The 576,716-nt window shown below is 44.0% G+C and overlaps 1 protein-coding gene across 13 annotated transcripts; it reads right to left on the bottom strand.

Annotated features, from left to right (window-relative positions):
* Window positions 1–142,920: 142,920 nt before the first annotated feature.
* On the bottom strand, window positions 142,921–443,457 carry ADD3 (adducin 3). Of its 13 annotated transcripts, XM_069239416.1 has the most exons (17): window positions 443,242–443,375; window positions 369,333–369,380; window positions 305,402–305,504; window positions 287,686–287,904; window positions 248,498–248,654; window positions 241,317–241,468; window positions 229,590–229,670; window positions 224,272–224,421; window positions 212,104–212,247; window positions 211,878–211,976; window positions 208,695–208,877; window positions 201,272–201,529; window positions 194,232–194,345; window positions 190,579–190,668; window positions 163,932–164,055; window positions 159,985–160,080; window positions 142,921–143,366 (listed from the first exon to the last, which is right to left on the bottom strand). In XM_069239416.1, exons 4-17 carry the CDS (start codon window positions 287,878–287,880, stop codon window positions 143,056–143,058), a joined length of 2,154 nt encoding a protein of 717 aa, XP_069095517.1. In that variant the 5' UTR covers window positions 287,881–287,904; window positions 305,402–305,504; window positions 369,333–369,380; window positions 443,242–443,375; the 3' UTR covers window positions 142,921–143,055. The 13 variants fall into 13 exon arrangements, with proteins under 13 accessions (XP_069095517.1, XP_069095518.1, XP_069095519.1 ...); XM_069239417.1 differs by lacking the exon at window positions 305,402–305,504 and having other exon boundaries at window positions 248,498–248,651; window positions 443,242–443,457; XM_069239418.1 differs by lacking the exon at window positions 305,402–305,504 and having other exon boundaries at window positions 248,498–248,651; window positions 443,201–443,377.
* Between the last annotated feature and the right edge of the window lie 133,259 nt (window positions 443,458–576,716).

Genomic DNA, 576,716 nt, shown 5'->3' on the forward strand with positions numbered 1-576,716 from the left:
GTGACACCTGGCGGTGAGCCTCAAAGGCTCACCCCTTTGTCACAGCCCAGCAGGGCACTCCAGCTTAGTGGAGTTGCCCGCCCCCTCCGGCCACGGCCCCCACTTTTGGCGGCAAGGCTGGAGGGAACAAAGAAAGCAACAAGGAGGAGTCACTGGCCAGTCAGGACAGCCCCTAAGGTGTCCTGAGCTGAAGTGACTCTAACTTTTAGAAATCCTCCATCTTGCAGATGGAGGATTCCCCCAATAGGGTTAGGATTGTGACCCCCTCCCCTTGGGAGGAGGCACAAAGAGGGTGTACCCACCCTCAGGGCTAGTAGCCATTGGCTACTAACCCCCCAGACCTAAACACGCCCTTAAATTTAGTATTTAAGGGCTACCCTGAACCCTAGAAAATTAGATTCCTGCAACTACAAGAAGAAGGACTGCCCAGCTGAAAAACCCCTGCAGCGGAAGACCAGAAGACGACAACTGCCTTGGCTCCAGAAACTCACCGGCCTGTCTCCTGCCTTCCAAAGATCCTGCTCCAGCGACGCCTTCCAAAGGGACCAGCGACCTCGACATCCTCTGAGGACTGCCCCTGCTTCGAAAAGACAAGAAACTCCCGAGGACAGCGGACCTGCTCCAAGAAAAGCTGCAACTTTGTTTCCAGCAGCTTTAAAGAACCCTGCAAGCTCCCCGCAAGAAGCGTGAGACTTGCAATACTGCACCCGGCGACCCCGACTCGGCTGGTGGCGATCCAACACCTCAGGAGGGACCCCAGGACTACTCTGATACTGTGAGTACCAAAACCTGTCCCCCCTGAACCCCCACAGCGCCGCCTGCAGAGGGAATCCCGAGGCTTCCCCTGACCGCGACTCTTTGAACCTAAAGTCCCGACGCCTGGGAGAGACCCTGCACCCGCAGCCCCCAGGACCTGAAGGACCGGACTTTCACTGGAGAAGTGACCCCCAGGAGTCCCTCTCCCTTGCACAAGTGGAGGTTTCCCCGAGGAACCCCCCCCTTGCCTGCCTGCAGCGCAGAAGAGATCCCGAGATCTCTCATAGACTAACATTGCGAACCCGACGCTTGTTTCTACACTGCACCCGGCCGCCCCCGCGCCGCTGAGGGTGAAATTTCTGTGTGGACTTGTGTCCCCCCCGGTGCCCTACAAAACCCCCCTGGCCTGCCCTCCGAAGACGCGGGTACTTACCTGCAAGCAGACCGGAACCGGGGCACCCCCTTCTCTCCATTCTAGCCTATGTGTTTTGGGCACCACTTTGAACTCTGCACCTGACCGGCCCTGAGCTGCTGGTGTGGTGACTTTGGGGTTGCTCCGAACCCCCAACGGTGGGCTACCTTGGACCAAGAACTAAGGCCTGTAAGTGTCTTACTTACCTGGTTAACCTAACAAATACTTACCTCCCCTAGGAACTGTGAAAATTGCACTGTGTCCACTTTTAAAACAGCTATTTGTGAATAACTTGAAAAGTATACATGCAATTTTGATGATTTGAAGTTCCTAAAGTACTTACCTGCAATACCTTTCGAATGAGATATTACATGTAGAATTTGAACCTGTGGTTCTTAAAATAAACTAAGAAAAGATATTTTTCTATATAAAAACCTATTGGCTGGATTTGTCTCTGAGTGTGTGTACCTCATTTATTGTCTATGTGTATGTGCAACAAATGCTTAACACTACTCCTTGGATAAGCCTACTGCTCGACCACACTACCACAAAATAGAGCATTAGTATTATCTATTTTTACCACTATTTTACCTCTAAGGGGAACCCTTGGACTCTGTGCATGCTATTCCTTACTTTGAAATAGCACATACAGAGCCAACTTCCTACACGTGGTGAATGAGGTGGAATTGGATTATGAAGAGGACAGTGTAGAGGAGGGTGAAATTCAGGAGGAAGATGCATGGTGGGCGACCGGGGAGGAGTCTAATGCTGTTGGTGAATTTTTACAGGTACCGTCGCTAAGGGTGAGGAAGGAAGCAAGACTGAAGGTTACGGAGCGGCCCCCGTCGTTGCGGACAGGTATTGCGTCAACGGGGTCGAAGTCAGTAGGGGTGGCGGTAGGGACAGATGATATGTTTGGGGCTACAGGGGAGCGGCTGCGCAAGGGTGTGTATGTGACAGATGTGGGGGTCGCCACGGATGATGTAAAGGAGCAAGTAAGTAAGAGGCCGGACAAGGAGGCAGGTAAGGTGAGTGAGGAGCACGGGGTAGGGAAAGTAGGGGGTAAGTGCAAAAGGTTGCCATACATGGGGACGGCGAAGCCTTTGGGTGCGCACCTCATGCAGGCAACAAAGGAGAAAATTTGGAAAGGGGAGTATGTTGAAATTCTTAAGTTATTGCACAGGGAGGTTCGAGCAAAGGAAGGCTCGAAGGAGGAGGAATTTGAGTTGTCGAAGCGACCCCACGTTCCAGTGACGATTGAAAATTGGACGGCGGCTTTTCTGATATTTGCGAGCGTGTATTGCGAGCGATTCCCGGAGCGTTCAGTGGCACTGCTAAAATACATGGATGTTATTCGTAAGGCCTATTTGAATTATGGGGGTTACGCATGGGCCCAATATGACGAGGAGTTTCGGGCGCGCATGGCGGCGGATGAGGAGGCTCAATGGGGTGAAATAGATGCTGACTTATGGCAGCACACCATGGGGCCTGCAAAATTTGGGAAAACTATTTTTACGGCGAGCGGTTACCAATTTTTTATCGGCCCTTTCGGGATCGCCCCACCCAGGGTGGGGCCAATTTCAGCACCAACACAGCAGAAAAAGGCGTGTCCGGGGCGGGCGGGAAGAAGTTTGGTGCTTGCTGGGATTTCAACAAGGGGTTATGCACGAGGGAGTACTGTAAATTCCGGCATGAGTGCTCCAAGTGCGGAGGGAAGCATCCCCTCACCAGTTGTTACGGAGGAACCAACGTCGGGCAGCAGTCAGCGACAGGAGGGAGTAGTGCCAATGCGAATCAGGGACAGCCCAAGCAGAAAGGGCCAATGCTGGGGAAAAGCTATTATGCCAATTAAGTTGGACAAGTTGGCGTTCTGGGTGGGGCGTTACGAGAATGAGGCTCAAGGGCAATTGTTGTTGCGCGGGTTTTCGGAAGGTTTTGAGTTGGGTTATGACGGACCACGACAGTGGCGGTGGGCTGAGAATTTGCGCTCGGTGAGGGGCAAGGAGGAGCTTGTGCGACTCAAACTTGGCAAGGAGGTGGCGGAAGGGAGAATGGCAGGCCCTTTTACAGATTGGCCTTTGGAAAATTTGATGGTATCCCCTATCGGGGTGGTGCCCAAAAAGGAGCCGGGTCAGTATCGGTTGATTCCTGGCCGGAAGGGACATCGGTGAATGATTTCATTCCGGAGGAACTCACGAAAGTGTCGTATGCCTCAGTAGACGTGGCAATGGCATTGGTGGAAGCATTGGGTCCGGGCACCCTTATGACGAAAACAGATATCAAATCGGCCTTTCGGCTCTTGCCGGTACACCCGCGGGATTTTGAGTTACTGGCCATCCAGTTTCAAGGCAACTGGTATGTTGATAAGGCTCTGCCCATGGGCTGCTCGATATCATGTTCGTTGTTTGAATGTTTCAGCACTTTCTTGCAATGGATCTTTGTGACGGTCACTGGTCATGAGGCGGTGACACACTATTTGGATGACTTTTTCATTGCAGGGCCGAAGGAGTCCGAGTCTTGCAAGACGGCTTTGCAGAACTTTCAATGCATTATGGGGGACCTGGGAGTGCCCCTGGCCCCCGAAAAGACAGTGGGGCCCTGCACGGCCTTATCTTTTTTGGGCATTGAATTGGATACTGTGGATATGGTGGCACGTTTGCCAAAGGAGAAACAGAGGAATATGTTGGAAATGGTGGGACATGTGGTGCAGAAACAGAAGGCGACAGTGAGGGAAATCCAAGTGCTGTTGGGCCAATGAAATTTTGCGTGCCGAGTGGTACGGGTGGGCAGGACTTTTTGCAGGAGGCTTGGTATGGCCTTGTCGGGAGGCACCGTGCCGCATCATCATGTACGGCTCAGCGCGGGGATAAAAGAGGATTTGAGAATGTGGTGCGTGTTTTTGGAGTCGTTCAATGGAGTTCCCATTCAGGCATGGACATTGTGTGAGTGGGATGTTCAAATTTTTTCGGATGCGGCGGGGCGTCGGGTTTTGGAATCTATTGGCAAGGACAGTATTGTGCAGAACAGTGGCCAGAGGCATGGCGTTCGGGAGGGCGGAGCATTGCCTTTTTGGAGTTGTTTCCCTTGGTGGTTGCAGTGTGTGTGTGGGGGCATTGCTTACAGCACAAGCGGTTGCTTTTTCGGGTGGATAATATGGAAGTGGTGCAGGTAATTAATCAGCAGTCAGCTAGAGAGCCGCAGGTGTTGCAGCTTCTTCGTATTTTTGTTTTGGAATGTTTGCGGTGCAACATTTATTTCAGGGCGCAGCACGTGCCGGGGTTGAATAATGACATTGCGGATGCGCTATCTCGTTCGCAGTGGGAGAGATTCCGTGGGTTGGTCGCGGACGAAAGGGTGAGCAGGACGGAGATTCTGGCGGTGCTTTGGAGCATAGGCGGCAGAGGATTCTGTGATTGGTGGTGAATTCACTGGCTCCATCAACGCAGCGCACGTACGTACGGGCTTGGCGGGCTTTTTTGGAGTCGGGAGCTCGTCGTCGCCGACGGGAACAGGAACGGGTTGATGACGTGGTCAATTTTATCATGGACATGGTGGATCTAGGCCTTTCAAGGGTGTCCATGGCAGGAAAATTGGCTGGGGTAGCCTTTATGGGCAAGATGATGTGGGGCTATGCACATTCGGCGGGTGAATTGGGGCGGCGCATTTTGGAAGGTTGGGCCAGGGAACAGGGGGCCGGAACAAGGAAGCGGCATCCCATTATCTTGGGGTTGTTAAAAAAGCTTTTGAAGGCGGCTGAAGTAGTTTGCAGGGGTGCAGCAGAGTGCGCATTGTTCAGGACTTTGATGTCCTGGATGTTTTTTGGGGCGTTTAGGGTGTCTGAGTTATTGGGTTCTTCTGATTGGGGTGGGATTCGATGGCAGGATGTTTGTGTTTCAGCAAACGGCGTTGCGATATTTTGGGTACGGGCGAAGACTGATCAGCAAGGTAAAGGGAGGCAAGTATTCCTTCGAGCGTACCCCCGTCGAGAATTGTGCCCAGTGCGCTTGGTGCAGGGATTGCAAGGGATTTTGCGAAGTAATCAGGGTTGGGTTTTTTGTCATGCGAGTGGCGAATCAGTGTCAGCTTATCAGTTAATGTCAGTATTAAGGGGTTGCTTGCGGTACTTAAGTTGTGATGCTTCACAATACGGCACGCATTCTTTTAGAATTGGCATGGCCACAGAGGCAGGGCGGCGGGGGTGGCGACAGGATGCAGTTTTGGAGTTGGGGCGATAGAGGTCCACTGCATATAAGAAATATGTGCAATGAAGGTGTATTGTCAAAAGGTAGTAACATGTTTTTTCTTCTTGATGCAGGTTCGGTTCTGGGGCCAGCTGTGCAGTTCTTGTCAATATGGCTCGTTGGTCACTCATTTGTGAAGTGGGCAGCCAAGCAAGCACAGACTACCACGTTGGGGAATAATTTGGGTTTAGACGGGGTTCGTTATCGGGTCTGGTGGGAAGGTAGAGGGGGTATGTGTTGGCCTGAATTATTGGGGACTTTGGAGAAGCTAAGGGGGCAGGGGGCTTGCCCAGACGTTCTAATAATTCACTTAGGTGAAAATGATCTTGTGAAAAGGACTGGCTTGGACATATTGAAGGACACGAAGAGATATTTATTAATAGTGCGGCGGCAGTGGCATGGCTGCCATGTCGTTTGGACGGCTTTTGTTCCTCGTTTAGTGTGGAGAGGAGCGCGAAAACCGGGGGCAATTGAAAAGGCGAGAAAAAAGATCAATAAAGAAATGCGGACGTTTTGTGGGGAGCAAGGATTTGATTATCTGGAGCATTCCGATATTAGATTTGAGGATAAAGAATTTTTCAGGGGCGATGGAGTACACCTGTCCTTCATGGGCATGGAATTGTACCTGCTCCAATTAAAAGAGGTCCTAAGAGCAATGTTTAAGGAATGTTAGTGGTCTGTGCGCACAATGACGTTTGATGATGGGGGGCAGAAAAGGAGAGGAGGGCAATTGGGGCCGGATCCTCTCCTTTTCTGGTGGCGGAGACAGAGAACGGGCACATGACAGACGAGAACGGTTGGGACGAAAATAGGACAAGACAAACGCACATTGGAAGAGGATGGACAGTAGCAGGGCTACGAAGATAATATGGAGTTTTAGGGGCTGGAGACTTGCACGCTCAAGACGATAGCAACTGACTATTAAGGTACTAGACAGATAAAACAGGAGCGGGAAGTAAGGAGGACTGGACTAATGAGCTGCAAGTGTAAAGAAGGGGAAGGAAGGGGGGAGAGGTGGGTAGGGGAGGGGGGAGGGGTTGATAGGAGATTTTATGTATAGTGAGGTTTTAGTTTTGTAAGGCACATGGCCAAGGGCTGATATATTGTGAGTGCACCTGTTTCCAATAAAGCGGCCTTTTACACACAAAATGGAGTGATGGGTGCTGAATTCTCTCTCCCAAGGAGGTTTTGGAGGGGAGCGCTGATATCGGCAGTCTCCCCCCCGGAATGTTTGCGAGAGTTGGTGCAGCCCATTCGCGCCTTTTTGGGCGAGATGGGGCAAGGTTTTTTGGTAGCATGGGGCTACCATATAAATGGGGGCAGACACGTGGGGAGGCCACCATTTTGCGGTTAGAGGTTTGCCAGTGCGGCAGGCTTTTTTCCCCACCCTCCCACCCGAAGTATTTTACGGCAAGGGGTGGAAGGGTTTTTTATTATTAGGTGATGTACTTATGGTTGCTTCGTTGTAAAAGGGTGCACAGGTAGGGGATTTGATGTATTGTCGCTTGGAACAGGTGCAGGCGGAGACAGAGAACGGGCACATGACAGATGAGAACGGTTGGGACGAAAATAGGACAAGACAAACACACATTGGAAGAGGATGCACAGTAGCAGGGCTACGAAGATAATATGGAGTTTTAGGGGCTGGAGACTTGCACGCTCAAGACGATAGCAACTGACTATTAAGGTACTAGACAGATAAAACAGGAGCAGGAAGTAAGGAGGACTGGACTAATGAGCTGCAAGTGTAAAGAAGGGGAAGGTAGGAGGGAGGGGTTGGTAGGGGAGGGGGGAGGGGTTGATAGGGGATTTTATGTATAGTGAGGTTTTAGTTTTGTAAGGCACATGGCCAAGGGCTGATATATTGTGAGTGCACCTGTTTCCAATAAAGCGGCCTTTTACACACAAAATGGAGTGATGGGTGCTGAATTCTCTCTCGCAAGGGCTGATGAAGTGCCCGGCGCTATCTTGCGCTTCCTTGCTTGCAGTTTCGGCATACTTCGCAAAGACTAGTTAAGGCAGGGAAAATATAGAGCACGGGTGTAGCACCAAACAAGTAGCAGCTGAGATACAGAGTTTAAACCTTTCCAAAATCTGCCAGCACAATGGAAGGGGGTGGCCCAGCCTACTCCGGCCACGGATTGTCGCAGACGGGCCTGCTCTTGGCCCGGGCATGCCCTGCAAAGCTGGAGTCGCACTGAGTTAAATGCACCTTCGGACGTGTGTAGCGTGGTGCAGGAGGCAGGCCTCCTGGCCGCATTGTGGTCTGCGCGCCGTGGTCGGCCCCAATCTCAGTCTCCGCCCAAAGTCCTTACCAACAAAAGTATCCACGCAGTGGGAGTCTCACTGAGTTAAATGCCCGTCTGGGCGCGTGTAGCGTGGTGCAGGGGGAAGGCCTCATGGCTGTGTTGTGGTCTGGGCCCCCATAACGAGCCCCGATCTCAGGCTTCCCATGAAGTCCTTGCCAACAAAAGTACTTTATAGGCACTAACAAGGTTTCAATTTTTAGGTCTCTTAGTAACCCCCTGTGTACATGTGTTATACTGTATGCCCAGCAAAATAGTTATGCAAAGGATTGCGCATAAATACTGACTAAATTCCTCTCCAGCCTCAAAGGCTGTACTGGAACAGGCAGTTTGGGGCATTTTGGCATTTTGATAATACATGGGCTCCTTTTTACAGTTTAAGCCCAGAATTTATCTGTGACACCTGCAGTATGTGGCTTTGCTGTCCCTCTGGCTCTACCTCTAATCCCAGCATTTAAGACATACAGACATGTCCCTTGCTTGTCCATGCCACACAAATCCACATTGATGATTGTGGTGTGATGGGTGGTCTTCTTTTCCCCTTGTCTCAGTCATGGCCCTTCCTGCCCACTAGAAGATCTTAGTTTTCTCGAAGTCCTTGTTAAATCTTTTTGTGATGTTTTCAGTAAGCAAGATTCTGTCCACTGAACCTACACTGCGATGAATGTGGGTGTCTCTAATATACTCCAACCTAGACAGTGTCACTGTGATCAACTCTCACCCATCTCCCAAACTGCCCTAGCAAAGTTTTTTCCAATAAATAAGACAGCCTTGTTCAATCAATTGTTGTTACTGTTAAAGTTCTCTTTTCGTCCACTTGTCTGCTTAAACCCTCCCTTCTACCTTCTCACTGGCCTTTATCCTCCATCTTGCAATAAAACTCTCACCCTGACATTACTAAAGAAACCCTCCACTACTGGCTCATTTTTTTTTTTAACCTTTTTCTATAAAACCCTTGAGCATAGAGCATTCAATAATTTCATGCATGAACTCTCGGCACACAGTTTACCAAACACACTTCAGACTGGTTTCTAAGCTCTGAATTCCACTCAGATTGCCCTTTCCTCGTCTGATGTAATCACATAGGCACATCATTAGTGCCTTTCATTGATGAATAAGTTACTTACCTTCTGTAATAGTCTTTGTGATTGATACTCTATCCAACTGCAGATTCCTCACCTTTAAAATATTCCCAGGCGCCAACGTGTATCTGGAAGAATTAAACTGCATTTTCTCGATGTGCTGATAGGTGACACTGTGCATCTCCATGATGACTTTGTTCCACCCTAGAAGTGACTATGGAGGCAATTTTGGCACCTTTTCATATAGAAAAGCAGACCATTCCACAGAATGGGAGGGAGCGGGGCAGTGAGGAATTTGGGATTACAAAGAATATCCACCGGAAAGGGCATTACCAAAGATAAGTAACTTGTTCTTCTGATGGATTCTAATTGCAGCTTCCTCATCATTACAATACATACCAAGCAGTCCCTCCCTTGGTTGTAGGTCTGTGGAATGGGTCAGATCTAAAACTTCCGTAGGATTGAATGGCCAAAATGCCCTTCCAAACAGACCTGGCTGCCAAGACAGTAGGGCTTTGTGAACTTGTGTATTTATGCCCTTGTTGTAGCCTGTCAGATGTCAAGGAAAGGGAAACCTGGCGCTGGTGGAATAGGCCTCACTCCATCCAGAGGCTGCTCCTTGGCCAGTGTGTAGAAGATTTTAATGCAGAGGACTACTTTCTTTTTACAGAGTCCTTTTCAGAACTGACTTGCCTTTCTTTGACCCAGGGAATCCCACAAAAAAGCTGATCATCCACCAGTTAGTCTTTGGTGTTCTTCTGTGGTCCAACCGATGGAGGGGTGAGGGCAGCAAAGAATGCAGAGAAAATAATGGACTGTCTTATGTGAAAAGCAGTAACAGCAGAAAGGCTGCCCTAATCCTCAACATCACAATATCGCGAAAAAAGGTGGTGTAAGGCGGTGGCACCAAGGTAGCTTGGAGTTCATTCATACTATGACCCAAAGTTATTGTGATCAGGGACATGGTTGTCAGGGGAAGTAATGGACAGGTGTGCATTGGTTCAAACTGATTGTATATGAGGAAAGTAAGGACCAAATTCAGATCCCACTGTGGCATCACAAAGGGTTTTGGAGGAAACGTGTATCAAACCTTTGAGAAACCTCATTACAAAAGTTGATTTTAACAAGGACAGCTGGTATGGCAAAAGTAAATAGGATGACATGGCTGACCTTTAGTGGTGCAAGTCCTTACTGAGCCAGAGATAAAACAATCAACAAGTGTCCCACCAGGCTACAAACGTGTCCCAGTGCCTAGCATTAACAAGCTTTGCAGAGGGACTGCAAGTGGCAAGGATAACATTAACAACTTCAGGGGCAAGATCAAATGCAGTCAACCACAGAGGCTAAATCTCTATACATGGAGGTGCAGATTGTGCTGGTTTAGGTGAAGGATCCAGCACTGCTGCTGCTATAATATATCCTCCTGAAGCAGTGGCCTGATCCTAAGACAGGTGCTCATGCATAGGAATTCTGGATATCAGACTTTCCTTACCTAGTCTAGAGACATTGAGATGGCTCGGCCATCCCTGATCATGTCCAGAATTTGGAACAAGAGAGTCAGAGGTGGAAAGGCGTACCAGAATTCTGTGCTGCACTTTATCCAGAATGTGTCTGCGAGAGTGAGCCTTCTTGCGAGCTACAGTCTCTAAAAGTTTTGACACTGCATGTTCTTAGTCATGGTGAAAAAATCAACCCAGGGCTTCCCCATTGCTGGAAGATGCCTTGTGCTACCTTAGGGTGTAACTGCCATTCATGAGCCACCTTGTGCTGCAGAGAGATGCCCGAACGCTCGTGACCACTCCAGATATAAAGTGCCTCTATGCACAGCACCAGGACCCAGGTGAATGACCTGGAACTCCAGCAGTTTGATATGTAGACTGGCCTCTATAGGAAACCAGAGTCCTCTGAGTTTCATCTCTCCCAGATGACCTCTTCATTCCATCCCAGCATTGATACATCTGTCACCATTGTCAGCTCTGGGTGGGGTAGAGACTGGGGCTGCCTCCTGTACAATTGCAGTTGAGCCAACACTACAGGTCTTTTGCAGTCTTCTCCGAAACTTGGACAGTACCAGACAGGTTCCCTTGGCTCCAAGCTTACTGAGACCTCAGGTTCCACTGTAGGCATAGCTGACAAGCAGGATGCAGGCTGCCAAAAGAACCAGGAGCTTCAGAGCCACTCTCACGGAGACTCAGGATCAAGGCTAAAATATCAGGATCAAAGCCAGAATGTTCAAGACTCATTTTGGCGAAGAGAAGGCCCAAAACTGCACCGCATCCACGCTGGCTCCAATAAAAGGGAGCCTCTACAAAGGAGTCAGATTTGATTTCGGCACGTTGATAGTGAACACCAGCGATGTCAGAAGGTTTGCCATCATCTGGAGGTAGTCTACGACTGACTGTGGTGAGCTCGCCTACAACAGCTAGTTGGTGAGGTAGGGGAAAACTGGAATTCTCAACTTCCAAAGCTGTGCTGCGACCATCACTTTCGTGAACATCTGAGTGGCACTGGTGGGATGTGAATGGAGCACAGCAAATCAAAATTTCCCTTGGCCCACCTTGAACTGCAAGTAGCGTCTGTGGGACTGCAGGACAGGTACATGAAAGAAGGTATCATGCAGGTCTAAAGTGACCCTCCAGTTGTCTGGATCCAGAGCAGACAGAACCTGGGCCAGCATGAGCATCCTGAATTCGTCCTTCAGCAAGAAGTCTTTCAGAGGGCAGTAGTCCAAACTAGGACTAAGGCCTCCTTCCTGCTTTGGCAAGAAGAAATAGTGTAACAGCTAGTCCAAGAATATCTGGACTGGGACCCTGTCTATGGCTCCTTTGGTCAAAAGAGCCTGCACTTCTTGGAGAATGATGTGCAGGTGTTCCCTCTGTTGTGATGTGGCTGGAGGATGCATTGAGTCCAAACGGGATGGCAGGGCATAGCCTTGTGGGACTATCACACAAGGCACTGTGCGGCTGCTAACCCCAGACACTGTTCTGCCTTCCTGCTGCTGAGGCTAATGGGAGCAGGGGAAGGCAGAACAAATGATTTCCTGTAGAGGAGAGGTGTTACCACCTCTCTTTCAGAAATAGGTGTCGCTGGGGTCGGGGTGCCACTGAGCGCCACCAGACTGCTAAGAAAGGCACATTAGGTGCCCTCCTTGCATAAACTGGTTTACTCTAGTGCAGGAGCCCCTGGTTCCTGCTCTGGTGTGAAACCACACAAAGAACAGGGGAGTGACCACGGCCCTGCCCAGCTACTCCCCTAGGGAGGTGCCCAGAGCTCTGCCAGGTGGCCCCTTGATTTTGCCATCTTGGAAATAAGATGAGCAGAGGTCCCTGGAAGCATCTGACTGGTTAGTCTAGCTGGGTGACGTCCCTGCCCCCCCCCCCCCAATTAAGTGGGTCAATGATGTAAATGTCAAACCCCTTCCTGGGTTACCTAAGGCCTCCCCTGAAGGGGAGATCCTGGATTTATCCGTAGATTCATCAGTGAATTTGTCTGAAGACACTTCTGCAAGACACTTATCCAACCTGGACACTGGAACCAGTGCTGGACTTTGCTGGGACCCAAGACAAGACTGCACCTAGTAGGAGGGCTCCTACTGCAACTTTGTACCCATGCATTGCAAGGACTCTGCAAGCTCTGTGTCCGTGCATCCTCCAGAGTCACAAGGACTTAGGAAGGCAAAGGAAGGAATCTCCCTTGGAGTGAAGGAGTCACTCCCCTGCATCCACAGTCACCTCAATGACGACGACCAGTTTGTGGATCCTGCTGTTACATGGATTCTCCGAGGCTCTTCAACACAGGTGGTGGTTCTGTGGCCCTCCAGAGGTCTGACTGGTCTTCTTTGCAACTGAAGTCCGAGATTCCTTGATGGAACTGTCTGGCTGGCACGCCTATGCACCCTGTCTGTTTGTCGCTGCCAAAGCTTGTTGGCTTTTCAGTTCAAAGACCTTCCAGCTCCAAGAAGCCCCAGTCTCCAACACTACACAGCTCGAAGAACGACGTCCTCTCTACAACTCCTGCGACAAGGGCATCCCTCTCTCTGCTGTGCTGCTGAGGCCTTCCTGCCACTCCTTGTGCCTGCTGCCAGAGGGTCCTGCTGGGGGCTCCAACAATTCCTTTTGGCTCACCTGCTTCCTGAGGCTGACCCTGACTTACCTATAAAGGTAGAGTCTCCTGGCTCTTGCTGGTCCACAAAATTCTGCAACACTCTGGGCAATGCTTTCTTGCATTTGCCAAGGCTTTTTGGTGGCCCTGCTGACCACTGACCCCTCTGCAATCCGAAGACCAGCATAGGACAGCTCGTGGATGACTCCTGGGATCTTATTGGATCGCCTGGACTCTCTAGTTGCACTTCTTCAACCACTATCCAACAGAAAAACATCTCCAAGAAGGGTGGGCACTGCCCCCTGCATCGCCTGGGCACTCCTGGGTGGTCTGGACTCTGTGCCCCTTTTCCTGAGGCCCTCTTCTTCCGGAATCAATGCTCCACTGATCTGGGCCACAGGTCGCGGCAGCAGTTGGCTAACTGAGTTCCCCTTTGACTTCAACGTCACAACTTCACCCCAATGCACCTGGGCTCCCTGGTGGAGGTACTCCGCTTCTCTGGGTATCCACAGGTGGGCCTCCCTAGTACCAACGGGTTTCCTGGACATCCTCTGGGAAGGGTCCTAAAACAAAAAACTCCAACCGCGACTTCCCCACTTTATCCTATGGACACTGACCGGGGGTTACAACTCTGCACACGGGCGCCTGGGGAATCCCAGCTACTTACGTTTGATATTTTAGTGCTTCCCTAGTCCTAAGGGTCCTTGGGAGGTAGTTTGGGTTGGTAGTGATTTTCGCATTACATTTATTTAGTAAATGGTTTAGCCCCTCCATAGGGGCCTATGTTATTTTATGCTTTTACTTACCTGTTTCTGAGTATATTTTTGTATGTACATATCTCTTGTTAGGCGATATACCAAAGTTAGTTTAGTGTTTGTGTTATAATAAATAACACATTTTCCAACCACTGGTGTACTTCTTTCCTGTGTGTACATCACTGACTGACCTGTGTGGCATTGGCAACTGCTTTACACCCACCTGGTAACGGCTTACCTGCCCTCCACAGCTACCCTCTGAGAGCTCTTGTTATCTAGTACCTCTTATACTATCATTAAGGGTTGCCTGGACTCGTACAATGTGCCTCACCTATAGGTGTACACCATATACTGTGTCAGCAGGAAACAAAATTGACGAGAAGGAAGAAAATCATAGGAAACAGCGCTCACAGTAAATCACCAAATCAAACTTAATACATTCTTAAATGCACGGTGCTCCTGGCAGGAGGATCTTCCTCCCTCCTCCAATGTTTCTGAAAGAAACCAAACCGCGACAAACAGATGTCTGGGATGCGGAGTAGGGGTAGGTTATACACCCGGTGGCCACACGAGCGGGCCCTGATGAAGTCTTTGAGAATATTTGTCTCATAGGACGAAACACGTGTTGGCTGTTGTTGCATTATGGATATTGTTTTCCAAGGACAGTTATTGTTGCCCTAATGGATGTTGCATTTCAAGATTAAATTGAACCTTTGCCTACTATCCCGGTCCGACTTATATTTGATGATTTTGAACAAAATACCAAGTCGTGACACATATGGAGGACTGAACTTTTATTCATGAGTGCCCTGACATCTGTTTGTCGCATATACTGTGTTAGCCTCCTACAGAAATAATCACAATTACAAAATCCTTAGTTGGACAGAAACATTCTGTTATGAATTAATCTCAACATAAATAATTTAAATAGTCAGCCAGTATGTATTCAATTCTCCCAAATTAAATTTATTTTAAAAATCAAAACAATATATATGCACTCAATGAATATCCATAGTCGAGAGAATAGTGAGAGAGTTTTTCAACAGAACCCCAAGTGAGAGAAACCATAACCAAGAATAGCAAAAGAAGTGACAATATGTGAATCAAACAGTATATTAGAATAAGTCAACAGGCAGCCAAATTAATTATATACAAATTAAAGGACCAGAGGAATTGTCTGGTATGTTTACACAATCTTAGGTCTGTCTTTAGATTGTGTCAACGGTGTTTTGACCCTGTATCGGATGTTAGGGTCTCATCAGGACTGGGAATGACCTGGGGAAGAGTCAAGATCTGTGGAGTGCCTAAGAACTGGAAGGACTATAAGGCTGGTCTCCTGGTGTCATGAGATATAAAAAAAGTATATCAGGGGAAAGTACTTGACATGTGCAATGTGTAACTCTGCCTTCCTGGGTTCAGTGGTGTGCAATGATTGGTTCATTAATTCATGAGAAGAGACCTGTGCCCACAGAAAGTGCAGAGAATGTTTGTGTGCCTGGGTAATCTTCACATTGGAAGAGATACCGCCTTCGCCCGAAGGAGGTGATCTATGGATAAGGATGTGCTCCCAAAGGAGCAGATGAATCCGTTCAAAATGGCAGCCGAAATGTGTTGGAATTTGGAAACCTTGCGATCAAAGATCCCTGCTACGGATGTGAAGATGTATATATCTGTTGATTACATATGTTTTGAATTTTGGAATAAATTCAATTTAGACAAATTAAATACATACTGGCTGATTGTTTAAGTTATTCACATTGAGATGTATTCATAATCGAATGCTTTTGTCCAACAAAGGATTTTGTAATTTTGATTGATTCGATACAGGATTTCAATGGTTTATCATAATATATCTCTAAATGATTTCCATGTGAACTCCTGTTCTAAGTGTATACTTGATACCCGGGTTGACATGGTCATTTGGGTTGCTCTTGTTTCTGGATAATCTCAGATTCATAATGCAGGACTTTGAATCATACCCAGCTCAACCCAAACACCAGAGGCATACTTCATGGGGATCTGTCACAGACCTTTGTTTGCAAAAGGCTTAAACCCTGTAGTGTTAGGAGGGGATATTGTTCCCTTGCACATCGGAAAAAAAGTAGAATTTTCAGAAGAAAAAAAACTTGACAACCTTTGATGAAAAAGTTGGGAGTGAACTTTGAAAGACACGTAAAGAAAGAAACTGGCATAGCTAGGGGTGGCACTTATATGGGGCTCCATCGCCCCTTTCCTTGCAGAACGAAGTCAATCCAGAGTCGCACTCCACCACCTACAAGCACATAGGAGGAATGCTATTTAAAACTTTTGGGTTCAGTGTGACGGTTTGGATTATTCTAAAGACGAGGAATCAGCAATTAAAAGCTCCTGTCAGAAACTCATTTTGCTTGACCTGCTTTTAATTCTGTTGACCATCCCACACTATCTTTATAACTTGCTATTGACGAGAACCCTATCATGGCACCCAATTGATTCTCCTCTTGCCTCCCTGCCTCCTGATTCTTCTCTCAGGCTCCACCAGATTATTTACAAGTTGGTGATCCTGAAGCCCTAGCCCTGGGTCTACTCCACTTCTCACAGTATATTTTGCACCAGCCACATGTTCTGATTTGGCTTTTCTTCAAACTCAAAACTTTTCTTTCTCATATCTCCCTTTCTTGTCAACCCATCCTGCCTCCAGACTCAGATCGAAATACTTAACTTCCCTGCACCTATAGGACCAGGCAACTTGTATGTTCCCATATTCTTTTTCACAGCCTCTCCCATGTTATTCCTTCTGCTAGAAACCTTGGCATACTTTTAATTTACAATATATATCTTGAAATCTTTATCCCCACCACAGACAGAACACCAATATAAGAAGTATCGAACAAATGCCTACCATCTACTCTTCATGGCCATGAGCCACATCAACAGTCCTCTAGAGATTAAACATAATTATGGCTACAGTCTCGTAGTTGGCTTAATCGTTCATTTGCATCACTATATGAGATCATAAATTTCAACAGGCTAACATTTTAACCTCCTTGATTTCCCTCCCACAATAGAAACACTAAGTAGAATAGCAATATGCTAAGTTTGCTCACTATACACACTTCTTACTGCTGCTTTTAAGACAATCCAGTAAGCTTCATCTTCCTACCTCACCAATATGCTTTCTTGGTACGTTATTAATTTTGAATCATTTATCCACCATAAAAAAATAACTGACAGAAAATTGAAAAAAAAGAAAGGAATGTTTAACTGCTCTCAGAACTAATCCACAGAAAAAAAACTTTCCCACTCCTGATAATTACTGCTTAGCCTCAAATACACTTTTAAGTATATACATTTTATTGCACTATATAACTCTAATAGAAGCTTCATTTGTATCTTTATCCACATTTTTGGAGCTGTTCCATTTCTGGCCCAAATATCACTACCTACCTCCCAGCTTCTATTATTGCACAGAAATCAGGTCTATTTAAAAAGCTAAGTCCATGTTTTTTTCAAAGACTTTACAGTTATTTTCTACTAACCAAACAAACTGTGCTTATTAACTAAATTTTTTTTTGTGCATGTTCCTGTTCAGAAATAAGCATTTACAAGTCCTAATGTGCCTCTCAGATGTCCTTTGTATGATCTGTTCCAAAAATGGTTGACTTTAGAAGATTCAGAATGGTTGACTTTAGAAGATTGATTAAAAAAAAAGCTTTTTCACCTCTTTCGTCCATCTCAAGAAGATCAATAAACATCGTTTTATGTTTTCTTGGGTTGTTTCCATATTTTCAAGATGATTCAACACAGTTGCTTTACAGGTTTGATGTTTCTGAACCCCTGCCCATCTGTTTGTGTTCTCCGGGACAATTTGGACTGACATCTCCAAAGACTTGTATTTCAGTTAACAGTTTAATTTTCATATCCAACTTTTTGCAGGACTTCTTTTGCTACTTTTCTGGAATATTGAGTCTCCCCATTATTTCTTCCATGATAAAACGTAGAACATTTTCCAAAGTGTGTGTCTTCTCCATCTCCTTTCTTCTCTGTCTGTCTGTCTTTCTGGGAGTCGGACATACAACAGCTGTCTTTTTAATGTTTTCAGCATCTTCCACAAGTAGAACTAAAGAAGATCACTATATTCCACGGTGTCATAAATTCTAACAGCTTTCAGTATCTCTCCTTTTCCAGTTATTGTTTTTGGGAACTGCGCCTAAACTGTGGTTTGAATCCTGAAGTTTTGGCTCTAGTCAGAGTAATTAAATCTTCACTTTCTCCCACTGGGTGAGTAGCATCAGACTTTGCCTCCATTTCTATTGTTGGTATTTTGGAAGATTAGCTGCATTATGCATAGGGAGGTTTTAAATTCAAACCTTTTCACCACTTTCATTGCAGATACTGATTATACTGAAGTGGGGCTAGCATACTCTGACTTTAGAGTTGTTGTATGAAGTAGCAATTTCATAGCCTTGGTCAAGAACTAACATGTGCTTGGAAGGGAATATAGTTGACATCAACCCACATCAGTACTCATGGCGTCCCAGCGCTCTAAAATATTATTCCATGTTAATCTTCAGGAAGAGTAACAACAAGACCAGTCAAAGCAGACAACGTTGGCATGCTGGAAACCCTGGGTGGTCTCATACATAAAAGGAACTCTTGGCTAGTCTTGGAGTTGGCAAGCTAAACCCACATTGTTAATATAACTCAAACCATCAGGAACTTCGAATTAAGAATCTCAGAATCCCTCTCTGGAGTCTGCCCGAATCACTCTCTGAATCTGTCTGAAAATCCTACCCAACTTGTTATACTAATCTTCAAAACGTTTTATTGGTCAGTACATGGGGTGGTTTACGATTCAACCAATCGTTGCTCTAATTGATTACCTAAAATACAATGACATCAACATCAACCAGGACATATTCATAACAGTAACTCTTCCGTCTCGTCTGTGACTGCATTGTTCCATCTCGTCTAAACTTCTCTTCTCAGGAAGAAACTTCTCAAGTCAAAACATTTACTTCCATCCTCGACGAAGAAACCACGTATTAGTGATAATTTCAAACAATAGAACATTCAACTCATGTAAGAACTTTAATAACTTGACCCTCTAAGACATAGTGCAGCAACCCACTAGGGGTAGCTGTGTACACATCTATTAAGCTATTTATAACACACACTGTTATGTAAGCAATTAACCACAGAAAATAACCACAACTTTAGTTAGAATTTTGCTTAGCCAAAGAACAGAAAGGAATTATGGCAACCATTTTCTAAAGTCACCCGTTTTCATATGTTAATTCACTATATGATTAATACATTGAAATTATTAATAAAATGTATTAGAAAATTCACACTCTCACAATCCCTCCTCTGGTGACTATTTATGTCATCACATCAATCTATAATAAATTTATTTATTATCACCTAATAATTCAAAATCTGGTCTCATTTACTTTCGCATTGTATTTCTTTTTCCATTTATTTTCCCCATAGAATTTAGTCATTTGTATATCAAATATTCTCTGATTCTTTTCAAGTCTTCTCCTTTTCAAAAATTTCATCAATTTATATATTCCCCAGAATCCAATTAAACAAAACACAATTATTGACATCCATTTTATTATTGTTGATAGGATACTTTTTCCCACATTGCCAAACCAATTTCCCACAGCTGCAATTCCCTTGCCAGCTTTTTCCCAAACTGTAATTTCAGTTAGTTCTTTCAAATCTTTTTTGTAATTTGTTACGTTTTTAATCAACTCTCTAACTTCTCCTGAATTATCAGGAATATAAGCACAGCAATCACGTAACCCAAGTAATTTACAAACTCAGCCCTCTTTTGCCAAGAGAATGTCTAACGCAAGGCGGTTCTGAAGTGCCATAGCCCTTGTAGCAGCCAACTCAGTATCTAGAAGAATGATAGCTCCAGAATAACTCGTCAACATGTTATCCACTATTGTAGACAACTTCTGTATCGTGATAGAATTCAGAACTACTCCTACTGAAGGAATTCTAGCTCCAAAAATATCTCCCACAATGCTAGAAATTGATTCTCGTTTGTGTCTCGTTTGAATATTCCTCATCTCTGGAAATTCACTCAAGTCTTCCAGCTGATAAAGTTTTGGAAAGACTATTCCCAAATAACATGTTCCACACCATCCTCTAGGAAGACGGTAATATGCATTTCTTCCACAAATATAGTAAATACCAGGTACTGGTGGATCCTGTCCATTCATCATAAAATCCCATTTGCTCCAGAACATAAACACATGTCTACACTCACTCGTTCCCACAAACACTCTATCATTCTTACTCCATGCCTATATATACAAAGTATTCCCACATGCTCAGCATCCAAAGTGAATCGGCAGTACTACATTAATTCTTCCACCTTTTGAATTTTGCTCTGGCCACTTGTCTCCTTTCAATTGTCTTCTTCGTTAACAACTTTCTCAGAATTGAGACTTCACTTGACTTTGAACCTTTTTCTTCCGACGTTCCCGCAACTGTTTTTTATTTATTTTTTTGACCTCATACATCATCAACATTAAGCTTATTCGGATGCGCTAAGCTCAAACGCCAGTCTGCAGGAAGCCATGACTATCTAGATCCCTGGATGAGACCCAGTTCCAGACCTAGCCAGGTCCAGGTGAATAATCATTGGACATTAGGCAATAACCATCTCAGATCTTTAAGAGATCCCATATCCGATTACCAGTCCTCCTCACTTGGCTTTTATCTATATCTTTAAAGAAGAGAACAGAACTTATCCATTCCTTCCAATTAGGGGGGGTGGTTTGAACCCAGCTCCTGCACACCTCCCTTCTCGCAAGTAAAATTAGGATAAACACCAACCCTCTTTGATAGAGGTTAAGCTTAGTTAAAGAACACGTGGGGAGCGGGGAAAAAGGTACCTCAATATCACTAGCTGATACCCCAAATACGATTAACCGGGGGGTCATTTCAATTGTGGCACCCAGGGAGTTAGATATAGTCCTACCCACTGCTGACCAGAAACGCTGAAGTTTCAGACATGAGGCAAACAAATGTACATCATCTGCCCCTATACTGCAACACCGCTTACACTCTGAAATCACACTACTTCTTGTTATCTTCGCCATCCTTTCTGGGGTCCAATATGTTCTATGAAGAGTGAAGATACAATTTCTCCTTAATACGTCTACTTTCACCACCGAAAACAATGCTGCCAAAGATGTCCGCCAAAGGTTTTCCAACTCAACCTCTGGCAAACGTTCGCTCCATTTCCTGTAAAGCAGTTGAGATACTGACTCGACTCTTAACAATAGATGTTGGTACCACCCGGAGACTTCTTTCTTTATGTCAGTTGTTACCAGTAAGTCCTGCTCCAATTGAGTCGGTTACGGACCCAGGCTTCCCTGACTTTTGAGCCACCCATTAACCTGGAAGAACTTAACTCTAGACAGAGACCCTTGTGTCTTATGATTCCAGATCTCCCAAATCAGCGAAGACGCATCCCGATTAACGACCCCCATCTTAGAACCCCGCTATTTTTAAAGGGCAGCGCCAAACTGTCAAGCAGACACTCCGGGGTCCCTGGAAAGTACCAAATAGGCGCTAGTGTGCTGTAATAACCAACACCAAGAAAGGATCGTATTGCATGGCAGCTAGTGGCAGCAGCTCGTAAGCATTTCAGCCTAAATTTCTTTACAGATTTCAGGGCCCCACACTTGTACAAGAAACCGTTTATCGGGGAGCCTGTCAACATTGCTCTTAACATAAATCTCCTTATTAAGGTGTCTGGGGACAACAATAACATCCTTGTGTTTTTTAGTAAGTAAGACCAGCAATACTACAGGAAATCGGGTAGTGCCAGGCCACCCACGCCAGCCCTCCTCCTCAATTTCTTCCAAGATAACCGAACTCCTTTGCTGGCCCATATGAAGGCAGTAATCTTTGCCTGTAAATTTAATTTTTTTTTTTTTTTTAATCAAAATACAAAGGGATGTTATCAAATAAAAAAGTAATCTTCAGTAAAATTGACTTCTTAACCAAGTTGACACGGCCATAGATTGTAAGTGGCAAATTTCCCCACTTTCTCAAGAGAGCCCCAACCTCCTTCACCACCTTATATAACTTTTTAGAGGCTAACTCTCCCAAATTTTGTGTTATCGTTATACCCAAGTACCTCATCTCTAAAACCTTTCTTGGGTCTTCATAATTTTGATTCCAAATCATTATCTCAGTTTTTCCCTCATTCACTTCATAACCTGTCAAATTCAAAAAAATCATGACTTCTTTTTGAAGATTTGGGATTGCCGACATAACATCAGAGGTGAAAACCATCAAATCATCCACATCCACGCAATTTTCCTACACAAATCTCCGACCACAAATGATCTTACTGCGAAGGGTTCAATGTACAAATCAAAAAGAATCAGGGAACGAGGGCACCCCTTCCTAGTACCTCTGCCTATCTGCACATTCAATGACAGGATGCCATTAACCAGAATTTTCACAGACGAAGCCCTATACATCTTTAGTAGCACCTTGATTAAAGACTCATCAATTCCTAGATGGGTCAAAGTAGCCATGAGATATTTCCAGTTCACTCGATCAAATGCCTTAGCGGCATCCACCGTCACAACTGCCAAGGTAAGATCCGAAGTCGTGGCCACGTCAATAGCTCCTATTAAAGTATGATTAAGATCTCTCATGTTCCTGCCCGGTAGGAAGCTCTGCTGATCCTGATGTATCAACTGACCAGCCTCTCTATTCAGACGCCCTGCCAAAATACCAGTAAAAACCTTATAATCACTATTCATCAGAGATATAAGTCTGTATGATTGACATTCCACAGGATTCTTACCTGGTTTCAACAATAATGTAATTATCCCCTCATTCCAGGAATTTGGGACAGGAGAACCCTCCAACAATATAGCACTGAACAACTGCATCCAAACTGGAATAATAACTTCTTCTAATGCCGCATAAAGCTCGCTGGGATCGCATCAGGACCCGCCGCTTTCCCTTTCTTTACTTTAACAGCGGCTAAAATCTCAGAGCCAGATATTACTTGACCCAGACACAGGGCATCCTCACTAGCTAATCTTGGAAGATGCTTCTGTCCCACCATGCGTTTATAACCCCAACATCTGGGTCTAGGTCTTCCTAATAAAGCTTCTGGTAGAAAGATTTGAATGCTGCGATTATCCTGTGATTATCTTCAACCTCCACACCTATATCCTCGTACATAACCCTCTTGATACTGTTCTGACGCAACTTCAGTCTGCTCTTCAATGCTAACAATTTTCCACAACTTTCACCATGTGTAATATTCTGTGCTCTGCTAGCTTCCCACTTTTGTCCAATCTTTACCTCCTGCATAACCCAGAAGCAGGTCTGCAGATCTCCTAAATGTTCTAACACTGCCCCCCTAGCTGCCTCAGTAACTGTACCTGCCTTTAACTCCTCCTCTACCCTCACTATCTCCCCCTCCAATTCAATTTGAAGAGACCTCTCATGCTTCGCCCAATGCACCACCAAACTGGTTATAGCCCCTCTTAACCACGCCTTATATGTATCCCAAACCACGTGAAGTGGGGCTGAAGCCATATTACAGTAAAAAAACTCCTGTGACTGCTGTAAAATCTTATACACTACTTGAGGCAGAACTAACATCCTTCTATCACATTTCCACCTCCTATCCTCCCATCCTCCCTTCTGCTGAATTTTTAATAATAAAGCCAAATTATCTGATAAATGGATTGGCATCTGGACCAAGTCTATGACTCTGTTTAAAATTTGCCTCGCCAACAAAAAATTATCCATCCTTGATAAGCTTACCCCAGAATTAGCTTTAATAACCATAGCTACCCCTTTTGAACAACACATCTGATTGGTAGCAATTATGGACTCCACCCATCCCAGCTTAGAAATAAGGTCCTTACATTCCTGCCTCAGGAGATGGGTCTCTTGCAGTATCATTATCTGGGCTTGACTATCTTTTAAATATTGCAAAATCGATTGGCGTCTTTTAACAACCCGAAGTCCGTTAACATTCCAACAAAGAATAGCCCATGATTTCCTCATGTTTCTGTCAGACAGACCCATTCAAACCAGGCAGATATCAACTGCTTCCTTCCCCCAAACAACCCAATATACATATCATACCTACTACTGGGCTTCCTACTGGTTATCTGCGACATCATCTGACTTGAATAGAGGACATTCAATTTTAGTTTTCTTTTTTTCCCCCACTGCTCCCCACCTCAAGTACCCACCCCAAGGAACCCTCCCATCTAATATTAGGCATCTCCTGATCCCTGTTCCACCCAACCCACCCCGGATTAACTTCACGTTTAGACTTTACATTTAGCTGCTACCCGGGTGCCCTTCCTTGGTTATCTGAGCGATAAAAGTGTCCAAAGCTGCAGGCTCAAGAAAATTATTCATCTTATTTCTCCATATGACTTTCATTGTAGCAGGAAACCTCAATTGTGCTGTAGCCCCCAACTTCCTTAACTCCTCAAGCCTCTTCCTAAACTCCCATTGTCTATCCGCAGTTTCCTTAGACCCATCAGATTGAATCCTAAAAGATGTCCCTAACGTTTGCAGGGTGCTGGATTTTAAGGCCAAACTCAGTAGGTTCTCTTTCACTGAGTATGAAAGAAAATTTACTAAAATCTTTCAGGGACTCTTCCTCCCTGGATGTTGTTTAAATTGATCCCTATGTACTCGCTGTATTTCTGTTTCCAGATTATCCTTTGGCTATCGAGACTTTAAAGTTCCATTAATTTGCTCTACAAGTCCTGATGCTTCTGGGCGATAACTACAATGTAGTTTCTGCTGAATCTTTAATGCTGAAAAAAGTAATTTGATCACTTCGTTATTGAAGTGGCTCCATTTATCTGATTCCAAAGAGACCAGAAAACCAAAATGTGGAATTAGCTCTCTCGAAAGTAACTTAGCTACTGTAAGGCTATCATTCATTCTTGTTGGATATGCCTCAATCAAGTGACTTAAAATGCACACAATCACTAACACGTATTTCAAACCAGCACATGCATCCATCTCAATAAAATCCATTTGCATTCTGCTGAATGGTCCTCCTGCCATGTCTGTGTCCCATGTTGACAACTGTTCCTCTGCCTACATTCATCTGTTGGCAGACAATGCACCTATGGCAAACCAGTTCAGCAACTTATCTAAATTTTATATTATACCAGAACTATTTGAAACACCTGATCATCGCATCTCTCCCTTTGTGTGCTTGACCATGATAATATCTGGCCATTTGTGTCAACAGACTGTTTGGTAAAACCACTTCTTCTATTGTCACCCAAATGTCATCTTCTCTTTGAATGCAATCATGTTTTACCCAATCTCTATGCTCTTCTTCTGGAACATTGTTCTGTATGGCTTTCAACTCTTCAAAGGTCTTAACAATTTGCATTGTGAAATTTGTTTACACTTCATCCTTTTCAGACATTAATTCCCAATTTCCTTTGAATGAAATACCATTTAAGGCACAAATTTTGCAACCTGGTCTGCATAAGCATTTCCCAAAGTTACATAATCTTGTCCTCGCTGGTGTGCACTGCATTTAATCACGGCAATTTTCTCAGGTTTCTGTACAGCCTGTAGAAATTTGTGTATCCTTTCACCATTTCTCACAGGCAAGCATGACAATGTTAGAAAACCTCTCTGTGACCAAATCTGCCCAAAATCGTGTAGGATACCGAATCCATACTGGCAGTCAGTGTAGATCATTACTTTCATCTGGTCTGATACTTGGTATGCTCTAGTAAGAGCCACCAATTCTGCAACTTGAGCAGAAATTACTCCTTTAAGCCATTAAGCTTCTAGTGTGCCAGTAACTGTACATACTGCGTAGCCTGCTCTCAATGCACCTCTGTTGTCTCCTAGACAGGAACCATCAACAAAGATAATTTGATCATTGTCTTTCAGACTAGTGTCTTTAATATCATCTCTTGGTTTTGTGCATCATTCTGTCACTTCTAAACAATTATCCTCAGTATCATCTATTTTGTCTGAATCATCTCTCTCATCTGGTAACAATGTTGCGTGGTTAAGCACTGTGCACCTCTTGATCGTCACATTTGGTGCCCCAAGAATCACTGTCTCATAACGTGTCAACCTTGCATTCGTTAAGTATTGTGTCTTTGATCGTGTCAATAGAATTTCTATTGAATGAAGTACCATTACTATCAGAGGATAACCCATTACAATATTTTCACTTTGATATATACTCTGCTCAACTGCTGCAACTGCTCGTAAGCATCCCGGTAAGGCTGCTGCAGCAGGATCCAAAGTAGCTGAAGAATATGCTACTGGTCGATTGACACCACTATGTGTCTGTGTCAAGACAGACAAAGAACATCCATCACGCTCATGACAAAACAACAGGAAAGTTTTTGTGTAATCAGGCATACCTGGGGCTTGACACAAACTTTCCCTCAACTCAGTAAATGCTGTCATGCATTCTTCATCCATCATTATGGGATCTGAAACTTCCTTGTGTGTCAGCCTCTGCAAAGGTTTAGAAAAATTTGAAATCCACTGACGACAATATCCTACTATTCCCAAAAACATTCTCAACTCTTTCTGTGAACTTGGTATTTTCATTCTCATATTTGTCACTACTCTTTCTCTTGAGATTCTTCTAGATCCTTTTTCAATCAAATGACCTAAATATTTCACTTCTCACTGACAATACTGCAACTTGGTAGGAGATACCTTATGACCATTGTCTCCCAAAATATTTGACAATGCAATTGTATCCTCCCTACAATCTTCTTTTGTCTTCGATGCAATTAATAAATCATCAATATATTGCACCAATGTCGATTTGTAAGGCATTACCAATGACTCCAGGTTCTTTTTCAAGATCTGATTGAAAACTGATGGTGACTCTGAAAACCCTTGAGGAATTCTACACCAGCAATAGACTTTGGTCAGAAATTTGAAACAAAAGAGATACCTACTGTCCTTATGAAGAGGCACAGATAAAAATGCTTGACACAAATCAATCACTGTGAACCATTCTGCATCACACGGAATCTGAAACATTATCACAGCTGGATTTGGCACGACTGGACAACATTTCACCACAATATCATTTATATTCCTCAAATCCTGGACAAGACAGATTTTCCCACTTGGCTTTTTCAAACCCATTATTGGTGAATTGCAAGGGACTACTTATCACTTCCTTCAAAACCCCCTGTTCCAAAAATAGTTTTATTAAAGGTCTTATCCCTTCAATTGCCACATTGGATATTGTGCCGTTTGTGGAAACACCACATTCTGTTTCACTGCCACCCTGACTCCTTCAACTCCTTTAATTAAATCAATGTCTTTTCCTGATAAATCCCAAACTTTTGACTTGACTCTCTCCTGTAAGTCGACTAGTAGATCTTTTATTTCAAAGACTGGAAAGAAATTAATTAAGTATACTGCATTGTTGTCTTCGTTTGCCTGCTCATTTCCATCAACCTGATCATCAAAATTAATCAGAGGAAACTCCCTGGACACCAATTCCTTTTTTACAGCAATTGTCGAATCCTCTTCACACTGTTTGTCTCAATTTCAATCCCTCTAGTTGAACAGGAAATTGAACAATTTATTTTACACAGCAAGTCTCTTCCCAGTAATAACACTGGACTAGAATCACAAATTACAAAACTGGGAAAATCTATAAATTTACCAACTTTCACAAGAACTGGTTCTGTAAGAGTGTTAGTCAAATGTTTATTTGCAACTCCTACTATCTGAACTGTCCTCTCTGAAATGGGTATGTCTGGAACTTCCACACTTCTCACTGTTGAGCGTGTTGCTCCCGTATCAACCAGAAAGTTAACTTCATGACCATGTACTTCACCCTTCACATAAGGACCTCTCTGATCCACTTCTAATGATGCTGCCATCACATACTCATCCTCATCTGAACTATCCAATGGCCATTCATCTTTTATTTCATCCTCACTGTGTAAAGGAAACTGTTAAGGTGTTTTTTCATTTTTGTCCTTTTTCTGATTTGTGACCACTTGCGAAAGCATTACCTGTTATTGATCCATAGGACTCCGTATCATTTGAACCTGTCTCAGCATGTGCGTTTGCTGTACAGGTACCGTCTGCACCTGTGGCTGCATTTGTTGTATTTGTGGCATCTGTACTTGATGTACCTGTGGTTGTGCATTCTGTACCTGTTGTATTGGATGTAGAGGCTGGAAACCTTGCATATTATTCATATTATTCTGGAAATTCTTATTTTGACCCCCCATTCTAGGTACTCTCATGCTCTGATATGAATTGACACAGTTTGTCTGTTATACAACACCACCTTGATTTAACATCAGACACTGTCTTTTCCAATGTCCAATTACCCTGCAGTTATGACAAGGTAACACCTTTCACCTTTCACCTTTGTTGCTCATTTTGCATCAGCACTGAACTTAAATCCACATTTCTATTGACCACTAGAAGCATCATTCTACCTCAACCTCTGCCTCTACCTTGACTCTGCAACATACCATTCCCTTGTGGCAGTTGCTGGAAATTTCCCTCTAATCCTGTCTGTGCAGCCTTAATCTGCATCACCATTGCTTTTTCTTTCAACTTTTTCTGCTTCAACTCGATCTCATCACTACAGTATTTTGCATACTGCAATACTTCATCAATCGGTTTTGCTTGCCAGCAGATTGAATGATTCTTAATCATCTGACTAATTTCTGGTTTTAATCCTTCAACAAACTTAAACACCAAATGATTCATGCTTTCCCTTTCAATTGTTTCCACACACTAAATTGTTTGAACGCTTTCAACAACCTTTCATAATATGCATGAACTGATTCCTTCCCCTCCTGTGCTGTCATGTCTATGTGTTGCCAATCAACATTGGTGTGTTTTCATCCCTGCAGACCTCATGTGTATAAAATCTTCTTCATCCATGTTTAATCTGTAACTTCTATTCAGAATTTTCATTTTTGATAAATCAATATCATACTCGTCTGCTATTTCCTGCAACTGTTGATGCACTTGTTCTGCTCCTCTGGTAATTATTTTACACAAATATCTCAATTGGGCTTCAGTATAAGACTCAAGTCTGTTCACGCCCATGGTCCCTCCCAGAAGTTCATTTCCTTCCATTGACAATCTCACCCTGTTTATTGTGTCTTCTTCTCTGTCTTTCTTTTCTAGGGTCTTTGAATTACTTAAATCTTCCAACCACTTCTTGTGCAGATAAACCTTTCAATGAAATCTCATTAGACTGTGCACCCAAATCTCTCTCTTGTGCTGTGCTTGCACATTGTTGTGGAATCATTAATCTCTCCCCCTGATTATTGTAAGATGTGATCACAGTATTTTCGACAGGAGACAAATCTATTAAAGAATTAGTCTCATTCAGTGTTTGTCCTTGTCTAGGAGTTGATTTTTCCAAAACCCCATCCTGAACTTGGATCAAAGAATTCACTCCACTATTGTTTATGCGTGCATATAATGGAGTCACCGGACCCATCGTAATAGGTTGCATCTGGACCAACTAAAGATCAAACACCTTTTGTATCTGCCCTGCATTCAAGCTCTGCATCTGTGGAATTTGCATCTGAACAGGCTCTCTTTGAATCATACCCAATCCTTGTTGACCAGGAGACAACACTAAATTAGTAGTCGTCCTTATGACCTGAGCCTCTGATTGTATTTCAAGAGTGTTTATTTTCAACTGCTGTCTATTGTTCAGAGAATCGTTAAAACTACTCTGCATCTGAACTCTTTCATTGCTCAGGGTGTTCCGTGACATCTTTGATGTGGATGGTGCAGTAGGAATTGTATTGCTAATTAAACTCCCACTTGATCTCTGATTACTCTGATTCGTGTTTGGTGGAGCATAAGTCTCTAAAATCTCAGAAACTATTTCATCTTCACCCATCTCATTGTCATCATTAAACATAACTTGTTTCAAGTCTTTCAATGTTTCTTCTTTAGTCATTGAAGAAATCTTTTCTTTTTCTTTCCATCTTTTGACTCATCCTCATCCTCTTTTGTCCTTGCAGCAAATAATCTAATTCCCTGTAGTATTGCTACTCTCCATCTTTTCTGCTCTTTATCCCATCTAGCCTCCGCTAGCGTCTTTTCTACTCGTCTCATTATTTTTTCAAATTTCAATGCTTGTTGCTGTCTAGCTACCAGCTCCCAAATCGCTAGGGCTTTATACTGTGCTGGCCTTGGTGGAGGTTTTAAGCTGTACATTTTCAACCACAAATTCTCAAAAATTCTGAAATTAAATGTTCAGTTCTCTGGAAAAGCTAAGCAACCTTCTTTCTTTGTAATCTTAACCCAATGTTTCAGCCAAAGACACGCTCCCGCACCTTTCTCCTCAAATACAATATATGCCAGAAGTGCCGGAATATATTCATCACCTCTCCGCGCACTTCTCAGAGCCCTGAAAAACTTCATTTTCAACTGATTTTTTTCCTCCCCCAAACCCGATGTCCACAACAAAAATTATTATTAAACTAAGCAAAAACAAATACTAAAAATCTGGTAAAAAAAAAGAAAAACAGCCAAACAGAAAAAGTGACTGCGATCCCACAAATCTCTTCGACCCTCTCACCTTCCAATTGCATTGCTTCATATCGGACTAATTGAGGAATCCGTGTGTGACCCTTCTCACTAATCAACCAATCCCAGCGCGGCACCATTTACGTCACACTAACACACACACAATCACCACTTCCCAGCGTGATCGCTGAGACGCTGACAAAGTCTATAGTTCCGATTTCTTTCACAACTCGCACATTAAATCAACGCAATATTAATTTGCGAGCAAAACTTAAAAAACAAAATAAGAAAACAAATTTGTCCATTTACTACAGGTAGGGTAATACAATCGCTTCAGGAACCTTCCAAAGTAACTTTCAGCTTCCACCTAGTCTTTTTCACAGTACCCCTTAATCAAGAGCATAATTTGATCTTCAAATTTTGCTTCTCAACTGATCATTGGACTGCTGTCCTAGTGCACCTAGTACTCACCAAATCTCAGTATAATTTAAATCACACCAATTATCTCACAACCTCGATTTACCAATCACGCCGGCTCAGTCTACTAAATGGACAAATTACAACATATACCAAGGCCCATATTTATACTTTTTGACGCACAACTGCGCCAACGCAGTTGTGCGTCAAAAATTTTAACGCCGGCTAACGCCATTCCAAAGCGCCATGCGGGCGCCTTATTTATTGAATGACGTTAGCCGGCGCAGCTGACTGGTGTGCATCCAAAAAAATTACCCACACCAGGCAGCGCCGGCGTAGGGGAAAATGGAGCTTGGGCATCAAAAAATAGGGCAAGTCAGGTCTGAGGCAAAATATTGGCCTCAACCCGATTTGCGCCATTTGTTTTTACTCCCAACCCCCATTGAAATGACTCCTGTTTTAGCACAGACAGGAGCACAGACAGGAGTCATGCCCCCTTGCCCAATGGCCATGCCCAGGGGACATATGTCCCCTGGGCATGGTCATTGGGCATAGTGGCATGTAGGGGGGCACAAATCAGGCCCCCCTATGCCACAAAAAAAAATAAAAAATAATACTTTTCTGAACTTACCTTACGTTCCCTGGGATGGGTCCCTCCATCCTTGGGCGTCCTCCTTGGGTGGGCAAGGGTGGCAGGGGGTGTCCCTGGGGGCATGGGAGGGCACCTCTGGGCTCCTTCCGAGCCCACAGGTCCCTTAACGCCTGCCCTGACCAGGCGTTAAAAAATGACGCAAAAGCGGCTGGACGTCATTTTTTCAGGCCCGCCCACTCCTGTGCGTCATTTTGGAGTTTAAATAAGGCGCACATGCCTTAGAGTCATTTTTTAGAAGGGAACGCCTACCTTGCATATCATTAACGCAAGGTAGGTGTCCACGCTAAAAAATGACGCAAACTCCAAGATCTTTGGCGCTAGACGGGTCTAACGCCAAAGTATAAATATGGAGTTAGCTTTGCGTCGGATTTGCGTAAAAAAAAACGATGCAAATCCGGCGCAAACAGAGTATAAATATGCCCCCAAGTGTCTCACTACACTTGTCAATATACTCAGGAGTCCCAGACCTCTCTCCTTGGGTCTGTCATCAACAACCACGTGGATAATTTTTCCTGCATTAAGTGCTGCACTCAAATGAAGAATGCTGCTTCCCTGCTCTCATACCTATTGGAGTACGCCCACTCCTTCTAAACTCTACTGGAGTACACCCACTCCTTCTGAATTCATATACACCTCATTTTTCTGCAAATTAGCTTAAGCTGTGCAAGTGCAAATCACCTCACTCAATTCAAGCAAACACTGCTGGAAACATACCCTTCAACCTAGAGGGTCTCCAAGAACTGGGGAAAGTCACTTAGGGCAACTAGCAACTCATCTTATCAAATCCCTATAACATTTCAGAAAAAATCAACAAATCTATTTGTCTTTAAAAGGAAGAAAAATCATACACTAACCTCATTATGACATCATCATTCCATAGCGTAACCGTAATCTGCTACCAAAAACTGCTGCAGCACCACGAAATCCTAGCTATTACTTTAATCTGAATAGTGAATTTTGCGCAAGAGGTCAATGGATCGACGCAACAAATGAATGAGGGGATGTCATCAATGAGTAATGTGATTATCGACAGTAACAATATGTTTTGTATTATGAACTCCAAGCAATGTCCACACCAGTTTATTAAGAAGAATTAGGAATTTATTTCCCTAGATTAACAATGCTAATGTCATGAAAATAACTCTCAAACACATGTGATAAGCATATAGAATTAATAGTGACTGATTAGAACGTCTTATATATCTGAGTTTAATCAAAACAATCAAGCAAATAATCTCCAGTATCATAACACTAATTAATAACACCAGAATTGGTAATAACGGTAAAGTATACATTAGAACAACCAATCGAAGAGTGTCAATATGGATTTTGAGCATGTGAAAGTTAATTCCCTCACTAACCACAAATTAGCATGTAAAATAATTTAGAACATAAATTTAGAAATCAAACTAACTCAGATTATTAAAAGGAAAAAAACTTTCTTGTTATTATGCAGCATTTAAACTGTATGTTGCAGCTGGTACCTGCAAAGCAAAAGAGACACATATAACAATGCGATTTCATACATTACCCATAGAACAACAACATGCAGTCTACTTCAACAAAGGGACACCATCAGGTAAATCTTTGGAAAAATGGGCCTATCGAGAGCTAAATCCACACTGCTTATATAACTGGAACCGAACCATCAGGAACTTTGAACTAAGAATCTCAGAATCCCTCTCTAGGGTCTGCCCGAATCACTCTCTCGGAATCTGTCTGAAAATCCTACCCAGCTTGTTATACTAACCTTCAAAAAGTTTGATTGGTCAGTACATGGGGTGGTTTACGATTCAACCAATAGTTGCTCTAATTGATAACCTAAAATAAAATGACATCAACATCAACCAGGACATATTCATAACAGTAACTTTTCCTCTTCCGTCTCGTCTGTGACTCCATTGTTTCATCTCGTCTAAACTTCTCTTCTCAGGAAGAAACTTCTCAAGTCGAAACATTTACTTCCATCCTCAAGGAAGAAACCATGTATTAGTGACAATTTCAAACAATAGAACATTCAACTCATGTAAGAACTTAATAAACTTGACCCTCTAAGACATAGTGCAGCAACCCACTAGGGGTAGTTGTGTACACACGGATAATAACCACAACTTTAGTTAGAATTTTGCTTAGCCAAAGAACAGAAATTGCTTAGCCAAAGAACAGAAATGCATTATGGCAACCATTTTCTAAAGTCACCCGTTTTCATATGTTAATTCAATATATGATTAATAGATTAAAATTATTAATAAAACGTATTAGGAAATTCACACTCTCACATGCGCAAGGTTACTAATTAGCCCTATTTCATCCAAATGACATTTTTTTCTGTGTGGCTTGCTCTCTTACTTATTTGTCCCCAATTTGTATTTGGAAGGTGTGACGCAGTGCACACCCACAACATTTTTGTAATAACTGTCATAGTTGTGATTTCGCCCATGGCATTTTTTTTTTAAATAAAGGTTTGCGCTTAGCCAGCGCACGTCATGTCCTGAGAGAGAACACACATTTCCCAAATGCCCTGTATTCTGTCAGGACCGGAGGCTGGGATTATGCTTTCTCTTTTTTTACTTCTAAAAACTGCAGTCAATGAAAACTTAGAACAAGTACAACACAACACTTCCAATAAGTCAAACCACTACTCCCCCTAACCGCAGTCCACCAATCATGTTATTATATGTCCCATAAAACAGTAAGGCACCATCTAACTGCCTCTTTCTTTCCTGCTCCGCTGTCAAGTGCCTTATTGTTATGAGAAGTTTATCACTGTTCTTTATATTGCCTTATTATTGTTGCTTTCTTGAATTTCACTTCTTGGTATTTGCTTATGCCTGTTTTCATTTTGTTTCAACGTGACTCATTTTGTGATACTTTCATATTTTACTGTGTTTAGCTGAATTGCGAGTTTTCTGAGCGGACCACTCTGCGACCCTGCTTGAGTTTATCACACGCTGTATTGCACCCTTTGGGCATCTCGCCTCCAAATATATTTTTGTCAATTCTTTTTTTTCCATTGGCGCACGTTGCACCTGGCTTTCTCTCTCCTCCCCCTTGGATTATCTTTATGCGGGCTGCGTTAGGTGGCTCCACGTGAGGGAGAGGAAATACGCTGTGTAGACCAATTGGGCTACTGTGGCAAGTCCTGATTCTATTTTTACTGCTGCATGCCCTAGGCTTCTCGAGGCTCCACGCGGAGATCCCTTCATGTGCTGTCAGCAGGAACGATATTGGTGCCTTCCCGTGCTGCAACAACACACACATATATATACGCACATACAAAATCTTGCTGGTGACTGTGCGGGCAATTTAAAAGCCCTGGCTGCACTGAGCTTCGGGGCTGCAATAATTTTTTAATCTGAGGACTTACCTCCTCTTCAAACTTCTTCGTTTCCCCCTGGGGACTGACTTCAATTTTTCTTACCTCCCTCTTTTCACTCTGTCTTCCAATATGTCAGACTATAAACAATTGGAGCCTGATTATGAGGGGAATGGGCCTGGAGATGAAGATGATGGCTATCATATCGACGATGGCCTCGTTGAGGTTATCAATCAATCTGTGCAACGCTCTCTGGGCAAAGCACTTTCTAAGGCTCTCCAACCTATTACTAAATAGTTAGGAGAGTTTTCTGGACACCCTTCTAATTCTATTCCTCCCTCTCTTCCATCGGGGGTCATCCCAAAACCCCCCTCCAATGACACAGGACTCTCCCTGGCCCCATTCAAAGTCTCTTGCCAAACTCTCCCACAGCTACCTATAGCTTCTCAGGACATTCTACCTGACACTGACTCATACACCACATCTGCCCCTACTTCGGACCTCAGCAGACCATCTAAAGCCAAATATAATAGATCAGCTAGCCCTATTACTGGAACGTCCTTTTCTTCCTCCACTCACAATCCCTTCAACTTTGACCGTGATAACATTGTTCATCCTAGGTCCTGCAACTGCTCACCCTCCCCTACAGTGCCTGATTATTTGCAGACTCACCTGTGAAAACATTTTGACAAGGTGGTTTGCAATTGCCTTCATATGGAGTGCCCTCGTCCCAAACCCACCCATAAAACTGCAGACACCCCGAACATTGATCCTAGCATGGTTACCTTCCTTAAAAAATATTCCCAGGATCCCAAAAAGGCATTGACAGTGCCCTACAGGCTTGTCAAGATAAGCTTTTGGATGTTTCTGGCCTACTAGCCAAATTCCTAGAATTGGCTCTCCGTGCAAAAGAGGAAGGTACCAGTGTGAATCCAGATGTGCTTGCTGGACGGGATCCAAGAGCTGTTTGCCTTCTTGTCAATTCTAACTGCGCCCTTGCCTCAGAATGTTGCAAATCAGCACTAATGAGAATAGACCCAAAAGTGGTAGAGTTAGCCATGTGTGATGCTGGCCCGCTGGCTAAGGGCAAACTTTTTGGTGAATGATTTGTCAAACACATTGGTAAATTTGTCAACACGTTTAATGACCCTGATAAAGCCCAATCATCTTTGAAAAAGGGTTTTCACCACTTTTTGGGCAGGCCAGTCAAGGACGAGGATGTTTGGCTGGCCGGGCCTTCAACCAAGATCCTCAGAGAGGCTACTGTTTCCGACGTTGTGGTTCTGGTCAGGACACCTTCCAAGCTGGATTCTTCCCTTCCTGCTCCAGGGGTTACCGTGGCAGATTCAACAAAGGTGTCAACAGAAGTTCTCATGCCTCCTCTTCTCAATTTGCAGGTAAGCCCATTTCCAGATATTCCTTTTGGGTCAGGCTTTGTCATTACATTCACAAATGGGTTATCATCCCCTCAGATGCATGGGTACTGGGGACCGTCCATTGCTATCACATAGAACTGGCGCAGACCCAGATTCAGACCTCACCTCTACTCCTCTCTATTTTTCTCTACAAGAAATGATGTTTATAGATTCAGAAATTCACGTACTGTTGTCAAAAAATGCTATTGCTCCCACTTTTCCTCATCCCAGAGGTTTCTGGTGGACGTGATAGGTTTGTCCTCAAACTGAGATATTTCAATCAATGTGTGGTTTATCGCCATTTCAAAATGGAGGGAATTAATCTCCTTTAAGAGCTTCAGGAAAAAACTGGATGGTTTGCTTAGACATAAAAGACGCATACCTCATGGTACACATCTTTCCCCCACACCGATGATTTCTTCAGTTCCAGTGGAGATCCCAATGGTTCGAGTACCAATTCCTTCCTTCTGGACTCTCCTCTGCCCCTGCACAAAACCGTTGAAACCAGTGACAAAGAAGTTGAGAGATCTGGGAGTAAGAATGATTATCTTGAAAATATGGTCATTGTGGCTCAGTCCAAAGACACTTCAACATCTTTCATGGACAATCTCTTTCCTTCATCAATTGGGCTTTGTGATCAATTACAAAAAGTCGATGTTGATTTCACCACAGGCGATTGACTTCTTGGGGTTCCAGACTGATTCTGTCAAGGCTCAACTTCTGCTTACGGCTTCAAAAAGGAAGTCCATCAAACAAGAACTCTAGTCTGTATTGTGCAAACAGACGGTTTCTTTGAGATCGGTTGCTCGTATAGTGAGTCTCCTGACTTCTTCTTTCACGTGATCTTTCCCGGTCTCCCGCATTACAGGGCTCTGCAGAGGTTGAAGATTCACTATCTTCAGCAAGGCATGACATATGACTATCAATTCCTGTTGTCTCAAGAAGCGACAGCGAAGATCACTTGGTGGCTTCAACATGTGGAAGCGTGGAACAGCAGGGCCATCTTTGGAGCTGTCCCAGATTTGGACGCCAGTCATTGGGGGTGGGGCACCAGGTGTGGAGTTTTTTCTGCCAGGAGGTCATCAGTCTTCCAAAGAGCTTAGTCTTCACATCCACTGTCTAGAGCTGCTGACAGGGTCCTTCGCAATCAAGACTCTTTCACTAAGGAAGTCCAGTTGCTGCATCCTTCTCCGGATAGACAATGTCTCTGCAGTATATTATATCTACAAATTGGGTGTGCACCAGGTCACGTATGCTAGCCAAGATAGCCAAGAGCTTTTGCCATTTTTGCTTTCGGCAATGGATCACGGTGATAGCAGAATATCCCCGGGGCAAGGACAATTGAATTGGTGGTTGAAATTCCAGGTTCTTGGTAGATCACAGCAATTGGAAGCGTCACCCTCGAGTTTTCCAGAAGATGCTGGGACCTTGCCAGATTGACCTGTTTGTATCGAGGTTAAATCATCAGTTGAAGAATTTCTACAGTTGAAGGCCGGACACAGCGGTATTGGCAACAGATGCGTTTCTGTAGAAACTGGTGAAGCAAGTAAGTTATGCGTTTCCACCTTTCGCCATGATCTCCAGAGTGGCAATCCAAGTCAGGAGACAATATGTGACGCTGGTCCTTGTGACCTCAATTTGGAAGACCCAGTCTTGGTTCCCAGCCCTTCTCAAGTTCCCATTCAGATGGAGTTTCTGTCAGACCCTACAGGACTGATGCATCCTCCTCTTCTTCAGCAACAATTAACGCTTATGGCTTGGAAAATATCGGACGACATGGCCAAATCAATGGAATTTTGTAGGACGCTGCCCAGTTTCTACAACAAGTTTGGGCTACACCCAGCCATAAGCAATACACTTTTGCTTGGAGGAAATGGGTGGTGTGGTGCCTTCAATGGGATTTGGATCCCGTGGAGACATGTCTAAAAGATATTATAAATTTTCTCTTGGAATGCCCTTCTTCCGGGATATGTTATAAACAATTTTAGAGCATCCTTGACTGCGGGCCATGCACATTTGGAGGGTAAACCGGTAGGTATGTATCCTTTGGTTTGTAAACTTCTGAAAGGTATTAGAGTAGCTAGCCCTCTCAAACTTCAATATTCTCAGTTATGGGATGTGAATTGAGTTGACTCTTTTCGAACAATGGCTTGATAATTCCTCTTTTTTTTTTTAAACAACTATCTGCCAAACTAACTATGCTATTATGCCTTGTCTCATTCAAGAGAGTGCCTGATGTACATGCTTTAGACTTAGCAGGTAGGTAATTCTCTCCTGATGGTGTTTCCTTCATTATATCGAAAAGGAAAAAAAATATGTCTTCCTTGGTACAGTACCTGGCTTTTCCTCATAATCAAAACTTTGTGTGGTTAAATGTCTAAAAAATTATGAAGACCGCGTTTTGGGTTACCAAACTGATCCTTTGGGTCAACTGCCTGTAGGAGGCTGGACTGGCTTGTAGTGAGTACCTAGGGGTACTTGCACCTTGCACCAGGCCCAGTTATCCCTTATTAGTGTATAGGGTGTCTAGCAGCTTAGGCTGATAGATAATGGTAGCTTAGCAGAGCAGCTTAGGCTGAACTAGGAGACGTGTGAAGCTACTACAGTACCACTTAGTGTCATATGCACAATATCATAAGAAAACACAATACACAGTTATACTAAAAATAAAGGTACTTTATTTTTATGACAATATGCCAAAGTATCTTAGAGTGTACCCTCAGTGAGAGGATAGGAAATATACACAAGATATATATACACAATAGCAAAAATATGCAGTATAGTCTTAGAAAACAGTGCAAACAATGTATAGTTACAATAGGATGCAATGGGGAAACATAGGGATAGGGGCAACACAAACCATATACTCCAAAAGTGGAATGCGAACCACGAATGGACCCCAAACCTATGTGACCTTGTAGAGGGTCGCTGGGACTATTAGAAAATAGTGAGAGTTAGAAAAATACCAAGACCCTGAAAAGTGAGTGCAAAGTGCACTAAAGTTCCCCTAAGGACAAAGAAGTTGTGTTAGAGGAATAATGCAGGAAAGACACAAACCAACAATGCAACAACTGTGGATTTCCAATCTAGGGTACCTGTGGAACAAGGGGACCAAGTCCAAAAGTCACAAGCAAGTCGGAGATGGGCAGATGCCCAGGAAATGCCAGCTGCGGGTGCAAAGAAGCTTCTACTGGACAGAAGAAGCTGAGGTTTCTGCAGGAACGAAAAGGGCTAGAGACTTTCCCTTTGGTGGACGGATCCCTCTTGCCGTGGAGAGTTGTGCAGAAGTGTTTTCCCGCCGAAAGAACGCCAACAAGCCTTGCTAGCTGCAAATCGTGCGGTTAGCGTTTTTGGACGCTGCTGTGGCCCTGGAGGGACCAGGAGGTCGCAAATTGGACCAGGAGAGAGAGGGGACGTCGAGCAAGACAAAGAGCCCTCTCAGCAGCAGGTAGCACCCAGAGAAGTGCCAGAAACAGGCACTACGAGGATGCGTGAAACGGTGCTCACCCGAAGTCGCACAAAGAAGTCCCACGTCGCCGGAGAACAACTTAGGAGGTCGTGCAATGCAGGTTAGAGTGCCGTGGACCCAGGCTGGACTGTGCACAAAGGATTTCCGCCGGAAGTGCACGGAGGCCGGAGTAGCTGCAAAAGTTGCGGTTCCCAGCAATGCAGTCTAGCGAGGTGAGGCAAGGACTTACCTCCACCAAACTTGGACTGAAGAGTCACTGGACTGTGGGGGCTACTTGGACAGAGTTGCTGGATTCGAGGGACCTCGCTCGTCGTGCTGAGAGGAGACCCAAGGGACCGGTAATGCAGCTTTTTGGTGCCTGCGGTTGCAGGGGGAAGATTCTGTCGACCCACAGGAGATTTATTCGGAGCTTCTAGTGCAGAGAGGAGGCAGACTACCCCCACAGCATGCACCACCAGGAAAACAGTCGAGAAGGCGGCAGGATCAGCGTTACAAAGTTGCAGTAGTCATCTTTGCTACTTTGTTGCAGTGTTGCAGGCTTCCAGCGCGGTCAGCAGTGAATTCCTTGGCAGAAGGTGAAGAGAGAGATGCAGAGGAACTCGGCTGAGCTCTTGCATTCGTTATCTAAAGTTTCCCCAGAGACAGAGACCCTAAATAGCCAGAAAAGAGGGTTTGGCTACCTAGGAGAGAGGATAGGCTAGCAACACCTGAAGGAGCCTATCACAAGGAGTCTCTGACGTCACCTGGTGGCACTGGCCACTCAGAGCAGTCCAGTGTGCCAGCAGCACCTCTGTTTCCAAGATGGCAGAGGTCTGGAGCACACTGGATGAGCTCTGGACACCTCCCAGGGGAGGTGCAGGTCAGGGGAGTGGTCACTCCCCTTTCCTTTGTCCAGTTTCGCGCCAGAGCAGGGCTAAGGGGTCCCCTGAACCGGTGTAGACTGGCTTATGCAGAATTGGGCACATCTGTGCCCAACAAAGCATTTCCAGAGGCTGGGGGAGGCTACTCCTCCCCTGCCTTCACACCATTTTCCAAAGGGAGAGGGTGTCACACCCTCTCTCAGAGGAAGTTCTTTGTTCTGCCATCCTGGGCCAGGCCTGGCTGGACCCCAGGAGGGCAGATGCCTGTCTGAGGGGTTGGCAGCAGCAGCAGCTGCAGTGAAACCCCAGGAAGGGCAGTTTGGCAGTACCAGGGTCTGTGCTACAGACCACTGGGATCATGGGATTGTGCCAACTATGCCAGGATGGCATAGAGGGGGCAATTCCATGATCATAGACATGTTACATGGCCATATTCGGAGTTACCATTGTGAAGCTACATATAGGTAGTGACCTATATGTAGTGCACGCGTGTAATGGTGTCCCCGCACTCACAAAGTTCAGGGAATTGGCTCTGAACGATGTGGGGGCACCTTGGCTAGTGCCAGGGTGCCCTCACACTAAGTAACTTTGCACCTAACCTTTACCAGGTAAAGGTTAGACATATAGGTGACTTATAAGTTACTTAAGTGCAGTGTAAAATGGCTGTGAAATAACGTGGACGTTATTTCACTCAGGCTGCAGTGGCAGGCCTGTGTAAGAATTGTCAGAGCTCCCTATGGGTGGCAAAAGAAATGCTGCAGCCCATAGGGATCTCCTGGAACCCCAATACCCTGGGTACCTCAGTACCATATACTAGGGAATTATAAGGGTGTTCCAGTAAGCCAATGTAAATTGGTAAAATGGTCACTAGCCTGTTAGTGACAATTTGGAAAGAAATGAGAGAGCATAACCACTGAGGTTCTGATTAGCAGAGCCTCAGTGAGACAGTTAGTCACTACACAGGTAACACATTCAGGCACACTTATGAGCACTGGGGCCCTGGGTTACCAGGGTCCCAGTGACACATACAACTAACACAACATATAGACAGTGAACAATGGGGGTAACATGCCAGGCAAGATGGTACTTTCCTACACACCCCCGCCCCAAACGAAGGACAATAAGACTAGCCATGACCTGATGAGTCTTCATTGTCTAAGTGGAAATATCTGGAGAGTCCATCTGCATTGGAGTGGCTACTCCCAGGTCTATGTTCCACTGTATAGTAGGGATATGTAGGGATATGGACCACCTCAACAATTTAGGATTTTCACCTTTCATTTGTTTTAGCCAAAGTAGAGGTTTGTGGTCTGTCTGAACAATGAAGTGAGTGCCAAACAGGTATGGCCTCAACTTCTTCAGAGCCCAGACCACAGCAAAGGCCTCCCTCTCAATGGCAGACCAACGCTTTTCTCTAGGGGTCAACCTCCTACTAATAAAAGCAACAGGTTGATCCTGGCCCTCAGAATTAAGTTGTGATAGGACTGCCCCTACTCCTAATTCAGATGCATCAGTTTGGACATAGAATTTTTTAGAGTAACAAGGGCTTTTCAGGACAGGTGCAGAGCACATGGCCTGCTTCAGCTCCTCAAAAGCTTTTTGACAGTTTGCTGTCCATAATACCTTTTTAGGCATTTTCTTGGATGTGAGGTCATTAAGAGGGGCTGCAATGGAGCCATAGTTCTTAATGAACCTCCTGTAATACCCAGTGAGGCCTAGGAAGGCTCTCACCTGAGTCTGAGTGGTAGGGGGAACCCAATCAATAATTGTTTGGATTTTCCCCTGAAGTGGTGCAATCTGTTCCCCACCAACAAGGTGTCCCAGATAAACCACCTTTCCCTGCCCTATCTGGCACTTTGAAGCCTTGATAGTGAGGCCTGCCTTTTGCAGGGCCTCCAAAACTTTCCATAGGTGGACCAGGTGATCATCCCAGCTGGAGCTAAAGACAGCTATATCGTCCAAATATGCTGCACTGAAAGCTTCCAGCCCTTGCAGGACTGTGTTCACCAACCTTTGAAAAGTGGCAGGTGCATTTTTCAAACCAAAAGGCATTACAGTAAACTGGTAATGTCCTCCAATGGTAGAAAATGCAGTCTTAGGTTTAGCATCTTCTGACAATTTGATCTGCCAATACCCTGCAGTCAAATCAAAAGTGCTTAGATACTTGGCAGATGCCAGTGTATCTATGAGCTCATCTGCCCTGGGTATAGGGTGAGCATCAGTTTTGGTTACCAAGTTGAGACCTCTATAGTCTACACAAAACCGCATTTCCTTCTTTCCATCTTTGGAATGGGGTTTTGGTACAAGTACCACAGGAGAAGCCCATGGACTTTCAGAGTGCTCAACCACTCCTAGTTCTAACATTTTCTGGACCTCTTGCTTTATGCAGTCCCTGACATGGTCAGGCTGCCTATAGATCTTACTTTTGACAGGTAAACTGTCTCCAGTATCTATAGTGTGCTCACACCAAGAAGTGGTACCTGGCACAGTAGAGAAGAGTTCAGAGAATTGATCTAGGAGATTTATGCAATGGTCTTTCTGCTCAGCAGTAAGACAATCAGCCAAAACTACACCTTCCACAAGAGCATCTTGTTCTGTGGAAGAGAAGAGATCAGGTAGAGGATCACTGTCTTCTTCCTGTCCCTCATCAGTTGCCATGAGCAGGGTGAGATCAGCCCTGTCATAGTAGGGTTTCAGGCGGTTGAAATGGAGCACCCTAAGGGGACTCCTGGCAGTGCCTAAGTCAACTAAATAGGTGACTTCTCCCTTCTTTTCAACAATTGTGTGGGGTCCACTCCATTTATCTTGGAGTGCTCTTGGGGCCACAGGCTCCAAGACCCACACTTTCTGCCCTGGTTGGTACTGAACCAAAACAGCCTTGTGATCATGCCATTGCTTCTGGAGCTCTTGGCTGGCCTGAAGGTTTTTACTGGCCTTTTTCATGTACTCAGCCATTCTTGATCTGAGGCCAAGTACATAATCCACAATATCCTGCTTAGGAGCTTTTAAAGGTTGTTCCCAACCCTCCTTTACAAGTGTGAGTGGACCCCTAACAGGGTGTCCAAAAAGAAGTTCAAAGGGGCTGAAGCCCACTCCTTTCGGGGTACCTCCCTGTAGGCAAAAAGGAGGCATGGTAGAAGGATATCCCATCTCCTGCGGAGTTTTTCAGGGAGACCCATAATCATGCCTTTGAGAGTTTTATTAAATCTCTCCACCAGTCCATTTGTTTGTGGATGATAGGGTGTTGTGAATTTGTACGTTACACCACACTCCTTCCACATGGCCTTTAAGTATGCAGACATGAAATTGCTTCCCCTGTCTGATACCACTTCCTTTGGGAAGCCCACCCTGGAAAATATTCCCAGGAGGGCCTTTGCCACTGCAGGTGCTGTAGTGGTCCTTAAAGGAATAGCTTCAGGATATCTTGTGGCATGGTCCACTACCACCAAGATAAACCTATTGCCTGAAGCAGTAGGAGGGTCAAGGGGCCAACCATGTCAACCCCTACCCTTTCAAAGGGAACCCCAACCACAGGCAGTGGAATAAGGGGTGCCTTTGGGGTGCCACCTGTCTTGCCACTGGCTTGACAGGTTTCACAGGACTTACAAAATTCCTTTGTGTCCTCAGACATTCTAGGCCAATGAAACAGGGGAACAAGCCTGTCCCAAGTTTTCATTTGTCCTAGATGCCCAGCTAGGGGAATGTCATGTGCCAGGGTTAGGAGGAACTTTCTGTACTCCTGAGGAATCACTAATCTCCTGGCAGCTCCAGGTTTAGGATCCCTATGCTCAGTGTACAAGAGGTTGTCCTCCCAGTAAACTCTGTGAGAGTCACTGACATCCCCATTACCCTGTTTGACAGCTTGCTGTCTGAGACCCTCTAATGTGGGACAGGTTTGCTGTGCCACACTCAGCTCCTCTCTGGCAGGCCCCCCTTCACCCAAAAGCTCAGCAGTGTCTGCTTCCAGCTCCTCTGGTGTAGGTTCTGTACAGGGAGGGAATTCTTCTTCCTCAGAAGTTGAATCCACTGTAGAGGGAGGGATAGTAGGAAGTGGTTTGCTTCTACTAGCCCTAGCTTTAGGGAGCACTTGGTCCATTGTTCCAGGATCCAAGCTTCCCTGTCCTTTTTGCTTTTTGGCCTGAGCCCTTGTCAAAGCAAAGATATGCCCTGGGATGCCCAGCATTGCTGCATGGGCCTCCAACTCCACATCTGACCAAGCTGATGTCTCCAAATCATTCCCTAATAGACAGTCTACAGGTAAATCTGAAGCTACCACAACTTTCTTTGGACCAGTAACCCCCCCCCCCAGTTGAGATTAACAACAGCCATGGGGTGGCTAAGTGTGTTGTTGTGAGCATTGGTTACTTGGTACTGGTGACCAAGTAGGTGTTGTTCAGGGTGGACCGGTTTCTCTATGACCATAGTCACACTGGCACCAGTGTCCCTGTAGGCCTGAACCTCAACACCAATTATTAGGGGTAGCTGCTTGTACTTATCCATATTAAGGGGACAAGCAACTAAGGTGGCTAAATCAATAGCCCCCTCAGAGACTAACACAGCCTCTGGGGCCTCCCTAACAAGGCCAACCCCAACTAAGTTACCAATAGTGAGCCCAGCTACTCCCTTGGATTGGCTATTAGTAGGTTTGCTCCCACCACCACTGCTATTAGTAGGGACACTAGGGGTAGCAGTAGGGGTTGTAGTGGTAGGAGCATTGGTGCTTTTCTTTGGACAACTGGGATCTGTTGTCCAATGGCCTTTTATTTTACATAAATAGCACCATGGTTTCTTTTCCTTGTTCTGATTAAAAGAGGATTTGGGCCCACCACCCCCACCAGAGTGTTTTTGTGGGCCTGATGAAGACTCATTTTTAGATTTGTCCCCACCCTTGTCAGAAGACTTACCATCCTTCTTTTTGTTGCCATCTTTGTCACCCCCTGTATGAAATTTTCTGTTCACCCTTGTTCTGACCCATTTGTCTGCCTTCTTTCCCAATTCTTGGGGAGAGGTCAGATCAGAGTCCACCAAGTACTGGTGCAACAAATCAGACACACAATTATTAAGAATATGCTCTCTCAGGATCAAGTTATACAGGCTGTCATAATCAGTAACTTTACTGCCATGTAACCACCCCTCCAAGGCCTTCACTGAATGGTCAATGAAATCAACCCAGTCTTGTGAAGACTCCTTTTTGGTCTCTCTGAACTTTATCCTGTATTGTTCAGTGGTTAAGCCATAACCATCCAGGAGTGCATTCTTAAGAACTTGGAAATTATTAGCATCATTTTCTTTCACAGTAAGGAGCCTATCCCTACCTTTTCCACTAAATGATAGCCATAGGATAGCAGCCCACTGCCTTTGAGGGACATCCTGTACAACACAGGCCCTCTCAAGTGCAGCAAACCACTTTTTAATGTCATCCCCCTCCTTATAAGGGGGAACTATCTTGTGCAGATTCCTGGAATCATGCTCTTTTGCAGGATGACTATGGGGAATACTGCTGCTGCCACCATGGGTATCTAAACCCAACTTCTGTCTTTCCTTCTCTAGTTCAAAAGACTGTCTATCCAAATCCAGCTGTTGCTTTTTAAGCTTCAGTCTGGTTTGTTCCACCCTCATCTTATTGAGTTCCCTCTCTAACATTCTGTCATCAGGGTTGGTGGGAGGGACATTCCTAGATACAGAGGTATGATGGGAATGAACAGAAGGAGACCTATCCCTTACAGAAGCCACCCTAACAGCTTGGCTAACAGAAACATCACTACCAGTATGGTGAGAATAAATGCTTTTGCTATGATGTGAGACAACACTATTCGTATGGTGTGGCTCATCACCATTACTAACTATGCTAGACTGTCTAGTAATGGGCAGGCTTGGAAGTTTCTTTTCTGAATCTTTTCCTGGGGGAGTCCCTGGATCAGATTGAGAACCATTAGCTACTTTTTCAACAGATGGGGCACTTTTAGCCTTATCATGTTCTCTAAGCATGTTAAGTAACAGTTCCAAGGAAGGATTCTTCCCTAACTCAAAACTCTCTCTATGCAGAGACTCCTTGCTCCTTTACAGCTAAGGTGATCATATGCAAGTTTGGACAGATCAACATTTTGGCCTGTGCCAGACATTTTTAGAGAGAGTTAAAGTGATAGAAAAAGAGAAAAAAGTTTTCAGAACTTTTTAGAAAGACAGAAAAAAAACTTTTTAAACTTTTAAGAACTTTTTGAAAGTTTAGAAGTACTTTTCAGCACTTAGAAAAGAGGAAATGCAAAACTTTTTGGCTATGTGTATATACACTGACCTTGTTTTGTATATTTTTCTCTTATGAAAAGTACAATGACAAGAGTGGTAAGTAGTCTCAAAGCACTTATCCCACCGCTGCACAACCAATGTAGGAGGCTGGACTGGCTTGTAGTGAGTACCTAGGGGTACTTGCACCTTGCACCAGTCCCAGTTATCCCTTATTAGTGTATAGGGTGTCTAGCAGCTTAGGCTGATAGATAATGGTAGCTTAGCAGAGCAGCTTAGGCTGAACTAGGAGACGTGTGAAGCTACTACAGTACCACTTAGTGTCATATGCACAATATCATAAGAAAACACAATACACAGTTATACTAAAAATAAAGGTACTTTATTTTTATGACAATATGCCAAAGTATCTTAGAGTGTACCCTCAGTGAGAGGATAGGAAATATACACAAGATATATATACACAATAGCAAAAATATGCAGTATAGTCTTAGAAAACAGTGCAAACAATGTATAGTTACAATAGGATGCAATGGGGAAACATAGGGATAGGGGCAACACAAACCATATACTCCAAAAGTGGAATGCGAACCACGAATGGACCCCAAACCTATTTGACCTTGTAGAGGGTCGCTGGGACTATTAGAAAATAGTGAGAGTTAGAAAAATAACCCTCCTCAAGACCCTGAAAAGTGAGTGCAAAGTGCACTAAAGTTCCCCTAAGGACAAAGAAGTTGTGTTAGAGGAATAATGCAGGAAAGACACAAACCAACAATGCAACAACTGTGGATTTCCAATCTAGGGTACCTGTGGAACAAGGGGACCAAGTCCAAAAGTCACAAGCAAGTCGGAGATGGGCAGATGCCCAGGAAATGCCAGCTGCGGGTGCAAAGAAGCTTCTACTGGACAGAAGAAGCTGAGGTTTCTGCAGGAACAAAAAGGGCTAGAGACTTTCCCTTTGGTGGACGGATCCCTCTCGCCGTGGAGAGTCGTGCAGAAGTGTTTTCCCGCCGAAAGAACGCCAACAAGCCTTGCTAGCTGCAAATCGTGCGGTTAGCGTTTTTGGACGCTGCTGTGGCCCTGGAGGGATCAGGAGGTCGCAAATTGGACCAGGAGAGAGAGGGGACGTCGAGCAAGACAAGGAGCCCTCTCAGCAGTAGGTAGCACCTGGAGAAGTGCCAGAAACAGGCACTACAAGGATGCATGAAACGGTGCTCACCCGAAGTCGCACAAAGAAGTCCCACATCGCCGGAGAACAACTTAGGAGGTCGTGCAATGCAGGTTAGAGTGCCGTGGACCCAGGCTGGACTGTGCACAAAGGATTTCCGCCGGAAGTGCACGGAGGCCGGAGTAGCTGCAAAAGTTGCGGTTCCCAGCAATGCAGTCTAGCGAGGTGAGGCAAGGACTTACCTCCACCAAACTTGGACTGAAGAGTCACTGGACTGTGGGGGCCACTTGGACAGAGTTTCTGGATTCGAGGGACCTCGCTCGTTGTGCTGAGAGGAGACCCAAGGGACCTGTAATGCAGCTTTTTGGTGCCTGCGGTTGCAGGGGGAAGATTCCGTCGACCCACGGGAGATTTCTTCGGAGCTTCTAGTGCAGAGAGGAGGCAGACTACCCCCACAGCATGCACCACCAGGAAAACAGTCGAGAAGGCGGCAGGATCAGCGTTACAGAGTTGCAGTAGTCGTCTTTGCTACTTTGTTGCAGTGTTGCAGGCTTCCAGCGCAGTCAGCAGTCGATTCCTTGGCAGAAGGTGAAGAGAGAGATGCAGAGGAACTCGGCTGAGCTCTTGCATTCGTTATCTAAAGTTTCCCCAGAGACAGAGACCCTAAATAGCCAGAAAAGAGGGTTTGGCTACTTAGGAGAGAGGATAGGCTAGCAACACCTGAAGGAGCCTATCACAAGGAGTCTCTGACGTCACCTGGTGGCACTGGCCACTCAGAGCAGTCCAGTGTGCCAGCAGCACCTCTGTTTCCAAGATGGCAGAGGTCTGGAGCACACTGGAGGAGCTCTGGACACCTCCCAGGGGAGGTGCAGGTCGGGGGAGTGGTCACTCCCCTTTCCTTTGTCCAGTTTCGCGCCAGAGCAGGGCTAAGGGATCCCCTGAACCGGTGTAGACTGGCTTATGCAGAATTGGGCACATCTGTGCCCAACAAAGCATTTCCAGAGGCTGGGGGAGGCTACTCCTCCCCTGCCTTCACACCATTTTCCAAAGCGAGAGGGTGTCACACCCTCTCTCAGAGGAAGTTCTTTGTTCTGCCATCCTGGGCCAGGCCTGGCTGGACCCCAGGAGGGCAGATGCCTGTCTGAGGGGTTGGCAGCAGCAGCAGCTGCAGTGAAACCCCAGGAAGGGCAGTTTGGCAGTACCAGGGTCTGTGCTACAGACCACTGGGATCATGGGATTGTGCCAACTATGCCAGGATGGCATAGAGGGGGCAATTCCATGATCATAGACATGTTACATGGCCATATTCGGAGTTACCATTGTGAAGCTACATATAGGTAGTGACCTATATGTAGTGCACGCGTGTAATGGTGTCCCCGCACTCACAAAGTTCAGGGAATTGGCTCTGAACGATGTGGGGGCACCTTGGCTAGTGCCAGGGTGCCCTCACACTAAGTAACTTTGCACCTAACCTTTACCAGGTAAAGGTTAGACATATAGGTGACTTATAAGTTACTTAAGTGCAGTGTAAAATGGCTGTGAAATAACGTGGACGTTATTTCACTCAGGCTGCAGTGGCAGGCCTGTGTAAGAATTGTCAGAGCTCCCTATGGGTGGCAAACAAAATGCTGCAGCCCATAGGGATCTCCTGGAACCCCAATACCCTGGGTACACTCAGTACCATATACTAGGGAATTATAAGGGTGTTCCAGTAAGCCAATGTAAATTGGTAAAATGGTCACTAGCCTGTTAGTGACAATTTGGAAAGAAATGAGAGAGCATAACCACTGAGGTTCTGATTAGCAGAGCCTCAGTGAGACAGTTAGTCACTACACAGGTAACACATTCAGGCACACTTATGAGCACTGGGGCCCTGGGTTACCAGGGTCCCAGTGACACATACAACTAACACAACATATATACAGTGAAAAATGGGGGTAACATGCCAGGCAAGATGGTACTTTCCTACACTGCCATTGTCTGTTCAAAAACCTTTCAAACCAGTATCAGCAACTACATTGGCTCAATGGGTGAGATGGGTCATGGCGGAAACTGGTATTGATATTTCTAGAAATGGTGCTCATTCCGCTAGAGGGGCCATGGCCTGTAAAGCTTTTGTTTTAGGTTCCAGGTTGGAAGATATTCTTCAAGCAGCAGATTGGTCGCAGATTATAAACCTATTGTCCATGCTTCTTCTGTTGTTTTTACTTAGTTTTAAACTAGTGTAATTTAAGCCCCCAGTCCTGATACAGAATAAAACATTTTCCAGCTTTGAGACAGGAATTTTAGATTCTATTAAGGACATAGAGGCAAGGATTATCCTGCCCTTTTTGGGTGCTGTCAAATGCTCTTGTACAAGACATCTATTGAATGCTTCATTCATGAAATGATTGAATTTGTCTTTTGGTAATATTATGTTGTTAGCCACCCTGGAATAGTAGAATTGTTTCAAGTAGTGTTTTTCATTTCAGGATCAGATCAGAAGCAGAAAGTCTCCAGAAGGAGTTCAAGTCTCCTCCATGGAGGCAAGATGTATTCAGTCTACTTACGGTACTGGGGTTCCTTTTTGATGGTTCCAGTTTGTTATATGTTATTTTGGACTTTGGATTCTATGTCAGGACGGGAGGATCCAATTATGCTTCTCGAACTTTTCTACTCAAAATATAGCAACCAATGAAAAAACAGCAACACAGTAAAACCACATTTCCTGTGAGGCTTTAAACCACGTCTCTAATCAATCCACCAATAGTGTGATGGCATAACATACAAAATAGAGAGACACCAACTTAACTGCCTCTTTCTTTGCTGCTCCGCAGTCAAGATAAGTGCCTCTCTATAGTGTTCACTTCTTTCTTTGCTGCTCCACGGTCAAGATAAGTGCCTCTCTATAGTGCTTCACTTTCATATATAATTCTATGCATGTAATTTGTTTATATACTGAACATGCGCTGTGTACCTAATGATGATAAGACTGTGACTGTGTTTCCTTTACAGGTTCCATTTGGGCGGTCTGCAGCATTTCCCACCGATCAGCTGATGCAACCGCTCCGCGGCTCACCGATCTTCTCTGGTGCGTGTTTTGCCTTGTAATTAATTTTTTTGCCCTGTGTCTGGCTCCATAACCCCTTTTGTTTGTATAAGTGCCTTTGTGCAGCCACACTAGCAGCGGTATGCCCATTCCAGGAGTGAATTCACATGGGTAATTGGGCTGCGCAGCCTCTGAATCGCCGATTGGGCTCTCTACGTGCTCGTGTGCTTCCAATTGCTTTGCTGGTGCTGTCTCTCTTTGGGCTGCGATAGTAGTGGTCTGTGCAGACATTTATCACCTGGGGCACAGTTTTCTGGATTGAAAGCAAGGTTTTTCAAAGAGTTTCTCCCTGTTCTAGGTCCTTGATATTCATTTGAACTTTGATGACTCTTAAGTTTCCTGCTGCCAGCCTATTGCTCCCACTGACGTACTGTTTCCTGAGCTGGGCAAGGGCTGCAATAATTTGTAATTTCTGGGTCCCCCCTTTTTTGTGTTGATTGAATACCCTTGCTTCCCTCTGTGGAGTCTGAGTGTGAGGATTTTTCCTCCAGTGAGCATGTCTGAATATGAGACATTTGAGCAGGGCATGGAGGCTTAGTCCCTAATGAAGATTATGATTATTACTATGAAGAGGGCATGGAAGAATTCATTGATAAATCTGTACAAAAATCCATTGATAAAGCCCTCAGTTCAGCCCTTTTTGCCATCTCTCAGCGCTTGGGCGAACTGGCAGGACTTCTCCATCTCGAGTCCTCCTTCTCCCGCCTATTCCCTCCTCTACCTCCCTAACTTCTTGGCCGCATTCAGTTGTCATTAACAAAGTGGCTCAGGGAGCTGTGCCTGACCATGCTTATAGTACTGGAGAAAACCCAACCTTCCCTCCACCTCCAATTTCTTCCCCTGCCACCGACTCTAATTCCGATTCATATTCTTCCCAAAAATCTCACGTTTGCAAACGTTCCAAGAAATGTTAATGCCCCCTTTCTCCTCCTCCTCTTCCCACTCCTTTCACTTTTGACCCTTCTGACATTGTGCATCCTAGATGCTCTGATTGGATCCCTGCCCTTGCGGTGGCTGATTACATGCATCTGAACATTCGCAAAGGCTTCAACAAAGAAGTCAGATCCTGTCTCAAATCCAAATGCCCTAGACCAGATCTACCCCAGAAGACTGCTCTTACCCCTGATATTGATGCATCCATGCTGATCTTTCCTTAAAATATTCAATAAAGATCCTAACAAAGGCATTGACCGGGCCCTTCGGGCTTGCCAAGTTAAGCTTCTGGATGTCTCCGGTCCCTTAGCTAAGATTCTTGAACTGGTCCTTCAAGCTCACATCCATCCGGAAGTGCTGGCTGGGTGGATGCAACGAGCGATATGCCTCTTGGGCAACGCTAACTGCACTTTGGCCTTAGAACGCTGCAAATTGGTTTTGATGCTGATCGATCTGCAATTGGTTGAATTGGTATTGGCTGAACCCGGGTCCTTGGCTGAGCTGAGGGTCAGTTATTTGGAGATCACTTTGTAAAGGACATTGCTAAATTTGTCAGCATTTTTACATCTCTAGAGAAATCACAGGCGTTTTTGAAGCTCATGTTCAATCCCTTTTTTGGCCGGGCCAGCGGCAGAAGAAGAGGGGTTGCTTTAACCAACAAAGTCCTCCAAGATGTTTAAACCCCAGACGCACTGAGTATCGTCAGGACTAAGCTCAGGCGGGCTTCTATCTGACCAGATCCAGACAATACAGAGGCCACAGAGTGATCAACAGATGTTACCTCTCCTCTGATAATCAGTCCACAAGTGAGGAACCCCGAATTTCCTCTTCTCCTGCTCAGAAGGGCAGATAAACATTTTTCAAACAACTGGGTGTAAATTTCTTCAGATTACTGGGTGCTAGACACAGTTCGGGATTATCATATAGAACTGTCCCAAGACTTAGTTCAACCCTCTCTTCCTCCTCCTCTTTTCCCCAAGAAGAAGTGTATTTTATAGACTCAGAAATTCTAGAACTTTTGATAAAACAGGCTATTTCGTCAACCTTCTAGCACCCACAGGGTTTCTGCAACAATGTGTTTTTAGTTCAGAAGAAGGGTGGAGGTCAGAGACTCATTCTCAATTTAAGACACTTCAATCCTTTTGTGATTTACCATTATTTCAAGATGGAAGGCATCCATCTATTGAGGGACTTGCTTTAAGACCAAGATTGGATGGTTCATCTCGATCTAAAGGATGCCTATCTGTCGGTTCCCAGTTGTCCCACTCACAGACAGTATCTTCAGTTCAGTTCCGATGGAAAGGTAAATGGTATGAGTACAGGTCTCTCCTTTTGGGTCTCTCTTCAGCCCTTTGGGTGTTCACCAAGCTTCTGAAACGGGTGGTTGTCTGCTTGAGGGAGATGGGGGTCTGCATGACCGACCATCTAGAAGACATGCTCCTCCTAGAATGTATCGACACATCTGACTTGGACAATGTGTCTGCTACAAGACCTGGGGTTTGTGATCAATACCAAAAAATCCATGATGATTCCCTCTAAACAGGTAGAATTTTGCGGGTTTCAAGTGTATTCCATCAAAGCCCAGTTAGTACTTCTTCCTGTGAAAGCGACATCTATCAAAAGGGAGTTGAGGTCTACTCTGTCCAAACACATGGTGTATTTGAGGTCCCTGGCACAACTTGTGGGATTGCTGGCTTGATCCAAGCGGTGTTCCAGGATCCATTACACTACAGAGCTGTTCAACGTTTGAAGATTAATTATCTGCACAAGGCTTCCAGTTATGACCACCTGATTCCATTGTCCCACAAAGCCCAGGAAGATTTCAATGGTGGCTCCTGCACATACAGGCGTGGAACGGCAAAGCTGTTTTTGGGGCCTCCCCCAACATTGTCATCGAGTAAGATGCCAGTCTACCGGCGGTCGATGGTTGTCCGAAGAACTGGAACTTCACATCAACTGTTTGGAGCTCCTGGCCATCTCCTTGGCCATAAAGTCCCTTTCTCCCATCAACAGCAACTGCTGCATACTGTTGCAGTGGACAATGTATCTTTGGTTTGTTCTATAAACCGCCTGGGGGGGACCAGATCCTACCTTTTAGCGAACATTGCTCAAGAATTTTGGCACTTTTGCCTTTCCCAAAAGATTACAGTCCTAGCAGAGTTTCTTCTAGTAAAAGACAATCTAGTGCCGTATTGGAACTCTAGGTTCCTGGTGGATTCCAGTGATTGGAAACTCCATCCACATATCTTCCAGATGATTGTTCAATCACTGGGGCTGTACCAGGTGGATCTTTTTGTGTCTCACTTGAATGCTCAACTCAAGGAATTTTACAATTGAGACCGGAGCTGATGGCATAGTGATGGATGCTTTTCCGCAGAATTGGGCAGGTCCAGTGAACTATGCGTCCCCACCGTTTGCCATGATTCTGAAGGTCACGGCCATGGCCAGACATCAAGTGGCAATATTGGTTCTTGTTACTGCAGTGTGGAAAACACAATCTTGGTTTCTGACTCGTCTGGAAATGTCAATAGCTCTTCCCATTCTTCTTCCTGTCTCCCTGCAACTTCTCTTGGCTCTGGTGGGTTCCCCACATTCTCTGGTCCTTCAGAATCAATTGACTCTCATGGCTTGGAAGATATTGGGAGTCTGGGCCAGTTGGCAGGCCTTTCATCAGTGGCTGCCAAATATATACACCAGATGTGGGCTCCTTCCACCGCAAATAATACTTTTCTGCATGGAAGAGATGAGTGAGTTGGTGCCTTCAATGGAAGGTAGAGCCTGTGGGCTCAGAGTAAACAGATATTCTTAACTTCCTTTCTGAATGTGCTGAATCTGGGTTATGTTACAGTTCAGTAAATAATTTCAGGTCGGCTGTGTCTGCTGGTCACGATCTCATTGATGGCAAACCAGTAGGTATCCATCCTATGGTGTGTAAGTTGTTAAAAGGCATTAGGGTGGCTAATCACCCTAAACCATGATATTCCTGATTATGGGATATAACACAGGTTTTGTCTTTACTGGAGTCATGGCCAGAAAATTCTGATTTACCTTTGAAGCCAATTTCCACTAAGTTGACTGTGCTTTTATGTTTGATTTCGTGCCACGAGTTGTCAGATGTGCAAATCCTGGATCTTGCAGGTAGGGTGTTTTCTTCAGAGGGTGTTACATTTCTGATTTCCAAACTGACAAAAACTATGTCCTGGTCTATTGATTACCCTGCTTTTCGCAATAATGCTAAGCAGTGTGTGGTGCAATGTCTTGAAGTTTTTTAAGAACATACTTTGGCACATAGAACGGACCCTCTAGGTCCACTGATGTTGGCTCTTCAAAGTCCTGTCCGTCCTGTCTCAGCAGCGACCTTGGCCTGTTTGGTCCGCTGGGTCATGTTAGAGGCTAGCACTGATGTTTCTCAGTATGGTGCTCATTCAGTTAGAGGAGCTATGGCGTCAAAAGCTTCAGCGTTAGGATCTAGGTTAGAAGATATTCTTTGTGCTGCTGATTGATCATCTGATTCTATGTTTAAGATTTTCTATTATAAGCCTATTGTGCATGTTTCTTCTTTGTGGTTGGACAGCTTTGAACCAGCATATTCGGAACCTTCGGTCCTGCCATAGAATAGAACATTTTCTAGCAATTGCGACAAGAATTTTAGATTCTATTAAGGACACATAGGTGAGGATTATCCCACTCACTGGGACAGGGGTAAGAGGTTTGAGATCCTTGATGTCAAGTTATCTGTTATACACAGTTTGGTTTTGATTGGCCCAACCTTTGTGATTGTATTTATGTTGAGAAAGGATTTATTTTACGTTTTCTTTGCAGGCTTGGAGTCGAAACAAAACTGAAGCGCCTGTGGAGAGCTGTTGTCTGTGGACGGTGCACATTTATCTGTTGCTGTTTTTTAATTTCTTTTTTTGGAGACGTGATGTGCTGAACTTTGGTTACTCTCCGTTGAGAGTTTGTTGGACTGTTCCTCGTTCTTTTATGGACATGGGTTTTTCTTATTCCTTCTACTGCTTTTTTTTTCGCAAAGAAAGAGAGAGTTAAGATGGTGCCTCTCTATTTTGTATGTTATGCCATCAGACTAGTGCTGATCTGATTAGAGGCATGGTTCAAAGTCTCATGGGAAATGTAGTGTTTTACTGTGTTACTGTTTTTAGGTCGAGGGGGCCATCGACCTGCTTTAATCTATCTGTGGGCTTTTAACCACGCCCACAGCATGCCCATCACTAGCACTCATGCATGGGCTTGTGTTTCAAAAATCCTTTGTTATCATTGATAAATGCTTTATGTTTGTCCCTCCTTGGGGACGTTTTGTTATCGCCTTGGACACCAACCCTGTTACATGGATAATTTCACGATCAACGTTATGTTTGACTGAGCGAACTTTTTTCCCTTTTGTGTCTCCTTTGCGTTCATGTTCATGGCAGCTGTGGGGCTTTGAGTCAGCTTGCTTATGTCAACTGCTTTACTTTTCATTTTCAATTTCTGTGGCAAGAAAAGTCCAGTTAGGAATTTACAGCACTAATAGCTCTAACTCGAGCAAATGCAAGACCCAGTACATTGCAACTGCTTGTTTTCAGTTATGAACGTGTTTCTCATAAGCAGCATGTTCACTCAGTTTTTTGTCACATTGGGTGCTTGATGGCAGTTGGATCATTAACAAGTTTAGTGTGTGTTGGGACACAAGCAAGACTACAGCTCATACGGCGCTGGTTTGGCACATTCTAACATGGTTGTGAGGTGTTTGAAGAAGTTTTTCATCTTGGTATTTGATATCGCGATTAACATCCCTCCTTGTTTCCTGTTTTCTTCTTTTGTTTTATTGCTTCAATTAGACCTACCCCTGAAGAAGGAACACCAGGTCCCGAAAAGCATAGGGTGTTAATACCAACCATGTGGAAGAATTTTCTGCAACACGTAGCTGGATTTTCAAGCATTTTTTTGTTGTTTTGATAAATTTGCTTGTTTGTTTATATTCATGTATATAGTATCATGCAGTGATTGTATGAATACATATTTCATCTTGAATAGTGGTTGATGTTTTGTCTTTAATTTTGACAAACCAATATACAGTGACCTTTCACAATACACACTAGGTCCAAGTCACTCAGTTGGCTTGGGGTTCCTTTTTTTCCGTGAATGGTCTTCTGCCAAAAATGTTTAAGTATATCAGCTGACTTGTCGGTAAGCCCCTTGCCAGATGTTCCACAAGGCCCGAAGAGGAGGGTCTCTCTCAGAAGACCTCCATACTGCCAGCAAAGTTACATAAAGCCAGGAAACCAGTAGAGGCCTGCACAGGATATAGACCCAGTTCCCTACAGAATATTGAGTACTATCTACCTGGCTATGCAACATAGTCAACCAGCTTATAATTCAGGACCAATCAAGATTTCTGCCTCATGGATCAACAAGACACAAAGCAAGCCATTTTTATAGGGTACTGTATAAAAGTCTCATGTCTGTTAGGCCATGCAGTAATACTCTCATTGGACACAGAAAAAGCCTTCAATTCACTTGAATGGCCATATCTATTGGCAGTCTACTGTAAAATGGACTTCAGGCCGGGGTTTCTGACATGGTTCCACCTGCTATACGTTTTTAGGTTGAGCGCACAAGGCTTTTAACCACGCCCATCACTATCTTAAAAAACCTTTGTTATCATTGGTAAATGCTTTACATTTGTCCCTCCTTGGAGCGGTTTTGTTACCGCCTTGGACACCCACCCTGTTACATGGATAATTGCACGATTGCCGATATGTTTGACTGAGCTACCTTTTTTTTCCTTTTGTGTGTCTCCTTTGCGCTCATGCTCATGGCGGCCGTGGTGCTTTGAATCGTCAACAGTTTTAATTTTACTTTTCAATTTATGTGGCAAGAAAGTCCAGTCAGGAATTTACAACGCTAATAGCTCTAACTTGAGCAAACGCGAGACCCATTGCATTGCAGATGCTTGTTTCATTGGCTGCTATATTTGGAGTAGTAAAGTTTGAGAAGCATAATCTTCACCTCTGTCCTTAATAGATTCTAAAATTCTTGCCACAATTGCCAGAAAATGTTCTATTCTCAAAGAAAGAGGCAATTAGATGGTGCCTTACTGTTTTATGGGACATTTAAAAACATGATTGGTGGACTGTGGTTGGGGTAGTGACTCATGGAAGATATAGTGGCGTGTTTTACTTTTTCAAAGTTTTCTTTGGCTGCTGTTTTGAGTAGGAAGGAAAGAGAAAGCACAATCCTCGCCTCCCTGTCCTTAATAGAACTGAAAATTCTTGACACAAAGCTAAAAAAAAAAAAAAAATCTCTAGCTGGATTCCGTCATCTGTACGGGACTCCTGCTGATCGGTATTCGGAGAAGAGGCTGAACTGTTCCGTCAATAAAACTTAAAAAGCTTAATGTCTGGACAGACTGTGAAACAGATTTTTTTTTTTATAATGGTTCTTGTTCCCCAATTAAGAAAATCGAAAACAATTATTCCTAATTTGAAAGGCCCTCCACGAATGTACGGGTGTGGCTCAAATATTCTGTTCGTTTGGTTCCTTCAAATAACACGCTTTTATAACACTTTGCCGTACGGCGATGGGTTTAAAAGAGGGACTGCCTAGCAGGCTGGACAGGGACAAAAACCCGCTGAAGTGGACTTATAATTGCAGAGCTCTGGGCCAATTCCATGGATCAACAACCAAACAACAAAGCCTTCTATTGGCATTGTCCCACCATCGTTAAACCAGAAATTCTTTATAAAGTGTATTCTTTGCGTCAAAAGAATGTGCTTCAGTATGCAAGTTGAACTTCCCAGTCAACCCTGCCCTCTAGTGGTCAGTTCCACAGTTGTTTCTTACAATCTGGTTACTCCCCCTCAGTGAAGAAACAAGTGGTAATGAAACGTAACAAACTGTAAACGCAGGGCACGTGCGGGATGGGAGTTGACCGATGGAAGGACAAGCGGTTTTGTCTTGGCTGTGTGGCACGATTACAACACTCATGCCTGTCCTTACAGCTAGGAGAAACAACCGCACACTGTAATGACTATCAGCGATTAAGATGTGAATATATTAGTCGAAGATTCATACTTTTTGAAAAGCCATCGTTGGTGAAGGGTACATTCCGGGTGTTAATGGGTCGCTTCCCCCCCCCCCCCAAAAAAAAAAAAACTAAAAACAATGGTTAATTATTACCACTCAATGTGGCTCTGAAATCCTGAGTTGAGGATAAATTAGAAGAAGAATGGCGTTAAATTATAGGGCGTCATATTTTTTTAAAAACTTGAAATGTTAATTTCGTGGTTAAATAATAAATTCACCATGGATATTATATACTTTCGATGGGAAGGGAGGAAAGTTCGTCGAGAAGCTAGGGGGCACCATACTAAGGCCTGGGATGAAGTGACATCAAGGCAGGTTTTTTTTTTTGGAGTTTCTTGAAAGCACTTATGCTGTGCACAATGTCGCTGGCAGACCATGTGGTTCTCTCGAACAGACATTAGTTTAAACTGCAGCAAATTAGCAAAATGACATACATACAGCGCTGACAAAACATTCGCTGTTCAGTATTGCAGTGTAAACAGCCTCATCGTACATCCCTCCCACATAATTTTGTGTTTGACGTCAGCTGATTCACACTGCTGCTGCCTCCAGGGCCTACGTTGTTTTGTTCCGGATCACGCAGTGGGGGCGTCGGGTGTTAAACGGATTGAAAGCACTTTGTAATTAGAACATATCAGCACTCAACGCGCAGCAGATGCGCCCAACTCATGCAAACGTCGGATTTCATTCCGAAATAAGAATTTCAGCAATGCTTTGTGAGTAATTTCTTTCACTAGTGATATTTTGTTTCAAGCTGATCGTTTCAAAGTTATAATCTATTTCCTTTACATCTTTTATCTTCATGTACATTATTTTTCTGTAGCCACATTGTCAGAAAATGAAGTCTCTCTGTATTTCAACAGGTCTGGCTGATATTCTTGAAGAGTGGGTGCTAATCTCCTGAAAACAAATAACACTTATGGTAAAAAAACAAAACATGACGAATCACTATTAAAGTTTTATTTTTTTTAATTTTCCAATTTCAGAAACTTAACACAGTTTTCATGTTCTTTTAGTACATGTACACATTCGAGCACCTGTGTCTTTTAGCAATGCTTCCGCAACAATCTGAGAGTATGTGTTAGAGTCAGATCAAGAGGTGTAATTTTCCGCTTCTTGGTCTCATTACCCTATGATTTTGTGTCAGATATCACAACTATCAAATTAGAAAAACAGATGAAAACAGTATTCAGACTTGTGATTAAGTTCCTAGTGCTGTAGGCCACTAAAACTGTTGATCAAAAATGCTTCTCTGTGAAGTAATGTTTAGTTTTTTCTCCTTTGAAATTCAGCTGTAATATTTCTCGAATTTTAATTGGCTTATTTTGTGCAGATCGTCCTTGAAATGAATGACAACTGTAGATTTTATGTTTTCATTACTGATGTCAGATTGGTGCTTCTTAAGGTGAATTTTAATTTCACTTGCTCATTCGTTGCTATGCACAGTTTGCTGTACAGGCATTTTATCCAATACATATTTGACCTGTTAGATGTGGAATTAAAGGCCTTATTTGTACTTTTTGGTGCAAAACTGCACTAACGCAGTTTTGCACCAAAAAGTTTTGCACCGGTTTGTACCATTTTTTAGCACCAACTGGGCACCATATTTATGGAATGGTGCAAGCCGGTGCAAAGGGTAGGCTAGCGTAAAAAAAAATGACGTTAGGCAGGTTAGAGTAAAAATAAATGACTCTAACCAGATTAGCGTCATTTTTTTTTACGCTAAGGGGCATATTTATACTCTGTTTGCACTGAATTAGTGTCATTTTTTTCACTCTAATTTTGTGCAAAACGAACTCCATACTTATACTTTGGTGCTAGACCCGTCTAGCGCCAAATTTGTGGAGTTAAAGTCATTTTTTGGAAGTAGAAACCTACCTTGCCTTAATGAGATGCAAGGTAGGCGTTTCCGTGCAAAAAAATGACTCTATGGCCTTAACTCCATATTTATACTCCCATGCAAAAATTGTGCAAGTTAGGGAGGAGGGGTCAAAAAAATGTTTAAAGTCTGGGTCGGGGCAGGCATTAGGGGACCTGTGGGCCTATTTCCATGGTGGAACACCATGGAATAAGCCCCCAGGTGCCCTCCCCATGCCCCAGGGGCACCCCCACCCACACCAGAGGGACTGCGGAGGATGGGGGACCCCATTCCAGGTAAGTACAGGTAAGATTGCATTTTATTTTGGAAAGTGCCATAGGGGGCCCTGAAATGGGCCCTGTACATGGCACAGGGTGCAATGGCCATACCCGGGGACCCTTCTCCTCTGTGCTGTCCATTGGGGTGGTGGGCGTGACTCCTGCCTTTTCTAAAGCAGGAGTCATGTGTCATGGTAGGTTTAGCACCATAAAATGACGCTAATCTGGTTAGAGTCATTTTTTTTTTTAATCTAACCTGCCTAAAGTCATTTTTTGGTGCTAAACCCTCTTCTTCTATACTGCCATCCCCACCCGACGAAAGTTTTTTTTTTTTTTTTACTCTAGCCTACCCTTTGCACCGGCTTGCACCATTCCATAAATATGGTGCCCGACTGGTGCACAGAAATGGTGCAAGCCAGTGCTAAACGTTTTGGTGCAAAACTGAGTTAGTGCAGTTTTGCATCAAAAAGTATTAATAAGGGCCAATATTTTGTAAGTTTGCGCCACTTTTGCGTAAAAAAATGACGTTAATGCGACGCAAAAAAAAGTATAAATCAGGGTCTTGGTGCTAGACGGTTATAAATATGGAGTTAGTTTTGCACCGAATTAGAGTTAAAAAAAATGACACTAATTTGGTGCAAACAGGGTATAAATATGCTGCAGAGTATAAATTTGCCCCTAAATATGGCGTTAAGGCCATAGAGTCATTTTTTGCACGGGAATGCCTACCTTGCATCTCATTAAGGCAAGGTATGTCTCCACTTCCAGAAAATGACTTTAACTCCATAAATTTGGTCTAGCACCAAAGTATAAATATGGAGTTAGTTTTGCACCGAATTAGAGTATAAAAAAAATGACGCTAATTTGGTGCAAACAGAGTATAAATATGCCCCCTAAGTCTTTAATTTGTGTTTCTATTCTATAGGGGGTTGTGCTTGGTTATCGTTGCTTTTAGATTTACACAGGGCGTAGTTCACTTATGGGAATGTTTCACTTGTCTGTGGCACTAGCATCTTTTGTAGATTGCAATCTTCATGTTTTGGTCATGTGGCTAGATTTGCATAGTTTAACTCCACTAATATTTAAAAAGTAGTGGTTCCTTCATATAAACCGTTAAAATCTGGTTACGGTCGCAATATTTCACATAACTCATTATGTTGGTGATTTGTTTAGCCTTTTCTTTGAGCAAATTATCTCTGGATAGCTTTAATTTTTTAGCAGTTTGAATTAAGGAGTCTGTATATGATCTTTAAAAATCAAGTTACCTTGAATCTATTTGCTGGCTCTGAAACAATTTGTTTCATTCTTGTGTCCCGAGAAGATCACGTTTGACTTCAACACAATAGTGTGAAAACTCCTGTAGTGTATCACTTCTTTCAATTTTAGGTTTCACCTGCACACGTGCTTGTGCACATGCTTGCAAAATCTTTTGTTAGTTAAAAAAAAAAAAAAACTCAAAAGAGGCTTGAACCAGCCCTTTACTTACCATTGGCTTACTCCATTGTCACTCTGAATTACCTGCTTCGGATATGCCAGCTTGTCGTCTTCACATCAATTCCTGTCGTTGTCTTCATCTTCTTCATCAATCTTGCCGTCGAGGTGCCTGTATACCAAGTACTCCTTCTGGTCACTTCCTATTGGACACTAGCCAGTGTCCTTCCTCTGGCACGGACGCTAATGGTACTTTTTTCTTCTTGTATACGGTCTTCTTTTTTCACAGCCATCTTCTTTCTTAGCTGCCGTCTTCTTTCTTGGTTGCTGTCGGCTTTTTTCTTCCTGCATGCCGTCTTCTTACTTTGCTGACGCCTTCTTTCTTCGATGCCTTCTTCTCCGTCATCTTTCTTCATTGCCGTCCGTCTTCTTTTTAGGATCGAGCGCAAATCGCTCTGTCCCTGGTGTAACCTCTTTTGTGCTTTTAACCACGCCCATCAGTTTGGTTGGTTTGTGGGCTTGCCTTTTAAAATTAGCTTAGTGAAAGGCATGCATACATCATGCCTTTTCCATGTTTAGCCCGCCTACTAGAGCGCACCGTGCAACTACTGAAAACAAACGAGTCTCCATGTTTTCGGTATGGTTTATGGACTACTTTTTCTCTTTAATTCGGAGGCAGTGCGATCTCGCTGTGCAGTAGTCGAGCGCTTTGCATGACATCGACCCTGTTACATGGATAATAGCACTTTTGCCGATACGTTTCACTGTGAGCGAGCTTCTGTTTCCTTTTATATGTCTGCTTTGCATTCATGGTGGCCGTCGGCTTGCTAATGTGAAACTGTTTTACTTCTCATTTTCAGTTTATGTGGCAAGAAAAGTCCGGTTAGTTATGTGAAAATGTTTTACTTTTCATTTTCAGTTTATGTGGCAAGAAACGTCCAGTTAGAAGTTTACAACACTAATAGCTTTAACTTGAGCAAACGCAAGACCCATTGCATTGTAAATGCTTGTTTCTTTCTGCATAGCACCTTCTGTCTTCTGTCTTCTCACATCTGCAATCATGTCTTCTGTCATCTCACACCTTCTGTCTTCATCCACCTTTGGTTTTCTTCCACTGTCTTTTTTTTTCCTTTCTAACATCCATGCCAATATGTTTCGCATTTGCCTTTTTTTTCTTCCACTGTCTTTTTTTTTCCTTTCTAACATCCATGCCAATATGTTTCGCATTTGCCTTTTTTTTCTTTTTTGTTTTATTCCAAACATTATAACGTTTTTCTAATATTTTTAAGCCAATTGCATAGAAAAATCTAAAATTTGTAAACCAGTTTCGTAGGGGATAAAAAAAGACAAAGGCGAAACATATTGGCTTTGCTAATGCTTGTTGTCATTGTAACCTTTACATCCTATAGAGGAATGTTCTCTTGTAGAATTCTTTATGTGAATTTCAGCCACTCATATTTGCTGTTAATGTTAGTAAAAAAAAGTGTTTTGCTGCCTCTCAAAGTTATAATAATCTCTTTTTTGAACTGGTAGTAGGCCACAAGGAGCCTAATGCACTTCGGGGCATATTTATACTCCCTCTGCGCCGATTGTGCGTCCAAAATTTTGACACACAATCAGCGCAAACGTTGCCCTGTATTTAAACTTTAACGCCCGAGCCCGCGGACGACAAAATTCCACCGTGTGCGTCATTTTTTGGATGCGGCAACCCACCTTGCGTTAATTATATGCAAGGTAGGCGTTCCCATCCCAAAAATGGCTTAAAGGGCCGTGCGTCGTATTTATGCTTTCGGGCAAAAATGACGCACGGCCAGGAGGCGGAGCCGGAAAATGACGCACAGCCCGATTTGCGTCAAAATTTAACGCCTGGGTCAGGGCAGGCGTTAAAATGGGGCAAACACACCTGTATTTAATCAGAACACACAGAACAAACAGCAAAGCAGCAACAGGGAGCCATGGAGGTGATACTAATCCAGCGTGCACGCAGACGCAGAGCCCAGCAGCAACAACAGCAGCTACAACAACACCAGCAGGGACCCCAAAGGCAGCGCAGAAGGCAGGAGAGGATATTCCACCCAAGAACCACCCTTCAGGGCCTCAGGGAACACAACATCACCCAGAGGTACCGGTTGAACTGGCAGGCCATTCAGCAGCTGCTGCGCAACATTGAACAGCAGTTGGCCCCCACTTTGGTGACACCCCGCACCATCCCAACAGAAACAAAGTTGCTTGCCGTACTTCATATGCTGGCAAGTGGCTCTTTCCAAACAACTGGCGCCCTGGTTGGCGGAATATCACAACCATCATTCTCTGCCTTTTTGCCCAAAGTACTGGATGCCATCATTCGACTGACACCCCGCCACATCTGCTTCCCTAACACACTGCAGAAGCAGCAGGAAACAAAACAGGGGTTCTACCTCATCAGTGGCTTCCCAAACGTCCTTGGTGCAATCGACTGCACACATGTACGCCTTGTGCCACCTGCTGCAACTGAACACCTCTACCGCAACAGAAAGCACACACATTCCATCAACGTGCAGGCCATAGTCGATCACCAGGGATTGATCACCAACATCGTGGCTAAATATCCTGGGAGTGTACATGACTCATACATCTTCCGTCACTGCACCATCAATTAACACTTCCAGGATGGACGGTATGGCAATGGACTACTTGTTGGTAAGTACAAAAACCTACTTATATACACACTGCACAGCAACCCTCTAGGACACACAACACATACACCACAACAGCAACATGTGAACAGGAACACACTGAGGTCGTGACATCGCTAGCCATGTTTCTTAGGTCACCATTGAACCTGTCACACATCGGAAATTACTGTACAGTCTAATGTTAAGACGTAAATGAGTGTGGTTGCCTAAATGTCACCTTGCAAATTGTAAGTGTCCCAATGACCTTTACATTAATCCATTACATAAGTTTCAAGGTATGGGATGTCCAGGGTACATTGATATGAACGTGTTAACAACACTTTAAATTTTAACTGTGCATGGAACTATCATCTTACCCCCAGTGAAGACACACGGACACCTGTATCACAAGTCACAATGCTAGGGAGGGCACACTGTACTGCAAATCCCAAAACATACTGCAGACAAATGGTCAGCAGCCAAACACTTGTTCAGCCAAGGAAACAAAACAATGCAGATGGTACAGCCTACAAGCATAGGATGCCACATTAGTACACAAAAGAGTCAGACAACACAAGCCAACTACTGTCATGAAAGGTCTTTTCAACAGTGCCAGCTACATCAACATGATCTCAATCATTTTCTCTTGCAGCTGATCAGGGGTATGGCATTCAGCCATGGATTATGACACCATTTGGCAACCCAAGTACTGCTGCCGAGCATGCCTACAACAACGCCCATAGGAGGACACGCAGCATTGTCGAGCGGACCTTTGGCATCCTCAAGTCAAGGTTCCGCTGTCTCGACATCACTGGTGGTAGCCTCCTATATTCCCCCGAGATGGTCTGTAGGATCATCCTCACATGTGCAATATTGCACAACATTTGTATCAAAAGAAACATTCCCCTCCTGGAACCAGAGCCACACATGCCCGAAGAGGAGGAAGAGGAGGATGCTGGACTGCAACAGGAGGGGGAACTACAGAACACGGACGCTGGTATACGCAGGCGGCAACAGATTGTAAATAATTTCTTCTGAATATGATCACCCTCACCACTTTAGTTAACGAATTTAAATAAACACCTATTCTAATCACCATATCATGGTCTGGCTATTCTTTTTTGCACACCTTCATCTCTACTTATCAGAATAAGAGTGTTGCCTCATGGAGCATTGCTGAGATACTGAGTAGGACACGGAGCATCCCAGAGCTAATGTTTTGCCTAACATACAATGGTCACATACACACACACTCTTAATGACATATATCATGTACATATCTCCTTTGAAGGCCAATAGGAGAGGACCACAACTATTTCATACATACATGTTGAAAGCAAGGTCCAACGCAGCATACAGCACACAACTAAGACACCATCACTCAATAAGGGGAAAACAAGCCTCATTCATCAGGCACTCAATGTGCTTTGGCATCAGTAACAGGAAATCCTGACCAGACCCTTGACAGCAGTAAGTCCAACTGCATCCAATCTTTGCAAGGACTATCTGTGACTAGAGTTCACTAGAAGCAGAACATAGACAGCATAAGTGACACACATATGACAAGCATTGCGCACATGACATTCCATGTACATGTCAGCCCCATTTCCTAACTCCTGACACACCCATGCACCTGGTCACAACCCACCTGTCGGAAGAGGTCCCTGGAATACTAAGATGTGTACCCTGATATTACCTCCTCTACACTCACAGTCCAACATTAGCAAACCAGTGTGCTACACCCTTTCCTATGGTATGCCATTGTCATAGAACATCTGACTGCAAGGACGCCAGGTCAATTTATACACTGTCTTCTAGTTTCAAAGCCCTGTTAGCACATGTAGATTGCTTCCCCTTGTGAAAATGTCTGTTGGCCCTTAGAATGCAAGTCTCACCTACAGGACTGGTGAGAAACAGATGCAGCCCACACCTGTGATCACCTCCATGCACAACACCCATTTCAAAAAGCACTGCCCCTGATAATGCCTGGGACAGCATAGGAGTTGCCATTATGTCAAATACACCATTAAGCATTGATACTAATTAAGCTGTGTAACACAGCCCTTGGGTTCATTTGTCACCTTCAAAAACACAGGACGTACACAGTTTGACATGTCAACTGTCTAGTTTGTCCTCAAAACAGTCTCAGTCAGACCACTGATTACGTAACTTGTCAAGTAACTGGATCCTGGATCACCTTGCATTCTGTCAGCCTGACTGGCAACTGTCTGTGCGTCACACTAAAGTATCCCTGTGTCTACATATGTACCACACTTGCGTTAGCAAACCTCTCATTCATCAGGGGGCATTGGGCATGGGCTTCTTCCATGCATACCCAAATACATTGTATAGCATCATCTGCCTTTTAACTGTACCATTTGAGTTACATCCTCTTGGAAAAGCAACATTCATGGCCCATCCCTTGTCTGGGTTGAATTTATGCATGAATGACAAAGTGTGACAGTGTCCCAGGGCCGTAGGCAGGGATTGGGTACGGGGCTTTCAGCACAACCAGCAACCTCTGATAATGTCCATGAATAATACACAAATGTCAGGACCCTGACAGTTCACACACAGCATCACAGTGCGCACAACATAGTGATGGGCCGTGTGTGGTGAATAGCTGCGAGAATAATCAGCTCAGAGGCTATGATGTTTCCAGATGCAGTGGGAAGTGCAGAAGCCAACCTGTGTACAAATGTTGTAATGACACCTGCCGGAACATGACGCCTGAGACATTGTCTTAATCAGCACACCAAGGTTGCCCTGTTGACTGTCTCATTACACGTCTTTAGTGACAGGGTGGGACCATCCACATGTTGGTTCACATGTCCACATCTACTTTACTCACATTGATCAACCAAGGATACTCAGTAGATACAGGAATAGCTGCCCCTGACTCATGATGAGTCCTGGACCGAACTGTGACAAATTACACCCCAACAATCTGCAGACTCATCATTGGACCACACACATGAACAAGACACCTATGTGCAATTGATCACTGGAAATAAGTGGACACGTGCTGTCTTGTATGCTGGTCCACCACAGCCACTTGATAGTTGGGGCTCACTTCTATGGCCTCAACTGTGGTGTCATCATACATTTGAGATTCACCCTTGTCTGTCTGTGCAAACAACATGGTACCCACTTCCTCAATGCATGTGTATGACTCACTGTGGGATTCACCAACTAGTGCCTAGGAAGCTCTTACCAATACTCTAGGACATAGGATGTAGAAAATGTGGACCATTGACATGAACAAGCGTCTGCCATCCATCTGGTGCATGCTATGTCACATGTGGTGTCTACGTGACCCTAAAACTTGGAAGTAAACTTTACGGGTGTTGTTACATGTATGACTAACACATGCCCTCGCTCATTTCCAATATGACTTGCATCTAAGGATTGGACACATAGACGTCCCATTCATACAACCATATGTACAATTATGCTTCATGTGATACACACACACTTGGTCAACCAACACATTAGTTGTCAAAGCACACAATTTGAGCCAAAGGCATTTAGGTATTGTACATATGTGCGTCACATTGCTATCCTCTCCTTATGCCAAACATGCCCAATTTGTGCAACACATATATGTAGGCCACACTTATGACCATCTATTGTGTCAGCCAACTGTAAAAATACGGTGAAGGGAGTAGTGGATCATGTTCCGCTGCAGTATGATGTCACACATGTGAACATACACCATCAACACCATACTGTCTTCAATTAGCCAATCTCTGATGTGTTCCAAATGTAAAATAACCAAAAAACAAGTAAAAATGCCCTAAACCAGTTAATGCACTGTAATTTTGACGTCCCTAGCATTGTGCGTAATTTTTTGGCAACCAAAACAGTATTTGCGTCATTTTTTTTTACGTACAGGAGTGAAATTTAGCCCGCATCCAGATATTTGTACAGTCCATGTATCATTATGTGGATGCGGGTTAATATTCACGGCTGTGCGTCAACAAAAATGACGCAAATACAGTTTTGGTTAACAAAAAATGACGCATAACGTGAAAAAGGCAGGACTTTTCATACAGGAAGTGATGTAATAGGATATCCTGTTTACAGATCATGTACAGTCGGTGTACTTTCACTTTCACTTTGCAGTCTATGATCCTTCTAGACTGTGTGGCCGTGTAGAGAGTGTTGTCCTGAGATTTTGTGCTGTTTTTCTCCTGTGTGCTATCTATATTGTCATTTTGTGAAACAAATATTGCTTGTGTATACTGTACTACTGTGTTTTGTCTACATTTGTCCATTTATCTTGTGTTTTTCTTGTTTGTGGGTGTCTGTTGTGGGTAGTGTTAGTTTGGGGATAGTTGGGCTCTTTTAGTGTTTAGGTTTACTTTTTTTCTGTCTTTGTACCCCTACTTTCCCCCTTTTCCCCTTTCTATTTCTTTTACCCCTATTCCATATCACTTATAAGTATGTCAGGTAGGCCACGTCTTGGCAGGATGGGGGAAGAGGAGTTGGGGGGCTTCATCTGGCTGGTGACGCATTTCTTGCCGCTCATGATTCAGGCAGGGGGCAGGGTGATACAGGGGTATCCGACAGAGGTGCGCAGAATCCGGTGGGGAAAGGTTCTGCATCACCTGCAGCGTGTGTATGCCAGCCAGAGGAGTGACCACCAGCTGAAGCACCGGTGGGCTGACCTCATCACCAGGGAGCAGGATCTCTTGGACCACCTGGGAATCATGATTGGTGGCACTGTTGGTGAGTACGAATTATGTTAATGTGCACAATTAAATGCTCTGTAGTGACATCAGGGGATTAGTGCAATGTCTGCCAGCTAACTTGCTGACTGTGTGTAATGCTGGGGAAAGATAAGGGGATCATTGATGCACTATGGCAAGGATCACAATTGCTAGCTGTCAGGTAGCACGTGCTCAGCAAACTTACAGGTTACTTTTCCATGATGGAAATTGGTGCGGCCTTTTTGTCAGAACAGCTAACAAAATATGAGCCAATCTTGTCTATATAGGGTACTATTGACAGAGAAGTACAGATGTACCAACATTTAGGCCAACTTTGTTGACGCAATTGCTAGACTGACTTTAGAATCACTACATGATGCTGAAAATGAGTGCTGCCTTCACGTCAATTGATAATGGCAAAGTGGCTCAGACATATGTCTCATGCGAGTCTGGTGAGTGTGGAAGGAAAGTGTTCACAGAAGTACTATGAATGTGTGGGATTATTGTGTTCCTTGATCTTTTTGGATACATGTCAGTTCTTGATTTGAAAACATCGTGAAAAGGTGTAAGGTGCCCTCAGCTAACATCTTAAGATGTTTGTTGGAATTAGTTGAGCCACAATCCAAATATGGATGGCAGTCCAAGTGTATGCACATGGCCTCACATCTCCATGGTTGGTGCAACTCACCATAGCTGGGCCACATCAATTGACTATACTGTAACAACAGGATGGCTTACAAAAGTCCCTGCCCCTCCCTCTGTACATTGGGCCAATGTGCAATAAATGTGTCATGGCCACAAGGTATGTTTGACTGGTAATGCAGTCCTCAAGTAACCAGGCTTTGGATGTCTCTCTTGGATGCACATGATGAGATGATTACACTCCATATTTATTAGTGCTCACCAATTATGGGGCATGTTTGCAACCACATGATAGTTAGGGCCAATGTAGGTGTGCAGATATGTGTGTAACTGTCACAGGAGACCCATGCTATGTACAAGTTGGCCGCGATATATCAGATGCAGTACCATCATGTCTGAATGGCTGCCATTTCATTATTAAGCCTACACATTGTAAATGTTTATGAAATTGTTGCACTGTGCACAGATTTTGAGCACATTTCTTCCTTCCATACCTTACAGGTGGACCGGCACCCTACACTGTGGGAGAGGTGGCGACATTTGAGGACCCCGACCACTCCAGTAAGTGTTGATATGTCTGTTATGTGTTGTGTTTGGTGGTTATGGACTCCTGTGAGTTGGACGCATAGCAAGGTGTGATGCGTTGGGCAAGCTTTTCTCTTGTTCCATGAGTGGGAATGCAGTTCTCATATGTTTTGAGTATGCCAATGCGTATCCAATGGTATCATGTAGGGATTGTAGGACATCCCTGTAGGCCCCACTGTGAGTACAGGGGATAGTCATGTGTATGACACTTGTATCACCAAGAGTCGCACTGGAAGTCAGCCCCAATTTAGTCAGCCTGTCAGACCCACATTCTCTAAGATTGGTACAGCAAATAGCTTTCCAATAGACATCTGCTTCCCTATTTACCTACGTTATTTTGAAACAATAGGTAGAACCTCCTAGCAGCATGTACTTCCACATGTAGTGCAACAAGTCTGTGGAACCTGAGTGCAATGGCCTAGGTGTGCATGCAATTCATGATCATGGGTGTTCTAGCAACTCTGTGTCTGATGTAAATCAGGCCTCACTGGAAGTATATGTCGTGTACCAAGTTCTGCATTTCCTGACATGTCTGACCCTATGAGAGCTCTAGGGTTTTCTGACTCCTAATTGTAGATAGACCTTACCTGTGGTGTGTCTGTAGAGACAAACATGTGTGGAGCTTCCTATACACTCCTAGGTGTACATGTTGTTGGCAAATTATAGTTGTGTATCCACCGCCCCCCCTCACGGCCATGGGTTTGTAAATGGGGTACCTAGTACTGATGCTACGAGTATGTTACACATACATGTGAATAAGTGACGGTTTGGTTGCATACTAGTATACACACTCAGGTTTGGCACTTGGTACTATACTGGCAAGTCCAGTTACAACTTACAGACCATACGGCTTTAGTTTTGCTTTTCGTACACTGACATTTGTAGCCCAGGTCTTGGCGGAGGATATGCAGCATGATTCTTAGAGGAGAACTGTCAGAACTCAGATTGCAAGTCAAAGCCAGTTATTACCCATCTTGTAGGTTTTGGATGTGCTTTGTGTGATGTGACCTTTGTAGTCTGGCCTGCCATATACTTCCTCAGGGACATTCAATGCTCTGTATTGTAATATGAACTGTTACAAGTACAGTAGATGTAATGTCTGATTAACTTGCTGTGCCATTTCACACAATGCAGTTACTGATGTAGAATATCTGCATTTGTCTTCACAGCTGCTAACATGACTCCAGACCAGGTCCGTGAATTTCAGCGCCGGGCCAGGCGATATCAGCACATCCTGCTGGTGGAGTTGGGGTTCCCGGAGGATGGCCCGGCGATATCGCCATGAACGGGCCTCTGGGGCATGGAGAGCCTTCCCACAGGGTGGGCCTACTTTGCCCACCACAGCCACCACCAATCAGAGCCAGGTTGCCCCACCCACAGCTGCCACTGTTGGTCCAACATCTGCTGGACTTCCTAGCCCCAGCATTGCCACCGGTGCAGGACAGCCCACTAGGCCTGGCACCAAACCCACACAGACCTCCTCCACCGGTACCCAGACTGCCACTGCTCCATCTGTTGACCCTGCAGCCTTCAACAGAATGGGACATAAGATGGACAAAGTGCTACGCAAGTTGAGCCACCTGAGCCGGGACGTGCGGCACGTTAACCGGCGGGTCAAGGACATTAAGAGGACCCTCCGGAGGGCCAACCTCTAGACACTTTTTTTGATGGACATTATTCCTTCCCCTCCCTCCTCTTTCCTTGTTCTTATAGTTAATGGGCTTAGGGGGCTTAGTGTTAGGTTAGTATAGGCTGTTAGTTTAGTTAGTGTTAGTGGGTGGGGGGTCCTCATTCTTTATATTTTTACTTACTAAGTGTGTGGGTGGGTGGGGGGCTATGTTGGGGTTCTTGTGTGTTATAATTTTTTTAAAAAAAATTACCAAAAAAATATATATTTGTATAGGATAGTATAGTATGTGTTTAGGTTAGTATGTGTTGTCCTCAATGTGTCCCGTCTCATAAGGGGGGGTTGGGGGTAGATGTTTAGAACGTTTCATTACATGTGATAAGTAAGTGTAGCTTAGGTTAGTTAGGGACAGTTGTGGGTAATGAGTAGTCAGGGTAGATTAGGGTAGGTAAGATTTTACCCTCAGTTTCCTCATCTGTGGTTAGCATTTAATAAATATTTGGTTACCCCTTAATAGTATGTGTTGAATGGTACTTGATCGTGGGTTTGGATTCAGTGTACATCAATTTGGTACTATAACATCTGTGTCCTATGCTACAAACAAATCCCAACTAGGCTGTAGGATTGGCAGCTAGCCCAGAGCTACCTTGCAAAGTGTCGACCCTTTGTTGCAACCACCAATCACAGTTAATATGGATCCCAATGTGTTTCTGTTGATAAGTGTGTCTTCAAAGTCACTAACAGTGCTTCCAGACTTGATATTGGGGAAACAGTTTTAGGTCTGACTACAGTGTGATGATCATGCGCACCGTTATAAGATGAGTTCTCATTGGCAATCTTGTATTCTTGTCTTCATGACCCTCATACATCATTTGTGACACAGTTCGGCATGATTACCTATTTGTATGTTAACTCAGACACCTTCATATGTGCAGTTTTTTTCGTGTTTACTTAGATTAGTGTGGCATGTTTATTGTGTTATTTTTGCATGTTTACAACATTTTGCGACCACTATTTGATGACTTAGTTATCCCCTGAGGAAGCATTCTTCTGTCCAACACAGCATGGTGGTGTATGGTTTCTCACTTCATCCAATTTGTCCCTCAGTAAGGGCAGAGTATGATGCAATCATGGGCACTGTGCCGAATTCTCTGACTACATATTATCAGGACAGTTGTATTGACAAGCTACGTAATTTGACAGTAGGCACATTTCAGTTATCTACTTCACAGTTGATATGTCACATTACCCAGAGACAGATTTGTTGAGTAAGTGCTATTTATTGAAACGTGCTGTAGTGCTATCTGTAAATTGTCCATGATTGTGAGTCCATTATAGTGACATTTTAAATTGGGATCCAAAACAAGGGGTTATGGAAATGCTTTTGACATGCTGGAGTTGATGTTTCAGACAGTGCAGAGGGACAGGATTTGGCAATGAGTAGGAGAGAGACAATCACTGGGCTGGGTGACAAGATATACAGTGGTTTGCAGAACAGTGCTCGAGTAAAGTTGTTGCTAGACTTGCTAGTTACAATGCGCAGGACCTTGGTAAATGTGGGCCATGTGGCAGGGACTAGTGCTTCCGGGTCATTTTCCTTGTGAATGTGATCTGTTCCATCTCTTCTCCTTCTGATGTGTGTGTTGCCTGCTTTGTCCTTGTTGTTGTTGGTTGTGAAGGGGCAACACACACCTCAATGTTAGAAGACGTGGAGTCAGACATCCCGGTCTCTGCTCCCTGTGAAGGTCTTAAGGGCAGTACTGCAGCAAGGAGGGTCTGCTGGTTCTTGAGAATAGCAGCCACATCACAATGGTAGGCAGCCAGGTCGGCCCTGAGGGAGTCATGATTGCATTCATGCATGCAGTGGAAGGTTTGGGGTGCGATGTGTTGTGGCAACTCCCTTACTGCAGTGGTGAATTCCTTGACAGTTTCTTGTAGTCCTTGCAGTATGGATGTTAGAGCTTGCATAGCTGCTGCCTGATCTGCAGATGACATCATGCACGAACGCACCCCCTCAAGGCTGGCTGCCATAGTTTGCATCCCCACCCGCACCTCCTTGGCCAGCTCCCGCTGTACTCCAACTACAGTTCTCTCAAAGCTGGTGCCAGTGTCGTCTGAGTCCTCAGCTGTATTGGAGCTGGCAGGTCTTACAATTGGGGTGGTGGGTGGATCCTCTGCGATGGCTGCTTGTTCTGTGCTACTCCTTGTGACTGAAGGTGGGGTCTGGAGGTTTTCAAGGACCTTTTGGATAGTCTCCTGGGGAATGTTTATCGGCTCGTCATACATGTCATCAGGGAAATCTGGGACAGGCGTGTCGGCAGGAGATCCATCTTCCTCTGCAATGAAACAGGGTACAATTAGTGTGTCTGTGTTGTGGCAATTTTGATGTGACGTGCCTGCCTTTTGATGAATTCACTTTGTGATCTTGTTTTGTGTTAATTTCTCCAGTCCTTCAGATGGGCATTCTTCCAGGCCTATGGCCCACCTGTGTGTCACATGTATGTTACTGAGTTATCAGACTTGTCAGCCTCATTGCCTCTAGGTGGTGATTTATGCCAAATAGAGAATTGCCACCGTCTTTTCCTACTCAACCCTCCGTGTACATCCATTCTCATGGTGAGACCTTTAACTGGCTGTGGGTGTACTGATGGCCCTGGCAGCACACTTAACAATCTAGACCTGCCCCAATCTCTGATCGTTCACATCCACTTAAATGTAATTGACATGTGGCATATCCTATGCATGGCAATGTTATGATCCAATATGGATGTTGACATTGTTAATGTGTCCTGCTGATGGTGGGGAATGTGTGTTACATTGGATTGCCCTGATAATCGTATCAGTGTTCTATTTCATCCTCTGACTGTGCAGGTGTATTTCAGTGACCAGTTACATGTGTCCACTCCTCAATGCTGTTGTCTGAGCAGTATGACATTTAGGATGTTGCCTTGTTACCCAGGCACAGGATGGACCCTGACATATGCAGCATGGGTGTGTCCTTAGTGCTGTGTAGCTCCTATTGTTGTTTACATTGGCTGATGTTTGCGACAACTATGGGCATTGACATTTTGAGAGTACTGGGGCCTTTGTCTTGTTTCTGGGGATTGTTGAAATTGTCATCCTCACGCCCTAATTTAGGTGTACATGATCCATGGGGAGGTTACTGCCATTGGCTACTTGAGCTGCACACAGAGCAGAGGTGGTAGTGGCAACTGTTGTCGCAGTTACATTCCAGTTGTCGGTATGGCTAGAGGATTGCAAATAGGGCCCTAGTTAATGTAGGGGGTATGTTGGCTGACGTGTGCCGGGATGTCAGTTTGAAGTAGTGGCCTTCCCTCCTTGCGTGTCTTTCCCTTTGGCTCCATCGTTGGCATGACAGCATGCCCCCATGGGACTGTTGGTGTTGTGTAATGGTGTTCCCCAGGTCTTCTCAGAACGGGCCATGCCCCCCTGCCGTGCCCCTTTACCCATGCCACTCCATGTATATGATGACTTCCATGCATTTAGTGGTCGGTATCCCCCCCCTGCTCACAGTTGACATTATTGCATTTTAATTCCCCATGCTACTTACCCTGCATGTGCGTTGTCTCCTGGTAGTCTGCGCTGTCCTGTCCTTGAATCCCTGTGACGATCTCCTCAGGGATGACGGCCGCGACCATCTCCTCCATGTGGTCCAGGGCCTCCTGGTGTGCTGGACTCCCCCCTCCAGTCTGCAGTGCTGCCTTCCTGTTCCTGGCCATCTTTTCCTTGGTCCTGCGCTTGCAGTCATGCCAGCGTTTCTTGCACTCGATGACTGTTCTGCATACTTCAGCCACACTGTTAATCTTGTCGACAATTTGTTGCCATATGGCCTCTCTCCTACTGATTGGCAACTTTGAGGTGACAAACAGTTGGTGCTGGTGTTCCCTCACCTCTTTAACCATAATTTCCTGCTCCTCTGCACTAAAGCGACACTTTCTTTTCTTCTTAAAAGTGTCCTGGTTCTTGTGTGGGTCCGCCTGGCTGGTTCCTGGTCTGCTGTCATCTTCCTGGGGTCTGTAGTGGCATCTGGGATCCATTTTGGCTCTCTGGTGAAATGGCTGTGTTCGCTGTTTTTTTTACGCTATTGCGTAAAAAAAAACGGCGCATATCCGGATTGTGGTGTCGTAAATCGACCCACAGTCATTTCCGCCACGTTAACGTCATTTTCCTTTACGACTTGACACCGCGGTGTGCGTCAAAAATAATGACTTCCACCTGTTGTTTGCGCCGCCGTGCGTCAAAGTATAAATATGACGCCCGCACGGTGCACCAAAATGGCGTTAGCCGGCGGTAATATTTGTGACGCAAAACTGCACCGGCGCAGTTTTGCGTCAAAAAGTATAAATATGGGGCTTAGTGTTTTTAAAGCTGTATTCATCTTTAATATTAAATAGCATTTGTCTTAAAATGGTTGTGCAGCATAAAGTGTAACATCTGTATTAGAAAAATCTGTTTAACGCTTATTACTTTATTGTTGAACAAAGCCCATTTTGCTGCCTTAATGTCATTATGATTGCAACTTAAGGAATACAGTAAAAAATACATGAGGGCATGCAATGACAATCTCTTGTGCTAAGTAACATATGTATTTTCCAGCTGATTTGCATATTGGTGAAATGCCAGAAACTATTGGTCTGAAGAAAGGCACAGTACCGTGTTAGTAAATGTTTGGTAGTATGAACATTGTCAGCATTCTAGTATTTTTGTGTGTCAAAAAGGGGAATATATTCAGGGATCAAGCCATTTTGGAATCCTTCCAATATCTTCTGTAACACAGTAACAAATTAATTAGCACATTCTCCGTACAATTCCAAATAAGCATTTGTATCTTTTACATTTTAATTAACCTTAGTAATGTAGTATACTGCATCTTTAATTACAAGGGCCCTGTGTTTTCCTCTATTTGAGTGTTACATCCAATATAGTAATCCAGGGTAGATTAAACTTCTGTAAGAAGGGTTTTTTCCAATATAGTGATCCAGGGTAGATTAAACTTCTGTAAGAAGGGTTTTTTGTAAGATTTTTTCAGTGTTGTTTTGTGGGAAGATATTTTCTTCTACTCATTTGAAATAAGAGCCTTATTGTTATCAAAGAGTTTGTAGGTTTCTAGTGACATAAAACTTGAGATATTTTCAAAACGTTTCAAGTTCAGTTCATTACTTGGCATGGCTCTGAAGTATGTTAATTGTAGTTGATGCATAAACTGCATTAAGCTCATTTCTGAGTTTAGTTAATTCGAATTTTACGAGGATAAAGCTATATGCCTTTTTCTAAGACAGCATTTTACTTATTGCTTCATTTTGATCACTCTTAATCGTATTCCAAGCTGTAGTTTGTATGATGTGATCAATATAGTTTGGATCCAGAAGAACAGTCACCTAGGTGCTCATCAGCAGCAAGCTCGACTACGGCAACTCACTCTATGCCGGCTTCTCCCAGAAGCTCCAAAAGAAGCTGCAAAGAATCCAGAACATAGACGCTAGACTTATCCTGGACATCCCTCACTGCAGCCACATCTCCAGGCACCTCAGAGACCTCCATTCACTCCTGATCAACAAAAGAATCACCTTCAAGCTCTTCACGCAGGCCTACAAGGCCCTCCACAACATCGGACCTGCATACCTCAGCCACCGCCTCACCTGCCATACGCCCACCAGACAACTCCGTTCTGTTCACCTGGCCCTGGCCACCATCACACACATCCACAAGATCATAGCTGGAGGAAGATCCTTCTCCTACCTCGCCACTAAGACCCGGAACTCTCTCCCTCTTCATCTCAGGCAATCTCCCTGTCTGCCTCAATTCAGGAAGGTTCTCAAGACCTGGCTCTTCGACTGAACCGGCCATCCAGCGCTTTGACTGTGCTGCAGTACCCCCACAGCAACTTGAGACCGAAACGGGTGATTAGCCTGGCTGTTTAAGAATCCTGATTGATTGACATGGTCAAATTCAAACCATAGTAGTAGTAGCAGTAGCAGTAGCGCAAAGGGAATTTATCCTACTCTATCAAACGCATTTGTTGACATAGTATACAATAAAAATCTTTCATAAAACTCTTCTCTTTTATGTCTAGCCTGCTAGAAGTTCTTAGAATATTGTAGGTTGAAAGCATTGTGTAATTAGAACACTCAATACACTGAGCGGAGTAGTGTAAGGGCACGGAGGCAACCACGTGAAGCAACGGTGAAGATGCCCTCAGAGCCTCGGTGAGACATGGTGAGTTCCTGGTGTGTGTACTCACCGCTGCGTGCTCATCTCTACACATTATTGCCCCCTTACATTTTTGCCTGCCTGCCTCTGAAAGAGGTTGAAAGAGACTGAAACACTTATACATTTGCTAAGCAGGGGGTCAGTTAGACCCCCAGTAGCCTAGCACCACCTAATGGTTTTGAGAAGGGACTCCACCTAGCCCTCTAGCCCCCTGCCAAACACAACATCACAAGGAGCAAGGGCAGTAGCTGAGACTGCGGCCCAAGCAAAGGGCGAAGGGTATAAATGTTTGAGAAAAACAGAGTAATAACAGGCCTCAGAGAGTAGTGTGCAAATGCCCCCACCACCACAAGGGCAGGTGTGGCAGTGTTCAATCCACTTAGCCCGCCGCTGCGCAACCAAGTGGCACCCTGCTGCAGCTCCTGAAGGTTCTACTAGGTGTATCGCAAGCACCAATAGGAATGAAGCACCATGAGTGAGATGACAACAAACTAGGCGCAACAGCAGGTCAGCTGCCAGTAAATGAGAACAAAGCCCTGAAGGATCACAAGATTGCCCTTAAGCGGAAGGTTCCAAGCTCCAAGAAAATCTATATCCAAAATTACTTCACAAGAGCAAGGAGCAGGGTAGGAGAAGGAGAACCCGCTACACTTATGGATGACCCCGCAACCACAGGTGCTAACCATCCTTCCATCCCGATACTGGAGCCTGACCCAGTACCAAGGCCAACACGAATAGAACAGAAACGAGAACAAGGACAGGAACAGGAACCTGCCAGCTGTGCGACAAGCTTTAGTATAGACTTCTCAATAATTGGAGAGTTGGTAGAATTGGCAGACACTGCACTGGAAGAGAGCTGGAATAGTCCCCATGATAAAAACAAGATTTGAGAGAGAGATAATGGAAGCAACATGTGCCTTGTGACCAGCAGGACCAGCACCGACCATAGCGAGAGTCAAACTGGAAAGGAGGAAGCTGCAACCTCAAAGTAATAACAACTGGGAAACAGTTGTAGAGATCCACCAGAAGGCTCCATCACAAACCGAGGAGGTTCAGGCAAATGAACTCCTAGGCAACAGATGAACTTGCTCCACTCCACTACAAGTTTAAATAGAAGATCCATGGGAGCGGCTAACCATAATACAGCAAGACGGCGCCCACTGCGAGAAGCAAATATGGGAGTACCAGGAACCGGAAAGGGACCAATGGGCCCCAGGAGGAGGCCACAAGAGAGGAAAATACCCCCCAAATCCTCCCCAGCAAGGAAATGGGAGAAGTGGGCAGATCAGATTACGTCATAGAGACCATTAATGCGTCCCTCTTAGCTGCAGTTAAAGCCATAACCTGAGAGTCACACAAAATATAGATCCATCTAGAATTAACCCACATGTTAGCCCAAAGCATACTAACTTTAGACAGCAAACTGAACTCACTTTGTGGGTAAATAGATAACTGGGGTAACAGATGGAAAGAGGATAAGGCGATGGAGGGGTCACGAAATGACAAAATAATAGATAAGCTACCGTCCCTTCCAGACTTACTAACCAGTATTAAGCAGCACTGTAAAGCAGCCACGGAAACAATAAAAAAACGACCGGCAAATGGGCAGTTGAAAACCAGCAGGTGGCAGGGCCTGTTGAGTAATCCTACAAAGGGGGTCCTACAGTTCTTCCAGAAGGGGAAGATGGAAGTAGGGAGACGGAACCAAATAATATGCAGCAAACAGCGAAACTCCCAAAGCTGCAGCCCTCTGCAGTTCCAAACGCGCCTGAAACCAGGATAGAAGAGCAAGACATTGACGTAAACTACAAGTCACTGTGTGAGCATGATCCCAGGATCAAACACCAACCGCAACTAACAAGACAAAAGAAAAAGAAGTTTAAAAAAAAACACTTAAAGCCACAAAAAGAATACAATAGTCAGAGCTGCACTGTTAATCACCAGAAGGTATCCAGATAGATCAAGACCTACCCAATCTTCCTGCAGGGACCGCAACCAAGCATGACACATGGAACCTGCGCTCCGGCACAAATTAGTTTAGCAATCAATCAGGCCAGAGAAGGAAACGAAAAGTCTCATAAAGACACAAACATGGAAGACACCCATAATGCTGGGCCGAAAGAATACAAATCAGACACTGACCAAGTGCTCCTTAATGGCAAAGATCACGAAACAGTAAAGGACAACTCAATCCCAACAGGAGAACAAGCAGCTTCACTGACCGGTGAAATATAATTTGGGATGGGCCTAGGGCAATTGGCCATAGTTGCGGGAGGTTATGTCCCCATAGAAGGGGGTGCCAACAAGAAGCAGCCCCCCTCGACTCATCAGCCGGACCCCGATGGCAGGAGGAACATCTCATAGGCCAAGGGAGTAGGGACCCCCCCTTACACGTAAACAGCGATGCTCCCAAATTACATGAAAAATACAATAGAGAGGTCATGACGACGAGTCCTGCAACTTGGCATCAACTCAAGGAAGAATCCATACAAGGTACCAGCAATCAACTGATCAGAATGGAACAGGAAGGGAGACAGGAGGAATATCTCCAGGAATCTAGTCTAGGGGGGGAAGCTATTTCACACTGTTTGTAGGGCCAATACCGATAGGTTAAGGGGGTCGTTAAAAGCAATCTTTGAAGACGCATCTATTAACTGGGCCATTTATCTCAGGCTAGCCGAGGATTTCTTTGACCTAGTCCCCGCATATTCATTGGACCCCGGAATAGCGAAGGACCACCTAAAAAAATATATTGAAAGATCATGGCATGCAAATGTCCAGAGAAAAGGACATTGCCACAATTAGGGAAATTAGTAGGGCAGAGGGCTTAGCTGAGTCGTATAGCTCCACCAATGTCCAGCTGTATATGAAAGCAGCCCTGTGAGCCCGAGCTTTTCAGAGCATTCTGCACATGCAGCTCCTTCCACTACCTGCCTGGGAATTTAGATGCAGTTGGAAGCCAACGCAGGGATACTCTCAGGAATGCATCCTATGCAGCTATCATATCAAATCTATTAGTCACTCAGTATACTGCTGCCAGGGCCTGGCCCCAGAGAGACGCCGACCTTTAACCCCTACAGTGCCTTGGACGAGGTGATCTCGTCCAAGTCACCGGTTCCCGGGTGCCTTGGACGAGATCACTTCGTCCTGCACCCAGGAACTGGGGGGAGCGCTATCACTCCCCCCATGGGCTCCCCACCCACCCCCCCGGTGGTGGATGGAAGGGGAAGCCCTTCCCCTTCCACCCCTGACCCCCCCGTGATGCGCGCTGACAATCACAGAGGGCCTCCTCCATCGCGATTGAAAGAGAAATGCAAAGCATTTCTCTTTCGATCACGTGGAGGAAGCCTGGAGAGGCTTCAAAGGGAAGGAAAGGAATTTCCTTCCCTTTGAAGTCTCTCTGAGCGTTTCAAAAGCCCACTAGACACCAGGGATTATTTTTTTTTATTAGAAATTGGCATAAGGGAGCGACCCCTTGGGCAAGGGTCGCTCCCAGGGGGGGCATTTTTTTGGAAGGCCTTTTCTGCCTCCCCTGGGGGCAGAAACCTCTAGGCACCAGGGATCATTTTTTGTTTTTTTTGTTTTTTCAGGTGGGGAGCAACCCCTTAGGCAAGGGTCGCTCCCCTAGGGGGCAAATTATATTTAGGCCATTTCTGCTCCCCTTGGGGGCAGATTGGCCTATTTTTATGAGGCCAATCTGCCCCCAAGGGAAGCAGAAACCACTAGACACCAGGGAGTTTTGTTTTTTTTACGTGAATTTCACACAAGGGGAGCGACCCCTGAGGCAAGGGTCGCTCCCCTGGGGGGCAAATTTATTTTAGGCCATTTCTTCCCCCCTGGGGGCAGATCGGCCTATTGGTATTAGGTCAATCTGCCCCCAAGGGGGCAAAAACCACTAGGCACCGGGGATTTTTTTTTTTTGCGCCAATGTCATGCAAGGGGAGCGACCCCGTAGCCAAAGGTCGCTCCCGGGAGGGGGTAGGAGGGGGGGGCATATTTATTTTAGGCCATTTCTGCCCCCCCCCCGGGGCCTGCTGAGCTAGAGGCCAAAATCCACAAGTAGGCACTTTGTAAAAAACACCTCTGTTTTCTGTAAAAAATTGTGATGTGTCCATGTTGTGTTTTAGGGCATTTCATTTTGTGGGAGCTAGGCCTACCCACACAAGTGAGGTATCATTTTTATCGGGAGACTTGGGGGAACGCTGGGTGGAAGGAAATCTGTGGCTCCTCTCAGATTCCAGCAGTTTCTGTCACCGAAATGTGAGGAAAATGTGTTTTTTTAGCCAAATTTTGAGGTTTGCAACGGATTCTGGGTAACCGAACTTGGTCAGAGCCCCTCAAGACACCTCATCTTGGATTCCCCTAGGTCTCTAGTTTTCATAAATGCACAGGTTTGGTAGGTTTCCCTAGGTGCCGGCTGAGCTAGAGGCCAAAATCTACAGGTAGGCACTTTGCAAAAAACACCACTGTTTTCTGTCAAAAATTGTGATGTGTCCACGTTGTGTTTTGGGGCATTTCCTGTTGCGGGCGCTAGGCCTACCCACACAAGTGAGGTATCATTTTTATCGGGAGACTTGGGGGAATGCTGGGCGGAAGGAAATTTGTGGCTCATCTCAGATTACAGAACTTTCTGTCACCGAAATCTGAGGAAAACGTGTTTTTTTAGCCACATTTTGAGGTTTGCAAAGGATTCTGGGTAACAGAACCTGGTCAGAGCCCCACATGTCACCCCATCTTGGATTCCCCTAGGTCTCTAGTTTTCAAAAATGCACAGGTTTGGTAGGTTTCCCAAGGGGCCGGCTGCGCTAGAGGCCAAAATCTACAGGTAGGCACTTTGCAAAAAACACCTCTGCTTTCTGTCAAAAATTGTGATATGTCCACGTTGTGTTTTGGGGCGTTTCCTGTCGCAGGCGCTAGGCCTACCCACACAAGTGAGGTATCATTTTTATCGAGAGACTTGGGGGAACATAGAATAGCAAAACAAGTGTTATTGCCCATTGTCTTTCTCTACATATTTTTCTTTCCAAATATAAGAGTGTGTGTAAAAAAGACGTCTATTTGAGAAATGCCCTGTAATTCACATGCTAGTATGGGCACCCCGGAATTCAGAGATGTGCAAATAACCACTGCTCCTCAACACCTTATCTTGTGCCCATTTTGGAAATACAAAGATTTTCTTGATAGCTGTTTTTCACTCTTTATATTTCAGCAAATGAATTGCTGTATACCCGGTATAGAATGAAAACCCACTGCAGGGTGCAGCTCATTTATTGGCTCTGGGTACCAAGGGTTCTTGATGAACCTACAAGCCCTATATATCCCCGCAACCAGAAGAGTTGTAACGGTATATTGCTTTAAAAAACCTGACCTTGCAGGAAAAAGTTACAGAGTAAAACATAGAGAAAAATTGCTGTTTTTTTTCACCTCAATTTCAATATATTTTTTTTCAGTTGTTATTTTCTGTAGGAAACCCTTGTAGGATCTACACAAATTACCCCTTGCTGAATTCAGAATTTTGTCTACTTTACAGAAATGTTTAGGTTTCTGGAATCCAGCATTGGTTTCATGCCCATTTCTGTCAATGACTGGAAGGAGGCTGACAGCACAAAAAAATCGTTAAAATGGGTTATGTCCCAGTAAAATGCCAAATTTGTGTTGAAAAATTGGGTTTTCTGATTCAAGTCTGCCTGATCCTGAAAGCTGGGAAGCTGGTGATTTTAGCACCGCAAACCCTTTGTTGATGCCATTTTCAGGGGAAAAACCACAAGCCTTCTTCTGCAGCCACTTTTTGCCATTTAAAAAAAAAAAAAAAAACGCAATTTTCATTGTATTTTGGCTAATTTCTTGGCCTCCTTCAGGGGAACCCACAATGTCTGGGTACAGCTAGAATCCCTAGGATGTTGGAAGAAAAGGACGCAAATTTGGCTTGGCTAGCTTATGTGGACAAAACGTTATGAGGGCCTAAGCGCGAACTGCCCCAAATAGTCAAAAAAGGCCTGGCACAGGAGGGGGAAAAGGCCTGGCAGCAAAGGGGTTAAAACCTCTTTTTCTGAAATATGGCTTAAGAACATGTAAAGATGCCATCAAATACATATTCACTGCTGAGACTCCCATGAAATTGGCATCCTTTGGAAAAAAAATTCCACCATGAGAAAGACCCTACTGCTAGCACGCGCCCACCAACATGCAGAAGTCAAAAAGGGGAGGGGGGGGGGGGCAGCACCCAAAGCAAGATTGCTAACGAAGTGGCTGACTCATCCCCCTGAATGCTGACCCTGATCAAGATAAAAGAGGACAACCATCCGCAGCACCAGCATTTACACAGCCGCTCTTACAGGCACTCTTGTGCTGATAGAGTTTCTTATAAGACTGGATGTAGCGGCAGATTTGTTTTAGGGCAGCACCACAGGTTAGGGCTCCGATCGGTGGTAGACACTGCACTGCAGGGCACTTGCATTCTTATTTGAAAGCCTTAGAGAATTTTTTTTAACATATTACACATATTGTTTTTACATGGGTTTAATTATCTGTCCTTGTACATTTATTACACTTTTTGCATGCAATGATTTTTAGCAATTATGCAACAAACAATTATTCATTCATGCTTTGCAACACCCCACACTCCATAATTATAGTGGCCTCCAGTGATACAACACCTTTTTTAATAAGCACTCTACAGTGAACTCTGATTTATAATCTTAGTAGACACAGGGAACCTTATGTAATGTGTTACAAACATGTTCTGTAAGGATTTTGCATCTCATGATGAACTGTGATTTTAAGTCTGTAGCAGTCTTAAATAACTTTCATCTATTGTGTTTTGCACAGGTTTTAAATAATCATGCAAATAAAGACTTATTCATTTACTCTTTACACTGTATGTTTCTAAGTTTGATTTCATTTCAAAATAAAAATAAGGATTTCAGCAATTATGTGGCCTACAACATCTGTTGGAATTGGGATATTTAGCTTTGCAGCAAACTTACTTCCAAAAAACCCTAAAAGAACCCCACAATCACTAAAGACACCGAAGAGCATTTAGACATGGATAAACAAGAACTCTAGCAAGAAATTGTGAATCAGATTTGTTTCATTTGAATGTGTTCAATTAAAAAAAAAATTAAAAGATGAGTCTTTTCAAAAGGTGAATATATGTCTGCAAACATGACATATTTCAGCAGCAAATGTTAACCTAAGAGATATTTGTTCTATTACGTGCCTGTTTATTAAGAGCTCCCCGAAAGGTGAACAATATAAATTATTGGAGCACAGACCTGAAAGAGAAGCTAATGTGTTTAGAACCAAGTTTTTCTTTACTGTCATTTAACAAAGTAAAACACTCTTTTTGTAGTAGATATTATCCTTGAACTACAAATTATTCATGCCAAAAATGTCTGCAAATACAGTTTTAAAAAAACAGAAAAGTGGAAAGAAATAGAAGACTGTAACAATTGCTCGAATGGTGTTCATTTTGTGTCTTCACTTCCCATTCATCTGCTTCCCAGGACTGGCTAGTAACTCTTCCTTCTATTTTAGAGCCCCTGTATGCCTTCTCTGAGAATGCTCTTCTGATAAGGAAAAGCTTGCAGTCAGCATAGAATGAGACTGATCTCGGTATCTGCAAAGAACAATTTAGTTACTGTCAGTAATTTTTTTTTCTGGTGGATTCATTTATCGAACTACAAAATCCTCACCCTAGAATACTCTAGAGACTGGATCAGAAATATTTTTTTCTAGCAATACTCCAGGGTACGCTAGGTGTCGCTGTGCAGCTTCGCACCAAGTCAGTACTGCCCCTGAAGTGATGAAGCAGAGCCGCTAATAAGCAAAACCCCTGCGCACTGATAGGTTTTTGCTGATCTCTTTCCACACCCTCAGAAATGGAGATGGAGCATGAACAATTGGTAATGCACTGTGCCGATTCATAAATTGGGACTTCTTTTAGATGTTAAAAAAGAGGCCACTTCACAGAATGTGGAGGAAGAAGGGCAGTGAGGAATCTGCGCTTGGATAGATTGCCCACCACAAAGAGTGTTACTGAAGGTAACTTTTTCTTCTGATGGACACTATTAACTGTAGATTTCTTGCCCTAGAGTATTCCCCCAAAAACTACCTCCTGAGGTGGAGAATCTGTGGATCAGACTGGGCAAAATGTCCTTCCTGATGGAAGTCTCTGTCAAGGCAGTAGCGATTCATGAACGTATCACTGATGCCAATGTAACACCTGGCAGTTGTGAAGGACAGGCACTTCGCGTGACAACATAGTGGTAGTAGCATTATCCCTAGTGGAATGGCCTCTCAGACCTTCTGGTGGCTGCTTGTGGACCAGCACTGAGCAGATCTTAATGCCGGACACTATCCACCTCAACAGAGTCCTCTTCTGTACAGCCTCCCCTTTCCTAACTCTGGAGAACACGACAAAAAGCAGATTGTTCACACACTGCTCCTTGGAACGATCAATAAAAAAGTTTAACACACGTTTGGGGTTCAGCCAATGAAGCCTCTTCTCCTCTTTCAAGGTATGAGGAGTGTCAAAGAACATAGGCAGGGAGATAGATTGCCTAATTTGGAAAGAAGTCACAACTTTAGGCCCTGGATCCCAGCACCAGTTTGTCTGGAAAAAAGATGCTGCAGTGCTGATGCACTGTTTGCCCAACACTCATTCATGCAATGAGCTGAGGTAACTACGATCAGCAAGGTAGTCTTGAAAGTTAATGTTAAACCTAACAGACTTAGGGTGGTCATCGGTCATACCCCAACTTTTTGCGTGCCTCCCTCCACTTTTCTGACACTGTTTTTGCTGGTTGTAAGACTCTGCAAACTTTACCACTGCTACCCAGAGCTAAAGCGCATATGCCCTCTCCCTTAAACATGGTAACATTGGTTCATCCCCAATTGGCATATTTTATTTACTTATAAGTCGCTAGTAAGGTGCACTGCATGTATCTGGCCTGCTATTGCAAGGCCTGTGTGTGCAGTTTCACTGCCACTTCGACATACGTGGCATTTAAAAGTACTAACCGAACCTTACACACCCCTTGTTCTACATATCTCACCCCTAAGTAAAGCCCTAGGTAACCCACAGGGCAGGGTGCTATGTAGGTAAAAGGAAGGACATGTACATATGTGTTTTATATGTCCTGGTAGCGAAAAACTCCTAAATTAATTTTCTACTACTGTGAGGCCTGCTCCTTTCATAGAGTAGCATTAGGCATACCCTCATATACTGTTTGAGTGGTAGATTCTGATCTGAAAGGGTTAACCAGGTCATATTTATCATATTTAGTATGGCCAGAATGGTAATAGAAAATCCTGCTTACTGGTGATGTTGGATTTTATATTGCTATTTTAGAAATGCCACTTTTAGAAAGTGTGAATTTCTCTGCACTTAAAACCATCAATGCCTTACAGCCTGTCTCCAATCAACATCTGATCTGTGATGGTTGACATCTCCCTTGTGCATTTCACCCAGAGACCCACAAACACAGGACACTCAGTAACTTCTGCATACTGAATGGGCCTTCCTGGCATGGAAGGGTGGAGGGCCTGACACATTTCAAAGGCCAGTGGCCTGCCCTCACACAAAGGACTGATAACCCACCACAGGGACCCACCCAGACAGGCAGAACTGGGCTGAAATGGGAACTTCTGCACCTCAAAAGACTCTCTGGACTGCTTTGCTGAGAAGGACTGCTGGCCTCGGACTGTGCTGGAAGAACTCTGCCTTCCCCCAAATGTGCTCTCCAAGGGCTTGTATTGAGCTTGTCTCCTGTTCTGAAGTCTCAGGGACAGCAAAGAGTTCAATTACTAGCTTTTTGCTAGTACCAAACTCCAGCGACTTGGGAACAACTTCAGCGATGCTGCAGCATGCTCCCGCTCAGTGGACTGCTGTAGCAACGACCGCGGCCTGCAATGCAAGTCTGATGATGCTGTGACTCCGCTGACGACACTCAGGGTCATCGCAACACTGTGAACTCGACACGTCACGTCCTGACTGACCAGAACCAGCAACTCCGCTGGGGCAGAAGAAATCAATGCCTCACAGATGCGTATGATCTCCCCTTGCATCCGGACGGATCCGACCCCTCACCTCCTCCTTCTTTGCAGCACAGAACCGACGCCTCTTTCTTCGGAAGCTGAAAGGGACTGATGCCGCACTGACACCTCTTTCCAACTCCGTGCAATGTCCTTGTTCTTCGTTTGCAAAAGGTACTGTACCTTGGTGTCCGTGTGACACCATGACCGGCACTGGTGGTGTTGGATTGTTGGGAATGATTCAGTCAATGAGACTGTGATAGCCCCAGTCGGAGCTATTGTGTTTCTAGTCACTTTAGTCGGATTTAATCTTTAAAAATTCATAACTTTGCTTGTGTACATTGGATTTTCCTTATTTCAACAGTATTTTATTCAGATAAATATCCTCTAGTTTTGCCTAACCTGTGTGGTGTCTTTTTGTGGTGTTTTCACTGTGTTATGGTATAAGTACTGCAGAAATACTTTACACATTGCCTTCTAAGTTAAGCCTGACTACTCAGTGCCAAGCTACTGTAGGGTGGGCACAGAATAATTTGAATTGTGTTGTGTCTTACCCTGACTAGAATTGTGGTCCTTACTTGGACAAGGATGCATACCTCTGCAAACTAGAGATCCCATTTCTAACAGTCAAGAGTTGGAGCTAACAACTGTGCGTCAGCTTGAATGGAGTGCATGTGAGAAACGTTAAGACCAAATTAAGGTCTCACTGTGTCATGACAAACGGTTTATGGGGAAACCTGTATGTCAGCCTTTCATAAACCTCAGCACAACAGGTTGATTTAAAAGGACGGTTTGCCCTTCAAGCATAAAAATGCCAAAAGGACAGATAAATAATCTTTATTAGCACCCACTGCAAGTCATTGGTGGGCCTAAGACAAAACATTAAAAAAATCATCAGACAACTCAGAATGTACAGGGTCTTGCAGTTACCACACAAGCCACAAACGTGTTCCATCATCTGGCATACATGGACTTCATGGAAGCGCTTCTGATGGTGAGGATGATATTCATCACTTCTGGCAGCAGATCAAAAGCAGCCAACTGATGCCACTTAATCTCCACAGTTGGAGGTGTAGACAGCATAGATTCTGGTGGAGTGCCAGCCCTGTTACTGAGTGAAGGTCCTCCAGCAGTGCCAGCTTGATTGGAGGACATGCTCATGCCCAGATGCTGTGACTACCATACTCTCCTTGCCCAATCCAGATTCACAGCATAACATGGACTCCATCATTCCTGATCTTTTTTCAGAACTCCAAGAGAGGCAGACGTGGAAAGACTTAAGAGTTCACAGTTCCATTCCAGCTAGAATGCATCTCCTAGCAAGTGTCTCTGTGGAAACTCCAACATGCAAAACTTTTGACACCATGGAGCATATTTATACTCCGTTTGTGCCGAATTTGCGTAGTTTTTTTCGACGCAAATTCGACGCAAAACGAACTCCATATTTATACTTTGGCGTTAGACGCGTCTAGCGCCAAAGTTCATGGAGTTAGCGTCATTTTTTTGCGTGAACACCTTCCTTGCGTTAATGATATGCAAGGTAGGCGTTCCCGTCTTAAAAAATGACTCCGATGCATATGCGTCGTATTTATACTCCCGGTCAAAAATGACGCCCGGGAGTGGGCGGGTCTAAAAAACCCGCATTAGCGCCGGATTTTAGCGCCTGGGTCAGGGGCAGGCGTTAAGGGACCTGTGGGCTCAGAATGAGCCCAGAGGTGCCCTCCCCTGCCCCCAGGGACACCCCCTGCCCCCCTTGCCCACCCCAGGAGGACACCCAAGGATGGAGGGACCCACCCCAGGGACATTAAGGTAAGTTCAGGTAAGTATTTTAAAAAAAACAAATTGTGGCATAGGGGGGCCTGATTTGTGCCCCCCTACATGCCACTATGCCCAATGACCATGCCCAGGGGACAGAAGTCCCCTGGGCATGGCCATTGGGCAAGGGGGCATGACTCCTGTCTTTGCTAAGACAGGAGTCATTTCAATGGGGGATGGGCGTCGTAAAAAAATGGCGCAAATAGGGTTGAGGCGATTTTTTTGCCTCAGCCTGACTTGCACCATTTGTGTACGCCCATACGCCATTTTCCCCCTACGCCGGCGCTCCCTGGTGTACGTCGTTTTTTTTAACGCACACCAGACAGCGCCGGCGGCTAACGTCATTGAATAAATACGGCGCCTGCATGGCGCTTCAGAATGGCGTTAGCCGGCGCAAATTTTTTTAGCGCAAAACTGCGTTAGCGCAGTTTTGCGTCAAAAAGTATAAATATGGCCCCATGTGTTCTCAACGGTGGTGAAAAGATCTAGCTAGGGTTCTCCTCACCTCAGCTGAGCTCGTCTGCTCTGGCATTCAAGGACCCTGCCAGTGGTTTGTGATTAGGAATATGCCCTGGTTCTCCAAGTCCAAAGGCCCAGAGACTCCAAGGACAGGGACAGCGGCCCAACTTCACCCCGTTTGTTGCAATACCACCAGTGATGGTGTTATCTGTGACAAACTGCACAAATCTACCTTTGATTGATGGTATGAAGGACTTGAAGGCCTAAAGAATCGTTCGAGTTGGTTTTTATTTGGAAACAAGAGTTTTCGGATCTCCACTTACTCCTGATGACCTGCCCAACCCAGCAGTGAGAGGGGGAAAAGAGGTTACTGCTATTTCAGTTCTTCAAAATCTAAAGAGTATACAATAGATTTCCTCTGGGCCCACTGGAACATTAAATTTCATTGCGTAGCCTGCATATGGCCTAGTCAACAAAGAGGATGCAGGAGGATAAAAGGCCAAAAAGCCTCAGTACTGCCCTCACCGGTGTCCAGGAGCAAGGCTGAAATATTGCGATCATAGCCAAAATGTCCTGGACTCATTGCACTAGAGGAAAGTCCCTGACCTCTACTGTATTTAGGACACTCCAATAAAAGGAAGCCTCTGCAAAAGAGGCAGGTGCAACTTCGAACTATTTGATCATCAACCTCAATGATGTCAGGAAAATCGCTGTTGACTATGGAGAGCCTGTCTTTAGTAGCCAGTCTTTGAGGTAGCACAAAAACTGACATCCATGACTGCCGAAAATGAGCTGCTACCACCGCAGTCACTTTCCTCGACACCTGAGGCACACTAGTGAAGCCAAAGGAAAACACAACAAATTGAAAACTCTCCTGGCCTACTTTCACCACAGGTAACGTGTGGGACTGCAGGACAGCTTTATAAAAATACATGTCCAAGTGGCCCAAGGACACTATCTAGTCGCTCGGGTCCAAGGCAGACAGGATCTGGGCAGTGTGAGCATTTTGAATTTGTACTTCAATGGGAATGCATTCAGAGGTCCAAGGTCTAAAATGTGCCAATGGCCCCATCCTTCTACCGCACAAGGACATATGAAGAGTAGCAAACCTCTCCTATTTCTGAGTTCATAGCTCTCTTGATAACTCTTTTGGAAAGTAAAACTTGAACCTCTTGCACAGAAAAGACAGTTATTCCTCGGATGCGCTATGATGTGCGGGCTCGGGGGTAGATTTGGCAGAGTAGAAAGAAAGGCTAGGTCATAGCTGTGCGGAACATTTTGAAGGGCCCATCAATCAGACTGATGAATCACAGCCCTGGAAGACAGTGATAGATCCTGCTTCCCACAGGATGTTTAGTGTAAAAATTAGGATCACTGGGTGCCAGTCTGTGATGTCTAGGGACATACTAATTCACTGGTGGACAAGAAGTGGGCTCTGACCAGGTGCCCGTTAAGGTGTATCAGTGAGGGGCTCATTGAAAGGCAGCAAGGGCTCAGATATGGCAGACCCATGCTGTACAATTTCCATAAGAGTATATGTTTTAAACTCATTAAAGAACAGTAGTATCTCCAAGACCTCAGCTACTGATCAGACTATTACTTCAAATGATGCAGCCTCGTCAGTTGGTGGCCCAAGTGTCCAATTCAACCTTGTATAGTGGGAAGTATCTAGCCCACTGGCCTCTTGTAAGTCCATATAAAAATGTTCATTATGAGATGGTAGATCATTCCCATCCAAATCATCATCATGTCTGGGTGGTGGTAAACTCTAGTCAGATCAGAGCCAAAAAGATAGAGGAGCCTTTGATGATGCATCCTTCCTAATAGAGGCACTGGATCAGTGTCAGGCTGTATGGCGATTGTTTGCGCTTTAATAATTTTATGGCGTAACATTGGTTGGGATTACCCTGAAGTCAGTTCGAGGTCAGATATTGCAATCAACACTGGATCTTCCTCTGACGCTTGTGGCGTTGGCACCACCATTGAGTAGGAAGGGACTGATATAGGTCACGGAGTCAAGGTAGAAGTCTGGTGCAGAGTCAGTATCGGGCCAATAAGAAGTTCAAGGGAGTTAGACATTGCCGATGACAGATCCACCAGAGTGTCTCTCACGATTGCCACTGTTACCCCCTTCAATGTAGTCCCCATACCATCCTTGATTCTTCGATGACAGACCAGACATTCATCAGGCTATTCCTAAAATACATGACAAGGACAACACTTGTTACCTCTCTCAAACACGTATCTTTCTCCATAGGTTTCCTCCCTTCTCATGGACACATTAGTGACCTGTAACACTTGCAATCGTGAGAGATACTTTGCTACATAACTGTTTACTCCTTGTAGATAATATCAAGTGTAAACATTAAAAACTGCATGATCCCCTACCAACACACTAAGATTCGCTAACCATATTTTTGGTTATTAATACAAGTCTTTAGAGGGTTTTGCTCAGTCCTCATTAATAACTTTCCATCCACAAGGAAGACCTGAAACTCTTAGCGCCCAAGATACATGCAAATGCCTCTCATTCTGTTACTGAATAACATCCTTTAACATGTTTTCAGTACACATGATGCTCGGCCAATCAATAGCTCTTTGTCCTTATGTTCTTGGGTTAAGGTGGCTCCTAGACCAAACTCACAAGCATCCGTAATTGCACAACACATCTTACCAATCATAAATCCGATCAATGTGGGTAACTTTAGCCCCAACCACTTTCACATTCCCAGATTCACACAAATCTGTGCAATTTAAAGTTCCCCATTCTTTAACAAACGTGCAGGTCTTACAGTTCTAACTAAAGGGGTGTGTGCAAAACAAACACACTCAACCAAAAATATCGAAGAAATCACCAGTATTTTTTTCGCAGGATTTGGCACATTTTTAACTGATCTCACTAAGGTCCATTTCGACATAATGACCAGAGGGCCATTTTCCTTTACATCCAATAAGTCTTTCTTTGATAAACCCCATCCTCTTCCTCTCAGGCACTGATACATCATTGTGGTTGGCTCGTTGATCCAGTACATCCATGCCTGCCCTTTAGTCTTATGAGGTCCATAAAATAATTGTCTTGAGTGACGTAATACACTGTGTTCAGCGCCAAGATGCCCCAAACAGTGAACATGTGCTTAACAGACACAATGTTATTTTTTCAGAATTCCAACTTTTTTTTTTAGTGAGGTGGGAGGCTGTTCGACCATCCCGGACTGTTTTTAGCGGGGGCGCGGCTGTACTAGTGTAGGCAGTGTAACACTACGGCGGCCGTAGTGTTACGCTGCACAGTGAGCCTGCACACCATGCTGTGCCTAAACGCAGCGGAGGCAAGCGCCCCTCCTTGCCCCCCACCCCCATAGGGCGCCTATGCATATGCCATTTCCCCACAACCTAAAGCATTACTTCATAAAGGACTAAAACGTTCATCACACATGAAAAAACAGCTTCCAAAGACACAAAACGAAACCGAATCTTCCAAGTGAAACACAAATTACTTCCACACTCGGCAATCACTTATCGCGATAAACCTTATTTTACATTGAATCCATTTCAACACCGGTTCAGGAGGGCATGGAAGGAAGAAGCAGGAGATATCGGGACACACATACAGTGACACCCATTGTTGGTGTAAAAGGTCATTTTATTTAGGACAGGATTTAAACATGAACATCAAACTTCAAACTGTATACCTCCCTTTTAACAAAACCTTAACTTTGAAAGATTCCCTTGCCCTTCATTCTCTCTTCCAATAGCTCCCTTCAATTCTCCTCCCTTGGATGCTCCCCTATTCCTCTCATGCCCTCCTTGGTTGTAACCTACCCCCCACCCCACTCTTATCCTTCACCTCCTTGTTTTTCCCCTTGGAAGGGTGGACAAGCCCGCATCTGGCTCTCCACCCTCCCCCATCTCCTGCCAACCAACGAAACCCCGTGGCGTTTTGTTGCCCCACCCTGGGAAAAACAACCTATACCCAGTGTTCTCCCTCTTTTTTTTTTTTTTTTTTTTTTTTTTTAAATCCCTGATCCACAGATTCTCTCCCCATAAGTTCTCCAACATCAACCTTAACTCTGTTAAATAGTACGCATTTCCTAATTGTGACAAGTGCACCCCATACGCTCTGAACAATGTCTCATCTTGTTCTTTAATGTCCTCATGCCTCAGCACCTTGATCCCCTGGCCCAGCAGAATACCCTCATTGCTCTATTTAGTTTTTTGCGAGCCCGCTCAATGGCTCCATGATTGATTGCCCCTCTCCACGCCCGTCTGGGTACAAATTCTGTCCACACCAAACATGTCCTGCATAGTTTCTGCTTCAAAAGTTCCAAGTCTCTCTGCATGAGCTGTATCAATGTGAGCCCTGATAGCTTCACCAAATCATTCTCCCCCAGATGAATCAGTAATAGGTCAGGACATCCCCATTGCGGCAAGTTACCCGTAATAAATGGAAGAAGGCTTCCCCACCTCATACCACTCTTTCCCCACCAACAAGCTTCGTGGTGTCTGCTGGGCAGTCCCATTGATCTGCCGTAAATGTGCTTCTCTGCAAATTTTGCCGCCCAGTGAACGAATGAATGGCCGACCAGCCATGTCCTCATCTTGTCTCTCTGCGGCCCAGCCACACATCCTGCAAAGACTGTAAAGGTTGTCATGAGAACCTAAATCCCCCCCATACGTCTTCATCAAGGCCTGACATAACGCTCACAGCATCTAGATTTCCATCTACCTATGGCCTTAATCTTAGCCCAGTCCCAACCTAAATGAGCTTCCGCTGTACCTGTGCCAATCCTGAACAAATGTGTGCCAAAATCCACTGAATGCCGCCCCGTCCGCCGAAGCGCCATCCTCAAAACCTGTAACAACTGATAGCTAGTAAGCTTCTTACCTGACGCATGTACAAACACCCCCGTTTCCCCTGCCCTATTCAGCTTTTGCCTGAAAACCATCCACTCTCTCACTGGGCACGCTAACTCATCCACCCCCCTTTTCCAGCCATACCCATTTACCTCTCCCCAGCTGATCAGCCATATGCCCAACCTTTCCTTGTGCATGCACACCTCTTTCACTTTTACCCCAATCTCCTTCCCTACACCCAACAATTCAGATACTTGAAACGCGCCGAAAAACATCCAAACCATGCACAAACGAAATAAACCCACTTTGTACTCATGCGCACAACATACTGGCAACACATGCAGCAACTCCAGCATTATTTAGAAAGTAATGGGTTCTCTTGCTGTTTTTGCTGCACTGGCCCTGACCCTACCCCAACCTTTCAGCATCCTTCCTAATAAATCATTACGCGCAGGGTCAAAACCAAAGAAAAGTTTCCCATAGAATGAAACATCTGTCAGCTTCCCTCCTATTGTAGCTGGGGATAAACCCTCCTCAAATCAGAAAAAGCACAAAACGTAAAGCCCGTGCTTCAAGAGTCTGAGGACCTTGCACCCAGAAATTGCCCCCAAACGACTCAAAAGATTGAAACTCTAACCATGCGAGCCTGTAACTCCACAGCGTAGATACCGCTAAAGACATCTCCACCAGCCCCGTGATCATCACGCCCCCAAATGTCTCCCGGAACCGCAGTCTTGTTCCATTCTGCTCCTGGTGCCAACTCGCGAAAACGCCGCCACTGTGAACGAGATAGGGAGTCTGCAATCTCGTTGTAAACCACGGGTATGTGTGCAGCTTTAAAGATAACATTGAGAGATAAACATTGAAGCATAAACTGACACAGTAAACGCAAAACTCTGAGGTCCCTGGCCCTCTGTCTGTTAACCAATTCCACTACCGTCATGTTGTTCACCTGAAAAATCACGGTCCTGTTGGCTAATTCTTGACCCCAAACTGCCAGTGCCACTAATAATGGAAAAAACTCAAGGAAAGCAATGCCCTTGCTGCAGCCATTGTGGAGGCCATGTTTCGGCACACCACCTCCCATCCCAGTAGATGCCAAAACCCAACGCTCCCGCCGCATCTGAACATTTTTTAACCTGCCACACCGTGTCCAAGTCACCAAAAGACATTGGTACCCCATTAAATTTCTTCAAAAAGATCTCCCATACCCTGATGTCTTCTCTTAAGGCCAATGAAACTCTTATCCTGTGATGTGGTAGCACTGCTCCCGACATGGACAGCTCCAATCGCCTACAAAACGTCCGACCTCCCCTCACTACCCTACATGCAAAATTAAGGTATCCTAGCAATTTTTGGGCCGTTCGCAAATCCATTTTGCAAAGTATTCGCACTACTGCCAGGAATTCCAGTATTTTTGTCACTTTTGACTCTGGCAATCTGGCCACCAGAGCTTCTGCATCTAGCTCAATGCCCAAAAAGGTCAAAATTGGTAGTGGTCCTTCTGTTTTCTCTGGGGCTAAAGGCACTCCTGTCTGCTGAACTAGCCTCTGAAAATCAGCCAACGCCCGTCCACATGCCCCGGATGCGGCGGCTCCTACAAATAAGAAATCGTCTAGATAATGAGCCACCGTCCGATGGCCACTGATCCCGACAAAAACTCACTGCAAGAAAGTGCTGAAAGTTTCTAATAGAGCACATAATATTGCACAACCCATAAGCAAAATCCTGCCCACATAAATGGCTCCGTCCAGCTGCATGCCTTAGAGGTCAAAATCTGCTGGATGAATGGGTAACAGTCTAAAGGCCGATTGTATGTCACATTTTGCCATTTCCGCTTTTTGCCCGCACCTCAAAACTAACGTCACTGCGTCATCCATTAGACGTAAATTACCTTCGTGTCCTCTTGTGCAATGAAGTCATTGACCGACGCACCTTCAGGCCATGACAGATGATGAATCAAACTAAACCCTCCGGGTGCTTTTTTGGGCACCACTCCCAAAGGAGATATCATCAATTGATCGCTTGGCCAGTCATAAAACGTCCCAGCTATTCTCCCCAGTGCCACTTCTTTTGCCAATTTGTCACGCACTACCTGAGGCTGCTCTTTCGCCGACCGCAAATTGTCTGCCCACCTCCTCTCTCGGGGACCTTGATAACCTACCCTGAAACCTTTTCGAAAACCCCACTCCAATTGCCGAGCCTTATCCGCCTCTGGATAGATGCGCAACCAAGGCAACAAAACTTCAAATCTAACTGGTGTAGGACCCCCTTTGGCGCAGTAGCGCCATGTGAGCCCCTTCCTCTCGACGCCCTCCACTGTTCGGCAGGGCTGGAAAGGGAGAAACATTGAATGACTGGATGACGGCACCCGCACTTGGAGCAATCATGTTTAAACCTACACTGTGCTCGGGAGCAAAACCCCTTGTTAAGGTTCCAGCAAGCCCCTGTGGTGGACACCGGTGTTTTAGTAGCATCCCCCACCCCTCCCGGGGCGGGCGTTACTGAAAAGGCTTATACACTACCGGCAGTCCGCTCTCTGTATGCGTGGACGCCGATGACTGCGCCAATGCCATCCATTGCATCCATAACTCTGGGTCTACATCTCCCCAAGGCTTTTCCGGGTTTACGCTCACCCGCGCTCTAAACTCCTCGTCATAACTTAGCCATGCAAAACCCCCAAAATGCATCTGTGGCTTTCTAATAATGCCCATGTATTTGAAAAGCGCAATGGCCCTGTCCGGGTACTTTTCACAATATATACTGGCAAATATCGGAAACGCGGACGTCCAATTGTCCATCGTAATAAGAACCCTGGACCTGCGTGCTAATTCCCATTCTTCCTCTTTATATCCCTCTTTGGCCTGTATGTCCCTATGCAATAGCTTGAAAACATCTACATATTCATGTTTCCAGATCCTCGCCTTCGTTTTCTCCGCGACATGGGACCCCAGGGGCCTGGCCAAACCCATATATGAAAGTCGTTTCTTGTGGTTCCTCCCTCCTTCTCCTCTGTGTTCGTGTCTTCCCCCGCTGTCTGACTACCAGCTGCTGCAACTAGTGTGGAGGAGGCCTCCTTGTCTTTGTTCGCGTCTCCCCCCTGTACCGAAACCAAACCCGGTGTCTCCAACACTGACGCATCCCCAAAACCAATGGATTTACTTGTGCATGTAGCCCCTCAGATCCCCCCGTCGCCCCAAACTGACCACCATCTCCCCTTACCTCTGACATTCTTTCCCATATTTTGTGGCACTCTCCTCTATGCTCTACCACTCGGCATTGCTTGCCGTACTCCTGCTGGCCCTTCCGCCACAAAGGTGTCCTGTAAAACAAAAGCAGAGGAAGAGGTTGTGCCGCACTTGCACCCTTGCCCCCCTTCTTGACACCGTTCACCTCCTCATCCCGTATCTCTCTGTCTTCCCACTCATCACCGTCTTCCTCATAGTCCAATTCCAACTCTTCCTCGCCTACCCACTCACACTTGTTTTCCACATATCCCCGTGACTTTATTGGCATTGCCCTCTGTTGATTCTTGACCCATATGGCGCACACCAACGTTGTGGTACCCACGCTCCCACGGAGTAGAGAAGGCTGCCGTAGACCCCTCTAGTGCTTCGGACCAACGCGTTTGGGCCGTATTGCGCCCTGTTGGCATCGCCCTTCTCCTGCCAACCTCAGCTGCTGGCATTGATTTACTTCTTCCCACGTGGCCGTATGCGCCACTGGAACTCCCAGCGCCGACCTGCCCTTCGGCCGCACCAGCCTCTTGTTCCCGTCCCGCTTCCGCCTGTGGTACCCAAACCCAGCTCCCTGCACCGGCCGGCTGTGCCTCCTTTGCGTCTGTGGCCTCTCTGGCCCTTTTGATTGCCTCACCCCGGGTACCCGCTTCCTCCCTGTCCTTGCACAACTGGGCCCACCTGGTCTCAGTTTCTGCCACAGCCCTGCGCTGCTCGCGAATCCTAGCTGATCTGGCCTGTCGTGGGGCTGCCTTGGGTCTAGCCCCCCCCCTGGGTTTTCCTGTGTATTTTCCACGTTTTTTGGCTGGGGCCCTGGGGCCCCTGGGGCTGTTGATCCCCCCCCCCCTTGGGGCAGGACAGGTCTAATGGGGCCGGAACGCCACTTGGCCCCGGTAAGGGTTGCTCCCCCTCTACCCCCTGCAAAACGGGGCCCTCCCCCCTCGCATTGTTCCCTTCTGCCCTCGGGGGCCCAACCAAAGCTATGGCTGCGCTGCCTTCTCCTGTGTCCCCTGTACCTGGCTCCTGTGTGCCCTGAGTTTCCCCACTGAAAATTAGAGGGCTGAGTGCATAGGGCGTCCCCGTCCTCACCTCTGATTCCTGTTCTGGGGCCCCGGCCGCTTCCTACCTGTCCCCCTCTGAGTCCTGTGACTCGCATGCGGCAATTGCCGCCGCAACCAGGCTGGATGCGGCCCGCGTCCGCTGTGTCATCCCGGTCCAAGCCTGGTCTAGAACCCCAGGCCTGAGTAAATCCGCCCGGCCGGCTTCGCCCAAAATGCGAAGCACGGCCCTGACTGCTTCAGCGTCGTGGCTGGTTGCCATGACGCTGCGCAGTCTAAAACAATGAAAGCTGTGAGTCTATACTACTGCTATAGGCACTGACCTGTATCCCCGACTATGTTGGCCCTGCCGCCGAAATGTTGAGACTGTCTCCCTTCGTATTATTGCCCTAGTTATGAGCTGTAAACAGCTTGTGGGGCCCGCCCGGCTCCATGCTCCACCTGAGCCCCTAGGGCACCTGCCTCTGCGTGCCCTAAACTGCCGCCACGCGTTATATCAATTAGCTGATTCAAATTTATGTTAAGCTTAGGCCCACCGGGCCTTCTTTGCCTTAGAGCCCTCCTGTGGCCCCCTGCCCGTAAGCGCGTAGGCCACCGCGCCTCGAGCAACACGGTGTAGACAGGCGACTGGGCCTGTGCGGCCTCTCACGCCTGCCGACACCCCTGCGGCAGTTCCCGGTGTCGCGCTGAGGCTGCTGAGCCCCACTCGCACCATCCCCGCCCGCCACACACGCGGCTAAACCCAAACCTGTACCCGTCCCACCACTCTCCCGACGCACGCACTAGCCTCCTCAAAAACCGCCCCTCCTGAATTAGGTTGGCGCGGAACAGAGGCCGACCCCACCCCCACTTACCTTTAACCGATCCGGCGCCCTGGCGCCACTTCCTGTCCTCCCGAACGTGCCCACGGAGAGACTAGAACGAGTCTCTCTCTCTGCGGGCCCCTCCAGTGCGCTGTGAGTTCTGACCACACAGAACAACACCGCACAAGGTCAAAGGTCACAAAATTCCAGCACACCTTCCAAGGTTTTGAACTTAGCACAAGAGTACAATCTGGTTTTCACAAATCAGCTTTACAAAATTGCACTTCAGAACTCTCCTGCACCTGACTAAAAGCTTTAGAGTTGAATGATGCAGCTCCTGAACTTCTACATGTACAGCACATCTTCTGACACTACAGAGGCACTGTAATTGGATTTATGTAGTCCTTACTAATCCTGCCAAGTTTCCACACCAGGGGCAATGTCACTCCACCTATGAAGTATCCAGTAACTGGGCAATAAAGGGTGCGCACTGAAATATGGTTTCTGTTTAAACAGACCCATAGCTCAGACAACTATTCCATGCTCTGGCCAAGATGAGTGGCAGAGAGGGACTATCTTCTGCTCTGCTACACGCCGCGCTAGCACTCCATGGTCAGGGTATACAGATGCACAACGCTAAGTGCTGTTCCTTAGGAACAATGCTCCATTTGATTACTTACATCAGATCAGATCAGATAAGAACAACACAAAAGGAGGCAGGTGCAAATACCTGGCAACGCCGACCTCACCAAAAGATTTCAAAGTCAGAGCATGCTTGCCAAGAGACTTGCAACCAAGGTGAAAGCAATTCCCCAAAGCAATACTTATAGCAGTCTTCCTGGACCAAAGAAATCTAGTTCAACCTGTTACCAAAGTTCTTTAGTTAATACAAGCGTCTGTAAAGGGCTCGCAGAAATGTAGTTTTCTGTGAAATTACAAAGCTAACCTTCCTGCTTTACATCTTCCATCTTATGTTTTAGCCTTGGGACCTTATTTGCTCCACAGTGCCTTCTTCATGGTAGCCACACACTGATGTCTATTGATTGCCAAATCTATAATTCGTCTTTTAGGCGTTTGGGAGAAGTTATATAAAAAAACAAAACCCAGGTGTCTTCTGGTATTATGCCAGCTGACATCCCTGATAAGTCATGTGCATGATTGAATACTGCAATGTCCGCTGCATCCATGGTTGTCTCTTGTATGTCTCCTCCACTGTGTGTGGCTCAGCCATGTGAGGAGATGCATCATAACATCTGTTGCTGTTTTGTCTTCAATTTTATTGTAAAGGGCATGTTTGTACTGCAACCCCTGCATGAAAAAGTTACTTACCTTTGGCAACACTCTTTCTGGTAGAGACTATCTTGTTGCAGATTCTTCACATTTTGAATGTTCCACAGGCTTTAGACGGGATCCGGAAAATTTTAGAAAGTACCTCTGCGTGGTGGATGGTGGTCCCTTGCAACACCACACTGACGCCGTTATGCTCCGGAAATAAGAGCTCTTAAAGAGCAAGCAAAACTCCCTTTAAATCGTTCAAGAACTGAATCAGCTTTGTCCACGAACAAGTGATGCCCATTGAAAAGCATGTCCATTAGGGAGGACAGAATGTTGTCGGAGAACCCAGTTGATCATAGCTATGCATGATGGCACTAGTACCTATGGCACACCCATCTGAGTCTGTGGTGTCTAAGCCACAATGAATCATGAACTTGGCAAACATCACAACCTTCCTGGAAGGCCTGTGAGAGAAAAGGGAGAACGTCTGTCAGCACACCGGGGAGGATTTGTGCCACTGAGTCCCAATGAGCATTAGTAAAATGGCCCAGTAAACATGAGGCATTGATCGAAGCAAAGCCCAAAAGTCTCTACTTTCTTAGATTCCCTATCAGGGGGGGGAGAGGTGGGCAAAATTGTTAGGGTTGGTCCGGCTAGTGAAAGCTTGCAATTTAAGACTTTCTGGAGAGGGGTGCTGAGAGAAAAAGGCCACGTTGAACTTCTCACCCTGATCAGGATCCTTGTTGAAGTCTGTGCCAGAAAGAGAATGGAAGGGGTGTTACCTGCCTGGTGGTAAGGCGAGAGAAGAAACCTCTGTCAGATTGAGTTGAGGCTTCGGTCAAATTCAGACCGGTGTCAAGTTGCCGTCAGAAAGGGAATTTGGGCTAGCTCTTTAGGCAGCAAAGTCGCCATCAGCTTACCCGGGCCTTGATCGGATAAGGGCGAATGGCATTGGTATGGGAGCTAAGAGTGCAATGGCAGAGATGGTCCAGCTGGCACCAAGGTTGAACCCACCGGCAGTTATTCCGGTGGTAGGCCCCTTGGCTTCGTGGGGCTCAAAGGTGTGCCAGAGTGAGTCGGTAAAGACCAGAAGAGTCCAAACATGGCTGAGCGAAACTGTCTGGTTTGGTGCGGCGTGGTTCTAGGCACCAGAAACTCAGGTTGTGCTGAAACTGGTTCTTAAGTCGGCCGACTTATGGAACGGGACCACCGGCGCTGCCCATGCACTTCATCAGTAGATAGGGAATGGCGGGAAGTAGCGGAACTGTGCTTCAAGTTCTTAGGTTTCTTAAGCTTAGCTGAGAATTTGGAGTGCGACGAAGACCGGCCGCAAGAGGGGCTCCGTCAACTTCTGGAACAGGACTGGGAACAAGCTTTTGGCTTTGGGTGTAACTTGGAGCAGTCCCGGCGCTGCATCTGCTTGTGCTTGGCAATGTGAGTGTTGCGCTGCATTTCCAGATGGCTCTTGGGCTCATTGACACGCAGTCCCCGCAAGTCTTGGAGTCGTGGCCCAACCCCAGACACTACAGGCAAGCATGGTGGGAATCCATCACAGACATCTGTTAGCACCAGTCCTCATAGGGCTTAAAGCCTTTCTACCGGGTGACATCCCTAGCACACTGTGAACATTTTTAAGAAATAGATAATAAAAAGCAGTCTATGAGAGAAGACAGAAGCTCTGACTGCATGTTAAGAGGTGCGTAAATAAAGAATCTGACATCTGAGAGTGGGAGTGGTGACTTTATAGGCCCTTTGTCATTCCCAGAGAAGAGTCGCATGGCACCACTATCCAGCATGAAGAGGTACTGCAAAAAATAGTTTCTGGATCCAGTCTGACACCAGGGAAATATTCAACAACTGAGGAATCTGTGGCTAGATATCTGTATCAGAAAACCAAGTTTAGTACCCTCCCATCATTAAGGACCTTTTTGCTTTACTGTAAAGTTGAGCTGTCTTTCCAACTTTGTGCACTTTACCCCTGCTAACCAATGGCAAAGTGCCTGTGCTCACCCCTTAAACATTGTCAAATTGACATACCCCTAAATGGTATGTTAAACTATATATATATATATATATATATATATATATATACATATCCCTAGTATAAGGTTCAAAATGTACCCAGGGCCTGGAAATTAAATGCCACTAGTGGACTGCATCACCTATTGTGCCATCCACTATAGTGGCAGTGCAAACATGGCTTCAGGCCTACTACTGTAGCCTGACTGTAACAGTGTGAAACATGCACTGCAACCTGTACACTTTTGACAGGTAAAAACCTCTCTTATAAATTTTAGTAAGTCATCCCTGTGTTGTCCCTAACAAGACAGGGTGCACAATATTTAAAAGTACGACATGTAGAAATGTAAAGTTAACATGCCTTTACAGTGACTAGCACCCAGAAGTCATTTCACTGTAGGAAGGCTGGCTGGCCCATTGATTAAAAAAAAAGACAGGGAAGCAATATTAAATAATAATACTCTATCTTAGGAATGGGATAAGATAGAAAAACATATGAACCACTATTTTTTAATAGTTATTAAACATCCAATTCAACTGAAGTTAGATTTCTAAGAAATATTGAGTAATAATGACCTTTAGAAAGTTACCGTCTACCTGCCTGAACAGTCAGAGGGCTAATTAGTATAAGCCTCTACCAACTCTTAGCCAGTGCACAGCTTTGAATGGGAGTGAAAAAGGTAACAAATACCTTGCAGGATCAAAAAATAGGCTGAAATGAATTGGCAAAGATGACTCCTCCTCCTCAGAAGTTGCAGGGTGAGGGCTCTGGAAATCTTTTTGACACTACAGGGTCATATCCTGGTTGACAGGCTTATTGAGCCGCATGTAATAATTGGGGCACACTTGAAAGGGAGAGGACAGGCTGCCAAGACCATTCTGTTGTATCCACTATCTGGTTGCTAGAGGATCCTGCTTTTGTCCTACCAGATTTCTGTCTGAGGTTGTTGTGGGTACAGTGACTGCCTAAAACTGGATTTTAGCATTAGATGTGGGAAGACACAAGGGTTACCATAGTACTTTCCCCACAGACACCCCAGCCCTCAGAGCCCACTTTTCGTGTGGCCAAAGACTTTTGACATCTTGAAAATGCCCTGTAGCATGCCATTTAGCACCTGCAACATCACAAACGTGATCTACTGCAAAAGTAGGAAGGTCAGAGGATGTGACCTTGTACCCCATTGGTTAGGGAGTGCCCAGGAGTCACCTGCACCCACTAGTTGGTTCTATGCATAACTGTGACATCTCCAGGTACCCACTTCAGAACACTTTCTGGACCTGCGGATATTCAGAAGAGGACTGGACCTGCTGTCTGTCACCTGAGAGGAGCCCTAAAGGACTGGACATGCTCCCTCTTGAACCCAGAACAAAAAACAGTGGACTCCAAGATTCAGTCATTTCACCTCTGATGTGGCTACAGAGGCACAAGGCCTTTTTCTGGAAATATCCACCCACGGCCTGACTCTCAGTGTTACTCCTGAGGACCTGTGGGCTTTAAAAGTGCACTCATGTGGTTCATTGAGACTTGAAAGACTAAGAAGTTAAAATCTTGGACAAGGATTAACTTGGTAGGTGTATCTGACCTGGGCACCAACATGATCAGTCTCAAACTGCGGCAGGTCCCAGTCTAACATGACCATTGACACTTTGTGCTTATTGACACTATTTCTTTAAAAAAAAAAAAATTTTATTGGTATTTGTCAGAAAGTAAATAACAAGCAAGTATCAGCATGATAGCGTACATGGATGGTCGACCAAAAGGCATACATATGCACAAGTACGTTAGACAAAAGGCAAAGAATCTGATACAGATAAGTACACATGACAGCTCAATTAACGTCAATAGGTTGATTATCCACTACATCATTGGGGACATAAGCTGCCAATGATCCCTCCTTCTTGCTAAATGTACAATCATGTTGTTGTCTTATTACATAACTTGCCTGGAAGACCCTGTCAAACATTCAGGCGGAGAGGGAAAAAAAATTGGGGAGGGGGTGGGTAATTAACATTTAAATGTGTCTAGGTTTGCATAAAGTTGAGAGGTAAATCAACAGTGTATCACATGAGTTAACCCGTGGCCGGGGATAAAAGGGACCTGTCTACTGCATCCTCACAGTCTTAGTCGCGTAGAGAGGAAATGTTGCAAAGACTTCAGTGGAGTAGAAGTGGCGTTCCTGATCAACGGCAGTGCAGGAGGTCAGTTTATCTGATAACTTCAACAAATAAGTGTCCCAGATCATAGCTACTGCGCTCCCTCCCCGTGGTCTGCAGTCTCATGCCAATGCACTTGCCTCTGCTGTGGCCCAGCGTGAGGTTACCCGTAACCAGTTATCGATCGTGGGGGGCTGGGCCACCTTCCAGGACATGGCAATGAGTTGTTTGAATAATATTAACACAAGGCCCACAAATTTTAAGTAGTGTTTAATCTGCTCGGATCACCTCCTGACCCCTGGGAGGCAAAGGAATGGGTCTGGGGCGAGTGGTGCATCTATGATCTCTGAAACATGCTGTAGTACCTGGGACCAGATGGTGCTAATCAACGGACTCTCCCACGTCAGATACAGAAAGGTAGCAACATTGTGACCACATCTCGGGCAAAAGGAGAAAGCGTCCGGGAATATTCTGTGGTGGCGATTGGGTGTTAGGTATGTTTGGTAGGTGTTGTTGAACTGCTAGTATTTTAGCCTGGCATTGTGTGAGACATAATTCACCCATTCCAGAGCCATCAACCACTGTTGTCTGTTAAATTAAAGCCCAGGCCATCATCCCATCTAGCTTTGCTGTGCTGGAGAGGGGTACCATGGACCTCCAGCAGCACCCTGTAAAGGGTTGAAACCACTTTCCTGCTGAGACCGTGAGTCAGTATGCAGTGTAGCCCCCCAGTAGGATAAGGGTTCAGAGGGCCCGATTGCCAGATCTCCCCGATCACTGTTCTCATGGCAGTGTGAGAGAGAAACTGTCCCGGGCCCAGACCATGTGCTTCCGCAAGGTCAGGATAACAGTGCAAGGAGCCAACGCCATAGATATCACCTAGGAGAGTGAGCCCCTTCTCCCTCCGTGGGGAAAAACTGTAAATCCGACAGGGGTGCCCAGCTGGGGCACACTCCACAAAGGGAGCTATAGGGAGTATGGCATCGGAACCTGTCTAGGTTGGATATAGCGGTTCCAAACCAGTTTTGTGGTCTGCATGAGCAGCCCAGGGATGGCACGTTGCAAGCTTGAGGCAAAAAGCCATTCAAGCACCCCCTCACCCAAAGCAATTTGAACCATATCTTCTGTTGTACGATCCTCAGCTATCCTGTGCATCGCCCATTTGCACTGGCCAGTGCATCAGCCGCCACAAAGTAGCATTCCATATCAGGCACCACCATGTTGCCATCTCTTAAGGGGTGTTGAAATGTGATGACGGTCACCCTCTTGCGTCCCTGTCCCCATATGAGTGCCGTTAGCAGGCCACGTAAAGTTCAAAAGAAAGTTTTCTCAGGAGACACGGACAACGCCACAAAGAAATACAGGAGTCCAGGAAGGACCAACATCTTGGCTATGGATGCCCTGCCCATAGTTGAGAGGAGCAGGCTTGTCCAGAAGGGTAGGTATTGCCAGATAGAAGTGAGGGCCTTGGCATGATTACCCTCTATTAAGTCAGCCTCTGTGTGGTAAATATTGACCCCCCCAAATAGCGGAAGGTCCCAAGAGCCCACACGAGATGTCCCCATCTAGGTTCAACTGATGTGGAGTGCTCGTTTATCTGCCATGGGTAGGTACAGGACTTCCTCCAATTTACCTTTGCTGAACTGATCCAGCAGGCCAAAAAGGGCCAGGAGGGTGCATGCGATATCTCGCAGGTAAACCAAAACATCACCCGCGTATCGCAATGTTATGTGCCAGTGCATTCCCACATGGACTCCCCAGTCAGGTCCCTTGCTTCCCAGCCATGTTGCCAGGGGTTCCATAGCCAGAGCGAAAAGCACTGGAAAAAAGAGAGCAAAAAGAGGGCAACCCTGGTGCATCCTCCTCTAAATAGGAAATGAGAGGGAGACATGGGTACCAGTGCAAACCCACACCCTCTGGGGTGGTGCCTAACAGCTCACCCAGCGCAAAAAATTACAACCAATCCCAAACTGCTCCAGGACCTGCATTAGATATGCCCTACTTAGGGTGTTGAATGCTATTTCAAAGTCCAGGGAGCCAGCCACCGGGTGGCCCGTCTCCCTAGAAACTGTCTATGATACGGCACAATTGTCTAATGAAATGGTGCATGGCTCTGCGCGGCACAAATCCACATTGGTCTGGGTGTATTAGATGGTGGATCAACGAAAGCAGTCTGTTCGCCAGGATTTTGCTCAAGATCTTATAATCAATGTTCAACATTGACAGCGGGCAGTATGAGCTCACCTCAAGGGGATCCATGCTGAGTTTAGGTAATACCACTATAAGTGCCACGCGTAACGAACTCGGTAGAACACCCCTCTGTTTGTGCAGCTCTATACATAACCAGCAGCATATGTGCTAGAATACCCTTGAAAGTAGCATAATACTCGACTGGGAACCAATCAGTACCTGGTGTTTACCCTCGAGCTATCTGCTGGATTGCTGTATGTATTTCATCTATGTGTAGTGGTTGTTCTAAATCATGAACTTGAAGCCGAGTTAATCTGAAAGATTGTATGCTGGGAGGGAATGGCTGGTGAAGAGTATAGTTTCTCGTAGTAAAGGGCAAAGGCATCATTAATCACTTCCAGGGTGTTCACTACCTGGCCCCTGTGATCTCAAATCACCCAGGACAGTTCTAGGAGTTTCAAAGCGCAGTAACCACACTAACGTATGTCCTGGTTTGTCTCCGTCCCTATGTTGTTGGACTAGGTATGTCTTATAATTGACATTACAGAGGCGCTGTAGCTCCTCCTGGTACTAGTACCGTTGGGTAGTTAGGTGAGGATGCGCAGTAGGGGTATGGACCGCCTCCTTCGCACACATACAGATAATGTTTTTAAGTTCTAGCACACTGCGTTTGGGAGAGGATTTCACCCCCCAAGATGTAGCTATGCAGTGACCTCTCACAACCACTTTCATTGCTTCTATTCCACCCTCAGGTCATCCACAGAGGTCGAATTACTGGTAAATTATGTAGAAATATGAGAGCTTATCGTTTCCTTGTACGTCTTGTCATGTAGAGCCTCTGCTCTCAGCCTCCATGATGGGATGGACGGTGTAACCCTACCCCACTGGAATGTAATTTTAAGGGAATTGTGATCAGATAAGTTCCTGCCCGGATATCTAGAGAACTTCATATGAAGGGCCAACAATCAGAGTTACCAAGGAAGTAGTCAAGTTGCGTATGTATGGTGTCCCAGTGCGTAGTAGGAATATTCCCTATCCCCAGGGAGATTTAGGCGCCATATATCATGTAGGTCCAGGGAAGAAGACCAATGTTGAAAGTGCTTAGTGGCCTGCAGGCCAGGGGTATTCTAAAGGGGGGAGGCAGACCGAGCTGTCCAGTGTTGTCTCATGTATGCAGTTTAAGTCCCCTCCCCAGAGTCCGGGTGCTCAAGGGTCTTGTAATAAGGCCAGGGAAAGCATATTTAAGAAGGCGCCTTGAGCTGTGTTAGGGGCATATATCGATGCAATCATAATAGAACGCTCATCTATGGTGCCTCCTAGGAGAACATATTGTCCTTTTCTGTAAACGGGAACCTTGTGTTTGCCCAAAAGGCACCTCCAGGGCAACCCAAATAAGAGCTCCTCTAGCATAAGAGGAGTATCCCATGCCATATATCTGGCCCCTCAACCTCCGATTAAGCTGGAGTAGTTCCCCATATGCCAAGTGTCTCTCTTGAGGACATGCAAAGTGTACTTGTCTACGTCTAAGTTAGACATATACCCTGTGTCTTTTAGCAGGTGTGCCCTTACCCCGGATATTCCAGGTTAGAGCAGCATAACCAGCAGCCATAGCAAAGGTATACGTTTCCCACTCTGACCCCTATTCCCCCACCCATCTCTTGTCAACATTCCCTCCAAGCATTGGGCATCCTCATTGCCAGCTAGACATGTTAGAACAATAGAAACATTTGTAACAACTCCATGAACCCAGGCTTGAACTTCAACAAGTGTCATGCCACCGGTCCCCAAACCACTTTACCAGAGCGCCAAAGCGCTTATCGTTCACTCAAGTCCATACAGGGAAGGCAGGAAACCGCTCTTGGAGGGCGGTAGGGAGGTCTACTATAGTAAGAGTTCCATATCGTGGACCTTCAGGGAAGAATCAGGTGTTAAACCGGAGCGTATAGGGAGAACACATGCAGCCCGAGGATAGGCCAATAATGGTGCAAACTTCCCACATTCGGATGAGCCCGCAGGGCCCGGCAGGGTCAGGAAGGTGTCCATGTCCTCATAAATCATAATCTCTGCACGGGGTAGGAGCGGAGTCCCCAACTTGCGAGGTCTGGGAGTACACCAGAATCTCTGTATCTGAGCCTGGGTCAGTGAGTGGAGAAAGGGTTAAAAGTCAGCTGTGAGGCTTCCAACACTGCCTCTGCCTGCTCCCTAGCCACCTGAGCCCGAGAACACCCAGCCCTGCATTAGGCAGTCTACATATGCGACGTCGTACACGAGGGGGGGGTGGTCAGCCAGGTTGTCTCATCTTGAACCACCTGTGGGGAGTGCATTAAGCCTTTGGTGTGCAGCCAAGTCCGCACATCAGCCGGGGTGGTAAACATCAGAGTCGTCTCACCATCGATTACTAAGATTTGCTGGGAACAGAAGAGCATATTTAAAGTTCAGTTCTCTAAGACGTTGCTTCACCTTGCCATACGAGCTGCGCTGCTTCTGCACTTTGACGGTGAAATCAGGTTAAGCTGTAATCTCTGATTCTTCACGACGCCATGGGCTTTTCGTATGGGACAGCTGAAGAATTAAATCATGATCTTGGAAATTGAGTGGGCGAGCCACGATGGGTCGAGGCAGAGCACCTGGCCTCAGCGGCCTTCTAGGTACCCTATGGGCCCTCTCCACTGCCAAAAAGTTTGAAGGGTTACCATCCAGCACATTGTCGATCAGCCATTTTTCAATGAACAGCTCCATATGATGGCCCTCTGCTCTCTCGGGAAAGCCCAGCAGTCTAATATTATTGAGCTGATATCTCCCTTCGGCATCTTCTGCTCACCTATGAAGGGAAGCCACTTTCCTCTGGAGTTGCGTCATCTGGATCTGCAGTTCCTGAACCGTAGGGCAAAGGGAGGTGAGCGAAGACTCCGCCCCTTCAACTTGCGCCGCCAGGTTGCGGTGGTCTACCCTGAGCAAATTTACCTGTATAGATATTACATCAATCCTGGATTCCAGGGTGGACTTCATATCCAGGATAGCTTGGAGGACCTCATCGAACTGGGAGGAATGCGTCCAGAGAGTGGTTTCAGGTTGAGTGAAGGCCTCCACCGTGGGGTCAAGGGGAGGGGGAGGGACAGGGGGCACGGCACCGGACCCTGCAATGGAGCTTTATTCACTTTGGGCTTCCCCATCATTGAAATGCAATGGAAGTCAGGCTGCGCACTGCTTCAGAGAAGTTTCGGCTCCTGGCGGCACCCACCACTACCGGACACAAGAAAAGGGATAGCCACCTCAGGGGGTCGAAGATCTAATATTGCGAGGAGGGAGGGCATCAGCTGATTTGTGTGGCCCTACCTAGGCAGGTATGGATCTGTACGGGGATCCCCAGATGACACGAAATCTCGCAAAAGATTTCACCCTGGCAACTCTCCCGTTGCCAACTCAGCCACTCTTCAGAGGAGCAAAGCCTAAGAGAAAGCAATTGCCCAGCTGGTCACGGCAAATCCCAAAGGGAGCCCCCCCCCCCCCCAGCGGGTGTAGGGCCCTAATTCCAGGCAGTGATGTAGTGTAGACTGATATCAATAGCGCAGGTCTTCAGCCCTATCAGGCATTAAAGCGAACCGGGTGCCAGGTCTGTACTGTTCTGGAGGCTTCAGAGTCCTTTCTTAAGACTTTGTTGCAGAGCAGATCTGCTGCTCACAGGAGTCTTGAGTCTTTATTGAAGGCAGGCAGTCCTCCTGGGTTTCTTGGAGGCTCAGCTGCAGAACAAGTCGTCTTTTTGGGCAGAGTCTGTCGAGGTCAGCAGGCAGGCCGGTGGGTCTGGTACCAAGTAAGCTGCTTCTTCTTTTACTCTTCTGCAGGTGCAACTCTCCTTTATCCTTTGCTTCTTAGATCATAAAGATCTGAGTCCAAGGGTTCAAAGGGTTCTACCTAAATACTAAATTTAGGGGCGTTACAGGGAATGCCATGTGGTAGCCAATGAGCTACCTGCCTTTAGGGTGACAACACCCTTTTATATGGCCACTTCCACTAGGAAGTGGGCCTAACGCCCAACTCTAACCCTAGTGTCCTAATTCCTTCCAAACAAGATGGAGGAATTCACAAAGTGGTGTCCATTTCAGCTTGTCCACCCTAGGGGTGGGACTGGCATGAAGTGGGCACACCTAATCTGCCTTATTTTTCCACCTGTGCTGCTGCCAAAAGTGGTGTCAGGACAGGGGGGGTCAGTCATCTCCACCATCTGGAAAGACATGGGTCACATTACAGAGGCAGTGAGGCCTTTGAAGCTCCCAATCCTGGGACGTCCATCCTGCCTGGGTGAGGTGATTAAATCCCCACCCACTGCAGGCTTTTGTCTCTGGCTCTCGAGAGCACTGGCTCTCACCTTGAGTGGCCAGAAACGTGTCTATGGTGGCTGAACTGGCAGGGACCAGTCAGTCAACTCACTAGTAGGTTTTCAGAGTGCATCTCAAAGGTGCCCTCTGGGTGCAGTTATTAATAAATCCCTCACTGGCATCAGTGAGGGTTTGTTAATGTAAAATGTTTGATACCAAACATCTCTATATTCAGGAAAGCCATCACGTAGCTGGGAAACTCGTAGTGACCAGTGTCCAGCACATGAATTTAAAATAGATTTCCTGGTCTCTTACTCTGTCTGAGAGTTGACGAAGAAAAAGCAGGGACATATCTGCCCATGCAGATATGCCCTCACTTGAAATATAATGCACCCTGTCTAAGGGCTGTAAGACCTGGTAGATGGGTGACTTACATATATTGCATGCAGTGTTTTGGGGCACGGCACTCAGGCTGTGTGTCATATCATGTTTTCACTTTAGTCCGCCCCAAGACGCGCAGCCTGCAATGACAGCCTGTTATGTGCTTGGTGTGAGGTCACTTAGGGTGGCACTATTCGTGCTGCAGCCCTTCTTAGTACCCCAGGCCCTAGGTACCAGGGGTACCATTTACTAGGAACTTAGTGGGTGCTAAAGGTTTTACCAATTGGGAAAAACGATAGTGCCGTTTTGGGGAAGGAGGTCTAGCACTGGGGACCTGCTTAGCAGGAATCCAGTGCACTTTCAGCTGAAATTACACCTAAAACCAAGCAAAAGGTGTTGGGGGGCTAACCATGTCAAAAGGGGCAGTTTTCTACAATAAAACAAAGCAGAAATTACACACATACAACGATAATTTTAAGATTTATGAGGCGCATGTGCTTGAGACCTCTGCACAGAATATACACAATCTGGCAAAACTGAAGGTAGATGAGGGAGCGAAATATACAAAATACACGGAGATAAAGCAAAAAAGGAATAACTGAGAGCCTTGGGTGAAGTTTTATCTGGACCAGATTAAATGTTGCAAGATTTCTGCAGAAAGCAGATTAAGTTGGGCTAAGCAGTAACAGTTGAGGAAACACAAGCAGTATAAGTAGTGCAGCCATTCTGCATGAATAAATGATCTGGAAAAAGGTCTGGCTCCCCAGCCTTGTGGTGTACACGGGTAAGAGTAGGTAGTAATTCTTCTCTACTCGGCATAAAAAAGTATATTCATATAGTACATTCCTGCCCTGAAGATTGATACAGTTTAGGCTGAAGTTGTTTTATATGAGGATCATGAATATGCGTGAAAAACATGCTTTGTCACTCTCTTGACTAAAATACTCTGAAAGAGAAAATCCACTTGCCACAATATTTATTTACGCTGAAAAAGCTTTTGCTATAGTGCAGTAACTATTTTCTTGGGTATTCTTAGGAACGTGGCTATGCCGACCCAGTTTATCAAAGCAATAGCGGCCATGTATGAAAACCCTCAGACTTCAATGCTAGCCGGTGAACTCATTGGCTGTGACCTCTGTCACAGAGTTGTGATAATGCAAGCAGTGTTAGATTAGGATCGCATCTCAGCCAAGACTGGCATTTGACTTCTAGATGAATGGGTGGGTTTGAAGTATGAGAGAGGATGTGGTTTCTAGAAAGCTTGGTAAATATAACTATTTTCAACCAGATTGATTGTAATGCGATTGCTGAGAATCAAAGGAAATTAAATTAATAACATGTTTTTTTATAATAATGAAAAAAGTTGTTGCAAAAAGTATATCATGTCACAAAGTACAAAAACCTGGCAAAAATGAGTTACCGGTAAGCGAGTTTTTGCAGTTTAAATAAAAATAGCTCAGCCCCTGTTCCCGCTCATTTAAGTTATAGTGGCATAGCTTCTTATCTTGTCATTATATCCGCAGACAAATGTGATCTCCTTTTTTTGTAACGAGACAGAGCTCCAACGTGTGTGCGTGTCACATGCTTGGAAGATTTTATCTTTCTCCCGGAGAAAAGTTCCTATACAATAGTTTCTGGGGGGCGATATTTAACCCTCTGCGAATATCATCTTCTCCTCTACATGTTCCTCTGGATTTTCACTCTCAATTTTTTTGTCTCAGAGCCACTGCAAGTGAGCAAAACGGATTGGTTTCCAAAAAAACACGGAAGCCCAGCAAAAAACAGGTATAAAGTTACCAAGCCCACAGCTCATTCAAAAACGAGCCGCTTTCTACCCAGAGGCTGAGAGATGGGTGTTTCTGGTGTGGCCATCATGTCTGGACAAAAAAATTGGATAGCGCTAACAAGCGGAAGGAACCACTCAGGGAAAATTATCTACAGTATCAAGAAGAGGGTGCATTGGAAGAGTGAACAACTGACAAATGAGGAAGAGCATATCATTGTGCACACACACAAATGGTGACATTAATCTTTTGTGACCAGGTCTTGCACCGTGGACTTCCTAGGATGTAATCTTTTGGCACAAGTCGAATGGTGAAAGGATTACGAGCACTCTGAGCGGAAGTAGAAAAGTAGGAACTGGATGAAGGTTAGGAGGAACCCATTGAGTCAGAAGTAATTTAACCTGCAGATGAGGAAGAAAACACAATTCTGCTGATGTTCGCCACATACTGCAATCAATTAAAAACAAATTGCCAGAAGAAATGAAAAAAAAAAAAAAAACAGTTCTCTTGTGCAATGAACCAGTACCTAAAGAAATACCCAAAAGTCTTCTGAACAAGGTTAAAAATTGAAAAGCAGCACAAAATAGTTTAAGAACAATTAAAATATATATATATAAAAAAAAGTTTATGTGAAAAGGTAGTTATAGTTAAACCCTATTTTTCATTCTTGTTAAACAAAACATCCCTTAAACACACAAAAAAACACAGTACAGGTTTTCTGCCAGCAGTTGGTTTGGGGCAGGGCCTGTCTAAAGGCTTGCAAACAACTCCCTCTGTTCACGGCCAGCAATGAAGTTTGGCTGCTTGTGCCACAGAGGAGGTTGGCTGCTTGTGCCAGGCTGGGTGCAGGCTCTGCGGGCAACCCCCAATGCACATGGCAGAATGGATGGGCGGCAGGCATGACCACGTGGCCAATACCCCTCTGTGCAGAGGCGAAAGCTGAATTCCATGAAGATTGGCCAGCCAGCATAAGTTTGGCATGGGGCCCGACGGTAACTTGGCGTGAAACAAAAGAAATAAACATGAAATGCATTAACAGAAAAAACACAGCATGAATATAGGTTCTAGCTCAAATGCAATAAGCCACAGAAATTTGCCTGTTGTGATTCATGGCACAAACCGTAAATTGTGCCTTGTCCTTTGTATCACAACACTTATGTCATCATTAATGAAATCACTTCAACTAAGAAAATTATGGAACAAAAAGTAAAGAAGAATAGACATGGACTGAGTTGGTGCAGGGCCTAGCTGAAGTTTGGCCATGTGGCCGCCCCTGCAGTGCATGCATGAAAAATGTGCGCAAAAGGGTTATTGGGCCATGGTTGGACACTCCAAGTGGGTTGGGCAGTGGAGCTAAACTCAAGCCAGATCCTGTGCCCAATCCCTGCTGTGCATGTGTGAAGGCTGTGCACAGGTGCTCTAGTGCACAACGGCTTGAGTATGGAGCGAGGCCCTGTGGCCAATCACAATCAACAGTTGGGTGCAGGGTTTGGCCATGGGTAGCCCGGGAAATTAAGTGAATTGTAAAAAAACAGCATGAAATTCACTGAAACAGCCACACTGAGTTGTGTTTCTGGCTCAAATGTGCATAACCACTGAAATTCAGAGTATAGTTAGCAATGCATACAAACCTACATCATAACGTGCCATGCTCAAAACATCTATATGCCGACAGTACATAACAAAAATTAGCTATCAAGGTAATATGACGTGAGTGATGGTGTGTGGTTAAACTTCAAAAAATAATACAATCCCAAAACCATTAGAAAAGGGAATAAAACTTAAATCAAAGACTTCACCAAAAAAACCACTAACACCACAAAACTGACAAGGAGCAATGTCATCTGTGTGGCTTGTTTAACATTATCAGTGATATCATGTGTGAAACCATACGCAGCACAAGGGGGTGGGTATGAGATGGTCTGCACCACAAACCAGTACAGGTGAATTTCAGTGCTTTGTGTGCCAGAAACATTACTTAATTTCTAACTTTTCATTCATAAAATCTATTTACGTGTGTTTTTTTCTCCTTATTCCTTACAAAAGAAATATAACTACAACATATATCCTATACTTACATTCTATTGGAGATGATCCATAGATGCTTGACTGATAATTTATCAATCTTTAACATTCAACACAACAGGCAAGTCCGGGTGCAGTGGGCCCTTTCTTTGCTCCTAGCTATGTTAACCAGTTGGTTGGTTGGTGGTCTTGGAAGAAGAGATAGAGAAATACACCAAGGATGTGGTAAATTGGCTGCAGCACATTGACAAGCTCTTACTGATTTGGAAGGGGTGTGAAATGGCACTACACAGCTTATTAAAAACACTCAACATCAATGATTTAAATCTCAAATTTACAGATCGGTTTAGGCACACTTCCATAGAATTTTTGGACTTATGTCTAGAGAGGAAAGAAACAGAATGTTAATCTTATATAGGATGTCTACACAGGGTTACTCAATTCTCTGGCAGTCATCCTCGATCCTTTAGACATACTATCCCATATGGAGAACTAATCCGTGGCATGTGCAATTACAGTACAGAGTATTCTTATGCTAAATGCTAAATGCAAAGAAGAGATGTTACATAGATTCAAAGTCAGGGTTATTCTACCAAAACTCTAAAATAAGCAGTAAGAAAAATAGTGATCCCAGGAGGAGACTGTTTTGGGTAACAACTTCAAGTTCTGAGGCATCTACATAAGACACATTGTATGACCAGCTACAGAACTCAAGCTCAGAAAAATTCTCAATAAACATTGGGACATTCTCAAAGCTTACAATACAATAGCAGAAACCTTGAGTGAGAAGACAATAACATTTCAATGCAGTCCATCTGTTAAATATAATCTTAGGCAGCCATTTTGACAACCATCTTACAAACACATGGCTACTTCCTAAACCAGATTGTCTGTGGGCATTACAAAGCCTATACACATAGCAAATACAGATCACGTTTAACGACCCATGAAGCAAACTAAGATACACGATTTATCAACACTCCACTTGCAATACTGATCGGAGTGTATACACGATATAACACCCTTGCTCTAAATTATATTTAGAAAATTCGACCTTTCTGATGCAAACAAGGATTCTAGTAGGTATTAGATCGAAGAATGGTGATGCTAGTTACAGTACAGGCAAACATCTTCGAGAACGTCACCAAAATGACTGGACGCACATGCAATATTTTGGCATTGTCCACATCCCAAAATATATTCGAGGAGGAGGACTGGACTTTGAAGTTAATATGATTGGAATCAAGTAAAATACATACATATATTTTGGAAACCAAATTGGAGTCCATCACATCTTCCAGGACAATTTTTGGCAAAACTGACCTTTATTGAAAACCTGCATATAGAAAACATTACAGTGGACTATATTCAGGCAGTTATTTTTTATTTTTTATTCTTTTTCTTGTTCTACATAGCAAGGTATTATTTTGCAAGAAAAGTTTTGACTTATGCTTACAAAGTCTTATCACATTGAGAATGTGGCTACTATAGCATTGATTAAGTATGTTGGACAATACTGTAAGATGATGGCTACTACAGCCTTAATTGTGGATGTCCAAGTGACTATGCGGGCCCTTCTAGCTGAATGGGGTTTTTTACCTTTCAAAATGATACATAATAATGCTGCAACGTTCTTTCTTTCAAACTGATGATTCACAGCAATGAAATAGTTGTACTCTGTATAACAGTATTACAAGTAGTATGGCAAAACATCAGCACAAAGATGAACATTAAGTAATTAACTATAATGCTTTTTGATTTTTGCATTTTGGTGGCTCTCTGGAGCCTATGTTATAGTCCTATTTCTATGGAAATTAATAAGGAGAAAAAAACGTATGTAGGGTACAAACAGTGTGATCTATACATTTATTAAATACAGAGTGTCGCCAGCCACTCTGTAGTTATAGTTAGGACTCCCAGTTATAGGACTTTCTTGGAATTTTGGTCACTACTCATTCCCCCCTTTTGACAACTCCCCACAAAATGTTCCAGAGTTATAGCTTTTTCTTCATTGGGAGAGGAGGGAAAGTTTTGTGGTGACTGGTCGAAGGAGTACAAAGATAAAAGAGGGATCTGTGCTTTCCACAGACTTTTGTATCTCATGTAAGCGTGAAAGCGGCTGAACGGATTTACATGAAATGTTGCAGGATTATGCATTATGGTGCACAGATTACCCCTTTGGGTACTACAGGTATTTATTAAATTATATGGCATTTTAAGTTAGTGATATCCGTTGCTGCTGTACTTACGAGAAATGTGGTATAACACACTGTTTACGAATACATACATAGCGGTACATAGCGATGACAACTCGTTACGTGATTGGCTAATGACTGCCTTTACACAAGTTAAAGGCAGCCATGTTGTTTTAGGTACACTTTGCCTGTGTTCTGCATTACATATTTAGCTACAGATAAGTGTAGGTTGAATTTTTCCCCCTGTACCTATCACCACTTTAACAAAGTGGTAATAGGTGGGAAAAATGATTTATAAGTTTCTATATATTTTAGAAAGAATGTACAGAGTACCATTTACTTCCTTGAAAGTACTGCTGTACTTAAAATAAATTAAAACAAGGTTCACAAATAAAAAATACACTGTACTACTTTGTACTTTACAAATATATTGTACTGCATTGTATTTTCTATTTTTAGCATATTTAAGCTTTCACAAAAAAGTCCACGGAGTCAGTGCTTAATTTATAAATAAAAAGGTGCTGGTGCCCAAAGCCCTCCTCTTAAATACACTGCTATGGCAATGAAATGTTTAAAAGTGGAATACTGAGGTGGCGTAATCCTGAGGCCATCTCGGGCCTCTTCAATCCATATAAAGCCAATCCCTGCCCATTCAGCTCACCCTTGCAGCTTTCTACTTTTTTCCGTTTGTGATGGTTTTTCCTTTTTCCCTCCCTCCCTCCGTCTGTCCCATATGTGTCTTTTGCTCGCAGCAAATGCTTGAGCCAGAAGAATAAGCCCCGGCCCCCAAAAATAAGTGCCGGTGCTCAACACCAAATACAACAGGCACAAATTAAGCACTGCATGGAGTACTGCAGTAATACCTACAAATTACTGCACTACTTAAAAAATGAAAATAAAATGTGAAGTTCTCCTTAAACTGCTGCAAAAATATACAGAAAATTATAAAATAATTTCTCTACCTATTAGCACTTTAATAAAGTGGAACTAGGTAGGGCACAACAATAAAACCTACAGCTTACCTTTCTCTAAGACCCTAACCCAGAATGCAGTGAAACGCAGAACACAGCCAAAATGTGCTGAAAATAAAATGTCTGCCTTTAAGTTTGGCAAACACAGCCATTAGTCAAACACACACTGCCTTCTCGTCTGCATATACTGCAGAGTACTAAGGTATACCGCGGCACAATATATAACCAAATATTTTAAAACTTGTAACTTTATCACTATTCACACAGGCCACCAAAAATTACCATTTACACCTCATAATGTATATTCCTGCCACTCCAATGAGCACTATTCCTCTGTACGCCACTCCACTCTATGCCAGTCCATCCCCTGTAAGCTATAGACTGTATGCCACTCTACTCCACTTCTCTCTATAGCACTCCACTGTACGTCACTTCACAACATTGTACTCTACGATATTCCACTACACGGAACGCCACTTTACCCTCTCTACTTTATGCCAGTCCATGCCACTCCATGCTTTTGCACTGTATGCCACTCCACTGCACAGTAGTCCATTGTACGCCATTCCATTTTACCCAACTCCACTGTATTCTACTCAACACTATACTCCACTCAACAAAGGTCTGTGTCCCTCCCCTGTACCACATTATACTCCACTGTATACAGCTGCACTCCTATCATTCTCAGTATATAACACTCTAGTGTAACTCTATAGCACTTTACAACACTACTCCACTTTATGCAACTCCCTCTATGCTGCTCCACTCTAGTTATTATACTCTGAGACCACTCCACTGTACCCTACTCTATCCACTCAACTGTAGGACACTATCATACTCTACAATACAGTATCACTCTACCATGTGGCACTGTGTTCTCACAAAAGATATGATTTGCCGCCATGTCAGAACTATTATTGTAAATACTATTCTTTCACATGCTATTAGTGATTTAATATAAAAGTGTATAAGCAATGCATGGAGAAGGTGCGAGTTCTAAGGTAGTGTGACTACAGAGTTGAATACATTGCTATCTGGAAGTGCATGAGTAATAATTGGAAGGTGTTGAGTAAATTATAAATTAAAGTTATATGTAAAAGTTTACATTTTATATTTGTGTATTCTTCAAGTTTGGCTTGTAGTAATAAGATAAATAAAGTTCTATTAATTTAAAGGTGGTACATAATTTATAAGTTTAAGGTAGAACTATAACTTTATGTATGTAATGTTTGTGTTTTTTAAAGTTTGGGTTGTATAGAAAGGTGTATGTAAAGTGTGGTAGTCGCCATCGTGTAGGTAGTTAGGCCAGAGGACATAACTGGCACCATTGGACGAATCTTTATGAAAAAAGTTCATCCACCTCAGCTCCTTCCTGGATAGGTTCAGGGTGATCGGTCAAGTAAGGGTCAACTAAAGAGGGAGCCCCAAAATGCTTTCTTCCCATGCAATCTCCATAAGGAATTTTAGGCAGTGCTACAGCCTAAACGGCTTAACAGAATTACACCAAATTGGCAGAAAGCTAGATATTTACTCAGAAAGTATACTTTTTGTGATTTGGTGTAAATCTATTCAGTACATTTTGAGAAATTAAGGCTCAACATTTGTAGATATATTGATACAGAAATATTGAGCTGTTAAATAAAGTCAAGAATTATTTGAACCTGGTGCACTACTTTCTCAGGTAGGGATCCTGCCATATAAAAAAAAATAGTGAAGTATACAAAAAAGTGATGGATGAAATGCTTGAATTCAACTCAGCCACCGGTAATTACTCAGGGCCGCATCCCAGTCCACCATTTAGTACACCATGCCACATCAGTTTGGAACCAGCCGTAGGCAAATCAGTCTTGATCCTGATTCAATGGAAACAGTCCAGCCTGAGCTGCAAAGCCCTGCTTGAATCAGAACGCAAGCAATGAAGACATGGATCACATGCAACCTGTACCACTGGAACCAAGGTATATGTGACTGAGTAACTTTGATCTCAAAGGGCACAGTAAAGGTGTGTCATAATTAGTCTTCATTACAAATCTACGAACAGAGAGACGCTTTAGGAAGAAAAAAAAATAAGACTGCCAGAGGCTTGGAAGCCCAAAAAATCCTTTTAGAGTAGAAGGCGGTCTGATGCCATACAATGTATAGTAATAGCCCATAGACACTTACTGCACTAAGAGTCCTACAGCATTGTCTCCGGCTTGTAATCGAGCCGGTGGCAATGTTATCACCTGCAGGGTGCACCAGCAACCTCGCAAGGTTCACTGTCTATAACGCTGCGGTAGTGCTGGCCAGGTGGGGGGCCACGCAGTGCCCATGGCAAGTGCATGGGCCCTCCTGTGGCCCTCTGCACCTGTTCTCTGCCAACCTTTTCATGGCAGTGTTACTGCCATGAAACCGCTGGCAGAGAAGGAGGTCGTAACCCCCAGGGCAGCACTGCCCTAGCAGAGTAGGACCCCCGGTACTGCCAGCTGGCAGAGCTGGTGGTTCCCCGACGGTCCAACTAAAAGGGTTGTACTGTGGCGTTTGGACCACAGCACTGCCACCACGAGTGTGGCAGTCTATAGACCGCCACTCGTAATGAGCCCCTAAATGTCTCCCATCATCCCACTCCGTTTTAACACATTCGCCCTGAAAAAAACATTCAATCTAATTTATCTTTCTCTCCTATTCTTTGTTTTCCTTCATTGCTTTTCTCTTTTCTTCTGTTTCTTCTCCTTTCACTATCTGCTTCCTTTTTGTTTTTTCTCTCATTCGTTGTATCTCTTCAAAATCCTTATTTCTTTGTCTTTTTCATTTGCTCTCATACTCTTTCTTCACTTCTTTCCTTGGACCCATCTCCCATGTGTTCTTTATGTATCTTCTTTGGTTGTTCCTTGCAAACGTACATCTTGCTCATCCTTAAGAGCTATCCAGTTAAGTTCCAACTATACGTAACTTGTAAAATATGTGGATGCAGCTCCATGACACAAAATATTTGATCCTCCTTTTATAGCATTCTGAGCATTAGCCCCTAAACCTTTAGCAGGTAAGGTAAACATTTTAAGCAAAGGTCTACAGTTACTGTGGCACTTTCAGACAAGGCAACTGCATCATGCAATTTGAAGGAGGCAGCCTGTTCAGCTTATTGAGGGGTGTCATTGAAGAAAACACAATTAGACGACCTAGTCCTCTGTCCTAATAAACCAATATCATTCTCCCTTCTAAGTCTCTGGCTCCGTTAAAGACACAATATTCTGTGGCATTTAAGTCAATCATCAGCATTGGCAGGCCTCTCCATGACAACCAATGATTTTGAGGACTTCTTTATTAGACGGTCTCAGCAAGAAGTTGTGACCTCACCGAAAGAAGATCACTCCATGAAGTTGAGGGCCCCCACCCTATGCTGTCAAAGGACTCCTCGTGACGTTTAGGATACTCGGCAAAGTGTAGGAAGATACTTCTGAGGTACCTTCTCTGAGATAGCTGGGAAAGGGATAGCAAGGAACAGTTAAGAACATATATTTTCCATGACCACTTGACCGTGCTGTCCATTATGCTGATTTGAGAATCAGGCAGCTCTGCAGGTCAGACACCTCAGCCAAACAGCAGTGACATTTTTCACTCAAGGTTCTACATCTGTGGAGAGAAAATAAGTTCTCCTCAGAGACAACGCCCAGTGAGAGAAATTAGTGGGAATATATAAATATTCACTGCTAAAGCTTGTAGTAAGTAAAATTCCTAAGAGAAAAAGGTAGTGCCGCTGACTGAGAAAAAGGAGGGAAACACCAGGCTTCCAATGACATAAGAGTTTCAAAAACTTAATAAATGGTAACAAAAACAATAGAAAAGCACAAAATGCCATTCAGAAGCATTTATTTGATAAATAGAGATGAAACAACAGAGGCGTGCATTCTTGGATTCTTCACACAGCGCTGGGGGATATATGAATTAAAACAATTATATATATATATATATATATATATATATATATATATATATATATATATATATTACACACACAGAGGAACTACCACTGAGCTGCGTGCTGAGATTTCAAAAGTGGTTCTATTGCAGCCTTAAAATGACAGCAGAGTTTCTTCCCTATGCTATCCTGTATAGCTCAGGTATTAATGTCTCATTCTCCTCACTTGTAATGGGAAGAAAGGGAAAAAAAAAAAGAAAAAAAAAAGTTCCTGGGCAGCATTTCGTCCAAGTGCATTTTGAACCAATTTATAGGTTTATATTTGGTGTTTAATCATTTTATTGATTATTTTGTGTTCAAAATGCAAATATTGGCTGTTCATGGACAACTACTTGTTTTGCTGCATTGAGAGGTTTTTTCTCAGCTTTTAAAAGTGTTCTGGCATCCCAAGCCAGGTAATTCAGTGTTTATGAATTTAACAGAGATCCTTTGAATGGGAACTGCCTGTGGACTCATTTCAAGGTTGTTTGACAGCTTCTGGAGGCGGGGCATCTCCTCTGACGATGCCTGAATCTGACTTGTCTACATGGCAGATAATAACCACCAGGAAGGCCGTCTTCCAAGCAACTCATATAGGTTCATAGTTAAAAGGCCATGTCGGGATCCCATCTCCACATTGGTTTTTTGATGGGAAAAAAACGGCAAAGTAATCCTCACAAAAAAATATCAATCTTGTGAACAGTATCTACAACCCAGCCTCTTTCTATACTTAGTTATCACCTGTACGGGTGCTTATGTCTTATACTGGGTAGTTGAAATAGGCTGGGAGACAACTGTACTGATCCAGAGGCTGACAGCCCACTTCCAAATTTTTGCTTTTAGCAGCATGCAGGAGTGGATCCCACCCTGTTTAAGGAGACAGAACATTGTTAACATATTGTTAGCAGACACCAGGACCATACTCCTCTCGACAAGTAATAGAATTTTTTTGTTGAAAAACCTCATTTCTGCCAACCAAAAACCTCTGGTACTTTGTACCAACCACAGGCCGCTGGTTGAAGACCACCACTGATGGGATTTCCAGCCCTCGATTGAAGCAGATATTCACTATGCTCTTGAGTACTGACGTGGGGATGGGGTGAGAGGGCAGTGCATTCTGCCGGTTTGAGGACAATTACCTGATGTCATCCTGCCACTTTCAAGACACTTAAGCAGCAGGAAGTGCAGTTCAGTGTTCAGATGGGCCTATACAGGAACACCAATGAGTTGGATGGAACCAACATGAATCTCTAAATACTGAAGGTCGGTCCCAAGTCTCAAAACAGGTTGATAAATGTTTGTACTGCTGCTACAGTTGCTGCCTTCACCAGCCCATCCACCAGGTAGGGCAATACCAGACCGTTCTACCACTGTAGGCGAACCTTCACCACGGACAGAAACTAGGTGAATACCTTTGGTGTTAACTACCTGACACTATTCTTGGTCCCCCTTAAACTCGAAGGACTTGAGTTTCCTGTGCAGGAGCATTTTAAATAATGAGAATTATTGTAATTAACATGTAGAAATAGACAAAAATAAGCATTTTAAATTCAGCTGAGACGTAGGCTTTCATAACCACATGTATTCAGCTAAAAAGACACTAGAATGCATTTTCTTTCTTTTTCCTGGACCTCAGTTGGGAATGTGAGATATAAACATTTTCAATGACACAAATGTGCTGAGATAGAATAATTTACCAGAAAATTGTTATACTTCAACATTCCCTAATGCATAGTTTTAAAATATAATATAATAATATAATATAATATAATGTGTTAAAATGTTTAGTTTAATTTCCTTAGAATGTTTCTTCATGGATAGGTTTTGCTAGCTGAAGAGTAAGAGAAAGGGATGATCTAATGTAGTAATGCAGAGATCCATCTATGAAGTGTTTTTGTCTTGTATTAAGTAATTGATGGGAATCGTATTCCAACCTGCTTGAAGTATCAAATTTGTTTCTAGTTTTGAAATTTAATGTTTGCAAGCTATTGTCTTTAGGCTGCCTAGAAGATGGAAGCTTTCCTGTTCCCATGATGACACCGTTTGTTGAATGGATGGGCTGACTAAAAATAGATACAAGTCATAGAGAACTACTGATATGAAAATCCATTTAAGTGCATGTTCCTAGAGTAGAGCGAGCCGGCCTTCATTTTAGATCTATTCTGACCCAGACTATGATGACGCTTCTCAGATTCATTCTGAGACCCCTTTTTCCCTGCCTGAATCTATGCTGCTTTGAGACTAAGTTTCTTGAACCTCTCTTTATGATAACTTCTGCTTTATGAACTGAGATTATATATTAAGGCTTCATGCTTTCACCTCTCGAATTTAGAGCTCTTTCTGGTGGTCTGACTGATGCTTTTCTCTCATACTCAATAGGTTAGATTAGGGTCTTTTCTTCTACAGAACAAGCTTTAGGCATTGCCTCTGATTTACACTGATCATGAATCTATTATTTTGTGGGTTAACAATAAAGATTTACTTGCTAAAAGATTCTAAATGAAGCTTTGAAACTCACACCAACTCTCATAATTGGTTCCCTAAAATTTAATTAGAAACTGTGATGCATGAATTGATTTAGTTTTACAGTTCCTGATTAATTCCATGTCAGGACCGGAGACTAGGATTATGCTCAATTTCCTTTGCTTTTTTTGCTTTTTTTTCTTCATAGCAGCCATTTCACTAACTTCAAAAATAAGAGAAAAACTACCAGTACCAAGAAGCCCTGGGAACGGTTCAACAGTAACAACCAATCAAGAACAATCAGTCTCAGTCCTTGTCCAATCAGAATTGACCACATGCAAGGTATTCCATTACTTCTCTTGCGACCCTCTCTTTCTTCGCTGCTCGCAGCCTGATAAGTTACTCCCGGTTGCTGCTCCTTTGACTGGTTGTTCAACTGTACTCCGCAATTGTGCTTTACTGTCAGTGAGTGCAAGTGTGCTGGTCAGTTGTGGGAACGTATTGCGCTCCTTCGTAGTCGTGTTTGTTGTGCCTCTGCAGTGCAGTCCTTTGCTTGCATGGTGTGCTTTTAGTTTGGCTCTCAGCCTGTGCTGCGCAGATCTAACAGTTTTCCCTTCTGTCAGAGTTCACGTGCTGTGCAGCCGATCTCCTGTGAGCCCGAGCCTGGAGAGATGCGCCCCTTAATTAAGTTGGTCTGTAGTGCTCTCTCTCTACTTTGGCCATCCGCACAGGATCGTACTACCTGAAGTTACAAATGACCGCTGGGGTCTGTGTAGTGTGGCCACGCCAGCCTCTTGTGGTAACACGCTCCCAGGCCTTCACTCCCCAGCAAAAGTCTAGCACCAGGGGTGTGTGTTTCCAGGCTCTCCCCTTCAAACTGTGAGGGGGCTGCACACACCAAAAACTTCACTGGGTCCCCCCAGTCCCTAGAACCGCAGCCTTCTTATTGTCCATAATACTACATTCAGTGTCATTTTGTTTTATGTGAACAGGGATCTTCCGGACCTCGTTCCTGCCTGTGCATATCTCACCTGCGCTGTGCTAAATTTTCCATCATGGAGGTTTCTGAAGATGGAAGCATGCAGGAGGAGGCCTTGTGCAATCTGCTGTGGGTGGATGAGTTTGATGAGGCCATGGATGCCTCCATTTATAGGGTAGTTGAAGAGGCCACGGGCTCCATGGAGCAGCACCTGGAGCGTCTTATTGCGCTCTAATGTGCCAAAAGGCCCTATGCGGTCCTGATGAAGCACCCATGTGACCATGGTGTAGACCTTGATGCCTTCGCTCGTCTCAAGCAAGTTTTCCTGGCTAAGACTCTCCCCACTTGCACCTACCAAACTCAACAGAGCCAGCTCCATCAGACCCAATAGATCCCCCGGTCCCTGTACCTCCTCCCCCACCTCCACAGATAATGATATCTTGTCAGATAAGGAGGCTGGCCCTTCTAGACCCTGGTATCTATCTAAACCTCTCAATGAGCCCTCTGCTGCAGCGACTGGGTCTGGTATGTTGGACCCCAGTGACATTCTTCACCCCCACTCCTTGGAATGGGTCCCTGGGGAGAAAGTGGCCGCAATATGTGGCGGGCCGCCTTTGAAAGCGGCTAGAGAAAGAGCCCGCAGCCTCCTGAGAGCAGAATATTCGTGACTGATCTTGGAGGACAAAGTTGTGTTGACTATGGACATTGACCATAGAATGACCACCTTCTTATCTAAGTCTATTAAGTATCCTAAGAAAAGCATAGACTGGTCCTGGAGAGCTTGCCAGGATAAGCTCCTGGATGCCATTGCCCCCACTAACTAGGATCCTAGACATGGCAGAGGATGCCAAGTCTTCGAACACCTTCATCTCCCCAGAAGTCCTACCAGGATAGACGCAGCAAGCGGTTTTGTTTTTTGAAAACGCTAGCTGCGCAATGTCCACAGAGGGGCGGTGCTCCCTGTTGATCAAAGTGGGCCTAATATTTGGAGACCTTGACACTTCGGAGCCTGGTGCAGCAGCTCTGGGGGAACTCTTTGGGGAGCCTTTTATTAAAGAGCTGAGCAAATTTGTAAACATCTTTTCTTCTTTGGACAAGGCTCCGTCCTCCATTAAGCAAGTTTTCCCCTCTCAGGTTTTTCAAGGGGCCAGCCGGGTTACATCCCATGCTCCCTACAGGGGACAAGGCTCCAGGCAAAGCTGCTACCAGGGATCAGACGTGCTTCTCCAAATTCTACCCATCAGGAGTCAAAGGCTCTAAGGCTTCAAGGAACAGTCTTGTCCTTCGAATTTTGTTGAGTGTTTGCCCTTCTCCTTTAAAAAAAAAAAGTGGGGTGCAGGCTGGTGATGTTAGTTCACACATGAAGGTCTCTAACGCAAGACGCCTGGTTTTGCAGGCGGTGCAGATTTTTCAAACAGAGTTTTATGGTACCCCGGTTCAAGCTGCTGTTCATTGCCTAATAGTCTTCTTTCCAGGAAGCCACTTTTATGGATGCACAGGTTCAATCCCTCTTTGACAAAGGCGCTACTTGACCAGCAACTGTACACCCTCATGGATTCATCAGCAAACTCTTTCTAGTGGACAAACCCGGTGGAGTTAGATGCCCTGTCATCAACCTGCAAGAATTCAACGAATGGCTGGTGTACCGCCATTTCACAATGGAAGGTATCCACCTTATGCAAGATGTGCTGTGGCAAGCTGACTGGATGGTCCGCTTGGACCTCAAGGACGCCTCTGTCTGTTCTGATTTTCCCTCCTCAGGTTCCTCCAGTTTGTTTGGCACCGTCAGGCATTCAAGTTTACCAATCTCCCTTTCAGGCTCTCCTCCGCTCCCTGGTGTTTTACCAAGGTTCTTAGGACTACTGGTGGAGCACCTTTGGGAGCAGGGGATACGCCTCATTGTTTACTTGGATGACATACTATTCATGGCCCAATGTCCCCAACAACTGTTACTTCGGCTGCAGACTGCAATGGACCTTCTGGAACGCCTGGGGTTTGTGATCAACCAGGCCAAATCCCGCCTAACTCCTTCCCAGAAGACAAACTTCTTATGGTTTGTGATTGACTCCACCTCTGCCTCTCTGAGTCTGCCATCTAGAAAGATTGCTTAAATCAGACACGAGCTGAGAAGAACTAGCAAAACCCAGAACGTCACTGCAGAAGATCGGTCGCCTTGTGAGCTTTCTCATGTTTTCCATCCAAACAGTCTCCTCGGGCCCTCTACAAAACTGTGCCTTTCAATGACTCAGAGATTCCCATCCACAGAGGGGGCTCACATACACCCAAGATTGAGTGTCTCATGAATGAGGCACAGGAGGAAATCTCCTGCTGGCTTTTTAACATGGAAGCTTGGAATGGGAGAGAGATTTTTGGCTTGGGCTCATCATAGAATGACATCAGCAGGTCAGGATGGAGCGCTCGTTGTGGAGACTTATCCACAGGAGGTTCCTGGCCTCCTCAGGAGCAGACATTGCATATCAATTGTTTGGAGCTCCTCGCTGGTTCATTTGTGATCTAGGGTTGGACAAAATTCTATCTTGTGTCCTCAAGATGGACAGTGTATTGGCAGTCTGATACATCAATCATCTGGTGGGCACCCGATCCGAAGCCCTTTCGGACATGTAGAGCAATTTTTGGCAGTATTACCTGGAACGTCATATCTCAGTCACAGTGGACTATCTCTCAGGTGAGGCGAATCAGGTTGTGAATTCAAACTCCTGATAGCTTTGTGGAAACTTCATCCAGGAGTCTTCAAGGATTCCCTGGAAAGGTGGGGTCCCTTTTCGGTGGACCTTTTCGCGTCCTGTCTGGACCACCAACTGTCCAGTTTCTTCAGTTGCAGACAAGACACGCTTGTGATGGCATCAGATGCCTTCCTTCAGGAGTGGACTCTGGAAAAGGGTTATGCCTTTGTGTTCTGATAACCCTGTTTTGGAGATATTAAGTTTGGTTTCCAGTTCTTCTGAAACTTTCTTGGGATTCTCCAATATTACTTGCACTGCTTCTACACCTTCTCAATCCAGATCAGCTTCCACACCAAATGGTGTTGGAGGGCTCTCTGAGGTTGATGGCCTGGCGGATTACAGGGGACGCTGGAAAGTACCTCGTCACAAGCTGAAGACCTCTTGTCTAGAGCATGGGTGGACAGTACCGTCAAACGTTGCAGGCCGGCCTGTACTTGATGGACATAGTGTCTGCGACAGGGTATGGTCTCTGACTTAGTGCACATTAATTTCTTGGCTAGTCTGGTGACACAGGGATTGGCCTATCATTCGATCATCACCTTCCCTTCCGCCTTCTCGGCGAGCCACATTCAGATGGATGGTTCTCTGGTGGATGAACATCCTTTTGCGTGTCGGCTTCTTAGAGTAATTAGATTATCGCTTTCCCTAGCACTGCGATATTTGGTGCTCTGGGGTGTCAGCCATGTGCTGAATCTTTTTTTGTCCTGGCAACCAAAGAGGTTTCTATCTTGTAAAGAGTTTTCAGAGAAGCCTGCCATGTTGGCAGGATATTTTCTCCCTCAGGGGTTGTTTTTACCTTTACTAAAGGGACGAATTCACACACCAGGACTATATCTTACCCAGCCTTTCAGGAGTCTCCTAAGCTGTGTGTGGTTCAATGTCTTAAGGCATGCGAGGAAATGTCCGATTAGTTTAGCCCCCCCCCCCCCCCCCCCCCCAAGAGAGGCAACTCCTTATTGCCCTGCGTAATCCTCACAGGACACTTTTACGCTACAACCACTCTGTGGGTTTGCTGGGTGATGCAAGAGGCAAGTATTGATCTGTCTACCTTCAGTGCCCACTCTGCTAGAGGAGTTAGGGCTCCCAAAGCTTTTGTACTTGGAGCACAACTGGAGGACATCATGAATGCGGAGATTGATCCTTGAACTCTACCTTCAATAGGTTCTATTTCAAGCTAGTGCCGGATATAGCTCATTTGGTGGCGAGTAAGCTTTGAACCAGCAGAATCTTCGCCTCTGATCCAGACATCGAATGAAAATTGTTTCTATCATGTAGGAAAGCTTCAATTCTATTAAGGACACAAAGGTGAGGATTATCTCACCTGGGGAGTTGCCCCTTGATGGAACTCTACCCTGGTTTACTAGTTAAGTACTGTGTTTACAACTGCATTTTGTTGGTTTCATTAATTGCTTGTCTTTATGCTTTGTGGCTGATCTTCAGTACAGAATGAAAATGTCACTTACCCAGTGTACATCTGTTCGTGGCATCAGTCGCAGTAGATTTGCATGTTCTGCAATAGCTCGCCATCTGGTGTTGGGCCGGAGTGTTACGAGTTGTTTTTGTTCGAAGAAGTCTTTCGAGTCACGGGACCGAGTGACTCCTCCTTTTGTCTCCATTGCGCATGGGCGTCGACTCCATCTTCGATTGTTTTTCCCCGCAGAGGGTGAGGTAGGAGTTGAATTGTAGTAATAGTGCCCATGCAATGGAGTGACTAAGTATGCACCTATTTAAGGTTGAGATGATACATATATAAATAATTGAAGGTAACTTCCAAACTGCTACAGGCTCCCGGGGAGGCGGGTGGGCACATGCGAATCTACTGCGACTGATGCCACGAACAGATGTACACTGGGTAAGTGACATTTTCAGTTCGATGGCATCTGTCGCTGTAGATACGCATGTTCTGCATAGACTAGTAAGCAGTTATTTCCCCAAAAGCGGTGGATCAGCCTGTAGGAGTGGAAGTAGTGTGAAATAATGTTCTTAATACGGCTTGACCTACTGTGGCTTGTTGTGCGGATAACACGTCTACACAGTAGTGCTTGGTGAATGTGTGAGGCGTAGACCATGTGGCTGCCTTACATATTTCTTGCATTGGGATGTTTCCTAGAAAGGCCATGGTAGCACCTTTCTTTCTGGTTGAGTGTGCCCTTGGTGTAATGGGCAGCTGTCGTTTAGCTTTAAGGTAGCAGATTTGGATGCATTTAACTATCCATCTGGCTATACCTTGTTTTGATATTGGGTTTCCTGCATGAGGTTTTTGAAATGCAATAAATAGTTGTTTAGTCTTTCTGATGTTTTTTGTTCTGTCAATGTAATACATCAATGCTATTTTGACATCTAATGTATTTAGTGCCCTTTCAGCTACGGTATCTGGTTGTGGAAAAAACACTGGAAGTTCCACTGTTTGATTTAGATGGAACGGTGAAATAACCTTTGGCAAAAATTTAGGATTGGTCCTTAGGACGACCTTATTCTTGTGTAGTTGTATAAAAGGTTCCTGTATTGTAAACGCCTGAATCTCGCTTACTCTTCTTAGGGAAGTAATGGCGATGAGAAATGCCACCTTCCAGGTTAGGAACTGTATGTCGCAGGAATGCATGGGTTCAAAAGGTGGACCCATAAGTCTAGTTAGGACAACATTTAGGTTCCATGAAGGAACAGGTGGTGTTCTTGGTGGTATAATTCTCCTAAGGCCCTCCATGAATGCTTTAATGACTGGTATCTTATATAGGGAAGTTGAATAGGTAGTCTGCAGGTATGCAGATATTGCTGCAAGGTGTATTTTAATGGAAGAGAAAGCCAGGTTAGATTTTTGTAAGTGAAGCAAGTAACCCACTACATGTTCTGGAGTTGTGTGTAATGGTTGTATTTGATTAATATGGCAGTAGCAAACAAACCTCTTCCATTTACTCGCATAGCAGTGCCCGGTGGATGGCCTTCTAGCTTGTTTTATGACTTCCATACATTCTTGGGTAAGTTGTAAGTGCCCGAATTCTAGGATTTCAGGAGCCAGATTGCTAGATTCAGCGATGCTGGATCTGGGTGTCTGATCTTTTGGTTGTGCTGTGTCAACAGATCTGGCCTGTTGGGCAATTTGATGCAGGGTACCACTGATAGGTCTAGCAGCGTTGTGTACCAGGGTTGCCTTGCCCAAGTTGGTGCTATCAATATGAGTTTGAGTTTGCTTTGACTGAGTTTGTTTACCAGGTAAGGAAGGAGAGGGAGAGGAGGAAAAGCGTAAGCAAATATCCCTGACCAGTTCATTCATAGGGCATTGCCTTGGGATTGTTCGTGTGGGTATCTGGATGCGAAGTTTTGGCATTTTGCGTTCTCCTTTGTCGCAAACAAGTCTATCTGAGGTGTTCCCCAGAGTTTGAAATAAGTGTTCAGAATTTGGGGGTGAATCTCCCATTCGTGGACCTGTTGGTGATCTCGAGAGAGATTGTCTGCGAGTTGATTTTGGATCCCTGGTATAAATTGTGCTATTAGGCGAATTTGGTTGTGAATTGCCCAACGCCAAATCTTTTGTGCTAGCAGGCTTAACTGCGTGGAGTGCGTCCCCCCCTGCTTGTTTAGATAATACATTGTTGTCATGTTGTCTGTTTTGACGAGAATGTATTTGTGAACTATTATTGGTTGGAAAGCTTTTAGTGCTTGAAAAACTGCTAGAAGTTCTAGGTGATTGATATGCAGTTTTGATTGATGTACGTTCCATTGTCCTTGTATGCTGTGTTGATCGAGGTGTGCTCCCCACCCTGTCATGGAAGCATCTGTTGTTATTACGTATTGTGGCACTGGGTCTTGGAAAGGCCGCCCTTTGTTTAAATTTATGTTGTTCCACCACAGAAGCGAGAGGTAAGTTTGGCGGTCTATTAACACCAGATCTAGAAGGTGACCCTGTGCTTGAGACCACTGTGATGCTAGGCATTGTTGTAAGGGCCTCATGTGCAGTCTTGCGTTTGGGACAATGGCTATGCATGAAGACATCATGCCTAGGAGTTGTAATACCATCTTTGCTTGTATCTTTTGTGTTGGATACATGCGTTGTATGATGGTGTTGAAATTTCGAATTCTTTGTGGACTTGGAGTGGCTACTCCCTTTGATGTGTCTATTATGGCTCCTAGGTATTGTTGTACCTTGCGCGGCAGAATGGTGGATTTTGTAAAGTTGACGGTGAACCCGAGTTTGAAGAGGGTTTGTATGATCTGATTTGTGTGATTTGAGCACTCTATGAACGAATGGGCCTTGATTAGCCAGTCGTCCAAATATGGGAACACATGTATTTGCTGCCTTCTTATGTGTGCAGCGACTACCGCTAGGCATTTGGTAAAGACTCTTGGTGCGGTTGTTAATCCGAAAGGCAGTACCTTGAATTGGTAATGTATTCCTTTGAATACAAACCTTAGGTATTTCCTGTGCGATGGGTGTATTGGTATATGGAAATAAGCGTCCTTGAGGTCTAAAGTTACCATGTAGTCGTGTAGTTTTAGCAATGGCAATACTTCTTGTAGTGTGACCATGTGGAAGTGGTCCGATTTGATGAAAGTGTTCACTACTCTGAGGTCTAGGATTGGTCTCAGCGTTTTGTCCTTCTTTGGTATCAGAAAGTACAGTGAGTAAACTCCTGTGTTTATTTGTGCGTTTGGCACTAATTCGATTGCATTCTTTTGCAATAGTGCCTGCACTTCTATCTCCAGGAGATTGGAATGGTGTGTTGTTAAATTTTGTGCTTTTGGTGGTATGTTTGGAGGGAATTGTAGAAATTGTATGCAATAACCATGCTGGATAATTGCTAGAACCCAAGTGTCTGTAGTGATTTCCTCCCATGCTTTGTAATAATGACCTATTCTTCCCCCCACTGGTGTTGTGTGGAGGGGGTGAGTGACATGTGAGTCACTGTTTAGTAGTAGGGGTTTTGGGGCTTTGAAATCTTCCTCTATTTCTAGGGAATTGCCCTCCTCTATATTGTCCCCGAAAACCTCCTCTATACTGTCCCTGGTAACTGGACGGTGTTGCTTGTGAGGTGCTGGCTTGTGTGCTCTGACCCCGAAACCCCCCTCGAAAGGGCGTTTTACGGAATGTGCTGTAATTCCCTCTGCTCTGCGGGGAGTAGAGTGCGCCCATGGCTTTGGCAGTGTCCGTATCTTTTTTGAGTTTTTCAATCGCTGTGTCCACTTCTGGACCGAACAGTTCTTTTTCATTAAAAGGCATATTGAGAACTGCTTGTTGAATCTCTGGTTTAAATCCAGACGTTCGGAGCCATGCATGCCTTCTGATAGTTACAGATGTATTAATTGTCCGTGCAGCTGTATCTGCAGCGTCCATGGAGGAGCGGATCTGGTTGTTGGAAATGGCCTGTCCCTCCTCAACCACTTGTTTTGCCCTATTTTGTAAGTCCTTGGGCAGATGTTCAATGAGATGTTGCATCTCGTCCCAGTGGGCTCTGTCATAGCGCGCAAGTAGTGCCTGGGAGTTCGCGATGCGCCACTGGTTTGCAGCTTGTGCTGCGACTCATTTACCAGCTGCATCGAACTTGCGGCTTTCTTTATCTGGGGGTGGTGCATCTCCAGATGTGTGAGAGTTGGCCCTCTTCCTAGCTGCTCCTACAACGACAGAGTCTGGTGGCAGCTGTGTAGTGATGAAAACCGGGTCTGTAGGAGGCGCCTTATACTTTTTTTCCACCCTTGGTGTGATTGCCCTACTTTTGACCGGCTCCTTAAAGATGTGTTTTGCGTGCCGGAGCATACCAGGGAGCATAGGCAGGCTTTGGTACGAGCTGTGGGTGGAGGAGAGTGTGTTGAATAAAAAATCATCCTCGACCTGTTCTGAGTGGAGGCTTACGTTGTGGAATTGTGCTGCTCTAGCCACCACTTGAGAATACGCGGTGCTGTCCTCTGGTGGAGATGGCTTCGTAGGGTATGCCTCTGGACTATTATCTGACACTGGGGCGTCGTATAGGTCCCATGCGTCCTGATCTTGGTCACCCTGGCTCATGGTGGTGTGAGCTGGGGAGAGTGATGGAGTTTGTGCTGGTGAGACGTTAATCACGGGCTGAGGAGAGGGTGGTGGGGTAACTCTTTTCACCACTTTTGGTTGTGGTGTCTGTTCAGTCTGGAACTCCAACCTTCTCTTTCTCCTAATAGGGGGAAGGGTGCTTATTTTTCCTGTCCCCTGCTGTATGAAGATTTTGCGTATGGTCCACATCAGTTGCTTGTAGCTCTTCCTCAAACCTATGCTTTTGCATTTGGGAGGTTAGCGAGTGCTCTTCTGTATAAGAGCCTGGAGCTGGGTCGCTTGCAGTTTGTTTCGGCATCGAAACCCTGTCTGCGTGTTTTTTCGGCTCCGAGGTGACTTTTTTCTTTTTCGGGGCCGAAACCTCTCGGCGTCGATCTGCTTCGGTGCCGCTGTCTCGGCGTCGAGCCGTGTCCACACCGGCATCTCGGTGTCGAGGCTTGTCTCCAGCACTTTCTCGGTCCCGAGAAGGCTGCGTGCCGGTGTCTCGACCGGAGTCGGACGACCTCGGCACTGTTTGGGCCTTTTTCGGTGCCGACGGTCAGTCACCGAATTTATGGGTGGAGCCATGGCCGGATGGCAGTGGCGTCCCCTGGGCCTTGTAAATGTGTCTCTGTGTGGTTTTCGACGTCTTACTCACGGTTTGTGTATCGTCGAATCCTTCGGAGTCCGAGTCTTGGATCGAGAAGGTACCTTCCTCTTCCTGTTCCTCGAACTCCTGTTGGGCTGTCGGTGCGGACGCCATCTGAAGTCTTCTGGCTCGACGGTCTCGGAGTGTTTTTCGGGACCGGAACGCACAACAGGCCTCGCAGGTGTCTTCGCTGTGCTCAGGGGACAGGCACAGGTTGCAGACCAAGTGTTGGTCTGTGTAGGGGTATTTATTGTGGCATTTGGGGCAGAAACGGAACGGGGTCCGTTCCATCGGCGTTCTTCAGCACGCGGTCTGGCCGACCAGGCCCCGACGGGGGATCGAAAAAACTACCCTGAAGGGCACCGGAGCTCTTCGATCTTCGATGCGGTGTGAAATCTAAGTACGCCGATCCCGAACGCAACAATACCGACGAAAATCTTCCGAAATTAGCTAATTTTCCGTTCCGAAACTCGGAGCGACAGGAACACGTCCGAACCCGATGGCGGAAAAAAAACAATCGAAGATGGAGTCGACGCCCATGCGCAATGGAGACAAAAGGAGGAGTCACTCGGTCCCGTGACTCGAAAGACTTCTTCGAACAAAAACAACTCGTAACACTCCGGCCCAACACCAGATGGCGAGCTATTGCAGAACATGCGTATCTACAGCGACAGATGCCATCGAACATGATGTTTCTGGGGCGATTCCTTATACTCTCCAGACCTATACTGATGGTTTCATAGGTTCAGAAGTTCCTTAACAGGATCAATGAGGGAGACACGGAGGATGAACTCGCACAATGAAAGGGGGGGGGCTTAGAGAGGTGAAATGGAATACCTTGTAGCTAGTCACGCCTGATTAAACAAGAACTGAGACTGATTCTTCTCGACTGGTTGTTGGTGTTAAACCATTTCCCAGGGCTTCTTGGGGCTGGTAGTTTTACACTTTAGATTTTTGAAGTTAATGAAATGGCTTCTATGAAAATAAAGCAAAGGAAGTTAAGCATGATCCTCGTCTCCAAGTCCTTAATAGAACTGAAACTTCCCTACAAGATAGTTAGGAACAATTTTCACTCTTTCCTTTGGTAAAGATCTATCGACCTTGGGCCCAGTAAGTTGAGCTGGGACTTTATGTGCCAGATGAGTTAGTAACATCCATGCTGCAAACCAAATATTTATTTTAAGTCTCTTCTACACCACCAGTAAATGGGTATGTGGAAGTAAGCATGGAGATCCTACATTGCCGTCAAGTCATGCAGTCAGACACAGGATGATCTCTGACATAATCACCCCCTGAAAAACTGCTTTAGGTTATATTTTTGGATGAATCATACATATATGATGGGTTAGCACTTTACCAACACACAGGACTCCTTTCATGTGAGGGGAGGGGATAGGCAGGGGACAGGGGGGCACGGCTCAGGATTCTCCAGGATGTGAACAGGTGATAGAATCTATCTTACCAATATTACCAAAGTGATCTTGTCCCACTTGGAAACTGTGAGGCTGTTTTGTAACACAGACTATTGTTGCTGCTGGTATCCTTGCAGTAGGGACTGAAGACGCATTTGCTGGAAATTAGTGGCCACAAATTTCTGAGGTTCAGTAAAACTGCCACTATGGCCTCAAACTTTAGGTATCAGTCTACTTCAGGCAGTTTTAACCCCAGGCTCGTCCTGTTTATCATAACAGAGAAAAAGAATGAGTCTTGTGAGTCAGAAGAACTCTTGCCATTACAGGATGGTGAAAAATGCATTCTCAGTTATCTTTTTACTATACCATCGAGCATGCAACCAGTGGGGGGAACGGACAATGAATATACCATGTCAAGTGACCACTAAGTCACTTAATTACGTATCTCAGCAATGTTAAGTTGAAATCTGGAATCAGTGCGCTTCTAGTCCCGACAAAGAGGAATTACTTGGGTGACTGCATAGATCTTGAAAAGACTTTCCTCTCTTCCAAATGCGATCTAGGTGTGGAGAACCCATCAACCATCTGCCTGATGCCTGCTTCAAAGAGTAACTCCGGGTCTTCTCCTTCTGTGTGCACATCACGTCCGAATTTAAAGTACACCACGGAGGGGCCTTTGTTTGCAGTTGTGTTTTTCATAATACTGGACATCTTCACCAGGATTATATCCTTCACTGGGATCATAACCCCCCTAGTCTTGATCGTCTTCAAGTTCCTGGAGGGAAAAGTGAATACTTAGTTTGGAGACTGACTGAAGGTTAATTTTGGTCATGATTATATGCCTGCACCTGTAGGCTTTGCTCACACTCATTCTGAGTCATTTTGTGAGAGACAATGTATTTCTCTGAAGCAAAGAGGTGCCCCTTTCCACTCCCCCTTCTCCTCCAAGGTTTGACATTTCATTTTCTAGGGTGGTCGTTTTCATCTTCTACAACCAGTTCTGCTGCTATTTCTTGCTGGGAACATTCTTTTACTTCTTTCTAGGAGTTCTTTACAACTTTGTCATCCCTGTTGTCTTCCGCTGTTTTTGCTGTTTGACATAGAAGCAGATCTTGAAATCAACATCTGTCTAACAGCCTTCAAGGTTAGCTTCAAGTGAAAATGTGGAGACTGACAATAGAGGATTTGATGTTGAGGCCAAGAGAGCAGCACCACCAAGAGTCCAGATCTTGAGAGTGAGGGAGAAGGTGATCATCTGCTGCAGTCAGAGGTATTCAACTAACAATCAACTCAGGGCAGACCTGGACTGGAGAGGCTCGTCTGCTTGTTATCTCAGTAACTTTCTCCTGCTGGAGTCTTAGGGTCTGGACGTTAAGGAGTGCATGAGTGGGATTTGGGGGCCATGTCAGGTATTTTTCTTGGGCCAATAAGATTTATACCCATACTCAAAGTGTATTACCCTCATGTCTTTTTGTTCATCCTTAAAGAGATGGAACAGACGGATGTTGCAGCGGTCCACATCATAACCAGGATGTAGGAAATGCAGTTTGAGGATCCTGTTTTGAAATTAGCCTCTGATCACAACTGACACAGGCTTTGAAAATAACTGTTTTCCCAACATCCACTTTTTCCCATGCTCAGCTTAGTATAAGAACACTGGAAAGCCCCAACTCACTGGAAAACAACACAGCCAGCAAAGGACTTTTGATTTTCACAAGGAAATGAACAGTGCAGAGCTCTAGCAGGACTGCAGTTGCACTGATAGTTTAATTAACAACGGTACAGTAGAAGTTTCTCAGGGAGGAGTCAATGCAAGGCGTACATGGAAGGCAGGGAGGTATAGGTAAAAACAAACTTAACAGACTTTAGGAAAGACACCTATCCCTCTGTTTCAAGACAAAAATGTTATATGTTAATTTTTTCAAGATTTCCTTTGGTGACATGGAATATTCAAATAACATCTGCATCAATTCATATCATGAGCAAAAGAAACAAATTAATTATAACTCTTCAACTTTACAATGTTGTTTTAGAACACAAGAATGGATACACAACCACACGTTATTTATCATGTGTTGTAAAATGTAAAACAACTTGTAAAGTATTCTTCTGTGAATAAGTTCACTATGATTGTTAAATTCATATGTTTATTATATAGATATGAGATTGTCGAATAATTACATTTATGTTATTTTTTCTATCAAAAAAGCAAGACAAAAAATATTTCTATTTAAAATACTGTTTATTTGTGATTTAACATTAATTAGCATTACATCTATGAGCAATTTCAGATAACATTTTCCACAGGACACAGAGTAGAGTCGGTTGGCTCATTCGTTATGCCAAAGCAAGTAAACAGAGGCATTACCAAAAGGTGCAAATAGTTCACGGTTGCATTTAAAAAATATTTCTGCACATTGCATCCATTTAGATATAGATATTTATATATATATATACTTTAGAAAAATTATGAAAAGCATAGTTCACAGGTTAAGTGTTACTACATATGTTGTAATACAACATACATTATATGTAGAACATTAATAAACACAAAAAAATAGGCAACTCAAAGTATCGACTAAGATTAAAACACTGATTCCAGTACGTAGAGGTTTAGACGATTCCATTTTAGGAGCCATTCAATCAATCCATTAAACACAATCTGCTAAACTTAGCCCACCTTTTGACAACATGCGACAGCCCACTTTTCTTTTTTTACTACTGCATGCCAAACCACTCTTTTACGCTACCGAACATCGCACAATCTTTCAGCTCTTGCTGGGGCGCACAGACGTTTGACATTGTTTTTTCTCGTCTGTAGTTGCTACAATGATAAAAGCCAATCTTATTCCTCCATGTATTTTTTTGTTTAAAATGTGAGTAAAGAAGGAGCAATTTAGGTTGGTTCAATGAATAGAATGGATTACATTAGTTCTATTTTTAAAGTCACATACAACAAAGTTGTGCTTCAAAAATAAAGATCTACTGCTGCAGGTCAACAGTTGAAATGCTATACCACAGAATTTAAAACAGTATCTTAAACTATAACACATGCTATGCTTTTAAGCACCATGTAGTTCAAAAGCTATGAAAATCAGGAAGGATGGGAACATCTCAAACCTCCTACATATTATCTATATTCACTGTTAGTGATTTGACCAGGAGCAGCATCCACCTTTGAGGTTCATAGAGCAACGAGGAGGCAGGACATTCTTTTGTCTTTTTTACAAACTAGTTTCATGAAATCTGTATATTTGTTCAAATAATTTGCCACTATACTTTTACTGTGCTCTCCACCAAGCAACATTCTGCTTGGTAGGTGCTTGAAACACTTACATGAACAACTGTATGAAGAAAACCAGCCCACACTCTAAAAGGTACTATTTCCAATACAAAACAAGTCACAAAACATTTCTTTTGTAGGTTTCTCATGCTTTTCTTACTGTGCAGATTCCCTTTTGATAATGTCCTCCTTCATTTGGTTATGCTATAGGAATATTAGTCCTCATTTTCTTTAGCAAGACCATTAGAAAGTGCAGTAAAATTAAAAATTGTATCCAGTTAAATATATAATAATTTCACCTTTAAAATCTGAGCACATGAATACCTGAATTATACTTTAATATATTCAGAGCCGAGCATCTGCAAATACACTATTGCTAAATGCTTGGCTTACATGCGTATAATATTTTATACTGATTGGTATACAAAGTTTAAAACATACAAATGGTATATTTTTCCAATGGATAAAACCAATTAGTTTCTTATGTCTATAAAATCCCCTTAATGTAAATTAAGGGACTTTCTGCAAACAGACCTAATAAAATTCTACTTTATATTGAATGAAATGAAGTATTTGGCAAAAAAACATACTGTGAGTGGAAAAGTTGAACATTGTGTAAATTGTGCTAATAATAAAATATCTCATATATAGAATTTTGATGTTTTATGTGCCAGTGTACAACTCTGATCATGAATTAAGAGATTTAAAAGGTGGTCTGTTAACATGCACCCACTAAAGCAATGGGGTACAAAAATATTATATATATATATTCATATATATATATATATAAAAAAATGAATAACCACAAATACAAAAAGCATAATCGGGTTACCACACAAGGCAGCAGTTTCAAACCTAGAAAGTGTTCCGCAACTCAAACGGTATACACTAGAGGCTTAAAATAAGCTGAAGATTTAAAGGTTTGCAAAAATAGACTCAAATAGATTTAGCTATTTTCAAAATCCACGTAAAACTACTGAATGAATAAAACTCGCAAAGGCATCGTGGGATACAGAATGCAAGAGATGAATTAAGTTTCAAATGTATTTTATAATAACCTTTTCCAGTTGCTACATTTCCCCGAATGCCGATCTACAATTAATAGTCACCTTAAGTATGTGTGTATTTTTCCCAAATGTACAATACCAACCAATACTGAGCATTTATACTTCTGCTTTTTCTTTCTTTTTATTCTTTTTAAGGAAAGAAGGCGTGCGGAATTTCTTTTTCTTTTTGGACGGAGATTTGGATGGTGAGCCATCTGGGGAAAGGGCTTCTTCTATTTTTTCAGAGGATTTAATTGTTATTTCAACACTTTCTACAGTACTGGTGGTTAGCTGGCTAACCCGTTTGGCAAGGTCATCTTCTAAATCATGCATATCATCCTTCCCATTCACCAACACGGCTGGAATTTCCTGGGATATTATTTGAACATTTGTGAGAGACGGTTCTTCGTGGTTTTCTTCATAATTAGCTGGCAAAACAAAGAAGCATGAACTTGTTAATAACCTAGCTTTTGGCTGTTCATCTTGGTGCAGCACTAATGCAATTCTATACAATAAAAGGGTGGCGGGGATGTAAGTAATTTTTCTCAAGGCAAACAACAGGTATAAAGTACATCCTAAAGAACAGTGTACTTACCTTTGGTAACACTCTCTTCCTTACCTTGTTCTTCTGATGGATACTTTCAACTGCAGATCCCTTACCTCTAAAATGGCATGAATCAAATCAGAAAGTCCCATAGGACTGAATGGGAAAAGTGATCTTCCCAACAAAACTGTCAGTCAAGGCAGGAGTGCTTTGTGAACATTTTACCGATGCCCATGTCACAGCCTGGTAAAGGTTGGGGACAGGCACCTCTTGCACCAATGCCACTGCAGCAACCTTAGCCATGGTTGAAAGAGCTCTGTGACCCGTAGCGGGCTGTGTCTCAACCAGTACATAACAGATCTTAATACAAAGGACTAGCCACTTCGAAAAAGTCATTTTCTGCAAAGCTTTCCCTATCTTCACTCCAGAAACCCCACAAAATTGATAGCAATTTTACCAAAGCCCGACATGTGAACTATGTAAAATGGCAAGCCCTTTTGGGTTCCAACCGATGGAGCCTCTCTTCTTTCAAGGGAGAGAAAAGAATGATGACCTAGATCTATTCCCCAATGAGGAAGGGAGTCATCATTTTCAGTAAAAGGCCACCCAAGACCTCAGCCCCAATTTATCTGGAAAGCAGGTGTAGGGTGGCCACACCAAAAAGTACCTGCTCTTTAGTCATGTGGCGAGCAGATGCAATTGCAATGAGGAGGACCGTTTTCTGTTTTCAGACATATAACCCGTTAAGTGCGGGTGTCTGCCACTGGCAGACGCCCGCACTACCTCCCTGGTGTGGGTCACGACCAGTGGCCAACACCAGTGAGGGGGCTAAAAAATCCTCTGGTGCATTTGCACCGGAAGATTTATTTTTTTTGTCTCGGAGACGCAGAACTACTTCCACATCCTACCCCCTCTCTGTGACATCAGCACGCTGCGAGGCACGCTGACGTCACATTTTTCCCCACCGGAGCAGCAGAGGAGCAGGTAAGCGTCCTCTCTCTACTCCGGTGGGGATCGAGAGGTAGGAGTTGTGTATATAGTAATAGTGCCCATGCAATGGAGTAAATATGTATGTACATAATGTGTTTAAAAGTAATATTTACAAATTTACAAATGTACAAGTTTAATTTTTTCACAACTTAAAACGGCTACAGGCTACCGGGGAGGTGGGAGGGCGCATGTGAATCTGCAGCGTCTTATGCCACGAACAGATGTACACTGGGTAAGTGACATTTTCCATTCGGTGGCATGTGTAGCTGCAGATACACATGCTGTGCATAGACTACTAAGCAGTCATCTCCCCAAAAAGCGGTGGTTTAGCCTGCAGGAGTTGAAGTTGTCTGAAATAATGTTCTTAATACAGCCTGTCCTACTGTGGCCTGTTGTGTTGTTAACACGTCTACACAGTAATGCTTATTAAATGTATGTGGCGTAGACCAGGTGGCTGCCTTACAAATTTCTGTCATTGGTATATTCCCAAGAAAAGCCATTGTGGCGCCTTTCTTTCTAGTGGAATGTGCTCTTGGTGTAATAGGTAATTCTCTTTTCGCTTTAATGTAGCAAGTTTGAATACATTTAACATTCCATCTGGCAATGCCTTGTTTGGATATAGGGTTACCTGCATGAGGTTTTTGGAAAGCTACAAACAATTGTTTTGTTTTACAAAATTGTTTTGTTCTGTCAATGTAATACATTAGTGCTCCTTTTATGTCTAATGTATGCAAGGCCCTTTCCACTACTGAGTCTGGTTGTGGAAAGAAGACTGGGAGTTCTACAGTTTGATTTAGATGGAATGGTGATATGACCTTTGGTAAGAATTTTGGATTTGTACGGAGAACCACTTTATGTTTATGTATTTGTATAAAGGGTTCCTGAATAGTAAATGCTTGTATTTCACTCAATCTTCTAAGTGATGTGATAGCTATTAGAAAGGCTACTTTCCGAATCAGATATTGAATTTGACAAGAATGCATGGGTTCAAATGGTGGTCCCATGAGTCGTGTTAATACAATATTAAGGTTCCAAGAATGTACTGGTGATGTCCTTGGGGGTATGATTCTTTTTAGTCCCTCCATAAATGCTTTAATGACTGGGATTCTAAAAAGTGATGTTGTATGTGTAATCTGCAGATCGGCAGATATTGCAGTGAGATGGATATTAATGGAAGGAAATGCTAGATTAGTCTTTTGTAAGTGTAATAAATAGCTTACAATGTCCTTTGTGGAGGCATGTAGTGGTTGAATTTGATTAGTGTGGCAGTAGCAAACAAATCTCTTCCATTTGTTTGTGTAACAATGTCTTGTTGTAGGTTTTCTGGCTTGTTTAATGACCTCCATACATTCTTGTGTAAGATTTAAATGTCCAAATTCTAAGACTTCAGGAGCCAGATTGAGCGATGCTGGATTCGGGTGTCTGATCTGTTGTGTGTGTTGTGTTAACAGATCTGGTCTGTTAGGTAGTTTGATGTGGGGTACTACTGATAAGTCCAACAGTGTTGTGTACCATGGTTGGCAAGCCCAGGTTGGTGCTATGAGTATTGGTCTGAGTTTGTTTTGACTTAGTTTGTTGACCAGATAAGGAATGAGTGGGAGGGGGGGAAAAGCGTAAGCAAATATCCCTCACCAACTGATCCATAGTGCATTGCCCTTGGACTGAGGGTGTGGGTACCTGGACGCGAAGTTTTGGCATTTTGAGTTTTCTTTTGTTGCGAATAGGTCTATGTTTGGTGTTCCCCAGCAGTGGAAGTGATCCTGTAGGATCTGGGGATGTATTTACCATTCGTGAGTTTGCTGGTGATCTCGACTGAGATTGTCGGCTAACTGATTCTGAATGCCTGGTTTGTATTGTGCTATTAGACGAATGTGGTTGTGGGTTGCCCAATGCCAAATCTTTTGTGCTAAGAGACACAGTTGTGACGAGTGTGTCCCCCCCTTGTTTGTTGAGATAGTACATTCTTGTCATGTTGTCTGTCTTGAAAAGAATGTGTTTGTGGGCTACTAGTGGTTGAAACGCTTTTAATGCTAGAAAAAACGCTAGCAGTTCCAAATGATTTATGTGAAGTTGTTTTTCTTGATTGTCCCATTGACCCTGTATGCTGTGGTTGTTGAGGTGGGCTCCCCACCCAACGATGGAAGCATCGGTTCTGATAATAGCTTGAGGCACTGGGTCTTGGAATGGCCACCCTTTGTTTAAATTTATAGGGTTTCACCATTGAAGCGAGGAGTGTGTTTGGCGGTCTATCAACACTAGATCTTGAAGTTGACCCTGTGCTTGTGTCCATTGTTTTGCTAGGCACTGTTGTAAGGGCCGCATGTGTAATCTTGCATTTGGGACAATGGCTATGCATGAGGACATCATGCCTAGATGTTTCATTACAAACCTTCCTGTGAAGTGTTGGTTCGGTTGTATGCTTGATCTTACATTTTGGAACGATTGGACTCTTTGTGGACTTGGAGTGGCATTTGCCCCTTGTGTGTTGAGTGTTGCTCCCAAGTATTATTGTATTTGGGATGGTTGCAGATGTGATTTCTGGTAATTTATAGAGAACCCCAGTTTGTGTAGAGTTTCTATGACGTGTGAAGAAGACACTGTTGTTGAGTGTTGGTTTTTATTAGCCAGTCGTCTAAATATGGGAATACGTGCATGTGCTGTCTCCTTATGTGAGCGGCTACTACTGCTAGGCATTTTGTGAATACCCTTGGGGCTGTTGTTATTCCGAACGGTAGCACTTTGAATTGATAGTGTATGCCGTGCATTACAAACCTTAAGTATTTTCTGTGAGAAGGATGGATGGGTATGTGGAAATACTCATCCTTGAGATCCAATGTTGTCCTGTATTCCTCCTTTTTTAATAAGGGAACTACGTCTTGAAGTGTTACCATGTGGAAGTGGTCTGATTTGATGAAGAGATTCAGTGTTCTGGGATCTAAGATAGGTCTTAACGTTTTGTCCTTTTTTGGAATCAGGAAATATAGTGAGTAGACGCCTGTTCCTTTTTGATGATTGGGTACGAGCTCTATTGCTTGTTTTTGTAGTAGTGCTTGGACCTCTATGTGTAATAGCTCTAAGTGTTGTTGGGACAGTCTGTGCGTTTTGGGCGGCACATCCGTCGGGAATCTTGTGAATTCTATGCAATAACCATGTTGGATAATTGATAGGACCCATGTGTCTGTGGTAATGTGTGTCCGGTTTTGGTAGTATGTGGTTAGCCTCCCCCTTCCCCCCACTGGTGACAAATGTTGGGGTGTTGTGACATTGAAGTCACTGCTTGGTCTGGCTTGGTTTGGAATTTTCCCCTTCCTCTTGGGAATTGTCCTCTATAGGAACCACAAAACCCTCCCCTTTGGTATTGTGCCTGATAGGTGGGTCTGGTTTGAGAGGTGGAAGGCTCAGATGTTTGTTGCCGAAAACCTCCTCTGAATTGTGGTTTTCTAAAGTGCCTCTGACTTGTAGGGAATAGAGTGCGCCAATGGCTTTGGCCGTGTCCGTGTCTTTTTTCATTTTCTCAATGGCTGTGTCGACTTCCGGCCCAAACAACTGTTGTTGATTAAACAGCATATTTAACACCGCTTGTTGAATCTCTGGCTTGAATCCAGAATTTCTCAGCCATGCATGTCTGCGAATGGTCACAGCCGTGTTGACAGGCCGTGCTGCCGTGTCTGCAGAGTCTATTGTGGACCTTATCTGGTTATTAAATATGGCCTATCCCTCTTCCACTACTTGCTGGGCACGTTTTTGGTGTTCTTTGGGCAAGTGCTGTATGATGTCTAGCATCTCGTCCCAGTGTGCCCTGTCGTAGCGTGGAAGTAGGGCTTGTGCTTGTGCTGCCACTCGCTTGCCCGCTGCGTCGAATTTTCTAGTTTTTGTCAGGTGGTGGAGCGTCTACTGACGATTCAGAGTTTGCTCTTTTTCTTGCCGCCCCTACAACCACTGAGTCCGGTGTGAGTTGTGTTATGAACACAGGATCTGTTGGGGGAGGTTTGTACTTTTTCTCAACTCTAGGCGTGATAGCTCTTCCCTTTACAGGCTCCTGGAAGACCTGTTGCGCGTGCTTGAGCATGCCCGGGAGCATTGGCAGACTCTGATAGGAAGCGTGGGTGGATGCCAGAGTGTTAAAAAGGAAATCATCCTCCACTGGCTCTGTGTGCATTGCTACGTTGTGGAACGTAGCTGCCCTGGATAGTACCTGCGTATATGCAGTACTGTCTTCTGGTGGTGACGGCTTTGTTGGATAACATTTTGGACTGTTATCCGATACTGGTGCATCATACAAGTCCCATGCATCAGCATCATCCTGTGTCATCCCAGTATATATGGGTGACTGCATTATAGGTGTTCCCACTGGTGACAGTTGTGGTGAGTGCGGTGGGGATAGTTGTGGTGAGAACATTGGTGGTGGAGATTTGTCTCTAACCACTTTTGCCTTAGGTTGCATTTCTGTCTCCTGAAACGCAAGCTTCCTTTTTGATTTTAGTGGAGATAAAGTATATCTTTTTCCAGGCTCTTTTTGGATATGTAACCTCCTTTGTGTAAGGCCAGGTTCTTCCATACATAACTCTTGCTCGAATTGATGTCTTTCCTTGAGTTGGCTGGAAAGTCCTTGCTCTTCTGTATAAGAGCTTCTTTTTGGCTCCGAAGCCGCTTTTTTCGGTACCGAGGTTTCTATTACAGTTTTTTTCGGTTCCGAGGAGATATTCTGTGGTTTGGTCGATTCGAACTCTCGGTGTCGAGATCGTTCGGTGCCGGATTCTCCACCGGAGTCGGAAGTCTGCGGCAATTCTTTGGCCTCTTTCGGTGCCGATATTTGGTCACCTTCCTTTTGGTGGATTGAGCCATGGCCTGCTGGCGGTGGCATCCCCATGGCCTTAAAGGTTTTGGTGTGACCCTGAGTTTTGGACGGGCAGGTTTACTCACGGTTCATTGCACTGTCAAGGGTCGTTCCCCTTCGGATTCATCTGAGTCAGTCTCTTGGATGGAGATGCTTTCCTCCTCTCCGACGTTGAGCTGTTCTTTCGGTTTCAACGCCATTTGTAGTCTTCTTGTGCGTCGATCCCTCAAGGTCTTTTTCGATCGGAACGCTCGGCAAGCTTCGCAAGTATCCTCTCTGTGTTCTGGTGATAAACACAGATTACAGACCCGGTGCTGGTCTGTATAAGGATAATTTGTGTGACACTTAGTACAGAAACGGAAGGGGGTCCGGTCCATTAGTCTGGGCCGACGGGTGTGGTCGGGCTGACCAGGCCTCAGTGAAGAGTGTAAGCCCCGAAGGGCCGCCGAAGCGGTCTTGATGTCGGTGCCGATACACTAACACTAACCCAGTACCGAGCGATAACAATACCGTTGAATTTTCGATACTTTAGCTAACTTTCCCGATTTGAAATACGGAGCGAAGAGTAACACGTCCGAACCTGATGGCGGAAAGAAAACAATGTAAGATGGAGTTGACGCCCATGCGCAATGGAGCCGAAAGGGAGGAGTCACTCGGTCCTGTGACTCGAAAGACTTCTTCGAAGAAAAACGACTTGTAGCACTCCGAGCCCAACACTAGATGGCAGGATAATGCACAGCATGAGTATCTGCAGCTACACATGCCACCGAACATATATATATATATATATATGGAAAATATCACTTACCCAGTGTACATCTGTTCGTGGCATGAGACGCTGCAGATTCACATGCTGTGCACAACCCGCCATCTAGTGTTGGGCTTGGAGTGTTACAAGTTGTTTTTCCTTCGAAGAAGTCTTTTTCGAGTCACGAGATCGAGGGACTCCTCCCCTTTCAGCTCCATTGCGCATGGGCGTCGACTCCATCTTAGATTGTTTTCTCCGCAGAGGGTGAGGTAGGAGTTGTGTATATAGTAATAGTGCCCATGCAATGGAGTAAATATGTATGTACATAATGTGTTTAAAAGTAATATATTTACAAATTTACAAATGTACAAGTCTAATTTTTTCACAACTTAAAATGGCTACAGGCTCCCGGGGAGGTGGGAGGGCGCATGTGAATCTGCAGCGTCTCATGCCACAAACAGATGTACACTGGGTAAGTGACATTTTCCGTTCGATGGCATGTGTAGCTGCAGCTACACATGCTGTGCATAGACTAGTAAGCAGTTATCTCCCCAAAAGTGGTGGTTCAGCCTGTAGGAGTTGAAGTTGTTTGAAATAAAGTCAGTAATACTGCTTGTCCTACTGTGGCTTGCTGTGTTGTTACCACATCCACGCATTAATGTTTGGTAAACATATGAGGAGTAGACCATGTGGCTGCCTTACATATTTCAGTCATTGGTATGTTTCCGAGAAAGGCCATGGTAGCACCTTTCTTTCTAGTTGAGTGTGCCTTTGGTGTAATAGGCAGTTCTCTTTTTGCTTTTATATAACAGGTTTGAATACATTTAACTATCCATCTGGCAATGCCTTGTTTGGATATTGGATTCCCTGTATGAGGTTTTTGGAATGCAACAAACAATTGTTTTGTTTTGCAAATTTGTTTCGTTCTATCTATGTAGTACATTAGTGCCCTTTTAATGTCTAATGTACGTAATGCTCTCTCAGCTACCGAATCTGGTTCTGGAAAGAATACTGGGAGTTCCACTGTTTGATTTAAGTGGAACGGTGATATGACTTTAGGTAAGAATTTAGGATTTGTTTGTAGAACTACTTTATGCTTATGTATCTGAATAAAGGGTTCTTGTATAGTAAATGCTTGTATTTCACTCTTCTGAGAGATGTGATAGCTATCAGAAAAGCTACTTTCCATGTTAAGTACTGTATGTCACATGAGTGCATGGGTTCAAAAGGTGGACCCATAAGTCATGTTAAGACCATGTTGAGATTCCACGAAGGAACTGGTGGTGTTCTTGGTGGGATAATCCTTTTCAGACCCTCCATAAATGCTTTTATGACTGGGACCCTGAATAATGAAGTTGAGTGCGTAATTTGCAGATAAGCTGAAATTGCGGAGAGATGTATTTTAATGGATGAAAAAGCTTACTTTGACTTTTGTAAGTGCAGTAGGTAGCTGACGATGTCTTTAGCAGATGCATGTAATGGTTGAATTTGATTATTATGGCAGTAATAAACAAATCTTTTCCACTTATTTGCATAGCAATGTCTTGTGGTTGGTTTCCTAGCTTGTTTTATGACCTCCATACATTCCTGTGTAAGGTCTAGGTGCCCGAATTCTAAGACTTCAGGAGCCAAATTGCTAGATTCAGCGATGCTGGATTTGGGTGTCTGATCTGTTTGTGTTGAGTTAACAGATCTGGTCTGTTTGGTAGCTTGATATGGGGCACTACTGAGAGGTCTAGTAGTGTTGTGTACCAAGGTTGTCTTGCCCAAGTTGGTGCTATTAGTATGAGTTTGAGTTTCTTTTCACTCAGTTTGTTTACTAGATATGGAAAGAGAACACTGGGTAGGATTAAATTTGTGGCTCCTCTCAGATTCAAGAACTTTGTCACCAAAATGTGAGGAAAAGGTGTTTTGGGGCAAATTTTGTGGTTTGCAAAGGATTCTGGGTAGCAGAACCTTGTGAGAGCCCCACAAGTCACCCCATGTTGGATTCCCATAGGTATCTAGTTTTCCAAAATGCACAGGTTTGGTAGGTTTCCCTAGGCGGCAGCTAAGCTAGAGGCCAAAATCCACAGCTAGGCACTCTGTAAAAAACATTAAAAAAAAGAGCTCTGATTTCTTTGAGAAAATGTGATGTGTCCACGTTGTGTTTTGGGGCATTTCCTGTCGCAGGCACTAGGCCTACCCACACAAGTGAGGTACCATTTTTATCAGGAGACTTGGGGGAATACAGAATAGCAAAACAAGTGTTATTGCCCTTTGTCTTTCTCTACATTTTTCCTTCCAAATATAAAACACTGTGTAAAAAAAAGACCTCTATTTGAGAAATGCCCTGTAATTCACATGCTAGTATGGGAACGCCAGAATTCAGAGATGTGCAAATAACCACTGCTCCTCAACACCTTATCTTGTGCCCATTTTGGAAATACAAAGGTTTTCTTGATAGCTATTTTTCACTCTTTATATTCCAGCAAATTAATGGCTGTATCCCCGGTATAGAATGAAAACCTACTGCAAGGTGCAGCTCCTTTATTGGCTCTGGGTACCTAGGATTCTAGATGACCCTACAAGTCCTATATATCCCCGCAACCAGAAGAGTCCAGCAGACGTAACTTTATTGCTTTAAAAAATCTGACATTGTAGGAAAAAGTTACAGAGTAAAACATGAAGACAAATGGCTGTTTTCAGCTCAATTTCAATATTTATTTTCAGCTGTTATTTTCTGTAGGAAAACCTTGTAGGATCTACACAAATGACCCCTTGCCGAATTAGGAATTTTGTTTATTTTTCAAAAATATTTAGCTTTCCGGGATCCAGCATTGGTTTCACACCCACTTCTGTCACCAACTGGAAGGAGGCTGAAAGCACAAAAAAACAGGAAAAATGGGGTATGTCTCAGTAAAATGCCAAAATTGTGTTGAAAAATGTGGTTTTCTAATTCAAGTCCGCCTGCGCTTGAAAGCTGGTCATTTTAGCACCGCAAACCCTTTGTTGATGCCATTTTCAGGGGAAAAAAAACCCACAAGCCTTCTTCAGCAGCCCTTTTTTCCAAATTTGTTTTAAAAAAACGAAATTTTTGCTGTATTTTGGCTAATTTCTTGGTCTCTTTCAGGGGTTACCACAATCTCTGGGTACCTTTAGAATTCCTAGGATGTTGGAAAAAGAAGCAAATTTGGCATGGATAGCTTATGTGGACAAAATGTTATGAAGGCCTGAGCGCGAACTACCCCAAATAGCCAAAAAAGGGCTCAGCAGTGGGGGTTTAGGCCCAGAAGCTAAGAGGTTCAAGACCAAGGTAAGATCCAAGTGTACCATAACAAATTGTGTGGGATGGAACATGTCTTTCAAACATTTAACAAAACACATCACAATTGGTGATTTAAACAGATTTAGCTGGTTCGGCAAACAAAGCTAGGCCTACATATAACCTTTTATAGTGCCCACTACAAGACCATGCTGGGCTAAAGAAGAACAAACAAAATGTAAGTATGTTTAACCTGTAAAGGGTGGGTGGCGTGGTAGTGTTTTTGGTACCAAGCCACTTGTCCCAGCGTAGAAGGATTTTGTGGAAGGGCGCCTGGCAGCAAGAAGAATATCTACCACCCCAGACTTCAACTCAAAAGCAGCCAATAGCTATCACCCAATCTTCAAGCATGGAGGTGTAAATCGCAGAATTAGGGATGAAGGACATTTTAATGTTGTTGAGATAGGAGTTCCTCACACAGTGGTAGCCTGATCAGAAGAAAAAAGGCCTCATGTTCAGGAGTTATGAGTACCACTGTCTATCTTAGCCAGTTAGGATGCCTTTAGCCAAGCATACACCTAGGGTTGCAGATGCTACTTGTGATCTGCCAAGCAACATCTGCTCTGGCATTCAGGGACCCTGCACCAGATAGCTGGGTATTAGAAAGATTTTCTGTTGCTCCAGCCTACTCCAGACATGTAAAGCTTTTAGCACAGGGGTCCAGGACCCCACTCCACCCTGCTTCTTGCAGTACTGCATGTCGGTGCTGTTGTCTGTGAGAATCTGCATCGGCTTCCCCCCTGATGGATGGCAGAAAAGCCTTCAGGGCCAGACGAAAGGCCTGTATCTCCAGTAGGTTGATGTGATGCTAGCTCTTCACTCTAGGCCAGAGGCCTCTGATCTCCACCTCTTCTTGACGACGACCCCCCCCCCCCCCCCCCCAACACCAATAAGTAGAGCTTCAGTCACCACTGTAAACTGTGTGGGAAAGGGAGAAGAATCTACCACACAACAAACTAGGATAGGTCAGCCACCACTGCAGATCTTGGGCCTTCTCAGAGACCCGAATGAAACTGGAGGGACAGCCTTGATACCGGGCCCACTGGGATTTCAAGTTTCACTGCAGGGCCCCACATGTGCCACCTGCCGTTGCTGAGGAGGCTACAAAAGACTTAGAAGCCCCAGTGTCATCACCATGATCCAGGACTGAATCCCAAACATCAGGATCATAGCTCAAATAGCCTGGACAGGCTGCAAGGGACAAAAGGCCTAAAACGCCACTGTGTCCAGAATCAATCCAATGAACAGAATTCTCTGTGAGGGATGCAAGTGGGGATTTAGCTCGTTTATGGTAAACCCTAACGACCTTGGGAGTTCTGCAGACGTCTGGAAGTGATCTACGACTGACTGCAGTGAGCCCACCTTCAGAAACCAGTAGGTTAGGTATGGAAATACTAAATCTCTGAACATGAGAAGCAATCAGTGTCATCAATTTCATAAACACTGATTCTGCGGCCGATGGGGAGCATAGCTAACAACGTGATCTTATGCAACCTTAAACTGCAGTTAACGCCTATTGGACTGCAGGATAGGTACATGAAAATACGCTTACTGAACATCTAAGGACATCATCTAGTTTCCTAAGTACAGATCAGTTAGGATCAGAGTGAACAGCAGTATTCTTAATTTGTCGGTCCACAGGAAGCCGGATCCATGACAGGCCTGAGGGGTCCTGCCCTTTTTCAGGGCAAACAAGTAGCGTGACTAACACCCCTCATCTTTTTTCCAATCTGGTACTAATAATAAGACACCCTTACAGAGTATGAGGTGCACCTTCCGCATCAGGATGGACAGATGATACTCTGAAATTCGTTCTTGTGCAGGAGAAGATAGGGGCAAAGAACTAAAAGGAATGGCATAGCCCCTTTGAACAATCTGATAAGACCCATCTGTCAGACTTGATGGATCGCAAACCAGGGCGCAAAAAATGAAACCTGGCTCCAACCAGTTGGACACAAGTCATTAAGGGCAAACTAAAGCAGTTTAGTAGCCACAGTAGGAAAGGACGATGATTTGGAGGACTGCTGCCCCAATGTCGTGTGAGAGGTCTACCACTGCCATGTCTGCTGCCCTGAAAGAGCTGAGTGGTCTGCTACACCACTGGCTGAGAAGGCTGCCGTTGTCTAGAAGCTAATTGGAATCATTCCCTAAATTTGCGGAACTGATGGGGGAATTGTTTCACAGGAGTCAGTAGCCCTAAGGAGCAAAATGTGACCTTAATGTCTTTAAACATTCCAGCACAGAATCTGCCTTTTATTTAAAGTCTAGACCCAGTGAAGGGCATGCCCATCAGTGACACTTGCATATCACTGGAAAATCAGGTAGGGTTCACCCAGGTGTGCCTTTGAAGCACAACCCTGGTGCCAACTTCTCTGCCAATTCAGTCTGCGGTGCCTAGGCCTGTGCGAATAACATACAGCCTTGTCCATTATGTATCGAGCTAGTGAGTCTCAAAGATTTTTCAGGACCACCGGCAAGGTCTCACTAGCCATGTAGCTTTTATCCATGAGAATAATGCCCAACAGGCACACTGCATTTATGGAGCACAGTGTCAAGCTGGCAGAGGGAAAAAACCTGTTTGCCTAAAGCATCAATCCATTTGGATTCTCTATGTGGGGATCTGGTCAGAAAGGAGTTAGGATTAACCTTACTGATTAAAGCTTGCCAAGACTAAGGCTGTCGGGGTAGGATGCTTGGTGAGGAAACCTGGATTCCCAGGCGCAAGCCTGTGTTGCCTGGCTACTTGTCAATGGATGGGCAGATAAGAACATGATTTTGACCACATAACCATCAAAGTATCTGTAAGGTCATAGAAGGGTAGAATAGGTTCCAAGTCATCAGCCAAGGTTGATGAATCGCCACCAAAACATTTGTCTTCATTTCAATGTATGGCAACTGTAATTCTAAAACCTCAACTGCCCTCCCAACAACCACAGCAAATGAGGCACTTTCCACTGTTGGTGGCCCATATGGAGAGTCCAGCTGATTCAGGAGAGGTGTCAAGCCCAATAGCATTTTGAAATCCCTCACCATAATCACCACCCTCCTGGGGTGCTCCCTGTTCTAGTAGAGGATGAGAGTCGGATCCAAAAATGTTATCTCCTGGCTTGCTTGCCCCTTTAAATGTTTACCTGACCTACCTCTGCCCATCCCTGCGTAAACTCTGCCCTACCTCTGCCCCTGCAATTACCTAATCTAAGGGGATCCTTTCCAACAGATGCTGAGACAATCTGCTCTGCTGGTGTGACAAAGGATTTGTGATTATTTAGCAGGGAAACAAGGTCCTGACTAAATGTTCAGTACATTAACATAATTGTGTGTAACTGCTGGCATTTCACATTATGCCTCTTATGTGAAATTCCCAAATTACACCTGGATATGTATTTAAAGGTAGCTTGCATAACAATTCCATCACAGGAACATGTGAACAACCAGAATGCGTGTGGCTGTTTGCAGCACTTATGTTTTTTGAGCTAATCTTTTAGTGGGAAATGTGCCGTCATGCCCGCGCTAAAACACTGCATGAAATGGAAGAATTACATTTCACATCATTTTTCAGAAATTTCTCAGAACTGCTCAAAAAAAATTCACACAACACTAAGAACCTTATATTACTCTTCCTCTAAATTATTTTTGGGGGGAGGGGGTAAAGAGATTTTATCCATTTATGGATCAGCTTTCAGCCCAACTTTTAAGGTTAGAGGAGCTTACATTTCAGTTATGTATTAATCCCTGCTTTACATTCCTTGAGTGCAAAATCTGATAACTGAAATAAAAGGAAATATATATTTAAATGTAAAATATGCTTGTTACTTTTTAATGGCAGGCTTTGTGTTTTTTCTCAGCCGTGGGCATTGGGCACTTGTCAATGAATCGGCATGCTAGAACATGGTTTTGGCCATATAACCATCAAACTATCTGTAAGAAGGTCACAGAAGGCTAGTATGGGCTCGGAGTCATCAGCCAAGGTTAGCATCTTTGAAAATGTATGTCCATCTACTTCAATAGTTAGCATTGTTTTGCGAATTGCTCAGCTATCATACACTGGAAGAGAAGTGGAATATGCATTTCTCTGGCCCTCAGAAAAATCCCCCAGTTCAGCAGCTTATAGGGAGCACAGTATGAAGAACAATCCAGTTCGAGAGTGATATTACTCTGGTCTTCGACCCATATTCTCCAACCCTGAGTTATGCGCTCCACCATCACTCCCTTGTACGATCCTGGATAGGGAAGCAACCGTCTTATGGATCAACAGCCTTTTCCCAGGGACAGAACATTTCAACACCACTTCCTTGCCAGTTGTCCAGCACCATTGGACTACATCAGCATAGTGTCCCCTTTAGTGGTCTCTCACTGGGAAATTTGACTCAACAGGTCATGACAGATTAATGCAAAACTCATTTAGAGCACAAGACTGACCCAGAACTAAGAGGCATAGAGAGTGGCCTTGCAAGATTGTCATCTGGCATTTGGTGATGAATTTCTTGCTTGAAAGGGAACTACTGGCAAGAAATGATCCCTCACCTTCAAAACCACGTGGGCCCAGGTAGCTTTTCCCACTGGTGTCTGCACCAGCTGAAATGGTCTTGGTACAGATACTGCATATTTGGTGACGGTCCTCACAATGGACTCGAACCAATGGTCTGGCAGTAATCCAGAGTTCTTGGAAAGCCCTGGAGATGGCTTAGTAGTTTTATTACGTCTGTATTTACTTAAAGGATGGTAGTAGGACAAAACAGAATCACATGGGTTTCGTAGTTCTACAAGCGCAAGAAATAAGATAGTTTCTTACTATTGACATTCACTCAGTTTTCTGGAAATAATCTTTCCTTCCATTGGGCACCACGCCTAAAAATTAATGCGTGGTGCTGCAAATTCCATTTTTATCAACAGATTCCCAAGCATGAGGGGTATCATGAGAATCCTGCCACAACACTTAAAGCCCAGAAGGAATGTGTTCTTTTCAAACCCACAAAAACAATCAGTTAAAACTACTTGAATGAGAACAGCTCCTTGGGCACTCAGGAACCCCAAAATGTGCAGTTGGAAATTAGAAATGCAATACATAGGATTCACTTATGGTGTCATTCGGACTGGTAAGTGGATGCAGCACCCGTGCAAAACTGGGATTCTTTTCCTTTGAAGTAGGCTGAATTCTGCACTGGTATTCCAGATATATTTCACGCTATTTTGAGGCACATAAGGTCTCAAGGTGATGAACTTGCTTCACGTAGCACCAACCCGACATGAAGGCACCCGGCCTAGATTATACTGGGCGCTGATGCACTACCATTTACCAGATATTTCCCGCCAGAGAGAAAGACTGCAGATGAAATGAAGAATTCACCACAACACTACTGTAGAAGCATTACTTTCTACCAATAGGCAATGGTTGAAAGCAGCAGTCCCAACTCTCCTGGGACCTGGAGGCTGAAGGTAAGTGTGTGTGAGATGTTGAAATTGAATGTTTGGTGCGTGCGTGCATGTTTGAGTGTTATGAGTGTTAATGGATGTGCGTGCGTGTGTGTGTGTGTGTGTGCGTGTGTGTGTGTGTGTGTGTGCGTGTGTGTGTGAAAGAATGAGTGTGTGTGATGTTTTAAAATGAATGTTTGGTGCATGCATGCATGTTTGAATGGTATGAGTGTTGTTAATGGATGTGTGTGTGTGTGTGAAAGAATGTGTGCGCGTGTGTGTGAAAGAATGTGTGTGTGTATGTGTGTGTGTGCACGCTTCCCTCCGCCCCCTCCCTCCTAAAGCTGCCGGCCGCCACTGGCTGGGAATCCTATTGGGGTGGCTAAAATGATCAGAGATTGTTTGTATAAATATTAGTAGCCACTGTACATTTGTTTTATCTGAATAGGTCACTGAATGTTTATGTAATAGTTTGTATTCTTGTGCACAAATCACATTAAACTAATGTTTGAATTGAATTCTTGCAGGGATAAAATTTACTTCTACTGGTAACAAAATTAGTAAAATACAGACAAACAGATGTTCCGCAGGCTGCACTGGGAAGTAATATTGTGGTCCACATGCCAAATATGGACAAGCCTCATGTGGAGCCAGATAATGCATTCAGAACAAGGACAAATCGTTTCTGACATACCCTTAAGAGGTGAAAGTCTCACAGTAGGTAGAGAGACTGTAGCTTAGGACTGCTAAAACGATAAAACCTCAGACAGACGTTCAGGATTCTGTCAAGAGTGCTGCGGAAAGAGCAAAATCCCTTGAATTAAGCCAATATCAAAAGTTTTTATCGTAGAGTAAAATACATTGTATTTTTGGAGTAACTAGTTAAGGGATGAGCTCATTCAATGTGCGGTCAATGAATCTGTACATAGCCTCTGGGGTCTGAGATTAGGCCCTATTATTAATTTACTGAATAAAGCTGAAAAGATTTGAATCTCGTCGCTGGGGTACTGTAGCAAGGATCTGCCAACCCGTTGGACTTTTGAAAACAGTACATCCATATAAAGACCAATGCTGAAGAATAGACAAAACATTCTGTGTATATTATCGAAGTAAAAACCAAAGCACTTTGTACTACAAAATTAGTTATTAAAAGTTTGCTCCCACCACCAGTGAAGTGTAAAGTAAAAGGGGAAACCAGAAATCCAAAGTACCTTTTGATTTCTCTGGAATATTTTGTGACGACTGGTTTTCAGATTTTATTACAGAGACAGATAAACCTTCATCTGAGATTAATTCTTGTTCAGCATCTGCAGAACAATAGCACTGTTAGAAGCCAGGCGCACATACACTGCAGAATTCATGCAGTAACAGATTAGTGGTTTCAAATATGTAAACAGGTATTGTGACTTTAATATTCAAGCAAGTGTTAAAGCATAGGGAAACGTACAGTGAACTAAATTGTTAGCAGCTAGGACTTTAACAAGAGACATGAATACTTCTTTAAGAAACGGTTCATCCTATAGTGTATGCAGAGACCAAGTAGAGAGGGTGGCAAACAGGCTAAACAAAAAGTTAGTCAGCTGAACATGCAGTATTATTGTTGATTAATAACATCCCAAACATATTTAGAAAACAATTTTCCATTAAGAGCCACATTTGCTTCAACTGTTCCCGAAAGGAAATATTTTACACAGGCTGGTTTTAAACTAAATAAGTCGAAAAATGTCCAGGAAGACGTCTCAACTGTACAGCAGTTTTCAGACGAACTTCACTCCCATGTTATGATAGGTGCTCAAGGATAACCTTGTTCCAATTAAGGTCCCTTCATAATAAGTTTGTTTTCTTGTACAGCACACCAATGTCCGTCAATCATGTCTGTCAGATACATTTATAAATACATGGTTTACACTGGGACAGCCCGAGTTGGAAGGAAAAAAACAACCTAAAACTCAATAGTCTTAAGATTTCTTTCTCCTTGTTTCTAATATCGAAGTTGTTCAGCTTGGGAATCAGTGCCTAATTTGTAAATTAGATGGGTCCAAAGTCTGCATTAGGGTCCAGAGCCCGCACTGTTGATTATCAAAGATGCCGTGCCTTGATTCCACCTGCTGCCTCGTTCATTCATCGCCCTACACTGCTCGTCTCTTTAGCTCATTTTTGCAAGTTATTTTTTTGAATCCCTGCTTTCTCTTAGTTGTCGTTTACCCATCTTTCTCTTCATTTTCCCTTTCTCCCTCTTGTGCAGGAGCAAAGTGAAGATGAAAAATAAGTCCTGAAATCCCAAAAAGTATTGCAGGTGTCCACCACCTTCAACCACTTGCACAAACTAAATACTGCGTGGTAAATTTACATGTAACAGGCAAACACGGATAGGAATGTGAATCAATATGCAACAACCTATCTAGGAACAAGGGAATTCGTTTAACTGTAGCTAAAACGCAGTCAAAAACAAACTAACTCTAACAAACAGATGCTTCTGTTGTGCACTGAGGAAGGGGTGATGTGCCAGAGAAACAAGAACGCAGTTACGGTTGCCCGTCAATAGTAAACTGCATTCTATCAGGAATTATACTAATAACAGATTGCTCATTCCACTCTCTCGATAGTTCTCCAGAGCAGTATTTAAGTCAGTCTGCGATTGTTAAAATATCACCCTTGCTGAATAGACGACAAATACGTATATGTTACTACTACTGATTTAGCATCTTAAAGACTGTGCATTGTACGATGGGAAATTGCAACAATGCAATTCCCTCTGATCGGTATCTAATTATCAACATGGATTTATCATGTCTGGATCAAATAAAAAGTACTATCACAGCTTTTACACTGCATGAATGTGCTCTCAGTTGTGAACACCCCTTCTCATGCTTAAAAAAAAAAAAAAAAAACCTTCGACAGGGCCACATTAAGAAGTTTCTAAATTCATAAAAAAAAAAAAATATATATATATATACTCACAACTCTTCTGTTGATCAGCCAGACTGTGAAGACAGGCCACATGCTATGGCTGTTAAAATGTCACTGTGCTTTTCTGCATTTTAAACTGATCCTATTATTTCCAATATTTAAACTGCAGCTATTATTGTCTCACTTGTTATCACTTTTTGTGGCATTCCTTTGTGGACAGTACTGGCATCAGTAGAGGCCAAATCCGTATTTTCCGTAATGAAGCAGACAGCAGCATATTCTTTAATGTAACAAAAATTCATACTATTTCTCAGAGCCTCATATTTTAAAACTCTATTTGTGAAAGGGGATACTGAACTATGTTACACTACACTCATCAATCACAAAACGTGGCTACTTCAACAGAGAAGGAACAGAAATGTCTTTCCATGATGTGTCATGGCAGATTTGGTGGGAACAAGTTATATACCTGTAAATATAGCTTTTCGGGTTTGGTATGGGGCGTTTTCCAATGATGTCCATGTTTTCCTAGATTGCACATGCCCCTGAAGTCCCCAGGAACAGTGACTGGAGTTCGATTTCCAACTTGAGACTCAGTTCCTGCATAATGACTCAGCTGTTGAAATCCAAATACTTAACATCGAACAGAGACCACCCCAACTTAATTTTCAGCCTTCCAAATAACACATCAACTCTAGTACTGACCTGGACTATGACAAGACCCCCCACATCACACTCATAACTTCATCTATAAAGGTACCTCTCCACTGATCAGTGGACATAGGTATATTATGTACATCATGCTCCAAATCCATCATATAATCTGCTTCCACCCCTGAAGCTACCATATCAAAACCTACCTTCTATGTAATAGTCACCCATCTGAAACTGTACATATATTTTGGGATGCTATAAAGAACAGCTCTTATTGGATGGCTCCAAATTATCAAGTTGAATTTATTAAGGAGAGTAGTTGAATATCACGAAAAGAGAGTGATGTGGCCTTGGCTCTGGCCAAGTGTGCACATATTTGACCTGGAGGAGGGAAAACCCTCCAGGTCGACTGCATCAGCACTAGCCTTATTGAAATACATGACACAGAAGACGACTCCATCAGACAAGAATAGTATTTCTGGCCAAGATTCCTCTTTTCCTGTCTTGAATGCTCAATGTAGTAAGAGGTAGCATGCCTGGGGCCCTGCTTATGTAATCTGTCCTTCCTAGAATGAGAGGAAGGATAGAAGCAAGACAGACTGGGTGATGGAGAAGGCAAACACAGCCTTTGGCCAAACAGACGAATAGTTGAGAAATTCAGCTTATCTGTGCTTAAAGCAATAAAACACAGCCCGAGAAACAGCCTGCTGGTCTTGACTGTGCATGCTGATGTGACTGCCACCAATTCAACTACAGTGCACAGATTCAAAAGGTGAAACCATAAGGAAGGGTATCACTCAATTAAAAAAAAGTATAACAGTTCTTTCAGAATCTGTACAACCTAAGGAGACCTAAATATATAGTGTTAATACAGAAGGCACATGAAGGAGAATAGAGCAGCGGAACATGCAAAGCATAGATTAACCTTTCGATTCAGGGACATGGCAAATGGCCCATGCAGGAACATCCCAAATCTGAGAAGATCATGTTCCTCTATTTGCATGGGGGTCCCTTCTGTGGTGGAAACACACAAAAGGTGATGGGAGGATTGCTTGCATTTTGCCTAACCACTGACAATCGCTCAAGGTAGCAATCCAAGCCACTGTTCTTTTGTCCACCATGCCACCTCAGTTTTGATTCAGCCATATGCAAATCAGTCTTGACCATCAACGTACACAGTCCTATATTACCCGATGTTGTCTCATCCAGGGCAGACATAATCACAACTACAATCGCTTGGTCTAACCTGGCAGAGTTTGAGAGTTACTGCTGGGGGAAAAGATTCTGGATCCAGTTTAGCTCCTGGAGGACATTGACAAGGTGACAAACTTGTGATATAAAGTATCCATCAGAACTGACCAATGCTCAGGTGGAACCGGTGCACCGAGGGGCTATACCACTGGCAGACTGCTAATTAAACCTTCACATCAACTAAAAAGACCTACAGAGGCACGTTCTATCATAATGTAGTGTTAGCTTGTCTATACATACTTTAACACATTTTTTAAAAGAGGAATTTTGTAAATATCATTGAGAATTATGCTAAGTGAATGCATTGTGACTGGTCCACACAACAAGACACTGGCAGACTAACCTTCTAAGCCCTGCTGTCTACGTTCAATTTCCTTCTTATACTTTTCCATTTCCTTTTCCGTGAGGCCACTGAAAGGGTTGGGTGGTGCCGGAGGGGAAAGTTCATCTTCTTCAAACTGCATTGGCTGCAAAGTAAGATAAGAAATTAGAAAGAAGTATAAGATGAGAAAACTCCTGTGATTAATCATGTGGGTAGTAAAGGTGAAGCAAACATTTAATAGCATTCACAAAAGATTTTACGTATTCAAAACACAAAAACGACATGCGAGCATGTAATCACTAGGGAAAGTTTTTCTTTTTATTTTGTAACCAGTCCCAAGAACTGTAAAGTTACATACACCAATATTCAACCATGGTTGGTCAAATGCAGAGCAATTACAGCACATTGTAGCATAAGCACCATTTCTTTTACTGGTTTAAGATACTGAAATATGGTCATCCTTCTGGGAAGTATCAAAATCAGACCTGTCTTGCACCATCACAGATGCAAGGCCACCCTTTCATTTTATGACCCTTTTCCAGGTAAGTTGGTGAAAGGGAAGAGTAACTCCCTCTTAATGTACCTCATTACAATGGTAAATGTCCACATGGTGTAAGGTCTGAAGACCTGGTCTGAAGACTAAACAAGTCAACCTTCTTCTCTAAAGATATGTTGGCTCCTTACCGAACAACGTGCATTGATCCTAACCTGTCCACTCATTTTTAACATGTACAGGGGATGACACATTCATTAAAAACCTTGCATTACTCTGCTATGTTTTATAATTACACTGGGAAGCAATCTATCTCACTCTGGAAACACATCCACAAGCAGTAAGATAACTTCACAGGTATCCATATCTTCTCCAAAGTGCTTCATCCTATATTTCGAACTGCCCTGCCATTCCACCAGTACACGGAGGACATCCAGCATCATTGCTAAATACCTGGAGACCCTCCAATCACATTTGTCCCTATACCACCATTAACTGAACCTTTTGACCTGAGATCCCCCAAACTGCCTCATTCCACTTAAATACTGACTAGAGGCAAACAATCAAATCAGGGACCAACACATTATTGTACTATGCCCAAAATCACTAGGTTCACTATAGACCAAAACCCAAATCTACAGTCCTACATCAATGGAAAAGTGATTAACAGTATCAAATTAGACTTTTACAAGGAACAAAGCCACTCAATCCTGCAAATGACTTAAAACTGTCATCCAACTTCCTGTGCTCTCTACACTTGAGAACACCAACTTCATATTACCCAAAATCACCTTGCTCCTTTAAAAGCAGCCCAGAATGCAGCTGCTGAACCAGAAGATCTGACCATGTAACACCATTTCTCTGCACCCTGAGCTGGCCTGCCTTGGACTGAAAGAAGCACATTTAAGCTGCTGCGTGTAGTCAAACACCTTAGGACCGTTTATTTTTTATTGAGCGGCCCAAAAATGATCATCCTTCCTGTCTGCCCTCAAAATTAGAAAAGTTATCTAATCCTACAACACCTTCAAAATAGAACCCAAAGCAGTACTATTCAAACACCACTTCAAAATAAGTCTACCTGCCATTTAGACTGGTTTTCACATGCATGTCTAACTCATGACTAATCCACTGTGAACAGCAAATGTTGGGTTTAATCCTTGGAACTATTCTGTACAGACTACATTGGGTCTGCTTTCTGTCTTTCGTATTCCCTTTTTTAGACATTTACAAAATGATGAGATTACATTAAGCATCTTGTCACACTAGGCTATCACTTTTGAAAAATGTGCATGTTTTAAGAAGACATATTGAGCAACATTTAAGGTGGTTGATTGTGGTTTTAGGGTGTGCTATATGAAACTGCACATAAATAAGTAACTGTCATTTGAAGCAAGTTATAAGAGGAGTAGGTGCTAGGGCTGCACTGTGGTTGCAGATCATAGTAAATGGAACAACCAGGACCAGGTGGCAGCTTGCAGCCAGGATAGCCCCAGAGCAAAACGAGAGACGTATGACCAGAGTCAGTGATGCAGGAGAGTTGAGGAGCCACAGATATTGGAATCAGCAGGGTGAAACACTGCTAGCCAGATCCCAGAAGGTTGAAGGGCCATAGATATTGGCATTGGCATGGTCGTAGCGAGAGACTACATATATTAACCAGTCATCCGGGAAAGGTCTCGAGCCATGGATATCTGAATTGACTGGGTGAGACTGATGACAAGGTCCAGTAGTCCAATACGGTCGAAAAGTCACATTTGATTTTTTTAACATTTTAGATATTTAAGTTGCAGAACGATTTAAAGCTTATTATCAATTGACACTAAATGTTTTGATTTTTTTTTTACCCTGTATATTCTGTCACATTGCTGTGATCAAGAATTTTCTGCTTCCTTCGCATACAGCCGTATTTCCCTGCATATATGTACAGCCTGTGCTTTAGTTACATTTCCAACCCATTGGTTGGCCAGCTGGCCTTGCTGAAGCAATGGTGTAGCCTCAGACAGATGGCTCTCCTTATTCTAGCGTCTTTCAGAAGTACCTAAATTAGGACTATCTAATTTCAAATACCATTGTTTTCCTCTAATTTTACATTTTCAGAATACATGCCACCTCAAAAAGCCTCCCCCACTCGATTCCCAAAACCCTGCTTAAAGACTATTAACTTAAGACTTTCAACTGTTTCCTCTCCCTTTTTTCTTCAATCCGCCTTATGCCTCGACCTAAAACTGTCAGCTGCTTCCTCTACTTTTCATTTTGATGGACTCCGTCCATATACCTTCCATCCTCTGTATGCCTTTTGAGAGTACTAGCTCCTGCATGTCACGTCTGACTGCCTTAATCTCCATTATCATATTTGTGCAAATTGCTCACACCTTATTTCATAGATAACAGTCTCTCCTTTAATAACGTATCCTTGCAACCTATCAATACCTATTTTGCTCTAGCAGGGAGAGGAAGTAGTGCAGCGGTCAGAGCGGCCGCCTCAGGAGCTAGAGATCCAGGTTCGATTCTCGGCGTCAGTGAAACATCCTGTGATTTTGGGCAAATCACCTAATCTTCCTGTGCCCATGGACAGCACCTTGAGACCCTCACGGGTGATAAGCCGCGCTTTATAAATCTACATTACAATTACCTCTACCTCATTCCACCAACTATTTGCATGAACTCCCTCAGCCACACTAATTATCATATATAATAATGCCTATTAATTGAATCTACCATGAAACAAATGTTCTAAATGCATAAACTGTTTTCCCTAAAATCTCAAGACTTATCACAATAACCATCAGTTACAAATGACCAGTGGATTAAGCACTACTAACCTTTAGTTCGGGAGCAGCGTGACACACACCTTAAAGCACTTCAATGCCTCACTGGGGAGATTAAGCACTATATCAATGCAATTACAGTTGCCAATGTCATGGTAGAGTAAACGCCCATGGAAGCAAAAAACAATCAAATGACTAATCCATGCCCATGTCTGCTGTTGACATGACCTCTGTGAACAGTGTCTTGGATCAATCTGTAATGCAATCGTCCAACTCCTTAGTGTAGAAAATCCGATCTCAAAGCTACGGGTTAGAGGACGTGTGTGCTTCCAGAAGACCCAAATCTACAGCACTACATGCCACAAACAGATGCTTGCATGTGTGGCTGTAGACACATGCTCTGCAAAGACCATAAAGCAGTGCCTCCCAAAAAGCAGTAGCAAGCCTGTGGGTGTTAGAGCTTTGAAAAAGAGTGTGCACCACTGCCTGACCTTTGTTGGAGTGCTAAAACATTGACACAATAGTGTTTAGTGAATCTGTGGGTCACTGACCATGTAGCTGCCAAACAAAGATCAGCTGTATGTATGCTCCCTAGAAATGCCATAGATACACCTTTCTTATGTGTTGAATGTGCTCTAGGGGTAATAGGTAGTGGCCTCTTCGTTTTTTCATAACACGTTGGATGCATTTCAACAATCCATTGTTAGGCTGGATTTAATAATAGGATACCTTTATATGACTGAGAAAAAACAAACAAAAAGTTATGTCTTTCTGAATGTTTTAGTTCTATCAATATAGAAAATAAGCACTCTTTTCTCGTGTAGGGCTCTTTCACAACTGAATCAGGTTGTGAGAAGAAAGAAAACAAGTTACTTACCTGTAACTACAGTTATCCATTATTGGTATCTTTCATAAATTCACATGCTTGAATCGTCCGCGTTGTCGAAGTGGGAGTCCCACAGTAAATAAAAAGCAATAATTTACAAATATTGTTTTTTTCTATAGGTTATAATGGTAACACAATTCACTCATATAGCCTATCTAAGTCCTTTTGTGAAAGGACCCAAACCTGGCTGCTGGCCAATCAGGCACCAACACTCTCCAGAGAAGCTCTTTCCCTCAGATTTTCTAGCACAAGAGTGAAAAAGATTATGACCTGAGAGGAAATGCGAGCGTCTAAGGGGAGGAGGGTGGGTCGCATGTGAATTTATGAAAGATACCAATACTGGATAACTGTAGTTACAGGTAAGTAACTTGTTTTCTTATCCAGTATTGGACCTTTCATAAATTCACATGCTTGAATCTGAATAGCAAGCAGTACTCTTAATAAACGTCATGCCTGCAGAGGATGGAAGGTGCGAGTATAGAAATCCTCTAAAAGATATTACCAAATAACCAGCTCATAAATAAATAAATGTATTATGAGCCTAAAACAAATATATATATATATATATATATATATATATATAACAGTATCTCAAACTATATTGCATAGCAATTATAGAATATTGCATATAGAATAGTTTCTACATAATAAAGGAAAGGTCTCACCTTAGTGAAAGAGATGACGTAAGACAGCTTGTCCAATAAAGAGTCAGTTCTCTGTGACACCTCCAAACAGTATTGCTGTGTAAAGGAGTGCGTAGTCTTCCATGTCGCAGCCTGACATATTTTATCCAGAGCAATGCCCTGAAACAGAGAAGCCGATGTGGAGATTGCTCTCGTGGAGTGCGCTCTCGGGCGCATAGTCAACGGTTTTCCTGCTTTGGTGTGGCAAAACTGAATTGTAGAAGCAATCCACCGGGCTATGGTGGCTTTAGTGACCCCTGCTCCTTGTCATCCATGAGCATAAGATACAAACAGCTGATCTGATTTCCTTATTTGTTTGTACTCTGGAGGTAAAATTTGAGGCATCTCTTGATGCCCGAAGAATGCAGAGCCTTTTCTGCGATTGTAGATGGATTTGGGAAAAAAGTTAGTAGCATCACAGGCTCATTTAGGTGAAATGATGATGGCACTTTAGGAATGTACCTGGGATTGGTCCTGAGCAGAACAAAGTCATCCAAAGAAAACAGAAAAGGTTCCTTAGTAGTAAAAGCCTGTATATTGCTGACTCTCCTGGTGAAAGTAAGAGCAAGATGAGTTGCTACTTTCCATGTGATGTACTTGAGTTAAGCACTGTGAATAGGTTTGAACAGAGCTTTCATTAGCTGGGACAGGACTACATTCAAATGCCACTCTGGCGGAGGTGGACGCACTGGAGGGAAAGTGCGGAAGAGGCCTTTCATTAACGGTTTAATAATCCTGGATGAGCCGAATGAGGGCATATCAGCAGAGCATCTATAGGAGGCTATAGCTGCCAAATGAATCTTAACCGATGCATGGCATAGACCGGCCTTTGAGAGGGTGAGAAGGTACGAGAGAATTTGTTCCGGCTTAATCTGTAAAGGATGGAACTTGTTCTGAGAGCACCAAACACAAAATCTCTTCCATTTGAGCTTGTACGTCTTATTTGTACTGTCCGCTAATGCCCTAGATGAAATCCGTCTGCATTCCTGATCAATGTTCATACCCTGGAACTCTCGGAACTCAGGAGCCAAGCGTGCAATTTAAGAGACGTTGGATCGGGATGAAGAATCTGACCCTGATTCTTCGTGAGAAGGTCGTGGTTGCAGGGAAGGCGCATGGGATTGGCCACGGACCGGAGTAGAAGCTCCGTGTACCAATACTGCCTGGGCCATCTGGGTGCTATGAGAATGATCCTTCAGCACTGACTTCATCTTCCTGAGGAGCCTGGGGATCAACGGGATGGGGGGCGGAGGGAAACGTAGACAAAGTTCCCGGACCATCTAATCGAAAGAGCATTTCCCCACGACCCCGGGAGTGGGTATCGACTGGCATAGAATTGCCATTTGGCGTTCTGATTGGTGGCAAACAAGACTAGGATCGGTTGACCCAGCGTTGGAAGACGTCGTTGAGTACCTTCTGGTTGAGTTCCCACTCGTGGCAGTTGTCGTCCGTCCTGCTGAGAGAATCCGCTAGGATGTTGTTGACACCTGGCAGGTGCTCCACCCTCAGGCGAATATCGTGCAGTGTGAGCCAGTCCCAAAGAGAGTGAGCTTCCATTGAGAGGGAGAGGGATCTTGTTCCTCCCTGCTTGTTGATATAAAACATACTTGTTGTGTTGTCCATCCGGACCAACACTGATGACCCTGCAATGCGTGGAAGAAAAGCCTGGAGCATAAGGTGGATCGCCTTTAATTCCAACAGATTTATGTGCATTCCTTTCTGAGCATCCGACCATCTTCCCTGAATGCGCATGTCTTGTAAATGGTCTCCCCAGCCTTCCAAGGAAGCGTCTGTCGTGATGATAAAATCTGCTGTTGGGGTTAGAAAAGTAAGCCCTTGTGAGAGATGGTTGGTCTGAAACCACCATCGCAAAGCCTGCCGAATTCTTGGTGTAACACTTATTAAGTCATCGAAGGATCCTTGCGACTGGGTCCATTGGAGCTGTAACTCCTCTTGTAAAGGTCTCATTCTCAATCTTGCTAGACGAACTAGGACGATGGCTGAGGAAATCACGCCCAGAAGCGACTTGAACAGTCATACTGAAACAAACTTTTTTCTGGAAATACTGACAGCCAAGTTGGTTAGCTTCTGCTGCCGTGCCGGGGTGAGGTTTGTTTTTGATGGTGTCTAGTTCCGTACCCAAGAAGCCTCTCCTGCGTGAGGGGAGGATGACTGACTTCTGTAGGTTTACTGTTAGCCCCAAACTGCAAAATAATTTCAGGCAAGCGTTTGTAGCCCTGGACGCTAGTAGTGAAGAAGGAGCTTTTATGAGCCAGTCGTCCAGGTATGGAAACACCTGAAAACCCCTGTTGCGGAGAAAACCTGCGACTGGGGCAAGACATTTCGTGACAATTTGTGGAGCTGACTTCAGACCGAATGGGAGAACTTTGAATTGATAATGGGCACCGGCCACAGTAAAGCGGAGATACTTGCAATGTTTTTGATGTATTGGTATGTGGAAATAAGCATCCTAAAGATCCAGTGTTGTCATAAAATCTCCAGGATTGAGAAGGTGTAGGATATCCGACAGCGTGATCATCCGAAAGGATAGTTTCTGAAGGAACTTGTTGAGCTTCCTGAGATCTAGTATGTCTCCTTTCCCCTGACTTCTTCTTTATCAAAAGGAACCGGGAATAGAACCCAAGACCTTTTTGCTGAACCGGAACCTCTTCTATTGCTCCCTTGGCAAGCATCAGGGACACTTCCTGCTGAAGCAGGCGAAGATGGAACGGTTTGGATGTTCCTGGTGGATGATGCAGTGGTTTTTGTATGAATTCCAAGGTATGACCTCGTGTCACTATATCCAGCACCCATTTGTCTGATGTTATGTTTTTCTACTGTTGGATGTAATTGGAGCTGTTCACTCCCACTTGTTGAGTCTGTAAATATTAGGGGAAAATAGCCGGTGCCTGGTGATGATCATTGTTTTCTGGGTTGATCCTGGTTTTGGGAACCCTGTCTTCTCTTTCCTCCCTGACTGGCATATGAGGCAGTGGATGGTTGTCTATACTGCTGCTGATAGGATGGTCTATATTGTGGCTGCTTGAAATGAGGTAAATCCCCCTTCCTCTTACACCCCGAAAGGGCTATTTCCGGTATTGCAAGGTACCTAGGGACTTAGCAGTGTCAGCCTTGATGTCCTGCAATGCGTCATCTACATGCTTGCTGAAGAGAGATTCTCCGTCGTAAGGCATGTCAAGAATTCTGGACTGCACTTCCGGTCTGAAAGATGTGGCCTTGAGCCAACCCTGTCGGCGTAATACCACAGCACCAACCAGCTGACGAAACCCGGTGGAGGCTACATCTAGAGCGCAGTCAATTATCTCTTCAGACGTACGCTCACCTTCTTGGAGGATCTTCCGTGCCTCTGCTTGTTTGCTTTCCGTGATGAGGTCCATAAAAGCCTGCATATCTCACTACATTTGCCGATCATAACGACCCAAGATTGCTAAGGAATTCGCCGCCCGAACAATAATTCCTGACATGGACGAGAACCTTTTGCCCACGTTATCTAATCTCCTTCCTTCTCTATCTGGAGGAGTAGAGAAAGGCGCCAACGGGTTCTTAGAGCGCCTTTGAGCAGCTTGAAAGATGACAGAGTCTGGCTCTGGGTGACCAGTTAGACATGCCGGAGTCCTGAGTTGCCTTGTATTTCTTGTCAAGCTTTTGTGGCACTGGTGAACTGTTGCTGGGTTGCGCATGATCTTGATACCCTCGCTCCATATAAAGTCAATAATAGGAATGTCCCTTACAGACTTCCTTGCTTCTTTTTTAAAATCGTGGAGGAAACATTCAGACTGCGAGACAGATGTTGGCAGGTGGAAGCGTGCGGCCGCCCTATCCATTAAATTGTGAAAAGGGGTGGGGGCTAAGTAGTAGGATGCTGTGGCATCGATATCTCCCCTTCTTCCTCCTCTTCCCCTGACGTCAAAACTTCATCTCCAGGGGAGCAGCTAAAACGGAATGAGGAGTCATCCTAGGAGTAGCTGGAAGTGGAAGTACGCTCCTTGGTGTAACAGGAGAAGTTGGCGGTGGTGGTGGTTGATCTGCTGTAACTGGGAACCACCTCCTATAATCCTGCAACATTGACTGTAAGTCCTGGATCAAGGAGGCAGGGCATCTGGACAGAGTCTCTTGGTTGAGGCGGTTGATAATAGCGCTCCTGATGAGAGTAATAAGTTTGATATTGATCATACTCATCCTCTTTCTGGTATTTGACATGCAACTGGGATGGGCTGTGTGCATTTCCAAATGGACCCTCCCAGTCCAGCAAATGACTTGGTAATAAGGTTGACACCTTACTTGGTGAAGTGTCTGTAGGATAGATAGCCGATCTGGGCAAAGATGTGATCTTTACCATGGCTCGAAGATCAGGAGACCCAGAAGAGGTAGGAATGGCCTCTATCTGGCTCACAGGCACAATTGGCATCGTTGATGGTGTCAACGACGATGGTCCCGTCGACGGCACGGTCATAACAAATGATCCTTCCATCAACAATGGTCTCGTCGCCGATGGTGTCGACGACAGTGGTCTTGTCGACGGTGATACAGCAGACGAAGCTCTCGTCGTGTTGCAGTCGATGGGGCCATCAACGACGATGTTCTCGAAGACGTCGACGTTGTCAGCGACGCACTTTTTTCTGGAATCCTCGTCGACTGAGGTTTAATAGAAGAAATAGAAGCCTTTACCACCGACGTCAAGGTAGTCGTCGCCGACGATGGTCTCATCGAAGAGGTGGTGGAGACGGTAGATGTGAATACCGTTGTCACGGTCGTCGACAGTAGTGTCGTCGACTTAATTTTGATGGATACCTTTCTAGAGGTAGAAGGCTCAGAGAAAGGAGAAGAAGATGAGTTACTTACCTGTAACTGTGGTTCTCCAGTATTGGTATCTTTCATAGATTCACATGCTTGAATCATTCCCCGTCGAAGTGGGAGTCCCACGGTACATAGAAAGCAATAAATAGAGAAAAACTTTTTTTTTTTTTTTTTCCCATTGAAGTCAATAGGAAAAAACACCTTCAATTGTAGAACTATCAGCCTCTTTAGAAAGGGCCCAAATTTCAGCCAATCAGGCGTGACCACCCCTTTAGAACCCTCAGCACAGAGGCTCGGTCTCTCAGATTTCTCCGCACTAGAGATTACAGGAAAAAACCAAAGGAGGTGAGCCTCTCTGGGGAGGAGGGTGGGTCGCATGTGAATCTATGAAAGATACCAATACTGGAGAACCACAGTTACAGGTAAGTAACTCATCTTCTCCAGTATTGGGGTATCTTTCATAGATTCACATGCTTGAATCAGAATAGCCAGCAGTAAGAACAAAAGTTTGAATCCTGTAACATCAATAGTATGCCTATGTATAATGCATGCTATCTGAATCTATAAAGGCAATTAACATTTGCAAATTAAGCGCTAACCATATTAGCTATATAAACTATATATATATATATATATATATATATATATATATATATACACACACACACACATACATACACAATACATATATCTATACCCACACACATGAAACTATATACTTTAAATTACTCTTCAAACAATACAGAGGACGGAGGGTAAGAGGTTATTGGCTCACCTTATGCAAATAAATTACGCAATACCGCTTGTCCTACCGCAGCATCCACCTTGTCCGAAGCCTCTAGGCAGTAATGCTGGGTGAAAGTGTGAGCACGTGTCCATGTTGCCGCCCTGCAGATCTGGTTCAGAGGGACTCCAGCGAATAGAGCTGTTGAAGTGGATACCGCTCTAGTGGAATGCGCTCTGACACTGGATGATAATGGCTTCCCTGCCAACTGGTGGCACAACTGAATGGCGGAAGAGATCCAGCGCGCTGTACTCTGTTTAGTGACTGCTTTACCCTTATTGAACTTTCCATAGCTGATAAATAATTGTTCAGATTTACGGAAGCCGCTTGTCCTTCGAATATAAAATTTTAAACAGCGTTTAATGTCTAAAGAATGTAGAGCTCGTTCCGCTGCTGTTTGCGGATTTGGAAAAAATGTTCTGAGAATCACCGGTTCATTTAGGTGAAAAGATGATGGGACTTTAGGTATAAACTTTGGATTAGTTCTCAAAATGACCACCTCTGGCTTGAATTGGAGGAAAGGTGGAGAAATTGTGAAGGCTTGGATATCGCTGACTCTCTTTGCCGACGTCAAGGCCAGAAGTAGGGCTGTTTTAAAAGAGATGAACTTGAGATCCACTTTATGAATGGGTTCGAACGGATGTTTCATTAATTGGGAGAGCACAATGTTCAAATGCCATTGCGGTGCAGGAGGATGAACTGGTGGAAACATCCTAAATAAACCTTTAAGAAATTGTTTTATTATTCTGGACGACCGTAGTGAAGGTGACTGAGACGTCCGTCGGAAACGGGATATGGCCGCCAGATGCACCCTAATAGATGAATGTGAAAGACCGGATTTAGCCAAACGCAATAAATCTGGCAAAATTTGTTCAGGAGATGACGTTAGAGGGTGAACGTTGGAAGTTGAGCACCATAAGCAAAACCTCTTCCACTTAAATTTGTATGTTCGGTTTGTAGACTGAGCTCTGGCGCAGGCAAGCACCTCCCTGCAATCCGGAGGGATATTTAATCCATCAAATTCATAGAATTCAGGAGCCAGGCTGATAAACGAAGAGATGTCGGGTTGGGATGACGAACCTGACCCTGGCTCATTGTTAACAAATCCGGTATTGCCTTCAGCCGAATGTGAGGTTGTTCCGAAAGTAATAGAAGCTCTGTGAACCAGAACTGGCGTGGCCATCTGGGAGCGATTAGTAGAATCCTGCATTGTTCCCTCTTCATCTTTTGCAGAAGCCTCGGGATGAGTGGAAGCGGGGGAAAAGCGTATGCATAAATCCCTGACCATCTGATCAAAAACTCATTCCCCTTTGATCCCCTCTGCGGACGCCAGCTTGCGAAGTGTTGGCATTTCTTGTTATCTCTGGTCGCGAACAGATCTAGAGCGGGTTTGCCCCAACGACGAAAGAGACTGTCGAGAACTGACTGATTGAGTTCCCACTGGTGACAGCTGGTTCGGGACCTGCTTAGGGCATCTGCCCAGGTGTTGGAGATCCCTGGGAGATGTTCTGCCCTGATGGAAATTCGATGCTGAATTACCCAATGCCACAGTTTCTGCGCCTCCAGAGATAATGCCCGAGATCTTGTGCCTCCCTGCTTGTTGATGTAATGCATGACCGTGGTGTTGTCTGTTTTTATCAAAACTGAAGAATCTCTGATGTTCGTGAGGAAGGATTTGAGTGCCAAGGCAACCGCTCTCAACTCCAATACATTTATGTGGAGAGTTGATTCTTGAGTGGACCATTTTCCCCTCACGGAAAGATCCTGCAAATGAGCACCCCATCCCTCTAGGGATGCATCTGTTGTTACTACGTGTATGGTCCTGTCTTTTAGAAATGACAGACCGTCGGAAACTAGGGGAGTTTCCTTCCACCACCTGAAAGCCTGCTTTGCTGAAGGGGTTATTCGAATTACATCGTCGAAAGAGCCTTCTATCTGCTTCCATTGATTGTCTAATTGTTGTTGAAGAGTCCTCATGTGCAGACGACAGTTCTTTATCAATGGAATGCAAGACGACAGCATCCCCAGAAAAGACTTGTAAGTCCGCACTGAAGCGGACTTTCTTTTGCCGAGACGCATTGCTAAGTCTCAAAGTTTCTTTCTTCTGTCCTGCGAAGCAAAAGCTTTCGCTTGCACAGTGTCTAAGATGGCTCCTAGAAACGTGATGTTCTGGGTAGGCTCTAGGTGAGACTTGGGATAATTGACTGTCAAGCCCAAAGCTCCGAAAAGGGAGAGACATGTTTCCGTGTCTCTGGCAGCCTTCGATGTTGTACGTGCCTTTATTAGCCAGTCGTCTAAGTACGGGAACACCTGTACCCCTAATTGCCTGATGTGGGCTGCCACTGGCGCCAAAACCTTGGTGAACACTCTTGGGGCCGACCTGAGGCCAAAAGGCAACACTCTGAACTGGAAATCAATGCCTGCAACCCTGAACCGCAAGAATTTCCGATGATTGGGGTGAATGGGAATGTGGAAATATGCATCCTGAAGATCTAACGATGTCATAAAATCCCCTCGGTTGAGCAGGCGCAGGACGTCTTGAAGAGAGATCATGCGAAAAGATTGTTTCTTGAGGTATTTGTTGTGCAACGAAGGTCTAGAATAGGCCTCCAGTCCCCGGTCTTCTTCCGGATAAGGAAGAAACGGGAGTAAAAACCTGTTCCCCTCTGGCTCCTTGGTACGATCTCTATTGCTCCCTTCCTCATTAGAATAGCAATCTGTTCCATAAGCTCGTTGACATGGGCTGGCGGGGGACCTATTGGTGGTACTTGAGGGGGAGGTTGGTTGAATTCTAGTGTATGCCCCCGGTTGATAATATCCAATACCCATTTGTCTGTAGTTATTCTGGACCACTGGTGTAAAAATTTGGAAATTCTGCCCCTATAAGAGTGTTGATATAGGGGCTGGGTGCAGACACTTTATGAGGGTCACTGCTTTCTTGCAGTTTCTTTGGCCCTGAAAGTCGACTTTCCTCTCGCTTGTTGCCTGAAGCGAGCGGAAGATTGCTGACGAAAGGAATGCGGTTGTTGCTGGCCGAAGGTTGAACGAAATTGACCTTGGTAAGAGGAGTAATGGCGATATTGTTGAGAACCTCCTCTATATGAAAAGGTTCCTCTCCCTCTCGCTCCCCGAAAGGGTTGCCTTTTGTACTGTAGCGTTGCCAATGATCTGGCTGTCTCAGTGTCTGCCTTAATCGACTGTAATGCATAATCGACATGTTTGCCAAACAAAAGCTCGCCATCATACGGCATGTCCAGAATCTTCAATTGAACTTCAGGCCTAAACGAGGTAGCCTTAAGCCAACCCTGGCGTCTGAGTACGGCCGCCCCGGCCAACTGTCGAAATCCTGTAGAGGAAACATCAATTGCAGAGTCTATGATTTCAGCCGAAATCCTTTCTCCTTCTGGCAGAATTCTACGTGCTTCTACTCTACTGCTCTCAGGTAACATATCTATGAATTGTGACATGTCAGACCACATCTGGCGATCGTATCTCCCCAGTATTGCTAGAGAGTTAGCTGCTCTCACAGTGGTGGCAGCCATAGTTGAAAACTTCTTGCCTATGGAGTCCAAACGACGTCCTTCCTTGTCTGGGGGGGCAGTCAGAGATGCCGATGGATTTCTGGACCTCCTCTGAGCTGCCTGCGAAATAACCGAATCCGGTTTAGGATGGCTGATCAAACATGCTGGGGAGTTGTCTGGTGCCTTATACTTCTTCTCTAGTCTCGGTAAGACTGCGGGAATGGAGGACGGAGTCTGCATTACCTTTAGGCCCTCCTCCCAAATGAAATCAACGATGGGTATGGCCCTTACCGATTTCCTAGTGTCTTCTTTAAAGTCATAAAGAAAGCAGTCCGACTGTTTCGAAGTAATTGGCAGCTGGAATCTTTTCGCAGCTCTTTCCATGACACTATGGAAACTCCCAATGTCCTGCGGTGGAGAGTCCACTGGCGGTGGTGTAGACGGAGATGGAGTTTGGATTTGATACTCATCCCACTCCGGAATGAGAGAATCCGAGTCTTGTATCTCCCCTTCTTCTTGCTCCTCCTCGGATGAAGGTGAAGCAATACCCTGAACCGATGAAGGTGCTGTGGTAGGGCCCAGAAATTCTGAAGGTCTAGCCGGAGTGGACACTGGCGTCTGTGGAGGTTGTACCGGTGTAGAAGAGCCAGCTAGAGGAAATCTCGAATAATAATCTTGCATCATCTGTTGAAGGTTGTTTATCAACGAGACCGGCATCTGGACTGCCTGCTCTTGTTGTTGTAGATGACTTTGATCCTGCTGGTCCGAATAAGGCTGAAGATCCTCCTCCTCATCCTCCTCTTGGCACTTAATGCGTAGTTCAGATGGACTACGTGCCACTGGAAAAAAGCCGTCATCAGAATAAACATCACCGTCATCATCTTCATCAGCAAATAGATGCTGCGGAGGAATTGGTGCAACCTTGCTGGGCGATGTATGAGATGGAAGCAATAAAGAAGACTTGCTCTTTACAGGTAAAATTCTCTGTGGTAAATAAGGAGATGTTCCAAAGTGAGGATAATGAGTCGTCGACAGCAGCACTCGATTGTGTTCTCGTCGACGGTGTAGGCGTCGACAGAGCAGTCGTCGGTGTAGTCGGCATCGGTGCTGCCAGTGTCGACGAAGGTGTCGTTGACGAAGTCAATATTGCTACGCCATCACAGGTGCGTCGTCGGTATTTTCGTCGGTGAAACCGACGGTGATCTTCTGAATTTTTTCGGCGATGAATGCGTAGACGGCAAAGATTTCAGCTTCTTACCCGTCGACGGCTTCTTTATTTTCAAGGTGTGCGACGACGACGGACCATACTTCAGACTCACCGACGTTATCGTCGTAGATGATAGCGGAGACGAAGTTATTATCATCGGTGATGGAGGAGCCGTAAACGTGGTTGTCACTGTAGTCGTCGTCGAAGGAAGACCGGTCGTCGACGGAGCGCTCGACGGTGTCATTAACGGTGTAGATTTTCTGGACGTCGACAGAGGCAGTGAGCTTGAAGGCCTTTTAAGCTTCTTTGATGAAGCAGCAGGTGTGGATGGCTCTGAGTGAACCTTGCCACATGCTACCTTAGATGTTGAAGGTAGATCCCCTGGCTTGTCCTTAAAAGCATGCAGCTTCTTAGCTGACTTACTGCTTGTAGGGGATAGGCTCTCCACCGACCTCTTCCTTTTCTTTGAGGTGACAGAAGTGTCACTCTCCTCCTCAGAAAGAGCTTCCCTTGCCTTTCTTTTCTGGAGCCAAAGAAGGAGCCTGACTTCTCTGTCCCTCAGAGTCTTGTTGGGAAAGGTCCTGCAGATCTTACAGTCCTTGACCTTATGCTCTGGATGCAAGCAGTAGATACATTCCTTGTGAGGATCCTCACAGTGAAGTCTCAATTTTCCACAGGTCCCACAAGGCCTAAACAGACCTTTTCTTGTAGACATGATGGAAAAAACTTCTGTAGAAAAAATCAAGTGAAAATTTCAAAGAATTTCTCTTGAAGAGATAGAAAACTGAGCAGAGCTCAGGGAGACTCCCTTACACACGACGTGCGGTAGAAAATCTGAGAGACTGAGCCTCTGTGCTGAGGGTTCTAAAGGGGGGGTCAAGCCTGATTGGCTGAAATTTGGGCCCTTTCTAAAGAGGCTGATAGTTCTACAATTGAAGGTGTTTTTTCCTATTGACTTCAATGAAAAAAAAAAAAAAGTTTTTCTCTATTTATTGCTTTCTATGTACCGTGGGACTCCCACTTCGACGACGGGGAATGATTCAAGCATGTGAATCTATGAAAGATACCCCAATACTGGAGAACGGTGGGACGACTCCTCCTTTTGACGAGGAGAGGATGGCTCAGAAGAAAATGAGCCCTGTACGCCTTTTGCACCTTCTCTATGACGTAATTTCTGCTGCTTTCTGGATCTTTCTGCTTGGCCCAGATCCTCAGATTTGGACCTTTTGTGTGGCCTTTCTGACCCACTCTCCTCACCTTAAGTACAGGATTTTGCCTGTAACCATGTCTGAAGTCTACCCTCATGGCCTCTGAGGGTCTTTGTGGAGAAAGTACAGCAAATCTTGAAATCCTTCACCTGGTGTTGTGGGTGGAGGCAGTATAAGCAGTCTTTATGTGGATCATCCACATGGAGCCTTTTCCTGCCACAGGTCTTGCAAGGGCGGAAAAGGCCGTTTCTAGAAGAATCTGACATCCTTAGAGTTTTCTTGAGAGAAAAATACTTCTGAAGAAGCAGAAAACTGAGCAGAGCTCAGGGAGACTCCCTTCACACAACGTGCAGTAGAAAATCTGAGGGAAAGAGCTTCTCTGCAGTGTTCTAGAGGGTGCTGGTGCCTGATTGGCCAGCAGCTAGGTTTGGGTCCTTTCACAAAAGGACTTAGATAGGCTATATGAGTGAATTGTGTTACAATTATAGCCTATAGAAAAAAACATTTATTTGTTAATTATTGCTTTTTAATGTACCGTGGGACTCCCACTTCGACGACGGGGATGATACGGGGATGATGCAAGCATGTGAATTTATGAAAGATCCAATACTGGATAAAAAGCAACTCAATAGTTTAACTGAGATGGAATGGAGATACTACCTTTGATAAGAATTTTTGAGTTATTGCGATGTATTTGGAAAAATGGGTCTTGTAATGCTAATGTCTGAAGCTCACTTACACAGGTCAGGGAAGTGATTGCAATTAAGAGGCTACTTTTCACAAAAGAAACTGCATAGGGCATGAATGTAGTGGTTCAAAATGTGGTCACATAAGTCTAGTGAGTACTATATAAAGATTCCAAGAAGGTACTGGAGGTAATCTTGGTGTTATCCCTCTTTTTAATCCTTCCATAAAAACCTTTATGCCAGAGATTTTAGAAAGAGACAAATGGTGTTTGTTCTGAAGGTAAGCAGCTATAGATGCTAAATGTGATCTTATGGAAGTATATGCCAGGTTTGCTTTTAGCAAAGAGAGAAGATACTTGGACCGACACTTGAAAAGGATTCCAGTTCTTAGAAATGCAATAGTGAACTAACTGTCTCCACTTTGCTGCATAACGTGCTCTAATGGTTGGTCTGTGTGCTTCTTTAAGAATGCTCATACATTCCTGAGGTAGATTTAAATACCTGAATTCTATTACTTCAGGAGCCAAATTGCAAGATTCAACTCCTTTGGGTGCCTGATCTATCCCTGATTCCGGGTTGAAGTAAAGCTTCTTGTGAGACACTACTGATGAATCATGGTTGTGTGGGAGCCATCAGGATTAGTGTGAGAGATGTTTGCCTGAGTTTCCGAACCCCATACAGAAGACGAAGAGATGGAAAAGCACAGGCAAATATCCCTGACCAGTTCATCCATAAAGCATTGCCCTTGGATTGAGGGTGTGGGAACCTGGAGGCGAAGTTTGGGAATTTTACGTTTTACTTTGTTGTGAATAGATCCATGTCTTGAAATCCCCACTTTTGGAAGTAGGATTGGAAAACTAAGAGGTGGAATTCCCACTCATGGACTTGTTGCCGCATCCTGCTAAGGAGGTCAGCAAAATTGTTGTGTAACCCTGGGAGGTCTTCTGCTAAGAGGTAAATGATGTGCCGAATAGCCCAGTGCCAATTTGTCTGTGAAAGGTGAGAAAACTGTAGTGAGTGTGTGCTACAGTTTCTGCTAATAAAACATGGTTGTCATGTTGTCTATGAGGACTATCTTGTTGATGACATGCATCACAAAGGCCTTGAGTGTTAGATAAACAGCCAGCAACTCTAGAAAGTTGATGTGCAAGAATCTGTGAGTATGATCCCAAAGGCCCTGTATTGTGAGGTGCTGGAGGTAAGCCCTCATCCCGCCTTTGAAATCACCCATTGTCAAAATGACCTGTGGAACAGGTTCCAGAAATGGCCGCCTTCTCCAGAGGTTGTTTTTGTTCAACCATTTCACAGAGCGAAAGGCGTGGTTGTCTACCAACACTAGATCCGGTAAATGACCCTGAGACCATTGGAGTGACAGACATTCCTGCAACAGGTGCATGTGAAGATGTGAATGTGGCACTATTGCAATGCAAGAAGCCATCACTCCCAGAAGTCTCAAGATTGATTTCACTGTGACTTATTGACTGGGGTGAAAGTGTTAGAAAGTTCTGTATTCTTGCTGTATTTGGGTAAGCTATGCCTAGCTGTGTATCGATTATGGCCCCCAAGGTAAGGATGTACCTAAAGTGCGGTGAGATGCGAATTTTGAAAATTGATTGTGAACCCCAATGAGTGAAGCAAGTCTATTGTGGCTTGAATGTGGCTGAGACATTGTTTGAGATAGCTGGCTTTGATAAGACAGTCGTCTAGGTATGGGTACACATTAATTTTCTGTCTGCGCAGGTGAGCTGCTACCACTGCCATGCATTTTGTGAACACTCTTGGTGCCATGGTGACTCTAAATGGGAGCACCTTGAACTGGTAGTGTTGTCCTTCTATGACAAATCTGAGATACTTGTGTTGTGCTGGGTGTAAACGAATACAGAAATATCAGTCTTTTAGACCTAGTGCTGATAGAAAGGTGCCTTGTTGTAGCAAGGGGAGCACATCTTGGCTTCTGACCATATGAAAATGCTCTGATATAAGGTAATGGTTTAAAGGTCTGATATCTAGGATAGGTCTTAGAGAGCCATATCTCTAGGGTTTGAGAAAGTAAAGGGAATACACTCTGGTTCCTTGATGCTGAATACAAACTGGTTCTATTGCCCCCTTTGCTAGTAAAGGCTGCACTACTTGTGTGAGGAGAGTGGTGTGACCCTGTGGAAATTTGTGACAGCTAGGTGGGATGTTTGGCGGTGTGGAAATGAGCTCCAGACAGTAACCATGTTGGATAATATCCAACACCCATTGATCTGTTGTAATTTGTTGCCAATTTTGGAGAAATAACTGAAGGTGCCCTCCTACAGGTGCTTGGTCATTGCAGAGAAGCTGGAGTGAGTCACTGATTAAAGACAGTGGCAGAGCATTGAGGGGAGGGTGTTTTACCTCTATCCCTATAGTTGTTTTCCCTATATGAACCTCTGTAGAAACCTCTGTGTGAGGATGTATGTGGCTGACATTTACTGTATGATGAGGTTTCACCTGAAGAAGATTTAGGGGCTGGATTCTATTGTGGCCTAAGCACCATGAGAAGCAGGAAGTTGGAGCGTTCCCATGGATATTCTCTTTTCTTTTTTTTTTTTAATTCAATCCACTGCATGTCTCAATCTAAAACTGTCAGCTGTTTCCTCTCCTTTTCATCTTGGTTGACTTCCTCTGTATACCTTACATCTTCTGCATGCCTTTAGAGAGTACTAGCTACTCCATGTAACGTTTGTCTCCCTCAATCTCTATTATCATATTTGTGCAAATTGCTCACACCTAATTTCATAGACAATAGTCTCTCCTTTAAAAAGGTATCCTTGCAACCTATCAATACCCACTCTGCTATAGCCTCTTCCTCATTATACCAATTATTTGTATGAACTCCCTTAGCCACACTAATGATCATATATAATGTCTAATAATTGAATCTACCATTAAACAAATTGGTGCAAATGCATAAACTGGTTTCTCTGAAATCTCAAGGCTTATCACAATAACCATCAGTTACATCTTTCCTAACGCCTGGTCTACTTGCAGAGCGGAAAGATGCTCTTTATCGAATTGTACATTTAAAATAGTTTTTTGTACCCCTTGTTTGAATTCAGAAATAAGTAGCCACACATGCCGACGTAAAAGGACACTGGTATTGATACCTCCGGCTGCTGGATCAGCTGAATCCAAAGCGCAGTTTATGGAACTGATGGAAATGAATGGTTCCTCACTAACAATTTTTTGCCCTCTTTTCCCGTGCTTCTCTGGGAGGTATTGCAATAACTGCTCAATTTCGCCCCAGTGGGCGTAATCGTATTGTGCCAGGAGTCCCTGCGTTTTGGCAATACGCCAATGATTTGCTGCTTGAGCAGCCACACACTTGCCTGAGCCATTTATGAGTTTACTCTCCTTCTCAGGAGGTGGTGCATCTTGAGCAGCTTGAAAATTAACTCTCCTAGCATTTGACACAACTAGAGAGTCTTTGGAATCTGACCGGTGATATACATAGTGTCTGAGGGAGAAGTCTTGTATTTTCTTCTCCACTCTTGGGGTTATAATACAAGTTCTGGCCGGGTTTTGAAATGTATAGTGAGCATGTCTTAACATGCCCCTGAGCATTGGGAGATACTGTGTGGACTTATGTGAGGTAGTTTGCATCTCGAAGAAAGAAATTATTCTCTATACGATTATGGTGTGGTACCTGGTGGTTTGTGCCTGTCCTTCCCACTAGTTCTTGAAAAAAAGTGGTGTCATCAGGTGGTGAAGGTCGAGCTAGGTAAGCATCTATATCTGTATCAGTGTATGTGTCTACGCTATACTGAGACCAGGGGCCTTTGTCGCCTGAGAGTGTACTGTGTCATCCCCGGTGTCTTGAGCATCCTGGAAGGAATGAGGTGAGCCTTCTAGAGAAATATCTAAAGGGTAACCCTGAGAATGCTGTGAAGGAGTATGTGGCGGAGAGGTTGGTGAAGGAGATGGATGCACAGGTGGTTTAACCTCTTCCAATTCTTTGTCCATTCTTGTGTGTTTAATTGGAGGCGTAGGTGTTTCTAAGCCTCCTCAAAAGTGAACTGTCGCTTGGAGGGAGTGGAAACAGCAGTTTTAACCAGAACTCTTGACATTTGTGGATGGATATGAAGCTGTGACTGCTTAGCTTGTAGCTGTTGCTTCATTTGTTATTTTTTTTTAAACAAATTGGCTCTGTTGGTGTTCTTGGCTCCGAGAGTTTGGGTCGGAGTTTTTGTAGTGCCTAAATGCTTTTACATTTCGGTGCTGAAGTGCTTTTACGTTTCGGTGCCGAAGTGGTCAGAGCCAAGGCAGGCCCTTTTTTTGATGCCGAAACAGTGGGTGTCGAATTAGATGTAGAAGGTTTCGGCACCAGAGCCGATGGCATTTGGCTCGAGATGGAAGCGGTTATCTTTGGTTTAGGTTTTGGTGCTAAGCCTGAGGGCGGGGCATCTAAAAAAGTCTTTTGATGCCTGCAATAACCAGAAGGCAGAGGTGACTTGATCATCTTTGCTTCCGGAACTGGTGAGTTTTTTTGGGCAGAGCACTTGATTCATTTCACAACATCCTCTTTGGCAGTGGATGCCTCCTGGATGTCCTGCTCTGTGTCTGACATGGTGTCTTGGATACCGAAGATGTCAAGTATTTCATCATTTTCTTGCCTGAGCATTTCTCTGTGACGGGCTCTCCTGTCTTGCAGTCTTTTTCAACCAGAACGACTGGCAGGCCTCACCGTCTTCTTTCCTATGTTCCTGCGACAAGCAGAGGTTACAGACCTGAAGTTGATGGGCCCGAGGGAATTTGGATTGACATTTTGGACAGAAACAGAAAGGTGTCCGTTCCATCAGGCTTTCATTCTCTGAGGGGTAGGGTGGAGAAAATAGCTGTCCAAGGGGCACGGCCCCGAGGGCCTCGAACGGAAGAGTTCGATATAACAAATATTTCTTTGATCCCAAAAAGCAAAGGAATAAAGAGAAATGCGATCAACAGCAATACCAACAGGGCTGGAGAGGTTTTCCCAAAAAGAAGAGACTTAATACGGCCTCGAATCGGAGCTCCGAGAGAACACGACTTGGCACAACAGCGGAAGAAAACAATCTGAAGATGGAGTCGAGGACCATGCGCATTGCCAGCAAGAGGAGGATTCACTCTACCTCATGACTTGAGACTTTTCGACCAAAAACAACTTGCACCCTTCCTGACCAAACACTAGGTGGTGTAAGTATGCAGAGGATGTGAATCTACAGCCACACATGCCATCGGATACATCGTTTTTGTTGCATACTGTTGTTTCTGAATTACATCAAGTATTTCATAATTTGTGTATTAGTTTTAAGTATGGTTATTGTATTTTTGTGCTTTGTTTTGTGGTTCAAATCATAGAAATGTTTTAGGCATGGGTTTGAGCTTCCGGACATGATTCAGTAGGTTCAGCAGAATAAGAACAGCTGGAATTAAGCATACCCTTTCCAATAAGGAAGCTATTTGGTATACAGTCATAAAATGACAACTTTTAACCAAATTATAATTGATTTAAAAAATTACAACCATCTAAAGAGGGCATAACAAGAAGTGAAGATCTCCTACCCAGATGTTTATCAGAGTGGGTAACCACCACTAAAGCACCTGCCTATACAGTAATCTGTGGTATTGCATGAAAAAATGTTTCTTTATAATCTTCAACAGCATGTAATAATGATGCCCCTTAAAGATCTAATGGATTTAGTGTAGGCACTCCCCAATAAGTACCCCAGGCATACTGCCTTTGTTGTAACTTTAAACAATAAGCAGCTCAGACATATGGCCTTAACCACTGGGTTAGCACTACAACCAATTCAGTCTTGCTGTACTGATCATAAGCTTTCCCACGAGGCAAAAGGTGAACTACAACCACTCTGTTTCTGTATAAGCAACCTTCTGCCCAAACAAATGCTGTACTTATGGTAGTTGGCCTATCTGCTGCGTCATATAAGGCATCAATGTTCATACAAGAACATTTGGTAAAGTGTGGGTAGTAGATCATGTTGCCGCTTTAAATATGTCTGCAACTGAGATATTGCCTAGGAAGCCAAAGGTGCTGAAATTCTTTAGTCGAATAGGCTCCAGGTAAAGTCTGGTGTGCATTTTGCTTTGGAATAGTTAACTTTAATACATTTAACAATACATTTATCAAGTCCTCCCTTGGAAATGGATTTCACTAATTGGGGCTGGTCAAAAGTTATAATGCGCGGTCTAGTTTTTCTAAGGGATTTTGTACAGTCAATGAATAACATGAGAGCTCTTCCGACATCTTCAAGTGACTCTAGGTTGAGTACTAGTGGCAGAATCTCCTTTTCTGGGAATGAGAACTTACACATATTAAATGCATGGTAGCCAGTAGTCTGGTGGAACAAGAAAAACTGCTCCATTTGAAGCAAAAAGGCCTGCACTTCTTCCTGAACCAGCTTTTAGCAGTCTTGGCTTAGGCGGTGTTGTGTGGTATCGGAATGCAGGCAATATCCTTGAATGATGATGGAAAATACCCACTTGTGCAAGTTAATCTCTTCCCATTGGAGAAGATATAACCTTGATTGCCACCGAACAGGAATACACCTTTGTTTGAGAAAGGGGGTTTATCTCTCCAGCCTTCCAAAAACTATTGCACTGGAAGTCTTTCACAGAGTTTCCTTAGTGACCCTTACAAGGGCTGTGTTGGTATAGAGGGGTGGCTACAGACTTGGCTCCAGTTTGCACATGCTGTTTCCAAATCCCTGTTCTTGTAGGCTGGGTTTGGAGTGTCTCATAGCTTTGTCTATCTGTGTTCTCCTTTATTTTCTCTAACATCACATCCACTTGAGGACAGAAAAGGTGTTCCTCATTGAAGGGCACACTGAGGAGGGGCTGCTGGACTTTAAATCAGATTCTAGAGACTCCCAACCAGGCAAGCCATAGGAGAACAATGGTGGTGCTGGTTTCTGTGGAGGCAGTGGCAGTTACATCAAATAGAGGTGATTTTTCCTTCCTTGACAAACTTCCTTCCCTGCTTTCTGTAGGCTGTGGAATATGTTTTACTAAGTGCTTCATCTCCTCCCAGGGACTAAGTTGGCTGTAAACAACTGTCAGGAAGCTCCCAAAAGCCAAACGTTTGCCAGCAGCATTAATCCACTTGCTTTCCTTATGAGCCAGAAGGGCATCCCCTGTACCTAAACCATCTTGTGAGTAGTATGGTCCACAAGCAAGTCTGGTAACACATTTCCCTCGATATAGGTGGGGTCCTCGGAGGACAGTGTAAACATTTTTTTTCAACCCTAGGTGTCACAAGCCTAGTTTTGATTGGGTCTCAAAGGTTTTCAGCTCGGTACTTAACCATGCTTTTAGTATCACAGTTATTGTATAGATCACTCAGTTTTATACAGTGTTTCAATGAGAAAGTCTTCCTCTTCCAATACCACATGGTGTTTCATCTTGCAAAGGTCTACTACTGAAGTTGGGTTAACTTGGAGATGGACATAATCTTGCTGAAGGTAGTCTTCATCACTTGTTAGAACTGGCTCTTCAAAGATGTCTGGAGATCTGCAGTAGGACCAGGATCTGGAATGCGGAGGCTTGGCTCCTCAGATCTAGTCTTTTTAGGGTAGGAAACGCCTTCAGCTTTTCTGAGATTGCCTATTTGAAGGTAAGAGAAAATTAGTTTGCCTGAGGCGTACCAGATGGAGGTGGTGTAATTTGAAGTTAACCAGCTAAAATGTGCACTGAAACTGAGTCGATGTAGATGTTTCTTTGCCTCAGATCAGGTTGCTTGCCTTGTTTTTGTCACGTTGGGTCACTCAGTGCTGATGACGATGATGGTTTTCAGGTTGACTTCTGTAACAATCTTGGTTCTAAGGCAGGCCTTGGTATCAGGGCCGAAATAGAGTCTCTTGGCATCAAGATTCGAGCCCCTTGGCCTTTTGGGCCCAAGATCGACACTAGTGGCAGAGTAGTCGGCAGTGGCTGTTAAGCCTTTTTGGAGGTTATTCAGGTCTTAAGATGTGGCCTATGGTATCAGATATTCTTAAGTCTAAAGACAGACTTTCAGATCTGGAGACCGAGGCACTGAGCGTTTGATCCAGCTCAAGTGGATTTTGCTTTAACTCGGAGAACTGAATCAGTACTCTGGATGTAGAACAATGTACATATGCTTCTAGATGAGGGCAGCCTCTATTGTTCAATCATGTGACTACCATTGATATGGAAGTCCACACTACCTTAGGCGCTAACATGCAGAACGATGCATTAAAGGCCTAGCACTAAATGGCTTATGACTTGTTACATAAGCGCTCAGGTGGTCTCCATGTCCCGTACCAATCAGAGTTCAGCCTTCTAAAATGGGAACCCTATCTTTCTGGTATCTTGCTTTTATACCAGTCATCGAGTCACGTTGGCTTGCTTTCTCCTCTTTAAAAGTCTGGGGAAAATTATTTCTGGAGTACCAGCCGATTGTGGTGTATGTTGTTACCACAACTCTACTAAAAGAAGGCTTTATATATTGGCTTGCAAAACACTCCAATTGATTCAAAATAATGGCAGTCGGATTGGTTCCGGGTCTTACCAAATATGAATCAATTTCTGGTCTTTTTATCATTCACTAGTGGAAAGGCATGTGTTGACTGAATTCTTACATACATCATAACACTCTTGCTAAAGAAGACCCAATGATTTTGCCCCACAGATTCAGACGTTACATTTATGCCAGAGTTACGAGGTCTTCCGCAAAGGCCTAAATGATAATCCCCTCTGCCAGGTGTTCTCAGATAGTTGAACACTCACCTCCCGTGTAAAAGTCAAGTGAACACATACTTGTCTGTATTTAACCTTTCTTCCCCACCTGGCTGATTTCACGTTTCCTTAATACCATGACACATTTGTCACAACAAGTCCACTCAATAACTCCAAAATAGAAAAAAATATCAAACTACTTTCTTAAGGAGCAAAGTCTTGATTTTGTGATAAATTCCTGATATGTCCCATTTATTCTGATGCAGGCAAGGTCATGATTGAAACTTCATGTTCCAACAGAACCTTGACGACAATTTATTAGGGTATGAAACTATAGGAAAGACCTAATGCTCTGTATTCACCTTGATTAATACAAGATGCCTCGCTGCTCTACTAAATGTGGGAAGAACACAAGTCGCTGTGCAACGTTCTTGCTTGATAAAGTGGTCATTTTTGTAGGTGGTACTTCCATCTTTCTGTGCATACCTTCCAATACAGTGCATATTACCATTACTATTGTCTTGATACCACCCATCAGCACATGGCTTAACTCACAGTTTTGCAGCATAAACAGAAATATGTGAACCTGTAGGTAGTGCTTAAAGCAAGACATGCCAGTTTGAATTTGTAAATACAGAATAATGTGCCATAGGTCTTGCAGCACACATGTACAATCTTGATATTTTGGATGCACAGTAAAAACCGCAGTAGTGAGAATGACATTTTAAAACAATAACTCCAATGATTTTCGTGTAACCCATTGAAAAACTAGAGCTTTCTGAAGAATAATGCACAAATACAATTATATTGAATAGATCATGTTGATTGCTAGGAGCGTACAAAGATACCTTAGGTATCACATTAAAATATGTACATTTCATTTTTTTGTTGAAACTTACTGGACTTGGTTTCTTATCTATCACAATGCCTGCAAGCAGCTGAGACTGGGGTCCCGCAGTCTTCAAGTCATATCTGTTCTGCTCCCGAATCTGTGGTTCAAGAAAACGTTTTACTTTCATTTCCACTCCATTTTTTACTAAAACATTCACTATTAATATATTACAACTGGAAAGGACACCCGTTTCATATCCAACCTCTCACATCCACTTTACATTTCATTATACAACACCATAAGGATGACAAAAAAACCAAAGGAACCATATAAATGAAATTACCGTATTTATCGGCGTATAACACGCACTTTTTCTCCCTGAAAATAGGGGGCAAAGATGTGTGCGTGTTATACGCCGATATAATGTTACGTTTTTTTTCTTCTGAAATGTCCTCTTAAAATGAGGTGCGTGTTATACGCCGATAAATACGGTACACAAAACCAAAAGGAACAAAATACTGTGTGTTCACACATACACACAAAAACGAAACACTCACAAATAAAGAAAGGAAACAAAGTTAAAGTGTAAATGAGAAGGAATAGAAATGTCATCACTAACACCACAACCTGACAAAATCAGAGGACTAAGCAAATGCAACAATGTAACATACTGCAGTAATAATATAATTAGTGAAGGTAGAAACAGAGAAATCACAATCAGACTACAGGTGGTAGAAATGCAAAGCACAAAAGCACACTGCACCAGGAGATGAACAAAGACCAGGTAAATTAGGGAAAGGGTAGAAGGCTGTAATTATTTACACCAGGGCAAATAATTAAGTAACAGAAAGTAGCTTGTGGTAAAGCTTGAGAAGGTCGTCAAAAAATATGAATAAGTGTTAATGGAGAACTAGGATTTCCTTTTCACATGCTAGCCACCTCACAATCAATAATGGGAAGAACAAGGAAAGGATGGCTTCCACGCACTAAACACAAAAATTACACAAAGAGAAAACATAAGAGAGAGCTTAAGATCCTAACAATTAGTCAATGGATAACAACTACATACAGAAGGAACAAAGAAAAGATTGAAAAAAGAAACTAGAACACAGCCCAGAAAGCTTTTCTTAGAGAACTGCAAATGCATCAAAGATATATACAATAAACAAGATGGAGTCGACGCCCATGCGCAATGGAGACAAAAGGAGGAGTCACTCGGTCCCGTGACTCGAAAGACTTCTTCGAAGAAAAACAACTTGTAACACTCCGGCCCAACACCAGATGGCGAGCTATTGCAAAACATGCGTATCTACAGCGACAGATGCCATCGAACATATGTTTTCAGACCCAGTTATAAGAATTCACACAGGAACAACTTCTGGCAGTCATGGAAAGGGCAGAAATACAGTGGAATGCAGAATTCACATGTAGGCACCTTAGCCAACTACAAGAAATGTAATCATGATTTAGAAAAGCATCAAGAACTTAAAACATTTTCAAAACTCTAAAACTGAAAAATTAAGTGAAACAGAAAGACAATTGCTTATAGGCAGTGGAAAGTTCCAGCTATGCAGGAGAGGGTAGTGCTGAAAGCAACATAAAAAAGGCAAAAACCCTAAAAAACAAAATGCTATAAAAATGCCAAACGACAAGCTAACAAACTATTAACCAAACACCCAGAGGCTGCTGTGAGCTTTGCCAGAAGCAAGAGAATACCAAAAGAGACAAAAAAAAGAAAACAACTGAAAGCATTAGAGTAATACATACCAGGATTAGAAATAACCCAGAGTCACATAGTAGAATTATTTACTGTCATAACCCAACACATGACCACCCAAAGTGAATCAACTTATCAATCAGACAGTTCAACGACTATGCAGATATTTCAAGGTAGGCAAATCTCACAAGAGCATGGGGTGGAGGACTCATGGAACAAAGACAATAGCCATCTTAGAAAATGTGGAAGCCGGGGGGCTCTACCAACTTGTGCAGGATCCTTGAGATGTGGCATTCAACATTTTTCTTTTTTCACATAATTTTAAGGTAACTATTATCACAAAATGAGTCAAATATTACTTACCTGTAACCACTGCTTTGCAGCCTCTTTATGTTATGTTGCACCTGCTGTGGGCACCTCATGGCTGGGGACGAAATTGTTACTTTTTTTGCTTAAAATTGTAGCTTAAGATACTAAAGAGAGACAGACACGCACACACAGCTCTAAATGGAGACCTTACATCTTTTATATATGCATCTGTGACTTAAATTTACCCCTTAAAGAGGTTTTCTGTGCATGATGCAGTACCTGACTTCCAAACCCTCATCACCTTCTAGAATAATCCTACACTTGAAGAGTGCAATGCATCACCGGTCAATGCAGCAATACCAAATGCCCTTGGAAACGAGGTAAAGGAGATTCCAGAGAATGCAACAGTAAGCAGTGACTACAAAGGACCTTGGAAAATGCCTAACTAGCTGCCTGTAGGCATGAAGGCGAGAGGTACCTATCAGGTATTTGAAATATTGCTTGTGTTTCTGGGCCCGTGTGCCTTACATGCATGTGTGATTTGATCATTATTTATTTCACTAAAAAAACCTGTTTCTTACACCCGTGAATATGGCTGTGGTCCAGGTATCTGAAGGGCTATACTTAAAAGTTCAGTTGGGTCACACACCATCCACAGTACAAAAGAAGAGGAGCATCAAGAGGGTAGCAACATTACTGTATGCTTGGACTGGGAAATCTTGCACCAGCCCCGCATCCAGGTGATAAACAACAGATAAAATACTGTGTGGATAATCCAGTCAAAAAGTTGAGTTGCAAGCCGACAGTAAAGAAGAGTGCCCTTCCCCCGCTGTATCATGTCAAATGAAGCCTTATATTATATATATGCTAGGACTTGAACATATCTCTTCTCTGGAGAAAGAGACTGAAAGAAGCAAAGTTTAGAAAAAATGACTGTTAACTCCAGACTGTTTAAATATAGTCTTTTGATGCGGATTGTCAAGAATGCATTTTCAGAAGAACCATTATCTGTGGCACAGAAGGAGACAATGTATAGGGAGAGCAAAGTTAATTAACCCGTATCAAAAAATATTACTCTATTAAGCAGTGAAAAGGAAAAATTAATACAAAAAAGTACACTGATCTATAAAATAACTAGTTAGGAAAAAGACACTGAGTCGTAATTTCCCTCTGTTAACTTTGCTTATAAGCAGATAGAGGAAAACAGGAAAAAAGATCAGACTGGGATCTGCAGAAGAGTTCCGTACGTGGAAAAAATAAATATTACAAAGATTTTGGAAACTAAAGTTCACTTTCACAGTGGAAGGATCTAACAAACTTAATAGACTCAATTAAGAAGAAATCTGAGCAATCCACCACAGGAGCATACAGCATTATGCACAACCACATGCACTACATGGCACATGTTACAGAATTCACTAATATTTTCAAAACTAGACACTTACTTCAAATAATGACAAATATTGTTTCATGTGTGATGTGGAAGAATGGAATGGGTTGAAAGAGGGAGTAGAACTGAGGGACTGCAATCAGTCTCAGATACTTTACCAATTTAAAAACTATAAAAAAAAAACTGTATGTAATGAAGACAGTACATCATCAAGCAAGTATGATTTTCACTAAAACAATTATTAGGTGCTGATGTTCCTAATAATGCTTATCAAACTCGAGACAGTCAAATCACCATAACTTGCCTTGTTTCTTTTCTCCAAAACATCAGTTGGGTTCGTATTTAGTGGCACAAATTGGTTTGGATCCTCAATTTTGATTGGTGTTCCGGTTTTTGCTGCGTCTTCTGTTTTCATCCACTAGCAAAAACATTTCAAATGTGAGCGTGTTTCTTTAAACTGAAAGACATATTTTAAAAACTAACAAGTTATTTACCTTCAGTAAGGCTCTGTCTGTAAAGAGAGTATCTAGCTGTAGATTTCTCACCTTTTGAGTATGCCTCAGGAGTCGGACTGGATCTGGAAATTATGCAGCAATCTCTACGTGCCGACATCGTTTTACTCCTGAAATGGTGTGCAGAACCTAAATAGGCACCACTCCTGCACGCGGACGTCAGCTGCTATAGAGACTTTCCACGTCCCCAGACGCAGAGCTCCAAAAGCAAATTGGTGTCAAACTGAGGATTGGTGCGGAATCTGCAGCTAGATAGATCTCTCCCAGAAAGAGCGTATTCCAAATGTAAGTAGCATGCTTTTCTAATAGAGACTAATAGCTGCAGATTCCCTGCCTTTTGAAGAGATACCACAGAAGTACACTTTAGGAGGTGGGTCTGTAAATGGACTCAAACCATAAAGTCCTGCAGGAGTGAGCAGGCAAAAGGCCTCTCTCGGTAGACATGATTGTTTAGACAATAGTGCTTCATAAGCGCATGGCGGAACACCTGGTAGCCGCCTGGAAAATGTTTATGACAGAGACTTCATGTACTTACGCAGTGGTGGCAGCTTTGACTCTGGTAGAATGAGCAAGCAGCCCCTCTAGAGGCTGCTTTTTAGCCAGATCTTATTGCATAGCACAATCCATAGGGAGATGCCCTCTTCAGCACAACCTTGCCTTTCTTCCTTCCTGAGAACCTAAAAAAGAGCGGATAGACCACCTCATGTTCTTTGGTACAACCTACATAGAAGTTTAACGTTCTCTTGGGTTCAAGTGATGGGAGTTTCGCCTCCTCCTTGGGGGAGTGAGGTGGAGCATAAAACACTGGCAGGGTGATGGTTTGACCGATGTGGAACAACATCACAACTTTTGGTAAAAATGATGCTTGGATCTGCAGAACCAGTTTATCTAGGATTAAGGTGGTGTATGCAATGTTGTTGAAAAAGAGCCTGAAGCTCATTCACTGGTCTGCGGCAGAATAATGGCAACAAGGAACACCCTCTTGACGGTAAGAAGCCCTAAAGGGTGTACGTGAAGTGGCTTGAGTGGAGTGCATTTTAGAAACAAAAGGACCAAGTTAAGGCCCCATTGTGGCATGACAGGGAGAAGACAAATGTAAACATTTCAAAAAGCACATAACTAGAGACCTAAACAAAGAAGGCTGATCTGGAGACGTGCAAAAAGAGGCCAAACGTACAGTTTTAGCTGTGCACAGACAGCCCTTGCTGCGTGAGAGACAAAACAAACAAAACTTCAGAAAGCTTGATCTGGAAGGAGTCTATCTGGAGTGTGCTGCACCAAACCTCAAACTTATCCAAATGACAGGCGTATATTGTTTTTTATGAGGGATGCCTGGCTTTCAAGATGGCATCAACCACCTCCTGAGTAAGGTCAAACGTGTTCAGCTGTCACCGCTCACTGTCCAAGAATGAAGGTGGAGATTGCGAAGGCCTGTGTGCGGAAACCTGCCCTGCTGATGAAACAGCAGCTCTTTCAGTAGGGGCAGCCTGATCAGAAGACTTAGAAGATGCTTAGGTCCAGGAGTGTTTGATACCATACTCTCCATGCCTAATCCAGAGCAACTGGGATGATTTGGGCCCTGTCCGTCCTCATCTTCTTGAGAACTCAGGGCAGAAGTAGTATCGGTGGAAAGGCATACAGGAGCCTCGAGTGATAGACACCTTGGAAACTCCAGTGCACAGAAGTGTTGACATTGCAGGTCCCCTGCTGTGCAGAACAGATGGAAGAGCCCTGGCTCCACCTCCGGGGGTAACCTCTACTCGTGATCCGCAAGATTCTGACGGCTGAGTTTGTCAACCTTGGCAGGGAATGATCCTGACAGATCCTTAGTGGGCAAGCCATGTCCAGAGGCACAGGGTCCGTGAGCCTACACCATCCCACCCAGTTTGTTGCAGTGCCACATGGCAGTGGTGTGTTGCCTGTGAGCACCTGCACCAATCTTCCCTTGATGGATGGAAGGAAGGAAGGCTTTCAGCGCCAAGCGGATAGCCTCAGCTACAAAAGGTAGATATGGGTCTGGTACTCCGCCAGAGACCAGAGGCCCCTGATCTCTACATCTCCCAGGTGGCCATCCTAACCCAGAGGTGATGTGTTGGTCAACACGGTCAGCTCTGGGTGAAAGAGGGTCTGCTTCTGATCCAATGCCGATCTAATAACCACCACTACAGGCCTTTTGCAGTCTTCTTCACAATCTGGACATGGTCAAAGAGGTTCTTTGAAGCTGGGCAGACATATGCCACCTGAAGTGCTCGACCAGCAGGGTCCTGGAGGCAATCAATCACAGCATCCTCAGAGTAGACCTCACTGAAATCAAGGACAGAGGCTGAAGATCAGAACCATTGCCTGAACGTCCAGGACTCACTCTCTCCTGGGGGAAAGGCACAAAATCAAAACATGTCCAGAATGGCTCAGATGAAGGGGAACACCTGAGAAGTAGTCAGGTGTGAGTTGGTTATCTTCGTAATGAACCACAAAGATGACAAGAGGTTTGCTGTAGTCTGGTGGAGGCTGACAACTGCCTGGGGAGAACTTGCCTTCAACAGCCAGTTGTTGCAGTATGATCAAGGACTCTCCTGCGCCAACTTAGAGTTGGCTAGGGTTATGGGTATGTTCTCATCCAGAGTCGATTGATTTGGTGCCAGCGTCGAAGTTCCAGGGACCGGAGTAAGCCGTGGAGCCAGGGGGGTTGTGAAGGGCTCAGAGGGTCCAACCGGTGCCAATGGTGAAACTGCAGACGATACTTTGGATGCAAGGCCGCTCAGATCCCTGGCATGCCAGAGGGAATTAGCAAGGACCCGCAGAGCTGGAGCACAGCTGCACAGAACTCTTCGATCTGTTGTGGTGAGGAGAACAGTCCTTGAAACTCGGGTAGTGCCGAAACCTGGTGCAAGATTGGCTCTGAAGCTGGGCAACTCTGGGAGTGATATCAAAAGCCATGGTGCCTTCTCATGACTGCTCAAGCAAATGCGAGTGGTGAGAGGGGGACAAGCCTGACTTCGATTTCTTGTGTTTCTTTTAGGACCTACCAGACTATTTACAACAAAACAAAGACTGGCATTTGGTGTGGCTTCGGCGACTCCTGGAATGGGAATGACTGTACTCTGGTCCATGACTTCGAGCTGTATTGGTTACGGGTCTTCTTATGCTTGGCGATATAGAGTTTCACCTTGTGATCCTGGGTGTCCTTCCGGTTCATCAACGCATGGTCACTGCAGGCCTTAGAGCCATGACTTGACCCCAGACACTACAAGCACACCTGATGGGGATTTGTCAAGACACTTATTTGAGACAGCCCCTTCAGGGCTTCAAACCTGTTGTTCTTTAGGGTGACATTCCATGAACACTGAAGAATTAAAAAAAAAATGTGTATATATATATATATATATATATATATATATATATATATATATATTGAGGTGTCTGGGAGATCAGAGTGAGATCTGGCTATATGTCTGGTAGCGTGGAAAGAAAGGAATGGACGTCAGTGTGAGGGAATGGTGCCTAGACATGCTCAGCATGTCATTTTCAGAGCTGAATTCCGTTGATGCAGAGCCACACAGCACCATGTGCCGGAGCACAGTGGAACTGCTGATAAGTTTCTGGATCCAGTTTGACACACAGGGAATAGTGAAAGGGTGAGGAATCTGCAGCTTGCAGTCTCTATCAGAATCATGCTTTTCTGCATAGGTTAATAAAACCCTCTATTTAAGATTACATTCTAAAAAAAGTCAGTTACATATAAGAGGTATATATACTACATACAAGTACCTATATAGCCCTGGGCCTGGTGGTATGTGCATGACAATGCTCCTTGCCACTGGTGGGATGCATGTACACAGGGCCATTGCTTCTATTCTATGTTTAAAAACTTTAAATGTGCAAGCAACCTTGCTCCAGTACTGTCCAACTGCAAAATAAATGTGGGAAAGCCCTAGTAACCCCACTATACCTGGGCTAATCAACAGTAGTAATCCAACACTAATGTATAGTGTTCAACCCATGAATTATGTATCACTGTGAAGACCCTAATTAATCACTGGAAAAATATTTTAATTCAAAAACATATTCTTTATACAAATCAATATTTGTCTCCTTTTGTCTCAACCTTCTTCATAAACCACAACATATGATAAATACTCAAAAGCACATCACTAAAACAAATATATACATATATATCACACCAAAATATTTATGAACATTTACAAAAAACAAAAGATAGGTACTACGTGCAAGCGAATTAGCACTAAAGGCTTCCAAATGAATTCACAGTTGTGGGCTGCCAGGTGACTTTTTACAAAACAGTCCTCCAATTGAGGTAGTGGTGATTAATACCGTTTGTAATGGATAGTTATTGAAATGTACTTAAATGCGGTATAATCATATCTCATAGTCTCTAAATTGATGAGTTCATGACACTCCTCTGGTTGTTAGTCGACGTGTTTTGGCCCTTTAATTCCAGGCCTCATCAGGATGTAGGAAGCGGTACCTTTAATGATGTCGGGTATCCACCCGACCGTATAATTCTAGGCAAAACAATCTAGGTTCTTCAGGGGTTATATTCATACCCTCATAGAAGCGTCAGACGCTTGAAACCCAAACCGGGATTCGTATAAGGGCGATACTCCCATGGCAAAATCTTGTGGAATCGCTAATTAAGTCACAGCATGATACAGAGTGCAAGAGCTCCTCAAAAGTAATGGATAGACATCAGATTCCTAGATGCGTTGACAGGTGGGTCTTCAGAATGAAGAGCACAAAGTTCAAGTTAAAGTTCACAAACTAAGCGTGTATATCACAAATAGTTTAAGAACTTAATAAATAGGTTCTTTCAGTTGCATCAAACAGACACTATGAAACATCGTAGAGCGTCCTATGAAAAATGGAATTTGAAGAATCCATGCACAATTGTTTTTAAATAGGGAGAAGCTAAATCTAAGTGGTGTTTATAACACCGGATCAGTAAGAATTGCGAGAAGTGCCTAGTACACATGGGCTAGGGCCTCCAGATGGAGGACTAGCTTCAGAGAGTATCCATTTGCTTGATTAAGGGTGGATGTTTTTCTCTGTATGCCTATGTGCACTGTAACTGGAGTCCAGACTTGTGTATCCGGGGGAAGCCGATTTCAGATGACAATAAAATATTGTGAACTAATAATTCATAACCCTCCAGTAAATGTAAAACTAAAGGATGTTGTATGCTTTTGCTAAGATGAATGCAAACATGAAGGTTTCTGAAAATTACGATTTGAGCACTGTTATTTTTTTAATGTATTAGTTGGAGGGTTTGAGAAGGAGAATTTCTTTATTCTAAATCATCTGTTATAGCAATCCAGGACTGCTTTCCTATTCAGATGTGCTACCTTTCTCTGCTTCTCCAAAGAGGAACAGCTGATGTATTTTTTCATTTGTGCACAGAAGAGCGGTGGATGAGCAATAACTAGGAAAGAACTGTAGGGCATGCGTTGTGATAATGTGTGTAGCTCTCATATTTATAGGGGCATCTATGTCCAATGTCATAATTGTGTGATTATTCTTCTCACCAGGGCTCCTTAGTTCTGAGAGGAGAGGTAGGAGCCCCACCTCCTTTACCAATGTGTTTGCTTTCTTTGGTCTACATGCTCAAAAGTGTGCCTGCTGATATTTGCCAACAAAGGCACTGGTTGGCTTTAGCAGATGGTCCTAGACTTGAGTTTAGTTTGTGGGTACACCTTTCCAGTTCTGTACCTTCAGCCTAGGACCCTAAAGCCCATAAAGTTTACTTTGAACCAGTAAGACCATAGGCAATGCTGTTTGAGTACCAAAACTGACGCCTGGAGGGCTTCACTGACATCTTTGCAAAACAGCCCTTTCACATAACCAACTGGTTGGCTTAAACAATTTATCTGAAATTCAAGGATAGGCTTGTTGTCAGACCAGAACTCCAATTATCGTAAGTCGCCATCTAATGTTTGCGACATTCAATATCACTGTGTGGCATGGTTGGTGGTTATAGACCTCCACACAGCCTATCTTTAAACTTCATATGCTTTTCTTCTGATAGAAATGTTAAATATTTGACAATTTTACACACATCTTGCAATCATACGGATATAGCAGGGATGACAAATAAAAGCATTAACAGTAACAGATTATTGTTAGGTGGTCTTTAGAGCTCACATCTGCCAATTACTTGGCCATTTGTGCTTTTCCTCAGACATGTGTATGGTTTGTTTGCTAATGAGTCATACTTGGGGTTCTCTGTAGAAACACCACTGCCAATACAGTGAGAGTGGTGGTGTGCCACTTGTCATGGCTAACTTTGAAGGTTAAGTCATGTCATGTCATGTTTTCAGGGTTATCTTTGAAGGGTAAGGCAGTATCACCCTTCATCGAACCTGTGTAAGCTGCCTTAATTCGTCTGCTTGTGCTCTTTGTAAACCTCATGTTGTAAGGGGTGTAACTGTACTATCTTTCATGTTCATGGTGTTTGTGTCAATGTGAGATAAATATGTGACTCTATAGTGATGACTGCACTGATCTTAGTGCAAGTCGATTCTAATGTCAGGCTGGAGATTTAATCCTTAACGAAGGGTTTACATTTTTTGCGTAGAGTGATTGGAGTAGATTAGTTTACCTGTAGTTGTGAGCAGCTAAGGCCATCACCATTCTGGTACTCTACCTCACCCAGTGTCGTCTCCCTATTCAGGTGTCTCTATTTTGTTTTACTTTAACACTTAGTGTAATGAACAAGTAAACATTGTTGAACTAGACTTGAAGTTATCCAATTCAAATGTATAGCATACTTGTGAAAGACTTTATAAAAATTATTTCAAACAGTAATAGATTTGCATACTGTAATTTTAGTCCGCGGACTGGTCTCGCCATTAAATGATTCCTCAGGCACGTTAACTTTCATGTAGGTATTAGGAGAGTTCAGCCACCGCGTCTTCTCCCGCTGCTGTTTTTGGGCCAGAAACTTGAGTGGTGAACGAGGAATACCATCTTCTTCAAAAGAAAAGGCAGTCACTGTGGCTGGAATCTCCACATCACTTTTATGACGGGGCTTCTCTTTGGTTAGCTGTTGTCTGTATGCATACCCAGTTCTATAGCCCTGTAAAGTGAAAATACAATTTAAAATGCAGTTCCAATTACCCAGCTAGAGCAAGAATGCCATTCCCTCGAATTCAAAGCAATTAGGAAAAGCTACTCTCCCTTATTAAATCTACTGTTACTCAAGATTACAGCAAACAAATGCTCAAATATTTTGTTTAATTCCCAAACAATCATGGAAAAAGCTTTCACATTTTCAATTTTGCTTCTTTCTCTGTATAAACATTATTCACTTTAATGTATTCATTTTAATATTATTTAATTTTGTAATACAGTCGTGGACCCAGTGAGTAGCCTTCGCAGACCCTAAGGAGTCCACAGACCACAAGTAATAACCACTGCCATAAGCTATGCAGCATCCCAAAGAATACTGCAATTGGATGCTGGGAGAGAGGTAGCAATTCTTGATTATTACTAGGTGAAGACCAGACTACCACTATGTGCTTCTATGGATGCCCAATATCAGGAACTTATGACTGCATGTAGTACTTGTATGGAATAATTTTAGCCGAAATATGCCATCAATGAGTGACTGGAGCGGAAGCTGGGTTGAGAGTGGAGGAAAACAGTAACTTTATGATGCAGTATTCTTTAAAGACGCACTGTCAGCTTGTTCCTAAATTGGAGTAGTGTAGGGGCAGTCCTCATGCATATAGCAACATTGTGCAATATCATGGGTGCATAAATGGAGAAGGCCTCTTGCTTTGTTTTTTTTTCCAATTCATGCACTATACAACACCTTCTTAGCTGCCAATGGAGGCCAGGCGAGGGAGGTAGCCGGTTGGGACTGCTGTGTAGTTGAAGTGAATGGTTGTTAAGGTGGTGAAGGCTGGGAAAAAGAGATAGTGAAAAACCAGTAGGGTGGGGGTGAAGTGGACATTTTTTTCAGGTACTTGAAGAGGAATGAATACTGCATGGAGATGGGATGCAAGAGTAAGAGTGTTTCAATGATACTTCTTGAAGTCACTTTCAGGGAGGAATAGTTTCACTTATTTCAGTAGAGACCGCTGGTACCAGGTAACATGTTCCTTGGAGTGAGATCAGTGTCCAGGGTTAATCCAAGTGATTTGGGATTCTAATCCAACTAGGTTCCTGTCAGGGAGAGATTTCAGACCAGTTGCCACTTATTTTTCTTGGCCCACAGTAGAAATTCTGGCTTAGTCTGGCTGAGAATCAAGTAAGTGCTGAGCAACCAGATCTGGATATAGTGAAGGCAGAGAGGGAGGGCTTTGGGCATCTGGAGCAGAAAAGATTTTCAATTAGAGTTGTGTATCACGGTCATTAACCAGGAACAAAGTGACACCTTTGGGGGGGTTCCGCAGGCAAGAGAGATCTTCTGGGATATGGAGATATGCATGTAAACTGGCGGTGGTGGGATAGGTAGGAGAACAAGTGAAGGACACGGTCAGTGAATCAATTCAACAATAAGAAGTGTGGATGCGTGTGGGATGATTGATAGCAGCAAGGGGAGATGAGATGTCCTTCAATATTAGAAAGCAGAGGACATCTTTAAGTGTGGTGAAAATGGCACTATCTATAAGTTGCAATGTAGCTGTCCCCTTGCTGCAACATTGTCTGAAGCTGGATTGGCAGTCATGTAAGATGGTTTGAGTTAATGTGATCTCGAATTAGTATGATGAACCAATACTTGGGGAGGTCATCAGTGTTTAGACATAGGGTCTGATTATGACCTTGGCGGAGGGAATTACTTCGTCCTAAATGTGACGGATATCCCTTCCACCGTGTTACAAGTTCCGTAGGATACAATGGAACTTGTAATACGGTGGGCGGGATATCCGTCACATTTGGGACGGAGTAATCCCCTCGCCAAGGTCGTAATCAGGCCCTAAGTTTCTTCAAGAGAGGTAGTATCTGGCCTTTCTTAAGTTCTTCTGGGAAGATGACATGATTGAGAGAAGTGTCGACAATGGTGAACAGGGATGAAAAAAGTTACAAACTCGTAACTTCAGTAACTTAGCATTGGTATCTTCCATAGATCCACATGCTTGAATAATTCCCCACTGCTGCGCTCTGAGTTCAATAGTAACATTACAACTGCAATAAGACACAATTTCTAAAGAAATACAAATAAACACATTCACTCAAGCACTCCCTTTACCTCGTTCAAAATTACCCAAATTCCAACAATTAAAGTGAAAGCACACTGACCTCAATTCCCTGAGAGGCCACCATACCTCACATTTTTAAAAGCACAAATATGATGGGATAAAAACAAAAGCCTTTGCCTGAGGAGGAGGCAGGAATCTATGAAAGATATTAACGCTGGAGAACTTAGGTCACCAGTAAGTAACTTTTTCCCACCAGCATTGGATCTTTTATAGATTGACTGACATGCTTGAATCACAGTATCCACATTCACTATGAATATCATAAGTAATAGACAACAATTTCAGACAACATTGATTCAACAGATGAAAGCAGGAAGAGGCTTACCTTAGCAAAATAGACTACAGAGAACTGCATGACCCACAACTGAGTCCTTGTGACCTTTTCACATCGATTTAGCCGTATGCAGTGCTGCAGTTGCCACTAGACAACTTGTGGAATGGGTCAAGACAGGCGTCTTCAGTGGATGATCAGTTCATGACAGCTAGAAACAGCTAAGGCCGTCCACTTAGCCGTACTTTGGTTAGTAACTGTTTTCCCTTTTTTACAGAAGGCCAAAGCTACTGAACATTTCTCCCATTTACTAAAAGTTTTAATTTTGTCACAGTAGAATTACCTTAAATTTTCCAATGAATGAAGAATTATCTCAACAACTGTCAAACCATTTTGGAAAAAAGGCAGGTAAAAGAAGTTCCTTTAAATTAATGTCAGAAGGTACCCTTGGCAAAAAAAATGGATTTGCCATAGACTTCCCCTGTCATTTTGGAAATGTAAATATGGTACCTTTACACCAAATGCTTGGATTTCACTTAATCTTCTGACCAATATTTAGGCAAATATAATGCTGTCTTTTATGTAACATAACTAATATGTGCTCTACATGTGTGATCGAAGGCATGTTCTATGAGTTGCAGAAGGCTTGTATTCAGAGTCCATGCTGAGGGAGGGCGCCTTATCTGTACCATTACCCTGAAAGCTAACTTTGTTTATTTGATGATTCCGGAAGCTACGAGGAAGAAGAGAAGTTTTAACTGCTAAAGTTGCTGTGGTTTGGTACATGATTGCTCTGTAGCCTGATGAGTTATCTAGATAGTAGAACTCCATCTACTTAAAACTCCACGTATGTAGAAGCCATGCTGTTCATTTGAGAGATGTCAAACTATGATACAAAATCTGACCTTTCTCTCGGGAAAGTTGATTCTGTTGGTTAGTTAGATGACTGCGTGCATCTTACAACAGATGGAGATGATTTGTAGACTGATACTGTCAAGGCCAAGCTGGCGCACCAGATGCACTTTACAAGGTTATTTTGTCATCTTTCTTAATAACATGGGGAACAAAGGGAAACGTAAAAAAAATAAGCAATATTCTCTAACCACACATCAACCAAGGGGTGCAAAACTCCATTTGCAAAGAAGCAGCAATATTTGTTGTGTAGAACAAGAAGTAAATCCAGTGCCTGATTTCCCCAACACTGAAAGATGATCTTTGTTAAATTCCTACTTGTGGTTTAAATTTGCTGTTCTTCTGTGTGCATCCGCTTGTGTGTTGTCTACTCCTGACATGACTGGTGACAATGAAATGCTGATACTTAAGGCCAAGTTCCTCTGACCTTGATTCTCTTCAGAGAAAGGTGGCAATATTGTTGCAGCCCGTTTGTTTATATAGTATGTCCTCAAAAGAAGTAAAGAATAACAATTTTGGAAGAAAAGGCTGAAGACCTTGTCTGACAGCTTTGAACCCCAAAATGTTTATGGGAAGTAGTTGTTCCTTCTCATACCTACAGCCTCTGAATTCCACGTCTTATAATTAGCTCCTCATCTTTCTAAACATGTGCCTGTTGTCATAAAAAATAGCGCAGTAAACACAACTCTAACACACGATTCATAAAAGGTAGAGACTTGCCAGAGACAACATAAGTACCTTTTGTCACATCATAGAGAAGGCAAAACAATCATTACCGGTAGCAGCAATCGCACTGGATACCGAAAAGACTTTTGATAAGGTCTACTGGCCTTTTCTTCATGCTGCCATCAAAGCACACAACCCAGGTGAATCCTTCATTAACATGATCAAAGCCCTGCACACCAGCCCTAAAGCGAATATTAGGATAAATGTAGAATATCCTCATCCTTCAAATTACACGGAGGCCCCAGACAGGGACGCACCCTCTCCCCACTCCTTTTCCTACTCACCATCAATCCGCTACTCACACTAATAAATGTCACCCCAGATATTAAAGGGTTCCAAATCATACAAAACTGCACCATAGGCAGGCGCCCCTCATCTTTACTGAGAATGCCGAGAATGCAATTTCCTCTTTAACCACTATCAGTAATGACTTCCCCAAGGTTTCCAGATGCACCTTAAACATAGATAAAACTGATGATTCCGTTTTAAACCCATTATGTTTTTCTGCACATCTTGGGAACTTTGGGTATGTATGGCAACCAAGACAACTTAAATATCTGGGGATTTAGTTAGCCAAAGATCTAACAGAAACAGTACAACTCAATGAACCTAAGACCATCAGAAAAAGTCAAAAACCTACTGACCTATTGGTCACCTAAACACATTCCCTGGTGGGGCAGACTTCAAACACTAAAGATGATGATTAACCCATCGTACATTTTACCTCTTCCATGCTCCCGTTAAGACTCTCACCTTCCTTCTTCCATACTATAGATAAAACAACATCAAATATTCTCTGGAATTGTAAGAGGGCTAGGATCTCTTACAAAGTTCTGAGACGTAATCTTGTTAAAGGAGGCGTCGCCTACCAAACTGGAATCCCTAACAATCAGCTATTTTGGCACAAGAGGGAGCCTTCTGGTTATCAGAACCAGCGGATCCCTCCCCACCCCTGTTGGCTTGAGACTGAACACACCCTCTCCTCCCCCTCCACTATTAGCTACTATGTTAATATTTAAACCCATGCACTCTCAATATATCCTTTGGGACACTTTGAATGCAATAAAACTCATCGATAAACACATGCTGATTCCTATACATAACTCCACATTAGTATCATTATGGCATAACTCCTAAACTAAATTGGATACTTCAGAAACTCTGGCCTATTCTTGGGCCTCTAAGGGTATCAAATTGATCGCAAAGAGGAACCATGTCTCTTTGCTGACCGTACAAATCGACAAAACCTCCCTGAGCTGGACTTTTATGGTTTCCTACAAAGTCAAAGTGAAACTATATAAGCTTCCTTACGCCAAGGAAGCTTCTATCCCCACACCCGTGAAGGCTTGGCTTTCTTCTGGACACGTGGCCTCATAAATTTACAAAACCATAGCCTTCCCGCACAAGCCATCTAAACTAACTCTAGTTAAATGGTCGAATCACCTAAATCCCACCTAAGCTGCCACCCTATTGCAGGACAATTGGCTAGGAATTGGCAAAAATGCCCTCCATAACTAAACAGCTCAGATACCAATTCTCTCACTTCTAAGATATCGAACAAAATCTGGTGTTCACTGGGCCTAGTTATAAAACGGAATGAAAGATTAAACGAAGGACTCCTGTAGACTTACCATACTTACAAGCAGCCCTTGTTTCTCTTGCCTATGACTCCCCACAATGCCCCCCACTTCCCTCCTCCTCCATCCCCCATCACCAGAGTTGCGTTCACCCGGGATACATACATACATACATTGGAGCAAACAAGCATTGACAAAGCTAAATCTGGTCTTTGGGATCTGTTGGCTTTACCAATGGTCTTTACCCCTGCTGTGCAGCATCTCAGACGCTGGGCAGCATAGCTAAAGAAAACAAACAAAAGGTGCTATGAGGCAACCCTAGGTCATTTTGTAGGCACACCCACCACTCATGTGCATGCCTACAAAATAATGTAAGCATTTTTTTTTTTAAAGAGTTGTATCAGTAAATAAACAAAACTTAGCGCAAAAGTATTTTTTAAGGCACTTGAGGGGGAGGTGTCAAAGGATTGATGTGGGAAACACCAGTAAAGGCATGAGTGAGGTGGAAGCAACATGGAAGGCATGTGTGGGCAGGGGGTAGCAACATGGAGGGCAGGGAAAATGGCTAAAAGTGGAACGTGGAGTGGGCAGGGTAGAACCACATGGGCAAGAAAGCAACCTAGGGGAGAGTACACCAGGAAAGTGCACCATGGAGTGGGTGGGGGTGTTGCACAGGCATGACAGAGGCAGGGAGAGAGAGAAGTACACAAGGAAGAAGGAAGGAAAAACATCTATTCACAAGGAGTGATTAACTGAAAAGAAAGAAGTCGAGCTTGAACAGCAAGCAGTGGTAGGACACAGGTAATGCATCCATACTCTAGGGCAGGAAATATGCAAGAAGAGGAAGGAAAGCCCACAGAAGCTAACAAATAAAACACAAGGAAATGAAAGTGACAAAGTCAACCAGTGATAAGCAATGGACAGAGTAAGCCCACTGTAAGCTGACAATAGATCTTGTTGTCAACAGACAGGTGACTGTCTGGTAGGCGAGACCTAAAAATGGTATGGAAATGTGGATTTCTGGTCAGAGAGAGTGGATCCATGACAGTGCCACTCGAAAGTACATTTTTATTTAATTGTTTTTTTTCTGCGCCTTCCTTTGGGAAGGTGTGACAAAATGCATGATGAAGAAAACCATATGTCAATTCAACATGCAACACTTAGCTGTTTTAGCTGTTCGCTCTTGGCCAAAACCATTTTTCGGTCCTTACATGAGTCTACACTCCTCTTTGCTCCCCCAAGCCCTTCTCTATATCACAACAGTGGCTGTGGACAAAGGTCCAGCAGGACTGGCTTGCTTCAGCCTCAAGTTGTATTCCAGAGGAACGGTGAGGGTATGTAAGGGGTAAATAATAGCTAAGGCGAGTAGGGACCGGGAAAGGGGGTTGAGGTTAAGCACAGAGGATCCGCAAATACGTTTTCAGGAGCTTTTGTTCTTCAGCTGTAATGTTACAGCACAGGACACCTGCGGGTCGGCATACTTTCAAGCAAAATCAACAGCTAATACTGACAAAATACCACCAATTACTGATTTTACCTTTGTACACTTACAAGGTTATCCAGCATACGCATGAGTCCCTCAAACTCCAGCTCACCCACTTTCCATTTTTGCTGAGAAGCCATATTAACGCCTCCTCCTCCAGACGCTGCTAGATTGTGTGTGACAGATTTGTACTTCTCAAAGTCAAGCATGAGAAGATTGTCAATTCCACCAGCACCAGACAAGGCATGAACCTGAAATATATAAAAACAACAAACACTGTGAACATGTCTACGGAAAATAAGAATAATAAAATAAAGATTACAAATGGTCTCACCTTATATCCTCCATGCTATGAGGTACAAAGAACAGATCAAGATCATTACTGTGTGTACAAAATGGGAGCAATCATACATGTTTCAGTCACACACCCTAATGAAAAGTACAATCGAAATACAATGTATTTTGTACAGAGAGATGTAGCTTCCCACTTCTGAGTGCCCCTCCATCTTTACAGTGACCAGGGTACCCACTATGCTTCTCTGAAGTTCAAAGAATATGCAAGACTTTAGGGATACATTTCCACTGTGCTTAGCACCCTGAGTCAGAAGCAAAGGTAGAATGTACTAACTCCACAATTAAGAACATGAAACCTAATATACACCATATTCACTGAGAAACAACTGAAATTGCCGGATGCTCTCCCCCTGGCACCGTGATCCATCTGAGCCACTCATTCCCAGAACAAAAACAGCGACCCTTTAAAATAGTGATGTGCAGATCCACAATGCTCCATTCTAAACCACAAGTGTTGACTCTCTCTCTGAACCCTGAACTGAATGACAATATGTTTTTCGAATACTGTAAACAATTGATTGGCTGACTCTGTTTCCATTCACAGAGGCTTCCTGCCTGAGTGCCCAACTGACATATGCTCAACCTAACATGAGGTTGTTGGGTGTATGAGAAAATCCATCAACATAAGTCTGCTCTACAGCGTCACTGGAGGGGACTCCATCAGGTCCTACTAATCCCCAAAACCAAGATGATGTGCTGAGGGCTCCCCATCTGGAGCCACACTAGTTGCTGCAAGCATGCACCGGGACGTTCTGACAACCACTAGGTTGCTCCTGCTGTGCATCATGTCTCCCGCACATCACATGGTTCACAACCTGCTACTTTGCATTAAGCTGCTCTGACATAAAAGTGAAGAATTTGCCATCTGGAATTAGTTGACCACAAGATGCAGTCACCTCTTCTTATTGCTACCCCCGAAGTGATCCCCAAACCGGGTCCCCCTTTGCCCACCCCAGGATCCACAGTTTCATAAAGAACACTTATCTACACCTGTTGGATGGTTACCAACAGGGTTTGAACTTCTTCCTGTCTTCCCTCTGGATTTGCAACTCAACTGCCCACTGACTTGCAAGGGGATCGGCCAATGATTCCTGTACCCATTAGCAAAAGAACCAAGAAAAAAACAAAGAAAAACCCCACTTGCTTAGATCTGTACTTCATTGGGAACCACAGAGACTAGTATCTGACTTTCCCCAAACACATCCTAATGGAACACCCTGGCCTCCACAATCCTGAATGAATGAATGATCAGGACATATAGACCTGACAGTTCATCTTGCTCACTCTGTCTATGGAATCGTCAACCATTACACCCAGACCCCTCCTAATCCATCCCAATGTGCCCCTCCCTACAATTCTTTGTTTTGTAAAACAGCACCTGTTCCTTTAATGAGCAAAAAGGTTTCCCATTTGTAATTGTAAAAAAATGGAGGTCTGCTGATGACTGGAGCATCGTGCAAGAGGCAGCATTGTGATGGCAACTAAAGAGTGGTCCAAGTTGCATTACAGGGACAAACGAAGCCCTGACCTATAAGCACCTGAGCATCACTTTGGAGATGGGCAAACCTGTGACTGAACTGGCTTCTTTCCCACATCATAGAAATGGAAGGGAATTGGTGGGGCACACGGTATTGCTAGTATGGTTATCACCACATCCACCCTGAGCAGTATTCTCAGGCATTAAATGATCTGGACTTCTAAGTATCTAAATCCTTACCTGCCTTCACTTCTGCCCCACATCCTGCATTCAAAGTCAAGTGTGGCAATTATCTCTTTTAGAAACCTTACACCTATAGAAATCTTGTACACAAACACACAAACATTTCAAACCCCTGGAACTACATTGCAATGAGAGCAACACCACATCTGAACTGCTTCATGTACATCAATTTGGCCACCTTGTCTGCATGTGTGTCAGAACTGGTTCTAGAATAGGAGAACATGGGGTACCAAAAGAACTTTCCCCCTGCTTAATAAAAGCTCTGTGAACCCACCACCTCAAAGGAGGAATTCTTTCAAAATGTATAATCATAATACATCCTTTCGCTAATATCAATGTGGAACAATGTCATAGAAAATGGATTAGACCAAAGAACGTGTAAGTCTCATATAGCGATCAATAGATTCCTCCCAAGTGACACACTGCCAATTGGTGTCTAAGTCAAAGAGGAATTCCATGATGGGTTTAGAGGGTGAATCAAGTAAGCAGCAAGAATTAAGAATTAGTCCTATGGTATAGCGGGCAATGCACTGTTGGACTTACAAATGAACGCTGACCCATTCACCATCAAAGCCTGGGACAGAACAGTAATTCTACTTAACTGGCAAATCAGAAAGAGACTGTTACCCTGAAAGCTGCACGGAGAGTAAAGAGGAGGACCTAACACCAGGCAATATTATTGACTCCACATTACCAGATCTTGGTAATGCAGTTAGCTGGGCCCAAAGATCCAGACGCAGTGATAATCATGTCCGTTAATTTCAGCACAATAAAAATATGAGTATGCAACCTTCTCAGGCAAATCGCCTTCTCTTGCCATGATTATTAAACTTAACATTATTCATCAAGAAGAACCAACAGGTAGTTTCTGATGCTTGTCTCAAGTCAGGAAACCTCAGGCAGCACTTCAAAATGACAAACAATGTCCGAGATCAGCTGCCGGGCACCTGAGTTTGAAGAATGAGTCACAGAAGTAGACAGATCACCTGCTGCCAACCCATCACGATAGATCAGTGATGAGATGCATGGAACTCACACCAAACTTAAGAATCTCAAAATGCATCAAATGGGCTCCAATTTTAGGTGCTTTGGTAAATGCAGTGTATACATTAATTCTGACATTCTTAAACCAGAATTTGATCACTGAATCTCTAGAACCTGTATCTTGTAATCTCACCTGCACTTCACACGCAAGCTGAGCATTGAAAATGTAGTGAAAAGCTTCCTCTAGTGTTTCTCCTAGTGCTACCACTCCATGGTTCCGCAACACCAGCACCTACCAAAGCAAGAATGTTGTTGTTGAGGATGCATAAAAGTACGAATTAATTTAATTAGATGTACAATACAATAAATGAACAAAATCTACATGGAATTTTTAAACTGAAGTAGGGAAGATAAGGTACCTTGCAACTTGGTCCCAAAACCTTTTGTAGTTGAATTCTCTCTTCCTGTTCGTCAAGACAACCCTGGTAATTGTAGTAGGCAATATCTCCCAGAATCATGGCTTCCTGGGATATTGGTAAAATACCACACTTCATCGAAGAAACCTGTTGCAACAAAAAAATACGTTAAAACATTATGAACTACTGAATATTTGAGCATATAACAATGCGCACCAAAGGTTAACAGTGATTTATAGATTCTCTCCTTGGCCACCTGCTCTCCACCACCCCAATCCTTCCAGCATTATCGATTTGATTCCAAAGTACCAAAAACCTTTACAAGGTTTTTAAAGACAAATACTTACTTAAAAAAACACTCAATCAGCACAGCATAAAACCTACTAAATCTTGATTTAATGACGCAAATATGAAAAAAAAGAATATTTCAATATCATCTCATGGAATTGAACTCTCAAGTCCACATTGGCTGTAACTTCTTTTGCCTAAAGTATACCAAAGATTGAGGGGCGCAGGAGGCAAGTAACTAGTTTAGTTCTGCCATAAACAATAATGAACAATACACAAATTCCCCACATGATATTAAACTTTAAAATTGAAATTTAAAAGTTTCCTCAGTAGGATTTTAATTTAGTACTGTGTTTTATGCTGTGGTTAGTTGAGTCGATGTATGATTCATCCATTAAAACATTAGCAGATTCTTTTTGGCAACCAGTTTCTTACACTTACCACTGCAAAGAATGTGGCTGGCTCTGAGCCTTTTCTAGATCCTTAACCAATTACCGATCTTGAATGACTGCTAGGTGTCCCATAGATTGCCTCTAGGCATGCTTTTGCTTTTCTCAAAAAGAACTTTCAAAGTTTCATTACCTTCATTCCCAAAACTGCTGCACCAGCATACTGTGGCCCCTGTATGGTATATCAAAGCACTTACCAAAAGACCACAAGGTTTTCCCGTGCCACTACTATTTGCAGTCTGTAACCGTGCACGTCCTGGTGGCTTCTACAGTGGAACAAACTGTTCACTTGGAAGCAGCCACACAAATATCAAAGTGAATCTGCATGTGCGGTGAAGTAGTGCAAACTGGCAAGGAACATCTCTGCATGCACATCTTCCAGATGCCCTCCTGGTGAGCCATAATAAATGCAGTCACCCTGCCGAGCGGTACATCCCCATGCAGTGTCAGTGCGTATATGCTTACTTACTGCAGTGGCTTTTGGCCTAGTAACAAAGTGGCACAATGAAGCTGATCCAATGACAACAGCTTTGTTCTGCCACAAGGCATCATTTTGCATGAGATCTATTTGCAGCAAGCACCCACACCAAAACCACGCCCAGACCTAAGTGTAGCAAATAAGATAATATGGCTTACCATGGGGAGTTTTCACAATTCTTCTCAATTATATCTGTGGTAACAAAGATGATGGCCCTGATAGGGCAAATCACAAACTTAGTTTAACACCCAAGTGGAACACCTCAGACAGTGTATGAAACCAAACTCCAAAATATAAGAGACATGGCTAGTGTTCTTGTTTAAAGAATCATGGCTCTCTAAAACTGAGGTCTTAACCACATTTAGGAAAAAAGGAAAACAGGTTTATGGGAGCTGCTAAATGATGTTCACATAAAACTGATCAAGCTAACAGTGCTGGGGCAAGTGCCATGTGGTGTGAATCGCTTTAACTAGAGTTAAATTGTGAGGGTCAGCTGGGAAGGAATACACTCCATGTTCACAACTGATAGGCAGGACGTACAGCCCTCAATAGTGCAGGATTCGCCAGCAACTGGTGATCCCAAAAAAAGAGGGAGGGGAAAAACTTGAATAGCATGGGCAACGACCAACAGGGCAAGTAGATTCTGTCTTTAAAGGTCATACACTACAAAAAGCCCCAGGGCTAACCTTGATCAGGAAGCATACCTGGAGAAAACAGAAGGGCCAATTGGTCAGGGCCGGTTTGGCCACATAAAGAAAAGGCCAAGGTGAGGTTGATTTTGGGGAAGGAAACAGCAATAGCCTAGAACCATGAGAGGGCCCAGGTAGAGCAGTCACTTTGGCATGTTCTACTTTAAAGCAAAGTCACCTATCCACTGCAAGAAGAAAGTATCTCAAATTATATCAACCAGCTACCATATTACTTGACACTAGGTTTAGGATGGTAAGCTCATACTCAATGCATCAATGCGCAAATCAGGCATTGCAAACAGTTTTGGTAGAGGAACTTAATCTAAAGTCTTTTGTTGCAGAACTAGGAGCAGAAGACTCTAGTTAAAAAAAAAAATCTGCCACACCACCACTTTCGGTGGATTTCATTATAATGCAGGAAAAAAGGAAGCTGATGAATGCATTCTAAGCAAACAAGAAAAGGATTGTTACCTACCCTGTGCGCATCTGTTCATGGCATGTAGTGCTGTAGATTCACATGCTGTGCATACTCCTGCCATGTAGTGTTGGGTCTGGATGTGTGCAAGTTGTTTTTCTTCTAAGAAGTCTCGAGTCACAAGGTAAAGAGACTCCTCCTCTCGGTGATCTTGTGCATGGACATTGACTACATTGTTAGATTGTTTTCCTGCAGTCTAGTGAGAATGGAGTGTGAGCAAATGTTAGGAAAGAGATGACCGTGCATATGAGATTATAGGAACGGTAATGCAACGGCCACAGGTGTCCGGGGAGGACGGCATGTGAATCTACAGCAGTACATGCCACGAACAGATGCTAACAGGTTAAGTAAAATAATCTGTTCAATGGCATGTGTGGCTGTAGATATACATGCCCTGCATGCCCTCTAGAAAGTGATGGCTAACCTGTGGGTGTTGCAATTGTTTGGAAAAAGTGTAATTAGCACTGCCTGTTGTACATTTACTTGCTGACGTGCTAAAACAGCCACACAGCAATGTTTAATAAAGGAGTGTGGAGTTGACCATGTAGTTGCTTCACAGATTTCAGCTCAGCTACTTGTATACTGCCCAAGAAAGCCATAGATGCTCCTATTGTACGAGTAGGGTGTTCTCTAGTATGTGTGGGCAAAGTTCTCTTAGCTTTGGCATAACATGTTTGAATTCATTTAACTATCTATTTGGAAATGCCTGGTTTAGAAATAGGTTTCAGTGTGAGGGGGTGTGAAAGCAACAAGTTGTTTGGTTCTACAAAACTCTTTAGTTCTATCAAAATAGTACATTAAAGCTATATTTACATCTAATGTATGAGGGGCTCTTTCTGCAACTGAATCAGGTTGTGGAAAGAAAACTGGTAATTCAACAGACTGGTTTAGGTGGATAGGAGAGACTCCCTTTGGTAGGAGTTTTGGGTTAGTTTGAAGGACTACCCTGTCTTTTTTTAACTGGAAGAAAGGTTTTTCCAAGGATAATGCCCGGAGCTCACTGACCTATCTGAGAGACGTGATTGCTACTAGAAAAGCAACCTTCCAAGGAAGAAATTAGAGAGGGCAGCTATACAACGGCTTGAACGATGGACCCATAAGTCTGGTAAGTACAATGTTGAGATTCCAAGCAGGTGCAGGGGGAACCCTTGGGTGAATTACTATTAAGTCCTTCCATGAATGCTGTAATACGTGGCACTTTGAAAAGTAGTAAGTGTTGTCTGTTTTGCAAGTAGGCAACAACTGCAGCCAGCTGCAGGAGTACTAGTATACACATGACCAGAGGTCTGCAAATGAACCAAGTAGCAGACTATTTTGAACAGTGGCATGAAATGGGTCAATATATTTACTATGGCAGTAGAAAACAAATATTTTCTACTTTGCAACGTAACACGTTCAGATTGTGGGCTTACGGGCTTCTTTGAGAATGGTAATACATTCTGGTGGTAGATTGAGGTAACCAAACTATGACCACAGGAGCCAAATCACAAGGTTGATTTCTCCATGGTTCTGAATGAGAAGATCCAGGTAGAGGGGAAGCTTCTCGTGAGGCACCACTGAAAGTTTGAGTAGTGTGGTGAACGATGGATGTCGAGCCCAAGTGGGAGCTACTAGAATGAGGGTGAGACGTTTGCCTGAGTTTCTGAACCACAAACTGAAGTAGAAGGAGAAGTGAAAAACAGGCAAATATCACTTACCAGTTCATCCATAGAGCATTGCCCTTTGATATGGGGTGTGGGAGGCTTGAGGTGAAGTCTGGATATTTTGTGTTGTCTGCGGTTGCGAATAGGTCTATCTGCTGGGAACCCCCCACCTGTGGAAGTATGCGATGAGGACTTGCAGGTGGAGGACATGTTGCCACATCCTGCTGAGGTCGGCAAAGTTGCTGTCTGTCCCTGGGAAATGTTGTGCTAATAGGTAATTGTAGTGACGTATTGCCCAACTCCAAATTATTTTAGATAGGCGTGATAACTGTAGAGAGGTTTCAGCCCCCTTTCACCCCCTTGTTTTTGTATGGCTGTTGTATTGTCTGTCCAGACCAAGACAACTTTGCCTTTCAGGTGGACTAGAAAAGCTTCAGTGCTAAGTGAACTGCCTGAAACTCCAGGTAGTTGATGTGAAGGGTCTGATGTTTGGTTTTCCAGAGACCCTGAACTGTGAGATTCTGTAACTGTGCTCCCTATCCTGTGAATGATGCATCCGCTATGACAATGATCTGGGGAACAGGGTCTAGAAACAGCCGCCCTTTCGATAAGTTTTGTGTGTTCCATCACTGTAGAAAGCAATGTGTGTGGCTGTCTACTAACATTAGGTCTTGTAACTGACCCTGTGACCACTGACCCGCCAGACATTCTTGCATATGTAGTCTGACATGAGTCACTATTGCAATTCAAGATGCCATCATGCCTTAAAGTCTCTGAACTGTTCCGACTATTCTGTATTGGTTGGGATGAAATTGTTCAATCAGCGTTGTGATGTTGTGGATCCTGGCTTCATTTGGGTAGGTAATCCCAGCTGTGTGTTGAGAATAGCCTCTAGGTGTGGCTGAATCTGTGAAGGTTAAAGATAAGACTTTTGTATATTGACTGTAAACCCCAGCTGATGAAGCTGGAGACTGGATTGAGTATGCTGCAAACACAACTGACTCGTACTGGGTTTGATGAGCCAATCGCCCAGATATGGGAAGACATTAATGCTCTGTCTGCGTAGATGTGCTGCAACTACTGCTAGACATCTGGTGAATACCCGGGGAGCGGCTGTGTCTCAGAATGAGAACGCTTTGAACTTATGTGTTCCTGCTATCACAAACCTGAGGTGTTTGTGATGCGCTGGATGTATTGGGATGTGGAAGTAAGCGTCCTTTAAGTACAATGCAGACAAAGTTGACTTGTTGTATTAGGTGAATCACATCCTGTAGAGTTACCATAGGAAAATGCACTGAAAGTATGTAACGATTTAATGGTCGGAGGTGTAATATGGGTCGAAATGATCAGTCTTTTTTGGGAATGTAAAAGTATAGGGAATATACTCCTGAGCCTTGCTGTTGAAGGGAGAGAGGCTCTATGGCTCCTTTGAGCAAGAGAGCATGTACTTCTGTTTGCGGAAGGTTACATTTTTTGTGGAAAGTTTGTTTCTACGAGGTGGGATGTTTGGAGTTTTTTTTTTTATGAGCTGCAGACAACCATGTTGGATAATATCCAATACCCAGTTATTGGTTGTGATGTTTCCCCAGTTGTGATACAAGTGTTGAAGCCTTCCTCCGATAGGTGTTCAATAACCAGGGGAATGAGGAAACAGTCAATGTTTTGAGGTAGAGGGAGAATTGCGAGGGGATGCACCCTTTCCACGACCCTTGGAATTGTTTCCTCTTTACGTGCCTCTGTAGTATCCTCTTGAAGTGGAGGTGTGATGCTGTTGCCTGTATGAGGCAGAGGCATCCGAGGGTGTGGTCTTGATGCCTTGCTTATATACGGGGCATTGAAAGGAACCACAAGGAGGAGGGTTTTGTGACGTCACAATGGATTTTGCAGCAACCTCTGTGTCCTTTTTCATTTTTTCTAGTATTTGGCCCACCTGGGGACAAACAGGTGTCAATTATCAAAAGGGGCATTCAGACGTGTCTGTTGCACTTCTGGGTTAAAGCCAGAAATGCGTAGACAAGCGTGTCTGAGTAGCAGTATGCTAGTTTTGATATCCCTGTCAGCTGTGTCCACTGAGTCTAAGGCACATCTGATTGAGTTATTGGAAATAAGCTTACTGTCCTCAACAATTTGATGACCTCTTTTTATACTCGTCAGGGAGATGTTGGCGTTCCTCCATTTTGTTCCAATGGGCCCTGTCATCCCTTGCTAACAACCCTTAAGTGTTAGCGATTCGCCAATGGTTGCCTGCTTGAGCAGCAACTCTTCCCGCCCCGACGCATCAAGGTGTTTAGACTCTATCTGGTGAATGGGCACACTCTGTCTGTGAAATTGCTCTTTTGCGGGCATTGGATAGTATCTGAGAGTCTGGGGGCAGTTGACCTTTGATATAAGATGAGTCTGAAGGTGCAGCTTTTTACTTTTTATCCTACACCGATGTAATAATTTATGATCGCACTGCATCTTTAAAAATCTCATCTGAGTGGCAGAGCATCCCTTTCAACATGGGCAGATATTGACACGCCCTAGTAGCAGAGCGTTTTGAAAAGAAAATCATCCTCAATAGGGTCTTTGTGTAGATGGATCTGGTGACATGTAGCCGCCCTAGCAATTAGTTCTTGGAAGGATGTTGCTCCATCTGGAGGTAAAGGTTTAGCTCAGTAGAGGTCTGGGTCAGTATACCCAGGAGGGTCAATGCCATAAGTGTCCCAAAGATCTGTGGGCTGCTGACTTGCATCATCCTCTCCTTCCTGATCCCCAATGTAAGATTGTGGGGATCCCTGTGGAGTAATGTCAGCTATATCATTAAGTGAGTGATGTGGTGAACGATGAGGTGGTGAGGAGGTGGTGGAGGAGAAGCCGGCAGAGGTGGCTGAATAGGACTGGTGGCAATATCCTTTTTTTGGAGGGGCAGGAAGACCATTGACCTTCCCATAAGAAAGCTGGCGTTTGGATGGAGTAGGTGCTGCCTGCACTGCCTTTGCCAAGATAAGACCCGTAGAAGGCTGAATGTGGATCTTCTTTTGTTTCAGATCGAGTCTTGCGGACACAGTCTCTAGAATAAGTTCTGGGGGCCAAGAAGGAAGACTTTGGTACCAAACTTGGTCTTTGTTTCGGAGCTGCTGTGGTCAGAGCCAAAGCGGTGGAAGCCAGGGTGATCGGAACAGATGAGGTAGGTGGTCTGCTTGGGATGGCAGAGGTCAGTTTCAGCTATGCTTTTGGAGCCAGGCACAAGGGCAGGGCTTCCTTAGCAGATGTTCGGTGCCTACGTGGCCTGTCGACAGTGGTGGCCAGGGAGCTGCAATTTCGGACTTAACCAAATGTCTTTTAATGGGCTGGACAGGGGCCTGGGCACTCAGTGCACACTGTCCAGAAGGAAGATCATGGATCTCCATCCCGAACTCAACTTCGGAGTCTGGGGTGAAAAGGGCCTCCCCCTCTGCTGCCGGGGCCTCAGACAGTTCTTCCTCTTGTTCAACATAATGATGACCGAAGATGTTGGGTATCTCTTCCAGATCTCTACACTGCATTGCCTGCTGACGCGCTCGACAAACCTGCCATGTCTTCTTCGATCGAAAAGATTGGCAGGACTCACAGTTCTCCTCCCTGCGATCGGGAGACAAACACAAGTTACAGACCTGATAGAGGTCGGTGTGTGGGCATTTTGTGTGACAGTTGGGACAGAACCGAAATGGAATTTGTTCCATTAGCAGCGCATCGTTGGTCCAATCCAATGAAATGAAAAGGAAGGTCCGAACCGGCAAGGCCTTAGGGCTGGAAATAGAAAACGTGGAATCGAATTGCAATACTGAAACGCTAACGAAAACACCTCCAAAGGGTGCAGAGGTTTACAATGGTCTGAAGGGAGCCCGAAGAACACATCCGAACCCGATGGTAGAAAGAAAACAATCTAAAGATAGTTGATGCCCGTGTGGAATATCACAGAAAGAATGTCTGTGGATATGCAGAGCACACTCTAGCGGTAAAAACTGAGATGGAGCCTAGGTGCCAGGTGTAGATGTGACTCTGACTGACAGCAAACGGCATGAATAAATGGAAGTCACAGGCATCAACTCAAACTAGAAGAAATGGAAGAAAATATGCAAAACCTAAAGCAGGGTAAGATAGTGCAGTGAAAAGTATTTTACACAAATTAAGTTGCTGCACAGCAAATTACAAGCAATCCAGACCAGACACCAATGCAGATCGGAGATTGGCGTCCCTTACATCAAGAGTCCAAACAAGCTGCTGAGAAGGTAATACTAACACTTGGAAACATTGTAATTACACATGGCAAAACAGTTCTTTGGATACAAATAATGTTCTTTTATTTTAAAAAATTCTAAGTTGTAATACGGACTATCAATAGATAAGATTTTAGGATACCTTTGAGGATTTATTCAAAGTGGTCCTACTACTCCAACTGAAATCACCAAAGAAGTGGCACTACTTTGTTGATGCTGCAGTAAAACTGACCACAGACCGACCAAAGCGGAAGAGAGAAGGAATTTAATACAAGAATTGAAGACTTATATACATTTCGAGACCCACTGAGGGGAAAAAAGCATACGCAAGAACGATAACATCTGAACATTCACGGCTTCAATTGTTCAACAAGTGACTCAAAGTTACTCTTTAGGAGGAATTTTAAACTCCTAGGAGCGTTTTTCTGCACAGCGTGAAAGAAGACCTGGGCAAACTAAGGTCCTGTGGTACGTACACTGCGACTGACATGGTACATTAGAAAAAAGTTACGAGTATTACTCACCTAAAGGTGCAAAGCAGCAGGAGATTAGGTTTCACACCGACCAGATGGCGGGATGTGCAAGGAATGCTGTGATAGATTTTCTCATTCTGTTTTAAGATTCCCAAATCCTGCCTCATTTTACCAACCCAGTCTGCCACTAAGCCTGTCGTGAAACGGACACAATTTCTGCCTTTCTAAAGGAGCAGCTGCAATCAAAACCTATGAAAGGAAACGCAAGGGGGAGCTCCTCTTGAGCGTATTGTGGAATTTTATGATCGTGGAATTATATGTAAAGCACTCATCCATTTCCATATCACATCGTGAATGATGTGAACCAAAAACAGTAGGGGTAATACAGCCTAATCTGGTGACTTCTGTCGGTGGACATGAGTGAAATACGAATGTTTCGTATGTACACATACCACAGTGACAGCAATTAGCGGATTTTTTCCAGCAGCGCATTTTGTGGTGCTCCCGTTTACGTGCACCATATATACACACGACAGACCCCTAGTAAGGGTGGGGTCGGGAAAACCATGCTACATTTTAACACACACCACCTGAAGGTAATACATCAGCCAGCCACGCGGTGGCACTGTACAACAAGGTAACAGTACAAGTACCCTGGGCAAAACGCAAGCCACTCTAAACCCACAGCCGTGCTTTTCCCCTCACGGTTTAGTATTTCGAGTTCTGCCAAAACACCGTGCCCTGGGGACAACACGCTTTACATAATGGTCAAGTGCGTACATGCCCACCCTCCCCCTAAGCCTTTTCGGCAGATACGAGACAATATTTCAAAGATTTGTATTTGTTGCTATCGAGGAAAAGGTCAAAGTTAACTTCGGCCTGAGGGTGAGCAGTGCGCGCCCTACACGTATTACCCCAGATTACTCCACGTCTCGCGGGTCCACAGAGCGCACGGGACCGAGAAGAAAACCAAAGACCACGGGCGCGCTCTGTTTGTTGACGGTATTGAAAGGTTTGGGTACATGCATAACCTTATGGGAGCCCAAGACGGGGCAAGTACGAGCTACACACGAGGGCGGGCGAGAAAGCATAGCTTGCCACAAGTTCGGCTGGCAGTTCTGAAATCTTGTCTGAATGACGCACTGCCATTTTTCAAGCAAAGTTCAGAAAATAAAGGTTACTGGGCGGAAAGGTAAACCTTCGACCGTGTTCGGGACCTTCTGCAATGGCTGTGTACTAGGTTCCAGCGGAATGTCGTTTATTAGTAAATAATGTCAAGATCAGAAACACAAGTTCACTGTAGGCCATGCCCTGAGGCACACCCCTCCGAGAGGCAGTGCAGAGCTAGGAACCAGAACATTATATTACTCGAAAGCTTCTCAGTAGAAGTTTATTTTTTCTTGATTAAAGAAGGATAGACACCTGGCTATGACCAGTACTGAGCATTATGGAACGGACGATAATTATTATTTTTATTTTTTATTAAAACGGAAGTAAGTTAACTAAAGAGGCAACTTCAGCATTTCTGCATTGAACACTGAAAAACAAAGCGGGGAACTTTACTTTACTCAATTAATGTGACAGGGGAGTTTCCTGGCACCTGAAAAAACAGCGAGGTGTGGAGCTGGGTGGGGGTAACATAGGGCCATGCAGGAAAACAACAGACAAGGAGAATTAGTGAGCAGAAGGGAGAAAAGTCTATTGGCTAAATCATGAACTTCGCTGCCGGTTCAGAAAACGTGCGAGTCTGAGCAAAGCACACCTGACAGAATTGTAAGCGCTTGGAAGCTGAGCCATTTCAATCGATCTATGTCATTTGCAGGAGACTCAGAAGAAACCAGAAAAGACCAGTTCTGTACAGAAGAACCCTAGGCCTAGCGTCTATGCAGCAATTTAAGTTCAGTGCAAGGTGCAGATTAGCAGAAGAGGAAATTTAGAAGCTTTCTGTAGAAAACCGTCCGGTGGCAGTCTAGTCCAGACGAAAGGCTCCCGAAAAACTATGAGAAATTGTGGCAAAATTCAATATGTGGATCACCAGTAAACTCGGTGAGATGATAAGTGTGGCAAGTATGATCATCTCCCTCAAGTAGCCTGGAGCAAGACTAAGGAACTTTGGGCCATATGCATCATTATTTGAAACAGTGATTACCTAATTGCGATTTTCTTAGGAAACAAAATCACTTGGATGGTGGCCTGGTGGGCTCAGCAGACCAACAGATCTGTGATTGCTTTTAACTAAAGCAAACTTTTTTTTCATGCAGCCAATTTTCCTTAAAAAACAGGATGCGTTAAAAAAAGAAAAATTCAAAGTTTTCTTTTCATTTTTTAAGAGTAGATGGTGGTCCCTGGGACGACTGCCTGCTCTTAAAAAATGTTTTTGCATGCATTCACAAAGGGGAATGGGGACACACACGTCACTTGGCAGCCTTCCATCGGTGCAGAACTGGCAGTGCCACATAAGTGTGCAGTTGTAGCCACCATCTCTTTATGCTAATGCACTGTCACCCTTCCCCATCAGTCCTCTGTTGATTTTGTTGTAACTAAGGGCAATAAACAATTAAATCCACCCAGTTACCCATTTTAATATTCCCTAGCCGTTTGAAGGTGGATCAAACAAGGCCAACTACTCAGTTTTCAGAAATCAAATCTATCTGTAGAACAGCAAAGAACTCTACACCAACAAAAATAAGTTTGATCAAATACACTCCAGCTTAAATGTTCTTGACTATACCAACAGCCTCGAGTCTTGAGTTTGCATCAAAGTCTACTTTCAGCTGAACAACAGTGTATATTATGCAAGGCATGACTCTTTGAAAGAGCCAGCCTTCCCTTTTGTTTTCACATCATAGCCTGGAGCAAGCACACAACAATGGTAACAGATCAATTGCTAGAGGTACAGAGGCCAGGACATCGAGCATCATGGGCATGTCAATTTTCAGCCACACTCCACTATCTGACCTGTTTTTTTTTTTACTTTAACATATGTCAAATAATATATATAGGCAGGGCTTAATTTGCACCCGTGCTGCCAGGGCTCAGCACTTTTTTCTAAACACTGATGATTATTTGTGACAATTCACCACATGGTGGAGACGCCTATTTTTTCAGGCAGTTGATCAACAGAGCGTTTAAAAGGGTGTGCCTTCAGGAAAATTACTGTGTGCCCTGGTACTACATTATTTTTTAACAAATAAAACTCCGTATGTAGGAAATGAGTAAGTGGGCACTTGGTCAGGTTGACTTTGGATTCAAATAAGACTAGAGCTTAGACCCATTCAACCATAACTTGTGTGCATCAACTTCTGATCCATCCAGGCTGAGGACAATTGACAAGGTTGTCCATCAACTTTTAATTACTGTATTAACATTCATATCACAAAGCATGGTCACAAATAAGAATGATTTACTTAAGGTAATTAAAAAAATAAGACTTACCGCTGCGGTCGCAGGAGTGTGAATGTGTATGGCACATCTCACATCTGGACGCATGGAGTAGATGGCTGCATGAGGACTGAAACCTGAATGGTCTATTCTTAAATTGGTAATTCCCTGCTCAACCACCTCTCCTATAATATTTACTTTTACCTGCGAAGAAACATCCAAAAGAAACCATTTATCCGTGGGCCACAAATGCAGGTTACTATCTTTTTCAAACAGTGTGAACTTTGTTTATATAGAACACAGTGACACACATTATATTATAGTTACTTTAAGCAGCAATTTTTGATTCAAAGTATCAGACACACCTGTTACAAATAAGAGTGAAAATATACTATTTACATTTTTGCTCAAACTAAAGGAAAGATCCAAAGTAAACACATCTTGGACAGCACAACCAGCCAAGAAAAAGAACCAAACGCTGGAAAAAGAAGACAGGCAAAGGTGAAATAGGGCGGGCCCTGAAAGGTTTAGCTGCGCAAAACTCGCCTTGCTGTTTAATGGCAATCACAACTATTCTCACTGGCAAGGAACATGTGCCTCGTTAAAAGTCCAGAGGCTGCTAGTGACACCTGATGAAGCCAGGCTAAGAACATGAACAGATGGACGCTCAACTGATCAACATTTAGAGGAGTCTCCCAAATATTCTGTCAATTTTAAAAGCCCCTCCAATCTTGCACCAACTCAGTCGTTAGCCTAACTGACAATGCTCAGAGGAAGCTGGTGTCCCATTTATTTTATCTTGTACAGCACTTTTAAAGGGAATGGATTATACAGTATAATTATGCAGGAGAAAAAAGGCGCACAGGGTTTGCTGAATTAACAGCTTACCATAATGAAATAGAATAAACCATTAATAGGAACAGTAAGGAGACAAACTACTTTTAAAACATTTTTTTTAAAAACAATACAGGTAGAAGACTGTGGACATAAAGAAGGGCATTTTAGAGTTCAGAGACAAACGTCTGAAAGCGCAAAGCCTAGAAGCACAGAGGGAACGAACATGACAGAAGAAGACTACAAATGGTATGTGGGGAGCTAACCAGAGTGTTAGGGTGGGGCACGAAATGAAAGCATAGAAAAGGGAACTGAAAGCGCCCGCAGACATGGAGCCAAGCAAGGGCTAAACAGAAGAGGAGCAACATGAAAACAGAAAGCACAACCTGATAAAATAAAAACTGAGGGGTGAGGAATGGCCAGGAAGGAAAGGAGACGGCATTTTTTTTTTTGGGAGGAGTGGGAAGATTTTGGGTGGGGGGGGGGGGAGGTTATACAATTTAAAACCGTCTTTCATCGGGACAGAGAGGAGAATTAATGAAAAACCATTACTATGCGTGGAAGTGGTTAGAACGATAGAAGATGGATTTAATTAAATGAACAATAGGAAGGAAAGAGAAGAAGATCCAGGATAAAAGATATTCTATTTCTGACAATCTGACAAAACGGTACCAGCAAGTGAAGAATAGTGGATCCTTCCTCACATTCGGATTGTAACTATTCCTTCTGCAGATCCGGTAATCAAGAGTAGTTAACACGCGTTTGTCTGATCAGGCGCGGAATGGTAATGCAGCTTAGGTAACTCGAATAAATCCATGGTGTAGGAGGTCCCTCTTTGGGTATCGACTGTTTACGGATCCTGCCTCCTACTTCCTTAATAAGATCACTCCCCTTCACGCAAGACATTACACGTGTGGGTGCTAGATCACGAGGCAGCCTCTCCGTGTTTGGGATTATCTACCTTTCCCCAACTCCTCCAACAGGGATTAACTCTAGGTGTAACACAGCTTAAGTAACTCTTGAATAACTTTATGGTATGGGGGTCCCTGTTTGTTTATCAACTGTTTACAGATCCTGCCCTCTACTACCTTAATAGGATCACTCTTCACGTTTGCTCTTTCGGATAGCATTGACTGCTTTGACTATTTTCATTTTGATCATTCACAAAAGATGGCCCACATTTTTGCCATTGAAAAGTATATCTGGGAACCATGTCTACATATCAAATTTGAAACTTAAGTGCTTTAGCCAGGTTTGAATGCTCAAACTGTACCCTGAACAAATATAAAAAACTGTGGGAATCTATACATCTCTGCACGCTTAGATGCACACCTCTGCTCTGTTGTCACTTTCCTAGCCTCCTGTGGCTTATCTCTGGTAAATACGGACCAGTTTAGCTAATTTTCCCAGGCTGCCTGCAATTATGAGAGAATGGAACTGTTTTGCTGACGAGACTGAGCACTTTTTCCATGCGATACGGATTTCAATATTACCTCAAAACCAGTACCGGGTATGGGTTGCTTGAAAACCTGGTTTCTAGTCCCGATGCTGCATAGTTCAGCTTAGTTATTCCACTGAGTCCATTAGAGTGAGGACTATACAAAAGTGATGTGGGCGCTTTAAAAAGTTTTGGCCATAGCAGGTATGGAAGGGTCACCCTTTTCATTATTCACCTCTGCAAATAGGAAAATGACTACCACTGATTCTTCATGACCTCGAAGACCAAATTAGACAGTAATTCTCTACAAAAATGGAAAGAATTATTTGATGTGAAAGATGTCGAAGATCCTGAAATACACTCAGCTTTCCGCTGCACATAGCCTTCCCGTGAATTTATCCCTATAGCTTGCGTTGGTCTTCTAGATCTGACGTTTCCAGACAGTCCTGCTTCTCCACTCTGCCAGCCTTGCTCCTCATACTGTGAGTCACCAGGGAAAAGGTTCTCTTTCCGCCAATATAGGGGTGGCACATCTAATAAGGGGTCAGGCTGTGCCTGGGCTGCTACACATGTACGACCAAAGCTGTAATGTGTGTTCTAATCACACATTACCTTGATGGCAGAAATTTATGTGCACCACTGACAGAGAGGTTGGGGTGGTGCTGAAGACTGAGATATATAAAAAATAGTAACAGTTCTTTATCCTCACTACCATTTCACACTCATCTTCTTTCAGCCTTTTCCCTTTTAGCATTGTATTCCTTTTCTTCAGCCTTTTCTCGGTAGGCCAAATTAAATCCTTCAGAAATTACCACTGTTGTTACCAATTGGTTATACATCAGTAGGTTTTACATCAAAGTCTTCGGAACAGATATATTTTGGGAAGAAGGAAATGTTGAAGATAGTCATGTATCTTGATGCTGGGATCAGCGCAAAAACCTTCAGTGTCACTGCCGGCACCACATAATCCTAGGCATTAGATGAAACTTGATAAGGATCAGAAGGGTGCCACGGATGCCAAATGCCCATTACAAGATTGTGGTTCTGTCTTTCTGCTCTGTAGTTCTACACAAAGCGAATGACCCAATTCATGCATCTATATCATGACCAGCAAACATGCAGTATGCATATCTTCATAAGGAGCTACCTCAGAAACAACTCTCCAGCCATAATCCCTTAAAGGCTTGAAGTCTATATTCTTTTACTAATGTTATGCCCTTTTCTAAACCACAGCTTCCTGAATAAGAGATGTTAACCCTACCAACCATGGAAAATGAGAGGCCCAAGGTGCCCAGACACAGGGATATGAGTGGGTGGCGGGGAACAAGAAACATCAAGGCCGGCTTTGTGGGGGAGGGAGTGATGAACAGCATACTCTGGAACAGGGGAGAAGACAGACAATTGGACAAGGCCTGGGGGTACATCAGTGCAGTGGGTGAGAAGAATATGAAGGCGTTAGCTAAATTAGAGATACTGTTCAGTGAAGATGAAAGGAGAAAGTAAAAAGCACAGAAGACTAGACAAACTATGTTCCAAGCAAGGTATCTTAACGTATGCTTGAGCCACTTGTCAGTTCACATACTAGCCAAATACACCCTCTCTGGCCCTTTGAGGGTATAACCATCCACTGCAAATAACAGTTTCTAGATTTACAAACCCTTTCTCATACAGTGTCAAAATTAACTATTGCCTGTAAAAAGATTTTGTCAAGCATGAGCAAAAATAAAAGGAGAAGTGGAGCGGGGGGGTTGCAGAAGGAGGGAAATTGGAGGGATGTACATTTGCAATAGTTTGTAAATTTATAGTAATTTTGTATTCCGTATTTCATAGCTTAATATACCTCAGTAAAATACTCTGAACTAGGACAAATGAAACTAGTAGAACCGTCATGATGTTAGATGAATGCCTCATGACATGCATAAAATTAATCCCAGTGTCACCCGCCAAGCCTAAGGTCACCCAGAAGTTCAATATAGTCACATTATTAAGTGAAGTTATGGACAGCCAGTCTTCAAGATACTAACGTATGTGGATCCACTCTGATCTACTATGTAGTCAACAAAAGAAACTCACCTTATGAATAACCTGTCAACCTTGTGAGCACCACTATAAGGAAAACAAAGCAAACTGGTAGCAGCTGTACATCACTGCAAATTTTAAAAGTTTTATGTGGCCATTTCTTCAAATGGATATCAAGGTAGGCGTCTTAAATCCAGAACACAAGATTTCACTTCTAAACAACTGAGGTTTTCCAGTCGTAAATGAATCACCTGCATGCTAATTTAATCCTTTTTTATAAAAAATAAAGTAAACAAGCTAATTTTACATGCTTTTTGTCATAAATGGAAACTGAAATTGCCAGGGTTTGCAGATGTATGATCATAATTTTCTAAAACCTCTGCTATAATAAGGACTTCCTATTTAGAAAGCTATTTAGATAATAAAATATGCATAAGTTGTGTTGTTTCCACTGGATAGACTCACTAATGTTTGGATGGCATAAGTAAGCATGATCTATTCCAGTGGCATGAGCTGAGAAAATCGAATTCAGAATACAATGCCGAATCAAGGAAGCAGTGGTCAAAAGTATCTGCGCCAAGGCAATATACACACACATATTGTAAACAAAATGTGTGTGCCTAGCATTATTTGATAAAAATATTATTGAAATTAACAAGTGTGTGGGGTGCCCCACTTTTGCACTGCAAGAACACGATGTCTTAGTTAATGGTGCATACGTTTCCATAGCTATTATAATCAAAGACAGGTCACATTGCTGTATAATATTTATGTACTAAAATGTCTTAACAGGTGGAAAAAGAAATACCCCCAAACTCAAAGTAAATGAAATGATAAAAAGTGACATCTTCACGTTTTACAATCCACCCCATTATGACCAAGTCACATTCGTCAATTCACGAAAATGACAAGGTGGGGGAACAAACAGAGCTATTGTGGTTTGAACCTTTTTTTGGGCCACAACTGAAATTAGCCTGCCTCAAGGAGAAACCAGGTGTCCGTAGGATGGTTAGGTTGGAAAAACACCATAACATCACAAAACAATTAATATAAATTCTCAGTATGATAACACAATAAATACCAGATTTGCGGCTGTCGCTTCAGAAAAGGATAGTCCTCTAGGAATAATCAGGATGTGGTCCTGTTCTTTGCTTACTCGAACCTGGAAACAAAGTAAAAGCATAAACTGATTACATAGGCGTCCAAGGATAAAGTGGCAGATAAACAGCTCTACTTTCATTCTCTAAATTCAGAAAAAGCATGAAAATAACAAAGCAACCAGCTCCACTACAGCTTATGCTATGCCACTGTTTTTCAAGTCTATGACTTCCTTTGCTGCATAGCCATTATAAACCAATATTATCTTTGTTATTTTGCACTTCACTTTATTCTTCGCCACCTCACAAGCCCAAGCATCATTACTCTTCCACCCATATTGAGGGCATCCCCACCCAAACGGTTCAGACCACCTGGGTTTTTAGCAGAACATAGAGGAAGGCTTTCAGGACAGACAGGAGATAACGACCCAAAGAAAGCATTCAGTCCACTAGCACAATGGGGTCCTGGCATTTGCTGGAATCAATTTTTTTTATCCCTCAACGGTCAACAACCAATTCTACATCACACCCTTTGAGCCTTAGACTCAAAAGTACACTTCCCTTCAACTTAAACCACACATACAATAACAACCGACCCATGCGCGACGCAAGGCTGAAACAAAGGAAAGGATAGTTATAAATCCATTAACCGACGACTCCCCAATTTCAAAAGGCTCTGTGCTAAAAATCAAACCAAGCATGCATGGTTGAAGGTCAAGTAAATGTATTTATGGTTTGACAACCAGAAAATACTGGTTTCATATTTATATATTTCTTTTAATTAGCACTGACTCAATTAAAGTTCCTGCGTGGGCCGTATTTAGAACAATAGAAGGTCGAACTGAGGGAGTTCAAAACTGAATAACAAACAAAAGAATCAAACTGTGGCTTAAGCCTGGACATAGAGGACAAATCAGAAAAGACATACACACGTTGGATTATCAGTTCAGGTGAAATTGGAAGAGTTGCTTTCCCAATCATTTCTTTAAGAAAATTAGGTGGGGGTGGGGCAGGGGCAGGGGCAGAGCGGGGCGGGAGGCTTAACTTGGGAGAAAGGTAGTTCCAAACTTTGGTTACAGTGTCGGTTAAGTTACCTCCACCCGCTTCTGTGCTAGAAACACTGGGCAGCAAATGAGGGGTAGGGCACTTTAAAAAAATATTTTAAGCGAATGGAGTTTTGAATCTATAGAAATCTACTCAATTTGGTTATTGAGAAGCCATTTTCTGAGCACATATACAAATGCATACATTTAAATGAGAAAAGCAGCCACCACTGTATTTAACAAAGTGAACACCCTGGAAGTTGACTGGAATTCATAAACGAAAACCGCAGACAAAATTAATAATCTACTGCAAGCCAGCGATGCTGTCTTTTGGGCCTATTTCTTGCTATTGGAAAGGTCTGGGTGCTCAAAGAAGGTGCATAAAGGACAAATGTGAACCAAATTATCGAGAAAGCTATACAAAAGATTTGGTTATAATGAACCGAAGTGGAAATCATTTACATCTAGTGGTTATCCTGAAAATCTGCCAGTGATTTATTTATCCCAGGCCTACGTGTCACATCCTTGATATAGGTGACAGCAATCTTGACACATCTGTAGGGTAACGTTTAAGGCTTGGTGTTTACCACCCTGGACGTTACAAAGCAAGCCTTTATATCGCAGGTAGGTACAAAGACTGACCCTTTTTTTTTTTTTTTTTTAGGTATTTTTCACTGCAGAACTTTACAACACAGTTAAGTATTTTTAAATGAAATGTTTGTATCACTTGAAGGGAGGGTTTGACAGTTAAGGAATAGGGCATTAAAGGGTCATGGGTGGGTAAAAGCCCTCCACCCCACAACCCCTGTAATACATATCTGCCCCCAGGCCCAGTTCGGCTCATGGCCCCTTATATTTTGCCTTGGCCCAGGAGGATAGGGTCTCCGGGGCCTGTCAGAGGCTCGGGGAGCAGGGCCAAGCGCCCCACCCCATAAAACTTTAAATATATCTAGTGACCTGCCACACCATGTATACATGGTGTCATGATGGGCCTGCAGGATATGTTCACTGCCGCTGTTGAGTCAACAATGCACAACTCTTCTTGTTTCCTCAAATTCTGATACCAATGTAATGTGTACCCCTGGATTAGTTTACTAGCGAGTTGCATGTACATTTTCATTGCTGGAGTGTTTTGGAATATTAGAATGGTCTCTGCAAGACCATGGTGTGTGAATAACACTCCATTTATGGAGTATCGCTCGGAAGCTTTACAATTTAAATGTTCTTTTGTCCCAGTCTCTTTCTTTTAGCTTTTGTCCCTGGTCTCTTTCTTTTGGCTTTCGTCCCTGGTCTCTTTCTTTTGGCTTTTGTCCCTGGTCTCTTTCTTTTAGGCCATAATAGGGCCTTGGCCTCACAATATTTAGAAAACGGGACTGAAATACTCCAAACGCTTTTGACCATCAGCTGCTGGATTTTGCTCACCCTGTTATTCTTTTATTCTATGGGAACTCCTGCTTGTCACCGATGGCAAGTATGCCACTAAAGCCCTCCTATCACCTAAGGACGATTTCTTGCCCCTCCCACCCCATTTTAAGTCAAAGCATATTTTTACAGGCTAGGAATATCCTTTACTTGCAAACAATTTAGTTGTTGTCTGGGCCCTGGAGATTATAGTGCACATTCTTTTTTTTAACTATCTGGGTAAGACCACGATTACCATACTAATCCATTTTATCTATCTAAGAAGGTAACATCTGGTAAGGATGCTGGTATTTCTAGTACCCAAGCTATCCTTTTCCTTAACTGTTCTTCCTTTTTGGCAATCTTTCCATTGGGTACCCTATGTTTCTTTACTCTAAACATGTTCTTGGTTATTGATAATATATTGCATTATGTTACATATATAAAAATACCCAAAAAGAAGGCTTTAAGATTTTATTAAGTGAGCTGGGCGTCACTGTCAGTGATGCAGAAAGCGACGTGCCATTACTTTGTCAAGGCTACCCTGGCGTTTTGTATGTTTTTGATGCAGTATTGAGGGCTTTAGTCCGCTGGTACCCTTACTTTTGTTTGGGTGCTGATCAGTATAGTACTCTTGATATTTTCAGCCTTTCCAATACCATCATTTATCATTCTAATGAACCTTACTTTTGCGTGGGCATCAAAATGGTATTTCTCAAAAAGGCCAGCTGAGAGACAGTAGCCACATTACCATCCTCATGCAGAGATCCTGGTGGACATCTCCAGTTCCAACATATTTGATTACGTGGTCTTAAAACATTTACTCTTCAGCCAGAATGTCCAGCGCTTCGTACTGCTGTTCCAGAAGCAAGCATGGAATTAGGGTTAAAGATCAGCCACAAACACAGCTACAGTCACTTCATAGGAGTGATATGCTGCTGTGTAGCATGACGCATGCACAGCTATATCTCCTTTAAGCACTTGCAGTTTAAGATAAGTCATCCATAGAAGAAGGCACCAACACTTCATCTGGTGAACATGATCTAATTCAGTGTTTGAGAAGTCAAGGCCACAGAAAGGAAAATGGCTTGGTAACCCATATGATAGCAATGAGGTGAGAGGAGGTTCCATCTGAACCGGATTTATGTACTTGGTAAATCTGATGGAGACCCAGAAAGTCATGGTCTCAGTGGCTTAAGTTCAAGTGTGTTGAATAGGTTTTGCCATAGGCTCTGAGACTAATGGGAATGGAGGGCATACTGCAAGCAAAGATTTGTATGTGAAAAATGACCCGGTCATTAACATATGGTACACTGATGTGAAACACGCAATGGTCATTGATACGCACCAAGAACCGGTCGAATCGCGACATAGGGGATATTGACGATGAGGACTGGCAGCATGCACTAGGGTTTCCAGCGGAGGTGGCCATTAAGGCCAGTTTTTGGTTAATCCAACTGAAATTACTTCATAGAATTTATTATACCAGAATACTATTCCACAAAATTGGATGGGCAGGGGACATTGGCTGTCTTCGAAAATGTGGGCATAACTGTACATTTCTCCACACGTTGGCGGCCTGTCCGGGTATACGGCCTTTCTGGAAATATGTGAAGTCCTCCCTGGAAGGAGCGGTAGGAACACCTATTGAACTGACACACCAGGTGTCCCTGCTGGGCATTTGGGGCCCTCGGACCTTACAAGATACTATAAACTTTGGGTAAATGTGGGCTTTATGATTGCATAATGTGACATTGTCCACAGTTGGGGAAGCAATGCACCCCCATCTAGAAAGTGGGATTGACTCAATGTAAAATAATTGAATGAGAAGAGTAGAGGGGCAGAGGCTGCGAAAGAGGCTTTAAAAGATTTGGCAGCCCTGGGAACCAGGAGGTGACGACTAGATGGGGCACTGCCAAAGGGGTACAGCGGCAGTGGTGGGAAGGCCATGGTCGCGCAGAGATGACGGGAGGTGCGGACAAGAACACAATGGGACATACCATGAGTTGATTCAAGAGAGTCTATCAAATGAAGGTTGCAGAGTGTAACTGGATGACCACTGGGGGCAAGGGAGAAATAGTTTGGTACTGTAAAACTAGATTTACTGGATCTTTTTTACTTGCTCATATGTTGTAGTGCCTATGTAATGTTCACGTGTGAACACTCGTTGATGCTAAATACACCATGTAATGTTATATTTCAAAATAAAATGAACTACAAAAAAGTGACCCTGGTCAGGTTTCTGAAGATTAACTAGAAACCAGAGCAAGTTGTAAGGCTTGGTTTTTTGGCAGGAGGCTGGGATTTCCCCATACTTTTTCATTTCGTGTTCAGCAAAGGGTCTGCAGGAGGCCCGTTTCATACTTCCGAAGTTTACCTTCCGTTTTCCTCACGGTTCTCTACAGCATTGTCCCACAACGTCTGCACTTATACTTACTGTGGTTGCCAGAGAAGCATAAAACACACTGATAATTGCCATTTCAATTTCCCTAAAACCTTTGGAAAGTGGTTTAAAGTAAGTAGCCAGAGTAACAGTCAAAGAAAGAGCGCAGTATATTCCAAAAATAACTAATTTTCCTTCAACGGCAAAAATGCAAAATGGTTGCTGTAAAAGGAGCAATGCAATCTGAAAAGAAGAATAACCCCAAGTCGGAAAAGAAAGTATAAATAGAAAATAACGGTTAAAAGAGAAAACTAAGAGCCAATAAGAGCCTATAGTTTTTAGGGGTACTCTGTGGCTGATCAAAAGCTGAGCTGAGAAACGTCGTGCGACGGCGAGCTTAAGTGTTGATCACCTTAAAAGAACAGCATCCGGGTTACTATGCAGCTGAGCTCAGTGTCTAATTCTATCCAATGATAAAAAATAAAGCAATTTGATAATGCTATTTTTTTTGGATATAATAAAACTGAAAACGTCTTCCAGGTCCTACTAGTCCCACATAGCATAACGGTTACGAAAAGTGCAGACAATATTCAGATGGGGACAGAAAAGTCCACCGAGGCCAAGAGACCGGTGGGCAGGGAGTGAGAGAAAGAAGATGCAGTGGACTGATGTGAGGCCCGGAAATGCAGATGAAAAGGAGTGTAGCTCTTGCATTCTCCGGAAGAGAACTGGGAAGAACAATTTTATTATAAGTGCATTTCTTTTTTAAGGCATACGGGGTCAGAACTCATGAAACCAATTCCTGACTAATCCGTGAATCCCACTTCTCTCAATTATAATGAGATGCTTCATCAAGTCTATAACAGTGGATAAAATGAATGAGCCTTGTCCAAACAGCAGGCACCTACATTTATAGGTAAGCTGATCCGATACCCATTTAAACCATGTCGCGCATGAGCCTTTGTTATGATGAGTCTGAAGTCATCCCTCATACAAAACCCCTTTGTCAAACGGACACAAAGGAGGTTTCAGAAATTCCAAGAAAATATTTGAGCGACGGGTGGTACAGCCTCCCAAAGGAGAACACGCCCCGCACCCCATCAGTAACCCGCACTCCTTTCACGAAAAGGGTTAAGAGAGTCAATGGTGTCAACATTAGGGACAACATGCGCTTATATTATATCTAGATAGTGCCCTATGCTGAAAGCAGAGCTAAACCACTTCACATTTACTCACAAGAAACAGACGAGGTGTGCGAGGTTATCTTGATACTTTGGATTCTATGTCAGGACCGGAGGCGAGGATTAGGCTTCGTCTTTCTTCACTTTATTCAACTGCAGCCTTTAGCCAAGATTGAGACAATCACCAAACTACATTTCCCATCAACAAATGGGAAGAAAACACAACAAAACAGTTTGGAGCATGGCAGCCAATATGTCCCTGAAGATGCCTTGCAGACAACGCTCCTTCCTCTTTCTTCATTGCTCCAGCAGCAAGATAAGTGCACCTCTTTCTTGTTTTATACAAATGTGTCTAATTGGTTTACTGTCTTGTGTGGTTTTACCACTTTAAGGTAACTACGCTGCAACCATGGGAACAGCATTGCTCCTTCGTGGCTTTGCTCTTCACATCACTTCTGGCTCTGAGCGGTCTTCAGATCGCCAGAGAGCACCGCGCATTCTTGACATTCCACGCTTGGCGCTTAGGACCCCCGGCGGCTCATGCGCATCAGTTTCGAATCTCCACAGTAAAACAATCCCTGGGCCTAATATGGCTGCGGCTGAGATTTTGGGAACCACTCAAGGGAGCATTTGGAGGAGGAGCACACTACTTACCTCACCATCAATGACAAAGTCTGTCCATTTTTAAGGTGGTGACGCAACTAGTTGACCCCCCCCAGGAAGGGAGAATAAACCAAATAAACCAAATGGCATCCCAATGCTCACAACCCCTCGGTTCGAGGGAAGACCAACCTGGCCCCCAGGAATCTGGTATGCTGGACCCAGAGGACCTAATTCATCTGCGCTCAGCAGAATGGGTTCCAGCTCCTAAAGTAGCGTCTTAAGTGGCAGGGCGCCTCCGCAAGCCCCTAGATGAGGAGGTACGGAATCGCCTTAAGGCTGGAAGGCAAAGTGGCGCTTATGCATGAAATTGATGCCAGAATCGCCACTTTTTTGACAAAATACATGAAAGACCCCAAAAAGGGTATTGATCGATCCTGGCGATCCTGCCAGGACAAGCGGTTAGATGTGGTATGTCCGGTGGTAAAGATACTCAAGATGGCTGAGCACGCTATGTCCTCAGGGTCTTTTATCTTACCTGAGGCTTTGTCAGGATGGGCCCAATGTACCATCATTTTCTTGGGAAACGTGAATTGTGCCATATCCACTGAAATACGCAGATCCCTACTTATTAAGGTGTATCCCAAACAAGAGGAACTGGCGACATCGGAGGCAGGCCCGGTAAGCCCTAGGAGGTCTCTTTGGAGGCCCCTTCATCCGCCAGTGAGGGAAAGTCGTGAACACCTTAACCTAACTAGATAAGGCCCAAACCTCTAGCAAAGAGTTTCACTCCTCGTCTTGTTGCCTATGCCGGCCATGGAAGGGGGCGCTTGACCAGCTGTTTTACCCAGAACACCTCCAGAGGGCCTGACAGTAGGTAAGGGCAGTGGCAAGACGCATCCCATTTCAGAAACTTTTACCCAACGTGACTATACCCCAGACAGCGTGGGTCCAGAGGTGCCAGCAGAGGCAAAACCTTCAATTCAACTTAAGTTGAGTGCTCTTCCTTCCTCTGGATGTCTCATGGGTGGCAGGTTGGCATGCTTCTCTCACAATTAGGAAAAACTTACGTCAGATGCTTGGATCCTGCAGACGTTGAGGCGCTTCCATATAGCATTCTATGGCTAACCCGTTCAAACCCAGAGACCTCAACCCTTAAGGTTCGCCCTGGCCCAGATGGAACTAGTGGATGCAGAAATCAGCCAACTCCTGGACAAAGGGGCAATATCCCACACTCATTTTCCTTGTGGAAAAGAGGGATGGGGTACCGCCCTGTTATCAACCTGAGGGAGTTCAACGAATGGTTATTCTTCTGTCATTTCAAAATGGAGGGTATCCATCTTTAGCGAGATCTCTTACAGGTGAATGATTGGTTGGTACGTCTCAACCTGAAAGACGCCTACCTAATGGTTCCCCATCTTCCCTCTGCATTGTTGCTTCCTCCAGATTCAGTGGAGAGCACAGACATTCGAGTTCACCTCCCTCCCCTTTGGGGTTTCTTCGGCCCCTCAGTGCTTCACCAAGCTCTTAAAGCAGGTGGTGGAGCTCCTCAGATCCAGAGGTATCAGACCATCATATACCTGAATGATCTCCTCATAATGGACCAATGTCCACAGCGTCTATTCCTTCATCTTCAAATCGACCATTCATCTTCTGGAATCTCTTCGTTTTGTCATTAACAAACCAAAAACTCCCTCCCAATTCACCAATTCTTAGGCTTCATAGTGGATTCGGTCAAAGCGACCAGAGTCTTACCTCTCGGAAATTGTCTAGGATCAGACACAAACTCAAGTGGACCCAAACCAAGGATACAATATCCCAGCGCTGCCTCGCCTGCATTCTGGGCATTTATCTTTCTCTATGCAAGCCATTTATCCTGGGCACCATCACTACCGAACCCTTCAACACTTGAAAATATCTCACCTATAGGGGGGGGGGGCTAACTTACTCCCAAGTAATACCCCTCTCAGTGGAGGCTCGAGAGGAACTGCAATGGTGGATCTCCCACATGGAACGGTTGAACCATTTTTGGCTCTCAAACTGATATATTTATAGAATGTGATGCCAGTGCTTCCGGCTGGGGAGCGCGTTGCGGGGAATTCACCACAGGAGGAGAATGGTGTTCTGAAGAACGATCGCTCCACATAAATGGCCTGGAGTTGATGGCAGGTTCCTTTGCAGTGAAATGCTGGACGTAGAACATGGGCCAGTGCTGCGTCCTTCTGAAGGTGGACAATATGGTGGCGGTCCCCTACATCAACCATCTGGGTGGGGGGCACCCAGTCGAAGGCCTTATCCGAACTGGCAAAATCTCTCTGGGGTTATTGCCTCAACAAACAAGATTTTGGTGTTAGTGGAACACTTACCAGGGAAGTCCAATCAAGTGGCGGATTGGCATTCGCGTTATTGGCATGATGAGACTCCGTGGAAACTCCAGGAAAGAATTTTTCGAGCAATTCAAGCTCAATGGAGACCTTTCTCCATAGATCTCGTCTCCAGACTAGATCATCAACTGGACAGGTACTGCAGCTGCAGACAAGATCCAGGGGCAACTGTGATGGACGAGTTTCTTCAAGATTGGTCACAAGAGGGTGATTACGTGTTTCTTCCCTTCATGATGAAAATGAGGAAATTTACACACCTCTGGAGATAGAAAGCCGACCTCGTCATGGATTTGGAAATCTCAAGCCTGGTTTCCAGCTCTGATGGAACTTTCCTGGGATTTTCCAATCCGTCTACCCCTTCTCCCAAATCTCTTTTGCGATCCTTAGGGGAACACTCATCCCCTGATTTCAAAAGGGTCTCTCAAGCTCACAGCCTAGAGGATTACCAGAAAGATGGAAAGTCCCAGGAATTTCACGAGTGGCTACCCTGCTTCTGTCTCACCACAGCTGATTTCTTATATTTAACTCTAATTAAACTTAAGTATTAAAATAACCATCTTAACAACTCTTTATGTCTCACCCATAAAGATAATACTACACAGCATCTGATGATGTGCACACAGCTAGTAGAATTGCATGTGCACAAAACTGGATTTTGACAGCCCTACCCATACAGGGGACAGACCTTTCACCTGAACTAAGTTCTTAAAATGTATGAAGTGCAAACACAATAGTGTCCCCATCTTGGAAGATGGAAGCAGCTTTGTCTGGTTTGTATTGCTAGATTTTTAATATTGCTTGCTCGTTAGCTGGCAAATATTGGTTTCACCTCAGAAGTCTTAGCAACAGTACTCTGGCTGTAATACTTTATAACATCTGTTAATCACTTGTTGAATAGCCATACTAGAACCTTAAATATGTGAAATTGAAATCCGTTGTTTTCAGTCTGAATATCTTACTTCAGCACCTCTTGCCAAGAAAACTGATCTACCTTTTTTGAAGGTTGAAAAAAACCACATGCATCAGGATAACACGTTTCTATATTTCAAACCCATTTCTTCTCGACTTTTATTATATTCTTTTTCTTCTATCAGCCTGTGTTCAGCCCCCAGCAGTCGTAAAAACTATGTCATTTCACCAAAGATAGAGTGTAACTGCATTGTCCTAAAGGCTATTGCTGTCTGCAGGTTTTTAAGCAATTTGGTTTGGATTCCCATCTGACTTCACTCCACATGCACATGAAGGAAGTTAAAACAAGTTTGAGCTAAATCTATCTGTGGTAATCATTTAGCGTTGAAGTATTCAGCTTCACGTGTTCTCTTGCCCCTCTGTAAATGAGGAAATAATCAATGTACTAATGAACATATATAACGCAATTGCTCCATTCATGATCCTGTAGGATGGGATTTCAAAATATGTATTTTGGGGGCTGTATGCGATCCAACAGATTTGACAGTTAACTGTAAATGCAATCTACTTTGCCAGTAAAAATAAGTGTAGCCAATGAAAACAAATGCCCACATTTTCTGCAGTGTTTAAGGGCATACTTTGGCATTCAACACTCTCCATTTTAAAATGAGAGCATAGGAAACAGCCGCAGTAAAACTGGAGAAACAGTGACGTGGTTCTAATGAAGTTAAAACCAGAGACAGTAGGCATTGGACTCAGTCCTGAGCAGATGGATAAAAGGTAAGCTTGAGGAGTGCGCCTAGACTACTCTCACACTTAATTTCCAAAAGCATGACGTGGCCAAGTTGCAGTTGGTGCATCGTGATTTTGATGCATGAGGAACTCCACCATCTCATTACATAACTAGTGGTAAATTATAAACTATTTTCAGAGTAATATAAAGGCATGTTATCACCATAGTTTAGGAAACTAAACTAGGATTGACAAGTTGAGCCAACAAGAAAGTTCATAGAGCATCAAATGGGAATGTGCCAATAATGAAATGGAGATACTGATTGAGGCAGATCAAGAGGTTTTGGAGGCCTGGACCTGCATGTTAGAAAGGGCTCACTTTCTTAAAAGATGGCCAAGGTTGCAAAGGTTGATCTAGAGGTTTTGCACTGTTGGTGCAAATGAAATGACTACTGGGCTAGATGTTTTCATTGCAATAATGTCTAAGTACGTAAGATCAAGTTCCTGTGGGTTGACAAAGGCAATTAGACATTTGTTATGGTCATTCAGACTCTAAATTTGAATAAAACAAAAAAATTAATGCATATCACAACTTGTAGATTGATTAATACATTCAACACATCTGGGTAACTTCAACAACAGTGCGAGAGACATTTTGAAAAAATATATGTGGGTGTATCAAACTGCTGTGTGATCTCAAAGCTTCCTTTTTGATAACACATGGAAATCATATTTAAAAGATACTAAAGATTACTATTGTTGAATAGCGATAAATTACCCAATATCACTCCTAAGCCCTTAAAAATAATCACCAAGATCAACACACATTGGTACCTACTTTTACTTTTCGCTAAAACTATTAAGGAGTGATTAAAATAAATGACTTACTATGAAAATTATTATTATTATAATATATACAGTATTGTCCCCATTAGGCTGATGGAAGTAAAGGCACGTTCAAGTCAATGGGATGGTGCTCACATTGTCAGAGAAGAGAATGTAAATGAAACAGGTATTTAAAAAAAAAAAAAAAAAAACACAATCAGAGCACAGCACAAACTGATGAAACATTTCTCACTGTAATGTAGGAGTTTGGGAAGTGTGCCCATCCAAAGAGGTCAGCCAGTCGGTACATGCTAGCAAGCTTACAACGGGCTAGCTTTTCTCCTTTGACCAAGCAGGACTCGGGCAGTGCATGAAGGTCATTTATCGGTGTAACTACACCCAGGCCTAAAATAAATAAATAAATTAATTAAAAAGTAAGAGAAAAATAATTAAACAACAATTAGTGTAGATTTAAATAAAAAATGAACACAATTTATTTATTAGCTTCAGCACTCTGAGCTATAAAAAACTTCCAATAACTGAATATGGAAACAGAAAAGTTGAGAAGTAAGGCAATGCCTACGTATAACAAAAGCAGGTCATCAGAGTTTTCCCATGCACTCTCAGCCAGCTCTAAAAGATCCCCCTGGCCACACATCTGTTATCAGACAAGGCAACCAGTATAAATGTGTCTGGGTTGTGCAAGAAGCGTGGACAAGGAACAGTGGCTTACGACTACGGATAATCATTTTATTTATTTGTGGTTCTGTATATAGCACACCTTGTCTACAGCCAGGATAAATGATATTCTGTATACAGGCGATGATGCCTTAAAAAAATGATTTAACATACACAATATCGGCACATATACAAGTTCGTTTATAGTTTAACATTTGTGATGCCAAAAATAGGCATAACACCCAGAATTTCCAAAATTGACGTCTAACATTTTACAGTTATGTAGTCTTTGCCTAATCTTCTTACATCACTTTTATCAGAGGGGCGTTTAGAGGGAGCCAAGTTCCAAATGTACTGCACAACATCTGTTCCTGTGTCAGCTACGCACAAAGCTAGGGGAGGAAGGGGCTTGTGTCAAATTTATTTCACCACATAGAATATTCCTACTCCTCTACTCAGACTTGCAACATTAAGCCTCGCTGATCAAAGATACTTCAATAGAAAAAAAGTAAGTATTACTTACGTTCTACTGATCCAAGAGAAGAGTATTTCCCAGGCCCGGTTATATATATATGGAAAATGTCACTTACCCAGTGTACATCTGTTCGTGGCATTAGTTGCTGCAGATTCACATGCTGTGCACATCCCACCATCTGGTGTTGGGCTCGGAGTTTTACAAGTTGTTTTTCTTCGAAGAAGTCTTTTCGAGTCACGAGACCGAGGGACTCCTCCCATTTCGGCTCCATTGCGCATGGGCGTCGACTCCATCTTAGATTGTTTTCCCCCGCAGAGGGTGAGGTAGGAGTTGTGTATGCTAGTAATAGTGCCCATGCAATGGAGTAATGTACATAATGTAGTTTAAATTAATATATTTACAAATATACAGATGTTCAAGATCAACTTCTAAACGGCTACAGGCTCCCGGGGGGGCGGGTGGGCGCATGTGAATCTGCAGCGACTAATGCCACGAACAGATGTACACTGGGTAAGTGACATTTTCCGTTCGATGGCATGTGTAGCTGCAGATACACATGCTGTGCATAGACTAGTAAGCAGTTATCTCCCCAAAAGCGGTGGTTCAGCCTGTAGGAGTTGAAGTTGTTTGAAAAAATGTTCGTAGTACTGCTTGGCCTACTGTGGCTTGTTGTGCCGTTAGCACATCCACACAGTAGTGTTTGGTAAATGTATGAGGCGTAGACCATGTAGCTGCCTTACATATTTCGGTCATTGGAATATTTCCTAGAAAGGCCATGGTAGCACCTTTCTTTCTAGTTGAGTGTGCCTTTGGTGTAATAGGCAGATCTCTTTTTGCTTTAAGATAACAGGTTTGAATGCACTTAACTATCCATCTAGCAATGCCTTGTTTAGAAATTGGATTTCCTGTATGAGGTTTTTGGAAAGCAATAAATAATTGTTTTGTTTTTCGAATTAGTTTTGTATTGTCAATGTAGTACATTAACGCTCTTTTGATGTCTAATGTATGTAGTGCTCTTTCAGCTACAGAGTCTGGCTGTGGGAAGAACACTGGTAATTCTACTGTTTGATTTAAGTGGAACGGTGATATGACTTTTGGTAAAAATTTAGGATTTGTCCGTAGAACTACTTTATGCTTGTGTATTTGAATAAATGGTTCTTGTATGGTAAATGCTTGAATCTCACTTACTCTTCTTAAAGATGTGATGGCAATTAAAAATGGACCCATGAGTCGTGTTAAGACAATGTTAAGGTTCCATGAAGGAACTGGTGGTTTTCTTGGTGGTATAATTCTCTTTAGACCTTCCATAAATGCTTTTATGACTGGTATCCTAAATAGAGAAGTTGAGTGCGTAATTTGCAGGTAAGCTGAAATTGCTGTAAGATGTATCTTAACGGAAGAAAAAGCTAGCTTTGACTTTTGCAAATGTAGTAAGTATCCTACGATGTCTTTGGCAGATGCGTGTAAGGGTTGAATTTGATTATTATGGCAGTAATAAACAAATCTTTTCCACTTATTTGCATAGCAATGTCTAGTGGTAGGTTTCCTAGCTTGTTTTATGACCTCCATACATTCATGTGTAAGGTCTAAGTGTCCGAACTCTAGGACTTCAGGAGCCAGATTGCTAGATTCAGCGATGCTGGATTTGGGTGTCTGATCTGTTGTTTGTGTTGCGTTAACAGATCTGGTATGTTTGGTAGTTTGACATTGGGGCACTACTGAAAGGTCTAGTAGTGTTGTGTACCAAGGTTGTCTTGCCCATGTTGGTGCTATTAGTATGAGTTTGAGTTTGTTTTGACTCAACTTGTTTACTAGATATGGAAGGAGTGGGAAAAGCGTAAGCAAATATCCCTGACCAACTCATCCATAACGCATTGCCCTGAGACTGATCTTGTGGGTACCTGGATGCGAAGTTTTGGCATTTTGCGTTTTCCTTTGTTGCAAATAGATCTATTTGTGGTGTTCCCCAACTCTGGAAGTAAGTATTCAGTATTTGGGGGTGAATCTCCCATTCGTGGATCTGTTGGTGATCCCGAGAGAGATTGTCTGCTAACTGATTCTGAATTCCTGGAATAAATTGTGCTATTAGGCGAATGTGGTTGTGAATCGCCCAATGCCATATTCTTTGTGCCAGGAGACACAACTGTGTTGAGTGTGTCCCTCCCTGTTTGTTTAGGTAATACATCGTTGTCATGTTGTCTGTTTTGACAAGAATGTGTTTGTGGCTTATTATGGGTTGAAATGCTTTCAGCGCTAGAAATACTGCCAATAGTTCTAAGTGATTTATGTGAAACTGTTTTTGGTGAGTGTCCCATTGTCCTTGGATGCTGTATTGATTGAGGTGTGCTCCCCACCCTATCATGGAGGCATCTGTCGTTATTACATATTGTGGCACTGGGTCTTGGAAAGGCCACCCTTTGTTTAAATTTATACTGTTCCACCATTGAAGCGAGGTGTATGTTTGGCGGTCTACCAACACCAGATCTAGAAGTTGACCCTGTGCCTGTGACCACTGTGATGCTAGACACTGTTGTAAGGGCCGCATGTGCAACCTTGCGTTTGGGACAATGGCTATGCATGAGGACATCATGCCTAGGAGTTTCATCACCGTTTTGACTTGTATTTTTTGTTTTGGATACATGGCCTGTATTACATTGTGAAATGCCTGAACCCTTTGTGGACTTGGAGTGGCAATCCCTTTTGCTGTGTTGATTGTCGCCCCTAAGTATTGCTGTGTTTGACACGGTAAAAGGTGTGACTTTGTGTAGTTGATTGAGAAACCTAGTTTGTGGAGGGTTTCTATGACATACTTTGTGTGTTGTGAACATTTTTCTCGCGTGTTGGTTTTGATTAACCAATCGTCTAGGTACGGGAACACATGCATTTGCTGCCTTCTGATATGTGCAGCTACGACTGCCAGGCACTTTGTAAAAACTCTTGGCGCAGTTGTTATTCCGAATGGCAACACCTTGAATTGGTAATGTATCCCCTGGAATACAAACCTTAAGTACTTTGTGTGTGAAGGCTGTATCGGTATATGGAAATATGCATCCTTTAGGTCTAGTGTTGTCATGTAGTCTTGTTGTTTGAGTAGTGGAATTACGTCTTGTAATGTCACCATGTGAAAGTGATCTGATTTGATGTAGGTATTTAATGTTTGGAGATCTAATATAGGTCTCAGACTCTTGTCTTTTTTGGGTATGAGAAAGTACAGAGAGTAAACCCTGTTCCTTTCTGGTGTTTTGGTACTAATTCTATTGCTTTTTAGTAGCAATGCCTGAACCTCTAGTCCTAGAAGATCTATATGTTGTTTTGACATATTGTGTGTTTTCGGTGGGACGTTTGGAGGGAATTTGAGAAATTCTATGCAATAACCATGCTGGATAATTGCTAGGACCCAAGTGTCTGTTGTTATTTCCTCCCAATGTTTGTAACATTTGGTTAGTCTCCCCCCCACAGATGTTATGTGTTGGGGATGTATGACTTGGAAGTCACTGTTTGTTTTGAGGAGTTTTGGGACTTTGGAACTTCCCTCTATTCTTTTGGAATTGTCCCCCTCTATATTGTCCCCGAAAACTTCCCCGCTGATACTGGCTCTGGTAAGTGGGTCTTGTCTGTGAGGTTGTGGGTTCTGTGCTTTGTCCTCGAAACCCCCCTCTAAACTGTGTTTTTCGAAATGTGCCTCTGCCCTGTGGGGAGTAGAGTGCGCCCATGGCTTTGGCCGTGTCAGTGTCTTTTTTAAGTTTTTCGATCGCAGTGTCCACCTCCGGCCCAAACAACTGCTGTCCGTTGAATGGCATATTCAGCACAGCTTGCTGTATTTCTGGTTTAAATCCGGATGTACGCAGCCATGCATGTCTCCTTATTGTTACTGCTGTGTTGACAGTTCTAGCAGCTGTGTCTGCAGCATCCATTGCCGACCGTATCGGATTGTTGGAGATACTCTGTCCTTCTTCCACTACTTGCTGCGCTCTCTTTTGGAACTCCTTGGGCAAATGTTCTATAAAGTGTTGCATTTCGTCCCAATGGGCCCTATTGTATCTGGCCAACAAAGCCTGTGAATTGGCAATACGCCACTGGTTTGCTGCCTGTGCCGCCGCCCTTTTGCCTGCTGCGTCGAATTTTCTACTTTCTTTATCTGGAGGTGGTGCATCTCCTGAAGTATGTGAGTTCGCTCTTTTGCGCGCAGCCCCTACTACAACTGAGTCCGGTGTTAGCTGTTGTGTGATGTACACGGGGTCTGTTGGTGGCGGTTTATATTTTTTCTCTACTCTTGGAGTAATGGCCCTTCCTTTTACAGGCTCTTCAAACACTTGTTTGGAGTGTTTTAGCATTCCGGGTAGCATAGGAAGACTTTGATACTGGCTGTGTGTGGACGACAGTGTGTTAAAAAGAAAGTCGTCTTCAATGGGCTCAACATGCAGGCTGACATTATGAAATGCCGCTGCTCTCGACACCACCTGTGCGTAGGCTGTACTATCCTCTGGTGGCGACGGTCTAGCTGGATAACATTCAGGACTATTATCTGACACTGGTGCGTCATAAAGGTCCCATGCGTCAGGGTCATCTTGACTCATTCCTGTATGAGTTGGGGATTGCATCATTGGTGGAGTGGCTACCGGTGATGGTTGCGGAGAGCATTGTGGAGATGGTGGCGGGGTTACTTGTTTAGCCACCTTTGCCTGTGGCCGCTTGTCTTTTTCCTGAAAGGCAAGTTAGCGTTTCATTTTAATCGGAGGGAGAGTACTAATCTTCCCTGTTTCTTTTTGGATATGGAGCCTTCTTTGTGTATAGTCTGGCTCTATTGTTTCCAATTCCTGTCCAAATCTATGTGTCTTCATTTGCGTGGACAGTCCTTGTTCCTCAGTGTAGGAACTTGTTTTCGGTTTTGAGGCCGGATGTTTCGGTATCGAAACCTTTTCGGCTGCTTTTTTCGGTTCCGACGAAATCTTCTTTACTTTCGGCGTCATGGTCTCTCGGTGCCGACCCATTTCGGTGCCGCTATCTCGGTGCCGAACCTGCTCGGAGCCACTATCTCGAGCCCGAGATTGCTGTGTGGCGGTATCTCGACCAGAGTCAGATGACTTCGCCCCCAGCGTGCCCTTTTTCGGTGCCGATGATCGGTCACCTATTTTTCGGGTTAAGCCATGGCCTGTTGGTGGTGGCGTCCCCTGGGCTTTAGTGGTGTTTTCGTGAGTTTTGTGTTTCAACGTCTTACTCACGGTTTTCGGCGTTTCTTCGGGATCAATCTCATCCGAGTCCGATTCATGGATGGAGAATGTTTCTTCCTCCTCCTCGAAACGCTCTTGTCCTGTCGGCGCCGACGCCATTTACAGTCTCCTTGCTCTTCGGTCTCTTAGTGTCTTCCTGGACCGAAACGCTCAACAGGCTTCACAAGTATCTTCCTTGTGTTTCGGCGACAAACAAGTTACAGACCAGATGCTGATCTGTATATGGATACTTGTTATGGCATTTTGGGCAGAAGCGGAATGGGGTCCATTCCATCAGCCTTTAAGAGACACGTGGCCGGGCCGACCAGGCCCCGACGGGGGATCGAAAAAACTCCGAAGGGCCACCGGAGCTCTTCAAAAGTCGGTGTCGATCTGTTGTAACTAACCCGATACCGAACGCAAACAATACCGACGATTTTTCCGAGATTCTAACTAACTTTCCGACCAGAAACACGGAGCGAAAAGGAACACGTCTGAACCCGATGGCGGAAAAAAAAACAATCTAAGATGGAGTCGACGCCCATGTGCAATGGAGCCGAAATGGGAGGAGTCCCTCGGTCTCGTGACTCGAAAAGACTTCTTCGAAGAAAAACAACTTGTAACACTCCGAGCCCAACACCAGATGGCGGGATGTGCACAGCATGTGTATCTGCAGCTACACATGCCATCGAACATATATATATATATATTTTTTTTTTTCTTCTCCCAACCCACAGCCCTGGCAGAGATTAGAAAATCCGCCCCCCATCCACACACCACAGGCCAGTTACTGGAGAGTGAAGCAGCACTGTATAGAGTAAACCAGAAAGACTACTCAGTAGCATTTCTCTCCCTTGATATCATACATAATGGCGAGAAAGTGCATTTACAAAATAAACTCTTGAGGGCCTGTGTGAGGGCACCAGAGGACATCATATAATTGCTCGTATTTGCTAGTTCCACAGTAGATACAAAACACATTCTAAACTATAAAAATTGTTAGCTTACGATACATAGTTACAAATGAATACATATTTTGAAAGGATGAAAAGTATGGAAACAGTGACATACAGTGTTCTTGCTTACTGAGGGGCGACGACGCAAATCCGGCGAAGGAACTTGCAATAACATAATCCGCTATCTGCTGCAACGCCAGCAGCCCTGTTGGGTTGTTGCCTTTCTTCATCTGGTCCTGAATAAGACTTTCAAGGTCTTCACGAAAAGCCTGCTGGGACATCCAAACAACACCATGAAGTAGCTAGCACAATGAAACGTGGACTTTACCGTCTTGTAAACCTCTCTATATATTTTTATTATAAATCTTTGGCACATTTAAAGGAAAATAAATTCACTTGAAATAACTTCTGTGCTTGGGTTACTTGAGAACCCCCCCCCCCCCCCTGCCTGTTCGCAGTACATGCAAGTTTGTATTGTCATTTTAAACCTAGAAAGTTACATGAGCTACGAAAAGTGCTGGGAGATCCCCCACCAGCGACATCTGCTGAACTAAGAAAATAGTGGCGCACGCACAGCTACCTGGAATTGCATGGAGTGAGTCAGTCAGGCGCACCCATATTCTCCGAGAGAGCTTTGGGTGGCAGCTGGATTGCCCTCCTTCCTCAACACTTCAGAAGATTTTGAAAGGACTGAGACCAAAGGTGCACTTTACAGTGCAATTTGCAAATGACACCAATTAGCATCAGTTTTACCGGCAGTTATGGAGATTTATTAAACCTATATTTCAATATTTTCATGATGTGAATAGTGTGCCAATCAAACTCTACACTCCACATAAGTGTAGGGGACCGAGGTGTTACACCACCAAAAATCCTTACAACTGTCATGGTAAAACAAGTGGATTTTTATTAACAGTTTTCCTACACACTGTTTACGTAGCCAAAGGTTTTAAAGCACTTCTAATGTTCTATATGATAACATATTTTAGTACAAGATGTGAATAGAATAGAATATTTGTTCAAAGTTCTATACCTTTATCATTACCATTCAGCTCCCCAGTCTTAATGATATATTAGGAACTAAAGTTTAATTGGTACATGCCATCAAAATTAATAGCTTGACATTTCTCACACTTTTAGACCATAAACAGGGCTGTAGCCAATTGAGACCTGTATCTGAGACAGAAGTTACAGCTTGATTGCAAGTCTAGACAGAATACACATGCCTTACATACACAATCTGTTCTCAAACAGTAGTAGAGATGAATGTTAAGCTATATCGATATAAATGGTGAAATAATTCCACAAGTGTTGTGAAATAACACAGCAAGAAGAGTTCTCTGGCACAAAGAAAATAAAACATCAATAAAAGTTTCTAAACGAGCATGAGTAATCTAAGTCCACTTTAAATATCATGAAAAGGCTAACATCAGATCTGTAGAATCTTGAAACAGACACTGTCGAAAACTACAAGGCTCTTACATTAGAGAAACAAACCCCCCAAAACAAAATCCTGTCATTGTCTACAGGTGAGTCCTTTTGTCTCAACATACTAGCTTTCACTTTAAATAAATCCAAATAAGGAGCTTATATATCAGCTTGCGGTTTTATCAAGTAATATTTTTCTTCCTCAAACACCTATGTATCAATATCACATGCAAAGAATGTCCATCGGATCAGTGCCTTGAGAAAGGCCACCAGATGCCATAAATATGTATCAGAAGCCAAAAATGGCCACCATATGCCCAGACCTGGAAGGTCACTATTACATATATCCACCATCATCTCAACAATACCCACAATATGTCAAGAATGGTCACCATATACCAGGGTTACCATTATCCTAGGGACTATCACAACTATTCTGAGACAACCATCACTATGTCTAGGATACCCAGAATATTCAATGATGGCCAAATATATGCCATGGGTTATCACTACTATAGGTGAAAGTACCATGATTATGCCAAGAACTGACACTGTGATACAAACGCTGCCCACAATATGCCATGGCATTTATTATGGCAGCGATTGCTACCAATATTAAAGGGAGATCACGAGAATGCTTGTGAAAGCAGTCATCATATACAAATAGCAACAATAATAGCAATTAAGTCACAATAAAGCAGGGACTGGAATATACTAAGTATGCCCATGTAAAGACTGTCATTACACCAGAGTTGAATGCCATTGCGCCACAAAAGGACACAGCATGCCAAACATGCCACATTATTACCAAAGAGAAGGAAGAAAAATATTTATTTGTGGTTTCATACAGGGTAGTTTGAGAGAAGAACACTTTACACAGGTATAAGCAAGCATGTATCACAAGCTGGATCTAGCAAAATTACAATCAACTACACAGTTATACAGTACAGTAAAGGAGTTTAAATAGGAAACACTGCACAAAAAAAATCAAAATACATGACGAGTGACAACTATCCACTTTTCTAAACGTATCTTTTCAGCAGTCTTCTGTCCATGAATATCTCATTCTGAGGTTATTATTTGAAGTGGGGTGGAAAAAGGTACACATCTACATTCTTTAAAGAAAAAGATAATACAGGGGAGAATTGTCACACCTGTAATACCTTTAAAAACGAATTTAGGTACACAAACTAAATTATGTATCTAATGTGCACTCCCTTAAGAACTGTCTGAAAGCGTTAGATTTTCTTAAAGACAGAGTTTCTAATTAAGGCATGTCAGAATATCAAAGTAAGTAAGAGCCAACTGTTAAAACCAAATTCCATCCAACTTGTTCTTTATGCTCCATCTAAAGATTTGATTTTTTAACAATACAGGCTGGTGGGAATAGACTGTGTCAATGGGTATCCAACCAAGAAAGACCAGTGCACAAGTAATGTGTTTCAGTCTTCTGGGTCGTGATGCTAGCCAAGCAGTGGCATATGAAGTTGCATGCAAAGGGACAGGGCATTAGTGTAATCAAGACTAAAAAGAAATGGGGACTGGACTATTCATTTAAGTCCTCTGCTGGGAAAAGAGGATTAGTTTCACAAAGCAGTCTAATTTGGTATTGAACTTTTTTGTTTAATAAAGCTTTATCTGGACTGCTAATCTCAAACAATGAAGATGGAACACATACAATCAAGCATGTTGTGTCAATCTAGTCAAGACTGTACTGGTATTGAACATGTGCAATTGAAGAGAGGGGGGCAAACTCCGTTTTGTAGGTGTTTGTGATGCTGTCATCCAGGTTTGAAGGTGCTTGATTCCAAACACAAGGTACAGAATGTCCATAGGGAAGAGGCTTTCATACAATACTAGGTTTCAAGAGCATAAAGATATCAGGAGATGATGGAGTGCCCCAGGAGAGAAACAGGCCATTCCATCTATATACTCAACAATGAGTGAGTTCAGACAGAATCTTAGGAAAAACCCTATTAAGAAAGAAAAGAACTGGAAAGATTGTTGGATAATTTTATTTGATGAGATCGATTTGCCAGAATTTCCCTTGTACTCATCCATTCTACTGTGATATTTAGAAGGGAGGTATGAATGGCCAGGTTCACAACTATGATAAAATATATGATTAAAAAAGGGATACAAATATTACTTCAAAGGCATGACATTTCAGACAGCTATTGCCCAATTATTAATGCAAAAATCAGAGACTCCCAGACTGGATAATGAACATGAAATACAGAGTGTGAAAAGAATTGAATGGCAGGATTTAAAAAGCTACATAGACGAAAGCTTCTGAAATGAGAAACTCACAAACCTGTTAGGATACAATCTTTATATAATGAAAGTGAGAATGTTTTCAAAACGAATGTCAGACTAACGTAGAGATACAAATAAATGCAGATTATTATTTTTTGCTCTGCCAAATTGATTCCCTTAGGAGGCATTTCTAATGAGGGTATTACAATCAAATGGGAAGAGGAGTTTAGTAATGATGGGAAGGAACAACTTCGTAACACAAAAAGAGTAGAAACATGGCTTTCACATTGCTTATAATCATATAAACCACAATATTATATTGTATTTCAGTAATATTACAGACCAAGAAAATTAATTCATCACAGGAAACATACATAAAATGTGTCAACTGCAAAGACCAGCAAAGGCTTGACAAATAATCAACTTTTAACTTATTAGAGCAATACTAGAAATTAATTTGTTCTAGTGTTTAACACATATTGGAAAAAAGTACAACATCTAGTCGAACGCTTGGAAGAGAAGTTGAGAAATTGGATTCAGAAATATAGTCTACTTAGCCATTGTCATGGCGAAAATGCAAGTATAGTAGAGGATGGAGCATAAACATGTTAATATATAAAAAAACATACATATGTACAACTAGGAGCAGAATTGGCTGATTTATAGCACATAAAGCAATGTTACTGGATGCAATATTTTAATGTTGTTTGCAAAGAAGTTGAAGGCAGGCTCTCTTTTATATTCACTCATCCACATTTAATTGAAGGCGAACTGTGTTAGTAGGTTGTTTCAAGTTCTTTTGATTTCTAGGTATTTCCTGTACTCTTTCTTTTAACCTCTACTACTTTTTATTCTCCTCTTTATGATTTCATTTTACTTCTTTTTTTTTTAGAATTAAAACCCTTAATAGACAAAAATAAATGTAAATATGTTTGGAAAATACACCATATAATTGAAACTTTATAACGATTATTTAGATTATGTCCTTTCCCAGTTATCTAGAAATCATCCCACTGACTTGGATCTGTTAATCAGTGGAGCTACCACTGTGTGGCATAAATGCAAACAATTTCCTGAGGGACATAACTGAAGCTGGGCGCTTTCATGAATCTGAGGTTTGAACTGGATGGAATAGGTTACTGAAAGTGTCACAAAATCCTCCTTAGAATGAGGTACTTGCTCCATTCAAAGTGAGCCTCAACAGTTAAAAAGAAATGAAAGCAAACTATTTTAAAACTTTGCTCAAGTTCCCTCACATATCTTGTTTAGCACACAGTTCTTTAACTTAACAGTCCATGCTTGGACTTCCTTACTCCTTCAAAATTAGTATGTGACCCACTCTGATAAGCAGACAAGCCAATATGGATTTTGACTTCCATTTTACATCCTGTTTTTACCTTCCAGAGTACATGGTTAATGTTTTTAATTTGTATGGATCAACAATTTCTAATGTTACAGTTCTATCCAAAGCCGATTCTTTATGTACTTTTTCAGCCCGCTGTAAAATATGTACTGCAACAATAAAACAGAGTAAAGTAGTAGTATCAAAGAAGTGAGAAATACGTGCTATGCAATACTTCTGATAAAATGTTATTTTCCTTGGCGGACCACAGTGTATGAATCTCACATGCAGATCTTCTTAGAGGCAAAGATGAGGCTGACCAGTTCTTATGAAACTTGCTGCAAAAGGTCCTACCTGCCTTTCATATACTCCTAATCATCAATATCAGATGCAGTCACATCAATGGGAATGTCCTTTAACATCGCAAGACATTTTTGGTTTTGTCTGGAATTTCAATAGTCAAGGAGATCCATACTCGGGTCTGCTCTTGGCACAGGTTACTCCTAATAAATAGTGTCCTTTAAATTCAGCTATGAACGGTGTGGGAGGGGCTCCTGGCTCCGGTCGTTGCATCAGGACTCGGTGAGCTCTTTCTACTACAAAGCAGTTTTACAATTTTTCCGCTGTCCCCCAGAATATTAGAGAGTTGTGTATGAACGTTTCCAGTTCGGTACCCACCGCTCCTCCCGGAAATCCAGTCAGGCAGAGGTTATTTCAAAGCAGTTGTACTTCCTCTACTTTTGCCAGTAATGTTTGTTGTGGCTTTTGTTTACTAAAGTTCTTTCCTTATACCCTAACTGTGTCCGTAGGGTCACGTATCCTTTTCAATGTTTCTTTTACTCTTTGTACCATGTTTCTCTAATCCTGTATCGCCGTAATGTCATTCCCAACTTGTCCGATCTCGTTTTCCAGGGTTATGCAAGGCTCTTCTATGGCCTGTAAGATTGCCATGGTGTCTGTTGTTGGTGTGGCCATTACCTTGTCTTGCCCCTGCCGAGATTCCCCTTGTTGTGGGTGTGCATCAGCCAGTAAAGTCCGCTTGTTGTATTTATCAGTTTTCAATTGCTGGGCTCCCAAGCTAGTCTGGTCTTGTACCATTCTGGAAGTAAATTTACTTCCAATGACTTTCCTCTTTCCAGAGGTATATATAAATACTGAAAGTAAGGCTTAACTCGTCTGTAGTGGACACAGACCAGCCTCTCCTCTTTCTTGTGAGCTCCTTTCCCACCAGATCTTGCCTTGTGGGGAAGTGAGATGCAGGGGGCCCAAGTGGTCTGAGGGCCTTAATCCTTGTGATAAGGCACACTAGTAAGTGGCAGTTTGTATATTTCCTCTTTGGCGTTTAAATGCTTCACTGGGTCTGACCCGAGCCGATCACAGTGTTATGGTTGCGGGGATTCCAGATATTTCCCCCAGGGCGTACTAATACTACACATAATTTCAAGGGCTCGTACTGATTCTGATAATATTTCAGTGGGAGTCTCAACAACACCGGTGACATGGTTGCATTCATTAGTGCCCCTTTTTTACGGCACACTCCCTCTCCGTAGCCCCTTCCCCTGGGGGTATCGCCTCCTCCAGTCCCTGGTCACAGGGTGTCACTAGTATTCAGTTCCTGCAGGATGGCCGCTATTAATTTACTACCAGGTCATGTGGCCTGGTGCCTTGGGTTTTCTGAGACGTCTCCCACCTCACCTTACAAGTGCCACAAGTGTGAATATATACATCCATGAGGTATAAGACTGGGAGGCATAAACGGGGAGGTGTGTGGGTCGCTTGTGAATCTATGTAAGATTTCAATACTGGAGAACCACAGTGTACAGGTAAGTAACTTGTTTTTTTTTCTCCAGTACTGATCCATAGATTCACATGCTTCAATCGGAATAGACAGCAGTAGATAACTTTAGAGCGTATAGTCAGACCACTCTTAACAACGTGAAATAAGCAACAAAGCATTGTGACAAAGCTTACTTAGCCACCAAGAAAAAAACAGCTAGAAAAAAAATAAATGGATATACATACATGTAAATAAATAAATAAAATACATATATACACAATGAAGCATCATAACATTATACCAATGCATATGAAAAATAAAAAACTAGAAGGTAATGTGTATCTCAATGAAAAAGGTGACACAAGACTGCCTGCGACAGCCGCATCTGCTGAATCCAAACAGTAACGGTTGGTGGAAGTATTCAACCATGTTGCTGCCCTGCAGATATCTGAGAGGAACACTCCTCTGAATAAGGCTGTGGATGTACCCATCTTCCTAGTCCAATATGTAGTCACTTTTTTTCCGGACAGTGGTCTACCTGCGTTGTCGTGGGAGAAAGCAATCGCTGACGATACCCAGCACACTATGCTGCTTCTGGATAGCACCACTCCTTTCTGGGAGGTGTGAAAGATGAAAAGCTGATCAGATTTCGTGAGAGGTTTTGTCATGTGAAAGTAGAATTTCAAGAAGCGTTTGATATCTAGTGAGTGAAGAGCACTTCTCTGCAGCTGAAGAAGGGTTTTTAAAATACACTGTCAATATTATAGGCTCATTCAAATGAGAAGAGGTGGGAACCTTTGGAATGAGTTTTAGGTTTGTCCTTAACAGAACTTTGTCTCCCTTAAACTGAAGAAAAGGCTCAGAGTTTATAAAAGCCTTAATCTTGCTAACCATTCTGGATGATGTGAGAGCTAATAGAAGGGCCATCTTCCAGGAGACATACTTCAAGTCTGCCTTATGAATTGATTTGAAAGGTGGCTTCATAAGCTGGTAAAGAACTGTATTCAACTGCCAAGATGAAGCTTGTGGTTTGATGCATGGGATGGCCCTGAAGAGGCCTTTTAAGAATTCCTTTACAAGTCTAGTGGACCATAGACAATTTCCCCAGTCTTTCTGCGGAATCTGGAAATTGATGCTAAATGCACCTTGACGTAAGTGTGAGGGAAAATCATGAATGTAATTTATGATACACCAAGAACAGAATCTCTTCCACTTTGCCATATAAGATTTATTTGTAGAGAAAGTTCTTGCCTGTTACAGTATAGATTTTCATTCAGTTGGTATAGCTAGAGAGCCAAACTCATGTTCATGAGATTCCATGCTGACAAATTGAAAGACTGCACGTGTGGATGCAAAATCTGGCCGTTGCTCATGGAGATTAGATTAGTCCTCGGTTTGAAGTGGATGGGTGGTAACACTGACAGTATGAGAAGTTCTGTGTACAAAATGGGTCTCTGCCATGCCGGGGCTATTAGAATGAGATAACATGGCTTTTTCTTCATCTTGGGCAACGCCCTGGGAATGAGGGGGAAGGGTGGGAATGCATGGGCAAACCTTCCTGTTCACTGAGTCTGGAGCGCTTTCCACCAAGACCCTGTCTGTGGGAATCTACTTTCCCACTTCCGGTTGGATAGAGTCGCAAAGTGATCGGGTTTGGGCCCCTGAAACAGGTGACTATGATTGATTTACCATTTGTGGCACTGACTGGTTTCCCTGATGAGAATCCCGCCATACATTGTCTATTCCTGGGACATGTTCTACTTGAAGTGAATTGTTTTATGTTAGTAACCACTCCCAAATTTGCTAGGCCTGAGAGGAAAGGTTATTTGACCTCATGCCCTCTTGCTTGGCAAGGTAAAACATATCTGTGGTGTTGTCTGTTCTGACTAAGACAGAGGACCCGCAAGGTCTCGGTACTAACAACTAGATTCTTAGGAAAACAGCCTTTAATTATAGCATATTGATATGCATTTGTGCTTCCTAGACAGACCATTTTCCGAAGATTTCTAGCTTCTCAAGATGTGCTCCCCAAACCATCCAAGGAAGCATCCGTTGTTGTTATGAAACTTGAGCATGCCGCTTTGTAGGAGAGACCCAGAGATACGTTGCTTTCCTTTTCCCACCATGACAAAGCTTCTCATCGTAGGGGTGATGTTGATTATATCTTCGAACGAGCTGTGAATTTGAATCCACTAAGCATCCAGCTGCTCTTGTCGAGGTATCGTTCGTAGACATTTTGGTATTAATGGGATGCACGAGGATAGCATTCCCAACATAGATTTGTACATCCTCACTGAAGTGGATCTTCTTTTAAGAAGGGAAGCAGCCGTCCACATTATTGTTTTGTATCTTTTCACTAGTCAGGTAAGCTTTTGCAATAGTAGTGTCTAGAGTGGACCCCAGAAATACCAACGCCTGGGTTGGAATATGAGATGACTTTTCCGTATTCAGTCGGAGCCACAGAGACTTAAAGAGCTGCCGACAAGAAAAGGTAGAGTCTTTTGTAGTATGGAATGTGGATCCATTGACTAACAAGTCACCAAATATGGTAACACCTGGTGACCGTGTCTTTTTAGGAATGCAGCTACGGGTGCCAAACACTTTGTAAAGACCCTGGGAGTAGACCGTAGCCCAAAGGGGAGAACTCTGAATGGATAGTGGCACCTCGCACCTTAAGAACAGACGATGATTCAATTGTACGGGAATGTGGAAACATGCGTCTAAGAGATAAAGAGATGTCATTAAATTTTCTCTGTTGATCATTAACAGAATCTTCTGTAATGAGAGCATGCGGAAGAGCTGCTTTTTCAAGTAATTGTTTAGGATTCTGAGATCCATGAGCAGTCTCCCTTTCCCGGACTTTTTCTTTATCAGGAAGAAGTTGGAATAGTAGCCTTTGCTCCGCTGCCGGAAAGAGACTTCTATAGCTCCTTTCAATAGAAGAGCTGAAATTTCCTGCTTTAGGAGAGTGGGGTGTTGATGTGCTCTCTTGCATGGCGGGTGACGTGGGGACTTCTGTAGAAATTCTAGGGTGTGACCCTGATGTATGATGTCTAAAACTCATCTGTCACTGGTGATACTGCCCCATTGACTGATCAAGGCGGAGAGGTTGTGTTGTTTGTGGTGGTACAAGGTGCCCAGTGCCAGAGAAATGTCACTGTTGCCTTGCCGAATCTTGTGCTTCTCCTCCCATCAAAGCTGGTATTCTGGAGTAAGCAGTGCAGGAACCTCTTTACTGCCGATGTTGGCCAGTATATTGTGATTAGTATCCTTGCTGTGCGTACAGTTGGTATATGTAGGACTATAAAGAGGACATCTGTGCATACTGTCCTCTTCCTCCACGAAGGACTGAAAATGCCTCTGATGCAGCATTCCAAGGAAATGTGCTGTGTCTGTGTCAGCCTTGATAGCCTGAAGAGGATCATCCACATGTTTTCCAGATAAATTCTCCCTATCAAAGGGAATATCTAATATTTTTGCCTGGACCTCAGGACGAAATGAGGTGGTCTTTAACCAGACTTGTTGACGCAGGACTGCTGCGACTGCCCCTCTGCCTAAAGGCAATAGAGGATATGTCTACTGCCATGTCTATGATCTCCGAGGATGCCCTGTGACCCTCCTGCAGAATGTCTTTAGCTTCCTTCTTTTTGTTTTCTGGCAATTGGTCGAGAAAAGGTGCAAGAGCTGACCACATTTGGTGGTTGTAGTGACCTAGAATGGCCAGAGCAATTGACGTTCTGATGGAGGTGGCTTCCATTGTGCAAATTGCTTGCCAATGCTGTCGTGTCTGACCTTCCCTGTCCAGTGGAACAGAACAGGGGGCAGAGTTTTTTCTTGAGTTTTTCTGTGCTACTTGATTTACCACTGCATCTGGCCAAGGATGCATTATCAAGCACGCTGGTGAGGAATCTGCGGCCTTATATTTTTTGTCCATGCACAGAAGCACAGCAGTGACAGACGCTGGGTTTTTCATCAATTTCAGGCCTTCATCCTATATATAATTAACAACTGGGATAGATCAAAATCGTAAGGCAACATTCTGTTTGAGCGGGAGAGGCAGATCCAATCTTTTGGGAGCACGTTCCACTATTTCGTGAAATCCTCCAATATCATAAGGAGGAGAACGAGCTGGAGACAATAGAGGTGATCGAGAAGGCTGAGCTATGTAGTCATCCCATTCCTTACCTGGAGTACTTAGTCTTGAAGCAACTCTCCTTCAGGCTAATCATCTTGATCGCTCTCTATATAATCATCCCAGATAGTGATGGTGGGAGGTACAACTCTATTGTCCTTTGCCCTGTCCGGGACAGAAGTTGTCGGCAAAAATATCGTAGCAGGTCCCATGCGTCCCAGAGTGAGAGGGACATGTGCCGGTGAATTGGGAAAGGGCTTATAATAATCATTCAGCATGTGCTCAAGTCAGGGACTATAAGAGAGGCACGACTACGGTATCTCCCGCAGCTTGCTGCTCTTCTTCTGGCTCATCAAAGGGATAATGCTCTTGAAAAGTGTCATAACTAAGAGATATGGGTTGCTGGCGGGTCATGAATGAATAATCACCTTCCACGTAACTGGAAGCGACCTTGTCAGGATTATTATCATCCTCAGATTCTTGACATTTCACCCGCAATTAATATGGGATGTATGCAGGCCCAAAAAACGCTTTATCAGCTGATTCCTCAGTGTCAAGAAGGTGAACCGGAAGCAGTGGGGATATCTGCCGGGTAAAGTCAAATCCAATCTAAGTGGAGCAGATACATTTTCCAAGAAGAATACTGCCTTTTGGAGTCTCATAGACTCGTTGACTAGGTCATTGGTGATGAGGTCTTTCAAGTTATAGTCACAGTCGCTGACACTGGTCTTATCGAAGGTGACTTGAAAACTGCAATGGGACGGCTGTCGGTGCTGTAGTCATCAAGGTGTTGGCCCTTTGTTGACAAAGCCGTCACTATTGAGGAGACGGTTCTTCCTGACAAAGGCAGAGACGTTGAAATCCTGGTCGATGGCACTATCCTCTGCGAGAGATCCGTTGACGTCCTCACCATCGCCGTTGAGGGTTTTCTCTGAGGAGTGACAAGCACAGAAGAAGGTGGTTTCTTCTGGCCAGAACTTGTGGAGGGAGTCAATGGAGAATGTATTTTCAGATTTGGATTTTTCCACAGTCTTTAATCTTTGAGTCCTTCATGGGGTAGGGCGCTCATTCATAAGCTTTTGATCATGAAGAGAGCAACTAGGACCCTCCTCTTCATCTGAACCAGATTGAGATCTGGATTGTTTCTTATGGAGCCATAAAAGTAATCCAGATTCTCTGTCCTTAAGAGTTTAATTTTGCAGAAAAGGTTCTGCAGTGTTTACAATCCTTAGGTACATGGTTAAGATGCAAACAAAATTTACACATCCTAGTGAGGATCTTCATAAAATAGCCTTGCTTTGCCACCGGACCTGCAGGTCCTGAAAAGCCTCTTAGATCCTTCTGACATTTTACAGAAAAAACAGTGCCTTAAAGGTGAATTCAAAGAATTCAGTGAAAGGAAAAGAGATCAAGAGGTCACTTACTGTAGTAACTGAGAGAAGGTATACTCCCTCACACACATCATACGGTTAGAAATCTAAGGTATTGTGGCTCTGCAGGGGAGAAGTGGTCATGGGTCCAGCCTTTGATTGGCTGAAGTTTCGGTCTATTAAAACAATGTGAATTGGTTAACAATGTCTCTTGATTTTCTATGGTCTTTCAATTTACTTTTTTAGTACTGCTTATTTTAAATACTATGGGGCTCCCACCATGACGACGGGGAAGATTCAAGCATGTGAATCTATGAAAGATTCAATACTGGAAGAAATGACCACCGAAGGAGAAGATACCAGTACAGGGGAAAAACAGGAGAAGGTGGCTCATCTGAAAGATCCTCAGCATTTGAAACACCATTCGCAAGGAGTAAGATGAGGCCCAGGTACCCACCGCGAAAAGAAGAGAATTAAACTGACCAGAATTGTTTTTAAAAGACAGCTGGAAACACCAGAGCGGAAAGACACAAAGGTCTATCTTGGGTCGCCGTAGAACAGTCCATAGGTGACATAAGGTTTATCCATGGCAAGAACTGCAAACGGAGGTTGACTGGAGAATTTACTAGGCCACACAATGATGTATTGAAAATAAGGAGGAACATATATATGGGCAGTTGAGAGTCACAGAGAATGGATTCGACACTGGAAACTCCTCCTATTAGTACCTTACCCCTTTTTCATTTCCTTTAGTCTGTAAAAAGCCTTACTCGTCCTATTTCGGTTTATCTGCTGGACTACGGTGGGTAGATTGAGAACAGCCTGGAGTTAATGTTAGGGTGAAAGATGGACCATGCATTGGGGAGATGGACAGTTTACCAATCGTTGAATGGTAGTGTTGAGGAGAGGGACAGTTGCTTTAATGTTCATTAGCTTTAACTTAACAGTAGGCCTAATGAATTTACTCATACATTCAAATAATTCATGCAGAGATATTGACAAGACCATACAAAAGACTGAGCAACTACCACAACGTTACTTTCACTAACATTGTTAAAATGAACGCCAATGTTCTGGGGATTAAAATGAAATAAGGGTTGGTCTCCAGGGAACTACTTCTATTAATTAATTTAATAGTTTGATATCATGCCAATAAGGCAACACAACCATTTTATATCTAAACACCTCGTTAAAATTAAAATACAACCCATTTCTTAGAACCTGCATTCATCAGAAATACATTGTTTTCCAACATACATATACAGTTGGAAATAACCTTCGGTAGTGCCCTTTGTCCCTTACCAGTTGTGCAAAATGCAATTATTAAAGTTCTAAATACAGTTATAACAAGGCAGGGGCAAACTTCGACTTTTTATTTTATGGAGTAGGCTAGAAAATGTGAGGAGCAAATAAGGTAGAAATAGTGGACAATCACAGATCATAAAGGCCGACTGTTCAAAAAAACGTGTACTAGAATTAACCTATTGATCAACACTATTGTTATGATTTGTGCAAAATACAGTTTGTTTTTTGTGTACAATACAAGTGTGACATTGTAGAGTGCACAAAAAACAATTGTTTGTGAAAAGTGCAGTTGCGTCAGAAAAATAATTCTTATTCCTCATTTTCAGGTAGCGTAAACCAGAACATGATCCAGGAAAATAAAAGGCAATAGAAGACATACCTACCATACTTCATAACTTATAATCAACTGACAACCTAAAATCAGTTTCACAGAGACAATTCATAGATAAAACAAACCTCCAAACTACACATTCCACACATGTGGTTCAATTGGTATGGGCAACTCAGAGCAGCTAACCAACCGTTCAGCAACTATTGATAAGAGTTTCCCAACAGCAAAAAACAGTCTTATTATTACACTTCAAAATTACTGTCATTAGCTCACTAATATGGGGAACCTGTAAAACTCTAAAAACGGGGAGTAACAGACTACTTCTAATTTTATCAAAGTATGTGCAAAGGTTAATTATGTGCAAAAAGGACAATGAAGTGGTTTGACCTTGAAGGGGCAGGTGCCACTTTCAGCCCCAACCTATCTGACCAACTTCCACTTTATGAAGGCAGGATCCTGCCCCAGGCTGACATTTGGGGCCCATCTTTCGACACTTTTTATTTGCTCAAATCGATGTTGTAGGTTGCCTCTTCTGCCACCATCATCTAAATCACTAACTTCCTAGAACACTCTTATCAGTCGCTTCAGTGCTTGCTTCTTCTGGGACACAAACATATTTTGAGGTTCATACTCTATCGGGAGATTTAAAGAGGCCTTAATATAGTGGAGGTTGACCCACATACATCTCTTGCAGGTACGTTTTTAAAGTGTACCTGAAAGAGCCCTCCCCTGACTTTAACAGACGGGCCCAATAGTTAAGGATCCTCAGTTTATTTTTAGATAATATACTAGTGAGGCCCAACTCTAACCTCAGGGCACTATTCGTGGAGCCACTGGGCAACCCAAGCCATCTTTTCCAGGTGTTAATTTAGAAAATCTCCAGACACTTTGTTCTTTGCTGGCATAACCTCACAACCGTACAATAGTAAATTTACAATTTTAGAATTGTGCGTCTCTCTCAGGACCTCAAACGAGTTATGCCCCAAGGCCAGGTCCAGCCTATGTAAAGAGCCAGCTATAGCTTTGGAGCGAGCTACCTGAAGGTCTATATGGGATTTAAATTTAAGTTATAGCTAAAATGAAGACCTAAATATCTATATTCTTTTACCATCTCAACTTGAGCACTACTTAACCACCACTTGAACCTTATGGACTGCATCCATCCTTTATTTTAGACGTACTCATTTTCAGATTGTTGGCCTTACAATATTCTGAAAATAAATCCAGTTGCCTCTGAAGGCCTACTGGCGTTAGGTCCAATTGCACAGTCTCATCAGCATAAAATATTGCTGAAGTGGCCTCAACACCCAATTTTGGCATGAAAGACCGAACCTGATTTAATCCTACCACAGCATCCGCAGTATAAATGAAGAACAAAAGTGGAGCTAGAAAACAGGCCTGTGAGTCCACTGGGTGTGCCTATCTTTTTTGGAAATGGCCCTATTGCCCCCAACTTCCACTGTAGTCCCTGAGGCCTAATGAAGTTGCATTATCAGCTTTAATAAGCCCGGAGGACAATTCCATACAGACACCTTTCCCCCGAGTACAGCCCTATTTAAAGTGTCAAACGCTGTTAACAAATCCACGTATGAGACGTAAAGGGGTTGTTCCCTTTTGAGGGCATTCTCCTCAGGCAAAAGTTTTAAGATTAAGCAGCCATCCATAGAGCAGTCTCTTATGCAGAAACCCATTTCGACCTTTGGTAAAATTCTGCCATCACTTACTCAATCTTTAAAAAAAAAACAATAGATGTTTCACATAAATCTTATTGGGAATGTACACCAGGGAGATTATGCGATAACTCAAGGGCAGGTCCCCTTTACCCTTTTTTAACAACAAGACCCTAATACTTCCTTTAGAGTATTCGGTAAGTCATGTTCACTGATTGTCGCTCTAAAGCCTGGAGCCAGGACTTGGGCCCACAGGCTAGGAATGAGTTTATTACATCCGAGGAGAGGCCTAGAGCCCTAAAGCTTTTCAAACTTTTTATTGCTTCTTCAATACTGCTAACTGAGGGGAGCAGGATACTCTTCACCACCCACTTCTCTGGGGGCTCAGACTGCATGCACCCAGAGGCACCTCTTTTTCCTTCTTTTAGTTCATACAGCTTGGATATATACCTAACCTATGTTCCTTCAGAAACCGGATATGTAAATGTTTTTTTAAAGGCCCAACTACGCTATTAATGATGTGCCAAAACCCCTTTAGATTGCCGGTTAAAAGGGAGAATATTGCCCTCGTCCATACAATTTCTTTAACTTTCCAGTTTACTTGTCTTATTTATTCCTAAAGGCTTTCCTGTGAAGTTTAATTAGGCCCTCCCTATTAACTCCACCTGTTTTATACATCTCCATTACATTCTTATTTAGGACACTACTGCACCACAATGCTGATCTAGTGTTCCTACAGAAAACACACCAAAGGGATATACATTTTCAGTTTATACAACAAGGGAAATGTCTGATAATCTCAGATTTCTCATCTTTTGAATGTTCCTCATGACTCAGACTGGATATGGAAACTTTTCAGCAGTACTTCTGCACTGCTGCCATCCCACTCCGGAACTCACCTATAATGCCTATATGGGTGCAAATCTACCATACTGTCAGTATCTGTCAGTTCCTTTCCTTCTGCACTGACAGCGCAGATCCAGAGTGACCGCTTGCCGCTTTGAGACCGTTTAGCACGCTAATTTTACAGTCTGCAAGGGAAATTTCAGCTTCCAAAAACAGTTATGTTTTAAACCCTGCAAGGGTTGTTGCAAACAAATGTCTGTGACAGATCCTCATTAGGTTTGCCTGCAGTTGAATCAGGACTCCAAAGCCTGTGTGACCTCTAGCTGATGAACCCACAGTCCATAAGGGACTACAAAGCCAAATTCTATGCCAGCAAGCAATGCAAAACTGCTTTTCGCAACTGGTCCAAGACCAAGGATCAAACTCTTTTGTTTTCTCTGTCCAGGAGTCCCAGGAGTTTATAAAGATGCAAATCGTTGTTGCATTCATCTCGCTACCTGCCCTGGCACAACCCAACACCAGCACAGATCGAAGAGTTCCCAAAATGCTATCCTTCTGAGCCTTTCCGACTCCCTGTGGCACCCCTTGTGGGCCCTAAGGAGCGGAGAGGCAATCCCATTTGGGATACTGCCAGTGAGGACTTGCCTCAGTGCCTGATAGACCCTTCAAACCAGTCATGAGGCTTCTCCCACCTCCCGCACCGGATCATGGATCCATACCAGTTCCCAGAGCATCAATGCCAATGGAGACTTCACAGGTGCTGGAAGGCAAAGTGCTCATTGTGGTTTTCAACTCCAAGTCGGCACGGCTCCAACCTCAATGAAGCTGCAATCTGTTTCCACAGAGTGCCAAACCTGCCCCACTTAATGTTCCATAAGGCAGATCCCAAAATGTTGCAATCCTGGTTGGGGATAGGTCCTGACAATGACTAGGATGCAAGAGATGAAACTGCCAACCCTACCACAAAGAAAACTGGTATAAAGACCTCTAGGATGATGGGGTCTTGACATCTTTCTTGATTCTGAAATTCCCCCATCCCCCCCCAAAGTCCTGCTACTGAAGAGTGCCAATGTGGATGTCAGTCAAGGTCTGTTTGTCATAGGTCAAAATAAATGTCCTGCCCAGAGTACTCTAGTCTGGGCAAACCACTACTCAGCTCCTACTTCCTTTTAATGAGGCACTCCCTGATACCATCCTAGGAGTCTGGAAAAAACCTTGCACTGGGCGCTCAGCTAATCGCCAATTTTTGAAAAGACACCAGCCAGTCCCTGACATCCCCACTTTTTTGTCCCAGCATCCCTCCACTGAAAGCTTGGGGGAATGAGCTTCCACTAGTCTGACAAATTCAAATACTTTTCTGACTACTTCCCCAAATAAGGAGGCCAAGAGAGTGGAGACCACTGGGAAGAGGCTGCTTTCTTCCACTAGTTTGGCTCTCAGGTCAGTCAATGGCAATTGCCTGCTGGGCGACTATTCCAACACTCCCTGGATTCATTTGCACATGTCATCCCGGGTAGTCCAGAAGATCTCTGCCCTGTCCCAAGCCATGCAGGACGACTGCCAAACTACAAAATTTACAATTCGTGGTGGCCTAGATACCAAAGATTTTATAGGGCAAGTCATTGGGACTAGTGATGTCATTTGTCACCACACTGTTTTTTCAAGTGATGTCCCTTAATTACTTATGGATATGCCCTTTGATGGTACTCTCCTATTTTGGAGCAAGGCAGTTTCCATTCTAAAGTGCTTTGAAGAGAGCAGGGCCACAGTGCACACCCTGGACTTAACTGTCCTGCCTCTTCAGCCACATGAACCCCACCATTTCCTTCTGCGGTTTGGGTAGAGGCATCCTGTACCAACAGCCACTTCAGCCCCAGCAAGATATCCAGCACTTTAGTGGTTGAAGTTGTGGCAAACACCAACCACACTGTCAGGGACAGAGTACCACTTAGTCTACTGACTCCCCATCATGGAGCCCCACCTGGCAAACCAGTTTCGCATGACCATAGTGGGTCCTGCAGACTGCCCGGGATACTCCTTACCCTTCATACCCACTCCACTGCTCACCGCCCCTAGAACAACTGATGTTGGACCACATTTTCATCTTACAGGAGCTACTGTAAGCCCTTTTGGCAGCCCTGTGCCAGAAGTGGGTAGTGGTAGTTATCCCAGCTACTTTGTGGTGCCAAATAAAGACAGAGGTTTTTGTCTTATTTTAGACCTGCGCCCTCTGAACGCCTTCTTTGGAAGGACACATTTATAATACACATCCTGGCCCAGGTCCTGTCTGTCCTGGACACTGGAAACTGGATGGTGGCGCTGGATCTGTAGGATGCCTATTTCTATACACCTGCCATCTATGCTCAACGCTGCTGCCTGTGACTCATAGTGAAGACAGGAGCATTTTTGGTTCACTGTTCTTCTCTTTGGTCTCACCCTTGCCTTTCAGATGTTCACAAAAGTGATGACCGTGATAGCAGCACAACTTCCAAAGACAGGAGCCCCAGTCTACCTCTATCTTGACGACTGGTTGTCTAAGGCTTACTCCAGGCAGTTGCCCACTACCTCCAGACTATGGAGTACCGTCTCTCATCTTTGGCGATCGCTATCAACTATTAACTATCTGTTTCACGCAGTTTCGCTAGAAGGAAAAGCCCAGGACAGTCAAGCTATTATCCTCATCTTTCAGCCTCTGCTCTGGATTTCAGTGAGTTCGACTCTGAGGGTCCTGGGACTGGTGGCCTTCTGAATCCTGGAGATCAATCACACCATGTGGCATATGCGGGCTCTGCACTGGGATCTTAAAAGGGACCTCTCTGACCATATCCAGATTTTGGAGGAGACTGTGAAAGATCTAAAATGGTGGTTACCAGACCACAATAGGATTGGTGACAGGCCCCTCTCCCTACCCCATCCACAGCTGATAATGGTGATTGATGTGCCACTTTTGGGTTGAGGCAGCCACTAGGGCGAGGTGGAGATTAGAGGCCTCTGGTCTCCCAGAGTCCTGGCTCCATATCAACCTTCAGGAGCTAAGGGCGACCCAACTGGCATTGAAAGCCTTCCTTTCTAACATCTAGGGGAGGCTGGTGCAGATGCTTATGGACAAAACCAACTCCATGTGGTACTGCATCAAAAAGGATAGGGTGGGGTTGTGGACCCAGTGCGAGTTCGCACTGCCTCTCTGGAAATGGCTGGACCATCAAGAAATTTTCCTGGTGGTGAATCTCCTGGCAGGATTTTTGAATGTCAAGGCGGACAAGCTCAGCCATTGACTGTTAATGGATAACAATTGCTAACTGCACCCAGAAGTGGCACAAGGTCTCTTATGTGAATGGAGAGAACCTTAGCTGGATCCATTTGCCACCGCCAGGAATGTGAAATCTCAGCAGTTCTGCCCATTGAATTTTCCAAGAGATCGCTCACTAGCAGATGCATTACACCTGGGGTAGAACTCATGACTCCTATGTGCATTTCCACTGATACCTTTTCTGCCCAGAGATCTAAAGAAGGTCAAGACTGACCAGGCCCAAGTCAGTCTAGCATCTGTCCTCCGATCAGGCAGCTCCTCCATAAGAATTTAATGTTACAGTAACGTGGCAGAGTTCTGCACCCAGGCCTCTGCAGTCTCCACCTTTATGCATGGAGACTGAGCCGAAACAGCTGAAAATCTACCTTACTTTGGAGGTGGTTGATGTCACCTTGCATCCAGGTGTTCCTGGATAAAGACAGTATAAGGCGGTCGTTGAGAAATTTTTGGCTGTGTGCGGCATACGGCAGATTGCCTCCCTCCATGCAAAATTATTTGACATTTTGTAGTTTGTGTTTTTTGCTCTTGCCCAGCAAAGATATGCTGTAAGCAGCTTTCTCAACCTTTTTGCAGTCGTCGGAACATGCCCCATCGGATTTCTGTAAAGATTAAGTAGGTGTCCAAAGAAGTCAAAAGGTTAGGAACCCCTGGCCTACAACATCTGTTTCTTCCCTCTCTCTTTGTTATGCCACAGCAGGACCTTAACTTTGTTCTCATATTTGATGTGTGCTCCCTTTAAGCCGCTTAGAAGTTCTCTCTCACTCTCAAACTGGTTTCTCTTCTCACTTTAACATCAGTGTGACACATAAATGAGTTTCAAGCTCTGTGTCAGCCTGCTGTACACCACCTTCTTCCAAGATAAAATGGTTCAGCAGATGCGAGCATCCTTCTTGACTAAAGTTATGATGCTACTCCATGGTCAAAATATCACCTTACCAGTGTTCCTTGTTCTGCATCACCTCTCTGAGGAGCAGAGAGACTTCATCACTTGGACCCCAACAGAGCACTGAGGTTTTAGATCAATCATACCAGAGAACACTGGGTAAACGATCGGCTCTTGATGGGGTTCACAGGAACAAAATAAGGCTGAGCACTGAGAAAGAAGACCATCTCGGACTACATTGTGCCCATTCAGATCGGCTATACGTTGGCCAAAAAGCAGCAGTCAGAAGGGCTGCATGATCATTCCGCTAAAACTGCTACTACTACACTGGCAAGCAGAGTTTCTGTTGTGGACAATTGCCAGGCAGTTACATGGGCATCTCTCCATAGGGTCGCGAGGCACTAATGTCCGGATAGCCAGGTCCGCCGGAAGGGGCATTTTGTCCACTTGGTCCTGCACAACATTTTGGTTTGAGTCCATTCCCTGACCTAGCTTTGAATAGGTACTGCTTTTGCATCTATTTGAAAGATGAGGCATCTACTTTTAAAAGTCTCTACCAGAAAAACAAGTTACTTTCCTTTGGTAAGGCTCTTTCTGGTAGCAACTATGGCTCACCACAGATTCCTCACCGACCAGCAGATCCCTGCTATTTAGTGAACAAAACTCTCCCAAATAATAAGATCCCACATCTAGGATTTTGCATACTGATCAAAGGCAATTTGCTTTCAGAGCTCTGAATGGATAGCTATGAACGCAACTAATATCAGCGTGTGGGAGTGCCACCTATATGGGCTTCAGAGCAGAACAAATCAGTGCAGAGCCGCGTGGCACCATCTACCGGTGTGCAGAGGTACTGCTGAAAAGTTTACTGTAAGGAAATGCCTCCTTGGCATGGTTACCCCCTGACTTTTTGCCTTTGCTGATGCTAAGTTTTGATTTGAAAGTGTGCTGAGGCCTGCTAACCAGGCCCCAGCACCAGTGTTCTTTCCCTAACCTGTACTTTTGTTTCCACAATTGGCACACCCTGGCATCCAGGTAAGTCCCTTGTAACTGGTACCCCTGGTACCAAGGGCCCTGATGCCAGGGAAGGTCTCTAAGGGATGCAGCATGGCTTATGCCACCCTGGGGACCCCTCACTCAGCACAGACACACTGCTTGCCAGCTTGTGTGTGCTAGTGAGGACAAAACAAATAAGTCGACATGGCACTCCCCTCAGGGTGCCATGCCAACCTCACACTGCCTATGCAGTATAGATAAGTCACCCCTCTAGCAGGCCTTACAGCCCTAAGGCAGGGTGCACTATACCATAGGTGAGGGCACAAGTGCATGAGCACTGTGCCCCTACAGTGTCTAAGCAAAACCTTAGACATTGTAAGTGCAGGGTAGCCATAAGAGTATATGGTCTGGGAGTCTGTCATGCACGAACTCCACAGCACCATAATGGCTACACTGAAAACTGTGAAGTTTGGTATCAAACTTCTCAGCACAATAAATGCACACTGATGCCAGTGTACAATTTATTGTAACATACACCCCAGAGGGCACCTTAGAGGTGCCCCCTGAAACCTTAACCGACTATCCGTGTAGGCTGACTAGTTCTAGCAGCCTGCCACACACCAGACATGTTGCTGGCCACATGGGGAGTGCGCCTTTGTCACTCTGTGGCTAGTAACAACGCCTGTACTGGGTGGAGGTGCTTCACACCTCCCCCTGCAGGAACTTTAACACCTGGCGGTGAGCCTCAAAGGCTCACCCCCTTTGTTGCAGCACCACAGGGCACTCCAGCTAGTGGAGTTGCCCGCCCCCTCCGGCCACGGCCCCACTTTTGGCGGCAAGGCCGGAGGAGATAATGAGAAAAACCAGGAGGAGTCACTGGCCAGTCAGGACAGCCCCTAAGGTGTCCTGAGCTGAGGTGACTAACTTTGAGGTGCAGATGGAATCCTCCATCTGCAAGATTTCTACGATTAGGGATGTGCCCCCCTCCCCACAGGGAGAAGGCACAAAGAGGGTGTGTATCCACGCTCAGGGCTAGTAGCCATTGGCTACTAACCCCCCAGACCTAAACACACCCCTAAATTCAGTATTTAGGGGCTCCCCAGAACCTAGGAACTCAGATTCCTGCAACCTAAGAAGAAGAGGACTGCTAAGCTGAAAAACCCTGCAGAGAAGACGGAGACATCAACTGCTTTGGCCCCAGCTCTACCGGCCTGTCTCCCCACTTCTAAAGACACTGCTCCAGCGACGCTCTCCCCAGGGACCAGCGACCTCTGAATCCCCAGAGGACTGCCCTGCATCTAGAAGGACAAAGAACTCCCGAGGACAGCGGCTCTGTTCACCCAAGACTGCAACTTTGTAACAAAGGAGCAACTTTAAAACAACTTGCGTTTCCCGCCGGAAGCGTGAGACTTGCCACTCTGCACCCGACGCCCCCGGCTCGACTTGTGGAGAACAAACACTTCAGGGAGGACTCCCCGGCGACTGCGAGACCGTGAGTAGCCAGAGTTGACCCCCCCTGAGCCCCCACAGCGACGCCTGCAGAGGGAATCCCGAGGCTCCCCCTGACCGCGACTGCCTGCTCTCAGATCCCGACGCATGGTAAAGACTCTGCACCCGCAGCCCCCAGGACCTGAAGGATCCGAACTCCAGTGCAGGAGTGACCCCCAAGAGGCCCTCTCCCTTGCCCAGGTGGTGGCTACCCAGAGGAGCAGCCCCCTTGCCTGCATTGCTGAAGAGACCCCTTGGTCTCCCATTGAAACCTATTGAGAACCCGACGCATGTTTTCACAGTGCACCCGGCCACCCCCGTGCTGCTGAGGGTGTACTTTCTGTGTGGACTTGTGTCCCCCCCGGTGCCCTACAAACCCCCCCCTGGTCTGCCCTCCAAAGACGCGGGTACTTACCTGCTGGCAGACTGGAACCGGGGCACCCCCTTCTCCATTGAAGCCTATGCGTTTTGGGCACCACTTTGACCTCTGCACCTGACCGGCCCTGAGCTGCTGGTGTGGTAACTTTGGGGTTGCTCTGAACCCCCAACGGTGGGCTACCTTGGACCCAAACTTGAACCCCGTAGGTGGTTTACTTACCTGCAAAAACTAACAGACTCTTACTCCCCCCAGGAACTGTTGAAAATTGCACTGTGTCTAGTTTTAAAATAGCTATATGTGATTTATGTGAAAACTGTATATGCTATTTTGCTAATTCAAAGTTCCTAAAGTACCTACCTGCAATACCTTTCATTTGAAGTATTACATGTAAATCTTGAACCTGTGGTTCTTAAAATAAACTAAGAAAATATATTTTTCTATACAAAAACCTATTGGCCTGGAATTGTCTCTGAGTGTGTGTTCCTCATTTATTTGTTGTGTATGTACAACAAATGCTTAACACTACTCCTTTGATAAGCCTACTGCTCGACCACACTACCACAAAATAGAGCATTAGTATTATCTCTTTTTGCCACTATCTTACCTCTAAGGGGAACCCTTGGACTCTGTGCATACTATTCCTTACTTTGAAATAGTGCATACAGAGCCAACTTCCTACATTTACTGATCCAGTCTGACACTTGGGCAATAGTCAAAAGGTAAGGAATGTGCGGTTATAGAGTCTCTACCAGAAACAGTGTTCCTGAAGTTAAGTAACTTCTTCATTTGGACTGATCCACTCTGAATTTACAAGTGGCTAGAGGGGAAATTGCGATCTTACTAAAAAAAAAAAAAAAGAGAAAAAAAAGTCAGTGGCATTCCATCCCTCCCAATCATGGTCTGACTAGGAGATTAGGAGGGGGAAATCATAATGGTGGTGAGTTTTATCTCCCCACCTGGCTTAGGAACAGATACACTGGAAGTTCTTACCTGATTTAGTTTTGCAGCAAGGACCGACAATACGGGGGGGGGGTGACACGGTCCTACATCCATATTTGGATAGACTTGGTGTTAAACATACACGGTCTGCCCAAAAAGGGAGACTAGCGAGCTTTACTCAGAGGATGGGGCAGATTTCTTTTTATTGCAAGAATTGTGATTTAACCATTACATAATACATACACGCAATAATGCCACACAGAGATATTATCAGCACACTTAAGGACAACAACAATTTGTGATGATGCTCAAATGAGGAAAACCCAGCAATCTATGCAAATCATACTGACCAATATCATTACTAAACACGGACATCAAGATGTTGGCCTAAGTAACAACAAACAAAATTTGGGGTGTAATAACTGAGCTGATTCCCCCAGAATAACTGGGATTTATGTCAAAGAGAACCACCAAACTCAACCTCAGACAGCTATATAACACATTTGCTAAAGAGGAATGTGTTAAAGAACCCATCATTCACATTGCTAGATATAAATTGAGCTTTAGACTCTTTGGAATGGCCATTTCAGTTTGACATCCTAGGTAAAACCGGATTGAGTCAAGAGTTTGTTAAATGGATCAAATTACTGCATTGTGAATTTATGGCAAGAGTTAGAGTTAATGGGACGCTGTTCAGAGATTCTCTATTCGACAGGGCATCAGGCCTTGCTTTTGAACCCCTAGCACAAGGATGTGCAAGTTGTGGACTCGGTATGAAAAGAGGGTTAGGATTAAAGAGTTTCACTTTATGCTGACAATATCCTGTTATACCTAACTGTACCAGACACCTGCCTTAGTAGATTAAAGGATACATTTTACATTTATCTGTAATATACTAGACTATGTATAAATTGGGAGAGAATTCCTAATTTACCCTCTAGGGGTATAAATACTGAGAGAGGCCATGCCCCTAATCCGGAGAATAAAGACCTGCCATTTTAAGTATTTAGAGCTGTGGATTTCACAAAGAGATCAAGCACATAAATTACTCAGCGGGCTGATAATCTGATCCCCTACTGAGTTACCTGGAGGTGAATTCATTGCACTAGTGCAATCTACGGATTTCCCTAATGAGGAGAGCTGCTATGGATAAAAAGATTGCTGTGCCCAGGTTTACATACATCTTACAAAACGGCCCACATGATACTAAACATCTACTTTAAAAATAGTACAAATAAGCATGCTGCTGTGGGCGAACTGCTCACAGTGAACAGCACTGCAAACATTATAAAGATCAATGTATGAAGGGGGAATAGCACTGCCAAATATTTTTAAAAATTATGAAGTGTCCCAGATCTGTAACAAAGAGCAATTGGCTTATGCATGACCAGATGATCCGGCCTAAAGAATGGACCAACTAGCAGTAGGCAAAAAAAGAAATTGGATGTATTATATGGGGCTGAAGGCGAAGCATGTTCTCCCCCGCCATCAGTACAGTGATACAAACAAGGCTTTTTTTTTAAATTGAGACATTTAAATACCTCCTGTTAAGATGCTGCAATCCTGAATACAGACAAAAGAAACTGCAGAGGACTTGCCGCTAGAGGCTGACAAATGCCTGCGAAAGCTATATAACTAACCTACAACACGGTAATGTTGAACACAGAAAAAGACATACAAGGACTAAGAGGGAAAAGGGAAAAAGAAATTGGCAAACTAAGACTTTATGTGGGCATTTGGTCTCAGATTCTTAAAATAGATAGCAATAAAAGGCAGGTTCACATTTATCCAATTGAAAATAATAAATATAATATTCTCAAGCAGAACTTTTGCACACAAATTAAGTAGAGCTAAAGACGAACATAGTATCAGAGTGTGGACAGAAGTTTACATTAATGTATATTACATGGGATTGTGACAAATCCAGAACTATTGGAAGGCAGAGGCAAAAAAAGACTCCAAGATGCCACGGACATTGCTCTTGAGATGGAAGCCTCTCACTCCTCAGGCTGGGGGGGGGGGGAGGGAGTAATACAGATATGAGTTATAAAATGATACTGATGAACTTGGGATATGTGGGCAAAAAATGGGATATTGACCAGAAGCGGCAGTGTGGTGCTGCCCTGGGTACTGGAATGGAAGAAGAGAATGGACAAATGCATGATAATGGAAAAGAGAATGTGTAAGGGCAAAGGGATGCTCCCAAACATTTGGAGAGAAAATGGGGAAGCCGGGAGCTTGACAGAGTTAAAGAGGATAGAAGGATAGATTCTCTCTGAAGATCTTATGTTCACATGAAACTGTGGAAGGATTACATTGCAATTCCCTTGTTACACCCCTTCCCCAAAGCTATTTCACTGTAATGATGTACGGAAATTATAAAGGATTGTATACATTTTCTTATGATCGGAGACACGTTTTCAGAGTGTGGAGTTTTTTTAAGAATTGGGGTAATTGGGCATCAGGCCAAGTTATGTACTGATGAGTTTAATTTATACTTGGTTGTTAAACTGAAACCCAATAAAATATTATTACCAAAAAATGTGTTCTCTGTGGTTCACCAATGACAGGCAGAACAGCAGCCAATGAGAATGTGTCCTCCAGAGTCTGCGGTAGGGTGGGCTGTGGAGGGGGAGTTTGTGGTGGGCCAGGGTGCCAGCGCGGGGCCTCGGGAAGGGGTGGTGGGTGATGGGGGAGAAAACCGCACACCCCGAACACAGGAACCGTATAAAAGCTAATAGGAAACCGAAGGATAACTTAAAATTATTAACGAACACGGAGTATGCTGCAGCACACAATCAAACCAAGCACTGTTGTCTGTATTACAATGCTCCAGGCCAGTATAAATGTTAGTACTGATAACTTAAACACTTGCTGCTCGGCAGTTACTGAAGAAGTCTCCAGAAGAATAATGGTTGTTTACCACAAGAAATGCATCTCGGTATTCATTCACACGTGAAGGGTAGACTACGTACCTATACAATATTAAAAAAGGGCTATCCCATTCACCCTTGACTGCGTGACCGAAGACAATAAAGTAATTGGGACGTCATAAAAATGTATTCAAAATAAACACCCTGGATACTGGTGTAGTCCACGGCTCCGAGATAACAGGGCACTTGTACTGTTATTGCCGGCGTGTTCAAGGTCAGGCATGCGGTTCCATACATTCACATTGGCAGTCCCAAGATCGTTGTGCCTGTCCTTACGGCAAGAGTCTGCTCATCGCAGCAATCTTCAGCATGGATAATAATATATATCAAAGCTAAACTCCTGTTCATGCAGTCATTTATTTGTACAGCGAAAGAATATTCAGACTGCAGTTTTCGACTGCCGGCAAATTATAGCTTAAGTTTCCATTTTAAACAGAAAGACTAGCAAGCGACGAATAAGACTGTTCAGCCATCAGTTCAGCCATTTCAAGCGTTGCACACAACGGATACTGCTCACTTCGCGTGTAGACTGATATACCTCTTACCCCTCGGTGCGACCTCTGAGCGTTTGCCAGAACTTCCCTCCCGAAACCAGTATCTTTATTCTTGGACATAAACAGCTTGACAGCCGTGCACAGGCTTCGATTACTCCACCCTTCCTGTGGTTAGCTTTCTGCGTGCACTGAAGGCAGTAAAGCATTCAGCACGAGCACAGCGACAGTCACATTTGTCACAACAGTAACCTGGTCTGCTGCTCTCAGTGCTGGCGCAAAGCAAGGCGTTGCTGCTTCTGTTCTTCAGCACATGCTTCTTGCCCTCTTGTATGCATTTACATTCTCCGCACTCCATTCATCCTACTTATAGTTCAGTTATTGCTTACCTTCAACAGACGAGTCTTCGCATCGAACTAAAATGCCAATGACAAGTCCTGCTGGCTGTACCCTTCAGATAAGACTCCACCTCGGGGGAGGTGGGGCTCCCGGCAGGACGATACAACCACATACCAGTCCCCTCCGCAAGCGTTTCGTGCAACAAGCGGCTCTTGTCACTCAGATCGACTTCAATAAAACCCAAACAAACATGGAAGAGGGAGAAACACACAGAACAACACTGAGCAGGTGCTGACAACTGGCGTGCATGGGACTAGGTATACATCACTCCAAAATTAACGTTGCTGTTAATCTACAGTTCTTGTATCCACAGAGTGACCAGATGCCCTGACACTGGGATGCCTCTTCCCCATGGCTGGAACTTGTTTTTAATTACAAGTGCCTTCTGGGAGTTTTATTTTTGTTTCATGTTAAATGAGTCAATTTGACCTACACACCTGATAACGATGATATGTAAAAGTGAAGTCCTGGAGTAGAACGAGCATTTGCAAAGCCATAGGTCTCGCATTTGCTCGCTGTAATTTGACTTTTCTTGCCACAAATTGGTCAACCCTGCCACATAAATTGGTCCTCTCTGTATATAACTAAAGCACTTCCATTTACCTTTTTCCTCCATCTGCAGCAAAAAATGAAAATATTGCCATTATTTATTATATATTTTTTATGTATACTATTATTTTGTAGTCTCCGGTGAGTTATGGGCAAAAATGTTTTGTAAAAGAAATGCCCCACAAAGCATTATGGGGCAAGTTTCTGAGAGCAGCAAATATTGTAGTATCTTGACTGCAATGCTCAGAACAGCCCCACCAGGGCACCACCCTAAAAATAACATTTGTAAGAAACATGGTCACGTAACCATATAGTCATCCCCTACAGAGCCTAACAAAATGAAAACAGAATGGCAGAAAGTAATGCAGTGTAACCATATATGTATCCCCTTAGAGGGCGTAGTGCCTTACACATGTTCAGGTCTAGCAGACCTACTGCAATACCATACAAACAAGTCCCTTAAAATAAAAACTACTCCCAGCTGTAAAATAAAAGTTCCAGCCATCAGAGAGCTTAAAAAGACATTGAACTGTGGGAGAGGTACTATTTTTCCCCTCCACCCCCCACCAAGTGTGGGAACCCAGCGGTGATGTAGAAACAGCACGTCATGCAGAACGGTTTGATGGTGGTCCCTCTGTCGCAGGGCCACCACAGGCTGAGTTATGGGCAAAAAATGTTTTGGAAAATAAATGCCCCGCAAATCATGGGGGAGTTTCCAGTGCAGTGAATATTGTACTATCAGCACCCCTGCTGTGCCGGGAGAGCCGCTTTGCGGATTTCTGTGTTTTTACCTTAGTTAAACGGTCCAGTTTGTATAGTTTTCAACTGCTAAACGTGTCAAGTGGTACTCAGATCAAGGTTGCACTAAATGAACCTTCACATAGTCATGTAAAGAGCTCCTACAATCGAGTTTGCGCTATATGAAACTTCAGGTCCGCATGTAAAGTGCTCCTCTGATCGAGTTTGCACTATATGAACCTTTTTTAAATGCATTTATTTTTACAAAACATAAATGAATAAATTAAAAAGAATCCCATTCCAGCTTGCAGCCTTTGTGCGCAGATACATCAAAGGAAAGGCAGCATGCCCAAAACAAGGAAGAGGAAGAAACAACATACGGCCACGCGAAGCGGTGAGGCAAAAGCAAAAAGTAGTGCACCACACTAAGGTATATATGGCCGATCGTGCAATAATTCATGTAACAGGGTCAGTCTTTAAAGCGGTAACAGAGCAGCCTCAAAGGGGGGGGGGGCAAACGTAAGGAATTTACTTACAAAATCAAGTAATTTTAAAAGGTAGACCAAGTAAAGGTAAACTAATGAAAGTGATAGGCACGAGATAGCATGTTGCAAGGTCACAGATGAAGATTACAACATGTTGAGAGACTGCACTTGCACGCTGCCTAGGCTCGACTAAAAATTGTGTCCCAGTTAGGACTGGGTAAAATTTCAATTATGGCGGCGTAATCTCAGTAATTCCACGTTACTCTGAAGCAGAATTATTGATAACACCAGCTTGCATAATTAATAGTAACTTAGGAAGAAAAAAGCCCTACCACCTGAGCCATTTGGCGAGGGCAAGCAACAGCCCACTCTTCATGTACTGAATTTAGCACTATTTCTTAGCACTAAAGGCATCCTCGTGCCCATTTTGAAAGGAATGCTGCATTTTGCACTAAGAAACTAGCACTAACTGCTGGAAATCATTTGGGGGAAAATCCAACCCAAGCACACATTTATTTCTGTTGCAGTTAGTGCTATTTCTTAGTACAAAATTCATACTTGCATCCATTTCGGAAGTGAGGGGGTATTATTGCACTAACAAAATAGCGCTAAAGAACAAGTTACTTACCATCAGTAAAGCCTTATCTGATAGAGACTATCTAGCCGCAGATTCTTTACCTTAGAATATTCCCCAAGTTCCAGACTGGATCTGGACATTTTCGAGCAGTACCACCGCATGCCAGTAGGTGGCGTCATTCAGCTCCACATCTGCGGTATCCATGCCAGAAGTGACATGCACTGTACCTATATTGGAGTCACTCCAGCATATTGACATTTTCTTTTTTTGCGACTTTCCATGCCAGAAGCACAGAGCCATGAGGAACACTGATAAGTTGGTATGCATGTCCAAGGCCCTTAGAAGGGTGACCTTACAGTGTGATCAGTTCATACAGTGGGGAGGATCAGTAAGGGTTCTGTGGCTAGGCAGTATCCCTACCAGGTAAGGCATTACAGAAGGTATGTAACCTGTTCATCTCATAGACTTCTAGCCCCAGATTCCTTATCTTAGAATAGACAACCAAGAAATACCTCAATGGAGGCGGGTCTGCAAAACAGATTTTAGACCAGAAAGTCGCGGGGGAACAAAGGGGCAAATATGCCTGTCATGACAGACCTGAATGTCTAGGCAGTAGTGCTTGGTAAATGTGTGCAGGGATGCTCACGTAGCTGCCTGACAGATATCCAGACAGGGACTCCCGCAAGCTAACAGTGAGCGCAGGCTTGCCATCAGAGGGCCATGCTTTTAGGCCAATACACAGCAGATGTTTATGCAGAGCACTAACAATTGTAAGATGGTCTGGTTTTGCACAGCCTTCCTTTCTTGACACAACATACCTTATGAATAGCTGAACGTCCACCCACAACTCTTTTGTGCAGTTGAAGCAGAACAACGCCGCACTTTTTTGGGTCCAAGCAGTGGAGTTTCTTCCTTAGAAGGATGAGGTGGAGATAAAAATGTAGGCAAGGTGAAATTTTGTCCTACATGGAAGGGCGTCAGAACCTTCAAAAGGTAAGAGGCACATGTTTGGCGAACCAGCTTGTCTGGGTAGAAGGTGGTATAAGAAGGGTGCACAGAGAGAGCCTGCAATGCACAGTTGTGCAGCACCTCCAAAAAGCACACATCAGAAAAGTCAGAACTCGATTTAAGTCCAATAGGGGTATGATGAATGGCCTGGGACCTTTGAGGAACCTAGTTAGGACAGGTGACTTGAACAAAGAAAGATGGTCTGGCAGATGCAAAAATGCCAAAACAGCTGATATATAGCACTTAACTGTGCCCAGAGCAGAGCCCTGCTGGGCCAAAGATAGAACAAATTGTTAATCCTGACAAAGATGTGGGAAGAGGATCAATGTTCTTGGATGAACACCATGCCAGAAATTTGTCCCAGCTGCAGGTATATACCATATTCACGGAAGCGCACCTGGCTGCCAGAATAACATTGCAGACCTAGGGAGGAAGGTCTAAAGCTGTAAAATGTTGCTGCTCAATCTCCATGCATGACGGCAGAGAATTTCAAGGTAAGGTGCAGGACCTTCCCTTCTCGCTGTGGCAGAAGATCCTCCCAAAAAGGAAGCTTGACCGAAGGACCAATGCTCATGCTCAGTAGCTGTGATACCAGACCCTCCATGGCCAATCCGGAGCCACAAGAATGTCTTGGGCCCAGTCGTTCTGATCTTCTTGAGAAATCTGGGCAGGAGTGGTATTGGCAGAAATGCGTACAGGAGGCCACAACTTCATTTGAGGCGAAAAGTGTCTCAGAGCATAAGCTGCCTTGCAAACTCCAGGCACACAAACTGCTGACAGTGCACATTCTCTGCACTCTAGAAAGAGACTTTGCTTCACCACCTCTGGACGGAGAAGTCATTTCTGATCCGCTAGGAATCGACAGATGAATTTTCCACACTGGTGTTAAGAATCCACCAGGTGTTTAACCACTAGGGAAATGCCCAGACGTTCCATCCATGTCCAGAGATTTAGGGCCTCTTTAAAAAAAAAAAAAGTGCCACATCTGTCACTAGATACCGCTGGTTGCGGGAGGGAAAGGGGTCTGCTGCTGACCTAACTGCGGATTGTTAGCCACCACTGCAGATCTTTTGCAGTTCCCTCAGAGTACCACTGCACACATTGTATATGCCAACAGGCATGTGTCACTAGCAGGATGGGATGTAGGAGCCCATGAGGCCAAACAGCCTCAGAGTCAGTCTCACCGAAATCCAAGATAGAGGAATCAGCCTGAATGCCCTGGACTTGCCGCTCAAGAGGATATCCATGAAAATGTTTTGTGTCCAGAACAGCTCCAATGATAGGGAGTCCGGTGTGACGTGACATGTTGATAGGGAACCCCAGCAAGTGCAGGAGGTCAGCCTTTGTCTGAAGGTGGGAAAGGACTGCCTGGGGCGAGTGTCTTCAACAGCCAATTGTCGAGGAAAGGGAAGAATGGAACCCCTGATACCTGCCGATGCGCAGCAACTACCACCATCACCTTGGTAAACACCCAAGAGGCACCTGTAAGGCCAAAGGGCAGCATGGCAAACTAAGGACTCCAAGTCCAAGAACCAAAGGTAAAGCCTGTAGACATGTGGAAGTATGCATCTCATAAGACCAACGCTACCATCCAGTCTCCAGGATACACAGGGCTTGAGCTAGTGTGATCATTCTGAACTTCTTTTTTCAGGAAGAAGTTGGGAAGGCACAGCAGTATAGGACAATGACCTCTTCCTTCTTGGGCATCAGAAGGAAACAAAACCATGAACTACTCCTGATGTCGGTGCCCTCTCAATAGCTCTCTTGGCTAAGAGAGACAACACTTCCTGATGGAGCAAGGAGAGGCGGCCCTCTGCAAGCCTGTTGTAAGTGGGCGACATGGGTGGAGGAGTGTCGAGAAATGGGATGGGGTAGCCATTTGGACTATCTGTAAAACCCAACTGTCAGATGTGATCGACTGCCAATGGTGCAGGTGATGGCATATCCTGTTCCCCAAGGATGCCTGGGGTGGTATGAAGGCAAATTAAAAGGGTTTGGAGGCTGAGGCTGCCAGATGAGTAGTGAACCGGCCAGACTTCTGGCTAGTGCCCCACGCAGTCTGTGGGAACTTTGTCCTCAGCCACAAAAATGATGGGGAGCCATTTGGCCTTGGTGGTTGGGAGGAAATGAACATGGATGAAAACATCTACTGAAGCCACGAAGTGGCAGCAGGTTGGATTGGGGTTCTGGAGGAGCCATGGATAGGCCAAAGACCCTGGCCATAGCTCTACTATCCTTGAAGCACTCAAGTGTGGAGTCCGCCTTCTACCTGAAAAGGTGAGAGCCATCAAAGGACATCTCCATGACGGAGGCTTGGACATCCTACGAAAAGCCAGTGGTTCTCAGCCAGGTGTGGCACCTAAGTGCCATCAACTTTTATATCACTTTGCCCAGAGAGTCTTTTGTGTCCAGTTCACATCTGATGGTGAACTTTGCAACATCTCTCCCATCAGCAATACCAACAGCTTGGAAGAGTATAGCTCAGGCCACATCAAAGACCATGGACATTATGTGCACAACCAAATCCCAGATTGTATGGGTTTACCAGCCCAAAAGGCATGTGGTGTTCACCACCTGCAGTGCTAGGCTGGCGAAAGAGAACATCCCTCTTACCAAAGGTGTCCAGCCCCTTGGAGTTCCTATCCAGTGGAGCAGTAGGGAACGAGCCTGTGTTGAATCGTGAAGCTCTCTCTGGGGTGGGGTGCTTGTTTCTTAGGAGTAGGGCAACAGTGGTGGGCAGTTGTCCTATGCAGGGCTTGGAGAAGGCCCTAATGAGGATATCAGTAAGGGCTTCATTAGAAGTAAGGGTTTGTTGGGGGACAAATCCCTGCTGAAGCACATCTGTAAAGACTTTCAACTTGACAGACATTGAAGGTAGCATAAGGTTCAAGACCTCAGTGGCCCTCCGCACCACCATTGCAAATGAGGTACCCTTTTCTATAGCTGCAGTCAGGGGGGAAGAGACCAAACCAGCATCTGGTGAGGTGTCCAAACCACTGGCATCTGCCAGTTCCTCATACCAGCTGCCCTTAGTGACATCAAGGGGATGCTGGTATCCACAAGGGTCATCCAACCCCTCTCATTCATCACCCTCTTCAGGCTGGTGAACAGAAGAAGGCGCTGACTGGCGCTGGAGACAGTGTTGACTATGGGGATGGTGGCACCAGGAGCACCAGTACTGGAATGGACGCTGAGGACTTGGATGGACACAGTGAAGCCGAAGACCTCTCCCACGACTTCTTTCAGTGGGTCCTAGGACTTTCCACACAACCAGGATTGCAAGTGCCACAGCACTGTCTGACGTCAGGCAGTGAGAAGCTTGATGGAACACTACCTTATCGTCCTCGGATGCATAACACGTCAGTGCTCACAGATCTTGGTGTCATGATCCCACTGCAAGCACCATAGACTAACCTAGAGTAGGTGTGAAGCCACCATGAAAAGGCTGGCAGACAACCGGGTTATAATCATCCTGGCTGACTGCAACCTGCACCTGCTGTCGGAACTCAGATCCCAGCAGAGACGGCGGTAGGTTGGCAGGGCTGCCCCCCAACCTGATCCATTGAACTAGAAATGGAATGAGAGGGAGATGCAGAAAAGCACAGGCAAATATCCCCAACCAGCTCACCCACAGAGCATTGCCCTTGGATAGGGGATGTGGGTATTTGGAGGCAAAGTCTTGGCAATCTGTGCTTTTTGTTGTGACTAGAAGATCTATTTGAGGTGGTCCCCACTTCCAGAAGTATTTTTGAAGGACTTGCGGGTGGAGTTTCCATTTGTGGTTTTCTTGCTGCATCCTGCTGAGCAATTCTGCAAAGTCATTGTCTGTTGCTGGGAGAAACTCTGCCACCAGCTAAATATAATGATGGCAGAGAGCCCATTTTCATACTGTCAGAGAGTTGTGACAATTGGAGTGACTGTGTCTCCCCTTGTTTATGAAGGTAGTACATTGCTGTCACGTTGTCTGTACAGACTAAACAACTTTGTGAGAGAGGTGATGAAGGAATGCTTTCAGGTCTAGAAACACTGCCCGACACCCAAGTAAGTTGATGTGTAGGAAAGTTAATGATGGGGATCCGCCTGGCCCTGTACTGAGAGTTCTCGAAGATGAGTGCCCCAGCCTGTGTGTGACGCATCTGTTGTCATAATGATCTGAGGCACCAGGTCTAGAAAAGGCCGCTCTTTCAACAGGTGTTCCACTAACACAGAGAACAGCGAGTATGGCGTTTTAACAACACTAGCTCTTCCCTGTGAGCCTGTGATTGAGCCCATTGACTGGACAGACACTGCCGTAGGGCAGCCATGTGGAGTCTGGCATGGGGAACCATGACAATGCAGGAGGCCATCATCCTTAACAGGTGCATCACAGTCCTGATCATGTATGATGAATTCTCTCAAAACAAAGAGGACAGACTACAATTTGTGAACACGAGCCAGATTGGGATATGCTATCCCCATTTCTGCGCAGAGAATAGCTCCTAGATAGGGCTATATCTGAAGAGGTTGAAGGAAGGATTTGAGAAAAATGTGTGAACTAAGTTCTGCAGAAGGTCCACTGTCATTTGAGTGTGACACTGGCATTGTGATAACATGCTGGCTGGGTTGAGCCAGTTGTCCAGGTAGGGGAATATGTGTATGTTTTGTCTTTTGAGATGTGCTGCTACTACTGCAAAGTACTTTGTGAAGAACCTGGGAGCTCTGGTGACTCCGAAAGGAAAACACTGAATTGGTAGTGTTTGCCTGCAATGACAAATCTGAGATCTGTCCGGTGTGTGCAGGGTGGATGGGGATATGGAAGTAGGCTTCCTTTAGATATAGGGCTGTCAAAGTCACCCTGTTGTAAGATAATGTCTTGAAGAGTAACCATGTGAACGTGTTCGGATAGAACGTTGTGGTTTAAAGGCCTTAGGTTCAGAGCAGACCTGAGTGAGCCGTCTTTTTAGGGGATGAGGAAGTATAGGGAGTATACTCCTGTTTCTTGGTTTTGGGGTGGAACTGGTTCAATGGCCCCTTTGAGAAGAAGGGATTGTACCTCTTGTCTGAGAAGAAGGTGTTCTTGAGAGATCTTGCGAGAGAGAGGGGGTATGTTTGGAGGAGTGGTAATGAGCTCAAGATAGTAAACATGATGGATAATGGAAAGGACACATTGGTCCTAAGCGATGTTCAGCCACTGTGTATAGACATTCTGCAGTACTCCCCTGACAGATGTGTAGTGGGGGATGGGATGACGCAGGCAGTCACTGTTTAGATGATGATGTAGAGAAACAGGTGGTGGTATTCTTGCCTCTACCTTAGGTGTTATTGCCCCTATAGGCTCTTCTGTAGAAGACTCACAAATATGAACTGGCAGGCTGTCTGGCCTGTGAGGTGGAGGCCTCTGGACCGGTCGGTTTGTAACTACCTCAATGTGGGGTGACAAAAAAGTACCTCTTTGGGAGGAGGACTGTAAAGCACCCCTGGCTTTTGTGGTGCCAGTGTTATTTTTTAGCTTCAAGGGTGGAGTCCACTTGTGGGCTGAAAAGATGCTCCTTGTCAAAGGGCATATTGAGTACCGCTTGTTGCACCTCTGGTTTAAAACTTAACACTGAAGCCAGGCATGTCTCCTTATTAGGATGCTGGTGAGGATATCGCATGGAGCTGTGTCAGCGGCATCTAGGGCACATCTGATTGAGTTATTATTTATTGTCTGCCATCTGCGATAATCTGTTGTCCCCTTTTTCGATGTTTATCTGGGATATACTGGAGGAGTTCCTCCATCTCATTTCAGTGAGTACATTTGTACCTCAAAAGTAAAACCAGTGAGTTGGTGATGGGCCCATGATTGGCTGCTTGAGCAGCCACTCTTAACTACAGCGTCAATCATCTTGCTCTCCTTGTCTGGGGGAGGAGCATCTCCTGTGGCCCCTCTATTGGCCCATTTGTGTGCAGTGGTAACCACAATAGAATTTGGCAACGCCTGTGATCTTAAGTAAATTAGATCAGAGAGAGCAGCTTTGTATTTTTTGTCTACTCTAGGGGTGATAACCCTAGAGCGTACTGGTTACTTAAAAATTGAATCTGAATGGCAAAGCATGCCAGGGAGCATGGAGAAGACCTTGATATTGTATGTGTGGAAGTTAGGATATGAAGAAAAAAAAAATTGCTCAATGGGATCCCTGTGGAGCTCAACCTTGTGGAATGAGCTATTACCTGCTGGTAGGATGTGGCACCCTCTGGCAGTGAGGATCATGTGGGGTATAAATCTGGACCTGTTGAAATCATGGAATCAGGGCAATTTGTGTCCCATGGATCTGGGTCCTGCTGTGTGTCACCCGCATCTCCCTCAATGAATAAAGGGGAACCCTGTGGTGTTAAATCTTCTGCAGTAGGAGAGGCATGTGAATGAGGAGGGGAGGATGTGGAGGAGGGGAGGGTGTGGAAAAAGGGGGAGGGTGGTGGAAGTGCTGAAGAGGATGTTTGAGAAGGAGGAGGACTACTGTGAATAGTAGTGGTAGCCTTGTCCTTAGTCTTCTTTGGAGGTAATGAAGTATCTAGAGCCTCCTAAAAGGATAGTTTCACATTGAAGGTGATGGGGGAAGCAATCTCCTGGATGTGGAGAGGGCACTGACAAGCGTCCATGGTCTCCAAAATGGGTTAAACGGAAGATGATGCGGCTGAAGATTGACTAGAGTCTTTCAGCTTCGAATACACAATCTGTGGTTTTCGGTAGGTGTCCTTTTGTCGGAGCCAAAGAAGAGGAGGAGCTTGTTCGGCTTGGTGCGAAGTGGTTGGATAGAATTAGAGACAATATCCTGGACAATGCCGAAGACTGTCTTGGCAATTTTTGGTGCAGAGGATGGGGCATCCAAGCTTGTTTTAAGGAACCGGCCATGGCCTGGTGGCAGTGGCGGTCCGGCAACCTACATAAAGGTCTTGCTGGAAGTCTTAGATGGGGCGGGAGGGGGGTACAGTACTCACGGATTGTGCTAATGTCCCCTTGTGGCTTTTGCTATCCAACTGAATGTCAGAGTTGGAGTCATGGATGGAGAAGGCCCGCCCCTGTTCTGGCTCCTCCTGGGTGTGCTCCTTCCCAAAAATGTCCGGAGTGTAGTCTGGAGTCTTGTGCACTCTCTCTCGTCTATGAGCTCTTCGGGCCTGAAGGGTCTTGTTCAATCTGAAGGATCTGTGGGCGTCGCAGGTGGCTTCTTGATGGTCGGGAAAGAGTCACAGGTTACACACCAGATGTTTGTCAGTGTGCAGGAATTTTGCGCGGCACCAAGGACAGAATCAAAATAGTGTCAATTCCATCAGCACTCTGGCTCGATAATGCTTCTTAGAAGAAAACCAACTTGTAACACTCCGAATCGAACACTAGAGGACTATGCAGAGCAGGTGTATCTACAGCCACACATGCTATCGAACATCCACTTTAGAAATGTATTGAAGTATGTACTGGAGCACTAAAATGGCAGAAGGTAACTCCGTAGATATATTTTTGAAATTTGGATTTAAGAAATAAGATTTCTGTACAGAGTAATCGTGAACCTACAATCATCGATAAAGCCTTAACATTCCTCAGACTCCAATTCTTTTAAACACTGCTAATAACCCTGCACATCAACATGTTTCGATCACTAGGAAGGAGGAGTCCAAGAAAGGTCTGCATATCGTTTTTAAAAAGGGCATACTCACAGGACTCTGCAGAATCTGAGTAACTCTCTTCTTTTGCTCCATCATGTTGAAGTCTTGCCGGAGGTCTGGGGACATATTTCTCTCACGGATGTAATCAGGATCATTTTCATTGATACGGTCGAAGTACCGCTCTTTGTGAGGTATGCTGGGAGGGGGCGGGGTTGTGATCACCCCCGGACTGCCATTAGCACTCATGCTTTTAAACTCCTGGTCGGTCTCCTGCAACAAAGAAAAGGAAACAAACTTGAGAACCAGTACCCAAAAGGGGGACGTTGGCTCGTGGACCATTTGGAATATGTTAACAAACCGACAAGGTTTAACACTGTCAGTAAAAGAACAAAACAAAAAAAAAATGAAAGGTTTCATAAATGTCACAAGGATATCTAGCAATTATAACAAAATGCAACATGAATGTGGAAGCTAAAAAAAAAAAAAATATATGAAATGACAACTTGGTAAAGTGTTTTATTGAACTTGTAGACTAACGGACTACTAAATGTCAAACATTGAACTTACACTGCAACGAGGGAGCCAGGAGGATTTAAAACTCAAAGTCACATGAGCAGACTGCTGTGTGAATGAAAGCGCCAAAACTACAACACCTCTTAATCAGAAAGTACTGTCACTAATTTACAAATTGTATGATAGTAACAAATTCTAAAATTGTGCATGAGATAGGACTTGTACAGGATCTATTTCACGAGCCAGTGCTTGCTCCTAACTGACACCAACACTGTGTCATCTAGAACATTGCATTAGAGTCCTTTTCATATTTGTTTACAAATCTCCTTAGTATCTTCATTTTTATTGGAAACTACACAAAAGCTGGACTTGCTCTTCACTGAAATCTATTTCCGATGCGCTGGTTCAACTGACATACTTACAACATTCTTAACATGGACTTGTGTCCCACCTCCGTTTCTACTCATACTTTCCCACCTCAATTTCATTCCCCACCACGGTTACATTCTTCACAAAAATAAGTAAACGGACTAAAAGAGCACCTCTTGCACTTCCTGACAGTTCTACCGAAGAGTTAGTACTCCCGTTTGACATAGAAAAAGCATCAACCACTTTCTCAAACCAACCCAGATACCAAAGATCTCAAGTAATAGACACCACCACCTCCCAGCCTCGAATCAACAAACAAGGTATGAATCCAAAAAAAAAAAAAACTAACTTCCCCCGGTTCACACAAACAACTTCCTCAAAACTGAAAACTCTTTTCTCGGGTGCTACTTCCACTATTGAAGATTAGCGTCCAAACGCAATCGCAAAATTGTGAATGTGTTTGAATGACAGAATCATGATATACAGTTCCTTACTCGACCATGGCTACATGAGTCATCCCAACCAGCCCTACACCTCTTATTCGTACCAAGTCATGAAATTGCTCATGTTGATCGAGAAAGAAAACCAGGTGAGGAGCGGCAGTTAAAAACAAAAACTCCATAGCAAGCAAACGTCTAAAAACAGAACAAATTTCGATCTTCCGATTTTTATTAATGGAAATGAAATGATCCAAAATGAAGCTTGCAATACTAAATACCATCAAGCACCCACGGGAGGGAAAATCCTTTTTGTGGAGTAATTACTAGAACTCATCTCTAAAAAAAAAAACCTCCCTAACTGTAACACTACTGTAACACTGCAGCCCACAACTCAAAGCCTTTATACATGGCAATGCTCTTGAACAATCGTGCACAAGCCTCTCAAAAATGCAAGTGTATAAACTCGACTCGACAATCAAGAAAAAAACTGACTCTCCAAATCCGGTTGAGTGGGCAGGTCACCTTTAATACCCTTCCAACATCTATATATAAAAATATTGTCATATGGTCAACCAAAACATTATAAGGCCTAGCCTTAGAATGATATCAGCATAAATATGCAAAAAAAAGCTCTCCATGACACTGTGGACAATGTCGGTCAATCTCAATCTTAAATCTTTGTTGACGTACCTGAATACAGCCATGCTGGGGGTGGCAGATGAAATGGCCTTTCCCCAAAACTAAAAAGTTCAACAAAAATAAGACCTAAGGGTTGTTCTTCATGGAACGTTTGCAGAAGGGAAATACATCAGACTGAGGTGTATGGCACAAAAACCTTTGGAAACTAAACTTTGTAACTTTACGCAACAGAGTATGAAAGACATCATGGCAGACAAAGCAACCTTCATCAGATCAGAAATCAATGCTTTTTAAAAACATCCAAGAAGACTTCTTGACTTTGTCAAAAATCCAACCAGTACACAGGTTGATCCAGTCATCTCAAACATGAAAAACAGCTTGCCGGCTCAAGCAGTCTAATTACTTTACTGACCCTTTTCCAGCTATAATGAACAAGTAACTTACCTTCGGTAACTAATTATCTGGTAGAGACATTCTATTTGCAGATTCCTTTCTTAGAATTTCCCCAGCATCTGGATGTGGAGATTTTTCCTTGAGCAATACTGTTAGGTCGGCTCCGCGTCCGTCGTTGGCATCATGGTATATGACATCACAGGTCGTATACAGGCACCACCCCGGCGAGCTGACATCAGTTTCTTTTCATGACTTTCCATGCAAGAAGCACGGAGCCATGAAGAACACTGACTCTGTGTCGTCAGAAAGAGCGCCCTGAAAGTGAAAGTGAAGTCCCTGTCTCTACAAATTGGCTCGCAGAGCGGGGAGGATGGGTGTGTTGGTAAGGAATCTGCGATTAGAATATGTCTTTACCAGATAATTAGTTACCGAAGGTAAGTAACTTGTTCATCTGATATTGACTTCTAGTTGCAGATTCCTTACCTTAGTATAGATACCCAAGCTATACCATACCCAGAGGTGGGTCAGCGAACCAATATTATACTTGGAAGTCCTGCAGGACAGAACGGACAAAGTACTGGTCCCTTTGGACCAGAGCGTCCAGGCAGTAGTGTTTGGTAAACATGTGCAAGGACGCCCACGTTGCTGTCAGGTAGATGTTTAGGAGTGGAACTCAGGATGCTGACGCAGTGGTCGCAGCTGTTGCCCTGGTGGAGTGAGCACGCAAACCCTCAGGGGGTTGCTTTTTTAGCCAGGGCACTGCTGCTGCTCAATCTCCATGACTCACCTCTCGGGGGAATAGGCCCGAAACTACACTGTGTCCAGAACAGCTCTGATGAAAGTCAGCATCTGAGCAGGAGTCGGGAGTGACTTTGGCACGTTTATAGTGAACCCCAGCGAGTGCAGGAAGTCCACTGTAGTCTGGAGAGGGGAGTCTGGGCGAACCCGCCTTCAACAGCAAGTCACTGAAGTAGGGAAAGACTGAAACCCCTGATCAGTGCAGATGTGCTGCTACCACCGACATCACCTTGGTGACACCCAAGGGGCACTGGTAAGGCCAAAGGGGAGCATGGTAAATTGAAAATGCTCATGATCTACCATGAACCGCAAGTAACGTCTGAGCCGGCAGAACGGGAATATGGAAATATGCATCCTGGAAGTCCAACACTGCCATCCAGTCTCCTGGGTCCAGGGCAGATAGGACCTGAGCCAGAGTGAGCATTTTGAACTTGTGATTGAGGAAAAGATTGATGGTCTGGAGGCATAGGATAGGGCGGAGGCCTTTTTGGGCACCAGAAAGTAGTGGGAATAACAACCACGAACTGCTTCTGGCACAGGGATCCTCTCTATGGCTCCCTTGGCCAAGAGAGCCGTAACCTCCTTGCAGGGAAGTGTCAGGTGATCCTCCATCATCTGATCGTAGAATGGTGTCATGGGTGGAGGAGTAGTCTCAAAGGGGAGAGTGCAGCCCCTTCAGACTATTTGCAAAATCTACCTGTCTGATGTGATGATTTCCCAGCGGGCAGGTGTTGGCGAATTCTCCCTCAGACTGGTCCGTGATGGGGAAGCTTCAGACTAGGAAGGTTTGGAGGCTGCAGCGGGAAGGGGAATGGACTGGGCCGACTACTGACTCCCAGATCCACGAGGACACTGGATCCCACAACCTCAGCCACACACAGGCTGGAAGCATGTGCGGCACAGTGGTGGGAGAGAAAGGGACGTGGTGGGCCCCCCCACCCGTAGCCATGATATGGGCGAAAAGCAGACTTTTTTTGGGGGGGGGGGGGGGGGGGAGCAGGTGCAAGGCCCGAGTATCGATCCATAGCTGGGACTCCTTTAATCACATGAGCGCAGAGTCTGCTTTTGTCTCTGAAGAGAAGGATACCATTGAAGGGCATTTCTATAAGCGTTGCTTGGACATCCCCAGAGAAGTCGGACGTCCTCAACGAAGCGTGGCTCCTCAAGGCCACCGTTGATGCAGCCAATCTGCCCAGTGAGTCAGTCGTATCCAGCCCACATCTGATTGTGAACTTAGCTGCATCTCTCCTATCAGCAACAGCTTGGGAGTGAATGGCCTGGGCCTCCTCCTGACCTGGGGCAGCACCTGCGCAGCTGTGTCCCATAAAGTATGGGATTAACAACCTAATAGGCATGAGGTGTTCACAGACCGCAATGCCAGACTGGTCTAAGAAAACATTTTCTTCCCAAGCTGATCCAGTCTTTTAGATTCCCTATCCGGGGATGCGGAAGGGAATGCGCCTCAGGATGAGGTGTTGGGTCAGGAATTTTGCTCCATTAGGTACAGGCCTATAGCAGCGGGTGATTGTCCTGTTTACAGGAGCCCCTGTGCCGTTTTCTTTTTTAACAAGAACACAGCAGGAGTGAGGGCCTCAATGAATGGCAAATGGGGTTCTCATGAAGAAGCCCCAGATCGAACCACCCCAGTCAGGAGATTATAGTCCTGACAGACACAAAAGGCAACTCGAGGTCCAAGACCTCAGCCACTTTCCTCACAACTACTGAGAAGGATGCCCCCTCCGCCATAGCCACGGTAGGTGAGAAAACATGCCAGCGTTAGGGGAGGTATCAAGACCACCTTGCTTCACCCAAGCCCTGAGCCAAGTCCAGGGGGTCTTCAATCTGGTATTCTAAAGGGTCCAGCAACCCCTCCATAATCTCACCATATCCGTACCCATAAGAATAACGGTCGGCACCCAACCTAGGGAGAAAGGTCCTCCTCAAAGTCTGAATCGGCTTCGAGCAACGCCGGTCCGCCTCTGTGTCGGAGTTAGCAATAAGTATGGGATCAATGCCTACCACGGGCCCAGGCGGCGTTGGGAGCGTCAACGTCTGCACAGTCGTCGGGGAAAGTCGCAGTGGCAGATGTCCTCTGGAGCCAAGACTGAAGCGGCCGGCACGAAACCCAAGGGGGGCTCCTGCCAACCCAGCAGGCACTCCAGTAGGTCCTGCTCAAATATGAGGTGCATGGCCTCATAGAACTCACAGAGTTGGGCAGGGGTGGCTGTAGCTCCTGGAAACTCTGGGAGGTGCAAAGCCCACCCAGAAGTAGGCTCTGAGGACAGAGGCCTAGAGCGACGATGCTCCTTGTCCCGATTTGCATCATCCGACCAACGGGGTGAAGTCAAAGAAAGTTTGAACCTCTTCAAATTCTTCTTATGCTTGCCCGAGCATCCCAAAGATTTTGAATGGGACAACTAAGATTGTTAGCTCTGCGAGCAGTCTCTGGACCTTCCTATCAAACGAGACAAGGAGTGACATGGAGCCGAGCAGCCGGCACCCATGAGCTTTAGGAACTGCTCTCTCGAAGCCTTCAGGCTCACGGCCCAGCCCTTGGAGCACGACTTAGGGTCACAGTTGTGCTTCAAGCACCAAAGACACACAAAGTGCAGATCCAACATGGATATCATCTGGTGACAGAAGTCGCAGGGCTTGAAGCTGGTCTTCCGTGAAGACCTACTCGACGCACCAGGAGGTCAAAAAAGCCTAAACAAAAGTAAAAAAAAAAAAAAGCCAGTCAAAAAGTAACTGTGGGGTAGCTCTTTTTCGTATCTGCAAGTAGACTGGCATGGAAAGAAAAGTACAGACATCAACGTGCCATGGTGGCACCCTCATATGACCCACAACGTGATATCTGGCAACAACGATGCCAATGACGGACATTGAGTTGACCGCTGCCACCTAATGGCGCACAGGGATACTGCTCAAGGAAAAATCTCCAGATCCAGACTGACGCTTGGGGGAAATTCTAAGTAAGGAATTTGCAACAAGAAGTTGCTATCAGATATACAAAGACATCAGTACCTCTCATTCCTCACATCTGACAAAGGTAATCAATGACTCTTTTACAAGAAACACTGTCTGACTGTCACAAAATAGGCCAAATCATCCTGCTTCTTAAAACCCCAATGCTGACCCAGAGTACAACTTTTAGCCAGTATCCAACCTTCCATTTATGGCGAACTTCCTGGAAAATTGTGCGGAAACACAGCTTAAAGACTTTATCGAAGAAAATTACCTTTGAGCCCCACCAATAAGGATTCCGATCCAGATGTAGCACAACAATCAATATGCACTCATTTTAGACAAGGACTAATCTTGACTTCTAGTGCTACTGGACTTGTCAGCAGTATTTGAGACAGTTTTTCTTGCCTCCCTATTAAAAATTCTGAAAGAATGGATGGGGCGGAGGGTACAGTTATGTCCACAAAGCACAAAACTGACATGCAACATCTCAAGCCCCACTACCCTCTACAAGTCTGTCCCCATTCCTACTCTTCCAACTTATACATGGAACCCAATTATTTCAGTGCCTCTGAGGAAGAGGACTGAGTGGGACGGCTGAGGATAATATATGCTGAACCATTTCAAATTGAAGGTGAGCAATGGCCAACACCTATGTAGATAAATTTGAGTTGCAGTAGTCTAACTGAGTTCATCTAATCCAAGACGCTAAACAAACAATTCTGAAAAATCTGGGAAGGATCAAGAATAGGAGAATCTGGGGATCACCAGCCTAGCACATAAAGCTAAATCTGACTGACCGGTCGAGGTGTGCATAAAAAAGGTGAACATGGAGGGGGAGTTGCATGAGAGTTAAAGAAAAGCCCTGTGAGGCATAAACAAGATTGAAATTCAAAATTAAATGAGGCTAAATAAACAGCTTGGGGTGAGAAGGGATAGGATTTGATGCAGCCTTAACTGTTGCCTAATAACCTTGCATCTGCGAGTCCATCAACTAAGACAGGATTACAGATAAATCAAATACGGCCCAATAGCCCAATACGACCAAGGCTGATGGTCTACCCTCAGTGGCAAGCACTCTTAGGTCATCTGAAACTGAGACAAGCACAGTCTCAGTGCTACTTGAGAGTCAGAACATGGATTACATGAGGTCCGCAATGATACTGGCTTCAAAGAACACAGCGATTTGCTTGAAGATGCCTTTTTCAAGATGCTTAATGGAAAAAACGGCAGCAAAGAGATTTACGAAATGTTGCTAAAAAAGGATGGATGGATCAGCATTAGGGTTTTTATGAAAGGGACAATAAAGCTTGCTTGCAGGAATCTGAAACTGTAGTCAGGATATGTATTTGCTGCACCGGGCCACCAGTGCCTTGATGAGAACACCACAAAATAAGGGGCGGGCAAGGATCCAATGGTGGGCCCAATAAGAGAGGACACCATTTCTGACAACTCAGATAGGCTAGAGAGGCAAACTTGAGAAGAGATATGCAATGAAATGCGATTGTACCTGAAAGTATACTCATCAGAAATCATTACCTCCATCTGAAAAAATGATGAGAGCTGCAATCCCGGACAACCCTATATCAGCTCAAACTTAACCCCCCCCAGAAAATGTAATTCCTTCTGATTTCCTTTCAACACGTTAACATTCCCCATACAATAATGGCTAGAGGTAACATTAAATCTTCATCGCAAACCACCCATTATTGACGCAACTGCTTCACCCTATGTAAGAACCTAAATATTCACGCACACATTAATAATTTAGCAAGAAGAACTCAACACCAAATTGTATTTCTCCATAAAATAACACTCCTTATTCCAACCAAAGATTTTAATACTATAGTACAATGACTTGCCCTCTCAACACTTGATTATGGAAGGGGGGTGCTAATGAACCAGCAAACAAGATGGCCGCACTAGAGTGAGGCTCCTGCAGTCTAAGGCTGCAATCTGCCATAATCTGATCTCAGCACCCATCATAAGCTAGCTAACGACAATTGCCATCAACGAGTAGCTGTAGCGACCTGAAGACCACTGTCAGAGTGAGCAGAACTCCTGCATATTGCCATTTTATTCTCACCAGCCCTGATGCGTGCCCTTCCCCTGAGCTTGACTACGGGGCCTACAGGGGTTCGCGTAGCGTGCTGGAGCCTTGGGCCTGTGACACTCCGTTCTGAGGGACGGCTACTCCACTGCTGGTGAGCACGTACCAGTGTGGTCAAACTCCAGATGATGGTGGCCCAGATACAGGCTGTGGGAGTGCTGAGCATAGAATCAAATCCTGCCCATGCAACCTGCGGCCTGGTGAGTAGAGTGGAGGCGGCACGGTCTGCAACCGACACCCTTTGGTCAGTGGGAATAACTCTTTATTGCCGGGGCGCAACCAATCCCAACGTTGGATATCCCCAGAGAGCTGCAAGAACAGGTGAGCAGATGCAGGAATGTGGTCCCAGAGGGAGGGCCGAAGAGTTAACAAGGCCCTAAGTACCAGAGATTGCCTTAAGAGGTCCAGCTGCTTAGCTGCCTCTTCCGTGGCCTGGAGACTTATTTCTGTGTTCCGGCCTACAATACCCCAAAAACACAAACACGTTTAGCTAAGAGGCGCTCAATTAACATACATTTGAACAGCTACCATGAGGCACCATTTGCAAGCTCTTGACCATACACTTGAGGCCTATCACTAGAGTGACAATTCGCACCGCCTGGAACCGGGTCACATTACTGTATGATTTCATTGCCCAGATACTCTTCTCTGTCACTCCAGGACTGCTATCAATTACACATGGGTCCCTTGCTCTGCGCAGGTCAGGCACCATAACTCAAAGCAGAACCTAAAGTGAGAAAGGCTCTCCGGAAAATATGTTGAGCAGAGATTCATATCCACGCAACCTAACTGCACTATCAAGCCTAGGGAAGTGAATGAAGGTCTAGACACAAATATTGCTTTGGTCTGCTTGTGCTGTTTTCCGTCCGGTTTGTGGACTACTTTTTATCTTTTTTTGCAGCGCGATCTCGCTTGGCAGAAGTCGAGCGCTTTGCATGACATCTACTCTGTTACATAGTTAATTGCACTTTTGCTGGTTACGTACATAACTGCACTTTTTCCGATAGGTTTCACTACACGTGAACTGTAGCAGCGCGATTGCGCTCTTTTTTTTTTTTCAATTTAATGTGGCAAGAATAGTCCGGTTTGGAGTTTACAACTGCTAATAGCAGTAACTCGAAGAAATGAGACCCGTTGCATTGCAAATGCTGGTCTGTCCTCTCTCCTCACATCTTATTCCTTCTTACCAGCTCCACTAAATCCTTACCACCTGCCATTTGTTTTATCTGATATGCCTTCACTTCCGCTAATTGGCCATTCTAGCTTCTTTCATATCCTTGCTTTCTGAATGTGCAAAATTACTTGCTATTCCAATTGTTCCGGAAGGTGTACTATCTCATATCTTGGGATGGTTGAGTTGTTCTCTCAAATTAAAGTTTTTTGGGTTTTGGGAGCGAAAATGTTTCCTGATGAGATTGGACCTTCAGTGTGGGTGGAGGGTGGACACCTAGGAATGGTATATGCTTTGCTGCTGTATGCACGCATATTCACACTTGATACCCTATATGGCTGTCAAACAACCATGGTGGGTGGGTCCGCGCAGATCACACGCTACACCAACACTCCTCCTGGTATGGCTGGACTATGCCAGCAGCAAGCTGCAACACAAATTCGATATAACTGCCTGACATGGAATAATCGTGGGCTGGCATATTGGCTTACCTAGATAGGCACAACATTAGTATTGCACTACAACAGGAAATCAATATAGGGAATTCAACGCACACCACATTTGCCACACAATGGGCATCTCATCTATACTAACCGACTAACCTCACATATTCTTGGGGCACAATGACAATCATATGCAAAAGTGCTCTTTTTGCCCAAAAGAGAACGCTTAATGACCCACAGGGATGCTACAACTTGGTATGGGGCAGACTAGCCTCAAAATCTACTACTATTACGAATTCCTATCGCCCCAATTACTGATGACTCTGTTTTTTTCAATAAGCTATGGAAGCTGACTGCTGATACATGTTCCACTCATTATTTGGGGAGGAGACTTTAATGTTGCCCTAAAAATGGAAAAGGTTAGATCTCATTGCCCCCAGCATTATAACGTCAGGGATGGCAGACACATCCAAGCAATAATGGAGGAAAATGGGTTACTAGATGCTTGGAGATTTATTCATCCACAGGCAAGGAAGTGCATATGCTACTCGGGAGCCCACAATAGTTGGTCCAGAACAGAATACTGGCTTACCACCAGAAACCTCGGAACTTGGTTGAGGCAGAACCTGGTTGAGGAAGGTAACTCACTTGGCACGTGCTGATTTGGACCATTCACTTGTGATGATGGTCTTCTTTGCCTCCTGAAGTAGTTTCCCTATACGCCTCCTAGAGCCTTTTGCCATATGCGCTGTTAGATGAGGAGTTTCGCAAAGAACAAGGTAGGGAGGTGAAAGATTTCTTTGACAGGAATAAAAACTCAGTATCACAGATAGGTGTAATTTGACAGCCTTCAAAGTCACCATCCTAGCCCTTTGCCTTGCCCAGAGCGGAGCGATCTTGAGTTCAATTAGAGCTAGCCTTAGGAAAATTGAGGCCCATCTTAAAACTCTGGAGGAGAGATTAGGAGACCCTTCTGACCTTATTATTGCAGGGAAAATGTGACGGACTAATACTGATTATCAGGAAAATGCCAAACGTGAATGTTTGTTTCGGAGGAAATATTACAAAGTCAGACAGTACGGCAAGGGGGAAAGACCGGGGCACACATTAGCAACTATTATAAGGAATCCCTGAGGCACTAACTCTTATCTTGAAGTCTTAGACGAAGATGGCGCCACAGAGCGAGACACCCCAGACATACTCAGAATATTCTCAAGATACTATCAACACATCCATTCTGCGCAAAGGTCACAAACAATTGATACCGATACATCACTGAAAGATGTTGCGCTGGGCTGGCTAAGTGATGCTCAAAGAGAGTTCTTGTCTGCAGATACAGAGTAAAACTAAATAAGAGAAGCCATCGAGCAGTTACGCCCTGGCCAAGCTCCTGCCCAGACGGGCTGTCAGAGGATGTTCATAAGATGAATGCCGGTCCCTTGGTACCAATATTTACGGAAGTTTTTCATGAGGCACAGAGGAAAGGTCTGCTGTCTCCTTCGATGTGAGAGGCAAAGATTATCACGCTGCTTAAGCCTAGCAGGCCAGCTCACTGCTGCGACTCTTGCAGACCCCTCTACCTGTGATGTTAAAATATTAGCTAAAGTTCATGCTAATGGGCTAAGTCCCTTGATGACTTTTCTGGTACTGCCAGACCAGTCGGGATTTATTTCGGGGGGGGAAGGACGGGGAGCACTACCTCCCATAATCTATGCACCTTATTTGCTCTCATGAAAGACAGACCCTGAGCTTGTGGCCGCTCTGGTGTTCCTCAATGCCACAAAGGCTTTCGATTCAGTGGAGTGATACTACTTGACGGAGATTTATGCACCCGTTTTTGGCCTGGATCAGCCTGCTTTACTCTCAACCAACAAATGAATGGGTCCTCTTCAGACCCCTTTCGTCCTGAACACAGTACCCTGCAAGGATGCCCCTTATCGCCATTACTGCTTGGCTGGCTATTGAACCTTTGGCAGCCAAAATCCACCAGCATCATCACAAGCATGTTATTATATACCCCATCAGACATATACTGATCTCATTGTATGCGGTTGATATTACATTATACACAGGGCTTAGTTTGTAAATAAAAATGTGGCGGTGCCCAAAGCTTTCCTCTGAAACATGCGGCTGCTGCAATTAAATGTGCGAGCACAGAATAGTGAGGCAGTGTAATCCTGAAGCCATCTTGGGCCTCTTTAATCTATTTACAGCAAGTCCCTGCCCTTTCAGCTCACTCCTGCAGCTTTCTGCTTTCTCAGTTTGTGAAGCTTTCTTGCTTTTCTCTTCCTCAGTCTTTCCCATGTTTCCTTTGCTTGTAGTAAATGCTTGAGGCAGAAAAATAAGTGCCGGTCCTCCAAAGTAAGTGCCAGTACCCCACACTGGAAACCACAGGCTCAAATTAAGCACTGACTATACCTCAGGGAACCACAGATTAGTCTAACTGAGGTATTGTGCATGTTTGGCATTTTGGCAACTAATAAGGTATTCAAATTAATTAGGAGAAAGCCTACCTATTCCTACTCACTCCTGCAACAGAACATTTTCAACCGAACTTTCCGCTCCAATGGTGTGACTCAAACCTCAAATATCTAGGTATTGTAATAACAAGGGACAGGGGAAAAACTGATCCTCGCTCACTATGGTGTAGCCTTAAACATGATTGCAGATAGAATCACATTCTGGATATTACTGCCCCTATCCCTAGCAGGCCACATCTCTCTTATGAAGATGGCCATTCTACCAAAACTGATTCACCTATTGCTCAATATTACTTACTCACCAGGCCGGCACTTTTTCAACCTCTTCAAAACACAATTGATTAGGTTGACTTGGGCGGATAAGCAGCCACGCATATATGGGATGTACTTACACTACCCTTCTTGAAGGGCATCCTTGAGGCTCTAGACATGGAACTCTATTACTTATGACCCCCAAGCGCACTATGGGTCAAGCCTCCCCCCAATATGTCATGGCAATCGAGCAGGGTTACATGGTGCTCCTCCCTAGTTTGGCCTATTTAGGTGTGCAAGACAAACTGGGTACTCCGGATTCCGCTGTAGCATGCACAACTGCAGCATGGGAGAAAATGGCTAACAAACTTGGCAAGCCGCTGCTCTATTCATCCCTTGTTCCATTACCCTACCATTATACTTTGCCTGTCACTCAAAAAGCAACGTGTAGAGCCACACTTCTTAAAGCTGGACTCCACACATGGGGTGATTTTTATGAGGAGGGCTTGTTTCTTGACAGTGAAGGCGTCTTTGCTGAGACAAGCTGACCCCCACTAAACACATTTTATTACAACAGATAATGACAACATTAAAGAAGTTACTCCACATCTCCCTTATGAATCCCCAACCTTCCATACACTACATATCTTGCTAGCCTCAACCCGTCCTGGACATTTGGTCTCAATTCTAGATCACTACACAATCTGAGTCACCAGGCAGCATGGGGATGGCGTAAGCTCGATGGGAATTGGAACTCGGCTTAGAACGTACAGATAAACAGCAGCTATATTGGCCTTAGCAGACTGGGCGCATAACCTCAAACAGTAGACTAAGAATTATTAATTTTAAAGTCTTACACCAAATATACTACACACTTGCCAGATTATATAGATATCGTCTACATCCTGATAAGAGATGAGATATGTGGAGCAGATTTTATTTTACATTTAGCTTGGGAATGCAGCTCTGTTCAGGTATTTTGGAAGAAGGTTGCAGATGTACTGTCTAGCATGACAAAACAGGATTTCCATCTAACACCTCTCCTGGCCTTATTGGGGCACACTGAGGATATAGAGGGCATCTACAGGAAGTATGCGACAGTAGCACTTCTTCTGGCCAAGAGAAGAGTAGCATGTAGGTAGGGCATAGGTCGAACGCCTAAATTCAAGAAGTGGCCACAGATCCTAATACCCTGAAAAGATCAACTCATCATATACGCAGAACTCCTCCCTGCAAGCTCGGGATATCTAGGAACCCTTACAGGCATACATACATGCATACATACACACTGACACGGTCGCTTGAGGGAACAGGAGAAGACAACCCTCACACTAAGAATCCAACGCACTTAGAAAATTACTTTGGGTACTCTATTCACCAGATTTGAGCTACACAGCAAATTTTGCCACTTGTTGATGATCTACTAGCGGGGACTAATGACCCTCTCTGCTACAGATGTGGTACTAGGAACACCCACCTGTTATTAAGCTAAGAATCACCTTCATATACTTATTCAGACAATGGAGTACTACGCCATCACACTGATAACTCAAACAGGTTATACACCATAATACCAACACGTCTATTTATGCATGTAGAGATGATAGAAGGTGTATATTATGTTACTTCCTGATACTTAATTACTGCATAAAGACTTTGTATGTTATGTGTTAGACTAAACTCAATAAAGAAAACTAAAAAAACAACAAAAACAAACACTGGCTATGGAAACAGTCTTCTGACTGGCATACCCAGGAATTCACATAGCCAAGCTAAGAGCAGCACTTAATGTTGGAGCCCCAAAATATATATTGATATCTCCTTCAAACTGATTACTCTCAACTGGTTCCACGTACAAGCTAAAAGCCAATTCACACTAGCCTGTGTTATCTGCAAGGCTCTACACAAAGGAACACAAAACTACCTGCTAAACAAACTCACAATGTGAAATAGATGCTGAGAACTCCAAACCGCAGAATCTGAGACTTGAAACCCTGTGCTCTTTAGAATCAATGCTTCTCAGGCAATGCAACTAAGATGTGGAATTCTACCTCACCAGTTTTAAGAACTCACGGCCAATGAAATTATACAATTCTGTGGTCGCAACATTTTTCATATACTTATGGATTTTCTGCATTGGCCATATTATCCATAAACTGCTGCTCATTCTGCAGATTTGAGCAACAAAAAAAATTAGTTTTTAGCGCAAACAGTTCAAACGTTGATAAAAATGTTGCAAAATCTGTTTGTGTGCATTGGAAGGCCCTTCTCAAAGGTTAACCACTCATCTTTGGCATTTCGTTGTTAAACTGATACTGAGGTGAAATCTTTGCCCAGACGGTGCTCCCATAGTAAAAATAAAAAAATTAAGTAATACTATTTAAAAAAAAAGTGTTGCATTGTGCTGTATAATTTGCCTTTTCTTGCCGCATGTTGTTGTCAACCCTGCTGCATTATTTTGGTGGCCCTGCTCATACTCCCTCTTCAAGAAATAACATAAAACTCTTCTCTTTCACAAACGTTTTCAATCACGAACCGACTCTACTCTGCTGCTACTTATGATGTGGTCTTCAGAATCCGGATAATGACTTTGATGAAAATCTGTCCTTTATGAGTGACCCCACTCTTGAGAAGATCACACAGTGAAGTGATTCTTGCTTAAAGCTGCATCTTAAGTTATTACAATGTGATGTTGCGGCCATTATCCACCCCATTCCTGATACGAACAAAAACACCAATAGTATGAATGGAATTTTACAGGAAGAAATTGAGTTACGAGGGAATTTAAACAAGAAACAATTAAACTTGCCAGATACGCTACGCAACAAGTCAATTAATCCAATTAGAGAACAGCATATGCTTAAGTGCAATTAAAATACAAGAAGTCCAAGATTCCAATCGAAATTGCCCTCTATTCTTCATCACATATCAAAAAGCACATGGCATTCAACGTGTTTCATTACTTGTAACACAACGGAACTTCATCAGGGAAATAGATTGTGTGTACTTTTCCAAGGCAGGTTTAGCTAGTAATCTTGTGATTCCGTTATCATAGTAATGCTCCAGGTGAAAGGCTAACACAAGGCCAGGCTTATTGTAAGAGTTTTGAACCCAGTGCTGGATTTGCAAACCTTCTGCTGTGACTGGTGAACCTTCATGGGATTTCAGGATTTGCAAATCCAGGCCCAGGATTTGAAGAAACTGAACTTATAAAACAAACGGTGCGCTAAAGCTGCTCTTGACTAATCACCACTGTGCATGGCTTTGGGCCTGTGCAGCCAGCGTTGGATGACTGTAAGGCCCACTACAAAAGAGAGGACTATGAATGTAGCATAGTTTACTGGTACAAGTACATGTAATTTAACTACATTTTGCTTTAAGATATTTATTGGTGTAAATGTTGTCATATCATAAGAACTGCATTTGGTGTGCAAGTTATGGGTTATGATCCTAAGTACAACTTGTGAATTTCAGTAGCTTTTTGGTTTTAATTTGCGGTCATGACTACAATTTAACTGCGGTTTTATAAGTGGATATCTGAGTTTAACTGTATGTTTTTATTACCAAAGGTAATCATAATGTCACTTTAACCTTCGCTTTTTTCAGTGCATATATAAAAAATGAAAACCAGAATGTATGTATTGTCAGGTATGCATGTAATAGTCAAGGATGAAAAATCTGACTAGGACATTAGCACTAGTTCTTGCAATCCATGTTATGATTTTCTTTGCCTCATAAGCAGACTGAGGAGATGGTAGTTAAGGTTCTTCTGCACTCCAAGATGTACCTGGGCAGCAAGAAAGGCTACAGCACCGATGTTGGACACCATTCTTGGAGCGTAAAATTCAGTAAAGCTTTTAGTGACCCAGACATCAGTAGAAAGTGACGATTTATGTCTCATGTTTGACATCCTAACGTAGAAAGCAGCATGGGCACGCATATTAAACGTACCAATGTTTTAATTTTCTGGAGGTCACAACTGTGCCTTCCTTATTTCATAACATTTAAGCGAAATAAAATTGATTTTAAAGTATAATTTAAACTCTGGACAAATTGTGTGTCTTGAAACCGATTTCGTTTTCTACAACAGAGGATTGTTTCAGCTCTGCTGAAAAAGGATGGGGCAGCTGGAAGTCTCCTGCTCGCCTCTTTACTTAATCCTAGTTTGAGAGTTTGACTGCACGGATATGTTCGTTTTTTCCTTGAGTTTTTGTATGTATTTTCTCCGCTGCTGGAGAGATTGCTTGTGGAATCTAAATTCATAACAAACATCTGTCTGTTGAGCTCTTGGCTTGAATATGTTGTACCGTATGATCCATTTTATAACAAGCCCATTAAAAGATGTACAAGGCTTTGTGAAAGCATACACATATGTGAATGTTACATCTAAATTCATGGGAAATACATTTTAGTTTATTTGTCTATTGGCTGAATAAAAACTAGCGACTCGTGTTTATTAGTCCTAAGTTACTAACCAATACTGTGATTCAGCGTCATCATTTTGTTGAGAATGATGCTGGATGTCAGCAGTGCAGCATTCCCACACACTTTCAAATTCAGCATCATCTGTTTGAGCCAGTCACTCAAAGTTAAGCTGCATCACCTGGTTCCATCACAACTGTGAGCAAAAGACCACAAACTTATGGAAAAAACATTGCCTCGGTCCTACCTGATTTTTTTTTTGTATCTTTCAGGGGCCGCCTATGAATTTACAATGTGCCGATACGCTAGCAGCGTCTTTGCTTGTCTAGAGCCCCATGGGGCACGCCGACTGGCCGCGCGGCTCTGGAGCTCGGCCAGCGCGCGCTCCGATGATAGTATTCAGGATAAGGCCAATGTTGGCTTAGCTATGACGCTTGTTGTTCTAATACTGTAATACACTATTGTTCACTCGTGGTCGCCTCGGTGAGATAATACACTGACAAACAGCGTTTCCTGACAGGAAGTAAATTCCCACTGTGTGTCACCGGATTACAGCCAAGATTACTGCTGAAGCGACGGGAGTGTCCATCTGCGACTGAACAACAGTTTATTCTCCACTCGTTTTTACCACTATTTTTGGCATCTTTACGTGCATCAGTAGTGTCCATGTATTTTCACTCAGTAATTCGTGAGATGGCTTGAGGTTCCTGCTGCCCGTCAGCGTAACGGTGAAACTGGGACAATTACGCGATTAGCGCGCACATTTCACTCACCCTGCCAGCCGGCTCGTATTTCTACCGCGGCGTTAGCTCAGAATAGCAGTTGAGGCCTGTAGTCTAGGGGATTAGTGTGGTCCACTCAACCCCTGCCTACGAGCTGTTAACAAAAAGAGTAGGTTTAAAATAATCCTCCAGCAGCAAAAAAAAAAAAACATCGCAAACTATAAGTATTTAAATTTACATTTACCTTAACAAGTTACATTCGTAAATCACGCATTATTCGCTTTCTTGATAAGACTGTGGCGTATATGTGAAATAATATATAGTGGAGTCGCGCAAAATGATGACCCTCTCTCCTGCAAAATGAAATGAGTGACACGTGAGTCTCTCATATCTCACAGATATTCATTAGCCTTGGGCTAAATGAGGCCCCTTGAAGGGCTGGCCCACCGCCCCCCCCCCACTGTAACCCCCACCACCTCCCAGCCACACCACTGTCCCCACCCCCAAAAAAGGGTATGGGAGCCCACCTTGGGCCTGCATTACGCCTCTAATTATATTACTGAGAATGTGTCAACAAAAGACGGTTTCTAAATGATGGCTTGAAGCAGCTATTCTCCGCCAAGTAGGGTAGAAAGACAACACACGCTCCAGAATACTATGTTGCTGTGCAATAAAGTGATAAAAGCAGTACTGGTTGAAAGCATCTCATAAAATTGCAAGAGCACATCAACAGTACCAAAATGACGTGTCACAGCGGAAGCTATCTGAGCAAGATGTATTTGTCTAAGGTACATTAGGACAGGTTTACACAGTACTATAAAATAATTAACTTCAGTAAATCCATTCTTATAAATACATATCACACAAACATCGGTGAAAGAGCTAGAAAAGATCCTTCCAGTAGCACCTAAAATAAAAGGCCTGTTTGTTCTACCTTTTTCTAATAAAGTCTATTTAGTTAGTTTAATTTTTTTTTAAAAAAAATACGTAGTTCCAAACCACAAAATAGTTCAAAATGCAAATATTCGCTTTGGTAACCTCCGAGGTCCGACCGTGTGGTTATGGGCATCGAAGACGCCTGAATGAGCTATCCCCTTTTTTTTTTTTTTTTTTTTTTTTTTTTTACAATACATAAAAAAACATTACGAATTACCTCCCTTACCGTATCCGGTTTTGGTGCCTTCGATTTGTGGCAGTACTTTAAAGTGACAATTGCAAATAAGAGTAACCTCCAAACCTCCTTTTCTTGTGAATGGAATCCCGCTTCTGTGACCACGCTACTTGCTGGCAGGATGTAAGGTGAAAGTTCATCTCCCAGACTGCTTCCTCAGCACCAATCACAGGCCAATGGGGAAGCCCACTTGTGTCACTGTCACAATGAAGAGCAGGAAACGGCGGACTGTACCAGAATGGTAGAACAATACTAAACTTTAAAGCCAAGTATCCACTTCCGAGAATAATTAATAATTGCTTGGGCTGGGGGAGGTCCAGAGATAAACAGTGTGCTTGCTCTGAATGCTTTTCCAACAAGATGGAAACTGTGATTAACAAAAGGTCACTCACTTCGCTACACAAACTGTTTGCAACCAATGTCAAGGCCGGCCTGTTTGAGAAGAGTCACAAATACTGCATGTAATGCCCACCATGGAGACCGCGTGAACAAAATACACATTTCTCACCCACACAAATGGAGTGTGGGCTAATGAGAGCTTTCTTCCAGGCAGGTTTAGCTAACCTATAATCAAACGTTTTAAAATACCAAAAGATGTTGGCAATATAACTGAATGCATGATTGCATCAAACCGATGGGAGGTCTGCAGCTAGATAGTCTCTACCAGAAGAAATCTTCAGTGAGGAATCAGTGGCTAGGCAGAGTTTCTATAAGAGAGTGTTACTGAAGGTAACTAACTTGTTCTCATAAAGACTTTGAGCCACCGATTCCTCAACTTTTGAAAAGATACCTATGGGAGGTGGGCTGGAAATGGCTGCAAATGGACTCAAACCATAATATCCTGCAGAAACGGATGGGCAAGATGCCAAACCCGACAGACTTGGCTGTCAAGACAATAGCATATGGATGGACACCCACATAGCTGCTTGGCAGATGTCTAGGACTGGGAAATGGCATGGTAGTGAAGTGGTGGCAGCTTTGGCCCTGGTGAAGTGGGCTCACAACCCTTCCTGAGGGTGCTTATTTGACTACGCATAGCATATCTTAATTTAACGTAAGATCCAGCACAAGATATGCTTTTGCACAGCCTTTTTTACTTCAGCAAACCCCTCAAAGAGGTGATCGTCCACCAGTGGTCTTGGGTGCAATCAATGTGGAAACTGACTTCTCTTTTGAGGTCCAATCAGTAGAGTCTTTGCTCCTACTTGGAGGGTTGAGGCACAGCATAGAACACTGGCAGAGTGATGGATTGATAGATGTGGAACAACACCACAACTTTCTGTAGAAAGTATGTTGTAGTTCACAGAACCAGGTTGCAGGGGAAGAAGATGGTGTATGGCTGTGGAACACAGACCCTTAAGCTCACTTGTATGCTGTGCAGAAGTGATGGAAATGAGGAGCACGGTTTTAATGGTAAGAAGCAGCAAAGGACAGCTGCGGAGCAGCTCAAATGGAGTACACATGAAATAATTAAGGACAAAAATGTGATCCCACTAGGGCATCACAAACAGATGATGGAAAAGTTTTGTATCTCTTTCAGAAACGTATGTATGTATTTCGCATTTATAAAGCGCATTCTGGCCAAGGCATCTAAGCGCTAAGCAACAGGAGTGAAGTGGCGGACAGAAAAGACAAGAGGAAGAAGAAAAGAAAAAGTTAACGAAAGCTACTGATGGAAAAGCCAAATTTTTAACTGCTTTGTAAAGGCTAGGAAATTATGTTCTTTCCTCATCGTTACAGGAAGTTCCAGTTTCAGACAGCAGCCACTATAAACGCTTTATGATCCTATCTGGCCTTGCAAGTCCGCGGAACATGGACCAGGTAGGAACCTGTAGATCTAAGCTAACAACTTGGGACATACCAGCGAAGCCCAATGACAAGTCTTTATACAAGCGCAGCACTGAATACCTATGTGTCAGACATATTGTCTTGAAGATAATGCGTTTCTTAACAGGTAACCAATGTAACTGTCTCAGACTGCCACTAGCCAGAGCTGAATGGGGAAGATTAAGTATTAAGCATGCAGCAGTATTCTGGATTAATTGAGGTTTGCTGAGCGAAAGTTTATCAATGTTAAGCATTACAATAATCTATTTTGGAGATCACCAAGGCAAGGGACACCATTATTCTGAGCTCCTCTTGTAAGTAAGGAAAAACGTTTTTCAGAATTTTGAGAATCCAAAAGCAGGTTTTGGTGATGAAATCACACCACAATTGGTCATTTAATCATGCAACTGTTAAGAAGGCAGAGAGGGCCAAAAAAAAAACCTGTACTGTGCCCACAGCAAGGCCTTTCAGGGCCAGAAACAAAATAAAAAAAGAAAACAAACCAAAACAGACAGGTTGAGTGGAGGGGGTCAACCTGGCAAGTGGCACACCAAACCACACATTTGTCCCAATGCCAAGTGTATACATTCTTTTGTTGATGAATGCCTGGCTGCCAAGATGACATCAACCACCTCTGAGGGAAGGTCAAAAACATTCAGCTGTCACCCCTCAAACTCCACACATGATCATGAAGTTGTGAAGGTGCGAGTGCATAGCCCTGTCCTGCTAGGTCCTCTTTGAAGGGCAGCCTGGCGGATGACATATGCTCAAGCCCAGGAGTTCTAGATAGACAAGTTACTTCCCTTCAGTGATACCTTATTTGGTACAGACTCTATTTAATCACATATTCCTCACATAAGAATATTCCAGAGGCATTAGACTGGATCTGGAAACTCTTGAGGAGTACTTCTGGGGTGGAAGGTGGCGTTGATTGGCTCAGCACTGACACTGTCCATGTCAGAAGTGACATCGCAGTACCTACAAAAGTACCACCCAGCACACTGACATCCGTTTCTTTTACAAATGTTTCTGTGCCAAAGAAGCAGAGCCAGATTAAAACCAATATACCAGTGTGCAGAATCTTGTAGGATATTTTATGGGGGGAGCAGAGTTTGCAGAGAGGGGAGGATGAGAGACTTCCAACGGCAGATTCATCACCTTAGAATAGACAACCTAGCAATACCTCCACGGAGGTAGGACAGCAAACCAGCTTGATCAAGAAGTCCTGGCAAAATGCCCGCAATGTCAGACCTGGCTGTCAAGGTAGCTGTTTTGGTAAATGTGTGTAGAAGCCCACCTAGCTGCTTGACAGATGACCAGGACAGGGAGCATGGTGAAATGGGTACACAGCCTTCCAGGCAGTTGTTTCTTCACCAGTGTGTAGCTGAGTATACTACAAAGCACAATCTAGTGGGAGATGGTGCACGTTTGAACAGCCATGCCTTTCTTTGCTCCAGCACACCCACTGAAGGGCTGATAATCTATCCAGTGGTTCTTAGTGCAATCAATATAAAAGGAGAGAGCTTTTTAGGATCTAGGCAATGGAGTCTCTCCTCTTCCTTGGAGGGGTCAGACAGAATGTAGAAAGCCGGCAGAGTGATACGCTGGCCAAAAGGGAAGAGGATGAAGGTGGCGTATGGATGATTCAAAGAGAGATTTAAGCTTGCTGCCCACCCTCAAAGGTGAAAGCCACCAGAAATGCAGTCCCCACCCCCTGACATAGGTGAAAGCTACCAGAGAAGCAGTCCTAAGTGTGAGGAGCACAAACAACACGAGTGGAGCGGAATGAAAGCAATACAGATTAGGGAGGCAAGAATGAAATTAAGATACCACCAGTGCATGGCATGGGTAAGGACAAAAAAGATGCTGCAAACCTTTAAAGAACACAGTCACAACTGGTGACGTAAAAAAGGAAGGTTGGTCCAACAGCTGCACAAAGGCCATAACGGCCAATAAATAACCTTTGACAGTGCCCAAGGCATTGCCTTGCCGGGCAACAGAAAGGACAAACATGAAAACCTCCGACAGTGGTGCAGAAAGAGGTTCTACCTGGTGTGTTTGACAACTGGGCACTCGGGTGCCAAAATAGCATCATATACTTCAGGAGGAAAATCAAACACTCAAATGTTGCTGCTCAATCTCCACACTCAAAGTTGAACAGTGCACAAGTTTGGGTGCAGTACCCTGCCCTGTTGCTGCAACGGGAGGCCCTCCCAAAGGGTCTGCTAGATTGGAGGAGCAGTGCTCAAGCCCAGGAGGGCTTGATGCCACACTATCCGAGCCCAATCCACAGCCAATTGGATGGCTTTGGCCAGGTCAGTCCATATCGGCTTGAAAACTCAGGGCAGCAGTGATATCAGTCGAAAGGCATAGAGGAGCGCAGAGCTTCACTTGAGACCAAGAGCCGCCTCGGAAACTCCAACACGCAGAAGCAATAATATTGCATGTTCTTGGTTGTGGCGTACAGATCGAGGTAAGGCTCGCTGTCCTGTAGAAACAGAGTGTGTGCCACCTCCACATGCAGACACTATTTACGATCCAAAAGGCACTGCGCCTGCTGAGCTCATCGGCCTTGGCATTTGAAGAGCCCATCACGCTCTTAAAACTAAGAAAAAGTCCTTGCGCTCAGGCCAGGTCCCAAGAAACAGATCCTATCAGCACAGGGTCCCATGCCCCCACCCCTCCTTGCCTGCTGCAATACCACATGGTGGTTGTGTTGTCTGTGAGCACCTTGATGGTAGGAAGGCTTTCTGTACTAGATGGGTAGCTTGTAGTTCCAACAAACTGATGTGGAGCCAAAACTCCACCGGAGACCAGAGTCCTCTGATCTCCACCTCTCTCAGATGGCCTCCCCAAACTAGGAGTGATGTACACGTCACTTATTGTGGGTTCTGCTTAGGGAAGGGAGAGGGGCCTGCTGCTGACTCGGTCAGGATTAGTTAGCCACAGCTGCAGATCTTTTGCAGTTCCATCCAATATCTGGACCAGGTTGGAGAGCTTCCTCTGATGCTCTACTCATTGGGACTTCAGAGCCCACGCATATGCCAGCAGGCATGCTTTTCCAGCAGGATACAGGACACCAAGAGGCCATGAGGCCCAGCAGCCTCAAAATCCAGAATAGTGGCTAACACATCAGTATATTAGCCTGAATACCTTGGACTCGCCACTCTGGAGAGTAGGCACAAATTTGCACTATGTCCAGAACAGCTACAATGAAAGGGAGCAACTGTGAGGGAGTCAGGTGCATCTTCGACATGTTCATAGAAAACCCAAGCAATTGCAGGAAATCTGTCACAGTTTGAAGGTGTGAAACAGCCTGGGAAGAGCCCACCATCAGAAGTCAGTTGTTGAGCTAGAGAAAGAGCCCTAACCTTCGCAGACATGCAGCAACCACCACCATTGCATTGGCGAACAGTAGAGAGATGCTCGTGAGGCCAAAAGAGAGCACATTGTACTGAAAATGTTCTCGGTCCACCAAGAACTACAGGTAACACTAATAGGCAGGTAGGACGTGAGTGTAGAAGTAGGCGTTCTTCAAACCCAATGCTACCACCCAGTCTCCGGGGTTGAGGGCAGGCAGAACTTGAGATAACGTGAGCATTTTGAACTTCTTTCCACAGGAACAAATTGAGGGTGCTGGACTAAAATAGTCCGAAGGCATTTGTCCTTCTTGGGCATCAGTAGCAAGAATAGCAACAACGTCCAACATTTGGCACTAGCACACTCTCAACAGCCCCTTTGGTAAAAAGGGCTTGGACTTTCTGTGGCAAAATGGAGAGATGGTCCTCAGTCAGTCACAGGGAAGATGGTGGGAGGTACCGTGGGGAATAAAGGAAGGGTAAGGCATAACCTTTGCGGAAAATCTGCAGAACCCGCTTGCCAAACGAGATCTCTTGCCGACCCAGAATCAGTGGATTCTGTCTCCCATCAGGTGGCTGTGATCCTGCAAGGGTACATTAAAGAGGCTTGGTGGTTACCATGGTTGCAGGGGGGGGGTGGTCACCAACTGCTGGGGAAAGACAGGCTGAAGCTGAAAGTGCTGCTAGCGAGTCTTGGTAGATGCTCCCAGGGAGCAAGCCTTAGCTTTACTCTCCTTGACACATTCAAGGGGTAGAATCAGCATTGTCCCTAAACAAGAGAGTCCCAGTCCCACTAAATGACAAGTCCATCAAAAAAGACCAGACACCACCCGAGAACCCAATTGATTGTAGCCACATATGTCGACAGAATGTCGACACTGGTGCCAATAGTCTGTCCGACGGAGTCGGTTGGGTCCAGGCCACAATGAATTGTGAACTTGGCCACATCATGACCATCCTAAATTGCTTGTGACAGAACAGGCTGAAGGACTTCAGGAACACCTGGAAGCCCTGGTGCCACAGAGTCACTGATGGCATGAGAATAGTGTTCCAGCAAACATGAGGCGTTAACTGATCGCAGGGCCAAAATGGCCAAAGAGATGTTTCATGAATGTCTCCACATGCTTTAATTCAATGTCAGGGGGAGCAGAAGGAAAACTGTTGGGGACGCCTGCACCAAGAGACTCTTAGGAGAAGGGTGCTGTGACAAAAAGAATGGTTTGCCTCGAGAAGGGCAATGGTGTCTGGCAATTTGAAGGTTAGCAGGAGGTTTGGTACAAGGCTTTGAACAAACCCACAGCAGTGCATCTGTCAAGGACTCATTAAAAGGTAAAAGATACTCAAAAAGCAGTCTGTCGAGGCTGCAGGGTTTCATCAGGGAGTTTGTTTTCACCTCCAGAGGAAAGATGGAGATTAAATACTTTGCCACTCTATGCATAACCGTTGTGTAGGATGCAGATTTGTATGTGGCCAGTCCAATAGGGCAGAAAAAGGGAAGTGTCCAGCTTACTAGCATCTTTTAAGTCCTCATACCAATGGTCATTGGCATAGGGCTGAGTTCAGTGATCACCCTGGTCAAAATTGTGATCAGAGTCTTTCAAAAAGAGAATGTAAAGAGTGTTGCTTGCCTGGTGGAGAGATGAATACAGAATCCTTGGTCAGATTAAGTAGTGACATCAGTAGAATTCAGACTGGAGTGAAGTCTACGTTGGAAAGGACAATCGGGAATAACTCTTTGGGGGGAAAATTTAGCATCAATATAGACATTCCTGTGCCCGGAGTTGGTTATGGCGCCCTTGTCGCATTCAGTACTAGAGCAGAGGCGGAAGGGGCTCAGAGAGTCCAGCTGGTTCTGAGGGCAAACCCGCTAGTGATAATCCAGGAATTAGACTTTTCGGCTCGATGGGGCCCAAAGGCGTGCCAGAGGGAGTCAGTAAAAATCTGAACACCCAGAGCATAACACCTCTGGGGCATTGTCGTACAACATCCAATCAGGGACGGTGCAAGAAGAGTACTGCAAGAAGTCACAAAAACATAAAAAAATATAAAATCATGCACTAATGAAATAGATCTGTTGAAAACACAGTTTGCACCGCGGAACGTCTTGATGCCCCCCCCCCTCCATAGCACTCTTTGACATCCACATCAACTGCACAAAGCATGCCTGTGACTGAAAAAAAAGCCCAGTTTACATTTGCTGAATGAACTCAGTCTTGCACAAAGTACGTGTCACGATGTCTCGCGCGACTGTAGTGCTTGATCACACTGGTTAGACTAAGTATTTTATTAGTGTAAATTAACACTTGAAGGCTGCTAATGTTTATTAACTGAAGCAAGCAAAAAAAAAAAATGAAAATAGGGGTGCAGTGGTAGGAAGCCTAAATGGCCAAACACTGTGGCAAAGGGCTTTCAACTGCTGATCAGTGCCTATTGTGAACCGCCGTTCACCACAAGTGGGTAAAACAAAACCACCCTGCACCTTTTGCGTATGTGACACTGAAGGGAGCACCCATTCCCAAATTTAACAAATGGTTTATAGCAGATTGACAATCACAGAAGTCAGGTCTAAAAGTAGACTGTGGATAGAAAGTACACATTTTGAAAAGGAACTTCGAACGTCATATCTTAACATATAAGAAGCAAACACTGGCAATGCCAACAGGTCTGGCTTTAATGTGCCTCTTAGTCACTCAAGAGTCTAGGCACTCAAGTCATCGCATTTGCTGTCACTTGCTCTTGCAATCGTGCATTCATTCATCCACCCATGAATCAATCATTCAGCCATTTACATAGCCACATTAAAACAGACACTCAGACTCAACAATAAAAGTAGGAAAAGAAAACATGATGCTGGCTAAACATAGTGGGCATGAGCTTGCGCTACCAAATAACACTAACCCAGCAGCGGGTAGCTGTCTTACAATGACATTGTGCATAATGGCTCATTCTCAGGCCTCGAAAAAATTCCAAAAATATTACCAAACCATGCAGGTCTAGGGCCTTAAATAATCTACTCAACCCAACTGTAATGTGCTTTACCCATAAACTGGTCTCAGCTTGTTTGATCCTAAGCAAATATTTTATTTCACAGTCACATTTTTCTTCACTATTAAAGCACCTTCAAATATTTAAGTTCAGCATGTATGCTGTACTAAAAACAGGTTTTTTAATGTTTACTATACTAAACCTGTGCTCCATGTATAACAATCTAGCCCACGTATAGGGTACACATCACCTCATAATTCCCCCTTAGTTCTCTAATAAGATTATCATTAGGGCAGTGGAAGGATGTTTAGCAATTCATTTTTAAAAGCTTTCACTTTTAATAAATATATTACTAATTTATGGCGTGGTAGGGCACGGTCATTTAAAAGCAACATTTTCCATTGAAATGGTCACCCACGTTCCCATTCACGTGCAGTTTTACTGATAAAACTATAGAGCATATAGTCTGTGGAAACCAGTTTTCAGCAAGTATATTTAATTCCACATCACCATGTGATCTATGTTCTGATCCTATTATGATCTTCGTTCTCATACTTCAGAATTATTTTTTTTTTTAAAGTGCTTTACAATTTGCCGATGTATTTTGAATTATCTGTACGGTTCATTTTGGCTTTCAAAATGCTGTCTTTTTATTTTTATTTTTTAAACTGACATCATACAGCCTTTCCTTTCACACTCACTGCACTCCAGCACGACTGTCAGAACATTCACTTTACAAAAATCTCCATCTTTGTAGTCAGTGAAAGAAAAGTATACAAGATTAAAGTTATCTTTATTGCTCATTCAATTATGAAATTTGACTCTCCATAGCGGGTGAGCGAGTAGATTTTTCGAGGCAGATTGTTTCAAAGCAAAGCATTATTGCCACATTTAGAACAAACATATTTGCCATCTTGAAATGGTAAAACAATGATAGACTATAGCCAATATCTTTCCATGATGGACGCCTGGACTAGTGGCAGTGGCCGTGAGGCATGTGGAACAGTGCAGATTAAATAAGCGGCAAGCAAGCAACCTGTATTGTCTGGGGAGCATAACCAGTTCATTAGCTGTACTACGCTCTAAAAATGAAACTAAAAAGAGAAGGGAGAATTGAAAGGAGTCCTTTAAAAGGAGAACATGGCAAACTAAAGAACTAGCCCACCGAAACGTACTCATTTTAGGCAACTGTACACATGATCAGGCAAATGCAGTCACTCACAGGGAAAGAGAGCCAGTGGCTGAAGTGGGCTGGCCTTTTTGCCCCATGTAGTTTGTAATCTTGGATGGATGCAGTGTAACTGACAGATACAGAGCAAAGACAATCAAACCACCTCTATGTATAAGTTTTCAGATATATTTACATATATCCAAGTATTTTGCAGTTTTTCATTTGTTACCTGCTACTGGCAGACAACTAAGTCGGTCAGGCATTTCAACGGTTTCTAGCGAGAATTACTATAGACCAAATATTCGAACCTTAGAGTTTTGTCAAAGGGTGCAATCAACACCAAAATCCTTGCCCACAAAGGATATTTGCGCAATTCCTTGTAACAAAATACCTGCCTACATTCTTTAGAACTGAAACGCTTGCACATGGTAAAACCACAATGAATCGCACTCCGGGATATAACAATATACAAAAAGCTTTTTATTTAATTAGCACATGCTTGAATAAACAATTTCTATTGTTTATGCCAGCATGCGCTAATTAAATAAAGAGCTTTTTGTATATTGCTATACGAGTGTTATTCATTGTAGTTTTACCATGCATAACTATTTAGATATTTGCGTCTGGATCCCGCCACTTGTGAATTCGCACCACTACAATGGCGCAAAGGGAGTCCGAACGAGGACCAACTGGGATGTATGCTTTAGAACTGGTAACAACTATTGACACTTAAAAAAGCTATTACCTTAAATATCTGTTTTTCACAATACGTAAGGCCTACTATCTCTGTCATAACGTTCCATAAAAGATCAGACCTATGGCATGTGACAAAACTTTGGACAATAAACCAATTAGGCCCATAGCCTTCATCATCGGCTGGTGACTATGACAAACTCAGGGTTACTGTGATGTGCTTAAGGTTTCTTCCCACAAAGCAACCAACAGGCATACCATCACAGAATTGGGAATTATCGAAGGAGTGCTGTGCAAACAGAATCTGCCTCACAGCTAGCTTTCCAGAGGTCAGGGGACATAACCTGAAACCTTTCACGAAAGAAGCTGCTTATCTGACCTAAGTGCCTAGAAATGTGCTTTCTGGACAGGGAAAAAGGGCCACAAGCAGCAACACCCCGGTGCTGAGAAGGTCTGCCAGGAGATGGAAGACTCTCGGAACAATCTGTGAGCCCCAGAAGTGGTGGGCGCAGTTTCTCCAGAACTGCACCGTTGTGCAAGAAGACTGACCACAGCTGACCTTGCCTTCGGTATAAAGTACTGTGTCCGTGGGTGGTGGCCACCACAACATTCCAGAACTGCTCCCACAGTTGCCATCGTACCTCTATGACCCCCCCGGACATGTGACAGCCCACCTGCTAAGCACTGCTGTGCAACCCAAAGCAGGTCCAATGCCTGCCATGGACCCTAAGGATGTCCAGCGCTTGTGATCCCCGATGGACTCCCGCTGCGGTCTCCTGCTGCCAAACCTTCAGATGGAATTCCAGGGACTGTTCCTGCAACCATCACATCTACTCCGAGGCAGGAGCGAGCAGGGGTGAATGTGGCCGTCCCCAACCAGCTGGAGACATAAGGCGACCTGACTTGTGGTGAGGCCAGAACAGTACTAAACAGAGCGCTATCCTTACTGAACTGGGGCAATCTGCACTCGAGACTTGATTTTGTCACAAACACCCTAACCCTAGGACGACCTGCCTAGGCCCATACGGAGCGACACCTGGGTAAAGTTAAGGGGTGGGTGGCATTCCGAAGTGTCGTAGCCCATGCACCAGAACATTTTAGTGTGCCTGATAATACTACCTGTGTGCTATGCAGTTTTACGTGTGTGTATTAATGTACTTTTCTTTACAAGGCGAAGCACAAGGTTCGACAATCAGTTACTGTGCTGCTGGGTGGTTGTTTAGTTTGGAGCGTATGCACCCCCACACTAAATCTATGAGACGCCTGAAACTGCTCACCACTGCTACCACTGACATTCAGTACCGAAGGAGTTGTGCTAGGAACGGTTTGCAGAGTCTAAGGAGGATGGACCCCGGGTCATAGGAAGCAAACGATCCCAGCCCCCGCAGTTGAGGCTCACAGCCCCTGCTTGCCCCATGCACCACACTCAAACTGGGTCACAGAGTTTTGTGATCACTGCCACAGAACTCCTTTTAAACAACTATTATGCAGTTGAGGCCACACTTCATATCATATGTAAACTAATACCACATATATGTAAATAATTCCAAGATTTTGCTAAACATCAACCAATATTATATGCTCGTTCGCCATGTCTTTCATATTTCACTGTGTGTGGAGCTCCAAATGAGGTTACATCTGCGCTATATAGGAAACCTTTAGAAATAAATAGCATGATTTCAAAGGCTCAATTAAGAGTTTATCAGCAAAATCTCTCTTATCAAGTGGAGGCAACATTAAATAACAAAAAATTTAAGATGATACTGGACTGAGTAAATTGCTTAATGACCTGGGTGCAGCCCATATGCAATTCCCATATGCAACTCTAAACACGCATTTAGATTAACAAACTACGAGTATAACAATGTAATATCAATGACAAAGTGGATTGCGAGCAAACCTGTATTCTCACCTCAGTTTACTGATCATTGGTGTTTTCAGTGTCAGAAATTTGACATCTGCAGCTGCAAAGGAAATGACAAAAGAACAAAAACAAAAACACAGCCACAGCCTGTTTTTCTCTGCAAAATATTCCAGCCACAACTGCCCAGATGTTTGTCCATGGAATAACACGCAGATTTTCTTTTGTGGGGGTAGGGAGTGTGGAAAGTGATACAAAACACAAACACACGCTGTTTGTAATAGATGAGGAATGCGGACTGCACTGCACAGCAGTCGGGGCAGATACTTCAATATTGTTAAACTAAAAAACAAACACTGAGTTACGAACATGCAGAAAAAAACCGCATTCGCACTGAAACCAATGCAATACATTTTAAGTACGACAGGATTAATTTCCTGCTCAGGACTAACTCTACTATGAAATGGGCCAGGCGGAGAGTGAAATGTCCCTGGCATCCACCTAGCCTAGCCATACTGTGGCAAGTAAACGGCTTGAAAATGATTGGTGCAGGGGGCAGAAAGTGGGGGTTAAACAAGGAGGATGTAGTCCTAGTTGCCACCAGCTCTCGAGCAAAGACTCGAGAACAGAAATTGGTGTGTATGGTAAATTATGTTTTAGATCTGGCTACAGACAACTTTAACTAAGTGGCAAACCTCATAAGTACAACAGACAACTTAAATAATACACGCAAGGACTTTGGATCAGCCCTATTCAGCCACTGGCGTGTATGGCTACGGCCCATTTGGGCACTGGCTTCCTAGATTGTCTATCATGTTTTGGTATCATATCACCCCCATCATTTTGTGGATGTGTACGTTTTTTCCTAGTATTTTATGTTAGTATTATCCTTCCTGCCACTGAAAGGTCTTCTGCCGCTTCCACGCCGCTGTACTTGAGCGCACCAGGCCTGTGTGGGCTTGGGCCAGCACCTTCCCTTTTCAGTACCCGGTGAACCTTGCCACAACTCACTGTGACCCAGCAAACAGACTTGCTAGCATGCCATTTTCAGTGCATGGATGTAGTGACATCAAGGTTTACCATCATCCACATACTTGTCCAGTCACTTTCACCTACGGGTAAAATTAAGTTTGTCTCAAATGTTCAGGAATTTGCCATGTCCCTTTAGCCATAGTATGTATCACACTCTATCACAACAGCCAAGTAGTCTTGATAGTGTGGTACAATGATAGACTTATGAGTTGCCACCAGATATAATCCTGGCACATAATATACTGTGAACAGTTCTTACACTGCCTACATGAACAGGGTGCTCACTGTGAATCATTGTCACATTCTGTTATTTATTGCATAGTGCAGTCCCATAGATAGTAACACCACCCACAGGTCAATTGCCATCTGTGCGTCATCAGGAGCACTCTGCTGTGGACGGAATCCATTGTACACTTGTTAATATGACATTTTCACATTATTTTCATCAGCCAATTTGTTATCTGGTGATTCTATGTAGACAATGTATGTTTGTAAGTTACATTCTGATGGATACTTTAACCACAGATTCTTCACCTCTTAAATACACCAGGCGCCAAACTGGATCAGGTGGTTTTTTCCTTAGCAATTTCCTCATGCACCGGTGGGTGGCGCTGTGCAGCTTCACGTTGGGTCGGTCTTGCCCAAGAAGTGATGTCAGGGCTACAATGTAAGTGCCACCTCTGCATGTTGACATCAGTTCTTCCAAGGAAGAGCTGAAGCTCGCTCCCTCGATTTTTGTCACTTTAACAGAAAATTCTCTTAGAAATGTTTCCAGTCCACAAGGGACTGGGTGCAATCCCTGTTAAGATTGCCACAAACGGATGTCAGTGACAGACTCGCAAGTGGTCTGTCTCTGGTGTTTAGGCTCCTTGCAAGACTCAAAATGACACAAAAGTACACTCAAATGAGCTCAAACCATCCGGGACCACAAGACCAAGCTCTATGTCACAGAGCACCTTAGAAAGGTTAAGAAAAAATTACTAACATCAATTTAAGTCAAAGAAATGGATCGGGCTGCTCCCGGAAGAGATGTTCATCCCAATCCAAAACCTTGGGTAAGTTAAAAATGAAAAACATAAGTCCAATCATGGCTCCCCTTCTTCCTACCTCTCATCAGGAGATGTCTCTTAGATATATGGGTACATCAAGATTTCAATCAACCACCACAGATTAGATTCCCACACTGGTCCTAATCCAGCCTAGCTGCAGGATAGTGAAGCCTACGAAGAAGCTAAATTCTGAATTTTTGGTGCCCTTCGGGGGCCGCCTGGTGCACTTTTGGGCCACATGGATACAAGGAGGCCTCCAATTGGGTTATAACCTGCGGATCCATTCCTGCCTGCACTTCTCGACCTCATTTCTGGGTCTGCCCCAACTCCAGGGCAGGCTCCTTATTGCAGCTCCTTTTTTGGCATTGAATATCATGCCAAGTCGTCAAGCATTGATGCTGGAAGAGACACTGCCAATGCAAGACCCATAGTCCTTTCGGACTCGGAACTGCGTCTGCTGCGGTCTTGATTAAAGTTGTGCCCTACACAACCTCTTCCACAGCCACTTTCTGATTCAGAGACGCTTGTGGGGAGAGCGAGAGTGCGAGATCGAGAGAGCGTGAGCGAGAGAAAATCTGCCTCTTTCGTCATGGTATTGAAAAGAGCTGCAGAAGTTCTGGACTTCCAGCTTCCCTCAGGGGAGGTTAAAATAAATGTTCTGACCGAGGTTCTGCAGTCGGGGCAGACCTCCTTGGAACCACTACTTCAGTTTAATGAGGCACTCACAGACAACTTCTTTGGCACCCAGCTAAAGCCAGCATCCTGCCCGCCTGTGAATAGACAAACACCCCTGACTGGCACAGACCAGCTCCAGGGGACGACCTTTCATCCTGCAGCACCCACAACCAGAGCGCTTTGTGGTTCATAATTCCATCAGTTGACTAAACCTGAATATGTTTACAACCACCTAGCCAGACAGTCGAAGCATACAAAGTATTCAGAAAGGGATGTTTTTTTCTGCCAGCCTTGCCCCCAGAATGATAGTTCGAATTGCCTCCTGGGGCATTTCTCGCATGTGTAGTGGGACAGGGTGAGCGATATCTTGCCCAAAGTTCCAGACAACCTTTGTACCAACCTCCAACAAATAATTCAGGATTGTTAAGATGCAGCAACGTACCTCATCAGGTCAGGACTGGACACTACTGACTGTCTGGTTAAGGCTGTTGATACAAGTGCTATGCATAGATAAGACCAACAGGCTCCTTCAATGATGTCAAACGGTCCCTCACGGGCATGCCATTTGATGCCACCTGTATCTTTGGTGACAAGGCAGACTCAGTATTACTGTGCTTTTGGGAAAGCAAAGCAACAGCACTCTCCTTTGGCCTTGCACCACACTTATGGCAGTGCCCTGATGAAATATCAGCCCTTTGGAGTCTTCTAAAGAGAAAGGCAGCAGAGGCACAACAAACCTTGCCTCCATAACAACAGACCTCCAGTCCTTTTGGGGTAGAGATTGGGGGCCCAACCAACAGCATCCAGGCCCCCAGGGAAGCGAATGGCCCAATCATCCACACCCCTAACTGCAAAACCTCTCTAGCTTGGCCTCATTGGTACACTGTTGTCCAGTTGAAGCTGGATACGTTTTTACATACACAGGTGGCAAAGTATCAGACCAGACAGATATGTGCGTCAAATTATCCAGTGCTGTTATGTCCTGCCCAGCCCTCCCAGACAAACAAGTTACTTACCTTTGGTGGCACTCTTTCTGGAATGGACTATATCCAAGCACAGATTGCTCACCTTTTTCAGTATTTCCCAGGTGTCAAAGCTGATCCAGAAACAATTTTAGCAGTACCTCTGCGTGACAGTAAGTGGAGACCTGCAGCTCCGTACTGACCGAGTCCCACACCAGAAATGACGTGTGGGGCCCACATAGGCGCCACTGCCGCACGCTGACATCAGCTGCTTTCAAAGCTGTCCCCAAAGAGCCTCAACACCAAACTGGCTTTGACCAGTTTGCAGATTCCTAGACTTGGGATCTCATTAATTGAGAGAATCGAATTCACAGAACAGGGAATATTTGAAGGTCGGAAGCACAGATTCTTCATCTTTTTGCATAGATACTAGTGCAGTATCGATTAGCTGGTGGGTTTGTGAACGGACTCACACCAAAAAGTCCTGCAGGTCCAAGCTGGCTAAATGCCTCTCTCGGCAAATCTGGCTGTCAAGACAGTAATGTCTCATGAATGTATAGAGTGACGCCGATGTAGCCAATTTGTAGATGTCCAGGAAAGGAACTCGGTTTCAGAAAGCAAATAGCCTTGGCCCTGGTAGAAAGAGCTTGCAGAGCTTCTGGAGGCTGCTTTTTGGTCAATGAGTAGCAGATCTTTATTCATAACACAATCCAGCGGGAGATGGTCTTCTGTACGGCATTGCCATATTTTACCTCAGTGAACCACACAAAGAGCTGGTTGTCCACACGGTGTTCTTTAGTATTATTTAAGCAGAAGCTCATTGCTAATTTGGGATTCAAACAACATGGTCTCTCCTCCTCTTTAGAAGGAAAAGTAGAAGGACAGAACCTCAGCAGGGTGATGGTTTGGCCGAAGTGGAACAGCACCACAACATTAGGTAAGAAAGATGCTCGCGTCCACAGAACCAGTTTGTCAGGGAAGAAGATCGAATACAGAGGATTGCGACAGACAGCCTGCAGTGTGCTCACTTGCCATGCTGAAGTTATGGCAATAAATAACACGGTTTTGAGGGTAAAAAGCTTCAAAAAGCAGCCGTAAAGCAGTTCAAGGGGAGCCCAAAAACAAATGAAAACCAAGTTAGGGTCCCACAGTGGCATAATGAAAGATATGGAAGGAAACAAGTGTTGGAGACCTTTCAGAAAAACGAATCAAAACCTGTGATTTAAAAAATGATCTTGCTAGTCCAGTAAATCGGCAAAAGAGCCGAAAGATACCCTTTAACTGCGCCCAAAGCAAAACCTTTTTAGACAAGAGACTAAACAAAAACACAGAACGTCAGATAACTAGGTGTTGAGGGGGTTCAATGTAGCATGTGCCGCACCAAACCACAAATTTGTCACAACGATATGTGTATACAGTTTTTGTCAAGGGACGTCTGGCTGCCAAGATGGTATCAACGACCTCCAGGGAAAGGAGGCCTAGAAAAATCATTAAAACTCTACTAAACCTGCTAACTGTAATGTGCTTGACCAGTAAATGGGTCTCAACTTGTGTGATCCTAGGCAAATAGTTTACAGTTTCACTTCTGCAGTACAAAAAAAACGAATTTGTTTATTTAAGTAGACTAAAGTGTGCTGCATGTATCACAAGAATATAGCCCACATGTAGGGGACACATGACCCCTGACTTCTTTAGTTTACTAACAGCATTGCCATCAGGGCAGGAGTGTTTCTCAGTTCATTTGACCACTTGCTTTAATAAATATATCACTAAATATGAAATGGTAGCACATTGTCATCTCCACACACTACATTTCCAAGAAAGGCCCAAAAACCTTTTAACTAACTTGCGGCTTTACTGATAAAACCATATAGTGTATTAGCAATATGTAAAAATTGGTTTTTAGAAGACATCCTTTGTACATCAACACTTAAAGCATTCCGATTTGTTTTCATCACATTAAAATATTTTTTTCAATCACACAAATATAAAAAATGGGCTTTCATGACAACTGGAATATATTTTGAAATGTTTGCACAGTTGACTGTGTCATTTAAATGTTGTGTGTTAGGAAAAACCCTGACACCTTATATCCTTTTATTTTACTCTCTAAACAGCAGGTCACACAGTTCACCTTACAAATTCCTGGAACTCTGCAGTCAGAAGGGAAATTATTTGCAAGACAAACTGAGTTTTGACCTCTGTCTGTGAACACAGAGCAAATGTGTCATAAGAACAAGATTTAAAGGCATATTTTATTGTCCTTCCACTTTGGGGGAGTAAGTCTTAAAAATAGCTGGACCTGATCAAATAAGACTTGCCATGCGATATCCCCATCCAATCTCCTTTCACTGAAGGTGGAGATTGAAAAAGCCCTGGTGCAGAACATTTCCCTGTTGTTGTGGTAACAGTTCCTCCTGAGGAGCAGCCTAATCAGAGGAGGGATGCTCAAGCCCAGAAATTACAGAGGTCAAATTCTCTGTGCCCAATAGGATGAATTGGGCCCAGTAAGCCCAAAGCTTCTTCTGGGATTGAAGGGGCATCAACGGAAAGGCATAAAGGACTCCAGAGATCCACTCTAGGTGGAACACATCTCCTAGCAAGAGAAACTTTGTAAACTTCAACATGCACCAGTGCTGACATTGTACTTTCTTGGCAGTGGCGAAGAGATCGAGCCAAGGTTCCCCCCATTCACGGAAGAGACATTGCTTCACCTCCAGGTGTAACTACCAGTTATGTTCCACAAGGCATAGATGGCTCAGTTTTTACATCCTGCCATTCAAAGAGCCTGACAGATGGTTTACCACCAGGAAGATCCCCTGGTTGTTCAGCGATTTCCAGAGAAGTAGTGCCTCCTGATACACAGTCCATGAATCCCTTTCCACTCCGGTTGTTGCATTGCCATGTGGTGGTGTCACTGTTCATAACCACCTGTGCCAGCCTCCCTCTGATGGATCGAAGGAAGGCTTTCAACATTAAGCAGATGGCACACAGCTCTAGGTGGTTGATAGGGAGTCAGTCTGCTGCCGGAGACCAGAGGCGTCTGATCTCCACCTCCCCTAGATGGCTGACCCACCCAAGAAGGGCTGCATCAGTCACCACTGTCAACTCTAGGTTGGGTAGGGAGAGGGTGTCACCGACTGAATAGCAGTCCAGTAACCGCCCACTGCAGATATTTTACAGTCTCCTATAAGATGAGGATGTGTTCAGAGAGAGGGAGAGAGACCCATGTTGTTGGGCCCACTGGGACTTCAGATCCCACTGCATAGCTCGCATTTGCCACCTAGTGAGCTTGACCAGCAGGACAAAAGGAGGCCATCAGTCCCAGCAGCCATACAGTCGACCTCGTAGAAATCAAAAACAGAGGCTGAAAGATCAAGATCATAGACTGAATGTCCTGGACTCTCCTTTCTGTTGGAAAGGCACAAAACCAAACCATGTCCAGAATGTTCTGATGAAGGGAAGCATCTGAGAAGGTGGCAAGTGTGACTTCAGCATGTTGATAGTGAACCCTAAAGATGGGAGGAGGTTTGCCGTAGTCCGGAGGGGGTTAGCAACTGCCTGGGGCGAGCCCACCTTCAACAGCTACTCATCGAGGTAGGGAAAGACTGGGTCCACGACCTCCGAAGGTGTGCTGTTACCACCACCATTAATTCAGAAGGGAGCACAGCGTACTAAAAATGCTCCTGTCCCACAATGAATCGCAGTTAGGGTCAATGGGCCTGCAGAAAGAGTATGTTAAAACAGGCGTAACGCTCATCTAACACCACTATTGAGCCTCCAGTGTCGAGAGCAGACATGACCTAGTTTAGAGTATCTTTAATTTTTCTTTCTGGAGGAATGCGTTGAGAGGGTGAGGGTCTTAAACAGGACAAATGTCTCCATCCTTCTTGGGTACCAGAAGGTAGCGGGCATAACAACCCCCAACTCACTCTGGAGCAGGTACTCTCTCAATAGCCCCTTTGGCCAAAATGACTTGCACTTCCACCTGTAAGACAGATAGATGGTCCTCCGTCAGTCGACGAGAATGATGGAAGGTGAACTGGAGCAGCAATAAAGAGCAGAGCATATCCTTTCCGTACAATCTGCAGGACCTTCCTGTCCGAAGTGACAGACTGCCAACCAGTAAGGAATCAAATGATAATGCTGCCAAACAGATAGCTGTGCTCCACTTAGGGCATGCTAAAGGGGTTTAGCAGCTATGGCTGTGAGGTGGGGCAATGAACAGAGTGCCTCGGGTGATGGGCCTGTTTGAGGGAGTGATGAGCACCACAACAGTGGCCGTAAAACTGATGGGCACCTCTCTGGGGCTGAATAGCTGTAGGTATGAGGTAGCTCTAAAGAAGCTGCAAAAGAAATTATAAGGCTGATGTGGTTGGCGAGGCAGGAGAGATAAACCCAGTGAGTGTGCAGTCTCCCTGCTCTCCTTGAACTGCTCTACTGCGAAATCTGACTTATCCGTAAGCTGATGAGTCCCATCCAAGGGCATATCTATGAGAGATGGCTGGCTATCACTGGGGGGGGGAATAGGTGACCTGGAGCCATGCATGATGGAGAATGGCAACACTTGTGCCAATGGCCTGCTTGATGGAATCCTTGGTGTCCAAGCCACAATGAATCATGAACTTGACAGCATCACGGTTGTCCTCTATGGCTTGATTGACGCCACCGGTTGGAGGTTTTCTGGGATACATGGGAAGACCTGAGCCACCAGATCGAAAGAGCTTGAAAGTAGCAGCCCAGGGAGCATCTGGCATTTACAGATCTGAGGACCAAACTGGTGGAAGAAAATACCCTCTTCCCAAAGGTTTACATTACCTATCATAGGAGTGTAGTCCAAAAACTATTTAAGTATTTCCAAATTGTGGATGCCCGCACCACCATGCTTCAGAAGAAAGGTGCCTAGACAAAAACGCATAGTTGTCCGGGGTAAGGCGTTGGCATTATGCAAGTTGGAGACTGACTGGGAGGGGGTAGAGAAAGGTTGGCCTTATTCCCTAAGGAGGTATCTGTAGGGGCAAGTGGGGCTCCGCAGACATTTGCTGCGGCTGGCATACTTCCGTGAAGACCAGGGGGTGAGAGAAGGCCCGACTCAGGTGACGTATCAAGGCAACTTGTCTCTTGAAGATCTTCTTACCAATTTTCTTTATGATATGGTTGTCCTATTTCATCACCACCATCCTAATGGCTGTCCGAAATCATCCCAGACAAATAATGCAACGTATGTGTCCTTCCTTGTGGAGGTGGGAAGTTAAGAGGGGTAAAAAAACTGTACTTTGACGAATGTCAAGCGTAACCTCATCGTAAAAGTGCTGATTCAAGAGTCGGCAAGCACAACTGGCACTTATTCTACAGCATTTGTGCAGTAGGCATTGGCACTGAGGCTCCAGGAACCATGGACCTTGAGGTGTAGTCACAGAAGGAGCCAGAGTCAGCTCTGTGGTGAATTCGGAAGGTCCAACTGGCACCAACTAGGAACCCGTTGGAGGTATCCCAGAAAGGGGGTGGAGGGGGGGGGGGGGGGGGGGGAAGGTTCCATTCCCTGGAGCCCATAGGTGTGCCAGAGGGTGTCAGTAGGGGTCCGAAGAGTCCAAGCATGGCCTTGCGGAATGCTGGATCTACCTCTGAGTAGTAGATGGCCTTGGAAGCTCAGGGTGTGCTGGGACAAGTTGTAGGATGGACTCCAAGGTCAACCGACTTCAGGAGCAAGATTAAAAAGCATGGTGAGGCCCTTGCACTTTCTCAGGAGATTGCGAGTGCCAGGAAGGGGCCAAATCCTGCTTGGATTTTTGTACATTTCTTCTTTGACTTATCCAAAGACATGCACAATGGCAGGCCTTACGAATGGCTCTTGCGACTTGTGGAACAGGAGCAGAACTGGGACTGACCCATCGACTTGGACTGGTCTTATCACGGAGTCCTGTGCTGCCTGGAGATGTACAGCGGTGCCTTGCGGTCTAGTATGACCTTTGGATACGACAAGGCACAATCACTGCAGGGCTTAAGAGTTGTGGCTCAACCCCAGCCATCACAGGCAAATCTGATGAGGATCTGTCACATACATTTATTTACAACAGTCCTTACGCAGTTTGAAATCTGTCACCTTGGAAGGTGACATTTCCCTTCCACACTGTAAAGCTTTTTGTGCCTCAAAGAGATAAGAGAGAGCTCTAGATCCATATCTGGCAGTGCTGAAAGAAAGGAATGGACACTAGTGTGTAGGGTTGGCTCCCATCTGGGCCCCGCATGTCGTTTCCAGAGTGGAACACCGTCAGCGTGGAACCGCCCGTTGCCACCTGCTGTCACAGAGAGGCACTGATGAAAAAGTTTCCGGATCCAGTGTGAAACCTAGGGAATATTCAAAAGGTAAGGAACCTGCAGCTAGACGTCTTCATCAGGAATGCCAGCAACACTACAAAGGCTTCCAGAGGACCACTTACCCTTCCTCCAACAAGATGTTGATGCTCTCTTGGAGAAGGGATCCATAGAGAGGGTACTGGCATAAAAGTCTGGGACTCTCTGGACACCAAGGACGAAGGACTTAGCCCTACTCTAGACCGCTACACCATAAACATCTTCCTCAAGATGGACAAGTTTAATATGATCACCTTGGCTCACATCCTGCCTTGGATCCAGGTGACTGGATGGTGTCATTGGATTTGATGAATGCCTACTTCCACATTCCTGTCCTGCAGTCCCACATACGCTACCTGCAGTTTCAGACAGACCACATGCACATTCAATTCTCCATGCTACACTTTGGCCTCACCAGTTCCTGTAGGGTATTCACAATATGGTGGTGGTGGTGGTGGTGGTTGCTGCCCAGGAGGAGGTTAGGAACACCAGTATTACAGACCTCAGGTTCACAGAAGACAGGCCTGATGCGATTCCAGAGACTTACCATCAAAGCACCGAAGTCAAATGTGACTCCTTCATAGAGGCTACCTTTCATCAAAGCTATCTTGGACACTGTGCTGTTTTGAGAATTCCCTCAGCCTCAAGGAGTTCAGGTTATTTGTGTTTTGAACCTCATGTTTTAATCCCTGACCTTTGTCTTTTAAAAAGCAGCTCTGAGGATTCCTGGCCTCTTGCATTCTGCTAGTGGATCATGCCACATGGCACATCAGGCTCTGCAGTGGGATCTGAAGTCTCAGTGGGCTCATACAAACCGCACCTCTCAAATTCCAGCCGAGTGTAAGCAGAATCTACAAAAGATCTGCAGTGGTGGTTGTTGGGCCGCAACGGGACCATCAGTAAACCTTTCTCCCTTCCCGAACCGAACAGTGATGAGAGATGCATCATCGCTGGACTGATAGAAATCAAGGGGGGGACTGGTCTCCTGCTGAAATCCACCTCCACATCAACCTGTTGGAGTTGCATGTGATTCACTTGGCACTAGAATGTATTCCAGATCATCAAGGGGAAATGGGTGTAAGTTCTTAAAGACTACACCACCGCCATGTGAAACGAACAAGTTGGAGGCGTGGGTCCTGCACCAAGAGGTTCTATGCCTCAGGAACTGGCTGAGTCATCAGGGCATTTTGCTGGCCAAACAATACCTACAGTAAACAAAACACAAATGATGGACGTAATGCAGAACAAATCAAACACTCACCCCAAGTCACAGATCTGGTTTTAATCCATCAATTAGTTTGCTCACCATGCCACCCCAGTTTGGACCCAGCCATATGCAAATCAGTCTTGACCCTGTTCCCCATGGGAACAGTCCAGCCCAAACTGCCAGGCCAGGTCCTCCCTGGAATGGAAACAAGCATCCTGGGACCGGTTTCAGAGTATCACTCTTCATAAACCAAGCTAGCTTGAATCCAGTGGCACAGTGAGCCCGGGACATACCCGGCGCACTAAGGGTGACAAAAGCAAACAAACACAAATGATGGACGGAATGCAGAAGCAATCAAACATTCACCACAGTCACAGATCTGGGTTTGATCCATCAATTCTTTTGCTCACCATGCTCTGCCGCCTCCCCGTGCCGCTGCATTCCCAACACCTCCCCTCCACCCCCATTTGCACCCCCCCCATGCATTCCAGTCCAGCTCATTATGTGTGGTAGGTGTTCGTCCTTGGTGGAATGTGGATGCTCAGGGTATCCGCACTATTTGCCTGACAACCCAGTGTTATGTAATGGGTTTGTAGGAAGGGTTCCTGGAGTGGATGTCGTTTATGGGGGCCAATAAGGCCTGAATAATTTCCAATTCTGGGCTTTTATCCTTTCTGCCAATATTAGGGTCATCTAGATACCATTTTGGTGACCTTGGCAGTACTTGGTTGGGGTACATACCAATAATGCAGCCTTCTGGAGCAGTGAGACATGGTTGATCAATCACTTCCGCTAGCATCTGCATAAATGTTACCCTGTATTTGTTTAGGCTGTCACATTTCCAAAACATATGTTGTAAATCTGCCGGATCTGTGTAGCACCCAGGACAGGCAGAGGTGACCCCAGGAAATATATCATGCAACCTACTAGAAGTGAGATATGCCCCAGGTAGTATAATAAATTGAATGCATCTGAAACGTGCATTTCGAAGCACTTTGCAGGGATACTCCAGGGAATTCTGCCATCCTGAATCATTAAATTGGCGTTGTACTGCATCCTCTCATTGGGCCCTTGAGGGCTGAAGGGACACTCCGGCACGACCCCGGTTGGCTTTTTACAGCTAGGTGATCAGCCTACGACCATTTCTCTTAGTGTCCATGAACTGCACGACAGCATGCATGCATGCCTGCTTCGTTGCCGTTCACTTTCCATTTATGTTTAATTTCATGCACTATTTTATGGTATAGCACAAATTGGCCCGGGCTTAGGTTTCTCTCCTCAACCAGGGTATTAAAATCCAGCAGGGTTCCCTCTGAGTATAAACCCTACCTGCTCCCATCTTGTTAACACTGTTGCATGCAAGCACTGTTGGCTATGGGTATGCCTTTCAGCAGGCACACTTGGACATACAGCGGCATCCGGTGTGTGTAATAGAGGTAGTGCCGGAGAACCAGCACTGCAGTCTTCTTGAGTGAAGGGAAGTCCCTGGATGATCCTACCACCTGGAAATAGTATGCCATGAAGTTCACCTGACTTTTTTTTTAAATAAATAAAAAATATATATATCACACTCTGAGATACAGGCATCTGACAGATGGTGCTTTTCTAGAAACTATAGTTAGGTTGCGAAACAGTATCCCGCCAAGGTTTAGGGCACCCAGGCCTCCCATGGCGTGAGGTAGTCGGTTTATTCTAAACCTCATATTAGATCTCTTAGTAAGGGGTCCATGTGGTGGAACACTGCCACTGCCTGGAGCATTGAAAGATTTACAAAGTGGGAGAGGAGGTGAGGGAGCACCACCGTCTAAGATATCGTCACTTGCCCCATGACCGCAACGGGAGAGCAGTCCAGAAAGCCACTTGGGATCTCAAGGCCTTCATCATTCGGCACAGGTTTCTCTCCAATAGATCCTCTGAAGTATGGGTAAATGTGGATACCTGGGTATCGAAATGCGTGTGATGTCCGTGGGTTAACATAATAGAATGCTACTTGAATGTTATTTCAATTTTATCACCTAGTTTAGCACTCTCTGAAGTATTGCTCCTTACCCATGGTTCCATGGAAATGCACCTGCATGCTAGGTACTTTACTGATACATAACGTTTAGGAGAAGTTGGAGAGTAACACTGGCGTTCAGCTACTCAGGAGAGTTAAGATCAGCAGCAGGTGAAGACATATTGGCAGAGGCATTAGAATAAATTAGAATTGAAGTAACTAACTGTCGTGGAAGGGTGGTCATAACTGAAAATCTATGAAGTAGAACAGAAAGAGGGAAGTAGCAATAAGTGGGGCAGGGGACAATAAAAGGTGAGGCAGTGGTGTTTTCTATGGCCCTAAGACTAAGGATCTTTAAACTTGCAAATATAGGCAGAAATATGAGCAAGTAGAGTGACAACATTGGAGCAATTCCTTAAAAGACAGAGTATTTCTTAATAAAGACTAATTGTGGGGACACTTCTATTAATAGGCGAAGGTGTTAAATAAACTATGCTCTGGTGCAGATGACACCTGGATCCTCTTTAAACTAAGCGATCGTACGAGAATTGAGTCTGCATTATGGCGTAGTCACTCTAATGTAAATAACATGGAGTGTGAGGGTAAATACTCCAGGTGCTCCCCTCTTCCCAAAGTACAAAAATTAGCATATACAGAGAGCAATTAAAAAAATGGGAATGTCCCATTCTGGGCACCCCTTATACTACTAACATTTAAAGGTATGAAAGGCGTCAACATTTGAAACTTCCTCTTAAATCACCCTAACTTTGGTACTGGCCCTCTGCAGACATTCCGCTCATGAGTAAATTAGTGGAAACACCATTATTTTAGTGAAGGAGCGCGTGCATTTCGACATGGGTAGCAAGTCGCTGAGGAGAACTATGGTCAATAAAATGCTGTGGCCATTTATGCTGCTGAACCATTTCAATACAACGTGATGTCCTCTTGCAGAGAAAAATAATGATAGGAAATAAAGTTCTGTCAAACCGTACGATGCCTTAAGAGGGGAGGGCCACTTAGTAAAGTGGGTGGATGCGACAGGTCATGAAAAGCAGAATGGTAATGTGCCTCAAACTAACATAGTGGGTGATGTAATAAGGGGCGGGGAAAGGAATGTGAAGCTGGAAGGAGATCTAAGATTACAAACTATTTGCCTGTGTGTGTTGAAGATATCAAAGATCATGGGCTATTGCGTGCATTTTAAAATTATTTATGCTTAAATTGTACGGAAAGAAGGCCAGTTGCAACTAATCAGTAATATATGCAGCAGACTGTACGCATAGGCTTTCAGAGTTTAGGCGGGGGAACGCAGTAGTGTGGTTGTAATGGTTCTGCAAGCAATTATGGATAGGGTGGATTCTGGCAGAATAAAGCAATTCCCTTTGCACACTCTCGCAACCCACAACTTCTAGCGCATGGATTAACTACATCCAGTTAGAGTGGCCTCTTAGAAAAGAACCTCAGGGGACCTCAAAGCTTCTGCCTTTCCTGTGGCATCTAAAGAATCTGTTTTTGACTACAGGACTGTCATCACATCCCTTGCTCTTGGCAGGCTGGCTGGTCTATGGTCAAGGTTTCTTGGTCTACTACTCACAGCCATGACAAGGCTGAAAGAGCTGGTCCATTGTATTGGTGCATGATCCGTGCCTACCACTCTTATTCCAATAGACAAAGACTAACACATACCCATCTGCAAGAGATTTTGCGCTGCAGGTCTAGCGACTTAACAGAATTCTTCAAAAACAGAAGATCACCATCACAACCTGTAGCCAAAAGATATGTTGATCTCAATATAATTTTGGTGATTGCACACGGTCGTCAGTGGTTAGCTTTTCTCCTGCTCCAGCCCTGGTTACCCAAGATCTACTTGAGGGAGAGAAAACACTCAGGGTGGGGCATTTCTCCATGCACCTGCAGGCCCACAGTGCTGATTAAGTAAGACTTCTATGCTTTTCCCACATGCAATCAGGAAAGCCCTGTGGAAACTTGTAATTGCATTTCTTAGTCCCCATTTATTGACCATCCACCTAGTTTAAGCTCCCAGGACTCTTTCCAATGTGTTCTCTAAACCTCAAGCCTATAACTCAGCAGCATCTCTGATCATTCATGACAAGCCACATTTCCTGCACTGTTTACGTCCGTTCAGTCTTGGCTCTCTGCTGGAATTCCACCTACTTTCCCACATACAAGGATCGTCTGCTGCAGAGTGCCCTCGAACCAATCCACATTTCTTCAGGGAGACTTGCCTGGCATACCTTCTGCAACATCACTGTCTTTGCGGTCCACCCAGGCTGCTCCCCTCACTCCTCACAGCCATCCATCGACTGAGTAAATGCTCATAATGTCAAACAGTGCACAGTATCCCGGATCCAATGCACATCTAAGGACACTTTGGTTTGTATACTAGGAATACCTCAAAAATGGGAAAAGGAGACACACTGGGGGCTCACGTGACGGGTGTGGATTCAGTTTTATTGTACTGTTGCACTAGCTTTTACTCCCCCATAGATGGAAGCAATATGTCCTATTCGTCCTACACACACACTTCCCCCTTTTTTTTGTCATTGCGTCATGCTCTGCTGACACTGTCTTCCTTCAAGTGTCTACTGATCCTTTCGGTCTAAGCTCGTCCAGCTCCTTGCATGAGGATTTTCTTTAGTTGTGAGCCACACTGTCGTAATAAAAGTAGTAAAGTAACTTGTTCCAGCTTACATCAAACATAGCAGTATCGAGAAGGTGGCTGTATCACAAATTTCACTGTAACATGAGAAGTGGCCGTAAAACATGACCACATTATCCATACTACAAAGACCTCACAAACAGTAAACATATACAGACTTTCATGTAAGAACGGACTCTAAAAACACTGTTTATTGCTACACACTTTAATTTATATTATGCAAAACTGTTACTCCTGAGGGCTATATTTAAAAAACACAAATTAATTACACTTCTCATCATGTACATTAAACTGTAACTGACATTCCAGGTAAAGTTTAGAAAGTGAGACCTACGATGCTATATAGGACTAACACCATGTGCAAACGGAAATTACACGGAGTAACTACGAAGCAAACATACTGCTATTTTTTTTTACTATAAAATGCGTGTGTGTGTGTGTGTGTGTATATATATATATATATATATATATATATATATATATATATATATATATATATATATTGAAAAAATAGGCGTTGAGTTCAAGATTAATTAAGATGGTCATTAAACCTGGAGAAGGCTCACGTATAGTCAACACAAAACACGCGCAAACCAGGTTGTTCCATTCCTCTACCCTCACTTTACGTGCTTTATCTCAGAGTCCAGGAATCCGACCGGGAACGAGATTTGGAAACTTATCTGCGCACAGAAAACAGCCTGCAGGCCCGGCTATTGAAGGAAGAGTGAGGGCGGGCAGCAGCGGGGGAGTGAACGTGGAAACCCGTCTTACACGAGTCAACACTCGCCAGACACGGGGTGGTACCGCCGTGGGTAACCACACCGCCCATTAATAAAGAATATAGCCCTGCAAAGCTAAAAGAGGGGTGTCTGAGTAGGGGGTAAATAGTTGCTGTCTCCAAGTACGCTCTACTCAGCCACCTACTTTAACGTCACCTGCCCATTAGCAGTTCTTGTTAATTGACAGCGCCGGACTCAAAGAAAAAGTAACAGGATATTGCTGGGTTGTAGCCGAGGAGCAGAAAACTGAAAAAGAAAGTGAAGCAGCCGCTCCAAGGCTCTGCTGATGGCTATTCTGCTAGTGTATATCAAATTTCTGCTTTTAAAAAAAAATGTAGAACTGCCCTTCATTTCGGCCTCTAGGAATATATCAGAAAGGCAACAGGAGATTAAATAAAGTCCCATGAAGTGCAAGTAAGTGTTTGTTGAATAGTGGAAAATAGTGGAAAACATTAATGGTTAACACCTCTGAATAAATTGAAACAGGAGAAAGTAAAGCAGTGAAGGACGCGGATTTTATGAAACGACCTGATAAAACTTGGAGGTAGCTGAGATTAATTCCAACACTCCACCATTCACTTTTTTGTAGTCGTTGGTGCAACGAGTCTGCCCAGACCTGGGGCCTACCGTCACTGTTCCACTGGAACCAACCAAGCTGCACTCAACTGGTGAGACAAACAGAGACTAAACGCACTAGGGGGCTACTTGTGTTCTGGTTCATAGGGGACCTGCCAGATCCTGCTGAGCTGTTCCTATGTGGCAGGATCAAGGCCGACTTGCAAGTGACAGGCTCCGGTCTCAGGCGCCACGGAGGCCACAAACAAGTAATAGACTCCGATTCGTCCACAGTTCTTGTGAATAATTCAAGTAATCCCCACTTCTCACCCAAGAGTGTATACCCGAGTATGATAACAGCTGACAACAGCAGTGTCACATTTGTCCCCCAGCCGGATACCTCGCATTTGTAAGAGTGGGTTCAATTAGCCCAGAATTACAGTTTTAACGTTGTTTCTGTAATAACTAAATCTAGTTTGAGCTGAATTAAAAGACCATAGAGCTCAGTGGCTTGTTAAGGCAGCAAATGCACGTTCATCAGAATAAAAGTTACTTAGGAAGGATTTATATGATTGATCGGATTTTTTGCCAGGAGCTAAGGCAGAGATGATGTGGAGATTTAACAATCGATTGTTTGTTGCGTAAAACAGGCGGAACAAAGTTATGGCGCGGTAAGATTATCTAATTTTAGCAGCATGGATGCGCTCTAGTCATGTCCAGGTGCAGATGGGCAATTTATGCTCGCCAGCTGCACGGTCCCTGCCTTGATGCAGTTTTATAACCTTCAGGGTCTTTGCACACGCGCAGTGGTCTGCGAACAACCAGCCAGTCAAATGCAAGAATGTGAAGAGATTTGTAGAGAATGCAATCAAACGCATGAAAAAAAAAAAAAGAGGAGGATCTACAAAAATCAATTAAAATATGGATAGCTAGAATTAGCTTTCCGAGGTCAACACAGACACAGTAGCACATCAGTGTGAGCAAATGTCAAACTACACAAAGCAATTCAACGAGAAGGATGAAAATTGTGACGACGGCTAACAAAATACTTCACAGATCAGGAAGCTCAGGAGAGGCGAAGTATAAAAATTGAAGATTGAAATCAAGGTAACAAACAGCAACACTTCAGTTAAACAAATGGCTTTTCAACCCTCGCAGGACATGAACTTTTTATACATCATAAAAGGTCATGTTGACAAAAAAACTTGGAGAACTACCTCACTAGTATGACGACTTACGTCTTAAAAAAAAAAACAACAGTCCAGCCTCCAGTTTCCTTCAAAGAGGTGTCAGAGGCCAAATTCAAAGACCTAGTTAATATAAGTGGGACATTTAAAGTCGCAGCAGACCCTTACCAAACTTAAATATTTGGAATAACCTTACATATCACGCTGAAATCTGTAGCAGCAAAGCACACCCTCAAACAATTCCCTAACAACACATTTTTTCCCCCTCAGAACTACAAATTTCCTTCATCAGACATCTCCACCAAAAAAGTGAATCTCATTCCAATAGACCTTACCCAGTACTGACCCTCATTCAATAGCCCTTTTGCAGGAACTAAAACTAAAATGCCTGCCTCTCAAACATCTGACATAAAAGAAAAGGAAAATCTCCTCTCTGGCTTCCAAAACAACTTCCACCCAAGTAGAGGCACCGACTATGTCTTTATCTGCATTTAGGATGATCTAAAATGATGAAGGATTTATTACAATTTCGAGTCATATTTTGGGACACTAGGCTCTGCTAAATTCACCATCTGCATCGGTTTCTACAGAACATATACAAAGGAGGATGTGAGGTATAAGTTTTGGTAAAAATCCAAGCTCAAGTACTTATAAGCTGTCTGGCACTGCCACTGCCTCAGATGCAAGCTACATGTCTCTTGTGGAGAGCTTTTTTTCCTAGTTTTAAACCAGTAAATACCGCAATCCTTCGTGTAACTACTGACTTGTTGTCTAAGTGGTGTTTAACTAGTAGTCAAAACGCTGTGCTTATATCAGAGAGTACTTACGAATGTGCCTGACCTTTGTTGGAACAGAATGCACAAAGAAAGACTGCTGTGGAGTTGGTATCAACACCATCTGGGGTTGTTGTGATCACTAATAAAACGATCCCCTACAGCAACATCTTTGTGTTCCCGTGCCTACAAGCCATTGTCCCGCTACACACAGTAGGGATTAAGTATTTCATTTTCTTGCCAGGCGGTACACTCCACCTGCATCAGATATGATAAAATCATACCACACACTGTGGGTGAAGTACAGTTGTCCTTCCACCTGAAAGAGTTCTTTGAAAGGAACCATCTGTCAGTAAGATAGGCACCAGTGAACAAGAGGTGTCACTGTGCTACATATGGGTCCATAGTACTTGTGGCTTCACAGCAGTTGACGATTTTTAGGTTTACAGTAACAGCCATTTAAATTCCTTTTGTTTTTTTGGTTTGATCAAAATATATTTGGAACTTGAACATTTTCACGTGTTTTGGAAATTGCTTCTTCCATTTGCAGCAGAACTGAGCAACTCAACATCATACAACTGTTGAATGATCGCAAAAGGATATCCCACACACATCTATCTCATATCTGTCTTATGCAGTGTTCCAGTAGTCACGTATGCCCTTTACTGATTTATCTTTAAAATGAAAACAAACCCTATTTCAGTTACTATTTGAAAGCTGGTATCCTATATTCAAATCCCCAGTTTGTTTACAGTTATATCCCTTTGCTTCATCTTTATCCCTGCCCTACTGAATTGCGTAGTATTTCTGCTTTCACTTCCCAGCACCCACAGTGAGGTCAAGAAGAAATTTTCGGTCTGTTGAGGTGGTGTTTGGTCATATCATCCCTACAAATGTTTTTTGAAAATACATTAAAACGTCCTCTCCTTTCCTTCCGTCCAGCAGTTTGGGTGCAGTCGTGTTAAAAATCCCAATAAGCAAATGCATAGCGAAAACATGTTTTGGAAAGTACCCCTCATTTTGTTTCCAGCCCCCACTTGACGGATCACCCCGAAAAATTTAAGACAGCAGCTGAACCAACCACACTAAGTTTTGAAAATGTTGTGAAGATTCGTCACGTGGCACCAGTTATTGGCAAAACAAAAGCGCTCTTCATATGGAAACTAGGTCCTAACCATATCTATCTATCTATCTATCTATCTATCTATCTATCTATCCCGACAGATAGATAATTATTTTTACAATTGTACAAGCAAGAAAGCATTCAATGTAGATAATTGTAGAAGTCTGAGAAAGGTAAAACCACTAAGAATCCCTAAGAATGTGCTAAACCATCACAAATCAGAAACTTTAATCTCAATTAGACTATATTCCTAGATGGATCGAATAACATGGTGGGTGGGGTTCAGCACATCATTATTAGGTACGTGTTACTGCATGCTCGTTCTGTTGCTCCGATACACCCTGCTTGCTTTTTGAGTTGTAGCCATTTCTGAGAACTGGTTAGACAACATACTGAGCCTGCCCATAGTAGCAGATATACCCAAGAGCTAGTTCCTCAACAGAGCTGACAGATGATGCAACAATGGCATGGGAATAGCTATTGCATTTAAAATATTTCAACTGAAGGTGCAGTGTTTTATCCTATGACTCTTTTGAACACCGGCCAAATAAAACTTCGCACTAGAAGCCCTTCATAATGGTAGCGGGTTATCATCATCCACTTAAGAAGCAGAATACTTTTGAAGTTGATCAATTGTACTTATTTGTGGCCACTCATACTCACTCACATTTGGCCAAAGGAGGCAAAATAGTAATTTAACTATAATCTGGTGAAAAGAATGATATTTTTACTCTACATCCTTTGGAACCAAGAAGAGTTTCAAGTTTAAACAGCTATCAGACATCCTCCCATAGGAAGGCAATATTTTAAACTGGAATGCTGACCCCATAATACTATTAGAGATTTTTGCCAGCAGCAGTTTGTCTGGTCAGATTATTTGACAACTAACCGAGTTGCCCAAGAACAAAATACAACCCACTTTAAACGAGCCTTTACGGATGAGGTTGCACCTGTTGAAATGCAAAAAATGAAACTGGTTAAATAGCGAAGTAAATTGTCTACCCAAGAGCATTCATTCATGAAAAAGCCAAGAACGAGCCAAAGTGGGTGTTAAAACTACTAGTAAGATAATGTTATCAATGAAGCAAGAAAACTTCATATGGATGGAAGGCTGATAACTGGCACAAGAATGTTATCTCTTAAAGAAAACTGCTGAATCAGGAAACTACTTTAAGGAATTGTGCAGAAACCTCAAACATCTGAAGTAGGAGCAGCCTGGAAACATTTCTGATAACAAATGCCAAGTACTTAATGCTTTTCCGTCCGATTTGAATAATCTGTTTCACAGAACAGTTTTACTCTTAACTCCACCCACCGGGTACAAGTAACAACTATCACATGCCCAGAGGGACTATGCATTCTTTTCTTTGTTCATAACCTGTCACAACAAGGAGGCTCGCGGATTTTAACCTACCTCCGTGTCCCCAGCATCATTACCGTTATAGTCTTATTATTTGCACCGACTGCTTCCAACCACCACAGCTTCGGTTCACTGCCTGTTCGTACGGTGTCTCTCTGACCTTTAAAAGCAAGGCTACGCCGTGGCACATAACTGTTTATCTAGCCTAATGATTTCAAGAATTTCCGCTCCGCCCTCAATATCCCTTTGAAGACGATTTCCAAAGGCTGTTATTGACATCTACAGCATTTTAGGAGACTAGCATCCATGTTTTCAATCAAATAAAATAACTGAGAAGGCTTCTCGGAATTCCAAGCCAGCTATCTTGGATATTCAGGACAATGGCGAGATTGCTACACTTATGCGGATTCGTCTTTTGGGTGCTTCTGACACCCTTTTGCTTTTAGTCTACAGTCAAGCAGCTGGAGGGATGGCTGAAAAGGGAAGGACAAATCATGGTCATAATGGGGGACTGCATCATCTATCTTTTCAAGAACAATGATGAGGTTTTACAGGCATCCAGTGTACCTAAACTCTAAAAAAAAAAAAATTACATTGGCTAACAACAATAAAATATTCCACAATGAGAGACGCCCCGAGTGTGACAGTAACTTATGTGACAAAAAATAAGGCACTCATTGTCCAGAACATGTGCTCAGATGCAGCGTGAAGGCCAGAGGAAATCGGTCCTCTCTGAAGAGTGGGAACCAAACAAATCTTCCTACCAAGTGGGAATTTGAATACAGTCCGCTTGCCTTGCGAGTTCACGTTAGACTAAGTTGGAGACTCCACTGTCTCAAGATTCCTAGCCAGCCATAACTGTACATATGCTCACGATTGTTATTTGCTTGTAAACAGAAGAATTGTGAGAAGCGACACCTCAGTTGTAACACTGTACCGCATTTCTCTGGTTTGAAAAACAATAAAAATATATTTAAAATAACTGAAATAGAAAGTGACTGAAACCAAGCGGCCCAAGCAGTTAAGGCTAGAGTAATTCTAGGGAGATGGGGCAATATATTTGGTCACCCACCACCTACAGAGAGAGAGCAGAAAAGGAAATTGGGAGTTTGAGATTATATTCATGGGTCACAACTCAGTGGATCAGCAATCCACACACCACATGAGAGCACATGGGTTGCATATGCTATTCATTTCTTACGAAGACACCTCTGCTGCCAAAAAAACTGAGAGCCTGCGCCTGACTCTCAGTTCGAGCCCCACCTCCACCCCCAAGCTCCTGTCTGTGCCTCATCCCTGGTGGCCTAGTGGCCATCTGTATGTAAGTATCTTGCTGTCTCTCTTTACTTCTGCTTTTTACTTCAGCTTATTTTCCTGTCATTTTTATTTAATTTTTTATTTTCTTTCCTTCTTGTTTCTTTCTCTCTTTTACTCTCCCTGAGTTTTCCCATGCCGCTGCAGCCCCTCCCTCCCTGCAAAGCGCTTTCCCACCATCCCCCCTCCCAGCTGACCGGATCCCCACCTCCCTCCCCTTTGTAATGCCAGCTGCTGCATGGCCATGCACCTGCCATGCCAAAGGCAAGCCCATCTGCACCTGGACTGCACCCAGTGCCACAAATCCTTGTCCTCCAACCTTTTATAGTTACAACGCAGAGGGCCTCCATGCACTGAACACAGGATGATCCGCCGCCTGCTGTCTTGCAACACCCAGAGACACTCATGGACCGTTCTCTTGACTGCACTGCCACCGCACCCTCACCCTACACCAAGCATCAGACCCTCCCACTGAGGAACCATCGAAAACCAATACAGAGCGCATAATCCTCAACATTCGCTCCCTCCACAAACACTCCGGAGAACTTTGGAACCTACTTGACTCCACCCACCCAGACATCACCTTTCTCACTGACACTTGGACAAACCTGGCATTTGCACCGGACATTGCCATTGCCATCCCCAGCTACTACAAACTGCTCCGCAAAGACCAGCCTTCTCACCCAGGCAGCAGCCTGGCCATCGTACACAAATCCTCCCTCCACTTGACAGCCAATGCAAAAGAACACTCCCCCCTCCATTTCCAGATACACGCCACACCCAAGTCAACCTTCCGTTACACCTTCATCTACAGGCCACCCACCGCCCGCACCCCCAAGACTTCAGCGACTTCATCGTCAATATCATTTCTCCTGACCCTCTCGCCTCCTTGAACTATTTCCTCCTCGGTGACCTCAACTACCACACTGACAACAGCGATGACACCACTTCCCTGCTCAACAACCTCATCACAATAGGGCTAAAGCAACTGGTCTCCTCGCCAACACACATCGCAGGACAAGCTCTAAGCCATTTCTTCTATCGTCGACAACATCACCTCCACACTTCACTGGACTGTCCATCACTGCATCCATTTCACCATCAATTCAACAACCATCCACCTCCATACACTTCAAGCCCCTAGCAGAAAATGGTACCGGATCACAGAGGAACACCTCTCCAACACCCTCAGCAAGTCTCCCCCCACCACAGACGCTAACAGCTCAGCACTGAACTTCCACCAGTGGATCTCCGAATGTGCCAACACCCTGGCGCCTCTCTGTAAGACCTCAGCTAAACACCACCTCAAGAAGGACAGCTGGTTCTCCCCCTTACTCCAGGCACACCTGCAAACAGCTGGAGAAAAGATGAAGGAACAGCAAGCCCCCAGAAGACTTCAAGGCTTTCAAAGCAGCCTCCAATCCCACCACCACCACCTCATCAGAGTCACTAGGAAAGCCACGTGCAGAACCGGGACCACATCAGCGCCACCGCTCACAACACCAAAGAGCTCTTTGCTCTGGTCAAATAGTTTGCCAACCCCCAATCAGAAACAGCAAGCACCCCTCCATCTCACAACCTCTGTGACAGGCTCGCCAACTTCTTCCACCGGAAAATCCAAGACATATACGACAGCTTTGGATCCCAAGACCCTCTGAACCCTCCAACAACCTCCCCCCCCCCCCCAGATCCCAACAAACCCTGCATCACTGGACCACCGCCCTCACCGCAGATGGGACCCGCAGCATCCACTTCGGAGCCCCTACGGACACCTGTCCTCACCACATTTTCAACAAGGCCAACACATCCATCGCACCCTATCTCCAACACACCCTCAACTGTTCCATAAAGACAGCCAGCTTCCCTGAGGACTGGAAGCACGCTGAGATCCATCCGCTCTTGCAGAAACCCACAGCAAACAAACCTCTGTACCTCAGGAATTACCGTACCATCAACCTGCTGCCTTTCCCAGCCAAGGTCATCGACAAGGCGGTCAACGCTCAGCTCCATAAGCACATTAAGGACAACAACATCTTGGGCACCTCTCGATCAGGCTTCAGGAGCAATCACAGCACGGAGACTGCCCTCCTCGCCGCCAAAGATGACATCCGCTCACTCCTCAACCGCAGCCCTCATCCTACTGGACCCATCAGCCGCCTCCCACATGGTCTCACACCTCACCCTCTGCTCCAGGATCCACACAGCTGGCATCCGCAGAAAAGCCCTACAATGGATACGCTCCTTCCTGTCTGGCAAACAGTCAGACTCCCCCCCCCCCCCCCCCCCACTTATTTGTCAGAACCTAGAGATCAGCTGCAGAGTTCCACAGGGTGCCTCCCTGAGCCCCTCGCTCTTAAACATCTACCTGGCCCCTCTCACATCCATCGTCAGGGACCATGGACTGAACTTCGTCTCACATGCCCAGCTGATCATCTCACTGACCGAAAACACCACTACTGCCAAGAAGAATTTCCACAATGGGAAGGAAGCAGTCACCGCCTGCATGAAGGACAGCTGCCTCAAGCTCAACTCTGACAAGACCGAGATCCTCATACTGTGACGTATCGGCCTCGGATGACTCCTGGTGGCCATCAACCCTCGGCACCCACCCACTCCAACAAACCATGCACGCAACCTCTGCGTCATCCTGGACTCATCGCTCACCGTGACCTGCCAAGTCAACTCAGTCACATCCACCTACTTTCACACACTCCAACTTCTCTGGAAGATCTACAAATGGATCCCGAAGGACTGCCGCAAAACTGTAACCCATGCCCTGGTTAGCAGCAGACTGGACTATGGCAACGTCCTCTATGCCAGTACCATCCAGAAGGATCCTCAAGAAGTTACAGCACATTCAAAACACCCTTGCCAGACTCATCCTGGACATTCCCCGCCACAAACATATCTCCAGTCACCTAAGAGACCTCCACTGGCTCCTTTTCGAGAATTACCTTCAAGCTCCTCGTCCACTCCTACAAGGCCCTCCACGACCTAGGGCCCGCCTACCTCAACCACCACATCAACCTTCTACTCCCCCACCAGACCACTCCGTTTAACAAGCACTAGCCACCGTACCCTGCATACAGAAGACCTCAGCTGGTGGGAGATCCTTCTCCTACCTCGCGAAAAAGAGCTGGAAAACCCTGTCACTGCACCTCGGGCAGGCACCATCGCTACCCCAATTCAGGAAGGACCTTATAACCTGGCTCTTTAACTGAAGCTCAGAGGACAAACCCCCTTAGTGTCTTGAGACCCTTACAGGTGAGTAGGTGCTCTTTATAAACCCTTATTTCATTAAATATGCAGTAAACCTTCAAAAGCTAGCTTAGGACGCAAGATTAAGGCTGTAATGTGGTTAAAACAGCAAGCTCCTGAAATAAAAAATTCAAAAATGTTGCTTATGCTCACTGTTTGTCAGACGAGGAAGCTGGAAGTAGATGCATAGAACACATTTCAATATGGCAGTCAAGAAGAAGGTTAATATTCACTACAAAGACTACTGGTGTAGCACTGGTAAAGACTTAGTAGAATGTAAGAACTGAAACTCTGTCCTTCGAAGGTTAAGATTCAAATAGCGATGTGACATTATACGACTGGACTTTGTTTAATCAGGAAGGTGAACAATGTCATGTTCTGCAGTTTACCCTAAAGGCAGACAGGAGTATCGTTCATATATTGATCAGGTTTCACATTGTATTGGCTTGCCTAGTACCTCCACATATATGTAAATCAATGGGTAAGAGGATTGATCCTCAGGGGAGCCTCAAACAATGCGAGATCTCAAAGGAATTATTCTTAATTTTCAACAAAAATATGCTCTCCTAGGAGAAGAATGCAACCAATTTCAAAATCAACCTCTATATTAAAGCAGGAGTTAAGGGAAAATGAAAATGACAGTCCTGAGCATTAAATGCTGCAGATGTGTTGCATGTGCCTGGCATACGAAAATACCTCTGACATCACTATATGCCTCTAGCTGTTACTCTCTCAGCCCTTCAAGATTCACCATCACTCGCCCTGCACTGTACACCACTCTGTGCTCTCAGCAGCATATCATGCTGGGCGCTTCCTGCACACAACCCTGAGCTTCCCCTAATACAACTTTGCACTCACGAAATGCACATCAGCCAGTGTGTCCCTGATTCACCCAGTGACAGTGTCACCTTAAGGATTTGTAGGGCCCAAGGCAAGACCTATTTTGGAAGCCTCTGTATGAAACAACATTTACATTTTATTACTCATTTACTGGTAACTCAAGCAAGCACTACGCCAAACGATACTAAATGCTAAACTTTAGCAGGGCCACACAATAAAAAAAAAATGTTTTACCTGGGACCCTAAAAATCCTTAAAATGACATGGGGTAGACAGTCAGAACCAGAAAGGTAGCGAGATTGTGATAGAGAAATAGGGTAGACAGAGGTGAAAAACAGAAGAGAAAAAAAATCATTTTCCCATGGGCCCCTTGGAAGGAGGAGGGCCCTGGGCAAATGCCCACTTATCTCATGCCTTAAAACGTCTGGGTCTAGTGATCAAATTGTGTTTAAATCATAGTGACAATTTACATTGTTTTAATGTTCCCATTTTTTCAAATTTTTTTTTCATTTCGTTTTCAATATTTTGTTTTATTTTCTTTTTACAAAACACCACCTGCAATTCCATGCACATTAAGTATGAGCCAAATACCAATCAGTTTATTGGTACGGATTCAGATGATTTTAAAACACTCTACAGATTGGTTTTTAATGATTGCCATCTGAATCTGGGGTCAGAAACTGCAAGGAGGCAGAAAAGGTTTCTGGTAAAATATTGTGAATATATGTGTGCCAAGCACTGAAATGTTGAAATGTGTCCTTTCAGAAACCTTTAACCCCGTCCTAGCAAGGAACTGAGGTATCGTCGTAGATAATCCCTTATCCTTTGACCTCAGAGCAATGTCTTGTCTGCAACTTGTTTTTTGGTTTTAAAATCCATCAGAAAAATCTTGGACACCCTTCCGATGAACACCAGCAAAAAAAAAAAAAATCCCATACCATAACTACTACCCATTTGAATTATACATCGGTCTCCCTCAACATATCATACGCAGCTTGCAAATAATTCAAAATATGGCAGCAAGACTGATCCTCTGCACCCCCCCCAGAAACCACCACATTTTGGGAAGCCTAAAGGAGCTGCACTGACTTCCCATTACTAAAAGAGTCAAATTTAGAGCGCTATCAATTACTTTCAAAGTACCGGACCCAGGGATGTGGAATTCCTATCGCCCGACGCCCGGGACATCTTGTTTGGGGTCAAGGGCAACAAGTTTTTATGTTTACTTTGTCCTTGGGACAAGTAGGCCCAACCCTCTGCAGCACAAACCCTTTGGCTGCCTGTTTACAGAGAGTGGAACTCTCTACAGTTGAGGTAAAGTGTTTCCAAAAGATAATGCTGTTCGAACTTGTATTTATGGTTCATTATTTGAAAACCTTCATTATTAGGGTGAGTGTTGTAAATAAATGTTTTAAGGTCACACTTCACTACTGACGTTGGTTCCAGTACAAATAAAAAAAACGTGTATACACATGTTTGAAAAGTTTAGGCTATGAGGCTAAGTATAATGCTCCCAGAATTCTCTCTGATTAGATGCAAATGAGGTGTCATTTAGTAAAATGTTTTGATGCATGCTAGTATTTCCCAAAAATATTTGCTGTTTGCGACGTGCAAAAAGCACATTGCGATGCACAAACCCAGTTTTGCAAATCGGTAACCTGGTTACCGAATCGCAAAACGGGTTTGCGACTCGCAATGCAATGTAGGATTGTTTTGCGAACGCGGGCGCAAACCAATCGCAGTTTGCACCCATTTCAAATGGGTGCTAACACTTTCACAAAAGGGAAGGGGTCCCCCTGGGACCCCTTCCCCATTGTGAATGTCACTGTCTCGTTTTCCTTTAAGGAAAACGGGCTGCATTACGAAAAAAAAAAAAACTGCTTTATTGAAAAGCAGTCACAGACATGGTGGTCTGCGGTCTCCAGCAGGCCACCATCCCTGTGAGGCCGCCATTCGCAAGGGGGTCGCAAATTGCGACCCACCTCATGATTATTCATGAGGTGTGCATTTGCGAAGCCCTTGCGAATCACAGTTTGTGTCAGGGACACCATCCTACATTCGGATTTGCGACTCGCAATTTGCGGGTCGCAAATCTGAACCTACCTACATGTGGCCCTAAATTCTTAAAGAAAGTCACAAAAGTGCACCCATGGTATATGTCGTACCCCTATAAAATATTTGTGAACTGTATTTTAGCATGGGTAAATACGCATGTGTAGATTTGCTCATGTGAAAATCTATTGAGCATTCGCAAGTTCATTTTCCCTCCAGCCACTGTCTTCCCAACCCTGGAAGAAGTTCTAATTCTGCCATTGTCAGGAGTAAATGTCCAACCTTTCTTATTATGGGAAAATATTAGAGAGAAGCTGGTGATGATCTTTAAAACATGCAGGTTAGTAGGTTTGCAGACTCAAAGGCATTCCAGCCCTGGAACTATTGCTTACTGCTTCCTCCAGCCCCAGTATGCAGATCTGCAGAAAGGTGGAAAAATAAGGAAATTGCTACAGTAGGGATTGAAACTGAAAGTATTCAAGCCCTACTATGGTAGTAGCCCTGGCATAATCAGAGAGGCTATTATCAGAGCTCTTACATAATGAGATTGCTGCCATAATTTGGCGCCACACTACATGGCACCAAAGGGACAAGTAGATCTTTTTACAGGACAAGTAGATTTGAGAAGCAACCTGTCCCGTGGACAAGTAGATATTTTAATAAATTCCACACCCCTGCGGACCACAAAGATCCTTCCCATCTTCAACGCCTATTCTACCAGCATACTCCCAACAGCCCCTCAGATGAACAAAGACAACCTTCCTTCCAGCCTATGTATCAAACGAGTAAAACAGGGAGAACACACCCTGGCTTTCTTACTGGAAAAATGATGTAATGTTTTCTATCGAGAACTGTTCTCCATCACCTTCCAGACAATTTTCAGCAACAAATTAAAAACCAGTTTTTTTGTTTTTTAATAACTCTAACAAACCTCTCTTCTGCCACTTGCAATCCATTAGTGTTGGTACATCCCATCTAAGAAAACTGTTTGCATTTTATAAACTAGTGTCTGATTAAATGATTCATTCATTCATCCAATTGACATATGGGTCAGTGTTGACTTTAAATAAATGTCTTGCTTTAACTTTTTTTTCCAATATACCATACCCCTCCTTTACCATGTATTGTATTTTACCATATTGGATAGCAAAAATGCCACTAGCAATACTAGTCACCCCAGTGGATCCTCTAGGCTGGGGCAGATATATAGTTAAGCTACAGGCCTGTCTTTAGCCAATACCTATGCTTCCCCAGGATGGTGTTATCTACCAAGACTGCCCATGGTGCACGGTCTAGTTTTGGTAGAACCAAGGTGAAGGTCATCCTGGAGAGGCAACAGTAAGTGGGCATGCACTATGGATTCTCTGTAGTTGTGGGTGATGTCGTCTAGCAAACACCTCTGCCCCACCACTTGTAAGAAAAACAAACTTCAAGTACATTCTGGTGCTAAGTAAACAGTTGATGGTCAAGACTTTCCCCAAGTGAGCACAGGAGGCCGGAATACTCAATTTCAGTGATCCTACCATGTGGTAGCATGACCAGAACATCCTGTAAACATATCGCAGTTCCATTTATAAGATGTCGTGGTGCAAACTGGTGGATCACATTTAACGTAACTGAGAAACACTGATGAATTATAATACAGTAATAGTCAAGAGAGTCATAGTTGGAACTATGGTATAAAACGTTCATAATCTGGACAACTCTAATACATTTTCTTCATCCAGGAAACCTTTAAATAAAATGGTACAGCAACTCCCAATTTATTTTCAATATTGGTAAGCAGAAGAAACTAAATGGTAGCTTGACCGCGCATCACTATTTACCTCCATTGTTGTGGTCTATCGATGGGAAAAGCACCAAACTCAACAAGAACCAGGGTTAGTCCCAGAAGAGACAAACTCTACATTCACAAGAGCTTCCCTACAAAGGGGATGTACAAATGTTTAGTGTAGGAGTTACCAACATGAAAGATTTACGCAATAGCAATAGATTTCCAGTCAGACAGTGCATCACTAACGCCACCACACAGATTAGAGTCTCATATTACATTTTGATATGGTGGAACATATATACAGGCATGATTCTGATGAATGGCTGCATCAGCAGAGATCAACAAGAAAGCTATACAGAGCAACCACTGACTTCATTGCTCAATTCCTGGAGTACAACCACCCTTACTTTGGAGACATCAGGTTTACTAGACCACTCTCTGGGATACTGAGAGCCTCTGAACCTTTCTACGAGTATCTGGGAGAAGACCATCGGTTACATTTTAATTTAAATTCAATGTAAACAGTATGCCATGAACACACTGCTCTGGAATTGAACACAGGGACTTCATAAGCATGGTTGCCAACTCACAACTGTCATCTCTCGGATGGGGAAAAAGGGGCAGGGAGAAATAGACGCCAAGGAAGCAAGTACTCTGCTCCCCCAACTAAAAATATAGGCAAAAGAAAAGAACAAGAAATAAGCCCAGTATTACTGCAGAATGCTCTCCTCAGTTAGGATTTCTTTGTAAAACTAGTATTATTGAGCATATTTCCTGGTAAACATAGGATGCAATCAAATAACCAGCTGCTGCTTTTGACACAGCTGGGCAGAGATCCAGATTTTGGATCAATACAAGATGCACGTTACTACAACAGAACAAACAAAACCAGGAGGTATCTGTTTACAGATAGTACGTAATTATTTCAGCAATCATTACAGGATATTGATGTTAGCGTGACAGTATGCAAAGGGCCTAGATATGAGCAGGCCATTCCAGAAGAACAGGAAAGTACACAATGCAACATAAATATAAAAGTCCTCCCAACCGGTCCAAATTATGCTGTAGTACAAATAATGATTGCAGCACTGGTTATATTCACAAACAAGAGTACAGATCAGGGTCAGACAGGCCTGTAGGGCAATCAGGCAGTGCCAGATGGGTTGGTTTTACAGGCGAGTATGTGGGCCAGTGTTTTTGACTGTTTGTGAACATGCTTAATGGTCTGCTGAGCCGGTTAGTACTGTTGACTTCCCCAATATTGAAACAAACACTGCCTGCAGCAAGCTAAAATTCATGCAGTCTTCCACACCTTTCAAAACACTTCTACAGAGTGTATTTATAAGTTCAAAACTGCCCGAACTTGCAAATATAAGCCACTTTTTAGGCATAAAAATTCACTAATCTGGTGACTGGTGCCTGGTCCCTATTTTTTGTCCCAGTCAGATCCTGGTACAGATATCTGCAACTGAATGCAGTCTACAGTCAAATAGGTTAAGGAGATTTTAGGGGGAAAGGGGCGGAAAGGCACAATCTCCTATAAACCACCCTGCAACAATACTAAAAACTTTAATATTCATGAAACACCTGTAACAGCTTTCATGGTTTCTGGATGCATTTCAAACTTGCAGACCATTACAGAATTCAACATTCTACGATCAAGAGAGACTATTCATAAATCACAAACCGACAAATAACGTACTTCTCACACTCACCAAGAATAAACGGTCAATACGTGTAATAATGTACACATCTCACCCAATGGTAATTAATAGGTCTGATGCAGTCCCTATCCTATTTCTGAAACAGTGGAATCAAATAACATCTGGATTAAGGTGCTTCAAGCCCCCTACCTCCTCCCCCCCCCCCCAAAACTATCAACACTATTACACATTGCTTTCTCCAACAGCAATGCCCATATCTTTCTTGGGGTGGATTATTTGGGGTAAACGGAGTTGTTATTGATAAGATAGCAGATATAACACCAGAATTAAAAGGTAAAGAGTTTGTCTACATGGTCCAGGTACCAAGAATATAAGAATGTTGTGCCCCCCTCGCACGAGTGCAAATCAAGAAGCCTGTAAATGGCAGAAGCACTATACCAACGCCCCCCCCCCCCCCCAAGCAGGAATGTCAAAGTCTTGCTGGAGGACTGACTGCGTTGAGGCTTCAAGTAGGTAGTTGCTGCCTTCCCTATTATGACAACCATATTACAAATTACCTAGAAGACACCAGTCCACAGCGCAGCAGCACAAATCATTACATAAGTGAAAAACCGCTGGGCAAAAGTCTGCTTGGCGACCGCTTGGCTCTACACCTTCAGCAAACCTGAGAAACAGCGTTTTTGAGGATGGATGTCTTTCGTTTTGTGATAAATGTACAACATACCATCTACGCGATCCCAATAAAATTATTCCAATGAGCTTTGATACAAATATTGACAAAAATCAATACATATAAACTTGTAAAGAAATGCAAAGTCCAACAAATCTAAAGGAGACAAACTGGACTTGTGCAAAGCACTAAGGCGAAATTACCTTCTTGAAGATTCAGGTAAGTTTCGCCTTGGTCTCCATCTTTTCACATAGTTGGAAGATGGCCATAAAACACTTCCTGAAAGATAATACTGCAATTTTAAAACCTGGACAGGGATCCAGCTCAAGTGCCCTGCTCCAACAAGAAGGTGTAGCCCACTATCCTTATGTCACAGCTTACTTACCACATGCTTTTCAGTCTTGCAATGACTGGCAGACTGGTAGCAAAGTAAGAACCCACCATGGAGATGGACCTCTAATGAGACAAGGTAACTGATTCTTATTATGAAAATGTTTCTTAATCTCGGTCCTGCAAAGACGGACAGGTACTACTGAAAATAGTTTACAGGAATCTATTAAGGTATGCATGTCGGTGAAATCGTTTATAAAATCAACTATTAAACTATTTAAAAACTCAGGTAATTATTTATAAAATGCTGTGCCTTAGCAGTGTACAAAAGGTAATAAGTCAAGCGGTGCAAAATAAATAAATAAAAAAGGCAATTATAATGTAGGCGTAAAGAGAAGACAATTAAGCTATGCATGGAGGAGACTGAAATCCGTCCGAAAAGAAGACTTTTTGTAAAGAGTGGATCACTAAGGAAACAAAGAATGAAGAGACGGCCCATATGTTTCACAGTCTAGAAATAAGAGCGAAGTATTTATGATGGGAATGGGAATTGAATGATGGAGATGTCAACTGCCAAATATCTGAACCTAACTCACTTGCTCTTGTAATGTTTTTCTGGACTTTAGAAATGCAACACAGATAAACATGGGATTAACAAAAGCACACATCAAAAGCCTATTATGGTCACTGCACTGAAAATCCGGAAGAGGAAAGCGAGTGAAAGAGTATGAGGTTTGCGTCTTAGGCGAATTAAAAAACAGAGAACACTAAATACAAAACGGATACTGCAAAATTTCAAGGCCAAAAAACATTATCAGGATTTCAGCCATTGCAGTGCAAGGTACTGCATGTAAAATTTCAGCCGGTCTAGAATCTCTGAAATATTTTGTAAAAAAAACGGCATTCACATATTTAATAAAGGTAATAAAGAAAACATAACAGCAAGTCATTATTTGGATGAACAACTTTATACAAGACAGAGGAGGACATTTATGGGACCCGCATGTATAGATGAAGGTCAGTTGAGTACTTAGAATTATCACAAGGGAGAGAAAAACAAGGAGCTAAGCAAAAAACATGATCACTGAACAAACAACAAAATAAAGCCACTTGAGCGTGACGTATTTGTGCAATGGGCTGATCGACGACAGGAAAAAGCCCAGTAGACATGGGCAGAGGTTAAAATGATAATAAAAAGGCTTCCAAAATATGTTGTAAATGTGAGAACTGTCTTAATTTAAGTAAAAAAAATAAATTTTTAAATTTTAAAAAATTAGGAGGTAGCACAAAAATGGATCCAAAACCGAACAAAAAGTTTCTATTTTAACTCTAGGGTGGTAGATATATTACAATACAAAGGTTAAAGAAAAATAACGTGGTGCTCATCGTTAAATAATTACATATAACTCACTTTGTAATTCGAGGTCTGTGATAAGAAAGCATTTATTTACTGAACGTCCAATTGTTGAAGATTGGCAAAAATACAAGTCCTATTCTGTTGCACGTGATAAAAGTGGTAACAGGAGGATCTGAATTTTCTGCAATATAAAAAGGTAGAACGTGAAGGCAACAAGTTGTTTGGGTTCAAGCAGAACTCTCAGGATTTGAAAAGCATGACTGATTAGGCCTCAGCTAAAAGACAGCCTTTAGCTGTCTGGTTACAAAAGACTTCTTGCGGACTTAATAAAAAAAAAAAAAAAAAATGTACAGTGGGCTTGGAGCCCCGTATTTATTGCTTACTACTTGGTTGGATTTATTCGCCCTAGGGGGCCTGATGTAGGTCACTTTCTCGCTGCACCACTGGATTCAAGTGAAACTGGTTGATGAGGGGTGACATCCTGAAACCGATCCCAGGATGCTTGTTTCCAGTCCAAGGAGGGCCAGGCTTGGCAGTTCAGGCTGGACTGCTTCCATGGGGAGCAATGTCAAGACTGATCTGCTTATGGTTGGGTACAAACAGTTGTGACGTGGCGAGCAAAATAATTTATTAAACCCAGATCTTTGAATGGGAGTGAGTCTGAAAAGCTTCAACACTTCAACACAGAACACAAACCTGCCCGGGAAGAGGGTGTAACACCTCCCTCTCACAGGATGACCTGCTGATTAGCCTTCCTAAGGCAGCAAGTCTCAAATGGCCGACATCTTTCAAATGCAAATCAGGCTACCCTCACAGGAGAGGATGTCACCCCACCCTGTTCAGAGCCCACTTGGCACCTGGATAAGCAGGAAACTTAACTAGTCAGGTAGACATGCCACGCACACACCCCTAAGGTGGGCTACTGTGAGATGGACAGGATTTTTCTAAAGAAGTCATCTTTGTGAAGACCTACTTAAAAAGTCTGGGACAGGGTTCTGCCCACTTCTCACAGGAAGGGGTCATATAGGGGCTGTAGTGACCCCAAAGATCAGTAGCCCATTGTCTACTACCCTACACACCCCTAACACCTCTAAATTCAGTATTTAGGGGGGAATCAGATGCTGACGAACTAAGAAGACCAAGGACACAGAAAAGCCGCGAAAGCACAAGAGGAGAAAGGAAGCAGCTAACCTGGTACCAACCCCGCCGGCCCATCTGCTTCCCTCAATGAAATCTGCACCAAAGTCGACTTGTCCTGCAGCTGTGACCCCAGAAACCTGGCAGGACTGCCTGCCTTCGAAAAAGACTCAAGGCCTCCAATGAACAGTAGACCTGTTCTATTGCAAACTCCAAAAGAAGGGACTCTGAAGCCTCTGTGTAAGAAATGGGGTTTCTGGTTGGATAAGGTATACACCTCAGCCATGTAGAACCCACCATTCGAGTCAGTTACACGCCAAAGATAATCTATGCTGACCCCTTGATAGCTTGGCACAGAGCAGTCAGGTTTATCCTCAGAGGTCAATGTGTAAAGCGTTTATGCAACACACTCACACCAGTGACACAAATAGACAACAAAAGAGGCCCCACATAGTATTATGTCAAAATAGACTTCTTACATTGTACTTACATATATTAGATCAAACACGACATAAATCATACATGTTGCACGGAGGATGACATTGCTGTACTATAGCTTAGTATCCTTGTAAGGCAAAGAATAAACAATAGGTATCCCAACCTCAATGAACCTTAGGGCATGAAAATCGCTTATGACAGAGGGTACATGAATCACCACTTTAGGACAAATACTACAACCTTATTTGGAGACCAAACACAAGAAGTGCTCTATGATGTTACACCTACGCGGATCATTGAATACCCCCATAGGGATGCAGAGCGCAGGTTGATGGCCTCTTGTTTGCCGGATTACGATGATTTTCAGAGCGCCTAGTGGAAATATTCACTTGGATCACAAAAAAAAAGGCAGGACAAAAAGGCACCTGCACACCTATCATACGAACTACGGTAACTTCAGGCAAATGGGAATCCCTTTAGTTCCCTGAAGGTGTAGTAAGGAAAAAAAGAAAAAAAAAGGCATGCCCCAGTTTACTTAGCCATGCAACAATAGCACACCAGAATCACCCAAGTTAGTGACAAGAGCATGGATCAGGAGGTGTCCCTCCTCGAATATATGGGGCAGCACTTCTTTGGGATAAAGGCAGCTTACAACGTAGGCCACAGGGGTATCTGCAACCCTACTACACAAGATACAGTAGCCCCCGCCAATGCATGTAGTCCAGTCTTGCACAGCTGCCTTACGCCGCCCTCGTGGTCTCCTGCACAGGATCCCCTCCCTACCTTGTTGCCGAGAAGGTCCCCAGACCGGTCACAATATAAGAAGGGTGGAGCACCACACAGTTGGTGCTAGCAGGATGACCTTGCTTGGTCTCCCGCATTGGGAATTCCAAACCGCAGAGTGAAGTCGCCACCCGTTTCCTCCTTGCGAGTCCGGTGCAGCAGCCCACAAAGGCAGTACTTCTCTTTCTGTTGCCACAATCCCTGGGGCGTGAAGACAGTCGCCGGGGCACAGGCACTGGGTCTGGGGTGATGTAGCCCCGATATGATCTGAGTGAAGAGCAGCACTAAATCCGGCGTGCTGGGCCAGCGGGGTCTCCTTTGTGGGGGTTTGTTGGTGTCCGCGTGCCAGATCTCTTCAGCTCGTCACAAGGGAGTGGAGCTAGAGGTGTGCTGCCTCGTCAGTCATCTCGGCAAAGGTAAATCCTGGTTGCTACTGCAAAGCAGGTGCCATGCCTGGAGTGCTTCCCCAGGAGGTTGAGCCCTCCCTGCGGGCCTGTGTCTAGCCACTGTTTAAGGACACAACGCTACATCTGTGCTGGGAGGAAAGTGAAGCACTCAACATGCGCTTCAGAGATCAAACCGAAAGAGTGAAACAGAGGTGTTTTAATGGTGGGCTACTGCTGGACTCTCAGGCGACTGAGTCCTACAGCAGAGGCATACAGGGGCAATATTTGATGATCCTGGGAGGACCACACAAAGGGGCAAGCCAACACATTATTGGGAAGACTTTAGAGACACAAAGCAGGCAGGCAGGCCAATCCATCAGTGCCAGTGCAAAGAGGTACTCCCTCCTGCAGCAAGTAAGAGGCAGCAGGCAAACACAGCTAAGCAGGTCATAGTAATGGTGGTTTCCCCTTGCAGCACAACAGTGCCCATGCAGAACACAGTAAAGGTGTAGCTGGCAACAGGGAAACATCCAGTGAGTTCTGTAAGCCACCCAGCAATTAGTGGGCAGCAGAGCGGTCCAGCTGAGTCCTTTGTGTAGTCCAGCAATACCAGTTCCAAAAGTGCTCTAAAATCATGGGGTCAGAGCCCCAGTACTTATACTCCAGGTACCCTGCTTCTAGAATGTGGGAGGAGTTTCCAGCAAGGTCTGGCCGGTTACAGGTGTTTCCTTCCTCCCCTACCGTTGCTCAAGACATCAGCCGGGTTGAACAAGCCCTTTGTGTGAGGGCAGGACACAGCATATTCAGGTGTAAAGTGTACCCCACTTCGCCCTCTTCCAGCCCAGGAAGACCATCAGTATGTAGATGAATGCAGAGGTAACCCTGTCACAACAAACACTCCCTGATTGATGCCTGTCTGGAGAGTATGCACAAAGTGGAGCTGTCACTCTGCCCCAGGTGTGGATTAGAGTCAGGCTGCAAAGCACTAGAGTTATAAGCACAGAGAAATGCCCACTTTCTAAAACTGACATTTCTAAACCAGTAATGTAAAATCCACCTACAGCAGTAAGCGGGATTTCTCACTACCATTCCAAACCTACCAGGCATGCCCACACTACTCTTTGCAGATCAGAAATTACCACTTAGACATATATAAGGGAATACTCAATGCAAACCTATGAGAGGAGCAGCACTCGCAGCAGTGAAAAACAAAATAGGCTGTTTGTCACTACCAGGACGTGTAACATGAAAAAAAATATATGTCCTCCCTTTTACACACTCAGCACCCTGCCCATAGGGCTACCAAGGGACTACCCTTGGGGCGACTTAGATGTTGAAATAAGAGCATTTAGGCCTTGGCAAGTAGTTTGACATGCCAAGTCAATGGGGCAGTAAACTGTGCACATAGGCACTGCAGTGGCAGGCCTGATACAAGTTTAAAAGGCTACATCTGTGGGTGGTGCAATCTGCCCTACAGACCCATTAGTAGCATTTAATTTAAGGTAACTTAAATAAGCCAAAAAGGTTAAGCCAATTATACCAAGTTTTAGGGAAAGAGCACATGCACTTTAGCACTGCTTAGCAGTGTTAAAGTGCCCAGAGTCCTAAAGCCAACAGAAAGAGGGGTTAGAAAAATAGGAGGAGAAAAGCAAAAAAGTTTGGGGACAGCCATGCAGAAAGAGCCATTTACAACACTCTGGAACCCCCAAAACCCGACACCTGAAGTCACCACTGCACCCTCTGTCTCTGACCCGAGTTGAAGTGGACCACCGGTGCAGCTGTAGCCTCTGTCCGGAGCCCCCCTCTCCCAGGACCACTCCGGTCGGAAAATCTGAACACCTAAGGGCACCTCAGCAACAGTCTCCCTGGAGACATGGAGAAGAGGACCAAAGGTGTCCACCTGTGCCTGTGCATCATGAGACCCGGGCCCTACTGTTGGGTCAGCCTAACTGGCCTCCTGGCCAGAGCCTGCAGCCTCTTTTTGTTGTGACCGATCCCCCACTGGAATGCATTGGGCACCTGATGCTGTTTTGCACTCTGCACCTGGCCGCCCCGTGCCACTGAGGATGCACTATGGATGCTGCCTCCAACCCTGCCCACCACTCACCTTAACTCCTGGAGATTGGTCTTGTAGGTAGCTGTACTCTACCCGTTTGCAGAATGTGCTTTTCCTCCCATAGGATAACACTAACAAGTGGACACAATGCAATTGTTTGAGTTGTGTAAAGTGAAAAGAATACCTATTTTAAAACGTGCTTAACTGAAAGCGTGTTCTCTGATGAATACACATATATAAAGATACCTGCTATTTTTATAAATTGGTGTGGATTTCCTTCTTGAGTCTCGTGTCTCATTTATTGACTATTGTGCGTGTTTGTAGATGAATTGCACTCCTGTGTTAAGCCTAAGGCTGCTTGTCCACACTACCCCTAAACAGAGCACTTTGGGATCGCATAGCAAGCCCTGTCCACTCACGGCGAACCCCTGGACCCTTTATACGGTATTCACATACCACGTAAAGGGCCAGCTTCCTACAGTAGGTATAGTGCTCTGTTACTTAAACAGGTGTGCAAACTCCCGTGTGCTATACTTAAGCCATGCAAGGCTTTCTCAAATCCGTACTCCCTGTATTTTCGAAGACAATGTGCATTCACGTGTTACTCCTTCTGTGTTGATTAGCTGTTTTCCTGTGCCAGGCACGTCCAAGGGACACTGTGTGAAGTGTATCACTGGATAAAGTCTATATTGTGTTTTTTATTTAGAGGACAACTATAAAGCAGTGAAAATCATTCTATGATTGTTCTTAATTAAAAGATATCCCTGACAGGTGTTAAAATAATGTAACTATGCATTTGTTTTCCCTGCAATGTCTGTACTGATAAAAAACACTTGTCAGGAAAGTAATGACTATACTTACCCACTTTCTTGGATTCTTCTGAAATCTGCATATTTTTACATATGCGCTCAATCTGTTTTTCTCTGTATCATCCTTAGTAAATTAATACTGTATACTCCATACTGAATTAGAAACGTAAGGACTGTACAGGGAATGCTTTGATTTTTCTTAGAGCTAATGTTTGAGCTCTCTGCTTCCACGTATACAAGAGCTATCGCATGTGAAATACCGTGAGATCCAAGTGCATCTACAGGAACTCAGCAGTGTGACCACTCATGTTTAGAGTATGGAATACATGGATATAGCTGCAACTCACTCTACAGGGAGGAGCAAGTTATGTGCAATAAAGATAAAAGCACTCCGAGGTGTTCGAAATAAGTGTCCAGCATAAGAATGATACATGTATTAATATGGAGCTGGGGTCAGTTAAAGTGAAAATGCTCATTTGGATGTAGAGGTCCTTATATTTTATGGTTGTTGACTCCAAACACAAAGGGACAGAAATATGGCAAAACTGACATTTAATATATTCAGGTTGGTGTTTGCGATTCAAAAAAGGCTTACCCTTAAAAATACTGTTAAAGTGTAAATATTTTCGGGTGTTTGTCATCAAAATATCTTGCCACTTCATTCAGATTGCAATAACTCAGAGTCCTGTATATTGGGGTCAGCAACTCAAACTTCATTGAAGTCCAGAGGAGGGGAATCATGAAAAGTGTATTAATGGTGTTCAATTTTGAACACGTCAAATAGTGGTCAAAACAGGATGTTGTTTTGAATCTCTTTGAGATTCATGAGAAACAAATTTTTCTCGAAGTCAGTAGTTCTGGGTTACCCCTACCCCCCTGGCCTCAGGATCACTGACATTGAAGACCTTGTGCATTTTTAGTTTCTTGGCCTATTGCCTTATTTGGAAGGCCAAATCTCTTTCGTCTTCGGATCTATGGGGCCTGTGGTATCATTTGTTCACATCTGTTACACTTCTGTGCTTCAACCACAGCTTCCTCTACTTTTGCTGCCTCTGGGAATACCATGGTTTTCGAACCTTACCTTGGTGCCACTGTGGATGCCGTCTTTCACCATATGAACACATTAGAACCACAGCTCAAAGTATATGACGGGACTCTGGTGAAACACCCTTTTAGTGTTTTGCCGAACCCTTTGGTAACCTTGCCTGCAGGCTAGTCAAAATACACAAGCGTATTTCTCCATAACAAGTGCTGCACATTGCCGAAATTGCTTTATAAAAAGGGGACTTCACTTCAAAGTTTTGATTTTTGAGAAATGCAATGTTAAAACTCTAAGCACAACCAACATAAACCAGATTAAATTACGTCAGGGACGTTGTCAGGCACTAGTAAACCAGACTGGGTAATTGATCCCTGCATCCTAATCTCTCCACCACTAACAGAGTCTGAGCATACCAGAACTTCTGCTGTGACTGTCAGTCATGAGTACCTGAACAACAGCCACAACAAGCCTCCGAGTGAGTTTCTCTCGGAGGTACACGATGAAAGGTCTTCAAACAACCAAATCAAAACTGAGGCTGAAAGCGGTTAGTAAACAAGTCACCTTCCCATGGTATGCCCAACACATGCACAAGAAAGAGCCCACCGCTGTACAGTTTATCACCAACCAGAAAAACGCACAAAGGGGTGCCATCGAAGTGGTTACTTACAGTGCACCACTGGGGAAACGGAAGGTTAAATAAGAATAAAAATAAGCAGGTAAACGTGTATCTAAAAAAATATACGACTCAGTTAATCTATCATTCGAAACTCATGTAAATCCAAAAATAATAAATATTGCCAACAATCTCATTATGCGCGCTTTTAATAAAGCAAACCCGTATGAAAGTAAGCATCGACTCAAAGTGAATCGCGCATATTGTTTATGAATGGCTTGCATATAGTTCCAAACCAGTGGTGTGGTAGCTTAGAGTGCGCGAGAGGCTTTGAAGGCGGGTAAGCCGGAAGCGGAGCTTTCACAAGTGTCACAATGCAAATACGAAGCAGGAGTAAACACTCCGCAGCTGCGTGTGTATACACCTGCCGCGCGCCTCAAAGGTACAATTGTAAACACGACCTGCTGCTACTGAGCACTGACCCCAACACACTCTCAGCGACCTGTGTGAAGCAGAGCAAGTGCAGGGAATACACCAAGGACAGCTAGCCTCAAGAGAGAAGCCTGAAGCAACTTGAACAAACAGCTGCCTGGACAGCGCCACAAAAAGAGGCCTCTTCACTCATGAAGTTTAAGAACGCTGACATTTCTTTCAACCCTCTCGGCTGACTTCATCTTAAAACCCCTACTTTAACCAACATTCTCTCAACTCCTCGTAGTAAGGGGTTCAGCATCGGTATTCAAAACATTTGAGGCTGGTTTGTGGTCTTTCCTACTATTTTTTGTGGAAAATTCATGTTGTAAGGAAACATGTATTTGTATGAAAGGCACACTATTAATCTACCGTGGAAGATAGGTTAGGCCGGGAAACTGTAGAAGTTTGATAATCAAGCAATTTTTTTTCCTATGCAGTAAATACGTGTTACACTTTCATACAAATGCGCATAAAAATAGATTGGTATAGTGTCCCGCGTATGTAGCACCAAGTTAGGTCTTTCTAATGTAAATTTTGTAACACTTTTGGGTGGGGAAGGGCGAAGGAGTATTTCAAAGTTCATGTTGTGAAGTGCACAGACTGTGCCGGGGTGATCGCAGGGGTGTCACTAGTGACCACTGGCCCCGTGCCGGAAGAAACGCTGGTTAAAAAGCGCTCAATTCCGCCAAGAGACACAAGTATAAAAAAATAAAGCGCAGAACTACAGTAAACAGCCTCAGGAAATACACTCATAAATAAGGTCTATTGGTAACAGGATCTAGAAATTAACACTACTATAGAATAGTGTGAATCCGGAATAGCAATACCGAATCAACATGTCCCCTCGGGAAATCTGGCCTACAGGACCACTGTGCTTGTGGAATAGCCTACTCCTACTACTCAATAACTGCTCCTTAAAATAACATCACCTAGATTATCACGCCTAGGGTGAACTACTTTGATTGCTTTAAAACTCTTGGGTAAGCATACAGAAACTGGAGCTTGCACACACTTTGAAACGAGGCTAGCTTAAAAAAAAGAAAAAAAAAAAACAATGTCCCCACCCTACACCAATTTCCTTTGCTCATCGGTGAGCTTTTTGTATACTTTCACTGTGGTAACTGTTCCGAAATGAGTGGTTTGTTTTAATGCGTAGGAGAAAGATTGCTACTCTTTCTCTTACAGACTCTGACTAGTTGCGGTCTCGCTTCTTAAGTAAGTTCTTTCATCTAAGGCATGTCTATAGGTGGGCATTAACCATCCGGCTCTTTTTTTGCTAAAATGCAGCAAATACAGTAGATTACAAATAAACGTAGTTTAACAATACATACTTTAAAAAGTACATTACCTAAAATGATTGCCAATCAGAATAAAAAACAATTACATTCAGCCCAAATGTAACTAACTCAGCCAAGGAGTCCATCTTCGTACCAGGTAGCAAATCCTCTTTATTCTCGGCTCAGTTATTCTCTTCACTGTTCATTTGCCTCTGGCAATAAGATATGAAATGGGGTCTTCAACGCCTGGGAGCAGACCGCTATCAGTCTACTTTCCACCCAATTACACTGTTGTAAACAGTATTCGTTTATAAGTTACTTTGAAGTAAACAGCTCTCTGTTAACTAATCACAAGTATGATTGAATTTTGTTATGACTTACTTCAACTAATGTGTGTATCTGATCAGTTCTTAAAATTTGCAGAATTATTTTTATTGCTAAATTTAGGAAGAGCCAGTTAGCTTCCTGTCATTTTAACAAGCTGCTTTGATTATTCATGCTTCTATTATACAAAATGTGAATTATGGTTGTTATCCTGTTGCCAGTATTTATTGTCCAATTGCATGTTTTTTGTATTTTTTTTTTTTAATGTATTTTCATTTATGGTCAAATTTATAATATAAGGATATTTTGAACTGAATTGAATACTTCGCAATGAAAACTGCAAATCTGTCAAAAGGCAGGAAGGACGTCTCATGAAGATGGACCAAAAACTGCATTATTAAGCCTCCACACAGGTTTGCACCTTAGTGCACGACGCTATTCTTCCTTAAACTCTACAGGAAGAGGTGTATTCACAGCAAGACCCACTGATAAGATAATAAGGTGTTTCCTTCTAGAGCTTTTCAAAAACCCTGCGAAGAACAGGGTGTTCAGTCAGCTGGTGTATTAACAAGGGACCTAATACTATTATTAACAGCTGCCTGCAGAAGGAAAAGGACTGGAGAATATTCAACCTGTTCTTTCCCCACAAAAGGTGAAAGCAAAGATGCCCTAGTAATCAAGAGAAGCTTTAGTGAACACTTTCTGTGCAGCACAAGTATATACACCTTTTCTTGTCAAAGATCTGGGTATGATAGTGCTTTTCATCACCAAGTTGGAAGATCTCCTTTGGTGGCCAGTGGGAACATCACAGGGATGAAAATATAATTTCATGAAACTTCAGTTTCGACTGACTTCCAGGATCAATGTTTATCTAGGAAGAATGAAGTTGGTCATGAGAGAGTGTAGCTTATATAATCTATATTAACATGAAATGTTTATGAACTAATGTACAATAATGCTGCATAGAAACTATATTAATATGTTTTGCTAAAACGTGCACTTGAAATGGCCGCCAATGTATACGGGGACTAATAAAAATAACTAATGTTGATGAATTACTACAATTAATATTAGCATTGTCATTAACCAGGGTAAAATGCATTGTTGTGATAAATATTGATGACATTATTGACGTATTGATTGACATGTTGATTAGTTATCTCGTCCTAAGGTGTCTTCAATCAGGGTCAAAAGATTCATTGGCCTAAAACGAGTCCCAATGTGTAATAATTAATTAGTCATAAAGGGACGCGTTAACTGTCATATAAGAAGTGGATATGCAGTCTCATGGTACAGCTCCACCCACTTGCATTTATCACTACCATTTTTTGATGCAATGCAACGAAAATGTTTGTAGCCCATATTAAACTCAAGGCCCAAATAATTTATAGGCACTTTAAAATGGAAAACACTCACTTTGTCCTTGTAAAAAACAGTAAAGCAAGTTTGGACCTACAGGAAGCATATTTGCCTCTTGTTATTCCTCCCAACTCCCAAGAGGTTTGTCCAGTTCATTTTCTAGGAACAGATCTGGGTGCTATCTAGCCTCTTACTTTTGTCACGAAACATCTGTATTTCACAGAGGAAGGAAAGTCAAAAGGAAAAAAAAGTGAGAAAGAAAAAGGAAAAAAAGAAAGGGAGGGATGAATGGATGGATGCGTTATATGTAGACTGTGACTAACTGAAAAGGCAGAAGAGCGCTGTACAGGGTCTAAGGTCAGCATTATAGTCAACAACCTGACATACTTGTATTGTATTATTAGTGCATTGTGATGTATGGTTCTCTAAGGAGGTGCACCAGCTCTTTCCTAAACTGGGCAGCGCTGTGGCGGTCCCTTTGGGTATGGGGATGTTATTCTATATCCTTGTGTGTACACAGAAAAGGCCTCCTGTCGTCTTTTAAAAACTTCTTTGCACTTCCAAATCCGTACTTTGAAGTGGCACCTGGGCTTTGGGTGTGCTGTGCGCCACCAGTGATCGTAGGATAAGCAGGGGTGCTGGTCATGATGGTTTTATAAATAATGTAGCTGGTTTTCAAGACGGCAGAGCAAGGGATTCCGGTGGAGTTCAATTAGGTGTGGGGTGATGTGATCATATGCATTTCAGCCCTGGATGAGACTTTTACGGCATGTAGGATGCTCGTCAGGGGGTCCAGTGTGAAGTATGTGAGGCCATGCAGAAGGGCATTGCCACTTTCCAGACTGATGAGACCTCCTGGGCCCAATTATTCAAGTCTGTGATAATTCTGATTATAATATTGGGGTTCTTTTGTCTCTGTGGCAGATATCAAAGCAGAAAAAGACTGACAACGGATGGTGAAGGAAATTTTGGAGTGAGAAGGATATTTCTTGCACAGACAAGAGGAACATGGAGTTCTGTTGGTTTTCCAAAGAAAGCAGAAATATCAACTGGAACCAAGGGTGACGTACTGCAGGCAATGCCCTGATTATTTAGACAAATCACAGGTTGTGGCTTTTTCGTCTGACAACTTTACCCACTGGGATTCTGGGCAATTTAGTTTTGAAAAATTTGAGTTGTGTCTCTGCGATATTTGTTATCACCAGGATTAAATTAAAGAGTTGGAAGCATAATCATAGCCTTTGTATCTTTAGCAGAATCCGCACTTTCCTTCGTGAAAGTTAAGAAAATCTACATAATGGATGTGTAGCATGGCTTTTCATGGGGTCTGCGTTAGTGATTTTCCTTACTACCAGGATGGTATGCTGGGCCGTAGGAAGAACACAGAGCTAAAGGACAGACCTAGCTTTCTGCTACTTTAAGATCTTAGGCCCTTTAGCTGGACTGTTGAACTAAGACTTTCAGATCCTGTTGCCTTGCCCATTTCTAAGTGACTTTTAGTTTTCTAATGTGTAAATAGATCTTAAATTCCGTTTATTAGGATTAATTGGCACTAGCTCAGTTTAAAAGAAAGACATCTTCATTGAAGAGACTCATGACTTCAACAGGCATGAATTATAGGGAACTGCTTGCCTTCAGCCTCAAACTTTTACACCATTCAGTTTCAACTCAGTTTATTGTAAGCCCTCTCATGCTTAGTGTAGGTTTAGACATTTACTAAAAGACCCCTAAAACATGAACAAGGGCCATAGAATAGATCTATGAGCTAAACTCGAGACAGGAAAATCATCAAAATCCACTGGCCAAACACCATCAGCAACAACAACCTATGGCAGTAGACTTTCCAGCTTCCTGCTCATGATAAAATCATGAAAATACACTAGATAGGCTAAATAGGTGACAAGCTCCGCAAGTCCGCAAACACCACCAAGCACACTTTGACCTGGAACCATCAGGGGAAAAGAAAAAGAGCAAGGCCAGGAAACACTTGCTGCCGAGGCCTTGAGGCTGAACGCAAGGAGATGGGATACACTTGGATTAAGAATGAAAGAAAAAACAGGACAGAGATGGCTGGAGAGTCCCAGTTGATGGCCTATACCCCAGGAGATGTAGTAGGCATAAAACAATAAGTAAACTTGACTGATTTTCAACGAGTTTGGGATATGAAAATCAAGTGTTGTTGTCCACTTGAACGCTATACTTGAACACAAATTGAAGGCCAACATATATCTGTTAAATCTTACTTCAAATCACTGTCTAACTATATAAAATAATCAAAGGGTGTTCAGATGGGGGGATATTTACCCATCTTATTGACCTTTTTTTACCTTCTCATATTGACATTTTTTCCACATGCCTAAGAAGGTTGCATAGATAATCAGCTACATGACTTTATTGTGTACACTGGTGCTTGCCATGTGTTATAGCCCAGCCATGTCTCAGTTGAAGTATCGGGATCAGCTGTAAACCACTCCAGGTATTATTGTAATGTTGCTTTAAGAGTTATAAGGGACAAAAGAGAGGAAAACCAAAAACAGTGCTTCGCTTTCAGTGGTAACATTTGCACGCTCTCCTCTAGATACATAAAAGGTTCTAAATCAATATCATGGTATTGTCCTTAAAACAGAAAAGTAAGGAGGTCCATAGTAAAGCTGGACTTAATGGACCTGAGCTCACTGGAAACACAACATGAATGAATGGGCTCAAGCACAACCCTTACAAGATTCCGGAGGCTAAAGACCAACTCAAGTACACGGTAACAACTCGGATGCAGTATTCCCCTGGCAAACTCATTAGATATTTTTTAAAAATGGCTCGATTTCTCAGTTAGAAAGTAACTAACAAGCAAAACAAAACATTTTTAACAACTGGGAGATATAGAACCAGTCTAGGTTAAGTATTTTGATATGGATTAAGAGACAGGGCCAGATGAAGACAGCCATTTTGCACCCCACACCACCCCCCAATGCTGGCAGTTCGCTAAACCACAGGGTCGACGATAACAGAACAGCTTTTTGTTATGTACTAAATCCAATTTTCATTTCAGTAACACGTTACAGAATTTTAAAATGGATTTAGAAACCTGTAAGGAATAATTATTTGGAGGGGGATGTTTATCAGGCATACCTTCCAAATAGTAATTTGATATGGTAAATATCAATGTTTTGCGGGTGAAATCCAGTTGCAAACCATTGACATTCTATCAACATTACAAAGATGTTAACCAATAAGCAAATAGTAATAGAACCCTGGGAACCACCTTGTCCTTTTTGAATTAAAAAAAAAAAACGTTATGTGGCCAACAGGCAGTTGTCTACGACATACTACCAATGAAAACTTTTCTTTTGAAATGCATCCACGTTTCCTTCAAATCAAGCATTTGTAACGCAATGGGTCTTGCTTTTGCTTGAGTTAGAGCTATTAGCGTTGTAAATTCCTAACTGGCCTTTTCTTGCCACATAAATTGAAAATGAATAGTAAAACAGTTGACATAATTGAGCCAATTCAAAGCGCCACAGCCGCCATGAGTGTGAGCACAAAGAAGAGACACAAAAGGAAAAAAGTTTGTTTGCAGTCATACGTATGGGCAATCGTTCAATTATCCATGTAACAGGGTCAATGGCCAAGGCGGTCCCCTAGGAAGGACAAACTTAAAGCATTTACCAATGATAACTAAGGATTTTTGAAAGGCAAGTTCTAGACGAGCTATAGTGATGGGTATGCAGTGGGCGTGGTTAAAAGCCCACAGATAGATTACAGCAGGCCAGAGCGCATGCATGCTCGACCCTTGCATGCTCGACCTAAAAAAGGCTGACTTTATTTAAAATGCAATCACAAATCTGGTGGTCTGCTGATGCCAAGTACTGGATGATGCCATCCAATCTTAGTGACTCACAATTCTTGACCTATCTCATGAACGCTAAATACCATGGTAGGTCATATTGCAACGCATTATGATTTGCAATTTAGTACATAGATCAGTTCACAAAATTACTTTCCATTCATAAATAGTCACTAGAAATTTTGAAATCAATTTTTGTGAATGAGCATTTCATACATCAGTCCCTTAATTCAGGAATATATAAACCACTTGTAGGTTATTCTTGCTACGTCAGAAGGATTGAGCATGTGAGCCCACATTTCCACCCTCTGTCCAGATGTGATAGTTAGAAGGATGATAAGCAATTTTCACTGGCCTAGTCTCTTACTGACTGCTGAGGTGACAACTGCAACCACATAATAATGATCTACAAAGCACAGTTTGACACCTTGTGGCAATTAACTTCAAATGGTAGAAATCATAAGCGATAAATCAAATAAACATGATTAATCTCTTAACATTCTAAAACGGAAATCTTATCTTCTATACATTTAGCAGCTCACCAATACCACAAAGCTCTTGATAAGGCAGTACTTATGGAACTAAATATTATTCTAATCCTAAGTGATATAGTATTGCCATAAACTAAAGAAGTAATAATTCACAGTGATGTATGCATGGTTACCACAGGAATAACTGAGAAATCACTGTATGTCTTTTTAATATATTTATCAAATTACTCAACACTACTTTCACAATTTGATTATGGAAATGTTATTTCATTTTACATTGTTGATCCCCAATGGGGTCTTCAGCAATATAAACGTTTTACTTGACTTTTGACTTAACACTACACATTCTCCATGCCTCTTTTTAAACTAGACAAATCATTACAGCGTTCTCCGTTCAGGTTAGTGCACAAAATATTCTGACAAGATGTAAATATAACGCATGATGTACTTGGGTTTTGACAATGCTGCTGGCTAACAGAGATACAGATAACAGGTTAGACAGAATGGGCTTTGGGTAGGTCACCCAACAACCGTTGGATTTCTTAGACCAGCCCATTACAGTCATTGGCTTGAAACTTTATCAATCACATCTGGGTTCAGCCCTCTAGACTATTCCTCGATCACCAACTGCTACTAGAACTTTGCAAGAATCCTTTCACCTCTATGCGAATAATACATTGAACTGCATAAGGTAATAGTTTGCAACAATAGCCCTGTCTGTCTGCTACTGCTGACTCCCTCCCTTATGTCTTGCTCTATTGTGAAAATGCTCTTTGCGTTAACACAAACCTAGATCTACTGGATTTGCCAACGCTTGCTTTATTTTGCAAATTTGGAATGACTTAATATTCTTTCATACTAAGTGTCACAAGTGAACTGCAAATAAACTCCTTACCTTTCTTCTCAAAATTTGCCTCCTTTTGGACGTGCTGTTCTTCTACACCTAAACAACAGGAAAGATAAAAAGAACATCAGCGTTTATGAAAACAACACGTTTTGTAAAGAGATAAAAAATGTTAACATGTAGTCTACAATCACGTAAAAATTTCAGTAATACAGATCAAGGTGCAAAAATAGTACATTTTCCATGAAAATCAATCGTTACTCGCTACAGTTGCTTCCTAAGGTACAGGTCAATGTTGCTTCTTCACATTACCAGTAAAAAAAGATGTAGGGCATGATTTAGAAATTGGCGGAGGGGGTACTCCATCACTATGGTGCTGGATATCCCGTCCACCGAACTATATATCCAATTGGATATAATGGGATTTGGATTTTGGCAGACGAGCTATCCGTCACCGCTGTGATGGAGTAACCCCCCCACCAATATCTACATAAGGCCCTTAAACAAATTTAGGCTTAATATTGCTAGGCAACTATGCGTGCATGTCCGTCCATGAGCAGTCTAGGTATGAGAAAAACATACATTCATGGTCGCAGCTGTAATTTTAGGCCCACTCGCCATTATCTTTATCAATCTATAGTAATTACCACCTTCAAAAAGCTTAAAGTTGCAAAAGGCATGTCTTGTGCTCAAACACGTTTTACGTTACATTACATTATGGCATTAATTTGGCATGTCTTGTGCTCAAACACGTTTCTTTATGTTTCATTACATTATGGCATTAAATTTGCCATTAATCAACTTTCTCCAGCTGTGACTATGACTCCGTCAGGAATCACAAAAACTAGTTGTCCATGGTTCAATAAGGAACTTTAGCTTATACAAAGGAAATATCATCAACAAGACAGACAATGGAAGCTAGCTCCCAATTCAGTGGAGAAGGATAAGCTTAGAATAGTCCTGAAGGTCTATAAAGATGCATGTTTCAAAGCCAAATCGGACCATTTTACTTCAAGGATTAAAGGGGCATTAAACGCCCCTAGAGAATTGTTTAGTGTGGTTAGGGCCTTGACTGTACCCCCTCCCTCTTCTGAGGTGGATAGTTATCAGGAATGTTGTAATAAAGTGGCATCTTTTTTTCTTTTTAAAACAAAATTTTACAAATTCATTCGAGCTTCTCGCACTCTGATGGGACGCAATGTCTTTCCAATTTCTCAAACTCCACTTTAGGCTCCGACATCTCATTGCTCACTAACTTTCAGCCATTATCTCCTGATAGGATTAAAGAACTTTTAATGGGAATTAAGTCAGTTTCCCCGAATGATCCTTGTCCTCCTTATATTCTACAGCTGGTTCCTGAACCAGTTGCTCCTGCTCTTCCTACGGTTTTTCAGGAGGTGCTATTTACAGGAGTCTTCCCTCTATCTTGGAGGGAGACAACGGTAATTCCTCTGAAAAAGAAACCGGACAGTGCATCACATGATCTGAACAACTTACGGCCTATTTCCTTACTCCCTACTCTGGCAAAGATCTTTGAGAAACATATTAACAATGAGTTATCCAGTTTTTTACATAACTCAGGCAGCTTAGATCGGTCTCAACATGGATTTCGGAAGGCCCACAGTGCCGAATCTGCGCTTATTACGACTTCAGATACTATTCGTAGGCTATTGGATGAGAGGCAGGGGGCAGTTCTAGTCCTATTGGATTTATCTGCTGCATTTGATACCATTTCACCTCAGATTATGGTATCTCACCTCCACCAAGCAGGGATTAGAGATTCAGCTCTTAAGAGTTTGGAATCTTTTTTAGGCGATAGACTGATTGCGGTGAGCTGGGCCGATTTTAGGGCCCCGGCGTTGTGTCTGCCTTTCGGTGTCCTTCTCAGCCCTACTTTGTCTATGTTGCCCCTTTGGCCAAACTGATCAGTTCGTATGGTTTCATGCCCACTTTATAAGCGGATGATGCTCAACTGATCATTCCTGTTTCTAGAAAAAACTGGGAGGAAGTGGCAGATCGGTTCTGTTACTGTATGCGTGAGATTAATCGTTGGATGGGTCAGAATTAGCTAAAGCTTTATGGTGACAAAACATAAATTCTGCTTTTCGGCTCTAGTAATGAGCTGTGGAATTCCTGATGGTAAACCCCGGAGTGTGGTGAGCTTCTCACTCCTATTACTGCCACCAGAAACTTGGGAGTCATCTTCGATAACTGTCTATGTTTCAAGCCTCACGTAAACTTCACAGTTAAAACAAGTTATTGGATTTTAAAAACTTTGAAGAAAATTATTTCTTACTTGCAGTTGGAGGAGAGAGTTGCGGTCATTCTGGCTTTGGTAATGTCCAGACTTGACTATTGTGACGCTTTGCTGCTTGATCTGGATAAAATGTCACTGAGAAAGCTCCAACTGATTCAAAATAATGTGGCCAGTTTGATTTTAGATCTCCCTCGCTCGGCCTCTGCCAGCAATAGCCTGAAATGATTGCACTGGCTTCCGGTTACGAAGCAGATTATATTTAAAACTCTATGTTTAACGTTCAAGTCGGTACATGGAGGAGGAGGAGCAGATTACCTAGCTTCTAGGCTACGCTGGTACAGGACAAGTCGGCAACTCAGATCAAAAGATGCTCATCTGATTCAAGTCTTTCATACTTGCAGGGCCAAATGGGGAGATAAGGCGTTCACAGTTGTTGCGGCTAATAGTGGAACTCACTCCCTTTTGACATTAGGAAGGAGCACAATTTCCTGATTTTCAGGAGGTTGGTAAAAACTTGGCTTTTTCCTCAATAATCTTCTGTCTTCTCACCTCCTCCTGCTTTCGGACTCTTATTGCTTTCACTCCAGCACTTCGATGCCAAGGCTGGAATGCGCTTTATAAATACTAAAAAACAAATACAAATACCTCAGAGAAGTGCCTTTCTCAAGTTGAGGAAACAAATGAACAAACTGAGGGATTACTGGGAACAGATTACAGCAGAAATCTATGCCAAAAACAAGCCAAATAATTACGAAAGATGTTTGACCAAATACTTTATAATTTGTGATGAAGATCCATGGATGAAGGGGTGTGACTTTGGCCCTGGCAGCTTCTGGATAGATTCCCCTACCTGACTGCCACTGGAAGGCTACAGATGCGGACTTCGCCAGCGAGCAGTGTTCTAGGCTGCAGAAGCAGCATATTGCTCTACAACAGTGTTGTGTGTGAAACAAATTGTTTAGCTGTGTATAGTTTAAGAAATTGCCTGTCTAGAGCATTTTCACACAAAGTGAACAAAGGGAGTATGTTCTCACAGTGACTGGGTACTAAAATGTTAAAATGAATGGTTTCACTCACTTTTCAAGTTAAACTGTGATTATAATAAACCTGACATTAATAAATTAGTCCTATTTAGGAACACACACTAACAAAGCCCACAACTCACAAAATGCAAGTTGGTGCAAAACATCTGCACTGAAATATCTATTTCTAGTATCTGTTGCTCCAACAACAGGTAAACTAATCACATGCGCTAATGGAATGATTATCTCAAGATACAATTGCTAAGCTGACAACTTGAGATGTGTTAAGTGGAATCAGCTGACATTTGAAGGTGGCAGACACCCAAACTAGTGAAGAGAGGTCTTCTGTTAACATGTTATCCACACCAGCCTCCAACCTCACTGACTCTTTATGTCCCACTAAATGTGCAGTCTTCCGGTACACTTTTTGTTGGTGTCATCCAAAACGAAAGGACAGAGCGTGAAAAGAAACAAAGGCAGGCTTTGTGCGTCAATGTGCAGGACACAATTTAAAAGCTGCACCTCAACGGATCTCTTTCAATTTGTAAACACCTGTCAAAACAACAGTAGTTGAAGTTCCAACTTCAATGTAGGAGATTTATACCGTTATAGAAATAGTTCTGCCTCAAACACCAAGGCACCCTTGCTATGCCACGGACTTGTGTTAGATCAACATACACGTGTGTAGTACACACACTTTCACACAATCACAGACATCCCGTATGCCCTTTTGTTATTTAATGCCTAGGAGCAAGCAAAATAAACAATTCAAACGTAACGGGGTGGGGCAGATATTAAGCATAATGTAATTATACTAATAATATGCTGAGACAATTTAAATTAAATTTAGCCATCAAAAACAATTTTTAAAAAACACAAACGTTATCTACGTGTTTTAAGCTGAAATGCCTTATTTCTTTGCACGTGGGACTAATTTCAGTGAGATCATGTTTATATTATGGACCACACCCAGAACCAGGATACTGGACACTGTTAAAAACTGGAATGCAAGACAAGAGCCAAAAGTAGCAGATTATCCATATGAATCACAGTGGAAAGCTGGTGTTTCCCTCTATTATAATGTAGAGTAAAATATTCTGTAAACACAAATCGCAGAGCAAGGCAGAATATGGGACCATAGGGATCAGTTTATGCTTCAAGATACATTTAATTGGACTTTTAATAAACATGATTACATCAGACCACCTCACTGTGAAATGGCTATGCATCAGTTTCATAAACTGTTTATTCTGAAAATGCTGTTCAACTGTGAGACACAAAGGGCTTGGAACCCAAGACAATGTGTTTAGAACTTTACTGACATTTATTTCTCCTATAGGCTCACTGCTCACAGCAACGCAGCTGAAACATTTCTACTACTACATTCGTGGTACTCTATTATGCAGAAATATTCAAGAAACTGGTAGCCCTCCCTTTACATTCACATACATCATATATGTACAAATGTGCACCAGCCATACTTGACAGGACTGCAGCTCTGGCTACATCCTGCCTATTATGGAGGTCTGCGTGGTCCCGGGAATGTGGGGCACTATTCTGGCAACCAGGGGTATTAAAGGATCACATTTTTGTTGAATTTTTGTTAATTTTCTAACATACATTTCTGAAAATGTGTGCGGGAAGTAGTACCTATGGGGTATTCTAGTAGCCATTGCCAGAACTACTCAAACTATTTATTCTGCAGCCTCGACTTTATCCAAAAGCAACGAGACATCCTTCCACTTCTACTCAAGTGCAAGGGCATCTGTTTCCACCTTCTGTGTCCAACCACCACACAAGGCATCACAATCCCATAACTTCCATCTTACGTCTCTAATTTTCACAAGCCTACAGACAGAGCAGAGAAAACAAAATGATCTTCCTTTGATGGCAAGCACAAGGTCAGGAAGTATATACTGAAGGCTGGAGTTCAAAATCCTTCAGAAACCCAGGACAGTGAGCCTGATGCCTTGTGCTCAGAGCACAGCTTCACCAAATCAAGCATATCTGCAAGAGGATCATGCAGCCTAGATGGAGTTGCAAAATGCACAGGGTGACAACACACTGCAGCTTTACAGAAAACGTCTGCAAAGCTCAAAATGCTGCCCAGGCAGTGACTGCAACAGTATACATAGAGGTGAGTAGATAGGTCCGTAACAGTAAAGCCTTTAAAGAGACAGGATACCATACAAGAGAGGCACTAGTGGCCAGGATTACAGTAACTGTAGGAAAAAGTGAATCCAAAAACGGTATTACTGTTCACAACATTACTGTTTATTGCCACTTGTGCAGAGGTCAAAAGACTTCTGAGCCAAAGAGAGAACAATGTACAAATAGGGGGGAAAACCCGAATCCTTTTTGAAAAATAAAATAATAAAGAGTGCACCAGATTAGCAATCCACGATTGCAGACTACTTTACTTGGGCTCTGGAATTTCATGTGGCACATCCAAACTCACAACTGTATGAATATCAGACCAGAGTTGGACAAGTTTGAATAGGAGGGCATGATTTATGAGGTTGAGGAGACAGAGTGGCTGGCTCTGGTGGTGGCAAGGAAAGGTAATGGTGAACTAAGGCTTTGAGTGGATCTGAGCGAACTGAACAAGAGTGTAGTGGCTGACAAGTATCCCATGCCCAAAACTGCTGACATGTGGACATTGTCGGGTGGGGCCAAGATAATTTTGTTGATTGACCTTAAGTCAGCCTACAACCAGATTGAGTTAGATCAGGGATCCAAAGATTGTATGGCATTTGTCACACCTTTAAGAACATATAGGTTCTTAAGGATGATGTTTGGACTGGTGTCTGTGGCATCAGTGTTTCAAAGGGCAATGGAAAAATTACTAAAGGACTTAGAGGGAATCAAAGTTTATTAAGATGATGTGCTGATATTGGGTCTTGATGAAGAAGAACAGGACAAACAGGTGAGGGAGGTTATTAAAGGTTGGATGAAGTGTATCTGACTAACAGGTGAGAAAAATAGGTTCAGACGATCTCACATTCAGTATTTAATGCATGAGATTTCAGTGGAAGGAATAAGGCTTATGACTAGCTCCCTCTATGCTATCAGCAGTATGTCATCACCTACTAATAAGGAAGAGTTACTAAAGTGTTTGGGTATGGCAGAATATTAAAACACATTTGTACCCAAGTTTGCCATTAAGAGCGAAAAGATGAGAGAACTGCTTCACAGGGGTGTAGAATGTGTGTGGGACCAGAAGGGAGAGCAAGAATTCAAGGTGTTAAAATTGGGCCTGGCTATGACTCAAACTAAAAAGCTTTGATCTGAATGTGAAACTACCCTCATAATGAATGCTCGTGTGAAAGATTTGGGAGCAGTGTTGGTGCAAGGTGAAGGTGAGAGAACGATTATGTTTGCTTCATGTAGCTTAAGAGGGCCTGAGACGCGGCACTCAATGATTGAGAGGGAGGCATTGGTCATATTTTGGGTAGTGAAGAAAATGAAAACGTTTCTCTCGGGTTGCAATTTCACTGTGAAAACCAATCCCAACCCCCGAGAGAGATCTTCCACAAGAAAGGTATAGATGCTGTCTCGGACAGGGTCACGAAGTGGGTGATGGCACTCCAAAAGAATAGATTTGTAGTGGAGTACATTTGAGGGGCAAAGAAGGAGATTGCAGATTCCTTAGGATGCTTACAGATAAGGATGAGGAGTTGGTGGAGGAAGAGGAGATGGAAGAAGGGGTGGGTGGGTGGGTGTGTGTGTGTGTGTGTGTGTGTGTGTGTGTCCAATAGGACAGCGATTTTCAGGAGAACAATGGGGAACAACAACTGAGACAGATGGGGTGATACAAGAAATTTTCAAACTTTTGAAGTGTGGTTGGAGTAGGAAGGATGGATGTGATGAAGCGTGGGGGAAATATTGGAATGTGAGAAATGAATTATCTGAGAAACCTGGATTACTGTTCAGAGAGACTAGGTTAGTTCCTCCTGAAGTCTGGACAAGAAGTGATATTCAAGATGGCACATAAAGAACACCTTGGAATTACCAAGACAAGCGGTTCAGGATGGTGTACTGGTGGCCGGCAATGGGCATGCAATTGGTAAGTGCTTTGTTGCTCAATATACATTGCACACACTCCCTCGTGAATCTTAAGTCTAGAGTTCAACCCATGCTGGTGAGGAAATTGCCTAAATGTCCATGGGAATAAGTAGGTCTTGACATTTTAGAACCTACATATTCAAAAGACAGGGACTATGTATGTTCCAGTTTTGCTGGATATGATTTCAATATGTCATAAGTAGCCTTTACTCATGGTGCAGAGACAAGGCATGTAGTGATATTTCTGAAAGAACTAGGAAGAGAGGGAACACCCAATGCATTGATGACAGAATGGGGTTCAGCTACTATGTAGAGAAATGGAGGAGTTTCTGCAGGCAAATTGAATAAACGCCAAGAAATGCGCTTTAGGTCACCCAGAGATCAATGGTAGGGTCGAGCGCTTCAACAGAGTTTGAAAGAAACCATTCAGCTTGTCAGCAGTTGTGGGTTGGAGTGGAAGAAGTTTGTAAGAAATTTGATGTGTATAATTAGACTCCACACTCAGTTACAGGGAAAACTCTTTTTGAATTGTTCAAAGGAAAGAAGCCTAACAGTTTATCTTCCGCTTCCTGGGTAAATATGAAGTGCCAGGAGAACAGTGGAGCTAGTGAGAACTGAAGGGAGAGGGATATTAAGAAAATGGAAAAGAGGAAAACATGGCTTAATGGAAGGAGATGAGTGAAAGCCATTAAAGTGCAAATTGGTGACTGGGGGAGAATCAGAAAGCTGGGTAGTTGCCAGGGAGTGACATTCTCCAATCAAATAACAGTGGTAAAGTTGTTAAAAAATGCAGTTAAGACTGCAGACTCAAGGATTTACAATTTGAATATAATGGTGGTGGTGGGAAGTAGTGGAAGAAAGGCCTCAGTTGATGAGGGATGAAGGTGCCAACGATGGGTTGAGAAGGAAGAGTGAAAGAGCTGTAAAGGCACTTAATTATTTAAAAGATTACTGCAGAAAATAGCGAAGATCCTTTCACGACCCCACACATTGGTAGGTCTTACCTGCATTCAGTTCTTTGGTAGACCTGCTCATGTGTGTAGGGTATCTATTGTACTGTACGGACTGCATATCAATGTACTTGTATCTTGTAGTTATTGCCAAAAGTATTGATAACATGTTATTTAAGTTGATTGTCCTAACCTATAACACCACAAAGTTTGTGAGGTGTTGTATTGTTTATATGAGAGGGAGGTGTGTGGAATCTTTAACACTTGATTGTGAGGATGTCGCATTCCTGTAGAAATGTACTTGACAAGGACTGCTCTTTAAGAGAATGTTTGGATTTGAACACTGAGTGGAGAGCAGCTTGAGGAGAGATGGATAGGATGGTTTTCCTAATCCTGTACTTAACAATAAACCTCTAAACCTCTTAATGTGGTAAGGGCCATCATTTCATGAAGAAATGACTATTGTTACTGTAAGATGTGGTGGAGGCCTCAGTACAGTGAAGGAAAGCAAAACGTAACTGCACCCACATCCTATCAAGGTATTTTCCCATTCCTTGTCTTTCAGTTTTCTTCTTGCATCCCTAGTCGATGTAAGACATGTCGTAGATCAAAACAACTGAGAGGAGCTGGCAGAACAAGCACGATTTTGGCTGTATCAGTGTTAATTTTGTCGGGACTTTTGTAAACGTTTTTTGTGGGAGATCCGGGCCCTCGACAACACAATAACATTTTTTTTTAAAAGAGTTGACTTAAAGCAAAAAACGTTTTTGGTTTAAAAAAGCACACACATTGCATATTTAACCGAGGCACACAAGACAGGTTTTTGAGCAGATGTGTTCCTTATGAAAACAGCAGTGTCGTCATTTACAGTGAAGATAGCCAATGGCTAAATTGGACTGATTGACTAACGTATGGTGTAGTGGGGGAAAGAAACATGAGTGACACAACAGAAGACCAATGGATGAAGAGAACTGAATTAAAGCCCCCATAAATATATATTATCTGCTTAAAATCGGAAGATCTTGGATACGCCTGACCTAAAGTGTTACTTATAACGCCCTCGCCCAAAGAAGCAGCTGGCCTCAAATAATTATCTAAGGAATTAGGATTATAATAGATATATTTGTGCTGCACCTTTTCTGCTGCAGGCCACCCGGAGCAGGTGAGATGGGCACAAAGGTCTGACTTGAAGAAGGAATCTACTCATCTGTTAAGAACGGAAACAAACATCCCGTAATCCATCTGGCAGCAGTGGTAGGGACACATACATTCAGCAATGAAAATGGCACGCACTCGCCTCACTCTATGAAGAATACGTGTCATGTTATGGTGCACTCGATAGCTCCATATAGCAGACCAATGCTACTGAAGGGAATCAGCCTCAGTGGCAAAGGTTAAGCAAGACATAAAAAGCAGAGTCAATGAGCAATGACAAAGCCTTTAGGTCTGGCCTTGGTAGGCTGGTGTAATTTTCATTTTTTTTTTAAAGGAAGCATACTCAACAAAAAGAAAGAAAATATGGTACCGTGTGCTTGCAATAAAATGTTTAATTTCATTAACAAAAAGATTCAGGAGATACGGTTGTTGTATTATGGATTTTCTTTTCAATTATCGAGCCCGCCTCCTGCTCCAAGCATTTTTTTTAGCATTATTGTTTATGACGGAGACGAGAAGAAGTAAAAAAAAAAAAAAAAAAAAAAAAAAAAAAATCTGAATCTGTCCAAGCGATTAAACTGCATGCAATTACCATGTCATATAAACATTTTAGAAAAGCAAAAAAGGCAAAATAAATCTCCATATCCCCATCTAACTGGGCAACCGAAGTGTAAGTGAAGGCATAATAAACAGCGAGTATTTAATGTTAAAATAAAAAAATAAGCAAAAAGATACACATTGCACAAGCTTTGTAGCTAAAGAGAAAGGAACTTTTTTAGGTGGACGTAATGAAAGTGTGTAGGCTTTGGACAGTCACTCAAGGTAAAGAGTGCAAATGGGTGAAGTGGGCTTTACGGTTGCCCCATGATGTGTGCTGTGGTAGTGGTGGGGGTGGGGGTGGTGGTGGTGGGGTGGGGGGAGCAAAATGTGAATGGCAGTTTAACCAACCAATAGATAAAGCCTGTTGACCAAATGCTCTATTACGTATACATTTTGGAAAAACAACAGCGTGGCCAAACAACTAAAACTACATCAAGATCAAGGCCAGACCAAAACAAAAATAACAGGTTGCTTTTTGCTCCAGTGCTATAAGACAATATTAAACAATAGAAACGTAGTGTTTTCAAGCTAAGTTGCTCTCTGCAACATGCAATTTTCAACATGTCCTTGAAAATGTATCTGAGGAACTAAAACCAATTCAGAAATATTCAGGCTGCTAAGTTGTTCAATGGAAAGTCTGAAGAATCATTTTTTTCCCCACAATCAGATTCTGTTACCGAGAAGGTCCTTAAGCTTAGGTCATGTAAGCTTTAATAGAATCAAGAAACAGAAAACAAGACGAAGGGACTATGAAGAGAAACGTACTGCTGGTCCTGATCTTTTTAAAGTAATGTTGTTTATGAGATTCAGTGGAAAGGCATAGAAGGGCTTTCACAAAACTATTCAAAAGGGTTCTCTTTGCCAATTCTGACCTGCTTTAAAGAAGGTCCTTTGTGGAAGTGAGTAGATCAATTTGAGGAGATGACCACATTTCAAGCAATTCTTAAATACTAGACAATTAAAGCCCCAAACAAAAGAGGTAAGCAGCTTGATGCCTCAGCCCAGTTCTTCAGTGTCCGGACACTAGAGGCAAAACATATTTATGAAGAAGTACATTTCCAATGTCATTTTCAAAGTCATCGCCAAAGGACCAACCTATAAAGGAAATCTGACCATGTATAACCGGATTTAATTCGGTAAAATATGGTTGCAGTATTTTGTGATTAAATCTAATGGATTTCACAGTCGAACAGTATAAAAAAGGAGCTGGGCACCAGGAGATTAATACGATTCCTTGCCATTTAGTGCCCATAGGTCTGAAGAGTACCACTGTACTCAGACACTGGCATAAATCTAGACACAAAGAAGCTATTCTTGAATAGAAAAGCCCTAACATGCCTTCTACTGAGTCAGACACTTGGTCCTGCTGAACATAATCAATTCATTTCACAGTGAGTGGATGAAAGGCAAACTACAAATTTTGCAAGTTAACATAAGCCCTAGGAATTTCTGATAAAAATGTTCCAATACAAATTTTTTTTTTTAAAATAGCATGAACAGTGCAGGGCAAGAAACTAGCAAGGGAAGAGAGACGCAAAAATAGTTATGGATAACTCTACTGTGAAAAAAAGAGAAACTGTTAGATGATGATGTGGGGTGGTCTAAGAAGAGAAGACAGGATGAGGAGATGGGCCTCAGGGCATTGTTGGAACACAAAAGCAAGGGGGGGGGGGGGGGGGGGGGGGGCCTTCTCAATTTTTTAACTTTCAGCATACTTAGTAAGAAAACAGTGCTCCCAACTTGACCACCTGAAAAGCCAGGTTCCAACCAGTTGAAAAGGATGGAAAGAATGGACAAATGACTGCTGAAATGAATGGAGCATCCAAATAAGGGGGTACAACTGGAAAGGCAGATGAAAAAAATACAATTACATTTTGCACTCTCATGTTCTATGGTTTATAATAAATGCGTTCCTGAGATACTATGGGTCACTGGTCAATGAGGCAAACCGATATTATGACCAAGTTATCTCACCATTTCCTAGCCCCCTCCCCAACACAACAGGAAAAGAAGAGGTACTACCTAGATGTTCAATGCTCAAGAGTAGGATGCATGGAGTAGTCTATCTGGTAGTTTTGTAGAGATGCTAAATGTCTTGAGAAGGAAAAATTGCCCTTGGAAAGGACCTATCACACCACCAACATGCACTTTGGCGATAGTGGGTACGATATAATTGATGAAAAATAATGCAATATTTGATGTTTTACATCTAGGACTCCTACCGACATCTGACAAAAATCAACAACATAAAATCAAATAAGTTGTCTTTGAAATGCAGGTTTAGTTAATAGATTGCTGTGAAAGTTATACATCAAATCTCTAAAAGATCTGAAGCTAGTCTCATCACATGGGTGGGATGATCATAATCAATCGGCAGTTGATGTAACCCCTGCAGCAATGGCCTCTGTGTTGTACTTAATTAACATATTTAAGAATGTGTACCACCCAGATTTTGCATCACTGTTGCAACGAACACACACAAAGCCAGAGGTTGCTATGTTTGATCCTACTTTGCAGCTTCAGCTTTGTGCTACTCTTCTCATGAAAATGAATTTCCATTCTTGGTTTCATAGTTTTGTTTTTACAATGAGCTACAAACATGAGCTTAAAGCTCATATCCAGGCTGTGTTCTGTTGGGTAGCCTACAAAACTGGTCCTAGATGGCATAAAGTCAATTGCCAGATGTAGACAAATATCCATTCACTAATATACACTGTATACTGGCTTTGAGAGGTAGGTTTGCACAGCTGCTGCCCTTTCGGTACCCATTTGGTACCGGAGGTTTGCACTGCTGCTTCCTGGCGCAGGCTTGCATTGTTACCTCCGTGTGGTAGGGTAGGGCAGAAGTGGGTTCTGTGCTGTATTTGTAACTGCGAGGCAAGTTTGCAGACCTGCTGCATATTCTATAACTGCTTTGGGGAGTTATTTGCACTGTACTTCTGTAAAGCACCTATTTTGTGTGAGAAATTAGCAGTTTTCTGGCACAAACTGGACATGTTTCTGGACATAGGACCCTTCTAGCTGCACCTATGTTTTGGGGTTGAGTACTTCACAGTCTCTTTCTCTACTGTATGTTTTGTGAAGGACATCTCTGCAGCTCATTGCTAAGGGACAGCCTTACCACTGACCTCCACAAACAAGCATTTGCAATACAATGGGTCTCGCGTTTGATCAAGTTAGAGCTATTAGCGTTGCAATTTCATAACTGGACTTTTCTTGCCACAAATTGAAAATGAAAAATAAAACATTTGACATAAGCAAGCCGATTCAAAGCACCTCGGCCGCCATGAGAAAGAAAAGGAAAAAGAAGTTCGCTCGCAGTCAAACGTATATGCAAAAGTGCAATTATCCATGTAACAGGGACGATGGCCGAGGTGGTAACAAAACTGCCCAGGGAGGGACAAACGTAAAGCATTTACCAATGGTAACAAAGGATTCTGGAAAGGCAAGCCCATGAACCAGTGATAGTGATGGTTGTGCAGTGGGTGTGGTTTAAAGCCCACAGATAGATTACAACAGGCCAGAGCACTTGTGCGCTCGACCTAAAAAGGGAGCGGGTCATAAATAACCGAAGGGGAAAAAATGACAAAACAAGGCTCTCAGATCAGGGGCAGACTGGAGGACAGTAGCCGAAATCATGGCAAGCACTGGCAAGTACCTATTAGCTTTGCAACTTTCTTTTTGCCACGCTTTGTACCAGCTGGCTACCATGTCATTTTAAAGGTGCAAGCATGTATCCAATACACATATGCGTGCCAACAAAATGACATTTTGTTTCCTTTTTATTTACCAATGCAAGACGAATCTGTAAGTGTACATAAAGTAGAGTGAAAGTGCTTTTAAAAAAAACAAAAAAAAACTGGATGAGCATGTAATGGGAGCTGGTTGCTGCAAGGGGTGAGGTGAAGCAATGCCACAAGCAAGAGAGGAGAAACGTAATTGAGAAAGCACGGTGACAAATGGAGAACTCTGTGAAAACAAAAAACGATGAATGCGGAGGGAGAGAAGGACACAGGCGAGAGAGCAACAACAAGTGCAAGTGGCACTCCACTTTGGAACGGTAAAGAAGAATACATTTTTATTTTTAAAACACACACAAATAGCGCCTATGCCATTCCACTGGTGCACAGATGCTTTGGCAGGCATATGCAAGTCAATCGAATGACCTCCCACTTCCATCACACTATTTATTTATTTTTTATGGTGCTGTCCGAAGCTGTACAGCACCAGCAAAAAGCAACTGACAAGACTATAAGTTCCATATGCCAGACCTGTTCACTTTGCTAATAAATTCTCATTATGATTTTCATTGGCCATTTTCCTCGAGACCACAACATGGACGTAGGGAACCAGTAAGCCGGACAGCCTTGTGGTGACCCCGCAGTCGTGTTCCACAGGCACTTCTTGAGGTTTCCTCCTAGAAAACAGATGGTCAAGGGTGGTCTGCTTGAGGCATGGGATTAAAGTACTTTTTTTGGATTGGATTTTAAGATTTAGCAACATAACTAAAATATTTCTCACAGAAAAATTTCCCGTTTCCTTTCAGAAACGATTTTTACTAATACTAAGTAAAGACTTTAATACTACACAGTAAGGAGCTAATTTGCTACCTAACATTGTGAAAGGGCAAAATGAAATCAGTGAAGTAATCAAACTTTAAATCGTATATTACCCTGTCCTTTGCAATGCTAATTTGTTAAATTGCTTTGGAAACAGACCTCTAGAAAGTGCGTTCTATGAGAGACAGAGCGCCTGAAAGAGCGCTCAGCGAATGCCATATTTTCCGCATGTACTTCCCAGCAAATATTTATATATCCAGTATTTTAACAAGCATATAAACTCTTAACACCTGCTTGGCTCCACAGAATAGTTCTTTGCCCAGTCAGGGTGGAAGTAAAGCCTGGCCACTACTGTTTCTTGGAACCCATACTTCAAAGTTCAGGACAAGCATAATACAGAGTTAAACTGGTTCCTTTAAAGTGGGAAAACGTGTACTTAACACATAGCTCTAAATTATGCCTTAAACGTTGGGAGGCTCCCAATTTTTCATGCATACCAATCCCTGTGAAGATAATTGGTTGCAGTCAGAATTCAGCTTGCACTGGCAACATTTTACTAGACCTAGGGCAATTGGGAGGAGTTTTATTTCCAAGTCTGCTTTCAAGGAAACTTGCACGCATTCACAAGCACTGGCAATAAATAGACGGATATATACTGCATCTAAATACATGCTTGTGAACAATTTTATGTGACTGCGTTGTGGGAATAAACACTTTCAATGTGAGATTTATGGTTTCTGAAAGCGTGGACCTACTCAAAAGGTAGCCTGAGCATGGTCTGAAGGTTATAGGGAGTGTAAGCTAGCCAGCAGGGTTGTGCCCCAAAGAAGCATTGGCAAACCCAGTGCGTCTGGTCTAGGAGACCTACTGGCTTTGCTAATGATTTTTAGTCATGCCGTATAGCACTGCGGGCACTGTGCAGCACGGTTAAAATAACATTAAGAAAAGGCCGTATGACTTTGCTGTTCCACCATTTGGTAGGCACGGAGCAATCAATATACATGCGAGTGACTACAAAATGAGCCATGTTTTTTTTTCATTTTAATTTACCAATCTGAGATGAATTAGTAAGTAAGTGCTAAAAGAGTGTGTGTTTTTGTAATTAGTTTGCTCAAAAGTGCTTTAACAAAATTTTAGGAAGTGGGTTGGGGTGGCGTGGGTGGGGGATAAAACAGCACAGAGACGACATCTGTGGGAGAAGGACACGGGAGAAAGAGAAGGATACAGGCTAAAGCGTATCTGCAGGTACTTAGCTTTCCTTCTGAGATCCAAACTTACTCAGGTCTGGGAATTACGTCTCCAATATGTATTTCACAGCAGCACCACTATTAATCTCTTGTGGAAGTGCGAAATGTGTCAGAGTGTCAAAGCAAATATCACAAGACTGCTTTAATTTAAAAAAAAAAAAAAAAAAAAAAGGAAACTTCAGTGAGAAGCGGGATGCGGTGTTGCAATGGACATGGAGGGTGGGGCCAAACCTACATGTCACAAAGGGTAAGAGGGTGGAAGAAAGCACAATGTCAAAGGATGGCAGAGGAAAGCAAATGGCAACGATGAGCAAGGGAGAAAAGAACACAGGAGAGATACCGTGGAGCATACTGGGGTTGGGTAAAGAAGTACACGAGCAAGACAGCTGGAAAACACATGCACTCTAGGAGTGCTATAAGAAAAATTATAAAAATAGTTCTCGAAAAGCAAGCACTCGTGGAAGAATGGAAGGAGCAGGTCAGAGAAATGAAGAGGCTGTGCTCAACAGAAGTGACTAAGACAAAATAAATGGGCTTAAAAAAAAAAAAAAAGCCAGCAAACAGATGATAAGCACGAGTGAAAAAATACAAAGTCAATGTTAAGACAAATACACAAATCGCAACAATCCACGCCTCAAATACTTGACACCAAAATAACGGTCACCACTGCTGGAGTATTTTGACCCTACACAGGGATCAATGCTCATTGGGGTCAACTGATCTTTGGACCCTGCATAGGATGGGGTAGAACCATTAACACAATTTCAATACAGACCAATTAAGTTACACATTATGACCAATGTAGCCATACAAGGAAAACTCCAGTCAGGAATAAGGTTGGGGGGAGGGGATTATTACAAACGGAAACTCAAAGTCATGCAGAAAATTTACAAGACAAAATTATAAAAATACTGAATCATCAAGGGTTACCCTAGGCAAAGAAATAAGTTGAGACGAACTAACATTAATAAAAACTAAACCTTCAATGAGAAGAATACAAAACATCAATAATATTATCTAAGATACAGAAATTAAACGCTGATCGGGCTCGGAAAACATCTAATCAATTTCAAATCAGTAGTGTCATAATGTAGCTGGCACAGGGAAACCCTACAACCTTCCAGAACAGGAAAATGCATGTCTGAGGCGGAACACATGTGGACAAGAGACAAAATGAACAACAAGCATTTGCAATGCAATGGGTCTCGCGTTTGCTCGAGTTAGAGCTACTAGTGTTGTAAACTCCTAACAGGACTTTTGTTGCCACATAAAATGAAAAGATAAACAGTTTCACAAACGGGAGCCGACGGCCGCGAAGCAAACACACAAAAGGAAACAGAAGTTAGGTCGCAGTGAAATGTATCAACATAAGTGCAATTATCCATGTTACCGGCAAAAGTGCAATTATCTATGTAACAAGATCGATGTCATGCAAAGCGTGAGACTACTGCCCCGCGTGATCATGCTACCTACGAAACAAAGAGAAAAAAAAAGTAGTCCGGAAACCATGCGAACGACATGGAGCCTCGTATGTTTTCAGTAGCTGGCCAGTGCGCTCGAAGAGGGCTAAACACAGGAAAAGGTATGCCTGTCACTAATCAAACCAAGCGAATTTCAAAAGGCATGGCCACGAACCAACCAAACTGATGGGCATGGTTACATGCCCGTAGAGAGATAACAACAGGGACAGAGCTGCGCGCTTGACCCTAAAAAGGGCAAAAAGAACTTGGAAAAAGATAATCTCTGGCAAAAAGCTACCAACTAAGGTGGGCAAAAGACAGTTAAAAAGGGAAAGTGTCAGCATATCAGAAGCTTGATCAAATGTCTTCTGCAGGGGGTAGAAAGAAAATCTCTACATCTCAGTAAGGCATTTCAAAAGGATCACAGCAGAGAGGAGAATACCTCCACAAGGGGCTCAGCATTCAGGATGCAGGGAAAGGGGCTTAGCTTCTCCTCTTCGGGAATCTGGTGGGAAATACCTGACCAAGGTCCAACTGGTCCATGACATATCTAAGTTCATAAGGCAATCTGATTCGCTCTGGGTGGCAGTCCGGTCCTTATTACGTTGAAGGGGCATCATCCAATAAAACTCAATCACACAACTCCAAACTGCAAGACTAGTGCGTCTTCCCAGGTCTGTCATGGGAACACGGGGTTGTGGAATTAAATAAAATATCTACTTGTCCATGGGACAGGTTGCTCCTTAAAGCTACTTGTTCTGTAAAAAAAAAAAAAAAAAAAAAAAATCTCCTTGCCCCTTTGGTGCATATAGTGCGGCGACAAATTATGGCAACAATCTAATTATGTAAGAGCTCTGATAATAGCCTCTCTGATTATGCCAGGGCTACTATTATAGTAGGGCTTAAATACTTGCAATTTCAATCCCTAATATAGCAATTTCCTTATTTTGCTGCCTTTCCACAGATCTACATAGCGGGGCTGGAGGAAGCAGTAAGCAATAGTTCAAGGGCTGGAATGCCTTTGAGTCTGCAAACCTACTAGCTTGCATGTTTGAAGGCTTTTCACCAGCTCCTCTTTAATCTTTTCCCATAATAAGAAAGGTTGGAAATTTACTCCTGACAATGGCAGAAATAGAAGTTCTTCCAGGCTTGGAAAAAAAAAAAGTGGTTGGAGTGAACTTGTAAACTCTAAATAGATTTTCACATGAGCAAATCTAAACATTCATATTTGCTCATGCTAAAAGACATTTCACACATATTTTCTAGGAGTACGATTTCCTGGTCTACTTCTGTAAGTTCTTATGAATTCATGAAAGCCACTACTTCAAAGACATAAACCATGGGTGCACTTTTGTGACTAAGAATTGGGTCCCTAATTAGGTCTGGTGGTAACAAAGACACTGTTTTATTAAACTTCTATTTCTCTATCTATCGGCTGGCTTTACTTTGAGTGATCGCATTCTGCTCTTCCACAAGGAGCATATTGGCACACAAAGCAGTTTTGTTCAGTGCCAGGTACTACTGTGGCAATCACTGGCGTAACGAAACTAGAGGGGCCCCCCTTGCAAAGAACATGGTGGGGTCCCCGCTCCAGACTCCAGGCAGGTGCTGTGCTGAGGGAGCTCCCCTGGAGGGGTGCTGTGGGCCTTTGTTACGCCACTGGTGGCAGTGTGTGCTTTTTGAGAGCAATTGTTTTTTTTCTGTTTGCCAGTGTTTGTTACAATGGTGAAGGCCTGTTGTGGGAGCTGCCAAAGTGTTACAAAAGCCATGTCAAAACAAGACACGCATGGACAAAACCAAAAGGCTCTCAGAAAATGTCAGATCGGTTGGCTTTCTCGGTGCTTGTTTATTTTCATGCTTCCCATAATCTTGTTGAAAATTGTTACACTGATTTTCCATTAGGAATATTTTTGGGTAATACCTGCATGCATCAACACATTTTACTAAATGACTCTTCAAAGAAATAGCACCTAAAGTTTCATAGTAGAAAAAATGTTTTTTTCCTATTTTCATTTTTTTCTGAACATTTTATTTTGAAAGCAAATATAGGGCCCTAGCTATTTTCTGCTATTTCTTACAAATGCTTGTTGTTTTTCTGCAACATTTGCATCTTACCAGAGGGCATTCTGGGAGCATTATACTTAGCCTCATGTTGCTAAACTTTTCAAACGTGTGTACACTTTTTTTTTTTTTTTTTACTGGAACCACTGCCAGTAGTGCAGTGTGACCTTAAAATGTTTATTTACAGTGCCTACCCTAATGATGAAGGTTTTTTTATTACTGAACCATAAATACAAGTTTGTACAACATTAATATTTGGACACACATTTCCTCAACTGCAGACAGTTCCCTTCTCTGCAAACTGGTAGCCAGAGGGTTTGTGCTGCAGGGGGCTGGGCCTACTTGTCCCATGGACAAAAAATAATATGTCCCCGGCGTCGGGCAATATGAATTCCATATCCCTGGGAACAACATCCGTCCATGTAGCTTCACACAAGATCAAACAATTGTATAAAAATGTCAGTCCACATTCAGGATATTCTAGATTCAAGGACATTGTTTCACTTTCTGTCTCTGTCTAAAACAATAGGGGTCTATTACCTAAGCTATTCTTCTCATGGGAACAAAGTCAAAAAGAAAGTGTACGTTAAGGAAATGTCTTTGCATTTTCTGCACAATCACGGAAAACAGGCCTAGCAGACCTCACTTAGGCTAATGCAAGTGAATTAATACAGCACATTTATACATCAAATAAAACACATTTCAATACAAAGACTGTTAATTCTTCATGAATAATTCTTCATTAGCTTTTAGCTTTTCAGTAACTTTAAATGAAATAACTATGTTAATACATTACAGTTAGTATAACGTAGAACTAAATTACTCAATATTTGCACACATTTAAATCATCTATCATTAGAAATTCAATATTGCTTCAATACATTCTATTAGTCTAGAATCAAAATTACATCATACTATCAGTTTAATCCATGAAACATTTAGTTTTACATCGATACCACCAGGAATTCTAACTTTAGTCTAAACTAATGCACATCTAAAATTACTTCCTAGTGTACCTTTCTACATTCAAACCATTAGTACTTTGTTACCATAATCCATAAACTGTCACATATAGATGACTTCTGTGACATGAGGGCCAGCACTAAAGTTTCGGCTACATCACCATCAAGGAGCACAGGCACAGATATGGTAGGTCAGAGCAAAGTTTACCACTAAAGCTTCAACTCACCTTGGCCCAAAGAACAGCTATAAGCAATCCATCCATGTAAAATGCTACAAACCCACATAGGTACGTAACCATTATTCTCATATCTCACTTTTGTGAGGAGCAGATAAGTCACGTTATCAGTGTAGCCAGTGTGTTTCACTGAGCATACTAACAGCTTTGTTTCTGTCCTGCTCTGCTCTAAATGTTTTGGGATTTCCCAGACATCTGGAAGACATAGTATTTGAACTCCTCACATGTTCTAACAAAGCAAAAGCAGAAAAACAAAAAGTTCTCTATGTTGATGTAATTTTCCTTTTCGTTCCAGGATTCTGCCAACAATACATTTTGTTTTTAGGAATGGCTTTTGAGTGCCAAGCAGCCAAAAAGTCCCACTGACAATTTACACAGAGTGGGATTTGAGTCTTCCTTTTCAACCACTGTCTTTTTTTCTTTGATCAGCTTCTTTCACTCACTGGCTTGAGTCTTAGGGCCATATGTTCGAACACATTTTCCCATTGACACAGAATGGGAAAACCCTTTGCTACATCTGGCCCTTAGTGACTTGCATTTTGATTCAGTCCAGTGAAGTTCATCTCTCATCTACTACTGATTTTTTGGTGGGTCTTTCTGCCTCCATTTGCATGCTTCCATTGAACTGCACAAGGGGCTGCTTTAAAACTAAAGCACGACTCCATCTGCTACTGCTGTCTGTTTCACACTATCGTGCTAATCCTGTGTGTTAGCACATTAAACCCAGACCTATTTGCTTGTCCAATGCACATTAAACATGCAGTGTAACTGCAGATTGCACACACTGCAACATGGAGAAAACAACTTCGTCCCCCTCGGGATTTTGAACAGGTCTGAATCGCCACACTAACTTGCTGTTCTGCAAACTGAATAATCAATCATTAAGTCAACAGCTTTTTGATCATAGCAAAAAACATGTTTTGGGGGAACACGACAAATTACTGCAAACGCTGCAGCCTAAGAATGAAACAACTAAAAAGCAGTAGACCAGAAAACAGGATTAAAGAAAAGCACGTGGATTTCTCACAGACTATCGGGAAAGAGCTTGGATTTTATTTTAATTGAAGACTGGGCTTCTAGGAAGGCAGGTTACATGACAAAAAGGCAAGAATGTCTCCACTAGATTGAAGGTACAGCTTTCAGTTAGTAGGGAACGGCAAACATTAACGAACACAGCTTTTCAAGATATAAATATAATTCTAGACAAGCATCGGAGAGTAAACAAAATAGCAGTGGAGGATTTGTCTTTGAAATGTTAAAAAAGGGGGGCGTGATCAGAGAAATCGGTCACTGCAATGTCAGCGGGGAAGCCCGTGGATTTAGTATAAATAGGTAATTTGGAGAGCATGAATGCCTCAGAACTACCAATTACACCCAGTATAATGAGGTTCACCAAGACTGACACGTGTGTGCTTTGGAGCTTGGCCAATGTAGGAAAAAAGGAGTAGTGCTGAATTTGTGCAGGTGGTTGGCTCCAGCCCTTGTTCAGTACTTACCCAAGACAAGGCACTTCAGGCCTCTGATATTCGTCAGTTAAGTTACAATATGGGCCTTGATGAAGGAGATGGGAATGAGTCAGGGAAAGGTTGTTTATCTGCTAGAGGCCCAGAGAACTTTCGTTCAGCTTACTGATTTAAAGGCAGCATGGAGTTGCACTGGCTGACAGATCAAAGACTCTGTCCCCGGCAGGAGCAGCATGGGAAACAGACTTAAGGGTCCAGATTGAGGAACCGAGTTGGAATAGGATGTGTTCAATGATGCGCACAGTGTCTTGTAATGCCAGATTTAAACTGGCCCACTTTATTTACAACACACTTTTATTACGCTGGTTCAACACAATAGGACAGACCCTACAAAGTCGAAGGAATGCCTCCACTGTCCAGAACGTACGGCATCCTTCATACATCTAGCCTGGTATTGCCCACCAGTCAAGACATTCCGGGTGGCAGTGCTACAACATTCAGGGGCTGCTTGTGGAATACACAGAGCAGAACCCTGCTGTTCGCCTATTGGGAAGCATAAAACCACACAAAGGGAGAAAGATTGAGTATAAATGTACCCAATTGACGTTCCCATTAGCAAAATGCAGGGTGGCCATCATTTGGATGGGGGACATGAGAACTAATGTGGAACACTGGAAGAAGGATACAGTGGAGGGGACGGTGGCAACACTGAGGAGAAGGAGCAGAAACTTAAAGGCACTGACAAGAAGGAGCAGAACCGGTTAAAATTCACTTCGGTGCATATATTCATTGCTGTGTAATATTATAGTAACGTGTGTTATTTTGCTTTCTTCAGTAACCAAAATTAGTAATTCTGAATTATACTGCGTCTCCTATGTTTGGGGCTTTATTAAAATTATAATATGAAACATGTCATTTAACACATACTACAGCAACATTGTTTTTAGTGGAGTATTTCAAGTTTTTAAGATTCGTTCTCTATTAGTCCGTGCATTAATACCATTGAGCAAGGAAACAGGTTTGCCAAAAGAACATAATATTGTTTGACGATCATTGTCACAATTCCAGTGTTTGGCTAAATATGGCAAACGGTACAGCTACATACCACCTCTAACTAGACACAGTAGACTATCTTGGCAGAAACACCACCCAAAAAGCAGTTCGTGAGGACTGGGACGGAAATAATGGGACAAGCGGTTCAAATCCATAGTGCAATGCTCAGTCATAAACTAATCTTTGGAAAGCCTTCTATTTTGTCTTCACATATTTAACACCACAGGCAACAGAATACTGAAGTCCCCGAGCAGAAGGACTCACCTTGCCAAGAGAAGGTTTAAGTGCTTAGACATAAGAAGGGTCCACAGAATCTCAAACGTTCTTGAATTTCATAGTGTATCTTGTGCTGAGCACTATGGTGTCACTAACTATTTCCATACAATAATGAGAAAGGATAGTCTCATTCTAAGCAACTGGTCCAGCTGCATGTTTGAGAATGGAGAAAATGCCACTTAAGGGGTTAATACACCCTGACAAACTGACTGTGGGAAAAAAAAAAAAACACGCCTACTCAATCACATACACCCAACATTGCCAAATTCATGGCTAGCGGCAGATCCACATTCCCAATGCCACTAATTACCTTGTCAAAGTAGAATATTTACCAGAGTCCAATTGTCTCCCTCATACTGGTGTACATTGTTCTCTTTTTCAGCTCGTCGACTGGGTTCTACCTCTAGGAACTGCTTAGTAAGTAAACACTCTTTTGGAAAATTGTCTTAACCCTTTCGCTGCTAGACCTTTGTTCTAGCCCTCTACCCCTCCCCCCGCTAGGCCTTTTTTTTTTTTGCTATTTGGGGAAGTTTGTGCTTAGGGCCCCATAACTTTTTTCCACATAAGCTATCCATGGCAAACCAGTGGGGAAGAGTTTTTATTGTTACAGATGGAGCAATGCTGGGTGGTAGGAATTTTGTGGATTCCTGCACATTCCGGGAGTTTCCATCACCGAAATGTAAGCAAATTGTGTGATTACAGGCAACGTTAGAGGTTGCATGCTTTATGGGCAGGAAAAATGGTGCGAGGTGCAGGTGAAGCACAACACTCTAGACTCTCCCAGTTGCTTAGCTTTCAGAAGTGTCTGGTAGGTTTTTCCAGATGGCAGCATGTCCAAGTCCAAAAAGTGCATCCTCTCACTATTGCAAATGGGACTATAATGGGATTTAGCCAATCTCTCTTATCCCATATGTAAAATCAAAACTCAAAAGAGTGAAATGACATCTTGCTTGTCATTGGGATGAGATGCTTCAGTATGCAAAGAGGTGGGGGAGGGGGCAGAGGTTTGGGGGTGGCAGAAAGACTGTTGCCCCCTTCAGAGAAACTTATAGGGGTGGGACTAAAGGTTCCCAGCCAAAACCTTCAGACTAGCAAAGAATACCACTTAATTGCTAGCTGTGTTTTGGAATACCTATTTTAAGTCTGCAAACAGTGAATCTCTTTACCATGGGCATCAGCATCACCTGGAAGTTGGGTAGCCTTGCAAAGGTCCTAGTTCTCACCTGTGGGCAGATGCACTATACAATGCAGGTCCGAGACAGTGTTTCAGGAGTGTGTAGTTTGTCACCTGCACACAGTATCTGTAATTTGTACCCCTACAAGACAGCATAAAACTTCAATGGTCAAGATTAAACAGTCAAGAGTCAAAGTGATCTATGCTCAGTCCTACGCGTTAAAAACTACAAAAGAAGGCAGTTGAAGAATTTAAATATAAAAAGCTGACCTAAATACATCTAAAAAACAAACGGTGATAAAGGATGCTAATTCTGTGTTGTTTTAGGCATTTCTGGGCATATATGTATCCAGAGATCGATTTTTCCCCCTCAAAACTGCCCTGAAATCATATGAAATTAGAGTCAATGCAACTGAAATTGATCCTGCAATGTTTTCTTAAGTGTAATGAAGGATAAAGATTAGGCAAAAAAACAAATCCTACTTCAGTTGCATCTAGTGAGTGTTTGAATCTCACAACAAGTTTCAAACTGAAGAAAAAAAAAAAGTTCACCTGAAATGAAATCCAAACCAGTGGCAGAGATTAATTCCAGCATTCAACACGTCACTTTTGCTTGTCACAGTGGGCCTTGGACGCTATACCTCCATCCTTATATCTCAGTGGCTCATGCAACCAAGATACTAATCATGAAAGTATATTCAAGCAAGTATATTCATGATTAACCCTCCCACCCACACCTCACAAATTAAGGTACTTCTCAGAGAGCTGCAATCTTCCCTACAATTCAAGCTCAAAACCCAATAGAGACAGATGTCCGAGTCATGATGCTTGCTGCTCAGGTGTCACTTGCAATGTCAATAGCCAAGCCTCTGGCAAAAGGAGCAGACAGGAAGAAGGTGCTCATTCCAACGAACCCCCTTGCCCCCTCCCAGGTCTCCAACGATTAGGCGCATGAGCCAATTCAGCACAAAAACTTTAAATAAGAAGTGAACTCTAATTAAGAAAGCAGGGTAAAAACACTCTCCTCTAAAAGTAGAATGTATCAAGCTCAGAATGGTTTAAAACAATCGTCTGATATCTTCTGCTACGTCTTACAATAGCACTTTTCAGGGGAATGCTGCCCAAGAATCCAGAATTGCACTGTACCATACATACCACGGAGATTGTTCTTTAGGGCAGCTGTGCTTTCAGTGTTCCAAGACAAAACAAATATTTAGGAAAAACTCTTCTAAAAGTAAAGTACGGCAAGACCGACTTTAGTTGTTAAAGTAGGTTAAAATTCAATGCGCTTTTTTCTGAACTTTTAATATCATGACTATTTGAACGCATACTCCATGGTCCGAGGGGGTATTATGAGCTTACAATAAATAAACAAAATAAGCAGAAAGAACATTACAAAACAATACGACTATACAAAATTTTGTTTATTTACTACAGTGGTGGCTGAGCTCAAATAATACACTATACAGGAGGAACTCGAACATGTACCATTTGTCAGTTGACAAGAGTAAAAGTCAAATATAGGAGCCCTGCATAAAGAGCACAGCAGTAGCATCTTACTAAATAAAGCCCACAACTAGAAAATGTTGACCAATTTAATGGTGCAAATATTACACTCTTAGGATTCCCTAATTAAAATATGCACACAAAAAAAAACCGAGGTATTTCTGTAAAAGTAGCATACTAAAACTCAAAACTAAAAGCTCAAGTTCAACAAATAAAAAAAATCAGTTGCGGCTCTTGCGAAGCAGAAGGGGTGGGGCGGCGCGGGATTGATGGGGAGGGAGGGTCGGGATTAAATGGGAAAAAAAATGCAAAAAAATAAAATAAAATAAAAAAACACTTACCTCCTCCACTGCACGCTGCTTTAACCGCTCCTCCTGCTCCAGGTTGCAAGCACAGGTTCCCAGCCTGCCCTGCGCCAGAGCAGTCAGGAATGGCTGGGAGCGCCCAACCAGGGTATTCCCAGGCAGACTGGAAGCCTGTGCAGGATCTCTCTGTGCTGCTGGGCTGGAGAGATCCCTGTGCTCATGTGTGCTCTGCTGGCCTGAAACAGCCGGCCAAACACACATGTGCTTTGATGGGGGACCTGCTTATCTGAGATACAACCTAAAAAATCTAAAAATCCAAAAATGAAAAATACTCTTAAATGAGAAAATGATAACAGTTCCTTCTGTCGGTTTCTATTTCTGTATATATTTTGCCTCTCTCATCACGATGTCTCCCCTTTGAAAACTTAAACATTTTAAATTTGATGTGTGTAAATAAGAGAAGGTAAAAAAATATTTGGTTTTAATATTTGTAATATTTACATTTAGTCTTGTTTTATTAATGTGGTATGTGGGGTTTGAAATAATGTGTATTTTGTTTTTCACTGTGTAGAGGTATATAAAGGTCAAACTTGGTATAACTACATATTCCAGAATGCCCCATAATGGCATGTAATAGGAGAAACTGTAAATGAAGTTGTAAATGGATCACCTACCCACCGTGATCACGACCTTGGTGGTTGAAACACGTTGGTGGAGTTTGGGTTACTCATTTCTGTTGGAAGAATACATTTCAAACACAAGGATTCCTGTGTGTGACTGTGTCATTTGGTGGAGATATAGATATTATATCTATACACACACACACACACACACACACTCACACACACACACATAGTGAGAGAGAGAGAGAGACACACACACACCCACTTCCTGCTGTCATTAGTTTTGCAGCAAAACAGAATGACACACCAGTTCAGTTCATGCATTAATTTGTGCTCAGAACAACGTATTTTGGCTTCAAAGAAGCCTTTCTCAACGCGAGTGAAAAGCACTCTATTTTCCATTGATATACAACTGTCATGATTAAAGAACAGCAGAGAAGTACTACTGGAAATTCTTATTCTTGAACTCTACATCTTTCCTAACAAATACAATAATTCAGACAATTCTAAAGCACATTAATAAAATAATTATAGCCATGCTTCATTATTATTAAAACAAATTATGCTAAATAGGTGTGTGTGTTTGTAAAGATCAAGTGCATTAATATATTGCTCCATCAAATGCAGGTTAACTAAATACCACAACAAATTGGAACTGTACACAGCACATTTTCACAAAATTCCATAGATGCAGATGAAGAAACATTGTTAAACTGCTAAAGTGTAAGAAATGTTGCAAAAAAAGTAAAGCAATCATGATATCAACAAATCGATAGCAATCTCAACCCTAGATTTATCTTTACATGGGCAAACTGCAAAAGAGAATCAAATGTTCTACTAAAACTATAAATAATGTGAGAAGTTAACTGTACAAAAGAATATAATGAAAGATTCATGGGCGAATGTCCCAAGACTTCATTGTAGGAGTATACCAACATGTCATCCAGTTATTTAGATTGGAAACAATAACATTCAATAAGCCATTAACATTGGTGATATCGGGGGCGTGGCCTGCAAGATGGCCGACCGACAGCACTAGGAGTGATCCCGGATTCGGAATCCTCTGTGATCCTGCCACCCTGGGCCCCCACGAACCCGGCAGACGGGTCCTGGAGCCCCCTGGAGTGGAGGAGGGGGGGAGGGGGGGAAGCACCAGCAACCGGTGTAAGGTGTCGCTGTCGCGCTGTGGGGGAGCACATGTGAAGAGCGCCTGAACCCAAGATGGCGGCAACGATCGCGGGTGCGTTTTGAAAAGCAGCCTAAATCAACTGATTGCAAAGATCGTGAGGCGCAGTTTAGAGGGAGTGACCCAGTCAGTGGGAGCCTTCAAGATTTGGACTCAGTGGTGCCCTGGCACAGTACGCCCCTGGCAGCCCTTTACCCCCTGAATGAAGCTGGAGGTGCCCTCCCGTAGGCCTATCATAGGGACTTGAATCCTGCAGGGTGTCGGTCCTTGAACAGCTGAGGAGGGCGCTTGGGATGCCGGTGACTGACGGAGCTACGCTGAACGTGCAGAGGTAGCTCGGGACTGGCGCGGAGCTTGTTCTGGGGAGGTATCCCCTTCTGCAGCAGTGTTCCGATTGGGCGGCTCTGTGTCGGCCGGCTCCTGGAGTGCGGGACTGGCTGGTTGTGAGACAGACACATTGAGCGGAGCTCGACGCCTGCACTGCTACTGCCTGTGCCAGTGTTCACCCTGTGGTGGTCTGGTGCGGGTGAGGCAGTTGGGGACCAGGCAGTGGTGCGTGGCGAGGGCACGAGGTTCGTCCACTTGCGCTGCACCTGGTAGTGTGGTGCACGGCATTGGGAGTATTTGCTTGTAGCAGACGCCTTATCAAGTGCGCACCATGGGCAAGGACAGAGCGAACAAGGGAACGCAGCAAACACGGATGGATCAATACACAGCGCAGAATGCCAGAGCGAGTCTGCAAAAAGACCCCCCTGGCCCCTCGGAGAAGGGAGCGGAGCCCACCGGGGCACAAATCCTGGCTGTTATTGAGTCATCTAGCCAGGCAACGCAAACTCAGATTGCGGCCATAGCAGTAGATGTCAACCTGCTGAGAGCCGATTTGAGGGTAGTGGTGGAACGATCAGTGGCCACTGAGCAAAAAGTGACTTGCATGCAGTCTGACGTGGACACGCTGAAGGCTTCGGTGGCCATCCTCGAAGATCAAACACGCAAATTGGAAGCGCGTGTCGAGGATGCAGAGGTTAGGGCGAGACGCTGTAACCTCCGTGTAGTGGGCTTCGCCGAAGGAGTAGAGGGGGCGAATGTTGAGGACTGGATCTGTAAATCACTACCTGCTGCCCCATTGTCGGCTGTGTTTGTGGTGGAGCATGCACACAGGGCCTTGGCGCCACCACCGCCGCCGCCAGGAGCCCCTCCATGAACGATCATAGCCAATATAACTATAGAGACCGCAACGCAATCTTGCAAGAGGTGCATAAACATGGAGATCCTACATTTGAGAATCACACTATCCGTTTTTTCCCTGACTACACCAGTGCGGTGCAGCTCCAACGACAGTCATTTACTGGAAGCCGAGGTCACCTGAATGACAAACTGGACCTTTTGTTATGGTTGGAATCAAGTACTTTTTGTTCTGGGTCGATGCTCGCCGTCTTCCCTCTGTTGGCTCTCCTCTGGCACTATGGCCCTCTGTTTTTCTCCTGTCTACTGCTGCCTTTTAGGTGCTGGGGATGCGGGGGTACGGGTTGGTGGTAGGTCTGGGACCGGGGCAGTGTGGTGAGCCTGTGAACCCACCCGTTGTTCGTTCACTTGTTGGGAACAGTGTGCACGGGCCGGACAACTGGTGGGTTTGGGGAGTGTTGCTGTGTAGTCCGGACCTGAATCTGGCTATCGAGCAGGAGCGGCGTTTGTTCCCGCTTCTGGGCACTGGAAGTGATAGCGGGGTACACACACGATTGGGCAGACACTAGTTGTGGGTGGTGTTTACCCAGGGTGGGATGGGGAGTGTTATGTGGGTTCTAGTTGGTGTTGGTATTCTGTTTTTGACAATGTGAGCACTGTGGGCATTCTCCTGCTGAGAAGGTATTGGGTCGACGGGTTGCGCACACGCCATGCTGAGAGGTGGTGTTGGGGGGGGCTGCATGTGGGTGGGGAGGGGGCGGTTGAGCACTGTAGTGGACCAGGCGGAGTGGAACAAAATATGGTGGGTACCCTGACACGCATAGTTACATGGAATGTTAGAGGATTGAACTCCTTTGTGTAGCGCTACCGAGTACACACATCTCTTAACTACAGGAGACGCATTTGATAGAAAGTGAAGCGCAAAAAGTGCAGAAAAAAAATGGAAGGGGCAGTTTTAGTCAGCAACCTATTCCTCCTACGCTGGGGGTAAGGGTCTCGGTTTGGATTGCTCCCGGGACTCCCTTTACGTTAAGAAGACTAAAAGAGGACGTACAGGGCTGATACATATTCTTACACAGGGTATTAGATAGCCGGGAGCTCTGTCTGTTGAATGTTTATGCCCCAACACTGATGATGCGGGGTTCTATCATCAGCTGCAACAGGAATTAATATCTTACACAGGGATGCCCATTTTGTGGGCTGGTGACATTAATTGTGTCCTAGACTGAATCCTAGATAGGGACCCATCAAAGATGGACACTAAGTCGCAAATGACTGCCAAATTGCGGATGGTTATGAGGAATTTACCCTTTGTTGATGTGTGGAGGGAGATGTATCCAAACTCTAGAATATTTTCATGTACACGCCCACCCATGGGGCTTACAGCCGCCTGGATCGATTCCTCCTTGCCAATGACCGATCGCTTTACGTCCGCTGTGTTGCTTATCAGGTCCAGTTCTTATCGGACCATGCCCCCCTCCTTTTGGAATGTGAAACACACATACCCAAGCCTGCGATCCCCCTGTGGCGCCTGCGGCCAGACCTACTGGGGGATCCCAAATATAAACAAGACCTCCAAGGTGTGCTGAATAGGTATTTTAGTACAAATTGGGGTACGGCCTGAGGCATCAAATGGGAGGCACTGAAAGTAGTTATCAGAGGGGAAAGCCTCAGTAAAATGTATGGTATTAGGAAGCACTTGGACCAGGAGCTCACACAGCAGGACATATTGGCAGCCTTACAGCGCCAAATAGACAATGGTGACGCGTCAGAGTCGGATTGCCTGGAGGTGCGTGGCAGAATTGTAGAAATCTGTGATAGATAATGGATCTGGATAATTATGTCCACCGGAATTATAGGCAGCGGCTGTATCTGGAGGGGGACCGTTCGGGGCATATGTTGGCTTGGCTCCTCCGGCAGGAGCGTCCTGTTCCTATCATCCGGATGCTCCGTGGTCCTTCTGGTGAAAAGATTTTGGGTCAGCTGCGGGTGAATTCGAACCTGCAAGAGCACCTGCGGGCTATTTATGCCACACCACGTGGTGTAGGTGTGACTTGGATACGGGAGTACTTGGATGGCCTGCAAGTGCCTCGCCTTACGGAGGCCCAGTCGGACAAGTTGGAGGGAGAGCTGTCCTTGGACGATCTGGTGGAGGCGTTGGGAGGAATGGTATCCGGGAAAGCGCCTGGTCCTGACGGGCTACCAGTCTGTGTGGAGCTCTGTTTGTGTAGAGCGTCTCCAGCAAATACTAATGGGGGCTCCAGGGTTCCACAGGGTGCCCCCTATTCGGTAGAACAGGTGTTGAGAGCTTGGGAGAGTGCGGCTGTGCGGGTTCTACGATGGACCACGTACGTGCGCATGCTTCCGCTATGGTGGATCCGGCCTTTTGTCAAGGCCACTGAGGTGATGAATTTTGCGAAGTGGCGCGAAAGGGGGTTGTGATAATGTGAGTGACTTATACCACAATGGCACATTTATTACAAGGGAAGAAGCGGAGTCCCTGTTTGGGGTGGGCTGGGGGCAGTTCCTACAGTATGTTAACATTTCACGGACGGCCAGAGAGATTTGGGCGACATTTCCGGAGGAGCCAGCTGAATCCCACCTCCTGGTGACTCTTCTTGACCCTGGAGGTGACCGCGGTCTCCTGTCCCGAACTTATAAGGAACTCAAGGGTAACAGCCTAACAGGGACGCGGAGAAGCAGGGGCTGCTGGGACGCTGACCTGGGCATAGCACTCACGGACGGGGAATGGAATACAGCCTGTTCACTGGTGCAAGATGAGACTAGCAATGCTCGATTTAAGTTGACGCACTTCTATTACTTGCATAGAGCATACCTGACACCTCAACGCCTGCACAGAATATCCCCCTCAAGACCTGACAGCTGTGGCCATTGTGGGGCGCCGTCGGCTTCATTTGATCATATGGCATGGGTCTGTAGCTCTGTCCAGCTCTTTTGGCATCAGGTAGTGGAGGCACTCAGGGAGGTCACAGCTGTGCGAGTGCAAGTAGCAATGAAACACTGTTTGCTGGGCCTGCTTCCTGTCCCTAAGGGTCGTAAGATGGCGTACAGATTTGCACAGCTGGGGCTTAACTTGGCGAAGAGGTAGATTGGGATTCGATGGGCTAGCCCGCACCCCCCGATGCGTGCTGATTGGCTGAGTGACTTGGTTGAATGGGCCACCGCTGAGGAGTGTCGCCTGCGAAGGGTTTGAGTGGATGAACATGCGGACCGCGACCTGGAGCTCTGGCATGACATGATTAATGAGTTATCTGGTGTGCAAGAGAGGGAGAGGGAGGACCCCTTAACAGACGCTTCCATCTGCTGAGCTTTGGACATAGTTAGTACACTCATGGAATGAGGTTGGCGGTTATAGAGGCACGGCTGTGAGTTTCTGAGATATCATGGTGGGTGTGACTCCAGGGATGGCTATTGATGTGGGGGTCGTCATGAGTGGAACTCCTCTTCACCCTCGTCCCTGATTTGTATATGGGCGGTTTTACAGTTGCGCCCCCTCCCCCAGGCGTTCCCCACCCTACCCTTGGCCGCATGTGCGTGATACCTTCGATGTCGTATGGGCATTGTTGCACTATTTTCTGTTCTGTCAGTGCTCACTATAATCACAGTGTTCTTTCTGTTTGACAGTTGATGTATTAAAATACACTGCACTGAATATGTAGTGGTTGGCGCCACTAATCTATGTACCCGATACATTTGTGGTGGTTAGTTCGACCTAGTCTAGTACTATAAATGTTTGTTTCTCTATGCCTACTAGGTCAGAGCACAGTGTGTGAACCCGGGTAAGGGCCTCGAACGGGTGCTGCCATTGGTTGGTCGACTGACTGTATTTTTCCTTAAATGTAATATGCTATGATGTAGTGCATAGTTATGCGTGTTCCTTTCTATGCATAAATAAACAATAAAAAAAAAAAACATTGGTGATATCAGTCTATAAACATTGGTATATTGAACAAGGACAATTACACCTGAAACAGATACTGACAGATTAATAACGTACACACAACGCTAGCTCCCCATCGCTGTTGAGACCATTGGCCATTTGGTGTTACGCTCAATAATATATTGGGATTGTAAGACTTTCAGATGTCTTTCACTATCATCTGCTCTGACATGTTTAATTATCCTATCTATGTCATAAAAGTAAGCTGTTCATTGTCACTTTTGTGTGTCTTGGCGTAATGTCATGCCACAGGATAACTTTGATCAATGTTCCTGCTAGCAAACATATGCTCCAAAATCCTATTCCTCAGAGGTAGCTTAGTGCTGCCAATATACATCAATTTGCGGGGACATTTTAAGGCATAAACTGTTAAGTCTGATGTGTAGGTGTGAACTGTGATGGACTTAGCCCAATCAGTGAGAAGTGTATATTGTTTACAGCGTGTGCTACGTTTACACTCTTTGCACAGACCACACTTGAGGAAACCTTTTTGTTCGTTGAGCCATGTTGATGTTTGCCAGAATTCAAATGGCTATGTACCAGCATGTCACTGAGAGATTTTGGTTTTTTTAATTATTTTTTTTTTAAATCGAAGGCCAAGCCCCTAGATCATTCTCTAGAACAGAGTCAGCTGTCAACAAGACAAAATGTTTCTTCATAGTATTTCTGATTTTACATGACCATCTCTTTGGTGCAATTAATTTTGGTGTCTGATTACTGGTCTCTGAAATTTTCTTTAAACGTTACATCTTCCTGTCTGATATTTTGTACTTTTCATCTAGCTTGTGCGAGAACTTTACGGGAATACCCCTGTCCAGTGAATTCTTGCATCATGTTGCACTGTTCCTTTTAAAAAGCACATTCAGTGCTGCAATTGCTGCGAGTCCTCAGGAGCTCTTAAGAGGGGATGTTTGACTTTAGTGAATTCGGGTGTCATGAAAATAAGTCAGAAGATGAAGATTGCATTACAAGTCGTGAACTTAACAGGTAGCCAAAACGAAATACTTCTTTATATTCTGCATATGGTTTGTGCGTGCAAGGGTCTTTGCTTTATGACCACAAAAGCAGTAAATCCAATCGTTTTATCTTGGCAAGAAGGCTAAATGAATGAACTCGCAATGGCAATAAGTGAATAACATTTCATGACTGGATAAAGCAACAAAAGTGCACACTCATCCTGAAGGAAAAAGAAAAAACAGTAGTTAAAATGTTGTGGTTTATACTTACCCGGGACATCTTCAACGCGCTCAGATGTGCCCGGGAGGGAGTGGAGGGAATACTCATGGATGAGGAATGCCAAATGCCAAACTGGCACTGAAAGATGTGTTCATAACCAAACAGTTCCACGTGATCCATCTTAAATAACTACATTTGGTACATGTAGGGCCTCTACGTGTCATTAGCCTCTCCTCATATATACCAGATCTCAATATATTAATATATATTGCCTCAGATACAGATGTAAAACCGGTCTGGCCATAAAACACAAGAAAGGGATTATAGGATAGACTACTGTGGTACTGCGAGGGGGTTGGTGGGAAAAGTAGAGGTGGCATTATATACCCGATATCATCATGGGTGTAGGTGAAGTTGTAACTACACAAGATACTTACCCGAGTGCATGATTTGTACTTAATCATTAACTTGCATGCGATCGATAGAAGATGAAGTGTCTGTCTATCAATATAGCTGTTCATTAACTAAATGGCAATAAATCTATTTTATTAAACAATGTGGAGGTGTCCGTAATACATCAAAGAACTACAATCGGTATCAATTACAAGCTGCAGGTGTTCTGCAGTCTAACAAAGGGAAGACTTGTTGCTATATCACCTAATTCTAATGAAAACACAAAGTGGGGTCATCCGTGAAATCCCATGGCCTTCATCGCCAGCCCATTCAGGCAAAGGAAAATCATAACACTGGAAGGCTCAGCAAGACAAAAACCTAAGACCGCTGCACTTTTTAGTGTACTTTTTTGAAGAACTGATAACACGAGATCCCCAGACTACATGAGTTTTAACCAGGTACTACCAGAAATCTACTTGGGAATGCTGCTGCAAGACTGCTCTCAACTAACCCTTGACTGGGTATTCCTTACAGCAGAAGGAGCAGGTGGCCGACAATATTTGATTAGAATCTATGTTATTATTCTAAAACTCCTTATTTTCAGATTGTATGTGGCCATAAACGTTTGTACTAAAAGGCAGCTATTGATCCAGGAAGCACATGCATCAAAGACGCTCTCCAACACTAAATAGAAGGCAACTATAAAAATAAAATTCTAATTTCTTTCAGGCATCCACTCACAAAGAAGGAATAGGTTTATGAGGAGGGTGACCAAACACTCAGCAATCGAAAGTGGATTTGTGCTGAGGAGCATGATCACAATTCATGTAATAGCTACTTCCTGGTTGGAGCCAGAACTACTGTATTCCTCAGTGCGGGTTAATCATTTCCATGGCAACCAGTGAAACCTCAATACAGTTAATCCATCTGTGTGTAGATGATTATTCTCTACCACTGGAGCATTTTCAACAACATTATGGACTCGGGTTTTGTGTCTGATGCGTCGTACCAATAAGAAAAAATGTGCTGTGAACCAACGTCCAAAGAAAGATCAAAACTTAACCTGCCTACACGCAATATTTTGAAAAAAAGGACAAATCAAGAGAGCAGTGCAATACAGCACACTGTGGAATGCAGAATCCGTTTTTCTTGGCAACTGGAGAATAGTTCCGAACAATCTTTTAAAAATAATGTCAGAATTTTAACTGCATTAATTTTGCAGTACAAAGTAGCAGCTTACAGGAACTGTGATCACAACGTTGACAAATTATTTAGGATTGTGTTTTAGAACCCTCACAGCGAGGATCGGATCTCCCCCTCAGCACATCTCAGTCGGTCAAAGGATGTTAGCATAACCTGGTTCTAGTTACTTGATGGAGGAGGAAGTCTGGGAAGGATTCTTGGAACTGTAAAAGCAAGTTTGAGCAAATAGCTTTAAGCAAGCATTGGCAAAATAAATGTGCTTGGCTTTGTGCCCTGCATTTACAGATAAGGTTACCACAAGACTGTGTCACCAAGGAAACAATGCTACAGTTCTGAGTTTTGTTCAACAACCTGATGCATTCTGTGAGGTCTGGATCGCTTTCGCTGATCAAGTTGAACGTTCGGATCTAGTTGGATTCCTGGTAACATGAAGTAATCTAGTGACCTTATGCACAGAGGTGCACAACAGACGGATATTGAGACTATCCACATAGGCCAACACACTTTGAGACACCTGCTTTTACAATCCAATCGCCAAAACGGTACCAATGCACAAACATTCCCACTTTATGTTATGCATCAGGGGTGCCCTCGGTGATGTACCCCAGCAGAGCATTAGGCACTACATTAGTCGGAGGGCTGAGTGCATAATGGAAGTACACGTGCACAAGGGTGAACAAGCAGATATTCAATGGGACCACGTGGAAATGTACAGAAAGGTGAACACCATATGCTGCAGGTGTCTACAAACAGAGGTACCGAAGGGCTCAAGTGGCCCCATAGCCGAGGTTGAGCAGCTCATCTTATATTGATTCCTTACGTTGCGTTTTGGGTGTTGCCATTATCTCCCATTATAACTGTAGGAAATACGCATTGATGAAGACATTAAATCAGGGAAAGGATGCCAGAGATTTGGTTTAATCGATGCATTTTGGCCTTATTCGTGCTTGTATTTTTACATAATGGTTTCTGCAGACCTTTAACATTGGGGAAAAGGCTGATCCCTCATAAATCTTAAACAAGCATTTACACTGCAATTGGTCTCGCATTTGCTTGAGTTAGAGCTATTAACGTTGTAGATGCGCAACTGGACTTTTCTTGCCACATAATTCCAGTGGCCCTGAATATAACTAGAGGGCTTGCAGATCTACTGGAACATTATTTTTTAAACAAGAAGGAGAAACCTATAGACTCGACCTTCAGCTGAGTGAGAGGGCATTTAAAATCGAGGAGAGCATCTATGAAGCACTCCTTTCCATGCCTAAGAGAACACCTCAATCCATAAACTACATTTCATGGTATGGTGATGCTCTATGTCATTTTAAAGGAGCAGTATTTCCAGAACTTTAGAAAAACACATGATTAACTAAAGTGTGGTTACAACAAGAAACGGGGCACACCATAAAACATTTAAAAAAAGAAAATGCCCTCGATTGCTGATGTGGCCAGAAAATGATGTTGTGAAAACACATTATGCCTGGTCATTCCTCGCATGACCTGGCTTTTAATGACTCACCTCATCAGAGACCATCATCTCTCCAATGCGGGGCAGTCCATATCTGGTGCGTACAAGTCTGGTTTTACTAGCTACAGCACTTGGACAGTTCAAATTCAGTGTTCCAAATTTGGATGAAGCTATAACTAGCAGATTACGTTAAACTTTCTGAATGAAAGCAAAACTGTGTTCTTATTTAGCTAAAACACACAGTAGGAGTATATTCCAAGGCTGCAGAGAGGAAATCTGATTAAAACAAAGGATATACCATTATATCTACATTTTCGTGGCTACACCTGCATCAAGGACCCTCGGGGCCACTTGAAACATTTACCTATACCGAAACTAAATTGAAATTGTTTATAGACTGCTTATCCTGAACATATGAAATATATTAAGCCCGCCTGGATGTACACTGGCCGCTCCTGATTTAGGAACTTTGCCTTGATCATCCAGTTGATGACTGGGGCTGTATGTAACTTGAAATAGCCTTACAATATGCAGTAGGGGAACTTCAATCTCATTTATGTACATACCTGGATAGACAGAAGAGAACCCAGACCAGGAAGACGAGTTCCACCAGAAAGAAGCGCTTCAGTAGCAGCAGGAGAACTAGTCTATATTTTTGGTGAAAGCCAGCTATTGTTAAGTAGCTGGATTTACAAAATATCTTTAACGAATTTTAGCAATGTGTTAATAGTGCAACACAAGCAGATGCCCATCCTCAACTTAGGTCCTGCAGTTTACATGATTGGCTCAATATTCAATAATACAGACACCCCGCCAATGGGCCTACAACGTCACAGAATAGCTGAAACTCCTCACAGCCCTGGGGTAAGGAGTTTGTTTTGGGCAGAGACGTGTTAGTAGGGACTGATGTGGCCCTGCTGGTGGCACAGAACATTTTGCCAGCATACTCGAACTCACAGCTGAGGACTAGCTCCTGCAACAATAGCATGCAATAACGTGTCCAACTTGAGGCAGCAAATTACTCATGCAGCGCATAACCACAGCTCAGTCTTTCACGTGGCAATTCTGTAACATCTGGACCTAGGAAGGTTAATAAGAGCAATCGTTCTGCTAACCGCAATAAACAGCACTATCCTAGAGAGCCTCATGTCAATCCAGACTTTGAAAGCAAAGTACGCTTTACTGTTACTCAGCATTTCTGTCACCTCCCAGTGGTACAATCTCACAGCGCTGTGAACTTTCCGAGGCGTGATGCTTGCGCGGAACTAGCCTTACACACAAAGAGTCTATTTGTATGTTGGAGAGTCGAGGGCGTCACTGGTGCGAAAAATGTACCTAATTTGGAGACACTAATTCAAATATAGAATTAATGCAGCCATGCTGTAAAAACGCTATCACCGCTTTATACCAATTGCAAAGGGTGTTTCCGTTACTCTCATAAAACGCACCTTGCTATGGGAAGCATACATAGGAAGAGATATAGAAAGCTGACCTGAGGGTTGTAAAAGTATAAGCAAAGTATTAAACAAGTGTGGTTTACATTTTGCATCTTCTCACATAATGAACAATGATCGCGCACATATGATGCGCTGTGTAGAACCTTTGGGCATTCCTCTGACATCACAAGCCTTTCTATTTAAACTGATAAGGGTAAAAATACAAGGAAACAGGGTATATTGCGGAAGAAGGAAAAGGGCAGGTTATTTGGGAAAATGAAAGCAGAAAGGGCGAGTACTATGATAAAACAAGCCCCTGAGGCGAGACAAGAAGACAACTGCACTACCTCGAGCTGTGTAAACGTCCGATCAGAAATTGGATAATAAGTCTGGAAAATTATTTTCTTTTTATGTTCACATAATAAAAAGTCTTGCAAGCGGTCTTGCCTCTGTTTCAACAACGCTCTAATGAAGTTAACAATAGCAGAGCAGCCAGAGACATTTTATGGCCCCAATAAAGAAGATAAGCAATGCCCTGTGTGCGCAAGGGATGGCAGGGAGGGGCTCTGGAGAGAGACTCAAGATGCCAGGCTCTGCAAGTTTCACATTGCTTCTAGGTTTAGCTACATTCGATGAGAAAGGGTATATTGTGGCTTTCCTGAGCAGTGAGCTAAACATTTAGGGACTGGGTGTTTCTTTTGTAAAATAAGCTTATTTTAATGTTACATAAACAAGCACAAAAATAAGCTCGATTCAATCCTGAAGTAACACGCGCACGCAGGCAGCTACCAGCATAAAACACCCACAGGGAAAAGGCAGCAACAAAGAAGTGACAAAAGTAGTCCATTACAGCAATAGATAAAGAAACCAAAGTGGAATAATACAGTAGTTGGTCACTGCTCTGTAACAGAAAAAGGCAAAACCGACCACTAGCGAGCAAGAATTTTTAAAGGACTCTGCAACCAACAAATGAAATCTCTGTGGGCCATAAGAATTATACTAAAGTACAGATGAGGTCAAGAGCTTACGCTCTACCTAAAAAATGGCTGAACACATTTTTTTTTCATCTAAAAAAGTACACATGCAATAGTAAGTTTTAGAACTTTGTGTGGATGTTCTCTTTGTGAAACAGCAGAAAGCGGTCACTCACAGTGATGTTATCCAGTGGCAGAGGTCGACCGACCCACTGTCCGATGCTGTAGGGAGTGGAAGTAAAGTGTCAATGACACAACACCACTAAAATTATTTTTATATGTAAGTGTGTGTATGTATGTAGCTTAAAGAGCTGACTAAATGCCTATATATATATATATATATATATATATAGGCATTTAGTCAGCTCTTTAAGCTACATACATACACACACTTACATATAAAAATAATTTCAGTAAAAATTAAAGGTCTTGGGTAACAACCGACCTTAACGGAGAAGCAGCCCACACCTGGCATATTGGTAGCCAATGATGGGCACTTCAAACTTTGTTCTAATGTATTTTAGTAATTTAGGAGGTAAAAAGCAATTTGTAGGTACATGCCACATTTATAATTTTTTTTTATTTTTTTTACAGGCACCCATGTACGTGAATAGCAGACATAAATATAGACACAGACACGGCAAACCACTTAACACTGCTTGGTGCTTTTGGCATTTATGCACATTGATAACTACAAAGATAGGAAGAAAAAAAACACTTTCTCTTAAAGATAGTTGAAAATATGATTTGTTGCTTACATGAGCTCTAATGTCAGTGTAAAGTATTCTGAACAAAATAATGGCTGCCAAGTAAAAATGTTTCTGATTTACATTTAAATAAACCTTAATTTATTTCACAACCAGGGTTTGCGTTTCAGTGCAGGAAGAAAGTGTCTTAAGTAGTAATTGGTAAAGGATATTTGAAAATCAAGATTCTGTCAAGACGAGATTTTAGAGTCATCGGATGTTTGGATAGTGGGGAGAACATGGCTATCGGATGGCTGCGGTCTATCTCTGAACCGAAGATATGCACACACTGAAGCTAAGGGACAGCAAAGTCTCACAGGAGACGAGGAAAGTAGAAAGCGTTAAGAGATCCCTCTTTACTTACCTATCAAGCAGGCAATCTCTCAAAATGCCATCTGGCTCAGTGCAAAGGAGCTACAGCGGATACAGCAGCTCTTGAGCCCAATGTGGAGCATTGGTGGAGAGCCAAGCCGGAGATACACAGAGGACGGAGAGCTTTGGAGAGTTCCTTTTTCCAGGGGGAAGGACATATAGGAGGTGGCAGCAGCACCCATAAAGTTGTAGCAGTGTATAGCAAGGAGCAAAAGGAAGAAATCAGCTTTCCCCGGGAGGTGGAGAGAAATGCAGACCCAGTACTTATGTCAGGGAGAACGGTACAAGGTGTAGGGGTATTAAGAAAGGGTGCTAACAGAGAGACTGTGGGCAAGACTAAGAGTGTGGTGTACAGGGACAGTGGAACAGGGCAGGGTACGAAGACCAGATAGACACTGAGGAGTACCTGCAAAGAAACCTCTAATGATATCTCCCAAAGTGCTAAAAAGCTACTGCTTTGTAAAACTACAGAGATAGAAAATGAGGGAAAGTCAACTATAGAGCTAAGGCCACCTACTGTCACATTCATTGTTAAGAAGCCTGTGCCCGCTGAAAAAGACTAACCCAGGGAAGGGAAGACCCATAAAGTCCAGAGAATCAACACAAAAAGTAAAGGTCTCACACCCTCACTCCAGACCTATTTTAAAATTCTGCCTTAGACACTCATCCTGAGCGAGTCCTTAAGAGGGAAGAGAGGTGTCTGCAGGAAAACATCTGCCCGGCCTTCTAGGGTGGTGGCTTTCAGGGCAATACCCCAGCTTAGATAATATGACAATCGGAGGAAATTACAAATTGCACTAGTCCTAATAGGTATCAAGTCCTGGAGGCACAGGAGATGGGAGAGGTAAGTGGTACCGCACCGCAGAGCTTTGTAGCAACAGCGGAACTCTTGCCATCAAGTGAGGACTTACACAATGAGGAATCGCCAACATATACTCAGCGTCTAGGTGGCCAGATACACCTGCAACTATATTAAAGAGAGTGACGGCGTGGCAGTGGAATCCACAATACGTGTCCTCAGTATAGAAATTAGAACTAGATATGAAATCTCCAAAATAAATCAGAGCGATACATGGACATGTGAGAATTTGAAAAAGAAACAGGACTTGCAGGCCAATAGAATCACCATTCTAGAAGACACTATGAAAGGAAAGCCAAAGTGGAGACTAACAAAGATGACATCCAGCTTTTGAAGGCGAGTGAAGAGGAGTTTTCAGGAGAAATTAGAGGCTCTGGAAAACAATCAAAGGAGGAAACAACATAAGGATACTAAATGTCCTGGAAGGGTCAGAGGCTGATGACTTAAAAGCGTATGTGGTAAGGTTAATTTAAGGCTGGGTTTCAAATAGAGGAATCAGAGCAAGATATCTTTAACGATATTCAAAGGATGTACCGCAATCCCTTTATGAAGAACCCAAACAAAAGTAACCCCAGAAAGATTCTGATAAACTTCCACACAAATGCCAAGAAACAGCTAATTATTTTACGTGCTCTAAAATTGAAATCATTGAAAGTGGATGGGGTCCTCTTTGAAATCAGTTCAGATGTCTCATTTGTAACCTTATCTAGGCAGTGAGAGCTAGGGACGAGGACAGATCCATTAAGAAAGCCAGTTCAGATGTCTAATTTGTAACCTTAAGTAGGCAGTGAGAGCTAGGGACGAGGACAGATCCATTAAGAAAGCCAGTGACCACTGATCAGCTGAAATTCCCTGCTACCTTTAGAGTCATGCACAACAATAAAATGTATAATTTTAGAGGGTATAAGGAGGACGATGACCTGATCAATGCCATCAGTAGAAACAGTGGCACCAAAGAATAAGGAAGGTTGAGGGAAAATGGGTAAACCTTTTTTTCCTCTTTCTTCTTCTCTTTCTCCGCTGTACAATTTTGTTCCTGCAAATTCTCAGAAGTTTTATTGTGCTTTTGTATTTAGATATGTGGGTGTGTACTTTGGATGCAGCGCATCCTAAGACATTAGGCTATGAGGAACCTAGGGAGGTTCTCCATGGTTGGGGTCAGTGGTGGGATGGGGGTGAGGCTGGAGTTTCGGACACTGGGTGGAGAGCATCTGGGAAAAAAATGAAAACAATGGCCTCAGGCACCTGAGACGCCTCAGCATCTAATATGCCCCATCAACCTGGGTGTAAATTCTATTTTATAGGGGGATAAGGGGCAGAGATATGACTGCTTCTATAAAACTACTAAAATGGAATGTGAAAGGTTTATGAGCAAAAGGGAGACGAGAAAGACTGCTTCAGTACTTGAGGGATTCTACTGCTCATCATATTATCTTACATCATATTATCTTACAAGACACACATTTGATCACAGTAGCGTGCATAGACTTATTTCAATCTAGAAAGTGGGTGCAACAAACGATGTGTATGAGCCAGTTAGTACCAAGGAGGGAGCAATTCTGATAAAGAATCGCCCGTAAGTGTCCATCAAAGAAAGTTTCATGGACAAAGCAGGAAGGTGGGTTTTTGCACAGCAGACACTATATCATCAAAACTACACCTTAGTGGGATATTACGGCTCTAATGTAGATGACGCAAAACCCCTTAGGGAAATGTTCTGACCTGTTGGACTTCTCAGCTCCTATTACAATGGTGGGTAAATGTAGCTCTGACTAGTATCTTAGATGGGTCTTCTAAAAACAGATCAGTGGCATCTACAAAACTGCGATCAATAATTAAAACCACAAAGAAGCAGCTGGAACTACGTGGCATATGGCGAGAGAGGGCGGGACTAAGACGTGGATATACCTACAATAATACAAAATATGGCCACCAATCTAGAACTGACTATTTTTTAATTGAGCAGGTCCAGGAAATTAAGCATGTCGGGGCTCTTATGTCAGACCATTCAGCAGCTTTACTTGATCTCAAATTCGAGGTTAGGACTGAACCGAGGAGGTGGACAATAGATCGCACATTATTATTGGATAAGGAGGTAGTAAAAGTTCCCAGCTCAGAGACAGATGAGTACTTTTGAATTAACGTAGGTTTGGCCTCTTCAGGTATGTGGTGGATTCATTTAAAGCTTTTAGGAGGTGGAAAATCTCTAGCATAGTATCCTTTAAGAGGAAAGCCTAAAATACAGAGGTTAACAACCCGTGGTATGAATTAAGGAAAGTGGAGGAAACAATGTCTCGCCAGAAACTTGAACCTAGTGAAATAGAAATACTGCAGGAGTCATTACAAGCCTTAAAAGAAAGGCTAATCACAGTAGTGGAGGGGAGAGTTTGGGAAATGTGGAAAGCCAGTAAAACAACCCATTTGGAGTATGTGGAAAACTGCAGGAAGGGGTTAGCCTGGAAATTTAAATCATATTGAGCAAGGAACCTATTTAAAGTGCAGTAATTCTGGGGAGACTAGGAAGTAGCAGTGGGAGTGAAAATGCTTTTCAATTATTTATTTTTGAGGATTTATACACAGAAAACTTGGTGACTACAGAGGAAAGGGTGAAACGTGGGTTAAAGAAGTGGAGCTAGGTACACTTAATGTAACAATAGGACCCATCTTGACAGGAATATCAAAAATCGCTGAACTCAAGCAGGCAATTCGATCTGGTAAATCAGGGAAGGCAGCAGGTCCTGATGGTTTGCCACCTGAACTGTATGAGGCCCTGGGTGACATAATACTCCCCAAAATAACTAGGCTACCTGGGGAGATATTGGAGAAAGGGTCACCTTTACCCCCTTAGGGGAGTGAGGCTATAGCCATTCTAATACTAAAACCTGCAAAACACCCTGATAGTTGTGAGTCGTACAAACCCATATCGCTTCTAAACTGCGATTACAACATTTCTGCTAAAGTTTTGTCTGAAAGGCTAAATCGAGTGATAGGGAGTCTCTTACACGAGGATCAAAAGAGCTTACTAAGGGGGAGAATGTGACATGAGCTCACCCATGGTCTCACTGGTTCTACAGATATGGCTACTGTACATAAGGTCCTGTTGGCAGTAGTGAACTTGGATGTCCAAAAGCATTTGACAAGGTAAATTGGACATATTTGCAAACTATGCTCAATTACTGCAAGTTGGGGGAGAATTTCTGCAGGACACCATAGCTGATCCATCACAAGTCCTTTGCTAGAGTATTGGTTAACAGTAATCTCACCTCAGCTTTCAGAATAACTAGTGGAACAAGGCAGGGATGTCCCCAGTCATCTCTATTGTTCAACCTGTACACTGAACGACTGGCATGAAAAATTAGAAAGGAAATCTCTATCCTCCCTTTCAGGTGTTACCAGATGGGAACAAAATGTTGCTTTACAGGCAGGCACCCTTGAGGTCCATATTGCAGACCTGATGATTGCTTTGTCTATTATTGAGCAGTTGACACTAGACTTAGAGCAGGTGGTGGGGTACTGTATTAATAATGCTACGATGGAAATTATGGCATGGAACTTACGAGGAGACAAAGGCCTAATTAAGGAAGAAAGTAATCACTGAGGCCTAAAAATCATACACGATATTAGAAAACTCCTGGAAGCAAACTTCCTCATGCCAGAGTTGTGGAAACTAAGCTCATTTACCGCTCTCCATCTTTGTAAGAACTAATTTGGGCAAGATGAGCACATTGCCCAAATCTACTTTTTTATTCTACACAATTCCTTTGACTTTTGAGAAGGAGTGGTTGGATAAGTTACAAGGCAGGATTAATAGTTTTATCTGGGCCTCAAAGGGAGCACAAATAGCATGGAAGAAGCTCCAACGGAAAAGAGAAAAGCAAAGTCTGACCCTTCCAGATTTACAATACTATGTATCAGTATTCCAATTAAAGAATGGAAGAAAGTTGCTAAATAACCCAGATAGTTCTAAGATAGGCACCACGTTCAACGCTATGCTAAAGGATGTCAGGGGTTTAGACACTCACTTCTTACACAAATTTGACGACCCTAAGTAAAACAAGAAGGGGAGGCTTAAGGTACTACAAGCAATGGCTGAACTTTAGTACCATATTAGGAAAGCTACCAGGCTCACACACTTTAGCACATTTGCACTCATTGGGGACTCTCCAGGCTCACCAGAATGTTTTAAAAACGACAAATTGGCACTTTCCATGAAAGAGGCAGGTTTACAAAGATGGGGTCAAATAATTCAGGATGGATTGATGTTATAATGGAAAGACCTTTACAGGATGACACATGGGAAAATATCAAAGTTTAAGTTCTTACAACTAAATAGATGGTCCCAGATGTCGGCTGTGGAGATAGGGAGCTCCAATGAATTGGAAGAAACTTAAATACAAGAGAGCCTAAAGAGGAAGGAAGTCTTGAGATGGTTCTGGTTGTTGGTGGACATAGCGGACAGTGACTTCATACTTCCAGAGGAACTGTGGGGAAAATACTTGCAGAGTATGCAGTCTAATGAACTATGGCAAGTATCAATGATCTTACTATTTAGTACTGTCAAGCCTGCTTGTTTAAGGAGGAACAATATAGTTTCCCTCCACTGAGCATATTGGATGCCTCACAGAATATCAAAGATGGAGTAGTAAATTGTACAAAATGTGGAATAGAGAAGGAGAATGATATTCACATTTTTGGGGAACGTTCCAAGATCCACAACTTTTGGGAAATTGTGGGTAAGGCTTTCAAGTAGCACTCTCAGCATAAACATCAATTAAAGCCTTCTTCTAATCATTTTTGGGACTCTGGAAGACCAAGCACAATTGAGTAAAGATACAAAGAAATTGCTAACTTACCTGATCCTTCTTGCACAAAATGAAATTTGTAGGAAGTGGTTAGGCAGTTCCCCACCAACATATGCGGACTGGTTTAGCTCGATCATGTATAATTTGAAGATGGATGAAATACACCTGGTGGCTAGAAGGTACAGGCTTAGGCTGGCACTTGTGTGACGGCTGGAGTGCAATAACATGGGTAAATAATATGAAGGGTATTAAAAATAATATCTTAGAGTCGCAAGCGTGAGGTTAATGAGGACAAAAAGATTGGATTTCAGGGACCCCAAAAAAGCGAAATTATTAGTGTACAAGAGCTGAACCTCATTCTTTAAGCAAGATGCTTATATAGTTCTGCTGCAAAACTAATACCAAAGTCGGCAAATACACACAAAGCATCACAGTCCTAACCCTTACTGTTATTTAGCCAAACTGATTTGGCATTCATAAATAGATTCTCCAAAATCAGCTGCTGTCTGTTGTAGATCAACCCACTTTTTCCTCTACTATGGATTCACTGTCAAATGTTCATTTTGCCATGAGATTCACTGTCAAATGTTGATGTACTTGTGTGTTTTACAGGTCACTAAAATGCACTTACATGAGCTGAGTGGGTGTCTAGTTTTAACAAGTGTATGTTAAGTATGATGAGACCCAAGTTTTTCAAGAGGGAGCCTTTAATTTTGTTTATGCCCAACACCACATGTAAAAGTGTATTCAACAGTATTTTGCTTTGCAGAAAGGATGCAAAAATTCCAAGAGTTACTGCACAAGGTGCCAACTATGCATGTCTAAGATCAGTGGCAATTTTAAACCTTAAAAAGTGCATTAAATTAGAATAATTTAGGGGTTATTTTAAAAAACAGAAAAAACAGTCTCTCTAGGGTAGAATTTTCTAATATTTGTGCACACAAAGGGAGAGACACAGTGACAGGACATTGACCATTTTATGGTTTTGTTCAGGGACTCTGATCCCATGACATTAATACCAACCAGATGGGTTCAAGCTTCTTGGCGGAATAGTCCAGAGGATGCTGGACCCTTTGCTTTTCAAGGATTCCTTTCAGAGAGCTAGTTATTATGATCGAGACAGTATGTTAATGAACAGGAATTAAGAACAGAATAGCAGATTGGTCTATGTCACATGGCATTCAGTGTTGAACAGCAAGATTAGATAGATCATTAATTCACAATGGCAAATCTTAAATGTGAATCCAGATGAAGGCCTATGGAAGAAACCATTATTTCCATTGCGGAGGAATCCCAATTTAATGAACATGTTGGTTAAGTTCCGTGTTAACAGACAAGAGGATACTAGTCAAAGAACTCTTACAGGAATTAACCCCATTAAAGGCAACCACAAATGTGGGACATGCCATCGTGCTCCAAGAATTGAAGTTCAGAGGTACAAAGGTTAAACGTACTGTAATGACTAACTGTGGAACAAGTAACATTGTTCACCTCACTTTATGGCCATGTGGCCTTGGATATATCGGTGAGACCAGTAGGAAGTGTAGGTATCGGTACAACATACATAAATCTGAAATACACAATCAAAAGAAAGGAGCGCCTTTGGTTTGGCATTGGATACCAAAATAAAGGCCAGGATCCGGATAGGAGGAGGAAAATGAGAGAAGTGTAACCGGATTTACTCTTTGGGAACGGCCTAAATGAGACTATTCCCTAGGAAAATGCGATAAGGGATGGATAGTAGTGTTTCCCTCACCCTTAGTATGTTCCTGTAGAGAGGGCCTACTTCCATATTTCTTATCTTGTTCATCCCTCTGAGACAGTAGGGGCTTTGATTTCAGTACTGTTGGTTTTCATTGTGACTCCTATTGTCAAGTAGTTGGTTTAGGCAGTGTGGGAGCTATTTAGGCAACATAGTATTGGCACTGGGTTTCTCTCCGTTAGTTCCCCTTATTGTGAATATTTGTTTATTTGGGTAGAAGTGTGGCAATTTTTCATTTGCTGTTGGATTTGTAACCCCTTCAACAGGATGATGCTTGGTTAGTTCTTCAATGTTGTTCCCCCCCCCCCTTTTTTTCGTTTTGTTTTATTTGGTTATTATAAAAAAAATAAAAAAAAAGTGGGTTTTACTGCAGTTTATTATTTATTGTTTTCTTGCATTTGGGTGTGCAATTGTGGTTTTGTCAATCTTATCAACTTTAGGTTGCTTTCTGCTCTTTATGTATTTGTTATTTTGGGGCTATGCTAGGGAGATATGGTGCTGTACTTGGGAGGTTGTCTTCAATCTGCTCGCTAGCTTTGTGTCAAAGGGGCCGCATAACAGGGCATGTGACCCAGTTTTGGACCTTTTGCAGCTAATTTCTATTGTGAACTCATTCACATTTCTAAAATACAGCTCCATGGTTATTCGTTTGTGTGGTAAGAGCCCCTTGTGTTTGTACCGGTTCCCCACTATTAGTGTTGGTGCCATTTTTCTGGTGGACCAGGCACCTTAGACTTATGAGTTATGGCATTTAGATTTCAGCGTTTTAAAGGGAGGAGACTGCCTCAACAGTTGGCGACCCAGGGCTATATAATAGAGCATTGTCTTTCTAGTTATATTTACACTCCACCCATAGCATGTTTAAGGGGACATAGCGGATGGCCCAGATATCGATTTTGCCATCTTTGATTTAGTTTAAACTGGTGGCTTCTAGTGATATCACGTCCTCCATTACTTGTGCTATTTTTCCGTTTGTATCTTACATCTTGGATTCATAAAATACGGCTCTTAGATTCCAGCGTTCTATAAGGAGGAGCCCGTTTCAACTTTTGGAGCCCCTGGCTCATGCATTCTGCTAACGTTATTTTTAGTTGTTTTTACGCATCCCTCAAGTGCGTTTGTTGTGTCTCAAGGGATCAGCCCCAATACTATTTTTCCTATGTTGATTTGGCTTAATATGGTGGTATGAGTGGGGCTTGCTTTCAACCCTAGAGTTGGAGGGGCATTTGTCTTATTTGTTACTTGTATGTTTTTACTTTTCAAGTTTGTAGGCAACTTTTCTTGTGAGCCAAGCCCTAGGATCCTAGGCTTGGACCTTCGAACATTTAGATTAGGTTTACAACTTGTGGGATTTTGTTCCATGATATGTATGGGATAGACTGTCCATGATTGGAGCTTTGATCTGGGATATGGCTAGGGGTTCTTTCTCTTCCTCAAAACTAGCGTATGTCTATGTCTCTGCTTCAGAGTCATAGGGTAGCTGTGGTTGCCCTTTGAATTATTCTGTTTGAATACCCCTGTGGCATCTGCCAGGTCAGGTAAGTAGTATTGGAAGGTGAAGGACCGGGGGGTGGATACTTAAGTTCTGGCTGTTCCACCATTCACTCTTATCAGTTTGGTGTGCAGGGTGATGGCTTTAATATTTTTGTTCCTCACAGTACACAACTCCCTTTCCCCTTAGTACTGCAGATCTTTATTTGGTTTTCCTTTATTATGAATGTTTCCCTCATTGGAGCATATATAGGCCTATTAATTGAATCTTTTGGAGTTATACATCAGCTTTTTGATTTTTGTGTTTTTGTGTGTATTAGACTGGCTATTGGCCTCAGCTTTATTGGATACACCTCCATTTTACATCTTTGCACCCTGAAGGTGGTGGTTCCTACTGCTTGGCTCCACCGATACGTGCGAAAGCGCTTTGTAGGGATAAGCCATGCACACTATTACCAAGTATGAATTGTATTGATTGATGATAATCTATGTAATGATGTATTAATATATATTGGGTTTTTGAATAGTGAATTGTACTTTTATTTATGTACATTATGATTCATTAATTGACAGCGTCATCTGTGAATATTTTGTCTATTAGATGACCTCGAATTTCTCCCTGTCCAGTTTTTGTTTTTATACTGTGGGTGAGTTGTTCTGAATGTATGCGGTGTCTGGTATGTAGTGATTTATGTATGTCCGTATGTTGAGTAAACCTTTTGGTGTGGCTGACTGTGGCCCTAATTAGTGAATATTATATGTGGCGATTGACTTAAAAGGATAGATGGTATATCATACTGTACAGATAGATATGATTCTTTTTATATTTATTGGATTGTGAAACATATAAACAATAAACCATTATTTGATTTTAGAGAGATTATTTATTTATCATGCTTCAATGAGTAAATGTCTAATTAATTCATTGTGAATTTAAAAAACATTCTGTCAAGTTAGTTTTCTTAGGCAGTGTTCTCTAGTTTTGTACTGCTTTTCCCCTGGTTGCTGCCTAAGTTACATTGCTTCTCAGGGGCTCTCTTGTATATATACCATTTGCTTTTCAACTCCTCACCCCTAGCAACATGTTTGTGAGATTAGGTACACTTGAATTAAGGTGAGAAATGGTGCACCACAGAGCGTTTAGACCACCCTTTCCCAGCTACAGCTGCAAATGTTGTGTATGCCGTATCTTCTAGGAAATAGGAATCACCAAGTGGTACTATTATTTAGGATACAGATAGTACAGTTAGGAGATGGCCAGGCAACAGGCATATGGAAGGCTGGTCAAGCAGAGTACCAGGACGCTGTCAAGACTTGTTATTTAGTCAGATAATATACTGTAATGTAATTTAAGGTTGATATGTAGAGCGCTGCTTGCCAACTGTGAGGGCATCCAGATGCCAGGTAGGTGAGAGTATGTGTATGGTGAGTCTGGGCCCGGGTACAAAGGGTCTTGATGGTCCTGCAAAAAGACTAATGGAAAAGCCAGGTCACTGATTTAAGAGGTTAAAAAATTTTTTTTAAAAAATAATAATAAAAAAAAAAAAAAACACAGGTAAAATGGTCCGTACTATGACAACAGTAAATAGCAATATGCATCCCACTGTAACAATGGGTTGTAAACATAGGACACGTGGTATGCCGTTGAGTGTGTAAATCAAAGCACAAGATTAAAATTTCAGCAAACCCATGGCTAGGTCTGCACTTCTGCTTCAGCAGATCTTTTTGTGTGGAGGTAAGTTACCATTAACTATGTGAAACATTTTTATAGAGTGAAGATTTTTTTTTATAGTCTAACTCTTGCATTATCTTGTTTCTGTGTCTGAGTCCTGTGCCTAGAGAAACCACAGATACCCATAGAATACAATAATAAAACACATCTTTCGGGGTCTCAGTAACTTCAGGGAGAACTGGCTGTGTGTGGGCCTCAGGTAAAGGGTGCTGAGCCTAGATTTCTGCCTAGGCCCCCATACTTTCACTTTGCTCAAAGAGCCCTAGAATTCAGAATAGAGGGAAAGCAGAGTGTCCACTGAAAACACAGTGAGCTACATATTATATTGTAGAATTATACATTATATTGTAGAATTCGTTTAGCACCTTCATGCCCTTAAAAATGGAATGAGAGCACTTTCTGGGTAGTCTACTAAGCAGCCTCTGCTTGCTGTGCATGTTTGTTAGAGGATGACTTCATAGCGTAATCTATTTGTAATCTAATGAAGTGCGTGAGACTCAGAGGTGTGTTCCTATTTTGCTGTACCATACTTGCGACCAGGTGTAACCAGGTCATGGAACAAAGATAAGAGATAGATAGATTTGCGTTTAAGTATACACGCCATCATTTTAGGTATAGCCTGCAGTAGTGCATTTGCTCTCGCTTGCAAGACGGATTATTTACAACAAAGGCCTTGAGGCACACCTGTTGCTTACCATTTACTGGCTTCAGTGTCTCTCTTCTTTTCTAATTCCTAATTGGCCAACACATGTCAAGCATCACTTCCTCTCCTTTCTGTGAGCACGAACCAAGCACAGATCAAGCTACCTTAATTAGTGCCCGCTTGATGCTCCCGACATGACTGACTGAGGTACTACTTTTTCTTTCTACTCCCCCTTTTTAGTGGTGCTCCTTCCTTCTTTCACACAATGCCTTCTCCATGTTGCTGCCTCCATCTGAAGCTTCTTCCTCCCTCCTTTGCACCATCCTTCTTTTGCTTTCCCCATAGCCCCTGCTCCGCTGTCTATTGCTGCCCCTCACCCCAACACTCCTGTGTTGCTGTCCCCCTTTCCCACTGTTGGTGCTCCCCCACGCTTCCCTCAAGTTACACCTCCCTCTCGCTTTTTATTTTTTTTATAAACATTTTATGCAGCAGCGCCAGCTGCTGTGCAACATGGCTTAAAAAAAAAAAAAAAAAAAAAAATCCTGGCTACGTCCTAGCACTTTAATTTCTCTTGACTTTAAGCTATGTTCCACAGCAACTCACACTGATGTGAGACGTCTAAAAAAAACACTGACAAAGCCATTAGATTTTGCACAGGAGAGACTGTCTTTCACAATACTTGTTTTAATCAGCTGTCTTTGTGGGGAGTTATTCTTGCACCTACTGACAAGAAAGAAGGGAGACTGCATCCTACTCTGAGAAGGTAATTGACCCATGAAATCAACAGTCACCATTATGTATTCAGGTCCAAGGGTGCACACGGTAGCATGGTTTCTTGAAAACATTAATCCCAGAGGGCAATGTCCATGTACAGGTATATGGAATCCAACTGATGCAGAAGCGCAGAGACACTAAGAAACTGGCAGACAAATACTTGGATTCTGGTGCCCAATCAGGAGAGAAATGCAGCCACCCTAAGCCGCTGGTAGGCACATTTAGTACACATATCAATGGATCCACCCTGATGTGGTGATCTAAAGTCCCCTGAAAATGCAGGGAGAAAAATTGAAGGAGAACCTTCCTGGATGGTTCTGTAGGCTCTGCCAATGGGCTGTGTTGAATATATGGAGGAAGCAAGGAGCTCCATGTATTCAGTAATGGGTTGCTTGTGTTTACGTTCAGGGAGGACCTGGCTTGGCAGTTTGAGTTGGACTGTCCCCAATGGAGGAGGGTCAAAACCGACTTGCATATAACTAGGTCCATCTGCATACAGCTCAGTCTAAACAGAGGTGGCATTGTGTGCAGAATACTGATGGATAGGGATGCAGTCGGAGTGGTTACCAGTGGCTGAAATTAATTTAAGCATTCAATCCATCACTGTTTTGTGTACTTATTGCATCTCCCTAAGTGGGACAGGTACTCCCAGATGTGGGTCCCGTGCACACTGTCACTGGAACCAAGTTGTAGTCGGCTGATGAGCCCATAGCTTGGACAAGAGAGGTCCTGGGTAGCTTGGGTTACAGTTCACGGAGGACCTGGCTTGGCGGTTTGGGCTCGACTGTTAAGACTGGAACAGGGTCAAAACTGATTTGCATATAGCGGAGTCCAAATTGAGGGGGAATGATGTGCAGAATAACGATGGATTGGGATGTGGTCCCGAGTGACTAACAGTAGCTGACAATAGTTCAACATTTCATCCATCACTGTAATGTATACTCATTCAACCTCGAGTTGGGCAGAACCCACATTTAAAGGGTATAAAAACCCACTCCTCAGCACCAACTTTCCCCAGGGAAAATGCTGAGGGAACATAGTTCCCCTTTAAGGAAAAGGGAATGAGAGAGGAATGGAGGTACAGGGACTGGTGGGTATTGCCTGGGCAGGTGTTCTAGCTCTAGTCCCTTTCTAGGTTCAAACAGTGGCGCTGACAAAGGAAAGGAAGACACCCTTAAGCTCTTCATCCTTTATCTGGACACTCAGGCTTAGTACCCCTGGAGGAGAGGTTACTAAGATAGCATGGCCAAAGATGGGAAGAGAGAGGAGGGCCAAGGACCAAGTCTCAGGACAGGGGAGAGCTAACAGGTACAGGCCATACTTGTGCATCCCAACATCAACTGTCGCCACTGAAGTGTAAAAGCCTCACTAGGGACCACTCAAATCACATAGTTAACATACGTGTGGCAACAGGTGTTTCCCTACTGTCTCTCCCTCAACCATAACGTTCCCCACCATATGAGGAACATGCATGAAATAGATGGCATTGTTTGAAAAAAATATTTATATTTTAAATTAAGCCTTTGCAGGTCAAGCCTGGTGTGCTTCTGTCTAAGCAGGTCTAGACACAGTCATGTTTGTCGAAGTCAACCAAGGTCTCAGTGTTACAAACAGCAGTGAAGAAATACACGTCTTCTTGCAACTGGTCATATGGATGGTGAAGGAGAAAGTAATTTGGTAAAAGTCAATTACAATTGAAAACATGTTTTTTTTTTTTTTAAAGAGCCAGTACAGAGATTGCGTCTGATTGAAAAAGGATATTCACAGAGAGCTGCTAAACTTTATGCAGATTATTCAATAGCAAAGTCATTCTGGAATTAATCTACTAAATCCTAGCACTATATCAATATTGTAGGAAATATGTAATCTATCAGAGGGAATTTTGTAAGAAAGGTGATGAACTCTTCAAGAAATGTGATGCTATCACTGTATGGAGCTGCCATAACAGCTCTTCCTTTCATTAGGTGTTCTCCTGGATTTTTGTTTTTGGCAGAATTTGTGGGGTACTTAATCCCTGAGTGCTCTTCAAATTGCGGATCTGGAGCCTCTAAGGAACACCATTAGGGTACTCTTAGAAATGGGATAAATTCCATTGGTTCCATCCACAAGCAGATGCACATGGTTAGCCCAGGCTGGACAGGGACCAGATTATTGTTTATAAGTATAGTTTACAGTGCGTAATGGCATCCAAGAAAATTGAATACTTGCTTCCCTGTGAGAATTGAAGTCTAGAGCTTGAACAGATGGTTGCTTGAGCCTTGTATTTTTTAACAAATGTAAAAACATTACATGCAGTCATGGAAGGCGGATCAGTTTGTAAGCATCAGAATAAGTAAGTTATAGTAAAGGCTTACTGAACACTACTGATCACATCATTAGGTTTACTCCTAATGGTTCAAAACTTAATTAAGAGTAAAAATGTGGTTTGAAAAAGGAGATCTGCTCACAGTGGACAACCCTGTGAACACTTATTCCTTGTTCTTCTTCACTTAGGAACTGTGTTGTTCAGTCAGTAGTGGACCTCAGACTTATCTTTGAGGACGTAAAATTGTGTCCGAATCTGCTGTTTGAAAGTCTGAACTGTAACCATGCAATAGTCATGGACTGGCAATCAGTCTCTGCATAACAGCCTGGCTTCCGAAATAAAACCTGGAGCTTCCCTATGGCTCATCTCTTGGACTCAAACCTGCATACAATCTTGATGCCCAGGGCTAAGCCTGAGGGCCTGCTAAAGTTCTGTTGATCTGTCAACACTGCCCTGCTTGGAAGCCCCAGATACGCAAAGGATTCAAGACATGCTGAAGACAATCTGACCCCGCTCTTCACCATGAAAAGGAGATGGGCTGGTGAGGATTCATTCTCAATGACTTCCGTGTTCACATCCACAGAGCTCATCAAACACCTCACCAGAAAGGGAGGTTGGCTCTAAGGGATCAATTGCAACAAAGTGCAGGTGAGGAGGTGACAACTGCCTGGAAAGCAAACTGACCTTTGTTAATTTTATTTACAACACATTGGACCCTCGAATTTGAACAGTGTAGCATTTAAAACATACTCTTTATTGAGCCAGCTAGCTGGATTTAAAGGATGTGTGTGTTCTCGTCCTAAGCATATACGCTCATGGTCTGGAAGCCCAGGGTCCATTTTGACAGCATAAGGTCGACTTCGCTTCCCAGTGTCCACAAGTCGACACATGCTAAGTTCCTTTGAGGGTATAGTTTTAAAAAAGTGTTTTAGTGCTATCCTGGGTGCTACCAAATCCTTGTTGAAGTGACAAAAAGTAGCCCAACTGAAAAGGTTGTGATGCTCCATTTTGGCAGGGTCCATTTGGAGTTTTTTATTATTTAAATCAAACATTTTCAAACAGAAAATATACACAAAACAAATACTAAGTGCTTAAACTTTAGAACATTAAAAATTACTGGGCTAATATTTGCATATTTTAAACTTTTCAATTAGTTCTACATCGTATAGTGCATCAAAATCATATCAGGGATAAAATATAATTACTTTCTAAATCAACTCAAAAATCAATAAACATTCTGACAGTTCTCTATCAAAACAGCAAAATCTACATATTTATTCACTCATAGTAATTTGGCTGGGATATAGTCCACAACATGATCAGGATACAGAAACATCCCTAGTTAAAAACTGGTCGTTTGAAAACAACACAAAACGCACCTTAAATCACAATCACATATAGTACAATGGTACCTTGCCCTTCCTCAAAATACTTATAATTTATTAGATTACTTATAATTATAACCTTAAGGCGGAAAGAAACTGGTATTAAAGTTTTTAGCAAAGAACTGCTGATAGTGAAATACAGGTTTCCCTACCATTAATGCATAATACATTGTGCTGGTTCTGTTTTCTGACGCAGGGATGTTCAGAGCTTGGAACTTCACAAACGTTACATTGCGTTTTATTAGCTATTGTGATTAGCTGTTACGTTTCTTCGCAATGTTGCCACATCCTAAGGATCACGAGTCCCACTGTGTGAATAGTTTCTCTTCTGTAGTGTATTTCAAGCATTCTCTATTTTGATTATCTGTGTACACTGTCAATACATAATGTGAATGATTTTTAAAACTGTAGTGTTCTTGCATAACCTTGGCTGGACATTCATATTCTACTACAAGGGTGAGAACTGTGTTGGACTGTACCTACATGAAACTCTCAACGTTGAGTAGTTGCTCATCCATAGCTACCCATAGCTAAAGAGGCTTCCAAGGTGAGGCTCCTTAAGTGAGGCTCCTTTCTGTTGCAGTCTTGGACTCTGACTACTGGCTATGAAGAGCCTTCAGCTATCTTCCAGTCAGAGTGCGTAGTCACCTCTGTGCTTGCATACACCTGAGCCACATTTGTAGTTCAATTGCGTAACTTAGAAGGGATAGAGTACTCACAAAATTTCCAACACAAACCCTATCAAGTAGAGCACAACAAATGCATTAGACAGGACACAATGGTCACTCAAATGTGAAATGTAATACAGGAACTTACATTTCGTATATCTGAGAATATATTAAATGTTCAGGTCCGAAATGGGGGAATTAACAATCACATACTAGACTAGCGACAGATCTACAATTCAAAAGTAATAAACACTACATTTTTCCTCAGTCACATTACTGGTCCAGAACATAGTAAAATCAAGCGGACTGTGTTCAAATGTTGTTTGAATCCCATATGAGTTACAGTGAGTTTTTTTTTTTTTTTTTTTAAACACACCTCAATCCCCCTTTTCCGGCCTATGGTTAAAAGCTCTATATGAACGCCAAACCCAAACTGGATTAACTTTTTTATTGAAAAGATTTGTACAGATCAACCAAAAGGCACAAAATTTATTCAGAAAGCACCATTTCTTTTTCCCTATTGCTGGACCCCATATTTTTGCTGCCGTTCTGCACTTTACCCCTGCGAGCCAATAGTGAAGTGTCTGTTCTCCCCTTTTTAACATGGTTGAAATTGCAATTCCCTAACTGGCATATTTAACTTACCTAAAAGTCCCTAGTATACGGTACAAAATGTACTCATGGCATGTTAAGTTAAAAATCACTAAGGAACTGCAGCACCTGCAGTACCATCCTCCACAGAAACAGTGTAAAACATGGCTTCAGGTCAACCATAGTAGCTGGTTGATGCAGTGTAAACAATGCAACTCAACCTGTCAAAATAAATGATTTTTACAGGTCAACACCTCTTTTTTAAATATTAGTAAGTGACTTCTATGTAGTAGGCTTTGTATACCACAAGACAGTGTGCATAGTATCTTAAAGGTCGACATGTTGGCCTGGCAGATAAACATCATTAAAATGGCTGTCCTACCTAGGTTTCTCTACCATTTCTTCAACATCCCTAATACCCTTGACTAGCACCTTTTTCAGTCGCCTCCGTGCCTGCTGCTCTGCCTGATTTGGGTTCGCTGGTGACCATGCATTCAGTGGGAAACCCTCGTCTTACTCTTTGACATGGGCGGCTTTCTGTCCCCCGACTTGCAAATGTATCAACTAGTGGCACATGACCAATTCACTTCCCACTGGTTCCATCCAGATGCTAGACTACCCTACTTAATACCGAAAAAAGAAAGACAACGTTTTTTTTAATCATTCCTCCACCCAAGCAGAATCAAACTAGATCCTGATGACATCCAAACATTGTCCAACACATGCTGAATATGGAAGAAACTCAACTAGATACTGGCAACCGGCCCCCTGTACCCCTCCTTATTCCTGATGGGCAAAAACCCTTGGATCCACCAACCCTGTAACGAGTTGTGCAATGCACCCTCCTCAAATACGACTTGCATACAATGGGAGACTTCCTCCCAAATGGGCATGCTTTGGCATATTCGGGGGGGGGGGGCTCCAGAATCACCACAGCTACCCAGATGGACCTTTTTGTCCTATGCCGTCTTCAAGCCGCTCTTTGGTCATGCATCCCCTCTTGCCCCATAGCCTGTGATGACTTTATTCCCTAACCATCTTGATTGCAAACTCTGAGGGGCGGCACATTATCTCCAAATTATACAAGGCCTGCATGACCCTGGAACACACCCATGACAGGAGAATAACAGAAAAATGGGAATGGACCTACGTTGCACACTAACATACAAAGAATGGTATTACTGCTGCATACAAACTACATTAGTATCCCCTTTGTACTGGGGCAGTGGAATACAGCCAACCATAAAAGCATGGATCAACAGATCTACTGCGACACTACTAGTGAAGTGTACGCTACATCACAGCCCTCCACATCACGACCCAAAGATACATGACAACATCTAAGAGATTACCTATTGACAACCGACGCAGACTCATCACTATTTGAACACTACTGCATCTCAGTGACCACAATTAACACTTCTGCATGCTCATATGTGCCTTAAATATTATTACACCTCTCGTATTGCTGGTCATCTGATGTCTAGACCTGTTCTCGGTATCCACTAACATTGTCATTACACAACCTCAGTATACAAAAGTGTTGTAAAATCTGACACCCAATAGGGTGCTATGGGTTCTACATACCTGAAAAATAATAAAGAAAGAAAAAAAAAGTAAACATGTAGAAATGTAATGTTATCTTGTCCTTACAATGACTAGCATCCATTTTTTTCCCCTTCGGCAGGCCAATAGATATGGAGTAAAAGTAACTTTTAGAAAATTATCCTTCATGTACATGAACTGTCAGAAGACTAGTTAGCATAATCCACTACCAGCTTCTAGCCAGTGAATAGGTGTGAAAAGGCCTTTTCTTACTGGTTTGATACCGCATAAATACTTTACACACTGACCTAGGTTTAGCCTAACTGCTCTGTGCATAGCTACCAAAAGGTTGAGCTCAGGTTAAGTTGGTGACTTTGAGGGTTCATTCTGACAAGGCCTGTGATTCTTTGAGATGAATAGTCACCATCCACAAATAATTATTCCATTTCTTACAGGCGCTATTACCACCTGTTTAATAGACATGGAATAAAGTACACTTGCTGTACAGGGTTTGCAAGGCACCAATGAGTTCCATGGCCTTATAAAAGAATGAGGCCTAAGGCCATCTTCCTTTATGAGGTAATGGAACTCCAAGGTGATTGGCAAAGTCTGTAACGTACAGCAGAAGGTACGTTATCCCTTATGATACATAGTCACAAAATCAGCCTTCTCTCAAATTTCTCAAATCCTTGGTGTCTTGCTCTTTAATATGAAAGGGAGAGTAGGCTGGCAGACATATAGAATAAAAGTAGAATAATTAGTGCAAAATCAAATACACCCAAAATCAGTCAGAATTGAGTTGCAAAAATATATAATAAGTTTATTTCTATCGCCAGGATCACAAAAGTACAGTTTAAAAAAACAAATACATCACAGCAATTATCAAGAAAAAAAGAAAAAAATGAACAATAAAATGCGATTGTTAAGACTTTCACTGTCCTTTATATATAATTCAAGTCCTGGCAACAAATATTCTTGAGCTTTAAGAATCAATCATTTAAAACACAATTTAATGAAAGAACAAGTGCTTCAGATGAGCTGACTGCTTTAAAAGCTAAGACAGGGGCAACATACCAAGGCTAACTATATTGACTTCCAGTAGAATCCCTCCATAAATTCTGCTTTATAAGTCCAGCTCTAAATTAGCGCAAAATGACAGTAAAGTGCAAGAGAACATAAAGCAAACTATGTAGTAATTATAAAGTGGAAAAGTAAAAACAGTGCAAAAAGACTTCATTCACAATGTCAATTGGAAATAAAAAAAAAGACAAAAAAAAAAAATTCACAAAAAAGCTATATTACATTTTAGTTAAAAACTTTAAGAATGAGTCCAACAATAATACAAATGCACAATATGGAACACTTTTTATGCGCAACAAGAGACTTAATATAAGAAGGAACGAAAAAAACTGAGCAAACCATCTTCGTCCCCACGGCAAGGTTACGTCATCTATTCCTTGGTCTGGATGCACTTACAACGCCACATCCATGAAGACATAAGAAATTTTGCAATAGAGTAATCTGTCAACCTATTAGTATCGATGCTAAGGATTATAAAGGCCTCCAAATGGCATCTGACACCCATATTCCTGCAAAGAGGAACTATCCATTTAGCTCTTTGGGAGGCATACAGCAGACAGAAAAATTATATATGGGTAGGTGAATCTGGTGCTCCTGGACAAGTCAGACATAAATCGTACCCTGGTACTGCTTCTAACCAATTGCAACAAAACATTCGTCAAAAGGGATTTGTTTCTAAATTGAACACACAATTTATGTGCAATGGGTGGTGTTATTTTGTCAATTGTAGACTCATACCAAGGGCTTGATTTGAAATTTATAACCTCAATAATACAATAAACAAACCTTCACCAATATGGTCCAAGATAGCATCATCTACCACTTTTAACACCATGCTCCCAGCACTACGATCTTAAAACCGGTCGAGGATGTTAAAAATTATCAAACTGGTTCCTGGAGGGAAAGCTAATCTTTTTGCCAAGATATCTGGTGAATCAATGCTAATAGGGCTAATTTTACACTGTAGTGTAGTCTTGACCCAGAACACTACGCCTCCGGAGTGTTTTCCTTTGCCAGACTGAAAAGCATTAATGCAATAAGAGGTAAACCCTTTCCTGAATACAGGAGCAGGGCATCAACTTTCCTGGAATAGACAGATGTCAGGGCTCCTACAAACTGTCCCCAACCTAATTCAAGTAGCATTTTGTTGATCCCAGCCACATTCCAGGATAACATTTTAAGTTGATTATGTGAGCCATCGATAAATTGACTGGCATCATGTGTAATAAGTGTCTCCTTCGTTTTATTGCTACCATAGTAATCGCTTAGTGCGTGGATAGAGTTTCTATAACTATTCCCCGAGAGGGACTTACTGCACCTCTTATCCCATTTGGCAAAGAATCTGGTACTCCAATACTGGGAGTCAAGGGCAGAGATAGGACCCCATGCTCCAAATCCATATATTCCTCTCCACTGGTGTCCCTGTCCCGATTGGTTCTAAGATTACTCAGAGTTCCAACTCAATCAACTGCTTTAACCTCCTGTAAGCTGTGGATCCCCTACTCACCTTCCACATCACCATCTACTGGTGTACCATCTAGATCTAGCGTGACTTGGGGTTTATACTTGATCTGGATTTTGGCAACAAAAAAAACAAAAAAAATACCAGAATCAGTTTAAGGTAAGATTATAAAAAATGGTGTTGATTAGTATGTCTAAAAACATACATAGATTCTCTATTTCCTGTAATGATACATTGGCTGGAAAACAAATAAGAGTTTGCCATAAATATCTACTTTCTGCCGGGCTGTGTTTTTAAAAAATGAACATCTGATGAAGAGCTAGTTAGATCAGAAGACCATCAGAATGAGCACAGTTGGATCTGAGAAATATTCACTGCATTGGGGAACTATTGATATTGCCTGGGTAGTCTTGTAGATACTACACAATTCATGCAAAGTAATTTGTCTTTAGGATACCGGGAAAGTGAAGAATATTCTCAGTCCACTATTCCTCTTTGATATTTCAAGTTTTTGGGGCAGATGATGTGTCCCAGGTGTGGTGTGTCCATGTAGTACACTCGTTGCCTTTATCCATGTTCACAATCCATGCACAGTACCAGTTTTGAAGTTCCCGAGGCCTGGGTCACTCCTGCCAGCTGTGGTGGAGGCGACACTGCTCCTTTCCACTTCAGTCAGGTTGCAGGGAAATAACAGCTGACTTCACACCAGACCTGCGATATCGTGACAGGTCATGAATGAGTTACTATCGTGCTCCAAGCCCTGCAATAGAAAAGAATAGGTCCCCCTCAGCGGTGCTTCCTCAGGTCCAGTCTCAAACCCAACATCTGCACAAAGCAGAGAGTCCACCCCAGGTTGCAGCGTGTTCCAGTTAGACATCATCGGGCCCTCTAAGGGAGGATGTGCCCCTCGGACTTTGTGCATCCCACCAAAAACAGTTGGTTTTTGTGGCAACTGCGGACCACTGTCATAAATCTTATTAAGCACCCGCTGATTGAGGTGCTTGGAGGGGTTTTGATGCACCATTGATCATAGTAGAAAACTGCATTGGCATCAAGTAGGCACTCTGGAAATAACTTCATGAAATGGTCCGCCACAGATTAGATATTTCAGAGAAACCTCCTATAGGGTTTGAGGCAGGTCCCTGTTTTGATGTGTTCCTTCCAGCCTGGTCCCACAACAGTATTTTTTTTAATTGTGCCAGCATTCTTTCTAAACACCAATCCTTCCTGCTATCAGGAGAGCCTGAAACAACATCACAAAGGAGGGAGATGCTTCTTAGCTCATAAAGTTGGACGTGGCACTTCCCAGGGAAAATATAGAGCAGGCAAGGGCAGTCCCTACGCTTCTAGGTGAGACCCTTTCTCTCCTATCCTTCACACCATAGAGTTTAATCCACTATAAAGAACCCTAAAAGGTGCTTTAGAGGAGCCCTGAAATCTACATGCTGCATGGCAGGCTTTCTCCAACCTGCATACCCCGTTGCTCAGGCAACTCAAAATATATTCTTGTTTGCCATAGGAAATTACATCATAAGCACGCCATGCTAAATCTGCCACACATGTACATGTTAAACAACCATACAATATTCATACCCCATATGAATGTTGTAAAGGGCCCAGTTATAGGCGACCGATTGACCAAACTAAAAAGGCCAGTAGACCCTGAGCAGGTGACATGTGAAAAGGCCAGACCTCCTACTACAATCAATGTACTGCCAATACTGTCAGTCCTCCCCAATCCAATAAACTAATGGTAATCATGCTCCGTAATGGCGTTAGAAGGGATGTGGAATTCCTATAGGAAGGGATGTGGAATTCCTATAGCCGATGCCCGGGACATACTGTTTGGGGTCAAGGGCAACAAGTTTTCATGTTGATCTTGTCCTTGGCACAAGTAGGCCCAACCCCTGCTAAACAAACCCTTTGGCTGCCAGTTTACAGAGAAGGGAACAGTCTGAAGTTGAGGTATTTTTTGTGTCCATATGTTAATGCTGTTTGAACTTCTATTTATGGTTCATTAATGAATAGCCTTCATTATTAGGGTGACGCTGAAAATAAACTTTTTATGGTCACGCTGCACTACCGACAGTGGTTCCAGTAAAAAAGAAAAAATAATATATACCGCGCTTAAAAAGTTTAACAATAGGAGGCTAAGTTTAATGCCCCCAGAATGCTCTCTGATTAGATGCAAATGTTTGCAGAAGCTTTTTGTTACTATGAAATTTTAGGTGCTATTTCTTTGAAGCGTCATTTAGTAAAATGTGTTGATGTATGCTTGTATTTCTAAAAAGTATTCCTAATGGAAAATCAGTGTAACCATTTTCAACAAGATTATGGGAAGCATGAAACTAAACAAGCACTGGCAAAGCCACCCAATCCAACATTTTTGTGAGTCTTTTGGTTTTGTCAATGTGTGTCTTATTTTGACATGGCTTTGGTAACCCTTAATAGTTGTGGGAGCTGCCAGGCCCTCACCATTGTAACAAACGCTGGCAAAAAGAAAGGTTTTGGGTCTCAAAAAAGCACACATTGGCACCACTGGCGAAACAAAGACCCTGCAGCCCCCCTCCAGGGGGCCCCGTCGGCACAGCACCTGCCCTGAGTAAGTCTGGAGGGGGGCCTCCATGTTCTTTGCACAGTGGGGGGGGGGGGGGAGGGGGCTCCAGTTTCATTATGTCACTGATTGCCACAGTAGTTCCTGGCACTGAACAGAACTACTTTGTGTGCCAACATGCTCCTTGTGGAAGAGCAGAATGTGATCACTCAGTAAAGCAGTAAAGCCAACCAATAGAGAGAGAGAAATAAAAATGTAATAAAAATAAAATGCCTTTGTTAATGCCAGACCTAATTAGGGACCCAATTCTTAAAGAAAGTCACAAAAGTGAACCATTGGTATATGTCTGAGTTAGTGGCTTTCATGAATTCACAAGAAATTACAGAAGTAGACCAGGAAATTGCACTCCTAGAAAATATTTGTGAACTGCATTTTAGCAAGTGCAAATATGCATATGTAGATTTGCTCATGTGAAAATATTTGAGTGTTTACAAGTCCACTTTCCCTCCAACCATTTTTCCCAATCCTGGAAGAACTCCTACTTCCGCCATTGTCAGGAGTAAATTTCAAACCTTTCTCATTATAGGAAAAGATTAGAGAAGAGCTGGCGAAAATCTTTAAAACATGCAAGTTAGTAGGTTTGCAGACTCAAAGGCATTCAAACCCTGGAGCTATTACTTACTGCTTCCTCCAGCATGTGGATCTGCGGAATTGTGGCAAAATAAGGACATTTCTAAAGTAGGGATCAAAATTGCAACTATTCAAGCCCTACTATAGTAGTAGCCCTGGCATAATCGGAGACGCTATAATCAGAGCTCTTGTATAATGAGATTGCTTCCATAATTTGTCACCACAATACATGGCACCAAAGGGCCACGTAGATTTTTTCACAGGACAAGTAGATTTAAGAAGCAACCAGTCCCATGGAAAAGTAGATATTCTACTAAATCACACACCCCTGGTTAGTCTTTAAACCACAGAGCCCAGCTCTGAATTCAATTCGATGTCTCAATGAGACGTCTGCACACATGCATAATTCCTGTGGTGATGAAGGTTAAAAAACCAAAACAAACATCCAGAACTTACTATAGCAGCTGTACGTGCTCTTCTGAACAACACAGTGGCCCTTTGCTGTCCGAACAGTGGCAGTGACTCAAGACTACTCTACTTAAAACTAACCTTCCGTATCCCAGACCAACATGTGGTGTAGCTTAGTACAAGCTCTGGTGTATTTGGGATCCGCCACTGGTGATGGAAGAAAAACAGTTCAGTGCTCTGGATGTTGGCGTGTGTTGCAGATATCATGCTTCTGGTTCTATTTTCTATTTTAAGGGTCCTCCCTTCTGTGTTGTTGAAAAGTATTTCTTTTAGCCCTTGTCTCACTGCTAACTGCTCCTAGACCGACCCCATGTTTACACTCAGCAGTGCTCAACCTAACACTCCTCAGAATTCCAGTTCGCCTTGTACTTTATCAAAAGGCTCAATAGCAAAGGTGACTTCCTAATAAAAGACAAGCATGCTTATAAAAAGTAAACGCTTTACTAATAATACTCTCTCCTCACTGTTGATGAAAAATGGATCCACTGGTATACCTCAAAGGCACAATTCAGAAAAGGAAACCAGTACTGCTGCCTTTATCAAAGGCAGTGCGCACTCACTGCTCTTCCTGGGTCACTGGCGCCTACTTGCAGCCATCCAAGCTCCTGACGGACCTCTGAGTACAGGCTAAATCGTGCCACCAGTTAGGTGGTATGCCACTAACACTTCACGCCACAGCACCAATCGGACAAAGAAGCACCACTCCTTGCTTCAGCCTCTTATTGGTCGGGGGATATGGGCACAAATGCACATGAAGATGAGCCAGAGAAAACCACTCTACATATAGCTGCTGCTTCCCACCCTCAACACCAACTCTCAGTACTCTTCAACTAAATAGCCATGTTACAAGGGTATATGTGCTTAAAGTGAGATGCCTAAAGAATACTTAAAAAAACACAAAAAAGCAGAGAGTCCCTCAAATCATAATTTCATCCGAAAGGGGACACAAAATCCCTTGACAGTTTATAAATGTGCTGTGGGTGGTCATATTTTGAAGGTAGTTTGAAGGTTATTGTCCTCCTTGCCACATATCCGCACCAGAGTTAGTGAAATGTATTTTCCAATTCTTATTGGCAAACATGTTCTGTCCTCTTCCTGCATTCTGTAACCTGGGCTTCTGTTCTGGAGACTACCAGGCATGGCGTTCTTGTCAGATGGAGACCAGATCATAAGGAGCTTGAAGATAAAGACTGTAGGCTCTTTATTTCAACAAACTTGGTACTTTTCACTGTGATCCTCACCAATTTTGAAATTACACATCCATCCTTACAATGGCTATTCCTATACACATCAGCAGTGACACTGACATACAAAAGCAAACTTTATTACCATTTGACTTGGTAATTAATCATCTGCAGGAACCAGGTTCAGCCTAGTCACCAGATCATGAATGATATTTGGAGAGTCCTACTGCCAGAACAAATGAATGGTCCGAATAACTAGTGGCTCTATGTGCTGTGCTAGATTCACTTCCGTTTCAGCTTTTCTCTAGGTTTCCATTTTAAGTATAGGAGTTTTCAGTCTCTATTTATTATGCAATACCAACATGCCTATTGAGTTATATTTCATTGGGATATACAAGCAATGGAGTTTAAAAAACACAAGACTGAACTACAATGTAAATATTCTTATTTAAAATTTGAAATGATTAAAGAAATTAGAAAAGGTTAGGTCATAAGTCACTGCAACGTGCATTTAACAGAATTATTTGTGAATAAATTGAGGTCTAGTGTGGTAAAGACAGCTGCAACAGACAAAGCATAGGTTGAGATCTACGGAGTGCTTGAAAGGGCAGGTGATCAAGACATTTGCAGCAAGGACAACAAGTTTTTATGTTTATTTTGTCCTTTGAACAAATAGGCCCAACACCCTGCAGCACCACAGTACCTCATTATTAGGTATGGAATGGAACTGTTCGGGGTTGAGGTAATATTTTTGTCCATATGTTAATGCTGTTTGAACTTGTATGTATGGGTCTTTAATGGAATGCATTTATTATTAGGGTGGGTGCTGTAAATAAATGTTGTAAGCTTGACTGCACTACTTACAGTGGTTCCAGTTAAAAAAAAAAGAAGAACGTGCACACACGTTTCCAAAGTTTACAAATATGAGTATGTATAATTCTCCCAGAACGCTCTCCGGTTAGATGCAAATATTTGCAGAAGCTTTAACTCAAGATTGAGGATTATTTGCTTTCAAAACAAAAAGTTCAACTAGGAAAAACGTTTTGCTAAATTACTGTGAAATTTAAGGTACCATTTCTTTGAAGCATCATTTAGTGTTGATACACGCTAGCATTCCAAAACATATTAATAATGGAAAATCAGTATAACCAGTTTCAACAAGATTATGAAGAAAATTAAAAAAAAAAAAAAAAAAAAAAAAAAACACAAGCACTGGCAAAACCAACCTTATATAATCAGATCACTGCCATTATTTGTCACCGCACTACATGGCACCAAAGTGACAAGTAGATTTTTTTTTTTACAGGGCAAGTAGATTTATGAAGCAACCTGTCTGTCCCATGGGCAAATAGATATTGTAATAAAATCCACAGTCATGTATACATCTACAGATGTTGCAAAGGAACACTGGGGACCCACTGGTCTTGGAAGGGTGGAACCGTTTTTTTTTCTTTTTAGACTCCTTATAAAATAAAAGGCACATACACTGAATCTAAATGGAAAATGTGCACACAGTCCGAGGCCATACTCGGAAACTGCTGTGCAAAGGCTTTCCACATACAAATTTAACTTCCTGGAAATTTTAATTTTCAACTGGTTAGTGCTTAACTTTAGGACTCTGAAAAAGCAGCAGTACTGTGCAAAGCAGCAAGTGGAAAAATACTTCAAAATAATTCATCTAAGGCAGTGTTGTCCAACCTTTTTATCGCCTCGGACCGGTAAATGTTGGATAATTTTTCCGTGGCCCGCTTGGGAGGGCGCAATGCTCTGCGCCTCGGCCGCCCGCCACAGTGAAATGAAGTTGAAGTTCTTGGGCGGCCCGGTGCCGATTGATCCACGGACCGGCACTGGTCCGCGGCACGGGGGTTGGGGAACACTGATCTAAGGGAACACATTTTCAATAAGGACATAAAACCTTGGTTTGAAGATTAAAGAAAGTATGCAGCAACTAGAAAAGTTAAATGACTGTACTACCTTCTGATTTTAATGAAAGTTCTTCATCTCAACTTCGGAATATCTGTATTAAATGTAACTACTTCAAAGTTCAGTATATACCTGTTTGACTGAGGTCAGTCTTTGAAAAGCACTTCTATAAAGTTAATTAAGATAATTGCCTTTCTGCTTTGTGACCTGTCTCATACTGGCCCAGCTAAATGAGAGGTAATTATGATTTTATACATAAATACTTTAACCTTTTCAGAAAAGTCTTTCACCAGCTAAAGTAGTCAATGACATCATGCAGTAATCCTTGATGATCAAAGAAGAACAGCTTTTAGTGAAATGTAGGCATTAAACAGGTCTAGAAAAAAACGTAAAACTTTGAGAAGAAAAAAAACTAGCTGTTTACGATTGAGAAATACCAAAGAAGCAAATGAAATAAGTTTACATTCGACAGTAACCCGTATATATTCATACTAAAACTTTATTGCATTTAATCGCCTGTGTGCCATCTCAAGTAAATAAATGGTACAGCCATCCCTAAAATGATTCCACTGGCAAAAAAGTGCACTGGTTCTTTTGATCAGCTCGGCTTGAATTTACACATGGGAGTTCAAAGGCAAGAGGATGGCGATGCTAACGCGGACTCGAGCGAAAAGCAGCTTTGGCGTAAAATGCCTCTGTACTCAAATAACTTCTAGTTGAATAAAAGGAAGGCGGACTCAATGGGAAACTGAGAAACAGTACAGAAGGTATCAACCAAAAGTCACCTTAAAAAGACAGAACAGCTCTAGAATATGAAATTCTGACTGTTTTATAACCTACACTACAGATTAAGCACTACAAACAGGTCCTGGGTGACCAGCTCAAGTCAGCGCAAAGTGCATCACAATTACACCTTATGAAGTACAGGATTCTGCAATCTCAAGTAACAACGTTCACAACAAACTTTATGAACATAAGCGTAATGGTAACCACAAAAGAGGCTTTTTTGTAGCTTTCACTTCTGCTTTTCATCCAAACGCGACCCCTTGTCCTCCAATAATATAGTTTTACTTCTGGAATCTGCTTTCCAGTAAAGAAGGGTATTTCACTTTCTGATAGGAAATTCTGAGAGGTCAGTGGTTCCAGATTTGAAAACATTAGTGTGGTGCAGTAATACCATAGGGCACAGTCATAGAAACCACTTCCATGCGTTTCCAGGGACACAGGTGAGGTGATTGAAAACAGAGGTTCGCAAGACTGGATCTGGAGGCCTACCAAGGGTTGCTGAAGATATCACTTGTCAGCTGCAAACATTCCAATGAACTGTCATGAAAAGTGGAAGCTTGCGCGCTGTCAAAAGTACGGAGCGTCCCTTAAGAGTTAAAGCTTGGACGTCATTCAAAGATTAGATTGTGCATTACTAATCTCACTAAAAACATGCAAAGCGTTACACTAAAAAGCTCCGAGGGCAGGCTAAGCATAGTTCAGGAGGCAAAGATAGAGCAGACAAAAATAGAAAGCATAAGGATTAAAAAAAAAAAAAAAAACACACACACCACAAAGAGAAGTTATGTTATTTTGCCCTACCTGCAGGTAGGAGTAATATACATTAAACAGAGGCATCACAAAAATAACTTTTAAAAAATGAACAAGTTGGTGTTGAAGATAAAATAATTTATGCAGTTGCAAACAGTAGTGTGCAATTATTCCACTTGGTGGCACTAACTTTTGTTAAACTACCACAAGGCGTGTACGGCATTTCAAAGTGCCCAAGCACTAAGTTACCAAATAAGACCCTTACATACAAAAGGGCTACGAAAGACTGGCTAGCTTCAGAAAAAAATAATGAGACAAATCAGCATTTTCCTTTTAACCCATCAGATGGTCACAAAGCACATTTGAAACACGTTTCCCCGCAGTTCAAACACTGCATTTTATTTAATATCCTTTTGAAGAGAGATGAAAGGTAAATAGACAGCTTAGATGGGACTTCAAAACGTGCCTATGCCGCATGACCAGTCAAGAATGTGGGGGTGGCCGATCTAACGCTGCTGCAGACATCTAAGCAGCAGTGACACCGAAGCAATGGTGAGATTTCGCTCTGACTTACAATAAGGGGCGTTTATTGCAGCTGTCAAAACTGATCAAGGGGTCGGGTGGGGAACGGGATCCGTTAAACACAATAAAAACACAGCTTGCTGGATCCACGTATAGCAGCCCTTGCCCATGCCTGAGCTCTCTCACTCAGTGAGTGCAATCATCAGGGGGGACAACCTCTGGAAGGGGGGGGGGGTTCCAACAAGTTTGATATCAAATGGAATTCTCAACTACTCCTGCCCCCCTCCCCCTAAAACTGGCATCATCAAGTCGTGCATAATGAAACAGAAATTTGAAAGCACAAAACCAAAAGTCTAATGATAGCTGGTAACCATTGTAAAGCAGAACTAGCAGTTACACAAAACAATTTAAAAGCAATGACTGATCAATAATGATCACTGTAAGCAAAATCAACAGAAAGGCCGTATTCTGCCGAGTATTCTCCCTTGAAAAATAAATGTGTATTTATTAGTTATATGACGTAGAACATAAAACTCAATTGCCTGATGGACTAGGTGAAAAAAAGTATAGATAGAATTAAATAAGCTATTACTCATAGTGTAAGGGGATATAGAAGCCACCAACAGCAGAACCAGTTACTGAAGAAAATTAAGTTTTATCTTTCAGTGGTAGTCAACAATTCAAGTATCATCTTGTGGTGTATTCCAGTGTCTATGAGAGCCAGAGCAGAGGATCTCCAAACTCCTCTCCCTTTTGCGCATGCTTTCGGGATCACGAAGAGGACTTAGCTATTCAAACTCTACAAGAAATGCACATTGATGCTTTGACCCCAGAAGTTAAGCGGGCAGTAGGTTACGACAGCCTTGAAGGACTGGACAAAAGATCTTAAAAGTCACTCTCTGCCACTGGGAGCCCATGAAGCTAGCGTAACTCTTAAGAATAAATAATTCATCTTTTTTCATGCCCAGTCAATGTGGCTGCTTCACGCTGTACGTGTTGACAGGAGGTCAAAAGAAAAAAAAAAGAAAAAAAGGACATTGTTTTTGCCGCCTACTTTTAAATAAATCCAGAATTAAACGACCACCCTATGAAAAATCAGTGAAAATAAGAGGAAGCACTTAGAGAAACAAAAAGGAGCTTTGTACCGCAAATGGCTTGGGAACCAAAGCTAAAACACCAGCATCTCTGATCATGCCTAGAGTCTGAGCTTTGATATCCAACGAGAAGGGGCTGATTACTTCTTTCAGGGGAGTGAAGCAAAGGCAAGGAGGTAGTTTTGGCTCTACTTAATTCACGTCAACCTTACTTTTTCAAAGAACTCCGGCAGCATACACTCACATCCCAAAATAATTCTTGCTCACAAGGTTACTACTGGGCTACATGGATGACTGCGTCAAAGCTTCTCTCTTAACACTGCGTGCTGTACTTTGAAGAAAAGCAGAAATTCTTCATATAAATTAAGAAAAGAAAAAATACAGTTATTCCCATGAGTGAGGTTTTTGAGCTTTGTCACCTCTTCTGAGTCAGAGAAGAGTTAAGGTGTTCATTAAATGTTTGCCGAATCTCAATGGCGCTGGATTCTGCCCTTCTAATAAGAGTCTTTTCCATTTGCTCCTTTTTAGTAACTGGATACATTTTCCCTAGTATGTGTACTCAAAAATCAAGTTAGGGGTTTCAGCACCATTCTCTCCGTCAAATCAAGGGCAGATGAATGTATAAGGAGCCAGGCTGCTAACAATGAAGACCCAAGTCATCTATTAGGGTAAACCTTCCCAAAACCTCAAAACAGCAAAGAGAACATCGAATCTGCTTAGGAGAGGGGATGAGAGGGAGTACGAGCTCCAAGATCATTCAGTCATTGCGCCAATAACATAGGTGCCAAGACATGGCAACGAAATACGGAGAAGAGATTTGGCCACTGGGCTGTTTCATGACACAAGAGACACTAAAGAAATCGGAAGATCACATTAAGTTGTGATAGAGTCCAGCTTGCATCAAACACTTATCCGAAAGTCACAAGCGCCATGATCCTGTGCCAAACCGTTTGATACATTTAACCCCATATATTAAGAGTTCACAGCAAGAATCATTCTTTGCGAAGAATGGCCGTTTTCACAACTCGGATGCACACAGACCACAGAAGATCGCGAAGCACACTGATGAAACAGATTTACGCATGACATGTGATGCGGGTATCCAGCATGCACACAACCCTTTTACGCTGATAGCACCAAGCCGCCCATGTCCAAGTTCTCCTAGCACAGCATCCAAACATGACCTCAGCACATAACCGAGCACAGACTCCCACCGCCCCGCCCTCAGACAGAAGTGGAAGGGGGGGGGGGGGGGCGAAGACAGAGAACACACACATCTCCATCCAGCTCAACCCGAGGAAAACATATCTGCCTTTCGAGGCTGACAAACTGCGTGGATTTGGGGGGGGTGGCGAATACAGATAAACACAAATACTAGTTCTCTGTGTGGGGCGTTCACATCTCGCCCATAGGACCCGCAGCATCATGGGTTAAAGAACGACGAGCATCGAAAGAGCAAAGCAAGCTGCACCACCCACCTCCTCGAAGCCCGGGACCCTAAATCACGTGCGTGTGAACCCTTGAAACCCAAGTTCACAGCATCCCTCGGTCAGAAGGGCTGCAGAGTGCAGCCACTGCAGAGCCCCTCCTCCCGCGATCATGCATCGCACAGCAGCAGCATGAGCAGAGTTTGCTGCAGAGAAAGCGCACGAGCACTCCTCATGACTGTGATTTCGTTCCTCCGTGACCCGCACGCCGCGCCCCAGGACCCAGGCATGTACACAGAGAAGCCTGACTGCACATACCGCACACATGCACTCTGCACCCCGGCAGGGTTTTAACGCGCAGCTCCCTCTCCGCCCCCTGCTATCCACGCCCCCGGCTCTATCCTCGCCCCTTACCCCAGTATACCGCCGCAGCAGTGACCAGAGAGTGTGGGTACCTTGCAGACACCATGTGAGTCCCCTGCGCCCCCAGCCCGCTCCGTTCCCCCGCCGCCGCCGACCGCGCAGCAGGTCCCTCGCCGCCAGGCTGCTCCTCCTCTGCGTGTTGTTCTGCTGCTGGTCTCTGTCCAGGCTGAAGAGGGCGTCACTCACAGCTGAGGCGAGCCGCGACGTAGTCCACCTCTTAGCCCTCTAGGAGCGAAGGGGAGAGGGGCTGGTGGGGATTGTAGTTTTTTTACCGACTCCATACCACGTGCGGGTTCCGGAGGTGTGGCCCGGAAAGACTATAATTCCCGGCAGACAATTCCGGTCGTGGAGTTAGGACTGGTGGATTCGAGAGACAGGCGCGAAGGGGGGTGTTTGGCGGGCGGTTGTTTAAAAACGGTCTTAGAAGAAGTCTGGACCTTCTAGGAAATAGTCAGTTTGGGACGTGTAGCGTTAACCTGGCTGTTTTGCTTAGTTATATCACTACCGCATGTTTCTTAAACACTGTGGTGAGTTGACAGAAGTATTTCATTGTTTAGTGAGCCACGGGAATTCACTGCCCTGCGGAATTGGACGGTGCAGGCTCTGTCTGCAAAATTAGAGTTTGTGAGAGTTGGGATTTACTTACAAATCATAACACTAGCTATGAGGAGTAGAGGTGGCGAGCGAACAATTGGACAGGCAGAGTTAGAGTCGAACTAAGGGACTGTCTCGGCTCTTCGTGCACCAGCCGAGTTCCGAAAATATTTACTTTGTTAGTTTGACAAACATCACGTAAAATATAATAAAGCCTCTCCAGAATTCAAAAACATGTGTACGTTTTGACATCAGTAGGGCGCGTTAGAACAGTGCAGTGAGAAATACTTATAGTTTTGCACAAATTTGAAAGTGAGTTTATTCGCTATAATGTACAAATAAGAGTTATGATGAAATAAAATATTTCTGAAGATCACACAATTTAACAGGGTAAGGCACGATTTAGACATGTTTCCTCCTTTCATTTTGTAGAAATCATCCAGTTAAAGGGTATCTATTTGTCTCCTCTCATGTTAAGGCTTTATTTTTATCTCTCTCTGCATTTTCAGCAATTTTTTAAATATAGCACAAACTCGACCCAAAGTTATTGTAGTGCTTCACATGAGCACCGGTTAAATTTCACAAGGTCTCATGCATTATTTATATGCATGGTCCGATTGCATGATTTGCAGGGAATCACAGGATGTTCATCCAATTTTGAGACTCAAACCTGGTTTCCCAGTCTGCAGCTCTGCATATAACTCCACATCCTGGACAGAGAGAGGAAGGCAGGCAGAAGCCACATTAAAGCTCGGCTTGTTATGAGCTTGCTAGCGCACCTGGTCCTTAGTAAGTAAGCTTACAAGGGGATGTGTATAGGTCCATGAACCTTTTGATTCGCATGGAGTATCCTAGCTAGGCTAATGGCAGTCACACTAATGATCAATATGTAATTCAATAAACATTAGTCATCAACATCAATGAATCAGAAACACAACACCCATGACCCTCTAGTCATCAATAACCACAACTCACTATGGGGGCCAATTGTCTCCTTTCCTCAAACCTTTTGTCATTATTTTTCTCAGGACTGGACTTTTCTCCATTTCCATTTCTGTGGTGTTTTCGCTTGATGGACCTGCAACAGGCTCAGGAGGAGTTAAATCACTTTGACTTTGATCCAACTCTACTCCCTCCCCTTCTTGGTCTGGCACTTGCTCTGTTTGTTTTTCAGAGCCATCTGCTTCTGAGAGAACCCCTGCTGTGCTAGGCTCTCCTGCTGTATCCGATGAGGTAGATTCTTCCACACCCTCCTGTAATTCTTCACTTTCGTCTCTTACAGGGGTGATTGATCCATCTTCCACAATTTCTTGATCAATTTGAGCCTCTCTTTGTTCCTTTTCTGGTTCAAGTGCTGCAACTTGTTTCACAATTGTTTGTGCTCTCAACAATGCTTCTTCATGATCCAGTGAACATGCCATTTTCTTCGTGTGACTTGCATGAATCCATTTCAGAAGAGCTGCACACTTTGCAGCTGTCGTAGTTGTCAGAATCACCTGGTAGGGTCCCCGCCAACGAGGCTCCAAACATGTCTTGCGCACATGCGGATGACAACCCAATCGCCAGCTCTCAGGTTGTGCCCAGGATCGTGAATTGGTGGCAGTGTGGCAGCCTCCACCTGCTGAGAGAAAGAGTGTACCACATCAGCCAGACCCTTGGAGTAGTCCAACACCATATCATCTGTAATATTGACAAGTGCATTGGCTGGAACTGCTGGTAATCCTATTGCCCTGCCCATGAGAATCTCGTGGGGTGACAGTCCTGTCTTTCTGTCAGGTGTATTTATCATTGACATCAACACCAAAGGCAATCCATCTGACCATTTCAGATTTGTAGCTGCACACATCTTGGCAATTCTTGATTTCAGAGTACCATTCATCTGTTCCACTAGTCCTGATGCTTAAGGGCGGTAGCCACAATGCAATTTCTGCTCAAATTTTAGTGCTGCACACAAAAGTTTAATCACCTCGTTATTGAATTGCGTTCTCCTATCTGATTCTAAAGAGATCGGAAGTCCGAACCACGGTATCAACTCTCTAAGCAACAGCTTCACTGCTGTGAGGCTATCATTCCTTCTTATAGGGTACGCTTCAATCCAATGACTAAAAATGCACACAATCACCAACACGTATTTCAAACTTCCACATGCAGGCATCTCAATGAAATCCAATTGCAGTCTGCTGAATGGACCCCCTGCTCTTCCAATGTGGCTCAAAGTTACCACTGTCCCTTTTCCCGCATTTAACGGTTGGCAAATAGCACAGCCGTGACATACTGCTTCTGCGGCTTGTCTAAACTTAGGGTTAAACCAATCAATTTTAAACAAACAAACCGTGGCATCCCTTCCAACGTGTGCCTGAGCATGGTAATATCTGGCCATTTGTGATAGCAAACTATTTTGCAGAACCATTTGACCCTCTTCTGATGCCCATAGCTTGTCCTGTCTCTGCATGCACTTCATCTTCAACCAACCCCTTTTCTCCTCCTTGTCAACATTACTCTGCAAATGTTTAAATTCTTCCATTGTGTCTATCACCTTTAATGCATAACTTGTACATGTGACATCTTCCAACATCAGTTCCCACTTGTCTTTGAACGATATACAGTTCAATGCACAAAACCTTGCGACTTGATCCGCATATCTATTCCCCAGTGATACATAATTCTGTGACTTTAGATGTGCACTGCATTTTACCATGGCAATTTCTTCAGGCAATTGTATTGCATTCAACAATTCTTTTATCCTTTCGCCATTTTTCAGTGGCGAACCAGTAGAGGTCAGGAAACTTCTTTGTGACCACAATTGACCAAAATCGTGAACAATTCCAAATCCATATTGGCTATCTGTATAGATAGTAACTCTTAATCTTGCAGATACATGGCATGATCTAGTAAGAGCAACCAGTTCTGCTACTTGTGCAGAATGCACTCCTCGAAGCCAGGAAGCTTCTAAAGTACCTGTAATTGTGCACATGGCGTAGCCTGCTCTCAGTGTCCCTGTACTATCTCTGAGACATTAACCATCAACAAAAACTATTTGATCATTTTCTTCCAATCGAGTATCTCTGATGTCAGGTCTTGGTTTTGTGCACAACTCAGTTACCTTCGAGACAATCATGCTGAATGTCTTCTTCCTTTTCAATTTCAACAGTATCATTTGAAAGTAAGGTTGGCGGGTGTAGCACTGTACACCTTTTCAATGTTACATTTGGAGCACCTAGAATGCTCGTCTCATACATTGTCAGCCTGGCACCAGTCAAATACTGTGTTTTCGTCCTTGTCAGTAAAATCTCAACTGAGTGAGGGACCATTACCGTCGGGGGATATTCCATCACTACTCCCTCACATTGTGAAAGGCTTTGACCAACTGCACGCAAACAACCAGGTAAGGCTGCTGCAACTGGGTCCAAGGTAGCTGAAAAATAGGCTACTGGGCGATAAGCACCTCCGTGGACCTGTTCCTAATACGGCTGTCAGGGATCCGGGGACGCTGACAGTCAGTGTTTTGACCACCAGCATGAACACTGCAGTTTTTAACGCCGTGTTCATAATGAGGGCCTTTATGACCACATTTTCCCAAATGATTCAATAGGGCAATCGAGTCCTACTTATACTCGTCCCTTGTTTTGGATGCAGTCAGTAAATCATCAATGTATTGGACCAGAGTCGATTGGTACGGTAGTTCCAATGACTCCAAATTCTTTTTCAAAATCTGATTGAACAGAGACGGAGACTCCGTGTACCTATGAGGAAGCCTCCACCAGCTGTATACTCTGTCTAAGAATGAGAAACTAAAGAGAAACTGACTATCCTATGAAGAGGCACAGAAAAGAAAGCTTGTGACAAATCAACCACTGTAAACCATTCTGCATCGCATGGAATCTGGAACATTATTACTGCTGGATTTGGCACCAAGGGACAACACTTGACCACTATGTCATTTATTTTTCTCAGATCATACACAATTTGCACGTTTCTGCACAGCTTTTTCAAACCCATTATCGGTAAGTTACATGGGCTGCTTAACACTTCTTTCAAAACTCCCTGCTTCACAAAATCTCTAATTATCTGTGCTACTTTCATCATGACATCTTGCGGCATGTTATACTGTGGAAGCTGCGGAAACACCACATTTGGCTTCAAGGTAACCTTAATTGGCTCCACTCCCTTGATCAAACCCACTTCTTTTCCTGTTAGATCCCACACATTTTCCTGTACTGTTCCCTGCAAACCTGAATGAAGCTCTCTTACTGTGAACATTGGAAAAAGCTCAATCAATGGGTATTCTTCTGTGGTATTGTCATTCTCCCTTTCCGGAGTTAGTTCTTCCTCATCACTATTTGTCTGTATCTCTATCCCAGCAGTTGAGCAAGAGATTGAACATTTAGGGGGTCATTCTGACCCTGGCGGTAATTACCGCCATGGCGGAGGTCGGCGGTAGCACCGCCAACAGGCTGGCGGTGCACCGCTGGGCATTCTGACCGCGGCGGTTCAGACGCGGCCAGAAACGGAAAGTCGGCGGTGTCCCGCCGACTTTCCGCTGCCCTTGAGAATCCTCCATGGCGGCGGAGCGCGCTCCGCCGCCATGGGGATTCTGACACCCCCTACCGCCATCCAGTTCCTGGCGGTTCTCCCGCCGGGAACAGGATGGCGGTAGGGGGTGCCGCGGGGCCCCCGTAAGAGGGCCCCAAAAAGAATTTCAGTGTCTGCCTAGCAGACACTGAAATTCGCGACGGGTGCAACTGCACCCGTTGCACCTTCCCACACCGCCGGCTCAATTCTGAGCCGGCGTCCTCGTGGGAAGGGTGTTTCCCGCTGGGCTGGCGGGCGGACTTTCGGCGGTCGCCCGCCAGCCCAGTGGGAAAGCCAGAATGACCGCCGCGGTCTTTTGACCGCGGAGCGGTCTTTCGGCGGGAACCGCGTGGCGGGCGGTGACCGCCGTCCGCCGCCCGCCACGGTCAGAATCACCCCCTTAGTCTTGCATAATAAGTCACTTCCCAGTAGGGATATTGGACTGGAATCGTAGACTACAAACTTATGCAGTCCCTGGAAGTTGCCAATCTCGACTTGTACTGGATCTGTGATCGGGTTTGTCAGATGCTTATTTGCTACCCCCACAACGTGAACTGTTTTCCCTGAAAGAGGTAAATTCAGAACTTCTACACTCCTCACTGTGGGACGGGTGGCTCCTGTGTCCACCAAAAATGATACCTTATGACCCATTACTTTTCCCTTCCCAAAAGGTCTTCTCTGATCTACCTCTAGGGACGCTGCAAGCATGCATGGCTCCTCATCCAAACTATCACTCAATTAGTCACCGTTTATTTCATTCTCACAGTGTAACGGAAATTGGTGCACGGTGTTACTACTTATGTCTTGTCTCTGACCGGTGACCTGTTGAGTAAGCACCGCCTGTTGCTGCTCCATCGGGGCTTGAAGTATTTGCATTTGGTGTCTAGGTACCATGGGAACCTGCTGCTGCACTGGTTGTAACTGTGTCATTTGTGCACAAGGCATTTGCACCTGTTGCATGGGTTGAAAATTCTGCACTTGATTCGCATTATTCTGAAAATTTGGATTAAGTCCTCTCATTCTTGGGACTTTCACAGTTTGAAATGTATTGACATCACTACTTTGCTGAACAACACCATCCTGTACCATCATCGGACACTCCTGCTTCCAGTGTCCCACTTTTCTGCAAAGGTGACACAGTAACATCTTCTTCATCCCTTGCACATCATTTTGAACCACTACCGTACTCAAATCCGGACCATGATTCATATTGACTCCATGACCCCTACCTCTCATCTGAAGCTGGAACATGACAGTTTCCTGCTGCTGTGGTATCTGCTGAACAAAAGTCCCTTGCACTCTTGTTTGTGCTGCCTTAATCTGTATCACCATTGCTTTCTCCTTCAGATTTTTCTGCTTCAACTCAATCTCATCTCTACAGTATTTTGCATACTGCAACACCTCATCAATCAGCTTTGCTTACCAGAAAATCAAGTGACTCTTAATCGTCTGACCTATTTCAGGTCTCAGTCCCTCCACAAATCTGAACACAAAGTGTAACATGTCTTTCGGCTCGATCACTTACTTGCCACTGTAATCCTTGAACGCTTTCAACAACCTCTCACAGTACGCATGTATCGACTCTTTTACCTCTTGCACTGTCCTGTCAATTCTCTGCCAATCAATATTTGTAGGCGAAATTCTCGTCTTCAGGAATTCAATCACCTTATAATAATGCTTCATTACATCGGGAGATTGTGCACCTGTAGTCCTATCCCTTTCTGGCTCACTTGTTGGCCAGTCTGTAGCTCTTTTGCATTCCACCCATAAATTAACTGGAACCACTATCTCCAACAGAGTATTCAAGTCTTCCCACAGACATTTTGAAAGCTTTACAAATCTAGCTGTCTGCTGGTACCATTCAACTGGTTTCTTCCTCAGCTTTGGATAATCATTTGTGAATGACAGGATATCACTCGTGTGTCACGGAACGTGAAAAAACTGCCCTCCTGGAATCTCCCTCATTGGTAAAAATTTTACCGGATCCTTTTCTGTCTGAACACTTTCAGACCCTTCTTGTGAATCTCGTTTCCGTTTACCCTTCTTTGCCCATCTGCCTTCCCACTTTTCCGGTGCTCCCCAGGTCTGAACACTCTGCAATAATTCTTTAAGATGCGCTTTCATTCCGGCTGACCTCATGTGTTCAGAATCTTTTGCCTCGAAATCTAACCTGTAACTCAGTTTCAAGTGTTTTGTCTTTCCAATTTCAACATCATGCTTTTCTGCTGAATCTACCAATCTCTGATGTATCCTGCCCACTTCTCTTGTGATTCTCGGACATAAGTATCTCAATTCTACTTCTGTATAGGATTCCAATCTATTCACTCCCATTGTCCCTTTAACTAGTTCCGTTATTTCTGTACTCATCCTGACACAATCAATCTGCTCTTCACTCTTGGACATATTCTGTGGAGTTTAGAACAAAGGTAGTGCACCACAGCCAATAATATAGAAGGTCCAATTCTTTAGTTTATAGTTGTGTAAATCTTCTTTTATTCTTTTTGCTTTCCTCTTCTTTTATCCAATAATACATGTGCTTACAACAACAACAGCCAACGCGTTTCGTCCTCTCACATAGGACTTCTTCAGGGCTAAACAATTGGCCTCAAATTCAGTTGTTTTAATTGTTGCTCTCAAATCGTCCATGCCTCCACCATATCAGTCTACTTTAATCCCTTCATAGTTGAAATGATTTCAGCAAATCATCCAAAGTTTCAACAGCATAACAGTGGCAATGCGCACGGATCCAATTGACTGATATGGTGGAGGCACGATTTGAGAGCAACGATTAAAACAATTGCAACTGCACTGTCTGTGCATTCCACTGTGCTCTGTCTACATTCCCCTCCAAGAGGGACCTTTCAGATTTGGCTAGCTCCCTTTCCTGCGTGGATAGCTCCTTTTCCAGTAAATTTTGTATACCCTTTGTCACCAAGATGCAGGCCCCCCTCTCTCTACTACTTCATCATACCCCACTCCAGAGCCTGCCTATTTATGGACCCCCAACTGTACTTGAAATAACTTGATAAACCCTGTTCAATTTGGTCTCTAAATACCGGGTCCTTAAGCGATGAGGCATTCAGTCACCACAATGGTATTTGAGAGCGGGGGACATGGTGCGAGTATGTAACAAGCAATGGAGAGTGGTCTGACAAGTATCTCTCCAGGTATTGAGTCTCGGTAATATATTGCCCCTCAGATGTCTGTGCAAACACATAGTCTAGGTGACTATAGGTTTCAGTTGCTGGGGAGTAACAGGAGTACGCTTGGGTGGTTGGGGTTCGACTTCTCCATATATCTATTAGGCTGAGACTATCCTGAAGAAGTCTCAGGGCTGCCACTGTCCTAGGCTTGGTTCCTCAGCAGGGTGGGGTCCTATCTAGTTCAGCATTTAAAACACAGTTATAATTCCCTCCCATTATAATCCCTGTGTCCGGAGAGGGATGTGTTTTCCCCAGCATTGCCCCTAAGAAATCCCCATCATCTACATTTGGAGCATAAACATTCACTAAGCTTATGAGATGGGCATCAGCATTCCTTCAATCATTACATAGCTGCCCTCCTCATCAATGCATGTTCTGATGGGTTTGAAGGAGAATCGGGGCAACCCATATCAAAACCCCCTGTGCGTAACCCAAATAAGAGGTGGCATACAGTTGTCCCCTCCAACGTCTCTGTATATATTTTATACAGTCCCCCCACAGATGTGTTTCTTGTAGTAAGGCAAACGATACCCCATATCTCCTCAGGTAGGAATAAATGCTGTTACGTTTAACATAATTATTGACACTACATACATTCCAGGCCAAAATTTTATAATTGTTCACTGGCCCCTTCATTTATCACTAACAGTGGGGTAGTCATTCTGTTTAGGTGGGAAACGGACACTAGGTCCTCCAGCATGGTAGTCCCCTACCTTCCCCGAAAACACCCCAACTTCAAGAACACAGTCAATATATTTGTTGTTCTCCCTAGAAACCCCAAAGAGAACCACCCCCAGGCAGTGACCACCCATTCCTCCCAGCTCAATGGTAAGCAAGAGGGCTGCTAGCCCCACCCCACTCTTTTGACCCCCTTAAGTCAAAACTAAATACTCATTATAAACTGCTATATGAACAATATGACCATTACGCCTGAACACGCGTTCAGTGCAAGTTCCCACCAGAGGACTCATTATTAACTGCTATGTGAACAATCTGACCAGTATGCCTGAACCCATGTTGAGCACGAGTCCCCACCAGAGGAGTGTCCCTGTGCATGGACCAGGCTTCCAGTGTATCCTGCTATATTAACTTAAACCTGACTGGTGGATCCATTGTCAAAGTCTGCCTCCAGGAACAGTCCCATTTTCAATACACCATGGCCGCCTTCGCCTAGTGTTTTTTCTTCGTTTGTGCCAGAGGCTATTCCGAGTACCACTCATCATTATCCGTGACTATCTAGCAGCCAACTCTCCTCTTCTTGCATGTCTTGGGTCAGGGTGAGCGGCAAGAAGGCGTTCCTTGTCTCCCAGGGGGCAAGGTTCAGCTCTCAGAGTACCATCTCCCGTGACCACTACTCGCCCTACGGGTCCGTTGCCCAGATCAAGGTCTGAGTGTGATAAGGGTGTCCTGCAGCACATCGGGTGCCGCCGATCCTTCTTCTGTCTGCCATTCCGGTCCTGGTTGGATGAAGCGTTTCAGTCCTATGGAGTCCATCCATTCCATTGCTTCTCTAGGGATCTCAAATAATAGAACCCTTGCCGCATGTTGTACTCTAAGCTTAGCGGGGAACAGCAGACTGTAGCGAATGCCATGGTCCCACAGCCTACGCTTGACCCCCATGAAACCGCTGGAAGGTCTTGGAAGTTTTTCGTATAGTCCGGGTAAATATGGATTTGTTTGTCTTCATAGCGGGGGCGTGCACTCTAACATGCTGGAGAATTGCATCTCTCTCCCTGTGGTTGAACGTTCAGGCCACAATGCCCCTTGGGGGTGCCCCAGGCCTGAGGGGAGGGGTGGCGGCAGAGTCTTATGCACCCTCTCATTTGAGAAAAAGTTTGACAGTCGGATTGGGCTCAGAGCTTTCGGTATCCATTCCGCTAGGAACAATTCCGCTGAAGGGTCTTCCGCCTTCTCCGGAAACCAGAGGAGTCATAGATTATTCCTGCAGGAGCGGCTGTCCGCATCCTCCACTAGGACTTCCATTCAGGCCACCGTGGATTGAAGCGTGTCAGCAGTAGCTTGAAGTGTTCTTTCTTTGTCTTTGAGTTCAACCACCTCTCCTTCGGTTGATGTAACCCTCTCCGCTACCTTGAGGTGGTATAGTAGTAGGTGATTAATGTCCATAGCCATAGTGTCCATTTTACTTTTGAGGGCCACTCGGGACCCAATAGTTTCCAGGATTTCTTGAGTATCTTGTGCCTGTGGTCTTTTGTCCGGGCTGCTTTGTCTCTTCTCTTCTCGGTCTCCTGTTCCCTGGCCGGTAACTGTGTACTGTACTATTTTATTTGATTGTGCACCTCTCTGAAGTTTATCCTTCCCCATCCTCCCTCTGCTTTTCAATGTTCGTCATGGGAGTGTGGGTGCCGTGGTGGTATTACTTTCACGGTTTCATTGCCTCCTTCAACACTGCTGCATATTCAAGCCTGTGTCTTCTCAATATTCTGTAGTGGCCCTTCTGGTTCTCTCTTCCTGTATGTGCAACTTGTCATGTAGTTGGCATCTCTCTCCTCTGCTGGATGTCTCCTTATCACGGCAATCATACCTTCAGGAGCCCCGATGTATCCTTCCAGCAACAGGCTTTCCACTTCCAAGTTCAGTATGTTCCGAAAGCCGCCTCTTTGCGGACACTTCTCTGCCTTTGCCACATGATCTGAGCAGCCACGGGTGGACCAGTCGCATGGCTTATAGTCCAGCACCTGATCTTAGTCATCTGACTCAGGCCCGCGGACATTTTGCTAATTTCACAACATGGTCCGGTCAGCCATGGGGGTGAAGTCCCCCATGTGGTTTACGGTCTAGCCTTTCCCCTGGTCCCCTCGTAGGACTTATCTCTGCTATAGCCCTCGTGCAGCTTCTCAGGACCAACTCCTCAGAGCATCTGCACTGGGGGTCCCCTCAGCAGTGCCTTTTTGCCATTTTGTCGCCTTAACGGGCCGATTCCTCGGCTCTCCTCTTGGGCCAGTCCTTCTCCAGGGGCAGTGGCAAGCCCCAACTCCACCTCCAGCACTCTACCTGCAGGATCTCTTTGCCAGCTTCAGGCACCCAGCGTCCGGGTCCCCTTTCCTTAGGTCTCCACCTTCGCAGCCGCTGCCAACTTTCCATGGGTTTGGCGCCGGTCGTTCAGGGGACATGCGCGCCATTTTGGGGTCTGGCTTTACTCTGTGTTTCCCGTCGGATGTCGGCTTTCCCTCGGGGGCCAGAGCTCTCCACTGCCGCTCCTCCACTACAAGCGTCACCCGGTCCGTGTAGGAGTTCGAAGGATCCACCAGGTTAGGTAGGATTATGAAGGATTATTATGTACAGGAACGTAGCATGACTCAGGTATGTCTATTCGGCCATCTTCCCAGCCACGCCTTCCTTGAGGTCTATAGTTAGAGTGACAGCTATGGAATTAAGGGACCCAATTTCTAATTATAGCTTCTGCAATCGACCACCTTTTTTCAATTCTGGACAAAATACACTCTCTTCCATTACCAAAGTTATAGTATCTGCCATCTCAGAACTAGTTAAAATTAACTAATTACTGATGTGTGAGCCAGGTAACTTACTTGGGGTTTTGAAGTCCCCTTGATTTTCTTTGACTCATATAGTAATTGATTTATTGCATTCATCTCACCAATGTCGTTTCTTTCTGACATTCATGTCCTTGATATTTGTGTTGACTTAAAAAAATCTATTATTAAAGTTCATTCAACAATCTGCCCTCTATGGGCAGGAGTGAGAGAAAGAGAGACTCTCACATTTGTCAAGAAGAAAGTAATCGGGGGAAAATAGAAACATTAGGGCCCTCATTACAGACCGGGTGGCAGCGTTATACTTGGAGGCAGTATGCCACCCTCCATTGTGGAAATGTAGATAGCCTTAGATAACTCATTTTCCTGGGAGCAAGCCCCAGACAAATGAAGTCAGCCCCTTCCACTTTCAGCACTGTGATAAGTTTTAAAAGTACAGTTTCGAAAGTTGAGGGAAGAACACTACTCAGCCAATGACCAGACTTTTGCTGGTATTAAGCTGGCCAGTCAAACAAGGGTACAATGCTGCATGGTGTGCTGACGTCACTGATCCCACTGACAGTGCAAGAAGGAGCAGGTAAGTACAGCTTCCTGTGCGGGATTGTGTGGGCCAGCCTTCCCCTTAGGGTTTAAGGAAGGCATTGCTGGCAAGGGCAGGTCTTCCTTCTCCAACAATGTCTGTTGCAAACCGATCCCTGCTCAGGGATCATGAAGGTACTGCAGTCCATGGATAGGGATCAACTAAACACTACGGATTCATATTCTGAAGTGTAGGGGGTCGCCCTCCAGACATGGTAGACCTCCCCAGGGCAATCATATATATATATATGTTTTCTCTTCCCTGGGGGGACGATTGGCTCCAAGGGAAGATCAGGGCACAATCGACCCCTTCAGGGAAAGTAAAATTTGATGACCATTTTGTGCTGCTAGGAGCCTGTCATGAATTCTCAGGCAGCACAAAATATGTAAAGGGATTATTAGAAAGGGCAGAGTCTCTCCTTTCCAGCGATGCTTTGTTGAAATAGATCCATACTCATGGATCACATCTGGACCACGATCCATGAGCAAGGATCTACTATACATTCCCAGTTTTGGAGTTGGGGAAGCACCACCCTCAGGCATTGTCAGTCCCACAGGGTGTCACTATAATATATTTGGTCATTTCCCATTCCCTGGCAGGGGCAATAGGGCACCAAGGAGGGGGCAATCACCCCTCCCCCACACACCACCCCCACCCCAACGAAGGCGAAATGTGTCCTCCGTTGTTTTTTTTAAATGTGCCAGGGGTTTTTCTGGTTCTCACAGGGAATGAAAATTTGGGCGTTCAGTCTCACCCCTGCCAATGGGTCGTCCCCACCCCCCCAGGGTCACTTATATTTGTTTTTTTCCTTCTCTTAGGGCCCCAAGAAGGGCGAGAAGCACATACCCAAGGAAGGAAATACATGGCAGACATTTTTATGTATATGTGCCTAGGTTTTTGGCAGTTCCCAGGCACACAATTTGGGGGAAATCACAATTTCTTTACAAAGATGAACCCCGCTCCATGGGGGCACTCTAAAATTTGGAGATCCTCCCTTCCTCGGGGACTTTGCAATCACATCTCCTAAGGAAAGGAAAATATGGCAGCCATTTCATTTGTACCTGCTGCTTTCCTGGGGCTTTCGAGTTCGCCTTCTCCGAGCAACAGTGTCAGCCCACTTCAGCATCCGATTAGTTATAGTGCCATTTACATTTCATTTCCACATAGTACAGTGTACATCACGGGCAATGGGTGAGGCCACTAAAGCTACTGATCGGTTATTCAGCCCTTCACATGTTGCTATGTCCATGGTATTTAGGAGGCCGTGGTGGGAGGACTGAAGCATTGCCTTATGCTGTGGTGGGTGGAACCAAAATAAGAACAGCTGAATAACTGATCAGTGGCTGAAGTGATTCGGCCATTGCTCCATGGTGTATACAGGGTAGACTTACCACATTAACTGCACAGTAACTGATGAATGGCTGAAGGGTGCACACCCAGTTACCCTGGGTAGGCACACGCCAGCTGGGTAGAAGTAAAATGTGAATGACACAATAACTCATTAGTGCCTGACTTGAACTTACCCACTGCCCTATGCTGTGGTGGGTAAAGCAGAGAGGTACATGGTGCAAATGACTATGGGCCATATGTATGAACACATTTTCCCATAGACATAGAATAGGTAAAACCCTTTGATACCTCTGGCCCTAACTTCTTTGTGAATTACCCATATTCTGCTTTTTCATAAGGACCATGTCTCACAAAGAAGGGACATGTGGCACAATGTACCTTTGCCTTACTTGGTGTGTGGCAACTGGAACTATTTTTTTTAATCCTTTTATCAAACCTTTTATCTTGATAGCATTACATCTTGGGAGAAGTGCTTTGAGTCAGATAAGTTAAAGTTTTGTTGTTGTGATCACACTTTACTGCACTCTCACAGCCTTACACTGAGTTATTTCAGTCTATAGGACACTTACCCCCCTAGCATTAATTTTGAGTACCTTCGTATTTTACCTGGGTCAGAAAGTTTTAGTTAAAAAAGAGATATGTCATCCCATGGGACGACTGCTTCCAAGGCTCTAACTCAAATAAGGGAACAGAGTTTTGAAGCAGAGTCTGATACCAAAACAGCACTAGAGGGAGAATGCCATACAGTAGAACCTGGGAGATATTTTTCAGTTGTAGTTCCTTCCGATGATGACATATCTTCCAGTGATTCAGAGGAATATGGCCGTAGGAGTGGTAGTTGTGATGTCACATGGCAAGTACAAGCTGTGCAGCAAAAAGCTAGCAACAGGATAAACAAATGCAGAGCTGAGTATTTGGCAGACTCCTAATTTAGTTCAGCCATTAATTTCCTCTTTTGTGGGTGCTGGTGTATGTAAGGTCAATAGAGACAATATTTTGCCTATTGACTACTTTCATTGTTTTCGTCCTGTAGGAAATTGTGCAGAAAACTAATTGTAAGCTGAACAGTTTCTAAGGGAGTTTGGAGGCACTGTGGCATCTCACTGTAGGGCATGCTTGTGGACTCCCACTTCATTTAGGGAACTCAAACAAATTTCTGGGCCTAGCTCTAGACATGGGAATAGTACACATGCCAACTATACTGTTCTATTGATCTACTCGTAGGATTTGACCAACATCCAGTTTTGCACCAGTCATGAGAAAAGACAATTTTTTTTTTTCTGTTGTTTTTTTGCAGCGTATTGTGCATTTCAATTACAGTTCTGCTGTCATTGAACCAGGACCACCCATAAGATGACAGATTGTTCAAAATTCGGCCAGTCGTGAAACATTTGTCTGTCAAGTTTCCAGAAATGTATATTCCTAAAGGGAATATAGCAGACAACAATTCCTTGACCTTGTACAAAAGGAGAAAAGAGATTTCTGTTCATGCAGTACATACTTAGTAAAAGACCTTGTTACATCAACAAGATGTATTTGGTATGCAAGAGCTCTACTGGTTATGTGTACAGCCTGAGAGTATACACAGGGATGAACTCTGCAACAAATCCCGTAGGTTGCCCTCCCTCAATAGAAGTCAGTGAGAAGATCATATAGGAGCTTGTCCAATCTTTCCTTCATAAAGGTCATAACGGGCCTTTATGTAGATAACTTATACACAAGAGTCCAGCTGTTTAGTGAATTATACGAACCTAGATTCCCTCAGGAATGTTTTTGCATGAAGCCTCAAAACTGCATTGTGTTGCAGTAAACTTACTGATTGATATCAAATTTACCGACAGGCACTACACTTCATAATGAGAGCACTTCTCCTGTCACAGTTTGGGGACAGTTGGCAGTTGTGCACCAGTTCACCTGTATACTTGATTACAACAAGTACGTGGATGGAGTGGATAAAAATGACTAGAATTTTTAACCATATAACGTGAGTCGTAAAACATGGTATAAGAAGATGGCTTCTCACCCGATTTGGTTAGCAACATACAATGTTGTCTATCAGCAGACCACCACAGGAATACTGGGGTCCTTCCTTGATTTTCAGTTGGCTGTTATTGAAAGCCTTACTGCTGTAGAAGCAGAAGCCTCTACTTCATCTGTTGTGTAGGACTTTGCAAGGCTGCAGGATTGAAACTTTGCCAGTCACATTCCTGCAAAGGAGTCAAAAAGTCTGCAATATTGCAAATGCTGAATTTATACTTGGCAAGGCAAGCAGAAGGAAAGTAGATATTACTGTCTTCAGTGCCTATCTCAGCCTGCGTGTGCTTTTCAACTTGCTTCACTTTGTACAACAGAAAAGTGAAGTTTTAGTAAACTGACTGAAGTGGAATACATACATTAGTAGTTACTTCCTGCCCCCAAATGACTGTTCATGCATACATGACCTTCCATGGACCATCACAAGTCCATCTGTTATAGAAAGAAGGACTCTAATCCAAGATTTTGTCTTTCTAAATTAGATATGAGCCACTTTGTCTTTTCTGACTCCAGTATAGGATACACATTGGTCCTGCATTTGGCTGGTTGCAACCTTCATCCTCCTTCAAAATGTGATGGAAGTTTTGTCCACCGTATTACAAGTGGATTTTGTAGGAGGCTGGCCTGGCTTGTAGTGGGTATCAGAGGTACTTACACCTTGTGCCAGGTCCAGTTATCCCTTTTTGGAAACTTCTAGAAGTTTTAGAGTACTTAGAGTACTTAGTAGAAAGTGTAAGAGGAGAAGCAAAACCTTTTGGTTAGGTGTACATACACTGAACTTGTTTTGTATATTATTCTCTTATGAAAAGTACACAATGACAAAGTGGTAAGTAGTTACAAGTACTTATCCCACCGCTGCACAACCAATGTAGGAGGCTGGCCTGGCTTGTAGTGGGTACCAGAGGTACTTACACCTTTTGCCAGGTCCAGTTATCCCTTATTAGTGTAGAAGAGGTGTTTCTAGCAGCTTAGGCTGATAGAAGGTAGATATGGCAAAGCAACTTAGGCTGAACTAGGAGATATGTAAAGCTCCTACTATACCATTGGTGTCATATGCACAATATCATAAGAAAACACAATACACAGAAGTACTAAAAATAAAGGTACTTTATTTTTATGACAATATGTCAAAACTATCTCAGTGAGTACCCTCAGTATGAGGATAAGATATGTACACAAGATATATGTACACAAACCAAAATTATGCAGGTTATAGCAAGAAAAGTAATGCAAACAGTGTAAAGTTACAATAGATTGCAATAGGAGCACATAGGTATAGGGGCAACAAAAACCATATACTCCAAAAGTGGAATCCGAACCACGAATGGACCCCAAACCCATGTGAGCTTGTAGAGGGTCGCTGGGACTGTAAGAAAACAGTGAGGGTTAGAAAAATAGCCCACCCCAAGACCCTGAAAGGTAGGTGTAAAGTGCACCTACAACCCCCAGAGAGCACAGAAGTCGTGATAGGGGGATTCTGCAGGAAGAACAAACACCAGCAATGCAACAACAGTGGATTTCTGGATCTGAGTACCTGTAAGATAAGGGCACCAAGTCCAAGAGTCGCGACAGTGTCGAGAGTGGGCAGGAGCCCAGGAAATGCCAGCCGAGGGTGCAAGGAAGCTGCCACCTGTTGGAACAAGCTTGGTGTTCTGCAAGAACAAAGAGGACTAGGAACTTCCCCTTTGGAGGATGGATGTCTCACGTCGTGAAGAAGCTCGTAGAGGTGTTCCCACGCAGAAAGACCGCAAACAAGCCTTGCTAGCTGCAAGGGTCGCGGTTAGGGTTTTTGGATGCTGCTGTAGCCCAGGAGGGACCAGGATGTCACCACTTGGATGAGGAGACAGAAGGGGCACCCAACAAGTCAGGGAGCCCTCACAGAAGCAGGCAGCACCCGCAGAAGTACCTGAACAGGCACTTTGAAGAAAAGTGAACCGGAGTCCACCCGAAGTCACAAAAGGGAGTCCCACGACGCCGGAGGACAACTCAGAAGGTTGTGCACTGCAGGTTAGAGTGTCGGGGACCCAGGCTTGGCTGTGCACAAAGGAAATCCTGGAAGAATGCACAGGAGCCGGAGCAGCTGCAAATCATGCGGTACCCAGCAATGCAGTCTAGCGTGGGGGAGGCAAGGACTTACCTCCACCAAACTTGGACTGAAGAGTCACTGGACTGTGGGAGTCACTTGGACAGAGTTGCTGAGTTCCAGGGACCATGCTCGTCGTGCTGAGAGGGGACCCAGAGGACCAGTGATGCAGTCTTTTGTTGCCTGCGGTTGCAGGGGGAAGATTCCGTCGACCCACAGGAGATTTCTTCAGAGCTCCTGGTGCAGAAAGGAGGCAGGCTACCCCCAGAGCATGCACCACCTGGAAACAGTCGAGAAAGCCGGCAGGATGAAGCGATACAAGGTTGCTAGTAGTCGTCTTTGCTACTTTGTTGCGGTTTTGCAGGCGTCCTGAGCAGTCAGCGGTCGATCCTTTGGCAGAAGGTGAAGAGGGAGATGCAGAGGAACCCTGGTGAGCTCTTGCATTCGTTATCATAAGAATTCCCCAAAGCAGAGACCCTAAATAGCCAGAAAAGGAGGTTTGGCTACCTAGGAAGGAGGATTGGCTAACAAGAGAGGTAAGAGCCTATCAGAAAGAGCCTCTGACGTCACCTGCTGGCACTGGCCACTCAGAGCAGTCCAGTGTGCCACAGACACCTCTGTTTCCAAGATGGCAGAGGTCTGGGTCACACTGGGGGTCTTCTGGGCACCTCCCCTGGGAGGTGCAGGTCAGGGGAGTGGTCACTCCCCTTTCCTTTGTCCAGTTTCACGCCAGAGCAGGGCTGGGGGATCCCTAAACCGGTGTAGACTGGCTTATGCAGAGAGGGGCACCATCTGTGCCCATCAAAGCATTTCCTGAGGCTGGGGGAGGCTACTCCTCCCCAGCCTTCACACCTATTTCCAAAGGGAGAGGGTGTTACACCTTCTCTCAGAGGAAATCCTTTGTTCTGCCTTCCTGGGCCAGGGCTGCCTGGACCCCAGGAAGGCAGAAACCTGTCTGAGGGGTTGGCAGCAGCAGCAGCTGCAGTGGAGACCCCGGAAAGGCAGTTTGGCAGTACCCGGGTTCTGTGCTAGAGACCCGGGGTATCATGGAATTGTCCCCCCAATGCCAGAATGGCATTGGGGTGATAATTCCATGATCTCAGACATGTTACGTGGCCATGTTTGGAGTTACCATTGTGACGCTGTACATAGGTAGTGTCCTATGTACAGTGCGCGCGTGTAATGGTGTCCCCGCACTCACAAAGTCCGGGGAATTTGCCCTGAACGATGTGGGGGCGCCTTGGCAAGTGCCAGGGTGCCCAGACACTAAGTAACTTTGCACCCAACCTTCACCAGGTGAAGGTTAGACATATAGGTGACTTATAAGTTACTTAAGTGCAGTGGTAAATGGCTGTGAAATAACGTGTACGTTATTTCACTCAGGCTGCACTGGCAGGCCTGTGTAAGAATTGTCAGAGCTCCCTATGGGTGGCAAAAGAAATGCTGCAGCCCATAGGGATCTCCTGGAACCCCAATACCCTGGGTACCTCAGTACCATATACTAGGGAATTATATGGGTGTACCAGTATGCCAATGTGAATTGGTAAATTTAGTCACTAGCCTGTTAGTGACAAATTTGGAAAGCAGAGAGAGCATAACCACTGAGGTTCTGGTTAGCAGAGCCTCAGTGAGACAGTTAGGCATCACACAGGGAACACATACAGGGCAGATACTTATGAGCACTGGGGCCCTGCCTGGCAGGGTCCCAGTGACACATAGACTAAAACAACATATATACAGTGAAATATGGGGGTAACATGCCAGGCAAGATGGTACTTTCCTACAGATTTCAGTCAGTGCGCTACACATAACAGTGGACAGGACATGCACCATATTTTGACTGAGTATCCTTTCCATCAAAACCTATGGCCCTTGGTGTTTCCTGAAGTGCTCTTTAAGGAATTTAGCAGAGCCTGCCCCAGAATGTTTAGCCCCATTTTCATAAACATATTTGCTGACACTGTCTGAGGAATGGACACACATGCATCCTTAGACACCCTCCAACTTACTTCCACACTCTGGAAGGAGTTGGATTTAGTGCAGTGAGTGCACTGAAAGAGTATGATAGACAAGTCTGCCTCAGCATAAGCAGGCTGCCGCAGTGAAGTGTTAGTAAAGGTGCACATGTCACCCTCGCGTTATTGGATTCTGGATAAGAGACAGACATCAACAGACAGACATGAACAGATAGCCAGAGCTTAGCCTAGGTTTGTTTTCACAGGGATCTCATTGAGTTAGAATGCAGATGAACATGGTAGGAGTAACATACAGATCACTGTACCCAGCAGTACTCACATATGTCATATTTGTGGCCTGCTTGCCACCTTCATCCTCTATCAGAACATGGTGTGATATTGCACCTGCCGTATTACCAGTGTATTGCAGTCAGTTCACTGCACATAACGGTGGCCTGAACATCCGCTGTGCTTTGACTGAGTATCCTGTCCACCAAACGGTAAGGCCCTTAATCTTTCTAGAAGTGATCTTTATGGAATTTGGCAGAGTCTGCCCCAGAATATTTAGACCCATTTAAGGCTAGATTTGCTGACACTGTCCAATAAATGTGCCACAATTACATCCCCAGACACCCCCAACCTACTTCCAGACATTGAAGAAGTTGGATGTAGTGCATCGAGCACGCTGAAGATGCAAGAAACAAAAGACTTTCTGAGCCTAATCAGGCTTCCACTGTGAGGCTTTAGTAAACGTGCACCTGGCACCCTCTCAGTATTAGGACTCATGGTGATATAGACATGAACAGGTATTGAACAGTTAGTTTAGGTTTGTTTTCATAGGGATCTTGTACAGATAAATGGCAGAAGTTCATGATCGAAGTGAAGCTGTGCTCAAGGCAGTAACCTAACAGTGGCTAGCGAATGTGTGGTTGTTGACTGGCTAAACGTGTGGCTGTTGTCTGGTGAAATGTGTGGATGTTTGCTGGCAGAACGTATGGCTGTTGGCTGGTGGAGTGTGTGACTGTTAGCTGGCTGAATGTGTGTGTTGGTTTACTGGTTATGTGTCTGTATCAGTTAGTTGATGAATGGTTGAGTGGCAGTGTGATTGGTGTTTCAGTCTTGTTGCCGTATGAATGTGATGGGTCCTTGAATGGCGGCGGTTTGTTGATGTAAGTGTTGTGTGTGTTGGGCCATGGCTGGGGGTTTGAAATACTTTGTGTGGTGCACATGAAAGGTGTGTGAGTGAACCATAAACTGGTTGGTGTCTTCACATGACTTTACAACTCACTACCACTACGTGGTGGGTTCAATATTGTGATTCTGGTGTTAGTATTTACTATTCAACCCTATTACTAGTGGCAGTACCAAAACTAATTGGTATTAATTTCTACCTCAGTTGTGGATATACTCTGAAGGAGCAATAAAAAAACCTCACATTTTTTAAACGTAAACACCCAGAGGTGTCCAGGGTGGGGTAATTTGCATTGAATCCATCACTTATCTACAATGCCCAGCAAGTTTCCAACTCTCCCTAAATGGCTAATATTGCACAAGTTACATTTCTGTGATGGACGCTTTCAGAATCTGAAGCTATCTACAAAATTCCTACAACCATTGTTTCCACACTTCCTCTAGTAGAAATGCTACCCGGTGTGTGGTTCAACTTTGTGCATTTGACACAAACAGTCATGAAACGCAAAGTGGAGCTATTGGCAATTAGGGTAGCTGTAGAATTTGGGTCTACTCTCGGCAGCCACCCATGGAAACCCACCAGACCTAGAAGTTTCTGACAGCTAGGCCCCCCGGACAGTCCAGGGTGGTGTAATGCGTGGATCCCATGACGTTTTCTTATCGACAGCGCCATGCAACCTCAAACATTTCCTAAAATTGTGCATTTTCCTTTCATTTCTATGATGTAAACTTCCATAACCTGCAGGGATCCACAAAATTTCGACCACCCATCATTTACCTAGCCTAGTGCCTGTGACAGGAACAAAACAAACCAGGGACAATGGGAGTCTTTGAAAGTTTCCTGAAATCTCTGGGTTTGATTGGTTTCCCTAGGTTGTGGGCGAGTCCACGTCCAAAATCCACAGCCAACAAAATAGCAAAAAAGTGTTTTGATTTTCAGTGTAAAAATTTGATGTGTCCATGTGCTTTGGGCTTTCTTATGTTGCAGGAGCTAGGCACATCCACACAATTGAAATACCATTTTCATCAGGAAATGTACGAGAATGCCAGGTAGTAGGAAATATGAAGCTCCCAGCAGATTCTGGAACTTTTCCTCTCAGCACTGTGAGTAAAATGTGTGTTTTTAGCCAAAGTATGAGGTTTTCAATGGTTTCTGCGTCAGAAACCTTGTGAAATCCAAGCAGCTGACCCTGCCCTGGGCTCCTGTGGGTGTTTAATCTTCCTAAATGTCTGAGTTTATTAGGTTTCCGTGGGTTGTAGCCCGAGCTAGGGTCTAAAATCCAAAGCTACACACATTGCAAAATAACTGTATTTTGTTAAGTGAAATATGGTGTCTTAAGGTAATGTTTTGGGGCATTTTGTGTCACAGGCACTACACCCAGACACACGTCAGGTATTGTTTTTATCAGGAAACGTGTAGAGTAAAGTTATTACCAATTGGATTTCTCTGAATCTGTGTCTTCCAAATGTAAGCCAGTGTGCAAGAAGATTGACACTTAGCAAAATGCCCTCTGAGTCACGATAGTAGGGGTAACCACAAATTCAGAGGTGTACAAGTAACCACTGTTCCTAAACTCAGCATGTTGTGTACATTTCAGAAATAAATCGTTTTCCATATACCCATTTTTCATTATTTCTAATTTACTATAAAATTTGTTATATAGGGGGTACACAATGAAAAATCATTTTAAGGTGCAACTCAATTGTTGGCCCTGGGTAGCACGTGTTTTTAGAGAACCAACAAACCCTATATACTGTCACGACCACAATGACCACAATGGTCTGTCAGACGTAATAGTGTATTGCTTTTGTAAATTGGGCATGCTGGTGAGACGTAACAGATGAAAATGTCACAAATAGCCGTTTTTACTTACATATTTTCAATTTTATTTAGTTCAACAATTAGTTTATTTGGGAAAACATTGAGGGATCTACACAAATCACCCCTCCTGAATTCAGAATGGTGTCTACTTTTCAGAAATGTATAGCTTTCTGGGATTACCCACAGGTTTCATATCTGTTTCCACCACAAACTGCAAGTAGATTGAAACAACAAAAAAATAGGAAAAATGGACTACCTCTTAGAAATATGCTAAAATTGTGGTAAAAAGTGTTTTTAATACGACTGTGCTTGTTCCTGAAAGCTGGCAATATGGTGATCACAGCAGCTGATGCCAGTTTAAAAAAAACGTACAGTTTCTTGCGCAGCACTCATTTCCCCATTTTTTCAATTTTTCCCCAAAAAACAAAATGTAGCTATATTTTGGCTATTTCCTCGGTTGCCTTCAGGGGAATCCATAATGCCTGGAATTCCCAGGTGTTAGAAAAAAAATGTATTAAGGGATAGATACAAAGTACACCAAATCAATAAAAAAAGGACTCAGCATTACGGATGGAAAAGTCTTAGTAGCTAAGGGACACGTGTTAGGACTACTACTAGCCAATGGTTTGTGCAATGAACCTTCTTTGTTAATGATTAACAGCCATAAATAGGATCTGTACAGTGGTGCTGGTATTTGAAAACTGTAAAAAAAAATCACTAAATGCATGACAGGCCATAGAGGTGCCATATATATAGAATACAGATGAGACAGAAGAGGGAATGACCTATTGCGTATGGCAAGAGTTTTTGAAGTTTTGAACTATCTACCATGAATGTACTGCTAATTTTAAATGATATGCACAATAATGTTAGATCTACCAAATGCTACAGGATGAAACCACCAAATGTTAAACGATTAGCACTTTGGTTGCAATCTAATGTATTAGAGTAATTGAAAGGTATAACTATTAGAACAATATAAGACATCCGCTTTTTCGACAGTGAAAAAGAAGTCCCTTCGTGCTACGTAAATCTGCCAATTGCACTTCTATAAAAACCTAACTGGGTGTAAATGGTGGCCTGACCCTGGGAAAAGGTTCGACATAAGATCTTGATATTCAAGGTCAGACCATGCTCACATGCAGCCAAGATCTGTGACATTCTTTGGGTTCCCAAATTCAGCCTTTCATTGCTGGATTACCCACCCTTTTAGGGGTCCTGTCTTGGGGTTTTTTCAAAGCACTTGCATCCTTTGTTGTAGCTATTTTGTGCCTTGCCCCCTACTCCAGCTAATATTTTCATATTATGGTAAAAAGGCATACATAAGTTGTGAGACCTTTTCTTTAGGCCTTGGAGTTGTAGGTAGTTACCGGGCAGTATCTATACTGGAGCTATAACTCCTAGGGTCATATTACAGAAGTGCCCCGGGGGCGCAAAAGACATTTGCGCCTGCTTTGTGTGCCCTCTGGAGCATTTGCACCCCCTTCTGTAATACAGATAGAGCTGATGCTATCATTAGAGATTGATCCCTCATTTGCATGGGGGGTGGCCTCATGCAAAAGAGAGAATCTCTTTGGCTCTGCGTCGGCACCGTATTAGCCACATTGACACAGAGGCAAACATGTTTTTAGGAGGCGCGCTGAAAGTGCACAGCAAAAAAGGTGGCACACTTTCATTGTGCATCCTATAGGCAGCCCTCTGGAGGGATGGATAATGGGGGGGTTGTAGGATTGTCGGCAGGGTATTTACAGGCGCCGGAAGAACACCAATAACCAAAGTGCTGATAAGATGGTTTATTAGGATAGAAGTCTCGTATAAATCCCTACACCAGCCACCGTCCTCTCCGCTTCCCGTCAACCGTCGCTCTCACTCTCCCCATTCCATCAGCCTCACCGCATTCCATCATGACTTCAACATTCTCTCATCTCTCGCGCACCGAAGACACGTACTTGCGCATTACTAGGATACCATACCACCTTCCCCATATCAGATTACAAACAAGCTATTATAACACCATTAAATATCAAACACTTAGGCCCTGAACAGATTGTGTTGTCTACAAGCTGAGACAAAATAAATTGAACATATCAACACAAAGCCCATGAAGAGAGAACAAAACACAAAGTTCACTTAACATAGTCCTTGAACCATGACGGCTTTGATACTTTTCTTTTTGGCCGAGTCTTAGATGGGTTTCGCATCACAGTGACGCCTGGATTTATTTGAGCATCTTGAGCAGTAACTTCCGGTGAAGTGTCTAGAGAGACATGAGCACCTCCATTGTGTCCTAAACACTTAGACACTCTATTCAAATTCCATATCTTGTGGTCTTCTGTTTTCACAGCATTCCTAAACAGTTTTATGACCTTAAATGGACCTTTGAATTTAGATGGCTTTCCCTCTTTCCTTGGAGACCTTATTTTCACATAATCACCTTCACACAATACCGTTCTTTTTACAGCTTTACGCTCATCATATCTCAGCTTCCTTTTTCCTTTCACTTCCCTTTCTCTCTCTCTCCAACCCTCAATGTTATCCACCTGATCATTAACCTCTTTCCTTATTTTTATTACCCACCTAGGCTCGATTTCACTGTATGGTGCCCTACCTTTGAACAACTGGAAAGGAGTCACCCCTGTGGTTGAATGTGGTGTCAATCGATATTCTCGTACTTTTCTTCTCACTTCACTCTCCCAGTCAATGCCATTAACAAACGCTAATTGCATGCATTCTTTCAGCACCTTTATAAGGCGTTCCACGACACCATTAGATTCTGGGTGATAAAGAGCTATTCTTTTATGTACCACATCCCTTTCTCTTCAGAAGGAGTTTGTTGCTTCCGAGACAAACTGCACCCCATTGTCAGTCAGCAAAGTAGAGGGAAACCCCTCTCTCTCAAACAACTCATCAAGAAAATTGATTATATCTCTTGACTCAACTGAGCTCACAAATTTGATTTCTGGCCAACGTGAGTACATATCAATGCATACTAAAACATATTGGTCAACAGATTTCAGTCTGATTGGACCTAAAATATCTAAAGCTATGTCAACCCAGGGTCCGGAGGACTCTTCACGCGTGACCATGGGCTGAGTTCTACATTTCAATACCTTATCCGAACGTGCGCACTCATGGCAATTTCTCACTTCTCTTTCTACCATCATGTCTATGGCGGGCCACCAGTAGGCGTTCCTTAATCTCTCCTTTGTTTTGGAGATACCCATGTGGCTTGAGTGGGCACGACTTATGAGATCTTTTCTCACACTAGCTGGGGGAACCAATTTGCTGCCTCTCATCAACAGCCCATCCACCGCAGACAATTCATTTCTAACTTGCCAGTACCCTGACATCTCTTCAGATTGATTCTTTCCAACACCCCAACCATTTACTATATTATTTAGTACTTTCTGCAAAGTAGCATCTTTTAACAATTCATCCACCCACACTGGTTCTGAAATCGCTCCCTCAGTAACAAAACAGACCTTCATCTCCTCATCAGCTGCGATGTCAGCAAAACACCCTCCTTCAATAATCTCTTCATCTTTTCCTGTATCTTGACAAAGTCTCGAAAGGCAATCAGCCTGAACATTTAATGCCCCAGGCATGTAAGAAATCACAAATACAAATTCTTGCAATGCTACAACCCACTTCCTGATTCTATGTGAGATCATCTCTATTCCTTTCTTAGTAAATATCTCTATGAGAGGCTTGTGGTCGGTGACTATCTGAAATTTATGTCCCCACAAAAACTTCCTCAGCTTTCTCACCGCCCAAAAGACACTGAGCGCCTCTTTTTCAACAACTGAATAATTGAGTTCTGCTCCCTTCAAACATCTAGATGCAAAAAGAATTGTCCTTGTTTGACCGTCTTTCTTCTGCATTAAGACCGCCCCAAGACCTTTTGAGCTAGCATCAGTCATCAAAATAATTTCATCATGTGCGTCAAAACTCCCTAAATCTGCTGCCTTATCAAGCCCGATTTTGATATCTTGGTACTCTTTTTCACAAGCATGGTTCCAGTTAAACTCTGCCCTTTTTTTTAACAATAGTCTCATACTATAAGATCTTTCCGCAAAACGTGGGACAAACTTATTGTAAAACTCCGCCATTCCTAGAAATTTTACAAGCTCCTCTTTATTTTGTGGACTGGGTAAATTTATGATAGTATCCACTAGACTCGCCTTGGGACGAATCCCTTTTGCCGAAATCTCATGACCTAAGTACTCTATCGTGGAAATATTTATCTTACATTTCTCAGCTTTGAGCGTAAGACCATTGTGTCGTAACCTCTCTAAGACCAACCTCAGCCTCTCATCGTGCTCAACCAGATTGGTACCTGTGATTAAAAGATCGTCCTGATACACTTTCACCCCTTCCATGCCCTTCAGAATTCTTTCCATGGCCTTCTGAAACACCGACGCCGCAGAAATTAACCCAAACGGCATTCTAAGGAACTTGAATGTTCCAAAAGGTGTTATAAAAGTGGTGAGTTCCTGAGAAGACGCATGTAAATTGATTTGATGGTAAGCGGAAGTCAAATCTAGAGTTGAGAAGTGCTTTGCCCCACTCAGTGAACACAATAACTCCGTAATATTCGGGAGTGGATAGTGGTCTATGATGACTGACTTGTTCAAATCTCTGAGATCAACACAGAGTCTGGCCTCGCCGTTGGCCTTCCTAGCCATAACTACTGGTGCCACCCATTCTGAAGCCTCAACCTCTTGAATGATACCATTCGTGATGAGTTTTTCAATCTCGGCCTTCATTTTATCCTTTACCAACAAGGGAACATTCCTCACTTTTGCTGCCTTCGGCAGTGCTCCTGGCTTAAGCCTAATCAGATGTACGTAGTTCTTAAGACATCCTAATCTCTTGCTGAACACATCTGGAAACTCTTTCACCCATGCACACACCTCTTCTGAGACGGATTGAACCGTGTGGTTATCCTTAAGTCTGACAGGAGGATCTTCGTTAGGATCAAGCAGAATACGAAGATCACGTTGATGAAACCAACTAATCAAAGAGTCCCCTTTTACAGAAACATACACTTTTGCTGGAATGAGTCGACCTCTAAATTCTATACTTCCCCAGAAGTAACCCAGCAACTTGATTGGTTCACCCCCATATCCCTTGGGTAACACATCCGGTTTCAATAAGTCAACAATCCCCTTCAGACACTGATCATAGAACGTTTTTGGTATTAATGTGATCTTTGCCCCAGAATCAAATAGAATTCTGAGAGGCTTACCATTAACTAAGATTGACTCCACAGGGCCATCAAAAGACCCAACACTTGTTTGTAAGATCTGAACAACATTCACAGCTTCAGCATCATTAACATCAGTATCATTAGCATTACCATCACACCACACTTCTCTTATTTTTTTAGTGCTATTCTTCACCCTGCAGCATTTTGCAAGATGTCCAACTCTACCACAGTTTCTACAAAATATTTTCCAGGCAGGACAATCTTTGTTATTGGCCATGTGACCGATGCCCCCACACCTAAAACACTTCCCAGCAAAAGTTTTCTTTGTTTTTACAGACTCCCCAACACCTCTATTGTCAATATTGTTGCACCGTATAGCTTTCACGGAGGTTCCTTCTTCCGTTTTTATGTCAGGAACGACGGAGTCTTTTCTAAGTACTTCAACGCATTTCCTGGAATGTTCACAGGTTCTGGCTAAAACTAGTACCTCATCTAGAGATGGGTTATCTTTTTGCCACATGCTTTCCTTTGCCTTGTCCAAGGAGCAGCCGAGCATGAATTGATCCCTTAAACGTTCCTCATAAGAATTCCCAAATGCACACGTGGAAGCAAGTCTTCTAAGCTCCGTTATATATTGTTCTGTTGTCTCTCCTTGGCGTTGTAGTCTCTTTCCAAACTGGTACCTTTCAAGAACTGTACTTACTTTCGGTAAGTAATGCAGATCCAATTTTTTTATACAAATTTCAAATTCATTGAGGCCATTAGAGTCTGATAGATCAGGTAGATTTTCAAAAACTTCTTGGCCCTCTGTGCCTAAACAATGCATTAAAAGTGATGTTTTCCTTTCTGTGCTCAATGAAGTACCACACACCCTAGCATAATTGTTAAAAACTTTCTTCCACTTTTGCCATTGAATAGGTGGGTCACCGGGAACAGTTAAGAAAAAAGGTGCAGCTGGTACGTTCTGCATTATAAGCAACAAAAGAGAATACTGTGATTGTTGATGTAGATTGATTCCCTCTCTGTCAAACAAATTCGGTTAAATTCTTAGTATGACACCAGGCACAATTTTCACAATGCAAGGATCTCCGTAGGTAACATTTCACCATAAATTTGAACTTCAGTAGGAGATGCGTTAGTTACACGAGTGTACACGAGCTGTTCGCGAAGCAGGCACGCAGTAGGAGGCGCGTTTCTTGACGTGTCAATAGAACACGAGCTTTTCACGAAGGACACACGCAGTTGGGGACGCGCCAAAATAAATACTTCTGTACCTTAATAAAATGCTTCGGCCGTGACGGAGAAGCCTCCTAGTCGTGTTGTTAGGGATCAGTCACCATCTGTTTTCTTCTCACCAGCGTTTTTTTTTTTCCCTCTGTAGTGTACAGTCCAGCGTACCGTTTCGCACACTCTCCTCACGTTCCGCCTCAGAGATCCTTTTTACCATCTGTTTTTTTTTTCTCTCTCGTCGCCAATGTAGGATTGTCGGCAGGGTATTTACAGGCGCCGGAAGAACACCAATAACCAAAGTGCTGATAAGATGGTTTATTAGGATAGAAGTCTCGTATAAATCCCTACACCAGCCACCATCCTCTCCGCTTCCCGTCAACCGTCGCTCTCACTCTCCCCATTCCATCAGCCTCACCGCATTCCATCATGACTTCAACATTCTCTCATCTCTCGCGCACCGAAGACACGTACTTGCGCATTACTAGGATACCACAGGGGTCCATAGACATCCCTGTGCAGCAGGATGCAGTCACTCACTGCACGTGCCTGCAAGGGCACCGCTAATCCCTCTTGAAAGTGCAGGCCGATTGCCGCCTGCACAGAGAAACATGGAGCAGCTTTTAAACAGCTGCGCTGTATTTGTCTTAAATGCGCTTCCCTGGTAGCAGCAAGAGGCCGCAGCCGCCCTGAGAGCAGGGTTTTTAACATAATAGGGGACACCTTTCCTGTTTGCACTCAGCACACCTTCTTAAAGGTGTGCCACAGCTCATAAGAGAACAGTGCACCAAATCTGTAATAGGTCCCTTGCACCAGTTTGCAGAGCTCCGTATTCTGCAGACTGCACAGTTCTGATTTAGTTAGCAAAATAGATACTATTCCAGTAATCTGGTCAAGCTGATATAAAAGTGTTAACCGCTACCACTCTGTGAGGGTGGTTCAGGGAAGAGCAAAGGAAAAGAGGAAGCATTTTCTGAGTTACAGCAGTGTTATGAATAAATATTGTTAATACTGTAGCTATGCCTAAAAGGCACTTAGCAACATACAGAGAAGTTTACGTACCCATTGTTAGATATGTCTATGTTGTATAAACAAACAAGCCCAGTTATAAAAGTACTATCACTTTTTATGTGGCGAAAACTGTTGACTTTCTAGGACGTCAGTAGGAGTTCCAAGAGACCTCTGGGAAAGACAGGGACAGATTTCCTTCAGTAAAGTAGTGCATCTTACACCAGGGGCCATATTATACATTGTGCCCCGGGGGTGTAATGGGCATGTGTGCCCACTTTGAGTGCTCAAGGCACATTGGTATCACTGAAGAGGCCGCAAACTCTTGTGTATCCCTGTCTTTAATACTGACAGTTCTATTATCTGCTGATTTGCATGGGGGCATGCACCAGGGGCCATATTATACATTGTGCCCCGGGGGTGTAATGGTCATGTGTGCCCCCAAGGCACAATGGTATCACTGAAGAGGCCGCAAACCCTTGTGTATCCCTGTCTAATACTGATAGTTCTATTATCTGCTGATTTGCATGGGGGCATGCCCCCATGCAAATGAGGGAATCACTTTGCCTCTGCACCATGCTGTACTACCAATGTGGGCACAGAATGGCTGTAACAGTGCCAAACCTTCCTTAATGTGTGTGCCTTTAAGAGGTGCAGTGAAAGTGTGCCACAAAAAGGTGGCACTGTTTCAACGTGCGTTCTAAAGGCAGCCCTCTGAGGTGGAGAAAGTGGGATCCCATGGACCTCCCTAGACATTCCCCTGAAGGGTCACTCACAGCACCCGCCTGCAAGGGGATCTCTAATCCCTCTTTAAAGTACAGGTGGGTTCCCATCTCCTCAGTGAAACAGAGAGCAGATTTAGAACAGCTGTTCTGTATTTCACTTGAATGCACTGCCCCGACCAATGTGATTTTGTGGCTGCCCTGGGAGCAGCACATTCTTTTTAATATGGCACACTTTTGTTGTTTGCACAGGTTGCACCTTTTGAAAGGTGTGCTGTGGCGCGAACAAGGAAAGTGCGGCATATTCATAATATGGCCCCAGGTGGAAAATACAATATTTTGAGGGTCGCATCAATGTGCTTTTGCAAGTGTACTTTTTATATATAGGAGCTAAATATTTTTCATGGTGGAAAACCTCTTCCTACTGCACCACCATTACATACAATTGTATTGTCTCCCAATGCCAACATGAAAGCAGCCTTACTGCTGCATTTAACACGAGCAATGTGTTACATGCATGAAGTGTGTGAATGTACAGCATGCTCCAGCAAGAAATGCACAGAATCTTGCCCCTAACCTAAACTCTGTGAAATTGTCAATCCCACCTTACTTACAGAATTCCTCCTTTCTTAAGTTCACTTTCCAAAAGTAAAATGCTAAAACTCCACATTTTGCCAAAGAGGATTGGCAATTTACATTCACAAATTTTTTGGAACACCTAAGTTCTACTGAGATGCAAAAATGTGTTGTAAATATTCCGCAATGTCAGGTTGATTCCTCGCAGGACATATATTCTCTTCCTAATTCATAGATATGCCTCAGCATTTTATGTAAAGGAATCTCAGTCTTCCTTAGAGCAAGAGAACTGCTTATGCACAGATGATAAACAGTGCAAGTTTTCACTGCTTCGGGGAAATCCATATTAAACACCTTAAATGCCCACAAGTAGAGGCTGTTACTTTTCTCAGGTGGGTGTGCAACTGGCATATTCTCAGCCCACGTTGTATGCATGCAGCCCATGTTGTATGCATGCCCCATGGACTGGGCAGGTTGAAACACATGTTGACCCTCATTTGCACTATATTTCTCTCTCATCTATCAGTCTGAATTTCAGAACTGCACATTCTCCAACACAAATGCTGCATTTTTTACTAAGCCCAGGCAGTTGCTGAAACGTAAAGGTTCCTGTAATGAGTAATAAGTGTATGTGGTCTCATCTAGTGTTGGAGGGGTCTGGTGGTGCTTACCACTTTGCACCACCTTCTAGATTTTACACTCTGTGCAGTCTCAAATATTCACAACTTATGTGATGCACCTGGTGCATGGTGGTGGTGCCTATGGTGTAGTGCTGGTGGCTATTTATTGTCATAAACCTTAAGAATGTGTTTTGACAGTAGCGCACCACTAATTTATGGTGCCTACCACAATCCCTGGCTTCGGAGGTGGCAATGGACACCTATGAACTCTTTGAAGAGTCATCTTCCTGACTATTTGAAAGTCTTGCAATGCCATAGTAATAGCAGATTGGGTGCTACACAAATGTCCTTAGCAATAACACTTAGAATTATAGATGGGTAACAGTGAATAGCGGGGCGGTTTTTCACCAGTAAATACTGAGTGACATCAAAGAGGCAATTAAAGTGAATCTTGAGTTGTCTATGATGTCCCTCAGAACCCAAAGGTGAAAAACATTCCCTGTAATTTGTTTTTTATCAATCTATAATTTTGTTATGTATGGTCTCAAAATAATCTTTCACTTCTTTCAAATTCTGTGCAGGGGCAGAGTTTTAAGGGGGAGCCATACGTAGCAAAGCCTCTCCTCCAGGTTCCAAATTTAAAGAAATCTTACCTGCAATCCCTAACCAACCCAGCCACTTTCCCTGCCTTCCTTTCCCCTCCTGCAGCTATGCTTTCTGTATTCAGTCAAAGCAGACAAGCATAGCTTGGCTGAGAGGCTCTCAGAGAGCCCTGACAGCCTGGCCTAGAAGGCGTTTATGGTTTCACAACAGGGAATAACCCGTTTTGTTATCAACTGTTGCCATGTCATAGCATTAGTTTATGACTTTTAGCAACTGAAATAAATGATACAGTCTGCCAGTGAGAGCCATGCATAACAAAATTACAATGGATGTAACAATGTCAAACCTTACTTAAGCAATCAATACTAGCAGTCAGAGAAAAAAAATCGAAGGCCACAAAATCTACAGGCTTAGAAAGTGCATGTGCATCATAGGATGTTTAAATGGAACTCCTGCTACATACAGAGCAGAGCATTGTTCAATCCCACACCCTTACTGACAAATTGGCAAGTCTGGTACTGAGGTAGTGTAACCTTTAGTAGAACCCCTAGTGTCACAAAGGTCATCAGAATGTGAGAGTTTATGCTTTGTTTTAATGGGTAAACATAGAAAGCTACACTGGCACGCAATTTAAATGTGCGCTTGCTTGTATTTCAGAGTTCGACTTAGGTGGCATTTGGATTAAATCACATTAGAGGGATAAAATTGATTTTGGAATGTAATTTAGACTCTAGACTAACAGTGTATATAGAAACAATATTGAACTTTTTAATGAGAATTTTTTTAAATATGTGCAAATTGAGAGAAATGAAATTCTCTGTTCTACCTAATGAAATGCAGTAACAAAACTTTCCTATTTGAAATATATTACTCATATTATTAATGAAATATGGTTAATGCTGAATTTATCAGTCTGTATATTATATGTGTTTTACTAAAACATATGAATTAATTCAATGCACTATTATGATTCCATTGTGTTAGCATGAATAAGGCCTATTGAAGCTTGTAATTTGTGATTGTGCTAGAAATGTTGATTCATTTCCTAACGTGAACTTTCTTTTAGGTTATGTTCTCATGAGAAACTTAGCTAGTTGGTAATAGGCTTTATTGTTTAAGTATAGAGAGAATGTAGCATAGTGTCCCTGACGAAAGAACGTTGTTAAACAGGGACTGGTATTGTATACAATTGTTTCAAATGTGTGTGGAGTCACACAGATGGAAGATGTTCCCATGACAGACCTGGGAAAGAATTGGACTGTTTGAACTTGGAGTCTGGTGATCAATTTCTATCGGATGATGCCCATTCAATGTGACATGAAATGATACTTTTGACGAATCAGAATACTTTCAGAATTCTAAAATATCGACTGATGTTTGAACATTGGAGCAGTTTTAGGCAGATCCTTGCAGGCCCCAGATGCTGTCCTGATGCCTGCTGATCCTAATGCTTTGCTGATGAAGATTTCCTGAATGCTGTACCCTTGGAGAGGGGTTTCCCTTTCTTCCATTCCCCTTTGAAGTACCCTTTAAGAAATCATTTTATTTTCCCCTTCAGAAGGCTCTTGACTGAGCTTCTGATATACTGACACTTTTACCTTTTCTAATCTTGTGCCTAACTTAGTGATCTGCAGTCTGAGATTATCTTTTTCAAATTATGTTTGCCCTTTTTATGCTTTTTGTATTTTGCCCCCATATGTTTCTCCCCACATATGTATTTGCCCTGATTTGGTTAGTTGTAAGGTTGACGCGTGCCCAGCCAAAGACTATTGACTCTGCTAGCTGAACTGTCTGATGATTGTTAACTCTGAACAATGTATCATCTCTGTAACTCAGATAGTCTAGTTAATGATATGCATTATATTTCTTGAATGCTTAGTTTTATTAATGTTAGTGTGCTTAAATCTATTTCAACGCTTCAGGCAACCCTTGGTGATATGGTACCTTCATAATTTGGTTTTACACATTGTCTACTTGACTTTGAGCTTGTGTTTGTAATAAATTTCTTAACTTTATTTCCTGATTGGAGTTTCCTTCATTGGCCACATTGGTCATGGTGTTTTAATCATTTGAGTTTGTGTTGAAATTCTGTTGATGGTTCTACCACACCAATTATTAGGTCCAAAGATTTCTTCACTTCAAAGAGCATTGATTCCTGCAGAGGATCAAAATGTTACAGCAGTTCCACCAGCTGGGCAAGTAGGCAGTAATCAGTAGTCTATCAGTGAGTGTAAAAAAAATATATAAAGAGATGCATTATACAGTAGTATTGTGTTTTTTTCTGTTTTAATTGTTCTGCACTAAACAAGCCAACAAATGTAATCATTACAATGTGGCGATCTAGAAATTTGTACAATCTAAACATTGTTTGACCAATTCTCAAAGAAATCCACTAATTTACACTGATGCATTTGTGTGCACATTCTTTTCATTTCTGGAATTCATGAGGGTTGTACTCCTGCAAAATATTTGGAATTTTATTTAACATTTTCTAACCACAGGGATAATATTTTTCCTCGAAGAGAAATCAACCAGTTTGAATGAGGTCCTTCAACATTTGCATCTTGGAATTGGATTTGTTAGTGGGCTAGACATAAGTACATCCTGTAGAGTTTTCAGAAAGGGAACTGGCTGAGAAAGAAAATATGAATGCACACAAACTTTCAAGTTTCTGGCTACACACTCAGGTTTCAGGGCATCTACACCCTGAAATGTCCTATCACATGGCAACCGATTTACCTCTGTGTAATATAACAAGAAGATGAGGTAATATTATAGTATTCAATTTGCACTTGTAAAGCTAGTAATAGGCATGAGTAATTGAAATTACAAGTGTAAATGGTTTTGTGAATTAGTTCCTGCATTGGAATTGGATCTTCCGCTCACCTATGTGTCTCAAAGCCATTTGTATTCATTACTCAAGCGTACCTTTTGCCATTTAACAGGGTGACAAAATGCACTGGTATTAAAGAAACCCTCACTCCAACCAGGATTTCCTTTTTCCGGAATGTGGAACTGTAGTAAACAATGTGTAAAATTAAAATTGAGAATTATGCAAGCCTAAGTAGGATAGGATCATCTGCCCACTTGGAAAATCAAGGGAATTGTCGAACGGGTTTTGGGATAGAGGGTCTGGGAGCAGAACGCTAAGAATAATATTTGAGCTCATATTTTTAAACATCTCCTCGGTCTGTAGACTTAAGATATTAATTGATAGCACCACTGCAGGCTGATACTGTCTGCTCAGTGATACAATGAATAGAACTACCAACTGTCCTTGGGGAATCAAACAGGTCAAATTTGACTATATGAGTCAAGGAGAACTCATCACAAACAAACACCTGCCTCATTGGGGTCTACATGTCCTAGGGGCCGGAGATGGCTTATTCAGGATCCCCTTACAAAACACAGCATCTCAAACTGCCAACCGCTTTATAACGGTGCGCAGAGTAAAAGATGAAACATTTGAAATGCAAACATTATTTTATTTCTACATGCTTCTACATAATGTTACTGACTAAATTGATTTATGTGCCAATTCACATTTGGTGAACTTCTTAAAATTGCAAATGGCTCAGTGATTCAGAATTATCTTCACAACAGTATTGGATATGTTCAGAATGAAAAGCTTTTATGAAAAAGGTCAAGTGGACTGGATAGCCCAAGAAAACAAGTGTTGATGTTTCCTGTCAATAGCATGTTAAAGTTGCATCTGAACTTTCAGTTGAAGATGGCATTCTTATGCATGTGGAAAGACTGGTGCCCTGCAGATAGTCTGAGGAGTGGAATAATCATTGATGCTCATGAAAGTCACGTTGGGAGAACCCTCACTAACCACAGGGTACTTGTTGTATTCTGGTGGCCCAGCATGGATAACAGGATTGGTGAATGTGTGAGTCATTGTGTTATATTTAACAGTGTGTGGCAGGGTTGATGTGAGAAATCCTCCCATGCAACCTATTAATTTGCCGTTGACTATGACCTTGTTAGGCATCTCAGTTCTTTACTCAATCATTCCCATTTTGCATTAATCTTAATTGATTGGTACTCTAAGCAGCTTGAGGTTCACTTCTTGGAAGAACTTAATTCCAGAAATGTGATCCAGTTTTTGAAGGATCTTTTTCTGAGAGAGGGGCTTCCATCCTGTTTGGTTTCCGAAAGTGGTCTTCAGCTAATCAGTGATGATATGAGTTTGCTTTTAACATAGAGTAACATCAAGCACCATAAAAATGTGCTTAATCACCCACAAACTAATGGGTTAGTTGAACTCATGAACCATGTTTTGGTTGAGTGCATTTTGTAGGTATTGTCAACAAGTGTGTGGTTGTTAATGCTATACACACTATGTTGTAGTTGTACCACATAGTTCCTTACTCTGCTACTAAGGTGCCCCCTTTTGAGAAATTTGTACAATCTAAACATTGTTTGACCAATTCTTAAAGAAATCCACTAACTTACACTGCTGCATTTGTGTGCAATTTTTTTTCATGTTGGGAATTCATTAATGTTGTACTCCCACAAAATATTTGGAATTTAATTTTACACTTTTTAACTACAGGGATAATACTTTTCCTTGAAGAGAAATTGAGAAGAGCTATTGAGAGGATAGAAACCTTAAACAAAATCTTGTCCAGGATGGATGTCCAGGTTGGTGAAACAAGGTATAATGGATGACATTGACAGGAGAAAGGTGACTGAAGTGCATGCCAAACAAAAGGTGCACGTTCATACCTCTAAAGTAGGGTATTTAATGCATATTAAAATTCCAGTTCACACTAAGTTGGGTGATGAGAAATTTGTGAACCTACTGTGATCAGAGTGAATGGATGCAATTTGTGGAATGTTGTAAGAGTAGTAAAAGGCACAGCGCTAGACTTGCCTATAAATACGAGTTCCATTGATAAAGAGTCTCAAAGGAAAAATTATAGGAGTATGTTTTCCCCATGTAGAAGTTCTCACACACGAAAAATACTGTAGTGGGTTGGGGTTTGTAAGCACTATTCCTCAAAAGGCTATATGAGTTTAGTGCACTTTTATTGAACATATAACATAGATTTTCATGAGGAACGTGTGAAATGTCTCCTTTCTTCTCTTTTTGCAGGGTGTAGTCTTCTTCGGACCACCATCTTGTATGTTGCACCTGAGACAGCCACTATACTTCAGGGATGTGGCGGGGCTTCTTATCCGGACGGTGGTCCAACTTCTGCTAGTGATCCGTGGCATTCGCTAATCGGCGGCTCTCTCCGCTTTCCTCTCACAGGGTGTTATGAAGCAGAAGTGCTCCAGGTCCTGGAAACTATTTGGCCTCTTCAGGCAGTCTGGAATCCTCTGCCTCGTCTCTCCTGACTCGGTGTTCTCCTCTCTCCTTCCGGGAATGAATACTTCCTCCTCGGTGTCTTCATTTCTTGATGGTCTCCTTGGTACATGCCATGCCCCCTTAAAGAGCTTTCTCCCTCCTTCCTCGATCTCTATGGCAGAGCAGGGCAATATTTCCCTAATGTCATTCTCGCTGCCCCGTAGTGATGAACATGTGTTATGTTAAGGGTCTCTACTCGCAGCATTGAAATCCTGAGGACGGAAGGGCAAAGTAGGGTGTTTAACCGGACCCCCTTCTAGATTGTAACAGAAGAACATATCGTCCAGTCCTTTCACTTTGCTACCACCCCAAGGGCTCTTCCTCTGACACATTCCCACACCAGTATTTTCCCTATTGGGGAAAATAGGATATTGAGAAAGGAAGTCAGCAGTCCCTTGTGCACAACCCTTTTGATGGTATACGTCAAATTGGAAGGGTTGTAGAGATAAAAACCACTGTACCCGTGGATTATTACCCTTCTTTTGAATCATCCACGTTAAGGGAGCGTGGTTTGTATAGAAGATAAGGGGATTCCCTTCCAGATAGTATCTCAGTTTTTCCACAGCCCATTTTATAGCGAGACAGACCTTTTGTATAATTAAATATTTCTGTTCTTGGGGTAAAAGTTTACGACTAATGAAAAGGATAGGAACCTCATACCTTTCTTGATTTTCTTATGATACTACAGCCCCTACGCCTACCTCCAAGGCATCAATTTGTAAGATGAATGTTTTTTCAAAATTAGGGAGGGTTAGAACTGGGCTAGAGGTTAAGGCTTTTTTTAGTAGCAAAAAGGCTTGTTATGTCTCCTGGGAGGGGTTTTGGATCACTTTCTGAGGCACACCCTTCTTTAGAAGGTCATTTAGAGGATCTGCCATCTCAGAGTAACCAGGAATTAATCTACTCAGGAGACCCAAAAATGCTCTAATGTCTTTTCTGGTTTTTGGGATAGGCGTCTCTGTTATGGCCCTTACTTACTTGGCCTAGGGTTCAATAAGACCATTTCCTAAGACGTAGCCAAGGTATTTGAGTTTACTGAATCCTACTTTGGATTTCTTGCCATTTATATGCAAATTAGCCTCCTGAAGGGCTTTTATAACTTGTGTACAATGAAGTAGGTGTTGTTCCCAGGTACGACTTAATATCATGATATTGTCCAGATAAGCAGAGGAATATGCTTGATATGGACATGGCATGATATTCTTGAGTGTTGAGTCTTTGAAAAGTAGCCGGGGCTCCATGCAAGCCAAAAGGGAGTACAGTGAACTCAAACAAACAAGATGGATTTGAGAAGGCTGTTTTCTCCTGATCTTTCTTACAAAGCGGGAGCAGCCAATAACCCTTAGTAAGGTCAATGGTGGTGATGTATTTGGCTTCCCCTAAACATTCTATAAGTTTGTCTATGCAGGGGAGTGGGTATGCATTGAACTTGGAGATTCGATTTATGGCATGGAAACCAATACAGAATCTGATTGGCGACTAGGACAATGGGAGAAGACCAGTTACTTTTAGATGGTCAGATTACTCCCACCTCCAACATCATCTCAATCTCTTTTTAGAAGGCTTCCCTTCGGGCTGCTGGGATCCTATAGGGTTTTGTTTGATCACCTGTCCTACTGGAATGGATATGCTGTGTTCTTCCATGGTAGTCTGACCTGGAGAGTCCGAAAATAGGTGAGAGAAAGACTCTAATGCAGCTCTAAGGTCTTCTTTTTGTGATTGAGGTAAAACTTAATTATTGGGCAGTGAAGGTAGAGTAGTCAAGTCAAATTCACAGGATGTAGCAAGGGAAGTTCCTTAGGAAGGGGGGCCTAACCACTTCTTAAGCAAATTGGCGTGGTAACTCTGTACTGTCTTTTTATTTAGCCCTATTCTATATGTGACCTTTCCTATGGTATCAACGATTTGGTAGGGACCGTTCCATTCTCTTGTCAACTTGCTAGCGGTAGTGGGTAGAAAGACTATGACCCCATCACCTTTTTGAAAACTGCGCCATTTTTTCCCTTTCTCATAAAAGATCTTTTGCTTTCTTTGACTCTTCTGAGATTAACCTGAGCTAAGGTTCTGAGCTTTCCAAGTTTAGACTTTAACTGTCTAGAATACTCTAGAAGGGAAAGGGCCTCATCTTCAGTGTCTTTCTCCCAAATGCGCAATAGCTCGCTGCTTCATCTGCATATGTATTTCCCAAGGTTACTTAATCAGTGAATTTTTTTTATGAGCCGCACACTTGACAACAGCAATTTTTGCAAGCAACTGTAATCCATTCAATAGGTTATACATTTTGTCGCTTTTGCGGATAGGGGATCAAGAGGAGGTCTTGAACCATCTCTGGGATCACAACTAAACAAAATCATGAACAACACCAAAACCATGCTGACTATCAGTAACATAAAGTGTGCCTTTCAGCTGTTCTGAAACACAGCATGTTCTAGCAAAGGCAACCAATTTGGCAACTCATGCAGAAAAGACTCCTCAAAACCAGGAAGCTTCAATCACATCTGAGACTGTGCAAACTGTGTATCCAGCTCTCAGTGTACCATCTTTGTCTCTGAGAAAGGAGCCATCAACGAAAATGACCCAGTTATTTTCAGCTAGGGAAATGTCTTGAATGTCAGGTGTTGGTTTGCTGCACAATTCAGTAGCGTCAAGACAGTCATGCTCAACATCATCCATACATTCACTGGCATTTTCAACAGGGGCAGGTAACAGAGTAGCAGGATTCAGAATGGTGCATCTTTTTAAATTGACATTTGACACGGCGAGGATAACCTGTTCATAACGGGTCAAACAGGCACTAGTGAGATACTGGGGCTTAGTTCAGGTTAACAATATCTCTACAAAGTGTGGAACAAAAACATTCAAAGGGTGACCCATAACAGCGCCTTCGCACTGTTCAATGCTGATGCTCAGGGCTACAACTGCCTTCAAACAACCAGGCAGTGCAGAGGCTACAGGATCAAATGTGCCAGAAAAATATGCAAGTGGCTTGTTTGTACCTCCTTGCATCTGAGTCAAAACTTAGAGAGCACATCCATCCCTCTCACAACAATATATAGAAAAACATTTGTTATAATCAGGCATACCCAGAGCTTGGGCACAACATAGGGCTTTTCTCAGCTCTATGAAGGCACGTATGCAGTTGTCATCTAACGGTACCGGATTAGACACATCCTTGTGTTTTAGCCTCTGTAAAGGCTTGACCAAAAGAGAAAAGTTTGGAATCCACTGACGACAGTATCCAACTGTTAATAATGGGGTCTCTAGTTGGCAGTGGTTTGCACCCTATCCAAGTAGGAACCATCACTGTATTCAGGGTGAGGGAATCACAGCTAAGAAAACCCCTGCCACCCCCTTGGTAACTTGGCTTAAGCAGTCAGGCTTATCTCAGAGGCAATGTGTAATGTATTTATACACGGACAGAATAACACAGTGAAAACACCACAAGAGTACCAGTTTAGAAAAATAGTCAATGTTTATCTGAGTGAAACAAGCCCAAAATGACAAAACTCCAGCACACACAAGTAAAGATACACATTTTCAAAAATTAAATCTTAGTAAAGTGCTTAGAAACACAATAGCTACAACTGGGGCTATCACAGCGCCTTGATGGAGTCGTTCCCATGAGTCCGATTCCACTCGTGAGGGAGTGCAGGCCGGGTAAGGAGTTGCACGGACCTCAGGTACAGTAACTTGGAAAATGATGAGGCAGAGACATTGCACGGAGTCGGGGAGGTGAAGCGTTGCTGGAGCTTGTGTGGCTCCTTACTGCTACCGGGGAGGTCAGGTGTCAGTTCCTTACTGCTAGGCAGGGGAGGTGAGGCGTTGGTTCCTTACAGTTGCAGGGGAAGTGAAGCAGCGTCAGTGGTGAGGCGTTGGTTCCTTATGACGCGTCAGGGTCAATGAATCAAGCAGGTCAAGATGCGCTGCATCAACTTTGTTGTGTCCCAATCACACCACAAGGCCACAGGTGCTCAAGTGGAGTCAGAGTCAGGTGTCACAGGCGTGGATGACAGGGCATATGGGACTCATGCTGTGGAGGGACTTGGGAGACGCTGTGGCAGCATTGGGTCTGTGTTGCAGGTCACGGACGTTGCACTCAGCGGGGACCATGTCTCCGAAGCAGGCAGCGGTGCAGAGTCAGAGAGCAGCACCAGTTCTGAAGTCGCTCTATAGTTGATGTGCTTAGTTTTTTCTTGGTTGCACCAGAGCTCACTTCCAAGGGCCCAGGAACTGGATTTGGCACCACTTGGCAAGTCAGGACTCTCAACAAGAGAGCCTAGACGCTGGCAGGTGAAACAGGAGGCAAGTTCTGTTCAAGCCCTTGGAGAACCTTGGAAAGCAGCATGTAGAAAGCAAAGCCCAGTCCTTTCACTCACAGGACAGAAGCAGCAAGCAGCAGGTCACCACACCAAAGTAACAGGCAGAGTGGCAAACCCTCCTACAACATCCAGCACTTCTTCCTGGCAGAATGTTCTCAGCCCAGAAATAATGTAACTCTGTGGGATCAGAGGTCCAATATTTATACCCCTTTCTGTCTTTGAAGTAGGCAGACTTCAAAAAGAAGTCTTTATAGTGCACACGACTCTGCCTTTCCCTGCCCTATCCCCAGGCACACTACAGGGGGTTGGAGACTGCTTTGTGTGAGGAAAGGCACAGCCCTTATCAGGTGCAAGTGTCAGCTTCTCTCACCACTCTAGCTCAGGAAGACCCATCATCCAGGTGATGGGCCATCAGGATATGCAAGGCACAACTCAGCCCCCTTTGTGTGATTGTCTACAGTGAATGCACCAACAGCCCAACTATTATCCTGCCCCAGATGTGTATTCTACAGACAGGGAGAGGCACAGAATGGTTAAGCAAAAAAATACCCACTTTCTAAAAGCAGCATTTTCAAATCTATAATTAAAAAAACAACTTCTTCAAAAGATGTATTTTTAAATTGTGAGTTCAGAGACCCCAAATTCCACACCTCTACCTCATCCCAGTGGTACATCACACCTAAAAGACATTTTAAGGCAATCCCGTGTTACTCTATGGGAGACATAAGCCTTGCAATAGTGAAAAACCTATTTAGCAGTATTTCACTATCAGGACATGTAAAATACACCAGTACATGTCCTACCTTTTAAATACACCATAGCCTTCCCATAGTGCTGCTTTGGGCTTACGTTAGGGGTGCCTTACATGTAGTAAAAGGGAAGATTTGGGCCTGACAAGTGGGTGCAATTGCCAGGTTGAAATGGTAGTTTAAAACTACACACACAGGCACTGTAGTGACAGGCCTGAGACATGTTTGCAGGGCTACTCATTTGGAGGGCACAATCAGTGTTGCAGGCCCACTGGTAGCGTTTGATGTACAGGCCCTGAGCATACCTGGTGCTCTATACTAGTGACTTAATAGTAAATCCAATAAGCCAAATCATGGGGAAACCAATCACCAATATATTTTAAATAGAGAGCATATGCACTTTAGCACTGGTTAGCAGTGGGAAAGTGCTCAGAGTCCTAAAGCCAACAACAGCCCAGACAGAATAGGAGGAAGAAGGCAAAACGTTTCTGGATAACCCTGCAAAAAGGGCCAGGTCCATTACAAACCATGCCCAGGAACATTCAGACTTCTTTCTGAGTGGTAGGGGGATTCATTTTCAAAATTGCTGAAATTTGTTCTTGTGACACCTTCCCCACACCTTTCTCAATGTGGTGACCTAAGTAAGGGCTTCTTTCTTGCAGTACTGTAATTCTGCTGGGAAAACGTTGTCATTTTCTCCTAATGAACAGGAGAGTAATTTTGTCTCTCCTACATGCTCTTCGTTTACTTGATGCTACAAGTAGGCCATCAATATTCTGCCCTAAGTCTAAATGTTAGGGCATTTTAAGCGACTCCAGATTGTTTTTCAAGATCTGATTAACAATCAAAGGACTCTTGGTATACCCGAATGGAACTCGGCACCATGCCAAAACACGACTGCCAAACCGAAACACAAAGAGAAACTGGCTCTCCTCACGCAACAATATGGAGTAGAATGCTTGGCAGAGATCAATCATGATGAACCACTCTGCTTCACATGGAATTAGGAATAAAATCACTGCAGAATTCAGTACCACAGGGCAACATGGAACAGCAACTTTGTTAACTTTTCTCAGGTCCTGGACTATGCAGTACTTTCCACTGGGTTTTTGTAGTCCTAGAATGGGAGAGTTACATGGAATTCCCATTATCTCCTTCAGGATACCTTGTTCAGTTAAACTGTTTATCAAGGGTGTTATACCAGCAATTGTCTCAGGTGTCATGCTATATGGAGAAGTTATTTGGATACACTGCACTTAGCTTCACTGTTATTTTCACATACTCAGCTCCTTTAATGAGTCCTATCTCTTTTCCTGAAAAGTTCCAAACTTCAAGCGTTAGTGTGTCTCTTAAATCTTTGGGGCAAATCATTACATGTTAGCATTGGGTATAATGTGGCACTCGGGTACTGCTTCACAATTTTACAGGGCACATCCTCATCATTTGTCTGTATTGTGATTCCTTGGGTTGTGCAGCTAATAGAACAATTTAGTTTACACAGTAGGTCACGTCCAAACAAACTTACAGGACGTAAATCGCAGACCACAAATTGGAGCTCATCTTCAAATGAACATATTTATATGGGGATAGATTCAGTTACAGGGTTGGTCAATTGCTTATTTGTGACTCCTACAACTTGGATTATCTTTCCTGAAAGGAGCAAATTTGGTACTTCTGTTGTTCTGACAATGGAATGTGTAGCTTCAGTTTCAACCAGAAATGGCACATTATGCCCCAATACATCAGAAATAACATAGGGACCACACTGATCTTCTTCTAAGGATGAACCTAACATGCAATCATCGTTGTCTGGTCTGAGCTATCTGCCTAAAGAATTTCGGAAAATTCTTCATCACTCAGGTCCATTAAGGAAAACTGAGATGCTAACTGGCAATTTGATGTAAATTCTGTTGGGGAACAACCATTTGTTTTTGAATCATCAGGGCTCACGGTATTTGCATCTGCTGTCCGTGGGACACATTTACATTCAACATTCGGGGTCTTTGAACTTTCTGAATTTCAACATGATTATTACCTTGTACTTCAGCAGCTCCATTATTCTGTACCTGGTTATTCATATTATTAAGGGGACACTCCATTCGCCAATTGCCCCAATTTCCGCATACATGACACAGATTAGTTCTCTTCAAAGCCTGGATGTCAGCAACACCAGTCTGATCTACCTGAACTCCATGCCCTAGGCTAGATAACATTAGTTCCTTGCTGCTGTACTCCTTGCATACCACTAGTGTTCACCTTCAGCTGCAAACTCAGACTAGCTTTCTGTGTCTGTGCAGCTTTAAATTGCGTGACCATAACCTTCTCTTTCAACTTTTTCTCCATCAATTGCAATTAATCACTGCAGTATTTTTCATACTGAAAGATTTCACCAATCAGTTTGTTCTGCCAACAAATCAAATGCTGCTGAATCATCTCACTTACGTCTGGTTTCAATCCTTGCTCAAAGCTGAACACAAAATGGCACATATCATTAGCTTCTATTGTCTCTGTACCGCTGAAATGTTTAAAAGCCGGCAACAATCCCTCATAATAGGCATGAATAGACTTCTTCTATTCCAGTGTCATCCTGTCAATCCTCTGCCAATCTATGTCTTTCGGAGACACCTTGTTTTTGAAGAATTCAATTACCTTGGAATAACTTTTCACCAATTCTTAAGATGGTGCACATATTACTGGGTCTCTTGGGGGATCATGGTCTGGCCAATCAACATTAACTTTACTTTCGTTCCATAGATCACTCAGAATCACACTGTCAAACAATGTGTTCAAATCTTCCCACAGACATTTTGAAATGTTCACAAACCTTTCTGTCTGCTTGTACCATTCCACAGTTTTTTCTCTCAGTCTCAGGAAGTCATGTGTGAATGACAGAATATCACTTGTACTCCAAGTTACATGAACATAACCTCCACCTGGTCTTTCTCATCGGCAGCACGTTTACATTCGCCTCGGCTTGATTTGCTCCTGCCAGAGGGTCATCTGGCTTTGCTTTCTTCTGATCTTTTTTCGTCGCCCCATCTACCTTTCCACTTAACTATACCTCCCCATTTTTTGATGCATGTGATTACTTCCTTAATGTGAGTTATCATTCCAGGGGATCTCATGTTAACTATATCTTTTGTGCCAAACTCCAGTCTTTAACTTCTCTTCAAGGGCTTTGATTTCTCCAAATCCACATCATATTTCTCAGCTACTACAGCTAATTTTTCATAAGCCTGTCCTGCAAATTGGGTCATATCTTTGCACATGAAACGCAATTCGTCTCCTGCGTAAGTTTCCAATTGGGCTATATCTAACATTCCTAACAGCATCTCATTCAATTCCAATTTCAGTTTGGGCACATTCTATGATCTAGCTCTTGTTGGGGTCACTTCTGTTCTCACGTTACAATTCATCATACCTGTTTCACCTTCAGGACTCAAATAATTTAACCAATCGTTCAATTGCTGTGCAGTGAAACCTTGTAAACTTACATGATTATTCTGTGACACTTCTGCTCTTAAAGAACCTACAGCCTGCTGATTCGGGCTATTAAACATACTCTCTGGTGTCTTAAAAGGTATTCCTCCTTGTGGAATACTGCAACTAACGTTCGGGATCTGCTCTGGTCTAGGCGCAAAACAAGGTGAAGCTTTCTGAGGAAATCTCACATCAGGGGTAAATCGTATATATGACTTGTCTTTGGGGTTGGATCTGCTATTTGTGTAGGGGTTATTGGTCTCAGAAGAGAACCTTTTCTCTCCATCTCTGAGTTGTTAGAATATACTGATCTCTGCATACGAATTGGTGACATCCTAGCGAATGTAACCACTGTACCAGGAACTGTAGGGACATTTAATGAATGTGCATTGCTTCCAGAACACACAAAGGAACAACAGGACCTATAGTCACAGGAACTGTTAACGCATTTGGACCAATATGATTTGTCTGATTCTGAGGAATTGTCATTCCCACACTCTGTTCTGACAAGACAGTACTGAAGCTTTGTCCTGTTTAGGTTGGTGAAACATTTGGTATTGACTGACCTGGACAAAACATTTGTACAGGTTGATTTGGAATAGTTTGGCAGAGGTGGATTCAAATAAGGTGTCTGAACCGTCTGGTTCACATTAGAATACAACCTGATTCACAATGTGACTCAGGACAGGCTTCACTGTGTTAAAGCTCTGAACTGGTTCGCTTCAGAAATTTGTGTCACTGAATTTGCAGGTGTACCTGGTACTATCTGACTCAGGGTTTGTGCAACTGGAACAGTAGGCACATTCAGATTTACATTTTGTGCAACTTCACTTTTGTTCCTACCTCAACTGAATGGTACGGATGCGGACTATTTAACAAAATCGGATTTACAAACTCATCAACAGAATCACTCTTGTACGTCACTGTCTTTTTATCTTCAGTATCTGTAGTCTGCTCTGTTTTTCCTGTGTTTTAGGTTCAGTGTTCTCCCCCTCTTCACTAGAAATAGCTGGATACATTCTAACTCCTTCAATTATGTCTGCTCTCCAAGCTTTCTGCTCTTCATTCCATCTTGCCTCTGCGATTGACTTCAATGCTTTCTGTACTTCAGTCTCATACTTAGTTCTCAATTTCTTTCACGCTATGTGTGCCCAAATAATAAGCGCTTCAAATTGTGCTGATCTCAGGGCCTGCTTCATCTCATAAGGCACTCGCCTCAGATTACCTAGAATACTTAGGTTAGAAGTTTCATAAGGGTGAAATGCTAATAAACCTTCTTTCTCAGTAACCTTGCACCATTGCTCAAGCCACACACATGCATGAAAACCTTTTTCTGATGCTACATAATGACCTGGAGTACCTTTGGTAGGGTTTCTATATCCTCTCTAACTAAAAAAAAACACATCTCCTTTTAACAAATTTTTTAATGCTTTAAAGAAATGTATTTTCAATCAAATTCAATAGATCACAATAACTTTTAGTTGAATTAGGAAGTAACTTCAAACCCACAATCCTTTTCTCTCGATGTTCTCAACCAATAACAGTGCAGCACTGTCCACCAATACCAGCGCGGCTTCATAACAACCGACCTATACCAGCATGGCACACAATGATGTCACACTCACTCCTTTCAACAACGCATTTGCTTCTCAATTGTCTCTCACATAATCTTTAACACACACCTAATGCAAAATATTGCAAGCGAAAACCAACAACCTGTCTGCATACTACCGAATAGGGACTCAAACATTTCAAAGCAGTACAGAGATACACTTTCCGACCATAGCTTTCACAATTACACAGTGAGTGAAACTTGACCAACAATTCTTACTCAGGTTGAAATAGATCCTCCATGTACACTCAGGATTCACGTAATACCAATCAATTTACACTCATTCAAGAAAAACTATTGGCACTGTCAATGACGTCTCATTCCAAGCGCCTCACTGCATACAATAAATCTTCTACACTTGTGCATTATCCAGGATCTTAGGCCACGACAGACCCATCAACAACAACAACAGCAACAACTGCGGACATTTTTTAGCAACAATCGATACACCCACACAAGTACGATGACTCCGTAAAACACTTCACAACATCACTTTTTACCGCAACCTTTGGGCCGAAAGCAATTCAAGCGTGAAAGCAATTAATACTCACACATTCGCTTCTCACAGGACGATGCTGGACCTTCGTCAGTCTTTGGAACAAACCATGGGACAGAATTCGGGGTGTGCAAAAATGTAACTGATTAATCAAATGGGACCAGTCCTATTTTCCTAACACTATGCCCAAATGGTTCTCCCCTCCGGATGGCAAACCAAAACCACTACTTGATTTGTCCCTCCCTTGTGGGTCAAACCAATGGTGTACTACCAGATGTACTGGAGCATTTCTTCCTTTGTATGAATCAATGCCGGACGTGGTCAATGAGTCTTTGGACCCAGCATAAGGGTGTAGAGAACAAATCATTAAATTTCAACACAAACCAATTCAATTTCACAGTATGACCAATGTAGCCATACAAGGAAAGTTCCAGTCAGAAATAAAGTTAAGGGGGTTTTATTACAAGCTTAAACTCAAAGTCATATAGACAGTCTTCAAGACAAAGTTATAAAGATACTGTCTCACCAAGGGTTGACCAAGAGGATGAAATAGGTTCAGGAAAACTAACATCATCTGAACTAGGCACTACACAAATACAATACAGAACGTCAGCAGAATTACCTGATGTACAGAAAACAAGCATTGCTCAGTTTTATTAACCAATAAGGCAATTTAAACCATCTAGGTTTAGCTAGTTTAGGCAAGGGAAACCCTACAGATAAGCCTGTCAGGGATTAACGTGTGCTGGGCAGAACACATGCAGGCAAAAGGCAAAAAGGATAAAAAGAATTTTGAAAATGGAAATCTTGGGTAACAGGTCACTAGCTAAATTGTACAAAAGAGGAGTAAAAGGGAAGGCATCAGCATTTTAGAAGCTCAGGCAAGAGTCTTCTTCTTTGGGTCAGGGAAAAAATCTCTAAGTCTCAGCAAAGCATTCATCATCATATACTTTATTTGACCATAGGTCATAAAAGTTACATATTAAATTGTACAAAAAAGGTAAGTTTTCTTCATTATACTTTTACACTGGCTGAAAATAGTAAGGTTTAGAATAGGAAAAGCTTCTATAGGCAATGGCCTACTATAATCCACCATTGATCCCGATACATAACTTAACATTTAGATACCAGGGTTTCTGAGACAATTGCTTCATAACGTTAAAATAGTACAAATATTTAAAACTCTTAAAACAATATGGGGTGATTTCAAAATACATATTTCCCAGATGGTATCATCATCAAGATAAATACAAACTATCCGACCCAAGATGTAAAAATTTAAAGTGCTGATTTGATGTTACATAATAATATAATTCCTTAATAATTTAGATGGCATACTTTAACAAAGAGAGCCTACTACCGGCACAATCATTTGGCAAATTTAAGCACTGTCAAGTCGTTAAGACACAAGCACAGTGTGATAAAAAGCTTATATATTAACTTAAAATGGTTATCGGATTCATGTTAAAATGGCACGAGTACCAGACAGATGCATAAAAAATAGCTCTTTATGGCTAAAACTAGTGTTAAAATGGCAGAAACACATAATGATTACCTACATAATGTCTGAAAAATCTATTCCAAGCCCTATCCAACCCACTTCATCCAGATCATCTTCATCATCAACTTAGTTCATCAATGACCATAAAAGCACATAAAACAGAATATAATAATTCTTAAGTAAATAAATAAATACATGTCTGTAAATAGGTGTAAAATATTAAAACAATAACTTGATTTGCACATATGGCTCTAAATCTTACCTATATAGAGATAAGACCTTAAATAACTTTTTGAAGATGGCAACGTATGCGCAAAGCATTTTAAAAGGGGCATGGGCAGAGAGGACAATACCTCTCAGAGTCCAAGGAGTCAGCAAGCAGAATAGGATGAAACAGACAGCTGCAATGGGGTCTAGAGAGGCACAGCTCATCTTCAGAACAAAGTCTAGCTGGGGAACAATATATTAAAGTTCTTAGCGCAAAAAGATTAGTCAGTCCATTGGTCCACAGGACGTTGAAGGGGTAACATCCAATCGAAATCGATCATGTGACTCAAACTTGAAATATTTGTGTGGATTCATGAGAACGGTGTCCATCTCTACTCTTCCATGTAAGATTGCAACAACTGTATGCGTTGCCAGTCCACAGTCCTAAATGATTCATCCTCAAGAACGACTTCCCAGACTAACTATGTGTAGAACAATAGACATCTATTACCAAGCTATCATTCTCATGAGAACGAAATCTGGACGAAAGGTGCACGTTAGCTAGACATTTTCTGCAAAGTCACGGATACAGGGCCTAGCAGGCCTCACTTAGGCTAATGCAAGTGTTTAAGGCATCACATTAAATCATGCACATAAAACATTTCTAATATCTAAACTATAATTTCAGCATTAATACACATTCATTAGCATTCATGTTGCAATAATTTTAACCTAAATAAGTCTGTTAATACATTTCTATTATTATGGAGCAGAACTACATTTCTCTATTTTTGCATACAATTTTCAAACACTTCTTTATTAGAAATGTTATAGTGTTTTAATGCTGACTATATATTTATGTTCTAACATATAACATAATGACAGATGAATTCTTAAAACAGGAAAATTAACCTCTATACCACATGTTTCGACAGCTAGTCGAGAGTGAATGCACACTAATATGTTTTCTCAGTGCATCACTTTACAGTTAAACTATTAGTAGTTTGGTTAACATAGTGCATAAAATGCAACTCATAGATGATCACTGTGACATCAGGGACAATACTAAAATATGTGGCCACTGATTCTAACCAGGAGACCATCATGCAATAGTCTTGTCAATATTGTGTGATTATTTTGCCCTTCTAAGATGGTCAACACTTTGGCTCTAAATGTGGTAGGCATGTTGGAACTTTAAAACAGTGATACATTATGCACAATACACCTACAAAACGAGCACCTGATGATATGCTTAATTTTATTTGTTATTTCAAACATATGTCTGCCATGTTTAAGCAGCAGCATTTTTCCTTTTTTCTATTTTTATACTTTTAGTTTATCTTATACATGTTGTTTAGTTTATGGCTGGGCGAATGCCCAAAAGTGTAAGTGGGTGGATGAAAGGATGTACAAGTGCTAAGATAGAGAGCATGTGTAATGCCTTTTTGAGTGTCTAAACCCTTCAAGGAATGAAGAGGCACATTCATTTATATGCCAGACCTATTGGCATTGCTATTGCTTGTTTATCTTTTGATGATGAGCGAACTCCCATAAATGGAGAAAACCTGTGTGATATTGAGTCTGGTTTCGAGCTTGACTGGAGACATACTGGTAGAAAGTGGCAGCCTTCAAAGTAGCCTCTGAGGATTTTCACAAAGGGGCCCGTTTAACGAGGCTCAGTGCCAAGACTGAAATATAAGCGAAAATTCCATCCCATTAATGGAATGTCAGCAGTGAGAGTAAATACATAAAAGGCAAAAATGATGCCCGTTTTTGGCTCCTGTTTTCGGACACCTTGAGGTGAAAGGCATAAAATAAACAGTCACTCACAAAATGCCAGATTAGGTCCCTCTGATAAACAATGTTAACTTTCCAAGCATCCTTGCATCTAGAGGGTAGCTAGGTCGAGCATTCAAGGCCCAGGCTAAAGGAAGGGAGATAAGAGTATAAAACAGTACAACACAGATCTCACAAGTACAGTAAATATAGGTGGTCCAACCAACGTTGTTATTTTATTAAAACACACAACGGTTTGATAACACCATAGATTTATGAATATATCTATAGAGAAAAGTTGGAACCAAACAACAGAAATCCCACAGTTTAGTAAAGCAACCCAAATATTCCATATGAATATAAACAGCAACAAGGATCACCTACATAACCATCAATGTATTTTGTTCATTACTAATTGATTGTGAATCCTATGCAATTCGTATTTAAGAACAATGAGGATCCTGATCTTACAGCATAAATATTACCCCACTATAGTGTTCACAAAAACGACAACACACACACACAAAATTCAAAATGCAATATTTGGTGGAAGATAACAAGATATGTGTACGCTAAACTCAAGTGCCTCAGTGTTCCTGGTGACATTATTTGATAGGCAAACCTGCTCAGTGTCCTTCCTTAGAACTAAGGTTGGACGACACCTTTGTCGCAGAGGCTCTCATTATTCTAATGAGACCACTGGATTTTGAGCAGCAGAATCACCTGCTGTGTGGGAGTCTAATCCACTACAGGTGACACCTGTCGCCCTAGTCCGGGTTTTGCCGGCTAACTAGCAGTGCCTCATCTCTACTGAAGGGCAGGGATGATTGGGCAGCCGAGCGCATGACATAATTGATTTCTCAGGGAAACCGTGGTCACTGAGGTCTCATCCGTTTCTCTCAGTTACATTAGTCTCATATACACAATGACAAACAGAGGCAGTATATGTTTCAATAATATTTTAATGAAGCGACTGCAACTTCGATAGCAAAACGTGGGCTGCACTAACCAGGATGATACAGCATGACAAGATTAAAGTTGTGACAAGGAGAGTAAACCATAGAAATAACGCTACCATGTTGTAACTAAAATCAATAGACTAATTCCTACCTAGGCTATAATAGAGCACAGCCTGTTAAGCTCTAATTTTGCCCTTCAGGTTCCCCTGGGACAACATCATCCCCCATACCTGAGCAAAGGCCTGAAGTCTGCATAAGCAGCTGTAGCGAAGCATTCAGCAATCAGCATACAGTCATGGTTCTCTGGCTGGAATCTCTCTCTAATGTATAAGGGACAACAAAGTGTTTTTATAATAAAACAGCTGATGTTCTGAGAAAATGTCCCTACGTAAGGATGTGTGTTTTTCTATGAATGTCAGAGACAAAACTTGTACCACGTTCATCAGCAACCTATCTTACTACAGCCTTGAAAGAAGCACAGAGTGAGCAAGAATGTCTTGCAAAAGTGGCTATTGTAAGAATAATAAAATGAAGCTGAATAAATTATATATAGGTTAAAGTGCACAGCGGCAGGCCTAGTATGCTAAAATAACGTTCATGGAGCTATAACTAAAATGGCTACACAACACCTTTGAAGTTGGGTATCTTATAACCCCAAAGTGTTAGCAACACTGCCCGTCAGGCTCCACGTTCAAGGGTGCAGCTCTTGGTTCTGAAAGAGGGCAGACAAGATTGTGACCATTCACAAGATCTTCTCTGTGCTTTGGGATCTAGCAAGTGCTTAATTTGTGAGAAAAATGTGCTGGTGCCCGAAGTTCTGCTCAGAAGCCGGCGGCTAGTGCACTTTGACATCGGCATGGTGAATATCAAGTATGGAAGTCTTTAATCCATTACCAGACAGTTTTCATCACTTTTTCTCGCTCTTGCAGGTTCCTGCTCCCATCCTGTGCAGCTGTTTTCCAGTTTTTCTCTATCTCAGACTTTCCAATGTGTGTGTTTTTACTCCCTCATTCGGTAAATATTTGATGCAACGAAATAAGTGCTGGTCCCTAAAAATAGGTGCCTGTGCCCCCTGCCAGCAACCAATGGCTCAAATTAAGCACTGGATCCAGCTAATATGCAATCTACCTCTTCACAGAATTCTAAGATCAGCAGAGCCTAATTGTGCATCAGGTATATTTTTCTGGCACCCAAGTCAAAGCACAATGCCAGGCAAGGCAGCAGCTATTCACGCAAGGAAAGCCTCAGCACATAAACAGTGTGTGCTTACTTCCACAAATGAATGGATTTGGCTAGTCCTTTGTTGTGGTGTAGAGAAGCAGCAGAGAACAACTGAAATATACTTATTACAGCAAGAGTCTTGTGGTGTCGCCATGGGGGATTCTGAGGGCAGCGGTAAACCGGCGGGAGACCGCCGGTTTACCCTTTCTGACCGCGGCCAAAGCGCCGCGGTCAGAATGCCCTGCGGGGCACCGCCGGTCTGTCGGCGGTGCTCCCGCCGACCCTCGCCCCGGCGGTCAAAGACCGCCGGGGTTAGAATCAGCCCCTCAGTGCTGGACCCCATGTCCATTATCTGCTTCAGGCAGTGAGGCACCAACTTAGAGCTCAAAGGGTCCCCACACACTCAAGCGAAAGGTGACATTTGTGGAACTCCATTCACAGTGGTACGGTATGCCAAAATTAAGGGCCTGATTTATATATTGGCGGAGAGGATATTCCATCACAACGGTGACGGAGTTCCCTCCCTGCCAATATAGTGGTACATCTGCCAAATGTAATTGCGGGCGGATCTTAAATTTGGCCACAGTGGCGCCTACACTGTCTCAGCCATGGCCAAAGTTCTCCAACTGCCCTGGGGAGTAAGATATGTTGGAGATATGGCTACATGTCTGCCCTCCTAATTTAGAACAACAGCTATGTAGTAATTTTTTACTGTTCCTTACTGCCATGTAAAACCTGGAGGTAAGAAAAAGTAAAGCCATTCTAATGCTCCCCTCACCATGGGGCTCTAGGGTTGATGATTATGCCCAGGTCATATTGGTACACCCAGTGCAAGATGGGTGGAGCTGTCTTGGCCACTGCCAGTGAAAAAGTTGAAGAATGCACCGTTCTATGGACTTGAGGTAGCAAAGACCTCTAGCACATCAGCCACATACCTTCCTTAGGGAGACTAGTTTTTTTGCAAACACTTGTTGAGGTTTTTTGTACATTTATGTTTTTGTGCAATATTAACAATGTGCGAAATTAGGTTTTACACTTGACTTCACACGAACATACTGATATACTACTGTTTCTTTCAAACAGGGTTTCTGTGATGAATAGAATGATGTTTCCTTGCCCCTTATCAAGTAGGCCTAAATTTGGCCCTAGCAGCCATCGCTTACAAAATGGATCTCTCTCCTGACCTACCCCTGCATTGTTCATTATTTCTCAGGCCCCAGTCAAGCAGAATCATGTTTGTTTATTTCAATTGGCTTTGTTCATGCTATTCTTGATTAACCTTCCCTGGCCTAGCAAGACTGTATCTTGTTCCAAGGTCCTTCCACTAGTTCACTGTACCCTGTTTATTCATAATAGCTTGCTTTTGTTTATGTAACTAATTTTCCATCTTCTTCAGATGGCATTAGCATGAAGTGGGCAGAATTCATAGTCATGTAATGGGAACGTGCTTAGGTGCTTAGATAACATGACGCTGAATAGAATTGTACTCTGATTCGCTGTTAATGTACCGTATTTGATCATGCCATGAAAAATCTACAGTTTTGGTAATTTCATATGTGAAAATAATGTATAAAAACTCTTGATTTTTGTGTTGAACTAGAGGCCTTTCCTATGCTGCTAGGGATACTTTGCATTTCTTTCTTGATTTTGAAGCCCACTTGAGATTTAGAATACTTTTTGATTTTGCACTTCTTTGTAATGCACAATTAGCTGAAAACCTTCATGGTATTGACTTTGTACCGTCTTTTTTTCGGTCTTGATTAGACAGTGCATGCACTGTCTCTTTGAGACTACTGTAATCTTACAGTGGGCTTAGAGCCCACCCGTTGCTTACCATTTGTTGACATGCAAGGCATTCTTCTGTGCGTCACTGCAGAACACGTATCATTTTCCTTTCTGTCTGTGGAACACAGACCATGCACTTCTTGATTCATCTTGATCAGTGGCTGTCCACAGCTCCCAAAATGATTGAGGTACTCTTTTTATCTTCTAGGGCCCCGCAAACAGAAGGTGTGTGACTAGCAAAAACATGCCCAGCAGGACAATCAAAATTGAAATTTGTATTTTATATAGTTAACTCCTTTCCATTATTTTGCCAAGTCTTCTTTTCTCTCTTTGCACTCATGTTTTGTTTTTTCTTGTTGGCACTGTTCTCAAAAGATGACGATTATTTTGTTTAAAATATTTCAAAGTTACATTTTTAATTTCTTATGTGTAATTTCCTAAAGTATGCTTTACCACATAATCGTGCAGTGTACCCCAATGCACCCCACTCCAATCAAGTCTGCCCCACTCCAATTCATGCCAGTCCACCCCACCCACATCAATCCACCCTACTCAATCCAATTCACTCCACTCAATTCAATCCACCTCAGACCAATCCAATCCACCCCACACCAATCCAAACCACTCACCCCAATCCACTCCAATCCACCACACTCCAGTCCTCCCAACCCCCCACTCAGATCTGCCCAACTCCAATCTACTCCACTCATATCCAAAACAATCTGCTCCACTCCAATCTAAAACAATTTGCCCACTCCAGTCCCAAACATTCTGCCCTCTCCACTCTGTTCCACTCCAATCCAAAACAATCTGCCCCCTTCCAATCCAATACATTCTGCCCATTCCAAACTAAAATAATCTGCCCCACTTCAATCTAAAACAATCTGCCCCACTCCAATCTAAAACAATCTACCCCATTCCAATCTAAAGCAACCTGTCCCACTCCAATCTGGCCCACTCCAATTCAAAACAATCTTCCCCCTCCAATCCAAAACATTCTGCTTCCGCCCCACTCCAATTAAAAATATTCTTCACCACTTCAATCTGCCCACCCCAATCCAAAACAATCTGCCACACTCCAAACTGCCCAGCTCCAAACCAAAACAATCTGCCCCACTCCAATCTGCCCTACTCCAGTCCAAAACAATCTGCCCCACTCCAATCCAAAACACCCCGCCCCACTCCACTCTGCCTCACTCCAATCCAAAACAATCTGCCCCACTCCAGACCACCCCACTCCAATCTGCCACACTACAGTCTGCCCCACTCCCATTCACCCTAGTCCAATCTGCCCTACTCCACCCAATCCACTTCACTCTGCTCCACTTCAATTCAATCCACCACAATCTGTCCCACTCCAATAAAAAACAACCTACGCCCCTCCAATCTTCCTCACTCCAATTCAAAACAGTCTGCCCCAGTCAGTCCAAAACAAACTGCCCCACTCCAATCTGTCCCATGTCAATCCAAAGCAGTGTACCCCACTTCAACTGCCCGTTTGCAATCTAAAACTATCTGCTCCACTTCAGTCTGCCTCACTCCAATCCAAACCAATCTGCCCCACTCCAGTCTGCCCCACTCCCATCCAAATCAATCCACCCCACTTTAATCCGCCCCACTCCAATCTGCCCCACTACATCCCAATTCACTCCACTCCAATACACCACAATCCATCCCACTCCAATCAAAACCCCTTCACACCAATCCAATCCACCTTAGTCCAGCCCAATCAAATCTACCCAGTCCAATCCACCTCACATCCACCTATCTAATACACTCACCCCACTCCAATCCAATCCACCCCACTCCAATTCAATCAACCCCTCAACAATCCAACCCACTTCACTCCAGTCCAGTCCACCCCATTCCAATCCAATCCACCCTATTCAAATCCAACCCACCCACCTAGTCCAATCCAAATGAACCACTCAAATCCATTCCACCCCATCCCAGTCCAAACCACCCATTCCACTTGAATCCACCACAGCCCAATCAACCCACTCCAATCCATATACCCCATTCCAATCAATCCCACTCCAATCCAATTAAACTTAATCCACCCTACACCAGTCGAATCCAGTCTACCTTAATCCACCCTACTCCAATCCAGTCCACCCCACTCAAATGAAATCCACCCCACTCCAGTCCATCCTACTCCATTTCAATTCACTCCACTACAATCCAATCCCCCCCCATCCAGGACACCCCACTCAGATATATCCCATTCCAATCTACCCCACTCCAATCCAATCCAATCTATTTCAATCCACCCCATTCTATTCCAATCCAATCTACCTCACTCCAGTTCAGTTCACCTCATTCCAATCTAATCCACCCCAATCCAATCCACCTCACTCCAATTGAGTCCACAACACTCTAATCCAAAGCACCCCACCCCGCTCTAGTTAAATTCACCTCACTCCAATCCAATAAATCCAATCCACCTCACTCAACTCAACCCAATCCAATCCACCCCAGTTCTATCACTACAGTTCAGTCCACCCACCCACAACCTAATCTAATCCATTCCACAACAATGTACCCCAGTCCACTCAATCCACCCCACTCTACCTCAATCCAATCCACCCCACCCCACTCTACTCTACTCTATTCCAATCCAATCCAGCCCACTAACCTCAATACACTCCAACCCACTCCACCCTATTCCACCCCACTTCACTCTACACCACTCCACTCTATAACACTGTACTCTAGGACACTCTCTTTCACTGAACCACTGAACTCTACTCAACTCTGTGACACTCTACTCCCCCTACTTCACTCTACAACACTGTACTCAACAAATCCACTCTATGACACTACTACCCCACTCCACTCTATGACACTTCATGCCACTAACTTATAGCCATGCTAAACAGCAGCCACACTAGTGTACAACATCGCAAAAACACATTGCCAAGCCAATAACTCTTATATGGGGTCAGACCTATTGACTTGCCAATGCTTGTTTAAAAATTGTAATAAAAACAGTTAACTAGTCTGCTGATCTAGAGCTCGGCTATTTAGTGACCCTTTTACATAATTTACTGTATTCCTGATTTTTGATGTATTGGGAGGTGCTTTACCTCCGGCACACATTGCCTCATAAAAATGAGGTTTAACATCATCCCCAATTCATAGAATTGTGTGCACACTGTTGAGGCAAAGTTTTGGGGGGTCAAACTGCTGGGTGACCGGGTCACATACACTCACTCCACTGATGTTACTTCTGCATTCTGAGAGCAACCTGGTTTGTCACACAAAGGTGTTGACTTTATGGCGGGAGCTCAGGAGAACAATTGGTTTGGTAAACAGACTAACTATGAACTTAAAAGCACAGTAAATTCAGTCAACAAGAACCGGTTGGCATATTTTTTAACTTTAGCAGACTATAGCAATTATTTCATTTATTTTTCACAAGGAAAACATAGGTGACCTTTAATAACCACATTCATCTGCTGTTTCGATATATCTGTTATCATTATGTTTTAATACAGTTATCACTTTAACATTGGGACCTTGGTTTGGGCATTTCTTGATGAGGGTTCCAGATACCAGCCACTGGTTGTGAGAGCCTGTCAAAGTCATGTTGTGTGCTACCCATTAGCTATTTATGGAACATCGTTTGACTGGAGTTCTGGGAGCATAATACCATGCTGTAGCAGTAACATGCACATTTACAGATCTATGAAATGGAAAGGGTATTTTTTATGTAAGCTATTGAGGGGACAACGCACCAGGAACAAAGTGGTCGTGGGGCCTTCAGACTCTTTGTTTTCACAGAATCCAAACACTACTTATACATACATCATCTTAAATTGTGATTAGCTAAGAAGGCAGCATAGAGACTGATGGTTTTTGTCTCAAGAGGATACTTCATTAGCACAACACTGCAGGAAGAACCCAAGATGTTCTGGTACATCACTTCCTGTCACTCTCTACATCTGGTGATGTTGCTCTTTAAAGCAAACCATCATGCGAACCTGCACAAAAACTGTTAAACACATAAACTTCAGTTTTCATGTGCCAAGCGGATCTGCATAATAAGAGATATGTGTACGCTCAAGTGGAGCTTTCCCCGTGTTCAGGGCGTTTTTCGTCCCAATACTGCTGACATTTGGGATTTGATGCTTGTAAAACTTCAAAAGAAGTGGCTTAGATTTATTGGTATGCTTTCTCTGTTGACTGTTCTTTTGGAACTGCAGCTCAACAGGGAACTGTTCAGGAACGTAAGTGCACAGTTGCATTCAATGTAATTACTGAGTGCTAAGTAATTGCAGAGAAAATAATTCCTAGAAATGTGTGGCACTCGGATTAAACCTCATTAGGAGCATTTTACCATATTAATCTTTGTGTTTTTCTTTCTAACACTTTTACAGGCTACGCTTTCTTCACACGAACACAACAGCTTTACCTGAAAGGCAGCACAGGGTAAAATAGTTATTTGTCCGATTTTGCTGCTACCATTTAGCATGGACTTCGCAAAGGCATGTGCGAGGCCTCTAGGCCACTTCGAAGAATAAATCATTAACTTTTGTTTGAATTGAGTCTTTTGGCAGAAACCTTTGGTGAGATATACACTTTTAGTAAAAAAGCAAGATGGGAATACACTTTGATCAAAGGTTCCTCAGTAGAAACTATTTTTGACTAAAAAGAAAATAAGATTAGGTTGAATCTCCATGTGTACCTCTTTCAGTAGCTTCTGTTCTATAACTTTGACATCGTCATCATGCACACTCATTATTACAGGAACCAGTGCTAATTCCCAAGTAGACTAGGCTGGACTTACAATTATAAATTAGCCCGGCTGAAGTAATGGTGAGTCCAGTAATTGTCAATCCTAAAGTGGAAATAAGCATAGTAAAAATAAAGTAGTGGAACCTCATTACTCTGGGTGTTGGGACTCCACCCTCCCTATTTTTCCAAGGAGCAATGAATATCCGTCAAAGTGAGCGAGGTTCAACTTGATAAGACACTTGTCACACCAGGGTCAGGCAGCAAAGTGCTTTTCATGTGCAGAAGCACATTTTTCACCCTGTTGAGGCTTGAAGGTCTGAAGATCTTTGCGTGTTGTGACATGATCCCAGCAAAGCCCTGTGAAGACATTCCCCTTGATGATGCGTGGCAGTGTCACTGATAAAGCCAGAACAGGGTTCTGTAGGGGACAGGCTGTAAAGATCCCCCTGTTATTGGCTGAAACGTCCGGTGTTGTTGACATAGCTGCCTGCATGGGACCTTTGTTTTCTTTGTCAATGCCTCTTGTTACCTGTGAGCCCCCGGTCTTACTGCTTCCTCACCCAGATGTTCTCCTGCATTAGCACAATGAGTGCTTTCGGGGTACCACAGCTCCCTGCTATTAACCGCCCCAAGCTTCCTCTTCCTGGCTTTCATGATTCATTAGCCAGCAGCTCCTGCCTCTTGGCACCTTCTGGTGCTGCCTTTCACACTGAGTGGAGCCCTTATAATCGTCACGGCCCACCCAGTAAGTGGTGCTTTGAATTTTTGTTTGGGTGCATGCGTGTACATCTGAATGGCTGGGTGTGAGTATTTATGTATTTAATATTGTGAATGGGAGAATGTGAGCAGGTGTGAGTATGCAAGTGCACTAATATTAAATATTATAAAGTTTATTTTTCCCTACCTGAAGTTTCTGGGGGCTAGATTGCATGTGCCTCGCCAGCTTCTCCCAACCAGTAATAAGCCTTGAGTAAGTGTGAAATACCTCAGCGGAGCAAAAAATAGGCTGACCTTAAAGGGAAGAAATGACTCCTCTGAACTCTGCAGAATATTTGGAGAGGGGGCTATAGGCATCCTTTTTGACACTACAGTGTCAAATCTTGCTAGAGTGTCGAATCCTACTTGACATGTCTGCTGGGTTCACATGTAACACTTGGAGCACACTTGAAAGTGGAGAGAACAGGATGTCAAGACAATTCTTGTGGATCCACGGTGGGGTTGCTGCTGAAGGACTCTGTTTTTGTCCTACCAGACTTTTGTCTCTGGGTTTATTGTGGGTACGGTGGCTGTCTCAAACTGAATTATGGTGTGACATGGGGGAGGACACTAGTATTACCATAGTACACTCTCTACACACTTGCCCAGCCCTCAGAGACCAAGATTTGTCTGGGTGTAAACTTTCCTCATCTTGAAACTGTCCAAAGTGAGTAGGGTTGGTAACAGAAACTTTTACCTCATTCATTAGGGGATACCTAGAAGTCACCCTCACCCACCAGCTAGTGCCAGCCATAAATGTGGCACCTGCAGACACCCACTTCAGAACACTTCCTGGATCTGTAGGTAGAAGATCAGAATAGGGCTGGCTCTGTTGTCAGTGACAGGAGAGGAGCCCTCAACGACTAGACCTACTCCCTCTTGTACTCAGGGCAAAGAAGTGGACTCCATTGGTCACAAGGCTGACCTCCTTTTCAAGCTACAGGGATAAGACAAGCTACAAGAGTTCTTTCATTGAAGTACTCAGCTGACCAGTGAGTCAAGTCAAGAAACTCTTTATTCGAATGTCATAGATAAGTATAAAAGATAGAGTTCACAGTATGAAATCACACATGATAATCAAAACATCAATACAAAGTTGGTTGGCTAAAAATCTAGAATTATTTGGTAAGACACAGCTGCCTTGAGAGAGCTGTTGTAGGAAGTTGGCTCTGTATGTGCTATTTCAAAGTAAGGAATAGCATGCACAGAGTCCAAGGGTTCCCCTTAGAGGTAAAATAGTGGTAAAAATAGATAATACTAATGCTCTATTTTGTGGTAGTGTGGTCGAGCAGTAGGCTTATCCAAGGAGTAGTGTTAAGCATTTGTTGTACATACACATAGACAATAAATGAGGTACACACACTCAGAGACAAATCCAGCCAATAGGTTTTGTATAGAAAAATATCTTTTCTTAGTTTATTTTAAGAACCACAGGTTCAAATTTAACATGTAATATCTTGTTTGAAAGGTATTGCAGGTAAGTACATTAGGAACTTTGAATCATTTCAATTGCATGTATACTTTTCAAGTTATTCACAAATAGCTATTTCAAAAGTGGACACAGTGCAATTTTCACAGTTCCTGGGGGAGGTAAGTTTTTGTTAGTTTTACCAGGTAAGTACGACTCTTACAGGGTTCAGTTCTTGGTCCAAGGTAGCCAACCGTTGGGGGTTCAGAGCAACCCCAAAGTTACCACACCAGCAGCTCAGGGCCGGTCAGGTGCAGAGTTCAAAGTGGTGCCCAAAACGCATAGGCTTCAATGGAGAGAGGGGGGTGCCCCGGTTCCGGTCTGCTTGCAGGTAAGTACCCGCGTCTTCGGAGGGCAGACCAGGGGGGTTTTGTAGGGCACCGGGGGGGACACAAGCCCACACAGAAATTTCACCCTCAGCGGCGCGGGGGCGGCCGGGTGCAGTGTTAGAACAAGCGTCGGGTTCGCAATGGAAGTCAATGAGAGATCAAGGGATCTCTTCAGCGCTGCAGGCAGGCAAGGGGGGGCTTCCTCGGGGAAACCTCCACTTGGGCAAGGGAGAGGGACTCCTGGGGGTCACTTCTGCAGTGAAAGTCCGGTCCTTCAGGTCCTGGGGGCTGCGGGTGCAGGGTCTTTTCCAGGCGTCGGGACTTAGGTTTCAGAGAGTCGCGGTCAGGGGAAGCCTCGGGATTCCCTCTGCAGGCGGCGCTGTGGGGGCTCAGGGGGGACAGGTTTTGATACTCACAGTCGTAGAGTAGTCCGGGGGTCCTCCCTGAGGTGTTGGTTCTCCACCAGCCGAGTCGGGGTCGCCGGGTGCAGTGTTGCAAGTCTCACGCTTCTTGCGGGGAGATTGCAGGGGTCTTTAAAGCTGCTCCTTTGGATAAAGTTGCAGTCTTTTTGGAGCAGGTCCGCTGTCCTCGGGAGTTTCTTGTCGTCGTCGAAGCAGGGCAGTCCTCAGAGGAGTCAGAGGTCGCTGGTCCCTTTGGAAGGCGTCGCTGGAGCAGAGTTCTTTGGAAGGCAGGAGACAGGCCGGTGAGTTTCTGGAGCCAAGGCAGTAGTTGTCTTCTGGTCTTCCTCTGCAGGGGTTTTCAGCTAGGCGGTCCTTCTTCTTGTAGTTGCAGGAATCTAATTTTCTAGGGTTCAGGGTAGCCCTTAAATACTAATTTTAAGGGCGTGTTTAGGTCTGGGGGGTTAGTAGCCAATGGCTACTAGCCCTGAGGGTGGGTACACCCTCTTTGTGTCTCCTCCCAAGGGGAGGGGGTCACAATCCTAACCCTATTGGGGGAATCCTCCATCTGCAAGATGGAGGATTTCTAAAAGTTAGAGTCACCTCAGCTCAGGACACCTTAGGGGCTGTCCTGACTGGCCAGTGACTCCTCCTTGTTATTCTCTTTATTTTCTCCGGCCTTGCCGCCAAAAGTGGGGGCCGGGGCCGGAGGGGGCGGGCAACTCCACTAGCTGGAGTGTCCTGCGGTGCTGTGACAAAGGGGTGAGCCTTTGAGGCTCACCGCCAGGTGTTACAGCTCCTGCCTGGGGGAGGTGTTAGCATCTCCACCCAGTGCAGGCTTTGTTACTGGCCTCAGAGTGACAAAGGCACTCTCCCCATGGGGCCAGCAACATGTCTCTAGTGTGGCAGGCTGCTGGAACTAGTCAGCCTACACAGATAGTCGGTTAAGTTTCAGGGGGCACCTCTAAGGTGCCCTCTGGGGTGTATTTTGCAATAAAATGTACACTGGCATCAGTGTGCATTTATTGTGCTGAGAAGTTTGATACCAAACTTCCCAGTTTTCAGTGTAGCCATTATGGTGCTGTGGAGTTCGTGTAAAACAGACTCCCAGACCATATACTCTTATGGCTACCCTGCACTTACAATGTCTAAGGTTTTGCTTAGACACTGTAGGGGTACAGTGCTCATGCACTGGTACCCTCACCTATGGTATAGTGCACCCTGCCTTAGGGCTGTAAGGCCTGCTAGAGGGGTGTCTTACCTATACTGCATAGGCAGTGAGAGGCTGGCATGGCACCCTGAGAGGAGTGCCATGTCGACTTACTCGTTTTGTCCTCACTAGCACACACAAGCTGGCAAGCAGTGTGTCTGTGCTGAGTGAGAGGTCTCCAGGGTGGCATAAGACATGCTGCAGCCCTTAGAGACCTTCCTTGGCATCAGGGCCCTTGGTACTAGAAGTACCAGTTACAAGGGACTTATCTGGATGCCAGGGTCTGCCAATTGTGGATACAAAAGTACAGGTTAGGGAAAGAACACTGGTGCTGGGGCCTGGTTAGCTGGCCTCAGCACACTTTCAATTGTAAACATAGCATCAGCAAAGGCAAAAAGTCAGGGGGCAACCATGCCAAGGAGGCATTTCCTTACACAACCCCCCCCCCCAAACGAAAGAGGATGAGACTAACCTTTCCCAAGAGAGTCTTCATTTTCTAAGTGGAAGAACCTGGAAAGGCCATCTGCATTGGCATGGGCAGTCCCAGGTCTGTGTTCCACTATAAAGTCCATTCCCTGTAGGGAGATGGACCACCTCAACAGTTTTGGATTTTCACCTTTCATTTGCATCAGCCATTTGAGAGGTCTGTGGTCAGTTTGAACTAGGAAGTGAGTCCCAAAGAGGTATGGTCTCAGCTTCTTCAGGGACCAAACCACAGCAAAGGCCTCCCTCTCAATGGCACTCCAACGCTGCTCCCTGGGGAGTAACCTCCTGCTAATGAAAGCAACAGGCTAGTCAAGGCCATCATCATTTGTTTGGGACAAAACTGCCCCTATCCCATGTTCAGAGGCATCTGTCTGCACAATGAACTGCTTAGAATAATCTGGAGCTTTTAGAACTGGTGCTGAGCACATTGCTTGTTTCAGGGTGTCAAAGGCCTGTTGGCATTCTACAGTCCAGTTCACTTTCTTGGGCATTTTCTTGGAGGTGAGTTCAGTGAGGGCTGTCACAATGGATCCATATCCCTTCACAAACCTCCTGTAGTACCCAGTCAAGCCAAGGAATGCCCTGACTTGGGTCTGGGTTTTTGGAGCTACCCAGTCCAGAATAGTCTGGATCTTGGGTTGGAGTGGCTGAACTTGGCCTCCACCTACAAGGTGGCCCAAGTAAACCACAGTTCCCTGCCCTATCTGGCATTTGGATGCCTTGATAGAGAGGCCTGCAGATTGCAGAGCCTTCAAAACCTTCTTCAGGTGGACCAGGTGATCCTGCCAGGTGGAGCTAAAGACAGCAATATCATCAAGATAAGCTGTGCTAAAGGACTCCAAACCAGCAAGGACTTGATTCACCAACCTTTGGAAGGTGGCAGGGGCATTCTTTAAACCAAAGGGCATAACAGTAAACTGATAATGCCCATCAGGTGTGGAGAATGCTGTTTTCTCTTTTGCTCCAGGTGCCATTTTTATTTGCCAGTACCCTGCTGTCAAGTCAAAGGTACTTAAGAACTTGGCAGCACCTAATTTGTCTATGAGCTCATCAGCTCTAGGAATTGGGTGGGCGTCTGTCTTGGTGACAGAGTTGAGCCCTCTGTAGTCCACACAAAACCTCATCTCTTTCTTTCCCTCTTTGGTGTGAGGTTTGGGGACTAAGACCACTGGGCTAGCCCAGGGGCTGTCAGAGCGCTCAATTACTCCCAATTCCAGCATCTTGTGGACTTCCACTTTGATGCTTTCCTTAACATGGTCAGACTGTCTAAAAATTTTGTTTTTGACAGGCATGCTGTCTCCTGTGTCCACATCATGGGTACACAGGTGTGTCTGACCAGGGGTTAGGGAGAAGAGTTCAGGAAACTGTTGTAGGACTCTCCTACAATCAGCTTGCTGTTGGCCAGAGAGGGTGTCTGAGTAGATCACTCCATCTACTGAGCCATCTTTTGGGTCTGATGACAGAAGATCAGGGAGATGTTCACTCTCTGCCTCTTGATCCTCATCTGTTACCATCAACAGATTTACATCAGCCCTGTCATGGAAGAGCTTAAGGCGGTTCACATGGATCACCCTCTTGGGGCTCCTGCTTGTGCCCAGGTCCACCAGGTAGGTGACCTGACTCTTCCTTTCTAGCACTGGGTAAGGGCCACTCCATTTGTCCTGAAGTGCCCTGGGAGCCACAGGCTCCAGAACCCAGACTTTCTGCCCTGGTTGGAACTCAACCATTGCAGCCTTTTGGTCATACCAAAACTTCTGGAGCTGTTGGCTGGCCTCAAGGTTTTTGCTTGCCTTTTCCATGTACTCTGCCATTCTAGAGCGAAGGCCAAGTACATAGTCCACTATGTCCTGTTTAGGCTCATGAAGAGGTCTCTCCCAGCCTTCTTTAACAAGAGCAAGTGGTCCCCTTACAGGGTGACCAAACAGAAGTTCAAAGGGTGAGAATCCTACTCCCTTCTGTGGCACCTCTCTGTAAGCGAAAAGCAGACATGGCAAGAGGACATCCCATCTCCTTTTGAGCTTTTCTGGGAGCCCCATGATCATGCCTTTTAATGTCTTGTTGAATCTCTCAACTAAGCCATTAGTTTGTGGATGGTATGGTGTAGTGAATTTGTAAGTCACCCCACACTCATTCCACATGTGTTTTAGGTATGCTGACATGAAGTTGGTACCTCTGTCAGACACCACCTCCTTAGGGAAACCCACTCTGGTAAAGATACCAATGAGGGCCTTGGCTACTGCAGGGGCAGTAGTCGACCTAAGGGGAATAGCTTCAGGATACCTAGTAGCATGATCCACTACTACTAGGATATACATATTTCCTGAGGCTGTGGGAGGTTCTAGTGGACCAACTATGTCCACACCCACTCTTTCAAAGGGGACCCCCACCACTGGAAGTGGAATGAGGGGGGCCTTTGGATGCCCACCTGTCTTACCACTGGCTTGACAGGTGGGGCAGGAGAGGCAAAACTCCTTAACCTTGTGGGACATATTGGGCCAGTAGAAGTGGTTGACTAACCTCTCCCACGTCTTGGTTTGTCCCAAATGCCCAGCAAGGGGAATATCATGGGCTAAGGTCAGAATAAACTCTCTGAACGACTGAGGCACTACCACTCTCCTAGTGGCACCAGGTTTGGGGTCTCTGGCCTCAGTGTACAGGAGTCCATCTTCCCAATAGACCCTATGTGTTCCATTTTTCTTGCCCTTGGACTCTTCAGCAGCTTGCTGCCTAAGGCCTTCAAGAGAGGACAGGTTTCTTGTCCCTTACACAGCTCCTCCCTTGAGGGTCCCCCTGGGCCCAAGAGCTCAACCTGGTAAGGTTCAAGCTCCAAAGGCTCAGTTCCCTCAGAGGGCAGAACTTCTTCCTGGGAAGAGAGGTTCTCTTTTTCTGACTGTGTTGCAGTTGGTTTCCCAACTGACTTTCCTTTTCTCTTGATAGGCTGGGCCTTTCTTCCAGACTCCAGCTCTACTTTTTCACCCTGTGCCTTGCACTGTGCTCTTGTTTTTACACACACCAGTTCAGGGATACCCAGCATGGCTGCATGGGTTTTTAGTTCTACCTCAGCCCATGCTGAGGACTCCAGGTCATTTCCAAGCAGACAGTCTACTGGGATGTTTGAGGAGACCACCACCTGTTTCAGGCCATTGACCCCTCCCCATTCTAAAGTTACCATTGCCATGGGATGTGCTTTAGTCTGATTGTCAGCATTGGTGACTGTATAGGTTTTTCCAGTCAGGTATTGGCCAGGGGAAACCAGTTTCTCTGTCACCATGGTGACACTGGCACCTGTATCCCTCAGGCCCTCTACACTTGTCCCATTAATAAAGAGCTGCTGCCTGTATTTTTGCATGTTAGGCGGCCAGGCAGCTAGTGTGGCTAAATCCACCCCACCCTCAGAGACTAGAGTAGCTTCAGTGTGGACCCTGATTTGCTCTGGGCACACTGTTGATCCCACTTGGAGACTAGCCATTCCAGTGTTACCTGGATTGGAGTTTGGAGTGGAACCTTTCTTGGGACAGGCCTTGTCTCCAGTTTGGTGTCCAGACTGACTACAGTTTCGACACCAGGCCTTTTTGGGATCAAAGTTTTTACCCTTGTACCCAGGATTGTTTTGTGAAGAGGCTCTGGGCCCACCCTCCTGTGCAGGTTTTTGGGGGCCTGTAGAAGACTCTTTACTATTTTTATTTTTGGCTGTCTCACCACCTTTCCCCTGGGGAGGTTTTGTGACCCCTTTCTTTTGGTCACCCCCTGTGGAAGTTTTGGACACCCTTGTCTTGACCCAATGGTCCGCCTTCTTTCCCAATTCTTGGGGAGAAATTGGTCCTAGGTCTACCAGATGCTGATGCAGTTTATCATTGAAACAATTACTTAACAGGTGTTCTTTCACAAATAAATTGTACAGCCCATCATAATTACTTACACCACTGCCTTGAATCCAACCATCTAGTGTTTTTACTGAGTAGTCTACAAAGTCAACCCAGGTCTGGCTCGAGGATTTTTGAGCCCCCTGAATCTAATCCTATACTCCTCAGTGGAGAATCCAAAGCCCTCAATCAGGGTACCCTTCATGAGGTCATAAGATTCTGCATCTTTTCCAGAGAGTGTGAGGAGTCTATCCCTACACTTTCCTGTGAACATTTCCCAAAGGAGAGCACCCCAGTGAGATCTGTTCACTTTTCTGGTTACACAAGCCCTCTCAAAAGCTGTGAACCATTTGGTGATGTCATCACCATCTTCATATTTAGTTACAATCCCTTTGGGGATTTTCAACATGTCAGGAGAATCTCTGACCCTATTTATGTTGCTGCCACCATTGATGGGTCCTAGGCCCATCTCTTGTCTTTCCCTTTCTATGGCTAAGATCTGTCTTTCCAAAGCCAATCTTTTGGCCATCCTGGCTAACTGGATGTCCTCTTCACTGGAGTTATCCTCAGTGATTTCAGAGTTGTTGGTCCCTCCTGTGAGGGAACCTGCATCTCTGACTATTATTTGTGGAGTCAGGGCTTGAGAAGCCCTGCTCTCCCTAAGTAGGACTGGAGGGGGGGAATTTCCCTCCAAGTCACTATCTTCATCCTCTGAGTTGCCATCCTCAGAGGGGTTGGCTTTTTCAAACTCTGCCAAAAGCTCCTGGAGCTGTACTTTGGTAGGTTTGGAGCCCATTGTTATTTTCTTTAGTTTACAGAGTGACCTTAGCTCTCTCATCTGTAGATGGAGGTAAGGTGTGGTGTCGAGTTCCACCACATTCACATCTGTGCTAGACATTATGCTTCTAAAAGTTGGAATACTTTTTAAGAAACTAAAACTGGTTCTAGAATCTAATTCAAACTTTTAACAAACTTTTAAACTCTAAAAGAAATGCTAACAGGGACTAACACAAGGCCCTAGCAGGACTTTAAAGAATTTAGAAATCTTTTCAAATTGCAAAAATCAATTTCTAATGACAATTTTGGAATTTGTCGTGTGATCAGGTATTGGCTGAGTAGTCCAGCAAATACAAAGTCTTGTACCCCACCGCTGATCCACCAATGTAGGAAGTTGGCTCTGTATGTGCTATTTCAAAGTAAGGAATAGCATGCACAGAGTCCAAGGGTTCCCCTTAGAGGTAAAATAGTGGTAAAAATAGATAATACTAATGCTCTATTTTGTGGTAGTGTGGTCGAGCAGTAGGCTTATCCAAGGAGTAGTGTTAAGCATTTGTTGTACATACACATAGACAATAAATGAGGTACACACACTCAGAGACAAATCCAGCCAATAGGTTTTGTATAGAAAAATATCTTTTCTTAGTTTATTTTAAGAACCACAGGTTCAAATTTAACATGTAATATCTTGTTTGAAAGGTATTGCAGGTAAGTACATTAGGAATCATTTCAATTGCATGTATACTTTTCAAGTTATTCACAAATAGCTATTTCAAAAGTGGACACAGTGCAATTTTCACAGTTCCTGGGGGAGGTAAGTTTTTGCTAGTTTTACCAGGTAAGTACGACACTTACAGGGTTCAGTTCTTGGTCCAAGGTAGCCAACCGTTGGGGGTTCAGAGCAACCCCAAAGTTACCACACCAGCAGCTCAGGGCCGGTCAGGTGCAGAGTTCAAAGTGGTGCCCAAAACGCATAGGCTTCAATGGAGAGAGGGGGGTGCCCCGGTTCTGGTCTGCTTGCAGGTAAGTACCCGCGTCTTCGGAGGGCAGACCAGGGGGGTTTTGTAGGGCACCGGGGGGGACACAAGCCCACACAGAAATTTCACCCTCAGCGGCGCGGGGGCGGCCGGGTACAGTGTTAGAACAAGCGTCGGGTTCGCAATGGAAGTCAATGAGAGATCAAGGGATCTCTTCAGCGCTGCAGGCAGGCAAGGGGGGGCTTCCTCGGGGAAACCTCCACTTGGGCAAGGGAGAGGGACTCCTGGGGGTCACTTCTGCAGTGAAAGTCCGGTCCTTCAGGTCCTGGGGGCTGCGGGTGCAGGGTCTTTTCCAGGCGTCGGGACTTAGGTTTCAGAGAGTCGCGGTCAGGGGAAGCCTCGGGATTCCCTCTGCAGGCGGCGCTGTGGGGGCTCAGGGGGGACAGGTTTTGATACTCACAGTCGTAGAGTAGTCCGGGGGTCCTCCCTGAGGTGTTGGTTCTCCACCAGCCGAGTCGGGGTCGCCGGGTGCAGTGTTGCAAGTCTCACGCTTCTTGCGGGGAGATTGCAGGGGTCTTTAAAGCTGCTCCTTTGGATAAAGTTGCAGTCTTTTTGGAGCAGGTCCGCTGTCCTCGGGAGTTTCTTGTCGTCGTCGAAGCAGGGCAGTCCTCAGAGGAGTCAGAGGTCGCTGGTCCCTTTGGAAGGCGTCGCTGGAGCAGAGTTCTTTGGAAGGCAGGAGACAGGCCGGTGAGTTTCTGGAGCCAAGGCAGTAGTTGTCTTCTGGTCTTCCTCTGCAGGGGTTTTCAGCTAGGCGGTCCTTCTTCTTGTAGTTGCAGGAATCTAATTTTCTAGGGTTCAGGGTAGCCCTTAAATACTAATTTTAAGGGCGTGTTTAGGTCTGGGGGGTTAGTAGCCAATGGCTACTAGCCCTGAGGGTGGGTACACCCTCTTTGTGTCTCCTCCCAAGGGGAGGGGGTCACAATCCTAACCCTATTGGGGGAATCCTCCATCTGCAAGATGGAGGATTTCTAAAAGTTAGAGTCACCTCAGCTCAGGACACCTTAGGGGCTGTCCTGACTGGCCAGTGACTCCTCCTTGTTATTCTCATTATTTTCTCCGGCCTTGCCGCCAAAAGTGGGGGCCGGGGCCGGAGGGGGCGGGCAACTCCACTAGCTGGAGTGTCCTGCGGTGCTGTGACAAAGGGGTGAGCCTTTGAGGCTCACCGCCAGGTGTTACAGCTCCTGCCTGGGGGAGGTGTTAGCATCTCCACCCAGTGCAGGCTTTGTTACTGGCCTCAGAGTGACAAAGGCACTCTCCCCATGGGGCCAGCAACATGTCTCTAGTGTGGCAGGCTGCTGGAACTAGTCAGCCTACACAGATAGTCGGTTAAGTTTCAGGGGACACCTCTAAGGTGCCCTCTGGGGTGTATTTTGCAATAAAATGTACACTGGCATCAGTGTGCATTTATTGTGCTGAGAAGTTTGATACCAAACTTCCCAGTTTTCAGTGTAGCCATTATGGTGCTGTGGAGTTCGTGTAAAACAGACTCCCAGACCATATACTCTTATGGCTACCCTGCACTTACAATGTCTAAGGTTTTGCTTAGACACTGTAGGGGTACAGTGCTCATGCACTGGTACCCTCACCTATGGTATAGTGCACCCTGCCTTAGGGCTGTAAGGCCTGCTAGAGGGGTGTCTTACCTATACTGCATAGGCAGTGAGAGGCTGGCATGGCACCCTGAGGGGAGTGCCATGTCGACTTACTCGTTTTGTCCTCACTAGCACACACAAGCTGGCAAGCAGTGTGTCTGTGCTGAGTGAGAGGTCTCCAGGGTGGCATAAGACATGCTGCAGCCCTTAGAGACCTTCCTTGGCATCAGGGCCCTTGGTACTAGAAGTACCAGTTACAAGGGACTTATCTGGATGCCAGGGTCTGCCAATTGTGGATACAAAAGTACAGGTTAGGGAAAGAACACTGGTGCTGGGGCCTGGTTAGCAGGCCTCAGCACACTTTCAATTGTAAACATAGCATCAGCAAAGGCAAAAAGTCAGGGGGCAACCATGCCAAGGAGGCATTTCCTTACAGCTGTTGACTCTAAAACATACATCACCATTTGGCAATAATTGCAAGAATCTGGGGGCAACCTTGCACTGTTTAAAATTGTGAGCTTTAAAAAGAGGTAGTAAATATCGCACCTTTGTGCATCAGAAATTAAGTGACACATTTTGGCGTTAAAGTCTCCATATATCATAATGTTACAGGCCAATGCAGCAGAGTTTAAGCACATGTTTATCCACAAATCCACAATGCTAAATAAGGACGGAAAATTCTTGTTGGTGGTACAGGAAAAGTGAATAATATAAAATTAAAAATGATGGGAACCAATGATTTCTATCACCTGGGCCTCCGGACATAACAGATTCATTTGGACTATTTTAGCCTTTACTGCAAGCTTTTCCCAAATAAGCATACCATCTTGAGGACATTCTGAAGAGAAGGGGATAGCACAGGTAAAGAAGCCCGAATAGCCATTAAGAAATACTGTAAAATAATGAAATCATATTGCTCCACCACAGAAAGCCATTCTTTCCTAACTATTTTGCTGTTCATCACTGCAATATTCCAGGACAAAAAAGTAAACTCATACAGAATTCCCCTAGTCCTACTGCAGGGAACAGGTTACTGGATGGGTAAGTGCACAATAACTTTGGGGTGGGATGGCAAATCTACAAAACTAGTGCCGACAGAGCCCCATTAGTATGCAGACCAGCCCGGTAGCTAACAGACGCAGCATCAGGAACATGTTGCAGTCAATCACACCCCTCCATTCCTTCCACGGGTGCAAATTTGTTGCAGAGAGCAACCCCAGAAAAACCTGGAAGTACAATGCACAGAATTGCACCCCATGACAGGAACTGAGACTTGGCCAGAAAGAGGCAACCTAGGGTAGTGAGGCTTGTAGACGTACCCCAGAGGTAAGACAGATACCAGGGAAGACCCTGAGAAAGAAAGCTTAGGTTGAGTTAGGATATTGCGAACAACATTTGGATCTTTGAAATTTACTCATCTACTCTGAACACCATATTTCCTTCTCTAAGCTTCCCCAGATTTGAAGGAAGTGCTTGGAGCCTGTCGCAGTATGAGGTCTTGTAAAGTAAGGAAGAAGCACCCAAATCCTCAAAAGCGCAAGAATGGCACTGTGGTGTCGATGTGGGCAATGCCACTTCGCATTCATCATCAGCTTCTGAAAAGTGGTCTTATCCCCTTCCCCCATTGCAATTACAGCAGCACTTCTTTCATCTGCTGCTGATTAACCCAGTTCAGCAATTTTGAAGTCTCAAACTTCTGTTGTCCATACTCTGCATCCATGCCCCTCGAAGCTGTGTGAGTCTTCTCTTCTGACTTATTTTAAGAAAAAAACAAAGTTGGAACTTTCGGCAAATGGTGGGGAGATTAAGCCAGAGTCAGGCTGGAGTGTTCCCATGGAGTCTGCAGTTACCGATCCTTTACCCATTGCTTGTGGTTATCTCAAAACAGCGGCACAAGTCCACTGTCTAGTTTCTCCTGTCTCCCCCCAGTTAGTATCTCAGAGTGAAGTAAGCCATTCACCGCCTCATGAGGACCAGCCGTCTGCATTTCTATCAAAACACAAACTTTCACCAATTATTATCTCTAGTGACCATTCTTTAAACGCAGGGGAGCGGGTGCCTTCTTTAGCGGCCTCTCCAGCAGTTCCCCATCGGTTGGCCAGGCAGGATCGGTTGACTGTAGGCTGCCCTGACTCACCGCAGGATCACAGCATCCCCCGCCATTTAGCCCTCCGGCACCCGGGGTTCAACTGGCAGTTGAATAAGGTCTTTTAGCAGGGCTGTTCTCAGCCCGCAAACTGAGCTCATTGAAGGTGAGCTCAATGACCAATCGCTTCTTGACCTTTCTCATCTTCAATCTGATCCTTTGAGTGGTGCTGACAGGGAATTCAACCCTCTGCCTTCTCCTACGATCATGGCAACTGGTTCGGCCTGGCCTCAGCTTTTGCAAACCCTCCAGTCCACTGTGCTGGCTCTGAACTATCACTCTGACAAACTGGATGTCCCAGTTTATCTGCTGAGCACATTGACCTCCTACATAGCTGGTATTGATCAAAACATTGAAAACCTCAACCAGCTAATTATTAGAGCAGACAAGCTCCAATTTTGTGCAACCAACATGTTGTTCTCCAATTGTTGAAAGCCTTTCATCTTTACCCACCTTTTAAAGTTTGGTTGTATGTGAAACCAAGACGCTATCTTTAGCTCCTGTGCCCCTGGTGCCCCCGCAGAGCCTAAGCTCCCTCTCTGATTTGGCCCTGGGGCCCACGCAACCAAAAACATTGGATGACTGTTTTCTTCCAGCCAAGAGTGTAACCTCCATCAATCTTCCTCGGCCAGTTGCTACTGAAGTCCTGGAGCATGTCATTGTGGCCAACGGTGCTTCCACGACTTTGTCCTTACCTGAACTTGAGTCCACGGTGCCTGCCTCTTCCCATTTTCCCTGCACTCCTGCACAACCTGTTTCAGTTCAACCAACGCCCTCAGGAGCTGATCCCGTGGCTCAACCGTCGTTGAGCAAAAGGGAAGAAAAAGACTGTAAACAACGGAACAGTAGGCGGAGCCAACCCCTGCAAGGATTTTCAACAAACATTCAACTGTTGGTTGTTCCTGAGGCGCAGCAGCTCTTGCAGTTACAGGGTGCCCCTAGGGTGACATCACCATCCAATTCCTTGTTGACCTTACCTGTTGGCTTTCCCCTCCAGATTGAGCCTGTTAAGGACCCTTCGGTTGGCACTACTGTGCAGGAAACTGAACCCCTCTTCAAGGACCTTTTGATCTCGGCTGAGAAAGGCAACCAAGGCAGTGTGTCGGTTTCGGTAGCCCCACATTGGGATAGTTGAGTGCCTGCTTGCCCTGCCGCCACACTGTTTGTATCCAAAGCTGTTCATGGGAACATTGATGGTGATGTTTTGGACTTTGGTTCTTCCAACTTCCTCAAATTGCTGTCTGATAATAGAAGCAGCCTTCCTGTAATTCTGCCACCTAGCCTCTGGCCCTGTCCTGCCGCTATTCCGGCCTGGGGGGGGCCTGTGGACCTATGCAATGTAGAGGAACAGCTACAGCCTTCATTCCCCCTGTGTCCCTCCATGACTCCATCGGAACGCTCAACTCTTAAACTTGTGTTTACCTCAGAATATTGCTCCAGGGGCCCTCATGACATATTGAATTAGGTGAATATTTTGAGACTCTTTAATGCCATCCCGGATCTTAACTACATTGGTTCCAAGGACATTGCGTTCATTTAATTTTTTGACTCTTGGGGGCCCTACACGAGTGACTCCACCTTGGTTTCATTAATTTCTGCCACAAAAGCTCACTCTATTCTCTCTAAGAGAGATTTATTTTTCTCGTGGGGCATTACAATAACTCCCTGTAAGGAGTCTGGTTATTCTGTGTTACTATCAGAATCCCATTGTTCAACGGCTCCCATAGTATTGAAGCCCTTTTCAATCTTGAAAAGTGCCCTAGGTGGCACCTCTACTTTTAATGGCACTTTTCGTACCAGCTATGGTCCCCAGGGGTCTGCTAATTGGGATTGGTTGCCATCTACTCTCTTGCATGGACGTCCCTATTGACCCTCACGGGTGGGTGGTTCTGCTCAAATACTTGGATATTTGTCCTTATGTTCATGGAACATCAATGGAGTTGCGCATAAGTTTGTCTCGGCTGACCTCTTAACATTTTTTAACAGTTACGACGACGTAATCACCCTTCAGGAAACCTGGGCTGAGCACAGCTGTCCATTTCCAGGGTATTTAGAAATATGGAAATCGGCCCATAGAACGAGCAAGAATGGCCGTGCCAAGGGAGGATTGGCCATCTATGTAACTGTTAAATTAAATGGGAGTATATTGCCACTGGTTTGGGATAGTAACTGGATTGAGGGGATTGTCATAAGGAACGGGACTGCCCAGCAGACCCTTATAGTAATTAATGTTTACAATGCTCCCGGAACAAAGGAAAAAAGGGGCAGGTTGCCTCTACTGATGCAGTTTATGGGCAACTTAGTTGGGAAATACCCATGTGCTAATCATCTTAGAACTGGTGATTTTAATACGAACCTGGTTCAGGACACAATGGAGGCTCTTGAGGGTCCTGATTGTGGTAATCGCCAGTTAATTCCCAAACAATTAAGGCCCCAGGGTTGTCTGCATTGCCTGTTCGGAGAGTATGTAGTAACGCACCTCAACAGCATGGGCTTTAAAGTCTTGAATGGCCGTTTATGTGACGATACCCCCTCCGCCCCAGTGGAGAAGATCAGACGGTCGATCCCGCTCCTATTTCGACTACACCATTTGCAATATTGAATTAGTTCCTCTCATTGAAAGGATTGATTTTGTCCCGGAGTGAGAGCGATCATTGTCCACAAATTGTATCTATCAAATCTAGATTTCCTGTACATTTGTTTTGCGGGCAGTGGGTGGTGGTGTTTGTTTCGCTAATGGCACATCAGTGTCCACCTCTGAAAACAGTGTATCAAAAGGAATGCTTCTATTGGCGGCATAGTGTTAACTGAATGTATTAATTTTTTTACTCTGATGGATCGGGCTGTGTGACCCCAATTCAGTTATGGATTAAACTTTCTTGCCTTTTATGGTCAAAGTTGCATCAATCTGCACGTAATTGCACTCCATCCCAGTCCTTTGCCATCTCTAGGGAAACCAGGAATCTAAAGAAAGCGCGTAATAGGCTAGCAAGGGCAATTATAAAAAGTCATGATTCTGAGTGTTTATTCGTTGAATAAAAAAAACTGAGGAAAGATTACAGGAAGGCTGTTTATGATGACTGCCAGACCTATCTTAGTCAGTTTTGGGCTAAACTTTTAGTGTGCAAGCAAAGATCCAAATCCAATTAAATTTTGGTCTCTTATCAACAATTTAAATAGCAACCAAAGGGGCACTGGCGTTGTCGACATTTCAGAAGGTGCTTGGACGTCTTACTTGACTATCCACTTTTCCGCTAGCGAGCAGGATGGGAAATAGATCTACTCTTGCTTTGTTTAACGCCTTCTGCGCCGCGGACGTAACGGTTACGTCCCGCGGCACAGTGCTCCTGTGCCGAGGACATAATCATTACTTCCTCGGCACGGAGCCCGGAGGGAGCACTAGCGCTCACTCCGTGGGGTTCCGCCCCATCCCCCCAAGGCGGGGATGGAAGGGGAAGACCTTCCCCTTCCACCCTTCCACCCTCACTCCCCCCCCCCGTAATAAAAAAAAATATATATATTTGGTAAATGCTTGTATTTGGGAGCGGCCCCTTGGGCAACGGTCGCTCCCTTTTGGGGGCATGTTTATTGTGGCCATTTCTGACCCCCTTGGGGGAAGATCGGCCTATTATTTTTAGGCTGATCTGCCCCCAAGAGGGGCAGAAGCCACTTAGACACCAGGGATAGTGTGTGTGTGTGTTAGTGGAGGGGGGGGCAACCCCTTGGGCAAGGGTCGCCCCCCCTTTGGGGGCACGTGTACCAAGGCCATTTCTGCCCCCCTTGGGGACAGATCGGCCTATTATTTTAAGGCTCATCTGCCCCCAAGGGGGGCAGAAACCACTAGAACGCCAGGGATTTTTTAAAATATGTTTATTTATGTGGGGGGGGGCGTCCCCTTGGGCAAGGGGCACCCCCCCAAGGGGGGCATTGAACTGTTGGCCATTTCTGGCCCCCTTTTGGGCAAATTAGCCTTTTTTTTTTTAGGCCCATCTACCCCCAAGGGGGGCAGAAGCCACTTAGACACCAGGGATAGTGTGTGTGTGTGTGTGTGTGTGTGTGTGTTAGTGGGGGGGCGGCCACTTGGGCAAGAGTCGCCCCCCCTTTGGGGGCACGTGTACCAAGGCCATTTCTGCCCCCTTTAGGGACAGATCAGCCTATTATTTTTAGGCAGAAACCACTAGAACGCCAGTTTTGTTTAAAAAATGTTTATTTATGTGGGGGCGTCCCCTTGGGCAAGGGGCACCCCCCAAGGGGGGCATTGAACTGTTGGCCATTTCTGTCCCCCTTGGGGGCAGATGGGACTATTTCTTTTAGAATCTACACTTTATTACTTATCTTACACAGTGCTGGTGGTTGGTGGTGCATTTGTCCAGTTAATTTTAGTAGGAAAGATCATGGCTAGCTGCGGGATGACCGCTAAGCAGGTGACTGGTATGCTTTTTGAGTCATTGTCTGATCATGATTTTGAGACGGACTCTGCATCAGAGGCAGAGGAGGAAGTGAGGGATTCTGGCAGTGAAGTTTCTGCCGGAGAGGAATCTTCTGATGAGGAAGCCACACTCAGTGCAGATGAAGGGCCTGTTTCAGAGGAGGACACTGATGTGCCATTAGTGAAGCAACCTGGGGCTGAAAGGTTTCCCGTTAGAAGACCTGAACTCTGGGTTGCCCCAAACATGGAGCAGCCAGAGTTGCCTGCCTTTACTGGTCTCCCGGGGTGTAGAGTCAATACTGAGAACTTTTTGCCTGTCAATTTCTTTGAGTTATTTGTGGATGATGTGTTTTTGGAAGAGATTGTTGAGCAGACTAATTTGTATGCGGAGCAGTATTTGAGGGACAACGCTGCTAGACTTAGGCCGCACTCTAGAGCTGCCCAGTGGATTCCCACAAATATGGAGGAGATGAAAAGGTTTTTAGGTTTGACTCTTTTGATGGGGTTGATAAGGAAGCCGTCTCTGGCTTCTTATGGGTCTACTAGTCCCTTGATGGCAACAGCAATATTTCCTGCAACAATGAGTCGTAATCGGTATATGCTTCTTCTTAGGATGCTGCATTTTATTGACAATGCATTAGCCTTGCCACAAGATCACCCTGATTCTGACCGTCTTTTTAAGATTAGGCCTGTCCTTGATCATTTTGTAGATCGGTTTTCAGAGGTCTATGTTCCAGGCTAAGAAATAGCTGTGGACGAGTCTTTGGTCTTCTTCAAGGGTCGTTTGGTTTTTTGGTAGTACATTCCTAGCAAGAGGGCACGATGTGGAATTAAATTGTATCTGCTGTCTGAAAGTAGTACAGGATATGTGTATAATTTCCGTGTCTACACTGGTAGGGATTCCAGTATTGACCGCCATGGTTGTCCTCCCACTTTTGGAGTTACTGAGAAAATTGTGTGGGAACTTGGTAGACGACTGTTCAACAAAGGTCACCATTTGTATGTAGATAACTTTTACACTGGAGTGTAGTTGTTCAAGGAATTGTTTAGAGTGGACACTGTTGCTTGTGGCACAATTCGTTGTAACCGGAAAGGCTATCCAAGGGAGCTTGTCTGTAAACAACTTGAGAGGGGACAGTGCAGTGCCTTGCGGAATTATGAGCTGCTAGCTTTGAAGTTTTCAGACAGGAGGGCTGTCTACATGCTAAGTACCATCCATGATGAGAGTACTTCCCCAGTGACTGTTTGGGGCCAGGTTGCTGAAGTGCGCAAACCTGTGTGCATTTTAGATTATAATAAGCACATGGGAGGTGTAGATAGAGTTGATCAGAGGTTGGAACTTATACTGCTATTCGTAAGTCTTACGTTTGGTATAAGAAGTTAGCAATTCACCTCTTCCACTTAGCAACTTTTAATGCTTTCATTGTGTTTAAGGATAGGTCTCCAGAGTCAAAGATGACATTTGTGAAATTTCAGGAGTCAGTGATAGAGAGCCTTATTGTGGTGGAACAGGCCAGAGTTCCTAGAGAAGCAGTGGTGGAGGATGTGGCTAGATTGAAAGATCGCCACTTTGCTGAGCACATTCCTCCCACACCCAAAAAAGACTTTCCAGCTAAGAAATGTAGAGTGTGTTTTCGAAGAGGTATCCGGAGGGAGACTCAAATGTACTGCCCAGATTGTCCTTCAAAGCCCGGGCTGTGTGTGGGTGGTTGTTTTAAGAATAACCACACCCAGAAGCATTACTGGGAACAACCATGAGTGTAAACTCATGTCTGTTTTGTATTTTCATGTGTTCAGATTCATGGTTAGCATTTCTGTCATGTACTTAGTTAGAGCTTTTGTGTTTGTAGTTTTGTAATGATTTCTAATTAGTTAGGGGTTTCTTTGTTTAAAAAATAAAAAATAAAAGGATGCCACATTGTGTGTGGAGTGGGGCTTGGCTGAGGGTGTACATAGTGTACATATTGACTTGCTGTTGGCTACTGCAACACACTCCCAGCCAAACACCAGTCCACACACTGCCATCAGCTGGTGTGATTGTTGTATCAGGCATGTGGACGTATTTAAGTGATGGGCCCTTGAGTGGCGCTGTCTGTTGATGTAAGTGTTGTAATGTGCTGGGCCCGTGGCTGGCGGTGTGAATGGTCTTGTGCGTGTCATGTATGAAAGGTGTGTGAATGGACTGTAAAGCGGTTGGTGCCTTGTCGTGGCTTTACAACTCACGAGCTGTGAGTCATTGGTTCAGTTTTTTGCCTTTCAGTTATTAACAGTGCATTTCATTTTTGTGAAATCTCTTGTTAATAAAATTTGATCCACTGAACCATCACTCACCCTCGTTGCAAATCCAACCGGTATGTGTGGTAAAAATGACAAAACCTGCTCCGCTGTAATCAGGCGTCGCAGCACACCTGTGACACGCTAGGTGCCTCGGGTGGGACCCCGATGATGAAGCATGCCACCAACTTGGTTGGTGGGTGAGGGGTCTTTTTCACATAACCTAAGTGTGTTTCTTTTCACAATTTTAGTGTTTGGCACATCACAGACGTATATGGACACATCAAAATGAGATATTACAAAACTACCTGTGTTTGGGGGGGAGGGGACACCTATGTTTTTGGTCCTGGGTGCGGCCTTCATCTAGGGAAACCTACCAAACCCAGAATTTTTTTTAAACTAGACACCCCAAGGAGTCCAGGGAGGTGTGGCGTGCGTGGATCCCCCAACATTTTCTTACCCAGATTCCTCTGCAAACCTCAAAATTTGCTTAAAAAAGCATATTTTCCTGACTTTCATTTGTACGATCACCTCTCCAGCACAGAATTCCTACTCCCCTGCGTTCCCCTCAGTCTCCAAGTAAAATGACACCTCACTTGTGTGGGTCCCCAAAGCAGAGTCAGCCTAAAGATGTATAAAAGAAGAATATGTCCTTTTCAACTCGCTGTGCTATCCCCTCTATCTCTACAAGTTTTGGCCCTTATTTTGTTTCAGGCACCTGGCCCACCCACACAAGTGAGGTATCATTTTTACCGGGAGACTTGGGGTAACGCTGGGTGGAAGGAAATTTGTGGCTCCTCTCAGATTCCAGAACTTTCTGTCACCAAAATGTGAGGAACATTTGTTTTTTTAGCCAAATTTTGAGGTTTGCAAAGGATTCTGGGTAACAGAACCTGGTCAGAGCCCCACAAGTCACCCCATCTTGGATTCCCCTAGGTCTCTAGTTTTCAAATATGCACAGGTTTGGTAGGTTTCCCTAGGTGCCGGCTGAGCTAGAGGCCAAAATCTACAGGTAGGCACTTTGCAAAAAACACCTTTGGTTTCTGTGAAAAAATGGTATGTGTCCACGTTGTGTTTTGGGGCATTTCCTGTCGCGGGCGCTAGGCCTACCCACACAAGTGAGGTATCATTTTTATCTGGAGACTTGGGGGAACGCTGGGTGGAAGGAAATTTGTGGCTCCTCTCAGATTCCAGAACTTTCTGTCACCGAAATGTGAGAAAAATGTGTTTTTTTTGCCAAATTTTGAGGTTTGCAAAGGATTCTGGATAACAGAACCTGGTCAGAGCCCCACAAGTCACCCCATCTTGGATTCCCCAAGGTCTCTAGTTTTTATAAATGCACAGGTTTGGTAGGTTTCCCTAGGTGCCGGGTGAGCTAGCGGCCAAAATCGACTGGTAGGCACTTTGCAAAAAACACCTGTTTTCTGTGAAAAAATTGGATGTGTCCACGTTGTGTTTTGGGGCATTTCCTGTTGCGGGCGCTAGGCCTACCCACACAAGTGAGGTATCATTTTTATCGGGAGACTTGGGGGAATGCTGGGTGGAAGGACATTTGTGGCTCCTCTCAGATTCCAGAACTTTCTGTCACCAAAATGTGAGGAAAATGTGTTTTTTTTGCCAAATGTTGAGGTTTGCAAAGGATTCTGGGTAACAGAACCTGGTCAGAGCCCCACAAGTCACCCCATCTTGGATTCCCCTAGGTCTCTAGTTTTCAAAAATGTACAGGTTTGGTAGGTTTCCCTAGGTGCCGGTTGAGCTAGAGGCCAAAATCTACAAGTAGGCACTTTGCAAAAAACACCTTTGTTTTCTGTAAAAAAACGGTATGTGTCCACGTTGTGTTGTGGGGCATTTACTGTCGCGGGCGCTAGGCCTACCCACACAAGTGAGGTATCATTTTTATCTGGAGACTTGGGGGAACGCTGGGTGGAAGGAAATTTGTGGCTCCTCTCAGATTCCAGAACTTTCTGTCACCGAAATGTGAGAAAAATTTTTTTTTTGCCAAATTTTGAGGTTTGCAAAGGATTCTGGATAACAGAACCTGGTCAGAGCCCCACAAGTCACCCCATCTTGGATTCCCCAAGGTCTCTAGTTTTTAAAAATGCACACGGTTGGTAGGTTTCCCTAGGTGCCGGCTGAGCTATAGGCCAAAATCTACAGGTAGGCACTTTGCAAAAAACACCTCTGTTTTCTGTCAAAAAATGGGATGTGTCCACATTGTGCTTTGGGGCATTTCCTGTTGCGGGCACTAGGCCTACCTAAACAAGTGAGGTATAATTTTGATCGCAAGACTTGGGGGAACGCTGGGTGGTAGGAAATTTGTGGCTCCTCTCAGATTCCAGAACTTTCTGTCACCGAAATGTGAGAAAAATGTGTTTTTTTTGCCAAATTTTGAGGTTTGCAAAGGATTCTGGATAACAGAACCTGGTCAGAGCCCCACAAGTCACCCCATCTTGGATTCCCCAAGGTCTCTAGTTTTTAAAAATGCACAGGGTTGGTAGGTTTCCCTAGGTGCCGGCTGAGCTAGAGGCCAAAATCCATAGGTAGGCACTTTGCAACAAACACCTCTGTTTTCTGTGAAAAAATGGGATGTGTCCACGTTGTGTTTTGGGGCATTTCCTGTCGCGGGTGCTAGGCCTACCCACACAAGTGAGGTATCATTTTTGTCGTGAGATTTGGGGGAACGCTGGGTGGAAGGAAATGTGTGGCTCCTCTCAGATTCCAGAACTTTCTGTCACCCAAATGTGAGGAAAATGTGTTTTTTTAGCCAAATTTTGAGGTTTGCAAAGGATTCTGGGTAACAGAACCTGGTCAGAGCCACACAAGTCACCCCATCTTGGATTCCCCTAGGTCTCTAGTTTTCACAAATGCACAGGTTTGGTAGGTTTCCCTAGGTGCTGGCTGAGCTTTAGGCCAAAATCTACAGGTAGGCACTTTGCAAAAAACACCTCTGTTTTCTGTCAAAAAATGGGATGTGTCCACATTGTGCTTTGGGGCATTTCCTGTTGCGGGCGCTAGGCCTACCCAAACAAGTGAGGTATCATTTTTATCGCAAGTCTTGGGGGAACGCTGGGTGGTAGGAAATTTGTGGCTCCTCTCAGATTCCAGAACTTTCTGTCACCGAAATGTGAGAAAAATTTGTTTTTTTGCCAAATTTTGAGGTTTGCAAAGGATTCTGGATAACAGAACCTGGTCAGAGCCCCACAAGTCACCCCATCTTGGATTCCCCAAGGTCTCTAGTTTTTAAAAATGCACACGGTTGGTAGGTTTCCCTAGGTGCCGGCTGAGCTATAGGCCAAAATCTACAGGTAGGCACTTTGCAAAAAACACCTCTGTTTTCTGTCAAAAAATGGGATGTGTCCACATTGTGCTTTGGGGCATTTCCTGTTGCGGGCACTAGGCCTACCTAAACAAGTGAGGTATAATTTTGATCGCAAGACTTGGGGGAACGCTGGGTGGTAGGAAATTTGTGGCTCCTCTCAGATTCCAGAACTTTCTGTCACCGAAATGTGAGAAAAATGTGTTTTTTTTGCCAAATTTTGAGGTTTGCAAAGGATTCTGGATAACAGAACCTGGTCAGAGCCCCACAAGTCACCCCATCTTGGATTCCCCAAGGTCTCTAGTTTTTAAAAATGCACAGGGTTGGTAGGTTTCCCTAGGTGCCGGCTGAGCTAGAGGCCAAAATCCATAGGTAGGCACTTTGCAACAAACACCTCTGTTTTCTGTGAAAAAATGGGATGTGTCCACGTTGTGTTTTGGGGCATTTCCTGTCGCGGGTGCTAGGCCTACCCACACAAGTGAGGTATCATTTTTGTCGTGAGATTTGGGGGAACGCTGGGTGGAAGGAAATGTGTGGCTCCTCTCAGATTCCAGAACTTTCTGTCACCCAAATGTGAGGAAAATGTGTTTTTTTAGCCAAATTTTGAGGTTTGCAAAGGATTCTGGGTAACAGAACCTGGTCAGAGCCACACAAGTCACCCCATCTTGGATTCCCCTAGGTCTCTAGTTTTCACAAATGCACAGGTTTGGTAGGTTTCCCTAGGTGCTGGCTGAGCTTTAGGCCAAAATCTACAGGTAGGCACTTTGCAAAAAACACCTCTGTTTTCTGTCAAAAAATGGGATGTGTCCACATTGTGCTTTGGGGCATTTCCTGTTGCGGGCGCTAGGCCTACCCAAACAAGTGAGGTATCATTTTTATCGCAAGTCTTGGGGGAACGCTGGGTCGAAGGAAATTTGTGGCGCCTCTCAGATTCTAGAACTTTCTGTCACCGAAATGTGAGGAAAATGTGGTTTTGTAGCCAAATTTTGAGGTTTGCAAAGGATTCTGTGTAACAGAACCTGGTCAGAGCCCCTCAAGTCACCCTATCTTGGATTCCCCTAGGTCTTTAGTTTTCAAAAATGCACAGGTTTGGTAGGTTTCCCTAGGTGCCGGCTGAGCTAGAGGCCAAAATCTACAGGTAGGCACTTTGCAAAAAACACCTCTGTTTTCTGTGAAAAAATGGGATGTGTCCATGTTTTGTTTTGGGGCATTTCCTGTTGCGGGCGCTAGGCCTACCCACACAAGTGAGGTATCATTTTTATCAGGAGACTTGGGGGAACGCTGGGTGGAAGGAAATTTGTGGCTCCTCTCAGATTCCAGAACTTTCTGTCACCGAATTGTGAGGAAAATGTGTTTTTTTAGCCAAATTTTGAGGTTTGCAAAGGATTCTGGGTAACAGAACCTGGTCAGAGCCCCACAAGTCACCCCATCTTGGATTCCCCTAGGTCTCTAGTTTTAAAAAATGCACAGGTTTGGTAGGTTTCCCTAGGTGCCGGCTGAGCTAGAGACCACAATCTACAGGTAGGCACTTTACAAAAAACACCTCTGTTGTCTGTGGAAAAATGGGATGTGTCCATGTTGTGTTTTGGGGCATTTCCTGTCGCGGGCGCTAGGCCTACCCACACAAGTGAGGTATCATTATAATCGGGAGACTTGGGGAAACATAGAAAAGCAAAACAAGTGTTATAGCTCCTTGTCTTTCTCTACATTTCTTCCCTCCAAATATAAGAGAGTGTGTAACAAAAGACGTCTATTTGAGAAATGCCCTGTAATTCACATGCTAGTATGGGCACCCCGTAATTCAGAGATGTGCAAATAACCACTGCTCCTCAAGACCTCATCTTGTGCCCATTTTGGAAATACAAAGGTTTTCTTGATAGCTATTTTTTATTCTTTATAATTCAGCAAATGAATTGCTGTATACCTGGTATAGAATGAAAACCCATTGCAGGGTAGAGCTCATTTATTGGCTCTGGGTACCTAGAGTTCTTGATGAACCTACAAGTCCTATATATCCCCGCAACCAGAAGAGTCCAGCAGACGTTACGGTATATTGCTTTAAAAAATCTGACATTGCAGGAAAAAGTTACAGAGTAAAATGTAGAGGAAAATTGCAGTTTTTTTACCTCAATTTCAATATTTATTTTTTCAGTTGTTATTTTCTGTAGGAAACCCCTGTAGGATCTACACATATTACCCCTTGCTGAATTCAGAATTTTGTCTACTTTTTAGAAATGTTTCGGTTTCTGGGATCCAGCATTGGTTTCATGCCCATTTCTGTCACTGACTGGAAGGAGGCTGAAAGCACAAAAAATCGTAAAAATGGTGTATGTCCCAGTAAAATGCCAAAATTGGGTTGAAAAATTGGGTTTTCTGATTCAAGTCTGCCTGTTCCAGAAAGCTGGGAAGCTGGTGATTTTAGCACCACAAACTCTTTGTTGATGCCATTTTCAGGGAAAAAATCACAAGCCTTCTTCTGCAGCCCCTTTTTCCCATTTTTTTGAAAAAAACAAAATTTTCACTGTATTTTGGCTAATTTCCTGGCCTCCTTCTGGGGAACCCACAAAGTCTGGGTACCTCTAGAATCCCTAGGATGTTGGAAAAAAGGACGCAAATTTGGCGTGGGTAGCTTATGTGAACAAAAAGTTATGAGGGTCTAAGTGCAAACTTCCCCAAATAGCCAAAAAAAGGCTCGGCACAGGAGGGGGAAAAGGCCCGGCAGCGAAGGGGTTAATGCGTGCCACTTGTTTACAGGGTCTTTAATTGCCTCACAGGGAGTGCGGAAGTTCTTTCAATTAAGTCTCCCCCATATCATCTTGAGGGCTAAGCAATTTGGAGACCCTGGTCCCAATGGCCTTCCACATGCACTTTTTAAACAGGATCCTCTCTTTTGGTCTAACCATCTTGGACATTTGTTCGAGCACTGCCTCTTGACTTCAACAATACCTGAGTCCTGGTGTGGTGCCATCTTTCATCCCCTATATAAAAGTGGTTCAAGGTCAGATCCCGCCAACTTTAGGATAAGAGCCCTGCTGGACAATGAGGCTAAGTTCTATGCTAGTCTTTTGCTGCAAGATCTCCGTGCCTGGGCTGAATCGAAGGCTTTAATTCCCATTGTCCAAACAGGGTTTTCTTCTGGCTCAGGCACTTCGACAAATCTATTGGCACTTTCTATTCTGATCGACAGGGCGATTGTGTCAGGTCTGATGCTGAATTGTTGTTTTGTGGATTTTAAGACGGCATTCGATCGGATCCCCTAAGTGCCCTGTGGGTTAAACTACAAAACCGGGGCATCCCCCCAGTACTCTTGGGTGCTATCATAGAACTCCATACAAACACCTGGGTCCGTATTAAGCTTGGAGATGGGTACTCCCTCTCTAGGAACATTCCCACCACCCATGGTTTGAAACAAGGTTCTGTACTTGCTCCCCTTCTTTTTAATCTGTTTATTGCAGACATGTCAACATCTCTTGATGCCGTTAACTCCCATCCCACCAAGATTGGTGGCCTTAGGCTTAGTCATCTGCTTTATGGTGATGATCTTGCACTATTTAGTTGCACTAAGATTGGCCTCCAACGGGTGCTTAACCAACTTGCATCTTATACTTCCACAAATCAATTGGAAGTCAATTTGCTTAAAGCAAGAGTGGTCTCCTTTGGGAGAAAAAAACACGTGGGCTTTAGTTGGTATTATAAAAGCTGTAAATTTGTCTTTGACCAAAGTTATAAGTATTTAGGGGTACATTTCGATTCCAGGGGCAGTTTTGTTAAACATAAGAAGGAAATTGAACTTAAAGCTGTGGCATTGCAGGTGGCCTCCTCTAAGCTATCTAAAGTTTTAAAGGGGCGACCCTTCTTCCCCTAATGGAAGTTATGAGAGTAAAGATTATCCCTTCGCTGGCCTACGGCCAATAAATTTTGTTGGGCAAAGACTCTTGCATATTAAATAGGCTGGTCAATAAAATCCACAAGAGAGTCTTTCATGTCCCGCGCCTGGCTTCACTAGCGCAGGTACGGTTGGAATTTGGGCTTCCGGATTTGGTGGCAGTTGGTGCTGGTGCTTTTTTGAAGCTTTGCTATAATTTGCATCAGGCCACGGACGGTCACTTGGAGGCAGTCTTGTGGCAAGAAATTAGTGAGTCGAAATCGAAGTGTACTTATTCTCATTTCTTGGTTGAATGTAAACGGCGACTAGATGCTGGTGATCTTTGAGCAAGTAACCCCCCCTACTCCCTGTTTAAACTAGATATTAGAAGGCTTATTCAATTGTATTCTTATCATTCAGACTGTTCCCTCCTCGTTCAACGGAAGCATGCCTGGGCAGTAATTGAATCCTTTAAGTCGGGTATGTCTTCTTGTTTTTTCTCTTGCCCTTATGGGTTCTAGTTGAAAAAGGCCTTCATGGCCTTAAGGATGGACGATTGTTTTTTTTAAAACATCTGCCACAATGGCAGCTACCCACCGGGGACGGTGTGACATGTAGAGGCTGTAGTAACGCGGATGAAACCATTGATCATGTGGTTTGCTTGTGCCCAGCTTTATTAAAGGACCGTAGATTTTTTTCACACACTTTGTGGCGCCAAGTCAGGGCAGGTGTGAGTGGATTGCATGGCCCTCCTCCTTTGCCTTGTGTTTCCTGGGTTCCAGGGAGGCTAAAATACAAACAGATAGAGTGCTGACTGTGAAAACCTTTCTTTGAGAAAAATGAACTTAAGACTTAAAACAAAATGCAAAGTTCGGGGAACCCCACACTTGCTTGTCAGTCCTCCTTGGCCCTGAATCCTTAACAGTAGCAATGTCAACAAATGGGCAGAACCCTCCTCCGCAATGCTCCAAACAAGAATAGGTGAGGCTGAAATAGAAGTCGTACCTGTATGAAATATATATTCAGTCAATAGCACCAGACAGCGCCTTGCCACAGAGCCAGAGGGGGTAGCTTTGTCTGTTCCAAGTGCTGATGGGTGCAGGCCGGGCCTTCCCTTAGCCCAGGCTTCGTCCCAGGCATGGCCTACACTCATCCCATACCGTGGGGCTCACAAACACGCTATACGCTCCTCCTGCCCCCTCAGGCTTCTCAGGACACTTAGGCCCTCATTACAACCCTGGTGGTCGGTGATAAAGCAGCGGTAATACCACCAACAGGCCGGCGGTATGAAAAATTGAATTATGACCACAGCGGAAACCGCCAACACATACAGCCACTTTAACACTTCGACTGCCACGGCGGTAGCAACACACACCGCAGCGGTAATTGCCAACAGCCATGCGGAAGACAATGTACCGCCCACTGTATTATGACACACCAATCTACCACCTTTTCCGGGGCTGTACCAACACCATCAAAAGCACGACGGAAACAGTACACAGAAGGGAAGCGACTCACCTCTCGACACACAAGGAAGAACCACGACGCCATGGAGCCCGAACTGCACATATTTCCAATGCTGATCTACCTCCTCCTACACCAGGAACACATCCAGCGTCGAAGACGACCACTGTGATTACTGCACCTAGCACACAAGGGACGGGGGGAGGAAAAGGAGAGTGACACACACACGCATCATTCAACACCTCCACCCCCAACACCATACACACAAACCAATGCAACAACATCACATATACACCCCGTAACCCTCAGGAATAACACAAGGACAAAAAGAATTGATTAAAGTGAGTGTACTATTACAAACCTAGATAAATACGTCCTTAAAGCACTAAACAGTATGTACAATATATACAAATGGAGGGACAATGCCCACTCCAAAATGTCCGTGGCCCACAGGGCCATACATAACACATAGGCCAAGGCCACACTTGACTCCTGCCTCAATACTGAGAGAACCCTGCAGGGGCATCAGGTCGAAAACACACAGGCACCTCAGGGGAATGGGGAATGGGGGGGCACCTCAGCCGGAAGACGGTACAACGCCACTGCTCCTGGAGGGGGCTACATGCCCTCTGCGATGTCCTGGGGAGTGCAAAGCCACAGTCTCTCCAGTGGGTGGTTTGCCCACTGCTTGGTCCTGGGGAGTGCAAGGCCACAGTCTCTCAGGTGGGTGGGTTGCCCACTGCTTGGTCCTGGGGAGTGCAAGGCCACAGTCTCTCAAGTGAGTGGGTTGCCCACTGCTTGGTCCTGGGGAGTGCAAGGTCACAGTCTCTCAAGTGGGTGGGTTGCCCACTGCTTGGACCTGGGGAGTGCAAGGCCACAGTCTCTTAAGTGGATGGCTTCTCTGCTGGTTCTGGAGGGGGCCTTGTGCCCAGTGTGCTTCATCCTGGCAAGGAGGGGGTGAGTGGATGCCTTCTTCCACTGGTTCTGGGGTAGGCTTTGTGCCCAGTGTGCTTCATCCTGGCAAGGGGGGGGGGGTCAGTGGATGCCTTCTTCCACTGGTCCTGGAGGGGGCCTTGCGCCCACTGTGCTTCATCCTGGTAAGGAGGGGGTCAGTGGATGCCTTCTTCCACTGGTTCTGGAGGGGGCCTTGTGCCCAGTGTGCTTCATCCTGGCAAGGAGGGGTCAGTGGATGCCTTCTTCCACTGGTTCTGGAGGGGGCTTTGGCCCAGTGTGCTTCATCCTGGCAAGGAGGGGGTGAGTGGATGCCTTCTTCCACTGGTTCTGGAGGGGGCTTTGTGCCCAGTGTGCTTCACCCTGGCAAGGAGGTGGTCAGTGGATGCCTTCTTCCACTGGTTCTGGAGGGGGGCTTGTGCCCTGTGATGCTGATCCTGGATGGTGCAAGGTCACAGTCTCCCACCTGGATGTCACACCTACAGGTGTTGCAGGGGCCATGGCATACTACAGCCCATGTAGTCACGACTACACACTGCTCGCCGGCGGTGACGGCTGCTCAGTGGATGGCAGTTGCGGTGCTGGTGGCGGTGCTGTCAGTGGTGGGGGGAGGCTCCAGCCCTTCCCCTCCAGCCTCGGACGGGTGCCCACTGGGGCTGCTGCTGCTGGCAGTGGTGCTGCTGGCGGTGCAGGTGGCGGTGCTGTCAGTGGTGGGGGGAGGCTCCAGCCCTTCCCCTGCAGCCTCGGGCGGCAGAAGTGCCATGGCTGGTGTTTGCCCAGATGCTGCTCCAGGCTCAGGCACCAGATTCATCCTGCCTGCGGCGTCAGTTCCCTTTACATTGGCATTGGCAGATGTCTCCTTCCTGCCCTTGGCGGTGCTTCCTTTGTTCTGCTTTGTTCCTTTGTTCTTCTAGCTGGTGTTCCTTTCCTGCCCTTGCTGGCTGATGGTGCCTCCTTCCCCTTGCTGGCTTGTGTTCCCTCCTTCCCCTTGCTGGCTGGTGGTGCCTCCTTCTCCTTGATGGCTGGTGGTTCCTCCTTCCCCTTGCTGGATGGTGTCCCCTTCTTGCCCTTGCTAGCTGGTGGACCCTTCTTGCCCTTGGCAGGTTGTGCAGGCACACTCGCTGTGCTGACGGGTGCCTCCTTGGAGCCTCTCGCACCTGAGGTAGCTGCAGAAACTACAGTGGCCGTGGACTGGGTGGCTGAGGTGCTGGCCTGGGTTCTGCCCACCATGGCCCGAAGTGAAGGACGGGGGAAAGGGGCAGGGAATAGGTCAAGGGTGGAGAGGAAAAGCCATTTAGGGACACTGGGGCTGGAAGAGGGTGAAGGCTTGGGAGTGGAGGAAGAGGGAGTGGTGGTAGGAGGTGTCAGTCTGGTGTGTTTGGGTGCAGGTGCATGGGATGGATGCTTTTGTGAGGTGGATGGCTGTTGGGTGTCTGAGTGCTTGCGTTTGTCTACTTTGGGAGGAGGGGGCACAGACAGAGTGGGAGAGGACACAGGTGTGAGTGGAGATGCAACTGGGAGGGAGGTGGACGACTAGGATGAGGGGCACAGTGGAAGCAGTGGATAATGGTGTGTCTGCATCTGGATAGTGCTTGTGTGAGTGCCTGTGGGATGAAGTGTGGTGCTTGTGTTTTCCTGAGTCACTTCTGTGTGTTGATTTGGGTGCATGCAGGTCTGAAGGTGTGCTTGGGATAGGCTGGGGTTGAGGGGAATGGGACTGGGTAGAGGAAGTTGGAGGGGGGAGGCTAGAGACAGGGACAATTGCTGCCATCAGGGAGGAGGCCAGAGCCTGGAATGCTTTCTGTTGGGCCGCCATGCCCGAGCGAATGCCCTCCAGGTATGCATTTATTTGTTGAAAATGCCCTGCTAGACCCTGGATGGCATTCAGTATGGTTGACTGCCCAACAGAGAGGGATCTCAGGAGGTCAATAGCCTCCTCACTGAGGGAAGCAGGGCTCACCGGGGCAGGGCCTGAGGGGCCTGGGGCGAAGAAGATGCCCACCCTCCTGGGTGAGTGGGCATGGGAAACTCGCTGAGGGGGTGCTTGGAGGTCGGTGCTGGTACGGGGGTGGTGGCTATACCTGTAGTTGGGGTGGGCACAGAGGTGTCCCCCACCGCCAGGGAGCTTCCATCGGAGGAGGTGTCACTCTCAGAACAGGTCCCCTCCTGTCTCCGTCGTGGTGCTCTGCTCGCCCTCCATCCCACTGATGCCCTCACCGTCGGTGGAGTCGGCCTCCAAGCCTATGTGGGATGTAGCTCCCTCCGTCGCCGGTGCCTCTGCTCCTCTGCCAGATGATGCTAATGCACAGAAGGACAGGGTGACAAAACAAAAAGGGGGGGTAGACAGAGGATACACTTGGTCAATGCCAGCAACAACACCACCGTTGACGTACACAACTCACAGGGCACAGCCGTATGCACTATGCCATGCAATACCAGTTACAATGCTAGTCACCAGGCCTTGGGGTACAATGCCTAACGCCATTAGCTGCACACCTGAAACCCACAGGACCCTGCCCAGTAGTAGATGCCCACTAGCATTATTGGGGTTGGAGTGCATCTGAGCTTGCCCATCATGGAACCTACCCTGCCATGTTCGCCGTGGCCTAGGGGCACCCACTGACCCACATCCCCCACCCAGGTAACAACTTAACGCATGCAAAGTCATGAATCTGAATCTGTACTCACCCCCTTGTGGCTGCTGTGATGCCTTCAAGCGCTCATCCAACTCCGGATAGGCCTCCACCAGGATGCGGAACATCAGGTGGGTCAGGGTACGACGGGCACCCCTTCCTCGTTGGGAGGCCAGCCCCAGCTGGGCCTCCGTCGTCTTCCTTACCCAGCGGCACAGGTCTTCCCACCTGTCAAAGACCCCCAGGGTCCGCCCCTCCTTGGCAATGGCACTCCAAATACCCTTTTTCTGATGGGCGCTGACCTGCAGAAAAAGATACGGAAGAAAAGGTATTATTCATACCGCCCGGACTGTTATACTCATGGCCCACCATATCCCTCCCATCCCGTTACGCACAGACGTTGCCCATTGAACATGCAGCACTCTGCCCAGGACCCCTCAAACCCCCCCCCCACACAAGGCTTACACACACAGCACTCCATACATTCATGTCCCACGCATCGTGCTCACAGTGTACTCACCTGTTTGTCTGGAGGACCATAAAGTAAAGGGTACTGGGGTAGGACCTCATCCACTAGTCTGTCCAACTCCTCGGAAGTGAAGACAGGGGCCTTTTCCCCAGACACTTGAGCCATGGTCGCTTCCAGACACAGGTCACAGCAGCACTTGCAGTGTAGGTCCTCTCCTGTTGAAGATCAGGTAGCAAGTGAGTGAACAGATAGAAAATGGTGGTAACGTCCACGGCAGTGGGTACCGTCACCGCTGGCGTACATCACCATTGGCTCCTGGAACCTGTAGGCCCCAATGATAACCAATGATATGTTGCACGGCAGTCGTCGGCCACCTCCTGCAACGCCGCACAACGTCAGCGGAATTACCTCATTTCCACTTGTCCCTCCTCACAGGTCAGGCGGCCACCATTTTAGGGGGGCACAGGCCATGGCACCTAACTGCGTCACAGCAGACATAGGCACATCAACGGACCTACACGTTCACATACTGTTTGTGTAAAAAAAGCAAGGTATATTAATCTGAGTATATGTTTGAATATGACCATCTGCTCACCGTTTTTCACTCTAGAGTTCAACCGCTGAGGATGAATAGATGGAGACATACCCCCGTGTACAGACCCCTGGTGGACCTGGCGACAATGGAGGACAGGCACATTATCCTAACCTATAGACTTGATAGGGCCACAATCCAAGAGCTGTTTGCCCAATTGGAGCCAGACCTAACTTCAGCTATCCGCCACCCCACAGTGCAGGTCCTGTCAGTGCTCCATTTCTTGGCAAGTGCTTCCTTCCAAGCGACAGTGGCCATGACATCAGGGATGTCACAGCCTATGTTCTCAAACGTACTGACCAGAGTGTTGTCTGCACTGATGAAACACATGCGCAGCTACATCGTATTCCCCCAGGTGGAGGATTTGGCCACAGTGAAGGCTGACTTCCATGCAATGGGACATATTCCCAACATCATTGGTGCTATTGATGGTACACATATTGCCTTTGTCCCACCCCGGAGAAATGAACAGGTGTTCAGAAATCAAAAGAGCTTTCACTCTCTGAATATGCAGATAGTGTGCCTGGCTGACCAGTACATCTCCAGAGGCACAGGGTGTGGCTAATAGGTGAGCCCATGGTCCCCACCCAGTGTCTGTTGGTATATGGGTGTGGGGTTGGCCCTAAGGGTGAGTGTCTGGCTAACAGGTATCCCTCGATATTTACAGGTGACTCTGGTTACCCCAACCTCTCCTGGCTACTGACCCCAGTGAGGAATGCCAGGGCAAGGGCAGAGAAACATTACAATGAGGCACGTGGGCGAAGGAGGAGGATCAGTGAGCGTACCTTTGGCCTCCTGAAGGCCAGATTCCGGTGCCTCCATCTGACAGGTGGATCCCTGTACTACTCACCCAAGAAGGTGTGCCAGATCATCTTGGCATGTTGCGTGTTGCACAACCTGGCCTTGAGACGCCAGGTGCCTTTTCTGCAGGAGGATGAGGCTGGAGATGGTCATGTGGCAGCGGTGGAGCCTGTGGACAGTGACGAGGAGGAGGCAGAGGAGGAGGATGTGGACAACAGAACTAGTATAATTCAACCGTACTTACAGTGACACACAGGTGAGACACTGTAACTTCACCTTCCATTGCAATTTTGTGTTGTACATTGTACATGGCAGACTGATTTTCCAAAATCTATGGCCACTTACTGTACCCTTTGACATCTCTATTTTCAGATATCTGTGCCCCACTCTGGCTCCTGGTCTGTTTACTGCTGCCCACTACAGGTCATACCTATGTATATATAACTGTACAGTTGATTTGCAATGTTTACAGCTTGTTAAACTAATACATTTTTCAATCAATTGACAGACTCCATACTTGTATTAGTTCCAAGGGTGTTTATTTCTGTGATAATAAGTGTAGGGGGTATTGCAATGGGCTGGGTTGACGGTGGAGGAATGTCCAGGATAGAGTCCAGTCTATTGGTATCATAGATGCATTGTCCATGAGGGCATAGGGAGTGGTGCAATGGCAGTTCAAGGTGGACAGGGTGACAGAGTGGGACACAAAGGTGACATTCAGGGGAGTCTTATTTCCTGGTGGGGGTCTTGGCAATGTTCTCTGGCTTCTGCCTGGATCGCAGGGACTTTTTGCGTGGTGGTTCTCCTTCTGCAGGGGAGGGGTGATGGTGTCCTGTTGTTCCTGTGCCAGTGCCTCCTGTCCACTAGCATCGGTGGAGGTGGAGGGCTGTTCTTCGGTATGGCTAGTGTCAGGGGCCCGTTGGTGTGCACTGCCTCCCTCATGGTGTTGGCCATGTCTGCCAGCACCCCTGAAATGGTGACCAGGGTGGTGTGGATGTCCATCGGGGCCTCCCTGATCCCCAGGTGTTGTCCTTCCTGCAGCCGCTGGGTCTCCTGCAACTTGGCCAGTATCTGGCCCATGGTCTCCTGGGAATGGTGGTATGCTCCCAGGATGTTGATGAGTGCCTTGGTGAGAGTCGGTTCCCTTGACCTGTCCTCCCCCTGTCGCACAGCAGTCCTCCCAGCTTCCCTGTTGTCCTGTGCCTCTGTCCCCTGAACCATGTGCCCACTGCCACTGAGCCTACGTCCATGATCGTCCTGTGTTTGTGGGGTTGCCTGGGGGTCCCTGTAGTGGTGGACACACTGCTGATTAACGTGTCCTGGGGACAGAGGTATGGGCCCGCTGGGTGGGTGCTGTGGTGGTGTTTCCTGAGGGGGGAGGCTCTGTGGTGGTTTGGGACTGTGGCTGGGTCACCAACGTCCAGAGGTCCCTGATGGGCCAGGTTGGTCATCCTGAGCCAGGCGTGCAGAGCTCCTGTCATTACTGTGGGCCTCTTCTCGGGAGGGACTGGATGTTGCTGGCACCTCCTCTCCGGTGACGTTGTGTGGGGGTCCTGTGGGGATGTAAATGCAGTGTTATTGTTTCTGCGTGTGACATCTTGTGCATGGGTATGTTCCCCTCTATGGTTGTTATTACCAGGGCAGCTTTGGCTTGTGTGAGTTGTAATTTGTTTAGCTAAGTGATTGTCACTAGTGTGCATGCTGTGCTTGGTATTGGGATGGGTGGGTTGTGATGGTGGGGTATATGTGAGGTGGTGGAGTGATGGGGGTGAGGGTAGGGGTAGGAGTTTGTGATGGCACGCAGGTGGGGGGGGGGTAAAAGTAGTAAAGAGTTGACTCTCTGCCATAGCTCCATCTTTCTAGCAATGGACGTCTGCTGCACCTATGATCTGAATAGCTGTGGCTCTACCCGGATGATTTCCTCCACCATGACCCTTAGCTCCTCCTCAGAGAACCTGGGGTGTCTTTGTGGTGCCATGGGTGTAGTGTGTGTGGTGTGTGTGAGGGTGTGTGGGGTGATGTGTTGGGGTGTGTGCTGTGAGGTGCGTGGATGGTGTATGGGTGATGGAGTTCTGTGGCTCTGATTCAGTGCGTGCTCCTGGAATGTCTCTCTCTCAGTTGTCAATTTTTTTTGTCATAAAGGGTTGTGGGTAGTGTGTGTGTGTTTTTATAGTGTTGTGGGTGTGTGCGTGTGGTGTGTGTATGGGTGTCAGGTGTGTGTAGTTTGAATTGTCCAATGTAGTGTTGTTTTGTAGGTTGTGCGTATTTTGAGAGCAGCGGTATGTACCACCAATGGTTTACCGCGGTTGAATGTCCGCCGCGGTGATTCGTGGGTCATAATGCTGTGGGCGTATTTCTGTTGGCGTAACGGTGTGGGTTTTGGTACTGACATTTTATCACTGACCTTTGGGCTGGGGGACTTGTGTGTGTGTCTGTATAGTGGCAGATATCTATGTGTGGGTCATAATACGCGTAGCAGTATACCGCCACGGTCGGGGTATGTTGGCGGCATTCAGCATGGCGGTAAGCAGCACTTACTGCCAATGTCATAATGAGGGCCTTAGTCCCTTAGTTGTTGCAAAGCTTGCCAGTGGTTACTGGACTTAGACTGGACCCTGATGTTAGCCTGGGTCTGATGCCCTGTGCATCTCTAAGTGTCACTAATGAGGTCCTGGGAATCTTTAGAAGTGTACTCCTGTGGTATATTGGGACTTCAAGGACTAAGTCAGAAGGTAAAATCTTTGCCCAGGATGATCCTGGTTGGTGTATATGACCCGCACCCCATTGCGGTGTGTGGCAAACTGCACCTAGGTTCTGCACAACAGCCACTGCTGACTATAATTGCCAATTTATGCTTCTTGGTGCTATTTTTACTTACAACTTGAAAAAAACATATCACCAGTTCCACTTATTGGACTTTTGTCATATGGGTTCCATTTTGTATGTTAAATTTTACTCTATTTTTCTAATTCAGTTTGGGGGTTTTATTGTTTTGCAATTTGACTTTATTACTATTGTGGAACTACATAAATATTTTACACATTGGCATAAGCTCAGTCTGTCTGATCTTTGCCATCGCTACACCATGGTGAAACGCAGGTTAATTTAGTGATTTTGAGGGCTCACCCTGACAAGGGTGCTAATCATTCTTTGAGATGGGTAGTCACCCACCCCATATTATGATCCAAATTCTTACTGATAATCATGTCCTGTTCAGTTTAAGGTTCTGAAGAAGATATCATCCCGTCTTCCGGTAGGGGGTGCTCTATTACAGTTACCACTCCGAATTGACAATGTGAATGCTATTTATCAGGGACTCTGCTAATAATCTATTTTGTGACTGTAATTCATCCAAAATGTAGAAAGAAGTTCAACTACTTCTGCTGTGGTGGCACCCTCCCCTCAGCTTTCAGTTCATGCAACGTCACTAAGGATGCATAAAGGTCATACTCTTGTTGGTTTCCCCTTGTTTTGTTGGTACAACGCCTCCCCGACATCACCCTAGGCAGTCTCTCTGCTCCACGTATCGTATCTTCTGGTAAAATGCCCCATTTTTTAGAAAAAGAAGGGTCAAGAATACCTTTTCAGTTCTGTCTCCCATCCTGTAGAACAGCGCCCCCTCTGTCTTTTCAAATAATTTCCTGTGTATTTCCACTGCTTTAAGCACTGGACACATCCATCTGTCTGTGTGCTATGTCTATTGAGGGGTACGCCTGTGAGGGTACAACGTCAAATAACGACCTGGGATAATAGAGCGTTTTGAAAAAGCTCTATATCTGTAACATAACATAATAGATCGTGCACAGCCAATCAGACATTCGGTCCATATAGCTAAAAGATGCTGATTCCACCGTTCACTTAGGTGCAAAGGGAAGCTATTTTGGAGCACTTGCTTTGGACACTCTCATCCCTAGATGTACCTGTGGCCTTCTGTCTCCTGGAAATTTTATAGGGTGCAAGGCTAAGATCTAATATATAATATGAATAAAGCACCAATAGTAATCTGAGCCAGAACTTGAGACCTTAAAGCGCTTTTATGTGATGAGAAGCAGGACACGAGCAGAACTCATGGGCCTGGCAATCCATATCTGCCGTCAAATTCTCGGAAAGACTTCCTGCCATGTATCAGATAGAAATGTAAGCGCACATGCTACTGTGCTCCAGATAGACTGTTTATCCATCCTAAAGCCGAGCAGAGCAGGAATTCACTGGATAACAAAGGCAGGATCGTTTCCTGACGCTGGGTCCCTTCCGTCCTTTTATTATTCTAGGGGCATTCTTCTTAGAGTGGTCCTCAAAAGAACACATGCTCTCTTCTGAAGTTTTCCAGAGCGTGCGTCGTGTTTCTTTTACCTCCCTAGGAAGGGTCGTGGGCTATTGTCAGTGTAATGTTTGTGATGTGTCATTTTTAAGAGGGTGGTTCATGTCAAGATCGCTTCTTTGAACTAGGCAGACCCAGGGGTTATACAAATAACAGCTCACGTTTCTATACTACTCTGTTTCGGTGTAGTCTATTAAATGAATTCATCCGATAACGTTACAGTTATTTTTATAGAAACCTTTAAACTGTTAAAAAAACAACCTGCAAATGATGGATAATTAAACAATCTACCCCTCACATTGGCCAAACATGGCTATTACACTTTAAAGGGAGGCTCGGGTTTTCTTCTGAAACACATTTTCAAATGTTACTGAGAAATGGGATGTGTTAATGTTTCGGCACGGTGGGCATTTTAGCACAACTACTGGAAGCTGGTGCAGTTACTTGTAGATACTGTGTGCTGTACACATCGGCCTTATATTCAAAGAACATGTGATGCCGCCTTGCCTAAGGATGCAAGTGGGGTAATGTGATCTTACCTTATGTAAGATAAAAGTGCCTCCTTGTCACTGGCTGGTTTACTCGGAAGTGACTCCTTAAAGATGCAACAGCAACCAATCACCTGCACGTAGATTTCAACATTCTTGTGAAGCATCAGTACATCGAGATTCTCTTTGTATAAAACCTATGTTAGCATTTTATTAGGCTTCTGCCAAGATCCAACACAATAGGCAGCGTCATGCTGTGTTCTAAGTCCTTAGCAGTCAGTGACAAAGTAATGTAATTTAAATCGGCTGCCCTAATAAGTCACTGTGGAAAGAGCACAAACTTAATTCATCTGTAGGGACAGGGTAGCTCAACCTTTTGTTTGTTCGTTTAGGGCCGTCTGGTACTCTTTGAAAGTGGTGGGAGGGTGAAGTGCCCCGCCACTTCCCAAAAAACAAAATAAAACACCCCCTGCCTCCAAAAGCCCGAAGTAAAACACCACCCCCTCCAAAAGTCCAAAATAAAATACCCCTCCCTCCAAAAGTACAAAGTAACACACCTCTCCTTCCAAAAGTCCAAAATAAAACAACCCCCCCTTCTAAAAGCTCAAAAAAACAACCACACTAACATTTTAAATAAATAAAATAAATGGTATTTACCCACAGCTGCACGTCCTTCTCCGTGTTCAACTTCTGAATCTGCAGTCTGCTGTGGAAATTGGGCTCCCCTACCCAATCCAGATGCTGTTCTCAAGTCCTGGAGGATTGTGCTTGCTCTCTATCCAGCCATCTAAGACAATGTATTTTAGTTGTTTTTTGGGGCTTTCAGGGTGAGGAGTTGTTTATTGAGCTTTTGAGGGAGAGGGTATTTTATTTGGGGCTTTTGAAGGGAGTAGTGTTTTACTTTGGGCTTTTGGTGGCAGGGGGTGGGGCACTTCACTTGCCCTACCAATTTCAAAGGGTATGAGCTGCGTCAGCATTTATTCCAGATTGATACCTTCACCCCGTGCCTTCCAATTGCTTTCCTAACCTCTTTTTCTTCCTTGTTGTACACATGATCTTTGCACTGAAGTATTGTGTCAGCATGTTTGATGCAGTCAGGTGCAGTCTGATCTGCTAAGGTAACTAACGTTATCCTGAATCCTTTGGGCAGCTCTTTACTTCAGCAGGATTAGTGCACCTGCAGCATCTGTGCTTCCATGAGTCTTCTGGCCAGTCTCCGTTTCAGACTGTAGTCCCCATCTGAAAGTTCCCCTGACATTCCAAAGACCCAAATGATGGAGGATGCTCTCCCATTTGGACCGCACTCTTTCAATCGGATAATCGAATTGTTCCAGCTTCACACTGTTGTTTGTTGTTTTATATAGACTTCTTACGTCGCTACAAATCAATTTGTCTCATTTTACTTTGCCATCATGATAGAAATCTTATTTTCTGTAGTTGTCACTCTTCCTCTGAAGACTCCATATTTGTTTCAGTCTACGCCAGCCTGTTTTCAATGCTGACAGACTTTTCGGTGGGTGAGGTATGCCATTCCTCCTCGTTAACTCCCTTGCTATCTTCTGAGAGACTAAAGAGTGGGTGTGCATCCTTGGAAAAAAGGCTTAGTGCCCGACAGCCTTAAGAGGTTTCCTTAAACTGAAAATCGGTTCTGACAATGGCTGGGTTGAGCAACAGACACCTCTCCACTTGTACAGCACCTCTCCGATTTTGCCATCATACTCCCATATTTCTTTGGGTTTCCTTGGCACCACCAAGGTTTAAAAAAAACAGCAGGAGAAGAGTTGTTACATGCATTATGGACCTGCACTCACTATCTTGATATCTCAGATTCATATTTTTATTTTATGTTACACATGACATTACATTAAGACCAACCAATTCTGTGCAGTACTCGATAGCAGAAGAACAGTGTGCATTCCACAGTAATTCTCATGGCCTATGTATGCTAGTTTGGAATCTTGATACAAAAGTTCTCCTTTCAAGGTTTGTTTGGTTTATGGTGGCATTTGTTGTTTCTGTTTTGTAAACTTGTATTAGGGCCTGATTACAAGTCTGGTGGTCTCAAGACCGCCAGACTCGCGGTGGCAGTCGGACCACCACGGCTGTGGTGGTCAAACCGCCTCATTACGACCCTGGTGGTCTGACCGCCAGGGGAACGCTGTCTCCTCCAGGATCTCTGATCCGACGGGATAACGGCGGGCTCGTTGTGATCAGCCAGAGCAGCGCTGAAGTCTGCGCCATCCTGTTGTTTACAACCTTGTTCTCCGACAGCCTTTTCATGGCAGTCTGACCGCCATGAAAAGGCTGGGGGAGACAAGTGCAGTGGGCCACTGGAGGGTTCTCCCTGCCCATCATCCTTGAATTGCGTACTGTCTGCTGGGCATACAGTGTGCATTTCACGGGTGCTGGTGCACCCTCAGTGTGGCAGTACTGCTGCCGGCTCAATTATGAGCCTGGAACCTTGGTTCCTGCCTGTCAGCCCAGTGGGAAAATTGTAATGGGACAGGGGGTGAAAACTGCCAGCACTGTGGCGGTCTCCTCATAGGGAGTTTGGCGGTCTGCTGTTTCTGACTGCCAAACTCTTAATGACCCCCTTAGTGTTTTAGCAAAGTACTGCTTTGTAGTTCAGTGAGTAACCATTTATTACAAAAAACGTTTTGTTATATGTTATCACAAACAATTGTCTCTTCTGCAACTGCAGTTAAAATTCATCACAAATTAAATAAAATATAACCTTTCTTGTAACAGGGCTGAAAAAAAAACATTACACTGCTGCACGTTTTGGGTTTAGCCACACAGTCCAAAAGCATTTGCATGATAAATGTCCTTTGTAATAAAATCCGGCACAAAAGAGTCTACTTGAAGCAGGCAACTACCGAATGGTGAGGAGGTCAGAGTTCGTGCAGCATTGGAAAAACCTACTTACAGATTTTTACTTTAAATGTACTATGAAAGCAGCAGCGGCAACATTGTGTTGTATTTGACCATGGCTGATTCGTAAGAATATTAGTTGTTTCTCTTGCAAAACAGAAACAATCATTTGCAGTGCAATGGGTCTCGCATTTGCTTGACTTAGAGCTATTAGCGTAAAGTCCTAACTGGCCTTTTATTGCCATATAAAATGAAAATGAAAAGTAATACAGTTTTACATAAGCGAGCCGATTAAAATCACCATGCCATTAGTGTGAAGGGGCACACAAAATTAAACAGAAGTTCACTCGCAGTCCAACGTATCGGCAAAAGTGCAGCCAGATCGTGCTGCATAGGAAATAAAAAGAAAAAGTAGTCCAGAAATCATGCTAAAACATGGAACCTTGTATGTTTTCAGTAGTTGTTCAGTGTGCTCGAGGAGGGCTAAACACCAGAAAAGGCATGATGTAAGCATGCCTTTCACAAATAAAATCAAGGTATTTTTAAAAAGCAAGCCCACAAACCAACTAAACTGATGGGTGTGTGGTGGGCGTGGTTGAAAGCCCACAGAGAGATTACAGCAGGCTAGAGCGCTTGCGTGCTCGACCCTAAAAATGTCTCCAGAACTGTCTGCTTCTTGCTAATAAACAGTGTTCACATTAAAAAGATATCTCAGGTGGGTCATGGGGTGCAGTATTTTGCTACCATTATCTTAAAACATAGAACACCCTCCAGCAGAGAAAAACTACTCCTTAAAAAAACAGTTGCTGTTTTTCCACTGCCACTGTTTCGCAGCTCAAATCCTCACTCAGGAGTGAGGAGTAGCTTGCATTAGCATTCTTAATTCCCCTCATTAAAAGGTTCTAGGAAGGCCTAAAAATATAGTGGTTGAAAATAAAATGAAATACTCTGTCCTTACGATTAATATTACAGTAATGCAAAGATGCTCGACTCCAACAATTTCAGTTTAGTAGCTGCTAAGCACAAATTCAAAATGCTAGGAGAGAATATTGAACCACGTTATCTGATGCATGACCCGGGATTGGTGGGCCCTGCTTTAACCCCATACTCTTGAATGGTGTTAAAAATCATTTACCACCTTACAGGAAGATACCAACAATAATCTTGATCATTGTAATATTGTCACTATTGTTCTTCTGCTGCTTCATTCCACAAGGTCCTCTTTCCTTCCCTTGCCCCCAGTCCTCAGATGCCATCACTGGAGGTCAAGAGGGCCTGTACGTGGACGATTAACAATAGCCATGGCACCTCCATGGAAAGACCACCCACAGATTTAGCTGGGATTCATAGCCAGCATGCTTCTCAACCATAGCTACAATCAGTGTACCTAACAGGGCCCAAAGCCCCCAAAACCAGGCTGGAACCCCTCCCAAACCCTGAGCCAATGGCAGGCAGAAATGTTTTTGAAAAGAAGGCCATGTTTATTACATAGCAAACACGCAACAACCAGACATATATTTAACATTATTACATTCTTAAATATAAAACATAGCAAAGGATGCAAAGGATTGTCGTCAGAGTAAAACTTTTATTCAGGTCAGAAGGATGAGAAAATATTTACAGATCATATACAAAACATCGCAACACCATTGAATACTGAACCATTCTGTCCAACATGGAGTCTCCACTGCATTATCTTCCAACATTAAGATTCAGCCAACCTTCACCCTTAGAGATCCACACCGGTGGGCTGCCCCACCTGTATCCCTGAGCAGCTGTTCCCACTCATGGAAACCTTGTCCACAACTCCAGGGTCCACCCCTCCAACACCAGGCTGTCCGCTGGGCTCCTAAAGAGAGCACAGGGGCTGCAGCCCCATGCCCTACACTGTCTAACTGTGTGCCCTTGCCCCAGTCAGTGTGAACATTTATCTTCGGGATTCAGACTGCTATTCCTTTCTCTCAGTGCTGCTCTTTGAAATTATCTGGAGGAGTCTCCCTGGTGCTGTAGAGTGATCTTGGGGTTCACTTCTGTGCCATAAGAGCGACCAGATTCTACTGGTCCTTTATTCCTGCCGAGGAAAAAGCTATTTTTGAGTGAAGGCCCAAATCCCATAGATAAACAAGTCAGTACCCCTGTCAGACAAGTGAACTCCATCTCTGTGAAACATGTGATCACCCCTAATTAGCTTTTGTGGTATGTTCCAAAGTCATCCAGGCCCCAGGCACAGCTTAGCCATTTCACCACTGAGGCACCTGAGGCATTCATCGGTCCTAGATCTAACATTTAGACCCCATTTGCTCCTTGGGATCATATGTGACCAAGCTATGACCACATCGGGAAAGGCCCTATCCAACCCGGCAAACTCCCACCTACTCCCCATCTCAACCAAGTCATTACCGCCGACGTGATCCGATCCGGAGTCTGCAGTCCCTCACAACCCCTTGTCTCCTCCACCAGTTGGCGAAGCTGACCGATGCAGAGGCCCACAATTCCACACCACTGGAAGAAGTCCTTCAGTCCAGCAGGCTTCGACTTACGTTGCTGTTGCAAACGGTAGGCCGCCCGCCGCACAAAGGAGTGGACGATAACTCACACGACCAAGGAAGGCATACTAAAAAGAGAAAAAAGAAGAGTTATATACCACAGTTGCCACTCCCGCCACCACGGAGAAAATGAAGTGGCCAGAGGCCATCGTGATCTAAATAGGTGCGACAGCGGGCAAGGAAGTGACCTGCACACTGTGTGCCATTCTAAGTGCATCACCCCAACATCGCCGACCCAAAAGGAGTACCTGAAGCCCCCTCCCCACCAAGGCCAGAGAATCGGAAGGAGCAGGGAGAGGGCACCACCCTGGGGATCCCAGGCCCTAACGCCACACCTTGGTGAGGTGGGTAGCTCTGTCCAAAATGGCCATTGACTGCAAGCACAACTGTAAGCAAGCCTTTCTGCAAGAGAGGGCAGACAGTTCCGAAGCTGATGACCCCATGGATCCTTTAGTCAGCGCAAACAATGCATAAAGTGCATCCCTTACACATGTCATATGATGAGACGGGAGCATCCACTGCTGCCACACTGGTGCTTCATAAGCACCAACATCATTGAAAGGCCTCTGTTCTCTCTCCAAAGAGCGAATTTTCTCTCATTCGAAGTGTGATCCAGGCTAGGATTAGGGCGGGATTGGACTGGAGCTAGGCCGGGACTTCAAAGCCTTGAGAATGCAGAACTCAGAGGGTCTCACATTTCAGCTTTGCTATTACATCATCTGCTCTCCTCACGCTGCCCCACTTCTTTTGCTGTTCCTGTCCATCAACCTTCTCTAAGGGGACTTGCCCCATGTCTCTCACTTGGTATCATTCCCTTGCTGTGTCTGGTTGTAAATTCTCCCTTGTTGCTTGCCCTATCACATCTGTGTGACCAGCTTTGTTGCCCTGTCACTGACTCTGAATAGGTAACTGTCTTCTATCACAGGTTGCTACATTTCAGAATATAAATAGTGTTAACCATTTACACAGCACACAATGTTAAGTAAAATTTCACCTGACATTTAAATCATAACAGGGGTCATTATTGACTCCTAGCCGCCTATGAAGAGGAAAGGTGAACGTAGCATTGCCGAGACTGAATTCTGTAAACTGATGCCTGCAGCTGGCGCTCAGCGCAGTGAACTATTTCACATAGTTATTAGCTCTCCACTCCCGACAGATTTTCGATGTACGGTACCTCCCTCCTTCCTCCAGCACTCCGGGCCACGAAAAGGGAAATCTCGTCAACATACAAAGCGCCATCGACATTAAACCCCACTTTCTGCAGATTGCATAATTTCAAGCTGTTTTAGCTCAGCTTTTTTGATGTCCATCCTTAGACTTCGAAATAATTCAGAAGCGAACACACACACTGCCCGCTCACAAGCTCTAGGCCCCCAAAGCTCCTGTCCTGGGGGGCGCTGCGTAGATGACTCACTGACAGGAGCATCTCCCCTCACAGTAGGCGCGGCCCAGAGAGAGTCCTCGCGAGGACAAGGGCCGGAGGATTCACACACAGGGGTGTTGCGCAGGAAGGTGAACTGGTCAAACGCGGCTGCTGATGGATGCATGTTTATGTGAGAGGCTTGGCAGGGCCTAATATGAAAAACAGGAAATTTTGACTATATTGATTTTAACGTGTAGACCAGAAATACCGCGTTTTAAAGTTGAAGCTCAGTGCAGGAAGCATGATGTGACGATTCCGTGTTTTAGAGAAAAAGACACAGTCCATTTTACAAAAAAAGATACCTTCCATAGCCTCGGGCTTATTTGTGATTAAGAGTTTTCAGGACCACAGAGGTCCCACCTTCACTGTGGTAGCATGAAAGCGAAACGTATGTGTCTCTATAAAAAAACACATGCGGAAGGCAGCTTGGTGTCCTGCAAACTCGTATGATAGTATAACACAAGGGGCTTCTAGCTCGGTCCGTTTTCCTCTTCTTTAAAGAACGCAACATTTTCTTCATCGGATAGCGCAGCATCCCACTGGATCTGACAGTCAAACTACGGAGGGAGCGATGGGTGACGTGTTTTCTCCCACACCCGCGGATTTTACTGCTACAAACACGAGCAGGCAAGCAGCGCTATTTATTTTTTGTTTGATCCACTTCCTTGAGTTCAGCCTTTCTCCTGTTCTGGTTTCTGGCAAGATCCTTTCGACTTGGCGGCTCTGGTGGTTCTTCTGCACGATGAAAAACAACTCCTTTGCTTTCTGTGCAGCGCGGCAGCCTCTCGGTGTGTTTGTGTAGAAATCGTGCTGTAATTGGTTGCCCTGTACAGTTGTGCTACTGCAGTATCTAGTTTCTCGGTGAGATCAGGTGATCAGCCGCCTCTGTGCAGGACTTGCTCGGTTCCTTCCCTTACAGCTAAAACCTACAGAGCTCAGTGTGGAGGCTGCTTCTGCGGCAAGGCATGGCTAGATGGAACAGGTGACGTGCTGATTAACTGTCCACACAAACAGCAAAAGATGCCCTTCTGGCGCGAGGGGTGGGCGTTGGGTATCAAAATATCGCCCAGTTTGTGTGTGCAACGATTGTACCACAGCTAGAGGATAGCTGAGGAACGCACCAGACGTCTATACATGCATTAAACAAATGGCAACCGACACGAAAGGGACGCCCTAAGAAAAGGAACAGTCCTCCAAACTCCAGTGGTCTGTTTATGTGTGACTCTTTGGTACGCTTCAGCCAATAAGAGCGCAGCGGGAACCACGCCCAGCTGTGACACAGATGTATTTTCTCAGCTGTCGCTGCGGGTGTCTTCCCCAGTCAGTCAGAGGTCGGCACGTGCCACAGATGGCCAGGCCAATGCACCGAGGCCTTGTTAAAGTGCGAGTTGACGTGCTATCGTGAACAGAAAGAAGTAACACCTGATTACCAATCAAATATTGTACTGGTTTGCAGAGTTCTTTTTTGACGTTTTCATTGTTTGCGCCCAAAGATAAAAAACAGGAAGATAGTTGGCACGTTTCATGACATTCAGTTGCATTTTATCCACATGTAAAGGTGGTGTATGGGTCGTGATATAATATCTGTTCTGTTTTCAGTATTCTGTGACGTCCGATTGCCCCAGGAGGGAAAGGCTCCCTCGCCTGCCTCCGGGGTCTTGTCTTCCACTTTAAGGGGAAGGCTGGTTCACCTACACGGTTGGTGTCAGCTAGACCGACGCCCAACTGGACTGTCTGCCTGGTGCACTTGGAAGGACAGAGACAGTCTGCATTTCCTAACACTCATTTTCACCTACTAAGGCGCTTTATGCAGTTTGTAGTTATTACACTGTTTTCTCGGATCATTTTTTGCCGATTATCTCTGAAACAAATCAAGCACAGTTGGTCTCATCTCTCTGTCCTGATGATGACCCTGATATCGATGGTGGGTTGAAACATCGACATAAACAAGTGGACTAGTGACAGAATATTGTCTGTTTCAAGTGTCTGACTGTCCCTGCTGGACATGTGTATAACATATCCCGTGGCCACTTGCTCTATTGTATAGTACTTTCCTTCTTGCACATATATGCTTGTGTGATTACTAAAAGCACTAGGTATTTTACTGATACAGTGGCTCTAAGCTCATTAGTTAAAAGCTGCATATATTATCTTCCGGTTTGGTTTTCTAAATGCACAATTAATTGTAACATACTCTACAATGACATTTTTTGTGGCATAATAAGCAATACATTACGCTAATATAGGCCTTAAAATATAGCATCATTTGTTTTTCTAGTCTGAACATGTTCAACTGACGTGCCTTTACTATTTCCTCTTTTTCTTGAATAGTCCTTTGAAATTACCGTTCTGTATATAATTGATTACCCAGGCTCCGTGTTGGTCTGTTTTCAAACACATGGGTGCACAGACAGGGCAGTCCACGATGGACAAGCGCCTCCATCTTCAGTCAGGCCACTGCCCTTGCACTGTATGCTTATGTCAGTCGTTGATCTGTACATGTAAACATACAGTAGAACTACCAAGCAAAATGTAAATGCACTTTGGCTCCTTTGATAACATGAGATGCCTCTGCATAGAAACAAGTGATTGCTTCTATAAGAGTTTTGCAGCTCCTGCTGCTGTCAGGGGGCGACGCTCCTCCGCCGTAGTGGAGGAGCCATCCCTGGGGTTGGCATCTAACTGGGCACTGTGAATAGGAGCTTTTCATTGTTTTCATGTTTTGTTCTTGGCGGTTTTCAAGTTGAAATGTTTAACTGGATAGATGTACGAGGCCTTCAGGTGTCACATGCATTGACTACATTTTTAGGTTGCCAAAAAACCTATTGTGTACAATTCCAGTACGTACAGTGGCTTTTTAGGTCAGTCTGTTACTTATCATTGGTTGGCGTCTTGTCAGTCTCTTTGCTTGCTTCTTATTCAATGGCTTTCCTTCCTCCTCCACTGTTTATCTCTTCCCTGGAGCATAGTTTCTATGCCATTAATTTGATTGGATCACTTCTATCTGTCCTCTCATTACATTCAGGGAACTACTTTTTCTTTTGCTTTCAGTGCATGTTTTCTTGCTGTCTCCTCCTTTCCCTAGTGCTCCAACTACCCCTTGACATTCCCACTCGCACTCTATCTGAATGAATGTATATATGTATGTGTTATTAATTTATTGTGAACCTAGCCGAAAGACAGCAGAATGCGACTTGGAGGAGCAGCTCGTTCCAAAGAGGGAAAGTGGCCTGTTCCTACATCATAATGTAGTATTTTTTTAAGAGGTATGCCTTCATGTCTTTCTTAATTCCTGCAGGGTCAGTGCTGTCTCAATAGATATGGAGAGGCTGTTCAGATCCTGGGTGCAGACGGAGAAGGTCCACTCCCTTGCTTTTTTCTTTTTTGCACTTATTTTGTCTCCAGTTGGAGTGTGTAAGGAGCCACCAGAGGTATTAGGATTTCAGCCATATAAACAAGGTTGCCAGTCATGATGGCTTTGTAGATGATACTGCTGGTTTTGAAGATGGTGCGGGCCAGTAAGAGGAGTCAATGAAGTTTCATCCGGATGGGAGTGATGTGGTGATATTTCTTCAGGCCTCTGAGGAGGCGTTCTGCTGCATGTAGGATGCTTCTAAGGGGCAGCAGTGTGGAGTATGAGAGACAAAGAGCAGGGAACTGCCACCTTCCAGATGCAAGAGTACCAGGGCTTGAATGGCAGTTCTAAAGTTGCTTTCTGAAGGGAATGGTTTCAGTTTCTTTAGTAGAGAGAGAGCTAGTACAAGAATAGCTTAGTTTTCCTGATGATGTGTTCTTTGAGGGTAATCTGTATCCAGGGTAAATTCAAGAGAAGTAGAACTGGATGAAAGTTGGGGTTTGTATCCTGCCAGGTACATGTTGGTGAGCCAGGTTTTGACAAGCTGTTGCTTGTTGAACTCTTAGCATGTTACTGCCCAGCTTGCCCGTTGCAGCCCTGACCTTAACCCTGTCCATTCAGCTAGGCTATTTTCGTACACCTCTCTACCTCCACTGGGCTCCTCCATTGCTCACCACCGCTCGCCAGCAGCATGGCTTGCTTTCTTAACCTCCCATTCCTTCATTGTTCTCCCTCCCCCACCAATCCCATTGTTTATTAACATTTTCAATTTGCATTTGTTTTCTACTTTTAGTTGGAACCAGCAGCTGTAATTTGGTACAGAGCAATTCCTTTCTCTAAATACACCTTCAGGCACCTTTTAGATGTTTTATATTTACTGCTCCAAGATAGGTGTTTGCCATTTTGGAACAATTCATTATTTAAAAAAAGTCTGATTCTGTCTCATGCACATTTGTGCATGTGTGCGTTGATGCATGCAAAGGTTTTCTTCTTCAAGCTGAGGTCACCACAAAATCTTGACGCATATGTGTGCATGCATGTTTATTTGTAATAATTCGTCTTGGGTCAGTTTTTGAAATGTAGCCAAAAAAAAAAAAAACATGTTAGCAATGCATTTGTACTCTGCTTTACCTCCAGGCCAAAAAGTCCACAAGCAGCTTAAGGAGAAATATAAATGTATTAAAAATATACCAAGTATCACCTAAGCGCCTTTACCAGGATTATTAATTCACATTTTTAATACATTGATCAGGTTAAAAATGTACCTTGGAAGTGCTTAAAATATATGCTGTGACCATGATTCCTCTTCCTAAATGATGCACTGTCACTCTCAACCTCATATTATTCTGCCTCCTCCGTGACCTAAGAGAATTTTTGTGTAGTTATTAGGATTTATAATGTCTAATTTATAAGAGGAAAATCCTAGGCTAGGAAGATTGCATCCGAAAGTTGTACCTGCTGACATTCAGCAAGTTAGCAACCTTAGTGCTCCACTGAGTGCCACAGAAAGAGAATGTGCATTTGATGCGTATTTGAAAATGCTGGTGCTTTAGTGAAATAATAACTTGATTTTTTTTTATTTGAACCCTTGTTGCTTATGTAGAGCGCCATACTGCCGTTCTGTAGTTCACTAGCACTTTGACAAACAGGTGTTAGTAGTACCCAAGGGATGGTTTTTAAGGGAAAGACTCATGGTTGCGTGTGGCTGACCGGGCATCGCCCTCTGGTATGGGTGTAGACATAACTCTCTGTCTAGGGAGACAAAATCTTTGCAGCTGCGCTCATTTTAAACTTTCACAAGGTAAAGTCGCTCCCGGTGAAGTCGCTCAAATACTCTATAGGGTTTTGTGCTTTGTGTTTAAAAAAAAAATCCCCTTTTTACGGAAGGTCCCTTTTCATGTAAGTGTAGCAAGCCGCTTGCTCAAAACCAAAAGGAAGTGTCAGCCAGCAGGCAGAACTACTTGACCCAGGGAACTTCCGGTCTCAACCACAGAGCATTAGACAATCAGTGATGCTGTGTGCCGCCCCAGACCTTAGGAACGTAGCTCTGTGTGGGCGCGCTGTGAATTGCTGGGATCCCTGCGCAGGTCAGAGATTTAAAAGCCAAATGAGAGCTAAATGAGGAAAGTAGTTACAGGTGAAATAATGTCAGTAAAAGTAGGATTTATATAATTCACGATATCACAGGTGTAAATCTCCCACGCCCTCCAAGTCGCTGACTATCCCCGCTGAATTATTTTCATGGAATAAAACCCAGAAGATGTCCCTTTCATGTCACACACAGCCCTAGGCCGCAGGAGGTTATGGAGGCCCAGCTCACAGAGTGAGTGTGGGAAAAGATATGGCTGTGAGAAGGTCGACTGCGGTTCACGAAGACACAAGTTGTCTTGTGGTTAACCACAGTTGTTGTTTTGGATTCATATTTTGGTTTAATGGTTATTAACACTTTGTATGTTTGTCAAAGAGGAACGGTACAGGAGAACACCCTGCGGCGCGCCCGCTACAAGTAACAGAGCAACAAAATGTACACAAAAAAGTTTTCCCCTAACAACATAAAGTTTTCTGTACAAAATATGTTGCAATCAGTGCCATGCACATTTTTGCCTCGCGTCATTATGAAAGTGAATTGTACGGAGCAAAGGCTTCATTTAAAATACTACAAAGTTAAGTCCAGTCCGCTCTCACTTAGCGGCTTTTTATTCCATCAAACAGGTGTTACTAGTACCCATAAGGCCTCCGAGGCCTGTGCTTGAGGGCACAGCTTCCCACGTGCCAGTTCCCAAAGGGGTGTTGCCGTCCCGACTACGTGCACGTTTTGATGTCAAACCTGTGGGGGGGACTAGGGGGCATTTTGGGGGTTAGTTCAATAAAGCTTGTGTTAGTTATTCTTTTTTTGATCTGTACAATGAATGAGCAGACCAAAAGGTAGTCAGACACTATGCTGCTAGTTAGGGGCTTCGCCAGTAGCTGTCTGGCTTCTTACTGAGAGATACTGGGCCTACAGTGGCTGCACTCATTTTCTCTCATGTACATAGTGAGGGCAACTGGAATTTTGTGGTTGTGCGGCTGCTGCGATTTTCGCATACTTGTAGATTTGGGGATGTTTCTAGTTCAAATGGTTCAAACGTTAATAAAAACGCAGAGGCATGTCTTGCCACACAGTGGCAGGCCCTTTGCAAAGGTTCACTGGTCACCTTTCTGTAGTTTATTGCTATATTTGGGCGTTAAACTGGGACTAATAAGGTACAACTAATGCCTAGACAGTGTTAACAAGCTTAAAAAACACAAAATGTGCTGCACAATACCCCATAATTTACCTTTTATTGTAGAATAACTTATTCAACCCTGCTGCATAATTTGACCCCCCACTGCCGCATAATTCCAGTGGCCCTGCACATAATGGGTAACTCCAGCTCTGCTGATTGGCCCTTTTTTGGGCTTGCAGAGGCATCCCGTACAAAGCCAAGGCTGCACTCTTGCTCTCAGTGGCGGCACGCAAAGTATTACCTCATTGTTGCAAAATGTTTGGATGAGCTCCTGAGATTTCCATCACAAGCACTGCAAGTGTCCAATGCAATGTAAACATAATCAGGCCTTTGCACAGATATGAACAAACTTTGGCAAAGCCAATATCGCTTGTCTTTTATTGGTTTTGTCAATGTTTGTTGGTGATGCTGCACAACATCTGCCAAGAGAATTGTTTTTGTTGCCAATGCTGTGCAGCATTAGCCAAGGAAAAAGGGCACAATGACATGAAATTCCACCTATGCGCCATTATGAGACTGCTGGTGGACATCAATTGGAGTGGGAAATTAAAAAAAGTTTTTTAGTTGTGTGTAAGTGCTTTTTTGAAACTATAGCTGTTAGGAAGCTTACAACTGCTGAACCCTCTACATTTATTTTCTCAATCTAGTGTTTCAAGGACTGTGAGGGGCATGAAAGCAATGAAAGGAGCAAATGGAAAGGTGAGTGAGGAAAAGCAACGTAATTTATCGAGGACATGGCAGGATGAGACAAAGAAAGACAATCTATACCAGAGAGATTACTCTGTAAGTTAAAAGCTTACCGCTGGCATCTGCTGACTTGCAGTTAATGAGTTCAAAACCCAACATGGCAGAACCATTATTTCACCCTTCTTTAGGTACTCATGTCACCTATTGTTTATAGAGCTTAGAAACAGCCGAGGTGCAGTATAAAGCGCTATTGGAACTTCTACCTAACTGGTTGCTACTAATGCATGTCATAGCGATAGTATCACTTAATATATAATGGTATAAAGGTCGTATAATATACTCTATTTACTATTCTTTCATTTGAAATGATTTTGTAAATTTAGTATAAAACCAATAAACTTTTATACTTGCTGTGTAAAAAAGTATTAATATTGTTGTGAATACTAGTATTACCTCCAATAATATATATGATAAAGAACCCCCACTGTACATTATAGGGATATTGCAAGTCATGGAAGAGTTCCATGACCATATAGAGTAACAAGACCAAAGGCAGAGTTCCTTTATAAGGTTATGGAACTCTGAGGTGACTTGGGGTACCCTTATCATATATGACAGGTGGCACTTTATTCCTTCTAATAAATTGTCACTCCATCACCTTTCCCACAAACCTCTTAAATCCTTGGTGGGTAGCTCTTTCATGTGAAAGGAAAGCATGCTTCCAAATATGAAGGATAAAAATAGAATCTCTAGTGCATATTAAGCACCTCAAAAAATGTTGCTAGATATTTGTTGCAAAAAAAGCTATCAGAAGCAGTTTAATACAAGTAATTTTTTAAGTGCAGTAGAAATGTGCAGAAATATTCTATCTTTTATATAACAACTCGAAGAGTGCAAAAAATAACCATGTTGACATAAATATCTCCTTTCTTTTTGTTAATGTACAGCTAGAAAAACAAAGCAAAAAAAAACCAACATTTTGTGTTTGTAATTGTGCTCCGAGACCTGACCTGCCTTTCTTCTCCGCTTCTGGCAGAACTGTAATAAGGTATTACAATTGAGTTCTGACGTAATTTCTTTATAATGCGTCAAAAGTTGCCGATTATAAGAATTTAAAGTCATGTTTTTACTTTCCATTTTGCTATTTGCATCCCTGAGTGCAAAAGGGTGGAACATTTTTTTGGTTAATATAGGAATTTTGCACACGATCGCAACGTGAGGTTGTTTTTTGCACGTCCACTCAGCAGACCCACCCACGCCTGCTGTATCTCGTGACTAACAACCGGTGCGCAAGAGCATAAACTAAAGCTCCCGTGTATAACGACTACGACGCCACGCACTAAGAAAGCGACAGTTAGTTGCAGGAGAGAACGTTTAACAAGGTAGTTTGCTTTTTAATACCCGGCCTGGCTCTAAAGGGTGCGCAGCGACTTGGTGTCTGTAGCGCTTAAACCAAGAGGTCTCTAGGGGCTTCTGTAATCCATTCTCATGCGGGGCACAGGGCGCGGCACCGCCAGCCTATATGGCCCGACACCTCGATGCTCCCTACGTGTTGCCGTAAATCTCTTCTGACAGACGATTTCTTCAAATTGCTTCAAACAAGTGACAGATTAGATGTTTCACAAGTTCACAGTCATGTGTTACTTTCCCATAAACCGAGCCATGTGACAAATACACACGAGAAATGTGAATTAGGCGACAAATCCTCCCAAGACATTTCCCTTAATCTTCCTGTGGCTGTTGTTGGGAATGGAGTTCGATGCTTGTTATATTCTTAGCTTCACAGCTAACCCTCATGTCATCATTTCAGCACAACTACCCTTTTTTTTGCAGCGCAAACAATAAAAGGGAACAATACTCACCCCCTAGAGCATGCACCTATGTATGCATGCTGTACTTATACAGTGCAAACCTAGCCGAAAGGCAGCGGAACCCTGTACACAGTGTACAGGGTCACAAGCAAAGGCACAGTCAAGATATGATGGGAAGGGGGTGCTGGTTCGTGGATCTTTACTGCACCATGGGCTGGCATTCTTTCCTTAACTCCTTCTTAATTTGGAGCAGGGTTGGGGCGGTCCTGATGGATATAGAGTTATTGGTCCATATCCTAGGTGCATAGAAGAGAACACCTGTTGCCTTGTTTTATCATTTTTGCACTTCAGACTCGAATCTACTGGTCTGCAGAGTACCACAACAGATGGTGGACTTGTCATCCAGGTAGACAGGTGCGCTGGCCAGGATGGGTTTCTAGATGATGTCATTGGTTATGAAGATGAGGCAGGCAGGAAATGGGAGCCTGTGTAGTTTCATAAGGACTAGGAAGTTCTGGTCTTATTTCTTCAGCTCCTTAATAAGGTCGTAGGATCAGGATGTAGGATGCTTTAGAAGGGGCCAATGAGGAGTCTTGGGGGCTGTAGAGCAGAGCGTTGCCACCACCCAGATGAGATACAATGAAGGCTTGAACATTAGTTCTAAAGTCACTTTCTGTGAGGGATGGTTCCACTTTCCTAAAGAGAGATAACTGGTACCAGGCCGTCTCAATTTTGTTGGTGATGTGCTAGTCGAGAGTGAAATAGTGCCCATGGTGAACCAGAGTTACTTGGCAGTGAGGGAAAGTTGGAGTTTGAATCTGGCCGTGTTCATGTCATTGAGCCAGTTTTGGACTAAAAGTTGCCGTTGTTCTGGGCTAATAAATGGAATTCTTTTTTGGTGGGTTTAAGCTTCAAGTAAGTGCTGGACATCTATAGCCACACCTAGTTTTGAGGCTTTGATTGGTGCAGAGCGATTTTCAAATGAAGAGGTGTAGAGGAACAGGCCTACCTATCCTCCCAATAGAGAACCACAAATAGCTCCTAGGCTAGCTCAACAAGCCAATGACTCAGCTGGAGACATCTGTGCTTAATCTAAAAGTAACTTGTTCACAGATTCGGCCTTTTCTCAGACCTAAACCATGAACCTTATTTAGGTGCTATTTTCTTTTGTGTTGTTTTTATTTTCGTATTGCTTTTCTTTAGCGCTGATGAACCCCTAAATATGTTTCATGTATTTGGAAATCATTAAACACAAAAAAAGTAGAACTCTTCTTTTTTTGCAGTGAATCAAATGGATCAAAAAGTTTGAATGTTTGTATCCTCGAAGACTTAATGAATATCAGGCTTTAACTTATTTCCTTTATGAACAGATACAAACAAGACAATAGTAAAGCTGATCGACCCTATACATGAAACATGAAAAAACGTCTGTAGTATGTCACTGTATAAATAAAGAGTATAGTATCAATGAAATAAGATTTTAGATTTTTAGAAATTATTAATTATTTAAGCATCTTTCTTAAAAATATGGGATGGAAAAGCTGATGAAGTTGGAATCCAGCAGGATGAGAGGAGGTAGACAAGATGATAAAGATCGACATCTGGTGGAAACTTAGTCCAAGGCTGTGCCATTATGTGAGTGGTTTATTCACCTTTTTAATGAAAAAAGGGCTGTCCATGTTATTAACCACAGTTTGTACATAAATATTGAATGTTTTGTCTGCCCAGGTGTTAAAACAATCAATGTTGGGAAACACTTATAAATGGAGAACATTCTTATCTGGATTTCTAAAGCCTGTATATGCTTGGCATATATCTAATAGGGCTGAAAGACTACACTGCATGTGAAGGAGGAATTTGACCAAGTGATGCATTGCAAGTGCTGATACATGAAGGACTTGCTATATGGGTCATGTGACAAAATAACTGATCAGACCTGCGGACTGTACTGTAGGATGTCCCCCCTCACCTTGGGGAATCAAATAGTGATGCACCAAGACATACTAGTGTAGCTGCAGCAGATGTTGCAACTGTGCCGCAGCCTATTCTTCAATTCCAGACCTAGTGCACAAGGGAGACAAAGGAAGCCCAGGATGGAGAACGCCACTGATAGGCAATAATGCAGGACCTTCAAGAATATGCTTCATAGAGCGGGAGGCTTTAGCAGTTTGCGTCCTTTGAAAAAGAAAGATACTAACCCAATGTAGATGTTATGTCCTGGCCAGTCAAGCCCTTTCTTTGCCATGGCTCTTCCATGCCCCTTTTAATAAGATACAAACAAATGAAACATCCTGGCAAACGGGGGTACCAGGAGCAAACACAAGCTCCAGTGGGAGGTAAAGACAGGAGGGGCTGGACGAGATGGTAAGAGATTATTGGAAGAGGAGGGTCTATAGGGAGTAAAAGGATTTGCTCTTCACATAATGTTTGGTTTTTATTGTCTTCTCCACATGTGTTACAGATTCCTTACACAAAATGGCAGGAGGTACCCCTCCTCCACACAAAAATGTTATATTATGAAAAAGGATGTAGTTGCCTGTTAGATATATTTTTTTGACAACAGGAAAGACTGAATAAGTTATTCAGGTTCAAAGATGGCAACAGGCAAGTAGAAGAGACGTTGATGGTTGTGTGGATGTTGACATTATGGCTGACTGTCGATCTTGTATTGAGGATTCTGGGACCCAGATTCCCAAAACACTCCAGGTCCATGCAATGGTAAGAATGTGCTATACATATTCACTTAGCAAAGATAACAGTGAGGAGCTGTTCCCCTGAAGGTGGTCAACATTGGAGGAGAGGAGCAGAGTACAGTGACGAGGGGATTATATGCACGATTTATGAATACAGATTTTTGTTATCATAAAACCATATTTTAGACCGTACCCATGCCAGTGGTGGACACTACTCTGATGCGTAACTCCCAATGTAAAGGAAATCCCAATGCTCCATTCTTGATCCATTATGGCTCCTATGACTCTTGTGACATTAATTTTTATGTTAAACATACATAACTAAATGTCATCTGCATTTGTTGATGTTACCCCACTTTCGTCTCAGGCTAACAGTTCCTGAAAATGTGGCCTTTATTTAGTGAAGAATCGTCTTTAAATCCCATACTCTTCATGAAGTGACTACAACACACCTCTTCAAAATAACCCACTTGTATCTTCTTTGACTGTCCTTTGGGAATATCTGCAGTCACCTGTGTGCATTCACTCACCTCATAGCACTCCAGGGTGGATCCCAACACCAGCAGCCATAATTTAAATCCAGGATGCCTTCAAGTCATAGTGCCATTGCCCACTGTTGTGATCTTGCCATCTTCACGTTGGTCTGTCCCCTGCCTTTACCCCTTCCTTCCCCATTTACCTTCTCCCATCCTTTGTTCATCCCACCTGACTGAACTATAATATTGAGGAGTATGTTGACAGTGGGATTATCTGGTGGCTTTTCTGTGAGACCCTGCCAAGGTGTTTTCCTGAGGTATATCCATTGCAGAATAAAGAAGACTTGTTTGCAACCACACTTTGAAGTTTAATTCAGTAATTACAATACCCACCGTAGGAAAGGCACCTTTCCAGCGTGATCACCCCCGATTTTTCTCTTTTTGCTGAAGTGTAAAACAGTGCCTCTGTTTTTGGGCTCTGCAATTGTCATTTTGTGGAATGGTCCTACAGGGAATCTAGAACATGTGTGCTTCTATCAGCATTTTCTGGAATGCTGTGCTTACCTTTTGGTAAATGTAACTGAGGCAGCAACCACTGGGAAATTATAAGCCTTCCCTACAAGCAAGTGCCTCTAGAAGGCCAGTAGGCACGGGGAAGAGTCAAGTCATACTTAAGGCAGAGATTCATGTGAGAAATTGACTTTCTCTCAGCAGTACATATCTTTCAAGAATCAGGAAGTGTTATGAAATCTCATGGTTTTCGCACAGGCCATCACCTTGCTAACTTAAAATGCCCGATTAGCCCAAGCTTCTCTTTATCTATAATCACAAGAGTCACACCTGCTTTAATCTTATCCACTATTTTCTTCAAGAACTAACACATATGATGGTCGTTTGGACATCATGCAACCTGATATGTAGAGGAGAGCTTGCGCGAGATAAATAGAGCCACCGCTGAAAGTAAGAAATGTCCTAACAGATGTATTTGCTGCTAAGAAGCATTTCTCCGGATGTGCCCAGAGAACTCGAGCATTTCAAGCTTCGGTGCACAGCTGTAATCGACAGGAAATGATGTTTAGTGTTCTTGAGCACGATATACCGGGCTTCATTGGCAAAAATTAGATTGAAACGACTTTGAATTATTTATGTTTATGAAAGATGGCCAGAAACATTCAATACACATTATGTTGAGTCTCTCTCTGCTGAATCACTCAAACTGCAGACACAAGTGATCACATTTACTCTACTGACTACACATTACAAACGCAAAGCACATTTTTTCTTTTTTCTTAGTATTCGCATTGCTGGCCAGGTGGTACAGATTTAGGGACTTTAAATGGTTAAAGCCTTCCTTGTCATGTCACATTTATTGTGATTTCAGCCCTTTTTTTCACAGGAATTCGATGCACAGTTTAATATTAAAAATGCACACTCATAAACTAGGAAAATTGAAGTATTTCACTGTGTAGGAAAGTAGTTAAAATACTCCTTAATATGCTGATACGATCAGGCTTTGAAGTAACATCCTTACCCATTTCACCCAATGACTGAGGTGTGGAGATGGTGGACAGTGGCCCTCATTATTGGTAGCAGGGAGAAAGGTAGAAAAGGGAGACAGAAGGAGGAACAGAAAGATGAGAGTGACTAAAGGAGCGGAAGCAGATTACAAATCATCTGCAAGAGTGAGATAAAGAGACAGAAAGTGGAGGGTGATGGAAGAAACAAGCATAAGGTGGAATCAAGACTAGCCAGCCTTACTATCCGGAAACACTGGCATTTGGCAGCACCATCTGCAGGAGAGGTAAAAAAAACATTGCAGATCTCGGAACTTATTTATTTATTTGTTTGTTTTTTACGGATTAAAAACTGACTTCACTCATTTTTTAAATCGGTTTACTTTTTAACAAATTACATTTGTAGGTTTGACACCAATATTTGTAACCATAGTATAGAGGATGGCATAATGACATATTCCAATTATAGTAGATATACATGGATTACAATAGGCGTTGACTACTTCATTCGTAAATATATCACCAGATTCAGCCAACCGGTTTAGGGTCAGTTACAGAATATAGGGCGGCCGAACGCTTCACAGGACAGGATCTATGGCTAAACGTCTGTGAGTAATGCGTGTGTGTTCTGCAGCTTGTGACATTGGTAAGTAACACAGTGCGTTAAACAATCTCTATGTCAGAGGCAAGAAAAAGGGGTGAAAATGGAGAGGGGGGTGGGACCAGACCAAACTTGGGTAATCCCAGCTCCCTCATCTTTCTCTTCCTCATAAGAGTATCAATATAGAGTGTAGCCACAGAGAGCAATCATAAGGGAGTTTTGGCTGAGTGAGGGGACGAATGCAGTAAAAGCTGTCCATGCACCATTTAAATAGCATAGACTTAAGATGTTGTCGGTGCTAAACCCGGGATGTTCTTCAGTTCCAAATGCCCTGAGACTGGGTGCGGCTCTTGTTGGAAGTCACGTAAGACAGTGTCCTAATTGGCCGCAGTAGGGAATTTTCGGAGGCCCAATAAGTCTTCCCTATGCAGCACTACACTTTCTGCTTGGGCCCATACTAGCAAGGATTTTCTCCAGGCTGCGAGGGAGGGAGGTGTGGGTAGTTCCAACTTTTTGTGATCAATTGCTTTGCTGCGGGCAGCCCTAAATCGAGGAAGCAGAAAGTGACTCTGTATCTTTTACTCGAGCAAAATACCTCTAAAATGCATACTTCCTAGGTCGTTGAAATTGAGCACCCCGTAGAGGCTGCCAACTGCATTACTATATCACTCCAATAGGCTGAGAGAAGTGGACAGGCCCACAGCATATGCAGGAGATCGTACTTAGGAAGTTACTTCTGTGACATTGAGCACTGACGCAATGAAAGTAGCGATTAATCTTGTCAGGGGTGAGATAGGTGAATCAGGGAAGAGTGGGTCCAGGCTGGGGATAAGGCAGTGGCATTTGCATGTTGCAACCCAGCCTGCCTCTTTGCCGCCCATTAAAGCTGGGCAGCGAGGTAGTATTGTTCCATGTTCGGCACTGCAAGCCCACCCTGAGCTGTGGGTAAATATAGTTTCGACAGCGCCACTCTGCAACGAGATGCATTCAAAATGTAGGTGGTCATTATGAACATGGCGCCAGCGGCATGGTGGCCTAGACCGCCATATTCTGAACATAGTAGCAGCCAGTTCACTACCACACACCTCCAGGCCACAGGCCAATGCTGGGCCGACTGTGAGCACATTCGGCCCGGTGGTGGAGGCAGGCCAGGCGGTGGGATTACGATCCCTATTCCACCAGGGATTCCCTGGCGAATTACCCCACCAGGGAATCCCTGGAGGAATGCATACAGGTGACAGGAATAATCATTCTTGTCGCCTGTATGTGAAATGCCTGGCCCCCTCCCCGCTTCTCACTACACCTACCCAGCCCCTAGAACAGCCCCCACCCCTGAACCCCAAAAACCGACCCCACAACCCTCCATCCCCCAAACCCCATGCAGGTCCCCCTGCCCCGAACCTCACCATCCCCCACCCCTACTTACATGTCCCCCCAAACCCCAACCCCCCACATCCACATTCACCCATTCACAGACATGCACACATGCATACATGCACTCAGACACCCCCCCACAGACACCCACGCACACCCCCATGCACCCACACACTCACACCCCTACCTTGAACAGCACTTACATATGTAAGCTCCGGGAGGGAACAGGCTCCCTGGATGCTGCTCCGCCGCCATCGCCGCCTCTCCTTACACCGCCACGCCTAAAACTGCTTTATAATAGGCGTGGTGGGGTAGGGAGTGACGTGGCGGTGAGGGTGGAGCAGCATCAGCCAACGACCGCCAGGATGGTGCATGGCGGGCCTCACCACCATCAATGGTGGTGAGCCACCATGCGTCATTATTTGGTGGGATGCCGGCAGCCAACACTGGCGGTCTTTTGTTGACCTCCGGCACGGTTGGCGGTAGGGCATCTAGCCATGTTCCAAATGAGGTCCATAGTCTCTCATTGTACATTCAGATGAATGAAAGAAAGGGGGCCTGATGTATAAAGGTAGCTTAGTGAAAAAATAAAGCAGTCGGGCAGGACCACCATTATGAGGAGTGCTATGTGGCCCATAACTGTCATTGGCAATCTGCACCAGAAGGACATCTGAGATCAAACTGCTGTTATTGCTTTCCCTAGGTTCCCATCCAGCAGGTCAGTTGATTGGTGGTATACTCTGATGATTCCTAGGTAGCAAAATGTGTTAGGTTGCCAGAGCAGAAGGGTGCCACCTAATACAAAGTTGGGATCAGGGTAGGGCTAGACAAACGGGTTGAGGCATGACTTGGCCCTGTTTACTCGTAATCCTGAAAGGGTGGCAAAGTTAGTGAGTATTTGGGCTACTGTATCAGGAACTGAGCAGATATTGTGCATGTATAGGAGTAAATCAGCAGCGTAGAGAGAGATCGCATGTGTTTCTTCTCCCAGGGTAATACTCCAGTCTGCACTGTTGGTCCAGATAGCTACGGCTAAGGGTTCTTTGGCCAAGGAGAAAAGTAAAAGGGATAATGGGAATCCTTGATGGGTACCTCTGCAGATCAGAATGGGATCCGATATATAAAAGCTGGTCTTAACTTTAGCGGATGGTGCTGTGCATAGCAGCCTGATCAGGTGAAGAAAGTGGATCCCAATACCATACTGAGGCAAGATGTCAAACAGGTAACCCCATTCCAACGAAACAAAGGCCTTTTCAAGATCTAGTACCAGGCACCTAGATTGGCGACAGTTCAGTGTTGAATATTTGGAGACTTGGAAGAAGCGACGCAGGTTCAGTGAGGTGCTGCGCGCCGGGGCAAACTCATTTTGGTCAGCATGGATCAAAGAGGGACCAGGGTGCCAGTCTGTCGGCTAGTATTTTAGCTAATATTTTATAATAGATGTTAAGTAAGGCTAAAGGACGGAAGGAGACACACATCGTTGGGTCTCTGTCAGGTTGGGTAGGGAGATGAGAAAAGTCTCATGTAGGGACTCAGGAAGACAGAAAGGTTGAGAAGGCTGTGTCATACAGGGTGAGTAGCTTGGGGGCCAAAATAGGGGCTTAGGTTTTGTCATATTCAGCCAGGAGACCATCTGGCCCAGGGGTTTTGCCCGTGGCCAGGGTTCTAATGGCTTCCCGTATTTCCAGAAGCGTAATGGGTTCCTCCAGTTCAATGCGTTGCTCTTGCGTGATGGATGGCAGTTAGATCATGGAATGAAATGTCTTTAGGGAGTCTGAGCTGGTGTCTGTGACCGACTGATATAATGAGGTATAGTAGCATTTGAATTCCCTATGTATTTCATGTTGGGTGTGTAGGAGGTGTCCCATCGAGGAGCACAGTGAATGGATGGGTTGTCTAGAATGGTCTTGACGTATCAACCATGCTAATAGGCTGCAAATGCAGTCCATAGTTGTATGTGCATGAGATGAGTGTGCGGTATAGTTCAGACAGTGCAGCTGTTACAGCAGTGAGCAGTGTTAGCGGCGGGTCACTGCCAATCATAGTGCATAGGTTGGATCTATGATTGAGAGCGTCTCAATGCGTAGGACATTGCATTCAATGTGTGCGAGCTCACATCTAATTGTTTGCGAATGTTCCAGTTTAACCCTAGACAATGATCACCTTTAGGGCATCCCATTCTATCAGCCTATCAGTGGAAGTATTGTTGTTTAACACAAAGAATTCTGCTGTGGCGTTGCCAAGAGAGTAACGGAATCTGCGTCTTCCAATGCAGCAGGCTGGAGTTGCCAGGTGGGTATGGCAGGTGTGCTGACCTCCTATGCATGTTGCAGGAGTTGGGGGTTTTGATTGGAGTGTGTACGTCTGAGATAATCCGTATGCTGGATGGCTGGGAGAAGGTTGGATGACCCTACGATGCGGTCAAGTCTGACATGTAAGTTGTGTGGTGCAGAGTTGAAAGAGTAGACGCGCAGTGTGGGGTTGTGATCCCGCCGTATGTCTGAAAGCTGCCAGTGCAGGAGCCATTCGCTGAACGCGTGGGCATTGGAAATTGCTAATGTGCACGGTAGTGGGAGGAAGGAGCGGTTCTAGGCTGTATCTAAAACAGAGTGAAAGTCACACCCTAGTAGCCATGGGAGTTTGCTCCAGGTGGACAGCTTGTTGGACAAGGCATGCAAGAATGAGATTTGGTAAGTGTTAGGGGTGTTTAGTGCTCCCAGCATTAGTCGGTGGCCATCTAGGCGACCAAGTATTAGTACGTGTCAACTATCGGGGTCTGTTGTGACCTCATCAGCTGTAAACGGTGTCCCTAATTTCACCCAAATTAACAGCCTGCTAGTGTAGGAGGACTAGTCGGTAGTAAACACCTGACCATGCCATCTCCTCTGGAGTCTAGAGCCAAGGGACTCAGCTGGCTCAGGTGCCTCCCTTCAACAGTCTCCAGGTAGGTGTGCCATAGCTGTCTTCTCTTTCCGTGTCACTGAGCGGACTCCTGAGCATAGGCGACCCATGAGCAGTTGTTGGGCGTTTTGCATTAGGGAATTCGGGACCAGTACAGTATACCGGGGATGAGCTCCGCTGCACCCAGGTCTTTTACTGGTAGTGGGAGCGGTGGCCACTCGCTGTCTAGAGTTAATCAGTGATCATCGTCAGGTGATATTCCATCTATCATCTAACTGGAAAATCGAGGTCCAGGTGTGTGCACCACTCGGGAGGACCTGTTTGACCATGCCCCGAAATGGTGGAGGGACATCGCAGCATGAGCAGCCGTGAAGGAGGAGACGCATGACCGCAGAGCGTGGAGTCCACTTGCCAACACCATGTGGATTGTATTAACACCACAGCATGAGCAGTTTCAAGCTAGTAGGCAGCCATGACTGTGAGGTGTAGGCGGATGGTTTGGTGAAGGAGTCTGAACTGCGTGGGTGCACAGTTGCTGCGTTTTTCCGCCCCAGGGCCTATTTGTCTCCGTCTGTGGAGGGTCTGCATGTATCTCGTCAGGTAGTCTGCAGCATGGCAAGCATGATTTGGTGTGTGGCTGTCACCCTCGGCAGGCTCAGGGGTATTTTAAACTCCTGGCACCTCGGTGCGGCACGGTTGCTGCGCGGCTGACGCTTCAGCTGGAATGAGGGTGGAACAAGTGCCGCCCCTGTGCTGTAAGTGGTGCCAAAAAGGAGTAACTCAATCTGTGTTCAATTGCCAAGTGCCTTGGAGCTAATGTGAATTATCGTTGCTTCATCTTGTTTACTGTCGCTGCCTTATCGATGCATGCTCCTGGCAGTATTATCCGGGCCTGCTCGCTGTGCACATCGAGGCCCGGTTCTTCTCTGGGGCACAGCTGTTAGCACCGGCAATCCACCACCCCCTCTCGAGGCTCGCGCTCAGTATAGAGCAGTGAGGATAGGGGTTTCTGTGATGCCTCAGCCACGGCGGCATGCCGCTTCCCTGCTCCTCGCACCTACCACATCTCAGTGACGTTGTGTTGCTCCACTTTGACGTAATACGCCGGTCAGAGCTCGCAGGCATGCTTGTCAGCCCTACCAATGCAGTCGTCTCCACCATACACCGCCTCGGGATGCAGGCCTCGGCTAGACCTGGGTGGGGCTCCGTTAGTCCCCCATTTGCATCTCTAGTGACAGCGGCGGGTTCAGGGTAGTCACGTGAGTTGGGAGGTATGGAGAAAGGCTGCCGATGGGAACGATGTTAGGGATTAAGGATGGATAATTGGGAAATACTGCGAAGCCTCCTGAAGTCGTGTCTGCCATCTTGGCCCCATTGGCCACACCTCCCCAAAAAACTGACTTCACTCATTAGGTGATCTGGTGGCACTACGTACTATACATTCTCTATAATACACTTTACATTTGGAGCAAGAATGAACATTGAATAAGAGAAAATCTGATTGCTGGTCTCCTACAATCAGTACTAATAATCATGAAAATGAATAACTTAATTGCTCTGGAGTGTTCCTCAAATGGAAGCGATGAAACCAAACGTTAACAACTAACACACATCATGAAGTGGACAGTAGGACAACAGTTTGCTAATTTCTGACGCTCCAGACAGTTTTTTTTTTTTTTTTTGCTGCACAGAAATCCTTGATGGACACCCAGGCCAAGCCAAGAGCAATAGCCGAGCCAAACGACACTGAACTGTGGTGTCAGATGTGGACGCTCATCAGGAAGAAAACAGTCCTTAATGGGATTTCATTCTAGGATTCTAGGATGTCTCGGAGCACCCTGCACCATCAGAGAAGGTTCGCTAAAAACGTGGGCAGCACTGTTCATAGCCGGGTATATTACTTAATTAAACTTGTCCACACATTCATCAATTATGAAGGTAATGGGTCTCTACTTAATATTCACACTTTATTGTCCCATTACCTCGTGTACCCTACATGATGCTTCTGCTAAAATACATACATTTCAGAACATGTTTTGGCTTGATGTGATCTGAATGTAGCAGATGGCATCCGCAGGTTTTAATTTTTCTCACTTCTTCTTATAGTGGTGAAAAAAATTGTAGCAAAATTAGAACAGTTCTCGATTTAGAGCTAGAATCAAAACCAGAAACTCAAATGATATTAATTAGGACAAACCTACATACTCGAAAGTTGACAATGGCAGTCCAAATCGGTATTTCCTTTCATTTATACGTGGCTCAGATGGGGATATTCAAGGACAGTATTAACAATAAATCCTTCCAGATAAACAGCAGTCAAAGTAAATTTAGGATTGTATTGATCGGTCAGTGCCTCCTGTTTAATAAAATAGGCATTCAGCACTAAGTGCATATATATTTGTCTCCAGACCTGTACTTTGTGATTATTTATCAAAATCGAAATAATTGCATGTAAATAGTATAGGCTTGCTGGTCGATCACAATTGGTTGGAAGTAGGTAATCATGAAATCAAATAGACAAGGCTGGTGGTCGCCGGAGAGTGTTGGCACTGTCTCTTTGCTAACCAGCATTGCCCTGACCATGAACCACTTTTTCGAGCAGGCCATGAACTCAAGTAGTTTGGAGATACAGCTGCCATCTTGGATATTTCAGTATAACTTACTTTTGGGTCTCAGGGTCTTTGCTAGGTTATCATAATACAATGTCTCTGCAGCCTGGATCTTGCTATAAAGATCTAGGTTTTATTTTTTTGCAAAGAAAATGTGCTTACTTTTGACTTATTTGAAGGCCTAAGAATACAAAAAAAATCTGTAGGTTGTGTATTTGGGTGGAGCTATTTGTACTCTTACTATGAATTACTCTAAAGACAGTGGATTTATCCCATTACACTTGAGGTTTACCACGTTTTTTTCCGTGAGATGGTAAAGGAAGAATCCTTAAGTCATTAAAATCAAGGACATAAGATGTATTCTTCTGACCCACATAACATTTGGAGATTACAATTACTGCAGTAAAACCTGATGACATTTCTGGGTTATAAGGTGACACAAAACGAGAACTTCTGTAACTCTGGGTGTGGGATACTGTTGACCTGGCCCTTTTTGCAGGGTCATCCCCAAACTTTTTGCCTCCTTCCTCCTATCTATTTTTTTGACCTCTTGTTGTTGGCTCTAGGACTCTGAGCACTTTATCACTGCTGATCAGTGCTAAAGTCCATGTGCTCTCCCTTCTAAAGTTGGTATGACTGGCGTACACCTAATTGGCACATTTAATTTACCTGTAAGTCCCTTGTACAGTGGTATTCCTACACCCAGGGCCTGTAAATTAAATGCTACTAGTGGGCCTGCAGCGCTGCTTGTGCCACCCACTGATGTAGCTTTCACCTGTCTTCCTGCATGCACGGTTTACTGCCACAGGGACCTGGCATCTAAATTTACTTGACAGAACCCAGAACTCCCCTTTTACTACATGTAAGTCACACCTAAGGTAAGCCTTAACTAGCCCTAGGGGCAGGGTGCTATGTGTGTAGAAGGCAGGACATGTGCCTGGTTGCATGGCTTGTCCTGGTAGTGACAAACAGCCTATTTGGTTTCTCACTGCTGTGAGTGCTGCCTTCTCATAGGATTGCATTTCTGGGAGCGCCTTATCTTTAATTCCTATAGCACCTTGAGATCGCTTTATTGTGTGGCCAAAGGAGGAGATCACCGCCGCGACCCGGGCATTCATGGTTCCAAAGCGTGTCGGAAGCACACTGTTCAGGTGCTCCCGGGGCATGAAGAAACAAAGCCTGGAGCGAGCTCACTCCTAGCGGTGCCCCCAGGCCAATGCGTACTACGGAGAGCGCCCCTGGGGCACCAACCAGCCCAGACTGTTGTCAGGATTTACCACTTCGGCCGGGAGGCTGATCACACACTCGTGCACCAGATCAGGTGCAGGCGAGTGGACGGCAGCAGCCCCGGGAAGGAGGGAGACCTCATCGTAGGTTCCTCTAGATCCCAGCGCCGCCCGTAGAGCAGGACGCAGGGGAGGTGAGGGTAAGTCACCTCTTCTGGTTGCTGCCAGAGGAGAGTGAAGCTCTAATCTTGGCATAGTGTCTTCTTTTGGGTCCACCTGCCTCCCGAGGGTTGGTCGTGGCCCTGGAGGTCCCTAGAGACAATTGATGCCCCGGATTGGGCAGTGGCCACATCAGGGGCCCCTATAAAGGAACAGAGGGGGTGTGTGCTGCCGATCCCCTGCACCAGCCATCAGGTGGCCCCCGTTTTTACGCAGAGGAGTGCTGGGGCCCCCCTTCCCTTAGTTTTACTGGAGGTGCATTCCTGAGGTTGTCTTGACAACCACACCAGGGTCATTTGTTTGATAATGCTCCTGTTATGAGACAGTATGATGATATGTTCTTGTGATGCACCTTATACTTTCTAAAGTTCCTTTTCTGGGCATCCATGCTGATGTGTTTTGCATGACTTGCCAGGTGCTCTCTAATGTTCTGATGTTCCTGTTCTGGGCGTCTATGAGGGTATGGTCACTGGGGCAAGTGCATTTTTAGCAACATGTTTACTGTGACGTTTTCCCTTTCTGGTGACATATGTTTTTACCAAAATATGTGCATTATTGTAGTAATGTTTTCCTGACTACTGCTTATGTTGCAGAACAATTAGTAACTTGTGTGTTATGTGTGCTGATTTTTGTAGAGTAACAGTTCAATGTAATGTTCTGACAACTGCTTGGGCAGCAGGGTATTACTGACGTTGTGTTTGGACTAATGATGTGTACAAAACCGTTTATTTTTATATAACTTGGTGTTGTGTTTCCTTTGTGGTGGGGATAGTGCATCACATGGGTTGTGTGTGTTGTGCAAACGCTTTACACATTGCCTGTGGGATAGGCCTGACTGCTCGCGCAAGCTACCAAGGGGGTGAGCAGAGGTTATCATGGGTGTGTATCTCCCTCACCCTGACTAGAGTGGGTGGGTTCTGCCTGGCTTAGGTGCATACCCTGCCCAACCAAAAACCCAATTTCTAACATTGGTTGTCAACGGTGAGGATAGGACTTGTGCTTGCACAATACGATTGTGACTCATTGTTGCACCATAAACTGTATTTTAGACCATCACATTTTGTTTCTCCTGACTTTCGCTCATGGTCGTTTTTCCTTTTTTCAGTTCTTACGGTTGGGTATTTGGGTTGTCACACTTGTGTTTACTGTACCTTATCAAAATGGGGCTAACATTTAACCTAGAGGACCTGCCGTTTTAAATGCAGGAGGAATTAAAGGGGTTCTATAGAGAGAGGGGACTCCCAGAGAGCGGGGACCTCAGGAGATCTGTAAATTTCTTTGAACGGTTTGTGACATATGCCCAATAGAAGAGTGTTCTTAGGTGGTACTCAGAGGATCATGAGTGCAGCGAGGGTTCCCAATGGGAGGGCTCCCAGACCTCATCCCTAGTAAGTGGTAAAGAGACTGACCAGGAGGGTGAGAATGACCGGGCAGGGACGCCAATTGACAGGAAAGGCCCCAGTGATAGGGAGTCCACTGCTGGGTCTAGTGTAAGGAGCAGTGTTGCCACTCATTCCTTGTCGCCTGATGAGCTTAGAGATAGGCGGGATTAGAGGGACCTGAAGTTGCAGCTAGCGCGACAGGCTGTAGAGGAGAGAAGGGCAGAGGTAGAAAAGACCTCAGTGCAGGACAGTCGGAGGAGGCAGAGAGGCCCATTGCCAGAGAGAGACTTGCTGTTGAGCGCAGTCTGAAGGGTCTGGACTCACCTGCACTGCAGGTGGAGTCCAGCGGTGGCAGCAATGTAAAGTGCAGTAGCAAAGATGATCCTCACATACCCACAGATCTGGTACCTAGGTTCCAAGAGGTGGGGTGACATACGTCAGTGGTTGAAGGAATATGAGGTGGCTTTGGTAGAGCACAGGATCCGTGAGAAGGATTGGGGACTGGCCTAGGGAGCTATATTCTTGACGAGGAAAGGGATGCCCTATTGGCTCTGGGAGGGAGTAACAGGAAGGGGTATTGCACTAAGAAGACTTCACTGATTGAGAAGTATCCCTGAGATAACCCCTGAGGAATACAGAAAGAGATTCAGGGGCTGTAAGAAACTGTCCCACCAGTCTTGGGAGGATTGCTGCATGGGACTAGAATGATGGGTGAAGGGTAGCACAGTAGACAGTTTTGAAGGGCTGTTTAATTTGAATGTCAGAGAGCACCTGCTTCGTTGTTGTTTTTCAGGGCTATGCCAACACTTGTCAGTGTGTGAGCTCTCTAACCCCAGGGAGCTTGCAAAGGAGGCAGACCGCTGGGTGAGTGCCAGAGGGTCTGGTGAGGCATTTGGGGGTGTTCCTAAAGGGAGTGGTCTAGGTGTTTCCCAACCAGGTTTTGTGGGAGAGGCGTGTGTCCCAGGTAGGTCCCAGTATAGTGGGATGGGTTTGGGATCCCATGTCCTGTCTCAGAGGTGAGGGAATGGGGGTGGGCTGAGTCCCAGGATGTCCAAGTCCCAGTCTCAGAACCTGGTTGGTTCCAGGAGTGAACACCAGGGGGAGAGCCTTGCTGCAGTGAATGAGACTCGGTGATAGTTTTGAAAAACTGTCCCATATACGCTTTCAATTTTTTTGCCCTACTTTATAGAGAGACTAGTAACAAAAATTATTCCCAATATGCATTCACCAAATTCATTTTACGAAGCTTAGCTTATTGCCTTTGTGGGAAGGAGCATCAAATACGTTAATGACTCAAAATTTCCTCTGGTCTCCAGCTCAAAAACTGAAATCTCTCACGTTTATCCTTCTTACTATGTACACAATCATTGCCCATTTGCTGTACAGCATTTTATCACTGGTTTACACTATATGAATACCATCCATCCATGCATCCATACTTAAATGTGGCACTGAGAGATTTGAGTAGTGTAGGTAATTCTGCCTACTATGACATTATATCAACTACATTCTAATACTAGGGATACTTTGTATAGTTCTCACTACAATCTGAATATAGTTGAAGGTTGAAATGAGTATTCATTGTTTTGCATGTTCTGCACTGCACTGCTCAGGCATTTCTAAATGAAAGGCAGAGACATCTATGCAGCTTTTCTGGACTTTTTAACATTATTTGACTTGGTCGCGAGAATGAGCAGGTACACCAAAAGGCAGTTGATATTCCCTTACTTGTAAAAGCTGACGATTCTGTTTTGGGTATGAAATCATAAAATCGGTTGCAGAAGCAACAGATGGTTAGTACTGCTAGAAAAAGAAACTCGAATTTG

Source organism: Pleurodeles waltl, chromosome 6, assembly GCF_031143425.1.
Source record: "Pleurodeles waltl isolate 20211129_DDA chromosome 6, aPleWal1.hap1.20221129, whole genome shotgun sequence".
Classification (NCBI taxonomy): domain Eukaryota; kingdom Metazoa; phylum Chordata; class Amphibia; order Caudata; family Salamandridae; genus Pleurodeles; species Pleurodeles waltl.

Excerpts from the sequence above, each read along its gene's own strand:
- ADD3 (XM_069239414.1), bottom strand. The coding sequence starts at position 287,880 with ATGAGTGCTAATGGCAGTCCGGGGGTGATCACAACCCCGCCCCCTCCC. Across the intron at positions 190,669-194,231 it reads TTTTGGAGAAAAGAAACAAG|ATTCGGGAGCAGAACAGATA; the intron begins GCAAGTTATGGT and ends CTTGAACCACAG. Across the intron at positions 164,056-190,578 it reads TAGATAAGAAACCAAGTCCA|CCAATGCAGTTTGAAGAAGA; the intron begins GTAAGTTTCAAC and ends CTTACTTTGCAG.